The sequence below is a fragment of the Vidua chalybeata genome, chromosome 15 (assembly GCF_026979565.1).
Source record: "Vidua chalybeata isolate OUT-0048 chromosome 15, bVidCha1 merged haplotype, whole genome shotgun sequence".
In the NCBI taxonomy this organism is placed as follows: domain Eukaryota; kingdom Metazoa; phylum Chordata; class Aves; order Passeriformes; family Viduidae; genus Vidua; species Vidua chalybeata.
Window position 1 is genome coordinate 2,957,677 of NC_071544.1, and position 471,924 is coordinate 3,429,600.

Here is a 471,924-nt window from a genome sequence, read left to right on the forward strand (position 1 = left end):
TGCCAGTAACCGTGTCCTACATGCCTGTTAAACCCTCCAGGGATGGAGACCCCACCACTGCTGTGGGCAGCCTGTTCCAATGCCTGAACGCCCTTCTGGTGAAGACATTTTCCCCAATATCCAGCCTAAACCTCCCCTGGTGCAATTTGAAACCATCCCCTCTCACCCTGTCACTTGTTGCCAGGGAGAAGAGGCCAACTTCCACCTTGCTACAGTCTCCTGTCAGGGAGATGTAGAGTGGGAGAAGGACCCCCCTGAGCTTCCTTGTCTTCAGGCTGAGCCCCCTGAGCTCCCTCAGCTGCTCCTCTTCAGACCTGTGCTTCAGACCCTTCCCCAGCTCCACTCCCTTCTCTGGACATGTTGCAGCACCCTGACATCTGGCAGAGCTTCCCAGGAGGCAGTTTGCTCCACAGAGTGGGGAAAAAACCCAACCAACCAACCAACTGAAAAAAAAATCCTCTGGATCATTTTGTGCCACACCAGTGGGTCCCATGTGAAGGGTGTGAGGAAGGGAAGGTTGGCATGGAGGGGGCAGTGAAAGGCACTGCACACGTGGGCATGACCTGGGGCTGCTGCTCCACTGCCCTGCAGCTGCAGACAATTCCATCCCACTCAGTTTCCTCACCCTATGATGTCATTTCCATGGGAATGAAAGCTGGAAGTGAAGCTGCCCAGCCAGGACCTCACAGCAGAAGCAATATACATTGTTCTGCTGAGCAGCACTGAACTTGTCCTGGTCCTTGACTCCAGTGCCAGTGGGCACTCACTGTTGTTCTGTTAAACATTAACTGGGAAAACAGCTTGGAAAGCATTGCTTGGCTTCATTAAAATCTTCAAAGGACACTTGATACTTACATATCCTTATGAGCAGTTTGCACATACTTTAAATACTAATGCAGGCCAGGTTTATGGCTCTTATGACCCCTCCAGCAGAAATTATTCACTAATTTCTAGGTGCAGCTGTCTTTACCCTGGGAACAAGGCTGGTAGGGAATGACATACAACAACTTAGGGTTTAGCTCCTACAAGGAGGAGACAAGCCAGCTCTCCTCTGGAAAAAGAAGAGGCAGGACACTGAGCAAGGTCATGTGGAAGGCACATTCACCCGATTTCCATCAGGTGTGTTAGCACATCCCCAGAAGCCACCTGAGAGGTGTGGGAGAGCCCTGGAGGTGTTACACACGTTGAGCTGATGGGTTCACATGAGCTCCCAGGCAGGCTTCCCTGCGGTGCGTGGTGTGGCTGCAGCTGAGGGCAGGGAACTCCTGAGACACAGCAACGGAGTGGTTTGAAAATGGTGCCTGAGACTTTGGAGGACAGACCAGGTTTTGCACCCTTTGCATTTCTACTAGTGTTTTTTCCCCTCCTTTCTCCTGTTCTCTGACATGACCCACCGTTATTAGCAGATGTGAGAAGGGAGGGATGAATCCTGTTTACTGGGAAACCTGTGCTGCCTGGAAACTCTGGTTTAGCAACATTTATCTCCCCCCAAGCCTCCCCGTGCCTGGCAAACTCAGCGGCTCCATAATCAAAGCTTTTGTCTTTGTTGTTTACTTTTTTCCTTTCCGATTGCCTGAACAACACCAGCCAGAGGGAGGGAGATGACCTTGCCAAGGACGAGGGCAGGAGCAGGACCTAGACAGCACAACAGGCTGAGGTGAGCAGGAACAGCAGAGTGCAAGGCCACTGCAGTGGCTGCTTGCCCCCATTCCTGCTGGTTTCACATCTCTTTCCACACATTAATGTGGTAAAGCCCGTTGCAAAAGCCTTGTGAAACACCCCACTGTCTTTGCAAGAGGGTTCTGTGAGACTACAGGTTGCAGGCAGGGCCTTGTTGGTGATTGGTTTTGGTGGAGGTGTCTACAGGGCAGGAGGGATCAGGGAGGAGATGTCCCAGTCCCTGTCTCTGTGACAGTGCCAGCTGAAGAGATCCTGCTGCATGCCCAGACTCCCACCAGCCTGTGCCTGCCTTCCTACTGCGTGCCAGTGCCTCCACAAAAACATGTTTAGGACCTTGTGAGCAGATCCAGGATCAGTGTAACAGCTCAAAAGGAAAACACTGCCTGGGAGGATAAAATCCCTGGATCTGCACCCTCTGTCCTGAAATCCCAAGCCCTGCCTGGGACAAAGGTCTTTCTTACCCACCACCTTCACTACTGGGAAATTTTCCTGACTTGCTCGATCAAAATTCATGGTTTGAAAGTTCAGATCCACTGTGATCTGTGCCATAGATCTGTTGAACAGATTCAATGTCCCTTCACATCTGTCCAAGCTCATCTGGGTGGACCTAAGCCCTGCACTCTGAAAACTGGCTCAGTGAGAGAGAAGTGGTGGTTGTTCTTCCCTCCTTACTCAGGACGGGTTCTGTTGTGCCTCCCACCGATTTGTAAAACCCTCCAGGTGCCCCTGGTCTCAGCTGTCCTGTCTGCAGGTGAATTGGAGGGTTACTGGCAGCACCTCCCCCTCTGCCCTCCCCTCTTCACAGGGCTGGGAAGCTCCATGTGTGGAGCAGTGCAGGAAGCTGTCACAGCTCGCTGTGCCCCCACCCTGTGCAGGATGGTCCTGCAGCTGATCTGCTCTTCTGCTCAAAGGTCCCAGGGCTTTGGTCATTCTGAAGGCTTGGGTTTCTGCTCTTCCTTACACTCAGTGTCCTTTGATCTTTGCCTGCTTCATTCTTATCTCTCTCTCCCACTCAGTAAAGTGAGATTTATGCCGGTAGATAAGATAGGAAGGCTGTTATATTTGGGTATGGGAAAATAAAACATTGTCAAGAGCCAGGCTGACCATTAATGGAAAGAGAACAGATCACCTGGCAAGGTCCAAGGCTCAAGGACCCCCTTACAAAGGTGCCTGTGCAGGGGAAGCCAGAGCCATCGCTCTCCTCCTGCTATACCAGGCTGAGAGAAACTTGGGATATACCTCAAATCCATGGCTGCTCCCTGCACTCCAGTGTGGCTGGTAGAATTGGGATGTGCTCCATTGAATTCCTAGCTGTTAGTGCTGTTTAGCTGGCTCCTGTGCTTGCCAGGGGGGGTAATTTCCCTGACTGTATATTAGAGTCTAGTACTCGTTAGTGGCTGCTTTTTGCTTTTACTGCTGCTCTAGTGCTTATCACCTCACTGGATCACGCCTGGGAACACTTTGATAACAGCCAGGCGATGGGCCTGGGCTGGCAGGTGGCCAGGGCAGTGCTGCTGTGTCTGTGCTGGACATGAACTCAGGTCTGAACCTGAGCTGAAGGGACTGAGACGTGTGAATGAGTCCAACACGGAGCACAGATCCACCTGCAGGCCGTGGAGGAGCCCATGCCCGAGCAGGGGGTGCCTGAAGGGAATGGCCCCTGTGGGGCAGCAGGTTTGCTGCAGGACCTGTGACCCCTTGGGAGATCCGAGCTGGAGCAGCTGCTGAGGAGCTGCAGCCCGTGGGAAGGACCCGTGCTGGAGAAATCCAGGGAAGGCTGTCTCCTGTGGGTCAGACCCCAGGCTGGAGCAGGGGCAGCCCATGGTGGGGCACTGTGTCCTGCTGCCTGTGGAGGACTGGGATGTGACCACACCAATGGGGACACTGGCAGGAGCCCCTTGGTGAAGCCAGGCTGGGGACAAAGGCAGGAGTTCAGTGCAATGTTAAATCAGGTAACCTGGCCCAAAAGGACCAGGGATGGAGATTGCAATGGATCTGTAAATTGTTGTGAGCCATGATTTGAGTTGTGTGTTTCAGGAATTTCAGGCACCATTCGACCCAAAGCAGGAGAAGCCTCCCAAGAAGCAGTGGCAAGGCAGCAGTGACCTGAGCTGAGCTGCCTTTGGTACCCAATAACTCTCCTCACCCAGCACCTCTGCTGTCCTGAGTGACCACCAGGCCAGCTGGAGCTGAAAGCCATGGACTAAATGAATTAACAGGCATTTTGTTGATGCTATATAAACATTTCCCAGAGTGATCCATAGACTCAGGGAATGATACTGTGTGTTATATCAAAGAATGGGAAGAGGGGTAGTGGCTATTGAAGTTGTACTGAATAGTGTGGGACCTGGAATGGTGTAAAGGATATGGAATATGAGGTGGAGTGTACTGGGTTTGGCTGGATTACAGTTATTTTCTTCCCAGTGTGCTGTATTTTGTATTTGTGCTGAACACAGGGTTGGTAACATGGAGATGTTTTTGTTATTGCTGAGCAGAGCTTGCACAGAGCCAAGGACTTTTCTGCTTCTCACACTGCCTTGCTGCCAAGGAAGGGTGGGTGTGTGGTGGAGCTGGGGAGGAGACACGGGCAGGACAGGTGATCCCAATGACCACAGGGATATTCCATCAGTGCCTGGGCTGGCCTGGGTGGCCACTGCAGAGTGGGATGTGTGTGGAGGATGGCACGTGTCCCTGTGGATGCAGAGCTCCACAGGCAGGTCAGGGGAGGGGAGGGGGTGCAGGATGAGGCTTCAGCAGAGGTTTTACCTGCATGATGGCTGGGAAGGGGGACAGATGAGACAGAGGGAATTGTATCTTAGTGTTTGCAGTTTCCTGCTGCCAGTAGGCAAATCACCACCTTTACAGGAACTTAGAGGAAAGATGGGGCAAGGCTATTTACAAGATCATGTAGTGACAAGAAAAGGGGGAGTGGGTTCAGATTCAAATATATTAGGTTTAGATTAGATATTAGGAAAATATTCTTTGCTGTGAGGGTGGGGAGGCCCTGACACAGGGTACCCAGAGAAGCTGTGGCTGCCCCTGGATCCTTGGAAGCCCAAGGCCAGGTTGGATGGGGCTTGGAGCAGCCTGGGACAGTGGAACGTGTCCTGCCCATGGCAGGGGGTTGGAGCTGGATGATCTTCAAGGTCCCCTTCCAACCCAAACCATTCTGTGATTCTATGACCCTTTAGAGCAGACAGCTGCAGGTGTCCTGTGGTAGCCAGGAGCCCTTGGCTCCCACAAAGCAGATAGAAGAGAGTTGGAGAGAAGGCAAAAACATTAATGCTTTCATAACAGTGCTTTGTGCTTCCTACAAAGCATTTTTTCCCAGGAATGCCAAGTGTTTTGCAAGATTTTAAATAATTTAGCCTTAGATCAGTGCCATGCAAGACAGAAATATCTCCCTCCCTCCTCAAATTCATCTGTCTGGGATGGCCCACACTGGGAACCAGTGGAAAGGGAAAAGGAAAGGAAAAGGAAAGGAATAATTACCCTAAGTCCTACTGCTCAACGTGCTCAGAGCAAATCCTGAGCTGGGTTTCCCTGGGACACCCCCAGTTCTGCAGGAGGGATATGAGGCTCTTCAACAGCAGTTCTCTTCAGACCTTAATTTTGTTCAGGGTTATGCTGGATTGATCCTGGGGTTTGGCCCCAGTCCTGGAAGAGCCAGGCATGGCCCACACCTGGAGAGGAATCCTCCTCTGTCCAAGGGCTCTAAACTGCATGAGTGAGCTGCCTCGAGCCCTGTGACTGCTGTTGGAGGCTCCCTGTGACATTAGCCAAGGGATTTGGACTCAAGCAATCCCAAACCCCACGGGACACCCACATGATCTGCCTACAGCCCTTCTGCTGGCACTGCCCCACAGCCAGCCCTGCCCCACGGTGCCTGCTGAAATCAGACCCTTGTGGAATTGTACCCTGGCCACTGGCAGGGCCCTTCCCTTGGACCTGTGAATCCCATTCCTGTGCTGTAAATCCCATGGGACAGCATGTGGGCATCTCCTTGTCATCAAGGGCTGTGCCAGCCCCTTCCCAGCCAGCCCCCCACTGCTGCACACTGACCTCATTTCCAGATGCCTCAGCAGCAATTTAGCAGCTTGAGGGCACAGGAAGAGCCCAGCTCTGTCTTTGTAGGTGTTCAGGTTTGTTTCCAGCTCTGGCTTTCCACCTCCCAGCAGCAGGAACCAGGTAATTTCAGCCTTAGCTGTGCTGCAGGGATTTGGCTCAGCAGCTTCTGCGCTTGAATTCCCCTTTTCTGGTGGGAACAGCATTGCTGCTGTCACACAGCTCTGGAAAAACCTCCTGCTGCTAAGACATGGGCACAGAAAGGTGATGGAGGGAGGTGAAGGCTGAAATCACTCTAAGATGTATTCTAAGTAGCAGCTGAGCTTTGCATCTGCTGCTCCAGTCCTGTGCCTCCGCGGCTGGGCAGGCTCTGGAGTTTAAACTTCCCAAGAAGGAATTTGGATGTGCAATCCTGACAGCATCCCACGGCCACGGGACCCCCTGTGCCCTGCTGGGACAGGTAAGGGGACAGGCCAGTTCTGCAGCAATGCACTGGCACCCTCTAATGACACAGTTGTGAATATTCGGGGACCTGGATTGCTCCTGCAGCCCATCCTGCCGTGCTGGAGCTGCCTGGAGCTGTGCTCACAGCTACTCTGGAGCCTTTGGTGGGGCAGGGCTCCCTCTTGTCCACCTGCTCTGCTCCAAATCCGCAGCTCAGCTCCCCGTAGGTGCTGCAGTTTGGTGCAAAATTCAGGGAGGCAGCAGGGAGGGTTTGTGGCTGTGCATTGCTCTGCCAGGTGAGCTGCCAGCGAGCTCTCTGTTCCCCTCCCTCAGCCCCAGCAGCAAAGGCAGCTGTGACTGCCCCTGCAGCACTGCCACAGCAGGGCTGGTGAGCCTGTGGCCGGCTCCTGCAAGCCCAGCTTCGGCCACACTGCCCAGGCTGGCTCAGGGAGCCCCTTTACTCCCACTTGTGCTGCCTCAGGGACACTGGCACAGTTTGTCAGCTTGGTCACAAAGCTCCAATCTCTCCTTTCCAGCCCACTCTGGGGCAAAGCCAGAGAATGTGTCTCTGAAATGGGATCACAGAATCATGGCATGGTTTGGATTGAAAGAAGCATTAAAGCTCATCTTGTTCCACTCTCTTGCCATGGCAAGAACACCTTCCACTAGAGCAGGTTGCTCCAAGCCCTGTCCAATGTGACCTTGAACACTTCCAGGGATGTGAGGGTGGTGAGGCCCAGAGAAGCTGGGGAGAATTTTCCCCCAATATCTAATCTAAATCTCTCCTCTCTTAGTTTAAAACCACTCCCCCATGTCTCATCACTCTGTGCCTGTGTAAAATATCACTCTCCTCCTTTTTTTATAAGCCCCCTTAAGTACTGGAAGGTGACAATGCGGCCTCAGCTCAACTTCATCCCAAATGATGCCGAACCTGGTGAGAACCTGAGCTGCACAATTGTCTCCTTGGTGACATCGTGCCATGGCCAACAGTCTGGGTGTCCAGCCTGGGCTTCAGACAAGCAGAGCAGGGCAGGGAAGCCCGAGGGAGGGGAGGCTCCTCTCCAGCCTCCCCAGCCCCACCTGGACCCTGCTGCCTGACTCTGGGAGCCCAATGCAGTTCAGTTTGCTCTGCAAGGACGCTTTGGCCATGCTCAAACATCTCACAGGACCTGATGGCAGAGCCTGCCACGACGGCAGGCAGCAGCTCTCTTGGCATGGGGAGGGCAAACACGGTCAGCTCTTCCCTGGACGTTGTGTTGGTTGACAAAAGGCTTTGGTGCCCTGGAATTGAGGTTGGCCATTGGGAGTAGCAGGGCAGCCCCAGTGCTCTCCTGCCAAACTCGTGGCCAAGGTCAGCATCTTTCTACCTCAGCTGGGAGAAAGGGAAAAAGGGTGGGCAATCTGGCAAAACCAGGGCTGTGGATCTTGTACAAACAGGCCAATGTGATCCTGAACAGGGAATCAACAGCCTGAGCAGGGCCAGGGCCAAGAGCTCCCAGGGAAGCCTTTTCTCCTCCGACAGATGTGAGGACTGAGCTCTGGTCCATGTGCCAGGCCATCCCTCCTCTCCTGCAGGAGCTGCCCAGTGCTATCATCCTCCCAGGAGATGTGCCCAGAAACCTCCCCCATCGAGAGTGGGTGGCTGTGGGGAGGCTGGGCAAGGCTCTGGGGACTCTACAAACAGGAGCAGAGGGGTAGGATGGGATGGGAATGGGGATGAGATAGGAACAGAATGGGTATGGGATGGGGTGAGGGATAGAGAGGAGGATGTGAAAAGAGGGGAATGGGGTGGAGATGAAAGGGATGGGGGCTGAGGTGGGGTTAGATGGGGAGTGGGATCAGGATGGGGAGGAAAAGGGGAAGGGGGTGGGATAGAGGTGAGGAGGGCAAGGAATAGGATTGAGATAGAACTTATAGACAGGGCTGAGGAATGGAGCTGTGATGGAGCTGGGGAGAAGAAGGGAATGGGAAAAGGGAAAGGAGAGAATCAGCTCTTGTTCAGACAGCTCACGTTCAGGCAGCAGCTCACACTAGCTCAGCCACATTGGCCACAGCAGTTTTGGAGAGCACTGAATGCCTTTCTCTTCTGCTGCTGTCCCAAGGGGCTGTGCTGCTCTGCCAGCCAACTGTACCAGCAGGTTTTTATTTTACATTTATTTTCCTAATGGCTTGGGTGGCCTGAAAACTTGAGCAGTGAATTGTGACTGCTCAAGATTGGGTAAAAATCCACACAATGGCTGTGCACTGCAGTGTGGCACCAGGGATGAGTCACTGAAATTGCAATTAGGAAAGAAAATAACAGTGGGTTTACAAGCTCCTTTCCAGGAGCATTGCATTTCTCTGGAATTACAATGGCCCCTTAGAGTGGTTTATGAGACACTGCTCCACATCAAAAAATACATGGAACTGGAGGAAGTGGTAGCTGATGTAAAACAGTTTAACAGTGAAGGGAGGGAGGAAAAACAGCATTGCTTTTTACAGTGACAGCATAGGTGCTTTGGGAGGGGCTGTGGGGTGAGCAGAGGAAACCACAGCAAACCCCAGGGATGTGGGACAGTGGAGTTGTGCCCACATGGAGCCCAAGGTGGTGCAGTAGTCTGGGCAGAAAGGGCACACGGGGAAGGAGGCCCTGGGAGTGACAGGGGTCCCACAAGTGTCCCCTCCTCAGCTTGCAGAACCTTGCTGGAGAGAACCTCTCAGCAGAGTGCAGCAAACAAGGAAGATGCATCACCCTTGGATTGCTGGAGTCCTGGAAAGCAAAAGTCAATCTTTTGTTTGTCTCTCAATAGCTTTATTTAGTCTTTTGTCTGACGGGTACAGACTGCTCTGCAGTGAGCAGGAGTGTAAAGCACTGAGCAAAGAAGCTCCATTGGGAATGGGCACAGATATAATCTTAGTGGCCTTGCACCAGCATCAGGTGTCAGCGAGTCCTGGGGAGAGGCTGGCCACAGCCCTCCAGTCCACATGGTGCCAGCAACACTTCTGACTTTTCTTCCCTCTTTTTCCAGCCGCCCCAGCTCCAGGAGGAAAGGCCAGCAGCTCCCAGGGGCTCGGCCTGGCTCGGGCACAGGGACTCCGTGTGCATCCATCGGGCTTGGCTCCACTCCAAGGTCAGCAGCTGCAGAAGAAACTCTGCAAAACCAGGGCCCTGGGGATCCTGATCATCACCTCCACCCCAGTGCAGACACAGCTGTGCCACCCACCCCAGGAGCAGGGCAGAGGAGAGCTGCTCCTCACCCCCTCCAGGCCAGCAGCAGGCAGCAGCCAGCTCTCACCTGTGGGCTCTGAACAGCCCTCACCTGCTTGGATTGCCATGTGTTTAATGCTTTTAATTAAACACAGAGATGTTCCAAGGTGGACACCAGACAGATACTGCTGCTGCTGTTGGGAAGCAGAACCCTGCCTGCTCGCTGTGACTGCTGTCCTGCACTGTCACCGTCCCCAAAGCCATGGGACACAACACTGAGAGGGAGCCAAGAGCCCACGTGCCATTTTTCTGTGCCCCAATGCTCCTGAGCAGCCATGCAGTCAGTCCCAGATGTTTTCAGTCCTGTCTGTCCCAGGACTGCCAGGAGTGCAAGACCTGATCCTTTGTGGCAGCCTGGCTTCCTGGGGAGCAAGGCAGAGATGCTTGGTCTCCTCAGCTTCACTGACACGAGGGAAGACTGAGCCCTGGTCAGCACGGGCTGACATTCTGGAAACAGCTGCCATGTTTGGCTTTGGGAGGTGAAAACATAGAGGGTCCACAGCTGGTTGGACAGGTTTGGGCTAGAAACACCCTGCCTGAGGGACTGGAGTGTCAGGTGCCTCATCCTGAAGGTCATGAGTGGGACAGGGACTGTAGACTTCAGAATCCTGAAGGGAAGGAGAGTGAAAAGCAAGAGCACAAGCCTGGACTTTGTGAGAGCAGACTTCAGCCTCTTCATGGGTCTGCTTGTAAAAATCCCATTGGATAAGGTAGAGAACTACCCAAAGCCCACAGGAAAGCAAATGTCGCTCCTGTCTTTAATGAAGGGCAAGGAGGAGGATCCAGGGAACTACAGGCTGGTCTGCCTCACCCCATCCCTGGAATGGGAATAGCTAATCCTGGATATCGTTTCCAGGCACATGAAGAACAAGAAAACCATCACTGTTTGATTCCCCATGTGGAAAGTCACACCTGAAGTGTGTATCCAGTGCTGGTCTTCCCAGCACAAGGAGAGACTGGAGAAACTGGAGACAGTCCAGTGGAGAGAGGCACAGAGTGGGTGGAGGGACTGCATCGTGTCCCATGAGAGAGCTGGGACTGCCCAGCTTGGAGAAGGGAAGGCTCAGGGGGACCTTACCTGTGTGTATAAATACCTGAGGGGAGGGTGCAAAGAGGAAGGATCCAGCTGTTATCAGTGGTGCCCAGTGACAGGAGAAGGGAAAATGGCACAAATGGAAACACTGGAGGATCCCTCTACGTACCCAGGAGATACGGAGTCTCCATCCTTGGAGATATTCAAAGCCACCTGGACAAGGTCATGGTCAAGGGGCTCCCGTGGTTGAGTGGGGTCAGAGCAGGTGGCCTACAAGGGTCCCTGCCAACCCACCCAGTCTGTGGGTGTGTGGTTCTGTCTCGGGGCACAGAAATGCCAGGGTGAGCTTTGGGGCAGGTGGGACAAGGTGGGCTGGAGCAGGTGCTGCTGGGTGTCCATGTAAAGGACAGAAAACCTACAGAGGTTCCCAGCTGTCCCTGGAGGTGGCACAGTCACAGAGCTGCTCAATTTGCTGGTTTTGGTGTTGAGCCAGGACACACATGTGCATTTCTCCTGTCACACTATGAGCATTCACCGCGTGGGCACCAAGGGTGTCCTGTCTCCATCACCTGCCCGACACCTGGGCAGTGAACACCAGGACTGAGCCCAGCCAGCGAAGAGCAAGGTAAGAACAGCACAGTTTGCAGAATAAGCTGATTTATGGTATGGGCCAGAAGAAAAGCTAAGTACTTAAATAACTGCTTTAGCCTATATTTAAACAGCTACACAGCTCCTTTGAATTTTCAGAACTGCTGCGAGCTGAGCTACTCCTGTGGGACACAGAGAGTTTGTTGAGCTGGCTGAAAGACAAATTAGAGGTCAGCTTCGGGCAACTTTATTTCGCAGTCCTGGGCTGGTGCTTCACACACACACATATTTCATGTGAGCATCTATCTGAGTGCCAGCAGCAGCACACACAGAAATGGAGCATTGTCAGCCTTGCCCCTAGTTTATGAGGCTTTCAGGCAGCCAATTCCTTCCTGCAGAATGAAAGCTCCTGGCAGAGCAAAGGTGGGTAGGAAGGGTCACTCCTCCTTTTGCTGTCAAACCAACCCACAGTCACGTGTGACCCACAGGTGACAGCTCTGCACCTTCCTGAGTGGTGGCTGAGCTGGGGAGGTGAGAACATTTCCCGCAGGGATGGGTGTGAGACAGGAGGGATGTGCACAGGGGCTTGGACTGTGCAGCCCACACGTGGGGGTGAGTGAAGAGGCTGGTGGGTCACTGTGCCTGGCTGCAGCCCCTCCTCTGTGCCCCTCTGCCCTGGGGCAGCAGGGAGCTCCCAGGATGCTCCATCCCAGCAGCACACCTCCAACATCTGCCCAGGGTCTGCAGGATCCCAGACCGGGGACATATTCCCCCTTAGCCTCACTTTTGCTTTGCATTTCTTCTTTCTGCCCCTCTTGTGGAGCAGAGCAGGAAGAGTCACTGTAGATGTGCCAGGGGAGCTGAGTGGCACGACCTCATCATTAAAATTCCTGTTTCACGCTTAAAGAAATGTCCAGCCTGGATTTTGATCCAGCTGTGGACATGGCAGATATTTTCTGTCATATTCCCCTTCTCCCCGCCAGCAGTTGAAGCTACTGCACAGGAATCTCTAAGATGCTTTTTCCTAAGGAAAATATAATGGCACTGTAAGGTATTTTCTAGCAATTAAATAGAGCAGTGAGTTGCAGAAGGAGTTTCAGGAAAAGCAGTGTTATAAAACCATTTTTCTGCGGCGCCTCTGGGGCTCGTACCTCGGCTGAACTGTCACTGCAGCCTCTCCGTGCTGGGGGAGCAGCTGTAGGGCTCGTTCTCCTGCCTGGCCACCACTTCTCACGCAGCTCAGGGGAGCTGAACCACCCTGAGATCTCACACATACAAATTTTTACTCAGATTGGCCGAGATACCAGCGCTGGTGGGGAAGGGACTGCGATGTGCCCGAGCATCCCCAGCCAGGCAGCTGTGCAGCTGCTGGGGCCGGGCAGGATGAGCTGACACGTGGGCAGCAAACTAGGCCAAGCGCTCAGCTCCAGGCTGTCCTGGCCTGCCGCAGGGATGGAATCGGGGACACGCTGGGCTTCTGCCGCAGAACCTGGCACTGAAGCGGGATGGGAAACGCCGTGAGTGAGCGGGGGCTGGCGCAGCAGGGACTGTCCTGCCACCGGCACAGCTGCCCCAGGGAAGATCCCAGGGGGAAGTCGGGCAGAAGGGAGAGGAGGAAATCCCAACATCGGCACAGGGAGTTACCACCAGAGGGCACTTAAATATTGCTCTTGCTGAACAAATGGTGTTTCCTAGCTAGACGCCAGCTCCGGATTGCCTGACCATGCACATCTAAGCCTGAGTCATTGCTGGCACAGAAAGCAAAGGAAAGCTCTCAAAAGGCATTTGAGAAGTCATGCATGAATGGGAGTTTACTAGCAGGGCACAGAGGATTGAACTTTTCTTTCAGACACTTTCAGAGGGGTCTGCCAAGGGGTCTCCACCCCGCTGGGTCCAGCGAGGTGAGCAGTGCATCACCAGAGCCTGACCCGTGTGGTACCCGCAGGGCCTGGCACCGGGCACTGGACACTGCTCTCACTCCCCCCTGCTCGCTGCAGGAGTGCTCTGTCTGCTCCTCAGTGCAAGTGCTGAGACAAGAGTTACAGCCCTGGCAGCACCTGGGCTCAGCCCCTGCTGTGCTGCTCACCTGGAGCATCTGTGCCCTGCTTTGTATTCCAGAGCTGGGCAGAGATGGAAACATCATGTGTCTTCTGGGAAAACTTGCAGGGAATGGGTAAGGAAGGAAGCGTGTAGGATTTGGGTGGGTGCCAAATAAAGCCTGAAGGAGTGAAGACAGCCTTGGACTGCAGGGATGAGGCCAGCCAGGTAATGAAGATGGAGAACCACTTCACGAGGATGGAGGAGAACAGCTTCCATCCTGGTGCTGAGAGCAAGCCACAGCACTCTGTGCACGAACCAGGATGTCTCAGAGAGGCACCCTGGGGCTCAGGGTAGGGTGTGGGAGCTGGGGCTGATGCAGGGCCATGGTGCAGCTGCAGATCTTGGTGCCATGCTTGGAGATCTGCTCTGAGCACAGAGCTTCATGAGGATCCTGGGTCAAATGAGAGCTGGGAGTGCTGCAGGTGTAGGTGATGGAGAACTGAAGGAGGGTGGCCTCTAGGGAGGAAAAATTGGCTGCAGATGACAGAAAGCTTGTGCTGTGTTGGTAATGTTAGTGACACCTGCACATACCTAGAAGAAAATGGGTTTAACCCTGCAGGGAGAAAAGGGGCCCCAAGGCTTCCCAGGAGGAACCCTGTGCCCTGAGAATCCCACCTGGGTGAGCCCAGGGCGGTGGGAGGACAGGGACAAGGCTTGCTTTATGCTGTGGCATCTCCCAGCATCTCCTGGGATCATCTTCCCACTAATTCTCCTGCCTTTGGAGCAGCCAGAGGCCCATCCTGGGCTTTGAGCAGGGTCTCCCAAGATGAGTAACATGAAAGCTCTGTCCTTGGGAATTGCTTCCAGGGGACACGGGAGAGCAGTTAGAGGAGCCCTGTGTGCTGCAGCACGTGGGAACTTCTGGCTGGGTGGGGTATGGGAAGAGCAGTGATGGTGTGGGAGACAATGGGGTCCCCATCCATGGGATTCTCCCATCACGACCTGCCTGGCATGTGCCCTCCTCACTCCAGCCAGGGCTACTGCCTGTGCCAGGACTGGGTTCCCTCATGCTCTTAGGTTTGGCTGATTATTTGCAATTAGCACTAATTAGTGTCTCTTTTGACAGTGCCTTGTCTCTGCTTTCCCCTGCCTTGTCCCTGCCCCATCACGCTGCCTGCAGGGCCCATTTCCTGCTGAGGCACCTCCTGGCACTGGTCTGGGCAGGGAAGTCAGAGGGTGAATTTGGGGCTGTCCTGGAGGACCTGCCCATAAGGGCTTCATTTAGGAGGTGTCTGGTGCTGTCCTGGGGGCTCCCTGGTTTGCTCCAGGTGTGCTCCAGGCAGTTGTGGTTGTTCCCCAGAACCAGATATCGAGAGTGATATTATGGGGTGTCTTTGACCACTGCTGACACAACGGGACTGTGGGGGCACTGCTGGGCCTTTCGCAGCCCCCCAGAGCCATCCCAAGCCCTGTCAGGGGGCTGAAGCCATGAGGCTGGTGGGCACAGGGTGGATGGCACTGCCTGCTCCTGCTCCTGGCTCTGCAGGTCCTCAGGGTGTTGAACCCTGCTGGGAATGGGTACGAGAGAGGTCTCAGCAGACAGAAACATTTACAGCTGTCCTACCCTGTGGAGGAGCGAGCTGGGGTGGCAGTGAGAGGGACAGGGTGCTCCTGGGAGAGATGGCCTGCTTCCCTGGAAGCAAGCCCAGGGGAGACAGAGAGGAACCCTCAGCCAGGGAGGACGTAAAAAACATTGTGAAAATAATACATCAAAGAATCATAGAACATGCTGAGCTGGAAGGGACCCACAAGGATCATCAAATCCAACTCCTGGCCTTGCACAGGACACACCAACAATGCCACCCTGTGCCTCAGAGCGTTGTCCCAGAGCTCCTGGAGCTCTGTCAGGCTTGGGGTTGTGACCACTGCCCTGGGGAGCCTGTTCAGTGCCCACCACCCTCTGGGAGAAGAACCTGGGCTTTGTGAATGCCAATGCAACCCCTAGAGAGATGTCCACTAAACCCACAATATTTTATAGCTGATTGATCTAATAGGCTGCACAGGGAAGTGTTATCACCTCCACCTCCCCAGGCTTGGAGCCCGATTGAATCAAACATAAATCTTGTAAATGGATTTGTACTTTTCTCTGGGATTTATTTTTTTAAATTACCATTTTATTTAATCTCACAACGATTCAATGTGTCAGGGAGAGGTGGAAGCTCTGGGCAGAATTAAAGTGCATTGCATTTGGGCTGGGGTCATTTTGGTGGGCTGAAGTTTTGGCAGCACCTGTGGTCTTCATGCACTGATGAGAAACCTCTGTGCCAGCCAAAATCAGCTGGGAAACAAAAGCAAGGCCTGTCAGGAGGTGTTGGGAAACCAGGCACAGGTGATGGATTTATTTGGGTGTTGTTGGGTTTGGACACAACCTTGGTGGATCCTTGTGCTCGTGGTTTTGTATGTCTGGTTGGAAGAAGAGCTCAGGACTGCCCAGGACCTGCTGAAATCCCCAGATCCTTTGTGCTTGGCTGGATTAGAGACCTGGAAAGCTCTGATATGTATTTTTTCAATACTCACAACAGTGTGGTTTGGTGCTTAGTAAATGGCTGTTTGACAGCAGAACTCACAGCAGTTGGCTTCACTCATCCTTTAGAGATGCTGAAATTGGAGAAAAAGATTTAAAAGGCAGAAAAAAGAAAAGGATTTTAAAAAAAGCTGAAAGGAGGCAGAGTCAGAAAAGACATGAGCACCTTAGGAGAGCCAGATCCAGCTGCCAAAGGTCAGGAGGTGAGGACAGGGAACCCTGCAGGTTATCAGGGGTTGGAGGGCAAGACCTGCTGGTCTCTGATCTTTGGGAGAGCCAAAGCCCCAGGTGGCCTCCATCTCCTTTTACCCCCCAACCCAAACCTTTCCTTTCCTCTCCACATCTTCCTGGGGCACCCTGAGCTGAGCTCAGGACTGCTGGGTTTGCACATGGCTTGCTCAGGATTGCCTAGTAAAGTGAGTGGAAAACCAGCTTTTAAACTAAGTTCAAAGCTGTTTAAACCAAATATTCCTGTGGGGACATTAGGTGAGAATTGTTTTGAGCAGGAAATCAGCTTTTCTAGAATAGACAGAGAAGCATTTTGTAGCCAGGCTTCTTTGTCAGATACTGGGACTTGGCTCCACCCTGGGCTGCTTCCTGCAGCCTTGTGGGGGGATGGTCCCTGAGCCCCAGGATCGCCCTGGAGACCTCTTAGGTGAAGGAAAGGTGCTGAGCAAAGCCTTGGCTGGTGAAATACAGGTGTGGAGAGAGCGGGCAGAGGCAGAGCCTGCTCCCCGAGCTGACACCAGTGGGTGTCCCCTCCTGACACTGGCTGCTGTCAGAGGGGCTGTCATGAATTACTATTAATATTCTACTTGAGCTCAAAGCACACGTGCTGGGCATGCACAGGAAGCAATTATTATTATTATTGTATGAGTTATTCCTTTCAAAATAGCAGTGTCATTTAAAAAAATTGCAGCTAACTCCACTTTTCCCCAGGGAGCAGTCTGTTGAGGGCTCACACGTGTGAAGTGGTCGCTGCCGTGACGTTGCTCCACAGATGGTTTGTATTTTTATGAATCACTGATTCCCATTTTGTGTCAAGGATCTGTGTAGGCAGAAAGACCTCAGGGGGCACAACTGGAAGGTGAAAAAGCCAAAAAGCCAGTTTTGTGCTGACTGAAGTGGGGTCCCAACCCAGCTCTACACCAGAGGGGCCCAGCAGTCTACTGCCTTCCTCATCCTCCTCTTCCTCAGGCACAACTTTCTGGAGAGGCTGAGAGGTGCATCCAGCTTCACCCAGCAGTGCTGATCTGGGTGCCCTCACTCAGGTCCAGCAGTCCCAGTTCCCAGGCAGTGCCTGTGTGTGTCTGCCCATCGCCAGGGCTCAGGCTGCACCTTTCCAACCACCTGCGAGGGAGTTTGGGAGCTCTGCTCACTTGGCAGGACCTGACCTGCACGTGTTCCTGGCAGGACTGGGCTGAGGCTTACAGGTGAGCTGGGGTGCTGGCCCAGGAGCCCACGAGAAGCCTCAGTGGGCACATTTGTGGTATGAAGTGAAAAAGAGTGCTAGAAATTTATCCTTCATCTGGCTTCCTGACTCATCCCTGGGAGACTGAGATTTCCCTTTCAGCAGGGGCTGAGCAGCTGGGAGACACACAGGACACCAGTTCCCTAGTCCAAGGCTCATCTCCTCCTCCCCAGAGGGGCTCAGGTAGCAGGTGAGATTTCCTAAGAAGCTCATCAGGCATCCCACTACCCATCATGACCAAAAAGAGGGCAGAAGCCCACGTTGTAGGGAGTCAGTCTGTGTGAAGGCCAGCAGAGCTCAGGACACCCTGCCCAGCATGTGCCCAGTTCAGTGGCACGGGGAGCTGGTGGTCTGGAAGCAGACCAAGAGGCCAGGGGAGGTGAGAAGGTCTCTTTCCTGCCTGTACCTTGTGGCATCTCCTCCCAGGGTCAGGGCTGGTGCCAGCTTTGTGCCAGCACACGGGAGGAGGGTCTGGGGGCTGTAAGACTGACAAATGGGGCAGTGGTGGTGCCACCAGCAGTTCCACACCCAGTGGACGTGTGCCCACAGCTGTTCTGGGGGATGGACTGGGTAACCCCTCCTGCTTCCCAGAAAGCCTTGGAAGGGCTGCTCCTGCAGCCAGGGATCCTTGTGTCCCAGCACTGGGATAGGGTCACCAGAGCCCACGGAGGCACACAGGCTGTGGCACCAGCAGGGCTCAAGGGTACATGTCCTGGCTCCAAACAGGATCCTTCACTCACTCAGACACTTCCTGGGGCTTCTCCCTCCTTGATCACTGTTCCCAGGTGTTTTGCTATTGTCAGATGTTGGGGTTTCAGGAGCTTCTTTAGGTTCATGAATGTTTAGTCCTTAGTAGAGCCATGGATTTTTAAAAGCAAAAGGTCATTTCTAGGTCACTGAATAATTACTGTTGCTGTCCCCACTGTCACTAATTCCATCACAGAGAAGCAGCAGCTTGCTGAGAAATCCTTGAGCTGCAGGCTGAAAATGAAGGGAAATTCAGCACAGAAAATGCAAGATTAGGAGCACTTAGTGCCAAGGGCTATTGGAAGGAGAAGCAGGGCCAGGGGACATCAAAGCTGGGCACAGAGATTCCCTTCATCCCTGCTGCTCCCCACATGGGAACGAGCTCATCCTGCACATGATGTTACTTCAGAGTGCTCGGCACAGTGAGGAGGTGCCTGCAGCCTTCGTGCTGCGCCTCCACCACAGGTCTGGGCTGTGGGGTTTTGGGTGCACGCTCCTTTCCTGCAGCCTCTGGTCAAAGCACTGTGCTGGTCACAAAGTCTGTGAGGACCTCAGTGTTTGCTGTGAGCCAGGGCAAACCCTCACAGGTCAGGGGGAACCACCAACTGGAGGGAAAGCTGTTGCTGTTCATGGAATTGTTTGGATTTGGGAGGGACCTTAAACTCATCTTGCTCCTCCTCCCTGCTATGGGCAGGGACATCTTCCTCTAGACCAGGCTGCTCCAAGCCCCATCCAACCTGGCCTGGAACACTCCCAGGTGTGGGGCAGCCCAACTGCTCTGTTGCTGCTAGAGGTTATTTTTTTGAGGAGCAACAGGATCTTTCAGCTGCATTGGATTATCTTGGGATAGATTCCCTGACTGGCAAAGCGAGGGGGAGCATTACCAGCTGGTGGGGGCAGATCTGACTTCCCTCACTGAGAAAAGCTTCAGGGAGCCTCTAAGAGCAGGAATTGCCTGCTGTGGGGTGGAGCAGCTCCTCCTGTGCTTAGGGGAGCCCAGCACTACACTGGACTGCCCTTGTGATGGCCAGGATGTCATTCCAGCCCTCAGCCAGTGCAGCATGCAGAGCGTGGCCAGGTGCTTTTCCATGACCATTCCTGGGAGATGCACTGCAGGTTCAATCCATGGAACAGCCTCAGCTGGGAATCCTTGAGGGCTGTGAGCTGTGCTGGACATTACAGCTGTTGTTACTGTCTGTCTCACACAGCAGGGTGAGGCACTTTGGGCATCTCCTGCTTCCAGTTTTAGTACAGTTCAGTCCTTCTGGTCAGTCCTGGCAATGTTTGCTCTGGCTGTGATGGATGCAGGCTGGCTCAGGGAGACACTTCTGGGAGGAAGAGCGAAGGGAGGCACAGGGAAGCAATGTCTGCTGTAGGGTCAGTCGGGCTGAGCTGGCTTCTGCTGCTCAAAACCAGTCCCCTCCTCTTTCCCACCGTTTTTGTGGCTCTCCCAGGGCATCCTTGTCAGGTCAAGCTCTTCCAGGCATCCCTTGGCACCGAGCTTTGGCTGCCTCATGGAGACAGTTTCCCCAGCAGTCCCTGCCTGACGGCAGCCTGGGGACAGGCAGCTGCCCCCAAAGGCTCTGGAGCAGCTGGCCCCATCTGGGTCCCAGCTTGCCCAGGGGGTGCAGAGCAATGGCTTCCCAAGAGTCACGCTGCCTTCCTCCTTGCTTGGCAGCAGAAATCACCCTCTGTCCTTGCCTTGGCTTTTGATTCCCAGGCCAACTTGAATATTGGGTATGTTATAAAATTCCCCACTTTCAGCATCTCTGTATTTTAGACTTGGAGAAACAAATCCAGGACAAAATAATTCAAGTATTCCTTTCACAGTTCCCATGCTCTGGGAACCCATGCTGGGTTGAAAGGGAAGCTCATAGGAGATTGATCAAGTTCATGTCTGTGCCTATTGATTGCAAATATGCATTCCTGGAAATCCAGGGCAGTCTCTATTCCAAACACCTGCATGGCAGGACTGGGAAGGATTGGGCAGCTACTAGTTGGCTTTTGAGTCACTTCTCCATGTGAGCAGCAGTGGTGGAAGCAGCAAAAATACCTTCTCTGTTTCCCTAGGTCAGGAATGCCACCCTGGGGCATTTCTTTTTATTTTGAATAACCTACTTCAGCCAATTCCCAGAAAAATCACAGCTTCTCTGCAATGCCAACCAAACCAGCATGGAAGGAATTGCTTTGGTTGGGAGCCATCCTGTGAGGCAAGGCCAGCTCAGGATGCTCCGTATCTGAGTTACTGGAGCATTGCCCCATCCACTGAAAACAAATTTGAGCAATTACTAACCCCAAAACTTTGTGACCAGAGTTTTTGTCTGACATTTCAGTTTGGTTTTTGCTTTAAGCATTAAAATGAGCAGTGGAGACATGAGAGGCAGCAGGATCAATGCTGAGGGTTGTTCCCATGTGCTATAAAGAGAGGCTTGGGTTTGGAGTGGGAAATTAAGCTAAAGAGGAAATATTTTCTTCCAAAATAAGGGCCTTTCATGGCTTGGCAAGGTGTAGAGCAGCTGTTTCCTGCTTCTTCTCAAGCACTTACCATTGGCCAGTGGGTATCAGCTTGGAGAAGCATCTGGCCCAAGTAAGTTTCCTGATGTTACTCAGACAAATGGAGCCATTTCATCAGTGTGCTCTATTCCCCCCAAACTAGAAAGCAAATTTCTAGGAATATACTGCTCCTAACCACGGCTAGCTCGCAAAGGAGATAGAGATGTGTGTAAATATGCTATTCAGAGGAGTAAGAGAGAGCAGATTAATTTCTGGTGGGAATAGTGTGGCCTGATGGATGAGCTGCTGCAGTGAAAAGCCCAGGGAGAGCTGGGGTGGTGCTGCAGGGCCCAGGGATGGATATCTCAAACCTTATCTCAAGCCAGCGAGGGAAAGAGGAGAGGGAAGGGGCAGTGGAAAAGGCTGGGAGAGACAGTGTCCATGTACATGGAGCAGGGTCCGGGCTCACCCCTGCCCAGGCAGCAGAGCGAGTGTGGGGTGGGACGGGAATCCTGCCCTGAACATGCAGCGTGAAATCCACGTCCAACAGAATTTCAGCTAGTGCATAATGTAAGCACTGGATGGGTTTGTAGCCAGGGCTCTGGCGCTGGGAGCGTTGAATTAAACATGGGGTGACTCAGCGCTCGTCCGCGCCGGGAGCGGGGAGTGCGGGCACAGGTGCATTATTGATAGTTTCATTTTCCCCAGGTTTGAGCGCCCGGGAGAAAAGCGGCGTCTGCGGCGCTTGGAGGGGGACACGGTGTGGCCAGATTCGGCATTTGCAACGCCTGCCTGCTCTTCTGCTGCTCCTGGTACAGGCATTTCTGCATCCAGCCTCTCCCTCTTGCCGCTCTCCACCTGCAGCCCCTCCACCCTGGGCGGGAGCCCCAAGGCGGGGCAGCACCTGCCCCATCCTCCAGCCCCGGAGCTCCGGGGAGCTCTGGGGGCTCGCAGCCGGCTCCCCCCCGGCAGAGAGCGGCCCTTGGGGCTTGGAAGGGGATGAGAGGCCCTGAATTTGCCTTTGGCTTTGCTGATGATCCAAAGCCTTCATCTGCTTCTGGCGACTGCCCGCGGACTCACGGCCCCTGAGCAGGGGACAGGGCCGGGAGCACAGGGTGTTCCAGCAGCCTCGGAACAGCAGGAACAGGACCACTGCTGGAACTGAGTGTGACAACTCATTGCCTCACAGGAGGATGTTCTACTTCTATCCCAAAGCTTTCTGCTGTAAAAACCTCATCCTGTGTCTCCAGGCCCCAGGCCTCAGCCCGGTGAGCAGCGGCAAATGCTGCAGGGCTTTGGGCTCAGAGCATCCTGCTCATCTCAGCTGGTTGGGATGTGAAGGGAAAGCCTCATGGAAGGGGCTGGAAAACGTGAGCTAGCACTCCTGTCAGGCCTTGCAGGGAGAGGCGTGGTTTGCCTCTTCCTCAGAACCTAATTTGAACCACAAGGATGCAGTGAAAAAAAAAAAAAAAAAACCTGCTTTGGAAGATTTTAAAGAACAGCACGAACTAAAAAAGCAGCTGCCAAACTGAATTTCCATTATTAAAAATCAGCACTGATAAGAGCCATATTAGATCAAATAATTTATTTAGTAATTCCATGTAAACACTTCAGATTTACTAGCAAATACAATGCTTGCTGTTCTTTTAAATAGATCATTCAAAAAATAAGAATCTATTATTAATGGCAGGTTGACTAGAGATCTCCATACTACTGTACAATAAGGAATTGGTTTTCTAATGGATTTAACATCTCGATTTTTCTTGTTCTGCATTTGCTTTACACAAAGCCCAAAGGACACAGGTTTGAACTGCTCCCTGACGATGCCACTGCGGCCCGGGGTGTTTTGGGGAAGGTACGCAGGCAACTCCTCCCATCCTGGCATTGGTGTGAGCTGATGTGAGGGTGGGATGGCAGAGCTGGCGTGAGCACTGTTCACAAACACACGCCTTTTCGGTCAGAAAACAGACAGTGAACGGTGGAGAACTTCTCTTTGGGATGTATAAAAGCAACGAACTCCATCGTTGGCATTTACTTATCAACACAGCAGTACACATACACGTATCCACAGTCTGGAAAAGCATCCTATGAGCTGGAGAAAGCAGTGGTTCTGAGGCTTGGTACACCAGTGCACTAAAACCAAAAGAACGATACCTTCTTACATAGTCAAATGAAAAATAAATATCTTTATTTTCTGCCTACTTTATTTCAGTTTTCAAATAAATTTTAAATAAATCTGTACAAAGTATACTGTTACAGTATATATTTGTAAGTGAACTGAAATGCCTAAGTGTAACAACACTACAGGAAAGCAGTAAAGATTGGCACATCTCTAATCAAGATTAACTTTTACACTCAAAAAATACCAACGCCTGTGAAAACCCTCAAAATATTTTTGGTATTTTTTATGCAAGTTGCGTTGCAAACACATGACAGACCAATTCTCCCCTGCCTTGAAAAGAAAATCGCTTCTCGTGGTTTTCAGAGAACATGAACATCTTTATGATGCTAAAGGGACACCATCAGGTGAAAAGAGAGAGAGAGATTTCAATTTTTAAAAAGCAAACGCTTTGGTCAAAAATGGTCACGTTTGAGACTCGGTGCGCGGTTGCCCACGTCCCCGAGCTCCGGCTGCAGCCGGGGCTGGGGCGGGCGGGGCTGCGGGAACAGCGGCGCTGCCGAGAGCCTCCTGCCCGGCCGCGGGGATGGAGGCGCTCTGGCCAGGGACACAAAGCCTCGGGAGAGGAGCTGTTCCCCTTGCCATCCAAAAGGAATTAACAGGCGTGCCGCAGGGCTGCATTTTGTGGTTTCTTTTTCCCCCCAAAAGCAAGAAACTAAAATTGATCTGACAGTGTCCCTTTGCTCAAAATAAAGACTTCCGTGCTAGAGAGGTCAGGTACTGAAACAAACTTTTTTTCACAGGGTCAAAGAGCCAGGTACATCTCAAAATTCAAGTTTTCAAATCCCACTGCAGTTATCAGAATCATGAGCTCTCAAAATCTCCTAATATTTCGTTAAATAATTCCCAACTGGGATAAATACTACAGATTAAGAGCGAGAGTTTTCGCTCTTAATCTTTCCAAAGATATATTCACTCAAAGTTTACATGCTGAAAGTTAATCTTACATTAGAATGTAATTGGCTGCAACATAAACCTATAAATGAATCAACTACCATAGATTAAACTCTGTTAAATATTTCTAAGTTAATAAAATATTGACAGTATTATAAAATTACAGTATTTACAATAAGAAAAATCTAGACTAATATATACCTTTAACAGATCTCTTCTCCAATTTGGGATTGCAACGGAATTATGAATATATGAACAATTTATTAGAAAGTTGCATTGCAATTATCAGGTTTTCCATTAGAGCTAGAGAGGGTGAGCTATCACTGCCTTTGGAAAAAACAAAAAGTGACTTCTGATGGTGGGGTGTAGCTTTTGAGTACCAAACTGGTAACAGGAGTCCTCCGCAAGACGTCTGAAGATAAGGTAGGACCAGCCTCAACTGCTCAGATTAAGGTTGTATTACAGAACTGCCAGCAATCAGAACCACCCAGGCTGCAAAAGGGGAGGAAAGGTAGTTTTCAGCTCAAAGTGCACAGCTGGAAGGGCTCCCCTCATTCTGGACTCCAACTAAGGCTGCAGGAGCTTCGATCAGCTCTCAGGAACGGCAAAGCCCTCAGCTCGGGGTTGGTGAGGAGGAAACGAGCCATGGTGCTCCTTAAAGGGACATGGTTGGGCTGCAGCTATGCCAAAAACGCCCCTGTCAACCATGTGGGACAAAACCAGACTGGGCATTTGAGATCCTCTTGGGCTTGCTTTTTTAGGAGGTTTTTTTTGGGGAGGGACAGGGATGAGTTTTGGCTTGGGTTTATTTTTTTTTGTGTTTTGTTTGCTTGGGAGAAAAAATTTGGCCGGGACCATGCAGTAAACTCATTTTCTATCCCTCATCAGGTTCTCTGTTTCTTGGGTATTACCAAAACGTGCAGTGTTTGGGTGGCAAATACTTATGGGGAAAAAGGAGGCTTCAACATTCCCAAGTCAATTTGTCTTGGGATAAACCAAAAGCAATTTGAGTCCTTAAAAATCGCCAGCTGCTTTTGGGGTCTCAGACACCCAGTGATGTCCTTTTAAGGATCAGATCTTTCACTTGCCCTTTTTCCCAGCCTCGGAGGAGGAGTTTACAATGAGTTTAGAAGGGCCACGTTCACATTCTCTCCCTCCTCCCCATGTCACATTTGCTTTCTAGGAAAAAAGGGGGAGAAAAGTAAGTTTCAATCTCCTTTCCCGCCCTTCCCTCCCCCGGTCCTGCTCACAGTAAACCAGAAATGGCAGTTTTTAGTGTATATTTTGGGATAAATTATTTTCTCAGTCCCAAGCCTGAAGATGCTAGTGAGAGACCTACCCGCAGGCTTCAGAGAGAAGGAGAAATTTAGGGGTTTCTACCAGTTCCCGTGGTGGGCAGGCAGGAACACCTCTGTCCTTTAAAGCAGGATTTAAAATGGTAAAAGAATAATTTGTAAACTTGGATCTACATTACCAACAGAAGGCTCTAGGTCCTGCGGGCTCCAGTTCCCAGAGATGCAGAGCAGGAAAACTAGAAAGAGAACTTGGTACCTTTCAACCACCTGCTGGGTTGTACTGGGAGGGAGTGGGGAATGAGAGAGACAAAATGCCAACTGACCTTATAAACAAAGGTATGTTTAGGGCTTCTGGTTTCAGGAATAAACCGATATTTACTGGTAAAAGTCTGCCAAAAAACAAAAACAGAAACACAGGATTACTGGTAAATATTGGTTTATATGGAGAATTAGAAAAAAAAAAAAAAAAAAAAAAAAAGAGATGTCATTGTGCTCCTGATCTCCACGTGCTCCCAAGTGGGAGCTGAGAACCGACCCATGGCATCCCTGCACCCGGTAGTGTCTCTGGCACCTGGACACCTCAAACCAGAAGCCTTGTGTTGAGAGAAAAGTCATGTTTGTTTCCTTTACTCCCCTTAAACGATGTGTTTCTGGATTCCCCCCTCCCTCCTCCGCAAGGCTGGTCCTACGGGGGTTTGGCTCAGGAGATGGGAGGTCTGCTTCCAAAAGCACTTGGAAGTGAGTTTGTACATCATATGGTATCTCAGCACAAGGCTGCTGGGGCCTGAGCCTCGGCTGCTCCCTGAGATACCATAAAATATACAAGACTGAGTGTATATTTTAAATAAAGCATTTTCTTGTAAGTGGCATAAACCCATTCATTTTATTTACATGCTTATTTATTTCCAAAAATAGAGTTGGTCCACATTGGACAAGAGAAATCAAGAAGCCATACAGTAGAAGAGTTAAAAGTCCAACATTTAACCAAAGTACAATGAAATTCCAGAAGTCTGTGGCTGACTTGAACCACAGAAACATACACATGAGCCACACAGACATTTGTACATAGAGCATTATATTACCAATAATATTTGCAAACATGAGGTCAAGATGGCTAAAAAACCCAGCAGGACTGACCCGGGCGTCCTGGCTGAACAGAAGTGGGTGCTGAGGGGCTGTCATTGCTGTGGGGAAACACAACTCTCCAGAGATTTTGCTTCACTTTTGGTTTTTTCTTTAACTGAGAAAGTCCTAATTTTTCTGCCCTGGGGATCCAAATTGAGGACACGGTGAAAGCCAACCCCATGGAGCTCCCTAAATGCTGGGGTGCCGGGGGCTCAGACCTGCGAGACAGCGCGGATGCCACGCGGCACCCGAACCCCACTGGGGGGCAAAACACCGCCCTCTGCTACTTGCCCTTAAAGATCACCTGGAAAAGAAAAAAATCGGGATTTATACCCTTGTGGTGTGCTGAAAAAAGTCTGGATGGGGTTTGCCTTGAAAACAAGGATTTCCCTCCCTTGCCATGGGCAATTTTTGGCATTAGTTATTCCAGTCCTGTCTACCTTTCCTGGAAGATCACAAATATCCTAGAGGATGTTGCACTGACAGATGAGGGAATAACTTTTTTACATTAAAAAATAAAAACCAAACAAAAATTTGGAGGATGGACAGCAGAAGGAAAAAAAAACCCAAAACCAAAAACAAATGGAAAAGATGCCATATCTCTGTGTGAGGGCCCAGCTCTCTGGGCATTTCCATGGACCTCACCATGATAAAATCTCAGCGTCTCCGAAGGATGGAAAAACAGACTTAAATTTATATGTTCTGCTGCAGAGAATCACAGCAAGTAGAAGGGGGAAGACAGTTGTAGCACTTATGGTACTTCCACAAACCACTCACTACATGGAGTAGAACCACACGAAAAGGGTATAAACTAATTTTCCTTTTTCAAGTCATCTGTGACACTCACGCTATTAAGCCTAGTCCAATGTGAATGCTAGTACAGAGCTAATGTACAGAATACCAGCAATAATTATTGGTACCTAACAGGATTTCAAGGCGAGTATACTCAGTACATTTATTAAAAAACACTATTACCAGAACGCCAGAGCTCTGACAGCAGTTACACAAAGCAGCCGTGCAGGTCTCTACGAGGACAGAGCCTTTAGCACAAGTCGCTATGATCATCTGAGCCTGTGACAGACAACTTGATCTTCTAATTTGTTTCCTAGAACATCTCTAACTGCAGATGTGAAATACATTTTAAAACAGAGATGGGCCTGATCCTGTGCAGTTGGGTACGTACAACACACCCCAGTGAAACTCAAAGCCCAAATTCCTAAAGAGAGAGCACAAGAAATTGTTGTCTTACATCAAATAACTATCATGCAAGCATACCACGACGGTTTTATATTGAGTAACTTCAAAGTCAGCTGGTATAATTTAACTAGAAGTGAGCAATCTAACGGATTTCTAGGGGTAGGGACTAAGGTTGTGCCAGTGACAACCCCCTGATCACTAGGGAGAGCAGCACAGGGACACTGTGGGGCTCTAAGGAGCTGTGGTACAGAGGAGCTCCCGCTCAACAGCCTCAGAGACCTGCACCTACACCTGGAATGTGCAGGATTCCTGTGGCAGAGCACACACCTTCCCTTCATTTGCTCTGCTACCAGAATTGAAGTTCTTCCTCCTGAATGAACAATTCACTTACAGCCTGGCATACTGATGGAGCATTAAAAATTGCTCTTTTTTTTCCCCCTGTTGCTTGTTGCCTCACTTGTCCCAGGGTCAGCCCCATGCTCACTGCACCAAACCTTATGCTCTTCTCAATTTTCCAGCCACGGCCAGGCTGAGGTCACTTCTCCAACCACTCTGCTCCTTGTCTTTAAACATAAACTCTGACTGAAAGCCTCATGGTGCTTGCAGTTATCCTGTTTCTATTGCAAACTCCAATGACTTATCAAAGGACTCACTCTTTGGTACCATCATTACTGGAGACAGGGAAGGTGGGGGAAGCCAGGGTATTTGCCATGACTCCTCGACTTCTAAGAAGCCTAAAACTAAGCCAGAGCAGCAAAAGGTTGCTCTGGCTGACACCAGTTACCTGTGGGTTCTTCTGGGTCTCTTGGCAAGAGAGGTAACACAGGTCTGCATGTGCGCACACCGATAATCCTCCCTCAAGGACAGACCTAGGCAAACACTGGAAGATGCTGCCCAGACCTCTGTTCCTACTCCTTCCCTTTCTACCCATTATAAAAGTCAAGACCTTTGAGTTTTTTCTTAGTAAGAAGAAAACAGAACATACCCACAACATCAGCTGCTGAGGCACACTCTGGGATCTGGCAGACCTACAAGTCCAGCTCAAGGCAGGAATTTGAACTGGGAGTGTTGCTTTACAGGAGAAATCTAGATGCCATCATTACCCAGTATTCTGGGCTTGTTTCTCCCCTCAGACCAGACTTTGCAACCTGGATCTAGTGGTGTCCACCACAAAAGTTTCATGAAAATCAACCTTTCTCCACCCAGCAACTTTGGGTTTAATGAAACCATTGAAGGGAACTCGTTTGCTCAAAGGTGGAAGATGCAGACTTGGAAGCCTTTAATCACCTTCTCTAACTAGACTTTAGTCTACCTTTTGCTCCCCAAGTGACAAATATCAACTGCATCCAAAGAAGCACTCTGTGGTATTTCTCTTTTCATAACAAGCCTATTTTTTGTCCTGCTGTTTTTCAATGTGTTCAGACATTCTGGTAGGCGCCCCAGCAAACCAGACTGATCATAGAATCAAAGAATGGATTGGGTTGGAAGGGATCACCTGGTCCAACCCCCTTTCTCTGCAGAAAATATGTTGCTTTCCACGTCTCACACACTGAAGAGCTACAGCACTTCAGATTCTCCTTCTCAAATTGGACTTCAGGGTTTCTGATCTGCAATTCCCAGCGCCCCGATTAATACTTTAATCAAAAAAAAAAGAATAACCTGACATTAGGACGTTATCTAGTCATGGAGAATACTAAGCTGTTTTTTGACAGCCCTGTTTTTGTTAGTACCTTTAAATGTTTCAGTCCCAAGCTTTTTTAAAACCCCTTGATACATCTGCTGCTCCTCCACTTGAATTTCCTACTTTGCTCCAGCATCTCTGCCTCACTTGAGTTTCAGAAGAAGGCTCCTTATTCCACCCAAAAGGACAGCAGGCTCTCAAACGTGCCCTGTGCTTCAGAATGACATGGGGGAGTCACTTCAGTGGCATGAAGTAGTGCAGGAAATGAATTCTGCCTTCAGTCTTTCAGTCTCTTCAGTCTTCTGCACAGCCAGATTTTCTCCCCAGCCTTGTCTCTGATGTCCCTCAGACAGCATTGGCTCCTCAAAGCCCCCAGCTCTGCAAAGCCCCTCCTAAACTTCATTTCCCAATCATGGTTACCTGCCCTACTACATGGCTCTTCCAGTCTGTTCCTCAAGAGCTGGACTGCTGTCCTTGGGTGGCATCTTCCTGAACTCCAGAAGTCCCTTCCTTTATAACTATTTTTAACAACACTTTTAGGGTTGTTCGTTCTTTCATGACAGATTTCTGCCTCACCTGGATGCCAGTAACCTTCCCAGGTATCTATGGTAAGTCTAAGGACTTCATTTTTCTGATCTTCTTCCCCACAATCTTTTGTAAAAAAAGACTCACTTTTAGTCCAGCACCTTCTACCCCTGAGAATGCTGAACATGTAAATCAGTGACCCCCACGTGGTCACTGCTACTTAACAAGCCAACAATAATTGTATTTTGAATCAGGTCTTACATTTTAGTCCTAAACAAAGGCTAACTCTAGACCAGGCTGTTTCAAGAAATGATCCTTTAAATAAATCAATTTGCTTGCTCACCAAAATGTTAGCCAGTTCCCTCCCAAACAATCTGGCCAGATAGCATGGTCATAATAGAATTCACTTTTTCTAACAGGTTTATGAAGATGCGTGAGCCTGTTTTTTTTCCCAAGGCTCATGAAATCCTCAACTTTCCTTTTGTCTGGAATAGAAAACTTCCTAATACCTCCATGTCATTAAAATACAGAATTTATACCCAACATAAATGTGGCTGTTTGGTTGTCAGTACTCCAATTTCCTCAGATTTTACAGCAACCTTTTAGCTGTAGTGTTCCTCCTTTATGACCTAACATACCTGCTACAATGGCAGGTAATGCAGTATCTTATTGATTTCCATCACCCCCACCATGTTTCAATCAGAGCAGCTGTGCCGAGGTCTTTTTTCACCACTGAGCAGTCAACAATAACTATTTTTGTCTCCTGTTTCCACCCTGTTGTGCAGATGTGCCCAATCCTTACTCCAGCTCAACCCCTCCTGTGCACACAACTCTGCTCCCAATCTCCAGCCCCAACAGCTTCAGCCTCCCCCAGGCTCTGTCCTCCCCAAACCCTGCCCACTTGCCGTGCCACCAGGCTGGGGACGCCTGGGCTGAAGTGGAAATGCTGTGAAGTCACAGCTCTTCAGTTCACTTCCCTGTCACAGCCTTTTCCCAGGCACACACACAGACTTTGGGAAGAGGCACTGCCATGTCCGAAATTCTGTCTCCTTCCTGGACACCAGGAAGCTTCCCAGGTATCTCAGCTTCAAGAATGCAGGCTTGCCCCAAGCACCCTGATACCTTTCAAGGAATACGTGTCCAATCAACAGGGAGATAATTTGATGGATCTCCTAATCATTGGGAGCTTGTGTTTCCCATCACCAAATCCTCTGCCATTCAAACCTCCCACAGCTGCTTTTCCAGCTTCTGGAGACATCTCCAGAATACAAATCAACTCCTCAACCAAGGCTTTGGTTACAAACCACCCCCTCAATCCCGTCCAGTTTCAAGTCTCCACAAGGCAGGGCAGTCAGTGCTGCGGTGGGAATGAACCCTGACCATGCTTATTTATTTCCAAAAATAGAATTGGTCCACAGCGGACAAGAGAAATGTCCAATTCTCTTGGATTGGACAAGGATTTGGTGCCATCTCTCCTCCAGCAGCTCAGCAGTTCTGACCTCAGGATGCTTTCTGGAGCCTGGAATGCCCCCACTTGTTGCTCCATATAGTATTTCATCAGCAGATAATCACTTGTAAAGCGTGTCCTCTCTGCACTCTTGTGTGCAGTTCTTTGTGCAATTAAGCCAATGTACTTTGATTCCCATAATTAAGCTAGGAATTTTACTTTATGACCATATAAAGTCCATCTTTAAACTGAAAATAGACTGACCGTTAACAGATTCTTTTTTTTTTTTAATTACTTTAAACCGCCAATTAGAGACTTGCATTGGACAAGAGAAGTTACATATGGCCTTGCAAGGACTCATTTTCCAGGACTTTTATTGACAGGTGAAGCTCAGAAGCCAACTTCTTTTTTTAAGATAGAATGAGCCTCTGATCACAGCAGATCTATCCACAAACCAATCCGTTCACATGCATGAAAGCAGAGATGGCTTTTACATGGATTTGCAGTGCTCAGTTCAGAGTTATTAATGACAGAAAATAATTCAAAGCCTTTAGTCCCTACTTTGCTCAGACCTGCTTGGTTGCCCTTCAGCAGCCCCTGGGAACGGTGAACATACTGTCATTTATTATTTAAATAAAACAATCTTTTTAATAAAAATAAATTCTCACCCCATTTAAACTCTGTACCTGACAAGACACCAGCTTCTTTCTTTCACCTGTGGTGCTGCTCATACAACAGTTTTTTAAGCTGACCTGCCCACACAGCTTCTGATAAGCCAATGCAACATTGCCAGCTCTCCTCAGCATCACTCAAGTGGGAGGTTTGAATACCAGATTTCACAAAACCCTTTCTCCATGATTCCTAGCCCTGGCATTTCTTGAAGTATTGACAGATCGGCAAGCCTTCCCAGCTCGCCCAAAAGTGAGCCAGCTGGACCTGCTTCTGCTGGACTGATGCAGAGAGAAGAGCTGGTCCCTGAAATCCCAGCACTCACCTCTCGACCCCCAGGTGAGTTTTGAGGAGCCTGGACCGGCTGACACCGATGTGCCGATGCAGACTCACTCCCCAGGAGCTGCTGGTCTGAGCTCCCCTGCCCATATGAGATGCCTGGGCAAAAGGTGAGCCCAGGCAAGTTCCAAACCTCAGGAGACTGCGGGCAATTAAGCCAGCAGCCTACATCGTGCTCACTATTGTGCAACCAGGATGGAGCATGGAGAAATAAAATGCATTCCCTAGGGAGATACTAGAGCAAGCGTAAGCTGGGGGACAGAGACAGCCAAACCAAGGTGGCTGCCCTTCAAATGACAATGCTGCTCCCAGACATCCCAACAGACAGGTCCTGCCTGATGCACAACCATGTCCTGTCACGCTGCCTTTCTACCCAGCGTGAGAACAAAATCCCCCGAACCTCCAACGGCCCAACCTCGACGGGCGCAGAGCAATTTGAGCCTGAGTCACACATCAAGACGTTCTCCAGTAACGGAAAAAACGACCACTGCTCATTTACTGACTCTCAACTGCCAGCACCAGAAACTATCCAGGTCCATGATATGGACACAGCCTCCTTCAGCCTCATCTCAACACCAGCCACATCAGCACGAACCACGCTGGGGGGACATCCCCACAGCAGAGCCCCCGCAGCCCCCCAAAACACCCTGTGCCAATGCTGGCCCGTGCATCAATCCAGAGCACGGTGGTGATGATGTCTGAGAGCCCAGGCTCAGCTCCCAAACCTTCCTGCAAGCATGACAGTAACACCTCCCAGCCCAAACTGCTGCCATGTGGCAGTAAGACACGATCTCTTGCAGCAAGGCCACACCCACGTGGCTGCTGCACGGTCTCTGCACCGTGTTCACTAACACAGCCAAACCCACCGGGGTCAGCACGGTCACAGAGCTTCACATACAGCTTGCAAGCCACTTCCACAAGCAATTCTCCATTGAAATCAACATCATGACTGGGATGACATTTCAACACAAAGAGGTTTTTCCCAAAAAGCTGTCTAAATCTCTCCAAGTCATGCACTTGCTGTCCCACAGGCGCGTGCTGGATCAGCTCCACCAGCCACCTCCCTCCAAGGTCTCCCCAGCCAAGAGGGGCACATCCTTTTGTGCTGCAGATGTAAATCCACACCTCTCACCTCTCCAGACTCGAACAGAAAGAATGAAGCTGGTTTTTCTTGCTTCCTGCATATTTCAAGATAGTGTTTCAAGAAAAAAATGCTTCCATGCCACAGCCAGGGAGACTCAGCAGAAACTCCCACTTCCAGTTTTGCAGCCAATCCTCTTTGCACTTCAGTCTGCTACATGGCCCAAGACTCAGAAAGGGCTAAGGTGTGTATTTTTCGCAAAGCTAACGTCAGGATGGACAGCAAACCAACTGATCACCAACAAAGCCAAGGAATTGTCTGAGTTAAGACTGAATTCCTGCTGGGAAGATCCAGCAGATTCCCATTCAAACCAAAAACCCTCCCAGCTGATGGCTGCTCCAGAAGGGAGCAGAGATTCACCACATGTCATGAACTCCAGCCTCAAGAGGAGGTGTGGAAATGGCCAGGATCACCAAGTTCAACAGCAAAGTAGGCCCTGCTCAGGACCTGACAGCTGTTACCTGTGTTTTGGATATTTCACTTTCCTACAAACTCTAGCTTGGCCTGATAAACCTAATGCCCACCGGTTGGTAAAACTTGTCTTAGTTGAACCCGAACTGTATCAGGTTTTGTGCTCTTAGACTGCTCCAAGGTACCTCACACAGGGACAGTAGAATTTCCCTACCAAACCACACGCCCAGCTTGAGCTACAGAGGTACTGCCACAGCCCAGGTGATGTCTGGTCACCCAAAATAAGACAACACCCACATGCAGGCAAAATCTATGGCCAGCCTGAGCAGGCTCCATCTTGGCTGGCCACGGTGCCTTCCAGAGCAGAAAGCTCAGGACCAGATCCCGTCTCCGGGTGAAGGAGCGCCAGCAGTATCGATCTGCAGTGGGACAGTGAAGCATTGTTTTGGGATATCCAGCCATTCACTCTGTCTTGTTTTAATCAGTCAACATTCAAAAGACAGATAGTGAGGCCAAAAGTCCTCTATCTTTATCTTTTTTCACTTAATCTCCAGCTGACATTTTTCCCGTGAAAACACGCCTCGTTTCTTGCTGTATGACTTCAACTCTCCCTCTCCTGTGGTATTTTGTCTCAAACAGGCTACACAACCTGTTACTACTTTTATAGAGGTGGGAGTGACATGCTTTGATTCTTCCAAAACACAAAATGCTCATCTGGCTTCAGCCACCAAACTGCAACAATGGGGAGCAGCAGACCTACCCCATGTGGGGAGCTCAGCGTCTGCTGCTCCATGATGGGACTGGCTGCCTGACACCTCTCAGCTGCTTGTGGCAAAGAGCCACTGTCATCAGGCTCTCATGGGCTTCTCTAAGAGCTGTGCTGATGCTGAAGCACTTGCATGGCAAGTGAACCCTGACCATGCTTATTTATTTCCAAAAATAGAGTTGGTCCACCATGCATGGCAGCCCAGGTGTACCTTGGCCATCCATGTCTGCCACATCCCATCTCCCACCTTGCTCTGAAAGCCTTTTCCCACCTTCCAGAGAGACAACACCTTTGCCGTGACTGCTGGGAGCTCCTCCCCTGGACAAACTTTTCACTCAGCCCGAGGCTGTCGGCTCGGGAAATGCCTTTGTTAGTGACAGCGCCACGCCTGCCCCAACACCAACCTGCTTATCCTTTCCCTTCCAATGTACTCCTCCAGCAGCAACTTCTATGCCAACCAAATTGCAGTAAAGCATCCAGAATGCCATTGGAGAAGTAACACTGTGAAACCCCTGCAAGTGGATGATTTGGCCTTTACTTTTCTTTGCTATCTGCAGCTGTTCTGCGCTAACAACAAGCAACACACAGCCCGGTAAAGCCTCTTGGCCCACTTGTCATTCACAAGAAGTGAGATGGTCGCGGACCCTGATGTGAGCTGCCTTTCTCCCAGAGTGCTGCTAACACACACAGCCCATCAGGAACTGAAATGCTTTGCAAAGACAACAAGCAAAGGAGGATAGGCAGGCTAAGAGAAACCCCCAGAGCGGAGCCAGGACCATCTGGCACGAACGGGAGCTTCTGCTGGGAGCAGAGCAGAGCAGGCAGCCCGGCTCCAGCTGCGGAGCTTCCGGAGAGCTGCCACACAAGAGGAGCATCCTTCCTGTGCCATCACCCTCAGCCATCCCAACACAACACACACCTCTTCAGAGAAGAAAAAAATGCCACCAACTTCAGGCTCAAAGATCAGGCTCTGGGGAATACGAGCTTTTAAAAAAGGTTATAATTTTGGAAGTCCATTTAAATTAACCTTAACTAGCTTTAAACTCTATATACGTATCTCCTTGCCACGCTCACAACCCACGCACATTTTGCGGTGCCAGTGAGCTAAATCACGTGCAAATGAGCAGAGTAAAAGAAACCACAAAAAAAAAAAAAAAAGCTCTGGGCAGAAACTCTCTTTCATTGTTGCAAGCAGCAAAGGAGATGGCAACAGCAGAAGGAATCAGGAATAAAAATGGAACTCGCTTGTTTACCTTGTCGGTTTTGTCAAAACATTGTGACAACGCTTTGCATGCAGCCAGTTTCTCTGTTCTGCCACCAAAAATTCAGAGCCCTTCACCTTTCTTCACACATTACAGGAGAAAGCCAAGAAGAGTAAAACTTTTAGGGGGAGAAATGAGTGTGCAAAAAATAGAAAAAAGCCCAGCATGAGAATTTCAAACCACTGGGCTCCTCTTCCAGATAGTCCAAACACCACCAGGAACAGTGACCCTCCAGCTGCACAAGCTGAGTTAACAAGGAGCAGGCAGCCAACGAAGGAGGAGAGTAAGACAATAAAGGGAAAGTTTGGGTAAGCCTGACAAAAAGCAAAAGAAAAAAGAAGTAAAAAAAAAAGCCAGGAAAAAAAAGAAAAAGCTGCAAACTGGGTTTCTAAAAAAGAAAAATTCTTGACAGTGTCTTTAAAAGAGAAACTCACAGTGCTTCAGGCAGAGCCCTACCTCTCCAAAAGCCACTCAATCCAGTAGGAAGCAGCAGGTTTTTGAAGGAGCAAATTGCACAGCTGTGGAAGAATTTGCCTTTACTGCCTTCTCTCCAACTCACCTAAGAGAGACTCAATGTCTACCTGGAGGACTAGCAAAACCGAGGAAATTGGTTGGTTCTAGTTATACTTCTGAGGTTTTCATGTTCGAAGAGTGCCCCTAAAATGTAAACCTGTTTTAGCATTCTTGTACATTAATGTCGTTGTTCTCCCTGCTGACTCCCACAGCTTCTGCCACAGACAAGTCAATCAGATTTGGTATATGCCCTGGGACAGGGAAAGGGAGGGCTGGGTTTAAAGCAAACAAGCAACCAAAAAATAATTATGTCAGTGCTCTGCAAGGTCTTGGATCCAAGCTCGGTGGATCTGCTGAAGTCTTCGATCCAAAACACTTGGTAATTTTACTTAAAAAATAAAATGAAACAAAAAATACTTTGACCTGTTGAACTTAGAGAAAAGCAAGTGGCAGACCTTGGAGGAAGGGAGGCAGCGTGTGAGGGTGCAAAAACATCATGTGCTGTAGTTCACTACTTCAGAAGAAATCAGAGTTTTGCTTTGGTTGGTTTTGCTTTTCCTGAAGTGCCAGGGAAAGGCGCTTCCCAAAGGGCGACTTTAGAGTTTACGGGCGCCAAGGTGGAAGCGTGAAGTGAAGACATGCCAAAAATGTCAGGTTTGCATAAACCCTTCTGGAAAAAGTGCACCGTGTTTTAGGAAAAATGCATATCTACCAAATCTCCACTGACCAGGGGCCACTTGTGCACGCAAAGTTGCATCAATTGGCAGCATCAGTGCTGACATTTTTGCCTTCTCCTTCCACCCCCCTCCCCAATTTTTTTTTCCTTGGGAGACATAGAGCGCCACTGCATTAGAACGTACAAGAAATGAAAACAGTGAGTACGACTGATATAGATCCATTGACTTTTTATTACAAATGTACTTGATCACTTGGCTTCAAAAAAGTTTAAATCAACCCCTATTTTCTGTACGCCAGTACAAAGTAAAATCTATTTTACAAATTAAATACCTAAAAATTTGACAAAAATATTAAAGTTTGATGGAAAAAACAGTTATAAAAATCTTAAATCCCCTTTTAAGAAGATAAGAGATAACATTCCCTCCCAACCCCCACAGTCCTGTTATACAATATTAATAGTAATTTTTTTTAGAATAGGTAGGTATGTTATATCTTGCTGTTAGCATACAAGTCACTCTAATAGCTTTATCTGTATATACTCCAGTTAGTGCATGAATGTCATCTGATTGAATATAATCAACTATCTTTAACTGATCCCTAATTTACATTTCATAGCTTGCATAGTTTGAAGGGACAAAGGTTACACTACAGCTAATCATAAAAAAAGGTGGTTACAGTGCTATTTTTAAAGGCAACAAAGTAATTGCTCCCAAAAAGAACCCAACCCAAAACTGAACAAAAAAAAAAAAAAGAAGTTACCGGTCGGCTCTGAGCAGGGGTTAAATCCCCGGCAGCAGCTCTGCCTGGCTCACGGGGTGGGCTCTGCGCCCGCCCGCTGCCCCCGGGGCAGCCCCTCTGCGCTTCCCACAGTCCCGGGACAGCTCGGGAACCGCTCTCCCGGCAGCGCTACGCCCAGCGCATTTCAACCCCTGCGAGGGATACGCACAAAGTGACACTGTCAAGTATTTCTTTCCGTTTTTTTTTTTTTTTTTTTCCAATTGAATTTTCAAAAAACGAAAAGCCCTCCGCCTACGGGCGCGCCTGGCGGGGAGCTCGGTGCGCTCCCGGCACCCGCGCTCGGGCTCCTGCTCTCCCGCCGATCCCGCCCGGCCCAACCCGGGGGCTCCCGGTACCGGGGCTCGGGGGGAACCCCGGAGGGTCCGGCCAGGCCCCCCGGCTCCCGGGAAGCTGCCGGCTGCCTCCCGCCGCAGCATCGTAAGCGGGACCGCAAAGAAGAGGCATGAATCAACAGCGGCTCGTGCTGTTTCTTTTTTTCTTTTTTATTTAAATTCTCAAAGACAGAGCAATTTTACTTTTTTGTTTTCATTTTAAAAAAAAAAAAAAAAAATAGAATTTGAATTCGGAGGACATTTCCCCGTTAGCATAAAACCACTTAAAAGGTGGTTGCATTTCAATGGTAAATTACTTGACAGTGTCCCTTTAACTTAAAAATAAAATAATGTCAGTATTGCAATGAATTTCAAGTTTTCTTGCACGTAGTCATTATAAAGTAGCTTTTATCATGCTCTTGGACCTATTCTACAAGACATTTAAAAGCATATCATCAAGGAAAATATAAGGCATACTTCTCAGGAATTAGGTATCTTGGCACATTTGAGCATACTGTCTTTTTTTAAAACAACACATATGGTCAAATATACCTTTCTTCTTCTAACATTAAACAGGGTTTTCTGTACTTTGTTTTAAATACTGAGATATTAGAGCCTTGGTAAAGTACCGAGCACCTCCGGGAAAACAAAAATTAAAACAAAAAAAGCAAAAAAAAAAAAAATCCAAAGGAAACTAAAACAACCAGGAGCAAAATCCCACGAATCTTTACAGTCATTTTAGTCTTTCGTTATCATCATTCATCAAGTCCTTGAACATACAGAACGTGCGTTAAAAGAAGAAAAAACCAAACCAAAATAAAAAAACCAAGGAAACACGCAGAAGAAACCCAAAACGAGACAAAAACTGACCACAAGTTCTCGGCCACTGTTCACAGAACCGCCCGCGGGCTGTTCCAGGCTGTACTGGTTTGACTGGACCCGCGCGGCCCGAGCGCTCCTCGAGTCAGCCGGATCCTGGGCAGGATCCGGGCGGCGCGGGCGAGGAAGACCACGGGAGGAGCCTGCCTCGTTAGCGATGCTCCCAGGAGCCGGGAGGGACGGAAGGACACTCTGCCGTGCTCTCCTCGCCTCCCGCTACTTATTGCTGGGAACGCACCGCGGCGGCGTGGAACTACGGGCGCCGGAGCGCGTCCGTCGGCAGCGCGACAATTTTGGGGAGGGCAGTGAACAGCAGGACCGAGACAATCAATCAAGTAGCAAAACCAAAGCAATTAAATTCCTAACTACGTCTAGCAGCATGGAGAGTGCAGTCCCGACACATCACAGTTGAAGTACAATAACCGCTGGAACTGCCCGTCCAGAGCCTCCGAATCAGAAGCAGGTTATCAGACACGTTTACATGCAATTGAGAACCATTTCAAATGTCACATTACGCACTCTGAAAAGCTTATTTCACTACTGGGAAATAGGAAAAGTGCACATTATAGCAATTTTAAACATTTCCAGTGATTGTTTAAAAAGAAACAGAAACACCTCGCTACCAGCGGCTTGTGTTTAACTTTCTGTGAACACTAACAGCAAACTTCTTTCAAGGGCAATAATGCATGGTACAATGGAAACAGCTTGTTTTGACACTTACAGTACATCTCAAAAAAAAAAAAAAAAAAAAAGAAAACCAACAAAAAACACCAAAAAAAACCCCAAAACCCCAAGAAGGAAAAGGGAATTATAATGTCAACTGGGAATAAAATGACAGCAGGAAATCAAATTCTTTAAAACAAGCTTTTTTTTTGTTTTCTCCCCACCCTTCTGAAACTCCATCCTTGCCCCTCGGTAAAGAAGCGCTTGTAGCTCCTGCTCGCACAGGAGCAGCTCAGGACTACCTGACCCCTAACTCAGCCAAGACCATTCAGCAAAATGATTGCATTCCCAAAAAACTTCCGAGTGGAACAAGAGTCTAGTTTCTCTGAAATGCTCTCTACTGAATTCCAGCCAAGAAAAGAAAAGAAAAGAAAAAACAAAAAATAAAGTTTTGTTTTCACTGTTTAAGGCATCTTTTTTTTATAACATTTTCTCTTCACTCACAATGATGATAGTCATGCAGCAGTTTAATGATAAAAATATATTAATATTTTACTATACAGCAGCAAGAAGTTAGTCAATTAAAAGCACACCAACTTTTTTTAAAAGAAAAAAAGAAAAACATAACTGAAAAACAACGAAGACAACCTGTAAAAGTCTATTATTATTCTTATTATTATTACAAACAATTTCAATTTGGAGAACACACCTGGACAGATTAGTGTTCTGACAAATCTGTGTTTCCCTAGCCTAGGCTTCGAGCAGAGCCCGCGCCCGGCGGGAGCTGGGACGGGGAGGGCAGGGCACGGCCAGGCTCGCCAGGTATGTAGCCAGTAATAATAACTAGCACCACAGCTACATGGAAATCCAGTACGGACACACACCGGCTTGGCTTTCACTGTCCAACCAAACTCCGACCCCCATGGCTCAGTGGGATCACGCTGCCCTCGCGCTGCACTGGTTCCTAACAGAAGTTAACAGGGATCAAAGCATCGGTCCGAGTTCAGGAGATAGTGCTAGTGCCAGTGGCCACACGGAAAGACTCGCTACCTGCTGTCCAAAAACAGGTGGACTGGAAACCGCTGCACGTCAGGTTAAGTACTTTAAGTACACAGAATAAAAAAAATATATTATGAACAATACAAGTACATCTCATATACACAATAATGACAATACGCCTACTCAGTTGTAAACCAAACAGGTGCAGAAAAAAAATATTATGGGAGGAAATTCTTTACTTTTCGTTTTTTTCTCTCTCTCTCTCTCTTTTTTTTTTTTTTTTCTTTTCCTCTTTTCTTTTTTTTTTTTTTTACTATTTGAATAACTTTGGTTCAAACGTAAAAATCACAAGTTAGCAAATTTCATTTAAATGCCTTTTTTAATAATTTTTCTTCATGTTCACAGAAGTTTCACTGACCATTTTTATATGTTTAAGGTCCAGATGCAATGCATATTGTATAAAAGAGAGCACTTATTGTTTACCTTGCATGAATTAAACCTACGTACCTTTTAACTCTACAAACTTCTGCATAACATTTAGACAAAGCTCAGACACACAGCATGCCTAGCCCTCATATATATATACACATCTCTAATCACAGGTATATAGGGTGTCAAATATACTATAGTAACCTCCATGTAAGGTTTGAAATTTGGTAACAAAATGAGAAGAAAAAACTAAAAATATTATTTTACGTGTTCTAAAATATCTCTTTTTTTTTTTGTGCTAAAGTCAAATGTTAGCTCAACATGAAAAGGACTTTTTTTATATAATTCAGCAATATTATAATCTTGACCATTTTTGCAAACACTTTTAATAATAATAGCTTAAACGTGTACAAAAGTTCTCGGTTAATTAGGGAAATAAACACTCAGTTCTTTATATTTTTAATCAAGTAGGAAACACAGTTCATATATAATGTTATTACTTTTTTTTTTTTTTGACTTTTTTTTTTTGTTTTTTTTTTTTTTTTTTTTTTTTTTTTTTTTTTTTTTTTTTTTTTTTTTTTTTTGTTTTGTTTTAGCAGCTGCTTACTGTTTGATACGGTGGGTAAAGTGGAGGAACATCCAGCGATGGGTGGCGGGTCTGAGGCGCTGCTGCTGCCGGGCGGCGGGGGGGGGCGCCGGGCGGGCGGCGCGGCCGGGGGGGCTCCGGGCGGAGGGGGGGCTCCGGGCCGCCGCCCCCGCGCCCCGCCGCCCGCCCGCCCTCCCGCCGGCGGCGGGGCCAGTCCGCGTCCCGGGGGGCGGGCGGTCAGTCCTCCTCGGGCTCCTCGGCCTGCAGCAGCGCGCCGGGCGGCCCGGCGGCGGCCGCCTCGGCCTCGGGGGGCGGCTCGGCGCCCACGGCGGGGGCGGCGGCGGCGGCGGCGCGCTTGTCCCGCTGCTTCTCCTGGATCTTCTTCATCTCGTCCGAGTACTTGCAGAAGGTGTGGCCGAACTTGGCCCAGACCTTGTAGGGGACGGTGATGGAGTTGCGGTAGGTGGGCTTCACCTCGCTCACCCGCATGAACACGCCGTACTTGTTGGAACCCACGTCGAAGAAGAAACGCTTGTTGTCCACAGTCAAGGAGGTGCCCTCGGGCAGCTCGGCCGGCTCCTCCTCCACGCCGTAGTCGTCGATGAGCTTGGCCAGGGCGTCGCGGAACTCGATGAGGCCCTGTGCGGGCAGCGCGATGGTCTGGCCCTGCGTGGAGCCCAGCCCCGGGCCGCGGTTCACGGTCTGGCGGACGCGCAGGAAACGCCCGCGCTGGTTCTCCTTCAGATCCATGTAGTACTTGCGGTTCTCCCGCACCAGGAACTCGCTCTTCAGCGCCCGCCGGGGCTCGTCGGCCGCCTGCGCCAGCTCGGGGGGCTGGCTGGGCCCCAGCTGCGCGTAGTGCTCGATGAAGTCGCCCAGGTAGTCGCGGAACTCGACGGCCACCGACATGGAGAGGGTCAGGCGGCTCTTGTTGCCGCCCGCGCCCACCTCGGCGATCTTGAGGAAGCGGCCCTTGGCGTTCTGCTTCACGTCCAGGTAGAAGCGCTTGTTCTGGATGTCCACCCGCTTGGAGGCCAGCTCCTGCGTCTCGTGCTGCAGCCCGCCGCCCGGGCCCCCGCCGCCGCCGCCGCCGCCGCCCGGGCCGCCGCCGCCCGCGCCCGGCCCCCCGGCGCCCGCCGCGCCCCCGCCGCCGCCGCCCTGCTCGCTGCCGCTGTCTCTGTCCGCCATGATGCCGCCGCCGCTCCGCCGCCGCCGCCGCTCGGGCCTCGCCCGCCGCTGCTCGCCCCGGCGCGGCCGCCCCCGCGCCGCCGCCGCCTCCTCCGCCGCCGCCGCCGCCTCCTCGGCCGCCCCCGGCCGCCGCCGCCGCCGCCGCCGCCTCCTCCTCCCGCCGCCGCCGCCGCCGCCGCTGCTGCAACAGCCCCCGCGGCCACCAGCCGGCCGCGCTCTCGCGAGATCTGCCGGAGCGAGGAGAGGGCGCGGGAAGGCGGCAGAGAGCGGCCCCCGCCGCCGGCCGCCCCGGCGAGCACGGCGGCAGTGCCGCGCCGCCGAGCGGCCGCCGCGGGTACTGCAGCTGCGCGCTCCCCCCCGCGCACCGGCGCCGCGTCCGAGCCCCGCTCCGGCGGCACCGGCGGCACCGGCGGCCGCCCGGCCCCGCCGCCGGCCCCGCCGCACCCGCGCTTCCGCACCCCGGGGGCAGCTGGCGGGGCCCGGGAGAGCCGCCGGGTTCGTGCTCCCCGCAGCGAACCGTACGGGAGAACGCTCAGCAGCGGGCCCTCCTCCCGGGTGGGATGCCCGGGATGCCCGGGTGGGATGTGTGTTTATTCGGGGTTGATGATGAAGTTAATGAATGGGCCCGTGGCGTGGCGCCGGGCCTGGAGGCTCGGGAGCGCAGCAGCAGTGGGGACCGGGGGGATCGGGCGTCCCCCCGCAGCGGGGGTTTGGAGGTGGGGCTTGGAGGTGGATTTTGGAGGCTTGGAGGTGGATTTTGGAGGTTTGGGGGTGGGTCTTGGAGGTTTGGGGGTGGGTTTTGGAGGAGATGCTTTAGCTTCTAGTCCATGTTTCCAAACCCTCAATTTTAAGCCAGCTCCAGCCCAAGTAAGGATGTTTTCTCCTGATGCTGCAGGTCAGGAAGCAAACTGGTAGGATTGCTCTGGGTAGAAGTCGCTTCCCTGCCTGCTGCTTCCAGGACTGCTGACTTCTGTGGAAGGCATGGATGTACCTCTAGCATCCCAAAAACCCTGCAAGTGTTGCACAAAGAGTGGTGCTATGAGGTGAATTTTGGGGTGGCCTGTGGAATGTGCTTGGCACACAAATGGCTTTCTCGAGGAGACAGGGAGGGAACTGCTGAGACATCTTGTTGCATTAGAGGATGCTCAGATATCCCAGGAGGAGCCGCCAGCCTGCCCCATGGCTGTGGTTAAAGCCGTGGTGATGGCAACTCCATGGGTAATAAAAAAAATACACAGAGAAACCATTTCCTTTTACCACAGAAACAATATTTCAGCACTGGCTGAGCTGCAGCCTGCCAGCTGTCAGAAAGCCCTGAGTGCTGGGGATGTGCAGTGCTCTCAGTGGATGCTGGGTTTGATTTTCAGCCTATCTGAACTGTCCTGGGTGTTTCCTGGCGTGTCCGGGTTGGCATCGCCACGCTGCCCCCATGGCAGGCTGGTGCTTTGGCAACCCCTCTCTCTTGATTTCTCTTTTTATGCTCAAGTCAAATGACATTAAACAACCTAACCTGCGGCCTGTTGCTATCACCAGCAGGTGTCCATATGGATGAACCACGCTTTATCCATGTGGTAGAACTGGGAAGTGCATGAGGAGTTGTGTTTGTGCCCTGGAGGCGCGTGGCCCGTCTGCCTCTGACTGGGGTGCAGTGAAAATTGCTGGTGCTGAGGATGCTGGCCAGAAGCAGAGGTTTTTTTTCCTCCCCAGCACAGGCCAGGTACCTTTTCAGGAGTGGATGCACTCCAAGTGGACACCAACAATGCTGGGAACAACCTGCCAGTGTCGGTGCTTTGGTGGGATGATGTTTTGTGGGATCCTGCTTGCCCAGCCCCATTCAGTGTTGGAAGTCACAGCCACTAGCTAATGCTCTGATTTTGTGCCTGAATTTGGCTTGAATAGGGCATTTCCTTATTGAAGTAAATGAAACAAAGGGAAAAAAGTGTTTTTCTTCCCAAAAGATAATATTTTCAAATGGGAGCTTTACCACAGCAGCCCATCCTGGGGACAAGAACTTAAATTGGTCTGCCCGATGCTAAAACAAGATCATGTGGCCAAGGCAAGCTTGGGATGGCTGCTGAATGAGGCAAGGTGCAAAATAGGATGGACCAGGGTGATAGATAAGTGCAGGAGCCAGGGGAGTCTCTCCATACTTTGTCCAGTTTTGGTCTTGTCCAGGCCAAAGCCTGGATTGGGATCTTGCAGGGAACTCCTGGTCACATGCTGCCCGTCCTGGCTGCTGCAGTCCTATCAGTGGCTCCCATATGGTTATCAGGCTGCACACTGCACTGCCTCTGTGGCTTCTGCTGAAACCCATCCCAGACCTCTTTGCTCTGAAAATCAGAAATCTTTTCATCTCCAGCTCCACAGCTCTCAGTTTAGAGATTTCACAAGATTTTCTAACAGTTTCTCTCCTTCCATGTGTCTCTCAGTAGCAATTATACCCCCTTCAGCCCTGTTCTGATAGCCTAAATGAGACCAAATTTTGGTAGCTTCCTCTCATAAGATAATCCTCCTTTCTTTGACTGTTGTAGTCATTTTTCACACCAGTTTCAGTTCCTTGGAAAGACAAGGGAAAAGGTTTAAGAGTTGTGGCTGGGATTTCAGGCTTAAGATCAATGGGCCTTTTGTTTTGAAATCCAATTCAGTGGGCTTTTAAGAACGTATCTGATCATTACTGTGAGCATCTCAAAGTTTGGAGCCCCAGCCTGTAATTCAGCTACGAAACAACAACTCCGCTGACTTCCAAGAATTTGTTCAAACATTTATAATCAACGGGAGGCAAGCTAAGAGCCATTCAAACAAGAGATAAGATTAGTAGCTGAAGTGGCTGGGCTGCAATTGTTATTGTGCAAGTCAAAGAAAAGGCTGTCACACACGGAGGATATTGCCAAGCAAGATTCATTTGAGTCGCCGAGTCATTCTTCTCTCATCCGCTGTCTGAATTCTCCTGCAGTCTTCCCAGACCTACTCAGGCTGAGTTGGGTGATCTGCTGGGTTAGGAGGTGACTGAGTTTAGACTTTTTTCCAGGTTGTGTCAGATATTTCCCTTGGTCCCGTTCTTGTCCAGCACCCCCACCATGGAAAAGGGTAAAAGGCAAGTTCAGAGAACTTCCTGTGCTGTGATGGGAGTTGGAGCACTGAAGCAACCAAAACCAGGTTGCTGTTGCCATCTCTCAGATGCAGAGCACTCAGAAGGCTTTTACAGCCAGGGGGGGATGTCTGAGGCTGGGTGGAGGCTCAGACCAGCCCCTGAACAGGAAGGTGTAACAGGATGGTGAAAGCTCCCTTTGATCTCCATCTGGGTCCTCCTTGGAGCGTGCCTTTGGAGAGAGGAGTTCAGCGTGGCTCGTCCACTGCCGTGAGGCGTTGGTTACCCTGTGAACAAGCCCCATCGTGTGCAGCAAACAAGAAACCAGCACACAACATATGAAAGTCATTTAGGAAGATGGGAACGATGAGCGGCGCACACAATAGCGTTGCTATTAGGATCTGTCGATCCTAATTAAAAAAATACTCCTCAATGAAAATTATTTATAAAAAGAAATCACAGTGACCCTAAATCAAATTATTTGTGAATGGTTTTTAGTCTCCCAGATCAGTTAAAACTCCTGTGTTAGTCACTGGACATCATCCAAGCTACATGCTGAATGAATAACATCCCTGCCAAATTTCATTTTTTTTTTTTCACCCTCACCAAGTTTGGCACAGGACAGTTAAAGTCATTTTTCTAAATATCTTTCAGAACATCAAGCGACTGTAAAATAACAATGGGAAAGCTTGGCCACAGACAACTGCAGCCCTCCAGTTGGAACCGCTTCTCTCCAAGAAAGCAGCTCCACTTCCTTTGATGATCTGTTCTGGGGGAGCACTGAGGCAAGGATTCCTCCATGGGGGTACTGGAGGGTCACTGCCTGAGGGGTAACCCTGCCAGGGAGCCTGGCTTCCAGCTGTTCCAGAGTGGGGCACAGCTGGATCCAGACTGGCCCTGGCTACAGGGTTGGTGTCTTTTTGGCCACCTGCTAGAGGGTGACATCCCGAGGACGTACCAGCCATTCCTTGTCCAGAGTGGCAGTTTCCATGGCGAGCTGTAACGACGCCTCTTCTGCTCACTCTTCAGAAACAAGAAACAAACAAAAAAGAAAGAAAGAAATAAGGAATCAGTGACTGCACAATGGCAGAACAAGTTCTTGCTTTTTGTGTCTGCAAAGATAAAGGGCTAATTCTTCTAAGCACTGTGTGATGTCCTATCCAAGTGAATTAAGTTTGGGATTGTTTTCATGATGGCTTGTCCCAACTCCAGTGTGCTTTCTCTTCTCCTTTGACTGGCCTGCAAGTCCTCCACTGCCCTTTTCTCAGCTGGCTTCCCCCTCATTTGTTCTTTCTGACCATGGAGGTGTCGTCACCTGCAGAGGGCGAGGAGCCTCCCCAGTTCTTGGTTCTCAGAGACATTAAGAGGGAAGCATGGTTCTCCAGCTCCCCGCATAATCCAGGAAGTGCTGGCTGCTCTTCTGTTGAAAGCTAGCAACAAATGGCCACCAAATTCCAATCTTGCTGTTTTCAGTGAGAATAATTTATAAACCCAGGGCTCTCTGCTCCTTGTCTCCTAAGGAGGAGTAAGGACTAGAGCCCAGCATTATGTGCAGCAGTTAGCAAAGGCTGTGTCACCCGTGTATGTGACTGCCTGTTTCCCAGTATCCAGGTGGCTTCTTTGCCTCCAGTTGAACTGGTGTGATGCCTGCGTGGGCCTCCTCCTTCCCTTCCCTCTTCCCATGCCCGTGGCATTGGCTGGGAAGGTGCTGTGTCCACAGGGACGTCCAGGAAGGTGGGCATAGCCGGCTCACAGGCGCAGCTGCTCTGGCTCCTGTGACCAGCTGGTTCATCCTTTTATTAAGATGTCAGCACCTCCTGTGTTTTTGCTGTTTGATTCCTCTTGTTTTCCTGCTGCCTTGCTGCTGTCTCCAGAGCTGTGCCCAGATGGTCCTGTTGTTCCTCCAGCCATGACTGCTGGTTCTGGACGTGCACAGCCATGCAGCAAGGCAGCTGACACCCTCTCTGGTCTTGCTTTTCCTTCTGGGCTTATGGACATGCTGGGGGTTGTGGGCTGTGAATCCATGCCCTCAAGGCACGTTTTTGGAAGTGTGCTTTAGAAAGCACTGGCTGGCATTGTCTGCAGCGTTCTGGGGTTCCCAGCTTTGCCTGATAGAGCTGCATCCCCCTCCCGTGCCTCAATGCCTGCTTTATCCTGCCACTAATTTGCAGCCTCTAAAGCTCTTGGATCACACCAGGTGGGGTCCCTAATGTGTCCACGAGCAGTCCAGCTGGTGCAGGGTCCCAGAGGAGAAAAGGGTGGGAGAAGGCAGAGAGAAGTCTTGGTTCCAGAGTCTCCCAGGTATGAGTGCGACTCGGATCTCCACACCTCCTCCTCCAGCCAGGGGAGCTTTCTGGCCATTTGTAACTTCTGGTTTTGAGGTTAATACTCCAGCCCCTCCCCAGTGCAGTTTTTTGCAGGCTGTGATTCTTTCTCAGATTACTTTAAAACCCCTTTCCTTAAAAAGTATGTGAGGATGTTGGAATAGATCTTTTGCAGTCTGTTCCCAGGGAGCAAGGTTGCTCATAGAGCTGGGGTGAAATGGGCTGACTACTTCCATGTGGGGCCAAAGAAACACGAAACATCTGCGAGGATGAGAAGGAAGATACAGAACAAATCACAGTTTACCAGTTTTGCACACAAGAAAAGGATGCTTTGACTTTTTCTTTTCCCCAGAAGTTTTTCTCTGAAGATGCTGACCTGACTGTTGCCACTGGGACAGGATGCATCGAATCCTCAGCTCTCAGGCGAGCTGGCTGCTGCCAGCATGACACAGAGCTGTAGTTTGACCCCAAATGGCAGCTCAGCACCATAATCCACTCACTCACTCCCCTCTGATGGGGTGGGAGAGAGAATGAGAAGGAGGAAAGTGAGAAAAACTGGCAGCTGAGATAAAGACAGTTAGGGAAAGCAAAACTACATGCACCAGCAAAGCAAAGCAAAGAATCTGTTCCCCACCTGCCATCGCAGGCAGGTGTTCAGGCACCCCCAGGACAGCAGAGCTGTATGGTCTGGGATGTCTCTTGGGTCAGTGGGGGTCAGCTGTCCTGGCTGTGTCCCTTCTCAGCTCCTTGTGCATCCCCAGCTGCTCACTGGTGGGCTGATATGAGAAGCAGAAAAGGCCTTGGCTCTGTGTAAGCCATGCTCAGCAATAACAAAAACATCTCTATGTTATCAGCCATGTTTTCAGCACAAATTCAGAGCACAGCCCCATAGCAGCTACTGGGAAGAAAATTAACTCTACCCCAGCCATAACCAGCACACGGAATCCCAGCTCCTCATCCTCTGTGGGGTTTGGTTTACATGACTCTGAAAGGAAAACTCTCCCAAAACTCACACAAGGAAGAGCAAACTCGAGCTGTGCAGTACAGACAAGGGCTCAGATCCACTGCTGGATTGCAAGTAGCTGATGTTCCTATGGTGGAACCTCTTGCTGCTTCCAGATAATTGTCCCCCTGCACCCTGCACCCACCCAGTGATTTTAGTGCCCCTTGGTTCTGAATCCCCTTTTCCTGTGGTGGTAAGCAGCAGCCACAAGGCTAATGGGTGTATTCAAGACTTGTTCTAGCAGTGTTAAGCTCATTGCAGAAGCTCAGGAGCTGCCTTTTGGCTCCTGGGGGCAAATGTGTGTGTGTGAGTGAATGCAGCCCTGCAGGCACAGCTGATACCTAAAGCAGTAATTTCAAGGAGGCTGCATAAACCCAGGAATAGAGTAATACCTACCTGGAGGAGAGCAGAGGCACTGGAACTTAATTTAAACTCTTCCAACTCCCCTCCCTCCCAATTCTAAGATAAATGGACAAAAACATGCCCTGGAAGCTCTTGTGCAGCCCAGCCAGAGAAGAGCAGGAAGGAGCCAAAGGCATTTCCACAGCTTGTCTTGCTGTGCAGGAGGCTTGGAGAGGTGTTTATAAACACCTTTTCTGCTCACAGTGCTCTTGGCCCCTCTCTGGCTCATGGCCAGGCATGGCCCTGCTCCAGGCTTGTTTTGAAGTGTTTCATCCCCCGTGCTTTGCAGAGCTGCCTTGGTGCTGAGGCTGAGCAGGGGTTTGCCCTTGGGAGCAGGTCCATGCTCCCTAGGGAGGGTGAGAGCTGCTGTGCAAATCCAGGAGACAGGAACTGCCCCCTTCAAAGCTGTTCCTGGAGGTGGCTCTGAGTTTCACAGTGGCCCTGTGCTTGGTCTTGCTCTGTCTGGGACAGGTGATGTGTCCCATGAGGCTGATCTTTCTCCAGCAGGCTGGGCCCTCGGGTTGGGCATGGATCCCACAGCCCTGTGGGGTGGGCACAGACCCAAGCAGGGCACAGACCCAAGCAGGGCACCTGCTGCTCTGCCCAGTGCTGGTGCAGCTGGTGCTGGTGCTGTTTGGCAGTCACATCATCAGGACAGGAATCTGGTTGGGTCCTTGGGATGAAAACACTTGGTTGACTGTAAACAAAGCTATTTACACAGATACTTCTCAGCCTGGCCTGGAGACTGTGGGAGCTTTGGTCCAGAAGAATTTATAGCTTGTAACTTCTAAACTCCTCATTGTGCAAACATGGGAACAACCAAGGCATCTCATCTCATCACAGCAACTGGCTGTGGTGGCAAAGCCTGTTTAGAGGAGATACAAGATGACCTCTGAGTATGATTTCATGGAGTGAGGGATAAAAGGATGAGTGTTTGAAGCCATTCTTCAAGTATTGCAGCACTGCCCTGTCCTTCTGTGGCCCAGCCAGGTGTCCTGCCCCACACTTGGGAAGGGGCATCTGCCAGAGCCCAGAGGCTTTATCCAGGAGGATAAAGCTGTTCTTTAAACCACACTCCAGTGCCTTCCCTGGTGGGAAGTCACAGCTGTCCTTCAAGGAGGATGAAGGTCTCAGCTGTGCTGATACATGGAGGTATGGCCAGCTTTGCAGTTCTCCTGTGAGAGGTGAGGGGGAGGTAGGTGTGATGCCTCCCTCTAAAGGTCCATAGCTTCGTGGACCTCGAGGAAGAGAAAAGCCAACTTGGCTTCTTATTTTAAGCTTTACCAAGTAGAAAAGGGCAGTGTTGGGGGATTATCTAAGGCAGCAGAGTCACTTGTCATTCACAAGGTGATGGGGTTGATTCCTACCAGCCCTGAGGTGATGAGAGGTGCAGCTCACAACTGCAGAGTCCTGTGAGCCTGACCTGGGTGCTGTGACAAGGAAGAGTCAGGCACTCTTCCTTTTCTGTGAGTGACTTCCCATGGGCAGCAAAAGGAAATGTTGTACTGTAGCTGGGGAATATCTCAAAGTGTATTTAGTAATTATTTTTAACAATTTAACATTTGCCTATATCTCTTTCAGACCTGCTCTGGGGGCATTTTTTGGACCATCATTGTAGCTCTGGTGGGATTCCTTTCTTTCCTGTTAAGACCTGTGTGGGATTTGAAAACCTGGGATTCCTGCTCTCTGTGGCTTATCCAGAGACTGCCAGCTCAAAAAAGTTGTCCTATAACGCATCCCAGTGTTTTGAATTTTGCTGAAAAAGTGTTTAATTGAAAACCTCTTAGTCCATAAACCAGACCCTTACCATAGAGGCAACATCTTTTTACTTTTCCCTCAAAGATGCTGTGAGTAAAATAATGAAGTAAAATAACTGAATTTTTCCATGCTCTGGTTTCTCACTGAGCAAATTGGCTGCAGAGTCCACTCTGGCTTGGTGTCAGAGGGGTAAAAGCTTCACTTTTATCAGGTAATTCCTTGGTCTGCTTTTAGACCCACAGGTCCCAGCTGGGGCTGTGCAATAACCCTGCAGGAGGCTGAAGGAGCACAGCAATCACACCAGGAGGAGGAGAAAGCCTTGGCTCCCCTAAATCCTGCTGCTGTGGAGAGCAAGAATTGCCTGGCGCCAATACACAATGCACCCAGCACAGCAAGAAGTCCTTCTCCCTCCCCAGGGACCATTAGGGGGGTTTCAGCCTCTCACAGTGTCTGGATAGAGGAGCTGGTTTGAGGATATTGCTTATGGGAGTATTTTGGGAACTCATTAAAAAGAGAATTAGAGACCAGCCCTGGTGCGATTGAGATAACATGGTATGTAAGTGTGCAGGAAACATGAAAATCCTCTCAATAATTAAATTCAATTAATTGTTTTACAGCTGCTCAGCAAATACCATGAGGTTCAGGAGGGGAGATGCACTGCTGGGATTCCACAAGGTCTGCATGGAGCAGGTAATGGACTGTGGTGTGTGGAGCACCTGGTTTGTGTTGGAGAGGAAAACTATTTATAACCCAGAAGCATTAGCAAACTGGCTTTGCTGGAGACTTGTGGGACAGTCTGCAGCCATCACAGCAGCCACAGACCCTTGTTCTGGGGAAAGCAGTGCAGGGGGCTGGGAAGGAAAGGGGCTCTGGCACCTCTGAGAGGGGGTTAATTCTGCATCTCAGTTTGAAAGGCCTGACAGCAAATGGCATCATAAAACAGCTGCCTTGATAAGACAGAATAAAAAGAAGGATCTATAATAGCTTGAGGAACCAAAAAGGAAGAACTTCTCTCCAGGGAAGGGATATGTGCAGCACTGGGGAAAATCCATCCTGGGTCCATCCCACTCTGCACGAATGCAGGGTGCTCTGCATCTGAAGGGGCATGAGGCTTACTTGCCCTTGATATTTCTCTTTTTATTCTGCCTCGTTAAAACAGATATTTTATGAAGCCTTTTGCTGTTGGGCATTTCTCAATGAGACTGGAGAGCACCCCACACCACCTCCTCCCCCACTCAGTCCAGGGGGTGTCCCCAAGGAAATGGGTGTGCACAGGGGTGGCTGGGGGATTAGGGACAGACTGCTCCCCTCAGATCAGAGCCAAGGCTCCTGCTGCCTCCCTGGCCATCCCCAGCCTGAGGAAACAAGAAGGTTGTACCAGACCCCTGCTCTGAAGTGCCTCACTCAGGTCCCCATTGCTTCCCTGCATGAAGAAGCAGTGACTCCTGGAAGGGAACAGTGCTGTGTGTTGTGCCATGGATAGCCAGCATTATCCCACTAGCTGGGGGTTCAGAAACAGCCATGCCAGACTGGTTAGAGCTCACATATCCCAGAGCCTCAGGGTCCTGGAAGGGGCAGTGGGATGGGAGCCCTGGGATGCTCCTGGCTGCTGCCTGCTTGCACCATGACTGCTCTCAGCACTAGGTCAGGGTGACCACGGCCTCACTGGGCTCAGCCTCATCAGCCCCAAACAATGAAGGACCCCTGTCCCCATGCTGTGTGCTCTCCTAGGGACACACCACCTCCTGGGAAAGAAAGATCACCTGGATATTCACCCTCAGCCTCCCAAGCTGCACTATAGAGCCACTGCCCTGTGTGACATGACCTACCCAGGGGACTTTGGCTCTGTTGCCTTTGTATCTGCCCTCCAGGTAGTTTTTAGCCATTAACTAAGCCCTAAACTTCCTCTCAGGCAGACTAAATGAGACCACCTCCTATCATCCCTCCTTTTAGTGCCTGCATCAATGAGTCTGTGAGTGTGATCCAGCCTTCAGGAGAGGAGAGAGAGGCAGGAGCAGCACCCCTGGGGCCCCCTGGGGCAGGTAGGGCAGGTGATGTTAGTGCCCCATCACTCCTGCAGCAAGCAGAGACTCCCACTGATGCCTCTGTCTTGTCAGAGCTGGCCTGGCATCCTTGCCAGGGGATGAATTTTGGGAGAGGAAATACAAATTGCTGTCCCTGGCTCTGCAGGGTTAATCTCAGTGCAGATGCATGTGGTGCTGCCTGTGTCCTCAGCTCCAGCCAGGACGTGCACAGCAAAGGGCTGAGGAGGGAGCTGCAGACCGGGAAAGCAGCGTGGCCTTGGATGTGTTGGGAGAGCCTTGAAGTGCCCGAGGAGGGAGGATCCGACACGTGCACGTGTGTGCCCACGGATCACACGAGTGAGATGCAGCAGATGAGCTGCCTTGCTCTATTTGTAACCTCCCACTGCTGTTGCACAGGCTTTGCAAGGAGGAGAAGGAGCTGAAAATGGAGCTGAAAATTGAAACTTGAGGCTCAGATGCTTGGAGGGGCTCAGGAACCCAACTGAACCCATCACTCCCCAGGGAAGCAGGAGTTTCTGTTCCTCCTGGGCCCAGTGTCTTGCTCTCCTGCTCAGCACAGAGTGAGACATTCATGCTCCACCTTGGAGCAAAAGTCATTTTCATTAACTTGTTGAGGAAAGGAGACATAAAGACACAATTTAATTGCAAACCACAAGATTACAGTGTGAGATGAAGCGAGGAAAGAATGAGGGAGAAAAAGGAAAAAAAAAAAAAACCAAACTTGGTCTTATTTTTTAATTTGCATCCCTTTAGCTGGCTGAAGGAGAGCTGGGTGAGGACATGGCAGTGCCATGGTGTGCCCTGCTGGGTGGGATCCAGCCTCCCTCCCTGGGCATCACAGCTGGGATGTTGCATTCAGGATCTGGCTGCCTGAAGGCTGGTGTGGACAGTGCCAGTGGCTGCAGCCTGGCCACTGGTGGGTGCAGGATGAGAGCCTGGTGTGCAGGGAGCCATGGACATGTGTCCTGTGCCCAGGCCTGGGCTCTGGATTTCCTGCCTGGATTCAGCACCTGCTGCCCTGGGTGCTGCTTTTGGAGAGTGCAGGATGTTCTTGGGAAAGTGCATGGTAACAGGGGAGCACAAGGAGAGCAAACAGGGCTCCTCTTCAGCCCCTTACAGCCTGGAACAGCCCACCCCTCCCCTGATCCCAGCTCTCCTTGCAAAGGGCAAGATGGAAAGGTGAGGGATGAGCTCCAGAACCCCTGCAATCCTCCAGCTTCTTGCTGAAACTGCTAATTAAAGAGCCCATTTCACCAAACGATTTTTTTTTCTGATATGAAAACTTTTCCAGAAGGAACGAGTCCCGAATCCACCAACTCATTTCACATTTATTTTAAATCTCAGCTTTATATCGTGTAGTTTCCTCCAGGGCTTGATTATCTTCTCAGTAAAAGCTCTGTTGTTCTGGTCTGTGGGACCTATATTTAGCCTTGCTGTGAGGTCTGTGCACCTCTCAGTACAGGGCTCAGATGCTGCCACCCGAGCTCCTGGGCTTTCCTATTTATTTGGATCTATTAAGCAAGTTACCATTTCTGTAATATCAAGGGCATTTTCCAGCCACAGGCTGCCTACAAGCAGTAACTTGTTGCTGCAGAAATGGTCTCCTGGATCTCAGAAGTAATTTGGAGAGGGTCTCTTGTCCAACAATGGCAAATTATATTTAAACAGGGGATCAAGGGCAAAGCCAGCCAAAGAGCATTGTGCCTCTCCTTTTATTGTGGTGGTACCTCAAGTCCTCATTCCCCATGTTTCCTACACATGTAATAAGGCATACACCCACTCAGCATATTTTTACATAAAAATACACAAAAACAGGCAAAAATGGGTGGGGACTTTGCCTATGAAGGGAATTCAGAGGTGCACAGACATACCTGATGCCCTGGTATGGCTGCAATTGTTATTTGATACACATGGGGGTGTAAGGAGGTTGTGTGCAGAGAAGGGAGAGAGAGAGAGAAACATCAGAGTGGCTGGCAGTGAAATCCAGTCCAGGGAGAACCTCTGGGATGGAGGGGTCTCCCACTGGAGGGCTGGAGGCTGGGACACACCATCCTGTGGGGAGCATTGCTCCCACTGGTGCCGTTTTGCAGCCTGTCATCTTTCTGGTGGCACATCTCAGCGCCTGGGCACCGCTGTCTGTCTGGGGGACACAAAGAGCTGCCTGGCTGATCATCAGCTCCCTGCCAGTGTCCCCCTCTGCCAGTCCCACCAGAGGAATCCTCTGGCTCCGGGCAGTGGTGCCCTGCAGAGGCTCCCCTGTCTCCTCCACCCTGAGTGAAGCCCTCCTGGAGCTGGAGCTGCTGACAAATGTGTTGGATGCAGCTGCCTGTATCCAAGGAACGGAGCGTGTGAGCGGCACGGCGAGCCAAGGCACGCGATCGGAATGATCAACGGGCAAAATCTGGGTGCTGAGGCACGGGCTGGAACATCTGATTGGAAGGCTGGGAGGAAAAAGGGAAGGCTGAATTGTTTATGGTTTGTTTTTCATTCATCATTCCTGCTTGTGTGGGTGGACAAGGAGTGAATGGGTTTCTCGGGGAGGGCAGCAAATAAAAGAGGCACACATTTCCTTGAAGGATGAGTAGATTTTTTCCTTCCCGCTGCCTAGGTGAATGTGTCACAAAGGGGCTGGAGGGGAACCCTAACAGCTTCTCTCTCAGGTGGAGGAAACCACTTGCTCTTGATTTTTTTTCCCTTTGATCACCCTGTGCCAAGAGATAAAGGGTTTTTTGGGGCGGGTTTCATCATAATAAAGTCCTGCTTTTTCTCCAGAAAATGTTCCCAACTTTTCTTTGGACTGTTGAGCATCTCATGGAATTACAGTGAGTCGATGCTTTCCCAGCTGAGGGAAGGATGGGTGGCTGGATCAGGCCTCTGTGCCAGGATGGTTCATTTCTGGGATAGACAGCACTGGTGCCTACAGCTACAACCCTCAGTTCTGCCTTCCTCTGGCCTGGAAGTTGACATTAACAGGCAGGAGATATGTAGAAGTAGATGGTTTTTAAGGTTTTTTCCAATCCGAGCCATTCTCTGATTCTGTGGTTAGTCAGTGTCCAGGTTGGAGTCTCAGATTGAGCACTGGGCTTTGCTTTTTCCATACAATTCCTGTGTTCATCATTTATCACCTGCTTTTCTCATTTCATCTGAGGCTCTGGTGGTGTCCCCCTGGTGCCAGGAGTCTGGTGTGTCCTGGTGAAGGGCTGGCTCATGCCCTACATGGGGCACTGATGCTCTCCATGGGCATCCCCAAACTGAACAAACCAAATCCTTGCAGAGAAGACATGGAGGTGGGAAAAGCTGGTTGCAGTGGATTTGTTGGCATTTGCGGGGCTTTTGTGAAACACCTGATTGTTGCAGGGAAGGAATGTCCCATAGGTGGGGAAAGCAACCTTCCCTTGGCTGGGGTATGGGATGGTGTCTCCTGTATTTGCCACCTTCACACCAGCAGGGCTTGAGGCTCCCTGCAGGATAAGCTGGTGCTGGGAAGGGCAGTGGGAGCTGGGGGAACACCCTTGCAATGCATGCATGGTACTGAGGCTGGCCTGAAATGGGCAAGAGCTTAGCACAGCCCCATGCTGGATGACACAGGGAATGGCTGGACCTGTCTTAGGCTGGATATCCGGGAAAGGTTCTTCCCCCAGAGGGTACTGGGGGGCGCTGCCCAGACTCCCCAGGGAATGGGCACGGCCCCGAGGCTGCCAGAGCTCCAGGAGCCTTTGGAAAATGCTCTCAGGCACAGGGTGAGATTGTTGGGATGTCCTGTGCAGAGCCAGGCGTTGGACTCAATGCTTCCCCTTGCAGCTCAGCCCGTTCTGTGACTCTGTGCTTTGTTCCTCCTTACACCGAAAGCCCCATGTGGGATTTGCAGGAGCACACCTTCAACTGACACGGAGGAGGCTGAGCATCTGCAACCTGTGGAAGATGTTGAAGAAGGATAGCTTGCCTGCCTGTGCTGCTGGAGGTCAACACCTGTCCTTGCAGAAGAGCTGCAGGGCTCCCTGAAGAAGGGAGGGACACGGGGACACTGCCCTCTGTGGCATCTGCATCAGGCAGGGCTCTGCGCCAGGAGCTCCCTTGGCAGAGGGCAAGAGAGACCTGAGAGGTGCTTTGTTTTCAGGTATCTCTGGGAAATTGCAGGAAAAAAATTAAAGGAGGTAAAAGAAAAAACCAGCCACCACAGCACTTGCCTGAGGAACAAAAACCTCTGATGGTTCTGCTGAACTCTGGGGTCCTCCAGGCAGGGTGGAATCCAGGCTGAGCTCAGATTCTCCATCTCTGCCAGGATGGCAAATATGATGGGTTTTCACAGCAGGGAGTTAGGGGAGAGATGGACTTTGGATAAATTAAAACAGACCACAGACCTCCTGGGGTCCCTGCCAAGAGTTACCCTAGACTGAAGGAAAGTATTTTTAAAATCAGTTTTTTAGGTGTCATTCTCCCAAAGCCAGTGTTCAGGTTGCTCTGGTAACTGCACCAAGGACCTTGCTTTATTTATTTCATGTGTCAAGATGCCCAAGGACCTATAGAAAATAATGATTTTCCATTTATATGGGAAGAACAGCATAAAGGGGGAGAGGGATTTAGTCCTAAACAATTTCTGAAATTATAAGAGAAGAGCAAGTGTCTCAAGTGATGAAAACCAGTTGACTTCACAAGAGTTAGGTTGAACAACAGGAAAAATACTGCTGAAAGGAGATGTGACCAGTGCCCTTTTTTGAGGCTAAGTGTTCTGGACTTCAAAATAGCCCAGACACAAAGAAAACCCTCATTTTTCAAAATTTCCCCAGAGGCCTCACAGGTATCTTGCACTGAATTACTCAGCGGGAGAACTGCTGTGGTCCCGCTGGGATTTCAGCCTGCAAAAACAGCAAGGATTAGCAACTCAGCTGCCTGGGCATGAAACTGCCCTTTCTGCTGAGGGGCAGGGTAGAGCAGGCAAGCTCCAGATCAAGTTATGCTATCGGGTATCTCCTTCCTTTTCAGGCAGAACCTCAGTTGCTGTCTGAGCAAAATGATAGGGAAAGGGGAAATTCCACAGAGATTTATGTCAAAAGAAGAGAGAAGTCAGGTGGTTTCCCTGCTCCTCCGAGCAGCTTCCTGAATCTAAAATACTGTTCTTCCCTCTGCCGTGGGGAACACTTCTGGTCCCTTCTACCTCCACCTGCATTTCTTTGCAGTTCTGCGTGGTCACCAGTCAGGGGAAAAGAGAAAGCCTTCAGAAACATCTGAGACCAAAAAGCCACAGAAAATCACGCTTAGCGAGAGGAAATGTGCACAAGAAGTAAATGGTCCCTGAGCCCTGCTGTGTGCACGCTGCGGGGCTCCCGGTGCACCACGGCCCTGCAATGGCAACACTGCCCTGGGAGCTGTCAGCATTCCCAGAGAGGGAAGAGCAGCGGTCCTGGCTGGCAGCAGGAGCCACGGAGCCATGGCTGCAGAGCCCCGGGTGCGTGTGCTGGGGCTGTGCCCTCTTGTGCCAGCGCTGGGACAGCGCTGCCTCCCGCCCCGAGTCGGGGAAACACGAGAGGCTACGCCCCATGCCTGGGACGGGCTGGGCACAGCGGCTCTGCTCCTTTCCCATTTTTCCTGATGGTTCTGGCTACGCTATGTTAGATGGAAAGCAAATCCCGATCCTGCCATGTGTGCTCCTTTGCTCTCGCTGATGGGCTCAAAGACCCAGCTCTTGTCATCCCTTGAGGTTTGCTGAGGGGTTTCCCTGGGGCCCTAAAGGCCCTGCGGCCATTGCAGTCTGTGCCCAGAGCCATCGTCCTTCTGCCTCCAGGTCACCTCCGTGGGCTGGGACTGTGGCCGCTCCCCTTCAACACAGAATCCAGTGCAGCAACAACCGAAATCCCCTGCTGCTGCTAATTGAGCATCTCAGCTCCCTTCCGCACTGCCTGGGCAAAGCGAGGCTTTGGGAGTGCAGATGCTTCAGGATCAGCCTCGGAAATAAACCCAAACAAGCACCTTTTGGAGCTTAAAGCGACTCCTCCTGGAAGCCAATGCAGGGAAAAGCATTTGTTTATTAACGAGAGGCAGCAGGAATAGGGCATGAGAAGCGGCTTTGTCTCCTCGGCCACTGCGTGTTCCGTTTGTCTCTATGTTAATGTCTTTCCTTCAGGTGTGCAGGGAATCTCGGGCACAAATCTCCCAGCTCCATAAAACCACCGGGAAAAGAGGAATCCCCGGCTCCCGGGCCCTGCGCATCGCGGAACCCCCGTGTCACCTGCAGCCGCCCCCAAATGAGCGCATCTTTGGTCGCCTCTGCGGGGAGAAGGGGGGTTCTGCGAACGCCTGGGGGCCTGCCGAGGGGTTGGCTCCATGGCTGGATGGAGGGAACGCGGTCTGCCTCCATCCCCGGGGACCCCTAGGGACGCGGGGATCCCCGCCGCAGCGGGCATCCCCGGGGGGGAGTCCCCGGGCAGGGAATCACCTTTCCGGGGGGGTGCGGGGGTCAGCATCCCGGGGGCAGGGGCAGCTGAGGGATCATCCCGCCTCCTCCCCGCGCCGCGCCGCGCCGCGCCAGTGCCTGTGCCGGTGCCGTGCCGCGGCCGCGCCGCGCCAGGCCGTGCCGGTGCCGTGCCCTGCCGTGCCGCTCCGTGCCGTGCCGGTGCCGTGCCGCCCCGCGCCGTGCCGTGCCGTGCCGTGCCGCCCCGCGTCGCGCCGCTCCGCTCCGCCCCGCCGCGCCCGCCGCGCCGCAGCCCCGCAGCCCGGCCCCGCAGCCCGGCCGCCGCCGCAGGGCCGGCGGGCAGCGAGCGGCAGCCGGCGGCATGAGGCGCGACCCGGCGCCCGGCTTCTCCATGCTGCTCTTCGGCGTCTCCCTCGCCTGCTACTCGCCCAGCCTCAAGTCGGTGCAGGACCAGGCGTACACGGCGGCGGTGGTGCTGGAGGGCAAGGTGCAGTCCGTGGGCCCCCCCGCCGGCGGCAATGACAGCCGCGGCGCCGGGCCCGCCGGGGGTGTCCTGGTCAAAGTGCTCGACCTGTGGCCCCTCAACAGCGGGGGGCTGCAGCGGGAGCAGCTCATCAGCGTGGGCTCCAAGGCGCCCTGCTTCAAAGTGAAGCGCAACCACCGCTACATCTTCTTCCTGGAGCCCACCGAGGAGCCGCTCGTCTTCCGCACCGCCTTCGCTCCGCTCGACACCAGCGGCAAGAACCTCAAGCGGGACGTGGCGCGGATCCTCTGCGCCGACTGCGGTACGGGCCGCGCCGCGGCGGCGGGGGGCGGCGGGGGGCGATGGCGGAGCGGCGGCGGGGGGCGATGGCGGAGCGGCGGCGGGAGCGCTGGCCCGCGTCCCGGGCAGCCGCGGGGCGACAGGTCCGTACCACTGGGACCTACGGGGGACAGGTGCCCGGCGATCATCCCCCCACTTCGCCCCCGGTGGGCCCCGGGAGCCGCGCCTGCACCGAGGGAGATGCAATGCGATGCGATGCGATGCGATGCGATGCGATGCGATGCGATGCGATACGATACGATACGATACGATACGATACGATACGATACGATACGATACGATGCGCTCCGCGCGGCCCGGCCTCCGCAGCCGCGCTCCCCCCATCCCCCGGCCCCGGGGCTCCTCGCTCGCCCGGCTCAAGGTCCGGCAGCCCCGGCCCGGCGCCTCGCCAGCAGCGCAGACCCGGGCCCGGTGCGGGGAGTGCCCGCAGCCCGCGGCCGCCCGGCGCTCGGTGATGCCGCGCGGGAGCCCTCGGTCTCAGCGCGGTCCCAGCGCCCCGGTGCCTCTCCCCTCGGGGGCCTCGGCCGTGGCAGCCCTGCCGGGAGAGCTGCCGGCCTGCGGGGGCTCCGGTGACTCCGGCCGCGACCCCCGCCCCGGGCGCGTTCCCTGCTGCGGAGGGGGCCGGGATGCAGAGCTGGGACAGGGGCAGCGCTCCAGGTGTGCCCTAAGAGCCGGGAAGTTTTGCGTCTTCCAAAATAACGGCCTCGCGGGGGGGGGAAGTTGGTTTTTCTTTTGTTCGTTCCGCGCATTTCGATGTCTCCGATCACAGCTCTCTCGCGGTGGCTTGTGCTGTTCTTCCAGCACCTCTGGAAACGCGGTTATGAAATGACTTCAACGGGAAGTGCCCGCCGGAGCGTCCCTGCTTTTGTGCCTGGATTTTCCTTGCTGTCTTCTGGCAGGTGAACACCTGCGAAGGGCTGGGCGGTGGGGACCGGGCGAGGACAATGCCTGCATTTTCCCAGGGTTTGGATCTGAGCTGACAAAAATGCACGGCTGGCCCTTCATCCAGCCTGAATGCTGGATACTGTGTCACAAAATCTGGAGAAGGACGGTGTTAACCCGGAGAGCTCTGAGTGCCGTGCCGTGCCCTCAGCAAGGGTTTGAATTCCTCGTGTTTGGTGTGTTATGAGGATATACAGGGTGTATCTCCAGGGAATCCAGGCTCCCCACTCAATGTCAGTACACTGCATTCTCATCAGGTTAATTGGCCTTTTGCCTCATTAAAAGCAAGGTACTTTGTCAAGCTATACTTAGCTCTGTAATGACCATATTTGTACTGCTCTGTGGTGGTTGTTGTGGTATTGATTGGGTGTTTCTGGGGCAAATGCTCTGCCGTTCGGGACTGCTGACCCCGCATTGTGAAAGCTAGACCTGTCTCTTTTTTTAGTTATCCAAAAGATAAATTTAGAAGCTTACGTTTCCTGGGAGAAAGGTGGAACCTTGCATATCATAATATGTTGTTGAGGAAAATGGGCTAGGACTGTGTGCAAGAAAACTAATTTGGGAGACACTAATTTCATGTGCATCTGTATATGGGCCATCGTGGACAGAGAGGATTTAGTGAAAGAGATGTGGTAGAGACAAGAGGAAAGTAAATGGGAGAATTTCTCAGGACTGTGGTCTCATTGTCAGGGGAAAACACTGCAAAAGGTACGTGGCTTTTATTGCTTTTTGTTTTTTGGTGTTTTTTTTTTTTTTTTTTTTTTTAATCAGAAAGGGTTCTGAACTTGTGCATCTCTGAGCAGCAGGGTTTGACTTTAAGGGGAATGGAGGCTGCTCCGTGGCATCCTGGCTCAGGCCCAAAGCGTTAATGTGTGGGCTGATGTAACAACAAGTTAAGGGTTGTCATTCTGTCGTGACACCTCCTCGGAGCTGATGCTTTTGTTTCTGTGTGGCTCTGATGGGCTGATTCGGCTCCCTGGCTGAGGGACACTGCAGATTGGTGGGTGCCTTGTCTCAGCAGAGCTCGATGGCAGATTCCAAAGGAAAAATAAAATCTGGTGGTTGGGAAATGTCATTGCTGTGGTTTGCTTTGGTGATGAAGATGAAATGGGAGCCTCATCTTGCTGAACTGGTGGTTCCCTGAGCACTTCATGCTCTTGGTCCAGCTGGGAGGTTACTTCTGAAGGTGACTTTCCTGGCAGGATCTTCTGATTTGTAGCACCCGAGCTGCTGGAAAGATATGTAAACTGGGAAACCACGGTTTGCCTTCCTGCTCTGTGGTTTGTGCTGGGAGGGGAGATCCAAAAGGGTGCAGGGGTATTTCCCATTCTTGCTGCTCACGGGGGTGGTGAGAATTCCAGAGCTGGCAGGGGGTGAATGTCCAGGCAGGAGGAGCACTCTGAGGGACAGCTGGGCTGCAGCTGTGTGAGGGATGTTACAGAGCTGGGGGACAGATGCTGGGGTCACTTCTGAGCGGGAAGGGAGGACCTTGTGGCTCTGATCACTCCAATCCCCCCACTCCCAAAGATGGAGGCCTCACAGGACCATCTTCTCCCTGCTCTGGCTCTGTGCCTGGGTCTGTTTTCCAGTGATTCATCCCCTTCTCACCGGCTAAGATGCTGTGTGTCTCCTGCTCTTGCTGCGTGCCGAAGTCCAGGATGCGATGCAGGACTAGAGTGTGATGGGAGCATCCATGTGTCTCTCCAAGGAGCAGTCTCTGCTGTTTGCACATCTCACTTAGAGGAGGGAAAGTGGGTGCTGAGACTCTGCATGGGACCCAGCCCCTCTCTGAGCAGAGCCAGGAGGACTGAGGTGAGAGAAGGATGGCCTGGGATGTGGGGGACAGAACAGGAATGCCAGTCTGCGTGCCTGGTGTGTGTGGGGTCTGAGCTGGCTGCTCCTTGTGTGCCCCCTGAGCAGAGATCCAGGGAGGGGGATGCTCACTTTGGCCATCTCACTGCTGGGCAGGCTCTGAAGGTTGGATCTTCCCCACCTGCAAACCCCAGAGGGGTGCAGTCTCTGCAGCTCTGCCCAGCCATGGTTTTCATCCCTCTGGCACACAGGGAGCAGCTGGTCCTGGGGCCTGGCATCCTGCAGGTCTCACCACCCACTTGTCCATCTTAAAACCTCTTTTGCACTGGGAGTATTATTGGCTTTTTTTTCATACTGTTATATAACGATTCCTGTTATTGCTTCTCCTCCTGTCTCTTTTCTTTGTATCTTCTAGCTCCTTAATTTTGGATGGTCTCATATCTCCTCTGTGCCTACACACAGAGATCAAGGAGGAGGAAATAGGTGCAAGACATGGTGCTGGCTCTCACTGGTGAAGGAGCTGGTGGCATTATCCCCACTGGAACAACTCCTGATCTGAATCCAGAATGGGGCTTGTGGTCCTCACCTTCCTGGTCTTTAGGGGTAGCTTGTGTCAGCATCTGCTTCCCACTCTGTATGAGTCCCCTCTACTTGTGCAAAAGATTTATGTGCAGATATTTTGCACACAGGAGAGTGGGGATTTAACCTGTCCAGGCTCTGATCTCTGCTTTCACAGAGGAACAAATGTCTTCCTGCCTCCATATGTAGCGAGTTGCAAAGTAGCTTTAATTAGACTTGTACGTCTCCTGAAGCACCTCACCGAAAATGCTGCTGAGCTCCAGGACGAGGTCTGCCACTCGCCTGTAGGATTAGCTAGCTTAGCCTGGGCAGGTAATCTGGTGGTGGCAGATCCCTGGGAGGATTTGCAGGCAGAGGACCTGTTGTTGTAGCTGGTACTTCTTGTGAGATGAGGTATTTATTTTATTTCCAGTCCAAAGGTGTCTTGGTCCCAGTGGGAATCAGGAAGGTGCTGAGGCAGTGGCATTGGCCTCAGTGGCCACATAATGCTGGGAGCTGTTTATCCTGGAGCCAGGTTGGTTACAGCTGGCCTGTGAGGGGAGGAGGGAGGCCGGATTTTGAAGTGCCCGCTGGAAAATACAGCCCTTTGGATTACAGTGTAGGTGTTGCTGCCTGAAATAGCACAGGCAACTTTGGACCAGCAGCTCATGCAAAAATATCCCTCTTCACTATCCTGCAGATCATTGGAAGCCAGGCAGGCACAGGGGAGGGGTGTGGGTGGGCTCCAGCTGCTGGTGATGGTACTCTGCCTTCATCCCAGGACAGCTGTGGAGCACAGAGCAGTAAAGCTGGATTTTCTCACACACCACCTTGCTAATTAGAGCTGTCTGAAACTATTTCTCACCACCTTCAGAAAATCACACTTCCTTGGGTTTGCAGAAAAGCAAAAACTTGTTTCCTTCTTGCCTTGAGTTTCCGCAGATGGGGAATGGTCACTGTGCTGCAGACAGCTTTGACCTCTCGCAAGGGTGGCTCAATTCTGGGCGCTCTCTTAAATCCTCTCATACAGGATTTAGTCTGGAGTGGACCTGGGGTGGCTGGGTCCTCGTGGCCAGGTCAGCTCTTTGTCCCTCAAATGAGCCATCCAGGAACTGGCAACTGGAACTTTGCTCTGCCGAAGCTGCAGGTCCAAGTGACTTCAGTGGTGCCTGACACAACAGAGATTTTCCCTCTCAGACATGTGCCATGTGTGGAGCAAAGCCTGGCTAGTTTCTCAGTCCCCCTTTCAGAAATGTTTGACTAAATAAAGCATCTCCCCAAGGATCTCCATGAGTAAGATGAGACTAAAACAGCTTCTGTGTGATCCCAGCAGTGCTGATTTCTCTATCTAGGGCTGCTCCATGCCCAGCCCAGGCCCCAGCTGCTGCTGGTGGCTCTTTGTGCTCCACCAGCTGACAGCCCTTAGATATGGGCCCTGAGGCAGAACGCCCTTTCTAAATCACAGGCGACACCTTGACTTGGGTTTGGATCTGGATCAGAAACTGGTGCATGCTTGGGAGCACAGAGGCAATAAACTGCATCACCAGGCAAAAAGGGAGCCATGCTCTACCACAGCTGAGCTCCCCGCTTCGTTTGGGCTGTGTAAGGTGCACCATGGGCACCAGGGCCTGGAGCCTTTAGGCACTTGGCACACCCCAAAATCTGCTGCTAAGTGCCACAAGGGATGGGTTTAGGTACCGTGCTGCTGGGCTGAGGGTGCCTCTCCCAGCAGACTGGAGGGGGTGGCCGGTTCCCCTGCTCATGTGACACGGCTCCTACGCAGAGCGGCTGCTGCTCTGCCAGGTTTGGGGCACTGGATGCTGCTGCTGGAACCTCCTCATCTCCATTCCTGTCCTGAGTCAATGTGTGACGCTGCTGAGTGTAAATGAGAGCTGTGCTGGCCCTGGCACGGCACCTGGGCTTCCCCAGGTCAGCTGTGCTGGCCCAGGGCAGCTGCAGATGCAGGAAGAAGCACAGAGCTGAGTGACGCACTCGGCCAGGAGGAGCTCCCGGAGACTGATCCGTGGGGGCAGCAGGTTTGGGAGGCTGCGAGCCCGTGGGCGACTCTGGTCGTCTGAGGAATTGTCACTGCAGAGGAGCCTGAGCGACAAAATGCTGGGAGGTGAGGAAGTGCCTCCGCTGAGCCGGGAGCTGCCGGGGCTGTCTGGCAGCTCCTGTCGGCGCTCCCGTGCCCGCTCCGTGCCCTGTGCGCAGCCTGGTCAGTGCTGCCGGCGCTGGTGGGAGCTGGGGTGGTGCAGCAGAGCTGTCAGCACATCCTGCCCCTCTCTGCTGCTCAGAGGAGGCTGCCAGGATGCGAGTTCACCCCCGCCCCAAGTGCTGGACCGCCCTGTCGTGCCCAAACGGTGCCGCTGGAAGGCGAAGGCTGTGCCCCGCTCCCCGGTGAGGCGTTCTCCGCGCTGTGAGCGGCTCTGTCCGGTGCAGATGGCAGAGGACGCGTGTCCTCGGCGGGGGCTCGGAGGATGCGTGCGGCGAGGGGAGGCTCTGGAGGAAGCTCATCTCCCTGGAAACTTTGGCAGCCAGGCGTCTGCTTGCCTACCGAATTGGGTGTGCAGCAGTCGAACCCCAGCATCTCTCAGCACTTAACGTCTCTGCCCTGGGGGGTGGTGGAGAGGTCTGCCAGCTGCCCAAAATTTTGGGGATAGCGTACTGAGCTGGCAAGGGTAGTCTAGAGATGAAAAGGAAGATGAATCACCGTGCTGTTCTTTCTCTGCTGAATGACCATGCTCCCAGAGCTTGGCTGCTGCAGCTTGGGGCTGGGCTGTGTGCTGCAAAGGCTGGGCTGAAGGGCTAGTAAAAACTGCTCTTGTTGAATCCCCATGGTCCAGCTCCACCGTGGATATGACCCTGACCAGTCTGGAGGATGGAAAATATAAGGTACCCCAGAAGATTGGTCCTAGAGGGGAGCACATGATTTGCATCTTGAATGTTGTAGCTTGGGGACAAGGTTCTTCTGCCCACAGCAACTCTCCCTGGCCTGGACAATCCTTTGTTGCAGTTGGTGGCCAAAGTGGCTCTCTCTGTTCCTCCCACCTGTCCCACACCCATTGCCTGCAGCAGGACAGTGCCTTCCTTCCCTGTATTTCTGTCACTGTTTGCTGGTCTCTGGAGGGTAACTGAGTTCATCCTTGCAGGCTGTAGCATGTGTTCTGGTTTTGCAGGAATAATACTTCATCTTTGGTGACCTCTGGGGCAGAGCTGGCTGCTGTTGTCTCTGGGCACAGTACCTCTCTGCGATGGGACACACGTACCTGATGAGTAGAGATGTGTCACACTTGTGACAGAGCACTCAGCTCCCACCCTGTTCCTCCCTCTCTCTCCCTGTTCTGACGTTAGGGAACTGTCCTTTGCTGTCTTGATGAAGGTGAGAACTCTGGGAAAGCCTTCCCAACGGGCTCAGGTGCTGGAAATGAGCCTGTAGGATCTGCGGGTGAGAGCAGAGCCCCAGGGCTGATGGAAAGCAGATCTTGGATGTGATGGTTTTCTAGGGCAGGTCTAGATGGGCAGTGCTGTGCCTGATGGCTTGTGGAAAGGCTGAGGAGGATGGGAATGCTTTGCAGAGCCTGTGGAAGGACACACTGTACTACTTAGTGGGAGAGCTAGTCAGGTCCTGCCAATGTGGGGTCGGAAGGCAGGTATTTGCATTCATTATAATCAATCACTGCTCGTCCTCTTTCTGTAATGGCTCGGTAATGACGGAACGCTGCTCAGGAGCCTCTCGGTGGTCTCAGGGCAGGCAGATGGCTTGGCAGGAGGGTAGGGACTGGAATTAGGTCTGTTTTCTGGGCTGCCTCAAAGTTGGCAGCGACGCACGAGCCCTGGCTGCTGCCCTGGCCGGAGCCTGTCCCCGCCGGACCCTGGCTCCCGCTGCCGCACCGGCCGCTCCCGCTGCTCGGGGTGGGCAGCCTTGGGACAAGCCAAGGGGACGTCAGCATCAGGCACGGCCTTTTCTGCCAGCCTGTGCCAATGGGATGTGGCCTTTGCCATCGTGCAGAGGTGTGTGGGTGTGTGATTAGCAAAAACACTCATTAGCCCTGGGAGTGTGACAGGGAGCAAGCGCCATAGGTCAGGATGCCTTGACTGGGGGTCGGATCTTCCACAGGGCCCATGGGATGGTAATAACAGCAAGGGTAGGAGTGAATGCTCCTGGCCCTTGTCTGGACCTGCTGCTGTAGGTGTTCCGCTCCCACCCCTCCAGTCCTCCTCAGCTGCCCTTCCGTGTGTCTTGGTGCAGAGGAGAAAAGGAGCGTGGTCGTGTTTGGCTGAGTCTCCCCATGGCTGCTCTCAGCCTTCAGCCAGGCTGGCACATGCTGGGAGTCCAGCTGAAGTCACCAGCATCCCTGGGAAGATCCTCTGCCAGTGGGGTCTCAGCCACCTTCTCCCTGTATCTCTGCTGGGAGAAGGATCTGTCTTCCCATCCTGGCTGCCAGGCTGGCTCATCCCCAGCCCTGGACTCCATGGGGAGCTGCCTGCTGAGGCTGGTGGGATCTGGGGAACATCAGGGACTCCTCTCATGGGGTGATGGGACACTCACTGCTTGCCTGGGCTGGAAAGAAGAAATTTCTGTCCTTGGAGGATCTGGCATGGACAGCTTTGAGACTACCTAGAGACACTTTCTTACAGCACTGGAAAGCCTGAATCTCACAGATACATCCCCAAATATGCAGAGCTGAGGCAGCAAGAAGGAGCTGGAGGAGTTTCCCTGCCAGGTCCTTCCTGCAGCTCCTGGCTTGTCTTGGCACTCTCTGTGTGCAGCAGGAGGAGGCCCATCCCAACAACAACACTCTCAGCCCTGCTGATGGGCAAACATCAAACGAGTGTTCCCAGTGATGCCCTGACCTTGAGCGTTCCCAGAACATGCCTTGGTGTCAGTAAATGGGGCTGCAGCTGGGGTGGAGGTCTGGGGTACACCAGGATTGCTCTGCTCTGGCACTTTCTGCCTAGGTTGGTGATTTAAGCTGGTCCTCCTGGTGTGGGGGACACAAGAGGCTGGATGGCTGTTGGTTTGTGGGATGGCTGTCATTCTTCCTTGGACTTTCAGCAACTGCAAGCTCTGGCAAATGCTGCAGAGCCCACAGGCCGGATGATGCCCAAGTAGGATTACAGGGAAGGAGGGGAAAACCTAGTAGAGGTCAGGTCTTCTAGTGGATTTGGGAGGCTCAGATACAGCTGAGATTCTGGAAAAAGCCTTGGGGGTTTTGAACATTGGGTAGGATATAGCAGTGGATGTAGGATGGTTTGGATGGGAATTAGGATTTTTTCTATGTGTACAGAACTGTGGTGCTGATGGGAGGCAGCAGGAAGGGGGTCACCCAAAGGTCCTTCTGACACACAGAGCCTCACTGCAGGGTGCTGTGGGGCACTGAGGGGAAGGATCAAAGGGTCTCTGAGGCCATGCCTGCATGTACAGCAGGGTTGGGGTGCAGCTGCTGATTCTGCAGCTCCCCAAATACCTCGATGCTAGAAGGGATGGGCTGCACTGGGTGAGACACAGCCCGTGCTGAGGCGGTGCTGGGCGTTAGCCCCAGGAGAGGTGTACTGTGATCAGTAATTCCTCTGTGCAGCCTGATCTCCATCACCTGGACCATGAGAAGGAGCTTTGTGGCACATCCAGCCCGTTCAGCGTAGGGATGTTCTGGGTGGGGGCTGCTCTCAGGGTCGGGGTGCTGGCCACACTCACTGCAGCCAGGGGTGTTTGTGTGGCTTTGTGCTCTGGAGAGAGCCAAGGCAGGCAAGGGGGCTGTGCTTGGAGACTTGGTTCAGGTCCCTTCTGTGCCACTGATCACAGGAAAGCTTCTTGGCATCCCCACGCTGTGATTCCCTGCCTGACAAGCAGGAAAGATGCTGCTTTGCATGTTCTTCTAGGGAGCAGGCAGAAACTGGTGGTGTGCTGGGTTCCCAACAGTGTGTCAGTACCAGAAATCACCAGAAATGGAAACAAAACCCTCCTCTCCCTCCAGCGCTGGTCACTGATGCACCTCAGAACTGTCCTGGTGCAGGGCTGTCCCTCTGCCAGCTGCTGCTCTGTGGGGCTGGCAGACCTGGCTATAAAGGAAGCAGACCCTGCAGGGGTTCTCTATGCACTTGGGAGCATCTGAGTTAGTGTTTGGGGTTGGAGGCCACCTGCCTTGTCCCTGAAAAGGGTCTGCAAGAGACGTGCAAAGTATCAGCCAGCAGAGTGTTGTCTCTCCTTGGGTGGCCACCTCGTTCGGGATGTTTCCCGGCCCAGCTCAGCTCCCAGCAGAGCTGTTAGATCCGCAAGGACAGAAACTCGCGGTGCCCAGCCCTGCCTCTGATCTGCAGCAGCACACTCCATCTGTGTGGGGGAGCTGTGACGTGTGAGGAGACGATTTCTGTCAGTCCATTCCTGGTGACATGCAGGCTTCTGGCATGCAGGCTGTTTTCCTGGTGCTCAGCACTAGCTGGGAGTACTGGCAGCAAGCACGGATCCCCGAGGGCACTTGATGCTGTATGATGGTGTGGAGAGAGGATTTCCCAAGCTGCTGGAGGGCTGAGCAGCTCTGTGGTGCTCGCTGTGATGAAGGATGCTCGGGTGAGGCAGGTGGAGCGGCTGCTCTGCTGATGCCTGAGAACTTCTGTAGCTGCTGCACGGAGCTGAGAGATCAGGGCTGTGTTTTGTGGCTTGAAATGACCCTTAGAACTGCCAGCAGCACCCATTCCCCAGTCCTCTGGGATGCCACGTGTCAGTGTCCCTGGCAGGTGATCCAAACCCATCCAGGCAAGGGTTTTCTTCAGCAGGCTCTTCCCAGGGAGAGGACAGACAAGTGCACTGTGTGCCCGTGCTGAGCCAGCGAATCCAGGGGCCCTCCTGCCTCGGGTTGCAGACGGCTCCCGGCCTCTCCTTCCTTCCCAAGCACTGCAGGCTGGATCACCTTCTGCTCCGTGTCGTCAGGGCAGGGGCAGGGAGCCCTGAGCTGTCACAGCAGGACAGCACAGGTGCGAGGAAGCGGAGGGAATCCTGCCTGCAGTGTGACACACCTGTGGAGAAAACAGCTGAGCGTGCCAAGAACACACATGACGTCACTGCAACCAGACAGGTGACAGGGAATAAAATCACTGCTCCTGCAGGAAGGAGGCTCCGGATGTTGCTTTGAGCAAGGAGAGGAAATGCCTTCCTGTGGTGAAGTTTGACACTGGCTGACGGGCGATGAAACCAGCAAACATCATATTTAGATGTTAAAGCATCCAGGAGAGGAGCTGGTAACTCCCAAACCATACTTACATGAAGAAGGTTCTGGCTTCAGAAGGGCAGATGGGCACGCTGGAAGGTGCACTGGGAAGCTGTGACCTTTTGAAACCTTCCTGCTGGGATAATGGCTGTGGTTTTCCCTCACCGGCTGATGCTGACAGTTGCCTGTTGTCCATGTTGGATGTTGGCTGCAAGTTTGCTGCTGCCAGCAGGAGCTCCTGGGGCTGGAGGAGGCTCCTCAAGCCATGGCACCAGAGAGCTCTGAGCTGGGAGAGGGGACTGGTGCTCTGCTCTGCTCTGGATGCCGGGGAGGTGTGTGCTGTGCTCTGGTGCAGGGTGGCACCTCTGGGAGAGGTCACTCAGTCCTTGCCCCTGCATGGATGCCTGCAGCCTTGTGACTGGGAAGAGGGATGCTGAGGCCTTGTGGATAGAGTTCTTCTCCAGCTGGGATGTTTCCTCATGTTGCACAAGACTTACTGAAAGCCTCGTGTGAACCTGCTGGGAGGGGCTGCATAGATGAGGTCCTTTTCCCATCATCTCTTCTGTAACTCAGTGTCCTTTCCCATCATTCGGCCTTCAGGGAATTTCCCACCCCTCAGGCTGTGTCCCAGAGCCAGGAGAGCAGGACTAGCCCCCTCCTCCCCTGGGCAGGCAATCCAGCCCTTGGTGCTTCCCTTCCTGGGCTTGTGGGGTGTCACATTAAACCTGACCTGGAGTGCAGCACAGCTGAGCTCTGATTCTGGCCCAAGGAGGCTGCAGAGCCCAAGGTGTCTCGTTCCAGTATGAAATGGGTCAGTCCAGGGGCCTTTCCAGAGATCCCAGCAGCGTGGGCAGAGCCAGTAGTGGAGCTCTCCTTTGGGCTGGGGTGTGAGGAGCAGGGCCAGCCATGTCCCACTGTGCCAGCTCTGCTGCCTGCTGCCACCAGAGGCAAAACCTGGTGCCATGGCAGAGCCCCAGGCACAGAGCACCTGCAGCCAGGCTGGAGGAGGGACGAGTGGTCACGGGGGTGGGCAGTGCATGCGTGGGACGACCACGCACTGGGCATCTCCTGCTAAACACTAAGTTGTGCTGGGCGTGTGGTGTTCTCAGGAGAATTATCAGATCAGTGTGGAGCCTGTGGAACACACATCCGTGTCCCTGGGGCAGAAACCTGCCCAGCAGTGGGGCCTGGAGGTTTGGAGATGTTTGCTGTAGCAGACACACACCTGCCAGCAAGTGAGGCTGGGAACAGGATTTTATCTGGAGCAGTTTTATGTTGAACTCATCTTCTGTTGGAAAGTGGGGGAACAGCAGAAAGGGGGCTCATCTTCAGGCTGCTGCACCTGAGGGGAACCCTCCTTGAATTCTTATTTTCATGGATGATATTCTTCAAAATAATGGGTTTTTTTCTCTTTCTCTCTGTAACGGATGACACGGGAAACTCTTCTGCAAGGAAGTAAATTCTGCCTGTCACGGTGGCTTTCATTTGGCAGTGTTGAATTTCCTTCCATGCTGCTGTTGTCTTTCTCTTTTCCCCCTTCTCTCCCGCCCACACACACTCTTTTCCATCGTGCATCCTCAGCTTTCAGAATGATAATTGCAGCTGAGTGAAGAAAACCCTAACATGTTTTGAAGGATGGCTTCAGTGCCTTTTTCTGCAGTGTTCTCTGAATCTGCACCCTGTTTGAAAATGTGAAGGTGTTTCAATGACCTTTTTTTCCATTTAGACCGATTTTTTGGAGGATATTTCCCACAAGTTCCTGGAAAGCTCCTTCTTTCCTTTTCCAAAAGCAGCTGAGTGAGCTGTGGGGGCTCAGTCAGGAGAAAAGGAGGCTCAGGGAGGACCTTCTTGCTCTCTGCAAATCCCTGACAGGAGGGGTGGAGCTGGGGGGCGTTGGGGGTTGGTCTCTTCTCCCAGGTAACAAGCGGCCTCAAGGTGTGCCATGGGAAGTTTAAATTGGATATTGGGGAAAATTTCTTCACTGAAAGGAAGGTCAGGCATGGAAACAGGCTGCTCAGGACAGCGGTGGAGTCATCATCCTTGGAAATGTTTAAAAAATGCATGGGTGTGGCACCTGGGAATGCGTTTCAGTGGTGAACACGGTGGTGCTGGGTTAAGGGTTGAGCCTGATGATCTTAGAGCTCTTTTCCAACCATGGCAATTCTGTGGTTCTTCTCATGGTGGGACTGCGAGCACAGCGATGCTTCTGCCCATGCACCGTGTTCTGGGACGAGCAGGACAGAGGAGCCTTGCCCAGCCTAAAGCTGCTGCTCAGACCTCTGTGAGCAGCTGCTGGGCCCAGGAGGGTTGTGCACAGGGGCTGTGCCCTGCTGACCACCATTGCCAGCCTGTGAGCTGATTCCCCAGATGTTCCTATGGCCCAAGCCCTGGGCCACGGGCTGTGTGTGCCCTATGCTGTGTTGTGGCCAAAGCAGCCCTTCCCAGCCCAACACAGGGGATGTGCTCTGGGGAGCTGCCAGGCCAGCAAACCCACACTGGCCATGGCCATCCCGCACTCAGCAGCTGAGTCTGGCTTGGCAAAAGGTGCAGGATGCTTCAGAGAGGAGCTGGAGAGGGAGAAGTGGGAGGGGAGAGGCCATGCCAGGAAGGTGGCTGTGGTGTCTCAGTGCACGAGGGCTGCCCTCCCCTGCCACTGACCCTTCTGTGCCTCGGTGCTGCAGTGTGAGCTCCTTGGGGCTGTTGGCAGAACTGTGGCTGCTGCTTTGGCTTCGCATCCCTCTCAGTGGAGATCAGAGTCCTTGGAGAAGCCTTCAGAGTCTCATCAGTGTCGCTCTGCTGGTAGCTGAGACAGCTCTGTGCTTCAGGGTGAGACGTGCTCAAAGGCAAAAATACCCTGGGGCAACCTGGGGAACAGAAGCCACCATCAGCTGGAGCTCTACAGTGTCGGGTGACCTTTTCTCTCCCTTGAGCAGTCTTGCTCCGAGGGAAGTGGAGGACCCTTGATGCTGAGATGCTGCACTGAGGCACCCAGCAGCCTGTTCTGTGTGTCAGAAGCTGCCTGCAGCGTGCGCGGGTGTTTATGGCAGGGAAATGAGGCAGCTTTGCCACAACCTGTTCCCAAACCTTTTCTAGTTCCACCTGGCTGCTTACCCAGCCGACAGAGGCAAGGGAACCGTGCCTCCTGCCCATGGATGCGGGGATATTTCCCTCCCCTCCCCCTGCAATCAGATGCTTGCAGAGCAGAGCTTGCACTCCATCAGACGTGGGTGTCTATAAAAAGCCTCCCTGGGGTTGCGATTGGGTGGGTTGGCTGTGCCACGTGGTTTCTCGTAAGGCCTGTGTTGCTGAGCAAGTGGCATTCCGCTTATTTTTGGCATTAATAGTCTTTAGTTAATACATAAATTCAGCTTAAATTCTGGATGGAAGATAAATCCCAAGTGGAGGCTCTGCTAATAAGACGACAGACGCTTCGGGGAGCCTGGGACGCCTGTCAGCGGAGCGGCCGCGGCTGTGAGATCCGAGAGCAGCAACACCAGGGCCTGAAGAGTTACCACCAGTTGTCTGACTGAATTACACAAGGATTAGGCAGGTGCCTGAGGTGAACTCTAGCTTTAACTGCTGGAGCTGGACTCATTACAGCAAATGCCCCGGTGAGATCCCCCATCCCACCTGGCATGTGGAGGGAAGGGAGTCAAAGCCTCAGTTTAGGTCTGAGCACTGCAGAACACCCTCATCTCTGCAGTCTCCTGACAGGCAGACCTAGCCTGGGGTCCTCTGCTCTGCTTCACTCTTGCTGACCCCCTGTCAGTCCTCCCAGGCTTCCCCACATGCTGATGCATCCCAGGGGACCTTTAGCCCAGCTCTGGGTGTGTTGAGGGCTGCATTCCAGTGGCTGTGTCCTTCCAGGCTCATACATCCCTGTGAGGACCTGGCAGGGAAAACCATGCCCAAGCCTTGCACAGTGTGGGACCTCGGAGCTCTGACCTTGGCCTTTGCTCCATGGCTTGGTGCTGTCACCTGAAGGAGGGTCTGGAGGTGCCAGCAGGCTGTCCCAGGGTTTTGTAGCATTGTGCTCCCCAGGGCTGTGTCATGGGGCTCTGCAAGTGTGGCAGAATGGAGGGTCCCAAGCCTGAATTCACCATTCCCATGAAGGTTTTGAGGGTTGAGGTTGGAGCTGACTTGTGTCCCTGCCCCAGCAGGCCCCACTCAGCAGCACCAGTGCCTGGTGCCTTGCTCACCCTCGTGCTGCCCACCACACCTACACAGGGGGCTGCTGATGGCTCTGCAGCCCGGCAGGGGAACAAACCCCTCCTCATGTCCTTCCCATGACCATGCTGGAGCTGTTTTGTGCCTGTGTGTCAGACTGACATGCCAAGAGGGATGTGCTCACTCCCATCACCAGCTGCCTCCTGAGCTCCTCCCCACTTTTATCTGACTGCTGTGAGATGAAATCCAGAATACTTTCCATGCTTTTTGAGAAATGCCCTTGTGAAGAAGCAGCTTTCCAGGAACTTTCCCAGGGGGGTGCTGCACTGATGGTCTGCCAGCCTGTCCCATTCCAGCCCTTCCCTGCCCCGTCCCTTCCCTTGCAGTTGAGGTGCAGGGTGTACACCACTCTTAAGGAGAGGTGTCCAGGTGACTGGGCCACAACCACAAACCCCATGGCTAAGGGGTGGCTTGCCAGCTCCTGACAGGGTCCTTATTGTGTTTTCATGAATTTCAACTCTTACCAGAGCTAAAAAGGGAGGTTATCCAGCATTTAGAACAACACCAGTTTGTCCCAGTCTCTCCTTCCTTACCTTGTGCATGAGGTCAGCCCCTACATGTGCAACACTTTAACCCCTTGCAAGGAAGTAAAGAGTTTAAAGAAATTTTTAAGCCTCAGATCTGGGGAGCTTCAGGTTTCAGTTGCAGTCAGGACTGATGTTCCAGCACTGGCCTCATAAAGTGGGGAGAGACAGAGGGAATTCCTTTCCCCATGTTCCTTCCTGTGGATTTCCATCTTTTTCATCTGCAGTTTCCATCTGAAGGAGTGACAAGGGAAACCTCAGTTATTTTGTTTCTGGGGACAAGGGTTTGCAGCCACATGGTTTTCCCATATTTTTGGTTCAGGGGAAGCGGGGCTCATTTCAAAGCCTGTGTGTTGCAGCTGGGAAAGCCCTGGCTGGTGGGACTGGTGGTTACCCCTGATGCACAACACGAGAGGGTGAAGTCCCAGCTGCAGCCTCTGGGCAAGGTGTAACAACCACGAGGCTCTGTGCAGAGCTGTAGGTGGATGCAGCTATTCCTCTCCTCTCCTCTCTTCCCCCACATCTGTGTTCCCATCTGGGACCTGCCTTGGGGACGCATCACGCTGCAGTAGAAGCTGCAGCATGAGATGATGCGGGGGCGGCCCTGGGATGCTCCTCTCTGGGAGCAGGGGCCTCGGGGAAGTAAGTGTGTGTGTGTGTGTGTGTGTCCCTGTGCTTGTGCCAGAGGCTTCCTTTGGAGCCAGAAATGATCAATGCTGGAGGCTGGGGGGGTGGGAGGGAGGAATCCCAGCATTTTCCTACCCAGTAGCCAGCAAGTAGACTGTCAGGATTGGCCGTTGCTAGGCACAGGGCTGGCCAATGAGTGCAGAGTGGTCCAGGCACGGGCCGGGACATCCTGGCTGGGACTGGTGCCTGTGTCCCGAGAGGACAAACCGTGGCAAGGGACAGCAATGCACAGGAGGGAGCATTTGGCACGCAGAGTGAGTCCAGGCTGAGCAGAGCTGTGGGGTTTTGTGCCTTGGTTTCTTGCCCCCCAGCCACTGCTGCCCTTCTGGCCCCTTTGAATCCGAATCCCTCCATCACCACCCCGTGTATCCCGAGCCCTTGGGAGGGTCAGTGTCCTCCCCACCCCTCTGTTCTGCCCCAGAGAGAGCTGACAGCAAGGTGGTTCTCACCTGGAAAAGCCCAAAAACAACTCTCTGAACAAACCAGCACTGAATAAGGCAGGATAAAGAGAGTACCTAGTGAGTAAATAAAACATCCCTCCAGATGATGGGCATGCACATTTGTGCAGCATCAGACAGACTCTGGGCAGATTTCTCCCATGTCTCAGAGCAGATCCAAGCCAGGGAGGGAAGTTCTCCCTTTTGGTCATTCATTATATAATTTCCTTCCAAGAAAACAGCTGTCAAGGGTGTTCTCACAAGGACTCCTTGCTGCACTGTTTAAAACAGGCAGGGCCACACAGGTGGTTCATCTGCTGTGCTTGAGTGGGAGCTGCCATGGGCTGCAATAGCCTGCTGAGCTTTTCCCATGGGCAAGGGATGTGTGTGGCACAGCCCAGCCTGGAACGTGCTCAGTTGTCCAGCACAGCCCAGCACAGGGCATGGGTGTGCTCAGCTCGTAGGTGCACCATAACTCCTCAAGGCACAGTGGTCTCCTGCTCAGCATCAATGCACTCCAGTGGCTGAAGCACTCCTGAAATGTTGGATCCCTTCTGATAGATGCTGGAGAGGGATTTTGGACAAGGGTATGGAGTGGCAGGATAAAGGGGAATGGCAATTGGGATGGAGTAGAAGACAAGCAAAGGATGGGAAAACAGCTGACAATTTTGGGAGAGAGCAGCCTCTGTGGCAGCCCCACTCCCAGCTTGTGATGGGTTTGGATTAGCCATGGAATCAGGGCAGGGGATGTGGGGAAACGCTTGTGCACAGGCAGGGCCAGCCAGTCCTGCTCTGCCTTCGCTCTGCCACTGTCCCTGCTCCATGGGGCTGCACTAATCCCCGCCAGGAAAAGCAGGGAGGGAGCTGTGCTTTGATGGAGACAAGGAACGGTTTAGAGGGAATTAGAAGGGATTTATGTTGGTGGAAGAAAACACAGTAAGTGTGGCTGGCCTGGCCTGGGTCAGGGCACTGGGCTGTGCAGCAACCCTGAGGAGTTGCTGTGGTGGCGAGGGGGCTGCTCACCAGAGTTCTCCTTAAAGCCACCCTTCCCAGAAGTGTATGATTGCACATGAATCTTAATCATCTTGTAGAAGTTTTATGGCGACTGGAAGAAGCCTGAGAGGATGAACAAGCAAAGCTTATCCCATCTGGAGATGAGTGAAAATGTCCCAGCATTTATTTAGTATCTTTTCTGCGTGCTTGAAATTCACCTCCCAGCTTTAGGTTGTCCATCTCTCAGTTCTGAACTGCTTTGAGCTAGCTACAAGAAGAACCCAAAAATGTCTGTTTGAAGGTCTCACTGAAGGTTTCTCCCAGTTAAAGCTTGGTTCCAGTTAGACCATGGAATGGGTGCTTTGGGTACCAATTCACCATTGGCAGCTCACAGTGTGCTGTGCCAAGGCTCTCCCGTGCAGCATTGTCCCTCCTGGCTGGCAGCTGGCTCTGCTGCATGTGATGAGGCAGGATGTGGGATGGACAGGCTGCAATCCACCGTTCTGGGAGCCTCCAGGGGCTCACAGGCATCATCTGTTCCTCTTGACTTGCCTGGACAGGAGGCAGAGGTGGTGCTGCTCCCGAGCGCTCCGGTTGCTGATGGTTGTGGAAACATCCTGCTGGCCCAGCAGGTCCTGGCTCTCACCCCCAGCTGTGTCTCTGCACCAGCAGCCAGGCCGAGTTGTTGGAGCAGTTTCGCTTCACAGCTCCGAGAACGCCAGGACGTGGCGGTGTCTGGAAAAACACAGGCAGGCTGCTCCGAAGGATGCAGGGACCCGGCGGGAGGCTGACAGCATCTCAGCTGCCCTCGGCCTGCTGCAGGCACCACTGTCACCTGCCAGGGCAGAGAACTCCCTGCCTGGCAGGGAGACGTGTCTGAGCTCCCCGTGGCGTCTGGCGGGACTTGCTCACTCAGAAATCACAGGCTTGGTTGGTCCTAGCAGCCAGGGATGCAGCTGGACTGTTTTTTTTTTTTTTTTTTTTTTTAAGGTTGGGGTTAAATGTATGAGATGGTATTTTCTGTTTGAACTTCGATGTTTATTAGTTTTTATTTATGTTACAGTTTTATAAACTGTGAGTTCTATCGTATTCTAATAAACTAAAAATGGAGTTGTGTTTTTTTAATAAGGTTTTTTTAAGGATAAATTGTTTAATTAAGAAATGATACTTAAATTATTTTTATTTTTAACTTAATAAATAACTATTTGTGGTTTGTAAGTGGTCTGGGCTTGCACCCCAGTTTTGTGGTGCAGGGGCAGAGTCTGGGGGGTTCCCTGTGTCCAGCTGCTGGACAGAGCTGCACTGCAGAGTTTTCCTCATGCACTGAAAGGGATAGAGAGGGAAAGGGCGGGAACCTGACACCAGGGGCAAAATCTGCTGTCATCTGCAGTGAAAGCTCTGACGAGGTGCTTGGAGGTGGCCCTGTGTTCTGCTCTGAGCACGAGGAATGCCCCTGCTCTGCTTCCTGCTGCTCTTCAGGCAGCAGCTTTGGGAAGAGATGGCAGGACAGGAAGGAAGAGAAAACGGGAAAACATGTGAGAAAACATGTGAGGAAGCAGCAGAGACAGGGGTGCAGGAAAGCTGGTGGAGATGTGGTGGCGGAAGACATGGGAACCCAATGATTATTTTGGTCATGAAAATGATTTCCCCTGATTCTGCAGAAGGGTCAGCCAGGCAGTTGGAATCCTGGTGTGGCTCTCCTCAAGGTCATGAAGCCAAGGCTCCTTTGGAGGAAGTGCAGCCCTGGAATGCTGCTGGGCATAATATTTGGCTGAGCCCAATGCAGAGGGGCCTCTGCTTCCCTGAGCAGCCTCCTTTGAACACTTGTGTCCAGCACAGAGCCTCTGACAGAGCTCCAAGGTGACAGAGTGATTTGTCAGTGGTCCTGTCAGATGCTGAGGCCTCGTTCCACTGAGAAAGGATTTTAGGCTGTGACATGCACTCAGATTCCCATTTAGCTGCCAGCTCCAGCTGGCTGTTGTTTTCCTGCTGTTGGAGAATAGGGTGAGGGATGGACTGACCTGTGTTTTATTGGATCTACCTAATTTTTAAATGATTTATTTGCTGGAGAGAAAACAAACTGGGGCAGGAATTGGGCTGCTCAGATAGACACTTCTCATTTTTATTGCAGACTGGACTTGCTGGGGTTCCCTATGCTTCAGGATGATGGGGAAAACTTGGCTCTCCTGTCCCACTGTCTTGCTGTGGCTTATCTCAAAATTCCTCAGCTGCATTGCTGTGGGATTGCTCTCTGGCACAGACACCAACACACAGCTGTGGAACAGGACCATTGAAACAAGGCTACCTGCAGAGAAGGGTTCTTAGTCCTGTCAGCTTGTGAACTGTGACCAGGAGGTCTTTCAGCCCAGATGAAACAGTGTCAAGGCATCTGCAACACTGTGAGAGTGCAGATGCTCCTATTCCCATGCAGTTCAATTTACTGGTGTTGCTGTGCCTTGGTGTCTGGCTTTCAGGAGATCACAGCTAAGAGCAGCAGCAAGACTGCCCTGGGAGATGATGGGCACTGGCAGAGAGCAACAGCCTCTCCCAGCACATTCTTCTGGGCTTCCCTTCTGTGGGAAGGCTGTGGAAACCCCAGACTGGGTCTTCCCTCTGCCCTCATGCCACAGGGCTGCAGGAGGGTGGGAAGCTGTGGCAGATCAAGGTGCATGGAAGGGCTTTCATAGAAAGGCTTCTCTATGGTGAGGACTTCAGAGTCCTTCCCTTCCACAGGGTCTGATGGAGGAAAGCATCCCTGGGAGGGACCAAATTCTGCCAACAGGCTCCACAGGAGTGGTTTGCTGTGGCCGAGACAGAGCAGGAGCCTAAAGCTGACTTTGGGGGTGCTACAAGCTGTGCCCAAGGAGGAGCTGGATCTCCATCACATTCAACATGCTCTGAGGAGCTCACAGCTGGAACATGCTGTCCTAGAAAACGGCGCACGTTAGTCCCAGAGTCTCCAAGGCTTCGCTCCCGTGTAGTGACATCCAGCCGCAGTAAAGTGGGACAGGAGAGACCTGGTGACAGCTCTGACGTGGTGCCAGCTCGGCTGGGAGGAAGTGACGGGCCTGCCAGCTCCTGTTTGCTTGCCGGTCTGAGCCTGACGTGGGTTTTCCCAATGGAAAAGTCCCCATGGACTTGGAAAAACATGGAGGGGAAACCAAGGTAGAGAGAATGAAGGCCAAGCTCTCAAGCTCGGCCAAATGGTTTATTTTTCTATGCTTAAAATTTTTTCAGATCCTAGTTAAGGACCATTTAAGTCATTAGTGTCACTGTGTCTTAATTAAGGTTAAATAGGCTGTGGCTGTTGCTAATGGTGGGCCATGATGGTCTTCTAAAGTGACCTGTATCACCTCTGACCTGCTTGGGGTGGGGTCTCCTTGCTGTGGAGGAATAATCTCTCTGAGATGGGCTGTTCAGCTGTCACACAACTGCCACTTGGTGTGGGAGGGGACTCTTGGATTCAAACCATACCTGGCAATAATGACACGTTGCTTTGCACTTGGTTGGAGCAGCCCGGGGGTTGTGGTGAAGATGGGGGCACTTGTCCTTGCTCTTATCCCACCCCGTGGTACTCCCTACTCCCTCGGGAACAAATCTCTCCTCCATGTCCTGCTCTTGTTCTGCAAAACAAAACCACCAGGATGCCTTTCAGCTGGGGTAAAACTATACATCCCTAACACTCTTTATCATTAAACTGTTTGAGTTTTATGAATGTGTGGGAAATTGAAGCAGCCCTTGTGCTATTTCGATGGGAGTTCGTGTACAGTACTGTTCATTGCATCACTTTTAGCCCAGCTCTGCTTTGGCAGTGCAGACACCAAGAATCCAATGCCGGATTTTTGGCTTGCCACAGAAAAGGGCTGGGCACAGAACACACAGCTGCCTGCTCTGTGGTCATGCCAGTGCAGACCCCATAAATCTATATATTTTAATTATCATAAACAATGCCTTCGGGGAACACTGCTGACACTTTTCCTCCCAAAACTACGCTTTCCACTCTTTGTGTGGTTCCAAGGAATTTCCCATGGGATTGTTTTCCAGGGGAGGGAAAGCCAATGATGGGCAACTAATGTGCTGTCAAGAGCTTGCTGCAATGTCCAGCTGATTTCCCATTCCCCTGCTGTACAAAGTGGCCTTTGCTTGTCTTGATCGTCAGAGATATCCCATGCAGGGATGCTGATGAGTGTCTTGGTAAAAGACAGTGCTCAAATAAGTTGTAACAACAGAGGGTCTGGAGGCCTGAGAGGGCCCTGCCACAGCAGAGCAGGGCTGCAGCCCTCCTGATCCCCACTTTCACCCGGATACATGGAGGCTCCTTAGGCTCTAAGCTGCTACAAGATGAGGAACCCAGCTCAAAGCCAACTGTATCCTCTTACACAGACACCAGTGCTGGGAATTGCAAGGGATCATGGAGGATTGAGAGTGGCCAACTGAGGGAAGCAATGAGCTGGGACAGGGACTTGCAGGGACAAGGGGCTGGAGCGACCTGGAAAGGCAGCATCTGTTACAAGGGATCTCCCTGGATGCAGTCCTGTGAGAGGAGCTGGGAGATTTTGGATGGAATTCAAGAACGGCATGCGTGGAAGTGTTGAAAAGGCATGTGGATGTGGCATTTGGAGATATGGTTTAGTGGTGAACAGAGTGGTGCTGGGTTATCAGTTGGACTTGATGATCTTAGAGGTCTTTTGTAAACTTAATGGTTCTAGGATTCTATCTCCTAGCAGGCCAGACACTTCTCCTAAATTCAAGTTCAGTGGGGAAATAATCTGCAAAATAGGTGTCAAAAGGGATCTGAAGGGCTCCAATCCAGCCTCCCATCAATAGGTGCCTGGTGCAAGGTGCAGCATCAGCTGTATCTCAGGAGAAATTAATGGGAAAACATTCACATTGCTGGCCACAGTTGTAGGGTTTGTGCAAAGCCCTTTGTACAGCCTAAGGATTTGGTCTGATGAGTCAGGGGAGACTTTGGGCATGGAGTAATAGCAAGTTGTGACCTGGGAGAAGCATTTTCCTGGGCTCTGGGATCAGGTGGAAGCTGCCTGGTAGGCTGAAAATGTCTTGAAGTGTAGGGTGGTGATGGTGCTGTTACCTCGGACACCCTTCTTTTCCGTGCTGGGGTGGAAGAAGGTTTGGAGATAGGCTTGTCTGGGGCCCACATGCCTCATTTCTGCACATCACAGCAACTTTAATACCCAAGCTGGGGCAAGGCTGCAGGACCCCTGCACAGCCCATGTGGGAAGGCAAACTGCTTAGCTCCAGCTCCAGACAGGAGGTAAATCCAGGGCCTTAGCAGACTTACACCCTTCAGAGGCACAATCCCTAACCAGGGCCTCTTCTGGGGCATCTGCCGAGTCTTTCAGAGTTCTTGAAGAAGTCGGATCAAAAGGTCCCAGCTCTCTGGAAGTGCTTGGACTGATCTGGTGCAGTGTTCCAGCCCTGTCCTGGTGGATGGGCTCCATCCACCCTCTTTTCCCCTCCCTGCTGGCAGTGCCCCCGGCCAGAGTTCCCCTGCTCCGGCTGCTCAGGCAGTGCTCGGGTGGATGTGGCAGCCAGCCCTGCCCTTTGCCGGCCTGGAGTTGCCAGACACGGAGCAGATGGTTCCATCTGCACCCAGACAAGGCTCCGTCTCCGGAGCCTCCGGGGCTGACATGGGGGACAGGAGGGATGTGTGAACAGCTCCACGTCCCCTCTGCTGCTGCCTGCCTTCCCACCACTGTGCTGCGGCCACTTAGGACTTCTGAGGGATAACGTGAGGGGGAAGCCTGGGGGGTGGCTGAGGAAGCAGAGCCCCTTGGGCCCAGTCCAGGCCCGTGGAGGCCCGGCAGCAGCAGGGGAGAGGAGCACTCAGTGGCTGTGCTCAGCAGGGACTCTGTTTGCAGGGGTTGCCGGTCACACACTGACCGCGGCGTTCGCAGCTCCCGAGGGAGGGAGCAATCTGTGTCATCTCGCAGCGGGCTCCCTTAAATCTCAGCCTGATTAAGCAATGGCAATATGGGCCTGATATGAAAGAGCCTTCCCTGAAAAGGGCCGATTGTGTGGGCAGAAATAGCCTGTTTAATTGTTCCCAGCGCCCTGCAGTCGGAGGCACAGGAAACCACCGGATCCTGCCTTCAGTTGAGCAGGAATCTGGAGATGAATAGTGTCCATCAGTGGCTGGTGCTGCTTTGGGTACAGACCGACCCTGTTGGCCATTCACCTGAGAAAGCTGCGTTTGAACACTCAGGGTTTTGTTTTCAACCTCAAGATGTCTGAGGGATTTGGGGAATATCGACTCAGCTTTTGACCTTTTGTTTGTCCTTGAGAAAGCAGTGTGTGGCTTTCCACGGTGAGGCTGTCGACTAAAACATCTGTGGGGCACAGGGGAGTGCTGGGCCTTGCAGGGTGGCACTGCTGGAGGAGGAGGAGGTGGTCTTGATAGGTCTTGGGAACAGTTCCTCCTGGATTCCTGTGCTAGATTTCTAGACCCACTTGCGAATGTGGCCAGTGGTTTTCCATCGACACATTTGCCGAGAGCTGTGTCAGAGCAGGTCTGAAAAGAGTTTGATACTGAGACATCTGATGAAAAACTGCTGTGTGTAGTTACGTCAGAGTTATTTATTCATTGCATAGGGATAAAAGCTTTTTTGATGGAGTGCAGTCATCTTAGCTTGTGGCTGTTGTTTTTCTTAGTTTCTTGTGTATTTTAGGAATCTAATTAATTATAGGGAGTGATTGATGCTCAGAAAAAATACACTTCAAGCTGAGCTGTAGTTTTCTTCATGATTTCTTTCACTTGATGCTCAGAAAGCAGTAAGCTAGGACCTACCTTGGCAGCAGGTCTTCAGTATTCAACAGGCAAGAATAAAACATTGCCAATTGCAAGAAGAGCAAGAGAGGGAGCAAAGCTGTTGGGTAGTGCAGGCATATCCAGAGGGAGCTCAGCAATGCCTCAGGAGATGTCAGAGGGGGTTGTTTGAGCCCCTCTTAGCTCATAGCCTTGCCTCCCTGAGGAGCATTGCCCTGGCCTGCTTGGGCATGTAGGTCTGAGGAGCCCTCTGTGTCCTTGGAGAGGTCTAGTTTGAGATCCCAAACTTATTTTGATGCAGGGACAAGGATCCTCTGTCTGGCAGTGGGGAAGCTCCTTCCTGCTTTTGAGTAATGTTGGGCTCACCTGCTTCATTTCCCAAGACCCTTAAAGCCTCTCTAGAGCCAGATGGACAATTTCAATACCTTTTTTTGGGATTTAGATGATGATGTGTCCTGCTGAGAGACCCTGCATTCCATGCAGATGCCAGCTGTCACATTCAGGCATGGTGGCCCAGCCCTCTGGGCTTTTGCTGAGGGATGCAGGCTGTGCTGAGCTTGCAGCACTGGAGGCCAGCTGGGCTACCTGGCCTGGAGGAACTTCAAAGCCACTCTGGCCTCACTTATTTCTCTTGATTCCCTCTGCCCTGGAGACAGGCTGTGCACCAGCAGGGCTTGATTGCTGTGACCATCTGGGCTGCTCAGAATCTGGTGGGTCTCACTATCTCTGGGTGTTTCTAGGACCTGATAATCCCACCCCAAACACACCTTTCTAACAGCCTAAGCCCTGTTATGGTCACATCTTCCCAGTCTCCTCTGTCTTCTCCACATGTCCTGAGCACCCCTGCCTGCACCGAGCCTACCTGCCCTTGCTGCCTGCCCAAATCTCTCTGCAGCTCATCACTGCCAGCATCTCCTGACAGATTGGCAAAATCTGCAAAATGAAAATATCTTCTACCACATTTTTCAGTTTTGTCACCAAATTTTGACAGAGCCAAGAGCCTGGAGCTGCTTCTGTTGCCCTGCGTGTGCTCGGTGACCTGGAGGGGACCTAGCCAAGTGTCTCCTTGGCAGTTCCCAAGCTGTTCATTCTCTCATGCAAGTGCTCTTACAAAAATGACCTGGTCCTGAGCAGCTGGAGGAGTTCAGCTGTGGCATTGATGTCTGCCCCCATCTCTTTCCCTTCTTTCAGACTGTGTTGCTCTGGGAGAAGAGGGCAGCTCTTGGAGGACACTAGTCCTGAGGAAGCCTGTTGGATAACCACGGCTCATTGGCCAACCCCAATCCCAAATCCTCCTGTTTGTAAAATAAGCAGTAGGCTGGCAGCTGGGATGTGTGAGAGGGAGGAGGTGAGTTCCTGGGAGGAGGCAAGCAGCTCAGGGACCTGGGAATCAGCTGGTGTTTCCTTGGGACCCTGTGGGGTTTTGCTGTAAATAGATGGAGCTGCCCCAGAGAGCAGGAGCTCAGGAGGCTGTGACCCCATAAATCTGTGGGATTGTCATTCGTCTTCCTGGACTATACCTGAGCTGCTCATCTGGTGTCTCAGCTTTGCACTGGGTTCCTGTTTGGAGAGATGTGCCCTGGACTGTACCAATACCCTCAATGACAGGAGTTTTTGGCAGCCCTTTCCTCCCCGTTTCTCTAAACTCGGTGCCTATCACTTTGTGCATTTATTTCCTCTTCCCATTTCTTGACTTGTCTCATGTATGACTGCCTAGCTGAGATCACCACCATGATGGGCCTTTGCCTTGATTTCAGGGTGGATAATAGAGCATCCAGCATCTGATTTAATTTTTGCAGGGATTTGAGTTCCCTGGGAAAACTCCCTGGAGAGATGCTCAGCTTAATCATGATTAAGGCCAACAAAAATCTGGTGGCTGATCCTCTGAGAAAAGAGGGGCTGTGCTTGATCAATAGGTGAACCTGGGGCATCTGCTGGAAACTGAGAGGTTTTGGGAGCCTTACTTGGTCTGCTTTCACCACCTGGGCTGTCCCACACTGGGAGACCTGCTGGGAATGCTGGTGTTCATGAGGGTGCTTCGATCTGCAGAAGGCTCCATCTATTCCACAAGGTGTCATGGTTTTCTCTTCAATATCTCTGGGATTGTTTTCAGGCTGGGGATGTGTGTGGAAGGAAGAGCCTGAGGATGCAGATGGAATGGAAGAAAATCTAAGTGATTAAACGGCTGTAGATGAGTAGAGATATGGCTTAAGAGATTGATGGCTGCCTGCTGGGTGGAGAGATGGAAGGAAAGATTGGATTCAAGTGCAGCAGGATTGCAAATCTGCCCCCCTTCCATGTTAAATTGCATTTGTTACTGGTTTTTAGCCTTCCCCTGGGTAAACTCCACATGGCTCTGTACTACACCTTTATGGCCACATCTGCTTTTTCCACCACCCAGAGTCTCTGGTCTGTTCTGGGGGGAAAAGCCTATAAAATAAACCTCGTGCAGCCACACAAGCTGTTTGCTGTGCCGGTGTTTTCTTTGCCTGATGTGAGTGCAATGCGTTCTGGTGTGTGCATGACTGCCTGTGTCAGTGAATGTGCACAGAGGGGGGAAAGTTGCAGGTAAAAAATGCATTGAGCATCTGTGTGTACCCCTGCAGATGCAACACTTTTGACTTTCTTACAAGAGTGGCTTCAGTGGTTTCTGGAGGCTGCAGCTCACGGCAGAGCTGTGGCTCTCTGACCAGCTCTGTGCTCACCCTCAGCAGGGTGAACACCCAGTGACTCGACAGGACTGGACTTGATGTGATTAACGAGCTGTACCTGGAGTAAATTCCTCCGTCCCTGCCCTGGTGGTGCTTTACACAACCTCCAGGGATGAGCGGGCGTGGGAGGGGAGCTGGCAGGTGGTGCCGGGCTGCTGCAGGGATCGGTGGGGATGGGGCTGCTGGAGGCAGGCCGGAGGTGGGGGAGGCTGACCGGGCTGGGAAGGTCTGCGCCCCCGCAGCACCCGGGGCTGGGGGACGAGTGGCCCCCGAGCGCTTGTTGTCCCCCACTAGGTGGCACTGGGAGCCCTGCGATGGTGTCCCTGTCCCCCAGCACACCCGGCCTGCCCCTGCCCCAGTCCAGGAGCAGAGCACAGAGGGACCCGCGCACGGCGCTCCATCCCGTTCCCACCGGGAGCTGAGCACAATCTGGGAGCTGGGGTGACACAGTGCCAGTCATCCCAGGAACGAGTGATTCCCACCTGTCCTGTGCTCCACATGCTGACCTGGCCACTCCAGGAGTCATTGCAGGGCGTTGTGTCTCCCGTGGAATTGATGTCCTCAAAAACCTGGTGAGAGTCAGAGCCTGGCATGTGCAAGAGCCAGGGCATCACTGGTAGCTGGTGAGTGCCACTGCACTGCTCATCTCCTGCTGGGTGTCACTGCACCCCAGTGTCCTGCTGGGGTTTGGAGTGTCATGTGTCCTGTACTGGGAGCCACTGCATCCCCAGTGTCCTGCTGGGAGCTGGGCTGTCACTGGCAGGTCTTGTCCTGCTGGGAGCTGGGATGTCCTGATGGGACACCCTCTGCTCTGCCTTGCTGGGCTCAGTGCCTTTTGCACATTCTGCTGGCATGTGGGATGTCACACACTGGTTCTGCCCTGCTAGGAGTTGTTGTGATGCCTGTGTCCTGCTGGGAGCTGGGGTGTCACCGAGAGCCTCGGCACTGCTGGGACTCAGCTGATCCCTTGTGTTTTACTGGGAGCAGGTGCATGTTATGGGGCTCAGCCCCTCTGGGAGCTGGGGTCCATTCATCACATCGTCCTGTTGGCAGTCAGGGCTGAGAGCTGGTCCTTGCCCCATTAGCCCTGTCTGGCTGGCCATGTCACATTGTCCCCTCCTCTCTCTGCCAGGCTGTCACACAGAGCCCATTCCCCCAGTCTGGCCTTCTCCCACCAGCCCAGCAGATCTCCTGCTCCCGGGATAAGGATCAGGGACACCCAGCCACAGCTTGTTCTGCTGAAGGTCCTGTCTGCAGTGGGCACTGGAATGTCGTGGCACTGTGATTATGTTATTTTAAATATCTGTAGTGCTGAGAATGAAATGGCATTACATGAGCACGTCCCACATCCCCACCATCCTCTGCTGCAGTTCCCAGCAGCAGCAGCAGCAGGATTACAGATCTCACCATGCCAGTGTCTGCCTGTCTCTCTCCCACCCACCCAGCATGCCCTGTCTCTGGATCCTGCCCTGACAGCACTGCTGGCTCGGCACTGTGGCTGCATCCCCAACTGGCTGGGGCTTCCCCAGCCCTAGGGGATCCTCTGGGTCTCTCTCTGGGCCCAGCACTCCCCGCTGTGTGAGTGGGAAGGGATGGTGAGCGTGTTACTGTTTCTCACACAGGGAAGGTTGAGTGTTTCAGGTTGGTATTTGCAAGGACATGACCTCGGGCCGATGAGAGGGGCTGGCAGGATGTGCAGGCAGCTCAGTGAGGTGCATGTGTGTGCTCCAGACAGCTCTGGAAGGGGCTGCCAGGCATTGCTCTTCCACACATGGCTGAGCTCCTGGGCCAGGGGAGTCTGGAGCCTTGGCAGGTTATTTGTTTGCATTGGGCAAGACAGGTAAAGCAGACATCTGGGTCCTCAGTACTGACAGCTGCTGGATGACTCCCCACAGTGGAATGGGGGGGGAATTGAAGGTAAAAGTGTGATAACTTGAGGGCTGAGATAAAGGCTGTAGTAGTCAAAGCAAAAGCCATACATGCAAGCAAAACAAAGCAAGGAATTCATTCACTGCTTCCCATTGCTGGCAGGTGTTCAGCCATCCCCAGGAGAGCAGGGCTCCATCACACCTAATGGTGGCTTAGGAAAACAAGTGCTGTAGCTGTGAACATCACCCTCTTTCTTCTTCTTCACCCTGCTTCATATGCTGAGCGTGGTGCTCTGTGGTTTGGGATATCCCCTGTGCCAGTTGGGATCGCTGTCCTGGCTGTGTCCCCTCCCAGGCTCCTGTGCACGCCCAGCCTGCTCACTGGAGGAGGAACACCTCGACACTGCCAGCACTGCTCAGCAGTGTCTCAAACAGCCCAGCACAGAACTGTTTCCAGCATAAATCCAAAGCAAGCCCTACACCAGCTACTGTGAAGAAAATTAATGCTACCCCAGCCAAGACTGGGGAAAATCAAGAAACAAATGACCTGCCTCCTCCTCAGTTATCTTCTTATGTTTATTCTTCATTGGCGAACATGAAGCCCTGTGCAGAACTGTTATGCACTAGGGTCTGTAAGATGTGAAGTGGTTGGAGTCTCTATTTTCACCTGGAGCCCTGGGTAACCTCTGCCACCTGATGGTCTAGACTGAATAGAAAAGTGATGGTTATGCTAACTTCAATGTTCCTTTTGTTGTTTGCCCAGTTAATTTGCTTTTCTTACCCTATGAAGCTGTACTATCCATTTTTGCTTCTAGCTTATCCTGACTAGACACAAGTGTAAGAATCTTCTGCCATCCCTGGAATGAATGCAGGAGCTGGAATGCTGGTTTGAGCTCAGTTTTCTGTTACATAGCTGTTTTCAATTCTTCAATGTGCTTTTATTTGCTAAACGAGCACCAGTTGCAGAGTGCACACGCGATGACCCCGCTCAGGTGACCGCAGCTGCCCAGTGCTTTTACTTGAGGTCACTCTCAGCTCAGACTAGATTTTCAGTGGTGACTGGTGATGCTCTGCAGATCCTATTAGCAGCCTCTTGAGCTTGGAGAGACCTGTGTGTGCAGAGCAGCGGCCTCTGAGAGAGCAGCTCAGGTAGGTTCTGGTGTGCCCGAGGCATAAGAGGAAGACTGAGGTGACAGAAAGTGGGTCCTCTGTAAAAATGTTGCCTGTTGTGCCTAAAACCAGCACTTGGAGGGATGTTGCAAGTCACGGCCAGGCAGCTTAAACGTGCTCAGGTTGTCACTAGAGGGAGCAGCGTGTGATTTTTTTTTTTTTTTTTTTCTTTTCCTAAATCTTGAAAAAATGACAGGATGCAGAGACTCAGCTGGTGGAGCGGTTTGGCAGGAGGGATGTAGGAGAGATGCTGCAGTACCTTTGGCTTAATAAACGTATGTGTTTCTGTAATGCAAGGGGATCTCCTGCGCCACTCAGCCAGCGGGGTCTGCGGGGAGAGGCAGGAGAGAAGCGCTTCATAAAGCTCAGTTTGCTAAATCGACTTCTTGGCTCTCCTTTTGGCTCTTGGAAGTGCCAGATTTTGAAGGTGGACAGGGCCCTGCCAAGTGCAAGCACTGTGTGCCCTGCAGGGGAGAGGGCTGAGTGGCAGGGATGTGGGATTTAGTTGGCTTTGCTGCTACTGTGAATTAACTGGCTTTGCTGTGTCTGTGAGGGGCCTGGTCTGACGCAAGCAGCTGCTGGAGACCTTCAGGAGCTCTGTTCCCAGATCCTGGTGCCACTGCATGGCTGAGCAGGGCTAAGCTGTGTCTCTGTGCCCATCAGAGGTACCTCCCAGGCCCAGGGTCTAAATACAAGATGAGGAGCAAGGGATTAAGAGACAAAGCAAGGAAACAAAGAGCCCATAATGGTATCCTGCCTTGCCTTGAATTGGACAATTCCCCTATGACTAGTTGGTGGGCAGCAGATTACTCAGTGGGTGGAAAGGGGTCTGGAGTCAGTCCTGTGGACTTCATTCCCTCATTTGTAAAATGATGTTGTGAACATCTGGCTCACACATGGAGCGTGACACTTGGCTCACAGAGGCATATAAATGTTTTCAGATCCTTGAATGGCTGTTGCTGAAATGCGAAGGATCATCGTTAATGAAGTCTGCAATAACACTGACGGAGCATTTGTGTTTGCTGCAATTTGTAACCATGTTCTAACACTTGTTAACGAATGCTATTGTGGGTTGCAATGCGACCAAGGAACACTTGAGGATAAACATGACCAAGTGGTTGTTCCTGGTTTTCCTGGCTACTATTTATCACTGCAGGTGTTGAAACATGTCATGTCGTGCAGCAGGGCTTTAAATGGGTGAGTATGGTGAGAGGGGAGACTCAGCTACCGTGACTTCCTTTGTGGTTTTTCCATCTGCTCCACTCACACAGGCAAATCCCTCCATTGCCCAGTATAAGTAGAGTGGCAGGGAGCTGGATATCCACATGAGATCAGGAAAATCCAGCTGGTGGACTGGAGGTTTGTTTTAGACAACAGCTTGGAGTAGTGACACTCTCAGACGTGCTGGGATTGTTGGGGCTGTCCTGTGCAGGATCAGGAGTTGAACTTGCTGATCCTTGTGGGTCCCTCCCAGTGCAGGGTATTCCATGACTGTGTGAATGCAGCTACTCTCCATCAAGAGACCTCACCTAGGTGAGGGCAGGAAGAAGCAGCAAATGTGTAAAGTCAAAAGCCTAGAACTGAGATTAACCAAAGGCCTTCATGGATGAGCAGTTTGGAGCTGAACTAGACATACAAAGGAGGCAGACAAGAGGTAGAGGCAGAGGCAGATGATCTAGGAGGAGTACAGAGCTGCTGTCTGATTTTGCAGGGATAAGATGACCTGGAGTTGAGGCTGGTGAGGAGTGTGAAGGGTGACAGAAATGATTCTGCAAGTACCTAAACAGCAAAGGGCAGAGTAGCTCAATGTGGGCCTGCTGCTGAACAGTGCCAGGGACCTGGTGACAACAGCTGTGGAAAAGCTGAGGTACTTGGTGCCTTCTTTGCTTTTGTTAAGATCAGGCTTCAGCAATCACAAAGCCCTGAGTCCAGGGGAAACATGTGGAGCAAGGAGGACTAATCTTCAGGCTCAGAGCACTTAAGCAAACTGGGATCCTCAGTGTTTAGGTTGAGCAAAAGCTGAGAAGCTGGGACTGTTCAGCTTGGAGGAGAGAGGGCTCAGGGGCACCTTATCTGCGTTCTAGGTGCCTGAGGGGAGGCACTGAAGAGGAAGGAGTTGGACTCTTCTCAGCAGTGTGCAGTGACAGACCACAGGCACTGGGCACACAACACCTGAACAGAATGAAAGCCTTTTCTGTTGTGACAGTGACCAAACTCTGGAACAACTTCCCTGGAGAGGATGTGGAGTCTCCATCTGTGGAGTTATTTAAAACTCATGAGGACTCCTGCCCCTCCTCCCCTGTGTCCATCAGTGGACATGGATCCTGTGCAGACTGTGACCCACAATTCCTTCTAGACCCTTCTTTGTCCCTTCTTTGCCCATGGGGATGACTGCCCTGACTCACTTGTTCCTTATTTCTTATTTCTTTTCCTGACTGCATCTCCCAGGTCCTTGAGATTGGTCTGAATCCAGCGCCTGTCCTGTGATATTCTGGCAGCTTCTTCTGTGCTGGCATCATCCATGTGGTGAATCAGTCCTTGTCTGTTGTCTGCCTGTGAGGAGAAAGGCTAGTTAGGACTGACCCAAACTTCATCCTGTGATCTCTCACTTGATTCATCTTCCACCAGACAGCAAGCCATTTATGTCTGCCCTTTGAACATGTCTTTTCTAGATGTCTTCCCATCATATGGACATTGAAGCTCCCTTCAGTTCCCTATGAGACTGTCACCAAACAAATGTCACAAACCTTGCTAACATCAAGAAGTGATAACCATTGTTTTTTATTCATCTACAAAGTTCTTTTCCCTGGCTATCCAGAAAGATGAGTTGTCTGATGATGTTTGTTCCTGCACCCTTCCTTGCTTGCATCTCATGCCTATGGCAATGAAAGCTAATCTAATGGGTCTGTATAGGCCCAGATTTTATTTTCTTCCATTTTCTTCCTATTTTCCACTTCATTTGCCCTCTCTGTGACCTTCTAAGCCTACTTGGTTGTCTCTGGAGCCCAAACCCCAGAAACCTGCATCAGTGCCCTGAGACAGACTCGTCAGGCACATCTCATTGGAAACCCTTCCCACAGAAGAGCACTCCTTACTCTGCTCTTGCTGTGTCTGAGGGTTAAATCTTGTCTTCTTGCAGACACTAATAAATAGCTGTGCTGCACCTGCTGCTGCTGTCTCGCAGTGATCTTTGTGACCTTCTTCATGTATCCAAGACAGCTGATCTGAGCTTTCCAGCTCTGAGAGGTGGAAATGTCATGTCTCTCTCTCAACTGATGGACTAAGAACAGTTTCCCACCCTCCCTGTTCCTCCAGAGCTCAGTGTCTTGCCATTTCACTTTTGTCCTTTTGTGCTGCTGAGATTGCTTTTAGCTGCTGGTGGTTGTAATCCAGCCTGGAGTTGATTCCTCCTTCTGCACTCCACAAGGATCTCATGGTTCAGTGTCCTGGGCCCTTCCTTTCCCTCCTGCCTCGCCCTGGCAGCCAGAGAGCTTGTCCAAGGCCCTGTTCTCCACCAAACCAGCAGATCTGTTGCTGCTCTTTGTTCCTGTAGTTCAGCCCTCCAAAACATTCATAACAAAGCTCAGGGCTTATGGTTGTCTGCCTTTCTGAAATCAGCATTTTAACTTTTCTGGTGCCCCTCTGAAGGCTCCTGAACCCTTTTGTCTCAGTCACCCCCACCCATGTTGCCTTTCATGTTTGTGTTCTCCCCAGCCCTCCACACTGAGTCACTGCTGAGTGTGGGTCTGCAGTGTTCCTGTCCCAGCAGATCCTCCTCAGTGGGTTCCAGATTGTCCTTCTGTCCCCACAGCTGCTTCTTTGCACTGCTGGGACTTTCTGTAGGTCTGAGTTTTCTGTTCTCCCTGCAGCCCATGCCTGTGTCCTCACAGCACATAAACAGCATCCCTCATTCTCCCAGAACAGGCTGATACTTTTCTGGGTTCAGTTTGAGTTCTCCCAGACAATCTGTTGCCCCTAGTAAATCATAATTCTGATCACTTATAAACTTCTCCTGTTTATTTTTATGCTGTAGAGCTGGCACACATCACTTCTCCAAACCATGGTCCTTTCACTGTGCTGACCAGATGACCTGCAGGATATTTGGGCTCCTTGTATGCACCTTCTCAGTGCTCCAGAGGATGCTGACATCAGGCTTGTGGCACTGAAAACTGCTCAAGGTCCCTCTAACCGTGCTGAAGACTTGACATGAAGATGTCTGGATCATGTGGCACAGTCATGGACCCTGGCTGGCACGGGAGGGCCGTGGTGAAACCCTTTATCCAAGAAATCCATACAAAGACAACTGGAGGGTTTGTTTTTTTTTTTTCCTTTCATTGGTGCTTCTGTTTTTATTCCAGTGTAGTGGCTATGAGGCTGGAATGAAGGGATGTTCAGCCCTGTGGGATTAGCAAAGACATGAACTGCTGTGCTGGTGTTAGTGGATCAGAAAGGCTGCTCTGTTGTATGTGGAGGGAGTAGAGATAATAAAAATCCTTCTCTTTTTCCTGGCTGTACTTTTTCTTTGAAAACCTGCTGGGCCAGGCCAGGATATTCTGTGAGAGGATACCCAGACCAGTATCCTAGAGAGTGGTGATTACAGGGCATCTCATAATTTGCATCTTGGATACAGTGGAGACTGGAATACTGGGGGGGACCCCTGTGCTACAAGGATGCTTCTATGTGCAGTTCTTGTGTGCCAGCATCTGGATTTAGAAGTCCAGTCTGTGTCCCCACAGCAAAGACTCACAGGAGATGGAGCTGTCTGTCCCAGGGATGTCCATCTTGTGCCACTGCCTTGCTTTTTTTCAGAAGGATTTCCTTCCTTTGAAGTCTTTCATCCCTTGAAGCAGAACTTGTCTACTTGCTTTGACTTTCCTCTTATTTCATGAACACTTAATGCATTCTCCTTCCAGGATGCCAAGCAAATTTAAAGTATGCCCATTTAGCTTGCTAGGATGACTCGATCCAATAGATTTTCTCTTATTCCATTAGACCATTTCACCCTCTGCCCTTTTCCTTGATTGAAAGCTTCTGAACCCTTCTTGCAGTTTTCAGTCCATCCCTTTCTTCGTCTCTGTGCAATATTCTGTTCTCTGTGAAGGTGCTAAGCACTAGGAATGCCATCCCTCAGATCCACAGACTCCAGGCTGGTGAATCTGACCCTGACCTGACTCCACATAAAGAGAATTTCTGCCCTTTTGTTGGTTGCTCTCCCTGTAAGGGACCCAGTAACTTTCAGTGCTGCTTTGGCTGCATACATCCCTAAGTTCCTGGGCATGACATCATCTAATAATGATAATAAATGTATAAAAGAGGACTGGTGTTTTAGTGGAGGTGTAAGTGATGAACTTTTGTTTGGCTCTTAAGGTGGTTGGAGATGTGGCTTGTGTTCCACCACAAGCCATGGAAGTCTAGAGAAACCACTGCCCAGGGCCAGGGGGAGGATGAAGCTGCAGAGGAGATTCTATGATGAAAAGAGACCACTGGGCTGTAACTCCCAGGCTGGGATGGTGATAGAACAGGCCCTTCCCAGCACCTCCACAGCTCCTCACTGCACACTGCAGGGCTGATGCTCCTTGCAGTGTGAGCTGGAGGGGTTAACACAATACCCTGAGCTACTCCAAAGCAGTGTGAGTGATAATGCAGTTCTCCTGACATCCTTAACCATAGACCTGAGATCAGGGCACCTTCCCTGCAGTCAGACCTAGGGATTGCTGGTACCAGCCACAGTTTATAAACTAATTCTGGCAGTTGGCTGTAAAACTGTTCCTTCCCATGAGACGCAGAGGCGTCTGGTGTCAACCTGACACAAAACATTTCACCAGGGAAAGGCCTCTCTCCTGGTGGGATTGCAAAAGGGCTGGTGCTCTTAGTGAAGCCAGAAGTGTAGAGAGAGGGGCTCATAACCCTGTGCTAATATATATTAAATGCCTGTTATCAGGCCTGGCATTTGCTTTGTGGCTCCAGCTTTTTTGCCTGCTTTGGAGGTTATCCACTGAAGGCAACAGGTTTATCAGCAAGTTCAAGCATGTTTGGACTGCAAAGTCTCTCCTGGTGTCTGGCACGTGAAATTATCCTAATCTGCCTTTAATATCCCAGCCTGTACTCTGGGTGCCATGACACACAGTCTGTGCCCTGCACTTCTGGTTTGGGTTACTGCTGCTCACAGAGGGCTTTAATCCTCTCTCTCCATCTCTGTAAACATTGCAGTGTGCTTAGTCTCCCCCATCAAGGCAGGGTACTCCAGCCTGGGGGCTCACATGGCAGCAGAGAGTGAGGGGCTGCTCCGGGGTGCAGTGGGGGCTGTGCTTTCAGGGTGAATGGCAGCCCACAAATGAACGTGGTGATGTTTCATCCCTGTGCTGCCCGTGCTGCCTCAGTGCTGGTGGCAGAGACCTGTGGAGTTGCGTCCTTCCAGCCTGAAGGCTCCTTCCCCACGAGGGTGGGATGGGGGTCAGCAAGGACCCCAGGGTGTGGGCATCTCCATCACTGGGGTGCAGGAGAGGCAACAAGTCTGCTGCAGTGTGAGGAATCTGAAATTCAATGAGCAGTTGTTGTAGAATCCTCTCTGGAACGCCTGTCCTGGGCCCTGAATCACCATGTGCTTGTGGATAACAACAGGAGTTTTGCCAGAATAGAAAAGGAAGGATCAACCCCTTTCTGACCTCTTGGCTCTGAGATGTTGAGCAGCACCCTGCTCAGGCAGTTCATTTACCTGTTTGCTCCCCGGGAATGCAGCTTCACTTCTCATCTCCAAACCAGGGACTGAGACCAGTGTGGTGGTTGCTGTTGGTCCCTCTCATTTCAGCAGCTTTAAAAAAGGAAACCAGGGGGGAAGGATCATATTTTTGATAAGGTTTTGTTATTTGGGTTTTGGGTTTTTTCCCCTGGCTTACTGGCACAAGAAGGCAAAACAAACCAGTCTGGAGAGTGGTAAGGTGACTTATTAAAACCCAAACAAAGTGACAGAACCCCACCAAGGCTAACAGGTCGCTAGTGCAGCTTCCTGTCTGAACGTGACTGTGCTTGTCTGTGGCAGGGCACTTGGAAGGGATTTTCATTGTTTTCCCTTCTATCTGCTGTCAAGGAAGATGGTGTTCTTGTTTTGCTCCATCTCAGGGTGTGAAGCTCTAGGAATGCTTGGGAGAACTCTGCCCTCACAGCCAAGGCAGCAGTGGTGGCTCCCATCTCAGCCCAGAGCTGCTGAATGTGCTCTGTTGAGAGGATCAGTGGCTCCTAGGACTCCCCACCAGGAGAAAATGCTCTCAAACAGGGCCGATAGCCCACTGGAACAGACAGAGCCAGTTCAGAAATGACTCTGTGCTCTGCCAGAAGAGTTCAGTTGGGATAATTGCACCAGATCGTTAGAGAACAATAGGAGTGGAAAGTACAGATTAAACCACCACTATTTCTACTGTGCTATGCACAGAAGGGAGATAACAGTGTCAGAGGGACTCTGGTAGAAAATGCTTTTCAGACTGGCTGTGGGCAGCAGAATATTTGGACAGAACTGCTCAGAGATCCAGACTGCTTTGAGCCCAACAAGGGGCTGTTTGGAGCTGGTCAGGTGGGCAGGGGCTTTGTCCTTTCCTCCCAAGACTGACACTTCATTGATGCTGCTTATTCCAGGAGGCAAACAACTCAAACTTGATCTGTTTTTTTGTTTCTTTGCTAGACACCCCCTTCCCAGCTGGCAGAACAGAGTGAGATGTCTCCAGCTGGTTGTCAAGGTGCTCTCAGTATTTGCTTTAGCCCCTTCCCACGAGCTCCTCCTCCCCACCATGGCTGGGGATCTACACTGTGGATGTGAGGGTGTGAGGCTGTGAGGAAGGGTTTTGGGTCCTGTGTATCTCATAAGGGAAGAACCTTAACTGTGTGGAACAAAGGAGGATCTGGTTGTCTCCTCAGAAGATGGCAGGACCTGCATTTAGCACTTTATAGTCCTCCTGCAAGGAAGCCTGGATTTATCTCAAGCTGAAGCATAGCTCAGCCATTAAATTACATACCAGAATCAGAGTCCAAGGCATGAAGAACATGTTTATATGTGCTCTGGCTGGAGGGACATGGCACTGGTGCTCAGGCATGGAGGGTGACACCTGTGTTTCACCCCTACCAGCTCACCCTTATGCAAGACACATGCACCTGCAACGATGAAAAATACTTTGATTGCCCTTATTCCCCATTTCCAGTCCTGTCTTCTGCTCCTGGCTTCTCCCCATATCCCAGATGCAGCAGCTTAGAGGAGAACACATATCTGCTTGCCTGCTGTGCTGCCTCCAGAAGAGCTTTGCCTGTTTGTTGGGCCTCCTGCAACATTCACATGCCCAGCCACCCTCTTCTTGCAATGCCTCTTTAGCCTTGTCTGCTGCCCAGGACTTCCAGGATCTCCTGGGGCTGTTGCTGGTAGATCACAGTGCTCAGGTTGCCTCTTCCCATCGGATATCCTGGGCATTCTGCAGACACCTGTGCAGAGGATGAGTGTCAGTTCATTCTCAGAGATATAAAGAAAACCCTGTGCATGTCCTGCCGAGCTGGGCGATGTCTCAGGGCTCTGTCTGTTGGCTCAGATGCTGAGCTGTGTTTGCTCATCAGGCACCACGAGGTACAGTGCAGGGGAGACAGTGATAAGTTTTACTGCAGGATTTGTCCCTTCAGGCCACTCCAAAGGGCACAAGCTGTTCCAGAAGCTCCCAGGGCATTACAGTGGGGGGAATCTGTACTCCTGAGGGCTGGATAAATGATTTCTGCTTTAGCTCAGCTCAGTACTCTTTTGCTCAGACCAAAAGAAGAAGTTGTGTCCCATACAAACAGGCTTTGACCAATCTCTTATTTCAAGGCAAAGCAGGAGTCAGCTGGGAAGAGGGAATGTCTGGTGATCTGGCATTCAGCATGGCATGGACCACTGAGGCCTGGCTAGCCAGGAAGAAGCAGAACAGGGAAAACTAGCCCCAGCTTTCCAAGGCCAGATTCAATGGAGTGACGGTGTGACAGCAGAGAGGACACAACTCTTCCCCATTGACTCCTTGGTCCATGTGATCCTGAGATTTCTTATTACATTCAGTTGGCCTATGAGTGCAAAAATTATGTCATGCTAAAGGAATTGCTAGACCAGAACTGCTGCCTCATGTGAAGTTATTTAAGCGTATCTTATGATATATTTTTATGCGCTGGTAATTATCATCTATACCCAGATTGCCCTACTTATGCTTTCCTCTTGTGTCGTTACTTGTTCATGCAGGAGTGTTTTCCCCGGGGGGTGTCATCAAATACCTTATAAAAGTAGAAGACACTGAATTGTGTTACAGAGATCATTTTGCTTTTTTTTTTTATAACTCGCTTGTATGCAATTAGTGTAAAGTACTTTATAATCAGAGGTTTCCTGGTGGAAGATATCAAGTGGCTTTGAAAAGTCCCACTGTCCCAGGCAGAAGTTCCACCAGGGGAGATCACACCAAACAGCCCCATTCTGCACAAACCTGGCATGACACAAGTGCCTGGCTCTGGAAAGTGCTCCCCGAACTGGGTAGAAGATGCAGGTGTCAGAAGAGATACTCCCATTGAGAAAGGAACCAGAAAGAAGCAGAAGACACCATGGGGGAGGAGATGGTCTGCTCTGGGGACTGCAGGTCCCTTAGGATTGAGGAGAGGCTGCTCCCTGTCTGGCAGCCCTGCGAAGGCTCTCGCAGGCAGATGTGGGTTGTACAGAAGTGCTGTTATTCTGTAGGTGTCAGGGTGCAGGTCTGGAAACACATTCCCCAGCCACCAGAGGCTGGAGAGGGTAATGGAGCATATGGGGACTCTGCAGAGGCCAGTCCTGAGGCAAACAACACAGCTGGGAGCTGTCCCGAGGAGTGACAGAGTGGACAATCTCATTTTGTTGCACTTCTGGGCTGACAGGGTTGTCAACACATTAATATCTCTGTCATCCAGCTGTGAGTCCAATCCAACATCTCTGTGGTTCTCTCTCTGTTCCTGGCCTCAGCATCCTTCTCCCCATGCCTGCAGGTCTGTCTCATGGGAGAGAGACTTTTCACAAGGGCTTGGAGTGACAGGGCACGGGGGAATGGCTTGACAATGACAGAGGGCTGGTTTGGATCCGAGACTGGGGAGAAATCCTTCCCTGTGAGGGTGGGGAGGCCCTGGCACAGGCTGCCCAGAGAAGCTGTGGCTGCCCCATCCCTGGAAGTGTCCAAGGCCAGGCTGGGTGGGGCTTGGAGAAACCTGGGATAGTGGAAGGTGTCCCTGCCCATGGCAGGGGGTGGGACTGGATGAGCTTTAAGGGCTCTTCCAATGCAAACCATGTGGGGATTCTGTGACTTCCCAGATGGCTGCACAGGGCTGCAATGGGTGCACCAGCAGGGGAGAGACTGAGAAATTGTTCTGTAGGGTTGGGCACAAGTCCCTCTTTCAGTGGCTCTATTGACTTTGGTGTGTTGTGTAGGTGGTGGGTGTGGGAAGAAAGTCACCTAGAAATTTGTCCTAGAAGAAACTGTTAATGAGCACTGGGGCCAGTGGAGCCTGGCTTGCTCCAGGAAGGTCTCATGTGGGATGAGCACTGCAATTGGTCCTCAAGAAGGTTTCTCCATTAGGCAGAGAGTTTTTATTGGCTTTAATGAGCAGTGGTGTCATGGTGAACAGCTGCAGCACCTTCTCTCTCTCTGCTCTCCCTTGGTCCTCTCCAGAATGCTCTCTACAAGCTCCTTCTGCCCTGGTGAATTCCACGGACTGGGTACAGGTTTTTGGCAGAACTGGGGTCAGGAACCCAGAGATGAGAATGGATGAGGGTGTGTCACCTCTGGGGACAGCTCATCACTGACAGCAGACCCAGCTGGTTTGGCACACACAGCCTCTGCCTTCACACCCTGCAGTAAATACCAGGCCACTGGAGGAGTTGGAAAATCTCCTCGGATTGTTTTTTCTTAGTCCAGTTCAGGTGTTAACCATGAGCCTATGCAAACCCCCAGAAATGGGAGGAGGCTGCTTACCACTGGCTCTCCTGTAATGGTTTTGTACTTATAAAAGGTGTCAGAGCCAATCTGGGAGTTCTCACCTGTGGGAGGTACAAAGGGAAGAGAACAGCACTCCTTGGCTTCCTACCCCAGCTTAGGAGGGAAAAGCTGGCAGGAAGGCACTTGCCCAGGTTTCTGACTGGATGGGATCACACAAGTTGTCCTAACCCATATGGATTAGTGACATGCCAGATCCCCACAGCACAGCACAGGGACTGTGGGGAGACTGTGGAGAGCTGCAGCGGGTGGTGGGAGCACAGGCTGCTCCTCTGAATGGGACTGGCTTGTTAGCACCCCTGTGGGTGACCTCTGAGGGCCCTTAGAAGGGGAAGGCACGAGTGGGAAAGACAGGAGAGGTGCCAGAAGAGATTCTGGAGTAAATTGGCTGGCACAGAGGGAAGATCATGATGTGTAGAAAGGGATGTGACTGCACTTTTCTCGGGTTTCTGGACAGTAAATGGAGTGAACTGAAGGGGGCAAGCTTAGAGCTTGACTGCACAGTGTGAAGAGAAATCAAAGTCCTGGGTAGAGAAGGGGCCTGGGCAAGAGCTTTCTAGGAGGAGGGAGAGAAACTTTCCACAGTGAGATGTGTAGTGGATGAGAGCCAAGATTTTGAGGAGATGTTTAACTTGTTTCCCATTTGATAATTCAAAATATTTATTTCCAAATTTAAAATTTAAATTGTTCACATTTAAGTATCCAAGCCTTGGATAATCTCCTTCCGTAGTTTTTGCAAGCATCAAGGCCTGTCTTGTTTTCATCAAATCTCCCTTTCAGGCCACCACCTGGAAACTGTGCTTCCAAAATCCCTCGCTGGAGGTTCCCAGTCGAGTCTAGAGCACCTGCAAAGAGTCTAAATGTGTAACCATGGCTCTCCTCAGAGCAGACCCACATCCTGGGGCTCTGGCACCTCAGCTGAGGGGCTGAGGGGGGCTTTGGGCCCACGTTAAGGATGCTGTTGTACCAAGCAGAGCTGAGATCTGATGCAGAACTGACTCATTCCCTGTCTGGGGCATCGTGTGAACCTCAAGGTTACAGTGCCAGGAGATGTCATCCTGCCATGACAGGAACAGGACCTCATCCCTACACCTGCTGACCTGAAGGAAAAGGATTTGCTGGTGCCTCCAGTTAGCACTGATAAGGCTTTTTAATGCACCTGTTAGAGGGTCTCTAATACTTTATGAATTCCTTTAGTTCATAAATCTCTCCCAAAAGAACCCATTAAAAAAAGGGGGAAACTGCAAACAAGTATTTAGTGCTGAGGAGAGAGCTGTAAAACAGGGAAAAGTCTAAGCTAAAGGGCATGTTCTCTCCTTACCGTAACAGAATTTTGTGCCACCAACCTCTAAAAGTCTAGTACAAGACTCCCAGACTTCTGCAGGAGTATCTTAATGGATAAGTACAGAGGAATGCATTCAGGTATTTTTATTGGAAGGTTGGGAAAATCCAGTGCTGAGGCGTTTGAGAGCTATGAAGGGATTTTGCTTCTATGGCCTGCGTGCAGGTAACTGGGGTGGAAGTAGTGGGACAAAATCCAGTGGGAACCTGGCAGAGGAAAGAGAGGTCTCAGCGTGTCAATGACCAGTGGATGCATCACGGTGCTAATGGTTGTGTCTAATGTCTCTGCACACCTGGACCGTGTTCAGCAGCGTATTTGGAGAGCAGAAAATGTATCCTGGCAACTTGCTTTATTTAGCTACAGTGTGCAAACGTGAGGCTGTTCCTGCCTTTCACTCCTCATATGTCAGTGTGACTTTGAAGTGACAGATCTCTCCAAGATAAGGAAGTGTCAGCATGCCACGAGCAGCAGCCCAGAGCTCAGATGAAGCTGTGGGTGGTGATTTTTCTCAGCATGGATTTCTCTCACTGCAGAGAAACATTTCTTACCCTGTTCGACACATTTTGAAACAAGAGGCTTTTAAACAAGAGGCTGAGCATACTGTTATGGGAAATCCCCTCACAGACCTCTCCTATGCAGGTAATATTCTCTTCTCCTTTGTTTTTAAATCTCCTATGCCAGAGGTTTTTTCTGTCTTCCAGTCTCCTAACAGTGCTGCTCGCAGTTATGAACACTCAGCTTTGCCACGCCAAGGTTACAAATTCCATGCTTGGGGGTCCTTCCTGAAGGAGACAAAGAGGTTTTTAGCTTTGCTGCTTTGGCCAGAGGTGGCGAAGAGCCAGACCTCCCCGAGGTGCAGCTTTTGGGAGGCTTCTCCCCCCGGGGCAGGAGCTGATGTTCACCCATCCCTTGGGCTCTGCTCGTGTGCGTGGGAGCCCCAGGCACGCTCTGCTCGCAAGGCAGGCTGGACGGGACACGCGCTCCCAGGCACAAGCTCCTGCTTGCTTCGAGGCACGGGAATGTTGCTCTGCGTGGAAATGGCCCTTCTTTGATTTCCTAGCCCTCCCCTGCCGCTGTCACGCTGGTTGCCAGCCCCTCCTGGCTGGGCTGCTCGGAGGAGCCGCTGGAGGAGGCAGCCCGGGCAGCCTGGCACCGCGGCAGCGGGGCTGGCACTCGCTGTGCCAAGTGCTTTTGTCTCCATGGCTTGGGGAGGTGCTGTGATTTGTGCTCTCGGTCACTGACAGGTCTCAGCTGACAGCTCCCTCCTCCTTTTGTAAAAATTACTTGCAGAGCAGCTAGTTGAGACATGACAAAGTTTTGAAAGAGGGAATTTCGTTTCCCATACGGTTTCATGGGAAAGGTCACTGTTCCACCCCCAGTGCCACTCTGGGTGAGCTAAACACACACAGCTGTGCTCGCTGCACAGGGAGGGAGCCTGGCACAGGGCACGGGATGCCGGCCTGGGGACATGGGACAGGGGGTTCAGGACAGGGGGCACAGGGCAGGGATGGGGCTGGGCTGGCACCAGGGGCTGAGGAGTGCAGCTGGGCTGGTGCTGCTGCATGTCAGGGTGGGCCTCGTGTGGCAGCCCTGGGCAGGACTCCAGCAGCACATCAGCCCTGTGTGGCATTGGGCACCTCTGGAAAGGCTCTGGACTAAGTGGCACCAGATCCATGTGGTGCCCTGGCTGTGTGCAATGGAGATTTTACCTGCACGGTATCTGAGCGTCAACAAAGAGCCTTGAAGCTTCTCTCAGCTGGTTCAGCATCTCCATAAAAGCATAGCTGTTTTGAATGCTTGTAACCAAAGAGGGGAAATGGTCTCTGGTGTTTGTCCCCTGTACCTGGCTTGTTTCCTGGGTCTGTACCCGAGCAGAAGTCTGTCAGTGTAAATCACAAAGTGTTTTAGCTTGCACGTGTAAATGGTTCCACTTGTGGGCTGCTGGTGGGGCAGCTGGTCCTGCTCTGCCCCACTGTGACTCGCAGTGAGCAGACCTGGCCTTTCATGGCTGAACTGGCTCCCAGAGATCGACTGGACATCAATAGTTGTTAGTCACTCACTCAGTCTGGCATGGAGTGAGTGATGGCTGCAGCCCTGGGCTCAGTGGCCAGGAGGGAGGATTCCCCTTCTCCAGCAGAGCTGGTCCCAGCAGGTATCCATGACACGTCCCTGGATGCAACAAGGGCATCCACCCAAGGCAGCAGAGAGCCTTTGAGCTGAGGTTCTTTCTGGCCAGAAGGCCATTGCTTGAAACCCTGCTTGAGCAGGGAGGCTGGACCTGATGGCCCACTGTGGTCCCTTGGAACTGTCCCCATTCCGTGATGGCAGAATCTGTGATTGTGTCACCCTTGGCTCTGGGGAAGGCCTGCTTGCTTTGCTACCCTGCTTGGGGGAGGAAGGCTTTTTTCATAGTTGCTGCCTCCATGGCAAACCTACAGCGGCCACAACGCTCTGTGCTAGTTTTGAACTTGCTGCTTTTTCTGGTGGTGGCACCAAGAAAGCCACATTAACTCCAAAATGTGTCTGCCAAGTCCCATCCTCTAAAACTCTGCTACAAGCCCGTGGTCTCTGGGATGGTGTGGATTGGGGCCTGTGGTGCTTCCGTGTTCATTGTACTCAGAAGACTTTAGATTGACTTTGGCTGGAACATGGGGGATAACATCAAAGACTCTGCTTGCAATTTTGGTTCAAATGGTTCTCAGATGCTCATGTGCTGCCAGCTGCCTCTTGCTTCCAGTTGCTTCAGTTGCCTAAAAAGGCAGCAGAAAATCCTCTGTTCTTTCCCTATGGCACATTTTCCAGGTAAGGTGTGTCCAGAGGGCCATTAGCCTTCTGTCAGTGAAAGCAAAGGGACCTGCTGCAATAGGAAGCAGATGTTCTGGGAAGTCACATCAATTCAAGGGAGGCTGATCTGAGACCCAGTCCCACGTGTGTTTGTGCATGTGTGTGCCCTCTGCATGGTTCACTCTGTTGTCAAGGAGCAGGAGCTGAGATGAGCACCAAGGCTCCAACACATTGAGTTGGTCATGTTCCACAGCTGAATGTGAGGAGAAATCTCTTTGTCTTGTTGCCTTGAATGCACAGCCAAGTGAAAACAGCTGTGTCTCGTTGGCTGATCCCAACCCAGGTTCCCCAAGGTGATTTCTGCCTTTTGGTGTGGAGCAGCTCAGCTTTCCTTCTGAGGGAATTCTTGTAAGGAGGTGAAATGTGAACAAAGGAGCTTGGCTCCTTCAGCAGGACTGGAGCAAAGGGATCGCAGCACTTGGAGAGCTGGTGAGTGCAAAGGGGGTGTGGGTGAATCAGAGAGCTTGGCCCCGGATGTCAGGATTAGAAGTGACTTTTATGCAAAGGAGGGGATGACTCAGATATATTTGAATGATCAGTTAAAAATTGTTTTTTTCTTCCTTATCAGGTACTGGTGTTAAAACACAGCAGAGCTTTAATCCTGTCACTCCTTTGTGAGCTGTACTACTGTTTTTTGTCCTTCTCACTGGAAAAACCTCTCAGTTTACATGTCCTTAGTACCCAGAGTTGTTAGAACTCAAAATAATCCAAGTCTGAGACTGAAATTGGCTTCCTCCAGGAGAAAAAGGCTTTTTTAAGACTTCTGAGCCAGAGTGGTGCAACTGTGGTGTCCCGGTTTGGAGAGACAACTCCTAGTGTGGAGAAGCTGCCCAGCAGCTCCTCTGGGCATCCTGGACTGTGAAACTGCTCTTGTCATTGTTAGGCAAATGAGAGCAAAACATGGGTATGTGACTCCATGCATCCTTCTTTCTCACTGAAACAGCACTGTTGAGTAAAGCAAATACCCTCAGAAAGGGTGTCTGCTCTGGACAGTGGAAGAGAGATAGAACCATAGAATCATGGAGTCATATAATCACAGGCTGGTTGGGCTGGGAGGGACCTTAAAGCTCATCTCATTGCAATCCCCCTGCCATGGGCAGGGACACCTTCTGCTAGTCCCTATTGGCCCTGAACATTTCCAGGTATGGGGCAGCCACAATTTTCTGGGCAACCTGTGCCAGGGCCTCTGCACCGTCACAGTGAAGAATTTCTTCTTGATATTTGATCCAGATGCCCTTGTTCATCCAGCTGGAATGATCTGGCTGAGCTCTGCAGTGCAGGGCTGTGCTGGGGGGAGATGGAGGAGCAATGCCCACTGGACTGGAGCAGGGCTTGGTGCTCTGAGCTGCTTGGCCCCTGGTCACCCCTGCCCACACAAACCTGGGAGCAGAGGCAATGGTCCATTGTCCACTGCCAGCCAAGTGGGAGCAGGATGGGAGGTGGCTGAGCAGAGCTGTGGGTATTGTCACTCAGGTGTAACGTTACAAGAATTGTGTGGGCATCCTCACATCCCGCCGGGCATGTTTAGGCAGATGGAGAATTCAACGAAAGGCAAATGGAATTCCAAAAGAACATGTAAATTGCAGCACGATCCTCATAAAATGAGCTCAGCAGAGCTCATCAGAAATGCCCTGAACCCAGCTGCACACGGCTGGCTACGTTTGGGTTTTGTGTTGGGAGCATTGCAGAAGACATTGTCTTGGAGGAGTCAGTGATTTTGAACGTGCCATGTATGCTCTACTGCGCCTCGTCCTCAGGGCTTGGGAAACTTGTATGTTATTAACATAATCTGTAACTTATCATTCCTCTGGACAGGAAAACTGCATGTGGATCAAGGGGTGAATGCAGTGATCCTGATCAGGAGTCACTGGAGAGTCAGTGATCCACGTGGAGAGTCAGTGATCCACGACAGAGTGACCTGTGCTGGGCTGTGTGGGGTGGCCAGCGTGGCCCCAGGCTGGGCTGTGCCACACAGATCCCGGGGCTGCAGGACAGGCACAGCCAGCTCCTGGTAACGGAGGAGCCCGTGGGCAGCTCCCATGGGGAACCTGGGATCACACTGCCTGTGTGGCAGTGAACATCTCTTCTGTTTGGCGAGACACGTGGTGAATGGTTTTCTTGTAAGAAAATGTAGCTCAGATGACCAAAAAGGAGATTTCCTCCAGGGACAGGATCTGTGCAGCCTTGTAGGAACATCCACCTGGGCTCTGTGGGATGATGCAGCAACGCAGGGCTGCCAACATCTGAAGGGATGTTGGATTTACTCACTAGCAATATTTCTCTTTAATTCTATCTTATTAAAGCAGCTGTTTAATTAAGGGATTTACTGTTGGACTTTTCTTATTGAACTTCAGACAGAGCCCTGCGTCAGCTCTCCACCTCTCACCTCACCTGGTGCAGAACAGGTTTTATAAGCCCCAAACATAGCTTTGCTATCAAGCCTGGAGGGTCAGCATGCACTGAAGGCTTGGGGGTGGCTCAGCTCTGGCTCTGCAAAGTATGTGTTTCAGAGGATTTGGCCATGCAAATAGTGGAAAGGAAAATGAGACAAGTTTGAGTGAACTTGGGCCTGGCTTTGTACTTTGCATAAAGTGAAGCTCATCTGGCTCGAGGAGACACAGGACTGGGAGTGTTTGGCAGCCCAGGTGAGAGGGGACAGCCAAGTTATGATTCCCTGCAGAAGGGAGAAGGAATGCTCTCCTGGTTGTCTGCTGAACTGAGTGGGAGTTTCCAAACCTGATGAGAGGACAAATGGGACCCTTGCTAGCTGTAGGAATTCCTCACTGGCACAAGGAAGGTCCTGAGAAAGGGGCTGTTCTCAGAATCTGTCCACTGCTTGTAACTCATGTTCCTGTCTGAGCCACGCAGCCTGCCCACCCTCGTGTCTGTGCAAATCCCTCAGGCCTCTTGTGTTCTCAGCAATTCCTCTGCCACTTCAGCTGTGCCCTGCTTCCCTGGGCTGGGGTTTCACTCTGTTATTGAACCAGCAGAGAGATGGAGTGAGGGCTCAGGAGGGGTCTGGTCACCAAACTGTCTGCAGCCACTCCTTGCCCTGTGTCTCCCTCCCCTCCGTGTGCCTGGGGAAGTGACACAGGTGCAGAGAAGCAATTTAAAGCAACCTCTAGACACTAAACTAACCACCCCCACATGCCCCAGCCTTGTGACGGTCACACCTCATATTGCAGCTCACAAGACGAATAAGAAAGTGTTTGGAACAGGCACCCTGGTCCTTTCAGGCTCTAGAGAAATCAGCCTGCAGAACCACTCGAGCCAGCATTGCCAACTCAGCCCATACTTAGCTGGGGAAGCACAAACTTGCCAGAGAAAGGCTTTGGTCATACCCCACTTGCCTGGGTAATGTGCTCTTGGCGTTGAGCTGAGGCTGAAAGCATCCTGGGGCTCCTGGTGTGAGCATCCATCCAATGCTGCTGTTGCTTGTTAATTAGAGTTTGACTGGCTGGCTGCTCTCAGAGTGACTCTCCTGTTCATTAGTAATTCCTTCTTTGTGGTGGTTTGGCTTCTTTTTGTTGTTTGTGGGCTGCCCTACAGGGAGAAGATGCTGGCAGCACCATAAGTCAAGCTTGAGATGATTTACAGAAAGTTCCATGTTGGATCTGTAGCTGATGAGGATTGAAAATGGATTGTTCTGTCCTGTGCTAAACATAGTCTCTCCCAGCCAGATTTTCTAATTCTTAGTTTGACTGCCCTTGGACACCTTCACCACTCAGTGCAGTGTGTGCTCTCAGTGTGGGATGTGGACACGACTCCCAGCAGGCCTGCAGAGCCCTTGCACTGTCAGGACAGCACACCCTGATTCCCTTCCTGCCCTCCAGAGCACAGGCTGAGCTCTTCATAGAATCCCAGAGTGGTTTGGATTGCAATGGACTTCAGAGCTCACCTCACTCCACCCCCTGCCGTGGGCAGGGACACCTTCCACTATCCCAGGCTGCTCCAAGCCCTGTCCAGCCTGGCCTGGAGCAGTTCCAGGGATGGGGCAGCCACAGCTTCTCTGGGCAGCCTGAGCCAGGGCCTGCCACCCTCACAGGGAATGATTTCCAATCTAAAAGTCCTTCTTTTACCTGCCTTATCTGTGTGTGCTGTAAACACACTGGATCTACACAGCCCCACTTGAAATCAGAGCTTCCTTGGAGCTCTTAGATACTCCCAGAAAAAACCTATACCCTGGTAGCAGCACAGTTCTCCCCAGAAATTATTGCTGCTTGCCCAAGCTCTTCCCAGGGGGTGCATCTCCAAGCCCAGTGACTGACTGATTTAAAGCTTTTCCTTAAGTCCAGGTTCCAGAGTCATCTCGTGCTGTAGTCAGTAGGAAGTCCAGGGGAGTCCATCGCTTGTTCCTGTGATGCTCTGGGGTGTGTGCAGCTCTGAGACCTACACAGGTGATGAACTAGTGTGTGAATAGACCTAGGGCAGATAAAAGGGGTTTTGACTATTGTGGTCTGGTGGATGCAGCTCTCAAACTCTTACCCCCTCTGCCACGTTCTCTTCCAGAATGTATTATTAGCATTACCCCTGGCAATTGGTTTACCCATTGTCATAACACAGGGTTTGATAAGGGGGAACTTTGCAATGACTTGTAGGATCTGAGATTCATTAAAAAGTCTCACTTTTTTGGGTAATGAAGTAATTTTGATAGTAAAGTGCTTCAAAGGAGACAGAATCCTTAAGACTTCTGAGCATCATAGATTGCTTCATTCCTGGGGTTTTCAGAGAGCTGCAAACCCTTCAGGACAAAGGAAGGAACTGGCAAATTCCCAGTGCCACTCAAAAATCAGCTGTTCAAACATTCTTTCTGCCCTTTGCCTGCCAGTGCTGAGCAATGCAGGGGCTCTGCAGCCCTTGACTACACAGAGGGTGATGAGAGGGTGGCAGAAAGGCTTTCCCTTTTCAGTTGGGACTTCTGTAATAAACTGAAGTGGGTTTCCCACCCGTTGCCCAAGTAAGTTTATACTCAGAGAACAAGTGTGTGAGTGCATAACCTCTAGGAAGATGCTTTGGAAGACTTCACTCTCCTATAGGGTTGGCCTGCACTGGGGAGCAATTAGATGTACTCTTTATTGGTCTTTATTTCATAACCTCCCCTGATGACTGGCTCTTCAGTCTTGTTCTTTTTGCATCTTCCAGCTGCTGTTGCAGCAAAGAATTGTGGTGTGACTGGCAAGTAGCACTTTTTCTCATGGTTTTTCCCTGCTCCTGGGGATGATGAGTTTGTGGAAAGATTGAGCTTAGATCCTCATCCCCAGTGAATTCCCAGAGTGCTGGATGAAAGGTGAAACCAAGACCAAGTTGCATGAATTTTCCTGGAAGAAACCTGGATAGAGTTTTTTCCTAACCTTGGTCAGAGCTGATCTTTGGCTTTGTAGGCTCAAAGCAGGAGCTCAGCTTTCCAGAAGTGTTTATAAAGTACAAAATGAGTCCCACTGGGCTTTGCCCTGTCCCAGCCTTCCAGAATTACCTCTGCCTCCTCAGAGGGATTCATGGAGATGATTCAATGATACTGTCAGTAAGGGTTCCAGCAGGACAATCTGACTTAGCACCATCTGTGAAGAGGCAAAGACGTAAATTTCTGAATACTTTTGCTAAAAGACAAATAAATCAGCCTCTTGAATCCAGCATTGCACTTGCTGTCTTGGTTTTTAATGCTTTGTGCTTCTTTCTGTCCCCTGTTTGCTGTCACCAAGAGTCTAACTCAGCCTTTTAGCTTGAAAACTGTCTTGTTCTCTTTCCCGGTGACTAAACACAGAATGTTTATTGTCAATATTTTAAAATATTTATCTACATAAATTGAAGTGGCCTGGCTGCTGAAGACTGGGAATGCTGGTTACAGCTACTGTAGCTCAACACCTTTGAAAACTGGGTTGTGTTGACATCTGTTAAAGTGACATTGCCTTTGGGTGCTTGGTCTGATGGAGACCAAAACCCAAGATGCTTGACCACTGCAAAGTTGTTTGGGAAGGTCTGGCAGAGCTGGGAGGTGAGTGCAGGCCCTGTGGCCCTCCTCTCCCTGAGGCTCTGCTGTGCCTTGCGGCACTGAGGACAGGAGGCAATGTTTACCTGTGTTTATATCTGCAGAACCCGTACAATTTTACGTAAGAATAAAATAAATATTGTTTGTTTGAACAACACAGAATGTCTGTTATTCCGGGAATTCGGGGGGAGGGGGTGGGCAGTGAAAAGTGCTGTGGTCAGTTTAAGTGGCTGGAGCTGTGTCTGGTCTATTTATTGTTGGATTGAATCACCCTGTGCATATCTGGACACATTTTGGGATTATTTGTTTACCTGAGTGAATTCCTGTAATTTGATTGTACTTTCTGATAGGGGCAGATTTGTAGGTCTTCATCCTATCAGATCCTGTGGAGTGTTTTAGTGCTGGGCTGCTCATCTTAGCCTTATCTCAGCCTCTGGCCAGATGAAAGCCTTGAGAAAGCAGCTGATCACTTCATCCTTTGAGATCCATTTGTCACTGCTCCCCTTTGTTTTGTGTGAGGGGGAATTTCCAATACATTTTCCTCATAAAAGAAGATGAGGGAGATATAAACCAGCAATGATCAAAATCTTCCCCATAAAATGAAACAACAAAGGACAGTCAAATTGGCTGGGAGAAAATATGAAGTAGCTGGGCTGTGCAAGAGTCAAGACACAACGAGCAACTTTCACCGTGCCACTTAAGATGGCATTTTCTCAAGTCCCGGTTTTCTTACTGGGACTGTTTTGGGATTCACGCTGTTCATTGGAAATGGGTTTGGGTTTGTGGCTATTTCTGGTTTTGCAAAGGTTCCTAAGGCCATATACAACAACAAAGGTATTGAAAAGTGACTAGTGGGGTTTGGGTTGTCTTTCTCCTTCTTCAAGAGGAATCCAATTTCCATATGGGGCTGGAGTTGGTGGGGCTGGAGCAGATCTCCTCCCAGAGCAGAGTGGTAGGATGATGCATCTCCTTGGAAACCCCAGCTCCAACGCAGAATGTGGCCAGGGATGTCACTTGGACAAACACCTCTGCTTCTCATCTTGGAGCTGGCAGAAGTTCTTGGGATGATGAGGAAAACATCCCTCACCCGTCTGGTGGACGATCCCTGCCAACACATTGTCTGCAGTGGATCTCATCCCACAGGGAGAACAGCTGCTCAGCAAGGGGCTGAGGAATGCCCTGTGTGGGAAGGACAGATGAGGGGGTGCTTCTGTGCACCCAGGGCAGCAGCACTCTGGGCTCACCTGCAGCTACAAAGGCAGGGGTAAAGTGTGAGAGGCAGAGACAGGTGATGGCTCTGGTTTTGTTCTGAGCTCACTGCAGGGGAAGGAAACCAGCAGTGCTTAGGCAAGAGTGTCTGCTCTCCAGGGAACCACTGGGGAGCCCAGCAGGGCTGGGAGGCCAGAGACAAGTGCTTTATGGATCTGTAGAGCTCCTGTTGTGTGGGTAGCTCTGAGGAGCAATCAGGAGACAGTATTTGGTCATCAACATTGTGTTTAGTCTCCATGGGTTCCTCCTTTGCTGATCACAGTTTAGTGCCCCATGGGGTAAATGCATCATTTCATGCTGCTAAAAGCCACCACAAATGGCTCCCCAGGCCAAACTCTTCTCCTTGCTTTTCTGCTGCTGCAGCACCATGGAAATGACAGCTACTTTCAGGGTTACAGAGAGGAAGCCAGTGCCCAGGGCTGCACACGGAGCTCCTGTGCATCCTCGTGTTCATCTCTTCCCCAGGCAATGCTGTCATACTCTCCCACAGCTGCAAGCAATGGCAGAGAAGGGCCAGGTGCATTTTTTGGAGGAGTGGGGCAAGAATTAGAATGGCTTTAGTCAAGAGACCAGACCAGAAGACAGAATTTTAATTGACAGGCCTACTGAAAAGAGATATGAGCCCAGTCTTTCAATTCAGGCATGGCTGGAGTGGGAATTCAGATATGTAGAGAAGCAAAAGAGCTCTAAACCCAAGAGATGAGAGCCATTGCAGAGATGCCAACAAAGATCCAAGCCTTGTCTTGGTGTAAACTTGAGTGAATGCTAATTGGGTTAGGGAGTAAATTTGATTTAGAGCCTGGGATAGTGGGATGGAAAGGGGCCCACTTGTCTCAGGAAAGACAGTTTTTATGCAGACAGCAGCTTTTTACTTCAGTGCCCTCCCACACATTTAAGGACTGGGTGTCCTGCAGAGGTTGGTGCAGCAGCGGGGTGCTGGCCAGGAGGGCACTGAGGCACGGGAAATGCCCGTTTTTGCCTCAGGGATGGGGCTGTTTTCAAGCTGCCGGTGCTGGTGGATTGTTTCTTTGGGTCATGATGTGCCAAGTATTGTTTAGTTTAATAGCCCTGTTAATAGGATTATATTTGCCTGCACTATTACGTGAAGGAAAATGATTCCTACTTTGAAAGGAAAAGACACTTCAGTAGCGATGTTGCAAGACACGCATCTGTCGTCAGATGCTGCTACTGAGCTCAGATGTCTCTGGGCTACAGCCGAGGCTCCTTCTCATGCTGCAGCGCCTGGGCTGGGGTGGGACACGCACGCACGGCACAGAGCAGCCCGCCGGGAGCTCTGCACGCAGAGCTGGGGCGAGCAGTGCTGGAGGTCTGTGCTCCCTGTGGAGATGTCCTGGGGCAGGGGATGTCAGCTGCCACCAGGAGGCTGGGTACCACAGCTGGGGTGGCACTGGTTGCCCAGGTAAAGCTAAGCCTCTCTATACTGGTGACTTTGTGGCTCATGCAGTCTGTCAGAGCTCCTCCAGGGCACGGATTTACTGGGTGTTCTGGGACGGTCCGTGGAGCACAGCTGGGACCTTGGTGCAGTGCACGGCTCTCTAGCCTGAAGGTTGCCAGTCTTGCGTTCTCTGCCCGTGTCTGCCAAGAACATCTCTGCTCATTTAAACACTTGGCTCCATGTTTCTTCTACTTTACTCCTGCCACCACCCAAGCAGGGTCAGGTGGCTGCTGGCAAATGAGAACTGTGACAACTTGACATAAGGGGTAGAAAGTGCAATGAGCAGAATAAGAGCCCGGGAGAAATGCTTTTCATTTGTGGAGCTCTAGAAATGTTTTCCCAGTGGACTCCTGAGCAGCTCAGCTTCTCATTGATGAATTCTGGCTTTTTGGGCTATCTGCAACAGGAATCAAACATGGAGAATTCCCCAGCAAGCAGCTGGAGGAACAATGCATCCTGGGATTTAGTCATTGATTTATGTCTAACCTTTGGAGCCAGGGAATGTGCGGAAGTCATTACCAGGCCCTCAGCAGAGGTGAGCCACTGACAAATGTGTCTTCTCAGCATGAGGCTGACCTGTTACTGCCTTTGTCCAGGACGGCAAGAATGCCAGCTAGGAGGCACAAAAAAACCCCAACCAACAAGTTCCACTGTGTGTTGCACTATCCAGCCTTACTCCATAAAAAGGAACTAACAAGCAGCACCCTGAGGGCTGGCAAGCAGCTGGTGTTTCTAGATGGGTGAGGGTCTGCCAGCTCCCAGAGAAGGGTAGGGCATGCAATTAAAGAGTGAAAAAAATATCCACACCCCTTTCTTCAAAGGGTTTTTCTTCCTGGGAATTGGAGAAGGGCAACAGGCAGAGATGCTTTTAAACCCAAGCCCTTTTATCCTTCACAGTTACCCTGAGCAGCCTCGGATGGGATCTTCACTGGGGCAAGTGGTCAAACACAGCAGTGGTGGAAGGGCACCAGTTGTCTGGGTGTGGGCACTCAGAACTGGCTTCCACTTTTGAAAATACTGAAACTGGGCTGTGGGCAAATTCAAATCTGTGCAATACATAAATCTTCCATCTAGGCTAATGATTTTAATCTCTTCCCCACTGTCTTCCACCCAATATCTGAGTTTTTCCCAGCCCAAAAGTCCCCGTTGTTCTTTCTGTCCCTTCCAGTTATTCTGCTTGAGCCAGGAATCGTAAGTGCTAGGTGGCTTGTTCCTTGTGCCTTCCAGGGAATTCTTCCTGTCCTTTGCCTGCTGAACTTTGTATGGGAGAACATCATCTTTGTGATTTTTCTCCTGGTGTTGCCTCGTTTCCCTTTCCCTGGGCTGTGAAATGGATTGCTGGGCAAGCACTGCCTGCAAAATGTCACGAGCAGAGAGCCCTGCCTCTAACCCTCCTTGTGTCACAGAGACCGTGGCTGGGCACTTCATTTCACTGTGCCATGCCAGCAGGCTGTGTCCTAGCCCCTTCCCACAGAAAGGACAAGTATGTCTGGAGGATGATGTGAATCTGAAGTGGGCTCACCTGCCCTTTGGTGTGTCCAGCATGGACTTTGCATCACCTTGGCCATCTGGGATGGTTGGGAGCTCGTGTCTCCTGAGGACACCCATCATCCCTTGACTTCCTCACTGGTTCCCAGCTGCCAGGCTGTGTCGATGGCTTTATGTGGCATTGGCAGCTGTGACTCAAGGTGGAGAGCGACTGCTGCACAAAACACCCCCTGAGAAGAATCCAAGCAGGAAGTCCTGGATGTGGCAGATGTTGTGAGGGGGCTCTGAGGTCTGTGCTCAGTGGCCTGGCCACTCTGTCCCAGATGCTGGGACGAGGCCATGAGAGGCAGGAAGGGCTGGTGACCGGGGGGAGATGGGTTTGGAGGAACACCAACGGGCTGGGAGGTGCAGGGAGCAGGGAATGGTCTGTCTGGCTCCATTTGACTGAAGGAGCCAAGAGGGACAGAGATGGCTCTGAGCTGTGTCCTGTCACCCTGTGCCTCTGAGCTGTGGGGAATCTCACTCATGGATTGGGACACTGAGGGGACACATGGGAGTCTGTGTTTCTCTGTGCTACGTGTGATGTCTCAGAGCAGGATGGGCCCTTGGGTTATTTATGCTGCCAACTTTGTCATCTGCATGGAATTTGCCTTCAGAACTGCCAGGCTACCTCTGGGGAGCTCAGAGGACAGGGCTGGGTGATGGGATCACTCCAAGCTTTCTGCCTTAGCCAGAAGGGAAGCAAAGCATCTTGGCCATGCTCTAAACAGAGGCAGATGGGTCAGGCATCTCCACTGCTCATGGACCAAATTGTTCAGGGTCAGGGAATGTTCAGGGCCAGAGAAGGTCATTACTGTTTTGTTATGGCACAAGAGGCAGAAAAACCACTCCATTGTGTTAGACCAAGGAATTGCAGACAGAGTCCTAAACCAGAGACTCTGACTGGGAATGGTGAAAAGGGGAAAGCAAAGAATTTTTTCCCCACAAATGGGGAATGGTATGGGGTCAAATCTGTAATTTTGCCAGAAATTCTTCCATTTGTGCTTGTGTGCTTCATAGAGGAAAGTACTAATTTCTGTGTACATTCATCTGAGTTAATAGAAATATCTGAGATGAAGCAGAGCCTCTTCCATCAGGATAAGTGGGTATTTAACACCATAGAAAGTTGCAAACACTGCCCTGTACCCTCTGAATCCCTAGTGTGCCAGTCTATTTCATCACAAGTCCTTTTGCAACATTTTTACACTACGTGAGCACTTGAATCATGTATTTGGTGCATCATAGGCTTTCACTTGAGACCCTGGTCCTCTCCCTAGGGTTCCCTCCTGCTTCCTCCATTTTTATTTATGCTCAATGAGGTGTTCTGAAAAGGGCTGCATCATGAAACTTCCCTTGGGGCTGACTGAGACCACTGGAGATGTGGCAGACTCATCAACCAGCTTATTTTTCGTCAGTACTATCAAAGCCAGCTTGTCAGCAAGGGCTGAGCAAGGTTGGCCAGGATTTTTGGTGCCTCCTACAATTTCAAATTTTGCCTTTGCCAGATTTGTAGGCTGTCATTAACGGGGCTGTTTGGTGGTTAGGGAACTGCTGGGACTTGCGACCTTGCCTTGCCCAGCACACGGGCATCTGGAGCAGGAGGGATGCCAAAGTGCTCCATTTTATAATGCAGGTTTATATCTATATAAAGATGATAGCTGCAGGGAGCCAGAGCGAGTCTCCTGGTGGGAGTGCAAAAGCAGACCCACTGTGTGTGCTCGGGTTTCTCTCTCTTCAGCAGTGCCTCACCTGTGCTGGTCAGAGCCAAGCCCACAGCCCCCTGTGCGTGACCATGGCCGTCACATCTGGGACTGCCGTGTGGACAGAATGCAGACCATAACGCATGGCCTGCGTCAGAGCCTGACCTTTCCTCCTGTAAACTATTCAGCAGATGTTTATAAATGTCTTTGTAAAATTTTTCTGAGCTGATCTTACCAGCTAAAGATTACAAACAGGAAGGACTATCTCAGTTCTTCAGTGGGTTTACTTGCATTGCATGATTTGTCCAGGTGTGTCTGTGAATGGTCTCCTGGCCTGAGAACCCCAAGATTCTGCCTTCAGATGAGTCCTAAGAAGTTAATTGACACAGCATTCCAGAAGAAAGCTCCTTTCATTTTGTGGTTTGCTATGAGAAGGATTTTTCTCAGCTTTAATATCTGCAGGGGGTAGTTACAAAAGCAGCTGTTCTGTCATTAAAGGAGGTTGAAGGAGTCCTGTCTGACTGAGCAGCATATTCATTCTCCTCCATTAACTCTCTGCTGAGATTCACAGCTGAGCTGACCAAATGGTGTCAAAGTGGAGTGTTTTGGGGGGTATTCTCCTCTTCCCCTTTTATAAAGTCTTATCAACTCTTGGTGTCCAATGAAGAAGACAGAATACTAAGAGAAGAGACTGCTTTATGAAGTGTCTAGACTTAATGAAAGCAGAGAGCACCAGGCCTCTCATGGGAGAACCCCTTTCAGAAATATCTAGAGAAAGATGGTTAGAATTAAATTTTATGGGGACATTTAAATTCTCTTGTGGAATACCACGGCAGAGATAAACCCATGTGAAGCTAAATAACACATTTGGTCTATTACCGTGATCAACAGTTGTAACAGTTCTTATTGCACAGTGTCTGTGGCCCAAGTCAAACCAGCCAAAAGCTGTACTGGAAATTCAAAATGGAAATTAAGCCTGACATAAGTTTCCTCTGGATATCACCATTAGTCAGGCTGCCCACAGCATCCAGCTTTGCAGTAAACCCCAATGTATTCTTGCAGGCCTTTGGGGATCTCACAGTTTCCTTTGAGGGGTGAGGTATTTTAGGGATATGCTGGCACAAAGTGCTGCTGCTCAGCTGTGCTGTTTCTGGTCCCATCCAGAAAACAGCTGCTGGGTCTGGGGCTCTCCCCCCTTCCTGTGGTGGTACTGACACAAAGCAAGGCTCTGAATTTTCAAGAAGTCATATGGTGGCTGCCCTGGTGTTCCTCTAATTGCTCTTGTCTGCAGAGAGGGAAATTCTCTGAAATACCACTTCTCAGGCCAGGGAGATCTCCTGACATGTGCCTTGGGCAAAGCTCCCTCCAGCCCTGTTGCTGACTCACAGCAGACTGGCCTGGCCTTCCACAGCCATCTCCCACCTCCAGCACAGCCCTAGAGGAGCCACCATCCCAGGGACCTTTGTGGTGGGTCCAGAACCTCCCCAGCCTACCCCAAATGTCATGTCCCCACTCAGCAGTGGCTCATGTCAGCTATGCCACCTTGAATCATCTGGCCAGCAGGATGTCCAGCTGAGTTTGTGGCCCACTAGCCTTTTTCTAGCTCAGGAGGTCCAGACTGGGAAGGTCTGGTGCTGACCCTGGTCACTGCAATGTAAGGAAGATATTAAACTCTCAGAGAGTGCCCAAAGGAGGGCAGTGAAGATGGCGAAGGGTTTGGAGCTGCTGGAGAAGTGGCCGAGGAGGGCACTTGATCTGTTCATCCTGGAAAGGAGGAGACTGAGGGAACACCTCATTGCAGTCTGCAGTTTCCTTGTGAGAGGAAGAGGAGAAACAGGCACTGATCTCTTTTCTCTGGTGACCCGTGACAGGACCGAAGATTGGAGCTGTGTCAGGAGAGTTTTATGTTGGATATCAGGAAAAGGTTCTTCTCCAGAGGGTGGTCAGGCACTGAACAGGCTCCCCAGGGCCGTGGTCACAGCCCCAAGGCTGCCAGACAGCACTCTCAGGCACAGGGTGGGATTGTTGAGCAGTCCTGTGCAGGGCCAGGAGTCGGATTTATTGATCCTTGTGGGTCCCTTCCAACCAGGATTCCACGACTCTGTGGTTCCGTGAATGTCTCTACCCACAGCGGGCAGGGATGCTGGGGGCACCCATGGCGCGGGCTCCTTCTCTCTGGAGGGGGCTGCTCTGAGCCCAGCCCCATGGCATGCCTGTGGCAGGAAGCTGAGCCTGCAGCACAGGCTTTAGCTGGTGTGTAATTGCTCAGACAGCCGGGCCTGGCACCCGGCAGAGATCCGGGATGAGCACAGAGCCTGCCTGTCTCCTTGCGGGATGGCTGAGCAGCGCAGAGCCGGCGGCACGGCCCCATGGCAGGGGGTGAGGTGTGTGACCCCGCAGGCACCCAGCGTGGCACAGCTCCCTGCCCTCTGCTCCGCTCCTGGGGTCCCCACAGCCCCCCGAGCCTGGGCATGGGCACAGGGCAGGGACGGGCTCCAGAGCAAAGGCACCTTCCCTGACCTGAGCCAGCCTGGAGACAGAGCTCGATCTGCTCCTGGCCAGAAAGGAGGGAGCAGTTGAGAAAATGAATACAGTATTTGCAAGGACTTCAGGAATTGTTCCCTTGTTAATAGAACTGCAATTTGTGGAAATATGATGGAGGGTGAAGGTCTGCAAATACTTAGAGGAATAATGAGCATTGTAAGCAACAAGCACCACAGGGGAGTATGAGAAATAGATTGTACCAGACAGGCCATTTCTGCATAATTACACAATTAGTGGACTGGGGAAGACAGCGGATAACCCTTCGCAGTGTGCTGTGGTGCGGCGCAGACCGTGCTGGAGACTGGAGCACCAATTAGCTGGAATAGCTCACAAAATGTGGAAGGGCTGGATGGAGGGAGGAGCAGCCGTGCTGAGCGCCCGTGTGGCACGGGGGAGAGGGGAGACGCTGCCCGGGAGGAATGGTCACTCCCCCCACTGGGTAACGTGGTGGTGATAACGGGGGACAGGCGTGGAAAACCCCACGCTGGGCTCTCAAAAGGTGCAATGCAAATGAGGGGAGAGAGCAGGGAATAAATGTCGGCAGGGAGGGTTCTGACAGCGAGCAGAAAAGGATGATTTTGGTAATAGTCTGCAAGAAACACAGCTCATACCTTTGGGCAAGAGCAATTATAGGCAGAATTATGTAATGAGAAGGCGCTGCTTGGGAAGCAGTAATTTGGAGAGAGCCCTGGCTGTGTGAGCAGATCACGAGAGTGCCACGGTGCTGAGCTCTCCGCTCCAGGCACCCGTGGGCAGAGGTGGCAGTTGGTGGCATCTCCCTGGGCCAGCTGTGGCCTTGACTGTGCCATAGTGAACAAGGCAGTGGTGAACTGGCAGTGACCCAAAAGGACAGTGGTGAAGGGTGGGAGGCTTTCCTCCAGCCTGGAGGAGCCAGAAGAGGGAGAGAATCAAAGTCTGGAGATGGCTCCTCTTGTGCTCCGTGCCCTCACACCTGCACAAGAGGCAGCGTGTTGGGGAGCACAAATATAATAACGCAGATTTGCTGCTATTTCTTCCCTGCTATAAAGTCAAAATCGTTCTCCCAGGCTCTTCTGTCTCTGGATTTGAGGAGTTATGCAAGGAAAGTGCTCTCTGCATTGCCCTGATCCTAAGGCAGCCCGGAGCAAGACACAGATTTGCCACCCCCACTCCTGGTGGGACAGAGGGCTGCCTGGAATCCATGCGGGCTGATCTCACCTGCCTGAGTAGCTGGTGCTGTCAATTCAGGCTTTTTCATACTGAATTATTTCTGGGAATCACCAGGGACTCCCGTCTCCACCTCCTTCCCCACACATCCTGCAGGAATTCCCTCTGCAGCTTGTTTTCTGTGCTGACATCACCTGGCTTCCCCGGTTCCTACCCAGGGAGAGAATGTCGCTGTCTCACGGTTGCCCGAGCTCCCCCCTTCCCTTCTCCCATGGGCAGAGACAACAGCAGATGCTTTTCCCTGCCCATCGCTCTCCCTGGAGCACGAGGAGCAGGGCTGGCAGCTGTGGCCCTGCTCTGCTGCTGTCCCCTGGCCACCCAAAGCACGGAGTGTCCCAGACAGCCGGGGTGACAGTGCCAGCAGAGCCTGCCCGGGGGTACACAGCTCACAGTGCTGGGTGGGAGGTGCTGGGAACACCAGCACCTTCCCTGAACACGATCTTGGATGTCTCATGGCCTGGGCCTGGAAAGGATAAAGTTAATTTTCTTCACAGTGGCTCACAGTTGCCATGTTTCAGCTTTTTGATCAAAACAACACCAATAACACACTAAGAGTGCAGCTTTTGTTAGAGTAGATTTGGAGCTATGCAGTAGGTTGGGAGGGACACAGGCAGGCAGATGACCTGACCACAGAGATACTCCACACCATTCAACATCATGCCTGGCAGTAATTGGGTTAACCATCTGCTTGGGAGCTGGCTGGGCATGTGTACTCATGGAAGGGGATGAGTGATTGCCTTTGCATCACTTTTTTGTTTTGTTTTCGTCTCTTCTACTCATCCTTCACTTATAAAACTGTTGTTATTATTGTTATTTTTATCCTGACCCCCAATTTTCTTGCTTTTGTACTTCCTTTTCTCTTACCTCATCCCACTGGGGATGGGAAGGAGTGAGCCAGCATCTCTATGATATATTATGCTCAGCTGCCCACTGGGGTTACCCCCCAGCATCTCCTCCAAATGCAGCACATCCAATTACTCTGCTGCTTCGGGCACATTTTCACCAGGCAAATACAACACAGAACAACATGTGCCCTGCATAATGTACTTGTCCATCTGATCATGCTCTCCAGCCACAACATTGCAGTGAGTGATGCTGTATCTGCTTTTCTTGGTCTTTTAAAGGTCCTGGAAGAGGTTTCTGGGAAAGAACCTTCATTTGGGTAGAGATACAATCTCTAATTGTTTTTTTTTAAGCATTTCTCTAAGGCAGAGCTCAGGTGTTCTGGTCAATGTCCTTGCAGAGGCTTTCCAAGATGCCGGTGTGTCACTGGCAGGACCTTGCAGCTGCACTCTCTGGGGCTTGCACACAACCAGAAGCAAGCTGGACCCATGATGAGGTGAGTCCTTCCTGTATGGACCCTCATGAGCTCTTACACATCTGGGATCTCCTACATGCAGCCTCCTGCCCAAGTTCAGATCTCTGGAAACTCCAAGAGCAGCTTCTGATCTTTTACTCCATGTGGTCGCAGTTCCTCCTGTCCAACCTTTATCCTGTCCAAGTTCTCTCCTGGATAGGGGAGCTAACACAAAAGGTCTGCCTTTTCTGTCCTTGGCTGTGTAGCTGTGGTTTTGGATGCATTTTTTCTTGCAGACATCCCGTGGGTCTGGGCAGCCTGTGGGTGTAGGTGTGAGGAACTGATGGATGTGTGTGTCAGGGAGGGGTGATGCTGGCTCAGAGTGGTGGCAGGGAAGCAGAACCTCCTACAGACCTCTCCAGGCTGTGCACGGGTCTGGCACAGTGCTCAGGCAAGGATCACTCTTTGATCCACTCAGATAAGCAGCTGAGGTGTCAGAGTGCCCCTCGCACGGGCTCTGCCTCCACTTCCACTCCTCCAGCTCCAACTGACCCCGTGAGCAGGCAAAGGGCTGAGCTGGAGAGGCTTCATGCTATCCCTTAAATATAAACATTCCTAAAAGCAACTTTCCCATTTCTCTGTGGGAGGCTATAACCTGCTGGGGCCTTCAGCACTTTAGCAGAGCTGCCTCTAGAGAAAAAAGAGACCATAAGAATTTATGGAATTCTCCACAAAACTTCCTAGCCTTTTCTGGCCAGACCTAGTTGAGAGGCTTAGGATGGAGGCATGAATGGAGGTTGCCTTGTTTATGGATTTCACATGGAAATTGCTGTTGTTTGCAGGGGCAGGAGGAGGAAATAAAAAGGAATTGTTAAAGGAAATGGCAAATGTCTCTTGCTGGGATGATAAACATCCAGGAGGATTTCAGAGGTGCTGAGGGCTGGGGTGAAGTGGTCAGCAAGAAGCTGAATTCTGCTTTTAAGGTGTCTGGGCTGGCTCATGGGCACAGACACAGTAACTTAACTGGAGCTGTCCCAGGCTGATGAGTGAGTTTGTGCCACTTCCCAGCAGGGCTGTTCTGAGCAGCCTCAGAAGCTCAGTTTGTGAGATGGACAGAGCAGATCTGTGATTTAAAGCCACCACTGAAGCCCATCAGCTGAGCCTGCTCACACACAAGCCCTCGGTGCTGCCCTTCCAAAGCAAGGATGGAGCTGAGTCCAAGTTCAGCATGGACTGTGTGTCACGGCTGTGATGGGCCAGGAGCACCCACGGCCACGAGGAGCGACCGACCTGGCAGCTGTGGGAGGGCACTCAGGCATCAAAGGACACCTGTGGGACAAAAGGGCCCTCACAGAGTCACCCCACAGTGCCCATCTTCTCCAGCAGTGGGGCCTGGTGTAGCCCCACTTCTCACCCACATGGAGCAGTTGCAAACAAGGGCTGGGATTTCTCTAAGCTGGTGATAACTCTGTTGGCATCAGAGTCCAAGGGATGGGCTTGTCGAATGTGTCAGCAGTGAGTTGAGGACACCTTCAGGAGCTGCTTCCCTGTCTTTCTGCCTGCTTTCAGAATTAAATTCATCTGGACTTTGATGAGATTTGGTAAAACGTTCACTTTTGTGAGCAAAACTGTGTATGGTTTTAAGACATAACTGCTATGTGATAAATCCCATGAGGATGAGAATTTGATTCCTTAAGGATGAAAGGGAAAGGGAGATGCCACGTGAAATATCCTACTTGGGCTGGCTGTGTCAGGTCTCTATCAAGCATCCACAAGACTTGTCCCCTTTCAGAGCTGCATGTGCAGTGGGTGCGAGGCTGGAGTTGGGAAAATGCAGATGGGAAACTGAGAATGGCAAAAATGCCATTTGCAGGGATGTCAGGCAGTGCTTGAGTGGAGCTTAGTTGTCCTTATTGGACAGTTGAACAGCTGTACTTGCTGAGTGGTTTTTCCCTTTTCCTTCATGGCAGCCAAAGATGTGGCAGCAAGAGCTGCAAAAAGAAGGGTGGCATTTTTAGCTCAAAAATACCTTTCCCAGCTTGTCAGTGCCAGCAGACAAACCTACCACACAGCTTGTGTTGAGCTGGTGGTCCAGCAAGTGCCAGTATCTTGTCTTCTGGCAGGAGATACTTGTGAGGGGATAACCCCCAGCGTCTCAAGCAGTGCCATGAGGGCTTTGCAGTGAGTTTGCTTCAGAAAACTGCAGGTGGGGCTCTGCTTGTCAGGAGCCTCAGCTTTGCTGCTTTCACGATGCCGTAGCCTTTTTGCCGAGTCTGCTGTGCCTTGTAGGGATGGGGTCATAGAGAACTGGTGTCCAGCAGATTGCACTGATAAGCCAAAGGGATGCTGACAGGTACAGTCCTCCTGTGCCTTCCTTTATTCCACATCTCCAGAAATAACGTGTAAGTATTTCTGGCTACTGCCAATTTTGGGCTGACTCCACCGTTAAGCAGGAGCTGGCAGTTCCAGGACAGCCCATGGAATGTGACACAGAGGTTCCCCAGAAGCTGATGGCCACCTCCTGGTGATGCCAGTGAAGGCAGAGTTAAGCCAACAGCGGAAGATTGTGAGAACGCCACGGTTTGAAATGGGTCATTGTGCTCCCAAGATTGCTGCTGTAAATGCAGCCACAGACGTGTGTGGAGCGTGCGCGCCTGACTGCGCTCCTGAAATTCGGAGACTGCAGGAGCTGGAGCGGGCTTGCCGTCTGGGTTTCAGCTAGTATCAAGGAGCAGTGATGGCTCAGAGCTTTTTTATTAATCCCCATCAGGCCGGGAGGTGTTGTATTAATTTCTTTCCAGATGCAAAGCTGGCTGTTTTTCCCTGGAGAGCACACTGCTGTTCCGCACGGGAGCAGTGCCTTCTGTCCTCCTCAAGCCAGAGTGCAGAGCAGCAGCGTCGCTCTTCTCCACGGACTCCGTTCTCCACCAAGCTCATCTGGGATCTATCTTTGAAGAAGCGATTCCACAGCATCAGATGGCAATGGATACTATGTAGGGGATGAGGTAGGGAGGTTCTCTTTTGCTTGATCTCTGTTCTGATTTCCAGGGGATTATAAAGGATCCCAACTTGCTGGGTTTGCATATAGGCAAATCCTAATGAGGGCAAGGATTCTCTGCCTGGTAAACTCGCCCTGCTGCTCAGAATTCTGGAGTTCGTGCAAGAATTATCTGTGCTTAAAGTATGGCTCAGCTTCTTATATAACTACATCTCTCCTCTCCTTCAAGCCTAAAGCTGTACAGGAATTGTAAAGACTGAAAAACCCATGTGTTGATGGTGGTTTAGGTTATAGCTCTCCACGAGGCTGTTTAAAGCCATAAACATGAAAAGCTGTTTTAGAATGAAATATGAAGTGACTTGTGAGAGCACAGCCGTTAAAATGCGCGCCGACCACCAGATGAGGCACCTGGGACACCAAGCTGGAATCCACTTGCCATTGGAAGGTTTACTTGTGTCAGTGCAGCCACAGGAGGATTGAAGTCGAGTGCTGAATGTAGCTCCTGTGTGTGGGTGTTGGGATTGCTCAGGAGAGAGCGTTTTCCATAGGATCCATGATAAAGCTGAATCTGTAGGGGCGGGTTCCTACCCTGGGACAGGGGCCAGGCCGTTGGATAAGGTGTCAAGATGTACAAGATGTACACCTGCCAAGGTGTAAATCTGAAAATGTATCAAAATTAATCTGCATGTAATATTCCTCACCTGTCACAGGTGAGACTGGGATTGTGCCAAGGTACAAAAATAGCCACACTGGGTGTTGCTGGCGCTGATTCTTCCCATCACAAATCCCAGGCTTGCTCAGGATGGTGGGGCCAAGCCACACACTGCCACTTCTTCTTAGACTTAGATTTTCATTTTCTGATGCTGAAGCTGAGCTGTGCACAGCTTCGCCCTCTGAGCACCGTTCAGCAGTAGGGAATCTTTGATTATCCATTCATTTGGAAAAAGGGGCGGGGGAAGAAAAGGTAGGGCATCACCTTAGCTGCACTTGTTGCCTTTAAAAACCTCTGCTAAACACAAGGACTTTGGAAAGATGATCCCAAGAACATACTTCGTGTCTTTAACAGGAATGGAGGCAAATTTGCTGGAGTGGAGGAAGAGTTATAGTTTATCTTCAGAAATGGTGGGGAGGAGCTTAAAAATACATTCCTCATGTGAAGAAATTTGTGGGAAAAGCTAATTCAGGATGAAAATATAATTGCAAAAGAAAAGAAGGGAGGGAGGAAAATGTGTTTTTTATGACACACATCCATTTGGGACACACGTGCTGGTGAGGCAGCTATCCCTAGGAGTAAAATATAAAAGTCCCTCAAAACTTGACAGATTTAACACCAAAACCAGGAGAACTGGGTTATGGATTTTTAGGTGGCTGTGTTAATTCCTCGTGGTTGGCCTGGCGACAGTGCTCATGGTGGGTTTCCATTCATACAAGATATGAGAAGGGAGCTCTAATAACACAGGTATGATCCACTCCTGAGGATTCCAAGGAACTGCTTTCCCAAGGCTGAGGAAAACTGGATGAAACTGGTTGGGTGTTAAAACATTCTCAAGAAAATGAGTAGAACTCGGAGCTCTTTGACCAGAGGCCAAGAAAGCTGAGATTTCAGAGTCATTAATGCAGACAAGGTTTATCCCATAGATGTCCTATCTTGGTAGCACCGAAAGCCACAACTGGAAGCAATAAGAAGATCAATAAATTTAGTAAAGAGAAATATTGGTAGCAATCCATATACATCTGGAATTATGATGTGTAGACAACAAGCTTAAAGACATCTGGAGGGAAATCACTTATCAAGTAGAGCTCAAGTACAGAATTACAGGACTTTACAAACATGTTAGCTAAGAGAAATATGGTAATGAGCCAAAGAGTGGAATAACCATGTGGGAATCATCATTCATAATGACCCAGAAGACACTAACTGGTCAGTAACCACTACTGATGGACAACTGCTGTCCTGTGACAAGGAAAACACGGAGGGTCTGGAGAAGAGAAGGCTTCAGGGAGACCTTATAGCAACTTTCAGATCCTAAAGGTGCTTACAGGAGAGCTGGAGAGGGACTTTTCACAAGGGCATAGAGTAAGAGGATAAGGGGAATGACCTTAAGCTGAAACAGAGTAGGTTTAGATTAGATATTTGGAAGAAATTCTTCCCAGTGAGGGTGGGGAGGCTCTGGCGCAGGTTTCCCAGAGAAGCTGTGGCTGCTCTATCCCTGGAAGTGCTCAAGTCCAGGTTGGATGGGGCTTGGAGGATATTGGGATAGTGGAAGGTGTCCTTGCCCATGGCAGGGGCGGAATGACATGAGCTTCAAGGTTCTTTCCAACCACAACCATTCTATGGTTCTAGGTTAAAACAATGTATATTAGGCTCCAACTCCAAATCAGCCAACTTGAGAGCTTTTCTGTCGTAGTTCAGAGCAGGTTTGCTCAGGTGCTGTCTGGTGTGCACATCTCAGCTTCTCATGAGGCTGTGCCTCAGTGCTCAGTGTGATGATGTCCTCTGCTCTAACTGCAGAGGGGAGTGTTGGAAGGTCTCCTTTGCCCCTCACATACAGGTGAAGGAGTGTTCAACAAAGCCAATGCTGTCAGGAGGTCACTGCTCCATGAGGTGAGATCATTGTCACCAGCAACCTGGAGGTGAAAACGCTCATAAAATCAGCAAGAGACAGAGACTGGTGGGGTTTCAAGGGTCAGTGGGGAGAAGGAAGCTAGAGAGGGTACTCGGTGTGGCTTGGCACACTGGCCCATTGAAAACAAAATGAAGCTTCACCGCAGAGACTGGGGCTGCAGAAAAGCAAAATAATTCCTCTTGGTGACTCCGTCTGGCAGAGCAGGGACTTGAAAAGACCCGCAGTAGAAACACAGAGGGACAGATTTTCCATGTGAAGCCCAATGCCTGAATGTAGCACTTGGGAGTTAAAAGGCTGGGAAGGGGTGGCAGTAGGGATTTTGCCTCTGTATTTTCCTCTGTCCACAAGAGACAATGGAATAGCGCCTGGTTTTTGTGTTCTTTGCTTAAGTAGGATATTGCAAAATGGGATAGCCACAGATATGATCCTGAGCTGGAGAAAATGCCATACAGCAAGGAATGGAAAAGAAAACTTGATCTGTTTAGCTTATCAAAAAGAAAATTGAGGGATAACTTGATTAGAGAGTGTAAGTACTTCCATGGGAGAAAATACCAGTTGCTGAAGGGCTTTTTAATCTAGAAGAGAAAACAAGAGTAAGAAACAATGGCTGGACAGTGAAGCCAGATATTTCACTTCAGAGCAGGCAGACATTGTTAACAATGAGGGTGATTAACCACTGGGAGAGGATCCCAAGGGGGCTGATACCTCGTTCATTTCTTGATGTCCACGCACCAGGCGGGAGCGCGTCTCTGGAGGACACGCTTTGCTCACCAGTGCGGAACTGGATTTGATTCATGGGTGACTGGATCAAATGTGCTACCCAGTGCCCTACAACTTCTGGCTCCTTTGGGCCTTTGAAGCCCTTAGCTGCTTCTGGGAAGGATTTGGCAGTTCTCTGGGGCTTTCCAGCTGGGGATCCTGATGGACTTTTGAGGTGATGTCAGCTTGGGCAGCCCTGCAGAAGGGGACGGGGCCGAGTCACTCATCACATGCTGGACTGTGGAAAGGGCTTGATTAACCCCCAGGCAGGTGAGATGTGGGCTTAACCAACCACCTAGAGCTCCAAGAGGTGGAGGACAGAGACAAGAAGTGCAGGTAAGGGCTCACCAGCTATTCCTAACTTTTAGAAAGACTTCCTGGGACAGCAAAGAGCTGGGTGCAAGGGCAGGTGAAGTCACTCTGATTTATGGTGGGAACAACATAAGAGGAGAAAGGCCAACTTAACCCCTCTGCAGTATCAAAGCAAAATGAAAATGGTTGGCAAACCTCTGCCCCTTTCTTTAGACTCCACTGCCTCTCTCATATCACTGTCTGAACCTCAGCAACTCCCCAAAAGACTCATTTCTGTGATGCTCAGAAGCTGTTCAGAACTTACTTTCAGTCAGAGACAGAATCAGCAAGTGGAAAACCACCTCTGGACTTCATGTGTCCAAGACTCTCCCGGGTGAGCTTCTCCTGTCCTGTAGCCCTGCTTCCCTCACCCTCCCACTGCAACCCAGGGCATCTCTTCAGCCAACTGGGAGCAGTGAGCAAACGGTTAAAGTTTTGCTTCTCCACCCAGTGGTGGGTGTTGTCTGTGTCAGAAACAATATAAGAACAGTCGGAAGTTGCAGCTGGCAAGTAACATTTGGAGTAGCAGTCGTGGGGCATATAGATCTGGTGTGGACTGTCTTTTCCTGAGACTGTAAACACTTGTGCAGAATGTCCGAGAGCAAGAAAAAAGGGAAAGGAAAGAGCAAAAAGAACAAAGAAGGGAAAAAAGGGGAAAGAGAACCTGACCCAGGAAAAGGTACTTCCCATTTTTAACAAATTTTACTTAAAGGAAGAAGAGACAAGCCAGCAGGAAAGTACTTGTGGGTTGCATGAGGGTGCAAATGCCAGGGACTGTTTGCCAGGCGAGCGTGCAAATCTCTGCATCTCATTCATATTTCATACTGTTATAGGTCTGCTTTTGTTACAGGTCTGCTTTCTTCTTCATCTTCTCTCTTTTTTTCTTTCCTTCTTTTTCTTTTATTTTTCTTCCTTCTTTTAAATACCCAAAGCCCCAGCACTTCAGGGCAAAATGCTCTTTCATGAACAGCAGCACTCAGCTCTTGTCATGGTGATAGGGGAATTGAGGGGGTTTGTGCTGATTCTCTGGGGGTTCTGCTGTGTGGTGATTCGCTGTTTAGTTGGTTATTTTCTTGCTTTTTCCTGAGGTAAATATCAAAAGTCATAATTTTGGAGGATCGCAGGTGCTGTTCCTTGAGACAGTCCAACTCTCAGGGATCTGATTTTAGTTCTAGCCTTGGTTTTTGAGGTAACTGCAATGAGCTGTAGTGAAAGGCACGTGGGCTCTGCTGATATGCTGATATTCCTGAAATCAGGCTGTTCTTCAGAGATCTGACTGTTCCTTGCTGACTGGGTAAGGCAATATTTATGATGTTGCCAGGATTAAACGCTTTAACGGATACAGTTTGATTCCTGAGTACATGGCTAGTGCAAGAACTGTCTTGGAAAGATACAGAAGGTTTGGTGGTAATGCAGCCCAGTGTAATTCCTTTCTCTCTCATGGTATCAGGGAGGGATTATCCTGGGCTGTTTCTTATCTGTGGTTTATCTGGCAGTGCATTTGGAGAGAGCAGCAACCGTGTCAGGCTTTGTGTTTTATCAGTGTTAAAAGAGGCTAAAAGCTGGACCGGGTCCTGTCCTGAGCCTGTCAGTTCAGCTCCTCGCTTGCCTGGCTGCAGCTCTGCTCTTGTCCTGCTGCGGTGACATGAGTGACCGCTCTTGACCCGAGCAGGTTTGTTCTGCCTTTGCACTGCCATCACTGGTGGCAGGATTTACCCCTTCCCTTTTTCATCCCTTTACCCTGGGTATGGAGACCCTGCTGTGCCCAGAGCAGGGGCTCCTCCACCGGCTCTGCCCCGAGCTGCTGGGGTGGCACTGGGTGCTGGTGACATCAGAACACAGCTGATGTTGCTGTGGGATCTGGGAGGAGGTTTTTGGGAAAGCTTCAAGATAGGGAGCTTGGAATCACCAGGGAGAAGCAACAGCTGCTCGAAGATGACAGGCTCTGCCCTGGGGGCTCAGGAGGGCACAGGGGTACAGGGAGCTGTCTCAAGACATCACCAGCATCACCCTGCCCCTGCCTCTGAAATGAAGAGGGCACAGGGCATGCCTGCATGGTGGGCATCTCCTTTGCTGGGAGCAGGAGGGGCTGGTGCACTGGGAGGCACTGGCTTGGGCTCAGCGGGGACATGGGGCACACTGGGACTGCCCAGGGAGCAGCCACCTGCTTTGAGAAGGGCCAGGTGTGAGCTGAGGCTCAGTTCTGTAGTGCCACATCAAAGCCCTGCAGTAGTTCACTGCCCTGGAGAGAAAAAGGAAAGACCCTTTACCTGTCATTACTCCCACTGACAACCAAGTCCTCTGCTGAGATGCATTATCAGCTGTTTCATCACGTATAAATCCCACAACTGGCCAGAGTGGAAACCCCCCTTCTCCCTACTAATGGATCCAGAGTAGAATTGGGGATGATTGCATTGATCATTGGGGATGATTGCATTGATCATTGGGAATGATTGCATTGATCAGGTGGTGGAGTCACCATCCCTGGAGGTGTTCAAGAAATTACTGGATGTAATTTGTTCCTCAGTAATTTCCCTCCTCTGTGCTCTGGTCTGGTTGAAAAGGTGGTGATTGGTCAAAGGTTGGACTTGTTGATCTAAGAGGTCTTTTCCAACCTAATGATTCTATGAGCCTGTGATTCTATCATCCTGTCTGTTCCTCAACCAGAGAACTGAAAAGTTCTGTATTTGGCTTGCACAGCATCCTTTTATTTGCATTCCTTGTAAAGTGGATTGTTTCGATCCAGGTTCCCCGTTTGCCCTGTGTTGCTGCAGAGGTTGCCCTCTCTTTGCTCTGTGGGTCCATTAGAAGAAGACACTTGGTTGTCTGTGGTGTCCCTGAATCCAACCCCACTTTGGGCTGGGTTGGTTGGGTCCAATGGTACCTGAGAACACCTTTTCACATCATGGGTCACCTTTGCTATGTGGTCTAAGGAACACCCTAGCAATGGTTCCCCAAAAGAACCTTTAGGAGTGAGGAGTTCCTCCTCCAACCACTTCTGAGTGGGTGCCCCAGTCCAGGCACACAGACCCTCACTCTGGGCAGCAGATCATCCTGTGGACCATTTCTTCAGCCTGAGGCTGGACCTCAGACTGCTCTCCAGCATGCCCAGGCTGACAGAAAAACCCAGCCCTGGCACACACCAGGACCCTGGCTGGGCACTGTCGGGGGGATTTGTGTTCTCTGTTTTCTTAGGCTGTAGAATTTCCCTGCAAATGGGATGTGCTGACCCCCCTGAAACCAGGAGGCAGAAGAGGCATCTACAAAACTCTCATGCAGTATCTACAGACATCAGGACAGGAGCACTCATGTGATTGTCTGTGCAGGGGAAAGTAAGGGAATGATGGCAGCATGCAAAGCCTTCATCCTTCACAGTGCATCCCTGAGCAGCCTCTGCTGAGGGCCAGACTTTGATCCCTATGACATTCCGACAGTCTTGATCTACCCTTGTGCTTTTAGGAGTCTGCATGGAGAATTGCACTCAGACTCCCCTTCGGGGTGTGCTCTGTAGAGCCCCAGCACAGCTCTGGCATGGCCAAGACTCACCTGGACTTCCAGAGGTGATGTCCCAGCCCTGCCAGCTGCTCTGGGGGAATTGCCCCAGGTGAAGCTCTTCACTGCCAGTGAACCAGAGCAGCAGAATCACCTCTGGAAGGAACAGAGGGCTGAAACAGTAGTTTCAAGAAAGAGCATCCATGTGCCATGGGGTGTGCTAGATTTCCCATGAGGTCTCTAAAACTCAGGGGAGGAGAGGATTTGTCTTCCACTGCGGCTTTTAACACAATTGTTTTGGCTTCTGTGAATGTGTAAAAGAGGATTGCTGATCTCATGTGAAGGGCTAGCTTTGTTCTGAGGACAAGGACTATCTTTAACCTAAACTCACATTTTCATGCCTCTAGCGATTCAGCTGTCCTAAAGTGAGTGCCTTGGCTACAGCTTTAGCCAGTGGAAGAGCCTGTGAAGGCCTCCAGAGGGAGATGGTGTCCACCTATGAAAACAAACCATCAGCATCCCTCTTTCAGACGTTTGTGACAGACATTGAAAAATAGATGGCTTGTGTCCCACCCAGCACACGTGGAAGGCACAGTCTACAGGAACTACATGAGCTGTGGGATGTAGGAACAGACCCACAAATTAATGTGAAATGCTCCCACAAAGTTCAGGTCTCGGAGAGAACTTCCTTGCTGCAAGAGAAGATGTATTTTGTCCTGTACTGTGCATGGCATGGGGCAATCAAAGTCGTGACAATGAGACAAGACTGTGAGTGTAAAAGCAGCTGCCCTGGCACATTCTGAAAGATTTGGGGTAGACTTTGGGGGAGTGGGACAAACAGACCAAGACCAATGCCAATGTTCACTACAGAGCTGAGCAGAGCCAGAGCTGTGGCAGGGGATTGGGATGAGAAAAGGGCTGGAGGAAGCCTCGCTAGTGAGATAGGCAAGGAGCAAGTTGAAAAGGGTCTGCATTTCATCTGTACTTTCGTGAGGTCACTTGGGGAGAAAAGACCAGAGAAATGTAAAGCATTTGGTTGGTTAAATTGCCCAGCAATTCCAGGCATTCTCTTATTTTTATTTGGTGTTGAGGAAAACATGGCACGTGCTTCAGCTTTTTGTTGTTTGTCAATACTAATAAGCTGGCAGCACAGGCACTGTGCTTTCTCTTGAATTGCCCATGGCAATTGCTAATGCTGGAAAACTACTCAGAGAGCAGGTGAAGAGCCTCTGCAGAGAGTATCTCATGTTTCAGTAGGAACTGGCCTGACCTCAGTTCCCAGATGAGTCAGGAATTGGTAGAAAGGTTGTGCAGAAGGGTATTGCAATTGAAACTCCCAAAGCTTGAAGGGGAAGGTGCCCCTGGGCAGGAGCCAGCAGTGGGACTGTAGCAGAAGCAGGTGCACATTGCCCAGGTCTATGAGCCTGGGTGCTTTAGAGTGCTGCCATGTTACCACAGGGTTTGGGGAGGGAGGATGGGGAGTGAGGAACCCCCTTGCAGATGCTGAGTGCAGGCTGTATCTCGTGGCCTCAGAAACACTCAACAGCAGCACAGGCACAGCAGCTCCTTCACTGCCAGCCCAGGCACCTCCGTGTGGGCTGTGTCCACGCTGCAGGGTGAACACGCTCCTGATTTGTTCTCAGTTTTCTGCTCGCAGGAAAGACTCCAGCTCTGAAGAACTCGTAGAAATATTAGCCAAAAAGGGTTGTTTACAAGAAGAATAACCCACAGCGGATATCCTACAGTAGCAGTTCTGTTTTCTATAAACACCCAGCCACACAAGGTACCAGATGTCAGCTGTGCTCCAGGATCTGTCCACATGTGTGTTTCCAAGGGCTCAATCCATGGGCTGGTGTTCCATGTGGCTCAGAGCACACATGGGGACAGTTACCACGCACCGGAGAACGTGCAGGGACTTGCTCAGCTTTGGGAATGGAGGGGGTCTGACTCACAAGCTCCAGTGATTCATGCTGGGGTAAAGGAAGAGGTAAATCCCAGCTCCTTTCTGGTCTTCCCTGGAGCTCTGCTGAAGGAGGGATTGAACAGAGCATGCAGTTCTGTTCCTCCACTGTCCGTGGCTCATAGTCTCAGGTGTAAATACAGACAGGAGTTACAGGAGAGGGACCCAGCAGGGTTGAGGCATAACCCATCTCTCCACTCAGGCAGACTACAGGGCTGGGAACGCCTGGCAGAGGGGCAGGATGCAGCAGAACAGTACATTAGTAAGTAATCCCACTATGGATCCAAAACTGGTGAGTCAGAGCCCTGGGCATTCCATTTCCAATCCCTTTTTGGAGGTGTAAGTAACCTGGGAAAGGCAGTCTCTGGAAAGAGGAGGAACATCTGGAGAGGGGCTGAGCACAGCCTGGCTGCCGACCTTGGAGGTCATGTGCTCAGCTCATTCTCCTGCCTCATTAATGTGATGGGCTCCAGCTGCAACCTGGCTGAAGGAAAGCTGTGCTGCCATGAGCAGCCTGGCTCTGACATCCTTCCTCCTGCCTCTGGACTGCCAGAGTCCTGCTCTGAGTGCTGCTCTGAGCCCAAGGCTTGGCTCAGGGCTGAGCTCCAATGGAACTGCAGCCAAAAACTGCTTGGAGAAGGTGGCATGAGACTGTGGCAGGTTGTGCTGTGGCATAACTCCTGAGGCAGTGAAATGGGGGGAGATGAGTCTCCTGTTCCTCTGACCCCTTCTCATTTTCCCTCAGATTCCAATGAGAGCTTTCAGGTGCATGAGGGGGGATGTTCAGCATGGGGGTTGTATGACTTGTGCCTTTTCCAGTGCCTGAGAGCTGTGTTACAGCTCTTGGAATATGCAATGAGTGGAGCTTTGGGTAACACACCTCCTGCTTGGCTGTGCTTGTTTCTTCTGGCAGCAAAGCTCCATTAAAAAACACAGTGTCTCTTGAAGAGAACTTGAAGAAATCAAGTTCAAGATGAGCTTGAGAGATGCAACTCATGCCTAGGATCCAAATCCAGGCTTTTTCCTTTGGCTGGGAAGTCACAAGACTGAAATCCAGTAAAGGTTGGATGTCTGTGCTAGAAACAGTGTTCAGAGCAGAGGCTGTGAGATAACCTGGAGCTTTCCTTTGGGAAAGCTGCACCTGTGTCACTGAGGATGAGGCTGGAAAGCTGGGTAGGAGCCTCCCAGCACTCCTGGCTCAGCCAGACTCCCTCGGGGCTGTGTGGAGCTCCTTGCCCTGGCTCCTGTCAGCGTGTGCTGGCAGGGAAGGCACTTTGGGAGGGCGAAGGCCTCTCCAGCAGGGCTGGAGCTCGGACATGCATCACCTGCTGTGCTGACCTCCTGTCTGGGGCAGACAGCACAGTCACATGGCTGGGGAAGGGGACTCTGCCCAAGGGGAAGCTCTCACTGGACCCCAGGGGACTGGCTGGGGAAACACTGCCAGTTCCCTCCACATCCCACGGGAGTGTCCAGAGCAGGGAGAGGCGTGTGTGGCCTCCAGGCTGAGTCCTGCTCCTGGCTCTGGTGCTGTGCCCAGGCAACAAATGGTGTTTGAACCAATGTGACCTGGGATGGTCTCCTCTCCAACGAGGGTAGCGCTCCGTTGTTGCATTTTTGAGATGTTTCAAATTGTAACAACAAATAGAAGAGATAATGGTAAAAATTAAACATTTTAGGTAATTAATAACTCTGGTAATTAGGCTTGGCAGACTCAGGCATCAGTTCTTATAATGGATTTTAGTTCAGGCGTGTCTGGAAGGCAAGAGCTCCTCAATAGGAGGGAGAGGTGCTCTGCAGAGGAGATAATAACCACACATGGTTGTCTTCCTGCAGCAATGGTGTGATCAAACTTCTGAGGAGTCTGGTGGTCCTGGAGCTCTTCTACAACGTGCTTCATCCCTACTATGCCCTTAGATTTTTGACTACAAATAGAAGTCAGAGCCCAGTTTTTCTTGCTAAATTTTCATCCATGGTGAGGATGAGGAGCAGAAGGGAACCACATTTACTCTCCAAGACTGATATTTGGTGGCTGGCAGGTCAGAAAAAGAAAGACAGCTACAAATGTGTGAGATGGACAGAAAAAGTGTTCTTTAGGAAAGCAGTGAAACTTTAATTTACCCTAAGACTACACTGAAGTCAGGTGCTTTAGTGTTTACTTGGTTTATTTTTTAAAAAAGACACCCCAGAAATCTGAACCAGATTTCCTACATCATTGACCGATGCTTGGAAGCCCTTCAGAGAAACTTCTTTTTGGTGTCAGAATTTGCACATTTGCTTAATTTGAGGGTAAAACCAGGTTGAAATCCATGCAGCAGGTTCTCAGCAGATGTTTCTCTGACCTATCTCCTCTGGCTTTTTTGGTGGATGTGTGATATGTACCAGCTGAGCATCCAACCCTCTGGCTTTCAACAGTTTTTGATTTGAAGGCTGGGACTTTATTCCCCTCCAAAACTCTGTGTGTGTGTGCATGTGTTTGTGCTCACGTGAGTTTTTTCTTCCACTTTGAAGTCCATAGGGCTTTGCAAGAATTCCCTGGTTCCTGATGTGCTCCAGCCCTCTGGGGGTGTGGAGATGCAGTTTTGGCTAGCACACTACTCTGGCAGAGCCTATCCTGACCCTGATGCTCCTTCTGTGTCTCTTGTACATCTCTTCCTCCAGTCACACCACTGACAAAACTCCCATGCTCAGCATCTCCATCTCTGGCTCAAAGCACCTTTGGTCCCTGCTCTTCCCCACCCCTTGGCTTGACCCAAGTGCTCCTGGAGAGAAATCTCCTTGTTCTGGGGGCAGGCTGGTCTTATTCCAGCAGCAGTGCAGGTGTGGGTTTGTGGAGTCTCCTCAGAGCCCTGGTGTTGGCCACATTCCTGCTGCGAGAAGGCAAATCAGCCAAGGAGCTCAGGTGCCAGCAGGGAACTGGGTTTGGATGCTCTTGGGAGACAATGGGCCAAGGAAGGGAGGCAAAGGTGCTCCCCTGAACCTGGCCACGTCCCCCCTGCCTGCTGCCTGCTCAGGTGCCTCTCTCCTGTGCCCATCTCCCAGCTCAGGGGAGTGGGGCAGGGCTGGCAGAGAGGAATGTGGAGTTTGGGCAGCGTGGAGGGAGGGAAGGAGGATCTTTCAGCTGCTAGCACAGTCCTTGTGCACACAGGGTAACCAGCTTCAGCTGCGCCCCTGCAAACCTGCTGCTCTCTGCAGGAGAGAAACCTCAGCTGCACTGCAAAGCAAAAAAAAAAAAAAAAAAAAAAAGAAAAAAAAAAAACCAAAAAAATCCCACCTACCCCATTTCCATTGCAGAGCTTGGAGGCAAGAAGAATTCCGGTGGGGAAAGAGGCTTGGGAGACACCCCAGAGCCCACGGCTCGGGGTACATTGCTCCTTTTTGGGTAGACAGCTGGCAGTGCAAGGCGGGGCTTCTTCAGCCTGCCCTGCTCCGTGATGCCGTCATGGATGGGCACAGCAGCTTCAGCTCCACATCACAGCAGATCCCAGCACTGCCTCTGCCTTCTGCCACGAGCAGAACGAGCTGCGGGGCTTGTGCCGTGAATTTGATGCCAGAAAAGGGCTGAGTGTTAAAGTGGTTTGGATCCAGAGAGCCTTGCCAACAGGTCCCTTGCTCACAGGATGCAGGGGTGGAGGGGCTGGAGCAGGGCAGGATGTCTCTGAAAGGCCAGGAGTCCCCCTGATCACTGCCCCAGGCACAGTTCGTTTCCCTTGCAGAGATTTTTCGTGCTTCATCTGCTCGTTCAGGCTTTTGCCTGAAGGGCAAGGACAAAGAATGCAATGAACTTCTTGGCATGGAAGTATATTTTGCTTCACATTTGTCAATAAATGAGATTAGGTTTCTGTATTTGTGCTGAGAGGCTGCGTGAGAGGCACGTTTAATGAATGCTAAAATAAACTCTCTGGATAGCTGTGGGGTAACAAACACAGCTAAAACTTGCATCTCAGGAGAGATCCTGACATAGCAGAGATGCCAGTTATATGACCAAGCAAAAACGAGTCAGCCCAAAGCTAAAATTACCCTGGATCTTTCATGAAATGATGACTTGGTACCAAAAGCAGCATGTGTATGATAATGACCATGCTGCTTCTCTGCCTGAAAGAACATTTCCTACTCAGTCCTGAGTTACCTCTCCCAGTTCTTCCAGGTATGAAAACTCTTTGTCCAGAATCTGAACCTTTTATCCTAAAAAGATCATCTCAGAAAGATGGGAGGCAGCGTGAATTGCCTATTCCTGGGTGTCCTTCCCATTGCCCACCCTGATGAGTCCTGACTCCACTCTTCTGTCCAGCAGGGCCAGTGAGACCATGTAGGAATAAGGAAACTCTCTGCTGTCAGAAACAGACATGTGTGGGTCAAGGGAGAGTCCTGGATATCAAGGTTAAAGATCCATGAAGAAATATGGATGGATTTCAGGAGGGTCACCTTGAATCATAGAATCGTAGAATCACTGACTGGTTTGGGTTGGAAGGGACTTTAAAACTCTTCTCATTCCACCCCTGCCATGGGCAGGGACACCTTCCACTGTCCCAGGTTGCTCCAAGCCCTGTCCAGCCTGGCCTTGGACACCTTCAAGGATGGGGCAGCCACAGCTCCTCTGCGCAACCTCAGGTCCTCCCCCTACTCACAGGGATGACTTTCTTCCTAACATCCAATCTAAACCTGCTTTCTTTCAGTTTAAATCCATTTTCCCTTGTCCTATCAAATATCTTGGCAAATATGGTGCTGGCTGGGGGAGAAAATGCTAAAACTCTGGAGGAATGGCTGCAGATGATGGTGGAATGAGCACTGGGGTTTCTTGTGGGAGGCTGGGGGGGAGGGCAGTGCCACCCCCCCATGCTGTGGTGGCACTCTGGCAGCACTGCAGCAGCCACCGAGGCTGAGGGTCTGACTCAGCTTTCCTGATTCACGGTTGTGCACTTCCAGGCACGAGGGTGAAAGGTTTGTTGGTAACCAAAGAAAAGCTGTCAAGAGTAAAATGTTCCTGTGAGCAGACAATCTCTCTGTTGTGGGAAACAGGAGAAGGGGCACTGCTACAGGAACGTGTCCTGAGGGGGTTTTGCTGCTGGATAGCAGCGCTGGCAAAGCAGCAGTAAAGGCACAGCACGACTTGGGGCTGGGTCAGCACAGAGCCCTCCTGGCGAGTTTCTGGCTCTTCAGTGCTCCTCTCTCAGCTCATTCCTTGAGGAGGGTGCAGTGCTGCTGGTCTGCCCTGCTGGTGGTGGTGTAGGCACTGCAGACCCAGCCCGTGCCAAGTGACCTTGGCTTCCACAGGCCTAAAGATTTCATTCTTTCCAATGGTACTTCTGCCTCTTCTCCTGGCACGCTCCCAGACTGCCCTCCTGAATCTGCAGACAAGAAGCTGAGATGCTGCTCTTGTTGCTTAGGACTTTCCTAAGCTGCAGTTCAGGAAATTACTCCTTTTTGTGGTCAAGCTTATTCATCCTACCTGCAACTGGTGGACAGAAGAGAAAGCAGGAGTGGCAGAGATTGTGGTACAATAGAAATATGTTGATAACAGCTTTTTAAACCCCCTCTGTCCGTGTGGCATGTATTTGGTTGTTTTTTTTTTTTATTATTATTATTATTAGGACTTCTGGAGAGGTTTCCTTATCTATCCTATATTTAGAAAATATGGGCAGGCCATGCCATTTTAAGAAGCAGCCTTGTGTTGGCAGGGCCATTGCTCATTTCATGAGTTGTAACATTTTCCTGTTGGTAATGTTTTGAGTTGCTGTTTGAGGGAGATCCTGTGAGTCGCAGCTCTGGTTCTCTTGTGGGGTTAGGTAGGTGTCTTGTTCATTTTGGTGTCTTAGAAGGCAAGAAAGAAGCAGTTGTAATCTGAAGCACTGCCAGCAGTTTTGGTTTTATTGCCAGAGCTGTGATAATCTGGTATTTCCCGTAAAGCCCCAGGTGCTGTACTTGCTTTATTTTCTGTGACTCTCCAATTTCTCTTACCCTTTGTCACTGCAGGACAGAGCCACACAGTGTGTCCTGTCTGGGCCCCAAACATTCGCAACAGCAAAGATAATAGCAAGCTCCAAACACATCTCTAGGTGGAAATCTCCTGTTTAGTTCAATATCACCATTTTCAAGAAGGAGAAGAGGCCCAGTGATTTCCAAATGAGCAGAGCTGCGTGTCTGGTGTCTATCTGTCCCCTCCTCTCCTCCCTTCCCCTTCTTTTCTTCCTGGTCATTTTTGCAGGTCAGAAGAGGCACTGAATGTGTTCTCTGGGGATGGAGAGCCCATTTCTCTGGGCCTGTCCCATCTCTCCTGCCACATGCAGGCGCAGCAGCTGCCTCGCTGCAATCCTGGGGCCCTGCCTCACCAGGGTTTGGGTGCTTCCCCCAGCAGCAGCGTTTTTCTGCACTGGAGCCTCGGGGCTTGTCTGCACAGGGAGGCTCTTGCAAAACATGCTTGGCCCAGGGTGGGAATTTAAAGGGAAAGAACTGTTCTGCACCAGAGTCCTGCCTTACACCCTCTTACCCTGCAGGAAACCACTGCTGTTTTTGACTGTCTGCGCTTGGAGCAGCTGCACTCGACCTGGGCAGCCAAGGGCTCCTGTGGCAGCTCTGTTCTGAGCTGGCCTTGGGCTAGCACTGCATAGGAGGCGAGGGCTTGGCAGTGGAGGCTGTTCTCTGTGTACCCAGGAAAGGGGCAGCACTTCAGAGCAGAGCCTGCCTCAGGGCTTCTGGTACCCTCGGGAGGAGCCACGCTGAGCCGAGGCTGCGCAGAGAGCCTGAGCTGGCAGTCCCCTTCCTCAGCACTGCCCTTGGAGCAGCTGCCCAGTCCAAACCTGTCAGAGCAGCCTGGGGCTCAACTGGGCTGTCCTGAACCAGCAGCCCTTCAGAGCTGGCTGGAGGGGCCTCTGGGAGGGTGTTTAGCTTTGGTCCTCACTGAGCTCTTGGACTGGTCACCCAGCTGTCATCTGTGTCCCACCCACGCCAGAGCATGAAGCTTCCTGAAGCTTTTTCCTCAAATCCAGTCCTCCAGCAATGTCTCAGTCCCACCATGCCAAACCTGAGATGCACCTGGGAAATGATGCTTTGGGGAGCTGAAGATCATCTGTGGGTAGACTGCCTGCTGAGCTAAGGTCTCACATCCCAACTCCTGGTTGTGAATTAAAGTTCTTTGCCTTTGTGAGAGCAGGGAGGGACCCTGAAACACCATGGACCCCACAGGATTGAAACCTGAGGTCTCTGAAAGGAGAAGGGACACCGTGACAGTACAAAAAGTCATGGAAATGTAGCAATTCCTAGGTCTCTCTGAGGCCAAAGGTGGGAGCCCAGACATCCCTGGCTGCTCCTGGCCGGTTTCATCCCCTGGAAGTTGTCACTGCAGCCACTAAGGCAAGAGCATAGCAGGGCTGGCAGAAAGGCAGACATTTACATGAGGCACAGGCATGCTGTCATCTGGATAAACTCGGGAAAAACGCACACAGGGGTTTTGTGCCTCTGGGCATCGGGGCAGGAGAGCAGCCCTGTCCATGAGAGAATGCAGAAGACTTCCCCACTGGGAAGTATTCAGAAGCAGTAAGTGATACTTGCTGTGTTAAGTGGGGTTCTTGTCTAGCAAGGAGCATGGTCAGACCCAGCATCTCAGCCTCCCTCAGCCTGGTGGTCCTCCCTGGCTGCTTTCTGTGCCTGTCACGAGTCCCCATGTGTCACCGAAGCCTCCCCCTGTTCCTCACTGCTGGAGTTGCCCTGCTAACAGAGTTGGCAGCTTGAGGACTCATCAGGGCTGAAATGATTTATTTCTCAGCCATTTATTGCAAAGGAACCATTGGAAGGCTTTCAAAAGCCATCTTCTGTTGACCTAAGTTCAGCTGAAATTTTAGCAGCATCAGCTTTACATAACATGCCAGTAGAGAGGGATTCTGGGGCAATAAAGTTTATGTTGATAAACAATCCTTGCTGACCAGGATCTCCCTCTCCAAGTTGAGTGGTTATTCAGAGGATCACTGAGGAGCTGGGAATTACAAACCAGCTGCCCCAGAAAAATGTGATGACTTGTGTGTTTACTCTGAGTGTCTGACAAAACCCCAAAATATCTTATGACAGCAGGTAATTCTTTGCCAACATTTAGATTTCAGTGAAACGTCTTGATAGAGCCCTAGCACCCCAAATTAATTCCAGTTGGTGAGGACAGGAGAGCATCACATGGGCTGAGAACTGGGTGGGGAGGACCATGAACAATGGATTAGGATAAACAGCAGTGTGTCGAATTGTCAGGGGAGTGAAGGAGAGCGCAGCCTTGGGAGCTGAAGCTGTGCCAGCTGCTGCCCTCCGTGGTGACTGCACAGAGTTAACCTCTGAAAGGTCTCCTTGGACCCTGCAGCACATCCAGGGAGCCCCTGAGGGCTCTTATGAAGTGGGATCTGTTCACTGTCAGTTACCTGGGAATGTTTTTTCAGAATATCCTTCACGGGGCAGGGCTGCTGTGTGATCCTGTCTGAGGTGTCCATTCAGCTTTTGTTCATGCTCACAAAGACGCTCCCAGTTAATTAGCTGATATTTTGTCCAGGCATTTATTTACCACCAAATTACAAAGGGAGGGGCACAAGTTGAAAAATGAGGTGAGAAGCATAATAGGGTAGGCTGTGCTCAACTGTGATGTTCCATCTTCATGATCCCCTGGCTCAGGGTGAGAGCTGGGTAATTGCTGGTGTGGGTCCTTGCTGAAAAGCACCATTGGAAAAGCAGATCTGGCATGGATCCTTCCTCTACGTGTGCAGGGGTCCTGTGACTACAAAATCTGGGATGAATTCTTCCTCTGTATGTGTGCAAGGGTCCTGCAACTACAAAAAGCATCGTCTAGGTGAGCAGAAAGGCTTTCTTCTCATGGGGTTCCAGGCCTGACCATTGGGCAGGGGGCTGCTGCTGCAGGGACAGGCAGGGCAGGAGGGTGACCAGCAGTCGCCTTTCATGGGCTGTGAGTGGAAGCTCAGCTTCTACATCCTGCAGCCAGGAGGAAAGTGTGACCCCACAGCCTCAAAGCAGCACTGGAGTGTCTCTGAGCTGTGTGTGACAGTGGAGCTTCCGGTGCTCCATCCCAAATAGCAGAAAAGCAGTGCCAGTGTTCAGGTGTCTGCCTGAGAGGGTGATTCAGGCCCTTTGGTTTTCATTGAGACAAAGCTGCTGGGAGCTCTTCTGTGAGATGTGGGAGGTAGTCAGCATCTCTAGGAATGAAAGGAGGATGAGACTGGGGCTTAAGAGTGATTCAAGGTTTTTCAAGATAATGGATTTTGCAAAGGAAAAAAAAATCATCAACCTCACAGCCAAGATTGAGACAGGAAGGACAAAGAGGAGTGATTTTGGTTATCTATGGTTGGTGGCAGCTGGCATGGACAAGGACAAGAGAACAGGAAGAAGGGGTAGTGTAAAGGACAGGACAAAAGGAGAGATGGATTACATCTTTGGACTGATGGAACATCTCTTTTGCACCTGGGCACCAGAAGAGCCTCGCAGGTCTCAGTAGCTGCCACTGTGAGTGGGTTCCTCATCCCCTGCTGAGCAGGGCCCTGTACTGACAGCCAGGGCAGTTTCCAGAGGGAATCCACTGTTGGTGAGATTGTGAGGTCAGGATCAGCTGTATCCTAGAAGCCATCCAGGTCCTGGGGCACCCTGTGGGGTGCAGTGTGGATGTGCAGTACAGCTTGGTTGTGTGTCTGGATCCTGGTGAGGTGGATGGATGTTGCAGATCCCCCCTTGGGGCAGGGATGTGATCTGCTCAATTTCTGAGCAGTTCTTCCAAGCTTATTTTTGTAATCCTGCAATTTGTTGTCCCCCCAGATCCTGTCTTTGGACCTTTCCAGGTTAGTTCTGTAGATCCAAAGGTCTATCCAGGCTTTTCCAGGACAGCTCATCAGCACCACTGTACCTTCTACAGATTCACCAGAAACAAAGTCCCATGCATGGGGCATTTGCACTGAGCATTTCCTACAAAAATGCTCTCCAGAAGAGCAGACCCCACTCTGTCCATCAGGTTTTCAGTGTTCTCAGGCCCCTGTTAATCCCTTTTTGGGTTCTAGGTGGTTGCATTTCTCTGCATGGAGCTGCTCAGGGGTGGCCTGGGGAGATGGTGAAGGGGGGCAGTGGGAGTGCAGAAGTGAAAGAGCAGTTCTGTAGGAATTTTTCTTCAGCAAAGGGTCTGAGTGCAGACCCTTCTTACCTGTCCAGCTCCACTGCCTCCTTACTTTTCCTTTGTCACTCCTGCACGGAGATGAGAACCACCCATGCTTACAACACAGGATGAAACCTGCATTGTGCCCTGTCTTTGCCCAGGTCTTCCTTGGATCCCAAAACTCCTTCCGCTTGTTGTCACTGCTGCTTAAAATTGGCATTTGTGGTGCCATCCAGAGGTCCTGGCTGCAGCATTGTTCCCCTTGTGCTATTCACAGCACAGAGTCATAACAAGAGCCAGTCCCTGCCCCAAATATATTAAGTGGGATCTTTGAGAGAGGAAATGGAAGCACAGAGAAGGGATGTGAATTGTCCCACTTTACGCAACATTTCTGGGATAAAACCCAGCACTATTAATAGCTTTTTGCTCAACAACCATCTTTTGTTCAGAACTCTGGTTTTCACCTTAAGTTGTTTGTGTTGTGCAGGATCTGCTGCCCAGTTTGGTGAAATTTCCCATTTTGTGACCTAAAGCTAGACATGAAGCAGGTCAATAAACCCATGTCCAGTTTGAACTCGGAATGATTTCCCTGCTTGGGCCATCACCACGTTGCCTATTGTCTCCTCTTTGCCCACATTTTGCTGCTGCATCGTTGGTCTTTGTTTTCAGTCACTTGTGTTCTGCAATGGCTCCTAGAAAATTACACCTTCCTATGTTCCTCTTCCCTAAATCTCTCCATGAAGTAGCTGGACAGTCAGCAAGGGCTAGCTCTCATCACAAAGTCAAATTTGCTTTACCTTCCTTCTCATTTGTTGCCTATGAATATTCTATAAAGTGATCTTTCTGCCAGATACATGTTTGTGGAAACAGAAACTGCTGATTAAATTTTAACGAAGAGTCACAGGAAGCAAATTTTAAAATTGCAACTGTATGTTTGTGATAATAAGAGCTCTGTCATTGCTGTCAGGGACTAGAATTGATGCAGGCCACAAAATCTCTTCATCCAACCAAAATGAGCCAGAGTTTCTTGATTTCTTTTTTTTTTTAAACACAAGCCACAAACTGCTCATGAGCAATTTACAAGCCAAAAATTAGCCAGGATGGCTTTCCAGAGAATAGTTCTGAAGAATATCGCAATAAGCAATATTCAAATATAAAACGAGGGAAAATAAGGATAAAAAAATTAATCAGGAAGAGCTGACATCCTGGAGACTCCTGGCAGCTGTAAATCAGCTTGGTTGGGGGACATTTCAGTGGAAGCCACCCATTGCTGTGCTCCAGTGGGGGTCCGGAGCTGCTCAGAACAATGCTGGGAAGCCGCACTCTGGACAAGGCAGGAGACACGCTGTGTTAGTGTCTCCACTGGGCAGTGCCCAGAGTCCCAGTCGGAATTTACAGCTCCATTTGCTGCTTCCCTGCAGCCCAGGGCCGAGGGTGGCCCTTCTCCCTGGCTCCCTCGGCCGGGCTGGGGGATCTCTGCCTGCCGTGGTCTCTCCTGCACGGGTCCCGCTGGGTTCCACGGCGGGCTGGGCTCCATCCCGTGCCCAGCGCTCCAGCATGGCACAGACCCAGGGTGAACGGGGCACTGGGACAATGTTATAGTGTGGGGTGGTAATTCCATCCACGCTTGGTGGGATTTGGGCTCGTGGAAAGGCTGTCTCAGGGATGATCTTTAGTTTCTTTCCTGTGCTTGGATGAAAACCAGACCTGCGGTCACTTCTGGTACCAGTGCTTTAAAGCCTTTCTTCAACCAACAGCAAAACTTTTAATCTTTCTAATATAACATTACAGAGAACAAACAAGTCTCTAATGCAAGCCCTGGGGTCTCTTGTGGGGAGATCCCGATAAAAACAGGGCTTTCTGTTTTGGAAATACCCTCTGGTGGATTTGTCTCTCACCAGAGACAATGGTGAACTTTCAAAGTAGGCAGAGACATGGGAAAAAAATATTGTAATTAAGAGTGCCAGTGGTTGGCTTTTGTCACGGAATACTAGAGAATATTATTTTATAGGTTAAAAATTAAACATCTCCACCTCAGTATTAGAGGCTTCTCACTGAATTTATTTATCCAGATATCAAAGTGCTTTCTCCTGTGAATCCCTACTTTGTGTGGCATTTCACCTGGTTGTGTGTGAAACATCAGGATGTTCTCTGGCCCAGAACTTCCTGGGAAGTTGAAATAGCAAAAAAGTTTTGCCAGCTGGGCTGTCGCATCTGACCTTCACTTGACCTCTGCCTGCTCTGGATTAACATCTTGTAACTGATCCCAAGTTTCTTTTATTTTTCCCGGCTCGCTGAAGTGAAGTATGTTTGAAAACACTTCTCACAGGGAAGTCTGCTGGGGCAGGGAAGGAGGTGGATCCTCTGCTGGGATGGGGCTGCTATGGGCTGGGGCTACCAGTCCCTCTGCTGATGCCTTGAGAGGCTGCCCAGAACAGAGGCTGGACAGTGTTAAAGGAATAAAGTAGGCATTTATCAAAAAGGCCTTCAAAGGATGCACCTTGGGCAGTGCAAGAGCCCGGCCAAGGCTACACCCAAGATGGACCCAAGACGGACAACAGGTCACGAGTTTTCATGCTTTTATAAGTTTTGGTCCATTTAAATATTGGGGTTAATTGTCCAATTACAGCTCCAGGTTATGAAGTCACATCCTCCCAGACTGCTCTCCTCAATTCTCTGTTTGCACTTTTGGGGTCTGAAGGTGCAGCAGTGTCCTTGGTTCTCGGGCTGGAAAAGGAATGTTTTGTGTGACTGAACTGTGAGAAGAACTTGCTAACACTTCATATGAAGTTCAGAGTTATATACTAATGCAGTACAGAATCTGGAAAATATGAAAGCAAAAACTTCAGGCTTCACTGCAGTGAGGAGTTCTGTGGTTCCTGCTCTTCCTGACCTCAGATCTCCCATCTCATTAGTTAACCCCCTCTGTTTGAATACAATGTATTGAGGGAGGAGGACAGAGCTCTCCAGCAGTGCCGTGCTGCCCGAGTGCAGCCCTGTCCTTCCCTTGGACACCTGCCTGTGATGGGCTCGGGGCTGGGCAGGGAGGGACAGGCGTGCGTGGCAATCCTGGCACCTCACTCAGAGATTTGGTCACGTTCTCCTGTTTGCAGTGGCCCATGTCCTGATTTGACGCTGTTGAGCAGGACGGGAACAGAGAACTCCAGATCAGAAGGCAAAGAAAATGAACTCTCTCTTTATTTCAAATGTACCACTCTATATAGAGAACATCGTGCAGACTAATTTCATTGGTCTTAGAGTAAAAACATGTCACACCATTGGTGTGCAGTGAATGATGCACAGTAGCAGAACATATCTATAAACAATGTCAATAACAAGATAGATTAGAGAATTATTTACATTCTTTCCCAACTGTTTCCCAGGCTCTTGCCTGGTTAGAAAACCTTTCTCTTTCTCTCTGACTGAGCTGAGAATACCCACACTGATTTACCTGAAGGACTTGGTGTGTGTGCTGTACCCCCACAATGCAGTGAGTCCTGTTTCTGCAGGTTCTCCTGAGTCAGAATCATCACAGAATCCCAGAATGGTTCAGGTTGGGAGGGACCTTGGAGACCATCTCATTCCAAGCCCCAGCCAGGGGCAGGGACACCTTCCACTGTCCCAGGGTGCTCCAAGCCCCTTCCATCCTGGCCTTGGACACTGCCAGGGATCCAGGGGCAGCCACAGCTGCTCTGGGCACCCTGTGCCAGGGCCTGCCCACCCTCACAGGGGGCAATTTCTCCCTGCAGTGCTTCCACCAGTCCATGATGTCTGTCTGCTGTCCTCCCATCCCTGGGAGAGCCCAGGTGGTGCAGGCAGTCCCTGTTAGAGGAATTTCAGCTTCTCTCTGATTGAGCTGTTCTCCTCTATGTTTTAAAGCAACGGTCCTGTCATTCACAAAACTGTAAAACATCCAGTAGGGTTTTTTTTTTTTTTTTTCCATCCCTTTCTAGAACCAATGACATTCCACTAATGGTCATTTGCATCTGCAAATTCTTCCCTGTAATCTGAAAGCTTTTAGCCTTTAGCTTTGCCATGATGTAAGGGGTCTATATATGGTTTCATGTACAGATTTCATAATAAACATTTAATGAAATGAGGTTTTTTTTTTTTTCTGCTAACCTAGATTGTTTTGTCTCCTGGGGTGAGTTTTTCAATCACTTTCCTTTGGTGATTGAAAGATGATGGATGCCACCCGGGTCTTTACCAGAGTTCTAGGGCAAGTAATTTGTGCTTAGTGCTCAGTGACTGGAACAAAGGATTAATGTATTTTAAAGTTTTGGATGCTTGGGGTAATTTCTTTGTTGGCTGGGTCTGGACTGGCAGTCCACAAAGCATGGGTGGGCAATTTTTCTAGCTGATTGTGAAGATAGAGATAAAGCTATATTTTATGAATCGCTGTTTCCAAGGTCATCTGGAAATTGAGCAGTTCATAAAACATATCTTTGTTCAAAGATATATTTGATTATATAAAATATGATCCCAGAATCAATTGGGTACAAACAAGATGTTGCCTTTAGGGTTGAAAACACATTGTTAGAGGCATGAAGAGCAGAAATTGTCGCTGCTGTCTTTGTGTGGCTATTGTTTTTGGTCTTAATAGGAACAGAATGAATGACATTTTTCCACCAGACCACTTATGCTCAACTATACCTCCAGGACAACTTCCTGGCCAAAAATATTCAAAACAAACAAACACAATAGCAATTCTACTCCAATTACATTGTTTGCAAACCAGCTAGTGTTCATAGAGTACTAGGTTTGGCAAATCCAAGCCCTTCAGCCCCTGGATTTTAATATTAGATATTTGCATGAGCATGCCTTGGAGGTGCTGTGCTCTTCAGGTGAGTGTTTGTGCATGGGCACCTGCAGCATTGTGGCAAAAGCACAGCCCAGTTGTCTTAACAATTTGGGTATTGGGAAGGCATCCTTGCCCAGTGGCCAGATGCTCTTTGATTTCAGTGGAGCTGAGATTTCAGCCTCAGGCTCTGCACCAGATCGTACACCAATTTCAAAACTTTCACTGGAAAGAAGAATAACTGGATTTTTAAGTGTGGGAAAGACAGAGGAGGAGGAATTTATCAGTTGCTCTTAAATATAAGTGGAGCCAGAATTTGTAAGACGAGGGTGGGTTTTCTGGCTTTGTGGCACTTTTTCGTAGAATCACGGAATCATAAAGGGTGGAAAAGACCTCTAAGATCCCATGGTTTGAGTTGCCAGAGGGATCCTATAGAGAGCAAACCTAAATCAACAAACCTGCTTGTAACTTTCCAGTCAATATTCTTTGGTGATGGGAATGGTCATGAAAATAGAGATTGTTGTGACTCTCAATTTAAATAGATTTTTTTTAAAATTATAATAGTGCTGTAGATTGGTGTTATAGTCACTTCTTCTCCCTGTGACAGAAGGCTACAGGAACTTAGTTATAGGAAAAGCAACTTGTGTGTTAGGGAAGGTATGGGAGACAGGTAGGGAGGAGTAATGGATTTGTTCTGGCTTCAGCAAAGTGCTTTCCACGCTTCATTCCAGCCCCAAATCCACAGATCTCAGACTTTTCAGCATCTTCACACTTCCAGTCATCTGTGTCCTTTCCATCAGTGTCTGTGCTGTGTGAGTCAGCTGAGGGTGTCCTCAGCAGACCCTTCCAGGACCCGGAGGAGTGGCTCCTGCGTTGTCACACCTGCCTCTCCAGCTCCCAGAGTGGGACCTCTCCCAGGAGCTCAGAGATGAGCCTCTGACTCCTGCTGGAATACCTCTGTGGGAGAGGCACGGCAGCAAGGACATCTCCCATGTCCTTGGAGAGCTTTGGGTTATTAACCCTTGCTGTTCCCTGCAGTTACTGCACAGGTAGTCCCTCGGACAGTGGAGGTGAGGTGTAAGTGTCCCAAGCGAGCCACATGGTCTAGTGCTGGCTCCTACATTGCAGTCCCTGCCCTCTGAGGGTGGGGAAGCCCTGGCACAGGTTGTCCAGAGAAGCTGTGGCTGCCCCATCCCTGGAAGTGTCCAAGGCCGGGTTGGATGGGACTTGACCCAGCCTGGGGTAGAGGAAGGTGTCCCTGCCCATGGCAGGGGACAGAAGGAGATGAGCTTTAAGGTCCTTCCCAACCCAAACCATTCTATGGTTCCATGACTTCATGATCACTGCTCATGGAGAAACATGGCTATTTGTTAATTAAAAGGTCAAACAGTGGTTACAGCAAAATGCTGCCCCTTGGAAATTTAAATTTGTCATTCTTGTTTACCTGTCACGTACCCCTGCTCAGCACACCAAGATCTGACACAGTGGCTACAAAGGCTGCCATGAGAATGTCTGACCATGCTTTGGCATAAACGGAAACATAAGTTGCCTGAAGTATAAATCATATTACAGATATTACATTATGTTTATTACTCTGGGTTTGGAGCCTGTAGTTACCACTGGGGTAGAGGCTGACATGGGGCGATGTGTCAGTGTCACACCAAGGTTCTCTCCCGCAGGCTCTGGGCTGTGTGTGGTCTGTGCATGTTGTGTCCACCCATGCAATAAAGCCAGGGTTGTTCACAGCTTCACTCAAATCCAGCCCTGTTACCTCCAGGGTCACTGGAGGGTCACAGACTCTGAGGAGTCCTTCTGGCACTGCCACCAAGGAGCTGAGTCCCCTCAGAGTTCCGGCTGCACACGCCATAGCCTGCCTGGGTGCACAGCAGGGACTGCCTTTGGCCCTCTCCATAAAAACCTGGAAAAAAAGGAGAACAAACACCCAGCATGTTGTGAGTTTTTTTTTTTTTTTTCAATCAGATCCCATGTTTCCATTCCTTCTGGCAGGAGGGAGCTTTCCTCAGAGTAGGTCCCTTCTTTGACAGTCTGGCATTTGCAGCCAGTATTGAAACAAAGTCCAGGGGATCAGGAGCTGCTGCTGAGCTTCATGTTTGTCTCCTTGTCAAATAAAGGCCAAATTAAACCCAAGGCAAAGAAGCATCACCTGTGATTAAAACAGTGGAGCCTGTGGGACTGCATCAGGCAAGAAGTGAGATGTATCACAGTGGGGAGAGTGCTGACCCCCAAGATGTGTCTGGTGATGTGCCAGGAACACACGTCCTTACTTTGCAGTAGAGATGACAGAAACGGGAAAAATTCCTTTCAGGTAGGAGTTGTTATCTTGGCAAATGTTTGTGATTGAATTTGGAGCAAGTTGAGGCTACAAAACAGATCCTATTGAAAAATGAATTCTGTAATTTTCCATGTTAGAGACTGTTGAAATATTCCCACCTGAGACACGTCTCCAGAAGAGGTCTAGGAACAACAGCCTTTGAGACCTGGCTTGGGTGGGTTTCATGCCTCCAGATCTTGTTCTTCAGTGAGGCCTGGAAGCCTCAAGAACTGTGCCTGGAGCATCCTTTGTGCGTCTGGGTTCCTCTGGGGAGAGCTGGGAGCTCAGACCCGTGGAGACACCGCTGGATCTGCAGCTTCTCCAGCCCAGCACAAGAGCCCAGTGGAAGCCCTGGCACCAATGTGGAAGGGCTGTCCCGAGACCAATGGCTTGGGCAGGCTGAGAAACACAGCTCCTTTCCAAGAGATCACCTGTGCACCTTCCTTCCCCCCACTCTGGCACAGGAGGGGTGTCCTGACCTGAGGACATTCGGGTGGGGCCTTGTGTGGAAAGCCATGGCTCGGATACAGGCTCGTCAAGGGTCACCTGTGAGTTTGTAGGTCTTAACTCTCCTTGCATCTCTTCCATTCCTGTGAGAATGCATTTTTCAGCTTCCCTTTTCCATGCCCAAGGGAATTCAAGCTGAGTTGCCTTCTTCCTCAGCTGCTCAGAGAGACACAGAAGGATCCTGTGCTCCCGGGTCTCCAGATCCACCTACCTAAACACTTTGCCAGCCTCCACATGCCAGGCAGTGTGGGGCAGCCTCCAGAGGCTCACACTGCAGCCCTTGGAGGAGGCCAGGATGAGAAATCCCATCTGCTCATGGCATCAGCCACCCAGAGCTCCCAGATGTGTCTGTGTGGAGCGTCCCCACGGCTCGGGAAGCAGCGTCTGTGGCTGGTATTGCTGGCTGTTCCAGAGCTCATGGAGCACCTTTCCCAGGCTGACTGCTCCCGCTTTTTGCTGCCGAGGGCTTGTTTATGTAGGATGCTCTGTGGGTGGGATGTGGTTTTGTCACCACTCCATTGTTGGACTCTGTTTGGGCACTCTGCCCGAGGATGATTAATGATGTTTTGAGTTGAGGCTCTGAGGTGCTTGCAGGCATACTGCAGGTACCACAAGTGAAAGAGGTGTTGTTATCATCAAGGTACTTCAGTGTTATATCAAATGTAATCAGAAGTGAATTAATTAAAGCAGTGTGTACATGTAAGTCCTTTTATGGTGGATGTTCCAACAACTCATATTGTGTAGTTTAGAGCTCAGCATTTCAGACTTTTGTAACCCTCTCCTCTCCGTGAGAAGGCAGAGGATGCCAGGGCTGCTATCGGAGGACAAACCTCTGCTGCAAAGGTGTTTTTGTCAAACACAGCTCTTAAAACAAGTTAGGAAATTGTGTACATTTGTCGATCCTGGCTCCAGCATATTTCAGAGTTCATTTTTACAGCTCACACAACTAGTGTAGGATGGGATCTAATGGTTGCTTGGGTTTCACCTGACCTTGGAGTGAGCAAAAATCTGTAGGAAAATTGTATTTATTGTTGGTCTCAGCTCCACCAGGATTAAACTTCCTTCTTGCAGCACGACATACCTTTGATGTGGTTGTCACTTAGAAAAATTGCCTGGAAATACATCTGGCTCTTCTGTCCAACAGCTCAGGCTTTGTGAGGCTGGTGATACTTCACCCCACAGAGAGGAAACACAAATTGTGATGGAGGAGGGGTTGACAGAATTGCAAGGTGACCAGAGATACAGATCCTAAGCTGTAGCTTCAGTCTGACAAGCAGAGTTAAACCCTTATTTTTTTCAAGTTGAAAACCCCTGTTTTGGTGAACTTGGCAGCAGTGGGGGCCGAGCTGGGGGTGTAGCCAGTCCAGCTGTGGAGGAGACCACAGCTGGCAGGGCTGTTCCATGGGAACCAGAAGGTGAGGAACTGAAACTGCAGCTTCAGCTCAGCCTGCTCCAGGGTGATGGACTTGATGGAAACGTAATGAATTAGACCTGGACCCTGCCTAGCACACATCTAAAGCTGTTTGCCCAGGATAGTGTGCTATTTTGATATGTGTGAAGCTAGTGACTTTGTTTTTCCAGCATGCTGGAAAAAGTATCAAACAAGGAGGAGATTAAAATGACCCCAAATGCTCAGAGCACTAAGAAAGGGGGCACTCAAAATCAGTCCTCTGATCTTTTTGAACTAAACTCATGGTTTTCTGAGCTGCAACTCTGTGATTTGGACAGGACAGAGATGGGAAATGGGTCAAAAGCTGAAAGTGTACCTAAATGTAAAACTTTGACATACTCCAGTATTAGCACTCCATGTGCTGCTCTGGTCTCTCAAGCTACTTTAGTTTACTGCTGGGGAAGGTTGAAAGGTGATTCAGTCATAGTTTACAAGTACCTTAAAAGGGAAGAGGTTTCTGGTTGCTAGATGGGATTCAAATTCACCAGAGGAAGGCAGAGATCTCTTGGCTGGAAGCCAAAGTTAGAGAAGTTCAGACTATGAATAAGAACTGCAGTTTAAACTTTTTACGAATGAAAACCAGAGGAAAGTCTTTGTCTGGAATTAAGCAGAGTCATCGGCAGTGAATGTCTCTAAATGAAGATTTCTGTGTTTTTCTGAAAGCAGCAGGAATTATGAAGTGAGGCTTTCCAGCCCAGAGCAGCCCATCCCAGAGACCAAGGCCAGGCTTCCCTTTTGCCCAGAGCAAGGTTCTGGATGCTGTTTCCCAGGCTTGGGGCTCTGCCTGCTCTTCCCACGCTGCTGTCCAAGCACAAGCCCTGCTGCACTGCAGCAGAAAGGGCACAGATGTGTCAGGGAGCACAGCTCTGCCTCTTCGTGCACAGCCCGTTTCCCAGACACAGTCCAGAATATTTTGGGGTTGGATTCCCCTTTCACTGCTCTGTCTGGTTCAGCTGGAGGATTGCAGTCCATGGAGTCCATGAAGTGTGGCCTGGAGCTGAATATACTGTCTCTTTCCCTCCTGTAGTGAGACACCAAAAACATGTAGACTGGGGTGGAAGGATGTTCTCCCCCCTTTTTCTGGGCAGGACTCTCTGCTGGGGGGGTGGGATGCCATGTGTGTGTGTCAGCTCTTTGGTTTTTTTGGATCTGCCTGCTCAGGAATGTCCTGTAATCATCACTGGTGGCATGTGCAGACTTTTAGGTGAGACATGATTCATTTTGGTGGGGAGACCATGGAAAGTTCCTTGCTTGTTCTTGGCCCTCTTCTTCCAAGAAGGTCTCTGGGGTTTGCTCTTCTCTTCCCAGCGTTTTGGTGGAGAGGGACAGGACTGACACCCCTTTCTCCCACCAGCTTCCAGTTTATATTCCACTCAGGGTTTATCTTCCACTCAGGACTCAGTTGTTATATCAGTTTTAACACCAGTTGAACTTCTTTACATCCTCCTACTGGTTCTCGTTCATACAGTATCGGAATTCTTCACACCTGTGGCTTCTCTGAAATGAGACAGGAGTTGTCCCTTCAGTGACTGGTATCTCAGTCCAAATTGACCCCTCTTATGTCCACATGCTGCCTGCTTCACAATTCTGCAGACCACCAGGCTGAATATAAAGCGAAGCAGATGCAGCCATGCCAAGGTCAGGACCTTCCCTGTATTTGAGGTGTATGGATAATGTTGGCATGGGACAGGGTGACCTCGGGGTACAATAGGAGCTAACTGACACACATTCAGACAGAATAAATATTTGAGAGTCTATTTCTCTATTCCCCAAAATGACCCCTATAAAAGCAAGGTCCTGTTTACCTTCCTGGCTGTCTGTGCAGTGTTCTGAGAAGAGACCAGCTCTCTTCTCCCTTCACTGCTTTCCAGCTCTTCTGGGCAACTCATTTCCAGGCAAGGATCAGGGATATGGGCTTCACAAAACCCAGGACACCTTGGACTTTCACAGAATTCCTAAAATTTGGTGAAAGCTGAGATAATTTCTGGTCAGAAGTCTCTGTCTGTGCCAAAGCACAGTGACCTGGGAAACAGTGAGAGATGTCAGTGCACAGCCTGCAATGATTGCCTGCAGCCGACCCAATGGTTTTGTGCTGTCCCTGTCCCATTAGAATCATGAAATGGTTTGGGTTTAAATAAATTTTAAAAACTTAAAACTTATCTCATTCCAACCCCCTACCATGGGCAGGGACACCTTCCACTATCCCAGGTTGCTCCAAGCCCTGTCCAGTCTGGCCTTGGACACTTCCAGGGATGGGGCAGGCACAGCTTCTGTGGCCAACAGCTGCAAGGTCTGATGTGCCTGGGACCAGCCCTGCCACATGACCCACCCCCAGCCCTGGGCTTGCCTTTCAGTCACTGTGAGCTTTGCTTGGCTGACTCCTGTTACCCTGAACTGTTCCATTTCTATCCATGTTGGGATCCTTTTGGTTAAGGACAATTTAGCTTCTCATTCCCATCAGGAATAGGACAGTGCTGAGAGCTTCCTGCCACAGGAGCATATTCCTGACGATCGCTGTGCTTTTTATTATTTCATGTAAGATCCCTTTTGGTGAGAACAGTCTTTAAATACTATCAACCTACACTAACTTTGCTTGGCATGAAGAACTAGAGGAGACATACAAAGGTCTGTAGAACAGTGATTGCTCTGATGAAACCCATCCAGTCCCTCCACCTTTGAGTGCTCTGCCATTTCGCAAGATCAGAATGCACAAAGCAATTAGAAGGTGGTTTGTGCATATTAGAAAGAGGAAATTCTCTATTTGTAACATACCTCAGACAAGGAGAAGCCATTGTTACCAATATTCTTAAGGCAAAACCAGCAAGTTGCTGTTTCTTTTTTTAAGGTTAGCGCTGAGAAAGAAAAAGGGAGCTAGAAGAGTGCAGAGCTGTCAGTTGAAAGAAAAATTGCAAGCCTGCTAATCCTTTCTTGTCAGGTTTAATATAAAGCCTGGCAGAGATTGATAAGAAGTGTCTCCCTCTCTGTCTGATGTTCCAGGTGCATGGTAAAAATCACCTCTCTGAAACACCCACGTGCAGGGCTCCAGGCTGGAAAGGCTGCTGGCCAGCCTGACACTGCTGGCATAAAACCATTTAAAATACCTATTCTTTCACTTTTCTTCTCGCAGCCTGAAGAATGGCTGTTCCTCTTCACTCCTTACATACGCAGGATTTTCTTGCAGCTCCTCTCAGTGGCTATTGCTCTGCTGATGTTGAGATGAACAAGGTCTCTGCAGCAGATTCGGAGCATCTGGGGCACAGGGGCCTGCTCCCCGTGACCTGCCTCTGCTCCATCTGCACTAAAACATTCTGGCTGGGGCTGCTGGGGCTGTGGGACTGGCAGCACACCCATGGCAGCCACAGAGGTCATGTAGGTGTTGGCAATCTGCAGCAGCAATGGTCAGGAGCAGGGGAAAAATAGTCCCTGGGGAGCTTGAGCTCGTGCATGGTGGGAGAGCTCAGCAAAGCCCTGCAGGGACAGGAGACACAGGGTCCTGCCTGCAGGGTCGGGCTGCTGTGGAGCCATCAAATCTGGTGCTGTGGAGCCTCCAGAGCCGGGGGCTCCCTCTGTTCCGTGTGGACGTTTCTGACTCCATGCTCCTTCCCTGTGTGCAGTTTTCCCTGGGCAGCTCCTCCCCATCGCCTCATGGCAGCGGGGGCAGCAGGAGCTTTGCCCAGGGGAAGGGGCTTGGGGGGTTCCTCTTGTGTGTGCACAGCTCTGAGAGGGGCAGGTTTCACAGTGTCCCCTTTCTCTTTCCCTAGCTGTTCCTCCCAAACTGAAGAAACTGAAAAGCCCAAATGTTCATGTGGGTGAGAAGATTTCCCTGAAATGTGAGGCGACTGCTGGAAACCCTCAGCCGTCCTACAAATGGTTTAAAGATGGCAAGGAGCTGAAGAAGAGTAAAGACATCCGGATCAAGTATGGGAATGGGAAGTAAGTATGACACAGGGCTGCTCTGCCTCTGCTCACTCAGGGTCTGGGTCTGGGGCCACCTGGCTGGAGGTGCTGCTGTGCTCCCCAAGTCTCTGCTGAGCAGCACTGAGGGCTCCCTCAGAGCCACAGGACCATGCTCAGCCCAGTTACCAGGCCTGGGAGAGTGAGCAAAATCCCCAATGTCCTCAGACAGTCGTGGGGAGAGGAGCAGGGCATGCACAGGGAGGGTGTTGGGTTTGTAGATGGGCTGTCCTGGGGTCAGGGACACATTGGATACCTGAGACAGGTGTCTTGTGACATGGGGAGGCTTTCCCTGGTAGCTTTGGGCAGCTCAGGTTGTCTGGGGTGACTCCTGCTCTGTGATTAGGGGTGGGATGCAGAAGGTACCCAAACCCAGCTGTTGCCCCATCACTCAGCAGCAGGGCTGTGGGAGGAATTGGTTTGTTCCCTCCTGAATTTAGGTGGACACAGAAGCATCTAAGGCCACTGAAAAATCACAGAATGACAAATTAGGGCTGGAAGGGACCTCTGGAGATTATCCAGTTCAATCCCCCTGCCCAGGCAGGGTCACCTGGAGCAGGTGACGCAGGAACTTGTCCAGGTGGGGTTGGAACGTCTCCAGAGAAGGAGACTCCACACCCTCCCAGGGCAGCTGTTGCAGTGTTCTGCCACCCTCAGCGTAAAGAAGTTCTTCCCCATGTTGAGATGGAACTTTTCATGGTTTAGTTTATGGCCATTACTCCTTGTCCTGTCACTGGGCAGCTCTGAAAAGAGTCTGGCACCATCCTCTGACACCCCTTGGAGATATTGATGTGCATGAATGAGATCCCCTCGCAGTCTTCCTTCCTCTACACTGAGCAGGGCTGAGATGCAAGATTACCTCACAACACTGATCAGGGGTCATGGCCACATGCAGAGACCTTGTCTTGTGCAAATCCTTCCATCTGTCCACCCAGGGCAAGCTCCCTCACATCTGCCCCAAAGTCCCCACCCAGCAAAGCTCTCAGGTGGCTCCCAGTGACTGTCACCCTCAGCACCACCTCATTCAGGCAGGGCTAAAACACCTGCAGAAAGAGGCCCCAGTCACCAAGCTAAGGGGCTCTCACTGGGAATGAATTTAAATTAATCCCTGTTGATATTTCTCAAGGCCCGATATTTGCATATTATGTATCATAAAATTATTCCATAATCATGGCTATGCTTGTATTCATCCGTCCTGACCTAGCCAGCAAAAGTCAGCTTGCAACTGCCTGACCCCTTGGAAAATTTGATTCTAATTCTTTGCTAACATATGTTCTGGGTGTGTGAATAAAAGCTCATTGTGGACTTGTTAGAGCAGCAATTTTTAAAATTAGAAGCCACTACAGATCAGTTTGAAAAAATCACTCAGTGTTTGAACGGGGTGTCGCCAATTGCCTTAATTTAAATTCAGTCCTGTTGGGTTTGGTTTCAGAGTCACACCCAAGACGGTTGACCTCCTTTGTAATAATTCTAGGACTTGTGGCTATTTTGGGAGGAGGCAGTGAGGTGGTCAGTGCATCCAGCATAACTGGGTGCTGTCTGCTCAGGAAGGGCTGTGTGGGCTCGCAGGCAGCAGAGACAGGGCAGAGCTGTGCCTGCCTCGCTCCTCTGCTGCTCTCACTGGTTTTGGTGGCCTTTGTCAGTCTCGTGGCCTTGGTTGTTTAGCAATGGCTGCCAGGGCTGGGATGCCCTGGAGAAATGTCTGCAGCACGCTCTGCAGCCAGGCGTGGGAATCCTGCCTGCCCAGGGTGTTGGGAGCGATTTCCCTCAGAGCTAGAGTGCACCCAGCCCCAGAGCAGACACCCAGCACTCCCCTGCTGTGCTCCCAGCTATCCCAGCCCTTCCTCGCCCCCTGGCACCCCGTGTCCAGCACGGAGCTGTGACAGGATGGCATCGCACCCCCAGCGATGGGGACACGCAGTCCCTGGGCCAGGGACAGAAACAAATGGAAGGAATTGGTCCCCTTTCCTCAGGACACTGCTGTCTAGTCATAATTTTGCATTTACCAGTTTCCATGGCAACGTGTTGGCTCTCCAGGGAGAGGCCAAAGATGTGTGGTGCTGGAAGGGCTTCCTGCTGGCAAAATAAGCCCAAGGATAAACATTTTAAGGAAAGCAGAGCAGCTGCCTCCTCCAGTGTCTGAGACTCCCTCAGCAGCAAAGGTGTGAGCCCAAAGCATCCCCAGAATTGCTTCCCATCCCAGCTTCTGCTCCCTGCTGCCATAAAATGGGCCTGTCTTGTGCTGGGACCAGGCTGTGGAGACTGGACTCAAGCAGCTGTTGAGCAGGAACAAAAGGAAATGGCCTCCAGCTGTGCCAAGGAGGGTTTGGATATTAGGGAAAACATCTTCACTGAAATGGTGGCCAGGCATTGGAACAGGCTACCCAGGGAAGTGGTGGAAGTTCAAAAACTGTGTGGATGTGTCACTTGGGGACACAGTTCATTGGTGGCCTTGGCAGTGCTGGGGGAATGGTTGGACTCGGTGATCTCAGAGGGCTTTTCCAACCGAGACCATTCTGTGGTTCTGTGGGACAGTTCTGAGGTAATTACCCCTCAGTGAGCATTTGCCCCTTGTTTAGCAGTGCAGGAACACTTTTCTGAGAGGATCTGGGTGGGTCTGTGCACACCCACTCTGGCATTCCCACCTCTGTCCCCTGCACCGTGTTTGCTGGGCCCCAGAGCTGAAAATCTCGAGGCAGAGTGTCCACTGGCATTGGACCTGCCTCCCTCTGGTCTTGACCGCATGGAACAAACACTAAAAACTGCTCAGAGCAGGCTGAGGGCTGAGAGAGCCCTCATGACTTTGATGTCTTCATTATGCAGCTGGCAGGGCCAAGTTTAGTGGAGGGACATGTGATATGGGTGTAGAGCATTACTTCCAGCGTGTTGGGAGGGGACTCCAGGGAAGGATAAGCATCCCAAACTGTAAATCTCTGAAAGGACATCTTGCTCTATAACGATTATTTTAAGAATAATGGGATTTATACATCTGGCTCCACTTAGAGATAACACTGGTCTCCAGATAATCCTCTGTGCCTCCCTTCAGTTCAGAGTGGGGGTTTCAGAGGGCCAGAAATGGAGCACTGGGGAGGGACCTTCACAGGGAAAGAACACGAGGCAAAAACTTCTCAGGCTGTGCAGGACCTGGCCAGGTGCACAGGATCATTTCTTCAGAAGTGTAATCCAAAGACCTAATAGAGTTTTCTGCTGGAGCCAGGCCAAAAGAGCCCTCCAGCAAAGTGATGTCCACAGTGTTTCCCTTGGCCTTGTGAGGCCCTGGCAGAGCTGGGCACAGCTGAAATCTGCCCCCAGCACTGAGATTTTTAGCATGCAGAGGATTAGGATGGGAGACAAGAACATGGTTGCCCTCTGTGATTCATTCCTGGCTTTCCTCCCCGTGTGTTAAAAGAGCCTTGAGGTTTCTAACTAGAAAGTATGAGTGAAGCACTTTTTTTTTTTTTTTTTGTGATTGGGTTTTTGTTTGATCCCTAGAATAGGGGATCTCTTTCAAAATAAGGGATGTATATGTTGTAAGGAGGAGAGGAGCACTTAACAGCATGTCAGCTCTTCAGCTTTTCCATCAATCTTTTTCCCTATTCTTTTTAAACTTACCGGCAAAACTTTTGGTGCCATCAGGCAGAGGAGTCAGGTTTTTTTTTTTTTTAATGGATGTTTGCTGGAGGGAGGGGAACAATTCTGATTCCTCCTTTCTGAACTTCATGTTCCATCTGTAATTAGTGACAGGCTGGGGCAAGCCTGGCTTGCACGAAGGGGAAACCTCTTTAAGGTGAAAGAAATTATTGGCTGGAATTTTATCTCCATCTCCATTTAAATAAAACACAGTTGATAGGAAACCCAGAGAAACTACCCAGAAAGAATTGCCTGTGGTAGTGGAAATCCAGCCTAGTGAATGGCTCTCCCCCCAGGCTGCTAAAGTGATGCCATTTTTGGCTGAGTGTGTCTGAGGTCTGATTGAAGCTCCCAAGAAGTTCAGGTTGGGTTTTAACTTTCTGACTATCCTGGCAAATGGTCAAATGCCAGCTGTGGAGGAAGCCAAGGGAGTTTTTGCTTGTGGAGGTGTAGAGAACCTTCCCTTCTTGATCTCATGCTCAAAGCTCAGCCTGGGACATGCAGATGTTCAGCTGGAGCCCAGGAGCCTGGGAGTCCCCGAGCTGTGCCTGTCCTTACAGCCCTTTCCCTTTGTGTGCTCTTCTACCATGGGACACTGCTGGGGTGATGAAGTAGGCGTATCATTAGATTGGAGAGGGTTGGCAGTTCAGTTTGGGACAGGCTGACCATATGACATCCCTTGGGAGTAGTGTCCTACTTTCAGTATCACCAGGAATCCCTATTGTTAGCCTGTAAGTGGAACCAAGGGATACCCTCCTCTCCTGTTTCTGTACAGTAGTCCCTCAGGCAATGCCACTTGAGCAGATTCATTGCTGGGGTCTTCCTTGTAGGGCTCCCAATTGTAGATTATTCCCCACCCACAATGAATGGGGCTGTGGTCTTCCCTGTACAGCTCACTGCACTGGAATGAAGGCCAAAAAACAACAAAAAAATAATGCCAAAGCAGCAGGGGAAAGAGAGTGCCAATAAAGATAAATGATTTCCTAATTAAGCCTGGAGACAAGGAGGGGCAAAGAGGACTGTTGAAGCCTTGTGGGAGCCAGAGTGAACCCAAGCAGGCTATACCACCACTCTGGCAGGGGTCTTTGGGCTGACATTTTTAAACAAAGGAAAAAGCTCATTTGACAATGGATCTTGCAAGAGCAATTCCAGATGCCTTGAAGCGAAGACTCTTCTCAAGCACCGGTGTTGTTATAATCACCAGGGGAGCTGCTGCCTTGCTAGCTCTCACGATGTCATTATAAGTCTCCGATATTTGGGATTTGGTTTTAGCTGCTGAAGGCACTTTATTGGAGGGGGGTGTGAAGGAGAGCATCTCCTTTGTTTGTTTGCTTGTTGTTTTAGAGGAGATGATGGACATCATCTTGGCCAATGCACCTGGGACTGAACCAGGGAATTTGAGAACTGAAAGGAGAAGCAGTTGGGTCTTGAGCTCAAACAATCCACAAACTTTGCAAGCTGGGGCTCCTGAGAGAGTCAGGGAATGGACATTTAATGAAACTTGACTGCATTATAGTTGCTAACAAGTCTCGGTCAGTTGCTGGGCTGCTTCAGCTGATGGGCTCTGCAAACTTAGAGGTTGAAGGAGCTTTATGTGCCTGAAATTTGGTGTGGTTTTTCCAGTCATGTTGGCTGCTTACAAAAACAAAATAAAAATCTCTCTTTACAGACCTTCGCCCACTCTGGTTGCAAAATGTCACAGATTAGGTCGAGGCCCTCACTGAGACATGAGCTGCAATCCCACTCATCCTGTTCAAGTTAAAATGTTTTACCTTCGGGGAGGAGCGCTGGGGTGAGGGCTGAGGCTGCTGGCAGTTCATCCAGCACAGCACATCACAGACCTGCAGGCACGGATTTGCCATGGAGCAGACACTGCTGAGGATCTATGACATGTACCAGCTGCAGAAAAATGGCCTGGGGAGAAAAGAATGACACGAGGAGACACAAAACCTTATCTAGATCTCTTGCATGCCCTGTGTACGACCACGGTGGTGTTTCACAGAGATTCTGAGCAATAGTTCCCTGCCCATGTGAAGGTGCCATCCCTTTCCCATGATTTCTGTTCCCCAAAATGCCTCTTCCTGGTATCAGTATTTGCAGCCTGGCTCTGCTCATCTCCATTGCTGGGCTCTGCCCAGGGCTGTCTCCATGACAGCTGCTCTTGGTATGGTACCTCCCTCTCCGTGATTCTTTACAACTAATGTGCTTTGCTTTAAAGGTCCTCTCAGGCCTTCCTCCCCACTTCTGGCAGTCCCTGAAGTTTTGGTCCTGCCTCTGATTTGCCCATCACATCAACCTCCACCTAATATGTGATACACTTCCAAACGAGGACGTCTGTGCCTTCTCCCCAGCAGCACTGGCCCTCTTTTCCCTCCCTGCCACAGAAGCAGCTCATGGTTTGGTTGCTGAGGTAGTGAGACCTGGGCACCCCAAAGGGCCTTGTCTCTGTATTGAGGTCACACACTCTTTGGGATAACGAGGAATCTGTTCCACATTTGGTGCTGGGAAGTCCCTGGGAAGTCATGGGACTGCTTCTGTATGAGATCACAGGAAGCAGGGAAAGAACCTGCTGGGAGTTGGCCTCAGAGTGCTGCTCCAGGACCTACATTTTCTCAAAAGAAATTAAAATTCTGGCACTGGGATTGGAGGAAGCATTCATAGGATGGATCAATTGCCTTGAATTCCAGGAGAAGTAATACAAAGGACCCTGCAGTGACATTGGGTCTGTGCATCAGGCAGAGCCCAAAACTCAGCTTTTACTCATTTATTGATGTCACACCCTGGCAGGTGCCACAGCCTGGCCTGGCACAGAGAGCAGCAGCATTGCACAGGGATTTGCCTCTCAGCACAGCAGCCACAAAGTCCACTCCAGGCTCTGGTGTGATTGTGTGTCACTGCCTGTGCTGCCCCACACCTCTTCCCATTTCCAGAACACCCCTGGCTGCATTTGAGCCTGGAGGGGGTTGCACAAGTGACCCTGCTCTTTGGAGCGTACTTATCGATCTTGTCCCCTCTTGTTGACACTGTCCAACCCAGAAGTAACTCGCCCTCACTCTGAGACCAGTGTCAGTGTCAGCTCTGCAGAGTGAGGACTGGGCGAGTCTTCCTCTTAAAATCAGCCTGTCCCAAGCCTGGGCACAGAGAGACCACAGCACTGCTGAGCACAGAAGGGGCAAATCTGCTTTTCAGGTTAGAACAGCACTTTAATGTTGGGGAACAGGGGTAGGAGAGAGCAGGCAGAGTGGGTCAGGGGATGGCTGGTCCTGTCCTGGGCACTGCAAGGACATTACCTGTCTCCCACCATCCCAACAGGTCAAGCACAGAGCGGGTCAGGAGATGGCGCGAGGGGAGGAAGGGAGATAGAGAAGGGATGATGGCCACGCTGAAAACTCCAAACCTTCCTGTCTTTACCCCTCTTATTTGATTGCTTTGCTTGAGGGCATTTCTGTCCCCTTTCCCATTTGTTCTTTCTGTAGCTGATACTGAGCTGGCCAGATGATGCTCTGGAGCACAGAGCAGCCAGCACAGGCCACTTGTTTTCCTCAAGCACTGCGAGCACAGCCGCCCTGCCCAGCTCTGCTGAGCACAGCTGGAGGGCAGGGAAGAGATCAGGGGGGCTGTGCAAGGGAGAGAGTGCTCCTGGCTGCTCCTGCCCTGCCAGACAAAGCTTTGCCATGGCCATCCCCACACTGCCTTTGCATTGCAGTGATTCCCTCTGCCTGAATTAACCCACTGAGTGCTGGGGATGATGGATGTATCCCCCTCCCCTCGAGCCCCTGCCCCAGCCAGTGGGGCTGCCCAGTGTTTGATGGCTGCTGGACAGCACTTGTGGTTTGTAAGCTGGATATCCTGAATCTTCTTGCCAATCATTAACCTGCTCTTTCAGGGCAAATGCAGCTGGGTGAGAGTGCCAGGGCAGCACGTAGGCACCAATTAAATCTCTGGCAGGATGCAGCAGCAATTGCTGGTGCTCCTGCTCTCGGCAATGCCAGTGTGCTTCCTGCTGCTGGCTCTCCGTGCAAACAGAGGGGAATGGAGTTAATGGGTGACCACAGCAGGGCATTCAGTGTGTCCTTTGCAAGAGTCATGTTTGGGAATTTCCTTTTCCTAGGGTTTCAGGTGTGTTTACTATGTGCAGTGCTCTTCATTGACAATTTTGGGGCCCCATATGGGGTAGTCTCCAAGTTCTCTTCATCAGCTCATTCCTTGGCTTCTTTGTTACTTATGTGTTAGTTACCCTATTTTTAGAAGACTAATAAACCACTACAACAGTAGTAATCCTAGAGCTATCCTTGTCCAGAACGATGCAGAAGTGGCTGGACTCACCCAGGGAACACGGAGTCCTCAGTGTAGGTGTCACGGGGCAGCTCATGGCAGCTGCTCTCCTGATCCCATGCTCTGACATGAATGGCCTGGTGAGGAGATGACCTGGGAAGATGGCCCCATTTCCACTTGGCAGTAGGTAAGAGGGGCAGAATGATTCAAGCTCGACCAAAGTGCTGGTGGGAACATGACTGCTGTCATGGGAAGCTCTCCTTGGCTCAGATGCAGCGCCTGTTTCTTCTCCTCTCACTGCACTGGAGGCCTCAGGGCCTGAGCTCACATTTAGATGTCTAAATTACAGCCGCTGAGGACACCCTTCCCAGCCGGAATTTGCCAGGATCTTTGTGTAGGTCCTGGCCAAGGGCTGATCTCCCTGTTTCCCATTGTAGTCTGGAGATTGGCACTGAAGAGGGTGATTTACTCATCCCTCCAAACTGCCCTCTGGGGGACTCTTTTCTCTTGGCCAGAAAGGTATTTTGGGGGATCTTCTTTTGGCCAGGCTGAAGGTCTCCTTGTGAATCCTATCCCTCAGAGCTTGCAGACAGCATATTCCCCGTGGCTTATCCCTCCACTGGCTCTACAGGAGATAATTAGTGCGTGGCTAAGTCATATGTGCTGAGGGTCAGGGAAGACAATGAGGCAGATTTTCCCCCGGAGTAAAGAGATGTCAACAGAGTTGCACTGCAGCGAAATGATGGGATCTGTCAGTGACCCTGGCCCTTTCACTGAGCAAACAGCCCGGGGCAGTGCCTTCCTCCAGAAGAATGGCATCGTCTGGCAGCCAGGCACCCTTGTGAACGCACACGTAGGGCTCTCCAAGGCCTGCTGTCCCCAGGAGCCTTCATCCCACACTCCTGTGCCCAGTGTAACTCCTTGGAGGCCACTCTTTGGTTTGTCTGTGAAATCAGCCCTCAGGAGAACAAAGTACCTGCCCCTGGGGACAGCAGGGCGAGGAACACAACTTGGAAAAGCTGATTTCCAAAGGAGTTTTGTGATATTTCAGGAGCACTTGGAGATAGTAAAATAGAACAAAGCCAGAGTGGTCACCCTTGGCACACACAGATCAGGCGAGGAATTGTCCCTTTGACATCCTTCAGCTCAGTTCTTCCAGTGCACAGGCATTATCCATGCTAATTAAAAGCGCCATGGTTAATGCTATGAAGCAAGGTATCTCTCTGGCTGTTTCAGTTCTTCTGGAACAGGGAAATTCTCTTTGCATTTATGCTCCACATGAAAGCTGATCCATATCTCCAGCCTTCATTTCCTTTCCCCTGAGTCTGTCATCAGACATTTATACAGCACAGTGTGGAGACCAAGAGGTGCCACACCATTGGCCTGGGCTATGAAAAGCAAGAAAAAGCTCTTGATTTTTCAAGGGGATCTTCCAGTCCAGGCTAATTTCAACAAATTGTGATGGCAAAAATAAGATCTTTTGACAGTACAAGTCTTGTGCATTAAAACAAAGTAATCCCCTTTGGTTTCATCTTGATGTTGCTATACTCCAAATGCCAACATCACTCTTTATTCTGCTCACATTCCTCTCCAGTTCCAGGTAAAAGACCAAATGTCTCTCACCCTGTTGTTGGAGCTGAGTCTGTCAAGTGTGGCTCCTTTTGTGCCACTGCCTAACTCTTATCTTTGGGACTTACACCCCCTCATCTGTAAAAGATCACATACCTAGGTGATATTCTAATGCAGTAGTGGATTTTTCCAGTTGCTCCACCTGGTGAAATGTGCTGTGGATTGAGATTGCCATGCAGCCAGTTATCATTAGAACATCTGTGCTCTGGCAGCTGAAGGCAGCGTGTCCATTGATGCTCTCAGCTCTGCCCTGGCACAGAGCCCCAGCGTGCTGATGTGCCAGGGCGGTGTTTTCTATGGACTCTGAGTTAGAGCCGTGCTCTTCCAAGCTGCTTTCAGCATGTGCTGCCTGCACTGCAGCCTGTCCGAGAGCTGGTTTGTAAAACAAATGGCATATTCTGGCAGAGAGGGTTGAGACAGCTGGGAGAAAGTAATGGCTGGGCTGGGAGCAGTCTTGGAGTTGCATTCTGGAGCCATCTCGCTCTTTTGATGAGCATTTCCACACCTTCCTCTGTGGAGGGAGTGGGGAACATGCTCCTGAACTGCAGCCCAGCAGAGCCCAGGCCCCCATCAGGCACCCTTCATCCCTCCCAGCAAGGTGCAGGAGCCAACAGGCACAGGGCAGCAACAGGCACTGGATGCCCTGAAATGTCCTTAAATGCCTCTCTCAGGAAACTTGTGCATTACCTGACTCCCAGGGCAGCACAGCAGTGGGGGCCACGATGCCCAGGGCTGTCACAGGCTGTGCTAAGAGACTTGAGAACATTCAGAGAAGGGTGTTGCACTGGGAGTCAAGGCAGAATCGCCCCTCTAATTTAGGCTTCCATGTTGGAATGTGTTGGCCCAAGTCACTGCACAAATGGATTAGGGGAGACCTACAGTCAGAGGGATTCAAGAGGTCTTTGCATACTGTCAACATTCATTTAAAAATTGCTCCACATGTGGCCCCAGCTCATGCAATTGAGCACTTGACCGCATCCTGTAAAACAGGGCAGCGCCTGTTTCCTGGGAGCTCTACCAAGTCATCTCCAAGTGCTTTTAATTTACTAATATAACTAGTGAGATGTTCCTGCTGTGTCCTTGCGCCGTGCCTCCCAGGAGAACGGCTTGTCAGGGTGTTAAAAAGATGCCAGTGTGCTTCTGTGAAGGGCTTCCTATGGACAATGATTTGCACATCCCAAAGAAAAGTCCTTCTCGGATGACACGTGTAACATTGCAACTATGTCCGAGGCTAATGATTATTTTCCACATAAATGGAATTATATTTGCCTTCAGCAACATCGGCCACTGGGACCTCTTTCTAAAGCTGGCAGCGCTTCCAAGTCTCTAAATAAAGTGACACAGGCCTGAGGTAAAAGCTTGGGGTAGAAAGCAAACAGGGATGTTCTTGTGAGAAGAGCAGACAAGGTGGCTTTTGATAAGATGGCTAAAATGGAGGAAAATGTAGCAAACCAGAGGGTCTCGTGGGAGTCCCACTGCGGTCTCATGAGCGGCACTCAGTGTGTGTTGAAGGCTCCTATAGATCCCTGTTAAACTGGGCAACAAAAGGTTTTGCCTGTTAGTCAGAGCCATCCCAGAGAATGAGTCATAGCCAGTGGGAAAGGCGATGCTCCTTCCCGCAGCGCCGCAGAGCTCTGCCGCAGAGCTCTCCCTCTCCCACGGAGCAGCAGCACGGGCTGGGAGGTGGCACAGGCTGGGAGGTGGCACAGGCTGGGAGGTGGCACAGGCTGGGAGGTGGCACGGGCAGTTGTCACACCCACCCTCTCCTGCTCTTTCGAGGCATGTCTGGTTGGTAAGATGAGTGTGTGCAGCTCAGCCACACGTCTGTAGTCCACTGGAGTGTGGATTTGGGGGACACGAGGTGCTTGCCCTTTTTTTAGGTCGAGATGAAGCTGTCAGTGATGTGTCCAGGGCAAAACCCAGGGACTGGATGTGCAGGCTGGCAAGGGGTGAGTCCCCCTGGGTGCCCTGGGTGTTTGTGCTGAGTGTGTGGCACTGCTGAACGCAGCCGGTGGAGCACTGACTGCTCAGCATCCCTGCTGAGGAAGGTGCAGAACAGGCATCTCCTCTCCACATCTCTGTCTGGCAGGCAGATCCCACTGTCCATCAGTAAATTGGCTTTTTTCCAGTGTGGAAAGCCTGTGCTGGAGAGCTGGGATCTGGGCCTCAATTCCTCACAAGACTTTCTGTGTGAATGAGAGCAGGTGTCAGACCAAACCACACAACACACTCAGAGCAGTGGGTTCAGAGGGAGATGTTCACCTAGGAGATCTTGGGAAGGGATTTGTCCAAATCCTATCCAGGCTCGAGTGCCTATTCAGCCAGCTCAGGCAGCCCATCCTGTCAAGCAGGGGTGACCCTCCAGGCAGCATCTCAGGGCCAGAAATGGTTGTCACTTCATAAGGTTGGTCAGCAATCGAGTAAGAAATGTCTGCTGTACTTTTCAACAGAAAGATTTCCAGACTGCAGTTCAACAAGGTGAAGCTTGAAGATGCTGGGGAGTACAGCTGCGAAGCGGAGAACGTTTTAGGGAAAGACACCGCAAAAGGCAGCCTGAATGTGAAAAGTGGTAAGTGAAGAAGCCAGCAAATGTCTCGAGCTGTCTGCCATTCCACAGAAAGGTTCTGCACGTGGTCTGTCTTGAATTTTGTTTCATGCTTTCAGGATATCGAGTAAAACAATCTCGGGAGATAAGAAAAATGCAGCTTAGCATAAATGTTTATCTTCGTAATCTGTCACTGGCAATGTGGTTTATTTACATTTTAAATAAACTTACAGTCTATGTATTTTTTTTTAAGAAGGGGTAAGGAGGAAAGAAAGCTGGTGGGCTTGATGTTTTCATTTTTTAAAGAATTTCTGAGAAGCAAAACTCACCAGAAGACAAGTAATTAGACCATAGCTTTGTGATGAGTGAAGTTGCTTCTGGTTTTCATCCTAGAGTGTGTGCTCCATCTCTTAGAGCTCAGCGGATGGAGTCTGAGGTTAGGTGGTTTTATTATTATCTTGGTCATAATAATTATATTGCTTAACACGATGGTTTGGATGCACCCTCCGGCTCAGAAAGTCCCTACAGTGGCTGCCAGAAGCTGGGAGGGCACAGCTAGGGAGGGGGTGACTGTATTTCCTAAGCTCTTCCTCCTGCCATTCACAACAGGCACTGTGGCAGCCTGGGCTGTGAGCGCTGGGCTCTGGCTCTGGGCTCTGCAGCCCTTTGCTGGGTTCCAGGTTTTTGTTCTCTCACCAGCCTTTTCCCAGTGTGAGGGAAGGTAGTTTTCTCCTGCTGCTTTCTGGCAGTATCTTCTCTCTCAACCTCAGTGTGTTTGCCATCCTGAGTCTTTTGTTTTGTGGAGTTGCAGTGTCACACAGCCTCCCCCTCAGTTATCCTGCCTGTTCAATCCCAGTGCTGGCAGGGTCAGGAGGAAAGCCACCCATGCTCACACCTCCCTGCCTTCATCCTCCGTGTCTGTCGACTCAACCCTGCTGCTCTGCTGGGTTTGTTTCCAATTCTGATAGGAAAGGTGTTCCAAGTAAGAAACTGAGGCAGTGCTCTCCTTTTTTTTTCCCTTGGTTCACTCTCTGGCTGTCCCACACCACATAAACTGCTCCTGTTTGATGGGAGCTGCATGTGCAACCTCCCTTCCCCGTGTGCAGCCATCAGAGCCCTGTCTGCCTCCTCTGCTGCCCCTTCCCCAGCACCAGCACCCTCTCACAAGAGGAGGAGTGTGGTTGAGCAGTGCCTGCTGCAGGGCTCTGACCTGCACACCAGGTAAATGCACACCTGGCCAGGGCAGGGCAGGCAGCACATGCCAGGGGTCAGCTCTCCCTGCACAGGAAGGACCCTCTCAGCAGGGATGGCCTCCCACCTGAGCTGCCCAGAAATGTGTTAAGACCTGAAAAGCCTGGAAAGACACACAAAGATCTCGCTGTGAATCTGGTGGATTCCCTGCCTGGATGAATCCATGCTCTCAGCTGCCTTGCCACTCTGCCCTTGGCTGGCTGCTCAGCTGCAGGCTCAACCTGGCAGCTTGCTGCTGTTTGCAGACCACCTGCCAGGAGAGCAGGGCCAGCTGAGCCCCTGCAAAGGCAGCCGAGGTGATGCTGAGAGCTGTGAGGCTCTCAGGTGAGGCTTTTGTGCCCCTGTCACCCCTTTGCACTCTTTTTTCCTCTTTCCCCTGGAGCTACCCAGAGTTAAGCAGCCTTCTCCAGTATGCAGGCACGTGCTGTCCTGGAGTGTTCCTCTCCCCTTACTGCTGGGCCTTCCTGGGGCATTGCAAGCTTTCCTCACTTCTGCAAGCTCCCTTCTTGTGATACCTTTCAGTATAAATCTCCTCAGGGCATCTGAATCCACACATCTGTTGTCCCCTGTTTCTTCTTCCCCAGGATCCTTAGCACTGATCCTGATCCTTCCATTGCAAAGTGCTCTTTGCTCTATTCCAATTCCACTTTTCAGTTTCAGAAAAGCAGCTTTTCAGCCTTACAGATCTGGTAAAACCACCACATCTTTAGAGAGAGTGGCTGCAGAGCAGAGACCCCTTGGCACTTAGAAAATGCCCCTCAGCCAAACCCTCGCCTCATCCCCCCTCTACAATTCCGGCATTCCCACAAAACTCCCAGCTCAGAAATAAATGCTTTTGCATTGGGAAACTTTGTGAGGGTGTTAATTTCTGAGGAAATGCTTCTGGACTTAGTCAAAATATACTGCAATATATTGCAGATTTTATGACTTTGGAGTAAATTAGATGCTTTCTTAGAAAAATGTCCCATTTCCCAGTTCTCAGGATTGAATAGTCTGATGTTGATATCACATGGACATGAGGGCACAGCTGAGGTGTCACTGTTTCAGATTCTTTTTATTCCTCAAAAAAATTCTAGGCATCTCCTCAACTACCCTGCCCCTTATCAAATGCTGCAGAAAAAAATCAAGTTGTACAAAAAATTCTTTCTGCTTCTAGCTCTTTGTGGTGGTCCCACCCCTGTCTCTGGCAGGCACTGCACCCCCAGCCCAGGCTCCTGGGCATCCAGAGGGTGTGAGGGACTTCTCCAAAGGTGCTGGTGCTGTCAGTGAGGTTGAGTAGAGCTGCTGTCTGTGAGCATTGGGGTTCCCAGTATCCTGGTTAAAAGAGAGGAAATCACTCCCTGTGCTTGTCTCCCCTAATACCTGGGGTGCTGTCCTTCATCTGTTTCCTGTTCCTCCAGCTCTTGTACGAGCACTGAATTGTGCTGCAGAACTTCATGTGACCGTGGGATGGAGGCTCTTCAGAAAATCCACATTTTCTTAAACTCCACGTTTTCCCCACTACCATGTCCTGCCATCCCATCTTTGCACTCTTGTGGCCATCAGGGCTAAGAAAACCTCCCACATTTTCGCTCATCTCCTGCCAGGTGAACCCTGAGCCATCTCTGCCTCTTTATGGTGACACGAGGCCCTTCACAGCGAGGGGACACCGTGCCCTGTGCCATCCCCTGCAGGGACACTCCTTGTCCTGCCTCTGTCACCCCAATCCCCTGCCCTAAACCATCACTAACACCGTGACAGCCCCAGCCTGTGCCCCCCAGCAGCACCTGCCCCTCTGCTCCTCCCCACAGTAGCTAAGCCCACCCTGCTCTGCTCAAAAGAGATATTTTGTTCACTACTTTCTTACCTTAATTTCCCCAGGAACAACGAAAGCACCACAAGTCTTACCAGCCTCAGAAACTAAAATAGTTGTTATGGAAGAAGAGTGTAAGTACCTCTCCCCCACTCCCCCCATAAGCTGCTTTCCTCTAATTTGTTTGTTATCATGAGACATTTTGCATAAATGCTTTATTGCCTCCTGGAATCTTTAATCACTCTTTCTGTCTGATTTTTCCCAAAGCCACTGGTCTTTCTTTCCCTAGATCTTTAAAAGAAACTAATTTATATTGCTGGTGTCGATCTTGGAGAGGGAGAATTTGATAATTATTGCAATGGCAGCTTGAAGAATATGCTACTTAAAATTGCGACTGAAGTTTAAGCATTCACAGCTCTTTCAATACATGGAGTTATTGATACTTGCAAGATGTGCTTGATATGGCCTTTGGTTTAACAGGGTTTTCTTTTATCAGTTTGTTTTTGTGTTTGGTTTGGTTTTTTTTTTTTTTTTTAGAGGGTAGTTGGTAAAACCAAAACAGGCTGTAGGAAGTACAAGAAAAAAATACATGAGTCTTCTAAGCATAGGTAATAAGAAAATTGCAGAAAATCCATCCATGCCCTGCCATCCCATTTTTTCTGAGTCTCCAGAAAGCAAGAACATATTTCCCCAAATGCTTAATTTGATTTAATGTGGCTGGAATGCTTTTTAGCATTCCCTCCTATTCAGTTGTCCCAAAAGCAGTAGAAAATGGGCACAGAGCAATAAAAGTCAAGGAGTGTAGATTAGAATCCTGGTGCCTGGACATTGGCTCAGCAATTTCTGATGGAGGGTGTTATGTCTGTGTCAGGGGGTCTCTTCCCCCGTGGGAGCCCACCAGGATCCTGGCAAAAGCCCTGGGAAGGCAGGACCAGGCAGAGATTTTTTTTTTTTTGTGTGTGTGTGTTTCCATCCCAGCTGCAGATGCCCAGGGCTGAGAGCACAGCTGGCTGTGCCTCACTGTTGGCAGTTCTGCTCTGCAGATTTTATGGGCATGTTTCCTCCTTTGAAAGCTCAGTCTTTTATGAATTTGAAGGAAATCTGATTGCAGCCACAGCAGGCACTGGCCAGGTATTCTTTAAAAGCTTTTCTGATTAGAAAACTGCACTTAAAATGTGCTCCTGTGTAGTGCTTAGCCTTGCACTGCACTAGAGATACCAAGCTGAGATACGGCATCATTCATGCCATGGCCACACCATCCTTCCCCAGGATTTTCCCTTTGTTTTCACCAGAAGAGATCCATACTACTTATTTGCATCATATTAGATTAATGCTATTTTCTTAAAAGCCAAATCTCAGAAAGGAAAAATGGAAATTTCCCCTTCTGGAAAACTTCTTTCTTCTGTGGGTGCATCATCACTTTTGTTTCTCTTTCTTAAGGTGGCAAAGTCCCCAGAGTTAAAGTTGTAACTCACTTTTTCCTTCACATTACTTTTTTACAGTATCTCCCAAGTGTTAACTGAATAACTCAGAATCTCTCTGATTTTTGTGGTGATTGATGTTGTATCATAGAATTGCACGTGTGTACAGCATATGGGGAGGTGATGAAGATGTTGTGAGGTGGGATGATCTGGAGAGCAGACAAGTATCTCGTTCTTGTAGAAGTTTTGCCTTTCTTTTCAATATCTGTATTCAGAGTCACCTGTAGGTTGTCCCTACTCTCGTTGTTTCACTGAAATCTTGTAAATCACTTGCTGAATTTTAAACACTGATGTCTCCAGTACCTGGTTTGTGAATAACATGAGGTTCCACTCAGCTTCATTTGTGCTGCAGTAGCCTCATTGGTGCTGAAAATGTGTTAAATGAGACACTTTGTTTTGTGCTTGTCACAGGCTAAGGTTGTGCAGTTGGGTGGTCACAGTGGCTCAGCTCACAGGCAAGAGCTTGCAGGGATGTGGTAACTTGATCGTGTGCCCTGACGCAGAGAGAAAGGTCCTTTATGCTCATTTCAACATCCAGAGAGCTCAGAATGGTAAAGTGATCCTGTCACAGGTGCAGCATGAGGCAGCTAAACAAGGTTCAGGAGTCTGTGGCTATGGACATGCTGGGTAAACAGGACAGGAACCAGTGCTGATATCTAGGAACATTCTGATGGAGGCAGAAATGGAAGAAGGGTCAGAGAAATCTGGAGAGCATTCTGAGATGAAAGGTTTATGCAGGACAGAGATAGCAAAACCCTCTCAAAGTTTAATTTTAAAAAGGTAAGATAACATTTAAAGTCTCTGAGAAGGTCAGGTAATCCCTTGTGCTTGTTTTCTGCTGTTGAGTTCTCCTCTAGTTCCTTCCCTTGACTTCAACAAGCAGGTGAAGCCCTGAGGGTAAGGCGAGAACGCAGGCCAGGTGGAGGAAGCGTGGTTTGGATTCTGTCAGGATACAGGAGGACGTGCCAGTGGTGGGCAGGTGCTCTAAACCAACATGTATGTGGATTATTGCAGCTGCTCACCTGGACTCTCCCCGTGCTCCTTGCTCGCTCTCTAGCTGGGTGAGTGCCTGGCTGGGTGCTTTATCAGCCTCTGTGGGCTGTCAGTGCCCTTGGCTGAGGGAGCTCTGCAGCAGAGAGAGGCACGGGGTCTCAGGAGAAGGGGAAACAGGAGAAAGAGCAGAACAGGCAGTGCTGAGTTCTGCTGGGAGCAAGAGGATTGGGGGGAGGGGGTAATATGAAGCACCTGAATGAAAGCTGGGCTCTGGGTTTAGTTTTGGGGCCTTTATTTCATCTGCTGGGGATCACAAGCCCTCCCTAGAGTCCCTCTAGAGATGCCTGTGGGAAGGGTAGCTGAAACAGTCCTTTTTTCTCCAGTTAAGTCTGACTCTCCACACACCAGTTTGGCTCCACAGATTTCATAGCTGTCATCTTGGTGATGCCATTGGGTTGTTCGTAGCCTCATTGGTGTAGAGTCATTGAGGCAATCCCCTCCAGTTTAATCCCTTCCCTGCTGGCCAGCGTGGCTGGGTGTTGGAAATGTTCTCCTCACTTTGTCTCTCCCAGGTGAGCTTGGCCTCATGATTGCAGTGGCTGTGCTGTGCTTTGTGAGTTACACACCCCACAGGAACATGTGCCACCTGGTTATGCTTCAACCAACCCCCCAAACCTGCTCTCAAATCCAGTCTGGCATGGCCTTTACTGAGTGACCATGGCAGACCTGCCTGTGAGTTGGCTGGTCTTACTCCTCTCTTTTCTTCACCTCCTTATTCCCTTCTCTTCCTTGTCCTCACCTCCTCTCTCTCTCCTGCTTTGTTCTCAGTCCTGGGACTGAAGACCAGCTGGAGGTCTGACCTGCTGATGGGTGAGCTGCTCTGTACGTGCAGAGCTGTAAATAAACTGTGTGTGAGGTTCACTTCACCAGTGTCCAACATCCCAGATGACTCTGGACCAGGCATGCAGTTATTCAAGTATTTGCAGTGGCCCAGGCTGATGAGGAATAGAGCTAAACACAAAGGAGCTTGTGAGTCTGGGAATTTTCCCACCAGTATGGTGGAAAGGCACTGGAATCTCCCTTGGCATCATGCTTTGAGGTGCTCGTGTGTGATCTGCAGCCACGTGGTGTCAGAGGGCCACGCTTCAACCCAGGCACAGTTCACATTTTCTAAGTGAGACATTTTGCCTCCCTTTGTCCTCCCACAGAGCCTGGCAGGTCTCTCCATCCTTGCTCCCTAAATAGTTGCTCTCATGAATGTGAAGTCCCAGCTGGGCAGTCCCTGGCTCCTCCAGCCTGAGGCCACTGAGCTCTCCTGGAGTGCTGCAGATGTGAGCACGGTGCTCTGGGCTTGGAGGTGAAGGGTGTCCAGCCAGCCCAGAGCACAGGCAGAGCAGACACACGGCTGGCTGTGTGAACAGAGAAATTTTCAATGTTAGACTAAAAATAAGTCCTGGCGTGGTCTTTGCTCAGCTAATTTCAGCCCCGTTGCTGGAGGTGTGGCTGTAATTGAGCGGAACCTGCACGCACGCAGGCACGGAGCCTTGAGGTGAATGTGGAGATCTCACTGCCAGTCTGCAGAGAGCTGTGTGGTGCCTGGCAGCTGCCACATCCTGCTCACTGCTCATTTTGCACACTGTGTATTTTTAAGTCGTCACGCAGCTGCCACTCGAGATGTGGTGTAGAGACAGGCAGTAACTAAAGGCAAAGAGGGGCAGGATGAAGTGTGGGGTGGGAGCTGATGTCCCCTGGGAGCACTGAGGCTGAGCCCAGCCTTTAGAACGGGGCTCTGGACCAGGGGATCTGCTCTTCTGGCTCCATCCTGGGATCCTGGTGTGTTGCTTCACTTCTTGGGCTTCAGCTGCCCTGCCTGCGAAGCTTTCATGCTGGCATTGGCTCTGTGAAAGGATTTTTAGGTTGCTGAACAAATCCCTCATTGAAGTATCATGTTGCTGCTATTACAATTGATGATGGGGATTTGGGAAAATGAAATGCTGCACTGCTGTCATGTGCCTTTTCAGACCCCTGTGGTAGAGAAGAGCATAGGAAGGGCTCCCTCGTAAAGCTGCAGAGATCATTCCAGAGGAGCAGCTAGAAGCTTGACAATAACACAGGACTTTGCCCCTGCAATAACTGCCTGTCCCATGGAAACAGACAGCCCCTGAGTGCTCAGAAACCTTTAAACTTGTTTCTTAGTGAAACCCCCAAACAGTGCAGATGGGAGAGGTGGGGAATGCAACCTGTGCTGTTTTGATCAGCAGCATCTGATGCTCCAAGATGAGTGCCTTGTGGTCTGGTATTTGTATCTTGGGATTAACTCCTAGTCTGCAGCTATTGATCCTAATGATGCCCTCGGGAACTGGAAGCATGATTCCAGCAGGATCTATTTCAGTAAAATGTGGGGGTAAATATTTGGTCATTTCCAAATGAATAAACACACAGGAGCAGAATTTTTATGAGCTCCAGAGTCCCCAGTCTGCTGTCAGGCAAACCCCAGTGAGCACAGACCCTTCTGATTTTATGTACAGATAACAGCAGGGAGCATCCAGGCTCTGCTCAGGTTTATTGCAGGAGGAGGTGTCATATCAGACATACAGAAATCTGCCACAGAGGGAATGGTGAGGATCACCAGCCCCTCCATGCATTAATCAGTGTAAATCATGGATTTAGTGTGGCTCACGCCAGGATTACAGCGCTACAACCGAGGAATATCTTGGCCAGACACCTTCTCATCCATGTTCTTCTAACAAGCAGTTGGATGAACTCTGTTGAGAGGAACCTCAGCCATTCTGTGTTTTATCAGTAAGTACATGAGGCATATACAGAGCAGGCAATCTGTATACACTCTCCAACCAGCTGAGTTCATCTGTCTAACTGAATGTCTAAATATTGAGAGAGTAAAGTGTCTGTACTCTATGAACCCACCAGCCAAAGTTATTTATAAAGAAGAAAAGGAGCGGCGAAACCATCGCTGTCTCCCTGCTCTCCTCGACAGTAGCTGTAGTTTGTGAAAAATTAACTATAATTTATAGTCCAAGCTGCATTAATTAACTCTTTGCAGGGGGAGTATTTCACCAGACTTCTGAGAACAGGCTGGTGAGCTGCCTGCAAAGGTTAAATGACCTGCATGGCAGGAATTGTGTAAGAATCCCTGCACAATCATTAATGGCCTTTCTGCGTAGATGGGTTGTGTGAAGGGAAGTCCACCTGGCAGAGTCACTGCCCCTGGCTCTCTTCTCTGTTGCCCTGTCATTGATGATAGTCCAGAATAACTGAGGCATGTGGTGGAAAATAGACTCTCTGAATGACTCCAGTGCTCTGAACCTCTCATGTGTTTATGCTGCTCTGTCCTCACTGGCTGGGGCAGCAACAATAAAACGTGGCTGCAGATCATTCACAAAAACATCATCAAGAGGCAGCCCTCTCTTCCCTGACCTCACCTCCTCCCTCCCTCCTGCTTTGTTCTCAGTCCTGGGACTGAAGACCAGCTGAGGTCTGACCTGCTGATGGGTGAGCTGCTCCAGCCCCTGCAGGGGCTTTCTGACCAGTTTGCCACTGTGTATCTCCAGGGCACCTCGCTTATTCCCACTGGTCAAAAGGAAATGTCACCACTTGCTTGCCTCATGCACACTCCTGGTTTTCTGCTTTTAATTTGTTGAAGTACCTGGGGAGGTTCTTGGTTCATGACTGGTGTTACTGTACAACCCCCTCATCACGTCCCACTGCCGACATGAGTCCTGTTCCACCCTGCTACCACCCAAACTGCTCCCTTGCTTATTCAGTTCTCCACTCAGCTCAGCAATTTCACAACTTTCCGAGTCATTTGGGATAGATGGAGTTGTGTTGGAGGCTGAATGAAGGACTTATTCTGCCACACCAGCTGATGGGGGGTAAAATCTGCCTGGTGTTGGACAGCAGTTAATGTGAAATAGCTGTGGGAAGTAACTGTGCCTGTGGATCACCAGGGACAGCTGTGTAGTGCTTGGTACAGAAGTGAAACTACCTGCAGAGCTGTAAATAAACTGTGTGTGAGATTCACTTCACCAGTGCCCAACATCCCAGATGATTCTGGACCAGGCATGCAGTGCCTAGTCCAATACTTATTCAAGTATTTGCAGTGGCCCAGGCTGATAGGGAATAGAGCTAAACACAAAGGAGCTTGTGAATCTGGGAATTTTCCCACCAGAGTGGTGGAAAGGCACTGGAATCTCCCTTGGCATCATGCTTTGAGGTGCTCGTGTGTGATCTGCAGCCACGTGGTGTCAGAGGGCCACGCTTCAACCCAGGCACAGTTCACATTTTCTAAGTGAGACATTTTGCTTCCCTTTGTCCTCCCACAGAGCCTGGCAGGTCTCTCCATCCTTGCTCCCTAAATAGTTGTTCTCATGAATGTGAAGTCCCAGCTGCAGCAGCATCCCAGGGTGATCAGGCACCTTGGAAGGCTCTAGACTGTGTGTTACCACACAGCAGTGAGATTTCAGGGTTTTAAGAGAGAAAGATCTGTATTCAGTACATCAAAAAGAAATCCATTAGGAATTCCTATGACTGGAATAAGTATCCCATAAATATAATGTGTGCAGTATGGTCTCACTATTTCTAAAGAGAAAAACAGAACCAGGGATGACCCAAAAAAGAATAAAAAGAGATCATTGCTTCCCAGCTAGGGAGGGAGATGCTGGCTGTGCCTGTAATGCCACAGGTAGCACAGGGGAAACAAGTGGGGATAATAACTAGTTTTTTCTAATACAAGAGCCAGGAAGGGACAGGTTAAAATAAAACAATCAAAATGGAGATGTGGCCTTACATGCTGTGTGCATAGCACTGGAACTCTTGGCACAAATATTGTGGATGCTACAAGATTAGATTTATTCAAACAGCAACTAAACATGTCGGTGGAAGTATCCAGCAAAGGGCTCTAAATGTGACAACACTGTGGCTGCCTGGGGCTGTCTCTGAGCTGCCCATCCTGCATGGCCTAAGGAAGATATCACTGATCTTCTTTTTAGAGCTTTGCCACTGTTGGGGCCAAGACAGGACTTTGGCTTGCCCAGTCTTATAGTCTGAAATGGCCTCATTTCCTGATGCTCTCTTCTCCTCAGGGAACTGCCTCCCTCTGTGGCCTTTGCCACATCTCTGTGCTGACAAATAGACTGTAGTAAGATGATTCCATGGTTCAGTTTTAAAACACTTTTTGCTTCTTTGGGATAAAAGGCAAGGTACTTGCAGGAAATAGGGCTTGAAGGATAATGACATTAGAAAGATGCTTCTAGTCAGGGTGATCAACCTGTCTTTTCCTGACAGGCACAGCTCTACTGACAGCCCTCCCCTAGAAGTGCCCAACATGCCCAGGCCTCAATCATGTCAGGATCTTTTTTACCTCTTTAAAAGGGACAAAACTGTTTCTATGGGATGAAGATCCCATGCAATCTCTGGCTGATGGGCACTGTAATCCTCCCTGTATCACATCACACAGCACTGCATCTTCCCATCCAATCTTAGGGTTGGGTATCTTCTTATCTGGGGTGTCTCCTACGAGGAGGTTTCTGGGCTCTGTTTTCAGTTCTCCCTTTCTGCCCCTCTCTTGCTGTGGCAAGGCTTGCTCCAAAATCATTCCCTGTAGGCTTTATGATGCAAGACTTTGCCAGATGGATAGTTTTGCTTGCTACCAAGTGGTGTGTTTGATGGTTGCAGGGGTGACAGCTCCCTGCAGCCTGTGTTTGTTCTTCATCCATGTGCCTTTCAATTTGCACCAGCTCTTTGGCTGATGAAGTTTCAGTGCTCCCTGATCCAATGGTACACTTGCAGAGACCCACACTTATCAGAGACCCACAGCTCTCCTCTCCTGAGTAGAAATGTGCTACTATCTTGTAAAAGTTTAAATTATAAAGTCTTGTCTGTATAATGAGTCTGCATTCCTCAGATAAATTACACAGACTCATAATGGCTTTGGCTTTTAGTTACCATTAATCTTAACTGGAAGGGAGTGCTGGATTTCCTGCAGAAGTGTGGGATTCAGATTTTTGAAAGAGTTTTACTGGAGGCTTGGTCAAGCCATCCTCTGCTCCAACACCCCAGTGTGTGCACACTGCTGTCCACATTTGGCTCCCAGCTGGCTAGCAGGACGTGTCCTCAGGGAGCAGCTGCTGTCCCAGGGCTGTGAGCATTTTGGGTCTCTGCTGGAGTGTTTTCCATGTCTCGTTAGCAGAGCACTTTGGGACAGCTTGCTGTGCCCTGGATAACTGTGAAAAGACAGAGCCAGAGGCAATGGTTATTCAAGGCAAAGCATGGAAATAGCTGTGCTCCGGCACAGCCCCGGCCTGTCAGTCAGTGGGAGGCATGCACTTCCTTATGGGAACGGGAGACAATGGATGGGACAGCACACGGCTTCAACAGACTGAGCAGGGAGCTGGGCCCTGCCCTGAGCCGTGCCCCGCTGGCAGCGTGGCTGCTCCTGCTGGGCACAGCCCAGTGGGAATCTGCTCTTTGGAGAGGCACGGCCCCCACGCCTGCAGAGAGTCCCAAAGGCGTGAGAGACAGAACAAACCTGTCCTGCTCATGTGCCAAGCATCACCCACACGTGAGAGGCCTCACGAGGTGCTGGGAGCCCTCCTTTGCCTGGGAGAACTCAGATGTTCCCAGCAGGTGCTGGGCAGGAGCTGGAGCAGGGAATGCAGCCCTTGGCTCTGGCGTGTGGCTGCAGCTGAGGCAGCCTTGGAGCCCCTGCAGTGGTGGGATGAGCACAGGGGCTGCCCAGGGAATGGGGAGCAGCCCTGGCTCCCTCTGGGACAGGCCATGGCTTGCCCTGCTGCTCCTCCTGTGGCTCTGCCTGGCTCCTGCCTGGCTCTGGTTCAAGCTTTCTTCCTCGAGTCCTGTGTCAGTGAGGAGTTCAGTCTCAGTGGTGGTGTCACTAACCCCTCCACAAGGCTCATTTTTGATTTGGAAAACAGGATGAGAGAGACTATATCCTCAGAAGCTTTAATTGCAGCCTAAAAGTGTTGCAAAGTAAGCAGTAGCCACACTACTGGAGGTGTAACTGTGATAGGGTCTGAGCAAGGTGGGTAGTCCAGGAAAGAGAACAATTTTTAATGAGGTTAAATATTCAGCTGTAAAAAATCCATGCTTTTTAGTGCCCAGCACTTCTTAAACTTATGTGAAGATGGGTCTGCATTCCCCAAAGCTGCTCGCCTTCTGTAACCCGTATCAGTGCTCTAACAACTGATTTTTTTCCTTCCTGGAAGCCTTTGTTTTACCTTTGGTGACTCTGCTTTGGGCTGTAAGCTTATCAGAGTCTCTCAGAGACAGGAGTTACAGTGAAATTCTGCCGACTGCCTTCAGGTTTTCTTGTCACTTACAGGACTGTAAAGCTTTTCTCTAGAAAGAAGTTTAGATTTGGAAAAGCACCTGTATCCCAGGAAACTTGAGTCGTGCTGGCTGCCTCCCTGAGCACGAGCTGGGGCTGGCTGAGTGCTGCTGCTGCCCTTTGCTGGGGCTGTTGGGGCTGCCCAGTTGTGGCAGCACAGAGGAGAGGGCAGGGACAGATGGAGCTGTTCTTGCTTGTGCCAGACCTGCTCCTGGCTCTGAAAACTCAACTGACAGAGGTGTGGAGCAATGCAAAGTCCCCTGCAGCACCTCTGGGTCTGGCTCCAGTGTCCTGAGGTGCTCAGGCCTCAGCAGCACGCCACGGGGACTCTGTGACTCTGCAGATCCTCTTCTGCCTGACCTCCTGCTTGCCTGCTGGCACAGCATTCTGAGCATGAGGGAGGGCCAAGGACAGTGGGGAAGGGGCACTTCCCTACAGCTTGCCAAAAAAATGATCTTGTACTACATGCTGGCTGCTTAGAGGAAGATGAGTCTTGAACTCCTCACTCACTTGGCCCCTTTTTCTGGGAAAGGAAGGGTCAAGTTGCAGCCCCTGTTGGGACCTGAAGGTGGGTCTGAAGGCACAGGCTAAGGTTTGTAGCTCTGGGGTTTTTACTTTGGCAAATGAACTCGTAGAAAATCATCTAAGGAAGCAGAACTGCCAAACAAAGGAAATAACAATATATCCTTTTTGTGTGTGTTTTTGTTTTCCCCTGCAGTAACCACAACTCTCTCCTCCTGGTCTGGGCATGCCAGAAAATGCAACGAAACAGCCAAGTCCTATTGTGTCAATGGAGGGGTGTGCTACTACATCGAGGGGATTAATCAGCTGTCGTGCAAGTAAGTGAGTGGAGTTCTTGTGTCAATATGGAAATTTCTTGGCTGAGGGAGAGGAGACCTTTGTGCAACTGCCAGAGTGGGGGGAGCTCTGAAATTCTCCTGGCAATTGCAGTTTGAGCTGTGCAGGTTCAGAAAGGGGCACTAGAGGGGCAAGGGTGGGGGTGCAAGGGTTCGTATTTTCCTTTTTTGTGTGCGTGTCACTGTTCACTTTTCCTGGCTTTTCTCCCTCTAAGAATATGTTTGTCCTGGCTGTTTCTTTTCCCTTTCTCTCTGCAGCTTCAAGGAAATTTGGGTCCCTTTTGCTCTCCCTGAGCTGACACGTCCTGTCCTCCAGTCAGGGAGACTTTCAGGGGCACAGCCTCCTCCCTCCCCCATGACTGGAGGGGTCCCTTGCTGAGACCTGCCCCGACCTCTCCTGTATCTCATGGGCCCAGGGTTAACCCCCAGCTGTTCCCCTCTCTGTGCAGCTTTGTGGCCACTGTGGGATATTTGTTTCCCCCTTCAAACCTGAGAGATGTGTACTAAGTTACAGTTAAAATGAGCTTTGAAGAGTTTGAAGTGGGGCTGCACAGCCTGAGGGATGTGGAATGGGATGTGAGGCTTTTTCACCCCTGGTTCAGAGCCTGAAAGCCCAATAGCATCTCACACCTCAACCCCCAAGCCTAATAGTGCCTGGGGACGAGCAGTGCAGTCTGATTGGCAGTGCTGGAGGTGCAGGTACCCAGAGCTCACCTGTACCTGCCCCTGGGCTCCTGCACAGTGAGCAGGACGTGGTGCCCTGGGTGTGCATTCACTGAGCAGATGGAATCCTCTTGTGAGCTCACCTGGTGACCCAGGCATCACTGCCCAACTTGCAGAAGCCCAGAACTGACAATTTTCTCCCTTTGGAACCCAGAGACCTCTCAGTGGAGACACAGCCAAAGGTATTTACATCTGTGGATGTCAGCCCAGCAGCACTGCAGGATGTGATGCTATCAGATACCTCAGCTCCTCAGGCCTTGGAGGATGCACTGAACACAACCCTCAGCCCCCGTGGAAAGCCTGTGGGCTGGATCCCACTGAGCACATCTCCTCCCTCGTCCCAGCTCTCCTTTGATTCTGCAGGGAGCAGCAGAAAAGGCCATGTGGAAGTGCATCCTGCTGAGCTCTTGCGTTCTGGCGTTCCAGTGCAGTTGTGGTGGAAGGAGCATCTCCCAGTTCTCCCAGACTCGCCCCTTAGACACAGAAAGAGCTGGGCAGGACAGAAACCAGAAGCTGTGGCTTCCACATTTCCCATGCAGGCATGGAGTGGGAGCAGCCCTTGTCCAGCCCAGCCCTGTGCTTTAGTGTAGTTGTCACTGCCATTGGCTTCTTGGTGGCACCGTGGGCTCATCTTGTCAGTGCTCCCCACAGGAAACACGGGGGAAGCCCCATTTGATGGCTGAAGTCACAACCACCATTCTGGGGTAGCTGTAGCCCAGGAAGCCCCAGAAATTCCAGTCTTTCCATTCTGGGAAGGGTTGAACCCTTGAAGTGTGGAGGAGTGTATGAGTCAATATCTGTAAGCAATGTGGTCATGGCAGAGGCACAGATTTCAAGGCTATTTCTTTTGGGAAGAACCTAAATGGAGATGAAGATTCAAATGGGATCAACTTCCAATTACAACAAGAGTTACCTGAACTCCTACCATGCATAAGAATCACTTTTTCCTATTGAAGAATACTGTGGTAGTTGTCAAATGTCTTCAGCAGACAGACTGCTTTAACCAAAGCAATTCCAGCCTACCTTCCAACCAGGCTGCTCTGACAGATGATGAACAGAGGGAATGCTCAGTGATGGATTCCATTAAGATTTTATGTGCCACACCAAACAGACCTAATTATTTCATATCACTTAAAAGCCTGAGATCCTCACTTTGCAGATGGTAAAATGATATCCTTTCCTGATGAGTTCCAAGGTACCAATTGCTAAAACCAGATGGGAACTGAGCAGGGCAGGAAAGTGTTACCCAGAAGGAGGTGCTGGGAAGGTCAGCACTGTCACTGCTCATCTGCCAGAAAAGGTGGCTCCATGTTCACAGAAACTCGGGGTGCCTTCCACACAGCACAGTCACTCTGATCTTACTGCTTGAGGACATCCCTGGATGCTCATTCTCCTTGGGTGTTTTTGTCATTAAATCTCAGACTGAAAACCTGGCTTTTGAAGTGGTGTAATTTTAGAGTTTCTGGATTCTAGAGGATAATAGCTATTGAGGAATGCAGAAGCATTTGAACTGAAAAGTGTTTCCCATAAAACGGCTCTCCCAATGACAAGGGTGATTTTTGGGGAAGATGCTGATGGATAAACAGACTTCACCTTTGCCTGCAAACAAAGAGCTGCTATGTTCCACGGCTTCCTCGTTGCACCAAGACAGGTCTGCTGCTGTGGTTTGGAAAGATGCAGGAGGACAAAGGAGAGGAGGCAAAGATACAGGCTTCCAAGCTAATTTCTGATCTCTGCAACAGCAGCCTTGGCCCTCCAGCCTGACAGAGCCTCTGAACCAGGAGCATGGAAGAGATCAGTGAGTTCTGCTCACAACCTCTTCAAATGCTCTGGAGATCAACAAGAGCCACGTGAGCAGCTCCAGCCAGGAACACGTGTCCATGTGCTGTTTCCATGTCACTCTTCCAATCAGAGCCAGCAGGGCCCTGGGGGGATGATCTGGCTCCCTGTGCCAGCTTCCAGCCCTCCCTCACTGAATGCTCAGAGGGTTCTACCCCCCACCCCAGCACCCATGTGATGTTATCAGCCTTTCCAATACCAGCTACCAGAATTTTGGAGTGTTCTTGTTCACTGCCTGCCACCATCCTGCAATCAGCTTCTTGGAGTGGGTTCCATTCTTGCAGATGTCCAGAAGCACAGGAAATCCTTCCTGTAGATGTTCCCTCTAGCAGTCTGGACCAAAACCAGCAGATGAACTCTCAAAAAATTTCTTCTCCTGATGTGGTTCATGCTCGATTTGCAACAAATATTGCCTAAATTGGCAGCTGGCTTTTTATTATTATTTTATAACAGGCTTCCCAGAAACGTGTTCCTCCTGGTCTTTTAAATCCTGAGGAACAAAGTATTTGCTTGTAATCCCACTTCCTCCCTCCCTTTTTAATACGCTCCAGACAGACCTTGGATAAAGCATTTTCTTCACTGAGGAAGGGCCCAGAATGGACTTGGATTGTTCCAGAAATTGTGTCTTTCTGGATTGTGTTCTTCCATAATTTTATCCCTAATTTGAAGTAAATTCTACACATGCTGGTGTCAAAGGAAAGCTGAACATAAAGTGATCTGTGCTGCTATCCTGGCTCTGCAAGCAGACCACCTGAAAGTTAAATGGGAGAAGTGGGACCTGCCTCAAATATTCTGCAAATTTTCTGCATAAACCTGGGAAATGACAGAGCCATGCAGAGACAGAACTGACTCAGCAGCCCTTGTAAATTAAAAAGGCCCAGGCTCTTGACAGGAAGAATTTCTCGACGCTTCTCCAGATCATTTTGCTCAGAGAGGCCTTGGGAGCTGGGCTCCAGGGCAGTGACAGGTCTGAGTAGAGCACAGAGGGGATGCACACAAGCAAAGTCTCCAGGCTGGGAGCTGGGCTGGGGCACACAACAGTGGTGCCTGGTTTATTGTGTCCAGTCAAACAGAGCGTTGGGGTGACTGGCAGCCTCTGCTCTTGGATCTGCCTCCATCCTGGAGAGCCTTGGCACAACTTAGAGCACTTGGAGGCTGCTCTAATCTGTTACTGCTGGGTGCCCCACAGGGCTGTGCTATCCAAAGAGCAGAAATGCTCTTTTCCCCAGTTAGGTCTTGGCACACATTAAGTACAGTTGGGGTCTTCCCAGCCAAACAAAGCAAGCAAGTCAGGTCTCATCACTGCAGAGCCTTCTCTGCCCACTGAAAGGCTCTTCACGTCTCTTTTGTGTGGTCAGTGGAGTCAAAGTGAACTGCTCTGGGCCAGGATCTTGTGTGGCATCAGAAGACTAAAAGAGTGTTACAGAGCAGCACCCCCACATCATGTTGGACCAGTTGTGCTCGCAAGAATCAGGCTGGATGCTGTGCAAATGCTGACAGATAAAACAGTCTGGGCTTGGGGTGACAGCTCTGCCTCACATGGGGGAGGCAGGGCAGAGGCCTGGACCACCTCAGGCAAAAAGTGAAAGTCAAGGAGAGAATGAAAAACAAAACAAAGCAAAAGGAGAAAAGCTCAGATAGTTTTAAAATTAATTGATGAATCCAAGTCACCGATTTTCAAAATCACATGTTCACCTTCTCCAAGCGCATTGTTTCCTGCAGATTTTCCCAGGACAGAGAAAGACCATCCTGAAGTTTTGGCCACACTCCCAGCTCCCCTGTGCTTTCCCAGAGCACCATCCAAAGGTGACTATCACAGGGATGCTGTATGGCCATGGTCCTCCTGGCAGCACTGTTTGCTCAGCTGCCCTGTGGCATTTGGAGCTGTTCCACCCCTCCCAGTGGCGTTAGGTCAGCACCAGCTGCTCATTGCACAGCCACAAGGACGTCACTGTGCCACGGATGTACGAGCAGCCCTGCAGGGAGGTGTTGCAATGTCCTTGGAAATGAAGAGCTAGGGGTGAAAATCTCCACATCCTGTTCCAAATCCCCCAAACCAGCCAGGACTCGTTCCTTGGGTTTTGCATGCTGTTTATCTTGGGTGATGAGATCAGGTACCTTTTCAGGTTCAAGTGGCCCATCTGTGCCTCCTGCTCAATGCACTGTGACTGCATCAGACCCTTGAGGCCCATCAGAGTGTGGAAGCTGAGCCTGCAACAGCAAAGGCTCAGTGCAGGCAGCGACGCAGATCCTGCGGCCGCTGCCGTCACTGAGCCCAGCAGTGGATGTCCCTGAGCTTTGGACTCCGCTCTGCAGCAAACATGCCTTGGTTAGCTGCTCTGGAGAAGGCCTTTGTGTTTATTCTGGTTGCTTTCTCTTCTTCCCATCAGTGATTTGGTGGAGTCCAGCCTTTTGCGGCTCTCCAGAGCCTGATCATCTGGGACTGGTCAGGGGACAATGACAGAACTGTCTTCTTTTTCAGCCCTTCCCACAAAAAAGCAACATGCTTGAAACATTTTTTTTTTCCCATTTGCTTACTTCAGTGCATTGTGTCCTTCTGCTACAGCTTGTCTTTATCGTGTCATTTTGAAGCACCTGCTCATTCACATTTTTCTGCAGCATGGATTGCTTTATGAGAGCTACTGAATTTGGCATATTTTAATTAAGATCTGGGGGTGCAAAGGAAATGTGCCTGCCCTTGCAAGATTTAGAGCAACAGCTGGACAGAAAAGGTTTTGCTTCCAGCGGGAAGACAAAAGTAGCAAATAATAATTAACAATAATTATTACCCTGCCCCGATACAGGGCAAAATGTCGAAGTTCCTTAATTTTCAGCAATAAGTGCCCAGCAAACATCATAAAAATGAGTCATTCCAACTATTTTGGTTTGTACTTTTTGAGATGCTTTATTTGACTGATCATCTTACTGCATTTTTGTTGCCATGTAAATATCTCACTGCAATTCATCCTGAACCTAAGAGCAGAATTTTGCAGATGTTTTCAAAATGGGGTTATTAAAAAAATAAAAGATCTTAAGGTCAAAATTAAAAGAATGGGATATTTTCCAGCAATAATAGAAAACAGAATCTGGACAGAAAAATCCCTGACCAGTTTTATCAATGGCATTTGCAAGTAATTTTCAGAGGTAGCAATTAGACACAGAGAGATGGAGTTAAGCAAGGGCAGTTTTGGGAGTCCCCACTCAGGCTAGAGAGGGGACAAGGTGCTGTCTGCAAGAGGCTGGTGCAGCCTTGTCCTTCCCCAGGACCATTTCTACAGACACACCCTTGCCCACTTCCCTTGGCCTCTGGGGAGGACCCATTGTGCCTCTGTGAGTGCACCATAAACTCCAAAGGTGATATTTGCAGGGAAGTCCACCAGCTGTGAAGTCCCTGCACGAGTTTTCCAAAGAAGGAGGGACTTGGTTTTGTTGGGCCAGCCAGCCAGAACCTCTTGAGTCAAACGTGCAGGAAGAAGGATGCCATGATCAAAGACCAGCTCACAGCTCTCAGCTGCAGTGAGCCTTAACTTTCAGGTGTATCCCTCACTGCAGAAGAGCTGCCCTCACCACAGGCAGCAGATTTTAATGCAGAAGGGATAATCTCTACTGCTCTTCCTGTCCAGACTGGGAGAACCATGTGCCAAACATGCTGGAAATTTCTTTCCTTCAAGTCACATATGGGGCCACAGTAACAAATAATAAATCATCTTCAGCAGCTTAGAAGTTGGAGACAGGTTTTAAAAAAGGAACCAAAAGCACTGCATGCTGTCAAAGGTCTTCTGGTCACTGCTTCTGCCTGCAGCCTTGCTTATGAGGAGCCAGAACCCAGGTATGCAGGGGTGGCACATTGTGTCTTGACAGCTTGTACACAAGCTTGAGAGGTGACAGAAGGTGCTCTTGTTCAGGGGGGTATTTTTCCTGCCACTTCTCCCAGTGCTGAATCACTGAGTAACTAAAGATGAAAATCCTGAGCTGTCCTAGACACAGAGAAGAGCTCTTCTCCCCACCCACGCTTGGCTGACTGCAGAGATCTGAAGATGGGCTATATGGTGGCTGTCATGGCATCAAAGCCTCTTTGACACCTTTTTGTTTTGCTTTTTCACTTCTTACCAATTCCTTTCTCTTGGCTTTTATTTCCTTCCACCAGTTTTCCCATAATTTTCAGTCTATCATGCAGCCTCGGTCACACTGGAGTTCCAGCTTTGGCTGACCTCTTGCAGGTGTGCACCTGAGGTAATTTTAGCTCCTTTCTGACAAAACACCTCTTTTTGGGGTGGGTGGGACAACTGCTTCATTCAGCAGCACCCTTGAGGCCCTTTGGTGTGCTCACAACGTCCAGGAAATGTCAGATCCCAGAGAGATGGGAAGCACGTTGCAAGCTAAACTGGATTCCCTTGAAGACTCTGTGAAGAAATTCCTGACTCTATCAGAGGTGATGAATAAACTTCAAAAAGGATTGGGAAGACACCTTCTCTTTTGGATTCCTTGCTCAAAGCCCAGTGCAATCTCTGAAGGGTTTCTCCAGTCCTGCTTCCCTGGGGCTGTCTTTGTGAGTCTGTGCCACCCAGTTCCTCAGGTTTGTGCTTTTTGATTGACAACGGGGCATTTCCTTCACTTCCCAGCACCAGCTTCCTCTGCTTCATTGCAGGGAAGGTCACCAGACCCCATGTCTGATGGTCACCCCTTGGGCTGAGCTTTCCTTGGGAGCTGGCTTGGTGTGGCTGGTACATCTCCCTTTCCTGAGCCCCAAGATGAACATCCAAGAATGAGAAAAAAGTGCCAATTTTTCAAAGATATTTGCCTGATTAGGGAGTTCAATTTTCAGTTTCAGAAGTGACTTGGAAACTGAGAAACTGAAGTGTATGACTGGAGAGCTCAGTGCAGCCTCACGCAGAGCCATGCCCTGAAGTTCTCCATGAGCAGTTTGGGGTGCACAAATAGCCCAGCACTCCCACTTAGAGGTGTGAGCACAGGTCCCAAAAACCCAGATGCTGACCCACATTTGGTCATGGGCAGTGAGGGTGCAGCAGGTCAGGCCTACTCAAACTGCAGTGAAATCCAGCAAGAAATCAAGTGCCAAAGCCAGGTCAGTGTATGTCCATGATGAAGTACAACTACTAAAAATCAAGGTTTTCTGCATGGAGCCTGGACCTGGCCATGGACCTGGACCATCCCCCACCAGATGCACAGGCTGGGAGCAGTTGCCTGACACTGTGCTGTGGCTGCTCCAACCTCCTGCTGTCCTTTGAAGTGGCCTGGCCAGGAGCTGAGCCATTGACATCAGATTTGGCCTCTGATTCATCTGTTTTTTGAGAGGTGTCTTTCAGTCCCTTCCTTGTTGACCACTTGCAGATCACTGTGGGACAGTGAGATCTTGTGGGTGGCATCTGAGAGTGAGGAAGGTCTGACGTGTACCAATTGCAGAGCCTGCAGCTCTGCTCACAAGAAGTTGAAAAACAGACGATAAAATGCTATAAAGATAAAATCCTCTTAAGCTCAGAGGAAAGAGAGGTCTGTTGAGAAGGGAGGGAGTTGTGGGACAGGGAGGTGAGAGCTGGGACTTGAGGAAAACTAGGGAACCTCTGCAGGACTGTCCAAGGAATATCCAGAAGAAAAGATGTGAAGTGAGGGAGTGCCTGGGGGAGAAGTGTTTGACCATGCCAGGCTGGGCTCCCATCGTTTCCCAGGCTCACCTGCAGTGGGTGACAATGCAGAGGGTGCAGGTGCTGCTCACCTTGGTGGTTCTGCAGCTCCTGCTGCACCCCTGCCCATGGCCCTGTGCTCCCCAAACCTGCCTCAGCTGAGGAGTGCTCTGGGGAGCTACTCACGGGCTGGTGCCAGTGCCTGGTGGCCCTTGACTGCAGGGCACCTTCCCTGCCACCTGAGAATCCTGTGAATGTGTAGCTTGTGCCCATGAGCTGGCACACCTTGGCCCATCAGGTGATCCAGGCCAGGACAGAGCCTGAGAAAAGCCTTGCATTTGGACAGCATGTGAGACCCCTTCAGCTCAGCTTTCTTCTCTGTCCCTTCCTCTCTGTTAACACAGAGACTCTGCACGTGCTTTCTCTCTAACCACCCTGAGAACACCCCCTGGGTACTTCTGGGGTCACACTGGGGAGATGCTTTCCTCACCCAACGCTCGCTGTCGCCTGAGCAGCTGCTCACTGCTTTTGGTGCCTCTTGACTCTGGAGTCTACAGAGAGCTCCACGGAGTCTCTGAAAGTAGCATCCAGCCCATCTCAGTCTTCCTGCCAGCTGGTGCTTCTAGCAGGTGAGAAGGAAGGAGGCAGGCAGAGCAGGACAGAGCAGGAGGGGTTTGGCTGCCTGCTTGAAGACCCTGGCCTAAACCAGAGCTGGAACACTGATGTTGCAGGTGCCTGGTTAAAGCAAAGAGTAAATACGCATGTAACGCCTTTATTTTTCCATTCATCACAATGCACTTTTTATTTCTGACCTTAGCCTCAAGAACTGTGCCAGACATGTTCTGTGATTTCTCCCATTTTCCCCTCCAGATGTCCAAATGGATTCTTCGGACAGAGATGTTTGGAGAAACTGCCTTTGCGATTGTACATGCCAGATCCTAAGCAAAGTATGTTTGAAGACAAAAAATGCACCACACTACTTAAAACCTCCCGGGCACAGCGGTGGATGTAGAGTGCTCTAGTCAGGGATGGCTCTTGGTGTCAGCTTTGGGTAGGGCTTAGGGCTGCAGGTAAGGGTGAAGGATGAAGGCAGACAGATAGGAGCCGTGGAAGGGATCAGAAGAGGCCTCAGTTCAGCCTGTTTGGGTGTCATTTTGCTATCTTGTTTCTCTCTTTCTGGTTTTCTCTCTTCCGGTAGGTGTCCGATCGAATTCACAGGAGACCGGTGTCAGCATTTCGCAATGGTCAGCTTCTCCAGTATGTCTCTTTCTACTTCTCTCTCTCCTTGTTGTTGTAGCTCTGTGTCATGTCCTTAAAGCAGGTTCTTCTGTTCTCCAAGAGCCCTCTTCCTGTCTTGTGCACTCCCAGCTCTGCTTGGTACTAAGAGGAGCTGTGACCGTGTCCAAGAGGAGAACTGGGGCTCATTATCTCCCCATTTGTTAGAATGGGCTCTGCTTTCATTTCTGATTGAACTGAATGCTGCTTGCTCTTTTCAGGCAAAATACAGACGAGCTCATGTGGTGGGTGTGCTGTGTGAGATGAGCCTGTGCTGTGTGTGGGGCTGGGCCTGCCAGCATTGCTGTCCTGACATGGACTGTGCTCTGCAGGGCAGGATTTGGGCATTTCCCCCGTGTTGTGCAGGGCAGGATTTGAGCATTTCTCCCGTGTTGTGCAGGGCAGGATTTGAGCATTTCCCCTGTGCTGTGCAGGGCAGGATTTGGGCATTTCCCCTGTGCTGTGCAAGGCAGGATTTGGGCATTTCCCCTGTGCTGTGCAGGGCAGGATTTGGGCATTTCCCCTGTGCTGTGCAGGGCAGGATTTGGGCATTTCCCCTGTGCTGTGCAAGGCAGGATTTGGGCATTTCCCCTGTGCTATGCAGGGCAGGATTTGGGCATTTCCCCTGTGCTGTGCAGGGCAGGATTTGGGCATTTTCAACTGTGCTGTGCAGGGCAGGATTTGGGCATCTTCTCACCACTCCTGCGAGGGGGGTGTGAGTCTCCTTGAGCCAAAGGAGGAAATCACAGCCAGGGTGTGACTGTAATGAAATCACTTTACAGTCTGTGGCACAGAGGTCAAGCTGGAAGCCTCTGGGCTTCCCAGCCTGACTGCCATGCAGGATACAGGATAAACCTGCCAAGTGGGCATCAGACTACGTCCCTCTTAGACATAGAGGTGCTCCTGTCTCTCCTAGGTGGTTGGACAGCCTTGCATATGGGATTGAGCCTGAGTACAGTGACTGATCCTTTAATGCTTTCAGTGGGTGTAAATGCCCCAAAGCCTTTGCACTTAGTGCTCCCCAGTTTCTAGTTTCCAGTTCCTACAGGTCTCACTTATAGACATAACTAGCTCATGGTGGTCAAGGCGGATGATTTTTCTGGGTCCCTATTCAGTCAGTGTCCCAGCATCACTGGGACCCTGGTCTGGGTAAGGACTGATCTGGAAGGAGATGCAGTTACAGTGCAGGAAATCTGTGACCTTCCCTGTGACCCTTCTGTGACTGTCCCCGAAACCCATCCTGCCTCCACGCTGGCTGGCTGGACCCACCACAAATGGTGGGTTTAAAGAGAGGCTTTTTAAAAAGAACCAAAAAGAGGCTTTAATTAGTGGTAACCAGAGGAGAAATGCCTCTTCAGGATGGCTCCTTGATTGCCAGAACGCCTCTCCCACTGCTCTGTGAGGAATCCTGCAGTCCTCATCCTGAACTGGAATTGCAGGAGCCTCATTAGCACGTGCTAATAGCTGGCAAGTGCTGGAATTAGACTCCCTTGCATGGAGCATACAGACAAGATGCAAATGGACTTTGTGGGGCCCTTGGGACAGCTCAATGTTTTTACATTGCCTTTTGTTCCAAATTGGCTTCCGAAGTTGAAACCTCCATTGATTTATCCTCCCAGACTGCAATATCCAAGCAAGCTCTTTTTAAAATGACAACCCAAAATGTTCTATTTTGATCTTTCACCTGATGCTAAAGGGTTTCCTTCCCTCTTGGAAGCCCTGGGTGTCAGGGCCCTGGCTGCAGCCAGCAGTGGGATGCTCACCCCATGGAGCTGATTTGTAGCATGTTTCATGAGGTGGTGTCCAACGGGCTTAAACATTATTGCTGCCATGCTGCAAAACCAAAACAGGGGTGAAAATGAGTTTTATGTCAGGAAAATGCCTTTTGAGAGCATTAATGGCAGGAGTAAACAGCATGTGTTTTTTTTCCCCAGCTTGCAGAATGCAGCTTTTTATGGGACTGAGATTTGTTTTCATTTTATTCACGTGTTAGAGGAACAATGTCAGCTTTAAAACTGACACATGTACATTTCCTTACCTCAAGTTTGCTTTAACCACAGCATAGTAAGGTAAAAACAGCTTAACAATCCAGGCTACCTGTCTGAACTTGGATAAAATTCATATAAGATGATGATTCATACATGTTTATAGCTGTTTTCACTTTCAGGTCACAGTTGGGTAATACAGATAGCAGCAGCATTGAAGAAAAGCTTGCACTGAACTTTCTGTTTTTCTGGGTAGGAAAAGCATTTCACTCAAGTGTGGACCCTGCAAATGCTTACCTTCTACTTTGATCAATAATTAGGGCACAGGAGAAGTTGCTGATTTTCCATAATTCACTCAGTGCTTCATCCCATATGGGTTCTGACAGGTCAAAAGCTGAAACAGATTAAATGAGGTTCAGGCATTTCCACTGGAAATAAAATAGCTCTGTCCTGATTCATGTTTTGAGAACACTGCCAACATTTGACAGATACTTAAATAAGAACACCTATATTGGTGTTGTTTTAAATGTATTTGGGGTATTTCAGGTTTTCAGGCCTAGATTGGATCCTCCTGATTCTTTAATATGAATATTAAATATGACAATGACTTTTATTAAGTATATCCCAGGGCTGAGTGAGAGTCTCTGCAGAGTGAGCTAAATTGAAGGTGCTGTTCTGAAAAGATAGGGCAGATATTTTGCTGAATTTGGGCCACAGATGGAGATGGTGAAGCATCCCAGCATCATGCCAGATGTTGTGTGTCCTTTTGGGAGCAGCTTCCTACCTCTCTGGTTTAAACCCTTATTCACATTTTGCTCAGGTAAAATTTCCCGTGTTCTCCAGGAGTTCAGGCTGTCTTTGTCTCTTTGACAGGTAGCTCTGGAGGTTTATTTCTCTCTGATTGCCCAAAACACCTGCTAGACTACATTAAGATGAAAAATCAGGTGTATTTAGATAGGTTTTCTCTCATGTGATGTTTCTTTATGTTGCTGTTCCAACCACCTGAGCAGGTGCCTACTGCCAGCCCTTTTGGATATATACACCACCATGCTTGAAAATGAAGAGAAAATGTTAAAGATGGGGTTTTGGTTTGTTGTGTTTTTGTTTTTGTTTGTTTTTTTCATTTTGTTTTGTTTTTTTTTTCCCATGTCAGGCTCACACTTGCTATTTTCTACCAGACTGGTGCACAGAAACTCACTAGGAATTGTATTAGTGGGGTAGCTCAGAGAACCCACAGTCTGTCCTGACTCTGTCCACACATAAGGCTGGTGGATAAAGTTTAGAAGATCATTTTGTTTAGGCTTTAAGTAACCTGTGAGAAGAAAACCTTATAGAGGGACATTAAAGCAACATTTAAATCAGTTAAAATTTAAACTGCAGGGAATTAATGGCAGTGAACAGAGGGGACGGTGATTGCCTGCAATTGCTGTATGAAACTGAGGAATGCCCTGGCAGATGAGAACAGAGAGAGTTATTTCCATGGCTGATGAGTCATTAAATCCTCTTGCTAAAATGTTTTTCACATCAAGGTGCCCATGATTCTGTGTCTCCATAGACAAGCTCGTGGGAGCAGCTGTCAGGTGGCTCCTGTGGCACAGGTACCTGCAGAGCCACACACCACAGGTGTCTCTGCCCCTGCTTTGCTGAGAATGGAACACCTCAGACTCTTGCTCCACAGCCAGAATGAATCCACAGCAATGGCATCCATGGACCATTTTGCTTCTGCAGACAGGTTTTCCTCTCTGCTGGTACACCTCTCTGAAGAATGCAGCCATATCCAAAAGGGTCAGGAATTCTCTCTGAGAGCTTCTGCTGGGTGCTGGAGGCTCACCCAGTGTAGAGCTGCCTCCTGGGTCCTGCTCCACGGGCACAGCTGTGGCTTGCAGCTCTCCCCAGGAGACAGAACCATGTCCAAAATCATCCTTCCTTCTAAGAAACCCTTTTTTGAAAGTTGTGTTGGCACCTGTGTTTCATAGCTGCCCATTCTACATCAGATCAAGATCTACCTCTGTCTTCTCTCTTCTACAAGCAACTTTTCAGGTCTTTGTTAAATCCTCCTGGGGTTTTACTAATAACTTGCCAGGCTTTGGGCTGGCTGGTTGTAAAGGTTTTGTAAAACATGTTGGCAGCTTTACCAGTCCTGGTGCAGCTGAGATCCTGAAAGTTAAATGTGGTCAGCAGGAACATTTATGTTTCCTAAGTCTGCACATTTGGATGCTTTCCACTTGTGATTTATGGAACAATTTAGAAAATTGGGATAAAGTTTTGTATTTATTCTTCCGTCTTGCCTGTGGAAACTGAAACTTCATCTTAACTTTGCTGTTTATTCATCTCCACAAATAATCATCATCAATCTGGAGGACAAATGTCATACCATTCATCTTGGTTAGTGAAACATTTTCATTTTCTACTTTGTGATCCAATTAAAATTGCAGGCTGTAGCCTGCCTGTAAACACCCTTGAACAGAGCTGACATTCATATGCAATGTCATCTAGCATATTCTCAATTTTTACCCCGTATTTAATTCTTGGTTTCTTTACAAATTGAAATCTAATTCTCTGTTGGAGCCTTCCTATTGCTCTGCTTGGAAACACAGAGCAGGATTTTCAGGAATCCCTTGGGAGAGCTGCTTTGTCTTCAGCCTGGTCCCACAGCAGCACCTGAACTGGCTCCAGTGCTGCTGGCAAGCCATTGTGGAGCAGGGTGGCTTCACTGGGTGAGAGGCTTCTTGTTTTTCTGGAGGATGGTCCCTTTCCCCCAGAACTCACCAGGCTGTGGCAGGGGTGTGTTGGTCACCACCCTGACAGGTAGGATTGACCTTCCTGGGTGGCCTCTGGAACCTGGCTCCTCGTGCTGAGGTGAGGTGTCCTCGTGAGCAGAGGGATAAATGTACCACTTCAAGCTCTTCTGGGAAGGTCTAGATCTGAGTTTAACTACTCTGTTCACCTCCCTTATTCAGCAGTGGCTTCCTACCTGCTGTGACTGCAATACAAAAATGATAAATGAAAGATTATTTCTTTATTTTACCTAAATTTCTGCTTCTTCCTCCACCTCTCACTCATCTGACCCCAAACCAATATTTAGCAGCATTTTAAATTCCACAGACATTCTGCAGCTTCCATTCAGTGACCACTGAATTACAGGGTGATGGCTGTGCTTTGGTGTGGCTGGGTAATTACAGGGTGTCAGTGGTTTAGCATGGCAGGGTGATCCCTCTCCCCAGGACACAGCACAGGTTACCCTTGGGATCTCCTAAAGTTAATTGCATGCTCATCCACAGCAGATTTTGAATACTCTGTTGCTGTGTGTTTGGACTCTTGATGCTGACCAAATTCATTTCATTGCTGCAGTACTGGAGAAGGTGAATGGCTCTGGAGTTTGTGGAACATTTACAGACTTCCTGTTCCTGGAGATCCCACGTGTCACCCAGCTCTTAACACAGGCACAGTGTCCTCTGTCCCCATCGTGACCCCCTGTCTCTCATTGCTCCCTGTACACCCTGGGAAAAACCTGAATCAGAGTCCTTCAAGTGCTACTCTTGTCAACACAATTGATTAGCAACAAAATTATCATCAATTTATTATCTTGCTAGTCCTCAGATGTCAATTCTCCACTTTGTTTCCTGCCTTGGAGCATGCTCTGTGTCCCAGAGAGCATATTTTGAGGGAATAATGTGCAGTAACTAAACATCTTATTGACGTTCTTGGGCAATCTGAAGACCAAGTGAGCACAGCCACAGTTTTCACAGTTGTTTGCTAAGGCTTTTATCCTTTTTAATCATCCTATAAATCTACAGTGCAGTGAGAGTCATCTTGCTTGAGGTGTTACTCCTACAGGAATACTTTACATTAAATGTTTTTGTCTGTTCATCTTGTACAATAACTACAATACATCATAGTCACAGAGTCACTGCAGATGAAGTAAATGCACCACTTGGTCTTTTGCTTGATGCTGAGAAAAAGCATTTTCAGAGAGATTCAGGAGGCACATTTGGAATGAGATTTTCCAAAAAAACCCTCATGTCCCCAGTTCAGGGAGCTTGGGGAGTGCCACGGCAGTTCAGGGTGCTCAGCTTGCCCTGACCAGGGAGGATGTGTGCAGTGCAGACACGAGGATGATGATGAAGGTTATGAGGAAAATGCTGTGCCCATTTCCTCAGCCTACAGCTGCCACCTCAGGGCTGTCTCACTCCAGTTGATTTGCGTGGTAGCCCCTGGATAAATCCCTTCCACTGGAGCTTGTCCTGTCGAAGCTGGAGAGGGCAACGGGAAATATGGAGAGATTTAGAGGGCTTGGAGTGACAGAACAAGGGGGCATGGCTTCAAACTGACAGAGAGCAGGTTTAGATTGGACATGAGCAAGGAATTCTTCCCTGTGATGGTAATGAGACACTGGCACAGGTTTCCCAGCCAGCTGGCTGTCTCTGCTCCCTGAGCCTGGGGAGCCAAAAGAAACAGCAGCTCTGACATGACAGGGGCAGTGGGAAGGCTCAAGCTCCTCAGGTCCTGCCCACCACCTCTGTTCTCACAGGCGTTCCTGAGTTTGCAAAAAATCATGGAAATGTTTTCAATTGCATCCGTTTGTAGCTGCAGATGTTGCAGAAAATCCTGGAACAGGGAGGAATGTGTGTATGCAGATGGACCAACAGCTTAGGTTGCTGGATGAAACTTGAGGTATCTCTACATGCATTTGTCAGTGTCAGGGGAAACAGGTGTGTGCAGTGGTAGGAAGACTTAGGAATAGGTCAGGGCTGGATGTGATAACCAGGTGGTTTAGGATGAATGTATTCTGTCCAGTTCTCTGCTACCCACCACATTATGTCCATGTCACTGCCACAAAATGTACAAAAGTGTACAAAATTACTCTGAAATGCTCTGTAGAGTTTGCCCTTCCTTTTATACAAATGTGAGATGTGAAGCAGAGAGCAGCCAGGTTTTGTGGCCTTTAAATTATACAAAATCTTAAAGAATCCCAAGTTCTCCCTACAAAAGCCCCCCCAAACACCAGCACTGGTTTGAAGAGAAGAACCTGCTTTAGAACACGTGTTTACATGTTGTGTAACAATTAGTGCTAATTCCCCCCCGCCTAAATTTTGAACAGCACTGCAAAAGAAAGCCAATATTTCTGTGCAGCAAAAAGCACTTCCTATGGAAAATATAGTAAATAAATCTGGACATCTCCAAGCTGCAAATAATCTTGTGTGTATGGTGATTGGGAGCAGCAGAGCTCACTTTTGTGTATGGTGGTAAGTATGGAGAACTTTCATGTTTATGTAAGAAAAGCTGTCATTAGGTGAAGTCTGTACTAGGAAAATGACTACAATTCAGGATACCTGTTTTGCACTGTTGATTCATTGGATAGACTCCTGTGCTTAGCACTGTCTCTGCAAGATGAACTGCAATCTTACTTGTGCTGAATATGAATCTGAAAGCCCATGTTCCAATTTGGGCTTCTTGCAGCTCACTAAAACAATGCAGAGCCACAGCAGGAGTGCAGTTTGGAGGGCCACAGGCTGGAGGGAAGCTTTCTGTGCCATTTACACTTTGAGATCCATTGCCTTGCCCGGGCACCTCATCCCTCGCAGCATCCAGGGTTGGCAGGGCAGGGCTGGCAGGGCAGGGGCAAGGAGGGCTTGTGCTGCCAGGGCTGCTGTGCCCCTGGGCTGGGGTGAGGGTGTGGGCAGCAGCACGGGGCTGGCAAGCCCCAGGCCCCAGCAGGAGCCCTCCCAGCCCTGTGCCCAGTGCTCCCCTCTGGAGCACAGCCCCCAGGCACGCCGGGGCGTGGGAGAGCAGCCAGGGCAGATTTGCCCTGTGCAAAGGGAATGAATGTTTTTTACCAGGCTCATGCAGTCTCTATGTGTTTTGACCTGTCAGGAGTTGTTTCAGAACAAGTGTACCTTTCCTATTTTTTTTTTCCCCCTGCCTAAACAGTGAATTCCATATCAGGTACTAACAAACATGGCTCATCTCAAAAGAATTCATAATTAACTGAAAGAATTCATAATTAACTTCCACTGCAATTTGTTTGGGTCTTTCTTTGCATAACATGTGAGTTGTGGTGGGGGTTTGAAATGCTCTGAAGCGTACAGTGTCTCTGTGTGAGTGCTGCTGAGCCTACCAAAAGCTAACCTGCTGTAACTGCACAGTGTGTGTGTTTGTATTTTAGAGTTCTCTGACAGACCTGTTTTTCTTTTTCTCTTTCTCTTCCTTGTCTTCTTTCTGCATTGGCAGAGCATCTTGGATTTGAATTAAAGGGTATGGAACAACCATTCATTTATTAACCAGAAGCCATTAAGAGCTTCCAACATTATATTTATGGCTTTAATGGGATGATTAAAAAATCAGCTGTTCTGTTCTCTTCCCTGGCACCAAGATAAATGTTTGGATTGGAAAAAAAAAAACCAAAACCACCAAACAAAACAATAACCAAAACCAAAACAAAGCAAATCACAAATTCTAAATGCAAACCTATGAAAATGCAGGTGTATTTTTAGCAGCACTTTTTTCTTTGTTCCAAGCAGCAATGTGGTGTGTGTGGCATGACTGGGATGTTACAATTGCCATGCATCTCCATTCAACATGCTTTTGTGTATTGAACTGAAAACCTGGGGTCTTGTGTCCATCCAAAAGGTTGTCAGCAGGCACTGCTTGGGAACAGGCAGGCATTCCAGGAATGGGAAGACAAGTTCTAGAAATATCAGAGCTGTTACAGAAATTGCCATCCCAGACACACCAACCTCCACCAGATCCTGCAAAGGGTCAGGATGAGCATTGCCATTCCTCTTCCAAAAATTTAGCAGCTCGTTTTGCCTCTTAAGCAGGATGAAATTGTGCCAAGAAAGATGGCATGAGACAAGTTAGTCTAGAAAACCATCCCAGGGAAGCCTGTAGTTGCCCATGAGAGTGGAGGGTGTAATGCTGAGCACCCCAGTGGCAAGCTTGGGAAAATAACACTGCAGTAAGTTAAATGCTTTTAAAAATATCCCCTTTGGGCACTTGCCTGCTCCTGCCCAGTTCCTCATTATCATATTATTTTCTTTCCATTCTCCTCAGTCTGGTTTTAGATATATATCAAGTTATCCCTTGAATAAGCACTTGGGAAATCAAATCCTCGAGGCAAGTTTTCCCTGGAGTGTGCAAGGCAAGAGCAGGGAGGGCTGGTCAGGGTGGAGCAGAGGGGTTGGGCAGCCTGGGATAGTGGAAGGTGTCCCTGCCTGTGGCAGGGGGCTTGGAACAAGACGAGCTTTAAGGTCCCTTCCAACCCAAACCGTTCAAGAATTCTGTCATGATTCTATCATTCTGACAGATTCTGATCACTTAACCTAAAAGCATTGGCCTGGCAGTGCCAACCAGAGCAGATCTTCACATGAAGATGCTTCAATTCCCTTTGCTAGAGGTATGAGGACACCAGTCTTCCAGGTGTGGATCCTAAATTGCCTTCTGAGGTCCCTGAGGTGGAGGGACATTGACTAACTGAGGCTGGAGAAGTCTCCTCTAGTTTTTGCAGGCGTGATCCCCCAGTACCAGTGTGCATCCCCCTGGAGCAGAAAATGTGTGAATTTTATAGTCAGGGCGCTTCAGAGAAAGCGGTGCTGCTAATGCTAATACACTTGGACAAACCTAAAAATCGAGGATTTTTGACATCCCTTTTTTGTTGACCTTTTGTCCTGTTCCTCATCCATTCTCAGTGTCATCACAGGAGCGCACACATCCTGTTCCCAGTCTGCAGCCGTCTCTCCTCTGTCATTCGTCTGTCACTGTCATGCCCTGCTGTGACACCGTGGCTGGCCTGTGGCTCTGTTGGCATTGTGTGGCACCACATGGTTTGTTCTTGGTGTTTGCTGCTGTAAAAGATGCTGATGAAGATGTGTTTGTAGAGCACAGAGACACAAATGGACCTGCTCTGGGATCTTACCTGCTCACGTACAAAGTTACAGCGTGCACGCTCTCATTTCCTTTCCGGTGTTGTTGAGATGGTTTTGCCCCAAGTGATTAGTGGAAATGGTCCTTCAATTTGTCTCAGGGTTTCTGATTAAAACTGCAGGATTTTCTTTCAATTTTGCCTGTGTGCTGTTTGAAAAGTGCCTAAAAATTGGCAGATTAGGTTCTGCAAATGGGCTATTCAAAACATTAAAAACACACAAAGCTTTGCTCAGCCTCATCTGAGGTGTTGCTTGGGCCATTCCCCCCTTCTGTTGAAGTGGGAAAAACTTCTCAGTAGCAGTGTCTCTGGTCACACAACGTGAAGATACTGTTATTGAGCATCAGCTTTAAAGAGATGTTGGGAGCCAAGCTAGATTACTATCAGCAGATCATTCCGTTTTTAGTTTGCAGCAGTGATGCACAGCCTCACACTTCACTGCTTCGTGTAGCAGAGCTGTCAGCTCGAGACAGAGAGGCCAAATCTGCATTTCTGATGAACTGAAACATTCCCCTGCAATTCAGGTGAAGGTTCATGACAGTCAGACATGCCAGAGTCAGGGTCCTGTACCGGCATGACCACCAGAACAAAGGCTGGGATTTGAGCCCTGGCCAAAGAATTTTCTCCTGTTATAGGTAAAAAACCCCAGCCAAAGAAACAAACAAAAAACCCATAACAAACAACAACAACAAAAAAAAAGCAAACAAAACCCTCCCCCATAGTTTTAATGTCTTTGCTCTTTCTTCCTCCTCCATGATTCAAAGGGAATTATTTCTACTTAGGGAAAAAAGTCTTTGTAGCAAAAAGCATTGCTATTGAAGGATTTTTGCTGAAAACTGACCTTCCTCCCAGCCTTTTTTTTTTTTTTGTTAAAGTAGTTTTTGCTGAGTAGTAGCAAAATTCTTGCCCAGTGCCATCCACATAACCATGATATGATCCCATCTGGTTTTCCTAATTTGTATGAAATCTCTGAAACTCCTGTCTGAAGGAGAGAGCTGTACAACTGTAATCCAGGTCCCGAAGATGTGCAAGAGCAAGAAAACGTGTCTGCCATGGTTGCTGATGCCTGGAATAAGGCACCCATACCAAAGAAACATGTCACAGAAGGAGGAGTTTCACCCCAGAGTGGGCTCTTCCCCCATTCCAGCTCCACCTGGTTCCTTGTAGGGAAAAAAATCCCACAAGAAGGCTTTGTTTATTATATTTTGCACCTTCATGCCAGGGTTGTCCTTCTTGCCAGCCCTTGTTTACTAAACCTTTCTCCATTCCCATTTTGAGAATTTTAGAAAGAGGTAACCATTTTTCCTAGCACCTTTTTTTTTCTCCAAAAATGCTTTTTTCAACCTAGAATGGCAAGCTGAAATTGTTCTAAGTACCCAGCTGATTGGAAGGTTTCATTGCTTCCCACTCACTTTTTTTTTTTTTTTTTTTTTTTTTTTTTGCTAAAGTCTAGTCCCAGAGTTTTCTGGGACCAGGCCTGTTTCTCTTCTGGTTTTGTATTTGAGTATTTGGTGGCACAGGGGGTATCACACAGTCTGTTCAAGGTTATTTTGAGTGGTGTGAGGAAGCACACTAAGCACATCAGCCATGGCATGACTTTTATTGCTAATCTAGATGGAAAAAAAAAACATTCAATGAATATTAAAGAAGGCACAAACCCCAAAAACTTTAACACATAGTGTGAGGGCATGAGGACTTTGTTCATAGCTGCTGAGCTGAAACCCTCATGGCAGCTCTGCACTGAATCCTTCTCTCAGTCATCCAGCTGGAGAACCCAAATTGCCTCTGCTGCTCTCGGCAGAGGCTGCTGGATGTCACATCTGCTCTGGTGTAGCCATGGAGGAAGAGGTGTCCTTGCCATGGTGTTGCTGCCTAGGTGCAGTGCAAACGAGATCCAAGCATTTCCTGGGAGCTTTGGTGGATGGGAATGAACCACCTCACTTCCAGCCTGGTCTGGGATTTGGTGCAAGTGACTGGCTCTTCTGGTTTGAAAGGTAGCCCGTGACACTTGGTGGTATTTGAGAGAGGCAGCAGCAAGCTGCTTACATTTTGTGTGTGCCTCTGAGCTGCCTGATGCAATGGTATGAATTTCCTCCTAGGGTTTCATTAAAAATCCATAACTGGTTCCTGTATTTTAATCACTCTGCTCCCTTTTCTTTGCCTGACACGCTATCACTTTTCCATCCTCATGCTGCTTTTTGACTGTTCCAGGATGTCCCTTTCAGCACCCACATGCTTTGGGGCCTGTTGTGGTCCTCCCACACCACCCTGCTCCAGGGCATGTGGCTGCTGCAGGCAGAGGCATCCTGAGCCAGGCAGAGCAGAGCCTGGGGTCAGGGATCATAGGGCGTGTGTGCTCCTGGGGAGTGGGGCATGCTCCAGGGCTCCTGGGCTAGCTGATCAGGGCACCAGAAAGGGGGGATCTGCTGGAAGGGAGAGGAGAGTCGTGGGGCTTTGTGAGATTAGTCACTGTGGGAAAGGAAGGGAAGGTGAGAAGTGTAAGTGCAGAAGGGGCGAGCTACCAAGTGAGAGAGGGAAAAGGCACAGGGAGACAAAAAGAGTCTTTGAGGGGTGAGGAAGGTTGGGCCAGCTGGGCTCAGGTCTGGGGCAGCCATCAGGCAGGCAGTGGATTGGTAGGAAGTCTGCCTGAGCCCTGTCCTCCGTGTCACCCCCATGCAGTGCTGGCTCCTGTGCAGCCAGAAGCAGCCCAGGTGCTGGAGCCCATCGGTAACTGGTTCCTTTCTCTCCATTTGCAGAAGCAGAGGAGCTCTACCAGAAGAGGGTTTTAACCATCACGGGAATCTGTGTTGCCTTGCTTGTGGTGGGCATCGTCTGTGTGGTAGCTTACTGTAAAACCAAGTGAGTATGGGGGTCTCACAGGCAAGAACTGGCTACAGGTTAGTGAGTGGCAGTGTTCATGTTCCACACATCCATGCTTTTCACCCAAATGCTAATTTTAGGAGATGATGTGCTGTGGTACACCCAGGAAGGTCTCATGCAGGAGGCCAGTGAAGCTGTCTACCAGACTGTGTCTGAATAGATGTTTTCCTGGCACCATTTGCTTGTCCCCTGGAACATCATTTTGCCCAGCCAGGTGATGCTGTGTTACAGGGAAAAGCTGGCCCCCAAGCCAGCAGCTCAGCTTCTGCCAGCAGAAGCACACTGAGCTGTTGTGCAGGAGCTGTGGGCTCAGCTCTGTACATTGCAGGGACTTCCAGAGCAGTCCTAATGGAACAGGAGACGTGGGAACCTCTTCTATGGTCAGCCTGGACAGCACTTTTCTCTCTACTCAGCCTGCACCTCAGTTCAGAGTGCCCCTGCAACTCAGTGGGTCTTGTGGAGCAGATGTCTCACTCTGGGCATGGGCAGGCTTTGCCACTTTGTCCTTCAGGCAGGACATGTCAAGTGCTTTGTCACCAAGGCTGGGTCAGGACTCGCTTCCCCTTTTCCTTCTCCCCACTTTTCTCCTCCACTGCCAGCTGGCTCTGCTGCATTGTGCTGGGCCTTGCCTTGGAAAGAGGACCCTGGACCCAGCTTCCCAAATTGTCCATGAGAAGAAAAGTTGACCTTTTGTTTGGAAAGTGTTGAATGCCTTGTTTCGTGTTGTTTGAAAATACCATTGGCACATTCACATGTTGAAGACTTGCCTTCTCTTTCATCTCTGGGGGCACAGAGCACCCAGAAGTGAGAGAAGTGTTCCTAATAGATTTTTTCTGTTCTAAAGGAAACAAAGAAAACAAATGCATAACCACTTGCGGCAGAACATGTGTCCTGCTCATCAAAACCGGAGCCTTGCGAACGGGCCAAGCCATCCACGTTTGGATCCTGAGGAAATCCAAATGGCTGATGTAAGACCTTTGCCTCCATCTCCCTGCATGCTCCTGAGGGGCTGTTTTCCACCAGGGGTTTGATGTGGATGTGTATCCTTACACACCCGTGTGCTTGTGTGTGAGGAGCAAAGCACAAACAAACTCGAGCAAAAAGAAAGATTTTGCATAGAAACATTTCCAAAACCAACATCTGAATGGAAATGTGATTTTGCTTTGAAGTACAGGATGAGATTCAGGCATTTGGGATAGGCTTGTTTTGATTAATCAAGTGTGACCCTGATTTCCACTAGGAGAGATGTTCCCAATGTTTCCTGTTTATTATGCTATCCTGTCAAGTCCCACTTTGTGGGGTGACAAATGGGATCAGCATGGCAGTGACCGGAGTCGCCGTGGTGAAACATGTCGTGGTGATGTGGTCAGCTGTCCATCAGCCCACCTGCCCATGCCAGGGCTTCTGTCCTGGTGGGATGCCACTGTCACACTAAGGAGAACAATCTAAGTCTCTCCAGGGCAGGATCCAGAGGGCAGTTCAGCCACTCTCGTGACTTCAGTCATACGAGATTCCCATCAACCCCCGTGGACTCAAGGGCCATCAATGGGCTTAAGTGCCTTGCTGGACCAAGGCTTTGAAAGGGGTCAGAAAAAGGGAAGGGGGAGGCAGACCCGAACAAGAAGTAGTTAGAAATTAGTCCAATAAATCAGCTGCAAGCTCTGTTGGGTCAGCCTTAGGATATTAACATTTAGCTGTGTTGGATCCCAGCCATGAAGGAAGGGGAAAGGGAATTCTGAGAACCACAGCCTCTGGCCCCATAGTACTGACTCTCTCAGAGAGCTTAGTGCCCCTGTGAGAAGCAGGGCTGGTTGTTAGATGAAGGAATATCTCAGGGTAAATATTTGGATCACATCTGGAGTTTCTGTAGGACTCACTTCTCTGACAGATTTCACGTTGTTCTCTTTTTGCTGGTACTCGGTTGGGTGTAACCAGCTGTGGGCAGAGATGTGTCTCTGCTCAGTAGCTACACATGGTACCACTGTCCTCTGGGGAATCTCTTGGCTCTCCAAACCCTTCTGCAATCCCTGTGCCACAGCCCTTTCCCAGTGTTCAAAGTGAAGGGGCAGAGAAAAACCTCCACCCTCCTTGTCCCTTCCTGTGGGTTGCAGAGCTTCTGGGTTCACTCAGTCCTCACCTGATTTCACCAGAAATAATCAGGCCAGCTAAATTTTTCTTTGGCAGCATTCACAGACTGGTGGCTGATCTGTGTGATTCTTCTTATTTTGCAGTATATTTCTAAGAATGTTTCTGCCACCGAGCACGTGATCCGAAGGGAAACAGAGACAACCTTTTCTGGAAGTCACTCCTGCTCCCCGTCCCATCACTGCTCCACAGCCACTCCAACGTCCAGCCAGAGGTGATGTATACCATTTTCTCTGGACCTTTGCCTGCTATTTGCTGTAGGATGCTGTGAGATTCTAAGATTTTCCTTTCACCTCCCTTTCTGTTTTCACTTGATATTTGGCTCTGTAGTGGCATACAAGCCATGTCTACACTGCAGGACTCTGCAAGCACAGCTGGTTAGTGAGAGGTGTGGAAAAGTGTGTTCCTTGGCCTGCAGGGAGGTGCCAGCAGGATCCTGTAGCACTGATATAGTTGGAAAACACGGGGAAATGAACCTGTGCTTCCATGCTTTGCACAGACCCAAACGGGAGGATGTGTGTAGGAAATGTTTTACAGGTTTTGCAGCCACACTGGACATCTGAAATACTTCCTTAAGCACACACAGGTTATGTGTTTCATATTTAGAATGTATTTGCCTTGTGGGAGACAAAGTACACAAAATATCACCAAATGTTTTCAACGCTTCCTCAGAGTCAAGGTCTTGGACACCGCAGGTTTTGATCAGAAAGAAAATGCTCTTGTGCAATTTATCAGCCTCCACCTCAGGTGTTGGCTTCTCTTTCACTGGAAGTCATTCTGAAGCTTTTTGGAAAACTTGGTCTAGCAGGAAGGTACTAATAATGCTTTGTGACATCAGGATGAGACATATCTTTTATTCTCATTTCAAAATAACCACTGGGGGAAGAGCACCACAGCTTGGAACCTGAATCTTCTCAAGGTTTCTGAGAACATTTAAATGGCAGATGGACCCTTCTACTTTTATGATGTCCAGAAAAGTCTTTCAAATGCTCTAAAGCAAGTCCTGTGCTGGTTTGAGTTTGGATGTTCTGGTTCCTCCTCTTAGACAGTTCTTGTGCTTCTTCCAGTAGGTGACAGGGGTTTTTCTTGGAGATAACTTGCCTTTGAGATGTGGCTGGCTCATATCCTTCATTAGCCTGATGGGGTTGTCTCCATTCATCCGGGAATGCAGGAATTCTTTCAGCTGAAGCTCACAGATGGCTCCAGGCAGATTTCCTTAGGTCCAGGCATTCCTCAGGGTTGAGCAAGTATTCTCAGTTACAATGGGCAAGATCAACTTCAGATGTTGAACTTGGATTTTCAGGTGAATTCCTCCCCAGATTCCTCTGGCTATACCTCCAGCAAGTAGAGAGGGAGCCAGGAATGACTTGATCAGCTGGGAATGATTCTTTTTTCCAGGGAAATCCACTCTTCCTGAGCTGGATGATATGTTCTCCAGGTTTTTTTGCATTCGTACTCTTCAGCCCAGCCCTAGCTAGGTGTGTGCAAGCTTGAGCCAGGTGCACAGAGGCTCCTGTGCCTGCAGAGCTGCACCTTGCTGGCCTTCCATGCTCACTTCAAAGGCCTGGGCCATCCCTGAGCACCTTCTGAAGACACAAAGGTGTGTCTGGAGGGCAGCATTAGCTCATGACAGCTGTAGGGAGGAACCTACCTTGGGTAGCCTCTGGTCCTGGCTACCTGCCACCTCATTTTCCTGAGTCAAGTGCAGTGAGCAGGTGCTTCTTGAAGTCATGCCAGAGGCAAACTACTGGCATAATCAGGCTCCATTTTACTCCATCAGCGCCTCTAATGAGGACGCTGTTTGAAGTTATAAATGAGCATGTGCCTGGAGCCATCAATAATTAACAAGTTCTTGGGAAATCTTAATGAGGGCTGCTCTCCTCTGCACACCCCCACCCAAAATCCTCCGCCCACACAGCTCCATCTGGTGTGGTTTGGGAGTTCAGAGGGGTTGCTCTCATGGATCATGTATTTCTGCAATGGTGGGGCTCAGCATGGTGGCCGTGGCACTGGTGGGACCCCAGTGTGCAGGTAGCCCTGTGCATCCCGCTGAGTCCTTGTGGGATGTTCTCTTTGCACCAAGACTGGGGCTGGTGGGGCTGCAGCTGCTCAGCACATCACGGTCTTTGTCTAGCACCTTGGAAGTGTTTTCCTGCCAAAATCTTTGGTAGACTTTGCTCTGCTAATTTTGAGTGGCTTCTCCTGGCTCCTCTCTGGTAGCAATTCCAAAGGGGCTGTCACTTGGCAGTGCAGGTGGCACATTTGAAGGAACTTGGCTGACTTGCCTTGGCATAGCCAATGTGTTATTCCACACCCAGAACACTTTGCAAGCGCAAAGCAGAATTGCCCTGGCCTCCCTCCAGAGGCTGTCCCATCCTGCTCCCAGGCATTTATTCCGTGGTGGGATAAATACCTGCTATTGCACTGGTTTACTTCATTTGTCCTCTAATGGCATCTCCAAGAAGAAGCAAAGAAAGGCAAAGCAAAGGTAGGGTTGGGAATCTTGGCTTCCCTGGCCAGATGCATCCTAATGAGAGAGAGAAGGGGGACAGCAGTGCAGAGGTGCAGAGCTGAGCGTGAGCAGTGCCTGTGCCTTTGGAGGAGAGCTGGGTGGGGGTTCCTTGCTCACTGTCCACATGGGCTTTGCTCCACAGACATGAAAGCCACACCTGGAGCTTGGAGCGAACAGAGAGCCTGACTTCAGATTCCCAGTCTGGGATAATGCTGTCCTCGGTGGGAACCAGTAAATGCAACAGCCCTGCGTGCGTGGAGGCACGTGCTCGCCGCGGGGCCACCTTCTGCATCGAGGACCAGCGGAGGCCCACGACGCAGTACCGCGACTCGGTGGATTCCCTGCGGGACTCGCCCCACAGCGAGAGGTCAGACCCCACTGCTTGGTGCCAGCACAGCACAGCAGAGGCAAGCCATGCCTCTGTGCCAAGCCCAAAAATGTTTGCCTTTGCCAGCCCTAGAGCGGCAGTGCCACGGTAGAATTGGGAAACTCCAGCCCTACCAGAGGAAGCCCAATTCCCCCAGGAGGCCACTCAGGTCAGGGCAGCAGCCAGCTCTGCACCCCAGTGGCAATGTAGGTTTGGAGCACAGGGATGACAGGTGTGGAATATGCCTGCCTGCGGTCAGCAACTGGTAGAGAAAAACCAGCTGGGAGAACACCCTGGGCAGCTTGGTGGGCTGCCAAGCAGGGTCTGGCCCTCAGGTGCTTGGGGAAAAGGTGTCTGTCCTCAGCACAGTCCTGGATGGCAGGTGAGAGGGTGCTGCACGTGAGCACAGCCCTGGGACAGGACTCGGTATGACCCAGCCTCCAAGGAGCACAACTGCAGAGCTGAGACACCAGCAGCAGCAGTAGCAGTTGTTCTTTTCCCAGTCTGGATCCTCACAGAGCAGAAGCACCTCTCCACCTTTGTTCGAGCCCTTTGCAGGTAGCCATGAGTGACTCTTGGTGGCCACGTGGCCCCTCTTGGGCAGTTACCCTTCAAGGCAGTGGAACTTGTCCGTGGGGCAGAGGAGAAAGGCAGCATCTCCTGCTCTCATTCCTGTCTCTGGTCCATTCAGGCAGACTGACCCAGCTCCTATGGAGATCTCATGCATCACAAAACACATGAGTAAAAAGGCCCTGGACGAGTGAGAGAGCCTGGGCAGGTGGAATTGGGCAGAGATACCACTGGGAAAATCAAGAGGAAATAAGATCTACTCCTTAGAAAGAGTTGGTGCTGAAGAAAGGGTTGTTTGGAGACGAGCTAGACCAGGCCTGAGTGACCACACTGATGTTCTCACTAGAGTAGATGAAAGTGGTAGATGGCTTTTTGAGACACAAGATTTTTGCTAAGTCAGAAAAAGCAATGCCCAGGGTTTCCCCATGTGTGGCCTGAGCAGGGAGAGGGAATTCCAGGGACCTTCCTCAGAGACAAGCCTGGCAGCTCCAGAGGGAACAGAAAGCAGCTGTCAGGCAGATGAGAGACAGTGAAGCCATGACTCAGCCTGCTGGGAGATGCTGCAGGGTTTGCAGCAATGCAGAGTGGGAATTGTGCACTGAGTCCCCTGGGAGAAGTAGTCTGGGGGAAGCTCAGCACGTGCTGCCCATTGAAGCCAGCAGCTCACCCTCCCTTGGCACAGCAGTGCGAGGTCCCTCCAGCTGATTCCCCAGGAGAACCTCCACGAGCAGGTTCACTGGAGGCCTCGTGGGTCCCTGGGCCAGGTGTTCAGCAAAGCGCGGGCTCAGCTGGTGGTTTTTGGGGTTGTTCGGTGTCCAAACAGAGGTGTTGCTTTTCCAGGTACGTGTCGGCCCTGACCACACCAGCACGCCTGTCGCCTGTTGACTTCCACTACTCGATGACCACGCAGGTGCCCACCTTCGAGATCACCTCCCCCAACTCGGCGCACGCCGTGTCCCTGCCGCCGGCGGCCCCCATCAGCTTCCGCGTGGAGGAGCAGCAGCCCCTCCTGCGGCGGTACCAGCTCCCCTTCCAGGACACGCAGAGGTACGACAGCTACTACCAAAGGAAGACCTACCTAAACGACAGCATGGGGAGCCTGCCCTCCAGCCCCTTCCGCATCACAGAGGACGACGAGTACGAGACGACGCAGGAGTACGTCACAGCGCTAGAGCAGCCAAAGAAAACAGCCAGCAGCAACAGGCGGTGGAAAAAATCCAAACTGAACGGGCACATCCCTCACAGAGCCAGAGCCGTCCGGGACTCCTTCTCCTTGAGCAGCGCCTCTTACAGCGAGTCTGACGAGGAGCTGGTGGCCGAGAGCACCCCGTTCCTAAGCACTCAGAACAATGAGGCGGCGCACACAGAGTCGCCGCCGCTGCACCGGCCGGGCGACAGCCGGACTCACTACTCGTGCCGCGGGCACAGCGCGCACGGCGACGGCGGCCGCGGCAGCCTGGCGCACGTGGCGCCCAAAGCGGACCCCGACCCTCTCTAGGCGCCTCCCGCGCTCCTGCATGGGTGACCCGCGTGGAGGAGGCCGAGAGGAGGGAGGCTGAGGCGAGACAAAACCACACAAACCGCAAAACAAAACAAAACAAAAATAAATATTTTTATTTTATATAAAAGAGGGAAAAACAAAAAATATAACAAATAAAAATGTTTTATTTTCATTTTAGCAAAGTTGTCTTATAATAGCTAACGACAATGACTTTTTTATAGGGAATCTCTATTTATATGTAATGTCTTGATTTACAGCTTCCGAGAAAAAAAAAGTAAAAAAAAAAAAAAAAAAAGAAGAAGAAAAGAAAACAAACAATAAAGTTAAAAAAAAAGTGGGCCAATTTTTGACTACTTAAAAATAGAAAACAAAACTATCGTGGTGCCTTTTGCTGTATGCTAGTGCTGGGATTCATGCCGAGGATTCTGTTTCAGTAGCATTTTTAAGGTCATAGATTTTTGTTTGGGAGACAACCTGTCACAAGGGCGCTCTTCTGTTGGAAGAAAACAGCCTTGCCACTTTGCCCCGTACCCTGCTATTAATGATCTTATACTTTAAAGTATTGTTTAAACACACATTAAGGACATGAGTGGGAGCATTTCCATTATCATGTCTAACGAGGATCTGTCTTGCCCTGTAAACTACTTGTATTTTCGCTTAAATCAGGAGAAAAAGAAACCCAACAGCACTGTGCTGAAATGCAGAAATAACGTTTCTTTTGCCACACAGGTAGGAGAAGAAAACAAAATCGCGCAGCAGCAGCAGCCCTTAAAACATAGCTCTCAACCTTTGGCCATCTCACCGGTGGGTCTGGAGTGGGGTTGGCACAGGTTTGTAGTGAAGCCAGGCAGACACCCCTGTGACCATGGTGGATCACACATCTCACATACCATTGAATCCGGGTTGCTGAGCCAGCCCCGTTCAGCCGTGGTGCCCGTGGCCTCGTGGCCACCCCAGCGCCGTGCTGGCCGCGGCGTCCCCTCGGCTGAGCGGTGCAGCCGCCGTGCGGCGTTGGCCGCGGCCGGAGCTGTGGTGTCCTGCGTGACACCCTTGGCCGGGGTGCTGGTGGACACCCACAGGGTGGTCCTGTGGCGCAGACGGCCGCGTGTCACCCCGGACACGGAGCCAGGCGGTCGCCGGCCATGCTGCCCCAGGGGTCAGTAGGACCGCGAGCGCTTTGGGCTCCGCTTGTCGCCGCTGCCTTGGCCGGGCAGGGCCCTGCGTGGGGCGGCCCAGCGAGCGGATTCTCCCGTACAGCCGTGCCACGTGTTGTAAAGACAGTTGTTACCGTCACGTCCTGCCATCGATGACGGACGTCGCGTCCCCAAACTCGGAGCAGCTCTGGCCATCGGCTCTGTGGCGCAAAGAGACAGTCCTGCGTGTCCGGGCGGCAGAGCATCCCCCGTGGAAGTGCCCCCCTCTCCTCAGTTCTCTGCAGCAAACCTGTTTACATTGTAGCCTGACTTTTTTCTTTTTATATTTTTACTTCTGCATGTCCTTTGCATTTCAGATACTGTAGATTGGATGCATGGTGAAGCTGTGACTGAGAAGATAATACAACAATTGACAGTGTATTATTTCATTTAACTTTTAGCAATAAAGTAACTAAACCCTCTATTCCTCACCTATGATGGGGTCAGATAGAAAACTCTGCTAATTTGTCATAAGATGATTGTCAAAGTTTGCTCTGGATTGTCTGAATGTCAGAACTCTTGACTGTTTAACACTTGAACATTTTTTATATTATAAATAAAATAAGAAATAACAAGCTGTGGGCTGCATTAATCTCAGGCCCTTTGGGGGGGGCAAATGGAGAGCTGTGACAGGCACCATACACAGAATCACAGACTGGTTGAGACTTCTTCCACATTTCCTGCACCACCAGCTCACCCAGAGTCAGCTGCCCCGGCCTGTGTCCAGTCAGGGTTTGAGTAACTTCAGGGATGGCAGTACCACAACTTCTTTGGGTAACCTCTGCCAGTGTTTTGTCCCTCTCAAAGCAAAAGTTTGTCTTCTTGTATTCAAACTGGAGTTCCTTATCTCAAAGTTTGCATACAGATTTATACTGTGTAGGCCTTCTATCAAACCCTGAAAACTCTCTACAAATCCATTTCCCACACAAACTGGATTTACTAGTTTTTCATTTGGGCCCTTTGCCTCATTTACTATTTTAGGCCCATTGCCTTGTGTCCTGGACACTGCTGAGAAGAGCCCAGCTCCCTCTTTTTCACTGCCATCCATTGGGTTTTTATACACATGGATAAGGCCCCCCTGAGCCTTTTCCTCTGCAGGCTGGACAGCTCCAGCTCCCTCATCCTTTCCTCATATGAGAGACGCTCTGGTTCAGTAAAGATCTTTATGCCCATAAACACCCATAGGTGGGTGTTTTTCTACCTGGCATGGACATTTGACCTTCCCTGCAGGGCTCAGGAGTGGAGGCTCACTGAGGTGAGTGAATGTTACCCACACATCTCCCAGGGGTGCCATTCCTCCTCCAACTGCAGATCAGGAGATCCCCCTTCACTTGAACCATGGAAGTTTCCAGATGTGCCAAGAGAGGTCAGGATGCTTGGCATGTGCTGTGACCTGGCATCTATTTAGTGACTTCAGTAGAGTGGAGATGTGTTGGGCCCAACCCTGCCAGTACCATGCTGCCATGCAGCACCGACCCACCCACAAAGCAGGTCCCTTGTTCAGCTCCTCCACGGGAAATCCGTGTGTCTCTGGCTATCCCCATGCAGGGACTCTGACAACGTGGTGTGGTCACAGGAGCACAGCTCCTGCGGTGGCACTCCTGGCTCCACCCAGATCAGAACTCACTCCCCTGTTCCTGCTCAGCGACATGAACAGGTGTCCAAAAGCCCCAGCTGAACTCACCTAACAGAAGAGGGATCTGCTATAGTGAGTCGACCCTTTGAAATGGATAGGTTGGAACTAAGTGATCTGGTTGGAACTAGATGATTTTTAGTGTCCCTTCCAGCCCAAATCATTCTATGATTCTATGAATGCCCAGAGCTGTGAGAGAACTCCCCAGCCCTCACAGTGCTGCCCATGCTGGAGGCCAGGTTAAGCAAACCCACAGCCCGGGCTTCTCCTGCTCCAGCTCCCCTCGGATGTCCATTGTCCTGGAGCTGACCCAGCTGTGTCAGAGGCCACCCCTAACATTCATTGCATGTTCTGTGGGGCCTCCAGACAGACCAGAGGGCTCAGCATTCCTCCCTGAATAAAGACATCTCAACACTGGTTTCCCAGAAGGTTAAAGGCTGAAGGACTGTGGCTCCTGCCACAAGGCCCATGTCACCCAACAGCAATGTGCAAAGGAGGTGTCGGGTGACTAGACCTGGGATAAAGGTGGTAGGGTCAAGTCCTGGTTTGGGTGACATTTGCCTTTGGACACATCGTGCCCCACTGCCAGCCCCAGGCCTCGCTGGGTGAAGGCAGCAGTGCAGCTCTCCACTCTCCCATTACTCTTGGGACATGCCCCAGCTCCCCATTGCCTTTGATCCATCTCAGCTCCTCCAGTGGCTCCCAGAGCAAGGTGAGATGGACAGGAATGGGCAGAGAACACCAACGCCTTGGAAGAGACACATGTAGACGATCACCAAGGCTGATCCCTGGGGAAACCAGACACATGGAAGAGAGAGATCAGGTGCCTTTGGCTTCAAAAAGCAGCCCCATCTCCCTGGCTCTCCTCAGGATCTGTGAGCTCCACTCGTGGAGAAGTCCCCCCCAAAGCTGGCACAGCACCATCTGCATTACAAGAAGGTACAGCTCCCGGGTCTCCCTGGCATGCAGAACAGCCCTGTGTCTACATCTCAGGGTGTGCTCAATGCAGCTGATCCCCACCAGGAATCTCTCTGGGTCCCTTGGAGAGGAGGGGTGGGTTTGCCCTGCACAGGGGGATATTTCCCTGCTCCATGGTTTGCAGGGATCCCTGGTGTTCTGCATCTGCTGAGACCCCACTAGCTCTGAGCCATGGCAGCCTCAGGATTCTTTGCGGTGATTTTTTTGTTAAACGTGCCCCTTGATTCCCATAATTGTGTTCTATATTTAGAGGCAGTTACGCTACTGCAATTTTCTCTCCAATTGCCTCTGAAGGAAGCCTGTATCTCTCTCTTTTTTCCCTGCCTGGTTTATTTTTAGACTCCTCATTTCCAGCCGTGCGTGCTCCTAGGGTTTTGCCGTAAATATTTTACAGCAATTTTCACAGGTGGGGGAGCCACCAGAGCCTCCTGACAGCTCTACTCTGCATGTATGGTGCCTTTAGTGCCCTTCTCAGAGGGAAAGGAATCGCTCTGCTGACACAGATGGGTGGCACAAGCAGGAGAGGAGTGTTGGATCCTGGCTTTGGGGTCACAAAGTCTCCCCCACCAAGAAGTCCCTCTAAAATGAATGTGGTTGTGTCCAGGACAAGTGGCCTGGCCGGGAGGTCAGGCTGAACCACCACTACCAAGTGAGGTTGTGTGAGACCCAAAGCAGTCGTGGTGCCTGCTGGAGGGGCTGGCACAAGCTGGGGATGTGCAGAAAGTGCATCTGAGTAACTTCAGGGGGAGAAAAGGATGTGGCTGCCTAATTCCTCTGCGATGCTGCTCTTCTCTCTTAGTGGTGGGTGCCTGAGTCCTTGACCTCCATGGAGGGAGAAAAGGGATGATAAAACCTATTTTCTTCCAAGTCACAAGCTGAGGCTGTGGATTGGTCAAACAAGGCATTTTTGGCTCTGCTCTCATGTAGGTGAGATGCTCTCAACACATTTTCACGTGTCTGTGTACCTGGATCAGGACTTGTGCATGAGGCAAACTGCAGGTACTCAGCAAGAGCTAGTTTAATATTCTGAGCTGTCTCGCCAAGTGTTGTCTGACATGAGCTGCCACCCCTTCCCACATCCATTGGGTGTTCAGTCTCATGGCTCTGAGTCTCTTTTCTGCTGCCCAGAGGAGATTTTGCAGATCTTTCTTTTCTCTGCAAGTTACTCCCAGCTGAGGATGGCAGTCTGGCACCTTCAACCAGGGGGCTGAGCTGTTCTTGGTGGCAGCTCAAACACACTGGAGATGTCACTGCCCGCTGGAAGGGATGTTCAAAAAGGGAAGACAGAAATACAAAATATTACCTCGGATTTTGGAGACGAGGAGTTGGGCCCAGCTTTCCCCTGGACTTCCACTGTGAGAGTCTCAGCATCAGACACTTCATGTGTAGGAACATCTTGGAGGTCTTCGGTGCAAGGAATGTCTGTACAATACCTGACACAAAAGCAATGATGCCTCGGAGGAACAGCCACAGACTCCTCTGGGAACTGTTGTGAGAACATCTCCAGTCACAATGCACCTTTCTGCTCCCATGAATCTCTAGGCTGTATGTGGACAGACACACCTGGGATGCACCAGGTGGAGGGAAGAGTTACTTGAATGTGCTCCCAAAGCAGCCCATCTATCCACAGCTGCTCCAGGGCCATGCAAGAGGATGGGTGGGCTGGTACCCACATGTGGGAAGGAATTGATGTTTTCTGGTGCTGTCTGTCCATAGGATCCTGGCTTTTCTGCATCAGGTGCTGGTGCATATCTGAATCATCCTGGCCTTCTGGTGCTGTGAAATCTGGGATCAATCCAGCACATGGTGGAACGATGCTTCAGACCAATTCTCTTTACCAACAGATTCGGTTTTATTGTTATTCTTTTTTTACATGATTCTTAGTGCATCATTTCAAATAAACTATCAAACTGTACAAAGAAACAGAGATAAAAGAAGAGGCGATAAAGTTGAGAAGAGGTTTTTAGTGTCATGAACTGTCATGGAAAACAGTAGTCCATAGGCTCTCAAACATTGAAGGTCCAAATAAATCTTGTTTGTTTAAAAAATGCTGCAAAATATAAACAATAAATGACTGTAATTAGCAGCTACAAGATCCTTCAAAACTGGAACTTGATTACTGTGAACTCACCTAGGGGAAAGAAAAGCAATCTGAGATAAAGATCAAACGAAACAGTGAAATAAATAAAGTGTGGGAGGACAGTTGTGGCATTGAAATGCAGAGGAATCACTTCAGCACAACAGTAAATCATTGGACCACAGACAGCAGAAAGGAACAGAAACACAATTCCCACTTAAAAGAGTACAGCATGTGCATCGCAGGATGGAGGAGTACAGCAGGGACGGGCAGTGGGATCACTCCTGCACACAAAGGTTCCGCCGGAGCTTGCGCACGGCTCCAGTTGTGCCTCGAACCCAGAGTGGTGGATCCCGTGGCTGCCAAACCAGCAGCCACTTGGGCAGTTTGTCTGAGTAAGCAGGAATGGGAGAGCGATGTTTCACAGCAAAGCCAGGTGGGATTTCCATTCGAGTAAAAAAAGGAGAAAAAGAAACAAAAAAGATAGATACACAGCTTTTCCATTTTTTTAGAACGTCCTGGTGGGCTGGTCAGACCCTCCATGTCCCTAGTGTCTTCCCCAGGCAGCTTGCCTTCACTTGCACACTGAGGTTAAAAACCCAGGTTAGAGTTTCCTTATATATATATATTTATTTATATATATTCATATGTATATATATATATATATAAAAAGGATAAGGTGACAGAGGGCCCTTCAGGCTTCTCCTGCCATGGGCAGGTGATGTTCCCACGTTGCCGTGCTGAAGACGCCTCTCGCCCGCTCGGTGACCAGCTCACGACACCTGTCCTGTCACGTCGTGCTCCTCCTGGGGCAGGGACGGGCCCCTGCCACCCTGTGCCCTTCTCTGGGAGCGCTGGTGGTGCCACAGACGTCGTTTTGGCTCAGTTTCCTGCACTGCCAGGGACTGTGACCATGAACCGCTGGGGACTCCAGGGAGGGAAGGAGGGAGCCAGGGCTGGTGGAGGAAAGAGCGACCCAGCCCTTGAAGAACCAGCATATCCCTTTGTTGTGCAGGCTGCAGCAGGAGGGAAAGAAAAGCCACTGGTGCAGTTGGGAATGAAGAAGAGATGATGCTGAAATGCCAGAGCATTGTCAGAGAGTGTCAACTAAAGCTTCTTTGATTTCTTTCACTAGAGCAATCCCCATGTCATACATGTCTACAGTTTGCTCATATAATTTCCTAAGTAAAATTGTGCTCATCAATCTAAGTCCAGGAGCGCAGAGCATCGCCGGTTCATCCCCCCGTGCACATGTTCCTTGTTAAGTGTTCTGCTCTAAAATGTCCTTTTCTGCCTTACAGCTGATGGACATGTGCCCTTGGCTCAGGGAAGGGCTGGAATGCGTCTTCCGCAAAGCGATGTCCTCGGCTTCCACCTTGAAGAAACTGGTCTCGATCCTCTCCAGGTCATCCGTCCCCACTTTGATCTTCATGCACAGCAGGTTGATGTACGTTTCATAGCGGCTCTTCTGCAGGGAAAGAGGGAACAGAGAGCCTGGGAACAGGGACAGGCCATGGTGTGTGCGGCACGCAGAAACAATTCCATCAGCTACTGCAGGAAAACCCATCCTACACCATCAGCATCCCACTAATCACACCCCACAGATTTAACCCCAGCACAATGCCTGGTCTGTGCACAGACTGATTGTTCAAAGGTCTGAGGAGAAAGGTGGGTGTGGGTCTGTGTAGGACTCTCCAGTTGCTTTTACAGATCTTGGCTGCCACTGTGATTGTATAAGGAGGATACTGGGGGCAAAATGAGATTAACAGACCTGCTGCTTCCTGATTTAGGAGCTCGCTTTGATTGGTTAAAATACTTCTGCTTGTCATTGTTTCCATCCAGTGGTTCAGTTACTGCTGCTGAGCTGTGCCCCCAATGCTCCTCACAGAGCACAGGATAAAGGAAGGCATCCTCTCTGTTCCAATGCTAGATGGGATCTTTTGAGGACCCATCCTTTCTCTTAACATCTCAGAGGCAGCCTGTGCTGGCTTCTTTGTCAGCACAAAGAAACAAGCATTTCTGGAGCACATCACATAAGACAGATGAGATGAATTATGCCCTGGAAGTGCCAGCTTCTCCTTGAAGACTGAAAAGGCAGTCCAGAGAAAAGCTCAGGTAGAGACTTCTCTGCAGGCATCCAAAACCAGATGCAGGAAAAAGAGAGGCAGCAGCAACTATTTGGAAAGTTGGTGCAAAGACAAGGGAACCAGCAGCTGGGAGCTGTGGCTTTGGAGAATCAAGCTGAGTATTCCACAAAAGGATGGTGCAGCCCTGGCATGAGGGAGGTGGAATATTTCCATCCTTAGTGATTTTTGGGGCTCAGCCACTAAATGGCACACTCAGTCTGGGCTAAGACTAGGAATAATCCAAATTCCTACTGGAAGCAAGGCTAGAGGCCTCCAGCAGTCCCTTCCACTGAAACTTATATGGCAAGAACCACACCTTCTGCTCAACTCTCACTGGAACAAAATGCCCCATTTCTCCCACAATTAAATGCTTCTTAGACTTTAGAGGGAGTTAAAACTTATGTACATGCATCTTCAAAGGGTCTGTAATCAGCTGTAACACTGGGTTTGGCTTTATTTACAAAAATGGTTGCAGCAAAACAGGATTAATTCTCCCAGGGATTCCCTTTGCTTTTTATTGATGTTGCTGAAAAAGACTGAGTCACACTGAGAACTGAACCACTCTCGTACTTGGGACCTGAGGAAATGTCAAAATTTGGCACAGTAAAGGAAGACTTTCTTTCTCTTGTCAGTTTTCCCCTCCTCTGGCTAGAAATCACCGAGGGAAAGAAATGGTTATTTCTTTTTTCAGCTTCAGTGCAAAACAGTGAGGCTTGTTGCTGCCCCAAGACACCCATCCAGCTTGGGAACCCTTGTCCTTCTCTCTCCTTTCACGCTCTCCCAGACCCACAGCACCCACTCTGGAGTTCTGTTCTCAATCAACCAAGGTACCATTTGTCACAGAAAAGATGAAAGCTCCTTTACCTCAAATATTAGGTAATGTTCTTTGAGTCTGTATTCCTCAGCCTCTTTTGACTTGAGGCTCTTCTCTACAGGATGTAATTTATGCTCTGCTAATTCGTCTGCAATCTGCTTCATTTTATTTTCATGAGACCTCAGCTGTTCCTCCTGCCGAGAGAAGCGTGTCAGGTATTAAAACGTGGGAGTGCAGCACCCAAGTGCTCCGCCTGCCTGTGGCTGGGGGAACTCTCTCTGCAGGGGCGTGAGCTCAGCTGCTGTGCTGGAGCCAAAGGTGTGCTGTGCACTTGCAAATTCATCTGATAAGGAGCAGCTCAAACACAGGTATTGGAGTAAGAGCAAAACTCAGGTATCTCAAGTGCCAAGAGTGGATTTCTTTGGCTTTGAGGCATCTTTGGCATCATAAGCACAAAATGCTCCTGTAACATGCATCCTGTGACAGCCAGGCAGAAGCAGTGCTGTCCCAAGAGTTGCTCATCCTGCTCTTTTCAGAGATAGAAGTACCCTCCCTCCCCATCTGGGCTCAGACAAAGGTGACCATCTGGCCACATCTGTCTCAGCAGACAGCAGCTGTGTCTCTGCCGACATTTCAGGCTGTCCCCCCTTTGCTGGGGGGCAGTGGCAGCGTGTCCCTACTTTTTTGGAAGTGTTAAGGCATATTGGGCCTTCCCTGGAAAGGAAAACAAAAGCTGCTCTTTGGCTGGCAGCTGCTCTTGGTTAGCTGAGCCTGGTGCACCCTGCCCCCTTGTTTCCAAAACCTTCCCTGCTGACTGGAACTCAGACATCCCTTTTGTCTGTGGGTTTTGAGCTCTAGAAACAAGAAGGTGCCATGATATAAACCAAACCTGCTGGGCTCTGCAGCATCAACTCGAGCTATTCTGCTGGTTCCACTCCAGCAACTGAAAGGTGCTGGGATGTGACGGGCAAAAAAAACAATAAACAAGCCAGAACCAACAGGCAGGTGTGTGCATAGGGTTGTTTATAGCCATTGCAAAAGGAGCACTAGCCAGGATTTTCCACACCTGTCCGAGCTGCCCACTCCACTCCCCTGTTCCTGCACTGAGCACCTGAGCGTGTCCATCAGGCAGGAACAGGGGGACCTGCAGATGGGCTCACCCTCAGCTGAAGGGCTTGCTGAGCACTGGGCACCCCTCACCACTCCTTCTCTCACACATCACCTGGCACAGCTTGGTCACGGATGAAGGCAGGAGCGGGCGGCAGAACTTCTTCATGGAGCAGATTGCAGCTGGGAAGGCTGGAGCAGAGAAAATGGCAGCAACAAGGTTGATCCGCAGGATCCAGGAGAGCATTTCTTCCTTACTTCTGTTATGGAGGAGGGGAGAAGAGAAGGGAGTCTGTAAATGCTCTTGAACCAGGACCAGAGAACAGCTGACAACAGCCCTAGAGCCACCCATGCTCAGGAAGGGCACTGGTGGCCTTGCTTTGATGCCACTTCTGTGCCAGGTTATGAAGAGAGGGAAGCACTGTCTAACTGGCTCCTCTATGGTGCCCTGATGATTTCAGGGCTGCTGTCTGCCTCTCGAAGCCAGGGCAGTCCTGCCCTCCTCCTCAGCTCTGGGTGCATTCCTGAGGAGCTGTGGACAGGCCAGGGCCAAGGATGTCCTGCTCACAGGAGAGCAAGAGCCACACAGCAGAGGTGCCACAGAGCAGGATGTCATTTATGTCATTTGTGAGACACTGCCCAGGGTCCTTCACCAAATCTGTCCAGACACTGCTCCCCCAAGCCTTCAAGTGGGTGTTTGCTGCACTAATTCAGATGTCAAGCTTTAGCTTGACATTAGTACCCCAGCCCTACAGACAGCATCACCTCTCTCAGCAGAAGACATGAAAAATGTGAGACAGAAGATGACTTCATCACACTTGACGTTACTAACACCATAACATTCCTCAGCAATGGACTCAGGTAAAACATCTACCCTGGCTGGGGAGACCAGCTTTAAGGAGGTTTAGACAGTTTCCCCATCAAAAGTGACAAGGGGAATCATCACCTGCACCACACAGATGGTCTCCCTTCCAGAATACGCCAACAGAAGTTAGCAAGAGGGGCCCTTTCACTCAGCCCTGCACATCCCAGCCCATCCTGCTCAGCCTGCCTTGGTGACAGCTGGGAAGGACCTCAAGGTCTGGCACAAAGCTACCAAGAAACTGTGACCTAAGAGCAAATCCTTTGCACAGCCCTGCAGAAATGACCCTCAGCCCCTTCCTCCCCCCAGGTGTGCCCCCTAATGCTGGTCTGGCCAGGTCAGAGGGAGCCTGGCAGTGGCTGGAGGTCAGGCTGCCCACCCAGGCACTGCGGGGAGGGCTGGGACTCACGGGGCCTGGAAGAGGAAGACTCTCCAGTCAGCTGTCTTCAGCTTGAGCACGTTGGACTTCTTGCTGTAGTCAGAGGCTTTTGTGGCTAAGGCGTGGTGCACACGGATGGCGTTTTTCAGATCCACTTCAGAGAGGTCTTTGTCAGGTTTATATTCATCCTGTGAAGAGGAACGTTAATTGGATAATGACAACACTAACATTTGCGGGATGCTTTAATGAACCTGCCTTTCTCCCTGCGCTATAATCACAGAGTGCTGAGACCAGGAAAAGCACTGCTTTGTACAGTAAATGCTAGGAGCTGATAATGATAATAATTAACATCTGGCAACTGCTTCCATCATTAAGTTCACTGGGAAGATGTAAAGAAGGAGATGAAAGTTTTAAACATAATTATCAATAGTTACTTCTAACACAGCACATGCCTGAGGCTTTGTGGGGAGGCACAAGGCAGGGCCAGGTTTCTGCAGAGCTTCCCCCACAGTGCAGAGCTCAAACCAGGATGCAACTCCCAATCAACAGAGGATATCAACGAGCACCTGCCCTGGTGCTGCTTCTTCATAGACTCATAGAACAGTTTGGGCTGGAGAGGACCTAAAATCTCATCCCATTCCACCCCCCTGCCATGGGCAGGGACACCTTCCACTATCCCAGGCTGCTCCAAGCCCTGTCCAGCCTGGTCTTGGACACTTCCAGGGATGGGACAGCCACAGCTTCTCTGGGCAGCCTGTGCCAGCGCCTCAATACCTTCACAGGGAAGAATTTTTTTCCTTATATCTACATAAATTTCCCCTCTTTCAGTTTAAACCCTTTGCTCCTTGTTCTATCACTACAGCTTTGTGTGGAGGAAGGTACCTTGGAACAGCAGCATCCCTGCAACCTGTGCATCTCTGTACAGGTGAGGGGCCTGATGGGCAATTGCTACTCTGAGTGTGCCCCCCCCTGAACTAGGTTTGGTCTCCCTTTAGTACAGGTGCTCCTTTGGCATGGTCTCCCCTGCAATTCATTAGACTAGCACTTGCAAATTGCATTCCCTGTATTCCTGCTTTACTTTCTCCACTGAAGGACAACTTCACACTAGTAGGGAACGTAGCAGTAACTAGATGTGTTTATATTTTATAAAAAGGGAGAAAATACCAAACATGGGACTCTGAAATTATGATCTTGGCACAGCACTTTTTAGAAAAAAAAAGTTCAGTCAATCCTATGTTTACCCTTTTACTTTTGCAGTGACTTAATGCAATATCTTGCCTCCCACTCTGCACCCTTGCCAGCTCAGCCAGCTGGATGGTGGGATGGCAAGGATGGACAGATGGATGCATGGATAGGTGAAAAAAGAGCCTCATGGAAGAACCTGGCCCTGGCTAAAGCAAACCACCACCCCAGCCATGTTAGAGGCCATGCCAGGACAGGGTGTCCCTGGAAGGCCATGCCTTGCCCTGATGATTACAGTGCTACAGGACTAATGTGCTCACAGCCAAGGGCAAATATGATTTTGCTTTCCTTGACTGCCCTGGGCTGCCAGCACCAGGGCAGGTCTGTCTGTTGATGATGGTCTATACATCCCAAGCCTTCCTAAGCTTCCAAGCCAGTACTGTTCTGCAGATTTGCAAAACCATGACTGTTTTCTGTTTCCCATGTCCCAGTGGTACAAGTGCAGCTGTTCAGGGAAAAGCTGTGCTGCAGCCTCTGGGATGGTAACCCTGGGCAGTGAGGCTCTTCTCTGCTGTAGGGGCAGAAAGGTTTCCCCTCTGCTGCTCTTGAGAGCACTGAGGACCAACACTCCCCAGCCCATGGATGTGGCTCACCCAGCTCTTGCTCCTGATGCTTCTGAAGTCTCATTTTTCGAAGCAATCATCCTGTCCAGTTGCCATATTGTGCTCATCATCATATGATACTTGGTCTGGTACAAAAAAAATGCCACGGACCAACCCACAAATGTCTGGCACAGGATCCTGGGGATGGTGAATCCCAAAGAAAAGCCCTGGCTTTCCAGCAGAGGAAGGCTGGGTGCTGCAGGCATCCTGTGTTTGGGGAGACACTCAGGTGGGCAGTACAGATGATCTTGCCACTGTGGTGATTTCAGTAGCCAGAGGTATGGTCCTTTTTTGCAAAGAAAAACAAATGTTTTGCCTTGTGAAGACCTAATGTGTAACCCCCCTGTAAGAGAAATATTTGCTTGAGGAAGACATTGCTGCTTGGGCCTTACGTATTATAGAGAGACTTCAATTTGGGATATTTTTCCGAGGCTGAAGCTCTCTGGATTTTAATAAATCTGACTGTGCTGTCCGTGATCTCTTATTTCAAAATAAGCTTTCTGAAAATACAGTGCAAAATAGCCCAGCTTAATGGCGTGTGACAAGAGGAAGCTGCCACAGCTGCTGAGTGCTTTGACTAATGCAGATCCTCATCTTGAATGGAATCATCAAGTATTGCCTCCATGGATTTCAAGCCCTCAGGCATCAGTGTTGGCGTAAGGAAAAATCCAATCTTCTTTTTCCAGTAAATCAAGGTGAGGCTGAATGAAACAGGTTTTCTCTTCCTTCTGCCTTGCTGTTCACAGGAGTGAGCAGTGCTGGAGGCTGCCTGCTTGGGATGGCTCTCCCAGGAGGCTCATCCCAATGCCAGCTGGTCACAACAGCACATTTGGCTGATAGTGCTGGGAGAGCCTGGTGCCTTTGGCTCACCGTCCCCTGCTGCCTACCCCTGCGAGCAGATCCATAACTAATCTCAAGGCTTGTTTTGCCAAGAAAAGGCTCTTGTGTCTGCCTTTGTAGGGCACCTGGATGGGGTGGCAGAGCCCAGTGGATCAGTTCTGCTGCCCTCTCCTCTGGCCTCAGAACCAGGCCTGGGCAGTGCTGGGAATATGGACATGGACCGACAGATATTCCTCATGCTCTGGCTTGTGAGTGGCTTTTCCTCTTCTTTCTTTTCCTCACCTCACATCTACCATCCTAAACAAACCATTTAATTAGGAAAATGAGCCCCTGTGCCCTTTTCAGCCTAGGCAAGGTCTTGGCCTTCCCCAGAGCACCTGGCAAGGGTCTGCCTGCATGGGACAGGACCTGTGGCTCAGGGCTGTGCTGGGAACCCCTTCCTGGTTGGGGACAGAGCCTGTGGGAAGACCTGCACCCTTTCAAGAACTATAAAAGGTCTTTAAGGAGGTTTAGACAGCTTCCCCATCAAAAGCTGACAAGGGGAATCATCATGCTTTATAGATCTCCACCATTTTTCTTAACCCCCCTCTATGTGTGGTGATTAAGGGTTATTATCCCCATTTCACAGAGGTGAAGTAAGTTGCCAAAGGCCATGGAGTGAGTCAGTGCCCAGAGCAGATTAGTGCACAGGAGAGGTGTGCCCTGCTCCCAAGCCTGCATTTCTTCCTCCAGACTCTGCTGCATCCCTTTAGGGGATCAAGCAATTGCTTCAGCAGACTGTGCTGGAACATGCTGATCCAGCAATTAACACCAGCGAGTCAATGACATGAGACATCTCAGCAGCAGCAGGTTTGTGGCTGCTGCCTGAACTGCTTCTGTCAGATTGACTTCTACCTGTCCACCCACCCTTCTGCCTCTGTTACGTCCACCTCTCTCTGTATCTGGCCATTCCTCCTTTCTATACATCCACCTGCCCAGCCCCTCCTTCCTCCCACCTTCCCTCTACCTCTCAATCTTATTTATACTCAACTTGCTCCTCAAAACCAAATGGAGTTCCCTGTTCAACTTATGTGAATTTACTATTAAAGCCTAGATCCTTAATTTGATCTGAGCAGAAAAGTGGAGCAGGCTGAACCTGTGCTCCATGACATCAGGTGGTTCTGAAGCAGGTACTTTCTCCTCTATCTTCTCATCAGAAAATCTTTCCCCACTGATTTATGCTCAGCCAAGGTTCTACCTTATTTTTATATGCACTTGTCTTCTGCTGAGAGCTTGGAAGGCTGGCACACCACTTCCTTCCTGTATTGTGCAATTCCTTTGTTCTGCAAACCACCCCACAGGCAAGAAATGACACCAAGGATCCACAGGGCAGGTGGATGTTTATCCACTCTCTGTTGTGGTGCTGGGAATGTTTGCAAGTGACAAGGCAAGGACTTTGTCTTCGTGTTCTCATCCTTCTGTCCTGTCTCTGCAAGCCTGACAGACGCTGTCTATAGCCAAGCCCAAGGAATTCCCTGGAGAGGATTATAATACAGTCTGGCAGCAGCTCACGAGTAAGAAACCCCTCTTTCCCCAAATCCTTTGCCCAAACATTCCTTGGGTTTATTTTTGTTGTTGTTCCAAATGCTACTTCCTTGGGGCATCCTTGGCAATTCTGGTCCCTCCTGCTAATTACACATCAGTCATGGCTCTTATTTATCAGACACTTTCATAACACAGCCAAATCTTGGGTGTTTTGTTCCTTCAGTCCTTGTCTGTAAAGAAAGCCCTCAGTCTCTGAACCACTCGATCCTGAAGGTCATTGAGATAAGAGCATTGATCTCCTCGCTGCCACGTCAGCCTTAGCCTTGCTCTCTTTTAAAATCCTAAATACTTCAGACAAACATAATGAACTTTGTTAATGTGTGGTTGCTGCTGCAAGCCTTGTACAGCAAAGAACCCCCAGCTCCTCTGCCCCAGCAGCAGCAATGACACTCAGTGCTGGCTTCACAGCTCCTTCTGCTGCCAGGGAAGAAAATTCCATCCTGAAAGGGTATTTCATTCTCAGTATACACCCTCTCAGCAGACTCATCCCAAGAGAAGCCCTTGGTAGAAAATTCATTTAGATACAAATGGTTCTGTGATAGTTGAAATGTCTTTTTTTTTTTTTCCCCGCAGAAAAAGTGTCATATAATGAAATGCTGATGGTAATTCTGCACAAGTTAAATCCTCATGTATAACCCATGGGTCAGCATGAGGACTCTGGTAGACTCCATGTGAAGATGTGTAATGACACAAGGACTGAGGGGTGAGAAGAGTGCTGCTGGCTTGAAGAACATCACATTTAGAGGGCTGGAGGAGATCTGGGCTCCCCCGTGTGCTGCAGCTTCCTTAAGCTGCAGGAGACAGTGGCACAGCTGTAAAAACACCACTGGGCTAAGAGCAACCCACACTGGGAGTTAGGATCCACTGCTGCCAGATTTCTGCTGGCTTTTGACGTGTGCCACAGGACCTGGCGAAGCACGAGAGGCATTGGGGTGTGCTACGAGCTCTGAGTCATAACTCCCTGCTGCCCCGAGGATCTTTCTGCCTCTCTTATATAATCCAATGTTTGTTTACTCTCATTGCTGTGGAGATAATGCTGCAATAGGCAGGAGCACTACCCACGGGGAGTGCTGCTCCAGCAAGGTGAGTTCAATGGGTTACTGCACAGCATGTGCTGCTCAGGTAGCTCAGACTAGTTCAGTGGGTTATGTTGCTGATGAGCAGACGTTTGGCATCCTGGGCTGGCTCACACTGACATTCAAGTGAGCCCCTATCCAGTCTCCTCGGATTTTCCCTCAGAAAAGACTTTCCAGCAAATCCTCCAAGCATCCAAGTGCCAGAGAGCTGAATGCTAGAGCATTCAGGGAAGCTATTCCATGGTGACTTTGTGTCCCATGGGGACCTGGAAATTCCACTTGTGTTGACTGGAGGAGGCTACACAATGAACAGAGATGGAGAGAGGCACAAAGTGTCACTTGACAGCCCATGGAAGGACCCAGGCCATCAAGGTCCTGAAGAATATAAATTTTCAGCATAGAACCATGGAATCACAGAATCTTCTGAGCTGAAAGGGACCCACAGAGACCATCAACTCCAAGTCCTGGCCCTGCACAGGACACCCCAACAATCCCACCCTGTGTCTGAGAACCTTATCCAAATGCTGGGCCTGATGTCCCCAGGGCACAGATGTCCCTCCTGGCTGCCTGGGCACTGCAGATTCACATTCAACTGGCCATCGACCAGGACTCCCAGGTCCCCTTCCACAGCTGCTCTCCAGCCTCTCATTCCCCAGTCTGTCTGTGCATGCAGGATTACCCTGTCCGAGGTGTAGAATCCAGCACTGCCTTTGCTTAACTTCATACAGTCGATGATTGCCCAGGCCTCTCCTTTGTCAGGGTCTCTCTGCAGGGTCTCTGCCCTTGAGAGAGTCATCAGCTCCTCTCAGTTTAGTATTGTCTGCAAACTTACTCAGTATTCCCTTGAGCCCTGTGATCAAGTAATTTATGAAGATGTTAAAGAGCACAGGGCAGAGGATGAAGCCCTGTGGAACCCCACTAGTGACAGGTCACCAGTCTGATATCACCCCTGTCACTGTCACCCTTTGTGCCCAACCCCTGAGCCAAGTGCTCACCACCACAGGATGAGTTTATCCAGCTGTGTGCTGGACATTCTGTCCAGAAGGATCCTGTGAGAGACAGTATCAAAAGCTTTAGTGAAACCCAAAGATGTTACAGCAGCTGGCTTCCTGTGCCAGACTCAAAAAGGCTGTCCATAATCAGACCTATGCCAGCAAATAAAACTATAGGCAGGCTAAGACTGGTCAGATGCTCCACCTCTTCACCTTCCTATTTCATTTCTCCCCAGCATCCTATTTCACCAGCTCCATATCATCTGTTCATTCATCCTCCCCAACAGCTCCTACTTGCTGGGATCCTTCTGCAGAAATTTTTCTTTCCTCTTTCATGCTTCTTCCTCCAGGGTTCCCTTTGAGGCTGTGAATAGTGCCCTGAGCATGAGCACCACCACCAAAGATCAGAGCATCCTCCAGCTCTGGTCTCTGAAGGAGCTTTGTTGATGTCCATGCATGAGTTAGGACATGGATTCGCCTCTGCCTGGGTGTGTGACTGCACGACTGCTTTGGAGGCAGCAGGAGACAGCAAAGGGGAGAGTCCCCCATGGTTACCTTTTGTAAATAAAGGACGGTCCCCTTAAGCACAGCATAAAATTTCTTCCAACCTCTTCTTCCTCTGGGAGCTAAAAAAGGAAGAACATTTGATTGTATATGTCTGCCAGTGCTGCTTGACTTTCCAGGCAAACCCAACCCTTCTCCTGACCCACTCACTGATGCCCAGAGCCCCCACACCTCCAGGCTATTGCTCATGAGGGGTTTGTGAGCAGGGACAGGTGTTCGAGGGACAGTGGCTGGGCTCTGCAGCCTCCCAGCAGGAACACAAGCAGGTCAGAGCCAGACACGAGCTGGTACAGGGCTACCAGCGGACACCTGCAGGAAGTCTCTGCTCCTCCAAACCCAGGTTCATGTTCCTTGGACCTAATGCTAAGAGAGCAGAGACATTCCTTGAGCTCCTCTGCTTGGAACTGAGCAGCTGGATAAGGGAGCTTCTGCTCCCCTGAGGAGGGAGCATGACATCTCGATGGGCTTGGGGACAGAGAGCTTGGCAGAAGCTGGAGAGGGGTGGGAGGTGAGGGCCATCCACATCACCACCAGACAGCTGATCCTCCAAGCATGGGCTCTTAAGAAGGTGCTGGAAGCAAGGGAGGCCTTTGGTGGTAATCTCTACTCAAGACTTTGATCAGCTGCAGTGACTGGGCCAATTATATCAATTAGCAAAAGGAATTACCCAAGGTTTAATTAATCTCTGCTCATTAACAGTTCCCAAATACCTTTAATGTGCTGGTAGCAGAGCTATGGGCTGTTCTGCTGCCCAGCCAGCACATGGCAGGATATGGACAGAAGCAAAGCTTGGCAGGCCAGACTGTGCCCAGGGTCAGGGCTGGAGCGGACAGCTGCTGAGGAACCAGCCTTCCCCCACTGCTCAGGAACTGGGGGATGGAAGATAGGTCTGTCAGGGTCAGATTCCTTGTCAGAGAGAAGGGAACACTGAGGCTTCCTGAAAACACCCCTATCTACAAATGCCTCCACACACCCTCCTTTTCCTCTGTGCTGGCACTTATGGGGATCTTTCCTGTGTTGCCTGGGATGTGGTGAGGAAATGCCTTCATCAAGAGAGCCAGGGCAAGGCTCTGGGACTGCCTGGGGCACTTCTCCTATCCGTGTCCCTGGTCACTTACTTCTCTTCCCATCCATGTCTGCGTGGGTTTTCCGGGTGAGGACGCCGTGCTTGTAGGTGACTGCGTTCAGCGCCTGGGGGATGTCCAGGAAGGGGTTGCTGCTGTCAACAATCCTCGTCACTTTCTTTGTGCTGGCTCCGAATTTGTCATCTACCAGCTCCGAGAGTGATTTCCTCAACTCGTCCTCGTCACTTTGGAACAAAATCAGACAAGAGACTCAGTGGAGGGGATGGGGGTTTGGCCGCAGTGCAAAGCAGCCCTATTTGCTTTGGGTTTAGTTTTTATTTACAGGGCTGGTCAGAGAAAGAAAAAGGAAGGAGATGCCAGGACCATAACAGAGAACAGAGTGCCAGTAGTGGTGGTCTGAGCTGGGAGGAGTGTCGGTGGCAGGTAGCTGTCCCAGGGGTCCCACTGTGAGGTCACTCAGAACAGGTAAGGGACTTGGTGCTGTCTGAACCAAGAAACTGCAGACATCCTATGCTGAGGACTGCAAATATTTCACAGGAAAAGCCTTCAATTCTGTATCCTAAAGCCAGAGCTTAAGGAGGATTTTTGCTGAAGACCAAGGTATTACCAGCATTTCTCAGCTGCTGAGAGGCAATGCCTGGGGTCTCCAAGACAGTGAAGTACCTTTAGGAATGTCCTCTGCATCTTTGAGGAACAGAAGATCTGCAGACATTCGGGAGATGAACCTACCCTGGAACCAAGAAATCAGAACTTTTATGGGAAGTGATAGCTCCCAGTGTCCCTGAGACATGAATGAGAAAGAGCAAACAGGGCTTTTCTGCCCTATCTGACACATGTCAATGTCTAAATGGGATGAGTGGTCACCTCAGGTTGCAGATCAGCTTGGGACCAGACCTCAGCTGAGGGCTGACCCTCAGTGAATCCACTGGCTGGGATGTGAGCAGTAAAACACAATTCCTCACAAGCCCAAGCATCAGACACCTCTTGGAAGAGGCTCTTAGCCCTCAGCTCTCACAGGAGTCCTGGGGCTCGGGCAGAGCCCAGATACTGTTCCTGGGTGGGGAGTTAGTGGGGCTCAGGTGTTTGGGCTGCACCCCTCTGCGCTCCTTGCTGCTGGTCACATACCTGCCTCTCTGGGGGGATCTGTGGGCAAGGGCATCTCCTTCTCGGGGACGGACAAGGACACAAGGCAGAGGCCAGCAGAGAGGAGAGGGTCCTGGCTGTGCAAGGTGCCAGGACTCTGACAGAAAACCAGGTACCCTGTGCCAGGGAGTCCCTGACCCTGGTCCCCCTTGTCAGGGGGGCATCTGTCCCCCTGCAGAGGAGCTGAGGGCTCTGAGCCTGCAGCCCAGCAGGACACCCTGCAGCAAGGCAGGCCCCAGGACGGCTGGGATGAGTGAAGGGATGCGGGGATAGAGCAGGGTAGAAGAAAGGCGGCAGGGATCTGGATGCCGCCACCTGGAGCCGCCCCGCGGCAGCGGGACCCCGGCAGGGTGACATCCCCGGGATGTGCCCGAGCAGGGTGACATCCCCGGGATGTGCCCGAGCAGGGTGACATCCTCAGGACCACGGCAGGGTGACATCCCCGGGATGTGCCCGAGCAGGGTGACATCCTCAGGACCACGGCAGGGTGACATCCCCGGCATGTGCCCGAGCAGGGTGACATCCTCAGGACCACGGCAGGGTGACATCCCCGGCATGTGCCCGAGCAGGGTGACATCCTCAGGACCACGGCAGGGTGACATCCCCGGGATGTGCCCGAGCAGGGTGACATCCTCAGGACCACAGCAGGGTGACATCCCCGGGATGTGCCTGGGCAGGGTGACATCCTCAGGACCACGGCACCACGGCAGGGTGACATCCCCGGGATGTGCCCGGGCAGGGTGACATCCCCGGGATGTGCCCGGGCAGGGTGACATCCCCGGGACGTGCCTGGGCAGGGTGATGTCCCCGGGATGTGCCCGAGCAGGGAGTGTGCTGGCGGGCGTTGTGTAAGCACAGCCCGCACCCCGAGCAGATGCTCTCCTGCTGAAGTGCCCTTACAGAAAGCAGCCCGCAGCTCCCTCTCGCGACAGAGCCCAGGCGCGATGGCCCCGCTGGCACGGCCGCGTCACCCAGGGAGTCACGCAGGGAGGATCCACCCCTCTCCTGATGCTTTTTTTGGTCAGGGCAATATGAGGAAGAGAGCAAGTGATGGGGCTGATGGCACAGGAGGTCCTGCTCTGTCCGGAGACAAGAGAGGTCTGAGATTGATGAGAGAGGAGGGGAATGTCCCCTGCCAGCTTGAGACCTCAGGTCTGCCACGGGCTTCCCCTCGAGACACTGGAGCTGGGGACCTCCTTGATGATCCTGGCTGTGCTCTGAGTGGCAGAGCAGGGGAAGAAGGACTGAGGGAGGTGCTGTGTGACCCTGTGATGGAGCCCACCCTGCCAGCTGTGTCCAGGCTCGTTTCAGGGTAACAAATTATGATCTTATCGAACTTGTGGATGGCATAAAAAAGAGGGGTACAAGGCCACGGCTGAGAGAGGGCCGGGAGCACCCGAGTGCTGCACTGGGGCTCCGGGTGATGAGCAGGAGGAGCAGGAGCAGCCGGTGTGTCCTGGCAGGAGCAGAGGGCAGGAGCATCCTGGGCTGTGTAACAGCGGCACAGTGAGGAGGCGAAGAGAAGTGATCGTCTGCTCTGCACTGCCTGCATCGGATCGTGATACAGCAAACAGCGCCGGGCCCCCAGCACAGCAAAGGGCATCAGCAAGGTGCGAGACTTCAGCTGAGGCCAAGAAACCTGGGGGCTGGAGCACTTGCAACGTAAGAAACAGCTGAGAGAATTGGACTCGTTCAGTCTACAGAAGAGATGGCTTTGGGGGATCTCATGGCAGCCTTGTGTGAGGGGAAAAAGCCTTATTGAGAGGAAAAAGCTGGGCTCTTCACTGTGGTGCATGGCACAAGGACAAGAGACAGTGGGCAGAAGTCAAAAGAACAGAGACAAGACAAAATGCCACTCTCATAATGATAAAGTATTGGTTTGTGGATCCAGAGGGGCTGTGGGTTCCCCGTCCTTGGAGGGTTCCAGGATCAAATTGAACAAAGCCCCAGGCACCCTGGTCTGAACCCAGTGATGACCATAATTTGAGGAGGAAGCTGAACTAGACATATCACAAGGTCTCTTCCTTTTTAAGTGATTCTCTGATACTATTTCCAGAAAAAAAAAAAAAAAAAAAGCATGTGGGAGAGATGGAAAATCTCAATGACCAAAATAACCCCAGATCTTTGCTTATGCAAAGCTTTCTGAAGCACCTGGAGAGGAACCAGCATTTTGCAAGTGTAATAGTAAACAAAGAGGGCATTCCCTTCCTTTAGGTCATGGATCCACAGACTGTCACCAACCTTCCCATTTGCCGTTGTGTCTAAGCCATAAATAAACTCCATTTGTCTGTCTGAAGAGGGACTTCAGCACTTAAGGGCTTGGCAGGAAATATTCTGGGGTTGAAAACATGACTTAGGACCTGGCAGCTACTTGGAAAGACACACAATCCCTTTAATGCTCAGCATATACTTACATGGCCCACTCCAGCTTCTCATTCTTGATGGAGTTATACAGTGTCTGAAAAAAGAACATGTAATTAGCTGTGTCTGCTTGTGGAGACATCTCCTCCTCCACACCCTGTGCTCTTGGAGATGCTTTCCCCGCTGAACTGTCCTGAAGAAGCATTTCCCAGTGAGCAGGATGGCTGCTGTCCTGCTGGACCCCTTCCCTTCTGTGTGCCACGCTGGGTATTGGACTGGACACAGCAACAGCAGCAGCAGCAGAGGGCTCTGGCAGCCAGCCCTGCTCAGGAGCCTGAATATGATGGTTTTGGCTCATTCTGGGTGCTGTACCTAGTTCTGAGTGAGTCCTGGCCTACAGGCAGTGGTAAAAGACTCTGGGATATGCCACGGCACCTTCAATGTCTTAATTGGGTGAAATGACGGGGGGGGCTTGAACTGAGTAGCAGGGGAGGGATGGATGACCTTGGAATCAGCTTTTCCAGTTCCTTCTGTGCAAAATTCTGGCTTCCCTGGGCCATTGGAAAAGAAGCAGGAATGGGCTAGCAGAGCAGAATGTGGAGGTCATCCTGACCATACAGATGGGTAGGATAGGGTGAGGTCTGCTGGGAGATGGAAATGTCACCCCAAACATGATGTGACACCCCTGATGTGGCACCTCTCGTTCCAACCTCCTTCCATACAGTGAAATTCAGGTCAAGCTGCTGGACCTGCAGCAGGTGCAGAGAGCAGTGGTGCTGCTAAACCATGTGGCAGGAGAAAATGCTCCCTTTGGGGCATTTAACCAGATCCCATGGTACTGCACTGGTTGTGTTGGAACATTGCATTTCATCACGTGGTAGTGGAGGCAAAGAAAAGTTTTGGTGCTGGGTGGTCGTGTTTTGGGGTGGGGATTATCTGAAATGCTGGGGGGAAAGGGCCCCTGGTAGGCTCCGAGGACAGGTATGCCACAAATCTGGATAAAACACCACCAGGGAACAGACCTATTTTGGCTCACTGCAAGTTAGCAGAGACATTCCTGGGGGTTACAATTCTTCTCCTGGAACAACTGAAAAATGCTGATTGAAGGGCTCAGGGTGTCCTAGCAGGACTAGGTGGCACTGCAATAATAATGACAGTATCCCACCATCTATTTATATCACATTACCTTCAGCAAATCCTTGGCAAAGTCCTTCCCATCGTTCAGCCCATCCAGGTTTGCTATGAACTGTTGGCACGACATCTTTTTGCCAATGTTCTGTAAGGCAAAGGAGCAGCTCATTAAACTTGTGGAGAGTTTTGACTTTATCAGTGTCTTTCAAAGAACAGTTTTATATCTAGTGCTGAAGCCTGGGCTTGTCCCAAGAGCTCAAAGGGCTTCTGATCTGATTTGCTGTTGGGCTCTCTGCTTTATTTGCTCATGCCAGCATCCAAATGTTTCAAATGGCCTCTTTTTAAATGCTGGAAATCAGACACCTGAAAATAGCCTCTCCAGCTCTTGCTGGAGTGGTCCTGGGTACAGGCTCTGTGCCTCAGAACTCAAGACAAGCACTCCACCTGGTGAAATGACAGTGTTTGGATGGGGCTCCAAGCCTGGTGTGAGAGAAGTTGTGTGAGCTTGCAGTGCCAGCACCTGGAACAGGCAGCATTGGGCAGGGGAATGCTGGTCCTTGATGGAAGCTGTTATTTTTGATTGACATTACAAAAAGAAATGGTCCAGCTACTGGTACTGTGGAGAGGGCAACACATGTACACTGGGAGAATCTCACAGCCTGGAGCACACTCAGCACCAGCTAATGCAAACAATATTTGGGACTGATGCTTCCAGGCCACCTGGCACCCCTGATATCATGGCTTCATCATCTGTGGCATCTGCCTTCCCAAAGCCTTTATCCTTCACTTCCTCAGCCTGCAAGGGTCAAGGCAGGCAGCCTCTTCCCAAGCCTTCCCTGCAATCCTACCTCTCCAAAGGGATGGAGCAGAGGTGTGGAGGAGTCAGTGACAATTACAGGGTTCAGAAAAAGGAGTTTGATGTCACAAAGGAAAGATGGGGTCTCCAGGGCCATGCTATATCCTTCACACCCTCAGTGTGTGGGGCAGGCCCCGGTGGCGTCGCTTAGAGGGGGCAGTGGAGCCAGTGAGGACAGCATGAGCTGCCCCTGGTGGTCCTGAGGGTCCCAACACATCCTGACACTGTTGGACTCACATCAAGGTGTGTGAGTGTGACCATCAGGAGGATGTGGGAGGATGGCCCAGAACAGCAGTCAGAGCCCTGCTCAGGGCTCAGTGAGGAAGAGGAAGGGCCTGAGTGGGTCTGGCAGGGGATGAAGCTGCAGCAGATGATACAGGAGATGCCCTGCAGGGTGAGATGTGTCCTCTGTGCAAGGAAATAACCTCCTGAAAGAGATAACACCAGAAACCTCTGCCCACAAATGTGCACTGCAGGTGACCTGGGGGCTTCTCCCCAAATGAAAGCATCAGGAAGAAGTGAGGCTTGGGATTAGCTCACCGTGCCCCCCTGCACCCCCTGCCTTCCGTGTGTGCAAACACTCTCGGGCTGCGCAGCGAGCCAGGCACTGCCTTTGAGCAGCTCTGTCTGATACTCCTAATTATGCCTCCTGCTGGTGCCAGCTCCAGATGAGCTGGCTCCCTTGAGAGATCAAGAAAAAGAGGAGTAAAGCACTGTTACAAATCTGCAGTGCCTGGGGACGTGGTGTGGCACAACACAGCTCAGCCCCTGTGGCTTTCTCCCGGGGAGCTCCATTAGCCAGAGCTGCCAGCCAGGGTTCAGTGGCTACACGGGCTGCAGAAGGGCTCAGGAAATGAGCAGACATGCAGGGATTTCAGCAGAGAGGGGAGATTTGTGTGCTTGCTGGCCAGCAGGGAATTTTGGACACAAAAGATAAAGGAAAAATCCAGCAGCACAACAGAGCATGGGTGGAGAAAGGGAGGAGGGCGAGGAGCCTCCAGAAGGAAGGGAGCTGGGAGGTGGGGCAGGTGCTGCCTGAGACTTTGAGGCACAGAATTGCTTTGCAGGGAGAAGGTTCCTATTCCCAGCCCTGCCCCGAGGCAGGGAAGCAGAATGCACAGCACTGGCCCCCGTGCCCAGAGAGTGATTCAGCACTGGATGCAGAGGCCAAGGCATTTTTGGAAGTGAGTGGATGCAGTGAGATAACACAAATCACCAGGCTCACAGGCCCTGTTTGGGGTTCCTCATGTGTGTGTCTGAGGCTCATGTTCATCCCATGGGATGCTTTCCTTTTTGTTGTGTGATCTGTCTCTGGTGCAAGAGACCTCTGAGCTCACCTGGGACAGCAGCCACACTGGAAAAGCAGCTAATTGCTGAGTAACTGATTTGGTCCTGGATGTGTTCTAGGCTGCAGGAACAAAATCATGCCCTGCTAGGAACCAACCTACAAATTCTGGGTACCAGTGAGCCCTGGGCCACACAAACCTGCTGTGGGCAGCCTGGTGTCACTGTGCAGGTGATGCCAGGGGCTGCTGGCACCTCAGAGCTCCCCAGCCCTCCCAGTGCTGCAAAAACAGCTCTGCTGCTGACACTGAGCCCTGAGCTCGGCTTAAGGACACCACCACGGGGTTTGTAAGGTTAATAGCGATGGACAAGTGGAGTTAGGACCTGCCCAGGATCCCATCTCAGGCTTTGTTTGGTGCTCTGCTTTTTGAACAAATCCCATTATTACTCCAGGAGGTGGCATTTCCTAAAGGACCAAAATGCATCCATGAGTGCTGGTGATGCACTGGTGTTGATCTGTCACTGTCCTCCACGGCCAGGAGGGCCAACAGTGACAGTGGGAAAGGACACATCCCTAAGCTTTGTCTTGCTGGGGCACAGATGGAGCAGGGCAGTGCTTTCTTTGCCATAAGATCTCCTGGAGCTCAAACAGCACCAGCAGAGTAAGGCAGAAATTTGCAACAACTTGGATTATCCTACATGTATAGTCTTGATGCCTTAGGATTTAGCTTTTCTATTTTCAGATCCTGCACTGCTTTAGTGTACAGCTCTAAAACTCCATGGCCTGTCAGCTGCTTTCTCCCATTTTATTGAGATAAAACAGTTCCTCTCTAGGCCTGGAACTCAAGGACACCTGATTGTCTCAGACCCCGAGAGATGTAAATAACAGTGAATTGGGGGGGGATAACTTGGAGTAAATGAGTTCATTACCTGAAGCTGTAATTGGAGGATTAACCCCAGAGATGTAAATGAACCAAACTTAAATTGTCTGAAAAACTGACCATTGTCCATCGGAGGCTTTTGACTGCCCAAGGTGTACTTGTTGAAGGCCTTCAATAAATAGCTGCTTTTATTCTCTTAAGTTTGTCTAGCCTCTGTTCTAAGTAGCCACTCCAAGGCATCACTCTTGGAATGCTTGTTGTACTTGGAATGTTGTTGGCGACTGCTGGCTTTTAACACCAACTCCAGGTGCTTCCATGAATAGGGAATGTATCGCTTGGAAGTTTTCTGGGTGGTTTGAAAACGGGGTCTGAGTGCACCTGAGTAGCAAATCAACAGTGCTAAGGCCAGGTGCAAATCTCCTGCTCTAAAGCTCTGTGTCAGGTCTTTGCTGGAATGGTGAACTAGACCATGCCAGGACACTGCTGCGAGGAGCTGCCCCTTTACAGACACACATCCACCCCCCTCTCCTCACCAAAGGCATTTCCCACTCCAGCAACGCACAGTAAAACACTGCAACACACGCACAACATTAAAAAAGAAAATAAAATCGGAAGTGACATGGAATATCATGGCAGCATCTCTAACAAGGCGGGGTGGGAGATCAAGTCACACATTCCCAGGTACATCACACTTTATGGGGGTTTCTTTACACCTGGAGCATTTCATGTGATGATACCAGCTGCTAATGGCTTGCTAAGTAGGGAAGAACACTGCACAATCACTTAGGATTCCAGACAAACAAAATTCCTTACTGTTTTTTAACACAATCAAAACAAGTCAAATGCCAGTGCTTTAAAGCAAAACACTAGAAGGACTGCACTTACCACCTGGTAAAGGGTTAAAGAGCAGAAAGAGAGGTTCCAGGAGCAGAAGGAAATTTTTAAAAAAAATTAAAAAAAAAAAGGAGGAAAAGGAGAAGAAGAAATTAATGTTAAACATGCAGAAAAATAAAGAGAAGATTTTTCAAAGAAAAGCTCAGGCATTTGCACACCTGGTCAAAAGAAAGCTATTTTTTTCTGTGCCTAGATATCATGAGAACATTTCTTCTTACCAGGCCTCTGAGCCAGCTTGTCAATGAAGAATTTTGAGTTTTTGAGGTTTGGGGGTTTTTTTTTGTCTCTTTAATTATGCCTATCTTCCCAGAGGCATATTTTTGATTTTTTTTTTTTTTTTGTTTTTTACTTAAAAAAGCTAGACAAAATAAGATTATTTTGGATTGCAGTCACATAGTTTGCCTTTTGCCACAATACTGCTTTTGCTGCTGCAGGAAATGATTTGATGGAAATAATTCCTTGGCTCCAACCATTCTGGCTGGAGGATGAATGCTCTGTGAGACTGATCCCACCACTACCCCACTGTATGCAGAGACAAGTCACTGGGAGCCTCTAGAAGGTGCTGAGAGATCTTCTCACAGCTTCTGTCATTTTCCAACCACTTTTTTGAGCACTGAGCTCTGCTCATTCTGCTCTTTTTTTTCCTATGAAACTCTCCAGTGTCTGCCTGTTACATCCTGGGGAAAAGGAACAGCTGGAACTCACTTCATGTTTTGGGAAGGAAAGATCAAATCTAGACCTGTGTAAACCCAGTTGCAGCAGTTTTTGGGGAGAGGTGTCTGCACCACAAGAAGGAGCAGCCCACAGGGACTGGCAGGGAAGACCTCACTGAGAGCTCCTGGGACAGGGCTGAGCTGGGCAGCAGGAGAGGAAGCAGCACTGCCTGGCCCGGGGCAGGATCACCGATGTCAGCAGGACACGCGCCTTTGGTGTGAGTGTGCAGTGACACTCAGGTGTGGACTGTCCCCAGGTACCCAAAACTCCACCTGCAGCAGGTCAGAGAACTCTCTGCCAACCCATCTCAGTTGTCCAGCAACACACTGAGCACCAGGGAGCAGAGCCCTGCCCTGGGAAGGAATCAAGGATGGATGCTCCTCCAGGGGCTACTTACATGGCCATGGAGGTCTGTGTTCAGCAGCATCAGGGCACAGGTGAGTGTGTGAATCCCATCTGAAACACACAACAGGCACACAGCTGTGGCTGGTTACTCCCCTTCTCATGCAGTTCTGGTGTTGCTGTCTTGGCAGCCCAGCCACTGCTAAACCAAGGCCAGTCGCTGCCTCTGGGAACCCTAAAGAATATCTGCTGCCTTCAGCTGGGTAGGGTTTAACAAAAAAACCAAAACAAACAACACAAAAAGCCCCAAAGACATCCTCTTTTCCCTCAGGCTTCACCTTTTCCTGAAACAACCACCATAAAATTGGCTTCAAATCAATTTTCCTTTCAAAGACCAAACTTCCCACTTCTAAACCCAAAGCAGCTGCTTGTGAAAGTAATATTGCAGTCCCTGCCTCCTCCCTGGTGCTCTCTAGCCCTTTTGTGATGTCCTTCAAGGACCAGTCCATGTGCCAGAATGTGCATCTCAGTGCTGTGAGCTGGCACGTGGAGACTGGTCTGGCTCTTTTTGGGGGGGTCTGTCAGCACCCAGCATCCCCAGCCCCTCCCAGGGCAGGGACAGTGACCAGGGCAGCATCCCTGGGGACGGGAGAAGCTGTGGCCGTGTCTGCCTGGCTGTGGGTGGTTGGTTTTGCACTGAGCTCTGTGCCCAGGTGCCCTGTGGCGTGGCCAGGAGGCAGAGGAGAGGAAGCAGTACCTTCAGAGGTGCTCTCCTCGGGGTTGCACTGGCAGTAGCGCCGGGAGAAATGGATCAGCACCCGCTCCCGCTCCTGCGTCTCTCCCATCAGCGGGAACGCTTTCAAGAACGTCCTGCACAGAGAAAGGGAGGCTTGGAGATGTCCTGCTGGGCAGTGTCCTGCCTTAGGTGTGAGATGGAAAGGGGTCATTTATCCTCCCCCCAGCCCCACAGCCTGCAGAGGGAGTGCGAAGGGATCCGTGGAGCTGTGCAGGGGAATGTGCTGCCAGCAGGGATCTGATCCACCTCGGGCGTCATGGCACCAGGATGGGTTGCCCATCCCAAGGAAAAAAATTACTCCCACTTGCTCTGATTCTGTGTGGGATGGGATTCCTGGGCGAGCTGCTCTCCACCCTGGGGAAGCAGGCTGTGGGCCCTCCTGTTGAAGCTCACTTTTGGAGGCAGCACCTTGCACCAAATGTGACACCAAAGATTGAGTGATAACCTGGATCTCCCCCCAGCCCCTGCTCCTCTCACATGGATGGCTCACACAGTGCTGGGAAGCCTGGAGGAAACCCCAAAATCCCACCACTCTCTCCATCCCAGAGCTCACCTGAGTGCTTTGTCAAGGGTCAGGCCAGTGAAGTCAAAGAAGCTGAGATACTCCTCTGCTACCAACTTGCTAAATTCGTTACTGTAATTAAAGAGGGAGTGGTCAGGCCCATTGTCAGGGAAGACATTGTCCACAGGAGGAACAGCAGAATGCTGTCTCTGGGCCAGCCCAATCCCAGCAAGACACTGCAGACATGATCTCAGACACAGGGAGAATTGCTCCTGGCCTGGAGTGCTGCTGGAAGACCTCCCTGATGCGCCCACAGCCAGCCCCAGACAGCCGAGAATGAGAGACCCCTCTGCACCCCTGTGCTGGGCTGCTGGCCAGGCAGAGCCTCCTCCCAAAGCAGCCAGGAGGAGCCATAGGGATATCCTGTGCTCCTCCAGCACCAGGTTCTCTCCCAGTGCTGGGTGTGTCCCCTCTCCCACTGCAATGTCCCTGCTCTCACCCACAGAGGCTCCCATCCCCGCTCTCAGCAGAGCCCCTCGCTCCTGTGGCAGATGGGTGCTGCTGGAGACCGGAGCAGGAGAGCTCCATGAGCTCCAGGCAGGGGCTGCTGGCTCTGCCAAGGGAACTGGACAGTGTCACAAGACATCAGGAGGCAGACAGACCCCTGCAAACAACAAATTCTTACATTTCCAGGGACCCAGTGACACAGATGGGACTCTTCTCCCTGAGCCCCAGAGCCAGTTACCATGCCCCAGGCCTTGGGATAACAACAGGGGCCAGGGCAAGACCCTGTCCCACCCTAAGATGGACTTTTGTGTTTGTTCTGGTTTCCTCACTCAGGAATTATCCTCCTCTGTCTCTGTGCCAGTGCCAGCCCCTCTTGCAGGAATGGGTGACACTTCCACCATGACGACAGAGACATTCCTACAAGGAGAGCAGGGCATTTCCCATGGGGACATTCCTGCCATGCTCTGGCTGGTGGCCCTGCAAGGCATTTCCTGTGGGGACATGCTTGGCATCCTCTGGCTGCTGCCCTTTCAGCCTCTACAGACCTCCTCTCACCTTACACCCCAGTTTGATGCTCCGTCCCTGTGCCTGCTTTGGGGGGGTCCAGGCACCAAGAGTTCTGACTGACCTGCTGGGTCACAAGCCACCCCAGGGGGACCCAGGGGCCCTGGCCTTTTCTCCCAGTCCATGCCCATGTGTCTGGACATGGAAAGATCTGTGATGTTTCACAGCCTGAATCCCACTGCCCTGCAGAGCAGGGCTCCTTTTTGCATCACCTGGGTCACTTCAGTGCTGTAAGAACTTGTGTGAGTAAAAGCTCATCTCTGGGGGCTCAAACAGGCCTTGTGCCCTCATGCTGCCCACAGCTGGGACCCTGACAGACCCCACATCCCTGGGCACTGCAGTGCTGGAGCTGTCCTGGGCTGCTGCCGCAGGGATTTGGTGAGCACAATTCTGGGAAACCCCACAAGGAAGTGCCTGGCACTGCCACCTTCACAGCCTGGGACAGTTCAACCTGCACCCAGCACAAGATGTGACTGTGGGCACTGGTGGAGCTGAGAGGGCCACAGACCAATGCTGGAACAAGAGTCTTCCATGGAGACTTCAGTTACCCAAACACCTGCCAAAGGTAATTTCAGGGTTTTAGGTTAATTTCAGAACTGAGGCAGATGGGAACAAACTGTGGGGAGATATCCAACCTGCATTTCTTTGTTTATCAAGCCTTTTCTGCCTGCTTGACAATGATGAATAGTTTTGGCTTTGGTTTACTTTCTCTCTTTTTTTTTTTTTTTTTTTTTTTTTTTTAGAAAATTGCCAATTATCACAAAGAAAAAAGAAGTGATAAAATGAGATTTCACTTTTTGTACAGCCCTCCTACATAGAGCTGGTCTGAAAGCATCACTTAAACTTAGTCTGTTCCCAGCACTATAGGTTGGTCTTACATTGTCTTAAGTGAGCAAGACTGACTTAATACCTATATTAATACCTATAAATACCTATCTGCACCCTATTTCCTTTCCTGCTCTGCCAATCCACCTGCGTGATCCAAGAGTCTGCAGCTCTATTTAGGTCTCATGTCAGGAAATGGTTCAGATGTCAAAACCCAGCTGATCAAAACAAAACTTTTGTTCCAAAGGCAGTGTAAATTCCCAGATGTGGGTCACCAAACAGCCTCCCGAGGCGTGAGGGTTGCAGGTGTGAGGGAGGACTGCAGGAAATAGCAAAGGGACAGACTCGGAAACCCAGTGGTTGAAAGTTCATCCCTCAGTGAGCTGTCATGGCAGATTTGAAAGAAAGGAGAAGGATGTTACACACCCGAGGCAAGAGCAACCAGCAATGCACGTGCTACAAGAACCTCAGCAAGGGAGGAGAATGAGGAATGTTGCCAGGTGATGCAAAGAGCCTCTCTAGGAGACAATTCCTGGGCTCCTTCTGTCCCAGCACTAAGCTGGGAGTCACAGCCAAGCCTGGGTATTGAAAGTGTGGCTGGGTATTTGCTGAGGGACAGGTGTGTTCTGCTGATCTGGGCAGGGGGGAGACATTCCAAGGGGGGAAAAAAAAAATCCCAGCAACACAGGTTATATCTGATCCAGGCAAAGGATGATGGGGATTGGTGCCTTCACACCCACTGGCATCCTAAAATAATCTGTTACTGCTACACTTGTTACTGTTACTCTGTCTCTTAGAAATCTCTGTAACTCTCCCACTTTTGAATATTTTTTGATTTCCCTTCTGCCTTACCCAGGCAAATCTACCAGCTGAAGAGCCTGGACCTCCCTGTGTGTCCCTGGCTCTCCAGTCAACCCTTCCTACCCTCCTACAGACTGGGTTGGGAGGCTCTGCAGCAAGGACATTTTGGGGTGCAGACATGAAAAACCTGGGGAGTGGTAGGGAGCCGAGTGCAGAGGCAGGTCTGGTACCCCAACCCTTCAGCCTGGGCACTGCTTTAGTCTTGCTGGGCTCTTCCCAAAGGCAGGAAGCTCTTGGTTCTGGTGGGCAGCAGCTTGTGACATTTACTGCCCAATACTACAGGCAGCTTGTAGCATTCGTATTTTAAGGACATTGGGCTCCCAGCTTCAACTGGAAAGATCTCCAGCAGCCCCAGCTCAGGCTCAGCCCTTCCTGCTTTTTCCTGCCCTCCCAGCCCCGTGTCTCTGTCCCCCCCTCACAGGGCTGATCCCACGTACTTCTTCCCGAGCTGTCGGGCCACGTCGCAGCGCTTGAAGCCCTCGAGGTTGTAGAGGCGCTTGGCCAACCTCTTGGCAGCCTCGCTGTCCGCCCTGCAGCCGTTGGCCAGCGTGTCCGTGCTGCCCTGGTCCAGCTGCTCCGTGCTGCCCATGTCCGAGTCCGAGTCTGACAGGGTGTCCTTCAGGCTGGCGTCGCTGTGCAGAGACAAGAAACGTTCAAGGAGCCGCAGCGTGACTCCATGAAACCCACAGAAAATGCCAGGTTTTGATTTCTTCTTGCTCTCACAAAAAAAAAAAAAAAAACCACGAAAAACCAGCAATATGGCTGTGAGCTGGACATTGGACAAGCCCTCCTTCATTTCAGCTCAAATGAAATAGTGCAGTGTAATTCCAAAGTGGTAGAAAAGGTCAGAGAGAGGGCAGCTTCCCCTTGAGAAATGAGGATGTATAAAAGTAAGCAGCCTCAACACCTTTTAGCTTCCTCTCTCCCCACTGGGGATCCCCAGCTCTTTCCAAGCCACGGATGTCATGGAAATCTTAGGGGCAGATGCTATGCTTTTCAGTTCAGGTTATTTGCTGAGGATGAGAAGCTGCACTTGTACAAATCATGTCAATGGCACTGGCACCAGACCAGCTTTTACTGGTGAGTTCCTCCCCTGGAGTTGCCTGCTGTGCCCACAGACAATGCTCTGAGCAGCCCTGCTGGCACCGTGTAGGTGGGCATAGAGCCCTTTATCTGCCTGCCCAAACCACTTACAGCACCAGTTCATGCATTTTCGAGCAGTGTGACTCACTGCTGGCCTGATAGCTGGACATACGACCTTGCTCCAGCTCTCCCCTGACCTGGTTGCTCATCACCTGGCTTCCTCATGCAGGGAAGTGCCCTATGGATGAGCTGCTGCCTCCCAGGGGTGATGCTTTGGGTCTGAGCTGGTCCAGAGGGTGAAGTCTCTGCTGATCTCCTCGTTGCCTGCAGAAGAACCTTTGGGGAGGCTTCTGCAGGGGCACCCTGTCCTAAGAGAAACCTTGAGGTTTCCCTGCACTTCAGAGGCATTTGGGAGGGCACCTGTCCATCCCCAACCTGCCAAGGGCTGTGCAGGTGAAAGTTTTCCTGCTGGTGTTTGGTGTTTCTGCCACAACAGCCCATGAGAGGAAGCACAAGGGGTGAAAGAGCAGTTCCAACTCAATCATGCCCACTGAGCCTTGCTCCTCGACTGGGATCCCATAAGAAAAGCAGCCACTGTCCAAGAAACTCCCTGCCTTACCTGATGGAGTTAATGATCTTGGTGGCATCTTCCTCTGAGCCTTCCACGTGGAACCCATTTGGGATACTCTTCAAGGACAGCCGGCTGAGCACATTCTCTGACCTGCTGCTGGTAATTGAGTGTCTGAGAGGGCTCCCAAAATCCCCCTCCGCTGGCTTGGCTGCCGCCTGCTCTTGCTTATCAGCAGCCATGTGGTGAAGGGCTTCTCTCTGCTGGGCTGCCAGTTTCTGCTCCAGGAGCTCAGGGCTCTCCTTGGCCCTTTGCTGGATCAGTGGGGTGAGGGGGGCCTCAAAACTGACACAGCTGTCTGTCTCGTCTGTGAGGGAGAGCACGTCCAAAGAGTCCAGGCTGCTGTAGTAGGTCCCCTTCATAAGGTCAGACTCAACAATCTTCTCGAAGGTTGAGCTGAAGCCATCCCTGATGTCTTTGAATTGGAAATGCTCCCTGTCATCATCACTGCAGCTCAGCTTGACATCTCCAGAAGCAAACCTGGACCAAAAGGAGAAATGTAGAAAATATTGTCAAGGCAATTCTTGCCCTGTTCCATTTGGAGCTGGGAGGCAAGAGAAGAGGCAGGAATGGCTGCTGTGATAATGGCCCTTGGGATCTTTCTATGGTATAACCTGCCTGATTCCCAATTTTGTCACAAGATTCCAGAGCTGAAAAAAACATTTTGTGATGAGCAACCCCAGAGGCCCAGCCAGCCCTTAATTTGGTCATGTTCCAGAAAAAAGCCAGACCTCTGAACTGGAGACTTTTGCATATGACACCTGCTACTGGATCCAATGCCAGAATAACCTCCTGGTTATCACCTAGCAGGTCCCACATTCCCAAAATCCCAAGGAAGACAGCCCTGATCTTTCAATACACTGTACAGAATCATTTCTATTAACTGCTCACACCACAGACCTTGTGTATTCCAGCCCTATACTTGTCCCCTGATGGCCCTACACCACCCCCATGTCCCTCTTTTGGACACTCCCTAACAGCTTTAGCTCTTTCTCATCTTGTGGTACCCAGAACTGCCCCAGGGCTCGAGGTGAGGCCACCCCAGCCCAGAGCAGAGTGGGACAATGCCCTTCCCAGCCCAGCTGGCAATGCTGGGCCTGATGCCCCCCAGGACATGGTTGTCCCTCCCAACTTGCAGGGCACTGCTGATTCATGTTCAATTTGCCATCACAAGTTTGCTGTGCTGATGGAGTGCAGATCCTGCCAGAGAAGGACATGATGGAAACCAGAACTTTCTTGCCTCTGCACTGCAGTCTTTCTGCAAAGTTTTTCTGAAACTTTATTTGATGGAATGTGAATTTTTTGACAGCTATATGCTGCCATGGGAGGAAATGTGTGGGCAAAAACCACAGTCCCAAAACTGCAGGTGCTGAGTGTGTCTGCAAGCAAAAGGTGGGGATTTCTCTGTTAAAAATTTTGGGTTTTTTCCATGAGTTCATGGGGCTGAAAGTAGAGAGCATCATTCCCTGGTGGATCTTGCAGTTGGACTTCAGAGCTGTGACCTCCCTGAGATCAGCAGACCAGTGTTGGGGGTTTCTGAGAAGGTGAAAGACCTCTAGACAACACAGCCACAATGAAATGAAAATGGGGCTTTGACAAACAATAGGATAAATGGGATAAACCAGAAAGGGGGGAAAAGGGATTCAGGTAATGCAAACTGCAACACAAACACTCAATCTTTGGCTCTATTTCCCTGATTTTTTTTTAACCAACCATTTCCTGCATAGATGCAGGAACTGCCCTACCTTCAGGAGGAAAATCACGGGGTCTTCTCCAGCTCTACCGTGGAGTTTTGACCTTGGATGACTTCCCCCTTTAATTCTCCATTCCAGTGGGAAGAGCAAGACTCAACACCTTCTTGTAAAGTACTTTAGAATTCAGGGATAAAATGCATCATACAAGCAGCAACATGCAGATGATGACAAATGATTTCTCTTCAGGAACAAATAATTGACTGCTCATTAGTAAAACATTGGACCAGGTTCTCCTATAGTCAGAATGGGTCATTACAGCATTCCCCCAAAGGGGAGTAAAGAAAAAAACGGGAAAACTCAGAGGTGATGCAGGATGACAGCAACTTCCTGGTGCCTTGCTCTGTCTGTCAGTTCTTCCTGACCCACACTGAGCCAGGAGAGTGGACAGTCCGTGTGGTCAGGGCAGAGCAGCTCCACGCTGTGCTTGGCTCAGCCACATGCTCCTGCCATTTACCCTAAAGATAGGTGGTCAAAGCACTGATGAGCTCCAATGCAGTCAGCTAACCCGATCTGCAGGCCCTAAGTGGTTTCCCAGATTTCAGCTGCATCCCAGAAGTTTTCCAGCTGCCCTCTGCTTTGAATATAGCGTGTGACTTGCCCCTTGTGCATTCAGCCTCCCAGAAGACTCATTTGCTATCCAAGTGAATATGTTTAGAGCACGAGATCATGGACTCTGCATGCAGACCCCAGTCAGGCTGCATCATCTCCAAATCCTCAGCCTGCCACTTCTACCAATTCATGCCCTGGTACCTTAAAATAATTGCACTTCCAGTGATTGCAGCAGCATTCTCTGACCACCCTTAGTTTCCTCTTGAACTCGCAGCCTTTGCCAGGGAGCCACCTACCAAGCAAATATGATTCCCCTGAAACCTGAGAGACTTGCAGCTATCCAAGACCTGACTGCATAGCTCACGGGGCTCCTGGGACCTGCCTGGGGACAGGCTCCCCGAGCTCTCCAGGCAGCAGCAGCCTGCCCTGGACACTTCCTCTGCAACACCTTCAGCTGTGCTTTTTGAAGCAGTGCTGCTGCTTCTGGCTGGGGCTCTTGAGTGAAACAAACCACCAGCCTTTTATAGAGAAGCCTGTTCAACAGCAGAGAAACAAAGCAGGAGGGATGCCTGCTGTCAGCCCACGCCCTGCGTGGCTCCCCAGCTCTGCTGCCCACGCTCCAGACAGCGCTCGGAACGTGCAGCTCAGCACGGAGCCTGCACGGGGCTAGAGCTAGGAGGTGATCCCCAGGCCACCTTGGCCACCCTGTCCCTGCACAGCTCCTCTTCAGAAGGCCACACTCCTCTGGGACAACCCCTACTGCTCTTCTTTGGCCCCTCCTGCTTGCACCCTGGGGTAGGTGCACAGGCAGGGCTGTAAAATTCACAGCAGGCATCAACCTCGGGTGGCTACAACACAGAGCCCTGGTGGCAAAGGGAAGAATACATATCCCTCCTGCAGGAGTGGCACAGGAAGAACCTCTCCTCATCCCAGTGACCTGTCATTCCCCCTAAGCCCCCAGCCTGCAGAATCCCATGGAGGTCTAGAAACCTGCAGAGGCATAAAACCAGCTGTAGACAGCACACCAGTGCGAGTGTCCCCCAGTCTGGAGAGTTCTCCTGTGAGCCAAGCTGTCAGAAGAGAGAACTCAGGGACTGAGGAACATTGCACATGTTCAGGTTTGTCATAGGCACTTGAGAATTGGATGACACTTGTACCTTTTGTCTCACACTGCTGTTCCTGTCACCCAGGTGCTGGTAACACCTGCCACAGGTGCAGTGGAGAGCAGAGCTCAGGGCTGTGCCCACTTTCAGATACACAGCTGCCACCTGCTAGCCCAGAGACTGCCAGAGCTAGCCATGCTGTCAGGGACTTCCAGGGGACACCAGTCTGCCAGACAAGCCTGGCTCTCCAGCATCCCCAGGCTGTTGTACTTGCCCTAAGTTACCCCAGGTAACTCTGCCATAAGTGCTGCAGTTGAATGTCCAGCTTGCAAGTGGGACACCCCCAAAGTGAGCACAACCAGCTCCTCTCGAGATCCCAAAAGCTTCCCCTTCACTTTGGTGGCTCTGTGAGCAGACACTGGCTCTAACCACAGCTTTCTGCATTTGTAACAGGAAAAAAACTGTGTGAGAAGTCCAGAGAGAAAAAAGAGTAAAAAATTACACACAGGGAAAAAATGTGCGAGAAGCCCGAAGAGAAACAGGAGTGGAAAGCCGCAGTCAGCCATGAGAGCAGCTGCAGCGCCTTAAACTGATGAGTTACACACGGAGCAGAGTAACTCGAACCAAGGAGCCTCGAAAACAACACACACAAACCAGGACTGAGCCGACCTTACGGCGGCTTCGCACTCACCCGAACTGCTCCTCCGCCTCGTCAGCACTCAGAGCTTCTGAGGATCCCAGGACGCTGTGCCACCGCTCCTTGCTGAGGGCCCCGCTCGCTCTCTCCGGGCCGGGGGAGCCCCTGTCCCCCAGCTCGGGGCTGCTCCGGCCGGGTGTGTCCCCGTCCTGCGGCCGCTCCCGCCCCGCGGCCGGCGCAGCGTGCACCCCGTTGGCCAGCACTGCCCCGTCCGCACGGCCGCTCTCGCTGGCAGCGCCCGTCCCTTGTCCCTGCTCGCTGAGCCTCTCGCCTGGCTCTGTCACCGCTTCCAGATGTTCGTCCCGCTGCTCCCCGCGCTCCCCCTCCGCTCGGGAGGGCTGAGCATCGTGCCGGGGGCTGGCTCTCCCGCTGGCAGGCTCCGCAGGCTGGCTCGGCTGCTCGTCCCCATCGCTGCCGGCCGGCGGGGACGGCTGCGAGCCCGGGGAATGCGGCTCGCACTCCTCTGCGGCACACCATGGCAAGGGGCTGGTCTCGCTCATGTTCCGCTCGTTGTCCCAGCGCTCACGGGATCCCTCCCCGCGCTCAGCTCAGCCTCAACACTACCTACAAGGGAAAAGAAAGCACATCGTGGGCATCGGGAAGGGATGGAAAGGCAGGCTGAAGCCCCCACCCCACCTCACATCCTCAGTGTAAAAGCAGGGAAGGGCTATTCTGGTGTTTGGTGCTTTTGAAGGCCCAGTGCTCCTTACTCAGGGCAGTGAGATGGGAGAGGAAAAGCTGCTGGTGTGGTGCTGAGCCACTGGGGCCCAGCACCCACCTTTCCTGCTGCTCCCATAACCCCAGAGGGCCCCCGAACAGGGGACGTGTCCCACGCAGGCCGATAGTGCCCAGGGCTGGGGCTGCATTTCCAGACTCGCTGCTGGGATGGTGTTCCCAGCCCACCAGAAAGAGGAGAAATAGGTGAAATAGGCAATAAGCGTGATTTATTCTTTTCTAACTGTTTTAAGCAGCTGTGCTGTGCCAACCTGTGTGATTCTCCCTGCTGAGTTAGCATTTCTGCAGAGCATCTTGCCTGCCAGAGCACCACTTCTCTTTTCCCAACACAAAGTACTGCTGAAGGGTGTCACAAGCTGCCAGCTAAAACTCTGGCAAAAGTGTCCTGATTGAATATTCCCTGGGATGCTCTCTCTGTAGGGCAAGTGAAGGACACTATTTTGCACTGATAGAAGTAGTTTTTTTGACAAAAATGTGCTTTATAGGCAAATAGACCCATTGAGGCAAAGTCTGCAAGGACTTAGAAGCACCACTGAGCTGTGAGCACTGATCCTGAGCCCCACAGTGCTGTGCAAGCTTTACTCCATCATAACCTTCCCACAGCTGCAGTCAAGTGCCACCAGAAATGATCTCTTCTGGAAGCAGGAGTATCCTGCATGGCACCCAGGCTGAGCCATTGTAGCAGCTGATTTTGGTTTTAAGCAATATGTGTCTCCATAGATATTTTTAAAATACTATCTGTCTTTATAGGTCTGTTTAGCCTGGACAAGAGAAAACTCCAGAGAGACCTTAGAGCCCATTCCAGAACCTAAAGGGACTCCAAGAGAGCTGGAGAGGGACTTTGATAAGGGCATGAAGTGACAGGACAAAGACAAATGGCTTCACACTGACAGAGAGCAGGGCTGCATTAGAGATTAGGAAGAAATTCTCCCCTGTGAGGGTGGTGAGGCCCTGGCACAGGGTGCCCAGAGAAGCTGTGGCTGCCCCTGGATCCCTGGAATTGTCCAAGACCAGGCTGGATGGGGCTTGGAGCCACCTGGAACAGTGGAAGGTGTCCCTGCCCATGGCAGGGGGTGGGAGGATAATCTCTGCGGTCCCTTCCAACCCAAACCATTTGGTGATGTGGCTGTGATTCACCTGCACAGGAATCCTGGCTAAGCAGTGCCAGCAGGCAGCCAGGACTCTGGGGTTTTCCCCCTAACTCAGTTCCTAATTCACATCTGAAGCAGATAACTCAAATTCCCTGCCTCAAGTTCCCTCTCAGTAAGCCATCACCTTTGAGCAGCCAGGAGGGTGTCCTGGTTCAACCACACACTCTTAGTGCTCTCACTTGCTGAGCTGAAGCTTTCATTAGCAGTAAAATCCCTAATTGCTTGGCCAGGTCAGTTCTTGTTAACAGGGGGTGCAGAACTGCAGCTGCCTCTGCTCTTACAGAGCACCTCTCACTCTGTGGAGATGTCAGCAGCCCCTCCCTGCTGCTCCTTCCTCTGTACTGGAGTAAGGGAGAGGAGGGATTGGGACCCAAACACCCCTCTGTGGCCTGGGTAAGGGCAGATCCACATAGGTACATGCTGAGCTGCTCCTGATCAGGCCAGATCCCAAGGGGAACCCCAAGTCCTGGCTGACTTTGCTCCCATCCCACAGCCCAGGCAATCCTGGATCTCAGATCCAGCCCGCTCTCCGTGTCCTGCTCCCCACAGCTGGGAGGTGTGATGGGCTGGGGAGTTCAGAGCCCTGCATGGCTTGGCTTTGGGGTGAAGCACTCCTTGAGGGCTGCACGTGCCACAGTCCTGAGATGGAGCAGGTCCCTCCTGGAGGCAATGCTGGCAGTTTTACCTCTTCTCCACGAGCATCCGTGTGCATCCCTCGCTGTCACAGCGCGCGCGGCATCGCCGCACCTATCGCAGCCGGGCGCTCCCGATCCCTGCACGGCCCCTGCCTGCAACAAGGGATCAGAGAAAGTGAGACCCAGGCCAGAGAGGACAAACCCTGCTGGTTTCCTGCCACCCTGCTGCTGCTCCTCATCAGGCTGTTTCCCAGACCCATCCTATGGCTCCTTGGCAGAGCACTGCAAGTGCTTTTTCCTTGGCATGCTCTGGTTCTCTGGGGTTTTCAGACATGGCAGTGCAAGAGTATTCCTTACACAGGGCTTCTGATATCTTTCATTACAACCCCCCCCCATCAGCTAAAGTGGAGCAAAGGGACTCTGTGGTTGCAGGTTTGAGGAGAAATTTGTCTATGTGAGTGCAGAGAATGTGCAATTTCACCCATCAGATCCACAGAGCGAGATACCTGAGTTTTGGACTGATCCCCCCAACAGCCCCTCCTCAGCCCCACCAAACAAGAGCCATGGTAAAGGTCTTTGAGCTAAATGCAAGCAAATCCGAGCTACCAAACTGATTGATGTAGCAACATTTCTCTTTCAGACTGTTTTGCAACAGGGATGGACAGTGATGTGTCCCCCTGAGGTGACCCCAGGCTGGGGGAACAGGTCACCACAGATGGTGTGTCCCCTTCAGACAGCAGCCTGAGCTCATGGGCCAGACTTGCATAGAGCTGGCAGAGACAGAAAGAGAGGACAGCACTGCCTGTGTGCTGCTAGAGGTGATGGGTGGATCAGGGCCCAGATGTGCCAGTGCACATCTGTTAGAAAGACCCCATGGAGCAGCTTGGCAGCAGATATCTGTGTTGAGTCCCTGCAGAGGCATCTGCTCATACCCTCTCTTGGGCTTGCCCTTGCAGGCCTTCAGCTTCATTCTCCACTAGCCTGACAAGAAAAAGGTTGGCCTAGACTTCCTGGGTCACCAGCAATCAGCCTCCTGTAGCCCAGAATCCCACCTGCAGGAGCTGAGCCCTCTCAAGGGAGGGCAAAACAAGCCCTTGGGACAGTCCTCAGGCTCACACATGTGGGCCAAGTCTCCTCAGCCTGTTCATTTCCATCCCAAATTAAGAGGGAAAAGCTGTAAATCTCTTTCCCACCAAATCCAGGAGAGAAAATCAGACCCAGGCCCTTGGTGTTCCCATGCACTGACAGCAGGGCCAAGCCAACACAGCATCTTCCAGGAATTTACTTGCAAAAATGCCAACACTCTCCTGAGCATAACCACACTGTGATCTCAAAAAATGCTGAAAACCTAACATGGGCCAAATTTTTACTTTCTCAAACTGAAGGTATAACACAGACATGTAAGACATGCAACACCAAGCCACTGCTCAAATCTTTGGAGGAATCTTTCCAGCAAAAATTTTGCTGTCCTTTTTCTTAATATGAGATGAATAATGTGGGGGTTTTGAGTGAAATTTTTAGAAAACAGACAAAAGGCTTTGAGCTGAAATTCTCCACTTCCCTGCCATCCATCCAAAAACTTCAGTAGGAACCACCCAAGCTGAATTCCAGTCCAATAGTTCAAGCTTGGCACAGCTGTATGCAACCAGAAAACAGGAAACTAAAAGCAGTTAGGAGATGAGCCTGAGTAAGAAATGTTGGCAAACCTTAATATGTGTGGTGTCCCAGCCATCCTTCTAAGTAACTTTAAGTAACTTACATTATTTATATTAAAAGAAAAAAAAAACCACAGTTTTTTATTACATATAAACTACTACAGTTGTTAAGCATTATACTACTGTTTCACCCTCTGTGAAGTCTCACTGGAATGTTTGTGGTCTGGAAGGAGTGCTGAGGAATCAATAGTTAAAGCCTTAGTCATGTTCCTCCTTGGCCTGTGCTCCTGCTGGAGAAGAGGCACCAGGGAAACCCTGGCAGGATGTGTGCACAGACTATTGCTGAGCTGGGAAGACCATCAGCTTCAGTGTGACAGCCAGGAGGAGAAATCCAGCCTCTTGCAGCCTCCTGACCCTTGAGAATTGTGTGTCTCCCATTGGATCCCTGCTCCGTTGCACACACCTGCTTGGGGGCTGCTGTGTGCACCCAAAGTCTGCAGCTGAGGGTGTAGCAACCCATAACAAACTCCCAATAAGTCACCAACTAATTCATTTTTGATTGCAGTGGCAGTCACTTGAAGCACACACAGGTTATGAGTGGCTGAGGCTTCCAGAATCCCAGAGGAACTGCCAGACTGGATTGTGACAGTCTGTGGCTCTGAGCGCAGCTCTTCATGGTGATGCCTTGGACCGGAGTCGTGCAGCCAACTCCTGCCACACTCCCAGCTCATCCCGTGTCAGCTGCAGAGGGTCTCTCCCACCCTACAGCTCATCCGTGACCTGCTGCCTCCCCACCCGTGTGGGGAAGGTGGAAGAGCAAAGGGAGGAGCAGACAAGCTGGAAGACAGAGCAAAGGGAGGAGCAGACAAGCTTTTCCACAGCTTGGAAAACCTGGAAGACAAAACAATGGTGGAACAGCTGGTTGCAACTGTCCACATCTGCCTCCAGCAGACAGCTGAAAGGTCACCAGCTCTGGACAAGGCCCAGACCCAGACTCTCAACACTGCTCTGTTTGCTCTGCAAAGTACCAAAGTGCAGCTCAGCCTCTGAAGCTGCCACAGCTTCAACCAGGCTGTGGGGAGAGGACACACTGCAGCACTGGGGCAAGGGATGGGGGGGTGTTCAGAGGTCCCTTTGGGCTCCTCTGGCTGTCCCAAAGCTGTACAGCCTGGCTGCCTCGGGCTGCAGGCTGACATTCCCCAAGCCCCTCCCCATTTCATTCTGTGTCTGCTTTGCAAAGTGCTCTCTGAAGCAGGTAAGGGTTGAAAAGTGGGATGTGGGTTCCCATCTGTGGATTTTCACAAGTCTTGCCCTTTCTGCAGGCTCAGGCACCCTCTCAAATGACTGCTCTTCCCTAGGTCCTGGGAATAGGGTGGGCACCCCTTGCATGTCCAGTGTTCCCAGCCTCCCACAAATGTAATTGGGGTTAGCACTCAAAACAGGGTGCTAACTGTTCCTGACTTTCTGTCAGGAAAAGGGGATGACCTGGCACATAACCCAGCCAGGACTGGTCACAGATAATGAACAGATAATGTGGCCCTGCTGAGCTCTAGACAGTTGTTAAGCAGGAGCTCCATGATTTGGAGCAGAGCAGCTCTGTAAGGCCACATAAGTAGAAGAACATGGATTCTTGCTGGAAAGAGGACGTTATTGCTGGATGAGAGGCTAAGGGAAGCCAAGGCATCCCCAGTCCATGGCTAACCACGGCCTTTCCATCTCCCTCCCAGAACTGGGGCTTGGTGGGAGAGATGGGACAAAGGCTGAAGGGACTGAGGATCCCAATCCTGTGGCCCTGAAGGGACTGAGGATCCCATCTCATGCTGCCCTGGTTTGCAGGCCAGACTCAGCAAGCCAACAGCTATTACCTTCATTTATCAGAATTCCACAGCACCAGCTCATCACTGTGAGTTTCCAGTGCCACAGGATAGCAATTCAGGACAGCCACTCACTCCCTGCTCCAGCCCCACTCTGCCCTGGGTCCTGCACAGCCCCTGGACCAGGAGGAGACAGAGCAGGGCTGGCTGGGAGGGAAGGAGAGCAGATATACCCCATCATCTGCTTCGGGCTGATGCTGGATTTGCAGCGGGGCCAGCGAAGCCGGGCTGGCATCCACTGCAGGGAAGCACTGGTCCCAAAGAGGCTGGGCAGAGATGCAGCAAAGTCTGCCCTGATTTTGTGAGGGGTTGGAAACCACACAGCAGCTCTTTCAGGGACTGGTTCTGGAAGTGTCCCAGCTTTTGTTGAAGCTGAATGGCTGGTGGGAAATGATTTATTTTTAATTTTCTTTCCTGCGTTAGGAACTGGAAAGGCTCCCTCTTCAGTTTTGTGTAACCACTTGGCTGCTGGGACACAGGAAGGCTTGGAGAAGAATCCTGCTGCTTAGTCAAGCATGAGCTTTTCCTCAAGTTCATGCTGAGCTGGGCTGCTTCCTGCAGCAGCCTTCCTTCTCCTTGCTGCTCTGCGTCCTGTTCCCTCCGGCTTAGTGAAGACAGAATCATGGAATGGTTTGGGTTGGAAGTGATGTTGGACTTCTTGGGCTAAAATGCCTGTAGTGACATCCTTTGCCGTGATAGACCATGTGCTCCGAGCTCCTGTCCCCTGTGAGCAGGAATGGAATGTGCCCAGCAGCCATTTGATGTCCAGGCTGTAGATCCCATCCACAGCATGGCTGCAGGACAGGGATGGATGTGCTTTTGTGATCTGACTTACCAGTGAATTTATAAAAGGCAGGTGTCACACATTACCCCGCACATGGGCACAGTCAGGGCTCTTTGAGGAGACAATCCTGTAGAGACATGGAGAGATCACAGCCATGGTTCTTCTTTTTGAAGCACATTTCTTCCTTCTTATGTCTCTGCTTTGACCTCTGCCTTTTCAACATGGCTGAAAATAAAAACCTTCTACCATTCTCATTCTGAAAATCCTCATTTATTTTCCCCATCGGCTTGTTTTTTATATGATTTTGAAGACCTCATTATCATTCTCAGCCTCTCCTCTCCAGATTGTAGACCCTGCCTTCTTAGCCTGTTCTCAGAAGACATCTTCTCCACCCCTTTGAGTATTTTGCCTACCTTGTTCTGGATTTTCTCTAATTCTTTTACTTCTATCGCTCTGTTACAGCCTGAACACAGGGAAAGCAGCATTGCATAGTGAACTGAAGATGTGGGCACACCAAAGATTTATGCAGCACCAAACTGCTCTGTACATCACCCCCTGCTCTGTACAGAGTCCCTCCCTGATGACACCAAGTTCTAAGTCACCTGCAGCATTCCTGCAGGCTGTAAGGGGCAGGGCTGAGCCCTCAGCCACACACTGATGCCAGAGTTACACTTCACAGAGCCCCTGGAGCACTGATGGTCATTGCTCACGGGCAATATGCTGTCCCAGTGGTTTCCATCCATCTCTGCCAGTGCAAACTGTAGGTCCTACATCCTTCACTTCCAATGTGCAAAAGAGGCTGTGGATAAAACATATCCCACAGACTAAAATAAACCAGCTACATGCTAAAAAAAGAGCCTTTGGGTAATCAGAAATCACTGTGCATGGAACGTACTTTTTCTTGAAACCAAATCCTACAGCTCCTTATTTTGAATTTTTATTAGAGTCCCCAGAGCAATTAGGACACATTGAGATCCAAATGACTCCTGCTAAACTTCATCCTGGGGAAACAACAGCAGCTTTTTCCTTATGGAAAACAATAAAGCTTAGTCTTAAAAATCTTAACAGCTTTCCTGTTTGCACTCTTTTGCAGTTATTAAAACTGGGAAAAATAAAAGAATATATTTCGTATTTTTTATGTGTTCCTTTCCTTGTACTGACACCTTGGCTGGGCAGCACTTGGTGCACTGAGCCTTCCTCCAGCCCTCGGTGTGCAAACCTCACTGCTCCCTTCACAGGGGAAACAAAATCATGATCTCAAGCCTGTGAAAAGGGGTGAAAGCCTGGACTGTGTCCAGCTCTGAGCTTCTCAGGACAGGAGGGACCTGGGGCTCCTGGAGCAGCTCCAGTGGAGGCTGCGGAGCTGAGCAAGGGCCTGGAGCATCTCCGTGCCCAGGAAAGGCTGAGGGAGCTGGGGCTGCTCAGCCTGGAGAGGAGCCCCAGTGAGAGGGGCCTCAGCCCTGGGTGTCCCTGGGTGCCCCTGTGTGTCCCTGTGTTCCTGTGTGTCCCTGTGTGTCCCTGTGTGTCCCTGTGTCCCTGTGTCCCCTGTGTGTCCCTGTGTGTCCCTGTGTGTCCCTGTGTCCCCTATGTGTCCCTGTGTGTCCCTGTGTGTCCCTGTGTCCCTGTGTGTCCCCTGTGTGTCCCTGTCTGTCCCCTGTGTCCCCTGTGTGTCCCTGTGTGTCCCTGTGTCCCTGTGTCCCCTGTGTGTCCCCTGTGTGTCCCTGTGTGTCCCTGTGTGTCCCTGTGTCCCCTATGTGTCCCTGTGTGTCCCTGTGTGTCCCTGTGTCCCTGTGTGTCCCCTGTGTGTCCCTGTCTGTCCCCTGTGTCCCCTGTGTGTCCCTGTGTGTCCCTGTGTCCCTGTGTCCCCTGTGTGTCCCCTGTGTGTCCCTGTGTGTCCCTGTGTCCCCTGTGTGTCCCTGTGTCCCTGTGTGTCCCTGTGTCCCCTGTGTGTCCCTGTGTCCCTGTGTGTCCCTGTCTGTCCCTGTGTGTCCCTGTGTCCCCTGTGTGTCCCTGTGTCCCCTGTCTGTCCCTGTGTCCCCTGTCTATCCCTGTGTGTCCCTGTCTGTCCCTGTGTCCCCTGTCTATCCCTGTGTGTCCCTGTGTCCCTTGTCTGTCCCTGTGTGTCCCTGTGTGTCCCTGTGTCCCCTGTGTGTCCCTGTGTGTCCCTGTGTCCCTGTGTGTCCCTGTGTCCCTGTCTGTCCCTGTGTCCCCTGTGTGTCCCTGTGTGTCCCTGTGTGTCCCTGTGTCCCTGTGTCCCTGTCTGTCCCTGTGTCCCCTGTGTGTCCCTGTGTGTCCCTGTGTGTCCCTGTGTCCCCTGTCTGTCCCTGTGTCCCCTGTGTGTCCCTGTGTGTCCCTGTGTCCCTGTGTGTCCCTGTGTCCCCCTGTGTGTCCCCTGTGTGTCCCTGTGTCCCCTGTGTGTCCCTGTGTCCCCTGTCTGTCCATCCCTGTGTGCAGGAGGGCAGGGCAGCCCCAGGCTCTGCTCCAGGCCCAGCGATGGCCCCAGAGCCCCGGGCAGGGCCTGAGCCCAGGAGCTGCCCCTGCCCAGGAGGCAGAACTGCTGCCCTGGGCAGTGCCAGCCCTGGGCAGATGGTGCAGAGGCTGTGGGGTGTCCCTGCCTGGGGACATTGCAGATCTGTGAGCACACCCTGCTGTGCCCTGAGCTCTGGGATGGCCCTGCTGGAGCAGGGATGTGGCACCAGGTGAGCCCTGTGGGCCCTTCCAGCCTTCCCTAACCTGTGGCTCCATGCTTCTGTGACTGCACCCTCACTTTACATCTTGGTGATGTGGTAGGAGTCACAAAAAATGGGCCAAAGCACAGGGACAATGAGCTGATGGGTCTCCCAAGAGAAGTGTGATCTTGAGGCAGAAGGTCCAGGATGTGGATGAACATGGACCTGAATGTCCTTGTTCCATGTTCCAGCATGTCAGGTCTGGAATCTTCCTGGAATAGGCTCCTTTCAAATCCCAGCTTGACTGTGGGAGGACAAAGGTCCTGCTGGCAGTCAGTGGGGTCTGTCTGATCCTTAGATCCTCCCTCCTGCAGAAGCAAACCCTGACCCCCTTGGAGACCTTGCAGGGCTCCCTGTGCATTGCTCCTGCAGAAACCCACTGCAATCCACAGGAATCCTCCTGTGGCTCAGAGAGAACCAGGAACCTCCAGAGAGGGAATAGCAAAGGAGGGCAAGTTTTATTGCATCCTGGGGGAAGGAGGAGAAAGGCAGCTCCCAAGGGATTTTGTTCCTGCCTCTCCAACACAATGCTGCCCACTCAGTGGGTCTGGCCAAGGAGGTTGTTTGCTGCAGGAGCCCACAGCACAGATCTCAGGCTGTAAAAGGATCACAGGGACACCAAAGGATCCCAGCCAGCTCTTTCCTGGCATGGGAGAAAAAGTGGAGAAAAGGGGCAGAGGCCTTTTGTGCCCTGACAGCCCACATTCAGGCAGCTCCCAGAGCTCAGAGAAGAGCTTGAGAGCAGGATGCCTGCTCTGGGTAACAGGTGAGTCCCAGTGGCTCCAGCCTTGCCCTAGTGCAGAACAAACAGCTTGTAATCAGTCCATGCTGGGTTGAGTCCAACTCAAGACAGGAGTTTTCAGGGTTTGTAGGCTCAGCTCACAGTTGGCTCCATCCTCACCTGTGCCTGTCTGCTCTGGTGCTCACCTTCTCTGGAAGGAGAGTTTATAGTTTGATTATCTATATGGTTGGTTTTTTTTATATAAAACCGTGCTGTTTATGGGGTCTTTCCACTCAGTTCTGTGCAGCATCGTAATTGAATTTGTTAAAACCCAGCTTTCCCCACAGCCAGGGTTACCTTCCATAAAAATCCACAAGAGTTGCAACTACTTCTCATAACCCATAAATGGAAACAGTTTCTTCCCCTCTTTCCCTCCCTTTGCTTGATCCTCCTTCCCCACATTCTCCCAGTACCCAAAATAATAAAACAGGGCTGGCAGCTGACTCAGACCCCAGAAAAGGAAATTCCTGCCATGCTGTCTGTCTACACTGAACCCATGCAACGCCTCGCTGCAAGATCTCAGGAGGCAGCAGACGAGCCCATCCTGCTTGTCCCCTGGGAGAAACATCCACAGGGATGGAGATCAGTACTGCAGAATGCAAGGGAGTTTTGGAAGGGAGGCAAACTCCCTTCACACTCCAACACATCCATAAACCTCGGAGATGAGGACCAGTAACACACCAGACTTTGACGGGGATCCTCTGACCACAGAAGCTGGTAGACAATGTGTGCAGACAGATGGCTCCAGCCCAAGGGATGTGGGGACCAGCAGCTCTGTGAGTCCAGAATGTGCAGAGATGGCTGGGCACTGGCTCTGGGCTCCTTGGGAGCCCAATGTGACCCAGAGAGCAGGGAGGAAGGTCTTCCTGAGCATCTCCCAAACCTGTCAGGAGAGGGAGATGACAGCAAACAGACTTTTGTGGGTGCTGACATCAGAGAAAGCTGGTTTGGAGCCAGCTGATGGTGTCCAAAGCTGATATCCAGCAACCTGCAGCAGCAGATAACTCCTCACTCATCAGTGAGAGTGTGAAATCTCCCATTCTCTCCACACAGCACTTCTTCATCCACAGGGAGCCACAGGAACAACCTGCTGGCATTAGTGTGAGTGAGAGAGCTGCTCTGGAAGCTGGAGGATGAAGGAGAGGATCCCCCTTTGAGAAAGAGAACAGCAAGCATTGTGGATGTCATTATATACATCTACAGACATCTCCAAAGTTCTGCATTTCCACCCTGGACCATCTCCAGGTAAAAAGGAATAACTTCAGTCTCTGTGAGGAGGGTGACCAGGCTCCCTTGGCAGAGAGGAATGGTCCTTGTTTTGCCCAGCAGAGACTCAGCCCTGCTCTCCAAAGAGCTCTCCCTGCCCCTCAGTTAAGCATGATTTCTGCTTGCCAGCACAGCTCTGGGCACATCACGATGGCCCCCACATCCTCCAGAGAAACACCTGCTTCAAGACCCTTGGGTGCTCCTGAGTGTCACCATGGCAGCCTTGCAATGCCATGCTCCAAACCAGGAGCACTGCTACAAGGCACCCATGGACAGGTAGCAGAGACTTGACTGCTGAAGATGTCTGAGTCCAGAAAAGGCTGTTGGAGAGTCCAGACAGGACCAATTGCTCTGACTGATTTCAGCAGTAACACGGGATCAACCAGTGTCCACTTTGGACCTGAGGCGAGTCATCCATCTGTGAGGGGAACAGCTGGGGAACTGTCACACCAGGGGGGACTTTCTATTTTCATCTCAGTGAAGGAAGGGAAAGGAAGAGCAGCTTCCCTCGCCCAAATCAGACTGAGATGCACTTATTTGGCTTGAAAACACAGACTCAGCCAAGATTTGCTGACAGCCAACAGGGCTGAAACTTCCCTGCCTGAAATTAGAGGGTGTTAGGGCACGAAACGTGGCAATTCCACTAAAGTCAGCAGCTCCACTTGGGCATAAAGCTGTCTGCCCAGAGAACCTGCAGGGAACAGCCTGAGAACATGAGATCTAATATGAAGGGACTTTAATACGTCACCAGGACCACATCAAGACATTTGAGAGGCAAAGTGGAGAGAGGAAGCCACTACAGGGGAACAGAAAGGACAATGCTGTAGGAAAACCACAGCTCTCAGATGAGGATGTGAACATCAGCCCTTTTCCTAGTGAATACTTCAACCACAAGCTCACCTCAGCAGGCAGGTTTAGCCCAAAATTTCTACTTTTCTTTTCAAAACTTCAGCAAACATTCCTATAAAAGAAGTGTGGGCCAAGTAAATCTTTCCAAGGCAAACAGATGAACATTGACCTTCTGAAAACTGCCTGTTGGCTGTAGAAAACCAAGGTAGGACCAACAGTTCATCATTCTTCCATGTTGGAGGAGTCTCTCACTCATTCTGTTCTCTGGAAAGTGTGTTTCTTTTGCAGGTAGCAGGACCACTCTTTCCTTTCTCCAGCATCTTTCACTGAAGGAAAAACAGTCTGGGGCACACCTACATTTTTGAGGGGTCCATCACATCTGTGCTGTCTGCTCAGGCTCCCAGGCTGCAGTCAGCAGGGTGTAGAAATGGCAGAAAATATAATTGCATTTTTATTCTGAGAACTTACAGGCCAGGATGGAATCACTGAAGGAAAAGCAGGATTGCTCTGTTAGGATGTGTTGAGTTGTCATTATCTTTAACATGGCACAGGAGATGCTGCTCAGAACTTGGGTATACCAGAACTTGCTTGGATACATGGAAAAGCACTTTGAGTGAGAGTCAGCTCACCCAAATGTAGACATCTCCAGCTGAGCTCAGCCCCCAGGGTTCAGAGTCAGCAGAAAGGCTGTGTCTGATCTGCATCAGAAGTTTTTGTTAAAGCAGAAGAATTCACTCTGCTGTTCTCTGCCCCCCAGGCTGGGACAGCAGCCCCAGCTCTGATGCTTCTGCTGCAAACACCCACATGAAAAACATGGGGCTGCTGCCCAGCCCTGCTGAACATATTTGGGCTGCAAACACTTCCACAGGAACATCTGACTGTGACATGGCCAAATCTGGCCTCCCTAAGCATGAATGCCTCTGAGCAGCCTGACATGTTGAAGCTGACTTGCTTTGAAAACACAGCAAGTTGCCCAGAAAGTGCAAGTGAAACCCTGGTGGAGCCATTTTGCAGTTCCTGTGCAGAGGCTGGATCTGCCCTTAATGGATGTGCTGGATAACCATGGTGAGAGCAGCGGGATTTCCCTGAGGAAGGACTCTAAGAGGCACTCCTAGACTGATGTAAAGGTGCTTTATAGGGACAAGGATGCTGCTTCTCTTCAGGGAAATTACAAAAAGAGCAAAAAGCTCATCAGGATGATGTAATTGCACCAGGACAGTGTTTTAACCACACCTACTCTGGACCAAAAGGCTCTCCCGACCTCTGAGACGCCTTGCACTAGGTTTTGTGGCAAGGGTAGAGCAGAGCTGCTACACCAGCCTGCAGTAGGGTCACTGTGCCTCTCAACAGACTCTTTTAGGTGTTCTCGGGGCTTTCCTCCTGCTCCTTAGACGTCATTACATTTGGGCATCAGACAATGACTTTGGGAACTGATGAATTACGTGCTGGTCTGAGACTTTAGTGAAGCACAGAGAGGCCAGAGGGGCCTGCCAGAAATAAGTGTGCTGTAAAGATGAAAGAGGTTCAGGAGCTGAGTGCTGCTCAGCCTGGTGCAGCCAGTGACCCAATGACACAGTGGCACACGAGGAGTGGCAGCCGGGTTAGCTGCAGGGGACAAGTGTGCAAACTGACACTGGGAATCTCTGATTGTTACAGTGTGCAGAATCAAAGGGACAGTGTCCCCACAAGGTGCACTCCTTGCAGTTTGCTGTTATCTGGAGAGCAGTGGATTTCCTGCTCTTCTGCTTTCAGGAAATCTCCAGCTCATAAAGCACAGGCTTCTGCTACAGAACCATTCCCTTCATCTACCAGGTGTTGCTGGAATTTTGTGGCCACTTTTCTTCTCCCCTGCTCTGATGGCAGTAATAGTAACACATCTGCATTTTAGGTGTTGCTACCAAGCTGTGATCTTGCTGTGATCCTGCACATCCAAACCTCCTGCCTTTCACCTGGGCTTGTTACTCTGCTCCTGGTCCCCAGGCAGCTCTGGATCAACATTCCCACCAGGCATTTTGGAATCACCCCCTCTTGGACTTACCCCAGCTCTCAGAGCGGGGGCACGCAGGAAATCCTGAACCTCTGCACACTGAACTCTCCCCATTCTTGCATGGAAAAATGAAAAGACTCTGGAGGAACCCTGTAAGGGTGAAAGGAGGTAGGTCCAAAAGTCTGGGATAAAAATCTCTTGCTCTTTCCAGACAGTCTTATGGTTTGGGGTGAGGGATAATGCCCTCTCTGGTGTCCCATGGCTCCTGCAGAGGCAGGTGCCAGCTGTGCATGCAGCAAACACCCTTTCACCATGCTGTGCTTTAAGGATCACCTACAGGAGAGGCACCTTCCCAGGCAGGGGGGGACACGATGGGCTCCAGTGCCACACACCTGTCCCACCAGCCCCTAGAAAAGCCACCAAAGGAAACTGCCTCATCTGCTGCAGCAAATTAATTCTCTCCACTTCTGTGAGGAAAAACAACCCTGTGATTATCTGCTGCCTCAGTTTCCACGCCCATGCATGGAGAAAGCTGCCTCCTGGGTTCTGGGGAAGAGGGAGGGATTTCATGTTGAGGGAATACCAAGAGACCTGGATAAACTGCCTTGAAAGGACACACGATGTCCCTTCCTGGAAAGGAAGGTTAACACTCCCAGCTGCAGGCAGGCAGCTCCTGTTTCCAAGCTCAGGACTCAGGTGAGGAGTGGCTTGAATAGCTGCCCTTGCCTGGTGCTGCTAACTTAGGAGGCAAAACCTAAATACTCATTAAGGCAGCACTTGGCAGAAAACCCATCCTCAATTACAAAAATCAATTCATTTTTTTTATGAGTCTGAAGCCTTTGGGGCCTTATAATCTAATTAAATAAAGCTTTCTCACTTTCCTCTTGCCTGCTCCCCTAGCTTCTGTTGTACCAGTAAAGACAAATATATTTTTTTAATTTAGCAGAATTCCTTCGCACGTGTATCCCCTTCTGGCCAGAAACCTCTTCTGTTCCCCCCGTGCCTGTGTCCTGCTTGGGCAGGCTGCATCCACAGCCTGCTTGCTTTTGTTCCTAGGAAGTGCCAAAGCTCCAGGGTCCCAGTTCTCCTCCATCCACTCCCACAGGCTGGGTACCAGTGCCTGCTTGAGGAGCAAATATGCAGAATCTGGGAAGGAGCAGAGCCCCACACAAGGTGAGCTCAGCGTTGGGAGTGGTGCCTCATGTCACACTGAGGGCAGGACTCGTCCAAGGCTGCCAGCTCTGTCTTCCATGGAATACCCTGAGTTGGGAGGGACTCACAAGGATCATCTAGTCCAGCTCCTGGCCCTGCACAGGACAGCCCAGCAATCCCACCCTGTGCCTGGGAGTGTTCTCCAAACGCTCCTTGAACTGCCAGGACGTGTGGTGAGGAGATGCTGCTTTAGGACATGCAACGGGGAGAGGCTGTGGGTGACCTGGAGAAGGGGCCACAGGATCCCCAAGTGGTTTGGTTGGAAAGGATCTTAAAGATCACCTCATTGCAAAGCCCTGCCATGGGCAGGGTCACCTTCCACTAGAGCAGGGCCATCCTCTCTTCCCGTGTCCAGCACCAGCCAACAGCAAGTGGCCGTGCACAGAGTGGGCAGAGATCCCTGTGGGTGTGCCAGGCCCTGCTGTGGAGGAGGATGCAGTCAGCAGGGGCTGCTCTCTATATGGCAGCACCTGAGCTGGCCTCAGACCACCCAGTTCTGGATCAGGTCCTGGAAGAAGACTGGAAGGTACCACAGGGATCTCCCTCTCCACCTCTATGAGGTTTTTGCCCAGAATAGTGTGAAATTTTTTGGAAAAATTGTTCACTTGCTGAAAAGTGCGATTATAGGTCATCCAGACCTTATCTAGAGTTGTGATGCACTTGTTCTGAAACCACTGAAGAGCTGGATTTAAAACAAACAAACAAAAAGTTGCAAAAACTGAGCTTTAAGCCTTGACTTTGGAACATGTAAGCAAATCCAGAAAACAAAAAAATGCAACCCTTCAACTGAGTTTGGTATCACAACATTTCCCTACTATCTTACTTTTTTTTTTTTTTGAGATTTAAAAGAAAATTATATTTGGGTCAAATTTGTTTTTCCATATCAAGAAAATAATAGAGAGACAACTGCACATGGGGGAGGAGAAGCCAGAGAGGAGGCTGAGCTCATGTTATTTTCCCTGGGCTTTTCAGTACGGTTGGTGAACCGTGAGCGTATCAGGCTCTGGGGTCTGATGTCAGTTTTCCTGCTTGATGTTGATCAGGAGAACTCAGAGCACATGCTTGAACCCTCAGAAAGGGGACACCACTGGGATTTCTCTCCTGGGTTTTGTCTTTTGGGGGGGAATTCAGTTCTCCATCCCAGGGCCACAGCAAGGCCACAGAGACAGGGGGGCTCAGCTGCATCGCCTGGAGGGAGACAAGGATGGGCAGTGACCGCACAAGACACCAAATCCAGCTGCGAGCCCCCAGCCCAGCAAACATTGCATCCCAAAGGTCACAGAGCAGCCCTGTCCCCAGCATGTCCCTGCCACCATCACAGCGCATGGAAAGCTCCCAGAGACACTGGGGGCCTCTGCAGAGTGGAGGTGTCAGAGCTGGAGAGCAAAAGACACAAAACCAGTGCCAGACTGGGGCTTTGGGAGATTATCCTTGGAACCAGACCATGTCCCATGCTGTAGAGGAAGGCAGAAAATCCTGGGATGAACTTCAGGCTCATCCTTCTTGGAAGGAAGCATTGCCCCTTCCCTGCCCCTGCTGAGGTGTCACAGCAGCCACCGATGTCAGGGCATCCCACCAGCACCACCTTTGCTGGCAGCCACCCCGCATGTCTCTGAGAAGAAGAGGACATAGCAGAAGATGAGGCAAGGCTGGTGGCACCACAGAGGTGGCATCCTGAGCAGCTCCCATGGCACCCCTCAGAGTGGTGCTGGGAAGATCCCTTCAGGTGTGGTCTCTTCTTTTGGGACCCGGTGTGAGCACAGCTCCTGGCCAGGACATGGGGACATGGGGATGTGGGGACAGTTCCTTCAAACAGCCTGACAGCTGCCAGCCCTGCCTCTTCCACAGGCCCTTCAAAACCACAGAGCTGAGAAACCATGAGGGGAGTGAGGTGATGAGAAGGTGGCAGATAAAGGATTGGAGGAAATGTGAGCAGTGGTGGTGAAGAGGTAGGTGACAAGCCATGTGCCCAGTGCCAGACTGAGACCCAGAGCCCAGAAAAAGCATGGAGAGCACAAGAAGGAGCTTGGGCTCAGCTGCAGAATGTCTGTTGAGGCTGCTGCAGCTCCTTACTCCCTCTGGCCCTGCCTGGTGCAAGTGAGGGAGCTCTGGGCCTGATCCAGTGATGGGCAGTGTTTGCTCTAGAGGAACCACCAGTGTCCCCACCTGGGAGCTGAGCAGAGCTAGGTGCTGCCTAGGGTCAGGGCTATGGACTGCAGGGAAGGACCTCCCCGAGCATCTCAGCCACTCCTGGAGCTCCTGCAGGAGCACAAAGGACAGCAGTGAGGACAAAGGGAGAAGTGGTTACTGTCCAGCTTGGACAGGTGCCTCTCCCCCATGAGCCCAGCCTGCCAGTCACCTCCCCAGGGTCACAGGAAACAGGGAGGGAGCCAGAACTGACCCTCACAGCATAACCCCCACAGGGAAGTACCTGTGCAGAATCTACCCCTGAGCCACTCCTATGGCTCCATCCAGCCACTGAGAGCCTGGATGCACTGAGCCTCCCATGGATCCTGTCCCAGCACATCCCTAGGAAAGGCATTTTCCTGGGGAAATGGGCATTTTCCTGCCAAAAGGACAAGGAGGATGATTTCACCTCCAGCAAATCTGGCAAAGAAGTGTGTCCACAGCAGAGACTGTCAGGTAGCAGAGCAAGCAGCACCCACAAAGGATGTGGCCACTTCCACCAGGAGATCACCCACTCCAGGGACTGCTCACACTCAGCCTCCAAGGAAGTTTTCCCTCAGCAGGAATTGCTGTGCCCATAGCCAGCACCTTGCTGGCAGTAGCCACGGCTCCCTCCCAGCCCAGGGAACATCCTTCTGGCAACTCCACCAACCTGTGCGAGTCAGCAGGGCCACACAGAGATGCCTGTGTGTGAACTGAACAGGAAATCCATTTCCTTCTGGCAACAAGGACCAGCTCCAGCTCTGTGCAGAACCACGGACATCACATGGGGCAACTTCAGAGCTCAAAGGAGACTTTTCACTTGAGTTGCTTTGACATGGTGGCCTGACATACCCAGCACTGTGTGCCTCAGGACAGGCACAGAACACACAAACTCATGGCATGGAAGCTTGTGGAACTGCTGGATGGTGGGAACTTCATTGCTGGGAAAACCCATGGAGGAAGAGGACAAAAAGGTGTTGGGTGGTGGGATTGAGAGCAGAGAAGTGATGGTACTCTAGGCTGAAGTCCAGGAGACCAATTCAGGGTGTTTCAGCAGGGAGATGAGAGGTGAGGAGCACCAGTGGGGAGAGCAGAAAGCCAAGACACCTGCGAGGGCTTCATGTGAAGAGCCACGTGATGAGCCACGCAAGAAGGACAGCCTGAGGTCAGAAAGCAACTCCTCGTCTTGGACACCTCAGAAAGTGCTTGAATCCCTCTTGCCATCCTCTGTGGAGCTCTCATGAGTGGCCTCAGCAAACACACCCAGCTGGTCTCCATGAGCTGGAGTTGCTGCTCCCCATCACCACCTCCCCCGTGCTAGCAGGACACTGAACAGGCCTGGTGGTCACACAGAGGTTCTTCCTGGCAGAGCTCCTGTGTCCCCTGCCCAACGCTGCCACTGTCACCTTGGCAAAGTCATTTAACCATGCCAAGCCTCAGTTTCCCCAGATAACAATCCAGCCACATCCTAGGGTGGGCTGAAGAGCGATAAGGTGCTGAGACAGGGAACTCAGTGTTAATGCAGAACTACTTGGCTTCCAGCCTCACACCCCTAAAGGGATCTCCAGGGAAAACTACCCACTTCAACTCCACTTGTGCCGAACTTTTAGGGGGAAAAAAGGCACAGAATGAGAACCATCCATTTTGTGAATTAGCCATCTCTCTGACTGCCCCTCTGGACTCAGCCACCCACTTTCAGACTTTATCCATTGTTTGCTTGGACTTGTACAGGAAAAATCACATTAAGGAAAATCCTAGTTGAATCACAGACTTTGGAACAGTTGCAATGGACAATTTGACAAGGACATGGGGATTTAACATATTTTTAAAGCAAAAATATCTAACAATAATGTGCTCCACTCCTGGCTAAAAACATTATCTACTGGCATGGGGGGAATTAAAGCCATAATGCCAGCTACTATAATGCAGGCCTGGAACTCCATGCAAATATTATCCTGATCCAAGAGCTACAAAGCTCTGTTTATCCTAGTAATTAATTCTGTCTTATGTTTAGTGATACAATTAGAGAAACACTGCCATTCTGATGGGCTTGCTTCCACCAGTGCCTTTTACTATATTTACATGCCCACAATAGGCTTGGTCTCACAGAAAAGGGTGAAATTGCATTTATGGAGACAATGCCACATGCATTCCCAAAGCATTTCAGAGATGTAAAGTTAGGCTCCAAATTGCACGTTTATTGTGTGAACACACAATGAGCTTAGATTAAATATTGACTAAAGCCAGCCTAACACCCAAAATAATGAAGATGAGCACAATAGTGTGATTTACTCCCAGGCGCTAGAGAAATACACATCTGTAACATATAACATGCCCTTCCCACAGATATACTCTTTGTATTCTAGCTCGCCTTAGGCAGGAAAATTTCATTCTCATAAATTATGGATTTTCTTTCCCAACTGCCAACACATCCATATTACCAGTTGCAAAGCAAAAAAATATAATAATAAAAAATAATAATTAAAAAAGCCATTCCCCTTACACGGTGACGAGCAGGTGACTGGCTCCTTGAATCCTCAAAGTTGAGGCAGCAAAATGGAAGATAAACATGGCTAAAACCAGAGCATCCTTTCCCTTTTGTCCCCCAAGGTGTGGGAGCCAGCAGGGAGGTGTGGGCATGGCAGGTATCCTTTCAGAAAGTACTCCCAGCCCTAGCTGTGTTCAGAAAACTATCTGTCCTTCTCACGCCTTCCTCCTTCCCAGACTTGGGGAAGAAATTCAGGGAGACGCAGACGTTAATAGAACAATTATGATAATAACCCAGTGCTGAGTGGGGGTAACACACACCCTTCCCAGCAGCTCGACCTCTAAATCCTCTAATACAGCACCGCTTCATTCAAGATTAAAAGAAATTGCAACCCAGCAGAGACAAAAAGACACAGGAGGCAAGGCAGGATCTCACTCGGCAGCGAAGCCCCACTCCAGTCCAGATGCAGTCATATCACTTCAGCTTCTCTGTACCATCTCCATGACAACCATGTAATTTGGATGCAATAACCACTGCCGAATTGATCTTTAAATGTAGCTTTGCTATAAAACATAATACTGAATGTGTCAGGCTCAGGATAAAGAGAAGTAGCCCCCTGCTACTGAGGACTGTGATTTAAGACCCCCCCCCCCTTTTAATTTTCAGCTTCAAAAATTGCGTGTGTGAGTGGATTTTAAAGGCAGGAGCAGCAAAAACCATTTCTCTGTGTGTGTACGGCATGCTTTGGGGTAACACTGCGAATGAGACACCACACTGAGAGCTGGAAAAATGTGTCAATGTATATCCAGAGAATGGGCATCTTCCCACATGCACACACACACACACACACACACACACACGTACCAGTCAGTCTCCAGCCTCTGAAGCATACAGCTGATGCATCAAATAATCCTAATAAGAATCAAACCCAGTATAACTAAGCAAAATAGGAGGGGGGATCGATGTACAGCATGACAATGAGAGCCCGGGAGCTCGCACTGGCACTTACCCGAGCAATGAGCTGTTTATTTTTTGGTCCCTTCACAAATGCAGCTCCCTTTTCTCTTCAACAATCCATGCAAAATAATCTGCAGTCCCACCGATGGAGGAGTGGCCCCGTCCCTCCCCCTCCACCACCTTCCTAGACCTCCCTGTTATTGGCTTCCTTCTCCCTTCTCTCTTGCTCTCCCTCGCTCGCTGGCGATGGTTACACCTCCCAGCCTTCCCCCAAGGTGTCAAGAGACTGCTGGGGATCCGGCAGGCAGGGTGGGAGGGACGGGGAGAGGGGGAGGAGGCAGGAGGCATGGTGAATGGACCAGGGAAAGGATGGAATAAAGCTCTGGCTGGCGAAACCCCCGGCAGAGCCCCTGGCAGGAGCAGACCTGCCGCTGGCTGGGAGGCTCCGCTCGCAGCGCAGGAGCTGCCAGGGATGTCCCCGGAGTGCTGGGGCTTGTCCCCCCACGGGCACCTGCAGAGCGCTGAGGGATTGCTCTGCTTCCTGCCAGCAAATCGTCACCCTGTGAATTGACACTGGCTTGAAGTTTTGGGTTGAAATCCTGCCAAATGCTCTCGGTGTCTTTAACAACCGATACGCTTCCAAACACAGACGTGCAGCACTGGAAATGCCTCAAGGACCCACCTTGGTGCAGACCCCAGCACTGCAGGTTGGGTTGCTCCGTGCCTCTGGACACTCCCACCTGCTGCAGCTCCATCCCATCCCATCCCATCCCATCCCATCCCATCCCATCCCATCCCATCCCATCCCATCCCATCCCAGGCTCCAGCTGCCTCTGTGCCTGCCAAGCTGCCTCCAGAGCCTCCCCCTCTACCGTGAGCTGGACCTGGTGCTGCTCACCACCACTGCCACATCTCCATCCTGACAGCTCTTGCATGCAAAGGCAATGGCTTTGTCCCCAGGCTTACCCAGGAACCTGGCTCACCAAGAGGGCTGGGGATGCAGTGTAGGGTGGAGAGGCACAGGGACACAAGGCTTTTCCTGCTTTAGGGCCCTTTTACCAGACTAACAGAGCAGTGTTTAGGGCAAACACTGTCCCTCGGCCTCTTGGTGGCTGTAATACAACGGGGGTTTCTGTGGGTGCACAGGTGAAGGGTGGTGGGTGCTCTCTGGGTCAAATTGCTCAGCTGGAGCATGAGCCAGTGGTCCCTTAGCCTGGGCCAGCTGGGATAGTGGCCAGCTACAAGGGTCCTTCCCCCAGAGCTGGCACACTCTGTGCTGGCACCACCCATGTCCTGTGACACACAGGAACCAGGACGTGCACCCTGACTGCTGCGCAGGGATGTGGCGTCACAGGATCACAGAAGGGTTGGAAGGCACCTGAAAGACCACCTTGTTCCAGGCCAGGCCATGGCCAGGGCCACCTTCCACGAGACCAGGGTGCTCCAAGCCCCATCAAACCTCTGGGTGAGGAAGAAGGGTTGGGTGTCTGCCCCAGATCCCTTCCCTGATTCCAAGGAGAAAACCTCTCCCTAGACCTCTGTCTCTTGGAAAACTTCTTCCAGGGGACCCACATTTCTGAATGAGCAGACAAATCCTGAACATCCCATATTAACAATACCATTACAACGTACAGCCATTCATCCCAACACTGCAGCACAGCCAGCAGGTGAAATAATGTCCTGGAGCAGCTCAGCAGAACACGGCCAGAGATCCTTCCGGCAGGGATACCCCCAGCACACACCGGGGTTGTTTGCCAGGGATAGGATTGGTAATGAACCATGTAATGAGCACCCTGCAGCTATACTCGGGACTTTTCCAACAAATGCAAGCGGGAGTGAAGGTTACTGTGCTGGAGAGACACAAAATGCACCTTGTGGCCACAGTCAAGAAGCTGGGCAAATCCAGGTGTGGGGCTTTTAACCTCCCACAGGGTCCCTTCATCAAAGAGATTCGATTAACACCATCATAAAAGTCTGTCCTGCTGCTCTTTCTGATCAACTCTAATGTATTTGTAATCAAACAATTATCAGGCTAGGGTGCTTTAACAAAAAAAAAAAAAATTAAAATATAAAAGCACAATCAATATTTATCAGTCTGTTGTGCTGTTCAGTTCTGAAGGCAAGGAACAAAATCCAATTTCTGCTCAGTCAGTCCTAAGAAATGACATTTTGCAGCATGAGAAAACGAGGTTCTAGTTTCTAAGAATATATCCACTAGTGGGTTCCAAATAACTGTGTTATCAATCATTCTGTTCCTGGGAATGAGCATATCAACAGCTGGATTCGGGAGAAACCTCCTCTCCTCCCTCTGGCAGGCTAGTGAGCCTGTCCCTGTCATTGATTGGGCATTCCTAGCAGCAACAGGCTACAGAGATTTCTCCTGGTACATCTCTGTCAGGTGCCTCCAATATGTCATAATATTTTCTTCCAATTAAGAAAACTCCTAAACTACAGCGATTGTGTGTGTGCTGCTGAACTGTCTGGAGTTTTCACTACCTGTGACACGAGTTCTCTGAGGAAGAGACACCTTCCCTCCACCCCAGCATCAGTGCAGCCACCCCTCCAGCCCCCAGACAAGCCAAAGCACCCCCCTGTGAGCCTGCCGGGCAGCAGGGAACTGCAGGCACCACAAGTAAACACTGCCAACACATCCAGACCATGGGAATGCTCCAGCGAGGCTGAGGGCAGAGGGGGAGCCCTGGAAAAAAGATAGGAGCATGTGGTCCTGAGAGGGTTCATGCTCCTCTAGCCCCATGGGATCCACCAAACCCGAGCTCCAAGGCTGGCAGCTCCACAGACTCTGCTCCCCCTTTGCTCTGAGTGGAGAAGACAGGACCACCTACCCTGCAGCCCCACAGGCTTTATTGACTTCGCTCACCATTTAAAGAGTGCCTTAACTGCAGCTTAATGCCTTTGCTTTTGAAGTGCTGAATCCCCATTACAAAGAGTTTTCCAGCCATGCCCTGCTCTTGGTGCTTGCTGTGGCACACAAGGACACTTCTGGGTGCTGCTCAGCCTGCTCGGTTTTTATTACGAAACCATTACGAGTGTTCTTTTGTACCCAGGAATGAGCATGCTTCCATGTCCTCACACAGCTGTTTTTCTCAGGAAATCCCTTGGATTTTCCAGCTGGGATTCACTAATTTTCAGTACAAGCCACTTTGCTGGAAGCCATAATTAGGAGAAATCTGTATGAGGGCCTTGCTGCATGAAGGTGGTGTGGACAGGGGGATGGGGAGGGGGATAACAGCCCCTCTGAAGAATAAGGCCAGTCCTTGGGAGCCTTTGTCTGCATTTCTCTTACACTTGAGATCAGTTCTTTGTCCTGGGTGATATCTGTCCTTGGAGGTAAGGTGTGGCCAGAAAGTCCACACCTGGAATTTCTGCATCCAGCTGGGCTGTCACAGGTGAAGGCAGAAGGCAGAGCTGCACCAAACACCTCACCCTGAGACAAACTGTCCAACAGCAAACTAACTCACAGGTGAAACAACTCCAGTCCCAGGAGCTGCACCTGCATACTGTGTCTGGGGCCACCCTGCCATCACTGGCTCTTCCTACACAGAAAAGCCCAGTGACTTCCAGAATGTTCCCCTGGGAGCTTTTCTTCCCCCCAGCCTGTGACCAGCTTCTCTTGTAACCTCCTCCTGGATATACATTCAAGTGAAACTTGTTTAGGGCTCCATAGGGGTCTGGTTTTCTACACCACAGTTATCCTCTGAGCTCCTCAATAACGTTCTGGCTGCTGGGCCAGGAGTCAGAGTTGAGTACCAGCCTGGCCAGCACAGGCACCAGAGCCCTCTGGAAGTCCCAAGGACAGTGTGCACTAATCTCCTGTGCAGGGATTAGTCACCTCTCTTGCCCACACTAAAGAAATCTCCATGTGCCATGGAGGATTTTGATTCCCTGCCCAGTGCAGGCACTTCTGCCTGGGAAATCCCAGCCTGGAATATGACAGTCATCATTCCTGGCATTTCAGGTTTTGGCAGAAGGTAAGATTGATGGTGCTGGATGAGCACTCTGCTCACTCTCCATCTTCTTTCATGGGAACTTTCAAATGAGTCACTGTCCTCCAAAACACCATCGTTCCTCTGCCCCTTTCTGAGTGTATGAATTTGCACTTGTCTTCCTGAGAGCCCATTGCTGACACAAAATCAGCTCCCCAAGCAGACCTGACCACTCACAGCATCTGACTTGTCCTAATTTCAGTAACATTTAGTGTATGAAAACTGTATCCTCAGCAACTGATGAGAGTGAGCAGGTTCTCGGAGGTCCCACAGGGAGTCTGGTGTTCTTCTGACTGCAAGGGGTCTGCAGCATCTCTTCCATCTTTTATTATACCCCAGTGCTAGGAGTCCCTCCCTCTCTGCCATCCATCATCTCACCTAAAAAAATGCTATTTGTTGGCCTGTTTTGTTGGCTATTTGTTGACCAACAATTTTGTTGGCCTAACAATAGAATCATAGGATGGACTGGGTTAGGAAGGAGCTTAAAGCCCATCCAGTTCCACTCCCTGCCATGGGACAGCTTCCAGTAGCCCAGGCTGCTCCGAGTGTCCAACCTGGCCTTGGGCACTTCCAGGGATGGGGCAGCCACAGCTTCTCTGGGCACCCCCTTCCCCAACAGCCAGGTAGTGACATACATGAAACCATTCCAGGTAGTTTTTCTAGTCCTAGACATGCAGAAACATTTCCATTTACCAGTTGTCATTTAATGTGCTGCCTGGTTACTGCTGGAGCAAACATCTTTCCATCCCCTCAGTAGGATATGGACCCATCAGGCTGCTTTTCTCTAGAGCTAGGAATCTTTGACTGGACACCTTTTTTTTTTTCAGTATCAGAGCAGAGTCTTTGCCAGCTTAATCTAAAACCATGCAGCATTTATTTTCTTTCTGACATACATGCATATAAACACACACACATGCACACTCCCTAATAGTCTTTAATGCCACGAAACATAATTTTCATTGACTGCTCTTCCAGATTAGCCTTCCAGGTCTCTGCATTATGTAACAGTTAATTCATTGCTTTTGTTACCAAATCCCTTATTTTCCTGTTTGGGTTTTTATTGCTGTTATTATTTCTGATTTTCTCTTCCTTAACAATGATAGATTCTTAGCTAAGAATATCTTCAATGACTGCAGAACTGTGTGCATGCTGTGGAGGAGACAGCATCTATCAAAGTTTTCTTAAACAACCCTCATTTAGAACACCCATTATTTTTTCTCATTTTTTTTTCCTCCAATCATTTCTTGTTTGCAATTTTTCCCAACTTAGGAAAATTGACCACTTTCAAGTGCCTTGCATACATATTATCCATTTAGGATCACATTCTGCTCAGAGCAAATGCAATTAGGGCATTTAAGTAACCATTAATTCTGAGTTCAGTAATCAATTCACCTTTATCTGTCCAACTGAGGCCTGATCCAGAATCACACCAAATTCACTGCAATACTTCCAGTGACAGAAAATTATCATCTGTCATTTTTAGAAACTTGGGGCTGCGCATTGGCAGCAGCACGAGTCCTTCAGCATCTATCCCTGAGGCTGCAAAGCTGTTCTGGGAACATGGATTTTCTCTCACTCTGTTATGAAGCTGTTTAGGGAAGCTGTTTGTCCATCCCCCCGGTTCGATCCGCCAGTCTGCAGGGATCCATCTGTGCCGGGGCTGATCTGCCCCAGCCTGAGTGGAAGAGCAGCCCTTGGTGGAATACTGGGACGTGTTCTGCCTCCAGCTCTGGGGTCCCAGCACAGGAAGGATGTGGAGCTGTTGGAGCAAGTCCAGAGAAGGCACCAAGAGGATCAAAAGGATGGAGCAGCTCTGCTATGAGGAAAGGCTGAGAGGGTTGGGTTTGTTCAGCCTGGAGAAGAGGAGGTTTTGGGGTGACCTCATTGTGGCCTTCTAGCCCCTGAAGCATCTCCAAGAGAGCAGGAGAGGGATTTTAGAGGGTGTGAGGACTAATTTTGCTGGCTGTGAGCAGGTTCTGGAGCACTGATGTGAAGGGACAGAGAGCAAAGGAAGGAAAATTTGCTGTTACCAGAGACAATCCAAGACAGAGAAAGTGAGGATGCTTCAGCTGTGGGTGAGAGCAAGGGCTGCTCAGCCTGTAGGATGAGGTACAGTGACCAAGGGCAGCAGAAAACTCAGGCCAAGGCACTGGGGAGCACTGACTCTGGAGGTGCTGGCCCATCTACCCTCACCTTTAAGGCTCATTGTCTGAGTCACCTAGAGGCTCTGGTTTTTGAAAGGCTTGGGTTAGGGAAAGGGGGATTAGAAACAATTTTTGAAGTTATAAACCTGATTTTGATGACATTCATAGAAACATGGGATGGTTTGGGTTGGTAGAGATCTTAAAGCTTTTCTTGTTCCACTCCCTGCTATGGGCAGGGATACCTTCCACTTGACCAGATTGCTCAGAGCCCTGTCCAACCTGGCCTTGAACACTCCAGGGATGGAGTGTCAATAACTTCTCTATTGTCTATAAAAAAAAAAAAAAGTTGATAAACAGATATTTTCAGATGATGGAAAAGGGAATTCAAATGATCTGATCTCCATTTAAGCTCAGCAGTCAGGTCCTGGCTGGGAGAAATGTGGGACAGAAACACAGGGGCCCTGGGGCTCCCACACCTGGGCTGCAGGGGGAAAATTAGCAATGATGAGGTTTTACATAAGCAGAATCCCAGCACCTTCTTTGCTCTGAGTGTTCCCGAGTTGCCAGAATGGGTTCAATAAGAGGGACATTTTGGGATGTTGATGGAGAGATGACACAGATGCCAATGAGCTGCCATTAGCTCTGTGTGCCCTTAGGACTATTGCAGCATTTGGTCTTGTGGAAATGACCACTGGAACTGGGGCAGGAGCACCAAGGGTGAGACTGAAGCTGTTACAGACACCCAACAGCACTAATGGCACTGGAAGGGGCAAAAAGCAAATTATTCAGTGGCTGGGCTGAGAGAACAAACCAAAACTATTTCAGATAAAGCAATTAGTTACAGCCCAGTGTTTCACCTCTTTTGAGCTGGGGGTCAGGGCGGGATAGTGATCTTCTGTAAGTAGGGAGATGAAAAAGAGTTTGAAAATTTATGAAAAAATCAATTTCAGCAAACTATCAGAAGACCATTCACAATGAAGAACTACAACTGCAACTTTTATGACATGACTTTTTTTTCCCCCTGTATGGAATTTCAGCAGGAACCTGTGAACTTGTCAAGCCAACAAAATATATTTCATTAGCAAAAAAAAAACACTTAATCTTGTTTTCATTCATTTCACTTCCAGATATTTTTCTTCTGCTGAGCTGAATTTCTCTGAGGCACCACCAAGGGAGAGTTTTCTACATGGGGACTGGGAAGGAAGCTGAGGTAGGTCTGGAAAGGCTGCATGGGCACATCTGCTGTTGCCATCACTGATGGCATCAAGGGCACAGCCATAACCAAGCTTGCTTTCTCCATCCTTCCAGCCATTTATAGCTAACCTCACCAGGGCACAAGTTTTTTTCCAGCTTCTGGAGCACAGGATAAGTTCCCAGGAAGCTGGTGCTCCTGGGGCTGCTCCTCACCATGGCACGTGTCTGCAGCAGCGAGGATGGAACCGTGTTCCCAGAGTTCATCCCTCCTCAGCCACAGGCCAGGAGGGACTGAGATGCAGTTAAGTAGTTCCCCAGCCTGCACTACTTTTTAGCTCAATTTCCATTTCCTGAACCGCTGCTGACGTCTGTCTAAATAATCATTATCTCCACAACCACGCTGAGTTTTAGCTTTGCTGAGCATCTCACAGCAGATTTGGAGCTTTGGAAAGGATGCTGAGCTTAAGAAGCTGCTGCTCTGTGTGTCTCTCCCATCTCCCATGGCTGTTTTTCCCAATGCACACACAAACACACACCCTACGTGCATGTGTGCTCTCTTTCATGTGAGCTGCCTAAGTGAATACTTGCTGTCAGATCTTCCAAGCCACAGCACATTTTTAATCAGTCAGATAATTCAATCATTCATTTCAGACCTGCTCTGCACAGCTGTCATTTGCAGGCATCAAAGCTTCTCTGTCAAAAAACCACGCAGGCTGGGGGCTCATTCAGGCATCGCTGTTTCAAAGTGCTGAGGGGGGTGCAAAGGAAAAGAGCTAATAGGATGGATTAAATGAACTTATTAGAAATACTTCTGAAGCTACCACCCAACCGTCCTCAGCAGACAACAATGGCATGGCACAAGGGCAACTCAGGCATCTGCAGGATTTGTAAGGTATTTGCAAATCTCACTCTTATGTTGCAGAGTGGGGAGAATGGAGGCGGGGGGTGTCACATGCAGCTTCCTGCCTGAGATGCTCAAAGCCACCGAATGGGATTTGGATGTCTGCTTCTCATTAAAATTAATGGAAATTGGGTGCCCAGACCTACAGGCAGCTTTCAAAAGCTGTGTCTCCATTTATAATTAATGTTCCCAACAGAATGACTAAATATTTATACAATAGTTCACATTATATGCAAAGTGGGAAAGGTGCCTCTTGGAAGATCAGGGACCCAGAGAAGGAGGATCCGATGGGGTGTCAGGCTTAATCCACGTCGTCTCTTGTTTAAAGCTCTTCTACTTGCAAATCTCCAGCAGCTCCCATTGGATAAGCACCTGGGTGGTAGCTCAGCAACGATGAAGTTCTCAGGGTACAATGCAGCAAATTAAAATGGCAGATTAACAGCTTTCCTGGGTTCTTTTTCTCTCCCTCCCCACAGCTCTGACTTCCTTCATCAACTCATTTCATCTCTGCAAATCCCAATTTCCAGTATGAAAACTGCTCAGTGTTGCTGTAGGAGTGCAGTGGAGCTCAAGCCATGAGCACTGCCCTGGTCAGAGGTGCTGTAGGTGGGAGAAGCCAAGGAAAAGTGACACTGATGTGCCTCCAGGCATTAGCAGAGCCATGGCTGGATCTGCTCCACTGCATTTGCTCTGGAGGGATGGAGTAATTCAGAGTACAAAGCTGAGGGTGTTTGGGGGATCTGTGCTCTGGGGTAAAAGCTTGGCCCTCCTGCAGGAAAAGTTCAAAGGAAACAAGTCCTGTCCTGGTTTGTCTGTCCCTGGAGGAAACCCTTCTTCAGCTGGACCACCTCTAAACTCTGCCCCAGCTGATCCACTGAGAGGGTGTCCATGGGAGCTTGGGCTTCATGTACCCAGCAGCCTCAGGTCCCCACTCAGAAGAGCTCCTGGGCTGGGCTCAAGACAAACACTTAGGGTGAGCTGGATGATCACAGTGTTTTACAGTGCCTTAATCGAGGAGATTCAACTCCTCCAACCTTTGAAAATCAGCCTTTTAACTCTTTTTCTTTGTCTCCCCTAAAGCCACCAGATGGAGAAGCTTTCCTGACTCAGGGAATGTGGAGACATCTCCAATCTGCTCCCCTCTTGGGCATCTCTGGGTTTGTCAAGCCCTGACAAATATACTGAGAGCTCACATCTGTAGGTCCCCAGCTCCTAGGGTGTGAGTTGTAGCTCCAGCTTCACTGAAAGGACACAAAGCTCAGCCAAGGGACAAGTCATGTACTCTGTGTCCGTGGACAAACACCTTGTGCTACAAAGGGTTTACTCCCACCCTTTAGCTTCCTTCTGGTCAGCTGGCTCTCCTCTACTGCACTGGAAATAATCAGTACTCATGTTGCCTTTCCATGTGACCTTGGGTGCCCTACACAGGTCTTTCTCTGGTTCTCCTGACCCTCCTGACCATATCTCACAGCACAACATGGCCTGTGTTTGGTGTTGAGGCTGGCCCAGCACAGCTACACGAAGCTGTGCCCTGCAATCACAGAATATGCTGACTCGGAAGGGACCCACAAGCATCATCCAGTCCAGCTCCTGGCTCTGCACAGGCACCCCAACAATCCCACCCTGTGCCTGGGAGCGTTGTCCAAACATTCCTGGAGCTCTGGCAGCCTTGGGGCTGTGACCATTCCCTGGGGAGCCTGGTCAGTGCCTGATCTCCTCTGGGGGAAGAACCTTTTCCTAATATCCAACCTGACCCCCCCCCAGTGCAGCTCCAGCCGTTCCCTTGGGTTCTGTCCTTGGTGCTGCCCCTCTGCTTCCCCTCACAAGGAAACTGGAGGCTGCCTTGAGGTCTCCCCTCAGCCTCTTCTGCTCCAGGCTGAAGGAGCCAAATGCCCTCAGCAGTCACCCATGACATGGCAGTGAACATGAGCTGCAGCCACATCCCCGGAACCTCACAGCCCGTGGGGCAGGGCAAAGGGGAGACAAGGCACCATTCCTCTCTGACAGCACAGCCAGTCTGCGTGGCATGGCACATTCACTGCTCCATGGGTTTGTTCTCCATTAAAACAGTTGGCTTGGCACGATAAAAATAAATGCAAATTCGAGGCTTAGAGCTGTTGTCCCCAGATAAGATGCCAGGAGAGCATCAAGGACACATAAAGAACAAAACAGCTTAATTTTCCCGGTGAATACCTGTCTGCTTATTTTTTAATTAAACAACAGCTGGGTGTAGACTTGTGAGACAGCAGAGGGATCCCAAGACAGAGGAGATTAGGTGATCTACACATGTGAGGATGTAAACCCTTCCTACCACGGAGAGTGTGGCAGCTGAGCCTGGCAGAATCTGCTCCATCACTGAACCTTCACTGCAACAAGCTTCTACAAAGCCCCCTCATTTTTTGAGCATTTAAACACAGAAGCAATTACATACTCTGAATCACAGCCAATACTCCATCCTGTCAAACAGACAGGGGTCACGGGCAGGCATTTTAGGAGCAGGTTGGAGAAACCTCTGCTGGCAGTGGCCTACAAAAGAAATTATCCCATCTTCAGGCATGAACATGGACTAGGCCACCTCTGAAAGTTCCTGCCAGCCCCCTGCAGATCTGTCACTTGTTGATAGATGTGTAGGTAGAAGTCTGAAAGTTTGTATTTTCTTATCACACAGACTCAGGAACAGATTTTGCCATCCAGAGATCCCTCAGGGCTTGGCCGTGGAGGGAGGGCTGAGAACCCTGGCAGAATGTCCTGGCCTGGCTCCCAAGAGCCAAGCCTGCATCCCTCTGGCACATGAGTGGTTACAGAGAAAAGACTGGGACCAAGGGCTCAAACTGCTCAGCCCAGTAATGCCTCAGACCCCAAACCAAGGATCCAACCACCATCCTAAGTCACAGACAGGAGTCACAGAATTACAGAAGAGTTTATGTTGGAGGGACCTTAAAGATCAGCCAGCCCAAGCCCTGCCATGGGCAGGGACACCCGGCCTGGGACACTTCCAGGGATCCAGGGGCAGCCACAGCTGCTCTGGGCACCCTGTGCCAGGGCCTGCCCACCCTCACAGGGAAGAATCCCTTCCCAAAATCCCATCTAACACTGATCTGCAGTGGGAGCCATTCCTGTGTCCTGTCTCTCCATCCCTTGTCCCCAGTCCCTCTCCAGCTCTCCTGGAGCCCCTTTAGGCCCTGCAAGGGGCTCTGAGCTCTCCCTGGAACTTCTCCTCTCCAGGGGAGCACCCCCAGCTCTCCCAGCCTGGCTCCATGGCAGAGGGGCTCCAGCCCTGGGAGCAGCCGTGCTCCCAGGGAGAGCTGTGCAGGCTGCTGCACTCTCAGGCTGCCCTAGATTGGAGCAGGTAAGCTCCTTTCTGAAGGAAGATAATTGCTCTATTTTAAAACTAAGTGGTTCAAGGAGAAAAACACAGGTAAGAGGGTCCAATGCTGTGAGCTCGGGGTGGGAAACAGGAGGTGTGCAGGGCAGAGCAGCTGCTTTGCTGGATGGTGAAAGTGATGCATGAAAAGCACCAGTCAGGCTGTCCCTGCATCCCCAGCCCAGCCAAACTGGTGCTGCTGGAGAGAGCAGAGACCAAGGTGGGAGAAGCTGGTGCCCCCACTTGGAGTCCTGAGCTGCGAGGCTGAACACCCTTAAAATCCAGAAGGGAAAAGTCCCAGGTGGAACAAAGATCCTCCGTCTCCTCTCACCTGTCCCTTCTGCACCTGCAAGTTCAGGTTTTGTGGCCATAAAGGAGATTCCCAGAACACTCTGGCTCAGCCCTGTAGGCCAGGTCTGAGCACTGGCATTGAGCAGCCTGGCCACACAGAGGGACAGCCCCCACCACGGGGACAGCTCCCCTGGAAGCTGCTCCAGGGAAAATAGTTGTTGCTTTGGCAAACCGTCTCCCAGAGCAAAGACCAACAAACAGGACCAGACAACAGCAGAGCCATTAATAAGGGCAAGCCTGGCATGTCCCTGGACCCCTCTCCACTGTGATCAGAGATTTCAACAGGCAAGCACAGAAGAGGCCTCTTCAGCAGAGTTTTGTCTTTGCTGCTTAAAATTCCATAGCTCCCCTTTCCAAGTGGGCAGGAAAGAAACAGTTTTTGTACATTCACAGCCTGCCCCCCTTGTCCCCATTTGTATGGAGGAAGCTCTCTGGATTGATCCTGGCAGGCTCTGGACTGCATGGGAAGGACACCAAGAGGCTTGAAGGATGTCAGCTGACTCCTAGGGCCAGCACTGGTAGGGACAGGTCCTGTCTGAAGGTCCCTTGGAGGGAGGTCAGACAGGTCAGAGAGACACATTTGATGCTCAGCAGCCTGTTTTGCACCAAAACAAGCCAGCAACAGCTCCCAGCTTCCCCCAGGTGGGCATCCTTGCTGCTTCTCCCCTCCTCTCTGCACAGGGGCAGAGCCATGTTGCCGGCAGGTCTGCTGCTCATCCATCCACACACACAGAAAATGTGCACTTGGTGAGCAAAGCCATGGCTTGCCTTCAGGCAGCATCTCAAGACAATGATGTAAAACCCATTTTTGGGGGACCCTGTGACCTGGAAACAATGGTGGAAGCGCTCAGCTGGCCCCTCATACAGGACCTGAATATTATTTGTGCAAAATGTTGCTTTCAAGCCAAGGCTGGCTGCCCTGCCTCGTCTGAGAGCTATTTGCTGTCATGTCTGGTCAGAGTTAAGGTTACTAAGAACGTTCATGACACATTTTCTCTCACAGACAGCCAAGGCCCCTCTTCTGCACAACAAGAACCCAGAAGAAGCAGAAGGATGCAGTAAGTGGCCTGAAAAGCTTTGTTCCCCTTAAAATAGTTCTGCAGCTGAGAATGCACAGCTGTAACTTAGCACGAGTGTCTGGAAAAGAGAAGTCCTTGGGCCTTGCCTGGGTAACCCCACCTCGTGCCCGGGCTCCCTGCAGCTGCTGCTTCCAGCTGCCAACCTCAGCTGGCCAAGCTGCAGAACCAGAATCGAGGAATCACAGAAGGGTTTGGGTTGGAAGGGACCTTAAAGGTCATCTTCTTCCACCCCATTCCATGGGCAGGGACACCTTCCACTATCCCAGGCTGCTCCAAGCCCTGTCCAGCCTGGCGTGGACACTGCCAGGGATGGGGCAGCCACAGCTTCTCTGGGCACTCTTGCCAGGGCCTCAGCACCCTCACAGGGAAGAATTTCTTCCTAATATCTAATTTGAACCTACTCTGTCAGTTTGGAGCCATTCTTCCTTGTCCTGCCACTCCAGGCCCTTGCTCAAAGTCCCTCTCCAGCTCTCTTGTAGCACTGCAGGTACTGAAAGGCCACAGCAAGGTCACGCTGGAGCCTTCTCTTTTCCAGGCTGAACAATCCCACTTCTCTCAGCCTTTCCTCCTATGGGAGCTGTTTCTCTCCTGTGAGACACAGGGACTCTGCTGTCAAGCCCTGTCTGACAGCCACCCCTTCCCTCCCTGTGGCCCACAGCCCCTGTCTCACAGCAGCTCATCCTGTGAGCCTCATCTTTGCCACACACAACCTCAGCCCTTTGTGTCTCAGGATGGGGCTCAGAGAACTCTCCAAAGCAAACGAAGCGGGTCCATCCCCTCATTAACTCACGGGGCCTGTCTCCCTTGATTAGATTGTGCTGACTCTGCTCGCACATCACACTTGCTGCTCTAGATGCAGGGACACTGGGGCATTTCCAGCTGGGACACAGACAAAAGGAGGAGATAGCAGAGCCTTGGTTACCACCGGAGCAATTCAGGACAAATAATTAGAGGCTTTCATGGCTAATTGGATCTGTACTGTCAATCCAGGACAGGAGATGCCTTAACCCACACTGCCTGCCTGAGATTGCTAAGCAGGCCATAAATAAACTGCAGCACTGGCCCAAAGCTCGTCAGCCTTCAGCTTCCACCCTGCGTGCTCCCTGCCGGCCCCGCTACATCACAGCCTGGCCAACGGGGCACTCCAGCTCCCCTGCCCTTTTCCACGGCCTCCCAGCCATGGCAGGACACCTGGAGTCCACCTGGGCCAGCTGAGGGGCCTCCAACATGCTGACCTCAGCGTGGCATGGCTGGCTTGAACAAGAAGCTGCAGTTTTCAAACTGAAGTCAAAGGGTGAGTGAAGAAGAGGTTGGGGAGAGCCAGAGTCAGAGATCAGGGCTAGCAGGGACTGGCAGCCCAAGGTGTTTTCCAAGAAAGGCTTGTGAGCTCTCAGTACCCAGACTGAAACCTGCCTGTTTGCAGTTACAAGGCTCCATTCCCATTTCCCAGCTCACTCCCAACCTGAGAATGAGCTCAGTCCTTTCCTTCTCTGCCCAAACCTCCATTCCAGATCCTGGGAGTGCTGCTGCTTGAAGCTAAGATGTGCAAACAAGAACAAACACCTTCCCATGACTGCCAGGCACTCAGACCCTTCCCCCTGAGCACCTTCAGCATCTGATGATCTTCAAGGAGGCTGGCTGCCTGAGCTCATGCCTGGGTGCAAGGCTGGGGACTGTGCAAGGCAACACAGCAAAGAGAAATGGCTCGTGCTGCTTGGGACCACAACCTGCACAACTTCTGCCTCTGCCAGGGGAAAGCCGTGCACGGGGCACGTAGGAAGGCAAAGTCACAAAAAGGACAGGGCCAGGCAAAAATAGAATAACCTACTTGAAAGTAGGACACCATCTCTGAAGAGTAGGACATCTGGTCACTGCAGCAGGAGGAGCAAATGCAGAGCAGGCGGCTTGGCCACGCACACGTCTCACCTGATGGAGACAGCCCAGTGCAGATGTGTGGTGTGCCCAGGCAAACAGCTGGGATGTGCAGTCCCAACCAAAGCAGAGCAGCTCTCAGTGTCTCTGAGATGACTTCTAGACTTGCTGCTGCCAGTCAGGCTGCCTGTCCTACCCAGAGCAGTATCCCAGCCCCAGGAGCCTGTGGGATGTGTGCCCAAACCAACAGCTGATCCCTTCTACCTGATTTGCTAAACACGGGGTTTTGCAAGAAATGATCACCAAAAAAACAAAACAGAAGGAGATTCCCCATGTGCCAGACCACTGACATGCCAAAACATGTTTCATGCTCCCTGCTCCAAGGCCATCCCTCCCCTGGCTCCAGCCCACCCACCTCTGCTGGACTCCTTGGCCCCCAGCGCCTTCCCCCAGCCAGGCTGACAGCTCCCTAGCAGAGCACAGTTCAGAAAGGACATGGTTAAGAAGAGATTAAGGTTCATCACTGAGCTTGTATTAGCATCTTCACAAGCTCCAGAGCATCAGGCTGCAGCTAGGCCAGGCAGGCTGGGTGTTCTGGAAGGAAACAAGAATGTGAGTGCTGCAGATAGCGAGCTCATCAAAGGAGCCTCAGTGCTCCTTGCAGAGGGGAGTTCACACCACGCTGCTGCTCCTGGGCCAGTTTTCCTCCAGCCTTGGCAGGACAGGCAGTTTTCTTGGCTTAGGACCCTGTGCTGGAACGGAAACTCAGAGCATCAGGTCTCAGGACACCATTCAAAGCCCTGCTCCTTGTTCCTGCTCTCAAAGGAGGCAGTAGGAAACAATCCAGGTCCCTTTCCAGAAAGCTTTAAACCTCTCCCCTCCAGAGGAAGGTGTCCCTGCCAGGTGTGGTAAACTCAGACTTGCCAAAAGCAGTGTGAGGCAGCCTTGAGGTGAGGAGTGACCCACAGCATCCCCCTCAGTTGAGGTGAGTGTTTCTGGACTAACCTGATGGCTGTGCCCACCCTAAGAAAAGCCAGAGAGATCATTTTGCCAGTGTCCCCATGTCAGACCCCTTTTAATCTCACCCACAATGACCTTTTGCCTGCCCTGCACACAGCTGAGGAGCTCAGCCCCTCACTCTGAGCTGGGAGGGGGGGGTCTGCACACCAGCCTGGAACAGAGCTGAGAGGTGAAGAAAGGTCCCTCTAGTCTTTGCCAGGGCTGGTACAGTGGCTTTCAGAGAAGAAAAGGCTTTGGGGGTAGAAGGAGGGATCGGGCAGAGCAGGTTCAGGCAGCAGAGAAGCAGGAGGATGCCTTGCCCTGTGCTGGAGCAGATGTCACGGTCCTTCCCCAGGGACACCAGTGAGGGACACAGAGTGCTGGTGCTGGATGAAGCCCAGGGGTGACAGAAAACACAGGGACAAACACAGGAGAGACCACAACCTCCAGCCCAGGGCTGCCTGGGTCCCCTCTCTGGGGTCAGGGATGGGGACAGGATGATGCCTTTGGGCTCCCAGCAGTGAAATTCAGTTTTTCAGCAGCAGGATGCAGGCACAGCTGGCTTTGAGCTCTCTGCAAGGGCACAGCCTGGCTGTTCACAGCCACTCACCCCCTCAGCCAGCCCAGGAAGCATCCCAGAACCACCACCTCCCTCACACTTAATCCAGTAACCATTTTCCTGCCACACTGCTGCCAACTGCTGCCAGGAAGAAAGAACCAAAAGTGCTCAATGTGGGACAATGATTTTTAAACTCAGATTGTCTTTCATCCCATGCAAAGGCATTTTGACTGAGGAATCACCTCAAACCCACAGAGAAGAACTTAATTCTGATGTGACCAACATTTTTCTTTAATTAAAAAAGTATTTCAGAGAAGCAACCTCGTTTGTCAAACATTCTAATTCACAGCCTGCCCTCTATCTCCCCCAAGGTATATCTGCAAAGGTGGCAGCAGGTGGGCTCCACTCTCCTCAAAACCACCCACAGGGACTGACAGTGGACTTGAGGCTGAGGACACCTCATAGCACCACAAGGCTGCTCCTCACAGCCAGAGCTTCCCATCCCACAGACACAGCATCCCGTGCCTGCAAACCTGCCAAGACACTGCTCATTTTACTGCCTAGAAAGGCCTGACACCTTCCCAGGGCAATTGCTGTCCCTCAGACCAAGATGACCTGCAAGTCAGCTTCAGTGGGGTTGTCCCCATCACAACTTTCTGTTTCTGTTTCTCAGCCTTCCCTCTGCACCAGGGAGCTACAGCCAGCACATATCTGAGCAAAGGAACGGGCATGCCAGGGAGGCTGCTCCTCTGGCTCATGTCTTACACACCCCTGCTTGAAAGGGTGTTTCTGACACCCAGCTGAGCCTGCTCCCTCACAGGGGAAAGCTGGAGACACACTGGACAAGGGAGCAGCTGGCCAGGAACCTGAGTGCAGAAAAACCCTTGCAGCAAACTCTCTGTCAGGCCTCAAATCCTCCAAAACCCCTGCACCAAGTCCTTCCCTGAACAGCCTGAGAAGAATTGCAGCTTTGAGATAACTGAGACCACTTGAGCACAAACTTAATCCTGCAGTACTCCATCCTGGAAGCTCTCAGGGAAGAACAGCCGCCTTCCAGCTCAGCTCCTGTCACTGCCCCCAGCAGCACTTGTAAGAGGATGGTGTTCCCACAGGTGGTCGCTCTGGGCTTGCAGCACCTTGAGCAGCCTGTCCTGCACCCTGCTGCTGATCCAGGGGATGGCACGGCCCCAGGAGCATCCTCATCCCTCCTGCCCGGGGGTAACACAGCTCGGGGTCACCCCATCCCTCCTGCCCGGGGGTAACACACGGTACACGGGGTACCCTAAAAACTCACCACTTCCTTTTTTATTTAATTTAATTTTTATGGTTACCTAGAACCAATGTAGTCCACATCAACTGAAAACTTCATTTACATTTCTACTTTTCCAGAAAGAAATACTCTTTGCCAGTGACTTACACCAAAATTGTCAATTTAGGGATGAATCCCTGGACAGCACTTTCCTCCTGGCTCGGCGGGGAGGACTTGGGCTCCAGGAGCACCCCCATCCCTCCTGCCCGGGGGTAACACAGCCCCAGGAGCACCCCCATCCCTCCTGCCCGGGGGTAACACAGCTCCGGGGCACCACCTTCCCTTTGGTACAGGCCATAAGGATAACACAGCCCGGGAACACCCCCATCCCTCCGAGGATAGCTCAGCCCCGGGAGCAACCCCTGCTCTCCGTCGCGGGGATAACACAGCCCGAGGGCACCTCCATCGCCCCTGGCACAGAGGATAACACAGCGGATAGCACGGGGGGCACCCGTAACCCTACAGCATGTGGGGGACACAAGCCAGGGAACACTCCTATCCCTGGAACACGGGGATAACACAGCCCAGGGACACCCCCATGCCTCGAACACGGGGATAACACAGCCCGGGGACACCCCCATCCCTCCAGGACGGGGATAACACAGCCCGGGGACACCCCCATGCCTCGAACACGGGTATAACACAGCCCGGGGACACCCCCATCCCTCCAGGACGGGGATAACACAGCCCGGGGACACCCCCATCCCTCCAGCAGCGGGATAAGAGAATTCCGGGTACACCCCCATCCCTCGAACGCGGGGATAACACAATCCAGGGACACCTCTATGCCTCCGGCATGAGGATAACACGGCCTGGAGGCACCTCAGTCCCTCCAGCACGGGGGATAACACAATCCCAGGGGATGGGGATAACACATCCCCATCCCTCCGGAACGAGGGACAACACAGCCCGGGTATCTCCCCCATCTCTCCGCCGCCGCTGTGCCATAACCCCGGCAGCACCTCCATCCATCCATCCCCCCGACACGGAAGCCGGGAGCTGAACCGCCCTCCCGACGCCGCCGCTCCCCCCGAGGCCGCGAGGCTGCTCCGGACGGGAGGGCTGGGCTCGCTCACTCACCCCGTACCTCCTGGCCGTGCCCGCCCCCGCGGGCGGCCCCCGGGACGCGGCCCCGGCCCGCGGCCATGGGAAGCGGCTCCGGAGCCCCCGGGAGCGGCGCCGCGCCCGCCGCGCTGCAGCGCCCGCCGCGCCCGCGGGGGGGCGGCAGAGAGCGCGGCCGGGCCCGTGCTGCCCCCTGGCGGCGCGGCCCCGCGGCGGCCCCGGGGCGCTCGGAGCGCCTTGAGGGCCTTGGGAGCGGCGGGGGAGCGGTGCTGGAGCACAGGAGCGGTGTGGGAGTTCTGCAGCTCGCTGGTGCGGGGAGGGGCTCTGGGGAGCTCTGTCATGGGCCGCAGAGCAGGCCTGCGGTACCCGGTTGAGGTGACCCTGGACAGTGCTCAACCTCCTGAACCTCCGGCTCCTCCCAGGGTCGGAGGAGAAGGAGGTGGTGTGCGCAGGGGAGCTGCATTCCCTCCAGCAGCAGCCGCCCTCTGCCCTGTGCACGGAGCCTCCATGGGCCGATGGACCAGACGTGCGCTCAGCATGTTCCCTCGCGTTGCTAAGAGACGGGATCCCACGGGATGCGGCGGTGCCAGCGCTGAGCCCGGCACAGCACATCTGCAGGAGAACCTCTGGATGAGGGGAGCATGATGGGGGAGATGGCACAAAAGGCTGCGGCAAGGCACCGTGAGAGAGAAAGCCCCACGCCTCTCAGGGAAACCTCTGCAGGGGGGACAAAAGGGTCAGGGCCAGGAGGAGGGAGAGCTGAGCGTCAGCAGGATGATGGTAATCTGGAGAGAGGTCTCCGGAGGTTTCAGCTCAGGGAGATCACTCCGAAGGGAGGGATTTCTGTTAGCAGCCCGTTCCCCTTCCTGAGGCCGTGGAGGCTCTTTGGCAGGAGCTGACACCTGCAGGAGGGGAGGCTGAGGGGGCAGAGGGGAGGGCAGGGGGGCACTGAGGGCACGGATGGGTGCACCGGGAGCTGGGCAGTGCGGGGCTGCCCTGCCTGGGGCATTCGTGTTGCGTTGAGAAATACTCACTTGGCCCCTTTTGTCTCCTCTCTTTTGATATGGCAAGGAATTCATGAGGGGTCTGAAAGCCAGGGAAAAAAACAGACAGAGTTGATATAGGAGACAAATTTCAGGATATTTCCCCAGTGCAAGTTAGGTGGAAAACTGTGCCAGAGCCTGGACTGGGGCAGTGGGGTGTCCCTGTCTGACACATGCTGTGGTTTTGCAGAGTAGCTGCCCCTCAATAGGCTTTTCTCCACCTCTGTGCAAGTTCTCTTTAATGTTTTTCACAGTAACTCACACAAGTTAAAACCTTTCTTTGCTTTTTAGGTGTCCACCCTTCCTATCATGCTATTTAGGATTTTAAAAACATCCCATATTGCGATGCTGGCAGCACGAAGGAGGCCCCAGGAGAGAGCAGAAGGAAGCACAAAACAAAACAGACTGACCGTGCTGCTCTGCATCCTTTGGCATTCCCTGGCTGAGCACCTTTGATGCAGGTGCAAACATCAAGTTTAAAGTCCTGGGCTGCACTGACAAAGCAAACTGGGAGGTGGCTGCTCCAAGGAGACAGCTCAGCAGGCTCTCCCAGGCCTTTACATCCCCACTGGGTTCCCCAAGCACTCCTTGGTGCTGTTACTGGTTGGGGGACAGTGGGTGCCACAGTCTGGGCTGGTTTCAGCCTGGAGCTGGGCAGGTGGTGGTGGCTGGTGGAGGGATGGACCCCTGTCTGTCACCAAAACACAGGAGTCCTTCCATAGTTTGTTGAACCTTCACCCCAAATGTTGGTATTTTTGATGTGATATTATTGGTAATTTAAAACTATGGACTCCTTTAACATCAATCTGGTGTCCTGGTAGATGACAAAAAACCTTGTTTTGTTTGTAATCCTTCCCAGCTGGCAGCTCCTCCCCCCTCATTACCCTTCTGTGCCCCCACCCACATGGGCCATGCTCTCCTTTCTCTGGGAGCCCCTCTCCCTGCTGCCCTGGGCAGTTCAGCATTTGGCAGGGCAGAGCTTCTGGACACACAGGGTCTTTGTCCAGAGAAGTGGATCACCTTGAACTGAGGCCCAGCTGGGTTAGCACTTAGGTTCCAAAGGTGCTTCCAGTCAGGCGGACCATCTGAGAGACAGAAGGCTCCTGCTGGCAAAGTGAAGCTGCTAGATCAGCACAGGAGCAGCTCCTGCTTTCCTTGGCTCGATGGGAAGCTCTCAAGCCTTCCAGCTCGCCGCCTTCAGCCACCCCTTGCCACCCAGTGGCCTGAGAGTGGCACTTTCTGGGCTGACACTCAGGTAAGGGGGCCTGGCTTTGCCAGGATCCAAACCCAGCTTCCCCAGGGGCTGTGCTGGAGCTGGGAGGTGCTGTTTGAAGGCAGCTCTTCCCTTCACAGCACTGCTGCAAATTCCTGGCACCGGTGTGGGCAGGTGCCAGCCCGTCCCTGAGGTGAGCAGACCTGAGCCACCCACTGGGCACAACGCTGGCCCCTGGTCTGCTCCAGGCTGCCCAGCCCTGGCTGATGTTCTCTTCCCCACAGCTCCTTTCTTGGAGGATGGGATCCAGAGGGGAAGAGTGAATGGCAGGTGTTGGCCCTACCAAAATCCACAGATCACAGGCAGCCCCAGCAGCACCCTGCGTGCTCCATTCCTGCTGGGATTGGACACTAACGCATCCAAAGTGCTGATGGTCTGGCTTTGTCTGGATGAACACCCCTGAACACCAGCCAGAGGACCAAAGAGATGCTGCTCTGGCTGGGCAGGTAGGATGCTCCACCCCCAAACTGTGCTGCACAACAATCATACCCTGCTGTCCCCGTCACCCCCTGTAGAAGCTGGACATCCCAGCTCTGCCCACTTGGAGAATGGTGCTTCAAATCTCCCCTGGAAGTGGCTTCCTTCTTCCCAGAAACACGCTCTGAGCTGCACTTTGAGGGCTCCCAGTCCCTGCCAGAGACATCCCTGCTCTCGGGCTGTCTCCCTCGCTGCCGTGACTCCCAGTACATGGCAAGCGGGGCCATTTGCCAATGTTTGTGTCTCGACAAACAGTCTGTCAGCATTTTGGTGTGTGGCTTCAGCTGGGATCAGCTCTGCCTTCTCTCCCCATTAAATGGCAGAGCTGTGTGCAAACACCCTGGCATCAAACCATCTGGGGCACGCTCGGGGCCAACTGCAGAGCTCCCAGTGCCATGTGTCACGCACCCCCTGGCACCGCGGCCAAGGACGACTGCGGGGTCGGCATTCCCGCATTCCGGTGCCATGGCTGGCACAGGGAGCCACCCCTGCCCTGCCCACGGCGCTCTCCTCTCCCACCAGGACTGCCTAGCTGGGGCCCTTTGCTCCAGCCTGGCTCACAGGGCAGCAGAGAGCAGCCCTGAATGAAACAGGCTGTGGAGGAGCAGCAGAGATGTGAGAGAGGCACAGAACCGTGGGATATGCTGAGCTGGAAGGGACCCACAGGGATCACCAAGCTCAGCTGCTGGCCCTGCACAAGGATTGTTGAGTCCAGCTCTTGGTCCTGCACAGGAGAGCCCCAAGCTGTTGGTGGCAGCAACTTCTCATTGCTGATAGTACATGAATCAGCATGAATCCCCCTTCCCACTCCCGTGACAAGCTTCCCTGGCCTTCACTCCTGGAGCTGCTCAGCATTCCCTCCCTCCCTGGCTCGCTGGGAAGCTGTGGCCTGGGAGATGAGAGCAGGACAGACTGCATGCTAAGGTGGCACCCTGCTATGGCCCAGCCTTGCTTGCACAGATGCTGTTTGAGCCCCTTGCTAAGACCATGGATATATGGCTAGGTTCTGTCCAGGCTGGAGGGCTCTGGAATTGGTTTTTGGCCCAGAAACCTGGGATTCAGGTGCCTTTGCCTTCAGCCTGACCTCTGCTCTGTCCTCCAGCCTCAGCAGCCTGCACCAAGAGCAGATTTCGGTTTCTGCCCAGGGTCACATCCTGCCTTGGTCTGGCTGTTGCAGGAGAAGAGCAAACTGGAAGAGGAGGTGTGTGGTACATCCTGCCTGTCATGGCTGGAGGAGACACCCGTGCCTTGCAGCAGCCAGGGGTCTGCTGAGCTAGCCCGGTGTTCCCACCGTGCATCCATGCTCCCCAGAGCTGTGTTTGCCCCCAGGAAGTTGTTGGCATGTTCCCCTGCCTTTCCTCAACCATTAGCTCCTCATGGCTGCTCTGTGAAGACCTTGAATGGTTCCTTGGAGAAGATTTCCACATTCCTGCTGGACACTGGTGAGACGTGGGTTCCCCCAGGCCCAGGGCTCCCCTCAGCACCTGCACAGTGAAGGCCTTGTCGCTCTCACTTGGCTCCAAATCAGGATTCCAGCTAAGGCCAGTAGTAGAGGTGGTGATTTAATTTACATATCTGAACCTCCTCTTGCTCAGAGAACTCTGGGTCACCATGGAGTGGAGCAACTCAAAGCTGCAAGGACAGGTGACACGCAAAGTGTCACTGGTGGAAGAAGGCACCCACCCCCTTGCTGGACAGTCCACAGGCTCAGGGTTTGTGCTCTGGGGCACAATCCCAGTCCTGGGGGTCCATTTTGGTGGTACTCCTGGTGATGTGTTCATTTACTATGTTCAATGCTATATCTTTCCAAAATAACACACTGATGTTTCCTGAGGCTACGAGGACGGAGCAATCAGCATTCCCACCAAGAGAGGCCATCAGGAGCTGCAGATGACAAACATAGAACTGATCTAAGATCAGGTCACAGCAATCATTTCCCAATTCTGCCGCTGACAGAAATATTTGTTGCACCTATGATTATCATTAAACTGCAGAAAAAAAAAAAACCAAAAAAAAAAAAAAAAAAACAAAACCAAACAGACAAACAAAAAAACCCACGGTGGAAGCAAGATTAAAAACTGAGCCAGAGCAAACACAGAGCAGCCATAACCATTGCCCCATCACAGGAGCCTGATGCTCTTGCCATGCCTCCCCCAGCCCCAAGCAGGGAGTGCAGAGCTGGGAAGTCAGTGCCTGACTCCAAAGGCAGCTCCTCCCAAAATAGCACAGCCTGCCCCTGTTATCTGCTGCTCTTCTGGAGACCAAGAACATCCATAAACATCCAGCTCCTGGGGCTGGCCAGGAACAGCAGGCAGCCACCAGATGATGCCCAGCACACGCTGGCTCCTCGCTGTGGATGCACAGAGTCCAGCTCTGGGACTGGGACGTGCAGGGCACAGCTGCCTGTCTGCCTGTCCCCCAGTGTGGGCTGCCTGGGATGCACCACAGGTGACATCCAGGTGTCCCCCTGTGGTAGTGCCCACCTGGGAATGGGCTGAATTGTGTCTCAGCAAGGTGCAGGGGCTGTTTGTTCCTGCTCAAATGTTCATCAACAAGAGTTTGGTCACAGCCATGCTTGGGGGAATCATCACAGGGGTGGGATGTGCTCCTGGGGGAGATGCAGGCAGTCAGGCTTTTTCTACCCCTGCACAGGGAAGGAGGGGTAGGAATAGGGTCAGAAGTGTGGGGGTAGGGAGAGCAGGGGAGCTGGAAGAGGATAAATCAGTTTGGGATTAGAAGGTGGCACTGGCAACCTGCCATGTGACAGCCAGGCTTGCGCAGCCAGGAGCCCAGCTGTCAGCCTGGTGGCAGCAATTAAATGAGATATCGATTGAGGAATTGTTGTCTGCAGGGTTTAAAGATAAGATCGATGGAGACCAAAAGGTTTAGGCTCCGTTTACTAATTAGTCAGGCACGCTTGGGAGACAAGCCTCCGGAGACACAGAGAGCTGAGCTGTGCACAGGCAGCACTGCCACTGTGCTGGGTGCTCCCTCCCCACATCCTCACCACTCCCGATTCTGCACTGCCAGGGGGTGAACGGGCAGCGGGTGCCAGTGCCAGATTTAAATCAGCTGCGTGGGAGCAGTGGGCAGGCTCAGGATTCTGTCTGCACTGGGATGGCGAGCTGCTTTCCTCCCAAGGCAGGGATGTGGGAAAGAGGGGCTGTGCATGTGCTCGGTCGTGGGGAGGAGTAAACCAAGAGGGGAGCTGCTCCCTTTGCATTGCAAATTGTCTGGGGGTGAATCGATCCTTTTCTTAGGCTCTGGCATTAGCTGAGCCTGAACATATTTCTCTTCCCCCTGCTCCTTGTGCAGCAAGCCCAGGGACAGAAAGGAAACAAATGTGGCACAGACTTGTGGCTTCTGTGCTGATTCCTGCGCTCCACAGAGCCAGGCTGGGGGAGAGCAAGGCGATGGCTTGATGCCCGCTGTGCTTTGTCCCCTCGCTTCCAGACGATGCCCAGGACATGGTCAAACGGGGACAGGCAGGAAATGGGCTCGCCTGGATGTGGTTTGGGTGGCCTCTGAGAGCGTCTCCTTGCTCGTTCATGTGGGAGAAGGGGACTGTGGCTTCAAAGCAGAGTTACCTTTAAACCAGCCGGGGAGCTGCGCTAGCCCGTGGCTCTCGGGATGTCTCAGTGTCAGCTGTGCCTTGGGAAGAGGCGTCGACGCGGCTCCCCCTTCCTGGGGCGGCCGGAGAATTCCTCCTTTCATCTCAGCTTACCAGGAACATTCCAGCCGGCAAACAGAGGGGGGTCAGGAGCTGTCCCGATGGGTCCTGTGACCCACAGCCGGCCGGGGGGCACGGCCACCTCAGTCATGGGTCACCCATGGGACCCGCTGCCCGCCCCGTGACACCGCCCCGGGCGCTGTCAGCAGCCCGGGGAGAGCATCCTCGGGGCTGCGTTCCCTGCACGGGCCCGTCCTGCTGGTCCTGCCGGGCCAGCCCTGTCCTGCCGCAAGCCTTGTCCTTGCCCTGCAGCCGGGACTGCCGTGCAGCCCGGCCGCGCTGCCATAAAACAGCAGCGGGACGGGAAGAGCCTGGCAGCAGAGCCCGAGTCACCCCGAGCCGGAACGTGCCCCCGGGGCTGGCGGGATGAAAGGGAGCGATGGAAGAGAAAACAGACATCAAGGACACCGTGACGCCATGTGGCTGTTGCAGGGTGTCTCATGCTTTCGCAGCAGGGCTGGGCAGATTTATGCCTTTGTCTTGAGGGTCTGGAGCCAGCCTTCACTTATTTCACATTTAGGAGGCAGTTTCCTTTGCTCTTCCTCTTTCTTTTTCTCTGGCTTGTAAAGCTGCATGTCCCACGCTGGAGCAGACCCATGTCCTTGTCCCCTGCATACAGAATCAGTGCCTGGGACAGATACTGTGTCCCTGCCAGTGCCAGACAGAACCAAACAGGGTCTAAGGGATCATTGTTTTCCTGCTCTTGTCACACAGCTCTGGGCCACTGCAGTGTCCAGGAACTGAATTTAGCAATCCTTCTCTCTGGGAGACATGAACCTGGCAGCTGTCACAGGGCTCCCAAAGCTGTGATGTTCTTCCAATGTGGATTTTCCTTTCTCTATTCTCCCCCAGCACTGGGGCTGACCACCCTGCTATGGCCACCTGTCCAGCTAAGAGGCAACAGGATCTCCTGTGCTTTCTGTGGGGTTTAGAGCCAGCAAATGTCCTTTAGACCGCTGCTCCAGAAGCCATTTCAGCCCATGCCACCTTCTTCACATGGCTGTGATGGATGAGAAACACACAAGACTGACACAGTTCAGACAGCACATCCAGGGTCCTGGCTCGTGATGTGACTTTGCATGTTGAGCATGAGATCAGAGAGCTGTTTTCTTTTTCCTGGAGAGGTTGCAGGAAGCACCCAAGCTGACCCACTCTTCTCCCTGTTTTCCTGCTTTCCAGCATCTGCCCCTGCCAGGAGAAAGGTTGGTGGGTGGCTTATGCTGGGTACCCCAGTGCCAGCCTGACCTCCAAAACAGTTCTGGGCAACCCTGAGCTATTTTACCAGGCCTGGTTCTATGATAAAGCACTTGAATTTCCCAGGGGAGATGCAGATAAGGACAGATCCATCTGCAGAGAGATAAAAAATGCTCCAGAAACCAGTCTGGGTCTCCCAGCAGATGCAACAAGTGTCCTCCATAACTGATCATTTTGCATTCCAGGCTGCCAGAGCGTGCAGGAGGCACTGCTGCCTCCACAGGTCACCAGGACAGAGGGGACAGCAGAGCTACTCCCACCTCTCCTCCGTTGTCCTCGTGTCATCCGCTGCGATCCAGCAGCAGAGAGAACAAAGAGCAGGGTTGGGAAAGCTGTCACAGCTCTCCACTGGGGTTGCTGTGAAGCACCAGGGAGCAGGAGCAGGACTGAACCACAGCCTTTCCAAGAGAATCAGTGGAAGCAGAACACCTTTCTTGGCCTCCCCATAGCCTCAACGTTGTTATTTCTCTTTAGCACAGACACTCGCATCTACAGGCAGGAGGTTTCCTGGCTGTGCACAGGAAATCTCCATCTTTTAGGCTCAAGGGAGACCTCATCCATGTGTATAAAAACCTAAAGGGAGGGTCCACAGAAGATGGGGCCAGACTCTTCTCTCTGGTGCCCAGTGACAGAACAAGAGGAGATGGGAACAAATGGAAACACAGGAAGATCCCTCTGAGCAAAAGGAAACATTTTCCCCTTTGAGGGAAGCACTGGCACAGGCTGCACAGGGAGTTGTGGAATCTCCATTCTCAGAGGTGTTTCAAAGCTGTTTGGACATGGAACTGGGCAACTGGCTCTGGGTGGTCCTGCCTGAGCAGGGGGCTGGGCCAGGTGACCTTCAGAGTTCCCTGCCAACCTCAGCCAGTCTGGGATGCTGAGATCTTGCTGGAGGCAATTTTCCCTTGTTCTTCTTTCCAAGTCAAAGCCTTAGGTTCTTCTCTCTCCTTCCTACTAATTTGCCCAGGTTGATGGGTGTCGCAGATACCAAACTGACCTGTGTGGGGCCAGGTGGACGTGGATGGCTCTCCCAGGCAATGGAAAGTGTTTGCCTGCTCACCACAGGCCTGGGAAAGCAGCAGACTCCACCATGGGCCAGAGCCACCACATGCAGGAAACTTCACTGAGTCTCTCTGTGCCAGGAGGGGCAGGAAGGCTGGGAACTCCCACATGTCCTGGCCTTGGCCCCTCCAGCACTGGGATTGACGTGGACTCAGCCAAGAACTATTAGAGATGGACTCTGCACAGAAAGCAGGGCTGCCCCTGGGAGCACATCCCACGCCAGGCTGTTCCTGCTGCCCAGGCTTCCTCCCACCCAGACTTCCCTTCCTCAGATCCAGGTCACTGCCTCTTGCCCTCCCATCATCAGGGATGGTGAATAATTCACTCCATTGCTGTCATTACCTTGAAGGTATTTACAGCGCATGATCGGCGCCCATAGAGAATTCCCTCTCCTGAGCTCCATAAATTGCATTGTCTCTCCCTCTCCTCCCCGCTGCCTGTGCTAATTGCTGCGTTGTGTTTGCTGACCTCTTGCATTTTGTTTGGTTTCTTGCATCCTTGGCCCATGGGGGCAAAGGCTCTCTCCTTTTCCCCCCTGGTTCTCCACTGGGGCCCCAGAGTAGCGGGCAAACGGATCCGGAGGTGACAGGGGCACGGTGGGTGCTGTGAGACTGAGGGTCATCTCTCTGCCTGCTGGGCATTCCATATGATCCCACTCGTGGGCACATCCCACAGGGAGGAGAGGCTCAGCCAGGGTGGTGGGATGGGTTTTTTGCAAAGCAAGGGCAGCTGGAGCATGTGGTGAGCTCCTGCTGCTCGTGCAATGCCTGGATGGGTCATTGCTAACTCCAGCTCCTCCTCTGCAGGTTTTGGGGTCAGGAGATGTTGCAGTAAGGTAGAAAAATCATAAAGGCTTCATAAAATCAAGCCTGCTCTCCTAAAATCAGTGGCTAAAATCAGTAGCCCTTTGCAAGTTCCCATGTGAAAGCAATCCTGGTGTGAGCAGTTCTTTAGCATAACAATCTATTCCTGGGTGAAAACAACCAGCACCTGTATAAACTGTTTTTACACCGTTAGATAGAAAAATTAAAACTATCTCTCACAAACAACTTTTCCTGCACGTCCACCCGGGGGGTTTGAGTGACCAATGAATACAGAATAACAACTTGTTACTAACCAATAAGTAATTGGCAAGAAAGCTACTGACCAATTGGAGTCACACACAGGTCTGTAAAATTGTGTAAAAAGGAGTTACGTGAATAAAGGGGCTTTTTCCACCATGAAGAAAATGGAGTCCGTGTGATTTATTCCCATAAGGAGCAACATAAGGTGATGGCTTGGTGTCCAGGGCCAGGTGGGATGGGGTTCTGAGCAACCTGGTCTAGTGGGTGGTACCTCTGCCCATGGCAGGGGTTGGAGCGAAATGAGCTCTAAGGTCCCTTGGAACCCAAACCATCCTGTGATTATACGAGGGCAGATTTCTCCCAGTAGTTTTTGGGCTGGGCCATGCTGCACTTTAGAGCTCTCTCCTCCATGAGGAACCATCCATCTCTCATGCCCATGGCAGGACTCAGTCATAAACAGGCCACGTGTCACTCACAGTGTCCCAAACTCTCAGGGTCTGCCACCAGAGTTGCCCCAGAGCAATGTGTGGTTTTGAGCTGTCCCCCATGGCTCAGAAAGCACCACAGCACTGCAAGGCAGGCACAGACAGCTCGTGCTCAGGGGCACCTCACTGGTCTGGAGGTAAGCACAGAACCATGGAATCATTAAGGCTGGAACAGCCTTCTAATATCATTGGCTCCAACCTTAACCCAGCACTTCCAGGCCCACCCCTGAACTCTGTCCCTAAGCACTGCAATCCAAGGTTTAGTGCCAGCTGGTCAGGGCTGGACAGCCCAAAGGGCACCCTGTGATGAGAGCCAGGAGATAAAGGCACGTATAGCACTGTGCCTGTTTTCCTCAGGGATGCAGTTAGTTCTCGGCAGTTGTATTAAATCTTTATTTCTGTATCCTTGGCTCCAGTCTCTCATGGCAGGGAATCCCACGGATTAGACTTTCGGGAAACAGCCTGCTCCTCCCCAGCTCAATGTTAATGTGGTTACTTCCAGAGTTGCTCAAGGTCGCTCTGTCCCTCCCATCCGAGGGAGGATCGTGAGCTGAGCTGTGCCAAGTCTGGCAGGCCTGAGCTGGTGAGGCAGGATCCAGAGCTGGCCTCAACTGGGGCAGCTGCTGGTCTGCACTGGGGCCCTGGGGCAGCCGTGGGGTCCCAATGGAGGGCACCAGTACCCCCAGCACTGGTGAAACTGGAGCAGATAAATCCCACAGGGTGGGCTTCGGTGCCTCACTGCCCATGGGACAAAGCACAGAGGGGGACGGGGCTGGAGCAGGTCAGGGAGGACACGGCTGCCCAGACCGCAGCTGATTCACCCCCTCTGCCCGGACCGGGATGGGCAGCCCGGGATGCTGCCCCCCTGGGCACGGGGCACACGGGGGCTGCTGCTTCACCTCCTTCCCTGGGCTGTGCCCACCGATCACCGACTGTCCCCCGGAGCGAGTGGGGGGCATCGCCGCCTCCTGCAGCTGCCCCGGGCCCAGAGCCGGCGATGCCCGGCTGTGCTCCGCTCTGCTCGGGGAAGCGCAGCGAGCGCGGCAGGCGGCACCGCTGTGTAGATGCTAAGCTAGGCCAGCATACGGTGCTGTAGGTCCATGGTACAGCTTGTGAGACAGCACAGTGACCTGGGCTCCGGGGATTGCTAGAAGTCAGCCCAGTAGCACTGGGGAAGCTTGTGGATGCTGTCTCCTATTTTACTTGTTTATTTGGGAGGGCAGATGTTTAAATCCTGAAAGGTCCTGGCCCCAAACTCCACAGAGCAGAGGATGAAATGTGGCTGGTGGGTTTCTGAAGTGATGCTGCTGCACTCGGGACCCCATACTGGCTCTGGGCTGTCGGTCCCACGGGGCTGGAGTGAGGAGCTGGCACACCCAGCCCGTGCCTGAACGGTGGGAGATGCTCTGGGCACAGGGCAGTGGGAGAGGAGATGGGTGCAGTGAGAAATCTCACTTCCCAAGAGCTGCTGTGCAGCATTTCCTGGCCATTTCCAGTTTTAGAGGATTTCTGCCCAAAGAGAACAAGGAGGAGTCCCATGTTTCCAGGGACAGCGTGCACTGTTTGCCTCATCCCACGAGTCTACTGGAAAAGAGTTTTGCTGAGCAGTTTTCAGTCAGTCACGTGCAGGGAACCACTGTACCCTCACTGCCATGGGGACACCCCTCTGCCTGCCCCCACTCCAGGCACAGGCAAATTCTCACACCACTGCCATTTATATTCTTATCTCACAGGTGCAGGTTTTTACAAAATGGTCACCTGACCCCCATCAATGTCCCCTGTGCTTTCACGGGTGCCCAAGGACACAGCATTGTGCCGCCTGGAGCATGCCCTAGGGACGCAATGGCTCCAAGGTGGCTGAGTAAAAGTACCAGCTGCTGGAGGCAGTCCTGGGGCCGGCTCCACACCCCCAGCTCGATGGCCAGGTGGCAGGGGGTGCCAAGATGTGGAGCCCTGGGCCACCTGGGCCCCCAGGCACTGCACTCGCTCTGGCAGCACCTGAGAGCTTCCCTGTCCATGGGGCTGCTGGTGCCTGCCAGAGCCCCCCTCCCAGGCTGGGTGAGGGTCACACCCCGGGCACAGACCCCTCGCCAGCCCCAGGCCAAGGCAATGCATCAGCCCAGCACAAGGCCACCCAAACCACCCCTCCCTCCCTCCCTTCCTTCCTCCCTCCCACGGTCTGCTGGCTCCCCAGCTCACAGCCCTTCCTCCCAGCATCCGAGGGGCACTGATGTGACATTAACCCTGTGCTCTCCGCAGCCTCCCTGCTGTTACAGCCCTGCCGGGGGGAAGAGTGCATGGCTGTTGTGTGTGGGTCAGCCTCTTCCAGTGGGTGCAGCATTGAGGTGTCACCCCGGACTGCTGGGACAGCTCCAGAGCCCCTCTGCTCCCTGCTGTCCCCTCCAGCAGCCCTCTCCTTGATGCTCTGAGCCCTGGGCTGGGAGCAGTGTTCTCCCTATAGCTGGAAGCAGTGGGAAAGGTGCTCCCTGCACCTCGGAAGGAGGGTGCACCCTGTCAGCTCAGCTCTTTTAGGTGCCCTGCTCCACACAGGGATTTAAGGCTGTGGCTGGAGCCTTCAGCATTTCCACATTTAATGTTGTCCTTTGTGTTTCTCAGGCAGGAAGAGCTGTGTGTACAAATAATTAAAGGGAAGAATCGGAGTGATTAGGGCAGATGATTATTGTCAAATTATGATTTATCTCAGAGGGAAATTAGTATCTCCCCCTCCCCCAGAGGGCTCAGCTTAGCACAGTGAATGGGCACTGGTTTTTTGATTAATAGATGCCTTTAGAAGGTCACCTACATCCATTGCAGATTAACTCAGTGGGAAAAGTTCTTTCAGTAATTCAAGCTGTTGTTCTCACAAGCTGTCAGCTCGCTGCGAATCGGGAAGGTCCATCCGTTACAGGGCTGCTGGGTTGGAGGGGATCTTTCTTTCCTCTGGACACACAGGCGTGATATATGATGCACAGAGACATGGATGACCGAGAAAACGAGCTGTGGAAAGAAAACAAAAACAGCAGTAAAGGGAAGCAAGGGAGCTGAGAGAGCTGGCCCAGGCAGCCTGGGGCTGGGACTGGAGGGACAGAGCTCAGCTTGAGGCTGCTGCTGGAGCACCGGCCCCAGAGCTGCTCTGCTCGGTGTGATGGAGGGTTGTACCCACCCCATGAGCTCCTGCTGCTGCGGGGACAGTAACTCATCTCGTGTTGGCTCCACCCATGCCTGTATTTAGACGTGTCCATGGAGGTGTTGGGAAGGCTGGAGCCAGTGTCCCATGGGATCTCACAGTCTCCTGTGCCAGTCTCTGGCAAAGATCCCACAGTGTCAAAGCTTGACTCTTCCCCACCATGGACCTCCCAGCTGGCTGAGGAGGAATGACCACACCAGGGTCTAACAGCAGCTCAGGCATCTTCTTGGGGAAGGCAGGAACTGGTGATGGCAAAGTGGAAACATGGCCAGCAGGGCTGGGATGAGGAGGAGCTGGGACTTACACCACTCCTGGATGATGTTGGTTCAGCACCCATCCACAAACCCGTGAGCAGTGCCCGAGATGCTCACACTGGTCCAAGCTGTTCTCCCTGTTGACCTTCTCCAGATGCTCTGTTGTAATTCCTTTGAGCTTCATAACCCCTGTGCTTAACCAACTCTACAGAAGGGACTTTTTCCCTCCTCGTGTGTCCATCCCTGCAGGGAGAGACTCGGAGACATCCTGAGGTGACATCCTCCACGGTGACTTTGTGCCATTAGGTTCTGAACACCGACCAAGGCCCAGCGTCTCCTGTTGTGTTAGGAATGATGTGATGATGGTGCAGCTCCTGCCACGATGCTGTTTACTGGTACCCATTTTTAACTTGTGTGCATTTAAGACAAAAAGAGAGACAGGAAAACCATGCAAGTATCCTGAATTTTAAGGTGGAAACTAGGAGATGAAGATGACTCTGTTCCTTGATAAATAACCATGATGATTGCATTTAGATTTCTTTTCACAAATGAATGATATTTCATCACAGTCATCAAAAAATCCCACTAACAAAAGTTTCTTTTGCATCCATCTAGCCTTCATCATAAATCTATGTGCCAGGCATTAATAATATTTTCAGCAACAGATTGATTGACTAGAACATAGCTTGGTTTTCTCTAAACACTAAGGGGTTCTGAACTGATTTATCACTTACTGAAGTCTGCACATATTTATATGTGTACCATATTCCTTGTTATATACGTACCCCTCCTTTACCCAAGCTTTCTTCAGCAGATCCATCATGATGGTGTCAATGGCTAGTGTAGATCTGGGCATCTTGCTGCCAAATCTACACCAGAGGCTTTGCTGGCCCAGTACGGAGTCGGCGTGGTTTTGATAAATAAGGCCAGAAGAAACAATTAGATCATTTTGAGTGGCATAGTCCAGAGGCTCTTATCCACTCACCCCTGCACAATGTCCAGTAATTTGAAGACCCAAGGTTTCCCTTCCAGAAAAGCCTTCTGTTTTGGGGCATCAAGAGATTGCTGGCTAGGCTGGTTTTAATGCAAGGCTTTGGATATTTGGAGGGTTTGGGGGCGTATATGAGAATCTTGCTTTGATATATTTTAGTTAGTTTGTGTCTTGCTGAGAAGAGCTTAAGCCTGTGGGCGACACTTTCCAAGGGCTTCAGGCTGGAGAAGAAATAAAAACATCTCCTGATGCAGTCTCTAAAGCTGTCCTCATCTAGATTGTGAGGGATTGGCCACTGAGTGCATCTTCTCTGGAACCAGGAGGTAGCTCTGGAGTTGCTCCCTGCTTCCATCACACACTAAGGACGGGGCACAACAAAATGGAAGAGGAGAGAGCAGCAGGACAGCGCTGAAGAGCAGTTTGCCCTGTAAAGCCAGGCTCCTGAACTAGAGCTCAGTCATCACAGGGCTTAAGAAGGCCAAGGGCAGGGGCAGGGACAGAGATTCCTGCTTCCAGCACAACCTGCAGTCTGATTTTGGCTTCCTGGGCAGTGGGTGCTGGTGAGCTGATGAGAGGAGAGCTTTTAGACAGCCCCGAGAGCCGAGCCCCAGGTGGAGGGGCCCTCTGTGACGTGGCCATGGCATCCCCAGGACACTGCGTCTGTACCAGCAGGAAGAGGCAGCTGGAGAGGAGACCAGGCTGAGAATTTTATTTGTCCCCCTTTGATATCCTTTGATGCCCTGGTAGGCACTGGGGGGACTGGTGGGTGCACTGCTGTGCCCAGCTCTGGTGGGGAGACATCGCTGGTGTGCACGCCTTACAGCGGGCACTGGTGTGACTGACTGGATGTCTAATGGGCTGTTACAGCACTGCAGAGCCTGTCTTGCTCTACAGGTGAACTGTGAGGAGCTGGGGAGATGAAGCAACACTCCTCTAAATTGGGCTGTGCATTGGAAGCAGCAAGAAGGATCTCAAAGGATACGCCACCCTACCCTTTGCAAAATTTTCTTTTATCATCTTTCACAAGGGAGGCCACAAACAAATGGAGGAGATGCCAGGAGTCAAAAGGGAGTTTTCAGGTGGATTTATGGGTTTTTTTTTCCTCCTTTAAAAGGCCTGAGTTGTTCAAGGCAGGTTTACTGCTCCTGGAGATTTTGTTAGTGCAAAGATGCTCAACTTCTGCTTTGCTGTGCTTAGTTTGTGCAAGGAAACCAGTGACTCAGGGCCTTTGCAGCCCTGTACATGAAGGTAGGGGTGAGCTTTTCAAACTACACAGGTTTCTCACCAGGCACACAAATCTGCTGTCCCAGATGTTTGATATGAATCTCAAACACTTACTCTCCGTTTCTAATGTGCTCACATGTCCTACACAGACACACCTGGTCTGTGTCCTTGGCTGCAAAATCGTCTCTCCTCTCAACAGGACATTGTCACCAGGTTCATGGTGGCAGTGGCTGTGCTAACCCACAGCTCAATGTCCCAAGAGGGCAAGGGGCAGGTGGCCTCAGCAGTGTGGACCTTTCCTTCCCTTCTCAGGTCTTCACACAAGTCCCACCACGCAAAGCCAACCTGCGAGCCACAAGCTGGTGCAGCCCTTGCCCCAGGTGAGCAAGCCCACAAACCTGAGGGGTGAGGAAAGGATGATCTCCCTCCCTTGTGATGGGAAGGACTTGGATGCCAGAAGACAGAGGAGTTTTGGCTGCAGCATCGCTTTGCGAGAGCAGACCCCCGAGTTCTCTCCAGCTGTGTGTGACTGAGGGCAGCCCTCCCTGGGGGAAGGCAGGAGGGAGGATGGAGGATCCTGTGCTGAGCCTGGAAGCAGCCTGCCTCTGGCTGGCTCCTGGAGGGACACAGAGGACCACGCAGCTCCTGCTGTCAATGCCATGTGTGGCAGGAGCGCACTCGCCGTTCGTTCTGGCTCTCGGAACAGCAGGCCTTTGATTCCCTTGGCAGAGCTCATCTGCGCTTCTCTCTGGCCTCCTCCTTTCTCTGTGCCAACCACGTGCCCCCAGCCCGTGGGCTCTGCTGTCATTGTTGGCTGCTGGTTCCACTGGCCAGCTTATTGCATCTGTTTTGATTTGCTGGGCCCTGCATTCAGCCATCCGTTCAGCTTTTATTGTGGCTTTCTAAGCCTCAGCTCCGGGTGGTCATCGGCGGCTCCTTTCTCCCAGGCCGTGCACCAGCTGCATATGAATTGCTCCCCTCTCTCCCCTCCCTCGCTCCCTCCCTGTCTCACCATGTGGCATTTGTGGTTTCCAAACTTTGTGGGAGCACTTTGTGATCAAACCTGGCTCTGCCCTGGGTGAAGGTGTGAGGAGGGCTTGGCCAGCTCTCGCAGGGAGGCTGGGGTTACACCAGAGGCAAAGCTGGCCCCTCTCCTGCAAACCTGTGCTGGGAAAGCCTTCCTCTGATTGCTCTGTCCATCTGCTGGCCACTGGCCATTCCTCACCATTGGCTGCTGCCCAATGCTTTGTCCAGTCTAACTTCAGTATCCTGAGCAGTGGGGCTTTGGCACTTTGGCTGATCAGGTCCATGCCAAGAAAATTCCAACTTCATATTCTCCCTGAACGTGGAATCATAGAACCATAGAACCACAGAATCACAGAATCATGGAATCATAGAATCATAGAGTCATAGAATCATAGAATTACAGAATCATAGAGCCACCAAGGTTGGAAAAGACCTCCAAGATCATCAGTGATGCTAGGAGGTTCTCTTTCCTGGTGCTGCTGTGGTACTGCCTAGTGCCAAGCAGAATTTCACTTCATACTGTGAGATGTTGCACTGAGAGAAAAAATAAAAATGAATGCTCGTGCTCACAAGCCTGAGCAGGCTCCTTCCACCCGGCCTTGCGCTGCTCCTCTGGGCTACAGCACTTTGGAGACTGGGCTGTCTTGAATCATGAGCCTGCCCTGGCTCTGAAGTGTTGTGTTGCTTAATGACTGATGATAATGTCTCTGTATGTAGGCTTGTAGCCTGGCTATCCATCTTTAAATTTCAAAATCTTTCCTCCTCAGCCATTACCTCCACCCCCGTAATCATTCCTGTTGCTCTTCTCTGAATTCCAGCTCATTTGTCCTTGTTTGAAGGTAGAGCACAATCAAACCAGCCAGTCTGGGAGCCTGGGTGGGGGCTGAGGTCCCAGCAGGGTCAGGACCGAGTTGTGAGAGGGGCTGAGGCCTCAGAAGGGTCTGGGATGGGGTCCAAGAGGGGTCCACCTCCACTCCTTGGCCCTGAGCTGCCCTGAGGTCAAGAAGGTTCATCAACAGCCCATCCAGCTGTGTCAGCATCAGCTGACCTGGGAAGAAAGGTATTTCTCCAGAGCTTTATGAGGACAGAGCCTGTAGGCTGGAAATGCTTCCAACATTTAAGCTGCCTGTGCCTGTATGTGCTCACCTCTCCGCACAAAATCATTACACAGAAATGGCTCCGTGTTTTTAGCGAGGTCTGCCTGCCCACAGGAGCTCAGTGGAACAGATAATGGCACAGTCTGCCGGACTGGGACATGAAATTAAACATGGAAAGAGAGTCCATCTCTTGGGAGGTCTCTGGTCCATCCTGCTGCTTGGAGCAGCACTGCTGGCAGTCAGATGTGGCTAAGTTTGGCCAAGTCTTGAGAATCCCACACCTCTGTGACCCAGCCCAGGGCAGCACCACCCACAGGGGGAAGGAGTTTTTTTCTAACACCCAGCCTGAAGATTCCACCTGCAGCCATCACCTCTCATTATCCCATCCACCACTGCTGAGACCTCACAGGTTAATGGCACTGGGCAGTGCTCTAGAGTGGTAACTTCCTGTCTGAAGGTGCAAGAAAGCCAGACTGACTCCCCAGTGTGTAAAAAAGGGCTCCTCTCCCCCATATCCAACTCGCCGTCGTCCATCCGGGCCGGCTGCCGCTGCCGTCGCTGCCCCAGACCATGGCATTGCTCCTGGGCAAAGATGGGGCCCGGCAGCTCTGCTAAGCCCCCAGTTTCTTCTGCCTGGAGTAAGACTGGCACTTTTTCATCCTAGCAGGAGAACCGTGGTATCCAAATTAAGCACAAGCTGTGGTGTTTGAAGTCTGAGCAATGAGCTTTCCTTGGCAATGGGTGGGTTTCTGTCATGGGGGTAGGGAATTCCTCATCTGCCCTTGACTTCACTCCCAAGAAATTTCTGTTCCGTGTCCTCACCTCTGTTCATTTGATGGGTTCCAGTGGAATAAGTGGATCACAATTAAAGCCACCGTTAGGGCACCTGGCCAAAATATTTGATACGAATTTACTTAAATTGAAAGAGTGTCCCTTTTTAATAAATAAGTGGAGTTGGCATTAATTCAATTTGACATTTGCCATATTCTGCAGAATTATGAGCATTCACTTTTTTCAGAAGCTGTATTTAAACAGAATGCTTTTGGTTGATGACAAATTTTGAACAGTTTTGGGGAAGGTTTCAGTAAAAATAGACAATGTGTTAGCAAACAAAAATCAAGGGGTTTGTAATTTCCAGGGAGACCTTGGGTGGTTCACAGGCAACCATTCCAACCATTTTTCAATTCAGGAAAGCTGATTTGAAGAAGCTACTGAACTCCTTGTGACCATTATTGTTCAGACAAAGAGGAACAGCTTCAAACTGACAGAGTAGGTTTAAATGAGATATTGGGAAGAATTTTTCCCCTGTGAGGGTGGTGAGGCCCTGGCACAGGTTGCCCAGAGAAGCTGTGGCTTCCCCATCCCTGGAAGTATCCAAGGCCAGCTGGACAGAGCTTGGAGCAACCTGGGATAGTGGAAGGCATGGAAGGAGTGGAAGGGGATGATCTTTAAGGTGCCTTCTAACACAAACCATTCTGTGGTTCCATCATTCTCTGATTACTGAGATACTTTCAACCCAGTGCCTCTGGACAGAGATGATCTTGTGCCTGCATATGGCTTCAAATTTCCTGCGCAAAGCTGCTTCTTGCCAGCTCTTGCCATGGGCAAGGAGGCCCAGCAGGATGGGGAATGTTGATGTGCTGTGCTATAAGCAGAGGGCACATGTCTGGAGTCTCTTCTTTGGTCTGTACATGCACACCTGGCCCCAGAGTGGGGCCTCCTCCACGTTCTCATGAAAGGACTTCTGCCATCTCCAGCCCCAGGAAGCGGGATATCTTCATCTCTTGATTTAAAAAAAAAAATTAGCTTTATCCACCAATGCAAAACCTCCTGACTTCAGTCCCAGCAGCATCAAAACTCTTCCAGCTGCAGGTAACTTGGAGATCTTGCTTAGCAGTTGCACTTGGTTTGGACAATTTCTTCCCATATAGAGGCAGCCTGCACAGGGCTCAAGTGGCACTGCCACACGGTCAGGTCCTGCCAGGAACAATCTGCTTACTGTGCCTGTTGGAGCCTCTCCCACTCAGCATTTGAGCAATGTCTGCAGTCAGGACATGCTCCCAGCTGCCTGAGTGGTGGGGCTGTCGGTGCAGGCTTTTTTTCTGAGAGCTTCCTGAAGACCTCATTACATCCCTTCCCTGTGGACACACTGATGGGGACACTCTGAGAGTGACACCTTTAGCAACACCTTCCTTCCCTTCCTTGTGTGATGTGGTCCTGTGGAGGTGAGAAGCTGATCGGTCAGTGACAAGTTAAAAAAAGAGCCATGGCCACAAGTTGGGCTTGAAAAATTCTGGTTAAAACATGTTTTATCTGTATGGGTGTTTCTTCCCTGGACAGGTCATCAGAGAAGTGGGGCTCTCAAGAAGCAGTTAGGACAAACCACAGCTGAGCTGGCATAGCCCTGGCCAGCTCTGAGCAGATTGGACTAGAAATCTTCAGAGGTCACTCCCCATCAACATTTCCTTGTGTCTTTGATGGATGTGGATGGAGAAGCCATTGGTTTCCCTTTTGTTCAGTAACAAAGCTTGGGTGCATCCTTTTCCTTTATTGTCTCCTTGCCATGGTCCTCTACTGGATTGAGAGACCTTGTTTGTGCAAAATGTAGAAATTATATACGTAGATCACAGGGTAACAGATTTACCCTGATTTAGGCATGTTCTCAGTCAGCTTGAAAGTGTGTGAGGATCTCTCACACTGGGCCCAAAACTGGGCTGGTCCTCAACTCACAGCAGACTTGACATGGAAACAAAGGGTGTGGGTGAAACCCTTTAAGAAGCCATAAGATCCTGGATTTGCTCAGCAGATGCTCTTTTCCCCTTCCCTCTTTGAGTGAAGTATAGACAAACAGCTGGGTCAGGGACAGACATGGCATGGGGCAAAGGGGAAACTGGTCTGCCCCATGCTCCAAAAGCCATGAGTTATCCCAACTGGCTTCTCACACCCCTGAGCTCCTTACCTGAATCACAGCTTGGAGTCTGCGCTTTGTTTACAGCCAGAGACTGAGCTGTCCACTTTCTTCTGCTGGGACAAACTGGTCTCTGAGGAGAGATCCCCCTTCCTTACCGAGGAGATCAGATCACTTAGACAAAGAACTGTTGTCACTTAGGCAGCTGCTTACTGCTATCACTTAGACAACAAACTTTTAATTTTATAAACTCAGAATCCACATGGTCAGGGCAGCAGAACAAGACTCCCCAGCTGTTGGGTAGGACCAGGGTGGGATCCCTGTTTTACCATGCTGTTTTCTGCTGGAGGGTGGTGGATACTTCTCCCAGCTTCCCTGGGAACTCTGGTTGTGTCTTATCAAAGGCCAGTGGTCCTGCACAGCTTTCCAAATCCACCTTCCATCCAACAGTCCCTTTGTGCTGTCCTGCCTCCTCTGCTGACAGTTCAAGGACTCCTCCTGCTCCCTGCTGACTTGTGTGTCTTTCTGGAGACCTCTTCAGCAAGACATGTCAGCACTGAGGCCCAGCTTTCCATCGGGGATAGCAGGAGATAAGAGAATGCAGTGACTGCTGTACATCCCCCTCATTGGTATGCAGCACGTCCTGACCCTCTGTGCTCAGAGTTTGATTTGCTGAGACACTGTAAAAAAATACTGTGAGAAAAGTCCAGCTCCTGCCTGGAGAGCGACCGTGTGAAAATGGCACCTCCTTACTCAACCCACCAGCTCCCCTGTGCATCAGCCTGAGCTGGTGTGGTAATGACAGGAATGAAATCGTGCTGCCTGCCATGACTCACAGCTCTGCAGAGCTGGGCTGGCTACAGAGGAGGGAGCTAGCAGGATGCATTTTCTGCGGAATCGTCAAAAAGTGCATCCTACCCTTAAAACACGTGCAGAACCTGGCACAGGCCATGGAGCAGCCGTGCTCCGATGGGCACAGAAAAGAGACTGGCTCTTTTCCCTCTTACACCCATCTTTTCTGTCTTGGAAATGGAGGAATGGTGGCAGGGGTGGGAAGCAAGGACTAGAAATCCTCACTTCCCATCCAGTGAGGACGCGGGCTGGGACACCCTGGGAAGGACTGGCCCTGCCTGGATAACTGATGCACGTGGGTCACAAAGGCAGGGTCTGCTCCCACACTGCTGTAGAGAAAGAGGAAGGTTTTTCTGCCCTGGAGCTGCACACAGCCTGGCCCTTCCTTTGTGCAGCCACGCAGCCACGAAAGATTCTCTCTGTGCTTTACTTTCTCTTGTATGGCCAGTAAGGGATAATCAGCATGGATTGGTCTCACCACAGCACTCAGGCTCCCCTCTGGGAAAATAACAGTGGTTCTTTGTGAGCGTGACTGTTCTTTCCAGCTGTCTGAGGTAAGGTATAAAGAGGAACTCTAGCTCTTCAGTAAACTGTGGGGAAGCGTAGCCAGGTAGCCCATTTTCAGTGGGAAACATCTCCAAGAGACCTGGAGAAAGACTCAGGAGTCCTGTAATCAGACAAATTCGTGATATCTAGGATTGTTGAGGTTACTGATTTTCAGCCCTGCATCCTAAGACAGCATCTGCAGGAAAATGGCATGAGCAGACCTTTACAGAAGGACTCACAGGGCAGCAAAGGGCTGAGCAGGTGTTCAGCAAAGTTGGCTTTTATCCCAGAGAACCTTTGGTATGGGTGGCACAAGCAATGGAAAAAAAATCAGAATCTCAATTTCTTAGTGAGCTGATGGGATGGCGAAACATCTGTTAGCTTCAGGCTGCATGGATTTGATGTAGGATCCTTGCAAACTGGAAGTGGGAGGCACCTTGGGTGAGAGCAGCTGTGAGAGTTCACAGCTCTGAGTGGCAGGAGAGTGGCAAGAGAAAGGCAGTGGGCTTGGGAGGCATCTCCTATGGCCTTGGAGAACCAGGAGGGGACATCCCAGGGGTTAAGGGGGATTTAAGAGAGGAGGGCTGCTGACACTTCCTTACAGAAATGATCTTAAGCATACAGGTACAAAGGAAGGCATGGAAACACAGCAAACAACCAAAACAGCTGATTCCTGAATTACTTACTGTGCTGAAACTTGAGAAGGAAAAAAACAAACTGCGTAACTACAGCCAAGGAATGGATAAAGAAGAATATGAAAACATGGGTCAAACTCAGAAAGGCTGAGGCTCAAGAAGAAGCACAGCCAGCCAGAGGAGAAGACAGCAAAGTCCCTCCTGCCTGCCTGGGCACATGCCTGCTCCCCACACTGAGAAGCCCTTATGGGCGAGTTCATGATCCAGTTCTGTATTCCAGACTGCTGGATGGACACAGTGGGACTTATTGCCCACTTCTGCCAGCACAGGATCAATAGTGCCACTAGTGACTCACTCCAGAGCTCTTTCAGGACCCTGAGGCCGAGAAGGGACCCTGTGGTGCAGAACTGAATGACAGCGTCATCCAGCACCAGTGCAAGGCAGTGTCTGCCCAGGGCTACCTGGTGCACCACCTGGAAGTGGTTCAGCTGAAACCTGACTCAGTCCCCATCTGGATGCTTGGAAATGAGTTTTGGTGGGTGAGACCGGCTGCCTGCTGAACGCTTGTGCAGAGATGTGTGTAAGTCAGTGCCGACCCAGAAAACTGGCAGGAGAGTGGCAGTGATGCTCCCTTCTGGCTCTGCTTGCATCTCTTTCTGTTTAGTTCAGGATTACGAAGCTAAGTCCCATTTTATATGAAATACGGAGATCTGAGCCATATGTTGTGCAGGTTCAGATCACATCTTGTGGCACAGATCTGCAGGGAAACTTCCGTGAGTCTTGAACCAAATCGGTCGTATCCAGGTGGAAGTTACATCTTGTGGAAGAGACAGCTCGAAGATAAACAAGGTCAGGGAAAGGCTGACAAAATATCTGTACAGCAGAGTGATTTTACACAGCCCATCAGCCTCCCTGATGCCCCTGCAACACCACCAATCCCTGGGACACAAGTGCTGCCAGTTCTGCCTTGGGCACTGGGAAAATGAGGCACAAGGAAGGAAAATTACTCAGCCCTTCTTCAGGACATCTAAGTGAAGCAAAGGTCTCCTGGTACCTATCCTACACCAAAGGAGAGCACTCTCCAGGCCCCTTGATCTTCCCTCCAGCCTCAGGCTGTCTCTCCCTTTGGATCAAAAGAAGATTTTCAGGGGAAGATGATCCTGATGGACCTATTTCTGTATGTGGCATTTTAGAGCCCTGAGAAGTTTTCGCCAATGGCAGATAGAAAGTGCTGCCCCAGGCACAGGGAGCCTTTGTGGGCTGCAGTTTTGTGGGTGCAGTGGGTCTGGCTGGGATGAAGCTCATTTTCCTCCCAGCAGCCCGTATGGTGCCGTGGTTTGGATTGGTGACTAAAACAGTGTTGATAACACACTGGTGTTCTGGTTGGTGCTGAGCAGTGTCTGCATTGTGCTGAGGATTTCTCTGTTCCCATTCCACCCCCAGGCATGAGATTGGGAAGGTACAGAGCCAGGACAGCTGATCCCAGCTGACCAGAGGGATATTCCAGACCATATGATGGCAGCAATAAAAGCTCAGGGAAAGGAGGATGAAGGGTTGTTTGTGGTTATGATGTTTGTCTCTCCAAGTATCCATCATGTGTGCTGAAGCCCTGAACTGCAGGAAGCAGCTGGACATGTGCCTGCTGATGGGAAGGAGTGAATGAATTCCTTATTTCCCTTAGCAGGCACACAGCTTTGTTTCTTTACCTCGACCCACGAGTTTTCTCACTTTTGCTCTTCTGATTCTCTTCCCCATCCTGCTGTGGGGAGGAAGCAAATGAGCAGCTCTCTGGGTGCTCAGCTGCTGGCCACGGTCAACCCACCACAACAGGCCGAAGATATCAAAAGTCAGACTGATGTGCCAAGTCCACAGCAAGTGCTGCCATCCCTCTTTTAGGGAAGGGGAGCTCAGGGGTGGTATCTGAGGTGGGGCTGACAGGCTGAGCTCCTCAGGTCTCTGCTGGATTCGTGAACCTCAGGTGCCCACCACGTTCCAGCTGTCCATGAAGGGATCATTTGCATCAATGCCAAGTGTTTATCTCTCTGCCCTCAGTTCCCGGCAGCCTGAGCACTATTGAGCTGTGGCTTCGGGGACGGGTGACACGTGCGTGGTGTGCATTTCTCCAAGACGGGCCTGGGGGCTGCTCTGACATGAGGACACAGATCAGCTCTGTTGTCCCCATGTCAAAAATCATCCTGGGCCTTCTTTACCCTCCTCCCCAGCACACAATGCTGATGAAAACCAAAAGTAAGTGGTGTATTTTACCTGAGAACACAGCTTGCTCAAAGTCATCAATGCATGGACTTTTGGGTTATGGATTTTCACATGCAAAGTGCCACCGATTTCCTATGGATCAACGGGAAGAAGCCAAGCAAAGAGGAAAACGTCCAGAGAATGATTTATCAGCCTTTATCAGTCACTCAAACAATATCTCCCCATTCTCTATGGAGTATTTGTTTAGCTTTAATACAGTGACAGTGCTTTATGTGTTCAGGGGAAGTGCAGGTCCCTTGCAGGGGGCAGGAATCTGAGGTTTCCAAGCACCTCAAGAACTGCTCTGGGAATCAGAAAGGATTTTGTTTTCCAGCTCTTGTGATGTGTTGCAGCTGCCCACTGACTTTTTTGTTTCCATCCTTGGCACGCAGGAGAATTTCATCACCACACTCTTTATCATGGAAACATGTCATTCAGTGGCATTCGTACATACTGTTCACATCAAATCAGAAGGTTGGCTCCAACCCCTGCAGAGATGGGACCTTTCCAATTGAACCTGCCTCCATAGGTTTGGTGCCGGGCTGAACGCAAAGCCAGAAGGAGGCCGGTTTTTTTCAGACAGGTTTTCAGAGACGACAGAAGATGCATGGAAGCCTCCCAAGAACCGCCTACCCCATGAGATGTTCACCATTCAGGATGTTGGCAAACTTGTCAGATCAGAAGGTTGTGCAAGATGCCAGCCGCTCAGGGCCAGAAGTGTTCGTGAAGTTTTGGGGACTGTCAGATTTTCACTGAAGAGCTACCTGAGGCAGCCGTATGGCCCAACACCAAGAGCTGAATTGAATCTAGGTCTTCCTCAGGATCTGACGCCCGCTGCTCTCTTTCCCTGCTTGGGATTTGGAAAGCCAGACCTGGAACAGGATGTGATTTGTTCATGTTGGTCTGCGTGATGCCAGCTGAGGCTACTGGCAAATCCTGCTCGCTGAAAAATTATCTCATGTAGATGAGGGTCAGATGATTAACTTTGATGAATCTTGCCACAGCTGAAATTACTGCCAGTGCTAGGTATGAGAAGGAAACATTGGCAGAGCTGTCTCCCTGCCATGGGAAGGATCTCTTTTTCTCCTGGAAAGTAAAGCAGGGGTGCTGTAGCTGCTTTAGCTGGACTCCTCAGCCTTGATGAGAGAGAAGGGTTTAGTTTCAGCCCTGCTTCAGAGTCTTTCCTTCTGAAGTACTTACACAAATTAATAACTTTTCCTGGGGAAAGAGTCCCTGGAGAAGAGATTTTCATCTGGAATAAACAGGACAGCGGATGGCATTTCACAACAAATTCACCAGCTGCCATGAATGAGGCAAGGGGATGGGTGGGGATTTCTGCATTTGATCATGGGGTTTTTTCATCTGTTCTGCCACCCAAAAAGTGCCCTGACAGAGATAGCAGCAGCGAGATGTGCTTTGTCTGGCAGACCCCAAAGCCCACGCCTGTCACCAGCTCTGTGGAGGCACTGGGGGTCCTTTGGGGGGGCAGCACAAGGGCAGATGTGGGGACTTCTTGGTTAAGGTGGCAGCCCTATGCAGTTACCATCAAATCATGGAATATCCTGAGCTGGAAGGGACCCACAAGGATCATCCAGTCCAACTCCTGGCCCTGCACAGGACATCCCAACAATCCTATCCTGTCCTGGGGAGCATTGTCCAAGTGCTCCTGGCACTCTGGCAGCCTTGGTGCCCTGACCATTCCCTGGGGAGCCTGGTCAGTATCCCACCACCCTATGGAAGATTAATCTTTTCCAAACGTCCAACCTAAATCCCCCTGACACAGCTCCAGCCATTCCCTCAGGTCCTGTCCCTGGTCCCAGGGAGCAGAGGTTGGAGCTGCTCTGTCCCGTGAGAGGAGCTGCAGCCCCTGGGGAGGTCTGACCTCAGTCTCCTCTGCTCCAGCTGGACAGGCCAAGTGCCCTCAGCTGCTCCTTGTGTGGTCCCTCTGGGCCATTCTCCATGCTCATCTCCCAACTTTGGACACTCTAAAAGCTTCAGTTGTCCCCAGTCAGTTGTCAGCCTTTGAGGAGGGTGGAGGAGGATCCCTGACTGCTATCAAATCATGTTTGAAAGATGCAAACAAATGAGGCAAAGAAAAAGATGTGCAAGACAACCAGAACAACAGGCTGTAGGTTTCAATCACCACAGTGCTCCCAGCAGCCTGCACAGACCCGTGGGAGGCACCCGTGGTGGCAGGGGCTTGGACTGCAGTCACACTGAGGCTGCTGCTTGTCCTGCAGCAGGTAGCTCTTTGTGACAACCAGGGGGCCACCCCAGAGGGCTTCAGCTGACAGGAGGTTCTGCAGGGCAGCTTCCTGCAGTGCTACCAGCACCACGTCAGGTCTCTGCGGGATATCCCAATGCAGCTTGGCCTGCTTGTGGGACCACGAAACCAGCAGGGCCACGGGTCAGGAGAGCAGAGAAAGGCAACGTGCACTGGCTGCAGCCAAAGGCAGCTGGGCTCTCACGGCTTCTTGTTAAACATCAACCACTTCTTGTGATGACACCAGTCAAATTCCCATCCGGTTGCCTCACTAGGGGCACCCAAAGCAAGAGCAGAGAGACAGATGAATCAGCCATAGGTTTGCTTGCTGGAGCATGCCTGTTGCCAGTAGATTTCCATGCTTCCAAGAGCAAGCTCAAAGCTTAGTTCATTTTCTGAATAGAGGGATGCTCTACCAGATTGTCTGCGGTTGGAAATAGACTCATCCCAAACTTCCAGGCTGGGCATCTTTTGGAAAACCAGACTTCAGCTCAACTACAAGTTCACTGAGCATCACCTGTGAAATCTGGGGTGAGATGATGTGCCCTGTTCTGCAAGAAATCTGATGAGGCAAGGAGACAACTTCCCCCAGGTGTGTACAGCCTCTCCCACAGAAACCAGGGCTTTACAATTGCAGGATGAGTGGGTGTTTTCCAAAGCAAAATGGAGCGATCATCTATCCTGTGAAAGCAGTGTCCCAACTACAACCTGTGCTACGCCCATGACAACCAAACATAGATGAGGAGAGAAATTCATGGAGCAGCCACCCATCTCCAAATCCACATGCCAGAAATGTACTGCAATTAAAAGGGATAGGGACACTGCTGCACAAATATCCCAAATAGAAACCAACCTGACAGAGAGCAACCCACTGAAATCATGTCAGAGACAGGCAGAGACAGCACTGATTGTGTCACCATCACTGACAGGAGACAGTTGTCCAGAAATAACAGCCCTCCTTAGCTTGGGAAAATGGCACACAAAGGACTTGGAGGAAGCTGAAGAGAAGGTGGTGAGTAATCCACAACTTGTAACTCCAAAAGTCATCCAGAAAGAGTAAAGAAGGAACAGGCAAGCAAAAAATCTCTGAGGTCCCCAGTGCTGCTCAGTCATTAAAGCACCTGACAGAGGCATGTTTACATCAGCACAGAGATGTGCCTGCACCCCAAGTGAGGGACACCCCATGGCTGCAGTTCTTGTCCCGTGTCTGACCTTCACTCATTAGAGCATGGCAGCCATAAGCACTAATGGACCAGGAACTGTTTCTTTCTTTAGTTTTGGGAGGAATCTCTCCTTCCTCAGCATGCACTAGCAAACACTGTGCTTGCTCTGTCCCAAGCTACTGTCCTTGCTCCATCCAGGGCAGGGCACAGGTACTTGGGCTTGTGGGAGAAAGAGGGAAGGAAGAGAGGGAAAACCAGGCTGTGTGGATTTCAACCGTCTTTGAACTACCCTTGTTTCTGCTTGACAACTGGGGTCAGTCTTGGTCTGCCTGAAAGGGCCCTGTCTGAATGTACAGGATGGATGGCAGAGAAATCTGACAGACAGGAGGTGAGAGGAATGTTCCCAATGATGGTTTGAGAATGAACAAGACACCAAGCACCAGAGAGCTGTCACTTCCCCAACATCCCACCCTGCCAGGGGCGTGTGACAAGAGAAATGTTCAAGCAATGTCTTACATTGTCTGGACACCCACTATGGAGACAACACAACTAATGACCAGGCACATCTCCCTGACTCTGCCATTCATCAGGGTGGAACTGTGATCGTTTCCCTGCTGGGTTTCCACTCTCACACTGCCTTTAGTCCCTCCTCAGCTGCAGGGACCATTCCCAAGGGAAGGCAGCGGATCATTCAGCCCACACCATCTCCTGAGTTCTCACTGTCAGTGCTGAAGTCCCCCTGGGGTTGCCCATTTCATACGTGCCAACTGCACTGGTGACAGACCCGCTCACTTGTTTTGTAGAGGTGTTTTTGTAGAGGTTGTTTGTCAGAGCCCAGCCTAGATCTCAGTCAAGGCTTTTGTGTGACACTAAAAGTAATAATGGAACAAATATTGGAACAGAAAACAATGCAGAATGAGGGAAAATGCTGTGGAAAGTGAGAGCTGGTGGAAATTATCCTGAAGGAACCTTCTTCCAGAAGAAACTGCAGCGGTGCTGCTGGGAGGCAGCATCTCGCATCATCCTCCTGGGGCAGGGGGTAACACATCTGTCCCAGGCTGCTATTGGCTTCGTGGAAACGCAGAGTCATTAATAACAACCGTAAGGAGGGCTCTGGAGAGGCTGCTCCTGCACAGCGCTCTCGCAGCAGCGCTGCCCGAGGCGGGAGCGGCAGCGGCGCCCGGCGGATCGGCGGGGGCCGGCCCAGCCCGGAGAATCGGCCACTCTTCAACACTCGGGTGGGAAATGGGAAAGGGATGTGGCGGAGCACACCGCGAACACAGAGCATCCACTCGCCTCTGCCTGTGCAGGTGAGGACGAGCCCCTGTCCGGCAGCAGGCAAATCCCCACAGATTTGCAGCACCATAGCAGGGAAGAGCTGTGAGGAGTCCATCGTTCAGAGCAGCAAGGACTGAAGAGGATGAGGAAGCTGCAGCTGTGGCCACACAAAAATCTGGCACAAAGTCCCAGAATCCAGGAGGAGATTCTACTGGACCTGATACTTGGGCTGACTCATGGCTCTCCCACTGGGGCAGGACCCTGGTGAGCAAATATGGTGATGCCAAAGGATGGGACACACAGAGAAGAGAAAGTGTGACACAAGAGAAGGTCAAAACCAGTGCATTTGGGATGAATGAATACCTCGTCACCACTTTGCCTGGAAGAAGGTGGTCCTGCTGCCATGGCAGGAGGAGATCAGCAGCTGGTGAATGCTCTGGCACAGTCCCTGCAGGAGCCCAGTGGCCCCACGGCTGCTAAGCCCACTCTCACCCCATGAGGGTCCAATGCCCTGCAGTGCTGACAGGGCCACGAGCTCAGTGCTGTGCTGGTGGGACTGTGGGAGATCAAACTTGTATGGAAGCACTGCAGAGACTGACAGAGGTGGCTGAGTCACCCACCCGGGCCGGCCGCAGCCATGGCTGGAGGTCGCCTCTCACAGACTGCAGCTTTGTCACTCTCCATTATTTAATTGATAATTTATCATGCCATTCCAGACAGAGACGGGTTCCCGTTCGTGCCACTGTTTGTTCCCTGTCACATAGTCAATTCCCCAATCCAATATACCAGTTGTACTCTTATTTTATGAACCATACCTTAGGGCCTAATTAATGCAATTAATCAAACTTTTACTTAGGCAGGCATATCTTCATTTCTCCACTGACTGTGTGCTTGGACAGCTGGGTGTGTTGTCTGCATAGTATTCATCATCTTAGGCCATTACAATGCTCTGGAGCGCACTGAAGAGAACGGGGAGGGGACCATTGGTGACTGAGCATTTCTGATCAGGTCTCAAATACAGACACCAAGGGCAGATCCTGCTCTCTCTGAAGCCAGGCACCACGAGGGTAAAAAACAACAACCAGGGAGCTGGGGTAATGCAGAAGTTGGTTGTGGAAGTGGTTTCATGAATGTTACTGAGGAACATCAGTGGGTTTGCAGGTCACTTGCCACAGCAGAAGAAAATGTAATGATAATTGGAAGTGTTAGCCAGAAATATAATGGTGATTTTGTGACTAAAAGGCTCATGAAATGGAGTAAACTGACAAACTGGACAATTTCCTAAGAAGCCATTTCACATTAGATATCCCAAAAGATTACTCGCACAAGACCCAAGTAACGTTTCCTATAAAAACAGCTTTTTGCTCTCTAATTATCTCTAAGAATCTAGAAAGTGACTATAAGAAACCAAAACATTGTCATCCTCCAGCCCATCTTAAAAATAATAAATAGATGAAGCTGTGAGGATAATCTTTTAAAGTGTCTTGGAAATGAAGTGAACACTTGGCTGAGTTGTGACTCACAGATAAGGGTGGACCTTGATGGAGTTGTGGCTATCAATAAACTATGTCCAGCCCTCAACCTGGCATCCCAAGATGATGGGACAAGGTTATCTGCCACATCTGTGAACACTTAAAAATGTGTCAGGACTCACCATTGTGCTGAGTTCTTATCAATCAGATACTCTTGAAAGCACTGCCAGGAAATACTAACACCAGAGATCACAGACTCGGGGATATTTATAGTGTTTCCCCAAAACTGGCATCAATTCCACTGTCAAAACAAGAGTAAAAAGAGCTCTTTCCATAGCTGGCAAGTGGTAAGGGAGAACTTTAAAGAGCCAAGCAAAGGAGAGTCATAGCTAAAACCAGTCAAAGTGTGTCATGTCACCACAACATCTCAAGGATTGTGCCCTGTAACGTGGCAAAACTGACACTGGGACATTTAGTACAGAAGTGACAGCTCCAGGCCCAGGACATCTGCTGTGACAGCATCTGGACCCAAACTAGCAGCATGGCACTTCTTGACACTTCAGTGGTTTTAAACTAGAAAATTAAGACCTGCTATCTAGGTATGGAAAGGGCCAAACTGATGTCCACTGGTCGTGAAAAAGCCACTGGTCTGTGCATTAATTTGTTGTTACATGGTTTTGTTCTTTGCAAAACAGGGTAGGCATGCACAGTGTGTTTGACAACATAACTGCTGCCTCGATAAACCTAATGAGCCATTGATGGAAATCCTTCAAAGACTAAAAATACACCTCTCAGATTTTTCCTGTAACACCACAATGGTCCCTGCGGGCTGGAGCAGCTCTGCTTTTCACAGTCAGGAACATTCACCTGCTCCTGCAATAGAATTTGTGCTCACCAAGCAGCCCTGCCTGTGTCTGTGGGTTCGTGAACATCTCTGAAATACAAGTGTTAGTCAGAACTGGGAGGAGAAGGAGAGGTGAAAGATCTGTAACAGACCACAGATTAAGAAGAGGAGGTTCTTAAAACATCACTTTCCAGAGCTTTCAGAAGCAGTTCCAGATTTCAAAGGTGACTTTCCAGCTCTCAGTCCATTGTGGCAAAATATCAGTAAATGATCCATGGTGTCCAGCACAAGAACCATCTGTAAACTCCCAGAGCCATGGCGTGTGTGACACCATGAATTTCTGGCATAAACTGCAAATATCTAGTTATCCCAGAGGGGGTGGCTGAGGGACCTGCTGCTGTGTAGCTGTGGGACACAGATTAAAAGGCAGGAGCTGACAGGTAAAGCCACACACACACACAAAATTGTACCAAGTTCATAAGAAGCTGAAGCAATTATCGCTTGTATTCAGCATTAATAAACCTGCAATGACAAGCATTTAGCGAAGCCTAATTTTAAAAGATATACTGCTCTCTGGGAATTCAGTTTCTGCTCAGATTAAACCCAACCTGTGTGACAGCAGTATGATATAATGATGATATCCTACTACATCATTCTAAAGGAGCTTAAATCAGTCAGCATCCAGGCTCAGTCCGTGGCTGTGCCAGACTCCGTGTGACCAGACACCCACAATGCTGTCAGAGCACTCTGAAACACCAGCATGGAGAAAGACATTTTGGGGGATTTCAGCACTTTTCACTATGCAGGAAAAGCATTGCACTTCCCAGCAGTAATGGCAGATGTTCAGGCTGGTTTTGGACAAGGAGGCTTTATCCATTGCTGAGAACACAGACACAGAGGAACAACCACAACGAGATCTAGGCCTTGGTGAGCCCACTGCCTGGCATTTAATGAGAACAGGAGCTGGAGGGAAACACTCAGTGTGGCCAAGCACAGCCCCATGCAGATGCCTGACAGGGAGAGAGCAGAAGAAGACAACCAAGCTGCTCTCTTCTTGTGTTTGAGGCTGTACTATTTCTGTCTCTTCCTGTTCTTGTCCTTCACCTCCCACCTTCAGCTGGACCTGAAACTTGGTGGAAACCAGTTGGTTTTCCCCAAAGATGACAAATCTGAAAGTTAAAGGTGAAATTCCCCCTGTGGTGTTTTCACTGTGGGCAAAGTGAGGTTTCAGGGTAGTTCTCAGTGTGACAGGCACCTCCTTGAAGGCAGACACCCGCTGTGATACAAGCACCAGGAGTCTTGGGAAGCAGATATTCCCTGCAGGGCTGTAGCAAGGATGTACAGGGCACGTGGGAGTCTCTGGAATAACCAGCATCACCTAACTCACGAGGCAGAGGGGGAAATCTCCAGGAGTGGAGCTGTACTCAGAGATAGCTTTGACTTTTCCTTGCTGCTGCCAGTAAATGATCTGTCTTTTCAGCAGCTTATTACCAAGCACACAGAAAACATCTACACAGCATGAGCTATTACATGATAGCAAAAGCCCAGCCCCACCTTGGGGAAGCCTTGCCATGGGTGCTGCTTACAAAGGATGGGTGGGGATATTTCCAGCTCGTGTTTTCAGATGCTCTGGAAGAAATGAGCTGTCCTTACTGGAAACCACCTTGTGGCAGATCCACAAACCCACACAGCTGCCCTGCTGCTCCCCAGCTTCCCCGCCCCAGGGATTTATAAATCACCATCTGACAAGGGAGGGGATGCCAAGGATGGCACGTGTAGGGGCCAGGGCTGGGTCTCCACCCCACTGCCGTGGGAGCTCACCAAGGAGGCAGCACCACTGCTGGTGGCTCAGGGAGAGGCAGAGCTGCTGTGGCAGCACCCCTGGTGCTCCCCACAGAGCTGATCCCAGCCCTGCTCCTGCCACCATGCGCTGTCCCCCACCACGAGGGCTGCAGCAGCAGTGGAGCTCAGGCTGGTCCCAAAGGCCTTGGTGGTCTTTCCATCAGTTTGGCCAGCTCTGGCTCAGCCCCAGAGGGAGCAGGTTTCCGATGACTCACAGCTCTGGCCAGGGTGAGATCATAGGAAAAGTGGCCAACGTGGCCCTTTCCGTGACGGAGCACACGCAGGCAGGCGCCGGGCAGGACCTGGGCGCGGCCAGGGGCTGCCAAGGTGTCTCCAGGCTGGGCATGTGAAGGTGCCAGCTGCTGCTGCTGCTGCCTCCTGGCTCCTCTGCAGCGTGGAAATGGCTCCCTTGGAGCGTGCAGGGAAAGCTGCATGCAGGGAAACACACTACATATACTCTCCACGGGCTGGGAGAGCGCTGGCAACGCTGCCCCGGCTCAGCTGAGAGCTCATGGAGAGGCTGCCCTTGGGAAAGGTGAGGAGATCCAGGGGATCCTGCCATGCCACCCCAAACTCCTCATTCCTTACGGTCTCCCTGGTCATGAAGGAGTCCATCTCTTTCAGGTGAAAGAGGAAGGCTTCTATTGCATCTTGCCTGGCTTAGGACAGCCATGGGAAGCATGACACGTCCCTGCCACAGCTTCCAAAGTGACAGTGGCATGTGCCAGAGCAGCTGCTCCCTTGTGCCCCAAGTACTGACAGCAGTCCCCACATCAGGCTGGGATGAAGGGTATGCTTTTAGCCCACATTTCCAGGAATTTGATCCTGACTGCCTCAGAGGGCTTTGGCCAAGGAGTGTCTTGCTTTCTGAAGAGCAGAGCTCAGTGGCTAAGAAGAGGTTGTGTGCAGGATCATACATGATTTATGGATGAGCCTGACCAGACTCCTCCCTGTAGGACACCTCCCTGGTACTGCTGCTCCTTCTAAAACCTTGCTGATATTTTCTGGTTTTTCCCCTCTCATTTTGCCCACTAACCTCCCAGTCTGGACTTCCCAGATGGCCTGGGAACAGAGATGCCTCTTTCCAGAGATCTCTTCCCAGAGTGCCTGATGAACACACAAGGCACAGTGCTCATGGGATGGAGCTGCAGGAGCCGTGATCAGGAGGGAGCTGCAGGAACCATGAGCTCACCACTGCCTGGGGGCCAACACCTCGTGCCGAGAGCCCCTCTCCAGCAGCACGGGCTCCCCGCCGGCCCTGGCGAGGCTGCAGTGCGGGAACATCCGTGCTACAGAGCCAGCAAGGGCTCGGGTCTCACAGGGTCCCCCTGGCTGGCCGGGCAATGACTATTTTGGCGCTGCCCCACGGAACTGGGCGGGTGCCAGGTGCTGGCGAGGGGTCCGGGCAGGGCTGCAGGATGGGGGTCACACTGTCCCTGCAGAGCCAGCGGGGCCGGGGGCCTGGCCCCGAGGAAATTGCCTGCCAAGGACTGCGGAGGGCAGCCGCCACTCGCTCTCCATTAGCATTCGCGGCACTGCCACCGCGCGAAGGAGAAAGCCACCCTCGTAAACACAAGGAGAGGAGATAAAAGCACTTAGCGCGGGCTGGTGAGCGAGACAGAGGCGCTCCGGCTCAGGTGGCTGGCTCCTGGTCGGGCTTTTGTAGTCTGGCTGCAGCTTTCCACCGCGGCAGGTTCGCGCCCCATCGCTCGGCACGGCGGAGCCGCGGCTACGCCTGAGCGGCACTGGCAGAAGTTCCCCAAAGGTTAATTGATGCTGCAGTGCTGCAGCCACCCTGGAGACAGCTGCCTGCCAGCAGCTTCGCCCTGTCAGCGCTGTGCCGGAGCCTCTCCTCCCTCCGCAGCATCCTTCCCCGGGGTGGGTTTCCTCCCGGGCCAGCGCAGCGCTCCCACCCACGGGAGGCAGCCGGCGGGCTCTGCGCCTCCCCCTCGGGCGCGGGGCTCCTTGGACTCCGCACTGGGATCCCTCCCAGGACCGAGAGCGCTGCCAGCAGCAGGAATCATCGTCCCCATTCCCCCTCCTGCTCCTGTCCCCGCAGACAGCAGTCTGGCAGGCTCCGTGCCCCGCGCTGCTCGGCAGCAGGAGGGACAGGAGGGACATGGAGCCCCAAAATCTGCATCAATGCTGTCCCCACCTCACTGCCACGGTCTCCACTCTCACATCCCCTGTCTGATGGGCAGGGGCAGCCCCCCTCTAGGAGCACAGCCTGATGCTGAAGCCCGCAGCACATCCCCTGGTGATTCCAGAGTGCATCAACAACAGTATTTAACCCACGGGGGGACAGAGGATGGGGTTCATATTTAACCCAAGGCAGGACAGAGGATGGGGTTCAGCGTGCAGTCTGTGGGGGTTAGCCCCCCTCCCTTCAGACCCTGTGTGTGTGTACCCAGTGATGAGGGCGTGCAGAGATCCTGGGCTGCGTGTCAGGGCAGCCTCAGAAGACAGAAGCAGGCTGTGCATTTCTACTTGAGCAGCTTGCTGGGGGGCACAGCACCAGCCTCTGGCAGGGAAGCCAACCATCCTCAGCGGCCTTGAGACCAAACTCAGCAGCCCTGCCTTGGTCTGTACTGGAGCCACCATGTGGGAGGCCTCTCCTCAGCTGTATTTCTAAAATCTCGCATGATATCAGCTTGTTTCCCTGTCTGCAAGCTTTAAAATTAAAAAAGACCCATGTATGAGATGTCATCCTTGCTCTGTCAATATTTTAATTGTCCTGGACTCTGCCGCCCTGTTTACCTCCTCAGAGCTGTAAAATAAATCACTCTGGCCTTTCCCCTTGAAATCAGAAGGATTTTCCTTTGTTCTTCCCTCAGGGACCAAAAACTTTTACTTGTGAGGAGATATCTACGCTACAAAGTCCAGCAGTCCCCTCCCCACAGCAAACAAGGTCAAAATTCAAAGCAGGATCTACGTGATCCTGATCATTTATACAAGCACAACGCCCTGGATGGGGGTGGTGTGACAGCACTGCCCCTCACGGGGCTGTCCCCATGTTCAGGAGCTCACAGCCTCACCCCTAGACAAGGGCCAGGCAGAAGGTGAGCCATGATCCATGGCAGCCCAAAGCAAAACACAGCACTGGGGTGCTGCTGTTCAACAGCAGCACCCCAAAAATATGATGGAAAACCATCTTTTGCATCACCAGTGACCAAAAAGCAGGACTGAGGCATAAAGACACTGGTGCATCAGCAGCCTCAGGTGTGTGCAGAGCCACAGCTCCCCGTGACCCAGCTGTGTCCCTCCTCTGGAGAGCTGCCAGGCATGCTGGCATCTGCAGGGGTGGCTATGGCCATGCCCAGGGGGGGCTGTGGGGTGCAGGGGTGCAGCCTGGGGTCCCCACTGCGAGACCTGAAGGGGAGTCTCCGTCAGCTTTTACACCCATGACAGGTACAGAGCATGGCACATCCCCCTGCCCCTGGTGGCACACAGCAAAGTGGGCCAGCAAAGATGCATCCCTGGCTGGACAGCCGGATTCCAGCACAGGAACTCCTTGGGGAGGGTGCTGAGGCGCCAGTGTCCCCATTCCCTGGCAGCCCCCTCTCAAGGAGACATCCTGCTCGCCCTCTGCTCTGCTCTCCCTGGGCTCTGCAGCAGAGCAGCTCTGGGCCAACTGGGATCAGAAATCCTGCAAAAGAGGCTTTGTAAACCACACAAACACCAGCCAAGGAGCCAGTTTCTTTCTTCTCCTTTGTACTCTCAGTGCAATCTGGCAGGGAGCGGTGCGTGCATGGACTGAGGGCTGCAGCTGGCGCTGGGAGAACTCGATCTCCCGCTGAACCACCCGCAGCTCCGGGGCAGGACAATGCAGCAAGTGAACAGAGCACACAAATGTTCTGCAGCAAGCAGGCCCAATCCTTTTGCTAGGGGAGAACAGCAGCGAGCAACTGGAAAAATCAAAATTCTCCTGTAGAACTGAGCCCAGCCTCACCTCGCACAGGCCACCGGGTGAGTCCAGGGATCTGTTTCAGGTGTCCTGGGAGTGTGAACCTCTCACAGGTCTGGCATGGGCAAGGTAACTGAAAACTGGGACAACCTCAGCTTGGGGAGCCCTGAGTTTCCTTGAGAGGGTGTCCAGTCCCTGAAAACAGACAGCTCCCTGGTACAGGAGATCCCAGGTGACATCCCAGATATTCCTCATACTACAGTGGGAAAACCACCCCCAGAACCCGAGGGCCTCCTTTGGGTGGGAGAACCCCCCACTTCTTGTCCCTAACACTGTTTAACTCTGTGTCATGGGCCCTGTGCTGGCAGGTAGCTGCCCTTGGCTCCAGCATCTCCAAAGCACTGGAACTCAGACCCACGAGATCTCCTGCCAGCTCCCAGATCAGGCACTGCTGCAGGTCTTGTTCCACCTGGGCTTTTCAGAGGTGCTGCTTGATACTGTGGCTGAGCAGCACAGACCTGTGAAGCAGCTCAGAAGGGTCTGATCCATTTTAAAGGTGGCAATCAGAAGCACACAGGGTGGTTCCTTGGTTATGATCAGAGGAGGTTTCACACACAGAAGAACTGGAGCAGTGATGAGCACTCTGGAAAAATCCCAGCCCTCCTAAAGGCCACATTTGGTCTAGAACAGATCCCAGACCTTCAGGCTGCTCATTCAACAAAAGCCACAAACCTCCCGTTCCTTTAGGCAATGGGAAGTGATGCTCACTCCTCACAATCCTTTGAACATTTTTGCTGTCCCAATGGGAGTCAAAGAATTGATATTCCCTATTGCATGGGATCTCCTGGGGTATTTTTATCACAGAACATGTTATTTATTTCTAGGCTTCAATTTACAGACCCTGCCTGAGCCATCCCAGGTCAGTGGAAGGAGCACCTTTGTGCAGCCAAGGGGGAAGGCACCAGAGCCCTCCATTCAGGACTGACAGGGCTGTGGGGAACCTACCCAGGGAACTCAGCAGCAAACACAAGGATTATCACGTTGTCAGGGGAAATTGTCAATGCAATGACCAAGGAAAACCTGCAAATGGGGCAGTCTCTTATGGCCATGGGAAGGAGCTGAGGGCTACAGTCACTGGGAAGAGGACTGAGCACATGGTTCTGGGAAGCACTGAGCGCCTGGACTGGGTCCTAAACTGCATCCTGGGTTTTGAGTCTGTACTCAAGAAACAGGATCTTGTATTAGTCATAATAAAATTGATTGACCCAATAGACTCAAAGTTATTAATATCTTTCCCTGCCATAAAAAAAAAAAATCTTTTAGGAACCTAAATATTATCTGATGCTTCAGTTCAAAACAGAAAGGACCAGTTCAGACACTAATGAAATGTTGTCTTTAGAGCTGCTCTTTAGCCTGTATCAAGTTAAAAAAATTACACTTATTTGCTATATGAACTCTTCTGTACATGCTCTTCAGTTGCAGAAGAGCCCTGCTGCCTTGTGACAGCCTTTTAGGGCTACAAGAAGAAATTAAGTCCTGCTTCATACTGGAGTAACACGAGAAACTCAGACCAGAATATCATACATGACTCAGTTAGGGCAGTGTGACTGGCTCTCTCTTCACCAAGCAGAAATGGTCTGATGTGGCTCAAAGCCATCTTTCCACAGTCAAGGTAAGTTCACCTCCTGGAGGATCTCATTCCTAATTGCCTGTTTTGTCTCAAAAAGCTTTTGGAAAGAGTAGTAGAAATAGTAAAAATAGTAGAAATTAGTATAACCCCATTTTTGTGTTTTTTTGTGCTGGCTATGCACTAAAAGGAATATACTGCTGGGAGGGAGAGAAAAGAAGAGTTGGAGGTTGCCTTTAAGCGTTCTTAGGCCAGTGAGAGGAATAGTGGTGACGATTTTCCTGCAGATATTGCAGTATGAGCTCAGACTCTGTTTCAGACTTGTTACCAAGCTGTCAGACTGGCAGGATGAGACAGGGATAGAGGGAGCTGGCTGTGGAAGCTGGCCTTTCCCACTTGGAGGGATGTGTTCCTCCATGACATGTACAGCACAGACCCCACAGCACACCTGGTCTGCTGCCCAGGTGTCTCCACTAAATTTCTTCTTGAAAAGGGGGAGAGCAGAAAATGTAGCAGCAGATCACAGATGGAAGGGGAGAGGCAGCAGCCAGCTCCCTTCTTAGTAATTTTAGGGTAGATTTGGGGCTTGCCTTAACTTGGAGCAGCTGAACCAGACCAAGAAGAAGGAACACTCTCACTTGCCCAAGAGGAATTAAAATTTTGCTGAAATGAGGCAAAATCTTCAGTGAATTAGATGCAGTAGCAAGGTATGGGCAGATCCTCCTGTTCAGAGAGGACACCACACCTTCAGCACTCTTTTTGACACACCTCTTGAGACTGCTTTGCAGATGTGGGAAGTAAAGATTGTGTTCAACTGGGTGATGTCCCAGCTGTGCCATGGGCTGTGGAGGGAAAGGCTACAGTGACAGTGCAAGAGGGAGAGCACTTCTCAGCACTGCTGGCAGAAAACCTATCCTTGCTTCCTGAGCACTCCCAGCTCTCTGTCCCCTCTGCTCCTTGTCTTGTTCTTCACTTCCCAGCTGAAGTCCTTGCAGCAGGGACCAAGCCCTGGACAGCTCAGGGCACTTCAGGTCTGAGAGAGAGGCTGCAGTGGTGGGGAAGAGGATGAGGAGCTGGACAGCCACACATGGAAACATCAGAAATGATCACTTGAGGAAGCCCAGAGGAAATGCAGTTATCTTCTAGTGATGGCAACAGACCAGAGATGTGGACACACGTCATGGTTACAGGACAACCCATGCAGGGACCCCTGATCACAAGGATTTGGGGACTGCAAGTCCTCCCTGAAACAGAACAGCAAGCTAACAGCCAGCTACTGGGCTCGAGCAACTTCTCTTTGTAAATTCCTTTGCCATGGTAGAAAGAGGCCCAGAAAAGAGACCTCAATTCTTTGAAGTGAGCACTGAAATTATTGCCAAGGACTCATGGCAAAAGATCGTGGGAAAAGACTTTCTATTGATTTTTTTTTTAATTAGTTACTTAAAGCTTCCTCATCTTGGCCAAGGAAATGTAACCATTCACTATTGCCTGCTGTTCAGAATAGCTCCTGCACCCATTCATCATGTACTAGGAGATGTAAGCTCCTTGTTCTAGGCTTGTAACTCCTTTGGGAAAGTTTTCAGTTAAGGCTAAGGCAGCTCTTCAGTTTTGGTTAGATTATATATGTCTTTTTAAATACTCTAAAATATCTTTGGATCTCAATCCCTTACGAGCAGTTGGGGCATTGCAGGGGCCAGCACCAGCTGCTGAGAAGCAGAGGTGAGAACCCTGCTGGAAGAACTGTGGGACAGATGTCCCCACACATCAGGTCCCATCACAGTCTGCACCTGGCAGGGTTGCAAAGGGGAGGTTCATTTCCTAAACTGTCTCTATTGCTTTTGCTGGGAGATTCTGGGTGACTGTAGTTACGTATGTGAGAGCCCAGAGGAGTCAGAAAAACCAGCATCAGGATGATTTAGGAGATCTGCACTGTCAGCCAGCTGGAGTGCTTGGAAGTGCCCACCTCTACCAGCAAGATCCTGGGGCTGTTCTGGATTCCTGGGAGGGATTTTAGCATCACCAGTTCCTGTGTGTGTGCTGTGATTCACCCCCAAGCTGCAGTGTGAGCTGTGGCCCCAGGAACAGCCTGTTCCACTTCACCCAGGAAAAGGGTCTGCAGTGACCTTGGTCAGCAAGGACCAGTGATACTGATGGAGGAAAATGTAGGAAACTCTGTTCTTCTGTGCAGGGGGTACCTGGATAGGGACAAACCAGCCTGGGAAAGTAATGGTGAAAGAAAGTGTGGATCGTGTGCCTGGCTCAGCCAGTCACCTTGGGGAAGTGACCTTGGCCTTATCTACACAGAGACAACCAGGAAAATGAATCTGAATTAACCTTTGCAAATTGGATTAGCTAAACTTCATTAAACTGTCTATGTGGACATTCCTGTTCAGAATTCAAGTAGCCTCCACTCATCTGGCTTACCTCATGTCCACAATAAGTGAGAAGAAAAGAAACTCAGCTGGTTTTTTTCCATTGTGAGTAGGACTGTCCACACAACTGTCCTAAGTGCAATTTAACTAAGCCACTGCAACATCCAACTTCAGACTAATGATCCCTGGTGGTCTCATGTGTCTTTGTCTTCCTACCACCCTGCCTATTTGCACAAGGAGCTCTAGATTCTCTGGATGAAGGACAGCTCTGATTGTATGCACAGATCATGCTTCCTGCAGGATCAACACAACCTGTAGGTGAAATGTAGCCTCAAGCTGTGCCAGGGAGGTTAAGTTGGACATCAGGAGGAATTTCTTCAGAGAAAGGGTTGTCAAGCATTGGGTTGTCACCATCCCTGGGAGTGTTCAAGAAAGGATTGCACATTGGTCTAGCTGACAAAATGGTTTTCAGCCACAGGTTGGACTCCATAATCTCAGAGGTCTTTTCCAACCTGAAGGATGTTGTAATTCTGTGATTCTGTGACTCTTTCACAGAAGTAGTACTGGTGCAATTGTAAAGCTGTTGATCTGGGTAGGAGAATGTCTATCAGGGGTGAGTTGGTTTGAACTCAGCAAAACAAAGGTCACATCAAACCTGATGGACCTGACTACCTGGAAAGGCAAGAAAACTGGCTGTGAGGATACAGGGTGAATGGTGGATAAGGGAATATTGAGTGGTTTCCCTTGGCTGTAGTAAAGCTTTCAATGCTCACTCTCCCTAGAGCCAGGCTGGGGAGATATGGGCCCAATAAATAGGAAAGAAGGAAGCTGGAGGATAGGTTGGACTGTTGCACTCACAGAGTGATGATCAGAAGTACAGAGCCCACTTGGCAACTCATTGCTGTTGAGATCCTGGAGGGGCTGGTACTGATGGCCTGGAAAATTGGGCACACTCTCAGGAAGTTTTCAGAAGCCACCAAAGGAAGCAGCGGGGAGGGAAGCACTTGACACCCAAGAGGCAGCAGCTGCTGTTCAGAGGGAGTGGAGAAATGGGCAGAAAAGTGCACAGTCCTAATGGAATAACCTCACAAGGGAACAGGACAGGCCAGGGGACAGCTGGGCTGGGAAGCAGCTTGATAGGAAGCAGCTTTGTGCAAAGGGAGGTGGGTTGTTCAGGAACTGAACAGGGGTCATTGCTGTGCTGCAGCAGAGGTGAGCTACACCCTCAGCTGTGTGAGCAAGGAGGCAGGCAGCACATCAAGGGAGTGAGAATCCCCTTGGTTTGGCCCTTCTGAGATTGTTTTGGAAACACTGGGTCCTGTTTGGGGCTTCCTAGGACAAAACCAGCATTGACAGATTGAAGCAGGGCCAGCAGAGGCCACCAGTGGATTGTTGAGGTACAAGGAGAGGCAAAACCAGCCAGGTTTGTTCACCCTGGAGGAGAACAGGAGGAAGATCAGACTGCTTTCTGCAGCGCCCTGAAGGAAGGGATAGAAAAGACAGAACTCCTGGAGGTGCAGAGCCAGCCTGGGTTCTCTGTTCTATGGCCTAAGTCTGGGCTTTGAGTGCCAGGCTCAGCTGCAGTTCCTCAAAGGAAAGGGGTGCTCACACCATGATGCCAATCTACTTGAGGGTTTGAGGATGCTCTCTATCATCATGTTTGGGCATTGCTGGTGAGGGTTAGAGAAGTAGGTCCTCCATATTCCTATAAACTGGATTAGTAGAGTAGTAAGCATACAATAAAGTAATAATAAACAATTCTAGAGTGATTAATCTAACCTCTAATTGAGGAATCAGTCTGATCTCACTTCATATGCAAAGGTGTGCTCCTTGAACTTGCTTATACCTTTCCCTCTGTGGTTCCACATTTTCCTTTAGAACTCCAGTGAAGCCTGTGAGAGGTGGCACTGAATTTACCCTTGCTCACCAGGCAAGAAACTGAGGTTCAGAGAAGCCAAGCAACTTGTTTGGAGTCATGGTGAGCACTGTGTTACGTAGATCATCAAAACATTGAATGCACCTGCCTGGCGTCCCTGCCTCAGGTGTTTTTCCCCTTGCTTTTTAAACCTGGACATGCTCCACTCTTGCAGCTCAGCTGATGGATGGTAACTCATTAAGCAGGAGTAATGCAAGTGGGTCTCAGCCCAGGAAACAATTCCCTAAGAACACACAGCCTCTCCTCTGCTCACACAGAGAAAGTGCTTTTTATTTCCCTGACTGTCCCTGAACCTCTTATTACTCCCAATTTCAAGTCCTTTCCTGGGGCACTTTCAATAGGATGGCTGGAAAAATCAGGCTTTTCTAATCTGTCTTTTTTTTTTTTTTTTCAATTTAAGGACATAATAATTATGGAGATCATTGTGTTGATGCTCCAGTAGACAATCAGAGAGGCTCAGCACCGAACTGCTGGCAGCAGGTGGACTGTGAATCACTATCTGCTCCAGTCACCTGCCAGGAGTCCCCCACCCCTCCTCAAGCAGATCCACTGATGGGTTGTTGTGTATTTTTTGTTGTTGTTGTTGATTGCTGACATAAAAGAAGCTGAAGCGACACTGTTTTAGGCTGAATATCCAAGGCGACCTCATTAACATCTCTGCAGAGGAGCCCTTTAAAAAACATCAGTCACGGTGGTCCTGAGTGGAACAGAAACTGTTCTGTGTTTTCTTGATCAATTGCTTAAAATTCAAGGTCGGGGTGCAGAGCAGGGAGGGCTCCCCGCCAGTCACTGCGGGGCTGGGCTGAGGGTTTTTTTGGAAAATAGTGATGCTGTCGTACTGGAGAAAATCCATGTGCTCCCTCAGAGGAGCACTATTGGGAATAAATGCTGGAAGCTGTTCCACTTGAGCAGATGGCTGAAAAACTTTGGCTGAGAAATAAATTGAGTATGACGGTCTGAGGGCCAATCACAGATGGATGAAATTCTAGTGATGTCCCAAATGTCCTGAACATAGAAGGTTCTCTTCTTTCCCCTTTTGTGCTAAAAAACCATAGTAGGATTTTTAATACAGACTGAAAAAATGTTGATGGAGTGAGACACAGAGATAACGGTTTAATGTCTTCTGGATCAGCAGCACATTTAGGGCAGCCCCGAGGTTGTGCCACCTCCAGGTCAGTAGTGGAGGAAAGTGCTGATGGTGCAGGGACCATGATGGAAGGGCTGGGAATGCCCCAGTGCTCCTTCAGACACAGCCTGGTGTCCACGTGCAACACCAGACGTTCAAATATTCCTGCTGAATTCAAGTCGTGCAGAACCCAAAAGCAATATTTTTTTCTTCAAGTTCTTTCAACCCAGCCTCGGGGTAGACTGGAAAACTGTGCTTTAACTGGTGTTAAATGGAGAAGTCACCAGGAGCTCCTTGCCTTGGTTTCAGGCCATCTCCATAAACGCAGGGGTGACCCTGGAGGTGTATAACTTTAACAACCACTCACTCTCCAGTGGAGCTCATAAAAGGAGCCCTGAGCCCTGGGTTTCAAATCACGGGCTCTGGGATCCAACCCAGTGCAGATCCCAGATTTCAATTCATCTCTGCTCAGGCTCAGAAGGGAGATGAGCCACATTTCAAGTGGCACATGTCTCGCATGTCCTGAAAACACCCTGAGCCCAGATCCTCCCTTCCCAATTCCTCAGTTGACAGGCTGCCATGAGAGCTGGTGAGACATCAGCTGCGAGTTAGGTTAGTGTAGCCTGGCAATCAGCAGCACCCGAGCCCAGTGTGATTCCACAGGGACCCAGTCCTCTGCAGCGTGAGGACCAGGGGACAGAGCAATCCTGTGCCTTTTCTAGCAGACAGATGAGGCCACACGCACACCCTGTTTTCCTCTCCTTGAACAGCTCCTTCCCATCCATTATTTCTTGTGATGGGACAAGCTCATGCAGGTGAAGGCTGTTATAACCCAGCCCCAACATTGAATCTCATGGGGTAACATCAGCAGCTCCCAACAGAAAAGATCTGTGGTCAAGAGACCAGCTGGAATGATTACGTGGGATTTAATCATTGCTTCAACCATACAGGACACCATAACCCCACAGAGCTGCAAAAAGGGTCTGTGCTGCCTGTGAAACCTTGGTGCCAACTTGCATTTGCTTGGGTATCAGCTGGTGATCTATGGCCGGGTCAGTGACAGCTCTGACATGTGAGACCACACAGTGGGGACTTGTCAGGACTCACTGAAAGCTGCAGGAGAGGTGGACAGGGTTACAATATTTCCTGGCAGCCCTGTCTGAGAGTGCTGCCTGTGGGACTGGGACAGATATTAAAGGCTGGACTTAGCCTGCATCTGCAGTGCCCAGCAAAGGCTTTATCAAATGAGCTTATCAGCAATGCTGCTTATTCCTCTCAGCCAGTGGCTGGTATGTGCTGTATTAACCACCCTCAGCCCTTTGTGGCAGATGCCCCTTTAAAACCCATGAATTGAAAACAGTCGTTGCATCTCAGGGGTGTATTTGGGGTTTTTAACAAACATACATTCACATTCATATCATCTATGTGGGTTCAGTAACACAGACAAAAAAAAAAAAAGGGAATGTGAAAAATTCCAGAGGGAAGAGGATGTGAAGCCTGCACTGTCAGTGCAGAGAGCAGGACCCCCCCACACACCCTTGGGACTTTAGGCCAACCTCACTGCACTTTATGTTTACAGGTTGAGTCTGGCACTCAGGGTGTCCTGCTTGGTCCCACAGCAAGCTGGCAGAGGAATTTTAAATACTGGATAAGACTCTCCAGAGAAAACAGAGGAGTTTGGGCTGGTGTGGAAGAGGTTTTACAGTGACTTCCCTGGGCCAGAGAGAAGTTTGATAAGAGGATCCATGTTTGATAAGAGGTTCCATGTTTACCTCTGAAAGAATTTCCTACCAAGGTTGTTGACATAGAAACCAAGAAAGAAAGAAGGATAAATAAGAGAAACCTGCAGCTGCCTGTTCCAATGAGCACTTTGTTTGTCTCTCATGACCAATGAGTAAACTTATGAGTTTTGTAAGAATGTATAAAGAGCATGCATACTAGAATAAAACCAGGTTTGAAGCCTTCTGAAGATGGAGTGTGGCTTTGTATTGTCTCTGTCTCAACTATGACAGGCTGGGCCCTGCTTTTGCACTGTGGTTGAGCAGAAAGGCAGAGTCCAGGTTTGGAGATGTTTCTGTTTGCAGATTCTCCAGGTGCGCAGGTGTAGCTCCCACAGGACATGGCCAGTGCAAGCAGAGAGGAGGGGTGGGTGACACACACACACCAAGCATGGTGTTCCACTCCCTGTCTTGTGGTACATGGCAAGGGCACTCTCTGGCTCCACCATCAAAATTTGGTAATTGATGTCATGGCTGTGGTGTGACACAGTGGTCCAAAGGCTCAGCTCCTGTCCCCACCACTGACCAGTACATAGGACAGCGTGATCGTGCTCAAACACTTCCCCATATCCTTCCAGCCTGCAATAGTTTGTGCTTTAGAGACTTCCTGACCTGGAGTTAAAGTCCTTGTATTTAGTCATCCTCAATTCCTCAATGGTTTTCTTTTCCATGACCTTGTTTGTGAGTTTGCACCCCCCAGTAAAGTCAGAAATTCAAGTGCTTCATTATAAGCATTTTCTTTACCATTTCCTGATTAATCATCCCCGCCACTACGGTCATTACAGCGGTTCCTAGAGACCCAGCAATTGTAGGGCTCATTGGCCAGGCAGCAGCAGCACACAGCCCTCACCTCAGAGGCTTCCACGGGGTAACTGAGCAGAACCAGCTCTGGGATGGGGCAAAGCCACAGCCCCAGGAGGAGGGCACGGGAGGGATCCAGCTACGAGGCCACAGAGCAGCGAGGGACTGGAGGGGTGGGGGAGGACATCGGGGAAACAAGACAATGGGAATAGAGAATTGAAGCTGGAGATGCAGATGGATTAAACAGTTAATCTGCATTATAAACAGTACAGGTGAGAGTCTGCTACTGAATCTCTTAATCCAGTTATTACCATTCAACGCTGTCATTTCCTCCCGTTCTGATGCACCATTCATCCTTCAGGTTTGGAAAAACAACAGTAGCATCAACAACAAATAAAAAGAGACACAAAAGAACTTCTTGTGTGCTTGTGCAGTTTGGGATTTCCCTCCTGTAAAAATGTACCAGCTCTTTTAAGGGAGAACATCTTCGGGAAGAACAGGGCTACATCACCCATGTTTTGATGACAGTGAACATTCCTGAGTAACTCATAAGTGACAAAGTTGGTACTTAAAAGCAAATCTTCTGGGCTCCTGTCAGTCCTGTCAGCAGGGCAAGACAGAGCAGATGTGACCTCATGAGAATGTATCAGATGCAGATACAGGGTGTTTGAGTGGTGGTGCTTTACCCCACAACCCACACAGGGCCAGCAAAGAGGAGACACTGTACATGAGGAAATTCAAAGGGATGGTTGGAAGGATGGAGGAAAAACTTTGGAAGGATGAGGGCAAAGAGGCCTGGACCTACTCACAAGCAATTTGTGACTTAAAAGGAGGAGGCAAAACTCCTGGACTGTGCATCCCCAGCTGCTGATGCCTCTACCCATCCTTAGGCAGACACGAGTCCTTCCCAGCACGGGAAGTGCCAGCAGTGCCATGGCAGGTGGTGTCCCACGCCCGTGTCACAGCGAGATAGCGGCGTTACCGTGATGGTGCCGTGGCTGTGGGAGAGCTGACCCAAGTGTGACCTAGCACCTCTGAAAGGCAGGAATGGGAGAGCCCAGTGCCTTCCCCAGGGCCGTGTGAAAATCAAATGAAGCCTCTCAGTGTAGGAGAGGGGTTGTTGGCTTGGGAGCGTGAATCTATCTGACACAAAAAGCCCTGAGTCCCTGTTCTGTCTGAAGCTCACGGAGCCATAGGTACCTGTGTGGAAAGTGCTGCCCTTGATTTCCCATCCAAGTGCTTTATGTCTCAGTTACGTGCCGCTGAATATGCTAAGACCCTCATTTCAGAAGAGAGCAAAGCAAGGATGTGCTGATCCTGGAGTTTCAGCCAGCTCTGGAGGTGTGTTTGAAAGCAGCAGAGATTGTCTTCTAGCCCAACACAGAGACAGGGACTTGAGGTCCAAGATGGAGCAGAGCAGATCCATCCAGTAAGATGGATTCAGATATCAATTTCAGGAAAAAGGACTGGATTCACCTGCTTTTTCGGAAACCACCTGGGATTTCAGCAGGCAGATTGATTAAATGAGCTGGAACTTTCTCCAGCTGCATGGAATCCTTTGATAAGCTGCCCCAAGAGTGCACAGGACAAAGAGGTGCAGGTGGCAGGGACAGTAAGCCCCCTGATCCTCAGAGCACTGGAAGGGGCTCTAAGGCCTCCTTGGAGCCTTCTCTTCTCCTGGTGAACACCCCCAGCTCTCCCAGCCTGGTCCAGAGCAGAAGGGCTCCAACCCTGGGAGCATCTCCATGGCCTCCTCTGCCCCTACTCCTGCTGGTCCAAGTCCTTCTTGTGCTGTGGCCTGGATGCAGTCTGAAGATTTCCCTTAGTGCCTCCTCTGGAGGAAAAAGGATGCAGAGGACAATATTGTGCTAAAGCAGAGTTGTAGGTCCCATTCCTTTATCACATGACTGGAAAATTGTGTTCTCTAAAAAAAATAAAAAAAAATAGAAACAACAAAAAAACCTGACAAAATCAACAACAAACCATAATTATCTGGAGGCATTTTCTCAGTACTGCATGGAATATTTGTGACTTAGCAGCAGCCACAACTTCTTATTTTACCTCCACTTAGCAGCTGATGTGGTTTTATGAGTCCTGCAGAGATTGCACAGTCCTCCTGGAGGGACGAGGACCTTCTGCCTCCAGGAGGAATGTTGAAAGCCCAGCCTCCAGAAGAAAATCTCTGGCTTCTCTCTGTCAGATTTCTGCCTTTGTGTGTAGGATTGGGAAGGGTGTTTTCCTCCTGAAGGCCAAGGGATGCTATCTGGGTGTGACTTCTTGAGTGACTCTCTGAAACAGAAGTTAACAGAGGTGCAGAACAAAGAGAGGAGAAAGTCACTCCCGAAAGAGGAGCCCAACCCAGCCTGATTCCTTTAGAGAAAAGCACCTGCACCATCAGCCAAACACCTGCTGCTGGCACTGCCTGGAGCTCGCAGGCTGAGTCACTGCAGCAGAGCTCTGGCAGCAGAGCAATCCATCTCCTGCCTTGGCTGGCCTCGGCACAGCCAGACATCCCCGGCCGTTTCTCCAGTACCTGCAGGCTCAGGAAGCACTGCTCTGGGTGGTGGTTCTGTGACTGATGCTGGAGGAAGGGATGCTCACCCTGTGCAGCACTCACCTCTCCCCTCCTGCTGCTGTGCAGGGTAAAGGAACCACTCAAACCATGAGAATCGAGCCCAGCACTCATCAGGCTTCTGCTAATCAGCTCAACGTATGCAAATTGTGGAAAAAGTGGGATTGGAGAGACCCCTCCAGCACAGGAGGAGAGTGAAGGGACAACACTGCCCTAGGCTCCTTTCAAGCCCCAGAGGACTCAGTGACTCCAGTTTAGGCTGAAGATGCTAAAATGTCACAAGCTCTGGGGAGGGTCAGCATCGGGTGACACAACTTCTGGGACTGAATGGATGGTGCTCAGAGGAAGAGACCAGCAAGGGGCAATATGGGACTGCACCAATTCTTGCCTCACCAATGTCACTAGGAAGAAATTCTTCCTTGAGAGGGTGAGGAGGACCTGGCACAGCTGCCCAGAGAAGCTGTGACAGCCCCATCCCTGGCAGTCCAAGGCCAGGCTGGATGGGGCTGGGAGAAACCTGGGATGATGGAAGGTGTCCCTGCCCGTGGCAGGGGGTAGAATTGAAGGAGCTTTAAGGTCCTTCCAACCCAACCTATTCTGGGACTCCATGCTCCTGAGAAAGAAGAGAACGTGGACAGCCCATGGCAAACACCACTAAAACCCCCAGCTAAGGTCCCCAGTGAGCTTCATCACAATATTCCTCCAACCAGGGCTGGATTAGCATGTTTAAACTCTCCTTGCAAATCACTTCTAATCAGCAGCTTTTTTTTTTTTTTTTTTTTTTGCAGAGCCCAGGCATGCAGGTTGCTCTGGAGGGCTGGATCTGCCTGTAGAAATATGCAGTCACCTGACTGGGGCCTCGTCATCTTCACAGGCTGTTTTGTAAACAGTCATTATAAATAATAAATCAACAGCATGCTAATGAAATGAGCTCTTTTCAGGATGCTTTAGAGAAGCCTCTAATTTAATATAGAAGAAACTCTAATCTGCTCTGCCAAGTTACAAAGAGGATTAAACTATCTTCCAATAATGGTGAAATATTCAGGCTCTGTATTACCAGCACAGGAACTGAGGGAAGCATTCAGAGGCACAGAGGAGAGGTCAGTTCCCCAATCCTGTTGCATTTGAAGGAGAACTGTTGTACCACAGTGCCTGGAAAACCTATTAAATCACAGACCCCACATCCATGAAGATCAAACTCTGCTATCAGATTGGTGGGCACTGCCTTCACCCTTCAGTGAATTTAAATAAATCTTTCTAAGTCAATGCTGCCATGAGTTGGTCATGGCCAAGTGGTGTTTAAATATGTAGGAAGGAATTTGTTGCTGCAGTGAATTTTCTTGTGAAGGAAGGACCTGGGGATAGCAAGGACCCAAGAGACACTGAGGTCAGGATGGAAGGGACTGGGGACAAGCAAAATGGGTTGAATGAGTTTGCAATAAGATTTTGGGCCTATTTAAGTGTGTACAGAACAGAGTACAGGTCTGAGAGCCTCATCTTGCCTTTACTGTAGGGAGTCTGTCCTGAGAACCAGAAGCTGGTTGAGATTACAACAAAGCACACCAACACAACCCTACAGGGACAAAGCAAGTCCTCAGAAGAAGGGGAAACAGAAGAAATGAGTGAACATGGAAAGCTGGCTGGGAGAAGGTTGCATGAGAGGCTGTGGGGTTTTTCTCAGTGGGGCTCAGTGGCACATGGAATTGAGAGGATTTAGATGCTCTGTACTATTCCACTGGTGCTTTTGTGGGGAACCACATGAAACAGCCTTTCTTTAAAAGCCATTAATGAATTGATGGAAATTCCTGCCACTCCAGCACCCTCAGCACTTCCCTGCAATACCCCAACCCATCCTGGAGCTGTGATCCTGAGTGCCTGAGCCGGGCAGCTGCGACAAGGGAAAGCCTGAGACGTGCAGGAGGGCTGGGGAGTGAGGAGTAGGTTGTTTCCAGCCTAAGAGGGCACAGGAAGATCTGCACAGCTGCCTCTAGGCATGAAAACAAGAAATGCCCAGCTGTAGCACAGAATCATAAACCTTTCACCAGCTCCATTGCCCTTCTCTGGACTCACTCCAGCACCTCAGGGTCTTTCTTGGGGGCCAGATCAGCTGGATGCAGGGCACTGGCCAGCACCCCACCAACAACGGGAGTTTTAGTCAGTGATCACTTCAAAATTGTTCAGCAGACACATTAGAGATGATGATATTCCACAGGAGAACACAGGAGGCAGTGCTGGAGACCTGACCCAATGGGCAGAAAAGGGAGCTGCAGGTGGATAGGGAGGAGCTGCTCAGCCCAGAGCATCCTGTGCATCGTTGATGTCCTTGGTACCCATCACAGCACCTGAATAAAGCAAACAGAAACCAGCCCAGAATGCCTGGACAGCCCCAGAGCTGGTGCTAGATCAGAGCTCCCAAACAGCCATCGGAGCTTCAGCTGCCAGCAGTGACCTGGGGTCAGAGCAGGGCTGGAAGGAGCAGCCAGCACTCAATGCCTGATTATTTTCTCTCATTTCCTATGCAAGTCTCTCACCATCAAGTCATCCCACAGTGACCCACAGCTGCACTGATGTACGATGCTGTGCGTGCACTGGCATCCTCCACCAGGGAGTGCAGCTGTTGGATTTTATACTCCAGCCTTCCTAGGTGCTGCATAAAACACAAAATACAGCCAGCCCCTGTCTCAACAGAGCATGCAGCCTTCTGCAGAGACACCAAAACATGCTTCACCTTCATGCAAGGTTTTAACAGATAGAGTACCTCTTGTCTATTTAAAAAGAAACTGTCTCTGCATGGATTCAATCAAGTAAAACAGCTATCTGTGTGCCTGGGAGTTTAAAATGGCTCCAGGTTACACTTCATTCCCTTATTTAGAGTATTAAAAAGCAGGTTAGTCCAGTGTAACAAAGACTTGCTGTGTCATATTTACACAAAGGCCATATTCATACAACCATGGAAAGGTTTGGGTGGGAAGAGACCTTAAAGATCATCTTGTTCTACCCCCTGCCATAGGCAGGGACAGCTCCCGCTATCCTGGGTTTCTCCAAGCCCTGTCCAACCTGGCCTTGGACACTTCCAGGGATGGGGCATCCACAACCTCCTGGGCAGCCTGTGCCAAGGCCTCACCACCCTCACAGGGAAGAATTTCTTCCTAATATTTATTCTAAACCCTCTCTCTCTCAGTGGGAAGCTGTTTCTCCCTGTCCAGTCGCTCCAGGCCCTTGTAAATGGTTTTTCCATCTTCCTTGCAGGCTCCCTTTGGGTACTAGAAGCCACAGTTTGGTCACCCCAAAGCTTCTCCAGGGTGAACATTCCCAGCTCTCCCAGCCTTTCCTCCCAGCAGAGCTGCTCCATCCCCCTGCTCATCCTGGAGCCTTCTCTGGACTCTCTCCAGCAGCTCCAGCCCCTCCCTGTGCTGGGCTCCAGAGCTGGACACTGGCTTTTGTCTGTGCCGGGAATAATTCTTGATAAAATCAGGCTGGGTTTGGCTGGAAGCAGCACCCTGACCTGAAGGAGGACTAATGCACCTTGTACCATTTCCTGAAGATAATTTGCTTGAAATTCATGGAGAACAAGCAGAGTGCCCTGATGAAGTCAGAGATCTGCCCAAAGTGACATTGCTATAGCCTTGTCAGCCAGAATCTCTCATCCTGCACTGCACACCTGATGCCCTCTGGGAGACAGGGAATAACCACAGCAGGCAGGGCAGGAGGAGCCAGGAGGGACGGCCACAAGTCAGCGAGGAGACATTGCAGCACAGGAATTCTCAAGGGCAGCCAGAGCCACCTGGCAGAGGTGGCAAAGCTCGTGTCCTACAGAGGTGTCTGCTGTGGCCTGGAACCAGAGGCTCCCCAGGCACACGAGGTGGAAGCTGTCCTGAGCTGTGCAGTGTGGCCAGGCCTCAAAGGAGCTGCCACACACCCTGCCAGCTCCTCTGTGCCTCCTGACCACAGGCACAGCCACCAGGCAGCTCAGAGCAGTCCTGGGAGCAGCTGCAGCTCTGGAGTTCTGTGCCCACGGGTGGATCCACAGCTGGAAGTGGAGCATTCCAGTCCCGTGGGAGGCTGAGCAGCAGCCTCCCCAAGCTGGCCAAAAGCCCCAGCAGGAGGCCACTGTGCTGTGAAGCAGCAGCTCCCATGCCCCCATTTGCACAGGCTGTTCTCTGAAGAGTCTCTTCAAAGCTGACGCAGCCCCTGGGGCTCCCTTGGCTGGCTAACACTGACGCATGAGTCACTGAAAATTACTTTTCAGTGCTCAAGCCCACGGGCTCGGGGGCAGGGAAGAGTTATGGTGACCCAACCACCTAAAACCCTGTCCTGGAGCCGCTGTTCTGTCTGTGAATGACTGAATTAAGAGCCCTGAGCTTACAATAGGAGCTAAAACTCAAACAGAACACTGCCTCTCAGGTTTGTTCTGTTCTTCCCCCTCTGTTCCAGACCTTTCCTGTCTCCAGCTCAAGCAGCAAAGTTGTCGTGCAACTTTGATATTTGCTGTAAAAATGAACCCCAGCAGCAGCAAGCTGCCTGTCCGTGCTGCCCCACTGCCTGTGTGTCCCAGGTACCTCTCCCAGGAGCACTTTAAAGGATGCTCGCAGCATCCAACTGTCTGCACGTTCAAAGAAAGGGAAGTTATGATGTTAGCACTGCCATGACCTTCAGAGAAAGGGACTAATTATTCCAAGCAGGCAGCTTAGTGCTGGGCAGCTGCTAATGAACATTGATAGGGAATGAAATGCATCCAGATGCAAATTGCAGCGCTGCCTTAGGAGGTTTATGAAGGAGATGATCCTGTGCTGGCTGCAGCCCCATGGTTTTGCTGTGGATGAACCTTTTGAGATTTCTGTCCACCTCAATGCCCCTTTTTTTCCCCTTTCCCCACTTCTTCCCAAGCTGATTACAAACCAATGACCATGGCCATTGCCCGGAGCAGAGCTGTGTGCTGCAGGCTGGAGTTTCACATGCAGGATCCAGGTGTTGGTCTCCAGGGAGGCTTTGGCAGGGCAGGGGCTGAATCACCACCTGCAGCATCGGCAGCAGCAACTGCCTTTTGTTTTGGGATGCGAGGGGAGGGAGCTGCAGAGCGGAGCCAAGCAAACTGGCACACTGCTCCCAAGGACGACACACCTGTCCAGAGTGCCAGGCTTTCCTGGCTGGGTCACCTGGAGCCCTTGGCAATAGTGGCAGAAGTGCAGCAAAGCAAGGAAGGGCATAATTCTGGGGCCAGGTAATGCTATGGGGAGCAGAAAGCTGGGGCAGAGCAGCTGGAAGCAGCCTCTGAGCGGGTCAGGTGGCAAAAGGAGCAGTTGCTGGTTCCCACACGGTCAAACTGCATCCCTAAAAGCTGCGTGTGCTTCGCAGGGAAAGCTGTGCTGAGGGCTGTGATTGCAATCACCCCTGGCAAGACCCTTGCTAGGCATGGGAGGGGTGATAATGGCTTGTCTGTTGTCAGCATCCTGGAGGAGCCCGGGACGCCCTGGCAGGCTGTCATCAGCACGAGCTCCGTGCCTGCTGCTTGGCTGCCTGGCCAATTCCACCTTGCACAAGAAAAAGCAAACACAAAGAGGAGGTTGCAAAAAATTCAAGCGCCCTGAAGACAGGAAGTGTCAAAATCCAGGCTGCCCGCTCAGCCTGGCTTTGGCAGAGCTCAGAACGCCAGCGGGAAAGGAACATGTCTTACATTTTATGAGGGGAAACATGCCTTGCTCTGTGTTGAAGAAGTTCAGGCTGTGGAAGGCTGTTTGATGTTTTGCTTCCCCAGCGTCTCCAGTGGGTGTCCTGGCCCTGCTCAGGGCAAGCTCCTAATGCTGTCATGGTGATGGAAGTGTTTGTCCCTTCTGGGCTGGGCTCTGGGATGTATCGTTCTGATTTCTGGGATGTATCATTCAGATTTCTGGGCTCCTTGAGATAAAAATATCAGTATCAGTAGGTGTCCAGTGAAGAGCTCAGCCTGCACTGCCCCTGCCTGGCAACGTGGGCTGGCTCCTGGTGCTGCAGTGAAGCTCCTTCTCAGCATGAGCACTGACAGCTCTGCTTGGACCCCACCTTTGCCTCTGCTCTCCCAGAGCCTTTCCCAGAGGTGAGGGGTGCAGGGCACTGCAGACAGCCCTGCTACAAGCAGCCATTCCTGCAGAACTCTTCAGCCTGTCAGGAATGTGCAACTCCAGCAAGGGCCAAGCTCCTACCAGCCTCATTCCCTCTCATCTTGGGTGGACACAGCTGAGTGCAGAGGGCACCAGGATTTTGTCAGAGCTCATTTCAGGGGTCACTTACCTTTCCCAAAGCATCCTGCTTTCACCTCATATCATCCATGATCTCACAGCTTGCTGCTCACTCGGAATTTTCCTGTGGGCAGTGGTGTGATGGGTGGCAGAGGGGCTCCCTCACACCTCGTTCCATCGCTGCTCTGGGATCTGCACCCCCTGCTTCCTCAGCCACTCCTCATCAGAACTGTGCTCCAGAGCCTTTCCCATCTCCATTCCCTTCCCTGGACATGATCCAGCACCTCCATGTGTATCTTGTAGTGAGGGACAAAGAACTCAACCAATACATTATTCCAGTGCATCCTGGAAAAAAACTTGATACCTTTAGGCGTAAACAAGATTATCAGGAATATTTCTGACCAAATATCCACAGAAAATAGCAAAGGACATCCATAAGGATATTCCTGGGCACGCTGAGGAACACAGTTTGGTTATGCAGGCTGGCAGGTAGAGCTGGACACTCAGAACATCCATCAGGCTCAGCTCCGAGCTGTTGGACTCAGCTGCAAGGTTGGAGATCCCAGTGGGATCTTCCACTTACAGACAGGGAGCTGAAAAGGGACCTTGGGCAGTCATCTGCTCCATCCTCCAGCTCAAAGCAGGGCTAATTTAAAGACCAAATCAGGCTGCTTGGAGCCTTATCTTTGTTACAGGCTGTAAATAAACTGGACCATTCCAAAGACAGTGCAGAGACAAGATATCTTCTTGTCAAGAGCATTAACTCAGTCTCAGTGTTTTTCAGGGAGAAAAAGTTTCAAGTTTCTTGGTCATTTTTGTTTTTATGAGCTCTAAGATGACCAGTGACAGAAAAATTGGTTGAACTGTACCTGGCAGAGGTAATATTTCTAAGAAATATTCAGTTTCATGGCAAAATGCATCTTCTCAACAAAGTGGGACTGCTGGCTCATGTGGTGATCTTGGATGAAGACTCAGAAGGGATGGTTTCCCAAATCACAAGGTCAGAGGTGAAGACATCCCATGAACTGACAGAATGAGATCCGGAGGCTCCTTCAGCAGCACAGAAACGTGTCCACCCTGAGGAACCTGGGTACCCCTGAAGTTCCCAGTAGCACCAGAGATGCCAAGCCCAGTAAAGCTGAGCTTGGACAGGCTCCACTGAGATGTTAGGGTGAAGTTTCCCCTGCTGCAGGAGACAGCTCAGCCCAAACAACTCGTGCAGTTGGAAGGGATAGTTACCAACAGAGTTGGAAAGATCAGCTCTTCATGAGACTCGATGCTAGAATTCCCACATACCTTCTGGCTGGAAAACCATAGGAAAAATGTCCCAGTTTGAACAAAGCCAGGCTGTCTCCAGAACATTTTGTGTCCAGCAGAAATGTTCCTGTCACATCCCCTGTGCCTGGGCTCACTGTTAAGCTCTGCATCTGCAGCCAGCCTGACTTGGGCAAAGTGGTCTCAGTGAAGAAGATGAGAGTCTTATTGTTGACTTGTGAAGAGGTGGCATCAACCCTCATTTCTGTTTCTTGATATAATTGCCTTATCATTTAATGGACCACACGGCCCACTCTTAGGGATGACAGGTCTGGATGTTAAAAATGCTGCTCATCAATTCATCTCCTTCATTAGCACCCCTCAGAGCTTGCCCTGAAGAAATCCCATTTCAGTGGAGAGGTGGCTGCCTTGGCCCCTCACTCTGACCACAGCCTCTCCCTAGGAAGGGTTTACCAAGAAACAAAGACAACAACCACAGCAAACCTTTCCTGCTCGCAGGGTTGTGGCTCTGGAGCTGGGACACTTGTGTGTGACTGGGGATGGCTGCACAGCTGCAGCACGAGCGAACTGTCCTGAGAGGAGGCAGCGGAGAAGACTGCAGTGATTGCATTGTGATACAGAAGAAGTGTTAGAGCTAATCCATTGCCATCTGTCTTTATTTTGCTAACCCGTTCAGTTGGACGCCACAGAAGTGCATTCACAGCAGATGAGCTGGGAGAGCCGTGGCATGGCAGCTCTTGGATTACTGGCATGAAAAGAATCCTTTTGTTCATGAGCCAGGAAGATTAGCTGCTGCCACGTCTGTGTCTGGTTTGTAGGACAAGAAAGAGAAGATGCAGCTCTCTTGCTGCCTTGGCCACTGCTTTGTGGCATCCCAGCTCCAGCTCTTTTCTCACCTCCCTCTTGCTTTATCCTTCCTCTGCTCCTTCCTTCCTGCTCTCTCCTCATCTTGAGCTTTCTCTGTCTTTTCCATCTGCTTCTCTCCTCTCTTGGCATCTTCTCCGCTTCTGCTTGAGTGCACACAATATCCCTTCTCCTCTTCCCCGAGTTCAGGCGGGCAACAGAAAAGTTCAGAGCAGCACAAGTTCCTCTCCACCGAGGTGCTTTACCTGCAGCCCCTGCTGCGAGAAAAATTGGCTCGCACCACCTGATCCCAGGCAATTTTGCTCGCAGCGGGCGCTGGGGATAAAGCGCTTCAGCGGCTGCGTCGTTCTTAATAGCGGGGCTGCCGGTGCCGGCTGGGCGAGGGGCTGTCCGTGGGACAGCGGGGCTGGCGAGCAGCAGGGCCGCTCCAGCCACAGCCAGAGTGGCCCGGCTCTGCCGAGGAGCAGAGCAGCGTGACCCATTTAGCAGCTCCCCGACGACTTCAGGCACGGCGTGACCCGAGTTTGAGAACCGCTTCTCTCAGCAGACGCTAAAGCCCTCTGTGTCCTTTAATTCCAGGAGTGCCACGCTGGAAGGAGATGCCCTTCAGATGCCCTCTCGGCTGTACCTGCAGGCTCTCTGCAGAGCACAAAGGAAACGCGGGCCGCTCTGAGCCGGGGGTAGGGGCACAGCCGCAGCTCCAGGGCAGGAATGCAGCATTGTGCAGCAGTCCTGGGCTGGAGGCTCCTTGGGGGTGACCCTGCCTCCGTCATGCACACCCAGGCTTTGCCAGCGCCGGTCCCAGCAGGACCTGCAGAGACCAGAGCTGCCTCCTGCTGATTTCTCCCCTGGGAGAGGATGAAGTGTGGAGGTGAGGCAGGGAACGGAGGTGGGAAGTGTTCCTCTTCCTCCATCTCCCCCTCCCAGGTACGGAGCTGGGCATGCAGCACCAGCTGGCATGCCCTGCCCTTCGCTGGGCTCCAAGAGGACTGGCATCATGTGCAGGGCACATTGACCTCGGGGCTGCATTCCCAGAGAGATGCTGGTGAACAGGACCCTCCCCCACACACTACTGGGGAAATGCAGCCTCGGACAAGCCAGGATGGCTGGGGACACTCACACACTCACAACCTGCTCAGTGGCGTGCAAGGGTCCCAGACACGCTTTGTAATATCCTTAACTCTGCCCTGCACGCTGCAGTTACCAGATCTGTGCCACAGCCAGCATTCCCAGAAACATCCCACTGCTGCAAATGCAGTGACTTCTGTGTGGGGCTAAAAGGGGTAAAGAGAGGTGTTTGCTTGCTTTAGGTGTTGCCAGTTCCTCCCTAACAGAGGTGAAAACTCACTCAAGTAAAAAAAAAAACCCGGAAATAGGCATCCAATAGTGCCTGAAGCAGGTGCAGTGGATGAGAGTGATGGTGTGCCTCCAGGAGCCAAGCTGCTCCCTGTCCCCTCAGAGACTCAGTCCTCCTCCAGCAACCTTCACAGCTACCTCTGACTTTCAATCCGCATTCGTGAAAAAACTTCATAATCTCCCTGGCTAGGGAAGGTTTTGGGTCATATACAGATGGATGGAAGGAAATTAATTTTCTGCTTGGGCACTGAATCGTCTTAGGAGAAGACCTTCATATCACACTGCAGCTTGCTGGACCATTCCAGCCTGTTGAATTTCCTTGTGTGACACCATGGGGGGCTGTTTGGGCTCTTCGCAATCAAATAAGAGTGAGACATACATAAAAGATGAGAAATGAGAATTCCTGTCCCCTTGCAGGGTGAACCCCTGCTTCTCCCATTGACAAAAACACAGCCAGAATTTGACCCCCATGGTTTTCAGAGCTGGTCAGTAAATTGGGGGTGCCCAATGCCTCCAAAACTCTGCACATTCATCAGCATGCGGGTCTCCATCAACATCAAGAGTTCTCCAGGATCTCATGCTGGTCAAGTGGTTTAGGGTGTTACCAGCCAGGTACCTGCAGTCTTCAAGGGATTGGAGACTAAAGCTCCATGAGGCCTCCACTGTTGCTTTGTGTCATCTCCTGAGAGCTCATGCCCTTGCACATCTCATCCCTGCACTGGCTCAGCAGCTGGGCACTCATGGTACTCAGGATCCTGAGCTTCCCCACCATGGATCTCTGCAGCCAGGCCAGACCATGGCATCTGCAGCTTTCAACCTCAAAACACCCTTGGGCATGGATCTCTGTAAATGGTGGTGGCCTTCCCATTCCCATGTGCTCCCTTTGGCTTGGAAGCAGCGTGGCTGCAGCATTTGGCTCTGATCCTCCTCACTCCTCTGTGCCTCCCAGGGGTGGATCCCCCCTGTGCGATCAGGGATCACCTGGGGCCTGATGGATGATCCAGAGCCGGGTGGGCGCGGAGCTGGGGCGAGGGGCACGGCTGGCAGGGGTGCCCATGCTGGAGCAGCCGTAGCAGCAGGGCAGGGTGCCTGGAGCTGGGCTCCCATGTGCCCAGGGAGGCAGGATGTGCCGGATCATCGCTCCCCGCGCTGGCTGGGGCTGGCGGGAGCCCTGCCAGCACCCCTCGATCAGATGGGAGCTGAAGGGCTGCCTGGCTCTCCGTGACTCAGCAATAATGCTTTGGGTAGTTAACATTTCATTATCATTTTTAAAGGCTAAGTGGCTTTTACCACCTGAGAAGTATATTAATGGCCCCAGTAAAACACTCCCCTGAGTGCCCTAATGCTTCTGTTATATCGATTCATTTCCCCCCTCCCCCCTTTCCTTCTTTCTTTTTTAAAACATTTTTTCTCTCTCCCTGCATGTATTCCCCCATTATGAAAAATACACACTCATTTATACGGTGCAGACAGGGGGAATAATGCCATTCTCCACCTAATAACACTGCTGAATCCTCCCTTCCTTACTTGCTTATTACTCCCCACAGCAGAGACACAAGAGGCAGATGGTGACAAATTCCTTCCCTGCCCCCACAGATGATCAGCTTATTCCCTAGATTCCCTGGGTTATTCCCAAGGGGATTTCTTGGGGTTTGGAGGTGGTTCCTTCAGCCTCTGGAAGCCTCTCGCTTGGGTTGTGTTGTTTCCTGCATCTTGTCTCCTCACTTCAAGAAAGGCATTGAGATGCTGGAGTGTGTCCATGGAAGGGAACAGAGCTGAGGGAGCTGGGAAGGGGCTCAGCCTGGAGCAAAGGAGGCTCGGGGGGACATTCTGGCTCTGCACAACTCCTGACAGGAAGGGACAGCCGGGGGGGATCAGGCTCTGCTCCCAGGGAACAGGGACAGGAAGAGGAAAAGGCCTCGAGCTGCACCAGGGGAGGTTCAAGTGGGACATCAGAAGAATTTCCTCGTTGGAAGGGTAGTGGTCAGGCATTGGAAAGGGCTTCCCAGAGAGCTGGTGGAGTCACCCATCCCTGGAAGCGTTCCAGAAATTACGTCCAAGAAGAAGGCCTTGGAAGAGATCTCCAAGATCATCAAGTCCAACCTTTGACCGATCAGCAATCTTGTCAAGCAGCCCAGAGCACTGAGTGCCACCTCCAGTCATTCCTTGAACACCTCCAGGGATGGGACACCTCCACTGTCCTGGTCAGCCCCTTCCAATGCCTGTCCCCCCTTCCAGTGAAGAAATTCCTCCTGATGTCCAACCTGGTGAACCTTGAGGCTGTGTCCTCTTGAAGATCTTCCCCACCACAAATGCAGACCCCCAGATTCCTGGATGCCACCTGCTGTACAGGCCAGGCAGGAGCCTCCCAATCCAGATTTGGTTGCTGCTGATGCTGGGTCCCACAGTGAAGGACTTGCTATGTCAGCAGGGGCCCACTGCTACCAAGTGAGCTCCTCTGAGTGGCCAAGAAGGCCAAGGGCACCTGCAGGACCAGGGCAGTGATTGTCCCCCTGTGCTGGGCACTGCTGAGGTCTTTTCCAACCTAAACACTTCTATGATTCTATAGAATAACTTCCAAAAAGGTATTCTCCTCTCCCCTCCACCCCTCTCATCAAAAAGCCATTTCTGAGAAATGAAATGCCAGATTCAAAAGACAGGGAAGCAGGGAGCATCCCTGCCAGTGACAGGCCTCAGGCTGGCCCAGGCACTGACCACGTTCTGCTGGCCACAGCTCAGCAGTGCTCCAGATGCCCACAAGACTCCTGTGCAGCCAAAGTCTCCTGTGCTGCTGTGAACTCTGGGTTCTCAGCTCAAGGCAGTTGCACCCACTGATGTGCATCCTCCCATCCCTGACATCGACCAGGAGCTGCAGGAGGAAGGTGAAGCACCCTTTGCTCAAAGCTGAGGCAATTTAGCACCAAGGCTCAGCGTGTACCAGAACACACCAGTGCTGTCATTATATCCAGTCACAAAATGTAATTTTTCACAATGAGTGTGGATGGACCTTGAGATGTTTTAAACCCCTCTTTTCTGACTGGGGTAGCAGCCAACAAAACAAGGCAGATTGCAGAGTGACTTACCCCAAAGTGCCACCCCAGCTCAGCTGGGGAAAGGGCAGCTTTGGGCTTTCTTCTTCCTTGCGATTTTCTTGCATTTTTTTCTGTTCTCAAAGTTTTACCTAAAGATTGGCAGGCCGGCTCCTTCCACATGAAGTTACTTGCTTGGCCATGAAGCACCAAGGCCCCACTGCCCACCCACAGAGGCTCCAGTCCTCGTATGCTCAGCTCTTCCCCATCTCTAAGTCTGGGGAAACATACTCCTCCCAGAATCTATTTCTCAGCGGGCAAAGCCTCTATTCTTTGCTGCTTTTCTAAATGACCTTTCCCTATCTTGTCATGATTCCCTATCTAAACTATACAGGACAGGCGACTTCTTCTCATTGTCTCTAACATTTGTTGATGTGAAATGGATTTCTTATCTCTGATGAAATACACCTCCCCTTTTCTCAACCTTTTTTTTTTTTTTTTTTGCTATTTTCAGGTCAGTATTTCAGGTGAGCTAGAGAAATTAATTTGAGCAGTTTCTTGTCTCAGTCCTTTTCTCCTCCAGGAGCTCAAAGACAGCTTCCTGCACTGCCCAGCCCTCAGGGAGGGAGGCTGCAGGCATCCTGAAAAGCCAGTGAACCTTGCTCCAGCCCAGAGGGACTCAGCCCTCCCCTCCTCTCCTCCAGACCTCGACATCCTTTGCATATATATCCTGACCTCAGGCTCTCTGCATGCCAGGCAGGGGTGTGCTCCCCTGTGACTCTCCAAGCTCTGGAGGGAGGAGCAGGGACAGTTTGTGGGGAAGAGGCGAAGCAGCAGCAAGGAGAGAGGGAGGAGGGTGTCACCAGAGCGGCCAGGAGCGAGCAGTGACTCCATCCTCTGTCCGGTCTGAGCGCACCGGGCCGCCTCCGGAGCGGCCCCGCGGGAGCGGGCAGCTCTCTGGCACGGCCACTCCCTCCAGGCCATCCCGGAGGTTTGGGAAGCCAGCCCCGCACACACCGGCAGTGGCACGAGCAGTAAGGGCCTTCCATTCCCAAGAGCTGGGCTGAACCTCCAGGAGCTCACCGTGCTCTCCATGGCAGTGATTCCCCGACCGCTCCCCTCTCTCCACCTGCTGGCTCCGCACTGGCACGGCGAAGCTTTACCCCTTCCCTTCCCTCTGTGTGCCCCCTTTCACACCCAGCTCCTGCTCCTCCCATCCCCTCGGGCTCACTGGCATGCTGCTGGAGTGGAGGGGACACGGCTGCTGGGTGGATCTGCGAGATACGGTGAGATGAGGAAGCTGGCTGAACTGATGCCCAAGTCTGCAGACTGTCACATTCAGAGCTGCTCTCCTGGAAGTGAGAAAATTTGGTCCCGATAGTAACACTTGGATCGCTGCTTTGCACAGATGTAACTCCTTTCTCCAGCTTCTGTTTTAATACGCTCGTTCCTGCCTATTCCTGGAGATGCAATTCGGTGCCGGATGGAGGGAGCAGCCCAAGACACTCAGCTTGACTCTGCAGCCAAGGGGCTTCCCATTGTTCTCCCAAAAAGCTGGCCAGCTCTGAAGATCTTCCACCCCAGGGGGCTCGCAGCACATCCCACTCAAAAAAACCACCCAGCCCTCAACCTCCACTCGTTGCATTTCCTGGGAGTGGGACATTTGGGGACTCAGAGCTCCACACCACGCCCTTGTTTTCTTCCAGCTGTACCAGTCCATGCTACCTGTGCCAGGTGTGCTGGAGGGCTGAGGCCATGCCCTTCAACAGCACGCTGTTGCTGCAGCCATGTGTTGTCCTGGCAGCCCCGGCTGCAGCGGGATGGGCGGGACCGGGATCGCGCTGCAGCTGCAGCAGGAGCTGCCTGGCTTTGGGGCTTTCCGATTCACAGCCCTAATGCAACATTAATGGGCTCTGCTGGCGCTGAATATTTATAAACCCAGGAGCAAGTTTCTGCCCGTCCACCGAGAAGCTGGGGGCTGCAGGGCAGAGAGCAGCACACGGCCTCTGGCTCGCCACCGTGGCCTGGCCAGGACTCTGCCCACGCTCCAGGCAGTGGGACCTGCCCCGTCCACCTGCTTGGAAAGGGGAAGAAGGTGAGAACAGGGAGAATCCAGAGCTGAGCTGTCTGCAACACCTCTCCCTCCCCTTTCAATCTTACATCTCTGCCTAAATTTGTGGAAAACCACACCAGCTCCACAAGCCTACCTCTCTCCCCTCTCCTGTCAGCCCTCCCAACACCCCTGTGCTGCTGCAGCCCTTCCCAAAGCCTGACTCTCCCAAACAGCGTCCCTTGTCCCCAGACACCTCCCTTCCCAAACCTTGCTCTCCTCAGCTCTCCTCCTCTCAATTTTGAGGATTTCCCAGGATTCCTTCCCACCTTTCTGCACATCCCACATCCTGGAGATGCCACCGGGACCTGGTGGCTGCATGGTCCTTCCCTCCTCCTGCTGTGTCCCTGTGGCAGCCGAGCCACACAAACCATCGGTGCAGGTGGGTGGCACTGCCACACCAGGGGACTGTCCCCACCAGGGCAGGAAGGAAACCCTGAGGAGAGCCTGTCCCAGCCCCCTACGGCTCCGTTCCACACTGCTGCACACGGCAGCCCGCAGCAACTGCTCCAGATAAGCCTTTTTCAGAAGGAAAAGCACATGGAAAAAATGTATTTTTTCCCTTTTTAACCAGTTTCAAAAGGATCCTCTGCTTTTTTGTTTGTCTTTTGGAACCTTTTGTGTGGAGGCAGAATGAGAAATCGCCCTGCTATGGCTACCTGGCCAGCCAGAGGCAGATGCCAACCTGCAGGGGACATCACTTTTAGGGACCTTCTCTCCCACCCAGCCTCCTTGGACCACTCTTCCCAGTGCAGGGCAGGTGGAAAGCCCTCCTTGGGGGTGGAGGGAGAGCCCAGGAAGGCTCTCACCCACCTGGGGTGATGTTGCAGTGAGCAGCATGGCTGGGCTCTGCTCCAGCTCACCTCACCTTGCACCGGGCACTGCAGCTGAGGGGGCTCGGGGGGGTCGCGGGGGCCAGGGACATCCCCCCTCCCCATCCCCACCGCCCGGGGAGTGCCGGTGGCCCAGGCCACCTCTCGCCTCTCCTGTTCGAGCCGTCAGCTGCAGCAATAAAAGCACCTCCCCTTCCCAGCTCTACATTAAAAGAGCCGGACCTAAAATTAATTTAGCCCTGCTCTTTGTTGTGGACAATACAGAGGGGATATTGTGTGTGGGGAGAGAAAGACTTTTTGTTTGGGTGAGGAGACAGCGGCGGTCTGTTCTTGCGGACATCTGAAAACAAGGCTGGGAAGAGCGGCCCTTTAAGTTCGGCTGAAGCAAAAACACACAGCCCCATCTCACAATTAAACACAGTATCAAACCGAGAAAGGATCAATTGAGCCTAAAACAGAAAGCTCCCCATGTGACAGATTCCAGAAAGTACGTGATACACCATGCCCAGGGCTAGTACATGCCTGCTGTGTTTCCCAGTACATGATTAATTTGACTCAGGGCAGGAGGCTGCAGGCAAGGGATCTGCAGCACACACTGAAAAGTTTTAACACTTTGAAGACTGGAGGCGCGGCTGAGCGCCGGAGACAAAGGCAGAGGAGGAGGCGGGCGGAGGGAGCGGCGGCTGGATGGACCCACGGACAGCCGCTGACTCGATTCCAGCCCGTCGCCAGCACGGGGTGTGCTTCCCGCTGGAGGCCAGCACCGACATCCCCACCCAGCATCCCGCCTCCACCTCCGGGGGCTGCTCCCCATGGCCACGCTCCCAGGGAGGATTTGGGGTGGGGGGTCCATAGGGCAGTCCCCGAGCTGCAGTCTCATCCCGTGGGCGTGCGACAGGGATCGCCGGGGGAGGTTTGTTTCCCTTTCCCGGTCTTACAGGTGACCTTGGAGATGCGCAGATTAGAAACAATTAATATATTAGTCGCTTAATTGCTGGAGAGTGCAGATGAAGCCAGCGGGCACTTTCCCCGGGAGGCAAGGGGTGGCGCTGCGACACCGGCAGAGCAGCCTGTCCTGGTGGGGTGCGGGCTGGGGACACTGGGGTGACAACCCCAAAGCTGCCCCTCCCCGCCCTCCACTGGCTGGCCACGGGGGAACACGCTTTTCTACGGGCAGGATCTTGGCCAAGGCGTGCAGGCTGAGGATACAAGGGTGGCATCCCCAGAGTTGGATGTCCTCTGTTCCCACTGCCCAGCTGTTGGGGACACAGCCCTTCCAATGTCACCCTGGCTGAGGGGTGCAGGCTGGGAACATGGGGGTAGCATCCCCACGGCTGGGTCCCTTGTCCCCCCCTGCCCATCCGTGGGGGACACAGCACCCCTCAGGCAGAGCTCACTGCCCTAGCCAGGGTCTGTGCCACCAGCCCTGCACTGGTCCCTGCTGCCAGCCCCCAGGCTGCCATCCTGGAGGCAATGTGGGGCCCACAGGGGCCGCAGCCATGGGACTGGGGTGGCTGGTGTGCAGCAGCAGGGCTGGCATCACTGGGCTCAGACTGTGCAAGCCACCCCTGAAAGCAAACAGAGCCCAGGCTGTGACAGCGCTCTCCAGGATGGCTGGACACAGGACCTCACAGCTCTGCTTCTTGTTGCCAGCATCTTTTCCCAGGCCTGGGAATGGTTTTAGCTTGGGAGTGACACTCCCCAGCCTCAGCCCCAGCTCTGGACCCTGCCCAGTGCCACAGAGGTGCTGCAGCCCATCACAGGGAGCCCTGAGATCACTTGTCCCTGCGGGAACACACCTCACCCGGGGCTGCTCTGTTCCCTGCTACACTGAGCCTTAAACCAGCATGACTTCTCCAAAAATATCTTCATCAACGGGGCAATCCAGGCTGTCTCGTGGAGGAAGCAGACCCACAAGCTACGAGGGGATGAGCCACACAGAGGTTTGGCACCATCCCCTTTTCACAGCTCTCTCGTGTTAAAGCGGTTGAGCTGTCTGCATGCGGGATGCGGAGCTGGACGGAGCCGGGGAGCAGCAGGGTCAGCCCATCCTCGGGCTGTGACCCCCCCAGAAAGTGCAGACACTCCTGCCTGCCTCACAGAGGGGCTCCGTTCATTATCCGCTGCAAAGTGCTCCGAGATCCGCGGATCAAAGGTGCCGTCACAGCGTCGAGCCTGATTATTATTGATTATCCGTTCCAAGCCAGGTCCCAAACGAAGGCAGCGAGCCCTGAACGCAGAGGAGCCGAGGGAGGGCCCAGCAATCGACTGGCGATTTTTACTGCGGATGACCCGAGCCAGGGAGCAATTTCTGTTCATCCATCAAGGAAGATCCAGGCGTGAGCAAACAGTCAGGTCATGGGCATTCATTTTATTATTAAATCCTAAAGGGGCCGCGGCTCGTGCAGCTGGATGTAAGTGATCTTCGTGTTAAAAAGACGAGCTCTGAATTTAATTTTGCAGCCCGGCTGATAGACCTGGGGATGACTCAGCCAGAAGAACCAGCTAAGCCTTCTCCCTGCTGAGGAACAACACAGCCAGGAAGAGTCAGGGGCCAGCTTCCAGCACAGCACAGCCCTCAGGTCCCTCCTGGAGCTCCTGTTGTCCTTACTTTGCTCTCCTGTCCTCGTGCACCGTGTGCCAGGGTGGCTGAGCTCACATCGAGGGTTGTGCCTGTGCTGGGGACAGGCTCCGAGCTGTGCTACCCCAACACAGGCACAGGTGGAGTGAATTGTAACAGTGCCCTGGTGGTGTGAGCCACCCCTGGAGCAGGGGCACCACGGGTGGATTCACCCTGCATGGCTGTACGCTCACTTCACCCACTGCAGAGGTGTGCTGCACACTCTGCATGGCTGTACAAACACCCTGCACGGCTGTACACACACCCTGCACGGCTGTGGCACACTCACTGAACAGCTGTGCACACATCACTCACTGCAGAGGTGCACCACCCTCACTGCACACCTGTACCATGCACTCTGCCCAACTCTGGCACACTCGCTGCGCAGCTGTACTGCACCGACTGCACAGCTGCACCACATTTACTGCATGGCTCTGTCACACTCAATGCACAGCTGTGCCACACTCCCTGCATGGCTCTGTCACACTCACTGCACAGCTGTGCCACACTCCCTGCATGGCTCTGTCACACTCACTGCACACCTGTGCCACACTCCCTGCATGGCTCTGTCACACTCACTGCACACCTGTGCCACACTCCCTGCATGGCTCTGTCACACTCACTGCACACCTGTGCCACACTCCCTGCATGGCTCTGTCACACTCACTGCACAGCTGTGCCAAACTCCCTGCATGGCTCTGACACACTCACTGCACAGCTGTGCCACACTCCCTGCATGGCTCTGTCACACTCACTGCACAGCTGTGCCACACTCCCTGCATGGCTCTGTCACACTCACTGCACGGCTGTGCCACACTCCCTGCATGGCTCTGTCACACTCGCTGCACAGCTGTGTCACACTCCCTGCATGGCTCTGTCACACTCACTGCACAGCTGTGCCACACTCCCTGCATGGCTCTGTCACACTCACTGCACAGCTGTGCCAAACTCCCTGCATGGCTCTGACACACTCACTGCACAGCTGTGCCACACTCCCTGCATGGCTCTGTCACACTCACTGCACGGCTGTGCCACACTCCCTGCATGGCTCTGTCACACTCAGTGCACAGCTGTGCCACACTCCCTGCACACCCACACGCTGCTTTCTGCACCAGCCCGTGCATGGCTGCACCCACAGTCCCTGCTGTGCCCGGCTCCCGCAGGACCAGCAGGGCCGGAGTTGGTGAGGGGGTGCTGAGGACAGGCAGGATGCTCGTGGAAGCCAGCTGTGAGGGAATCTTCCCGCAGGGGATGCAAATGCTGCTGCAAATCCCAGGACTGTGGGTGTGGGAGCTGAGTGCCCTCTGCTCATGTCCCCTGGGCTGGCACCAAGCAGGCTCGGGGGGTCCCAGGCCCCGGGAGCGGAGCACATTGGCCACCTCTAATCCCTGGCGCCCATCCTCGTCCTCCTCCTGCCCCCACAAGACTGGCTCCACTTTCCCCAGCAGGAGCCCAAGGAAAAAAAAGGAAGAGAGAGAGGGAGGGAGGGAAAGAGAAGCTAAAAATCTGTCTTCTTTAATTAATGAGGCAAGCCAGCCTGGAGAGCACGTTTGGGATCGCAGGCCCCCAGCCAGGGGCGAGCCGGCAGCCAGGGCCAGTGACATGGAGGAAGAGAGATGGGGGGAGCGTGGGGGGACACAGGCACGGCTTTTTATACTCTCCTGTTAACTGATCCACGGAGCTTTCCTGGCATCGGTTTCAAAGGTATCCCTTCACTAATCCGCCGGGCTGTTCCAGGATGGCGGTTTTGACCAGCAGGAAGGGGGAAGGGAGGGAGGAGAAACGGTCACAGGCAGACTGCACCTTTTCACAGCCCGCAGGAAAGAAAAGCAGGGGGGAAAAAAGGAGCAGAGTGTGGTGTGGGGCCGGGGAGGGGGATGCTGGTGCTCGGGAGCTGCACATGCAGCGTCAGGGCCAGCTCTGGGGACAGCTTGCTGCAGCATCCGGGGAGGGAACCAAATGGCACCTTCCAAATATAGCTCCTGCCACGCTTCTGCCCGCCGGGCACCGCGGGATCCCCAGCACGCCTTCCCCAGCAGGCTGACCCCCTCCCCAGTGACCTTCCCCAGGAGGGCTCCTGCTCCAGGGTGAGTACCATAGGGCACCCACCCAAATTCCCTGCAGGGCACACCACCCACCCCAAGGGAAGGCAAGCTGGCAGCTATGCCATGCATAGATACGCTGGGCGGGGCAGGAGGGAGGTGGCCTGGTGGCATTTGTCCCTTGGGGAGGGCTGTGTGGGTGTCACTTGGCCCTGTGAGCTGGGGGGATGGAGCAGATGCAGCAGTTTTCACATAGAAGCAGCATCTTAGGACCTGATTACTGGGAGGCCAGACACTGCCTACCATTACAAGGGTCTTCTTTAGTTATAGTCGTTGCTGCTCTGTTGTTGTTTTAATTTAAAAATGCAGCTCCAGAGGGAGCCAGGCTGACTGCCCAGCCTGCTGTGGGGACTCTCCAGGCAGGTCCAGTCTGCCACAGCAGCTCCCCAGCATCCTGGCACGATTTCTTCCTTCAGCCCCATGAGCTACTGCCCTTCTGCTCCAGCCTCCCCTCATTGCAGGGCAGCCTCTGCCCATCATGCTGGAGTGAGCCTGGCTCTGTTGTGGCCATCAGCACTGGACACCAGCACCCCTGGCCTGCAGGGTGGACACCGTGTCAGACACCAGCACTTCCATGGGACAGAGAGGAGACTGCAAGATTGGCAAGGAACCCTTTTGCAGGGCACCACTGCAGGCAGCAAAGGTGTTTGGTCATTAATGTAATTTTTCAAATTGCAGTTCAGAGCTGGGCAGAGTCACCACCAGGGAAAAGCTGCTGGTGCTGGCCCAGGGGGTGGGTACAAGAAGAATTTGCTTATGAGCTTTTTCTCTAGGTGGTTAAAAAGCTCAGTCTGTGTGACACAGAGAACTGTGCTAAGACAGATCCCACGCCACAGCTCTGATTCCCCTGTCAGGCCAAGGCCACTTTGCTAAAGCTCATGTCCTGACGTGTAAGATTTGGGCAAAGCCAGGTAAAAGCCTCAGTCTCCCTGTGACTCTGAAGTAGCTGTGCTAGCTCGAAAACCAGATGTGTTCTGCTCTTTAGCACAGCTATCTAAACTAGCCTCAAAATGGCTACAAAACTTCTCTTCAATATAGGGAAAATGTCAATCCTCCATCCAATAATATTTTTACAGCTTCTTGCTGCCCAACAAACTCTCTTAAGTTCCAACAGTGTCAGTTTTGCACGATTTTTGAAAGGTCCCTTTTTGAGTGAAGGACCAAGTTTTTTGTGTGAAGAAAAGAAACCAAACCAAGTCCTCCTGCAGAGCCTAAATGGCACGGTGCCATTTGGTCTTGAGGACTGCTCTGGGCTTTTTTTGGTCCCTTCAGACCCAGCCCACCACATGGACATTGCTCCTTGAGAGGTGCTGGGAGGCTGGTGTAGCTCACGCACAGCCCAGTCTCCCAGGATGGAGTTTGCTCACCCATCCTTATATCTGTTGGATGGGGGGAAGGGTTACCCCCACACCCATCCTTGCTCAAGGAGAGAGGAAAATCCTCTTTCCTGCTGATCTCAGCCTCTGATGCTCCCCAAGTTCTGAGGTACCGAGAGGGAAGCTGTGCACGCTCCCGTGCAGAAAGTGCACGCAGGAGGATGGTGGGAAGGCAGCTGGGAAGGGGCTGATCACCTGATCCAATCTTACACCAGAGTGTTGGACACGTGAAGACCCAGTCCCATGTCCTGCAGACCTCCAGACAGAGAGGTTGGGATGGCTGCTGCCTCGGAACAGGAATGCCATGGCAGTAGCCAGTATGTACCCAGCATGAGGACATTACACATTACATTCCTCCCTGACCTTTGTCCATGGGCTCATTAAAATAATTGATCCTAGCCATGACAGTCACACAAGGACCCTGTGCTTGTCACATCACCTCCTGGGTGGCTCCTTCCTTCCCACCGCTCTGGCCAGGCCCAAGTCTCTTTTTGCCAGACCTTCCCTTGCCCCTGTGCTCCTCCGGGGCCATGGCAGAGCCGTGCCCTGAGTGTCCCAGGATCGGCAGCAGGCTGGGCTGGCTCGGGGGGCTGGGGAAGGTGTCTCGCTGCTGCCCACGGGGAGATCCAGCCGGTTGTTTTGCCGGCTTTACTCCGGAGTGTTAATTATTCCAGCCCCAGGTGGCACTGTCCCTCACCATTACACGGTTGACCTGTATCTAATCCGTCATCATCTGAAACCCTCTGGCCCGTCCTGGCATCCCCGTTTGCCCCGAATCCCCCATGTCTCCGTGTGCTTTATTACTCCTGCAGAAACCAAGTTACAGTTTCAGGACAGAATCAAAGAAAAGCTCCTTAATTTCCATCCAGCAAAGCCCGGTGAATCTGGAGCCCCCCGGGGCGGCTGAATCCCGGCCAGGCAGGAGCTCAGAGCCCGCAGGCGGTGGCGGAGGGTCCCTGTCACGCTGCCCTCCTTACCCCCGGCTGCGAGAGGAGATGTCTCTCGGCTCAGCCTGTCTTTCGGGCTGCTCCCCACTGCGAGAGCCGCACAAAGGAGCCCTCCCTGCTGGTGTCCAGGCCAGCAGCATCTCCAGCGCATGACTTGTAACCCGCCGAGCTGGTCCTTCACACGCCGTGAATGATAACAGGGAGCTGCAGCCCATTGTCTGCGGCCCTTGCGCCGGTTTGTCAAGTTTGCGGTTGCATTTTAATCCTGACGCCTTTTCAAAGCCCAGCTGCGCATTGTGTGGGCGCAGGAATTCTTGACTTGCAAATCCCCCAGCATTAAATTCAACCTTCTGGGGCTATGGGGATGGTCCGCACGGTGAATGGGGGGCGGGGGGAGGCTCCTTGCCCCCTGCCATGAATAACAAGCAGATGAGAAGCAGCGGAGGACAGCGCCGGGGCTGGGGGAGCCTGGTGCAGCCAAGGTGACAGCAGTGGGGGCTCTGGGGCCGGTGCGGTGCTCAGCAGTGGGATTTGTACCCAGACATGGCCAGCTTGGCAGCTCCCCTCAGCCCCTCCTGCCACGCTCGGTGCCCGGAGCCGTTACAGACCATATGTGATCTCCGGCAGAGAGGGCTCAGCGTCCTCCGTGTCACACCACGGGGACAGCCCGCGGTGCCGAGACACTGAGAGGGAAGCGGGAATCAGAGAACCACGGAATGGGTTGGGTGGGAAGGGACCTTAAAGCTCAGGTTGTTCCAATGCCCTGCCATGGGCAGGGAGACCTTCCCTGTCCCAGGTTGCTCCAAGCCTCATCCAACCTGCCTTGAACACTTCCAGGGATGGAGCAGCCACAGCTCCTCTGGGCAATCTGTGCTGGAGCATCACCAGCCTCACAGGGGGAATTTCTTCCCAAGATCTCATCTAACCCTGCCCTCTGTCAGTTTACAGCCATTCCCCCAAGGATGGGTAAGGGACAGCAAAATCCTGCTGGTGCTGCAGTGCCAGCCGATGGGTCATGCAGGCAGATTTAGCCTTTTCCTGCCTGTCTGCGTCTGCTCCAGGGATTGGGAAGCCTTCTTGCAGTCTGGAGGTGTGGAGGTTGGCCAGACCCAGTTGAAACAGACACAGAGTGGGGGTCTGCCCATGCAGGTGGTGTTCCAGCTGTGATGACCTAGGCAGTTCTGCCCAGTCCTGCGGTTAATGCCAGCCATCCTCTTGCTCTGCCCGGAGAACAATAGGCATCCTGTGTGCAAGAGAAGGCCCTGCTGCCCCGCTCCCCTACGGGCTGGCTGAACCATCCTCCGACCAGTCAGGCAAGTTTTCAATGCAGCGGAGTTGGGTTTTTCATTAAAAAAAAAAAAAAAAATACACACACACACACAACAAAAAACCACACATTTGTCAAAGCTGAAATGTTTCAGGGAGCTGTATCGTTCAGGCAGACTTTTGCCAAAAGCTGGGCAGACTTTTGGTGGCAGCCAGCCCGATTTCCTAACCCTCTGCCTAGCAGGCAGCCTCCAGACTCAGGTTCCCAGGACGCTGCCAGGGCTCGCTGCTTCCCGGCCCCGAGCTGGGCGGGAGGCACGGGCAGCGGAACAGCCTCTCCCTGCTCTGGTGGGAGGACATCGACTCCAGGCACGGCTTTGCACAGGACCCCGCGCTGCAGGAATCCCACGCCTCACCCCACGGCTCTTGTCTCTTCCCTGACGTCTCTTGTCTGCTGGAAGCGGCCCCAGCAACCCTCTGGAGCTGGGGCAGCGCGGGAAGTGTCAACTGACAGCTCTGCTTTGTTTCAGGGGGAAAAAAGAGTAACACAATCCCTTCTCATCTTCTCTGGTGGCCTCACTTAACTTCTCAGTGCCTCGGTTTGCCAGGTTCTGGCATCGTAAAGCCCTGTAAAAGACTCGGAGATCCTGGAACTTGGGGGAGGAAGGTAAGAATTAAAACAGGAGGAGCAACTGGCTCCCAGACCCCTCCACCACCTCCCAGCCCAGCACTGTCCCTTCCCCTCCTCTCTGCACTCTATCAAGTGTGTGCGATCACTCTGCACATCTTCACCTCCCAGGACCCCTTTCTCTGCTCTCCCTGACCTGTTTTCCTTCTCTCCAAGGCCCAGAATGCTGCAGCCATCCCTGCCTCTGCCAGGCTTCCCTCCTCTGCTTCCCTGCCTGCTGTGCTCTGTGCAAGAGCTCAGGCAGACTGTCCCCAATTCTTTCTTTTTGTCCTTGAGCTTTCTTCACCTGGGGAGAGCCCCTAGTTCTGGGCACAGACCACAGTCAGGCTTAGCAAAGCCTGTGACTGGGGACCACTCAACGGGAGCTTGGAAAATGCAGGAATGCAGGAATATGAATCCTGCAGAAGTAGAAAAAGTGTTTAGGTTCCCCAGGACACTGGCCAGAAAGCAAGAGCCTAAGCCCAGCAAGCTGTCCCAGCAAGGAGTTGGCCACTGTCTGTTGGCCATGCAGGACTTGGAGTGAGGTCTGTCCTCGGAGCCGCTCTCCACTCAGCAGAATTCCCCAGCCAACCAGAGAGAGAATTATCCCTTGTTTGTTTGCCCCAGTTTGTTTTTAACAAAACTGTGCTGCTGGCTGTTTATCACTCCATTTTCCTCCAGGAGATGAGGCAAGATCAGCCAGAATAAAACACGACCTTTATGGGCTGTGCTGTGGGCTTGGACTTTCCACCTACCGCCTGTTTGTACCAATGGGGTCTGAGCTGAGCAGATGCCAGGTGCCATGTTTGGTGCTGGCACAGGAGCAGCATATGTAGCTCTGAGCTCAGGCCCACGGGATACTCCCCAGCGTGTGCTCATGACACCCACCCAGAGAGTTTTTGTGCCACAGCTCAAGTCACTTCCTCACACCCAGCAAATTCCTCCTCCTGCTGCCCGTCCCCCCACGGTGAAGCTCAGCAGACGAGGGCTGAGTGCTTGTGAGGAAACACTGCACACAAAGCACCATTTCTGGGTTGCTGTGAAGACCCAGGCAGGCAGGGACTCACTCCCTGGCCTCGCTCAGTCCCCAGCTGGGTAATGTGTGCAATAGTCCTGAGGCCTCCCTGGGATCTGAGGGACTTTGCTCCCTGGATGTGCCCAGACCGTGAAGGCAGAGACACAGCAAAGCACAGCCATGTGAAAGATGCTCCAGTTGGGGTGTCCACAACCCCCAGCCCATTCCTGCCTCTCCTCTCACAGCTCTCCAGCCCAGCCTGGCACCTGCCCCTGCCTCACGTGGACCTGACTGGCTTCCAGCCAAGCACTCACCAGCCCGGGCTCTGCACACAGCTCAGGGGAATTGTTTGGAGCAGGCTGGCCGGCTCACCCAGCTCTCCAGCCATGCCCTGCGTGCTCCCCAGACCACCACACACTGACCAGCCTTCCCGTGGGCTCTGCTGGGTCACACAGGTGTGCACAGCCAACCCCTTCCCCATCTGGGTTGGGGGACACAACTCTGTTGTGAGGGGCCTGGCTTGGGGGTAGAAGCGATGGCCTAAGGCAAGGCTGAGAAAGGCAAAGCCTTCACCACAAAACGGCTCTGTCCAACCAACACTGAGTGCCAGGTGGGCCACTGGTTCCTACAGGGTCCTGCTGAGCCTCCTGGGGGTCCTGCCCCTCCTGCTCGGGGATTCACATCCAGTGCTCCTGCAACATCCTCCCTATCCTCAGCTGGACCCAGCCTGTCTCTCCTTCCCTCTTCTCAGGGACACTGAGGCTCTCTCTGGTGTCATTGCTACAGCCTCCAGTCCAGAATGTTCTGTCCAGTGACCCTGTGGAGCTGTTACCCTTTGGAAGCACAATGTGTCCAGCACATCTCTTCCAAACTGTCCTGAGAGGGGTTGGGGGTGCCTCTGTCCTGGCTTTTGTGGCGCTCACATAAGAGCTGAACAGTCATTGTCTTTACAACTTTAGCTATGAAAAGATCTCTCCTGACTTGTTTTTGAACAAAATCCAAGCTGTTTTGACCCATGGATGGCACCCTGAGTTTTGAAGGTATTTACTGAGTAGCAGTGAACTCAGAGACGTGACGATGGACCAAGGAAAGGGCGTCCTGGCAGGGATATCTCCAAGGGAAGATGGGAGAAGACCCCACTCTAACAGCCATCTGCCAAGTGTCCTGGTGGCTTCTGGGCCACTAAAGGTCTCCTGGCTTCTGGGTCTCAAATGTCAGCTGTGGGACCTGTGTGAATGGGGACAGTGAAGGTGACAGTTTTGAGCTCTTGAGAGAACAAAGCCTTTTTCAATGATATGTCTTATCTTCTGCCTTTGTGTTTGGAAGGTCCAGGCCTTCCAAATCCTCCACATGAAGCACAAAGAAAGGTGTCTTCCATCCCTACCACTCCCCCAGGCATGGTCAGATCAAGTGGATTTTGGTCACAACTAAAGAATTCCCCTTCCAGACACAGGAGAGCCTTAGGGCATGCACAGGGAAGCAGCAGGGCACGAGGCAAGGCAACACAGGGAGGGCAACCAGCTCCCTGGAGGCATTTAGGGACATCCTGGGAGAGCAGTGGGGATGGCAGCTAGCCTGGAAGCCTGCCCTGCAGCCTGCCTCTCTCCTCCCTCAGCTGAGTCCCCGGCAGGTAGTGACAGAAACCAGGCAGGTTTGTTCGCAGTGACATTTTGGAGGATGCCTCCCAAAGATGAGTCAGGCTGTGCCTGCTGCAGAAAAACAGTGATGCAGTGTCTTGTGGGACAGCTTTAGTGGCTGTGGAGGAGGCAGGCTCACCTGAGCCAGCCTCACCACGCTGGTCCTTGGGAGATGCCTGCCACAGATACAGCCACTGGTTCTTGCAAGAGCACCCTGAGCACCCTTCCTTTTCTTCCACAGAGTCATTCATGCTCTTGGAACTTCTGCAGCAGCTGGAACTGAGGTGTCTCTTCAGTGAGGTGCCCACCCAGAGGTGTCTCATGTACCTCTGCCTGCAGTGTTCCCCCCTCATCCTGTCCCTGTTGCTAAGGTGCTCAGCTTAGCAATGCCTGCTGCTGACACAAGACCCTGGATACTGCCTATCACATTTCCCGTGAGCTGCAGAGAGCAATGAAAACAGAGATCAGAGAGCTGAGGAGAGGAGCTCAGCCTGCTAATTACAGTGGGAAAGCAACATTCAGCACCTGCTGCTGGCAGTTCCGTGCTTCTGCCAGGGGCTGTATGACAAAACAGGTTCGGTTGGTGGTGAGACAGGGCAGCAAAACAGGATCCAGTAGGGCCAGGAGTGGTGGGGGGAAAGTTGGTGTTACCAGGAAGGAATGAGACAAACTGGTGGGTGTAGGATTATTAAATCCACGATGCACTGATCCAGAACTACCCCTCCAGACACACTGGGTCTGTGGAGAGGCAAGTTGTCACGATCATCACCCTTCTGTCGGCTCCCTTCTCGTCTCTGTGCAAATCACAATGTTTTCTTCCTGCCACCTCTGCCAGGGTGATTTGTGTCAGCGGGGTCTCTGGCCAAGGTGATTGCAGCAGCCTATTTTTGGGAGTGCCCTTGAGAGTTGCAAGCCAGGAAGGTGGAGCCCAGCTGTTCCCAGTGTCCGTGCCCCCGGGAGGCACCAACACCTGCAGTCCCTGCTGGCTGCTCTCCAGAGCCTCGCTAATTGCGCCCGGGCCCTTAAATAATGCAGCGGCCGAGTGCTGAAGGGGCTGCCCGCTGGCTCTCCTGGTCCTCGGGAGGGGACAGAATGGCTCAGCTGGGGGCCACTTCAGGCTGCAGGAGATGGCAACGTCTCCTTTTGCATCCTGGGGTTTTGGCTCCAAAGGTGCTTTCTGACTCAGCTTGGTTTCTGGATGCCTGCTGACTCCCTGGGACTTTGATTTGGCTCTGACAATCAGCAGTAGGCTCATAGATCCTCCTTGTTTTGAAGCCATTTTAGGTACAGACAAAGATTTAAGGGACAGGTCTGCACCTGTGAATCCTATTCTGACCATCACATCTATTTACCTCGTCTTACAGCCCCAGGTAACATCCCACTGAGATGCTGTCTGCCCCAAAGCTGCCCCACTTCACCTGACATGGCAGGGATCCATCCAAGTAGCTGCTCCTGGGCTTCCCTTGATCGCTCTTGCCCAGAGCAGCTGTGGCTGTCCCATCCCTGGCAGTGCCCAAGGCCAGGTTGGACAGGGCTTGGAGCAGCCTGGGACAGTGGAAGGTGCCCCTGCCCATGGCAGGGGGTTGAAACGAGATGGTTTTAAAGATCCCTTCCAACCCAAACTGTTCCATGATCTGTTGACCTGAAACACCATGGCTGGAAGCACATTTTGCACCCCACAGCTTTGCATTCCACACCTGCCCATCCCAGTAAACACCAACAGCCTTTCCTGGCGTGGGTGCCACCCTGCAGGGCCCAGGATGACGGTGACATGTGGGATTCCACTTCTTTCTAGGTGGTGTTGCCCCTCGGGGTCTGAAATCTGCCTTGCATGGGAATGGTGGCTCTGCCAAAGGCCTGCCCTGCCCTGGCCAGGTCTCCAGCAGCAGCTGGAGGGGAAGGATCTCTCCTACACATCCTTCCCTGGGATATAGGAAGAAAAACACAAAGTGCTTCCCACAGCACTTTCCCAGTCTCTCCCTGGATCTTCCTGATCCAGATGCTGTCTGTAGAGTGCCTGCTTTTCCACGGGTTCCTTTTCCATGATCTTGCATCCACACTAATGCTTTGATGCCCTTTATTAAGGACTTCCACAGCACGTTCCTTGAAAAATTGCTTCCATCCATCTGCTTCGACTCACTGCCTTTGCCTCATGCCCCTGCTTCTCAGCTGGGAGGGAGAATGAGCAATCCCTGCTCACATCCCCTGTGCTGCTCATCTTTTCCTGGATTTCTCTGCCACCCCGCAGGTGTCTCTTCCTGCTCTGCCTGTTCATGAGAGGTAGCTGCAGTTCAGTGGTGTGGATGAGAAATGCTGTGGCTCGCAGGAAAGCTGGAGTCTTGTGATACCCTCCAAATATTGCTGAATTTATCTTTCCAGCACACCTGCCAAGCTAAGAAATCCTGTTACCCCTATTCCAGTGAGGAACAGCATGGCCAGGTAGCAAACACTCCCCTGATGCAAAACAAGGAGCTGGAAACCAGGTGCTGAGCCTGCATGTCCTTGTTCTCACCCAAGAGGTGCTTTGCTTAGCAAACCAGCTAAACCAAGCTTAACAAAGCACCTGGCTTAACTCAGCACCCAGCCAGCTGACCAAAATCTTGTCATTACAGTGACCAACCCACCAACGCTGTGTTTTGATCTCCAGGAGTTGTCATCCAGCTCGGATGCCAGCAAAAACTAGCTGGAGAGACACTGCTTTTCCCAGACAAAGGGAAGGAGGGGAGGGAGCAGCTGAGCCAGTGGAACTGTTTGTGCAGCCATAATCACACCTTAAAGCACAGCAGCAGCACCTGGAAAACTGCCCTTGTGCGAGCCTGGCAAAGAGGCCCTGGTGACCAGAATGGCTCAACGTGGAGCTGCCTTTTTTGGGGCACTCACACACCCCCTGGATGGTGGGTACTCACCCAGGCTGCCCACAGGGGCAACGCTTTGATCCTTTTTGGCCAGGGAAGAATTGCTCCCTCCAGGTTTTAACTTCACATCTGTTTGCCTTCATTATTATTTTTTTTTTTAATGGAGAGGAAGGCCAGTGTTCTTTGGCAGTTTGAAAGGGTCCCACCCAATGGAAACGGAAGGGAGCAGAGAATGGGGAAGGCTGGGAGGGAAGGTGTTCCAGCCTTGCCTGCTCCCTGCCCCATGCCTGTGGTCCATGAGCCCTCCAGCTGTGCCCTCTTCCCCTGCCCGTGTTTCCCTTGCTGGGCAGCTTCTGCTGACCCCTCTGTGGGCCAGAAGCACCATCAGTGTCGGGGTGCAGCAGAGACACTCGGGGCTCAGCTCTGGGCACTGGCATGCCAAAGAAAGAGTGGAAGCGTGCAGGGCCAGACCCCAGACCTCACCCGAGGCAGGCCACGCACCTCCACGCTGTGTGTGCTCCAGGAGGCTGCTGGGGCACGTAGGGATGCTCAAATCTGTCACCAGGGGAGAACTTGCCATCCCCATCATTGAAAGATGCTCAAGTGCCGTTCTGGGAGACACAAGCAGGGTCTGGGAAGAGCCCATGAGCTGAAGCTGTGCTTGTCTTGGCAAAGACGAGCCAGACTTTGCCTCTCTCTCAGCTCTGTCCCCCACACACTGCAAATGAGAGCTGCAAAGACCTCTGCTCTCCAGGACGGCCTCTCCCCCTCGGTGCTTCTGCTCCCACTCTCAGCAGCTCAGCCCTGCATCCAGGTTTACATATAAATACAGAGTGAGTGTGAAATCCACCCTGGGGTCTCTCCTGACTCCCACTTGGATCCCTAATTGGAAAGTCTGCCAGCAGGAGATACTGCAATGAGCTCAGGCAGAAACAAACTCCCTTTATCCCAGGCAGAGATGATGGCTGGGGTTAGGTCCCAGTCCAAATCCCACTGGCTGGGAAGGACACAGAGCAGGTTTGCACATGCTCTGCTTCTCCATCAGGCTCTGGGGGCTCACCACTGCAGTGCCTGGAGGGAAGGGATGTGTCAGAGAGGCAGCAGTGCAGCAGCTCATCCCTCTGGGAAGGGCTGGACTAGCACTTTGCAATCCCTGGCCACTCGATGCCGACAAGGAGGGGCATTAGGACAGGGGGCTGATCTCTGTGCAGCACTGGGTGGGTGAATTGCTCAAACACCTGCATCTTCAAACACAGACACCTGATTCTGAGGTTCCCCCATTTGCTCAGTTCCCCAACACACACACAGCTCCCACCCAACCACTGCTGACCTGCAGTGACCCCCACTCCTTTTGGTTATTCTGTCTAAAGGAATTGGGAGTCAGATATTTCACCTCCTTCCTGTGAGGGAAAACTGACCCTCACACCTTGTGATCTTTATTTGTGCTCCCCAAGCCCTGTATTGCAGGTGTTTCTCACCACCTTCGATGGAGGCAAAGTCCCACATGTCACCAGGGCACATGGCACCCCAAACACTCCTGTCAACAGCCAAGAGCACTGGGAAAGGCAGCTCAGAAACCCCCTCCACCAAACCCCCATTGATTTTTTTGCTGGCTCCTCTAGTTTTTGGAGGCCCCAGAGTCACAAACATTGCCTCCAGTAGAGCTACTTCAAAAGCAACAATGATTTCAGTACAAGCAGATCAATGTTCCAAAGCTTTGTGTTTTTGGAGAAAATAGCACAGATCTTGTCTCTAACACTGCTCCCCATGTCCAGGGGGTGTTTTCCACAGTGGATGCCATGTTCACCCCAGCATCAGGGGTTAGTTGGTGCTTCCTTTGGGTCTGGCATCACCCAGTCTCAATGAGCTCTCCAGATGAGCAGGCAGGAAAGAAGCCCCAGGGAGAGAAGAGGAGCAAGGCATGGTCAGATACCAATTTAAACCAAGGATGGAGTCAAAACAGGTGCCCTGAGCTGCTGAGCACTGTTGTTGTGCAGCACCAGTCTACTCCCATGAAGGGCAGAAGCTTTGCCTCTGAAAGCTCATCAGAATTTCTGACTTATGTAGAACCCAAATAACTGGCAATTCAAACGGCTTCAAACAGAAATTTCCATTTCTGACCAGTTCTCTGAAGTGAAAACAAACCTGACGTACGAAATACCGTTCTATTGCTCATGTTGTCTGTGTGAATTCAAACATCTAGTGACGCAGCAAATGCTTTATGCCAGAGCAACAACAAAATTAGTAAGCTCACTGCTTTAATCATGGTGTTTGGAGTGAGAGCCAAGGTGGTGCAGACTCACAGACATTTCCTATACACATGAGCATTGCTTCTGTGGCCCTTGGAGAGTTTCTCATGGCCATTCCTGTGATTGGCCCTCAAAGACCAGACAGGCACTTGTAAAGGCACTGTGATGGCCATACTCTTCTGCTGGTGAGATTCTGCCAGTGTGATTCTGAGCGTGCAGACTCTTCCTTTTACTAATCCTACCTCCTGGAGGCACTTAGCAACTAATCTGGATTACCTGTTTCTACTGTTCCATGGCAAAGGAAACATCATTGTTTCAAGTCCTGCGGGCTCACTCCAAGGCAGTGGCCCATGGGAACATCCCCTTGTCTTCTAATTTGATTTAGGTTGCTCCTTTGGCAAGACCTCTCAAGTCTCAGGTGGATTTAAGTGAGCCATTGCATGGGCTCCAAACACACTCTCTAGCTGGGGACATTATCCTGCTGCAGCAAACACTCAGACCTGGGCTTTTGCAGCAGGAAGATTATCACTATTTAGCAGTGGCTTGTTAACAGATGCCTAAGGAAATACAGACAGCACAATGCTGACCCACAGCGTGGAGCTGGAAACACCTTCCTGGCCTGATGCAGGCAGGAGTTTCCTACTTCAGAGCATCTCTTGTCAGGTTTCAACCAGCCCATGTCACTGCAGGTCAGAACATTGAGACAAAGTCCTGCTGACTTCCCCAGCCCCTGCAGCAAGCCTTTGGCTCCAGTCATCCCAGAAACAACCAGCTGCAGTTAGGACTTACAGAGCTTTGTAAGCCAAATGGGCCCAAGCTGGTGCATATAAAAGCCCCAAGGTCTGCCAGTCTTGGAGCTATTTTCCCAGCCCTCCTCCAGATCTGTGCCTGTGACTGTCATTTGTGAGGTGGGATGTGCAGCCCTGCCCACAGCGCTCCAGGCGAGGTCACGGTGACACCCCCCGCCTGCCTAACGCCTTTGTGAGACTCCTGACATCCTTCTCTGCAGTCTCTCCCAGGAAGTCTCTTCTTTTTAGGCACCTTTCTGGTCACTGCTGGGCTCTTAAGCAGAGGTCCTCATTGGGTTGTCACAAAATAACCCAATTCCTGGAGGTGTCAGCCAAATCAGGAGCTCTCAGTGCAGAGAGTGGCTCAGGGTGGGCTCTGCCTCTGTTTGTGACACGTTCTGCCCTGTACTGTGCTGAGCTCAGCTGTGTGATCCAGGCCCACGGTGCCTCTCTCTCTGATCAGCCTGGACACCCCACTGAACCTGACCCTCACAAGGTTTGAGCAAATTAACAGGACATGGTGTCACTCCAGACACCTCCCTGCGCTCCCTCACGTGGATCCTCTTGGTGCACACGAGCCTTTTCACAGATGCCACTGAGTTTCATGTAGGAGGATTATTCCCGGGAAATCTCATTTCTCACTTCCACTCACACATCCTGGTGGCCCCTTCTAAGGACAGCAAAAGCCCCAGCCCAAGAGCCTTCCCAAAGAGCTCAGATGAGTGAGGCAGCTCTTTTAGCCCAATTGAGTTGGACCAGTGTGAAAATTCATTCCCCAGACTGCTCTGGTGAAGGAGCAGCCTTGGCTTGGTGGCCAGGGGTGACCTGCTCCAGAAGGAAGGATGCTGGTGGCTGTACCTAAAGCCACTCACCCAGGAAAGACAAAGGCTTCAGCTTGTCCCCAGCAGCAGCATTGTGCTGGTCATGGTGCCAGGATGCTGTGGAGTCTTACAGAGGTCCTGGGAAAACGAGTTCAGGTGGGCTTGTGGTATCTGCAAGAGTTCAAAACTCATTGTCACAAAGCTCGTTGCCCTACCTGCAGACCCACTCCTCCCTTCCCAGGCACCCTCCAGCCACCCCATATGTGGCTTCAGAAATGCTGCCTTGCCTTTCCTGGTGAGCTCCTTGCCTTTCCTGGTGAGCCAGCACCACCCATGATGGGAGCCTGGGTTGTTCCAACCCTTCCAGACACCACCAAGATCCATCCAGCTGTTTTGGGCTCTGTCCTGACTGTTCCTGCCTTAGTGCCTCCTGCAATGGGGCAGGCAGTGAGCCTGGGTAGATGCAGGGCAATTAATTCTGCTCCACAGGGGTGAATGAAATCTCTGGTGGTGGGGCAGGACCTCTCTGCAGACCTGGGTATTCCTGGGATCTTTGTCAGAGCAGCTTGGGAGCTGGTAAGGAAATTTCATCCCTTTAGCACTGCCTCCAAGGGGTTTCCAGGTGGTGGCTGAAGGCATTGAAGGCTGAAGGTATCTTTCCCTCTGAGCAGGGCAGGCAGCTCCTCCAGGCAGGAGCTTCTCTCTCCTGGCCACCCTAGAGAAGAGATGACCTTCTTGAGAGGGAAGTGCTTGCCAAGCTTAAATTAGATTTTCTAAATATCCTGTCCCTCACCCTGTGGCCCCAGAGCCACTTCTGCAGGCTGGCGCTTGCAATGTCCCACAGCAGAGGGAAGACACACGATCCTGCCTCCCACCACAGCTCATCCCCCCCCAGCCTCACACAGCCCCAGCTCTGCATCACTGCCTGGCCTGCAAATTAACAGGACAGTGTCCACCAACAGGAAAATCTTGCTTTTGTGGAGCAAAGCCCCAGGCTGTCTGCATGGTGAGGAAGGACCAGCCGGGACCGCTGCCTCCCCTCCCCATCGCAGCACCCAGGATTGCAGCCCCAGGCAGATTCTCTCCTTGCTGGATAAATTACACGTAGCTTCCCTGCTCCGTATACTCAGCTGTTCCTCTGATATGGTGCCAGTCTCAACACATGGAATCCAGGCCTTCAAAATCTTCCATAAGCTCAGGCAACTTTACATTAGCACATTGTCGATGATTTCGAAGCCTACAGGCTCAGCCCGGCGAGCCTTCCATAAAATATCCAGCGAGGTGATGGTAGCTCTGCATGAAGCAGAATGAAACTGTGGAGTCGTCCATCTTTCCAGCCACCACATTTCTCCTGGCTGAATAAAAGAGGTTGTTTAATGGCAGTATTAAATTCAGTGCCACCTGTTGTATTGCTGTGTCCCCAGGACCTGGAGGGAATGCTCCTTACACAGCTTTCCACGTTATTTGTGAGGATATGGCTCCTAATTGCAGCTCTGCTATGTTAACATTTCCAGGAATTTCCATCAGGCCATTCAGCATCAACCCTTAGCTCCTAAGAGCTTCCCTTCCCTTATGAAACTTTTGCCATTTTTCTCTCAGGGGGAGTGAAAAAAACAGAGTGGAGACAGGAGATATGACCATTCAAAGTCTGGAACCAACAGGTAAATGAAGGAATTTCTACAATATTTTGCATTTTGGGACTATTGACCCCCAGTGACTAACTCCTCCCTTCTCTTCATCATGAAGCCACCTTTGTTCCCTTCAAGAACCCCCTTTCCAGCCCAACCCTTTCTCAAACTCCACCCTACAGCTCACAGGCAAATCTGGAAATTCCAGCTCTCCACAATATGCAGTTAATGGAGGAGAGCTGGAGAAAGACCTGGCCACAGGTCCAGTGGGGCAACAGATGTCCCTCCTGTCCTTTCCCTGAGCTCCTGATGAGCAGCTGAATGCTCAGCACCACGGCAATCAGGCCCAGCTCAGACATCTTCATGGACAGAGTCACTGGTCACCAGACCACCAAAAATGTCCCTAAGGTCAGCTGCAGGCTGACCCACCTGGCACCTGGCAGCAGATGTGGCAGCTCTCAGCCTCCTGCTGTCCCTGCCCCCTGCTCCTTGTGCCACTGTTGGTGGATGTTTGCAGATGGCTCATCCCACCCTGTCCCTTTTCTCCTGCCTCTGCCCAGGCTTCAGCACTGCCTGTGCCATGCCCAGCATGCTCTGTGGGCCAGCCCTGAGCTTCCTGCTGCCTTTCACCATCTCCTCCACAAAGCCCTTGGCCCACAGCCCTGTGGGCTAGACTGATCCTCTGGAGATATCTGCCAGCACAGCCTGCCCGGGCTCACAGCTCTGCCTGGAGGCAGCTTTCCCAGGGGGAGGAGGGAGATGTTCATCCTCTCTTTCTTCATGTCGGCACCCACTGCCCTAATCCCTGGGTCATGCTGCATCTGCATCCCCTGAGCATCCCCAGGACGTCCCTGGAGGTCCCCACTGTGCCCCAGAGGTCCCCATTGCACGGCACCGCCAGCCCCCGAGGCCTCGCATCCCACCCACTGGAGCACCACGGGGGAGGTCACCGTGTTTGATGGCTCTGCCAGGGGACAGCTGGCTTGTTCCTGTTCCAAACCCCTTCCCTGAAGCTGCCAGCCCAGCTGGGAATCCTAGCCCCATCCCTCATGCCAGGCAGGAGGGGAGGACAGGGATACCGTGGTGGGGAACCCCATCCTTGGCGGCACCGCGGAGCAGCAAGGGCGGAGGGCAGGCAGCAGGGGCTCAGATTTCAGCTTCTCTGCCCTTGGAAAGTCCATGCCAAGAGGACCTCGGAGCTGTTTGGATTCGTTTGCCTCTCCCCGCCTCTGCAGGAGGGTGTGGGTGAGATTCTGCTTGCCAAGAGAGCCCCATGGCTTCTCCTTCTTGGCTGTTCATGGCTCAGACCAGATCAGGTTTCTAAGTTCTTCCCAAGCCGGTAACTTTGTTTTTTTTTTTTTCTTTAAAAAAAAGAAAAAGAAAAAAAAAAAAAAAACTCCCACTGATTTTCTCCTTTCCCCACCCTCCCATCCTCCACCCTGCGATTTGTGGCCTGGCCTGAAGATGGTGAACGAGCAGCGGTGCTCCAGAGCACTGCCAGGGCCGGGCCACCTCTGTGTCCACCCAGGTCCCCCTGGAAATGCTCCCTGAGGCCCAGGCAGGCGAGGGGGGCTCAGCATCCTCCTGCTGCACCCCATCAAGGAGCCTCCCTCTGGTCTCCTGCGTGTTCTCACCTGATCTCCCAAGAGAACACGACCCAGAAGGGAAGGGGGGCAGTGCTGTGACCCTCTCAGCCCCCCAGAAGATGTTTTCTGCTCCCTGCTGAGTGGCAGGCTGGCAGCAGCAGCCACCATGTGTCTCAGTCCCCCACTGCAAAAAGGGCTGGGAGCCCTTTCCCAGGATGCTGTGGGGATGAATTCAGCAGATAGCATGAGGTTCCCAGAGCAGGTAACATCCCCCTAATTAAGATAAATACTAATTAAGTCTGGGACTTTCAGAGAAGCCCTGAGAGCAGACTCCAACTCCTGTTGAATTTCAATGGGAACAAGACACCTGACTCTGGAAAAACCCAGCCTCTGATATTAAGCTTAAATGGGCCCTTCTCTAACGTTGATATATTGCTGCTCTGTAACTTATGAGTGCCTTCCCGTACATCCGAGCACCACGTCCGTGTCCTGGAAATGCTAATAAGGAGCTTTAGGAGGGCAGCAGCGAACGGGCTCCAAGTCAGATGCCCGTGATCATCCTGTGCTATTAAGCACCGTGGACAAGCCTTGAGCAGAGCTTACCCGTATTGCACACGAGGCTCTGGCTGCACCTCAGGTGCTTCGTGCATCCCTCCTCCTCCTCCTCTTCCTCCTCCTTTCCAGCTGTGGAGAGCTCACGCTGTCTAAGGCCCAGTCCTGTGCTTTGTGGGAAACCCTTGCCGAGGTGAGCGAGGTGAAGGGACAGGGCACTGCTGGTGGCTGTGCCTGCTGGGAACAGCCTCCCAGAGAGCACCGAGGGACAGCAGCGAGGAGCAGAGCCCCGGCGTGCTCAGATGGACGAGCTGCAGCAGATGGGGCTGCCCAGCCTGTGCTCACAGATCCTTTACCTGCCCTCCCTCCCTCGTCCAGTGGAAGTTGTGGGTCACCCCTGCCAGGACCACGCTGTGAGGGCTGTGCTGGGTGACCACAGCAGTAGGAGCCGTGTGGGGAGCTGAGGGGACATAACAAGGGTGTGGTGATGGAAAAAAAATGGAAAGCACTTGGGGCTTTTCAGTGCCAGGATCAGGGAGCGACAGCGCTGAGCTCGGGCAGCAGAACCGTTTGGGAACTCCAGAGCGTGAGACCCCTCCGCGAGCCACCACGTGTCCAGCTGGCTCAGACCCAGCATTGTGACGGACTGGACTTGGCCGGCCCAGTGCCAGCCCAGAGGTCTGACAAACACAACCTCTCTGTCCTCCGGCCCCGCTCGCCAGCGCCTGTTTCGAATTAGCATTTCCCCTGCCCCCACCACCCGCCATTTGGGCAAATCCCTCAGCTGTCTGCCAGCGGTGCCGGGCCAGGGGAGACCAACCCCGGGAGCCCCGTTTGCTTTCCAAGGACTTTCCCAAGTCCCCGGTACACTTTAGCAATTAGAGGGTTAAGTTTCCTCCCGGCCTCGCTGCATTAACTGGAAAGGAATGAAGTGTCAGGCATGTTCTCACCACAGCAGGCTGTTGGAAAGCAACTCCCTTCTCCACGCACACACACCTCCCACTGCTGCGACCAAATTATTTTCTATCCTCCAGAGACCCAGTATGCCAGACAAAATCTGCAGCATGACTCTGATTCATTGCAAAAGGATGCAGATGTAATATTCCCTTTTTTGCCGGGGCTTCTCGCACGCTAATTCACACGGCATCTCGGCGTTCCGAGTTTTACAGCTCTCCTGCTCTCTTTATTATTTTTTTTTTTGGAGGGCTCTGACGCCCCTCGCTGACCCTTGGCCCCACGTCCTTTCTCCCAGCACCACCAAAATAAAGACACTAAGCCTCCCATCTCCAGCGTGCAAATAGGCAGCTCTCCCCAATGTGCTAATTAGCCGAGTGTTTGGAAGTAAATAGGTAAGATTGGTGGTAATTTCCTGGCTGAAGGGGTAATTATTTGTTTCAAACAGGCTGCAAAATAACCCCCGTAAGGTGAGATAGGAAACTAAATTCAAAAGAGGTTTCCTATTCCCACTAAGCAGGATTGAAAACTGGTTTGAAATTCCTTTTTTTATTTATAGTACATGGTATCCATGGAAACCTACAGAGGAGGTCATGGTAGCTAGGCCTCCGTTTCACCCTGCTCAGGGGATTACCGTTGCACAGTGGTACGCAGCCGTGTAAGAAAGTAGATTCACAATTCCCCGCAAACAGCTCCCCCCGCCAGCCCCCAGCCCCAGCCTTCCTGGAGGGCTGCAGGAGAGCTTTTGGGAGGCTCATAAATCTGCTCCGAGATGGGAAAGTGATGGGAGCTGTGCCTCCAGCGTCCCCCAGAAGCAGGAGGCTGCCAGGAGCAGGCCGGCTCCCCGCGGTACCCTGACGCGATGCGCTGCGGGACGGAGCCGCTCACGGCACGGCAGCGGGAGCAGCGGGATACCCGCACTTCCCCTTTCCTGGGCTCCCATCCCTGTGCACTTCCCCTTTCCTGGGCTCCCATCCCTGTGCACTTCCCCTTTCCTGAGCTCCCATCCCTGCTCCAAACCCCGCGCAAAGGGGAGGAGCACCATGGCCAACTTTTCACTTGGCTGAACCAAGCGAGGGAAGCCCAAGCGCGGTCCAGATCCTGAATTCCCATTTGCCGTCAGGGATGTGCAGGCAGGGCATCTTCTGCGTTCACCTTTCCCCACTGTTCTCGGGAAAACCGCTGCTTTAGAGGGAGCAGGGAAAGCGTGGGCAGAGGGATGCCACAGAAATGGCTGTGGTTTTTGGCCATGTCTCGGGGCCGTGGTGCTGGACACTGCTCCCCTCGTGATTCCCTCATGATTACAGCAGGGAAAAAAGGCTGCTCCTCACCTTCAGGAGCTGTTTGTGCTCTCCCTTGTACGAACCTTTTGCTGCTGCAGACAAGAGTGGCTTCCACCTCCAGCCTGGCTGCGTGTGATTTAGCGGGAGAGCACAATCATTGCTTTTTCTGCCGTGTGTAAACCCCGGCTCCAGCCCGTGGAGTGGCTGATGCTCCACCAACACCCGCGAGGAGCAGGAGCAGGAGTAGGAGCGTGCAGCCAGCTCGCTCCCCTGTGCTGGCAGGGCCACGGCGCCGGGATGTTCCCCAGGAAGGCAGAAGTGGAACACGGAGCTGCTCCACAACCATTTTCCACCCAGCCCAGCCCGCCATCCCCTCCAGCTCCCCGCGCTCTGCCCCAGCCGCGCGCAGAGCGACATTCCGCCTGTGACCTTCACTAATTCACTTTCCCTCTCCACGCCGCATTCCCTCAGCTCGCAGAAGGACTCGCTTTTTCACACAGCATAAAAATAGCCTGCGCAAGGCGTTGCCAGAGGAAGCTGCGGGGCCAGCAGCGTGCAGGCAGGCGGAGGGACCGGCTGTGCCGCGCGGGTCCTGGCCCCGCTCACGCCACTGCTCGCCCCGGCAGGGAGCTCCCAGACCGGCCTCCCACCACCCAGACACCCTTGGCCTCCTTAACACCCCAGCTTCTTCCTGCGCCGCTGCCTTGCTGTGCGCTCGGTCTCGGATGTGGTGAAATTCAGACGGTGGAGGTCAGCAGCAGGGAAATGCCGCTGCATTAACCTTCCCCCTTAAACTGGGGTTTTCCCCTCAGTTTAGGAAATTGAAGGCTGGAAGCATCAAATTTAGGTAAATTGCAAGGCAGATTTCTAAAGAGAAAAAATGATCCAAAAAATAGTTTCCATGTATGTCCTTTATGGAAATGACTCTGGTTTGAATATCTGTCAGTGGGAAATAGCACTGGAGCCATCACCCTCGTGCAAAACTGAACTGTTGGTACCAAACCGACATTATGTTACCATAAAACACCTCCAGCTCCGCCTCTCTTCACAGCCCCTTACCTTGATTCTTCCTCTGCCATCCCTCCAGCTGGCCTGTGCATGGCACCATGTGACCATGGCCACCCCCAGCCACTTGCTCAGCCTTTGAGCCAGTGCTGTGGTGTTTTTCCATCTCCCATCACCGTCCCTAATCTGCCTCCCAGCCACCACCCTGTTCTTCAGGTCCTTTCCTAGGCCTGCCCTTTGCCTGGGAGCATCTCATCTTCTGGGCAGGACTTCAGCTGGCAAGGGAGGAAGCCTCCACCTGTGAAATAACCTCTGGACACACCTCTTGGCTGATCTGAGGAGGTGAATTGCATCCTAGACGTGTCCTTTTCTCTCTAGCACTGGCTGTAACTGCTGGAGACATCAAAAGGGAGGCAGAATGAGGCCAGCCCTGCTCTATCAAGTGACCAGCCGGTGCCATCACACGCCTCTGTGCTCCATGTCAGACTCATCTCCTCTCCCCTCCCTGCTGCAGGGAGCCACACCACTCCCCAGCTCAACACAAAACCTGCACCCACCCCATATGTCTTCCCTCACATTAAGTTCATCCCCACGGCTGGTGGTTTTCTAGTGCGCACCACAATTTCGTGCCTACCTTGACGTGTGTTATGCTATCGCCAGGACAGTCAATCAATCTTGCCTCGGCCAACAAGCAGGAGAGAAGTAATGTTTTTCCTACTCCCCCAGCTCTCTTCTCCTCCCGATCTCCATCAGGCACTCAGCAAGTTCACAAGGGCAGCCCGCTCTCGGTTTCCTTGGTCACGCACAGCAGCTTGCCCTCCTAGAGTAATAAAAACAAATGACACGTTGCTGGTTGTTGTCAGAGACGTTGCTGGGCCCCTCAGTGGAGAGCAGATTTGGGGTGAAGGGAGCATTTGCATTTTTAGGCTCCTTCCTGGGCAGGTGGAGGAGAAGTTGCCAGTGGATGTGACTTGTCAGTGGATGTAATGCCAGAGTCAACTGAAAAAGATGAGCAAAGACTGAGGAATGAAGTCTATGTCTGCTCATAGATGACAGAGATGGGGAATGATGCTGGAACTGATTATCTGTGAGCAAGCAAGACCCAGAAGTGCCTGTGCCAGGTCCTGATGACTGCCAGAGGGGGACAAGCCCCCATTCTGTACTGCTGCACCTGGCACTGAATTGAGTCACCCTGATGTGTGGACATCAGTTCTAGAAGATGAAGAACAGATTAAACAGATTAACCCTCCCTTGTGGCCGGAGCCAAGACTTGCCCTGCTTCCATTTGCAGCATATATGCATTTCCTCCCAGTTCAGTGTCCTCTCCTTGTAGGTACATGGAGAAACACACTGACACACACTCTTAACTGCATGGGAGGAGGCCCCAAGCCCCCAGCAGAGCTGGAGCTTGGGAATTCAGGAGTTAGTCAGGCCAGGACTGCGGTCTTCCTTTAGCCCACACGTAGCCCATAATGATGAAGACCCTATTAAGCTGCCCCCCATCTCAGGAGCCCTGCACTACCTGCCCTGCATCACCTGGGATGAGCAGGCTGTGCCAGCCCATGCACCCTGGGCAGCCAGCAGTGAGCAGCTCCCTGCCTCAAGGATTTCACCATCTGCTTGCTGGTTCGGACACCAGTCCCTGCTCCAGGACATTCCAAAGACTGCAGGAGGAAAGGACTCAAGACACCTTTATCTTTGGCTTTGCCTCTCCCTTTTTTTCCTATTTTTATTAGCTGGGAGACAGCCCATCCTTTTTATAGCTCTGAATTCAAGGGTGATCGGATGAAAGTGGAGAGGGGCTCCTGCATGAGTGGATGAGCAGCCATAAGGTCAAGGCACCTGAAGAAGTTTCCAGCTTTCACAGCCCTAAAGATTGTCCCATAAAATTACTCATAAAATTAAAGTGGGGTTTGGGTTTCAAACTCCTAAGAAACTTGAAATAGTCATCAGTCAATTCTGGTATAAGGGAAGCCTCAAACCCCTGGTTATGGAAGCAGAGGTTAATGCTGAGCTGTAACATCTGCTGGGGACACGAGGGACACGGCAGTGCCCAGCTCAGCTCGGGGGTTATGGCTTAGGCAGTGGGTGATAAGTTGTTCTCACTATCACACTATAGATGTGAATTTCTTCACTCAAATTCTTCGAAATAAAATACAGAGCCACTTTCTCTGAGGCTTCCACAGGATTTATGAGGACTGGGTCCTCTCCAGTTTTCTTTCTGTATCAAAGTGATGATTTAATTAATTGATGATCTAATTTCAGTCTGGAACTGAAGCTAACCTGCCAATTTGTGAATTCGACCTTGGTACAGATTAACCATGGCAGAGTTAGTGTTAGTTTCACAGTGTCCAGAAGAGCTTTGCTGTGGTGATGCCTTCCCTGGACTTTGCTTTATAAAAATCTATCCACAGCAGGGTAAAAGCCGAGTGTGAGGGACAGGGATTCAGGTGGCTCCAAGCATCTCGGAGAGGGGGAAGCCTCTGGCTGTAGATGTCACTGTCATACCTATGGCAGCAAATGCCAGCTTTGAAGCAGGCAGGGGAGTTGATGTCACTGAAAAACAGCCCAAGCAAAATTTGGGAAGGTTCCACTCACTGGCAGTGACAAGGTCACGCAGCCGTGTGGGTGAGCACGGGGTGGATGGAGAGGCTGCTGGGGGAAGCCCCGGGGCGGCAGAGCCAGCGCTGTCCTGTGCTGTCACTGCCAGGAAAAAGGAAGCAGCTCCAGGGACGTGACCTCCTGTGCCTCGTGCGTGTTCCTGGTGCCAGCAAGTCCATGGAGCAGGGGTGTCTGTCTGCATGTGGTATGAGCCTCAGCACACACAGACCCCACACACGTCCTGTCGCACCTGCCTGCAGCCTGCACAGGTCCGTGCAGTGTCCCTGCCACAGGCACATTCAGTGTCACACAGCCTGTGAACACACACACACACACACACACACACACACGCAGAGGGGGTGTATTCCAGGGTACAAGGTACCTGCACACAACTTCCACATGCACACACATCCAGTGCACCTCTGGACATGTGAACACACACGTGCATGTACTCGCCAGGCCCGTGGGTTGCCCACCCTGTGCTCCCCACACACCCCCCACAGCCCCACTCTTCTCACCATCACCCCGGGATAGGGCTGGTGCTGCCCCAGGACCGTGGGCAGTCACTGGGCTGCTGCTGTCTGAATGCAGACCCACACCAGGGATTTTCCCAAGCTTCACACCAAGCACAGGGCCCCACCAACCCCCTCATGTCAGCCCCCATTGCACTAGGCACCTTTTGCCACTGCCCAGCAGCTCTCTCCATCTCAGGGTGGGAATATTTGGGACATTCCTGGCTGCCAGAAAACACAAGACATTAGGCAGGGCAGCAGGACCTGTGTGAGCTGGGGTTACAGGGTCGTGCCAGGCAGAGGGATGGACGGGAAAGCTCAGAGCTGGCATGGATCTGTGTGCACACCCACTGCCAGCAGGCCCAGCATCCCCACACACCCCTTCTTAGCAAGGGTCACCCCATGTGTGTGTCACTCCATGTGTGTGTCACCCCATGTGTGTGTCACCACTCCCTGCCAAACAAAACCAAGCTCCTGGTTCCCAGCACTGCCACGGCTCCTTGTGCAGCCTGGGCACTACCTGAGCCCTCCCAGCACCTCTTTTCCTGGTGGGTGGCACACACCAGCTGGGCTCTCAAGGCCTGGGGAGGTGAACCAAGCTTTGGGATGGGGAGCTGAAGCTGCTCCCCGTGAGCAGCCCCGTGTGGGCCGGCTGTGGCTCAGGGTGCTGCAGAAGAAGCCCGTGGAGCAGGGGCTGGTGTGCACAGCCAGGGGGGAGGACGGCACAGCCTCATTTTGCATAAGCCAAAGTGCAGATCCTCCGTGCCTGCCGCGGGGGCTCGGTCCCGCGTGGCCGGGGAGCTGCCCGCGGGCTCGGGGCGAGCATCCTCCCCGGCACCGCGCTGAGAAGGTGAAACCAGCCCGAGCTGCAGATCGCCGCTGGGGCGGGGGGATGGCTGCAGGCTAATAATATTCCGTGTCTCATTATGCCGCGTATTAAGCTGAAATTTGCAGATGCTCTAATCACCGCGAGGCATTCTGCGCACACAGCCTCCCTCCAGCCCGGCAGCGCTGTGCAAACACCGGAGGAGAAGCCCTGCTAACCATCCTGCCACATGGTGTCCTGGAATCTTTACAGACCATTTCACCTTCACAAATAGCCTTGGAATGTCTGTGCATCGACAGCCCCTGCGGTAGCCAGATAGGCTCAGCCGCCTCCTCTGCAGCTCCCCGGGCCCCTCTTAAGCTTTTTCCCATCACGCCATGCAGATGCGAGGCTCCGGAATTTACACCGGGGCTGGGTAAAGCACCTCACGTCGAATGTGATCTGCGCCCCAGGCTCGCAGGAAACGTGAACTGTATTTTATAGAGGTTGAGGAAAGCTCCTGCCTGAATTGCTTTAATTTTTTTCCCTCTGTTTTCTCTCTCCCTTTCTTTTTTTTTTCTTTTTTTTTTTCTTTTTTTTTTTAATGATTTTCTTTTCCCAGATCTCTGCCCTTTGCCCTCCCGCGATCAAAGGGGGCACGCATTCAAGTGCCGTGGGAATACTCACTCCCTGCATATTCTGGGCAATCTCACGAGAAAAGCTGCTTTTTCCCCAGAGGTAGGGAAACACGGATGGACTTGGGTGTGGGAAGAAGGGCTGTGAAGCCTGAGGGTTCCCTGTTTGTGGGAAGGCAGGAGAGAGGAGCAGCATGGGAAGGGTTAACCAGAGACTGTCCTTGCTGTTTTTTCCAGGCCTGGCTGCACCAGATTCTTCCATTTCTCTTGGCAGGGATTGAAACCGTGGGGCTGAGCTAAACACATGAGCCTGGAGAGTCCCTGTGCTCCGACAGTGAGCAGGACCCTCAGCGAGATGCTGCAGCTCATTAGCAAGGCAGCAGCTCGTCCAGGGCATGCAGGTGTCAGGCAGGCAGCAACAACAGCAAAACGAGACAAGGAGGCAGAAATGCAGCGAGATGGGGAGAGATGGGGAGCGTTTGCTGCTCTGGGCATGCACACGCACACCCACGTGCACACGCACACCCATGGTTACTACAAGTAGTAGCGCAGAGGGAAACCTGGCCTGCTCTCTGTGTAGGGTTTGGTAATTGTGCTCATCCCCCGTGCTTGGTGCTGGTTTGGGCCGCCACCTAGACTCTCAGTTCATATGGCATTTGGCAGCTTTTCCTTGCTGGGGGCTTGTGGTCTCCCTCACCCCTCATCCCACCCTAGAGGGGTGATTTGGAACGCTCAGGGAATCCCAGTGAGGCCACGCGCTGCCCTCCTCTGGGCTGGCAATATGGGGTGACCCAGGGAGGCCCCTGACCCGGGAAAGGGGCTGGGAATCATTCCCTGAACGAGCACAATGGCTCCTGTCCTGATGGCTCGTCTGGCTCCGCGCTCACAGTTGCCCAGGCGACTGCTGCTGGAACAGCGCGCATGGCCGGGAAGGCTGGGCTGCTGGCCCGGCGGCTCCGCACGCCCTGCTCGCTCCCGGACGGGCCGGCGCTGCCCTGCAGCAACCCCTCTGCTCACACCCCCTAAGAGTGAGCCCAGCGCCTGCCACTGCTGCCACTGCCCGAGCTCTTGTCCTGTGCAGGCGCCCAGAATCCAGACCCAGATCTGCCACTTCCAAAAAAAGGTCAGGGACAATCCTGACCCCCCCTTCCCGTGGATTGATCAGGGTTAGTGTGTGCTGCTGCCTCCGCTGCCACTGCTGTGGGTCTGTGCCAGGCACTGTACGATGCTGCCCAGAGCAGCCAGGGAGCCCTCATTGCTTTGGTGTTGGTCTGTCCTTCACCCAGGACATGTTTTTCTAGGTGGACTCTGAACTGGATTTTCAGCTGTGAAACTTTCATTTCTGTTGTGTGATTTTCAGCTGCTTAGCCAAGGGTTCCTGTAGCAATGACAGGGAAGCAGGAATACTCCTGGACAGAGACCCTGGAGGAGCAGCAGAAGGATTCAGGATCCTGTGAAAATCCACACAGGCATCCTCCAAAGAGGTGTCCCAGGTGCTGGCTCTCCCAGCACCCCAGCCCGGTGTGTCACTTGTCACCTGGCTGTGTTCAGACACAGCCCCAAAGAGCAGCTGGTTCGTGTCTGCCCGGAGAGACAACCTCGTGTCCTGCGGGCAGGAGCCATGGAAGGGAGCACCTCTGGGATGGGGCCTCAGCTCCTCTGCCACACATCACACTCCCACCCAGCCCGGCCTTGGAGGATCTGGCCAAGCACGCCCTGCACCCTCCTCTTGCTGAGGCAGGGCTGCTCTGTGCTGTTTTGTCCCATGGCTGGTGTTGACATTGCAAAGTGAGAAAGGAAACCCTGAGCTCTTGGTCTGGGTTCCAACTGGTGCCTCTGAGACCACAGAATGGAATCACTGCTTTTTGCACAGGAAGGGTCTGGAGTGCTCTTGCAGGTGGGCACAGCCACTGGGGTGGACCTGAGCTGAGCTGAGGATGGAAACTTAGAATCATGGAATATCCTGAGCTGGAAGGAACCCATCAGGATCATTGAGTCGAATTCCTGGTGCTGCACAGACATCCCAACAATCCCCTCCTGTGCCTGAGAGTGTTGGTCAAACGCTCCTGGAGCTCTGGTAGTCCTGGGGCTGTGACCATTCCCTGGGTAGCCTGGTCAGCATCCCACCACCCTCTGGGGAAGAACCTTTTCCTGATATCCACACTAAATCCCCCTGACACGGCTCTAGCTGTTCCCTTGAGAACTGTCCCTGTGGACAGTTCCCTGGTCCCAGGGAGCAGAGATTGGAGCTGCCCCTCAGGAGGAGCTGCAGCCCCTGGGGAGGTTTGACTTCAGTCTCCTCTCCTCTAGGCTTCTCGAGCTTCACCTGCCCTCTCTGTGCCAGCCACCTTGGCCCTGAATGGCATCTCTCTCTGGGCATGTCCCTGCTTCCCAGCCATGTCCTCTCCCGCCAGTGCATCCCAAGAGTTCTCCATGGCAGGGCGCAGCCAGGGCAGTGCCACAGAAGCAGCCCCAGCATCCATGCAGATCATGATTTGGGAGCAGATCCAGAGACCAGTGTGTTCCAGCTTGGACACCCTTGATCCAACATCCACTCTGCAAAAATGCACCCCGCAGGAGGAAGAAAACAAAAGCAGGGATGATTTAAAGGGAGGACAAACGCCTCCTGTGGGATTTTGTCCTCAGCCAGAGGAGGAATCACCTACTGCAGGAGTTTGATTGGGGTAAATAATAGGCCCCCATAAGCTGAGGTGACACCTCCTATGAATGCTGCATTCAGCGGGGGACAGGCCATATGCAGAAAAAAACAGGGACCTGGGACACACTGGCAGCTCTTTAAAAGATTGTTAATAATGTGCTGTTCACGTTCCTCGGAGACTGCTGCCATGATCTGCCAGCAACAGACGCTGGCAGTCCTGATGGGAGTAACTCCTGCCGTGACAGGGCCCTCGCCTGGCACCAGGCACCAGCCCATCCTGCCCTTCCCTGGCCATGACCAGCAGCACTGTGGAGGGGAACACGGTCCTGTGGCAGGGACCTCGCTGATCCAGGTGCCACAGGGCAGGGGACAACCTCAGGCTTTGCACTCAAGGCCTGGTGGACTGAGGGAGCCTCTGAGCAGGGCTGGTGGTTCCCAGCATGGTCCCTGTCCTCAAAAACAGAAGGGGTTTTTGGAGGGTGATGAGATGCTGCTCCAGATCTGGCAGGGAAGGGGAGATAAGACTGGACCTGCAGCTGATGGAGCCAAGAGGACAATCCCTGGAGAGCAGGACAGCCGTGGGACAGCTGGGTGGACACCCATCCACCACTGCAGACATTTCTCACACTGCAGTTCACGAGCCAGCGTCTCCATGCTTGTCCTAGAGCCTGAGCAAACAAGGTCCAGGTCAGAGTGGTATGAGGGAGAGGGAAATGGAAAATCATTCCAGCTGCCACGTTTCTGTGCAATCCATATCCAAGCTGGCCTCAGCCTGGGCCTGTCAGCTCCCAGCACTGGGCACAGGGATGAGGGAAAGAGCATGGAGCTTTCCCCCTTTCCTGTAGGCAGGGATCAAAATGTGTCAGGCTGGAATTCTCCCAAGAGCAGCTCCCTCCTGGGCTTCGCTGCTGCTTCCTGTTCTCGGGGGCAGGAAATACCAAGCAAACAGCTCCGTGCATGACTTCAAAACTTCCACTTCCAGCGCTGGCTGCAAGATGAGGATGGAGCAGCCTGGATGATGGGAGCAGCCTGCCCAGAGGCTTTGCTCCCATGGACCATCCCCCCTCCATCTTTCCTCTGCCCCTTGGGAAGACAGGTCCCAGGAACAGCTTCTTCCAGCCCTTAATGCCAGTCTCAGGACCTGCACTGAGCTCCTGGGCCATCAGTCCTAGTGGGTTCCATTTGCTTCTGCTCTCTGCCTCCATTCAGAGCCAGGCAAACAGAGGAATTAATAACTGCACAGAAAATGAGACTGTGCTGTACAGCGTGAGGCCGCTGTGCTGATCCCTCCTGGGCACGGCTGGCCAGCACAGCAGAAGAGCCTCTGCAGTCCCCTTACTGCTGCCATCATGAAAAAAAAATCCATGGGCTGCTCCCCTTCTGCAGTAGAGAACAGCCTGGGGGGGGGAGCAGCATTTTCCTGTCTCCATTCTGATTTTTGAGGGTTGGTTCAGCCTGTCCTGCTGTGCCAGGAGCTGCACAACAGCACAGTGACTGTCAGTGGATGAAAAAGGGCTGTTTCCCCCACTTGGCTGGATAGAAATAACAAGGTAGTGCCTGGCCAGGCTCTAACATGGTTTCCAACTGGTCTGTTGATTGCCCAGCAGATCATTAGCCCAGGCAGCAAGGAGCAAAACCGGGATGGGGGCTGATGGCTCAGAGCAGGGGCCACCCTGGGGCTCTCCAGCTCCAAGGCCCAGCTGCCCCAGGGTGCAGGAGAGGCCCCGCTGTCTGACATGGAGCAAAAGTGTCCTGGAGGTTCCTGCACCTTTGGATCCTACATCCTTTGCATCCTATATCTTTGTCCCCAAGAGACACCTGTCCCCTCCAGGGCACTGCTGATCCCTGCCAACAGCTCTCCCTGGGCCCCCGTGGGATGCAGGAGCTGGCAGCACACCCCACGTGAGTGCAGAGCCCAGGGTGCCCAGCACAAGCTGAGCCTGGCAGGGGAGGTCACTGCCTCGTTCTCCTCCCGTGAGCTGCCCGCGCTGCTCAGCATCTCCGCTCTTGGCCCGGGTACGGATGGAGCCAGCTGCTCCTGGCGCCGCCGCTCGTCTCTGCCAGGCGCGGAGCCATCTGCCTGGCAGGGCCAGCCACACCTGCTGGGAAGGAGACAGAAGCTGGGCAACCTCCCCGCCTTTGCGGCTTTCCGGCTGGCGGCATCACACGGCGGCTCCAGGCGGGCTCGTGTGTTTGCACAAAGGGAAGGGAGATAAGGGGAGGCTCCTTCCCACCGCCCCCGGAGCCCAGCCGTGCTGGGCACCTCACAGGGAGAGCAGGCACCCACGTGGAACCTGGGCACGGCCCTGAACGGAGCCATGGGACACTCCCTGGGCCAGGCAGGGGTGGGATGTGTCCCTGAACCCTCTGCAGGGTGTCCCAGAGCCATCCCCATCCCCAGCACCGAGCTGGGTCTGCTGCCAGCATCCAGCACAGGCGTCAGCCAGGACCAGGAGCAGCTACTTCTTCCCCCAGGTGGGCAAAGGGCTCTTTGCTGCCAGGAGGGCAGAGGGGTCAGAGGAGGCACGCTCAAACATCTCACGACAGTGAGGATATTTCCTCTCCCCAGTCAGCGCTGGCGACTGGCCTGGGTGTTGTTCAGGGTCCACCACTGCGGCTGCTGCTGTGAGGGAAAGGAACAGAGGGGACCTGATAGCTTTGTCCTCCCCAGTGAATCCACTTCATGCTGCTCCTCTGCATCAGGAACTGCAGGAGCCAGAGATGTGCCAGGTGCTGGTGCCAGGGTGGGGCTGCTTCTCCAGCTCCTGGTGCATCGAGGCCAGGCAGTACCGCGGCACTGAGGGTGCAGGGTGCTGCCACCAGCCCTCACACCCCAGCCCCACTGCCAGGAGCAGCATCAGTTAGGTGTTGGGATGGAAAATTCCTTCCAGTCCAGAGGAGTTAAGGGTCACAAAGCCGGGTAGCAGGACAGGCAGAAACAATGGAGAGTATTTCCAGATGCCCCATTGCTGAACATCCTACAAGACTTCTGCGCTGCCCTGTTTCCCCTCGGCAGGGTAAGGAGGCTGACGGGCATCACAGTGGTGCTTCCCCCAGCCTGGCTGGTGTCTCCCATCCCAGGGCAGCCACAGCTTCTCTGCCACTCCTGAGTATCACAGCTGGCAGTGCCTGCTGCTGCCACGGAGCCCCAAACCAGCCTGGAGAGCTTTTTCCAGCCCCAACAGGGCCAGGTCACATTGGATCTTTGTTCACCATCCAGCCAAGGCAGGGAAGTGAGCTCTGCTTTTGAGGGGTTGGGAACACAGGAAAATCACCCTCAGGCTGTGGGAAGGTCTCCTTACCCAAACCTCCAGCCCCAGCAGCAATCCCGGGTACCCGCAGCTCAGAGGTGTCTGCAGGAAGCATCGTGCAGAGACAAGTGTGTCCCCTCAGGACCGACCTTCTGGCTGACAGAGCAGCACATGCAGGCAAAAAAAGGTCTGCCTGGATGGTTTGGTCTGGGTTTAGTGGATTGAGGATCTCTGGCCCTGCCTGTCTTGAGCTTCACCATCCTCAGGTGCAGTAGCAGCCTGCTGAGGTGGCTGCAGCTTTGCTCCACACACAAAGGCCAAGCTGGCTGTGGAGAGCAGAGGGACTGATGTTAGTCCACTGTTAGTCCAGCAGATGTGGGGGTCCCAGGGCAGCAGCCTGCCCAGTCTGGGAAATGGGGATCACTGCCATCCCAGCCAGTGCTGTGCCTCTGCGTGAGGCAGAGGTGCTCTCAGGACGTGATGCCTCCAGCCCGGTGCTCCTGGTGGCCTTGAGGAAGGTGAATTGCCTCCTGACACCCTGTGCTGAGGTCTGTGCCAGGCACAGCAGGCAGAGGGTGGCAGTGGACACGGCTGCCATGCTGCCGACACCACAAGGATGCCGGGGATGGGCAGCAGGTCCCATGACACCCCCTGTGCCCCAGGGCCCCTGGCCACAGTCCTGGCCAGCTGACACCCCACAGAACTCCATGCCGGTCATGGGTCTGCTCATGCACACAATGCTGCTGGCTGCAGCAGAGGACTCAGAGAGACAGAGAGGTCACAGTGAGGATCCAGCTGCCCTGGGGAGCACCCAGCATCCAGCTGGGCTTTGATGTGGCACAGAATGCTGACAGGCAGCAGCACTCAGGGACTTAGCAGCAGCTCCTGAATGTTGTGTGAGCTCTCCAAGGGATGCTGACCCCAGCTGGAGTCCTGCTAAATCCCAACATTCTCACTCCACCCACCCAGGAGGCTGCTCCCCACCGTCCCACCCAGTCCAGCACCAGCCTGCAGCCTGCAGCAGAGGGCTCAGGCTGGCTCTTGCCCATCCCCAGGGCTTCCTCACTCCATGGGCACCCTACAACGATCCCTGAGAGACAGTGCCACCTCCACGTCTGCTGGCACCCACCCCAGTGGGCTCCTGATGGGTCCTACTGAATTTTACAAACCTCCTCCTGCACCAGCTTAGGCAAATTTTGCTCCAAGAGGTCTGCTACGACCTTGACCTGGAGTAACTCCATGGTGGTGGCTGCAGGAGGGGACATGAGCTCAGCACCTGCCTGTTGGGAAAAAAAACACACACAGCAACCTCTCTCCTTCCTTTCCTCTCTCTCTGCCATCCATTTGGTGGGCAGTGTGGCCCCGCTGCAGCTTTATCTTGGTTCTTTAAAAGGCTCCCTGGCTGACATACACACCGTATGGGAGCAGTCAGCCGAGGAGAGCTGTAAATCTCCCAAGGCCTCATCTTGCGGGGCACATTAGCTGTTTTAAACTTGTCAGCTTTCAGCGATGGAAATTGACTGTTCAAAGCCCTTCTTCCCTTGGCATCCTGCTCCATTTTACGCCGTGGAGAAGGTGCTGCATCCCCGGTGTGTTGGAGGAAGGGAATGTGCGTCCCCCCTCCTGTCTCCTCAGGGACTGTGGATGCTTTAGGGATGTTTCTTGAGGTCCCACCAGGAATATCAATGCCTCCAAGCCTTCTCCTTCCTTTCTGTCGCCTGTGATCCTGCCCCCACCTGGAAGTAAGTACATAACCTCACAAAGCGTGCCCGTCCACACGAGCTGGCTTTCCCTTGTGCATCCATGCAGGACCACTCCAGATCCAGTCTGAGTGAGGAATGTTTATGAAAATCAAGCCCAGCTTGCAGGCGTGCTGGTGGGATTCATTGCAGCACCGTGTGTGTGTGACTGTGAGCTCCAGCGCCCAGCACAGCCTCGCACGCAAAGCGCGGGGACACGCAGCTCTGTGCCCACCTGGGGACAATGACCCCGCCGCCACTGCCCTTGCGCCGCCTCTGCCGGCACCAACAGCTCGCCGGCCGAGTCGGGAGCACAGAGCGTGGGGCTTTCGAGGAGGAAAAGCTCTGCCTGAGCAACTCACGCCGAGGCAAACTCCCACACGGGCATCTTCTCCAAAGGGCACGGGACCCCATCCGCTTATCCAGCCTGGGCATCCCACAGATCCGCCGTGGAGCCAGCGCTGGGTGGGCGCCCACCTCGCCCCTCCCAGCGAGCACACAGCTCATCTGAGCACGGCGATCCCTCTCCATCCTGCCGGGTGCGTGTTTCATCCCGACAGATGCTCCCCAGCCCTTGTGTGGGACACGGAGAGGAGTCCCTGGAGCAGGCACAGCCCTTCACCCCTTTCCTCTGGGACAAAGCCCGTGCTGTGCCTGGCTTCCATCCCCCGAGGAGCCCACCGGCACTGGGGTGTTTGCGGAGCAGCTTCACCCCGGGGAACGCGGCCACCCCGGAGCAGCCCCCGCGGCTCGCGGCGAGCGGCAGCTGCACCGTGTCTGCCGAGGGAACGTGACAGCCGCGCTCAGCCCCGAATCAGCCGCGGGTCCCTGACCCTGCGTGCACGGGGTCAGCGCGGCCGTCACGGCGGAGGCGAGGGGGGCCTGGAGCCGCTGTTGGCGCGGGGTGATTAGCGGCGGTGCGAGCCCTGCGTCAGAGCCCCGCTTCCCCCCGCCCGCCGCTGATCCCTCTCCTTGGATACAGGAGGCAGGGGGAAGCGGGCCAGGTGGGAGGGGGGCATCTGGGCCGGGGAGCGCGGGGGCCCTGGCGCGGCGCATGGCGTGATCCGTCGCAGGCGCAAAATAGTTGCCCCCGAATTAGCGGAGCGGCGGATGACGCACCGCGCTCACAGCCGGCGGCGAGGAGGGGGAGGACGGCGGTGTCAGCGGGCAGCCAACCCACGGCACCGGGCAGCCACGCGGGGGCACGGGGTGCCGGGAGGGCACAGCGGGAAAGGTCCCGGCCCGCAGCTGCCGGCACGGCCGTGCCCCCCGCGGCACCCCCGGCACGGCTCGCAGCCGCGCACTCCCTGCCGCGTCCGTCTGTGGCGGTGCCCAGAAATAATCTGGCAGCGGAGCAGAGCCAGAGCCACGTCCACCCACCGCTCCACGTGAGCGATGGGGAGCGGAGAGGGCGAGAGGAGCCAGCTGGGCCCCTCTCCGGCGCTGCGGCCCTCTGATAACGCTGGATTTGGGTCCTGCAGACCGGTGACAAGAGGGGTGCCAGCGTGGGAGGCGGGAATTAAGCTCCCTATCACCTGCAGGGCAGTGCTTCCTTGGGGACCCTGCCGGCCCACCTCCCGCGGGCAGCAGAGAGGCTCCGGCAGCAGGGAGGGCACGCAGGCACCCCGTGCCCTCGGCGGGTCCTGCCGCCCGTGCCGGCCGCACCCCGGCTGCCGGGACAGCGTTCAGAGCCTGATGTGCAGATCCCTGTCCATGGCACGGGGCTCCAGCCCGGCTGAGACCGACGGCTCGGTTATTGTGTCGGCAGCATAAACGTGTCGGAAATTGCCTGAATTAGCCATGTGCCGTGAACAGGTTTATGGATTATGGGATGCAGAGCCCTTTCAGGAGCAGGCTGTTCACAATCCAGTTAGACAGCTCCAGCCCCAGTCATTCCCCTTTGGAGGACGAAAGCTCATTGGGTACAATGGACAAAATCCAAGTGCATCCCCTGTGTGGGAAGGATCCATCCCAGTAAGCCCATCCTGCTCTCCCAGCTGCTGCCACCTCCTCACCTGATTTTTTGCTTCCTTGGGAAAAAATTCTCCTTGTCTTCCCCAGAAGATACTATCCCTGAGGATGTGAGGAGGGGGATGTTCCACTTTTGTGTCTAAATTGCATAACAAGGACTTTGGGCAAAATCCCGTGTCCCACAGGGCTGTCCTTAGCTTGGATTTGGAATTAAAACTCACCAGCTGTCCTGCCTCAGCCCCAGGCTGACCAGGTCCAGGGTCATATCCTGCAGCAGCTCTAACAGGCTGCCAACAGGGACCTGAGGGCTGGATTAGCTCTTGCTGGGTTTTCTGTGCATGCATTGATCTGACCACTTTTTTTTTTTGGTCCATTTTAGTTTTGGGGTTTCCTGCATCAAAGCATTCCTTAGCTTCTTCCCAGAGATTCATTAGGACTGAAAGGTGCTGGGTGACCGTGGCCAGCCTGATGTTCTTGGCTGGGCTCTCCTCCGAGCCTGTGGCCTCCCAGCCTGGACTGGAGCCCTTCCCAGTGATTTTATGGGGAGTGGGGTGTCACACCACGGTCTGGAGACCATCACCGTGGGCAGCAGCAGGTCTGGAGGGGCCCTGGCTCAACGTGCAACCCCACTCTGCACCCCTGCAGGAGCTCCAGCTTTTAAAAGGGGCTTATTAATGTCCACCGGCATCTCGGAGCAGCCGGCACCAGGCAGGAGCGAGCCGGGAAGAGAGACAAAGAAAAAGCCAGCAGTGGTGGGGAAGGGCCAGGCTCGCCTCCCTGCACAAGCGCTTTTCCTCAACCGAGCAGCGAGAAAGCAAAACTGCGAAGTGCCTAAAATTAGAGCTGCCAAACCCCAGCTGGGGAAGCCTGGAAAGATCCCCAGGCCCTGGAGCCTTGGGCGAGCTGCATAAAAGGCAGCGGAGGGGAAGGAAAGGGAGCTTGGGGACCGCGGCAAGTAGAGCGAGGCACAGTGGGAGCGGGGAGCGGATGGCTGCCTCCCCCCGCCCGCATCCCACCGCCGCTCCCGACTCGCCCCGCCTGTGCCGGATGCTCGCCCCGCGCTGCAGCCCCGCGGGGCTCGGGGCTCTGATATCCCTCTGAGGGTGGCTCTTTGGGGATGCAGCTGTGCTGGCGCAGTGGGAGCAGGGTTCATACGGTCCCAGAATTGCCAGCACCCCCCAGTCAGACATCCCAGCTTGTCTGTCTTTCCAGAAGACCCACAAGACCTCACGCTGGTGCCTGGAGAGCTCCATGCACGTGGGGATGGCTCCTTCAGCCCAGGGGCTGGAAAACACACACCTGGGCCATCCTTCAGCGGGGCTCCCAGCCCCACACAGTGTCCCCTGCCGTGCACCTGGCCACAAAGCCTGCTGAGCTTCTGAAGGGGCAGGCATACCTGAGGAGGCCAGAAGCTGCATGTCCTGAGCCACCAGTGCCCTCATGGAGACTCAGGCACCCATCCCCACCCACCAAAACCAGGACAGCAACTCTGTGACCCCCACACACAATTACCCACCCCAGTGTGTCCTTCTGCCCAGGAAGACACAATCAGCGAGCGAAAAGCACAAGCTCTGCCATCAGTTAACACGAGAGGAGTCCCATACACCAATCCTCAGCATCCCCCAGGCCAGCTCCTTCCACAGAGGTGACTGAAGACATGGGCAGGACCAGTCCCACAGCATCCCAAGGCTCCTGTGGATTCACAGAGCACTTTCCTGGCCCTAACAGTGTGGGTGGCAGAGCCACCAGCCACACACCAAATTGACATCTAAAACCAGGGAAAGCAGCAGCTCCACAGACAGGCAGTGACTCTGCGCTGGATTTGGCTCTCCAGCTCCTATTTGTCATGATCAAAGCGACCGAGGTTTAGCGCCAGCTTCACTGAGCTCAGGAGATGCTGTAAAATGGCTGAGTCAAGGACAGGTCTGGATCCTTTCCCTCAGTAACTGCAAAAACCCCAAAGGTAGCCCAGCACCTACCAGGGAGCAATCCCCAACCTCTCCAGGGCTGGGACTGCACTCCAAGCAGTTCACAATCAGACCCTGGCCACTTAAATTGAGGTAAATCAGCCTCTGTTGGACATTTGTCCATGACTTGTGTTGGGTACATGCAAAATGACCCAGGGAGGAGGCAGACATATGGGACAGGAGCTGCAGAGAAAAGGGGGATTCATGCCAGAGAGATACTCTGGGAGTGGCTCACCCTGAGGTCATAGAAACATGGAATATCCTGAGTTGGAAGGGATCACAATGATCATTGAGTCCAGTTCCTGTCCCTGCACAGGACAACCCAACAATCCCACCCTGTGCCTGAGAGCATTGTCCAAAGACTTCTTGAGCTCTGGAAGCCATAACCATTCCCTGGGGAGCCTGGTCAGTGCCTGACCACCCTCTGGAGGGAGAAACTTTTCCTGGCATCCAACCTAAACCTTCACAGACACAGCTCCAGCTCTTCCCCTGGGTCCTGTCCCTGGTCACAAGAGAGCAGAGATTGGATCCTGGCTGATCCCCTGGCAACCTTCATTCCCAACATGAGAGTGGGTGTGGGCTGTGACAGACAAGGGACAGTGTCCTGGCTCTGCTCTGCCACTCCTGCCTCTGGCGTGGCTGGCACAGCGGGACCTGCACCCAGCAGGAATGGGGTTGGGATGGAAGAGAAACAGGTGACTGAGGGGGACTGGTCAGGCACAGAGGATTGCACAAGATTGGTCACTGGGAGATGCAGACAGTGACAGAGCTGTTGCCAGAGGGAGGATAGGATTGGACAGATTATGGCCAGGAGATGATGGAATGTGGGACGGCATGGGAGAGGACCATTGGGACTGAACAAAGAGAATGGGGTTGGCTGGGATGGGATCAGGAGGGGTAAAACAGAGGGGGAAGGATGGGTCAGAATAAAACAGAAGGGATGGGATGGAATAGGATAAAACAGGGGATGGGATGGGATGGGATGGGATGGGATGGGATGGGATGGAATGGGATGGGATGGGATGGGATGGGATGGGATGGGATGGGATGGGATGGGATGGGGTGGGATGGGATGGACCACTGATAGTCTGGACAAGGTGAAGGAGACAAGAATCCTCCTGGGAGCCATCTCCCTGTGGCCACTGGGATGGCCCAGCGGTGCCTCCTGGCTTGGAGCAGAGTGCAGCCCAGCCTGTGCTGGCCCAGTGTCCCCGGCCATGCCCTCGGTGCCCCGCTGGGCGCGGCGCCGCGGGCGGGAGCCACGTGCGAGGCCCGGCACAGGCGTCTCCGCTTTCCTGTGGTGAAGCAAATTGCTCCCTGGAGCGTGAGATCTGATTAGATTCGTGACACACCGCAGCGTGGCAACAACACCACGGCCAGGACCACGGTGCGTGCCCCGCGCCCGACCCGGGCACAGCAGGAGGGGCAGGAACAGCTCGGGGAGGGGGCAGTCGGGCATGCTTCGGGATGTGTCCAGCCTGAGACACGGGACAGGGTCAGGGCTGGCTGCCAGTGAGCTTGGGTGATGAGCTGAGTTCTGCTGCACATCCCCCGGGGCAGCCACCAGCCCTGGGGACTGCGGGAGGGATGGAGGGAGGGTCCGAGGTTCCCTCACCCCGGTGGATGTTACCCCATCCCTACCTGAGGGCCGCAGGAGGGGTGAAGGGAGATTTGGAGGTTTCCTCACCCCAGTGGATGATTGCCCCTTTCCTAACTCCTGATGCTTGTGAAATGTTGCTCTCCCAGATCTAGCTGGCAAAGCAGCTGCAGCACCAACCCACCAGGGCAGCAGCTCACCGAGCCTTGGAGAGCCCCAGGCAGATGGGGGTCATGGGAGCTGCCCAGCCAGGAGAGGATGTATCTTCAAAGGCCTCTCAAGGCAACAAACAGTACCTGTTTTGCAGTTTACCCTTCACATTTCCTGCCTTGAATGGCTCCTGAGCGATGCCTGCCTCTTCATTTGAGATCTTTCAACAGCTGTCTGATAGAGAAGACCTTTATCTCGCCTCTCCCGGGCTCCCATCCAACACCAGTCTCTGGAGGTGAGGAAGAAGGGGAAAAAAAACCAGAATTCACTCCTGACCGAGAGTCTCACCTAATCCACCGCGTGTGGAAAATTACTGCCACCGCACGGTGCCCAGCCTGGCCCCCTTCCCACCCACGCCAGCCAGTGACTGCTCCCAAGGCTTTTGTGCCTGGGTTTTTTTCTCTCCTCTTCCTGCTGGGAGAATGGGAACTTCAGCGTTTGGACAAACCCTTGAGAAAACAACTTCACACGTGCTTGGGGCACTGAGTCGTTTTTTTATTTAATTTTGTCTCATCCTGAGATGGATTTGCCTGGAATCACTGTGCAGGCTGTGAAAGCCCCCCCAGCCCCCCAGCACACTGCCCAGACCAGGGGCCATTCGTGCCAGTAGCTTTGCTGGGAGCCTGTTAAGCTGTGCCAGCACTGCAGGCTGTGGCACCAAGCTTTGGCCCTCCCAGCATGAATCCAGCCTGGCAGTGCCACCAAGTCCCACTCAGCCCTGGTCACCTCACAGCCACACTTCCACCCCCGAGGAGATGATGTGACAAAGCTCTCCAGGATGGTGTTGAGCTTCAGGAGAGGTCACCTCACTCCTCTGCTCAATACAGGCACAATAAGATGAGGAGTCACCTCTGCCACCCCAAGATATCTGCACGGGGACCTCTAGAAATGAAGGTTGCCCACCCTGGGTTGCTCCTGCACAGCCAGAGAGACAAAGACACTGCCAAGTTTCCCCTGAGATCTGCAACGTGTCCTTCAGCATCCCATTGTACCCTGGGATCCACTGAAAGGGTTTTCAGGCACTAGAACAGGAAATGGTGGAGTCACCATGCCTGAAAGTGTGCAAAAAACGCATAGATGCAGCACCTGGGGACACGGTTTGGTGGTGGCCTTGACACTGCTGGGTGAATGGCTGGATTTGATGATCCCAGAGGGCTTTTCCAACCTTCATGAATCCATGATTCAATTCACTGCTTGGGCCTTTGCTGGCCCCAAGGAATGAAGGCACCAGGCTGTGTTTGTGCTCTCCAGAGGGGCTGTGCCATCAGCATCTTCTCCTGTCCCCAGCACGTGCAACTGCATGACATACTCACCAGTCCTGGGGCTGGGATTAAAGACACACAGGTGCAGAGTTTCTTCCCATCTGGGTGCTCTGGACAGAGCTTTGCCTGAAGGAGGAGGTGCACAAAGCTTCACACCCTGCTGACTGGAAAGAAAGGATTGTTCTCCCTAGATCACAGCTGGGGAAGTTGAGTCACGGGGCAGTAAATCTCAGAGCTCAGAGAAAAGTGGTTTGGCTAAATTTGTCTTGCTTGTGAATAGCAGGCAGAAGGAAACAGAAATACAAATTGTTTCCTATGGCAAATAAACCCCCAAGAGCCACACATTTTACCTCCTGTATTCTCTTTTCACACCATCCAATGGCCAGTTCAGACCGAGGCATTGCAACCCCTGTGCCATGTGCGACCCCAAACTCCTCCTCATCACTCTGGGATTGGTTGGATAAATCACAGGGAATTTGCTTTCTTCTCCAAATTATTTTGGAGCTATAAAGCACTTCCAGCACAGCTGCCGAGCTCAACCTGTGTGATCTTGCCCAGGGCCACTGAGATCTGAGCCCTGGGGACACTGGGTGATCGATCGGAGGCCTGGACACACTCCGTGGTCACACCCCTCAGGCAGAGCTGATGGCACTCACCTCACCTGGGAGCTGGGGGAGGGAAATCGAGAGACAAGGGTGCAAACCATTCCCCAGTCAGCAAAGGCCATACCTGCCCGTGCACATGCTGACTGTACAAATAAAGCTGCAGCACCACCGCAGTGCTCCTCCTGCCAGGAATTTATGGTCCAACTGCACCTGAAGTCCCTGCCCAGGCCCAGGAGAGGGGAGGCAGCTGCAGCCTGGCTGCCTGGGTGGAGAAGAGGGGGAAAAACCCTGCTGCTTTGGGCAAATAAAGCAGCGGGAGGCCGGGTTCATGCTCGGGTTCATGCGTGGTGCTCCCCAGCAGCGTGCTTTGGGAAAACCAAGCCCTTCCACAGCGTCCTGCCACCAGCACTGGCAGCCCCGGGGGGGACATGGCACAGGACCAGCCCACACATCACCAGGAGCCAGCTGCCATCACTGGCAGGATGCTCAGAGGTCCGTGGACTAGCTGGGATAATCTTTTGCTGAGATGGGATGCTGGATAGCGTTTTTTGAAGTGTCTTCAGGATTTAAGGGCCCGGTTCTGCGAAGGAATGGAAATTGCAGGAATGAGGTACCTAAATAAGAGCAAGGCACTTGAAAGCCACTCTGGATCAGGCTTTTAATTTATCATTTAACCATACAGTAAGAAAACCTCTCGAAAGATAAGGGCTGCGTTGTAGAGATGCACAAGGCATCCATCTAACCTGCTCCCCCTTTTCCATCGGTGCCAGGTGCCTGGGGAAGCGATTACAAATGTGGTTGGCATGTGTAACATTTGCTTGCTCCCCTGATCTCCAGACATTCATGGAGCAGAGTTTTCTGAGCTGGAGAGGTGCTGCCTTTCTCCTTAAGAGCTCTCCATGGGCTTTTTCCTTGTGTCTTTGAACTCTCACACCTCCTGTAGGAAGTGGGAGCACCCACTCCCCCTGCAGCGTGGAGCTCTCCTTAAGGATGCTGCATGGAACAGGCATCTCCTCGGCTTTCCTTTGAACCTGGCCCCTACTAATGGTGTTTCACCCAGATCCCAGTTGATATATGAGAAAAGGAGTGAACAACCACCCGTTTTCTCCCTGCTGCTCAGAAGTCTCTGCTTCCAGGAGTCAGATCTTCCACCACCAGCAAGGATGGTCCCGATGACATGGAAGAAAATGACTTTATGCCCCTTGTTGTGGATGGCTTTGGACATTGTTTTCTTTTCCATCCCTGACCAAAACAAAGAAATGCAGGAAGAAAATTCTGTTCTGCCCCATTTGCTGGCTCATGGCAGTTCACAAGTGACCTTGGAGCTCCCCACTGTGCTGAGAGCGTCTCTGAACCTCAGCACTGCTTCCAGAGGTGGGGAAACTGAGCCACAGGGCAATTGCTTAGACTTCTTCTGGTCACCTGGTAGCAAGACAGTTTAAAAAGGCTCCCAAAAACCAGTCTGGCCGGCACCACTGGAGCATTTAAATTCTGCTTTTCCTCGGGTGGATTTATCCTCACCAGCACTGCTTATTTTACAAGCTTTTAATACCCAAAAGAGTGAGAGCAGGTAAACCGAGGCACCGGAAGGGCTCCTGCAGCCTAAACAAAACCCCACAGAAAGGTGGTAACACAGGTGTAGATACCCCCACACTTGAACCCCTTATCCCCTGACCTGGCAGGACACCTGGGGACACGGGATGGCAGTGGCTGGGCAGTGGGGGCAGGGGTTGAGGGTGGCTCACAGAGGGGCTGTTCCATACCCAGAAGCCCGGCAGCCAAGGCAGGGATGCAGAAGCAGGGAATCAGAGGCAGGGATGCAGAGGCAGGGGCATCACCAGCACGGGCTCCCCAGCCCCAGCCAGGCAGCTGATTAAAATGCAGTCCGGCCACCCCGGGCCTGTCCCCACCGTCTCCCGGCTTTAAATAATAGCTTAATTATCTCATTTACATTTGGCTCCTTTCAGGGAGGCACTGCAGTTGATTAACATTTTCCCTCCCGGTGTCTTGCTCTGCGTCCCTGCTTCATCCCACCCTTCCCACGCTGCTGGTCCCACTGCCCCAGGCCCGGCTCCCTGCTCCCCCACGGTCACCCAGCACCGCTGCCTCCAGCCCCGCTCCTCCCGCAGAGCCAGGCCTCTCCAGGGCTCGGGAAGCGCCAAGCCCAGCTTGCAGATGGCCACAATAGATGCAGATGCTGGAGGAGGATGGGAATCAGTGCCCTGGCTGGGCAGCTGTGGGATGAAGGCTCTCCTCATCTTCTCTCGGTGTCCTGCCATTGCTTTGCTGCCGGCGCTGCCCCTGATCTCTCCCCACGTTCCCGCTTCCACCCCTCACTGGGTAGCTTTTAACTTTCTTTTTTATCTTCTCTTTTTAAATCTCCTTTGAACGCTCCAGCCAAACACTGAATTCCTTTGAAGAAGAAGAAAATGTCTCTGTGGGTTGCCCTTTCTCACCGGCTGGAGCTGTGAGAGATCCCAGCGCCCAGCCTGAGAGTCCTGTGGCTCCCCCAGCCCCAGGCACATGCCCAAGGGTGTTCCTGGAGGAGACCAGGACTAGAGGCATCACCAGCCCTCACCTCCCAGACCCTCCAAGCCCTGTCAGGTTGCCCAGAAAAGCTCCTTCATCATGTGGGGTCTCTGGGACAAATTATTGTCCCCTGCCTCATTGAAGGGGAGATTTTGCAACAAAATTTATGTGTAATTATCTTCCCAGGCCCCAAGGCCATGAGGCAGAGGATGTGTGTGGACTCCCTGCTCTCCCCACTGGTCACACCATACCCCGAACTGGGACAGGACCTCACAGACAGGGGCAGGGAGGTGACGCCACCAGAGCCCCATCCCGCTGCTGCCAGGGGAGATGGATGTCCTCAAGGCTCTTCATTAAACCTGCTTATTGCTGCATGAGCCCGTGGCCCGGCAGCCCCTTTCCCCCTCCTCTCATCCCCCTTCCTTGGCTCCCTGCATCCCTCCCCAGGCTTGGCACAGCCAGCCGAGCCGCAGCACGGCACTGCAGACCCCGCTGCTGAATCCCAACCTCCTGCGTGACTGCCAGGCATTTCCAGATAGTCCTATTGATCCTGCGGAGCCTCCAAAGCCCCAGCCCTGCTGCTAATTTAGCTGGGACAGCCGCGCCGTCCCTCCTCCCTTTGATCCGCTCCCTCCCGCTCCCTTCAAACAGCCCCCCACTGCCAGGAGAGTTTGTGCTCGGTGCAGAGGTGCTCTTTTTGGAACATATATTTTTAATGGGTATTTCAGACGTGACGCAGGCACGAGGGAGCAATTCTCCCGTGCCCTGGTATTTACATATTTTCCAGCACAGGCAGGGGAAGGTTTCGCGGAGGGAGCCCGGCAAACAGGAAGGAAAGGAGCTTTGTGCTTTGTATCGCCAGGGCCCAATTACAGCCTGAAAGGCGAGGAGCCCATCCGGGTATTGCCCTCTCCAGCCAGTCCAGGCTGCAATTACGCTCCTCGCCAGGCTCAGCAGGGTCTGGGAAAAAAATAGATCTCAAGAGCTTCACAAATGATCACTAGCTCGCTCTTCGGGGCGCGGGGATTTTAGGGCACCATCTGCTCGCTGCGTTCTGCCAACACAGATCCTAAAATCTCCTGGGTTTCACCTGGAAGAGAAGGAGAGCAGGGGAGAGCCCCAAGGCTCCCCGCTGTGCTGGGAGTGAGGGATGGGAGGCTGGCACTGGGGAGGTGATGCTGCAGGGATGTGGCTGGTGGTACTGCCAGGAGGGCTTAGGGTGGGATGTCAGAGGAGATCCCACAGAGAAAATGGGGTGGGAGGTGCGGAGGGAAGCTGGGATGAGGTTTCCCACTCCCACTGGGACTGACCTTCCCACAGAGGGACGTGACTCCCAGCCTGGGGCATGCCCGGGCATCGCTCTGCTGCTGGTGCAAGCCCGGAGCTGGCAGGAGCCCTGTGAGGGTGCCTGTGTTACCAGAGGGACAGCACCCGGCCTGGCACCCCCGGGGCAGCTCACACCACAATTCAGGTCACTTCTGAAGCCCACACAAGCCATTCAGGCCACCAAATGCCACCCCCAATCTGCTGGCAGGCTTGGCTGCCCTCAAGGTGGTGCCCACCACGGGGACAAGAGTGTGTGACAGCAGAGGGTGGTGGCATTGCTGCCTGAGGACCTGTGCTGGGAACCAGGGAGGGTTCTCCAGGGAATCTGTCACTGTGACTGGGGGGACTCTCTTTGAGCTCCAGGCCACGTGCCATTGACCACAGTAAAATCTGATGGCAACAGCATTTTCCACTGTTCCAGGGCAGTTTCTGGGCAATGATTGGGAAAACTAAGCTGCAGAGAGAGTAAGAAAAGGCAAAAAGAACTATATGGAAAAATAGATGGAAATATAGGAGAATCATGGTGTGACTCATGGGCTGTCCTGTGCAGGGCCAGGAGATGGACCCAATAGTCCTTATGGGCCCCTCCCAGCTCAGGATATTCCATGTTTCTCTGATCCTGTGCATTGTGCTAAGACCAGCAAGCTCTGGTTTTGAGCCAAACCAGCAAACACTGTAAGTGGTGCAAGTGAGCGAGCCAGGTTTGACCTTCAGGCTGTGCAGGACTAAAGTTACGTGCAAGGGGAGGGTCTGTCCCACTAAACTGAACTCCCAGAGAACCACCACGCTGCTCTCAGCACACAGGAATTGTGTTTTCTTTGAAGCTCTTTCAATCTCAAAGTCCTGCCTGGCAATTATACACATTTTCAGGTCTGAATTTGCTGGCCTGTCTCTAGACATATGCTGTATGATATGATATGGAGCAGTTGGGCATAGATTTCCACGCAGCAGCGCCGTCTGCTTCCGAGCGCTCCCGCTGGGCTCTCTCTGCTCCTTCAGCTCTCTGAAACCTCAAGATTAATATTTGGATGTACAGGAGGCTGGTTCTGCATCTCAGCACAGGCAGAGAAGGGGTAAACCCGAATCCAGCATGGCAGGGAGGGCACCTGGGACAGGGTTTGGGACAGGGTGAGCAGTTCTGTCACCACAGCCATGTGCAGGGCACCCAGCTCTCCCGTGCTTTTTCCCAGAATGTTGACCATAAACATCCCACATCAGTGAGGAGGACCATGATTGTTCCTGCAGTCAGGGAATGGGATGTGGCAAGCTCTGTGGGGTGCATTAAACCCAGCCTCATGCCTTGCTTTCCAGGGCTGTCCACACAATGAACCACCCAGGACACCAGCACATGTTTCCTGCTGTCCTGCCCAGCCTTGCCTAGGATTTCTGGGCATGAGAATCATTCACAGAAATAGTGGGGCAGACCAGAAGTTGATTCTGGTTCCCATCAGTAGGTTCCAGAGTTAAAATCAAGCTGTTATCACGGCAAAGATTGTCCAAGGAAAGTAACTGCAGACAAGGCTGCACCCCCAGACGCGGTGGGGTGATGTCTGCAGCTCCCAGCACACTCTGGATGTGAGTGCTGGCTCTGCCAGTCTCCTGCCTTTCCCTTGGCTCAGGACCTGGCTCTCTGCAGGATCCCCTCCATCAGGACACGTTGCAGCAAGGCTCAAGGGCAGATTTGCCTCTTTGGAGTGCACACTGAGGGTCTGACCAGGGTGAGCACCTTCGGGCACACCCAAAGGCTGGGTGGGCAGAATCCTGCCAGTTTGACCTACAATTCATCCTGGAAGTGGCTCCTGAGGTTCCCACTCAGCAGCCAGGCACTGAGTGTGGCTCTGGGTCATAAGCAGGGCCACAGCATGTCCTGGCTAGAGCCCTGCAGTTCCCGCTGGCCAGCAGATCACCCTGTCCCATGCCATGACCAGCCCCGGGAGCTTCCTGGGCTCAGGGGGCAGTGACACCTGGCTGAGCGAGGAGGAAGAGCCATTCCAGAGCTACAGGCACAGAGATCCCATCCCACTGGGGCCCAGTCACTGCAGCAGGGAGGTTTAGAGGACCAGTTTGGAGGCCAGGTTGGAGATGTCCCTTCCTGCACCTTGTTTCCTCTTTGGAGAGCTCTGATTGCCACAGGAATAAGAGGAAGGACACACAGTGCCATGGTCTGGCCTGGGGATGCTCCCAGCAGCTGCCAGCGAGGCAGAGGTGGCCAAGCCTGACCCCCACCATGTTTCAGCAAGTTTGGCACCCAGTGAGGTGTCAGTCCCCACTGACTCCATCCCAGCTCCCAGCCAGAGCCAGCTTTACCTCCCTGTGCAGGAGGGAGACCCTGGCTGAGTGAGGTCTCCTGCACTTTGCCAGCTGCCTTCCCTGCAATGTGGAGGCTGAGGTTACCCGGCTCCTTGATGTGTTCTGCTCCTCTGGTTTGGCCCTGATGGAGCCACAAGGGTTGGTGATGGTTTGTGCATCCCTTCTGATGAGGGCTTGCAGCCCAGGAGACCCTGCAGTGCTCAGGCTGGAGGAAACCAGGGGGTGAGACCACAGCCTTGCCTGTGACCCTCACAGGACTGCCAGCACTGTTGTTTAAGGGCTGAAGGAGATCCCAAATCTCAGTGGGAAATGTCACAAGTCTCCACATCAGGACTTCTCCAAGTCCCATCGTGCAGGGAGTTCCAGCTGAATGAATTCTGGACCAGGTCCCTGTACCACTGAAACTCCTTCCCAGCCCCAAACACCATGAGTGGCACCATTTCTGCTGCCTCACCCCACCAGCCTGTGCTCGAGGCCACAGGAGGATGGAGTCCCCCCTGGAGCCCACCGTGCTGCCATGCCCTGGCCCCCACCTCCCCTGCACACCACTGCCCCTAAAAAGCCAAAGCCACATGCCTTGCTCCCAGCTGCTGGAGAACAGCCAGGAACCACTTCCAGACTGCGTCACCATATTCATGGCCTCTCTTGGGCTATATTTAGTTCTGTGACTGCAGGTTTTTCTGGACGTCGAGTTGCTAAAAACTGGCACTCCCCACTCAAAGCAGAGCGCATCCCCAAGGGGAGCTGAGCTGGGAGGGGGGAGCTGCCCGAGCTGAAGGATTGGAGCATCCCCCAGGTGAGGTTTGCCCTGCTGACAGGAACAACCAGCACACCACAATTTCAGCCCTCCCTGTCTCCTCTGCAGGGAAGTGTTGTGGAGCTGGGGAGCTTGTGCAGAGCCAATTTCATTTTGCCATAGCCAGCAGATCTGGAGAGGATGTGAACCTCAGCGCCAAACGCCGCCTTGCAAAGAGGTCACAGAAAACACGGAGGGAGGAACTGTGGCTGTGCTGCTCATCAGCCACTGTGGTCCGCAGGTTTTTTATGAGTCTGAGCTCAGGGGCACTGACTCAACCAGCACAGCTTCCCTCTGGTCCCCGAGCGCTCCAGACCAGCCTGCAGCACAGCAGGGGATGGCAGGAGTGCATCTCTGGGCATCCTGCTGGCTCCCTTTGGCTCAGGTACAGCTGGGCAGCTGCCAGACCTTGTGATTCTCCTCCTGCTTCACTCTGATACCTGGGATGATCCTGGGATGGGACCCGTGCCCAGGAGATGCCATGGATGGGGGGTGGGCTCTGTCAAACCCCATGTCCTAGTGCAGAACAGGGGGAGCTCTGAGCAACCTGGTCTAGTGGAAGGTGTCCCTGCCCCACCCACGGTAGAGGGTGGAATGAGAAGAGCTTTAAGGTCCCTTCCAACCCCAACCATTCCAGGATTTTATTTTATGATTCTGTGAAGTCAGTGCACGGTGATCCACAGCCTTAGACATGGTTCAGCCACCTTCCTCCAGCCTTCAGGAACCCAAGAACTGCTTTGGAGTTCATTGTGTGAGCAGGTGGAGCAGTCCTGGAATGTTGACCTCAACATAAAGTGGCAGAATTTCCCAGGTCAGAGGGGACCTCAGGAGGTCTCTAGCTCAACTTTTTGCTCCAAGCAAAGTCAGCTGCAAGACCTCATTGTCCAGTAGGGCTTGAAAACCTCAGAGGATGGAGACAGTACAGCTTTCCTGGGCGAGCTGCTGATGACTGGCTGCCTTCATGGTAAAAGTGTGTCTTTATCACCAGTCTGAGCTTCTCTTAACTTACCTCATACCTGTTGTCTCTCTTCCTCTCACCACAGACTGCTCTGAAGAGTCTGGCTGTCTTCTTGAACACCTCCTCACAGGTACTGCATGGCTGCTAAACCCTTCCCTTCTCAAGGATAAATCTCCCACTGCTGTTCTCATCATCCTGGAACGGGGGAAGAACTACCTTCAGAAAGAAAATGGAAAAAAAAAAAAACAACAAAGAAAGAAAATAAAAATAAAAAATAAGATTACAAAAAAGAATTACCTCAAACTCTTGTGACCCTCTTCACTCCAATCCCACTAAAAGTGACAGCAAATGAGGAGATCCCATCCCATCATACTCTGGGCTGCTCTAAGAATCAGGAACAATAAATCAACTGACTTCAGTCCAAGATGTTCCCATTTTTTGCTGACACCAGATAACACAGGGCTGTGAATATTCCCAGCCTGGAACATCTCTGAAGGAAAAGAAGCTGCTGCCTGCAAGGCAGGGAAGCAGAGATACTTAATAGGTAAAACAAGGGAAAAGGAGGCTCCAGAGGTCTCAGGTAAATCTGTTAATCCCACGGTGCCTTCATTTTCCATGCTGCTCCTGAGGAACCAGTGCCTGAATGCACAAAGTATCCGCACAGAGAAGCAATTGCTGCCTGATCAGCCTCTTCCCCTGGCCGAAACTTCTGCCCTGTGCTGATTTCACAGACCCTCAGCATGAGCCAAACCCAAAAATCAGTGCTCCCACGGTCAAGGTGAGCTCTCCAGGAGGTGAGCTATCTCTTTTCCCAGGTTGACGGCAAGATGAAGAGGTCTGGAGGCACAGGAGGTGGCTCCATCCATCAGGAGCACATCAACCATCATCAACCACCTTCCCTCTGCCTCCAACAGTGTCCCTGCAATGTCTCCTCAAGCAGCAGTGACCAAGGCCAGCCCTGGTCGCAGAGACAGCAGTTCCAGCAGTGGCAGCTGTGGACAGGTAGGCTGGAGGCTGGAAGTGAGCAGGGACAGAGAAGGTGTGATGGAAACAGGTGGTTAAGAGCAGTGTGGAGGGCAGGTGGAGTGGGGAGGAACATAGCCAGAGGTGACCAGGCAAGAGTGACCACGAGCTTTGGGTCTGCTGGAGAGGACCAGCTCCCGTGACAGAAGGCCACTGGGAGCTGGCATAAAGGTGAGAGCAATCCAGGAAGCCTTTGGAAGCCACCAGGAGACTCAAGGAGGGTCAGGAGATTGTGGGTTTCATCTCGAGCTACTCATTAGCCACAAGGACTCTGGCCTTTCAACCAGGCTAATTACTGATTGCTCAAAGGATAACACTTCCCACAGCTGCTAAACTTGCTGACACTGGGCCCTGGATGTCTTCTATTCTGGGAAGGGGGAGTGGAGTCTCCTAGTGTGAACTTGTGGAGCTGGGCAAAGCCACACTGGAGCAGAGATAAAGTCAAGGACAGCTGCAGCTGCTTGGCAATCGTTCAAAATGAGCCACGAGTCACTGACTTGGCTATTCTGGGATGAGTTGAAGAGCCAGAGCTGGGGAGAATGAATTCATGGCCTGCTCACACAGAAATGGACTGCAGCAAGCCTGGGCCTGACCAGTGCCCAGGCACATTTGTCAGGGTCCTGATGGGAGGCTGCAAAGCTCTGTCCCTGTTCACCAGCGAGGAGCTGTGGCTGCAGATCTGCCTTGGGACTGATCTACCAGAGCTCACAGGTCTCCAGCAGGGGAGGACCACACAGCTCCCTGAAAGTCACAGAGAGAAATCGCTGCTTTGAGGACTTTTCAACCCTTCAGGTTGCCTGAAATTGGGTCAAAGCCTTTGCCCAGGGCTGCCATGCCTGAGTACAGCTGCTGCTGAATCTTCTAGAGAACCTAGCAGAGGTTTCCCAAGTCAGAATTTACTGGGGAATGGGCTGGATGAAGACTGTGATATTCCCTGAATCTGCAACCAGTGACCAGAGTAATCCTCTCAAATCTTTGCCTAAGGCAAAGAACCTGAATTGGAACCTGAATTGTTTATGTGCTGTATTTCCCAGCTTTTGGGTGGGAGCACTGGGTGGGAGGCTCTGACGTGGCCCAGCAAGGTCTGTTCCCTGCCTCCAGTACTCCCAGCATTGCTGGGACTGACCTGACCCCTCCACACAGCCCGGTGCAGGTCACCTCCAGAGCTGCAAGACTCAGATAGACAATTAAGCTCGTTGGGAGCTCACCCAAAGGACACCAGGCCTTTTGAGGTCACTCACTGCATATGCTGGAAAGCAGATATGATCTCATTAGGCAAATATTTATGATCAATATTGTCCACATTCTGGCAATGAACAGCTTCACTTGGAGCTAGAAGCTCTCCAGGGATGGATGTGGGTCAACAGAAGAGCCTGGGCTGAGCGTGAACCTCTGCTCACCTGGCTTGAAAACACCTACATTTCCCCTAAACATTTTTTTCATGATTCACCAGGAGATTAATTAGCTGCTTGGAAACCCCAGACATTAATTATTGATTATGCAAAAGATTTTGTTCATCACAGTTGCTGAGCTTGTCAGTGCTGCGGGACAGGATGGCTGAGGACATCAGGACGGAGGGGAAGTCTGGACGGGCCCTGGAGAGGGAGTGGATTTGCCACCAGTTTCGCATGGTGGGGCCTCTCCGCAAGGCAGAACGGCTCTGAAACAGGAGCCAAGCGTGGCAGCGAGAGCCCAGCTCAAACACAGCTGCCCTGAGGGGCAGGCAACTGAGGCACGGGCCGGCGTGACTCGTTCAGGAAACGGACGCGGCACCCCCTGCACCCTGGGGAGCCTGAGCTGAGCCTGGGGCTGCTCCCGGGGCAGAGGGGAGATATCCAGCATCGCCTCCCCCTCGCAGGGACACGGCGGCTCCAGCCCGGTGCCAGCAGCCCCTCCTCGCCCCGGTTCCCCGGGCAGAAGGAGCCGCAGCCGCGGCGCGACGCGGCGAGCGCGGGTGGCAGTGATAAACCTCCTGCAACGCCCGGCAATTAATCTTGCGGAGCGGTGAGTCACAGTCACCCGGAGCTTCCTCCCCTCACCCAGAACCAGCCACCGCCGTCTCCAGAAGCTCTCGGCTCCAGGGACCTGCGGATGCCACCTGGCTGGGGAGAGGGATTTTTTTTTTTTTTTTTTTTTTTTTTTTTTTTTTTGTGCTGTGCCATCACTGAGAGGTGCTGGATTCCCGTCCGGACCTCTCCGCTGCACTCAAGGGAAACAGACCCACCGACACCCGCGTGTGCCCGCCCATCTCTGCAGAGGAGTGGGGTGCTTTACTCCCAGCTTCTCTGGCCATCAGGAAGGCGAGAGGGAGATGCCATCCTCATGATAAAGCCCATATAAAAAAGGTGTCAAAAGCCAGAGGGGAGGAGGAGGCAGGAAGGACTTAAATAAAGCCCCCGGGAAGGAACGGGTATATTTAACTCCCACCAAGAAAATGCCCCTGCACATTTTTCCCCTGTCCCCACCCCCCAAAATCTGCGGTGCTCCCCAAACTTTCCCAAGCTTTCTCGGGGAAAAGCCTCTTCCCGCCTTGCCCTAGGCATGAATGCAGTTTGCAGTTTTAACAGCAGATGTCTCTCCTATTATGATTTATAAAAATGCTTAAAATAAATAATGCAAACATATTTACAGGAATGAATTCCTGCTCCTGAGCGCGTTTGTCACTCGGAGGCTCCCGAGCAGGAGCGCCTCGCCGCCTGAGTGCCTCCCGCACAGGCTCCCCGCTGCCCCCCCGCCGCCCCCTCCCGCCGGCGCTGCGGCGGCTGCCAGGAGCCCAGGGCAGGGTGGCCAAATCCCAATCCCCCCCCCCAGCCCCTCCCCAAACGCCGGGTCTGGGCCCACACCAGCGTTTCAATACAAATGTTGTATAATCAACGTGTTAAATATTTAAAATGGTCGTGCAGGAGAGCTGCCCGGCGGTGCCTGATTTCACACATCCTGACAATTTCACGGACCTCTGGGCTTACGTTTCTTGGCAAATAATGAAAGGCGGTGGGAGCCCCCTTCCTCGAAGGGCACGTTGGGGAGGTTTGCCCTGGCCGCAACTCCTTCAAACGCGATGCGACTTGTGCAGCGCCTCTCCCACCTCCGCGCCCAGCCATGTCCAATGCTTTTAAGCGTGACCTTCGCGCGGGGCGGATGCAGCCGTCACGCCGCCGAGGTGACTCAAAGGCAGAGCGGGGGGCCGGGGAGGGGGGGAAGGCCGGGGGCAGCTGCCGGCAGAGCCGGCGCTTCCAATGGAGCAACTTTTTTCCATGGCCGTTCCCGCAGCCGCGCTCTTTCCGGCGCGGTGCACACAAAGAGCCGCCGTACCTGCGGTGATGCGAGTGGCCCAATTACCGCTCCGCACCCAGCCTGGCCGTTTCCATAGCTTCACAGCACAGCGCTTCCCTCTCCCGAGGCCATCGGAGCAGGACCCGGCATCTTATCAGCGATCATCCTGCCACGCAGCGCTCCTCCGGGCCCTACCTGCCGGCGGCCAGTCTCGCTGGCAACGCAGGATAATATCTTTTCCCACCAGAGCCGTGCGATGATTTCTTGCCGCTGTAATTTTGTCTTGCTTCCAAAGCCTCTTGCATAACCGGTGCTGAGGAAGCAGAGCACAAAGCAGGGCAGCTACAGAGCTCCCCCGAGCAGGGGATGGGGTGAGAGGCTGTCCCAACCTGGAGGACACCCCGACAGGCTCTGGTGCTTCAGTCCTGCCGAAGGAAAGGTGAGAAGAGGCATCGAAAAGGACTAATGTGTCTCCCTGGCCAAACCCCACTGGCAAGCTGTGAGGCTGAGCCAGGAGGACAAGGAGGTGGAGGGCAGAATTTTCTCCCCAGTGAGCCAGATTCTGCCTGGGTGAGAGCTCTGTGGAAGCCCAGAACCACAGCCTCTCAAAACAGGCGCAGAATTTGGGCTGGAAAGGCTGCTCCAGGAGGAGTAGGGGTGTTTGTGGCCTCCTGAAAGGGTGACTTGCTCCAGTTCCTTGCCTTCTTGCAGGTTGCCTCGGCAAGGAGCAGAAGCACAGGGCATGTTGAGGCATGAGGTGTCTCTGCTGCAGCCTTTGTCATGGAGGAGAGACACATTCCAGGTAGCACAAGCAGGAAAATCATGAACTAAACACCCTGATATCCTCCAAGTGAGGGTCTTGCATCCTTCCCCATCTCAGCCAGAGCCATAGCCAGTGCTGCACATCCCATCCATCCCATCCTCCACTTCCCAGCTCCAGAGCTGGATCTGTGGGCAAAGCCAGGAGAGAGAACTACCAGCCCCCGTCCTGGTCAGAGGACTGTGGCCCCCTGCACAGCCCAGCAGGACGGCAGCAGCACACACAATAAAAGCTGCTCAGCACTCTGCATCCTCTGGCTGTTGATGTAGGAAGGGCAGATCCCCACATGGATCCATGCACAACTTCCCAAGCTGGAATTGTTAACACTGATAGCTCATCACCAAAATCTCTGATTTCAGAGGGGCTCTAATTATTTCTCTCTGGTGAGCAGCAGCAGGGCCTGGGGGAATGGCTGGAGCTGTGTCAGGGGAGACTTAGGTTGGATATTTGGAAAAGGTTCTTGTCCCAAAGGGTGGTCAGGCACTGAGCAGGTTTCTCAAGGAAGTGGTCACGGCCACAAGGCTGACAGAGCTGAAGATGAGCTTGGTCAATGCTCTCAGATGAACAATGGGATTGTTGGGGTATCCCGTGCAGGGGATACAGTGACTCTTATGGATTCCTTCCAGGTCAGGGTATTCCATGATTCTATGATTCCATGATTTGGGAATTTGGGCTCCATGTGAAAGGACAAGGAGCATCTGTTACCTTGGGGAGAGCAGTGTTTATTTTTGATTTCTCTGGTATTAGAGGAACTTCGTGACTTTTCACTTGCCATCTAGTAAAGTCATTTATATCAGTAGTGGATAAAACCAAGAGCCTCCTGCTGTTCAAAGCAACACTTTTTTTGTTTCAGAAAGAGCATCTAGAACAGTTCATTTTGGGTTGACCCAAAGTTATTTCTTTCCCCTGGGTTTTTGATTTAACAGCCCAAACAATACAACCCCACTCATGCTCCCAGCCCAAGGATACTTTTTGCCACACATCAAGTGCCTGCTTGAAATTTTCCATGCCTTGTGGCTGAGTCAGACTACATTTTTCTCTCCAAAATTTAAGCAAAAACTCATTTCTGAGAAGAGAGCTTTGCCCACCAAGCAGGAGCATGAAGCTTTCCCACAGCCTTGCCTGGAATCAGGAATGAGATGGCTGTGCTGGGCCTTGCTCCATTTCCCAAGGAGCTGCACATGCATTTGGGGGAATTACCAGCCTCTGGGAATGGTTGTTTGCGGAGTAGTTTGCAGCCTGGAAATGCCACAGAATTTGCTCAGCCTCTGGAAAACTGAGTTATTCCAGGGAGCAGAGGGCAGCCACGAGGGTGAAGCATCACTGTGCCCAGCAGCTGATGCCCAGGGAAAGGATGCAGCCAGGGTCTGTAGGGATGAGATGCTCCCAGCCCTGGTGAAGTGACTCAAGTACTTTGCAAGATGGAGGTGGAATGTTTGCATCTTCTCTTCTTTCTGCCTTTTTTTTTTTTTTTTTTTTTTATGCCCTAATCTCTCTCTGCCAGGTTTGAAAGCTGCACCTGCAGGACAGTTCAAACTCTGGTGTGAACTCACCTGCCTCTCACACCTCACCCATGCAGGTACAGCTTCCTGGATCGACCTGGGGGCAAAGAGAGGTGGTGATGCCACGGTTGCTGCAGACAGAACGGCTTCCTCCAGGACCTCACACCAGGCAGGGGACACCCAGTGAAAGCAAGCAATGTCACTGGGGCCAAAGAAATCCACAGGACCCTGAAGAAGGAACAGGACAAGGCTGACAAACTCAGGAGTGCTCATGTCCCACTATGTTCCCAAACTGAGCCATATTCCCAAACTGTCCCACATGCCTTGGGTGGCACCTGCCCAGGAGCACCTGGGCACGGGGCACTGTGCCAGCCCTGTGCTTGCCCTTCAGGAGGGCTGCAGAGGGAAAGCCCCAGGGCAGGTCCCCAGCCTCCTGCAGCTGCTGCTGGGCTGAAAACCGTCTGTGCTGGGCAGCAAAGGCACGTCCACCCCTGCCTGTGCCCACAGCATTGCCTCGCCCAGGTGGGACAGACTGTGACCTGATTGTGGAAGGAACAAAAAGGATCCCAGGCAGCAAATGCAGCAGCCCAGGTTGTGCTGGGTATCAGCTCAGCTCTGCTTGGCACAGACATGGCTCAGGACAACCAGCACACTCCTCTGAGACAGCTGCAGCAGCAGAGACATGGCAAGTGAGGTCCATTTCCCTCTTTTCCCTGCTGTCCTGGAGCTCTGACACTGCCAAGAAAAGCAAAGATGCCCAAAAACTGTGACTAGAATATGAATGTGATGTTCAGGCTGTGGCAGTGGCTGTCACCCAGCTTGAACTCCGCAGCCACAGAGATCCATCCTGAGCTGCAGGCAGCAGGGATGAGGCCAGCCCAGCTGAAAAACCTTTCCTCCAGGCCCAGCCCTCCTGTCCCAGCCTGCCCACACCCCTTTGCTTGCCCATGGAGCTCTCCTGCCTGCCTGAGCCACAGCCCGCTGTCCTTGGCACCCCCAGGGCACAGCAGAGGTTGTGGCAGTGTCTGAGCAGATGCTGAAGGACAGGGAGTAACCCACATGTGGTCATGGCTGGGAAAGGTCCAGGCCACTGGGTCTGGTCACGATGGAGAGCAGAGTAAGGGATGTGGATGTGAGAAATCCACCAGCTCTGAGCACAGGGAGCTGCACCCCCAGGCACCCCCAGCCAGGGCTGGACACTCCTGCCTGAGGGCTGTGGTCAGTGGGGCTCCACTGGCTCTTTGGCTCTGAAAAGGGCCAGAACCCTCAGGAAAGGCTTCTGCACACTATATCCAGTGGAGCAGGACTGCCTGCCCCCCCCTTTCCATGGTCATAACTCCTCCACACCCAGCCAGCTCCAGCCCCACAGAGCCCAGCTGAAGAGCTGCCTCTGGTTTTCCACCCTCAGCACACCAGAGCAGAATTTGGGATGAGGCAGAAGGGCCACATTGGACTGACAACATCCACGGAGCAAGACTGAGTTCCCCAGGGTGCAGCACCCACGTGTGAGCCATGCCTTGCCTGTAGGGACTGTACCTATTCCAGTCATGGCTCTGGGGGCGTCTTGCCCCACTTTGGAGATGGCTTGTCCATGGCTTGAAGGATGCTCCAAGGTTCTGTGGGCAGCAGAGGCTTTGCCTGCTCCTGGACTGGGAGAAGGGTCTGAGCAGGGCTTTGCTCTCCAGCCTGGGCAAGCCAGCAGCTGTGAGGGAAGGAGGGAAGAGGAGAAAGAAAGGCTGCTGCAGATCTGCTCACCAGGGCTGTGGCAGCACCGGGATGTGTGTTAAGAACTGGCTTCCCCAAGTTTAGGAGGCTGAGAGATGCATGGAATAAATTACTTGTGACACTGACTCCTACACTTCCAGACTCACGCGGGATTTAGCCAGCAGACTCCGGTTAAGTCAGCACCAGTTATTAAGGTCAGGAGAAGTCGGGTGGCTAAATCCTATCTGGGGCTGAGGCACAGGGCTCTGCCAGTCTGGGGTGCCCCCTGGCACCACTCCCCAACACCCAGATCCTGGGAGTGCTCCCATCACAGCCTGGGTGTCAAATAAAGGAATTACCCATTATTGCATCCAGCTCCTGCCTGGGGATGGAGAGGAGAGGAGAGGAGAGGAGAGGAGAGGAGAGGAGAGGAGAGGAGAGGAGAGGAGAGGAGAGGAGAGGAGAGGAGAGGAGAGGAGAGGAGAGGAGAGGAGAGGAGAGGAGAGGAGAGGAGAGGAGAGGAGAGGAGAGGAGAGGAGAGGAGAGGAGAGGAGAGGAGAGGAGAGGAGAGGAGAGGAGAGGAGAGGAGAGGAGAGGAGAGGAGAGGAGAGGAGAGGAGAGGAGAGGAGAGGAGAGGAGAGGAGAGGAGAGGAGAGGAGAGGAGAGGAGAGGAGAGGAGAGGAGAGGAGAGATCTTGCCCTGATCCAGGAACAGCCTGGCTTGTTTTGCTGCTGGTTTCTGAGTGGTTTCACTTATCTCTTTCCTCCTCCACTACCTGGGGTTTCAAATGCTCTAGGGAGATGTCTCCGTTAACCACAGTTTTCTTTGGCAGTTATATTTCATTATAATCTCTTCCCACTAATCTTTCCCAGCTTTTGTTGCATTGTTATTTTTATTATGATGATTTTCACAAACCCTTTGTTTCCAGCTATACTTAACCTGGCCGTGTCCCTTTAAATACCACAGCCTGGGCAGAATGGGGGATCAGTCCTTTGACAGGAGCTAAAGTCCTGTTTGATCTGGATTAGATGCTGATTTTGCTTACCAGACTAAAGACCGAGGGGGACCACGCAGTGCCTGTGTTTGCACAAACCTGCCTGGTCGCATTCCTCTTCCTGCCGTGTCCAGCCGAGGGGTGAGCGCGGGGCTGAGCACACAGCTTGAAACCCAAGCGGATAAGCGGTCACTTTGTCTGGAGATGGAAGAAAATGGAGCTGTGGGGGCAGAGGTGGCAGCTCTGCACCGTGCTGGGGAGGTGCCCTGGGGTGCAGAGTGTGCCCGGGGTGGGAGCAGGCCAGCACTGGCACTGGGATGCCTGTGGGCATCCCGCAGCCCTTGGCACGGCTCGCTCTGGAGGCCCAGCTCTGACTCGCTGCCCATCTTGCCACTTGGGGTTTAAATGTGGGTCCCTGATGGCCCATCTCATCATCTCATGGGGGGACTGGTAGGATGTGGGAGCACCCAGACCCCCACCATTCCCCCCACCCAACAGATTGTGTTTTCTCCAAGGACTCCCATCTCCTCTGTGTCCCTTTCCCACCCCCATTTCCTGCCTATCCTGTCCTTTTCTCTCGTTCCTCTGCCTAAAAGAAGAGTGTTCTCTCTTTCCCTGTGCACTCCTCATCCCCTCATGTCTTGCCCTGGCCTAGCCCCTTCCCCAGATCGGCCCCAAGCTCCCAGGAGTGGCTCTGCCTCCTCAGCTGCCCTGCAACCTCAACCTGCCACACTTCTGCTCTTTCTGGAAGGCACCACAGCCAAACCCTGCTCCAGCAGAGGTGACAGGGCCACCAGCCAGCTCAGGCACTCCATGGGCTGGAGTTGGGGGGCAGGGAGCCCCCATCACACACACATACTTGCAGCAAAGCCAGTTCATACCTCCCCCTGAGGCTGTCTCGATGGAGAAATGTCAGGACTCACGGCAAGGCAGCGAACCGTGCTGCTGCTGGGAGCCCTCGCAGGCCAGCAGAGAGGCAGGAGCTGGGGCTCAGTGCGAGCCCAGGGCCTGCACCCCGTCCCTCACTGCAGGCAGTGGGGAGCACACAAGTGGGATCTGCCCCAGGCCGGTTTTGCCCCACCTGCCTGAGGTGGGCAAAATAAGCCTGGAGCGAGGAGAAGGGCGTCTCTTGCTCAGGGAGTCAGAGCCTTGCTGGGGGAGCATCTCCCAGCTGGCTGGTGCTCAGGTCACCTGGTTGTAGGGCACCTGTGCCCACGATGGCAAGGTGGAAGGATGCCAGTGGTAGTGGTGCCACCAGCACGTGAGCACCCAGAGGGTGACGGGGCACAGCTGGGAGCTGCTGAGCCGTGCCAAGCACTCCTGCTCACTGCCAGGGTCCAGCTCTGCCTGCAAGATCTTCACAAGCATCAGTCTCCTGCCTGGTGCAATCCCAGAGCTGGAAAATGAACTCTGCTGGAGGTGGGCAGGTCACAGCCATACTGCTGCTGGAGGTATCGCTGCCCACAGCAGCTGGAGCTCCAGAAAGCACAGGGCCAGCACGTGAGGTAAAGTGCAGGAATTAATGACTGTAAAGGTCAAGCAGGATGCACTGATGGACGCCCTTGGCTCCTGGGGTGGGCTTGGCTGGCTCTGCTGCAGTCCCAGCCTGCCAGGGTGGAAGGCAGGTGGGCGCTGGCATCACCCCCTGCCCACTCCCAAGCCACCCAAGACAAGAGAGTGGCACCTCAGTGGCAAGGGCAGGTGAGGAGATGGAGAAACTCAGGATCATGTAGGGCTCTGCCAGGGGAAGATTTTGCTGTGATCTGGCAAGTGCAGAAATGAGATTCCTGTTCACAGGAATCCTCGTGGCAGGAGGTGGCCTCGTGGGACACCCTGGTCACTGCTCCTCCTCAGCCAGAAGTAGGAGAACAGGCAAAGCCAGAAAGCAGGTGGGACCAGATGGACCATTTTAATGATTTGGGAGGTCTCATCCATGCTTGCCCTGTTCCTGCACCCATCCTGGGTTTAGTAGAACCTGCCCTAATCACTTGTTGCCTCCTGGGTTTGCCAACAAGACACAGACCAGCAGCTCCCCCATCCCTGACAGGCCTGCCCCAGGGCTCAGGGAGAGGGCCTGCAGGAGAAGCCAGCTGCAGGAGAAGCCAGCCCAGGGGCTCAGAGGCAAGGCAGGAGAGGACAAGGTGTCCTTCCTTCCCCATGGGCATCTCATCCTCCAGCCCTGGGTCAGAGGTGCAGGCGGGGCTGCAGGACTGGCTGAGGGGACAAGGACAGGCCAGCCTGGTCCTGTGTCCCCACTGCCCGTGGTACCTCCACCAGCACTACCTCCACTCCCAGCATTTTGGTGGGGGGAGACACAATTCCCCAGCCCGATGCTTCACCAGGGCTGTCAGCACCAATGGCTGGCCAAAAGCGAGGCAGGCTGCAGGCTGCAAACGCCCAGCTCGGGCTGGTGGCACCTGTCACCTCTGCTGAGCCCCTGCTCAGCTGCTGTCGTCCGCCCATCGTCACCCAAGGGCTGAAGGCTCGCGCCGCGCCAGCCGCTGCCTCCCCTGCCCGGTATCGCCGCGTCTTGCACCGAGTAGCCTCCTTCTGCTGTCACAGGCCGACCTATTTCTCACAAATCCTGACTGCTCTGGCCTTAAAACATCTTGACGCGGTGTTGAAACCGGCCTTGGCACCGCAGCCAGTCCCCGCTTAAGCGGGAGTTGCCGTGGCTTGGCGTGGGCTTGGCAGCGAGCGGGGCAGGCTGGGAGAGCAGCAGGGATCAGGGAGCACCGACGTGCTCATCAGGAATAATCAGGCATTGATCGTGATCAAAAAGAGGAACACCACGGCTCAACCAGGCGAGGTCTTTGCTGCCCGCAGCCCAGGGCTGCTGGGTGTTGTGGTTCTCTGCTGGGCTGCAGGAGCTGGCCATGGAAGAGGTGTCCTCCTTCACACAAGCAGAGCCACTTCAAGCGCTCACCTACTCCGTGGGGTGTGGCAGAGGGGGGACCTGAGACCCCAAACCGAGGCAGCACCACGGAGCTGCAGGCAGGATGCCAGGCCTGGTGGTGCTCTGGTCCCCAGGGCAGGAGCACCTCAGGCAGTTTCTGTGCAGAAAGCACCCCGTGATGGCTGCAGTGACATCCCCAGCCTCCTGCAGAGCCGCAGCAGGGCGGCCAGCCAGGGCCCTTGGCCAGCTGGAGCCGCAGCTTTGCCTTGCTGGGGACACAGCTCATCCCAGGGTGAGCTGGTGGGATGCAGGAATGGGTGTCAGCTTCCACCTACGGAGTCCTTTCCAAGGATGCTGCTGGGTAAACATCCTCCTGCCCCAGCTCAGGCGTGGGGAGATCTCAGTGTGTGGTGGTCAGTCAGGAATCCTGGAATTCCCAGAGGTGATGTGGATGTCAAGCCTTTGTCATGGATAAAGGATCTCCCATGGCTCCTCTTCCCTGAGAAAAGCCCTTTTCAGTCTTGCTCTACTGCAGAGACAACAGAGCATCCCACAGACTTTGTGGAACCCTCCTCCCCTGTCCCACACCCCGGCAGTCAATGTTTGTGGGGAAGAAACCAGCACAGAGCTCACTCCCTGTGGAGAATGTGCAAAAAGACGAGGCATGCTTAGCCCAAATTTGAAAACTCCACAACCTTCTGGAAGAACTTCAGCCAAGGCTGGGAATGGGCCTGGAAAGCTGCCACGATGTGTGTGACACAGGGACGGTCACCTGGCCAGCTGCGGGGAGCAGAACTTGGGAGGCTTATTTCGATTAATGGTCCCAGCTGAGCTGTCCCAGCAGCCCCAGGCTCCAGCCTGAGCCAAGCCAGATGTGTGACAGTGAGCATCCCCCAAGCTGCCCATGCCAGGGGACCCCCAGGACACCTGCATTGGTCCCATCCAGCTGCTGTGGAGCTGCCAAAACCCCAACCAAGCTGGTGTCAGCTCAGCCCAGGACATGCTGGGAAGCACCCAGTGATGGGCCAGCCACTCTGGAGACGATGGATGGCTCTAACACCTGGCACCAAGGCTGTCCCCACAGCCCCCTGAGCCGTGATGTGTCCCTACCAAGGAAAGCTGAGCCGATCCCACCATCCCAACCTCCCACTGGAGTGGTGGGCGTGAACTGGCTCGCCTCCGAGCAACCACGATTCGGTGCTCATGGAGCTTCCCACCCCACACCGAGGTCCTGCCGCCTCCCCTGCCAAGCCGTCCCCTCGGTGTCCCCGCAGTGGCAGCGGGCTGCCGGCCCGGAGGTCACGCCCGGCCGGCGGCGCTCACGGCGAAGCCGCCATCCGGCTCAGCTGAAGCACATTTTGTCCGGCGCTTCCTGCATCCTGCCCCATCCCCACGCCGGGGGGGCAGGTCAGCCCGGGGTCAGCCTGCTGACTGCAGCCCGGGGGACGGCGGGACGAGGCGGCCACCAGCCCACCGCGCCGGGCTGAGACCAGCACGGGGGACACGCAATGGGGACACCCTGCAGCCGAGCCCGGCACCCCACGAGGTGCTGAGGCACCCCTGTGACAGGACAGGACAGGACATGTCTCTGGCACCACTGTGAGGGTTCCATCTCCTGCTGCAGCTCACCCCAGAATCCATCCTCTCCAAGCCAGGCCACTCCACGTGGAAAACACCGCTGGCATCGCTGCTGGATCAGCCCCGCACCGCGGTCTGGCCTCACCTGGCATCACTTGCTGGCACCTTCCCACGCCACCAAGGCCAAGCGGGGATGGGGACACGGCTGTGCCCTCTGTGACAGCACGCCCTAGGGCCACAGGCAGGTTTGGTTGCCCTTTTGCTAACTCCGTTTAATGAGGATGTTAATTAAGAGAGACTCGAGGCCAGCCCTTGTGGTAGCGCCCAGGGTTGTCCCTCAGCGCCATGCCGAGCTCGTTATCATCATCCCGTGTGCCCTGTGTCACCTGGCTGCCAGCGGGCACCCTGGGGACAGCAGCCCTGGGTGCCGCTTCCCCTGCAGCAGCTGTGGAGAGGCCCAGCACGGGGGCTGTGCCTGAGGAGGGTGAGCATGGAGGAGGGGATGGGCTCACCCTCGGGGGATGCCTGAGGTCCTGCTCGTTAGGCAAGGCTCCAGGCCAGCACAGGGCCACCCTCCTACACACTCACCTGCGAGGCAGGGATGGAGCCCAGCACGGGGCTGAGCTGGAAGTGGGGTGGAGGGCACCCAGCACCCCACATCCCACCTTCCCACCAGCACATCCCACCCGCAGGCAGGGTTTCAATCCCACATCCGATTCTTTTCTCCCTTTGTCCCCTGCTAATGGCCGTGTCCTCCCTGGCAGCTCCATATCCCTGCTCTCTCTCTCCTCCCCTGCCAGTGCCCATCTCCCCTGCTAACGCCCATGGTCCCTGCCAGTGCCCTGCCAGCACAGCACAGCGGGGTTTGCTGTGCCATGATGGCATTTCCCCAAGCACAGCCCTGTTGCGGGTGACACAGCCAGACCAGGGTGACATTCCCAGCAGTCCCCAGCCCCAGCTGTGGGTGGGATGAAGCAGCACCCTCCTCGCAGCTCCCCAGGCGATCAGGGCTGGGGAGGGGGCTGTGTGCTGCTCCCCAGGACACTCTCCCAGCACGGGGTAGGGGCTGGCTCCCTCCAGGTGCCAGGACTGTGCCTTCACACAGGCCCAGCCCTTAGCCACAGTCCTAAAGAAGCCAGCCAGACTCCTTTTTCCCAGAACACCCCCACCACATTCCTGCTAACTGCTTTCGGCTGTGCGAGCTCCCAGCAGCCCCTGGCCAGTGCCACCCTGCTCGGAGCAGAGCCATGCACCACAGCCCTGCTGGGGCACGACCAGGGTCTGTCTGTCTGTCCCTGCAGGCCTTGAGCTGTGTCACTCGCCACACGGGCCCAGCTCCAGCACTGTCACCGTGTGCTGCAGTCGTTCCCACACACAGCCCTGGGTTCAGGCACTGCTGTGACCGGGGTGCCTGGGCCTGGGCTCCAAACCACCCGGAGCCGCAGGAGCAGCTGGGGGGGAATGCTGCTGGAGAGGGCATTTGGGACAGCTTTCCCCAAGGACTTTCTGCTCCTTCCCAGCAGGTCGCTGCCAGGCAGGGACCGAGCCCACGCACCGCCGTCACCCCCCTCCTCCGGGTGCACATCTGGCCAGCAGATGCTGGCCCAAACGCTGGCTGGAGCTGGGGACAAAGGCTCTCACTACCTCCTCCCAGCAGGGCAGAGCCAGCACTGCCAGCTCCAGCCCGATCTTCCTCTTGCCAGGCTGGGATGGCCCTGGAGAACCTCCAGGGACCTGTAGGAGGTTCCCAGCCCACCTGCCTGGCACGATTCCCAACACAGCACCCAAGCACTGGGAGCAACCCCATGGCTTGTCCATGGCTGAGCCCATCCAACATCCCCTGCACCCCAGACAGCTCCTGCTGATTCAGTACCAACATCAGGCCAGGCTGGAAAGCCACCCCAGAGCCCACTCACCTTTGGGAGCTCATTTTAGACTTGTCCCAACAACACGAGCTCACGGCGGTTCTTCATGGCACATGAAGACAAAACAAATGGTGCTGGCACTGCTGGGTAAAACTCCAGGCAGGTCAAGGAAATATCCCCAGGAGGAGCCAAGGCTGGCTTAGCCCAGGCACTGCCAGGATTAACTACAGGGATTTAGCAGCCAGGGCGACTCCAGCTCAGCTCATCACACCGTTCCACCACGCTCCGGCATCGTCACTGGCGAGGTCCCCACAGCCAGCAAGACCATGGCACGTGGGCCACCACAGCTGCTGGGGGGCCTGGAGGGCTGGAGAGAGGGGTGGGAGAGAAATAACCAAGCTGGAAATCATGACACAAAACATGCATTCATTTTATTCACAAAAACAGCCTGGATCGCTAAAACATTACAAACAGCATTTCAATTTAATGATGGAGAGAGAGCTGGAGAGACGGGGGTGAACAGAAGAGAAATATCACTTTGCGTAACTGCTTCAGCACAGGTCCTGCAATATTTGTTTTATTTTGATTTTAACTTCTGTAAGTTTACAAAAATTACTTCTAGGAGTAAACCGTTGCAATTAGGAGGATTTTCTGTACGCAGCGTTTCTTGTTCTATATTAATAAACTAACAACGACTTTTTTTTTGCCTTTTTTTTACTCTTTTTTTTCCTTTTTTTGAATTCCGCCAGTTGTGTAGCAATTGTTTTCTTCCACCTTTTATACTGACCCTCTTGTGGGTTAAACTTCCAGAGGTGAATGGCGAGGAGAAGGGATACTACATCGCTTTAAACATATTCTCATTTATAAACATGAAGTTGAGGCATTCTAGAAACTATCCACTCTATTGTATGATGGGAAAGAATCAAATAAAAAGTATAAAGGAGGGTGCAATTAAACAACTGTGCTAAATTACAGTAGTGCTTATTAGTAACTAGATTTTAAAAGGTTACTGTAAATTTACATTCCCTACACAAGTACTGCATCTTTCACACATAAACAACATCAACACCAAAACACAGAAAGAAACTGATTGTCCATACTCTGTCTATTAAGTCTTGGTACTTTACAGATCCATTGTTTTTTTCTTTTAATTATTTTTTTGTATTTTATTTGAAAAGCAGTTAAATGTCTGACTAGGACTCGAAGATGTTAAAACGAACGCAAAAAAAAAAAAAAAGGAAAAAAAAGAAAAAAAAATTATAAAAACAGGAATGAGATTTGCGAGAAAATATTTTTGGTTCTAAAGAGACACAGGTGCATCCATTCATTTCAGCCAAAAATCCCTTGCCTGAGACAACACAAGCAAGCAGTGACATTGCACTTGGATGACAGAGCTTTGGGATTCCCGTTCCTACTGGAACCATCTGAACGCGGCTCCTGTAGGAAGCATCACCTTCTGGAAAGGAAGAGAGACAGGGAGGGGGACAGAAGAAGAAGGGACAAGGCGTTAGGTCGGGTCCAGCACAGGTGTGCAGCACCAGGGCTGAGCACCCACCCCTCACCCCCACCCCGGCACCCCGGTCCCCAGCCTTGGGACGGATCCAGCCCAGGCTCAGCACCCTTTGGTGCCAATCTACATCCCAAGATTTCCAGCCCACGATGCCAGCAGGAGGGAGACCCTGCTGCCAGAGCCCTCCCTGGCCGTGCACCAGCACAGCAGCTCGGCCATTGCTCCCACATCCCCGTGTCCCCATGTCCTGTGGGGCAGCTGGCACAGTGGCACAGCCCCTGGCTTCCCTCTGGCCAGCTGTGAGCACAGTGGCCGGGCCGTGGGCAGTCGGCGTGGCCTGGCACAACCTGGCACAACCTGGCACAGTGCCCTCCCTGCCAGCCCCCACAGTCCCTGCCATGGACATACAGACAGACACTCAGAGGACAGGAGCCCGGGCACTAGATGGATCTAGGAGCGCATTTGGATGGAAACTGGGGTAGGGAGCAGGAGCTGAATGGGCCTGGGGACACTGGAGCAGGAGCTGCTCAGGACATGGGACATGCTCAGCAACCTTGACCCCAAAAGAGCAGCCCCAGGCACCACCAGGTACCTCAGCACCTCACAGGGAAGAGGGATGAGTCCCACCAGGCTCAGCCCCACGGCCAACAAAGGGCCCAACAACAGACAAGATCTCTTAGAAGCCACCTCCAGGAAAGATGGTGTGGGGCCATGCCCTGGTAGCACTGTTGTCCTCTGGAAGGAGAACCAGGGACATTTTCCATCTGGATGAGGTGGAAAGCCTGCACAATGTTCATGAGAACATGGGTGGAGCATGCAAGGACCGCAGTGTCTCACAGCGCCAACAGCCCCCAAGCAAGGCTGAACCATGCCAGCCAGACACACAATCACCACAGGATCACCACACAATCACCTGAAAGGACCCTTCAGGTCCCACATCTCCAAACAAGCAAGGGACACCAATGGGAAAGAGGCCACAGGCTGCAGTGACAGGCACGAGCCAGCAGACTGGCTGCCATGAGGCAAGCAGGGGCACAATACTGAGCCCGTGGGCAGGGCTGGGACACCTCGTGTAGCATCCTAAAGGTCAAAGCAGGCACATTTTGGTCCCTAATTCCATGCAGGAGTCAGCCAGACTCACTGGGTCCTTCGCTTGGACCAAGACGCCAACCAAGCCTCAATGAAACAGCTGAGCAGCATCACCCCATCCCTGCAGGAGGGTGTCCCCTTCCACGGGCACAACCCAAACACAGGGCTTGGGCAAGGGCAGGGGCACGAAGGGCCAGAATGGGCAGGAGCTGGTGGTGCCCACCAGGCTGCTGACACATCCCACCTGCTCCTGCTCCCAGCCCATGTTAGGGAGCAAACTGAGCTGGGGCAGTCACAAGCTGCAGGCATCACCCCTTTCCCAAGGTGTCTACAACACATAATCAGACATCTGGGAAGGCACAAGTGCCTGTGCCCAGTGATGCACGGGGCTGTAGCACTCCACACTGACCACAATGGATCCCACTCTAGGCACTGAATGCAGAACAGGCAGGGCAGAGCAGGATGGACTCTCCAGCAAGGGCCACCTACCCAGATCCACCATCCCAGAGCAGAGGAAAGAGGGGAGAGGGGGCTCCTCATGGGTCTGGAAGGAGATGTCTCATAAATACCTCTGCTCCTTTATTATTAAAGGAAGATGGACAGCCAGCTCTAATGTGGATGCCCAGGAGAGATCCCCCTCATCCCCACAATCACAGACCTACAGAATGGTTTAGAGGAAACTTTAAAGATCCTCTCATTCCATCCCCTGCCATGGGCAGGGATGCCTTCCACCAGACCAGGTTGCTCCAGGCCCCATCCAACCTGGCCTTGGACACTTCCAAGGATGGAGCAGCCACAGCTTCTCTGGGCAACCTGTGCCAGGGCTTCAAGACCCTCATCATAAACATTTCTACCTTATGTCCAACCTAAATCTGTCCTCTTTCAGTTTAAAATGCTCACCCCTTGTCCTCCATGGCCAGAGTCTCTCTGTGAGGCTGACATGAGGGTGACAGTGGCCCTCACTGGCTCTATCTGGAGCACCAAAGCTCTTCAGCACAGCTTCTCTGGATGGAGAACAGCTCTGATGAGTCAAATCCCAACTATTCATGGCCTTCATGTGACCTACAGCTCTGCAGACAAGCCCAGGGTGACCTGTGCAGGGCTGGCCAGCAGCCCCCACAGCATCAGCCAGGGTTGCTGGGGCTGGCAGAGCCCAGAGGAGCCTGGTCAGTGCAGGGACGTGCTGCTGCCTGCTCCCAACAGCCGACCTCGCCGGTCTCAGAGCCCCAGGCAGCCCCACCACGGCGGGACACCAGCGGTGACCGGTTCTTCGAGCTCTGTAGATGTGCAGATAAACCTTAACGGCAGCTGAGGGATTTAGCCCGGTTTTTTTTACGCCACCATAAAGGTTTAATTCTATTTTTTTTTTTTACTGCTTGATTTTAGATCAATGTTTAATGGTAGCTGCGGCCCCTGTCTGGGCTCTCCTAGGACGTTCCTCTGGATGCACGGGGGTGGCAGGACAGAGTCACTGTCCTTCCTCTGGGGGGGCAATGGCACTGCCCCCCACAGACAGGGACAATGCTTCCCAAAGCCTTGTGAATGATTCAGCCCCATATGAAGGGCCACTGAATGGCCCCTTCTGTCCCAGTGTCCAGTACAGCGGTGTGATGGCAGCCCGCCAGGACCAGCAGTCCATGGAACTCTGCATCCTGGCCCCCTCCACACAGGTCTCCAGCACAGCACAGGTGCTGGTGGCTGCCCTACAGTTGGCCCAATGTATGAGCAAGGCTGGTTGACAGGTTAGATTCAACAACCCAGCTTTGACCCAGGTGACCTGGGACATCGGCCGGGGTCATGGTGTCCCTGTCCCAGCCACAATCTTGTACAACCCTACCAAGGTCAACACATGGTGCAAGTGGATGTTCTGAGAGAGGATGGTCTGTCCTGAAAAGGGGATGGTGATGCCCTGGAGTGACCCACACCTGCCCAGGCGTCCATCCCACCAGCACGGTGGCATCTCTCTTGAGCCTCAACACACCTGGTCATGCCCAGGGGGATGGGGCTCATCTCTGGTGGGGCCCAGCTCTATCAGATGCAGAGCCCTATTTCAGTGGCCTCCATTTCCCAGCCAGTCATGGGATGGAGAAGCCCATCACAGGGGTGACTGTTCCATGGGTTCCTGGTGCTATTTATCAGCCCCAGACCCAGCGCTGGGAGAAGGGAGCAACTCCTCCGGCTGCTGAGAGCTCTGAGTCTATTGACCCGCTTTAGGACTCTTTGGAAGAAATGAACTTTTTTTTTCCCTTTCTCCCTTTTTCCAGATCACTGACTCAGCAAATTAGAACAAGAATATAATTTAGCAATACAGCGGTTTTTGAAAGACACAGTCCCCCTCTCCTCATCCCCACCGCCCAAATAGATTTTTTTCCCCTTCAGTATTCATTCAGAGCTGATGCTAATTGAAAAACGTAGAACGTGGCTAAGGGAGCAGCGGGCCTTGGTTGCATTGGGGCCACCGGAGGATGGGCAAAGCCCTTGTGCCAGGATGCACCATCCAGCTGATGCCCAGGTGACTTTTTAGCCTATCTGTCTCTCCATGGGGATGTGCTCACCCGGAGGAGGAAGCACACCAGCATGGCTGACAGTGGGGTCAGCTCAGGGAAAAATCAAACCTGGCTTCAACACAACACCTGGGAAGAGGAAGAGGGAGGCTCTGCCAGAGCAGCTTGTGCATGGGGCACTCCTGCCCTGCTGGCACCCAGCCCCCAGCCACGCCATGCCACCAGCAGCTGCCCACGGCCCCTAATGAGTTTCAAGCCCCCACAACCCACGTTACCAAACTTTCCCTGTAGTCCCCACATGAATGTCACTCCTCCCCAGTGGATTTGGCAAGGTGGCATCCCAACTCAAAGCCAAGGACATCCACAAACATGCCATGGTGGGCCATGACAGCCCGAGCACCTGGCTCACACCAGGGCACCTGGGCATCCCCAGCAGGAGCAGGGATGTTCCTGGCTCTGCTGGGTGCTAAAACAGGAGCGCTGCCAGTGGGGACTGCAGCACTGCTGCCACAGGAAATCCAGCTGCTGCCTTATGGACTCATCCTGACCATCCCACAGGGATGCTGGCCCAGGAAGACCTGGCACAGCCACTCCACTGGGGACGCTGCCCAGTGCACACTGCAGCAGTTTGCTCCCAAAACCAGAGATCATTGTGCTCCTGCTCAGAGCGGAGTGAGCTGAGGGGTTGGGCTTTGGCTGCACTGTGGCCACAGGTTTCATCATCACCAATTACCCCAAGGTCTGCCCCAAAAAGTCATCCCCCTCCTCTGGGGTTGGCTGTTGCTCCCCAGCTCAGGGAGCTGCCACCCACTGAGGACAGGGGATGCTGTCACCAAAACCCCAGCAGAGCCCCGCTGCTGCCTGTGCTTGCAAAGGGGAGAGCAAAGCCCAGCGTGCCCAGGGAGAGACCCCAGCCCTCCTCCCCACATCAATCAACCCCAGTACATAGCACGGGGTGGGACTGGGGGCACTGGGCAGAGCACACATCTCAGGGTGAGAGCTGTTAATGGAAAAGGGAAAAATAAAAAAAAAGTAAGAAGTACCAGGTGTTTTATTATCTAGGGCAAGATCCAAACCCAGGAGCGCAGCCCGAGGAGGGGTTAGGGTGCCTGAGAGGGGCCGGTTACCTCCAGTGCTGCAGAAGGCTTCTTTTTGAGTTCTTCACATTTTCGGAATTTGCAAATCTGGTGGCCAGTTTTGCGATTCCTACAACTGCTGCACTGCTCGCAGTTTATCCGTCTTCGGCAGGGCGGGCACATGCCGCATCTTTTCCGTTTCTTTTTCCCCGAATTGATGGCAGATGCCAACTCATTCTGCATGGGATACTCTGCCAAGCCAGCCATATGGAGCGCGCTCTCTGCCAGAAACACGCCGGCAGGGGTCATAATGAAAAGGCCTGGGTTGATGGGAAAAGCCCCCAGGTAAGGAAAATCAGAGGGGCCGTTCATTGTCTCTGCAGCTGAGACTGCCTCCATGTCAGAGATACCAGTCCCGTGCTCGCTTGTTAGAGGAAGATGCTCCTGTACCACTCTTTTGAGCATTTCTGTCGACTGAGCAAACTGTTGGAGGGCGGTCTGTCCTTCTGAGGAGAGCTCCGACATCCGGTCTAATTTGCTCAGCATACTAGAGATGTTTTTGTGCTTTGAGGTAGAATGACTTTTATCCACAGTCGCATCGTTGCCATTAGCTAAGGGGTTGCCTTTCTCTGAATGTTCGCTTACCGAGCTGCTGCTACCAAAGGTGGAATAGTGGGAGAGTGGACGGGACTTCTTAAGACTTTTGTTCAAAGGTTCACTTATTATTCCACTTTTGTTCCTCCTCTCGGAGATGACAGGGGGTTGAGAGTCATCTTGGTTATTTTTTTCCGTCTCTGGCTTGTTCCCAGTGTCTTGATGGGAGCCCGAATTTGACATGGTGCCCGGAGCACAACAACCAAACCAACCCCAAAATTAAAAAAAAAAAAAAAAAAAAAAAAAAAAGCCAAAAAAAACCAAAAAAATAACCCCAACAAAAAACCCCAAAACCCACCCTAATGCCAAAGCAAAAGACCCCCAAAGCTCTTGTGGTAGCACTGGCCCGCCAGCCACCGGGGACGCTCAGACGGGACCGCACATCAACGGGGCGTCTCCTCCCGCGCTGGCTGCGGAGGACTCAGGGTGCTCTCAGTGCACAGACATACTCTGCGGCTCTGGGACACACCACGCGGCTCTGGAAGGAGAAAAGAAAAGAGAGTTAGCGCTGGCAAGAGCCAACAGGCTTTTCAAAGCAGCTCTTCCTCCCCCTGCCATGAAAATCTCAGCGCCGCGAACAAAGGAACTCCAGGGAACGGACCTCGGTGGAGATCCGTTCCGCTGCTCTCTAAAAGGGTCGTCGTCCAGACAGAAGTGGGGGGTCACAGGGGAAGTCCTGGCCTGGTAGCAATGGCACTCTGATGCTTAAAGACTCTCTGTGCCCGGCTCTCCTCCCCCAGGGACAGCAGCCCCAGGGAAGTCACGGGGCTCATCTCCCGCTCCGCTCCAGCGGCGTGCGGCCCCACACCGGATGGGACTGCAGGCGCCAGCGGGATGCTCCCAGGCCAGGAGCTGGAGCTCATGCAAGGGGTGCCTGGTTCCCACCCTGCAGCCACCCTTGTCCCCCAGGCCAAGTGCTATGGAGGCAACACCCCAGCTCCCACAATCCCAGGGATGCTGCTCACCCAGCTCAGGCTAAGCTGCACCCCTTCTCCTCCTCCTCTTTCTCCTCCTGGACCATTATCCCTCAGCCAGCACTGGGCAGGGGAAGGAAGCCACATGGAGAGCAGCAGTGTCCACCTTTAAGTGCCTCAGGGATCCACAGCATCATCCTCCAAACCCCACCAACAGCTGCAGTGTTCACCCCAAATCCCATAGGGAGCTGCACCATCCAATTCTCAGTCACTTCCCACATCCATTTCCAAATCCCATGGGCAGCCATGGTGTTCACCTCCAAATTCCTGTAAGAGCTGCAATGTCCACTTCCAAATCCTGTGGACAGCCATGGTATCCACCTCCTAACCCCACCAAGGGCTGCAGTGTCCATCCCCAAACCAAACAGGGAGCTGCAGCATACACTTCCAAGCCTCATCAGGAGCTGCAGTGCCCACCTTCAACCCCATAGGGATCCACAGCATGCACCTCCAAGCCCCACTGCTGACCTCCTGCCATGCCCCAGCATGCCCAGCACACATGCCCAGCTGCTCCAGCAGCGCCATGGGCTCAGCAGTGACAGCAAGAGCCTTCCTGGAGCGGATGCTATGCTGCTGTCCCTGGGGCGACTCCGGGGCAGCTGGGTCCAGTGTGGCTGCAAACACTTGTTGTTGTGAAATTCCTCCTCCTCCTCCCTCCCGAGCACGCACGCACACAAGCACCGCCAAGTAATCAGGCTTTAGAGGAGAAAAGCTGCAGGGCTTAATGGAGCAGGAACCCACGTCCCCACCCCGGCGGCAGCTGGGGGAGGGTGGCACTGGGAGGAGGCCCCTCGCCCACCCGATCCCTCCATCCTGGCTATCCCAGCACCTTCCTCTCCGGGGCCCAGACTGGGATGTGGCCACATGTGGAGAGCTCTGCTGAGACCCTCACTCCAGTGTAGAGGTGATGCAGCAGAGCGAGGGGCATCCCTGCACCCCCACACCCCACTCCTGCTCATCCATCACCCCTCAGATCCCCTTCTCTGGTGCAACCCCACAACAGCCCAGGAGGACCCTTTCCCATGGACAGAGCTTGGGCATCGCCGTTAAAACGCTGATGGGGGCAAGGTCCTTGTGCCAACTCCCGTGGTCCCGGCTGCGGAAGCAGCCCCGGTGTCTCACTCCGGTGCCAGAGCCGGCTCGCCCACGGAGAAACCCCCCCGCCCTGGCGCTGAAAACCGCTTGCTTCAGCTGCTGCGGGATTTAAGATGCAGCACGGATCGATGCAGGGCTTGGGCTCCAGCCGGGAGCTCGCCAGGCCACGTGGGGAGGGAGGGCTGCGGCGGCAGGACGGGCTGCCCTTCCCCAGCATCCCGCTCCACGCCAGGCAGGGGGATGCTGGGCAGCCGTGAGGTGGGGTGCACCCCAAAGGGATGACGGGGTGCTGGGAAGATGGGCGAGCTGCTGCCATGCAGCTGGAACCACTCGTCCCCTCTGCCAGGGAGGTGGGGGACCTGTCCCCGGAGACCTTAGGACGGGTCACACCTTAGTGCCGACAGCAACGGGCGCTGGGGCCGGAGCGGGGAGCGCGGCAGGAAAAGCACCGGACGGGAGGATGTGAGATAAAGCGCCCGGTGGTGTTATCTCACGCCTGCCCGCGGCCGCCTTTCCTGCGGCCCTGCGCCTCTTCCGCTCGCCCCGCGCCGTGCAGGGAGCCAAGCGCCCGGCCACATCGGCCCGGGATTTGCCACCCTGCCCGCTCGCCCCGGGGCATCGGAACCACCGTGCCGCGGGGCTGCCGGTGGTTCCCCAGCCACGACTGCTGGAGATGCTCCGTTAAAGAGCTGGGTCCTGCCCGCATGGGTCTTCCCACGGCCCCACAGCGGGCTCCCGGTGCCAGAGGGGAGGGGACACCAGCTGAAGCCACGGCGTGGTGACCATTTCCACCAGTTCCCATCTTCTTCTGCAGCCAGACACACCGTCCAGCCTCCCTGGCTGGTCCCACCATGCCACACGGAGCGGGTACCAGCAGCTCTGAGCCCCCGCTCGCCGCCCCCTCCCACCGGGGTGATGGCTGCACAGCCTGGCACAGCCCCCCGGGCACCCGCGGCTGCGGGACAGGGCCACCCCAGCCCAGCCGGTGCGGCTCCCCGCACCCACAGAGACACCGGGCACGGCGCCGTGGCCGCACTCAGCCCCAGCGGCGCAAGGCAGTGCCCGCTGTTGGCACGGGGTGCGGCGCCGAGCCGTGCCGAGCCGTGCCAGCGGCGCCACCGCACAATCCCGCCATTGTCCCGGCCGCCGCTTTGCCTCCGCCAGCTCCCACCATCTGCAACCACCCGGCGCTGCCCTCCAGCCCCCGGGGCCACCGCGCCAGCAGGAGCCGGACACCACGGCCGTGCCAGCTGGGACGGCTCTGTCCCCGCTCTGTCCTCGCCAGGCACCTCAGACCGCGGTGCTGGGGGGTACGTGGCTAGTTCACATAAAAGGGGGGGTCCCCCACCCTGACACCGCGGGACCACCCAGCACAGCAGATATCGCTGCTCCTCACCAGCCGCTGCCCGGCCCCGTCGTTAATTGCAGCGGGGGGAGGAATTAATGATCTTAATCCCTTCTTTATGATTGACCCGAGTAAAGACGGTGAGCCCCCCCTGCCCGTCCCGTTTCTGCCCCTTTTCCGGCCCCCATCCCTTGGGGAAGGCGCCGGGCAGCGTCATCTGGGTCCCTGTCAGAAGGTGCTTAGTCCCGGCCGCGGCATTAAGGGGCACGTGATGGGCTCCCTCGCCCGGGTCTTTGCACGGGGCAGCTTAACAGCCTGGAGGGACGCCAGGGTTCAAGGGGACACCACCAAGGTCGGGAGGCCCCAGCCCACAACCAGGGGTTCCCAAGCCTTTGCAGGACACCGTTCCTCCCCTGCAACCAACCCCCTGCCATGTCCAGGGTCCAAAGGCCAGGGGTTCCCAGGGTGAGGGACAGCATGCATGGAACATGTTGTCCTGAGAAGCTGTGGCTGCCCCATCCCTGGAACTGTTACAGGCCAGACTGCAGGGTTACCCAGTTACTCCAGGGTTTGAAGTAACCTGGTCTAGTGGAACATGTCCCTGCCCACAGCAGGGGGTAGAATGAGATGATCTTTAAGGACACTTCAAACCCAAACCACCCTGTGAATCTATGATTTCCATGGGTCACCCCAAAGACCGGCCTCCCACCAGCCTGGGATGCTCAGATGGGCCAAGGCAGCTGTGCTCTCCCATAACCCTGGCAGGGAAAAAATGGGATACTCCTCTACAAGGGTCTTCCCTCAGTTCTCAGCACCACACCACCCCTCACCTCCTTCACTCTGCCCCAGGGCTCCCTGCACCCCAGCACACAGGGGACTGCTCTGCAATAGTCCTGACAATGCCAAAATAAATAAAGGTTGCAAAAGGATCATCGCTGGTGGTCCGGAAAAACCCCTGCCAGCCAGGGAGACTGGCTGAGAGTCCCCCCAGTTGCAGGCACCGTTCACTGTCAGAGGGGAGCAGGAGAGGAGCTTTGCTTTTCCTAAAAAATGACAAGCTGCAAATTCCAGCTGGCTCCCCTGTGTTTTCGTTGCATGGCTGGAAAGCCATTGGCTCCCGCCGACCTAAAAAGTCTCGTCTTCAAGAAAGAACTTCTGCTTTCCTTTAATTTTAAATAAATCACCCTCCTCCCAGAAAAGCCGCCGGTTGGTCAGCCGTGCACAGACACGGCGTAAAAGGAGAAGAAAGCAGCAAAGCTGAAGCCGAGCTGCTCCCGGGCTCTGGAAACAAAAGGAGAAAATCAAAATTCGCCTTTTTTCTAATCCCTGGGCGCTGGGTGGGCACTGGGGGCGGTGGCTTTGTCCGCCTGCAGCAGACGGAGGACGAGGACGGAAGGGACCCCGGCGTCTTTTCAGCCTGGAGAAAGGCTGCAATTGTCCCCTCTGCCGCGTTTTTGTCCCCACTTCCTCCCCCTCGCCGCGTGGCCGCCCGCCCAGCATGGCCCCCACCTCCTCCCCACCACCATCATTCCCTGCTGATGGATGGACAGACAGACGGATGGACAGACTCAGCGGTGCCATGGACTGACCCATCACCAGCATGTGCCCCTCTTGAAGGCATCCCAGGAAAGATGTCAGTCAAGGCAGGCTGCAACCAGAGGCACCTTTTCCTTGCAGCTCCAAAGAGGGGCTGGAGGTGGTCCCCGTGTTCCTCAGCTGCCCTGGCCAAAAGTGGACAGGACCTTGAGATGGCCAGGAGCACGGGAGCATAGGTGATGGAAGCGATGCACGGGGAGACAAGACACCCTGGAGGCATCCTGGTGTCTGAAACACATCCTGGGATGAGACACCCGGTGGGTAGAACAGCACCACGGCCCTGTAGCACTGCCACAAGCCAGAAGGTCCAGCAGCAACCCAGGACAAAGGCTCAGGAGAACAAGCCCCACCAGAACAAGGTTCACAGCAGCTCCGACCCCAGCACCACAAGAGCTGATTCAGCTACCAGGTGCCCATTTCCGCAGCACAGTCGAACCTGCTGTTCCCTCCACCAGGTGACACAGGTCAGCTGAAACAGGCGGCGATGTCTTATCACTGCCTCACCAGCCAGATGTCCAGCAGCAGGTGAAGCAAGAGAGAATTCAATCCATGATCTCCCAAGGCTGATTACCCCTCCAGGACACCCATCCATGGTGCCTGATAACCAGGTGCCTGAGGCAAAGACAAGCCTGTTATTCGCACGCCATCATCTCTGTCAACGCAACAGCCCCCAAGCTCTGATCTCTGCATTCATCCTTCCAGAAACTGGTCCAGCCAGAAGATCCACTCCTGGACCTACCATGGAAGTTACCATCACCCACCACCTTTTCTCCAGACATCAAGAGAGGACACTCAGGCCTGGGGCAGTGCTTTGAATGCTCAGACTCACCCTGGGTGGGTTAAAGACCCAGAGGTATGACAGGTCAAGGTATGACAGATTGCCACATGGGCAACTCACACAGACATAGCTCATCTCTTGTGCTCCAGAACATCCTTCGAAGGGCCAGTCGTGGCAGCCACTCTGCTTGTCTCTGCTGCTGAGGTGGCACTGAGGTATGTTAAGAAGCCAGCTCCTGAATGTACAGGCTATGGAAGATTAAATCCAGCATCTGGAGTTTGCCCTGGAAGCAGATGGCGAATCATCATGGTGCACAGAGTGGCTTTCACCCGTCTCCTTCTCACAGGCAGCCACTCAACCCCAGAGATGTGACCCAGGAGCAACTGTGGACATACACACAGGGTGGGCTGGGATGTGTCCTGCCAGGCACATCCTTAGGGACATCATGGTGAGGCCATGCCACATCCTGCTGAGCAGGCAGGAGGTGATGCCACCTCCTCAGGTGGGCTCCCTCCACCAGGGATCCAGCAAGGGCATATTTTTTCCCACTGGTGCTGGGTTTTTCCATGTAGCCCCAGGGCTGCTGCACGCTTCCCAATCTGCTGGCACAGCCACACCCAGATGCCTGACTCAGGCAACACCCCAGAGCCTCTCACCAATGTGCCCTGGACTGCCAAGGAGCTTATCATCGTGGAGAGGACAAGGAAGTGCCCAGGGATACCACTGCCTCCGTGCACGTCCTTGAACCTCACCCTGTGGCCCTGGCACAGCTGGAGCCACCACCGCAGGGACCGACCTGCGCCCGGGGCTGCCCCAGCTGGGAAATGTGGCTGTGTCCTGCCTCCGCAGGGTGGTGGTTACGGATTAAGGAGTCTTAAATGTCAGACGACCAGGCGCTCCCTAGAAATCCACTTATCTCCGCTGCCACTCGGAGCGGCCAGAGCCGGGCGGTTATGGAGATAACGCGATTTGAAGCGTCCACCCGAGCATTGCAGGGCTGCGGGTGCCCTGCGGACAACGCCAGGCACCTCCTCCCCTCCTCCACTCGCCCAGCTGCTGCCCAGAGAGCCGGGTGATGGCCACACTGCTCAGCCCGGGGGCTGCACCCACCTGCGTGGTCCCCCCCTCCCCAATTCCGGGGGATGAGGGAGGCTTGGCAGCCTCGGTGCTCATCCATCCCCCCCTGTGCCAAAGCTGCACCAATTCGCTGCCCAAATCCTAAAACGACTGTAACTAAAACCTACCAGATTGAGCCTGGGGAAGAGCCCCCCCCGCCTCTCCCCCCTCTCCAAATGGGATTGAACAGATCTGCTCTCGCACGAGCCCAGCTCGCAGCCAAGCAGCATCTGACATTCACGCGCCGTGGCACGGCTCTGCCGCTCGCCCACTCCCCCCGGCTTGGCATCGCCCTGGAGATGCACCATCAATCCCAGCCCAGCAGAACACCCCCTGTCCTCTGCTAATCCCCTCCAGACCTTCCTGGAGGGACTCTCTGGCCCAACTAGTTCCCCGTGTTCTGTCCACCGAGTGAGGTCCCCAAGGTGATTCAGGGCTGTGAGGTTCAGGGGACCAGGCAGAATGACCCCAGGGCATGGGGGACAGGTGCGCAGGGGCAGGCGCTGGCACAGTGGCAGATGCCAACAACAACGGGCATCCCAGCAGGACCTCCAAAGAGCCAGGGGGCTGAAGGTGGCTTTGCCCCGAGGAGACCCACACATGCCTGCCTAGGCTGAGCTAAGATGTGTGAATCACTCTGTTAACAGATGGGGAAATTACGGCATCAATTACTTGGGGTCTGACCAACAACCAGGTCACCGAGAGACCCTTGGCATGGGCAGAGTGAAGGGAAGTTAATTAAAAACCAGGGGAAAAGCTGTAGGCACAGTCACATGGGAATGCTGGATGGCAAAGAGCCCCAAAGCCAACAGTGCCACCTTCAATGGTGTTCCAATGTACATGTGCCACCTCCAAGTGCCACTTTTGATGGTGGCCAAATCAATTCATGCCATCTCCAAATGTCACCCCCAATTGTGCGTAAACCCATTAGTGCCACCACAAGTGCCACCTCCAAATCCATCAGTGCCACCTTCAAGAACAGCTCCAGCCCAGAGAGATCCCCTTGTGCTCCCAGCTCTCTCAACACCTCATCCCTCCACATCCCACCAGGCAGCTCCATGGTGGCAGAGCGCAAACCGAGAGGCTGCTCCAGATCCCAGGAGAGCTGGCACTGGGATGGGCCGGTGCACCCACGCCAGCACCTGTGTCACTGTCATCACCTGAGAGCGCCAGGGCCAGCTCAGTGCATTTGAGTTTGGCCTCTAATGGGTGGTGGGAGCCTTATGGTGCTCAGCGATGAGATCCCAAATACCCACGATCCCTGCTCCTGAGGACGACCGCTTTGGAAGAACCACTTTTCCCAGCAGGAAGGCGACGGCCCCATCGGAAAGCCGCCGGCCTTGTCGGAAAGCGGGTCCGCAGACGGCAGCTATTGACAGATGTCTAAGAGGACGGCGAATAATCCCGTCTTCCTCTGGGAGGATTCGGGTCGCCCTCGCCCTCACCGGGGGTTTATCCATTGTCTGGATCTGCCGGCGGTTGTTATTTTTGGTCAGCACCACGTTTTGCTTGGCCTCGCTGGCGGGAGGGAAACAGGAGGAAGAAGAGAAAGGGGAGGAAGGCTGCTTGGCCAGGGCTTGGTGGGGGGAAGACCAGCTCAGCTTTGGGAGGGGGCAGTGAGGCACCCCACGGCCCTCAGGGAGCCGAGTTGGTCTCTTCCCAGCCCCACAGCCTTGCTGAGCACAGCCAAAACTCACCACAGCAACGGGGCTGGCACTATCCCATCCCCAGTGGTGCCCAGGGGAGTTGCTTCCAGTAAGCCCAGTGGGCCAGAGAGGCTTGAGAGGTCTTGGGGTACAGGTTTTGGGAGGCAGGCAGCAGTCAGGGTTTCTCTCTGTCACCAAAACCAAGTGCAGGGGAGTTTTCTGAGGGATGAGCAAACCCTGTCTGCAGACCCACACATGTCTCAGGTCCATGCAGACAAGCCAAAAAACGCTGGGTAGCTTCAGGAAGACAGGTCCCCAACCTGCCCTGACCCCCTGGGCTGTGGACTCCTATCCCTCACACCTCACCCTCAGCACTGCAGCATCCCAACAGCATCCCAGCCCTGCTGGCAGGTCCTGCCCTTCCTGGTAGCTTGGAGCTCACCAACATTGCAGGGTGCAGCTCAGCCAGCCTCAGATCTGCACCTACAGAGGCACTAGTGAGACACTGGAACAGGTCACCCAGAGCAGCTGTGGCTGCCCCATCCCTGGAAATGTCCAAGGCCAGGTAGGATGGGGTTTGGAGAAACCCAGGATAGTGGAAGGTGCCCCTGCCCATTGCAGGAGTTCGGAATGAGATGAGCTTTAAGGTCCCTTCCAACCCAAACCATTCCATGATTCTGTGATTCTATCCTGCTGAGACAGGTTCAAGGGGAGGCAGAGCTGGGTAAGAGCATCCAAGAAGATGTTTCTAGAGAGAAGACACAGAAATGCCTCAAGACTTTGCTTCTCCCCATCTCCCCAGCAGTGATGCAGGGAGTATCCCCTCAAGGCAGGGCTTGCCATCCTTCTCCATGTCTTTCCACCACCTCCCAGTTTGCCTGCAGAGCAGGAAGAGAGGATAAAGATCCCTCCCTGCTCCATGGGATCTTGCTCCTACAAGAGATGGAAGGCATGAGCACAGAACTGCCTCTCCTGAGCTTTCCCCACGCTCAGCACCGCTTGTCATTCAAGCAAACCCCGTGGCCTTTAAGCTGCCAAGGTACCAGAGCTGCTCTGGAATCGGAGTTCGCTCGGCTCCTGCCCTGGAGCAAGGAATCTGAAACGCTGCCACTGGAAACGAAACAGAGCATCCGTCATTTTACTTGCCAGAAATATATCCAGCCCCCAAAAAAAGAAATACTGCCTGCAAAAGAGCCAGCAACAAAGCCCTCGATTCCACCGGTGAAGCAGAGCCCGGTGTTGAGCATTTCCACTGGAATTCTGATTCTCTTACCAGTTCAAAATCACCCGAAATAAAACGAGCAGCAGGGCCAGGTTATGGCCAGAGGGGCCAGAAGAAGGCCACCAGGTCATAATCAGAAGCTCTCACCTAGGGTGCTACAAAGAAAATCCATGGATTTGAAAAGAAAAGAGGCAGGTGGCAGAGGCAGGGCTGGAGGGGATGAAAGGTCCAGAGGAGCACAGCGAAGCCCAGGCAGCCCCACCACAGGGATGTCCAGGGGAACCCACCCTGCCCACGGCATCCTGCCCGCAATCCTCCCAGGCAGGCAGGTCGTCACCCCCAGCCATTCCCAGTCGCATCCCCAGGAAAAGCAGCAGTGCGTTCCCAGCCAGCCCAGCCCCCAGCCCAGGCACGCCAACCCAAATATCTGCGAGAGGCGCTCCCCTCCCTGGGAACGGCGACTCGCCGCAGAGTTCACATGCCCCAGCAATGCCTGATTAAACTCCCAAACTCCAAGGGAATACCCCTGAGGCTGTCTGAAGATAAGCTAGGAGCTAGGCTGCTCTCAGGAAATGCAGGAACTGGGAAAGAGCAATCCCTTTTTTTTTTTTTTTCCCTTTTAGATCCAGAATAACACAGAGCAAACCCTGTTGCTCTCTAGCTCAGACACAAGCTGAGCTCGCTGCTGTGCACCCCGAGAGCTTCCTGCTCCCGAGACATCGACGGTGACTGACCCCTGCTGCAAGCCAGACCCTGCTGGAGGCACTGGGGATGGAACCAGCGAGCCCAGGACAGCTCCAGGCAGCACAGGCGAGCAGGCTGGAAGGTGCTGAGCAAGAGGAGCCCTGGCAGAGGGGAGGGTGCTGTCCAGGACATTGGGTGCCAGAGGATGGGCACACTTGCTGCCAACACCTCCAGGACTGGGATGCTTGGCAGGTGCTCCACCATTTTGGTTCACCTCAGGCACTGGTTTCACTCGTCCTCAGGTCTCCTGCACCCCACACTGTCTTTTTCCATTCCTTGAGCTTTTCCATGTGGGATGGTCATAGCACCAGACCCAGATCTCCCAGGCCATCCGCACACTCAAGGGCAGGGCAACAAAGGCAACCATGTTAATGCAGCACCCAAACAAACAGGCAAATTGGAGCATCCTGGGATCAAGAGGAAGAGGATGCTCCTCCCTTCTGCACCTGCTGGATCCCAGGGAGCAACCAGCACCTCATCCTCCAGGAGAACAGAGCCACAGGCAGGGATTGCACCACATCTTGGGGACCAGGGAGCCCCAAGGGTGTCCTGGCTGATGATGGGGACACTGCAACACTGGCATCAGTGGTGACCAAATGTCCTCAGACACAAGGTCTGCCTTCAACCAGGACCATGGCTGGGGAGACCTGCACCCAACACAGCGTGCTGTCGGGTGAGCAAACACACCTGAGGTCAGAGGGCACGCATGGACTGACCCAAGCTCTCCTTCAGAGATATCTTGGATACCTTTTTGGTTCTTAACCAAGAATCAGACCAAATGAAAGGCATCTTCCTTCCCTGTGCATGGCAATAGAGGATAGAGAAGCAGCACTGCTGGGCAACCTGCTGGCAAGAGTTATTAGGAAACTGTTCCTGGAAAATTGTTCCCAGAGAACTGCCAGGCCCATGATGGGGTGGCAGGGCAGGCAGGTGTTGTACCAAGGCCCAGCTTCTGTATTTGATCAGATACCAGTCCGGCTGCAGAAAACACTGGGACTGCTACGGAGCAATCAGATTCTCCCTGGGGGTCCTGCACAGCCATGAGACCCCACCGTGGCCTTTCCATGCATGGAGGGGGTATGGAAGATCAGTGGATAGAGACTTCTCACCACGGCCTGTTGTAACAGAACAAGGCACGAGGGTTTTAAACTGACAGAGGGCAGGGGTAGATAAGATATTAGGGGGAAATTCCCTGTGAAGGTGGCACAGGTGCCCAGAGCAGCTGTGGCTGCCCCATCCCTGGAAGTGTCCAAGGACAGGCTGGACAGAGCTTGGAGCAGCCTGGGACAGTGGAAGGTCCCTGCCCACGGCAGGGGGTGGAATGGGATGGTCTCTTCTGACCCAAAGCATTTTCTGATTCTATGGCAATTTTGAAAAAGCACAAGTGAGGTGGGAGAAGCTGTCAGGTCCTAAAGAACCAGCCCCAGGACATTTGAAAAGCAGAGCTGGAGTACTGGGAAGGGGGAAAGGATCACCATCACCAGCCACAGCATCAGTCAGGATGGGAGGACCCTCAGCTGAAAGAGCTGCAGGACTCACAGTAAGAAACAGAGGTTCACTCTATGATCTTGAGGAGAGCAGCCATGGAAAAACCCATCTACAAGCTGTCACAACACAGAGGAAGATAGGGAAGGGCCACAAGACCAAGCCTGGGGAAGCTGAAGCATGAAGGAAACACTGCTTGGTGGGAGCTGGAAATGGCATTATCACACTGGAGACATGCTTTGAGGGGACTGACTGCAGGGTGTCAGCCTGTCTGGGCTCACTGCTCCTTCCTGGCCCCAAGCTCTGAGGGGCTACACTCAAACTAGAGCTAGATGTCAATGCTTCTGCCTTCCCTCATTTCCCAAGTGGCAGGCTGGAATGACAAGGAGCAAGTTGGATGTAGCTGGTGTCTGCCACATGGTGGTCCAGCCCTTCTCCAGCAAGCCCAGGGTGGGTTCAGGACTCCCAGCCTGCTCCCAGCACCTTCCTGCCACACTGGTGAGCCCCCTGCAAGAGAACCATCTTCCCTCACCAGGGAAGGGTTTGATCCCATCAGGTTTTCATCCCTCCTGAAACCCAATGCCTGTATCCCTATCTCCAGATGGATCTTCCCACAGCACTGCCAAGCTCCTGGCATGGGAGAGAAGCTCCAGAGCACAGAGCTCCCAACCATAATGGGTTCCCACTGCCCGCTTTCAGCTTCCATGATGAACATCCTCTTCGACTTGCTGCTTCTCCAGCCTCCTCCATCCCATCCTCCTCCCTCTTCCTCATGCCAGAGGGTCCTGCACCTTGCCCTCAGCAGCATGATCCATAGAGGATGAGCCCAAGGAAGGCTGAGGGATGAGCAGGGGCTGTGGGATGAGCTGGGCAAGGGAGCACCCACAGAATCCATCCCCCAACAAGCTGGAGCACCAGCAGATATGGACTTGGTGGTGGTGGATTCTACAAAAAGGAACTTATCCTTGTGTCTGGAATGAGCCCTGGAATTTTAGGGACTGTCCACAACATCTCCCTCAGTGTTCTGACGAAGCTGTTTTCATCCCATGAGCTCCACAAAGACCTGTCTGAGGGGGGAGGAGGGGGTTTCCTACTATCATAGCTCCTGACACTTTTGACATAAGGCACATCTAGGTTAAGGTAGAGAAAATCCCAAGTAATTCCTGACCAGGTTCCCCTCGACTAGTGTGGCTTCCCCATCCCCATCCCAGATGGATCTACCTGCCCTCCCTGTACTTTTCTCCTGCACACCGTGATACTGAACGACAGCACCTGGAGGGGGAACATCCTCCTCTGACGATTCTTCAGACAAAAAATGTACTTTTCCACCCTGATGATGTATTTTAACAATGCAAGAAAGCCAAATCCTGGTGCCAGGGCTGCAGCCCTCACTATCCCAGGGGAAGCAGCCAGCACCCACGCCGGGGATTCAGGATGGGTGTCTCCAGAGGATGGCCACGGGCGTCCTCGCGTCCCCGCAGCAGCACCCCCGCTTCAGCTCAAGGGGTTTAAGCTGGAGCAGCACAAGTCCCTGCTGCAGCCCCCCGAGGTGTAAGGCTCCCTGAGCTCTTAATGGGCTTACGGAGCCGCTGGGACCAGAGCGGCTCCGCCAGCGCAGCGCCCGGGGGGACTCAGAGGCATCCCCGGCTGGCACCCCTGGCTGGCACCCCCGGCTGGCACCCCCGGCTGGCACCCCCGGCTGGCACCCCCGACGTGCCAGGGGCCACCCGCCAGCCCCGTCCCGGACGGCGCCGAGCACTCAGCCTGCTCTCTCCCTATCCCAAATCCCACACGCCTCCTGCTCTCCTTAAGGATGTGTGTCCTCCCCAGCCCTACAGCAAACCCACTGCCCCCAGGCCATGCTGCCAGCCTGGCACCCACACCTCCCTGCCTGCACCTGCAACCTGTGCCCCACACTTGCACCCCACTCTGGTTCCCGCTCCACTCCTCACCCCGTCATGACTGTGCACCCCACATCATCACCCAGGGCCATGCTGAGACCGCACTGAGCAGCAGGACCAGGGCACTGCCACTGGGGCAGGACCAGCTGCAGATCCCCCCACTCTGGGGGGCTCAGACCCCCTCAAATCCAGGATGAGCGTGCAAGAAGCATGTGCTATGCAGCCTGGTGAGGCTGGAGGGGCCAGCACACCATCCCGCACCATCCCCAGGAAATCCTGTTTTTCCAGGCTTGGATCAAGCACAGTGGACTGGGAACAACGGCCAGCAGGAGCGGGGCCATCCAGGGAAAATCCTACTGGAAAGCAGTAAAACCCCATTCGCTAAAACCCCATTCCGTACCAGCACAAGTTTTGGGGAGGCAGCCCCTGGCTGGATGCACTCTGGCAGGGAAGGCTCTGCCCTCTTCTTTGTCCTGTTTTGGGGATTTGGACTTTGTGCCTTTGGGTTTTTCCAGAGGGGAAATATTTTTTAAAAGCAAAAAAAAAAAAAAATCCCAAAACCTAAGAACGTTACTGAATCCTGTGAATTCCCTATCAGCTGCTGTACACGCACATGGCACAGAAAAATCCTTAGCAAATTCCTGCTGAAAAATAATAAAAAAACCAGGAAAACCCACCAAAGGCTGAGCTTGCCGGACACAGCACGCCAGGAGGGGCTGACAGAGCTGTTACGGTCTATTGGGCCAATAATCCACAAACTAAGACAGATTTATTGTACATGGCAGATCCTAACAGCTCCAAAGAAACCATCACTGTCTCCTGACGCTTAAAATTCACTTTCTTGGGGGGGAAAAAAATGGGCCAAAATATGGCTTTATGAGATAAGATGCGTGGTTGGACCGTTCTGTGACAGGCAGAAGCCTGTGCAAACACATACACGGCTCTTTTTTCCCTTGGTATATAAATGTATAAAATATCTCCTGTTCCAAGGCAAGTGCGACTGCATTACCCGTCGGAGCGCTGTCCTTACCACCGGATTACCCAGCTTGGTTTCACCTCCCTTAGCAAGATGGATTTGCAGGGATGTTGTTTCCGCCTCGATATTACTGATCAAAAACAGGGGGAGATAAAAAATCAAGTTAATTAAAGATAAAATGAGCCCCTGCATCCATCTGGCTTGCTGGGATGGGTGAGTTTGGGTGCCCTCTCCTTGGAAGGTGTAAGGATCTGAGAAGGGAGATGCTGGAGAGGAGAGTGGGCTCTTCCCAGTGGCGTGACAGTGATGGCAAGCCCGGCATGGGGGGATAGCTTGATGTTGATGATGATAATAAAAATAATACTATTTAAAAAGTCAGAGCTGGTGCTTTTCCTGTTTCTGACAGACAGGACCCCAGCCAGTGTGGAGCAGCAGGCCAAGAGCGGGATCAGCCCGATCCCATCGGTAATTGCGGCGTCTGTTCGAATCTCCGCGACGCTGGAAATCACGCTGGGCCCGGCTCTGAGCTCCCGGCAGCTGATCATATCGGACGGGGATCAAAGAGGCTCAGCTTACGGCTTTAGCTCGTCCCAGCCGGCGCTGCCGCCCAGGGGGGGCCGGGCTCCGCTGGGCCCGGGGGGGCCGCGCACCCGGGATGCTCCTGGGAAGCTCGGAGGGTGCGTGGGAGCGAGCATCCCTCAGCGGGGCGATGCCTGGGGGGACGGCCAGCCCGGAGCCCCCCCGGCACGGCGCCTGGATGGTGGATCAGCTGCCCTGACAGCCCCACCAACCCCCATGTGCACCCCAAAACCATCAGCGTTATGGGGGTGAGCGTGGGGAGCTGGAGCAGGCAACCAGGAGAGAAGCTCTTGGAGGCTCGGAGCGATGCCCAGGGGCAGGGATGGGTGCAGGGAGGGGGGTTTGCACGGATGCCCCAGCTGCAGACCTCGGTTGCAGCCCAAAACCGTGCCAGGGGTGCGAGCAGTGGGATGCTGGATCAGACATGGGCAGCAGCTTGCAGCTGCACCCGGAGCCGCGGAGCGATGCCCGCGGGCACGAACGGGTGCAGGGAGGGGCTCTGCATGGATGCCCCGGCTCCAGCCCTCCGGCCGGCGGTGCAGCAGCGGGAAGGGATGTGCCGGGACTGGCCGGGTGGCTCCGGGGAGGGAGTCGAACGAGTAATTAGAGCAGGAGGCTGTGAGTCAGCAAACGATGCGTAACCTCGGCGAGGCTGACAATGAGGCAAAAGATGGCAGTTTCGACCGAGAGCGCCGGCTGAAAGGGCACATTTAGATATGCAAAAAGCAGCAACTCCTGACAATCCCAGGGCTGCGACCCGCTCGGCATCCCGTGCTGCTCCGGAGCCGCCGTCTGCCGCCGAGCTCTCGACGCCTTTCTCCACAATCATTGTGAATAGAGACATAGGTGGGCGCAGACCCAAACCCACGGAGCGAGGTCGTGGGGATCGCTCCCAAAAAAACACCGGGCAGCCTCTGCTCCAGCACCCCGTGCTGCCTGGAAAGTGGGATACAACCAGCCCCGGCAGCTGACCTTGCTCCGGGTGTCCCGGGGAGAAGCAGCCACGGTGCACTCCAGGATGGATATTAAGGTTTGGCTTGGAAGCAAACCCCGGCGTCCCCCCGTTTTGGGGGGTGCATCAGGGCTGCAGGCAGGTACAGCCGCCCTCGGCGAGAAGAGTTTAATTAACCCCGGAAAGCGATCGTTAAACGGCCGGCCCGGGTAATCGATGCGGAAGGGGCAGCTTTGCTGCCGAGGGACCATCTGCTCCGGGGAGCGATGGCGGCTCCACGTCCCCCCCGTCACCCCGCGCCTGCCGGGAAGCGGCCGCCGCCACGGGGCAGCTGCTTCGGGGGCCCGATCCCGAGCTGAACCCCGGCCAAGCCATCCCGGGGGGATGGGAGCTGCCCCTCGCCTCAACCCTCGCTTCCCGTAAAGCCCCAAGCCCCAGAGCCACGTGATTTCCGACACGGCACGGCCCCCCCGGCTCCGAGCCCACCGGAGGGTCCCTCCACAGCGAGGCATCCCCCCGCCCCTGACAGGATGTGGCTGAAGCAAAGCCGGGCAGGGATGTGGCACCCTTCTCTCCTCACAGCTATTTTCACCCTTGAGATGAGTTTGTGGCAGTCTCAGCCTTGAGGGCTCAGAGGGTTTGTGTCTTTTGGAGCACCCAGCCCCCTGCACACCGATGGCCGCATTCCCGAGCGAATACTCAGAGAGATGCTCTCAGCATCCCGGCATCACCCAGGATATGTCATCTTGGCCTGGGGCACTCTGTCCCTTCCCACTCCACCCCGCAGCACCCCCAGGCCTTTCTCCAACCCTGAATTTCCAAGTTTCTCCTTATTTCAACCCAATAAATGATGGTGGGTGCTCAGGGGCAGTAAGGCTGGGTGTGGTGCATCTGCTCCCGAGGGACCCAGGAGCTACTCCCCACTACAGGCACTGACTCCAGGGGATGGCACTTGGAGAGACCAGTGTCCCCAGTGGCGTCCCTCTGCTCTGAGGAGACCTTCTGCCATCATCACACTCTGACCAGCTCCCAGGATCAAGACATTCTGGGAAGCCTGTGGGGCCATGGCACTGGCATGACCCTGTTGGGTGCTGCAGACCCTGGGCATGGAGCCACAGGCATCCTCCTCCTGGTCTGGATCTGTCCCCCACCCATCGGGAGGAGAGGAGCATCCAAGGAGGGGGAGAGCTGCACCCCCAGGAAGAAAGGAGCCCAAGGGTGCTTCCAGAGGAGGTGCTGGCACAAGGAACAAGCCCTGGGGCACAGCATGGCCGGGAGGCCAGGATAAAGCCCTGTCCCATCCTCTTGCCTTGCCCAGGGCAGAGGGCATGGTGCAGCTCCTGCTGGCCCAGGCGTGGGCAGGGTGTCGGGTGGCTCCCTAGGCCAGGGGGCCAGCAAAGCTCAGGGTGGGCTCATGCCCTCCTTGCCCCACAGATGGAGACATCTTGGGCTCCTCCTCACCTCCCCAGACCTGCAGACCCCATGGAAGGGGACCATGGTTCTCCCCACTCCCATGGCAGCAGCTCAGCTGGCAGGGGACAGTGCCCCTGCACCCACCCACGCCCTTCCTCACAAACTGGTGCCAGTTTGAGGGCCACCCTGCTCCAGGCAGGTAGGTTCAGTTTCTGGTTGCCAGCACCTTTGGGAGAGCAGGCTGGGGCTCCAGCATAGAGCTGGCTGTGTGAGGGTTTGCCAGGACAGCCAGCACACCTGAGTTCCCAGGGGAGCACTCAGGGAGGCTCCTGGTATCCCAGCATTAGCCAGGGAACCAGCACCCAGCCACTGGACGTGGGGATGAGATGACCCTTCCCATGCCCACCTGTCTGGGCAGGGATGCCCATGGCAGCCCAGTGGGAAAGCAGCTGGAACTCCTGCCTCTGGGCAGGAGGCAGCAAGGAGACCCCTGAAAAGGAAGGGGGATGCTCCGCTTCCACTGCAGGAGGGAAACTGAGGCAGGGGAGGGCTGGGATGGGCCAACATACTTGGCACAGCAAGGGAACCTAGCTTTTTCTGATATTCCCCATCCAGAGGGGGAATATCTGTCCCTGTCTGGGGACAGACAAGATCCCTGTCCCCACTCTGTGCTGAGGACAGGGAGCAAACACAGAGCAGGAACAACTCTCTGCCCTGGCACTGCCACACCCCTGTATGGGACATGAGACAGGATCACACCTGCAGTGGGGTGCCCCCCCAGCCCTCTCAGGAAGGATCCAGCCCCTCAAATTGGGGCTCAGCCCCAGAACAGTGCTTAAACCACCCCCCAAAACCACTGCTCAACCTCTGAGCCAGTACTCAGCCCCCTGAAATGGTGCTCAGCCACCCAAACTGGTGCTTGGTGACCAAAGTGGCTCTCAGCTTCCCAAAACAGTGCTCAACTCTCAAGCCAGGGCTCATCCCCCAAGCCAGCAGTGAACCCCTGAGTGAGTGCTGAACACCCCAGATGGGTGTTTGACCCCTGAGATGGTGCTCAGCCCTCCAGAACAGTGCCTGACCCCAAGACAGTGCTCAGCCCCATGAACCAGCCACTGAGCTGCTGCCCAGACCCCAAAGTGAAGTTCAGGCCCCAAAGCAGTGCTGGAGCCTCAAGGTGGTTCAGTCTCCTAAAATGCTGTTTGACTCTCATGCTGGTGCTCAGCCTCCCAAAACAGTGCATAACCCTCAAGCTGGTGCTCAGCTCCCCAAAACACCAAACCCCAAATCAGTGCCTGACCCCCAAGCCAGAACAGTGCCTGACCACCAAACCAGTTGCCAGCTCCCTAAAATTGTGCTCAGCCCCTTGACCTAATGCTCAACACCCCAAAATGCTGCTTGGCCCCCAAGCCAGTGCTCAGCCCCCAAAAAGCCTTATCCCAAAGGAGGGGTCAACCACTCCATGGTCCTCCCCAGGCACAGCCATTCCAGTTTCCTCCCAGTACACCTACTGGTCACATGGTCCCTCAGAACGGCCAGACAGCCCTGAGGGGGTTTTCCCAATTTCCTTTGCCCCTTCATCAGCAAAAGGACACAGGAACACCATGGCAGGGAAGCCATTCCTCCCCAACACCCTGGCTGTGGGAAGGGACATGTCCCTCACTCTGTGCCCTGCAGGGGAGCCCCCTGACCCCCTTCCCATCATTTCCCAGGGGAGCATCACCAGTGGGATAGGCAAGATGCCCAGAGCTCTGCTGGGAGCCTCTCCCGCCCCGGAGCCATGGAGGGTGGGGGTCCTGGACAAAGGTAAGGAACATCAGGCACCAGGTCCCTGGTTATCCCGGGAGGTGGCTGCATGGTGGGATGGTCTGTGGGATGCAGACCAGGGACCCTGGGTGGGATGAGAGCACATCCAGTCTCTAATGGAGGTGGCTGCTGGCTGTGGGGGGCACTGCCAGGGGCCTTTCCAGCCCTGTCCATCGGGATGAAGCCACCCCCACAGCCAGTGCCAGCTATTCCCAGGATCAGGCTGGCAGTGGTTATGGGTATGGCTGAACCCCAAAGCACCAACCACAGGCAGCCTGGGGACCCCCAGGGACTGGCCACAGGCCCCCAGCACCCCCATTGCCCCAGGTTCCCCTTTCCCCCAGCTTTGGCACCTCCAGAGCCCCAGACACAGCCCCATCCCTGCCCCATCCACATCCCTCCCTGCTGTCCCCCACCCCTAATCGAACTGGCTGCTGCACAGACTCATCCCAGTTTAATCTTCACGGTGCATCAGGCAATGGGGGAAAAACACAACGATTTTCCTCTTTTTTTTTTTTTTTTTTTTTTTTTTTTTTTTTTTTTTTTTTTTTTTTTTTGGGTCTTAATCTTTACCTGGGGTCAGATTTACCAATCCTCCCACTAATCCCCCAACGCCTTCGCAAAGCAAAGGGCCCCCTCCTCCACCAGCCTTGCGGAGGGAGCCCAGGGAGCACCCATAGCCTCAGGCTGCCTCGGGATTAGCGCTCCAGGTGACTCCATTTTTTCCCAACGAGGTGGCAATACATGTTTTTAAAGCCTTTTTTTATTTAAGGAATCTGAATGTGAGGATGGGGGAAGGAGATCATTCGGTAGTGGGGAGATAGGGGCAAAGCCTGGGACTCTTGGCTCCACTGGCAGGCTCAGATTTGGGGGAAATACTCGGGGAAAGGATGAGAAACCAAGGATGAGAGGATGAGAAAGGATGAGAAACTTCTTAGAGAGGATTCCATGCCATTCCCTGCCTCAGTGTACCCGTGTGTAGAGATGAAAGGTCACCCCTTCTCCCGGGGATTCCGATGGCACCAGCTGCCCCTGAACAACCTCCAGGTCACCCCCGGTGGGGCAGGACTGGGAATCACCCCGGACCTGCAGATGGAGAGTTAGGGGGCTGCAGATGTGGGGTCAAGAGTTCCTATGGATGTGGGGGTTCTGGGATCCCTGTGGATGGGGGACATGGGGCTCTGCAGAAGGGGGGCAGGGAGAGCAGGGGGGGCTTTGTGCATGGCAGGCTCTGCAGAGAGGAGCAACAGGGATCTGCATGAGGAGGGACAGGGGGCCCTGCGGATGAGGGGACACAGAGCTTTGAAGGGACAGGGCTCTCAGCAGAAGAGGGGGACAGGGATGCCTGGAGGCAGGAGGGAACGTGGGGCTTTGAAGAGGGGGGCACAGGAGTCCCTTAAGAAGTGGGGACAGGGGTCCCTATTGATGAAGAGATGGGGGGCTCTGTAAAAGGGGGACAGGGGCTTTGCAGATGAGGAGGGGACAAGGGCGACAGGGTTGCCTGAAGAAGGAGACAGGGGCCCTGGCAGATTGAGAGGGACAGAGGAGAGGGGTCCCTGCAGGAGAGATCAGAGATCCTTGCAGATGCGAGGAACAAGGGTCTTGCAGACAGGAGGGGGACAGAGGGGACAGAGCTGCCTGCAGACAGGGGAGACAGAGATCCCTACAAATCTGCCCTTTCCACACCAACCTCCCGCCGTGCCCCCCTCCCACCGGGGCTGCCCCCCAGCTCTGCTGCGGCGGGGGCTGCGCGGACACCCGCGGCTCGGTGGGAGGCGGGGGCTGCCAGCAGCCGTGGCCAGCCCCGAGCCCCCCGCGGGCGTCGCGCCCCGGCGGCGCTGGCCGAGCTAACCGGTTATGGCAGCGCGGCCCTCGCCGCGACACCGCGCACGCTCCGCCGCGGCCGGCACCTCGCCGCGCCAGCCTGGAATTTGCAAGCTGTCCTGATGCATTAAAGCGCAAACGCCTGGCGTCCAGCTCCCAGCCCTGTGCCCGGCTGTGCCAGGCCATGGCATCCCCTCCCTGGGGACGCCGACGCGGGGCCAGCTGTCCCCAGGGGCGCCCAGAGCCACCACCACCATCATCATCATCTTCATCCTCCACGCTTATTTCCCCCCCGCCCCAGCCCCAGTTTTAAATAGCAGAATGGAGAGGTGGTGCCAGGCTCATGCTGTCACCGTGGTGAGGCAGGGGACGCTAGGGACATCAAGAGTGGAGGGTGCCCAGCAGTGCTGGCAGAAGGCTGGCAGCATGGGTGACAGTGGAGCCCCTTCCAGCAGGCAGCTCGTTGTGCCAACCCAGGGCGTGGAGGGAATGGGGAGAAACAGACGGACACGGATGGACAGGTGGATGGGATGCTCTGTTACCATCCCAGGGACAGAGGGATGGGACCCCGAGGTGAGTGCCATGGCACCCCTGCAAGGGCCACGCTGGAGAGCCAGACTCAGAAGGGCTGCAGCCCCCTTGGACAGCACCCATGCCGTGGGGATAGCAGGGTCCCCCTCCCCTTCACCCATACTCGCACTGCACTCCTCCACGTTCACTCCCTACACTGGGTACTTCCCATGGACGCAGGAGGGAAAGGTGGGGAGGGACAGCCCAGCCTGGCACTCACAGTTCAGTGTCCAGCCAGCACCTACCATCCCAATCTCCCACCCTGATGCCTTTCAGATTCCCTCAGACTCCCCAAGACCAGTGTCACGTGTGCCATGGGATCCTCTCCAGGTCTTGGAAGGGACTGAGTCCACTGTGGGAGGATTGGGCACCTGCCAAGGGTGGGGGCAGAGGCGACACCCCAATCCCCCGGCACTCGCTCGCCCCGCACCCACACACACAGTGATGCTCCCAAATCGTTCAGGAGCCCCACACCCACCCGATGGCCAGCAGGACACACTCATTCCCCAGAGGGGCAGGATGGGCTCAGCCGGCTGTGCCGATCCCAGCCGGAACGGGCAAACAGCAGCGGGATGCCCGTGGGAGGAGGGAGCGGCAGCAGCCGGCTGGAATAGGAGTGTGAAGAAACGGCTCTTGCGTGCTCTGTCCGGAGCCAGCTAACGAGGCCATATTTGAAATGCTTCGCATACCTCCGGTCATCAGATTAGTGAGATGCAGAAGGTAAAGCAGAGGGCAAGAGGAGCGCTCCCGGCTCCCAGGCAGCGATCCCGGCCGGCCGCCGCTCCAACCGGCCGCGGGAACTGGGGGAAAAGTCCCCGGCTGGCAGCGGGGCACAGGCAGCCAGTGGCCACGGGCACCCCGGCAGTGATGGGTGCTGGGATCTGCCTCCCCGCTGGGATCCCGCCAGGGCACGGTGCAGAAGGGAAAGGTGGGGAAGGATAACCTAACGTGCTGCCATGTCCTGGCCACCAGCCACTGCCACCTCCCCAGGGCCCGGGTGAGGCCTGGACCTGCTGAAAAACCTTTCAGCATTTGACAGGGGCTTACAGGAAAGTCAGAGAGAGACTTTTCACCAGGGTCTGTCATGACAGGGCAAGGGGTGAGGGATTTAAACTAAAAGAGGAAAGTTTGGGATTGGATATTAGGAAGAATTCTTCCCTGAGAGGGTGCTGAGGCCCTGGCACAGGCTGTCCAAAGAAGCTGTGGCTGCCCCATCCCTGAAAGCACTCAAGGCCAGGTAGGAGAGGGCTTGGAGCAACCTGCTGTAGTGGAAGGTGTCCCTGCCCATGGCAGGGGCTGTAACTAGATGACCTTTAAGGTCCCTTCCTGCCCAAACTGTTCTAGGAGTCTACAGAAGGAGCAAGATCCCACAGAGCCTCCAAGCATCATCTGTGGGCACAGCTCCCCTGCCCTTCCCAAGGCATCAGATCTGTTTGGGCATGAATGGTCCTCCCTGGCCCTGCTCCAGGCCCAGAAGTGGCAGGAGAGCAGGAAGCTGCCTCTGAGCAGCAAGTGGGTGCAGAGAATAAGAGCTCTTACAGAGTGAGAGCACCTGGATCTGCAAACACTTGGGACCCTTCAGGGTTGGGATGTTCAACTGAGAACGTCTCAGCTGTCAGGATATTCAAATGAGACAATGGGCTTGGATGTGGACCCCAAAATCCCATCTCTGAGGGAGAGAAAGAGGCACAAAAACCACAAGGGCAAGTCCTAGCAAAGAGAAGTGAGAACCAATGACACCAAGACCCTTGGGGACACAAAGAGAGAACACAGAGGCTGAGTGGATGGAGCTGCATTGCTTGGTTGGGCACGGACAGCTCCACATGGAAGACTGTGGGAGATATTGCCCAGATGTCCCCACAGAAAGCTGGAGCACAGGCATGGACTCAAGGCAGATTTGCAAAGGCAAAACCAAAATATCCATCAAACAAGGGCTGCTTCCAACCACAGTCAACCACCCGCAGACCAGGAGGTGACCAGGGACAGCAGCACCAGAGCAGGCCAGAGGGGAACGTGCCCAATCTCATCACAGCTGAGCACAAGCCCAGTCCCCATTCCAGCAGGCAGCATACCCAGGGAGCTCAGCACGTGCTCAGCAAAGGTATGCCAGGGTCAGCCGAGGGTACCATGGGTGGCAGCAGCCACCAGAACCCACTGGAGTCACTCACAAGGCCAGGACAGCACTGCTCCCAGCCCTGCCACCACCCAGGGGACAATCAGACCCTGGGGATGAAACCCACCTCAGAAGTGACCCAGAAATGACAGAGCACATCTCACCCCGTGGGCAGGCCCCACCCATCACCCACAGTGTCCCCTGTGAGACATCACAGGGCTGTCACAGGGCAGGGCCAGTAACCTGAGCCCTTTTCCAGCTCCCACCTCTCGGGGCTGGGAGGGTGGAGATGGAAAAGCACATCCTGCTTGGAAAAATCAGAAAACAGCTTTTCTTTTTTCATTCTTTGCCACCACTTCCAGGGTCACGGCCGACACACATCCTCCCATGCCCGGGCCACCACACTGACAGCATCACTGCGGGGAGGTGATGCATCCTCATCCTCCCAGCACAAAGGATGTCCCAGCTCAGGCAGTGGAGGATGCTCTGGTATGAGTGACACTGTCCAGGACAAGACCCACACATCCCAAGGCGAGCTCACAGCCTGGGAGCTGTTAGCCCAGTCCCTCTTCCATGCCAGAACCATGGATGGTGGAAAGCAGAGACACCAAGGCAGCCACTGGAAAACCTTCTGACCTCAAAAATCCTTTTATCCACATAATCACAGGCTGCCACCCATGTGCAGCACGGGCTGTCATCTCGGACCATCAACACACTCCACCTGCCTGCAAGCCATGGGAAAAGGCAAGCAGGGATGAAATCACTCTGAAGATATCAGGGACCAGCACTCCAGCACCCCAAAAGGAGAGACTAGAGGGTGGGCACATCACCAGAACTGAGATGTTGACAGACCCCAAAGCTTTTTAACTGTGGATGTCAGGTGCCTGAGGGCCCGAGGCCAGGGTAAACGTGCCCTTTGGACTTTCCCAAAGGCAAAGGGACCCACAGGTTGCCCTCAGCCACTCACTGGGGTTACACCGTTCTGCTGCCTGCTGTCCCTGGAGCTCTCCTGGGGCTCCAGCCCCATGGTCCCAGGGGATACAGGACATGGGTAGGGATGCAGGCTGCTCCTCACCCACTTGTGCTGATGCTCCCCAGTGAGTTCCCCAGGATGGCAAGTCCCAGCCTCCCCACCAGGACATGTGCCTCTGCTGAAAGCAAAGGCAGCTGCAGAGCTGATCCCCACTGCTGAGCAGCAGCAAACACACATTTCCTCCACTCCAGCCTGGGATTTCCCACTGGCCACCTTTGGAGGTTGTTCCTCCTCCAGACACCCCTTTGCCCACAGGCTCCTTCCCTCCTGCCTCTCCCACACCACTGCTCCCTGCAACAAATCTCAGAATGGTTTGGGTTGGAAGTGACCTTAAAGCTCCTCTCCTTTCAACCCCCTGCCATGGCAGGGACACCTTCCACTGCCCCAGGTTGCTCCAAGCCCCTTCCAGCCTGGCCTTGGACACTTCCAGGGATGGGGCAGCCACAGCTTCTCTGGGCACCCTGTGCCAGGGCCTCAGCACCCTCTGTGTAAAACATTTCTTCCCTATGTACAAGTTAACCCTGACCTGTTACAGTTTAAAACTCTCACCCCTTGTCGTGTCACTCCAGGTCCTTGTCCAAAGTCCCTCTCCAGCTCTCTTGAAACTCCTTTGAGCACTGGAAGGAGTTTTAAGGTCTCTCTGTAGGCTTCTCTATGCCAGGCTGAACATCCCAAGCCTGTCTCCAGAGCAGAGGGGCTCCAGCCCTTGGACCTTCTCCGTGGCATCCTCTGGACCTGCTCCAACAGGCCCCACATCTGTCTGTGCTGAGGGTGCCACAGCTGGATGTGGTGCCCCAAGGGGGTGTCCCCAGAGCAGAAGAGAGGGAGAAGCCCCTCCTCACGCCACTGCCCGTGGTGCAGCCCAGGACACACTCGCCTTTCTGGGCTGCCGGTGCACAGTGCCGGCTGATGTCCCATCTGTCACCCACCAGCACCCCCGGTCATTTTCTGCAGGGCTGCTCCCAGCCCATCCATTCCCCCAGCTGTGCCAGGACTGGGACTGTCCCCACACAGCTGCAAGATCTTGCACTTGGCATGGCTGAACCTCCCACCTTCCCCTTTCCCCATCACCTGCCTGGCAGGAAAACAGCCAATGCCACACACCATCCACTGCCAGCATCTCCATCCCTTCCCAAGCCACCACAGCTCATCCATCCTCATGTCCCCAACTGGGTGGAGGGCCAGCCTCTACCTGGGGCAGTGGCTCCCATCCTCCTCCCCAACCTGGATGAATTTCAAGAGCACCAATCGCTTTGGGGACACCCATGCTCCAAGCCTGGGCTCTGTGCAGAGAGGTGGTGGCAAGGGGCAGCAGTGACAACTGGGAGTCCCACAAGACCCCCCAAGCTCCCAGGAGTCAAAGTAGAGTCAGGGGAAAAGGAAGGGGAAAGTAGAAAAAAAAAAAAAAAAAAAAAAAAAGAAACAAGGCTTTTGAGTGCAATATTTTAGTTGAGCACCAGAGCATGAGTAAAGGAGGGAGCTTTTCGTGGTCTGGTGAGTTTAAGCTATGAGCTGAAAGTTTAACTATTAATACACTTAATCAAGAGATTGTTCCTACAGCCAGGATTTGGGAAAACAAAACAGGGAGGCAGGAGAACGGTGGCATCACTGTGGCCACCCCAGGGAATATCCCTGCTGGGGGAGGTGGAGGGTCCAGGACCAGCTGGGGCTGGATCCAACTTCGGCCAAGCCTCGCATGGACACACCAGGAGGTGCCAGGTGCTGGCTGCCAGGGCCAAGCAACCCAGGCCCGACTGTCACCCCAGTGCCCCACACAGGAGATTTGTCAGAGGGGACAGTTCTGGGGAAAGGTTGTCACCCCCAAACCCTGCAACATCCCCAGGTCGCAAACCAGCAGCACCTGCACTGCTGCTACCTGCCTGGAAAGGTCCTGGTGCCACCAGGGGATGCCGGTGGCTGAAGGACCCCCAGGGTCGGGGATCCCCAAAACACCTCCCACACCTCCACAGCGTCTCCTCTGGCACAAACCTCTGCCACGGAGGTTTGAGGAGGGACGGGGTGAATTGTGGGGTGCAGCACCCAGAGCTCCTCTCCCCTGCCCACCCAGCCCGTGTCACGGGCAGGAGGCACAGGCGGGAGCGCGGGAGGTGCGGGCAGTGCCTGGCAGCGCGGCGCCGGCTGCCCGCATCCCCACCACAAAATCCATGTCAAGGACGCCTCGGCCGGCTCCTGCCTCTTCCCACCGAGGCGGGGGGGAGGACACGGGGACATTCGTGACGCCCGGCACAACCCCCCCCACCCCCTGCCTGCACCTCCCGACAGGCAAACAGCCCCCCCCCCCCCGACCCTGCCCCCGGGGCCACCGAGCCCCGAACGGCGCCGGGACCAACTTCTGAGCGGCACCGGCGGGTCCTTTGTTACTTTGCTTTTGTTGTCACACGCCGGCGCGTCCTCGTCCCCATCGTCCCGTCACCGTGTCCCCCCCCACATCCCTCCCACAGCCCCCCCCCAGGCGGCGTCCCCGAGGTCAGGGCGCGACATCTGCCAGCGCGACGGGGCGACGCCGGTATCGGCACCGGGGAGGGGGGCGCAGCGCCGGGGGCATCTCCGGGGGCATCTCCGGGGTACCCCGCGTGGGGACGCTTGGGGTGACACCGCCACCGGTGGTGATGCGCTGCGGCGGCCCCGCGGGGGCCGCTGGTGGAGCCGTTTCCCCAGAGCTGTTCCCGCTGGGAACGCGAAGGACGGACGGACAGACGGAGGGACGGAGCGAGGTTTCCATGCCTACCAGCGCTCCCGCTGAGCGGGACCTCGGGGAGAGTCACCCCCCGCCCTTTCCCAACCGACCCCCCTCGCCTCGGCCCCGCCGGGGGATGCAGCGCAGCCCGCGGGCAGCAGCGGGGGCCGGGGAACGCTGGGGGCCGGGGCGGGCGGGGAGGCCGGAGGGGTCCCCGTCCCCCCGCAGCCCCAGGTGCGGCCCCGCCGCCGGGCTGGGGGCCGGGGGGCGCGGACAAAGCGGCACAAAGGGGCCGCTGACACAGCAGGGCCCGTTTCCAGAGAAACAAAACTTCCGCCGGCCCCGGCTCCGCGCCCCAGGTAGCCGGGATGGGCATCCCCCCACGCCCCCCCAAAGCCGGCCTCACCCGCCCTCCCACAGCACGGCATCCCTCATCCTTCCCCCGGCCCCCCCGGCACGGAGCGGCGGGGGGTGAAGGTTGCCCGGCCGGGTCAGCGCACACGCGGGGCCGTTACCGCAGGATGTGTGCGCAGCTTTGTTTGTGCGTGGGATGGCCCCCCCCCCCATGCCCATCCCACCCCCTAACCCCCCCATGCCACCCCCCCATCCTCCTCTCCCCAATCAATCATCCCAGCAAAGAATAACCCGACCCGAAGCAGCCCCGGCCCCGCAGGAAGGACGCTGCCGGCTGCGGGATGCGGTGGAAAAAAAAAATAGGAATAATAAAATTGAAATAAAAGGAAAAAAAAAAATAAAACAACAACAACAAAACACCCCACACCTCCGTGGGGCGCATGGGGCCGCGGTTCGGCGGAGTTTGAGGCCGTAATTCCCAAATTCGGGTACAATCCACAGCCCCCACGGTGGTTTTGGGGCTGGTGGCACCCACGCCGGTGCGAACGAGGGATGTTCCACGGTGCGATCGCGGTGGCTCGATGGGTGTCGGGGCGCGTGGGATACCCTCCCCGCCGCGAGTGGGGGGAGCAGGGGGTTTGGGAATCCCGTCTGACGGCGCAGCGGGGCGGGGGGGGTTCGTTGGGAACGGGGGGGGTGATAAAGTTGGGTGAGTTGTCGCACATGGCTGGGCGATGGCGAGCGGCGCCGCTCCCACGGCCACCCCGCGCCCGGGCACCGGTGGCGGAGCCAAACTGCCGCGGGAGCCCGGCGCACCCCGGGGAGGCGGCAGCGACCCACGCGCGGACACCGGGGCCGGGGGGGGGTTCCCCGCGCGCCCCCCACGCGAGCCCCGCCGCGGGTGGCACCGCCGGCCCCGCTGCCCACCGCCTCCCCCCGGCGCCGCCGCCCCCGCCGCCCCCCGGCCCCGCCGCCACCATTGTCACCCGGGAAACCACCGGGCGCTGCCGCGGCGGTCCGGGGCGGCGGGGGGAGACGTGGGGGGCTCACTCCATCCCTCCCCACGGCTCCCAGCGCATCCCCGCCGGGCTGCGGGTACCGGCAGCGGGGTTCGGTCGCACCGAGAAAAACTTTGCTCGTTACCCCGACGTTCCCCCCCACCACCTCCCCTCCCATCCCCGGGAAGCGGCGGGGCCGCTCGGGCGCCGCGCAGGCAGCACCGGCCGGGCCCGACGCGGGCAGGCGGGCAGGCGGCCAGCTCCGGCCCCGCCGCCGCCGCGGGCAGCCCGGGCACGGCGCCGGGCAGCGGGGCGAGCCGCGGATCCCCCCCGCCAAACTTTTTTCTTCTCCACCACCTCCCCTTTCTCCAACAGCCCCCCGACACCCCCCACCCCAACTCCACCGCCGGAGCGCCCCGGGGGCCGGCACCGACCGGCGGTCCGGGAGCCGCCGCGCTGCGGGCAGCGCTGCCGGGAGCGGCGGGGGCTTGCCCGGGCGCCGGGAAGGGGGCAGGAGGGGAAGGGAGCGGGGTAGGGAGGGGAGGTCAGCACCTGCCCGGGGCCGGGGCCGGGGCCGGGTAGCCGAGGCGGGCTCGGTGCCTCGCCGCCGCCGCACACCCACCTCCACATCGCCGCTCGCTCTGGGAGTGCGCAGCCCCCGCTCCGCGCTGCACGGCGCTGCCGCCGCCGCCGCCGCTGCCCGCGGCTGCCGGCAAAACCCGGACCGGACCGGGCCGAGCGCCCCGCGCCGCCGGACACCGCGACACGCCGCGACACGACACGCCGCGCGCGCCCCCCGCCGCCCCGCGCGCGCGCCGCCCGCACGGCCAACCTCCCCCGCCCCGGCTCGCCCGACCCCCATCGCCGCGTGGCTACACCCATCCCCGGCGTCCCAGCCGCCCCCACGGGTGAGCCCCGCTGAGCCGTGTGACAGCCGAGCCCGCGCGTGGGGACAGAGCGTGACCCTCGCGTCCCACCCACCCCCCACGGGGTTTATCCCGCTGTGACCCCCATGTCTCATCTACCCCCCCCCCGTCACGGGTGTAGCCGTGGTGTGCATGCCCGCCCCCGTGTCCCAGCTGCCCCCATGGGTGTCACCACGGTGTGTCCCCTCGTGTCCCGGATGCCCTCATGGGTGTCACTGTGCCGTGCCGTCCGTGGGCTGTACACCCCACACGGGTGTTGCTGCGGTGCGTCGCCCTCCGTGTCCCAGCTGCCTCCCCCCCCCCGCGAGTGCCACCGTCGTGTCCCAACCCCTCATGTCACACGCGGATGGGATTGGAGTGTGTCCCCCCCGTGTCCCATCCACCTCCACGGATGCCATCCTGTTCGCACCCCCTCCATGTGCCACCTGTCCCCCACAGGTTTCACCCTACTGTGCACCCCGTGTCCTAGCCGCACCCATGGGTGCCAGCATGATGTCCCCTCACCCATGTCCCCTCCACCTTAGCCCCCCCTCATCCCCACCGATCCCCAGTGGATGTCACCATCCTCTCTCTGGGGTGTCACTCTCCTCCCGCCCCGCTGTTCCCCGAGGGGTGACACCCTCATGTGCACCCACATCCCCAGAATGTTCCTCATCCGTCCGTGGGGTGCACATCCCTCAGTCCATTCCCCCCCCTGCATGTGCTCCACCCCTTGTCCCCAGTGTGGGGTGTCCCCCTGCAGGTCCCCCATCCCCCTGCATCCCCTCTGGAGTGCCAGTCCCTCTGTTCTCCCTTCCGTGGGGTGTCCACAGAGCGTTCCCATCTCTCTGTCCCGCCGTGGGGTGCAGTGGCAGAAGGTCCCAGAAGAAAGAGTCACCCCCAGGCAGCCGAGGTGCAGCGGGGGGGACTGAGGGGTGCAGAGCTCCCCCATCCCACCCGCGCCCCCGGCGCACAGGAAGGATCGCTCTGGGGAGGAGCCCAGCCCCAGAGTCCCGGAGCCCCAGGCTTGCTGCCGCCACCGGGAGGGACCTCACGGTCTCACAGCGGGACATCGCTGAAATCCCCCTGAATAAACAGCAAATAATCGATGGTCCGATAAGTCAGCTGGAGGGAGGGGACAAATCCCGAGGTTTGGCTCCGCGGCGGAGGTGGGGGGGGGGGGGGGTAACACTCTTGGCCCAGAAGTTTCCTGCTCAACTTTTTGCCAGAATTTTTTTGCTGCTGAGGGGGAGAGTTGTTGTTGGGTTTGGGGTTTTTTTTTTCTCCCCTTGGAGTTGTGGGCACTGAAATATTGGAAGTTAAAAAAAAAAAAAATCCTTATATCCCCACTCCTCAGCCGAGAGCAGCTTTCCAGGGACAAACAGCCCAAAAAAAAACCCACCACCCCCAATTCCTGCAGCCTTTTCAGTTGCCAGCAAAATACCCAAACCCTCTCAAAAGCAGAAACCCTGACAAAAATGAAACTGGGTTTGTGTTGCCGTTGATTTTTTTTTTTTTCACAGGAATGCGAAATCTCTTCCCACCCCGCTCCCGCCTCGAAATGAAACAAAAAAATCTGCGATGGGGCGGGGGGTGGGGGGCGAGCGGCACGGATGCGCTGTTTGTATTTGATCCACGTCTCGTTAATTATGCGCCTCTCGCAGATTTAGCCACTGGGATTTGCAACCGCGGGTGCTGTGACGATGCTCCAGCTTCCCAAAAAATCTCCCTCCCGGGTGGCAGCGATGGGGGAGCGCGGTCCCATCCTCCTGAGCACCCTTTCAGCTCCTCTGCTGGCCCTCTCAATGTGTTCCCAGCCTGCCTCCCTCCACAACTCAGCCGCGCAGCCCCCCCAGAAAAGGAGCAGAGGAGCCTCGTGCCTGGCACACGGGATGCGGGTGGCACTGGTGGCACAGGAGAAGGGACAGCATCCCACCAGCACCACTCCAGGTGACACTGCCCAGCATACAGCACCATCTCACCCACGTAGGCTTCACCAAGAGCATTTTCTTTGCCCCTTTTTGGCCACTTCTAAGGACCTGACATAACCCCCTGATGGCAGCATGAAGCACAGGGTGTTGATGTCCCCTTTGCCAAAGCAGGGCCTGTGGCAGTGGCACCTGGAGTTTGCCACCCACTGAAGGTCCCCAAACGCAGCGGCATTTCACTTCTCAGAGTGTTTGGAAAACTTACATGTGGGCAAATCACCTTTACTGAGGTGTGGAATCCTCAAAGAGGAGGGAAACTGAGGCACAAAGCCAGGCTGGGACTTGGTGACAGCGACAGCAGCAAAGCTGTGGCTTCAGCCCAGTGCCCCCCAGCAAACCTCCAGGCTCCCCAGCACTCCCACCGCCCAGTCCTCAGCTCTCCAGCCACAGGGAGCCCCCCAAATCCAGAGGAGGATCCCCCAGTGCTCCCAGACAGGCAGATCTCCACAGCATGGGGACAAGGGACACAGTCCCTGAGCCTCCGGTCTGCTACTGCAGCCTTTTCCAATGGCATGCTGGCTGTGGGGATCAGGAGGATGAGGATGGAGGGCAGAGGGGACAGAGATGGAGGGCAAGGGGGGCAGTGGTGGAGAAAGTGGGCCAGAGATGGAGGATGATGAGGATGAGGATGACAAGCAAATGGGACAGGAAGGGAGGGTGACAAGACAGGAGGAGAATGATGAGGCCAGGGTTGGGAGACTTGGGGACAAGGCTGAAGGGCGAGCAGAACAGGGGCAGGGATGAGGGGCAAATGGGACAGAAAGACAGGAGAATGATGGTGCCAGGGATGGAGGGCACAGGGCGCAGGGGACAGGGGATGGGGACAGATGGCAAGGGGACAGGGCAGAAACCCGTCAGCAAACAGCAGCACTGCCCCTGCTCGCTGCCTGCCAGAGCCAGGGCCAAGATCTCCCCCGCCAATGCTGGGCTTCAGGCTCTGGCAGTGGGGTCTGCACTGCCCCCTCCCCAGCTGGGGAACAAATCCAGGAGCTCTGCCCAGCTCCAGGAGAAGAACCAGGAATAACTGGGGGTGGCACATGGAGGTGTTACAGAGCAGCCTGACCCTGCAGTGGTGAGGGGGGGTCATGCAGGTCCATGTCCCCCTCCCCAGAGTGGCAGTGGGACACCATGAGACAGTGGCTGGAGGGCTGCCAAGGCTATGTGACTGGGACACGCATCCCAACAGTCTCCAGAGCACAAACACACCTCCAAAATTCCCAACCCCAAATTCCTCCAGCCCAGCCGCTGCCATCCAAGTGGGTTACAGAGCTGGCACTGCCTTGTCACCTCCTCCGTGCAGGGTGCTGGGTGGCTCCTGGTGGAGGGGACCCAAATCCAGCCAGATGCTGTGTCAGGAGCCCCAGACCTTGGTGACATCCCTGATTTTGGGGAGGGGGCTGGATGGGGGACCCCAGCTCCTCCTGGCACTATGCTGAGAGACACCCCCCCATTCTGGCAAGCTGGGGTCAGACTGGTACAAACCCCTTGGCCCTGCTGGTGCTGCAAAGCAGAGCTGGAGCAGCTGGTGGTTTTTGGGTGAGACCTAGAGAGCGGGTCGGAGTGACCCACCATCATGCTCAGCTGGCTGCTGCAGCGACACAGGGCTCTGTCTGCGTCCAGCCAAGCCCAGGGGACACCGCAGCCCCTCGTTCCCGGCTGGAGAGCCTCGGGAGTCCCCACCTTGCTGTATACACACGCCTCCAGTCCCAGGACGGACGGGGGTCCCGCGGGCAGCACGTACCCTCCGCCGGCCCCCGCTGCCCCTTCACTGAGGTCTGCAGTGTTAATTTTTAACCCCAGCTGTCTCCCACATGGCGGACGCTGGGCGCGCTCACCGGGGACGTGCCGCAGCCGCGCGGGGACCGGCCACCCTTCCTGGAGCGGGGTGGGCCGGGGGGTGACACGAGCCCCCGCTGCCCACGGGGTCGCTGGCTGGTTCCTGTCCCTCGTGGGAGCCCAGCGTGGCTTCCTGGGGCGCTCCAGGAGTGGGACGCGGGTGCGGGGCAGGCGTGAGGCACCCGCCTTTGTGGCCGGGGGGGTCCGGGGTGTCCCCCCGGCTCCTGTGCAAACGGCAGCGGCTGCTGCCCGGGAATGTCCTGGCAGGAGGGACCCGGGCCTCAAAGCAAACAGACGCCGCGCCGGCGGTTGGGAGAAGGGCAGGAAGCCGGCTTCGCTCTGCCCTCTCCCACCCAGGCACTGCGGAGCGAGGGGGGAGCGTGCTGTGCAGAGCCCCGGGCACTGGCAAGCATCCCCCAGGCTGCAGGAAGGCAGCACAGCCAGACCCCCACCCAAAGTGGCCCTTCTGGGGGCTGAGGAGCGGCTCACATCGTGCCAAGGGACACCACGGCGGTCCGGGTGCCCCAGCCTTTGCCAGGGGGAGGGAGAGCGGGCACAGGGGGTCTGCGCCGCAGGGGCGGGTGGGCTGGAGCCAGAGTCCCGCCTACGTGCCAGGCAGCAGGAGAACCACGAGGACACTCGAGCTGCAGCGTTTCCACCTCCGGGGACCCTGGCAGGCGTTGGGAATTTTTTTTTTTTTTTTTGAGCCGGGGATTCGCCTGGAATTCAGACGCCCACGTGGTCCAAAATAGCCTGGCTCCAACATCCGGAGCGCCCTGCAAAAGCCATCTGCCTGCGCAGGCAGGGCGGGCAGCCGCGGGGCTGGGGCACGCCGGCACGCTCCCATCCCATCCCTTCCCTTCCCGTGGCTGCTGGGGGCACAGAAGCCTTGCCCAAGCCGCACCGAGGACAGAGGGACTGGCAAGTGCTGTGGTGCATGGCCAGGCATGGGACACTGGTCCTGCACACATTAACACCGGGGTTTTCCCAGTGCCTGCAGATTTTTGGCTGTGGGAAGACACCAGTGACATGAAAACAGCCATTCTCAGACCAGAGAATGTTGCCCTTCAGATGGGAGCTGAAATGCAGAGCAAGCCAGGCTCCAGGGAGAAATTATAATTATTCCTGCTCCACCCATGTTCCCCACATTTCATCCTCTGGCCAGCCCTGTGGTGTCATCTCAAATCCATCCCCAGCCCCTGGTGGGTCAGGATCCTTCAGCACCTGGGATGGGAGGATACCTGCCCAATGGTCCCTCCTCGTGAGCCCTCACCACCAGGACAGCAGAGCCACATGGGGCTTTCCAAACCTCTCCTGCCTGTCCACATAAACAAGGAGACAGGTCAGAGCAACCCTGATTTTAAAAACAGACGTGCTAGTTACATGATTTCCACTGGAAATATCGAAGTTACTTATGGGAAGAGCTAATTTGGGCACACTTGAGTCAGGAGCCCTGGAGAAATGCGGGTGAAAACCATGCTGGCCTCCTCCTGGCCACTGTGGCAGCCAGGTCATTGCCTCCTGCCCAGCATTCCACCCCCATGCTCCTGCACCAGGTGTTGCATGCACAGCCTCAGCTGGCAGCAGGGATTTGGGATCCTGAGGACGATGCTGAGAGCTACCTGAGCTCATCTGTTTTCTGGAGGGCTGTGGAGAAGCCTGCAATGTGTAGTGTAAAATCTGGCTTACGGCTGTACGTGGGCCAGCAGCCAGCACTGCCGTGGGCACAGGAGGAGGAAGAGATGCCCTGTGACCTCCCATGGTCATGAGGCCTCTGAGAACAAGCACATGGTTGGTCCCTCCCCTGTGAGATCCCACCTGGACGCATCTCCCTCCATTCCACATCCCCTCTTCCCATCAATGCCGCTGCAGCTGAGCCTTGACCAAGACATTGTGGAGGTGAACCACGCTCACCTTGTCCTGCAGAAAGGACTTTGGCATTGGAACAGGCTGCCCAGGGAGGTGGTGGAGTTGCCGTCTCTGGAAGTGTTAAAAGACAAGTGGGTGTGGCACTTGGGGACATGGTAAACACAGTGGTGTTGGGTTAATAGCAGCACTCCGTGTCCTTAGAGGGCTTTTCCAGCCTGCAGGATTCTGGGATTCTCAAAGGCTGCCTTCTCTGTTCTCCTGGTCTCCTTTGCCCAGCTCCACCACCCTGAGAAGAAATCACCCTCTGACTTTCACAGGCTGGAGCAGTGCCCAGAACCCAGCCCTTCCCCTCTGCCCATAACTGAGGAAGCTGTGGAAGCGGCTGACAGACCTGACTCTGTGGGTGTAAGAAGCTGTCCCCCCTCAGTCACCTGAGCACCATCCACCATGTCAGTCCTGCGCTGATCTGCAGCCTCGAATGGATTCTGAAGTGTCAAAAGGACCAGTTCTGTCCAGGCCACCCTTCCTCCTGACAGGAGGAGCTTTGGAGCTGGGCGACAACAGGATGTGTCTCACATCACATCTGTAACCACCTAAAACCTCCAAGATCTCTCTCCTCACTTTATCTTCAAGGGACCCTTCAACAGCAGAGTTCAGCTGCAAGGGCAGTACCCAGTTCTTGGGCGAGCTGAGGTGTGCGAGGGTCCCATCGAGGTCCTCTGGGAGACACCCTGTGCAGCCAGCTGAAGAGCAGGAGCACAGGGCTGCTCTCACCCACTGCTCCTGCCATCAGAGAAGGCACTTTTTCCCCAGGAAGCCCTCTGGAACCCGGCTGGGGACGGGCCAGCAGCCCTTCCCCCTGCCCTATCCCACCGGCTTGCTCTCCTTGGCTGAAAGCTTCCCTGCACTTGCCACACTCTGGGGACACTTCCACAGCCCCCCAGGGACGTCTGGCATCGACAGAACTGCTGTGTGGAGAAGAGTTAGGCCTGAAGCTCTGACGTGTAGCTCCATTTCTTCCGGGGCAAACACAACCGAAGAAACCACGGCAAAGAGCCAGCCTGGAGTTGGATGGGAACAGACCATCATCTCCTTACCTAGGAAGACCAACTGGACTTGTCAAGAGGAAAGAAATTCATCTACATCTCACACATATGGTCTCATCCTAATGGATATGTATGAGCATAAGGGAAGAAGAATAACCTTCTGGTTAGGCTAAGGGCTTGGCAGTTGAGATTTCGCGATGCTATTCTCAGCGCTGTCCACACCTTGCTCCGAAGCCTTAGAAAACTCTTTATCCCTCCTCAGGCCTCACGTTCCCATCTGGAAACGGGGCCCATACCTATTTTGTGCTCGTTGCAAAGGAGAGAGGAGGGACGCTTGGGATGCATCTCCCTCCTCAAGCGGCTCTTGTTTTGAGTTAAGGAGAGCAGGCAGGAGGGACGGGAAGAATGAAGAGCCACGAGGCATCTCTGGGAAAGCTCCAGCGCTGCTGAAGGCTGCCTGGAAAACTCAAACTTCAGTGGAAAGAGGGAAAATGGTCTTTTCCCAGCGCTTCACAGCTCATCACCTCGGATAACCCAGAGCAAACTGGAGCTATCAGAGCGCGTTTTCATCCTCGTGACCCAGCCCAGACGCTTCCTGGGCTCGACATCTTCCAGGAGGGATACATGGATGGGCATTGCCCGAGCTGAAGGGACTGCCCAGACGCCCCTGGCAGGCTGCCAGCCAGGCAGGAGCCAATGGCCTGTGGTGGGCAGATGTTACCTGTCAGCAAACCTGCTCGAGGAGGACGATGCTGTGACTAGCAGTGGCCAGTGGCCTTGCCTGAGGGACTCCAGGGGGCAAGGTGATCCATGGAAGGTGTCCGAGGAGCCTTGAGGTGCTCCAGGAGATGAGGTGCCCTAGATGACCCCAAGGGATGAGGTGCTCCAGGTGCTCAGGGATGATCCACAGGATGAGGCTCTCCAAGTGCCTCGAAGTTCCCCACAGGCTGAGATGCTTCGAGGCTCACAGCACTTGGCCAGGCTGGAACTGGGAGATGTCAGAGGTGGACAAGGTGTCTCCCCACCAATTCCCCACTGCTGGAAATCTCAGAGTCTAGCTGTGCCCATGCTGGACAGAATCACCCATCTCCAGCCCCATTGCCCCTGCCCCAGCTTTCCCAGCCCTGGGATTGCCACAGATCTGTGGGTGAACCGGGGATGTCCCGTTCATCCTGCCTCCTCCAGCTCCCCTGATCCAGCACTGGCTGGGACCCTGTTCCCTGGATGGATGCCAGCACGGGTTCCCTCCTCCATCTCCTCCTCCTCCCTCAGGGCATTTCTGCAGGAGCCCCAGCCCTGCAAGGAGAACACAGAGCAGCCAGAGCAGCTGTAAATCCTTCCCTGCAGCCCAGGGCTCTGCCAAGCTCTCCCTTCCACCCAAATTTATGGAAAAGCTGGTCCCTGCCAGCGACGCACAGCACAATTGTGAGGTGGAACAGGCAGTGCTCGCCAGCTGCAGCAAGGGCTCCTGCAGCCTTTTTCTTCCTCTTCCTCAGGCTGTCACCCTCGGCGGCCTGGGGACAGGCACATCCCTGCACAGACAAAGCAGCCCCAGCACAGTTTGTCTCCCTCTCTGTCGCACTCCCCAGCCCGAGCCCCCTGGGAGCACCCCAAAGCTCGGGTAGGAGCATGAGACCCTCTATGGACAGGCACAGCGAGCCCAAAGTCCCCCTTGTGCCACCCCTTCCCCGGTGCCCCTCAGGGCTGCCAGGGGCATGAGCCCAGCTGTAGATGGGAGAGGATGAAGGGTTCAGGGAAGGAGACAAGAGCCAGAAGCTGAGCATCACTGGAGATTTTTTCCAAGTAGCAAAGGTCAGCCATGTGCCAGCCCCTTCCTCCGCTGTCACAGCAGAGGTGGCAATGACAGTAGACCCGAGTATTTGCATTTCCTG

At 52.7% G+C, this 471,924-nt stretch overlaps 4 protein-coding genes and 2 long non-coding RNA genes across 15 annotated transcripts; 2 read left to right on the forward strand and 4 right to left on the reverse strand.

Annotated features, from left to right (window-relative positions):
• Window positions 1–21,962: 21,962 nt before the first annotated feature.
• PURA (purine rich element binding protein A) lies at window positions 21,963–42,367 on the reverse strand. 5 transcript variants are annotated; one of them, XM_053956338.1, is made up of 5 exons: window positions 41,201–42,367; window positions 25,084–25,149; window positions 24,940–24,996; window positions 23,667–23,957; window positions 21,963–22,525 (listed from the first exon to the last, which is right to left on the reverse strand). In XM_053956338.1, the coding sequence occupies exon 1, from the start codon at window positions 42,365–42,367 to the stop codon at window positions 41,417–41,419; it is 951 nt and encodes a 316-aa protein (XP_053812313.1). In that variant the 3' UTR covers window positions 21,963–22,525; window positions 23,667–23,957; window positions 24,940–24,996; window positions 25,084–25,149; window positions 41,201–41,416. The 5 variants fall into 5 exon arrangements, with proteins under 5 accessions (XP_053812313.1, XP_053812312.1, XP_053812314.1 ...); XM_053956337.1 differs by having other exon boundaries at window positions 23,667–24,644; XM_053956339.1 differs by lacking the exon at window positions 24,940–24,996.
• Window positions 42,368–59,721: 17,354 nt separating this feature from the next.
• On the forward strand, window positions 59,722–214,609 carry NRG2 (neuregulin 2). Of its 2 annotated transcripts, XM_053956405.1 has the most exons (12): window positions 59,722–60,181; window positions 157,476–157,647; window positions 169,653–169,771; window positions 172,859–172,924; window positions 183,343–183,463; window positions 192,884–192,942; window positions 201,177–201,200; window positions 205,623–205,725; window positions 206,591–206,714; window positions 207,978–208,105; window positions 210,546–210,770; window positions 212,181–214,609. In XM_053956405.1, exons 1-12 carry the CDS (start codon window positions 59,758–59,760, stop codon window positions 212,836–212,838), a joined length of 2,223 nt encoding a protein of 740 aa, XP_053812380.1. In that variant the 5' UTR covers window positions 59,722–59,757; the 3' UTR covers window positions 212,839–214,609. The 2 variants fall into 2 exon arrangements, with proteins under 2 accessions (XP_053812380.1, XP_053812381.1); XM_053956406.1 differs by lacking the exon at window positions 172,859–172,924.
• A 3,841-nt stretch (window positions 214,610–218,450) lies between these two features.
• On the reverse strand, window positions 218,451–291,700 carry PSD2 (pleckstrin and Sec7 domain containing 2). Of its 4 annotated transcripts, none has more exons than XM_053956807.1 (16): window positions 291,606–291,700; window positions 254,042–254,144; window positions 251,465–252,034; window positions 247,359–247,847; window positions 246,094–246,288; window positions 242,951–243,031; window positions 242,359–242,471; window positions 241,657–241,715; window positions 236,686–236,775; window positions 235,553–235,596; window positions 232,029–232,219; window positions 230,902–230,972; window positions 224,041–224,198; window positions 222,885–223,029; window positions 221,713–221,856; window positions 218,451–220,190 (listed from the first exon to the last, which is right to left on the reverse strand). In XM_053956807.1, the coding sequence occupies exons 3-16, from the start codon at window positions 251,968–251,970 to the stop codon at window positions 219,984–219,986; spliced, it is 2,493 nt and encodes an 830-aa protein (XP_053812782.1). In that variant the 5' UTR covers window positions 251,971–252,034; window positions 254,042–254,144; window positions 291,606–291,700; the 3' UTR covers window positions 218,451–219,983. The 4 variants fall into 4 exon arrangements, with proteins under 4 accessions (XP_053812782.1, XP_053812783.1, XP_053812781.1 ...); XM_053956808.1 differs by having other exon boundaries at window positions 291,599–291,700; XM_053956806.1 differs by lacking the exon at window positions 291,606–291,700 and adding an exon at window positions 272,795–273,447.
• A 108,505-nt stretch (window positions 291,701–400,205) lies between these two features.
• LOC128795745 (uncharacterized) lies at window positions 400,206–402,430 on the forward strand. Its single transcript, XR_008433623.1, has 3 exons — window positions 400,206–400,479; window positions 400,839–401,134; window positions 401,727–402,430. It is a non-coding gene; the product is annotated as an uncharacterized LOC128795745 (long non-coding RNA).
• Window positions 402,431–406,016: 3,586 nt separating this feature from the next.
• LOC128795693 (uncharacterized) lies at window positions 406,017–415,306 on the reverse strand. Its single transcript, XR_008433608.1, has 3 exons — window positions 415,021–415,306; window positions 410,737–410,901; window positions 406,017–406,385 (listed from the first exon to the last, which is right to left on the reverse strand). It is a non-coding gene; the product is annotated as an uncharacterized LOC128795693 (long non-coding RNA).
• An 11,440-nt stretch (window positions 415,307–426,746) lies between these two features.
• On the reverse strand, window positions 426,747–433,420 carry CXXC5 (CXXC finger protein 5). 2 transcript variants are annotated; one of them, XM_053957005.1, is made up of 2 exons: window positions 432,571–433,420; window positions 426,747–427,793 (listed from the first exon to the last, which is right to left on the reverse strand). In XM_053957005.1, the coding sequence occupies exons 1-2, from the start codon at window positions 433,354–433,356 to the stop codon at window positions 427,752–427,754; spliced, it is 828 nt and encodes a 275-aa protein (XP_053812980.1). In that variant the 5' UTR covers window positions 433,357–433,420; the 3' UTR covers window positions 426,747–427,751. The 2 variants fall into 2 exon arrangements, with proteins under 2 accessions (XP_053812980.1, XP_053812979.1); XM_053957004.1 differs by having other exon boundaries at window positions 426,747–427,796; window positions 432,571–433,419.
• Window positions 433,421–471,924: the final 38,504 nt, after the last annotated feature.

Excerpts from the sequence above, each read along its gene's own strand:
- PURA (XM_053956340.1), bottom strand. The coding sequence starts at position 42,367 with ATGGCGGACAGAGACAGCGGCAGCGAGCAGGGCGGCGGCGGCGGGGGC.
- NRG2 (XM_053956405.1), top strand. The coding sequence starts at position 59,758 with ATGAGGCGCGACCCGGCGCCCGGCTTCTCCATGCTGCTCTTCGGCGTC. Across the intron at positions 169,772-172,858 it reads CAGCCTGAATGTGAAAAGTG|GAACAACGAAAGCACCACAA; the intron begins GTAAGTGAAGAA and ends TAATTTCCCCAG. Across the intron at positions 206,715-207,977 it reads AGGAAATCCAAATGGCTGAT|TATATTTCTAAGAATGTTTC; the intron begins GTAAGACCTTTG and ends CTTATTTTGCAG.
- PSD2 (XM_053956807.1), bottom strand. The coding sequence starts at position 251,970 with ATGAGCGAGACCAGCCCCTTGCCATGGTGTGCCGCAGAGGAGTGCGAG. Across the intron at positions 246,289-247,358 it reads AAGATCATTAACTCCATCAG|CGACGCCAGCCTGAAGGACA; the intron begins GTAAGGCAGGGA and ends GTCTCTGCACAG. Across the intron at positions 243,032-246,093 it reads GCCCGACAGCTCGGGAAGAA|TAACGAATTTAGCAAGTTGG; the intron begins GTACGTGGGATC and ends CTTTAATTACAG.
- CXXC5 (XM_053957004.1), bottom strand. The coding sequence starts at position 433,356 with ATGTCAAATTCGGGCTCCCATCAAGACACTGGGAACAAGCCAGAGACG. Across the intron at positions 427,797-432,570 it reads AGCCTTCTGCAGCACTGGAG|AAGGTGATGCTTCCTACAGG; the intron begins GTAACCGGCCCC and ends CTTCCTTTCCAG.